We start from the raw sequence: 498112 nt of genomic DNA, 5'->3' as shown, positions 1-498112 counted from the left end.
CTAGTTAAGGAAAACAAGTGAATTTGTTCACCAGTGATTATTGAGCTCCTGAGTACCTATTGAGAAACTACTTTGTGCCAAGGTTGCTGCCAAGTCCATAGAAGACAAAGAAGAATAAAAAGCAATCTCCACTTTCATGCAACTCAGAGTCTAATAGAAGAAACACACACGTATACATATATAGTTCTCTGCAGCCTTGAGAATTACATTCTTGAAAATTCTCTGACAAGATAATTTGTAGGCTAAAAATGTAAGAATTTAAGAGACAATAGGAATGTGGGACAAAGTTCATAATGAAAACAAGAAAGTCTTATTAAATGTGAGATTTTTATACCCTTAAGAGCAGTCTCTCTGGGGCACCTGGATGGCGCAGTTGGTTAAGTGTTCTCCTGGGGTCATGATCCCAGGGTCCTGAGATCCAGCCCTGTGTTGGGCTCCCTGCTCAGCAGGAAGTCTGCTTCTCCCTCTCCCTATGCCCCCACGCCACTTGTGTTCCTGCACTTGTATGCTCTCTCTCTCTCTCAAATAAATAAATAAATAATCTTTAAAAAAGAAAAGAAAAAGAACACTCAGTGTAAAAAAGATCATCCAAGGATTTCCTTTGACATTAAAATCTGAAATAATTTATCAATGGTCTTCTTTAAAGTTTTAAGTTGAACATATAAACCTATTCTAATTTGAAGTTCAGTAAATCTTAGGGGCCCTTGGTTGGTGCAGTTGGTTGAACGTCAGATTCTTGGTTTTGCTCAGGTTGTGATCTCAGGGTCATGAGATCAAGCTCCTCATAGGGCTCAGAGCTCAGTGCAGTCTGCTTAAGAGTCTCTCCTTCTACCTCTGCCCCTCCCTCCCCAGCTCTCTCTCTAAAATAAATAAATAAGTCTTAAAAAATAAAGTTCAGTAAATTTTAGCAGTTTCTGAAATATGTTTGCTAGGTCCCATGTAATATTTTTAAATATTTTAAACTGTATTTGTAAATATAAAATATTCCATTTCCTTCTTAAGATCTTTGATTATAGGACTTAAATTTTTTCCGATATAAAATTAGTTCTTATAAAGATATTAAATTAATCTTCTTAATGTGATTCTTAAGTTCTCTTAAATATTTCAATATATACACTTAATAAGGGTTTAATTTAAAACTAAAATTCTAAATCAATCACTAAATGATTAAATTAGAACTAAGTGCTTGATATATGTTGCTCTAAAACACCATTTTTTAAAATACAAGGACATTTCAAATATACTCAGATTTCATAACATAGAAATGTTAATATGATGAATTCTGATTCTCTTCAACATTGCTGTACACTTGACTCTTGAACAATGCAGGGCTCAGGAGCGCCAACCTCACATGCAGTTGAAAATCCAAGTAAAACTAACATTGACTCCCCCAAAACCATACTAATAGCAAGAACAGGGAGAGAATACTTTTTCCTGTGATAGTCCATTTACCGCTCACGTGGAGACGATTAGCATCACGGGGCATTTTAAGTGAACGCTCACAAAGCTTGAGCTCACTGAAATAGCAACAAGAGGTGGTTGGGAAAATACTACAGCAGTACAGGTGTACTATGATTAATTTTATGCAGTTATGATTTAATACTGCATCTTTATTTTTGTTTACATTTCTCTTGACTGCCAATGGCATCGCGCATGATCTGTGTGTGCATAAGTTTTGATCAATTTTAACTTTTTATAATAGATTCGTGTATATTGTATGATAGTGAATGATAAAATAGGCTGGTATCTACATATAGTTTATATATTCTTGACATACCTAATTTTTCTCAAAATTTTTTGCTATTTTTTTAAGATTTATTTATTTATTTTGAGAGAGAGAGAGAGAGAGTGAGCGAGGGAGAAAGCACAAGCCAGGGGGAGAGGCAGAGGGAGAAGCAGACTCCCTGCTAAGCAGGGAGCCAGACTCAGGGGCTTGAATCCTAGGACCCTGGGATCATGAGCTGAGCTGAAGGCAGACACTTAACTGACTGAGCCACCCAGGCACCCCTCAAAATTTTTTGGTATTTCTAAGCTATGCAGTTCATCTGAGAGTTTTTTTTAATTGACATAAGCCTCCAAAAAATGTTCCAGGACGCCAGGTCCTGGGATCAAACCCCACAGTCAGGTTCCCTGTTCAGCAGAGAGTCTGCTTCTCCCTCTCCCTCTGCCTTTCCCCCTGCTTGTGCTCTCTCTGTTTCTCTCTCTCTTAAATGAATAAATAAAATCTTAAAAAAAAAAAAACACGTAAAAGTAGACCCACGCAGTTCAAACCTGTGTTGTCCAAGGGTCAACTGTACTTAGTTCTAAATCTTTTAATAGTTGAGTGATGCTTACTTGATGGAGATATATTATTGTCATCCTAACCAAATTTCAGCATAACTATCATTGCTTGGCTTCATGACCAGAGTTTCTGGCTTTTGATGCTGACTGGCTTCTTGTTAGCAACTGATGGAACAGGTTTAGCATTGCTTGTATTCCTACATCAGTGCAATTTACAGCTTATGTAAATCACATCACCAGGTTCAATTTATGAGTATCTGATCCTTACGCCTACTCACAGAAATCTCATAAGCCCTATCCTGCATATATCACATGATTCATAGTTTGTGCACTTAAAATATGTACATGTCTTTTCTGGCTACTTTTGATCCAGAAGAAATCCTACATTTAAAATTTATAATTCCTCGTGCTTGCTTCAGCAGCACATATAATAAAATTTGTAATTCCTATTTCTTAGGACACCTAACTCTTATGGATATTACAGTAACAAGCAATTCCATTTTTAATGTTTTAATGGCTTAGTATTACTATTCAGGTACCACTTCTGAGTCAGTCAAGATTTTACTTGCACTGCTTGAAACCAAAAAATTAAAATTAAAAAAATTCCACAGATCAATGGTTTTTAAAAAATTGGTGCTTTCAATTTTTCTCATCTCTGAGGAATACAGGGCTGGGCAGAAAATAGCTGAGATGGCAGCTTCATGATGCTCTCTTGAAATCTTCTCTTTCTATCTGGCCCTCAACCTTCCCATCCTCATGGACAAAAGATTTTGCATGCTTAAAATAATAATAAAGTCTGCATATAAAATAAAAAAAATATTTTATGTCTTTCTGAAAAAAGATGTAATAAATATTTAAGCTTTTAAAGACAGCTTTATTGAGGTATAGTTAACATTCAATAAACTGCATATATATAAAGCATACAATTTGGTAAGTTTTGACATATGTAGACAACTGAGAACCCATCACAACAATCAAGATAATAAACATAACCGTCTGCCTCAAGTACTTCTTTGAGATCCTTTGAAATTTCTTCCTTCTGTCCCCCTTCCCCCAATGCCATCCTAAGACAACCAATATCTGCTTTGTTTTATGAGAGATTAGTTTGCATTAAATAAAACTTTATATAAACTTTATATTACTTTATATAAATAAATTTATACAAATTCTACAGTGTGGACTGTTTTTTCAGGTTTGTTTCACTCAGTGCGATTATTTTGAGATTCATCTATATTGTAATACATCTATAGCTCATTACTTTTTATTACTGATTAGTTTTCCATGTACACATATACCACAGTGTGTCTATTCATCTGTTGATGGACATTTGGGTTGTTTTCATTCTTTGTCACTACAAATAAAACTTCTATGAACATTAACAAAGCATTGTATGGACATATACTTTTATCCATAGAAAATACGTAGGAGTAGAATGGTTGGATAGGTATATTTTTTAACTTTTTAAAGAAAATGCCAGGCTATTTTCAAAAGCAGTTGTATCATTTTACATACTCACTAACAGATGAAAGTTCCAGTCCCACCACATTCTTGCCAACACTTGATATGGTCAGTACATTAATTTTTAGCCTAGCCATTCTACTAGATACGTAGAATAGTCATTCCATTAGGTATGTAGAATTAACTCATCATGGGTTTTAATATATATTTCCCTGATGACTAATGAATGTTTAGCATTGTTTCAAAAGCATATTTACTATCCATATATAGTCTTTGGTGAAGTGTTTTTCTGATTTTTTATACCCATCTTCTAATTGAGTTTTTTGCTTTATTATTGGATTTCAAAAGTATTTTATTTATTCTGGATATGAGCCTTCTATCAGATATAAAATTTGCAAATATTTCCACTGGTCCGTAAGTTGTCTTTTTATTCCTAGCCTGCTCAGAATTTTTTTCTTTATTCAGAAATGGACGTCGTATTTTTCAAATTTTTTTCTGCATCTGTTGAGATGACCATATGGATTTTTTAAAGTAAGTTTTTAATAATGCATTGTATTGATCGATTTTTGAATGGGAAACCAACTTTGCACTTGTCCTGATGTATTATTCTTTTAATATATTTTTGGATTTAATTTACTAAGTTTTGTGTAGAAATTTTGCAGCTATGTACATGATGGTTTCGTAGTTTTCTTGTAATGCCTTTGGTTTGAGAATTAGTATAATGCTAATATATTCTCTCCTCTTCGGTTTTCTAGATGAGTTAGTGTGGAATCATATTATCTCTTCCTTAAATGTTTTGTAAACTTCGCCAGTGAGGCCAACTGGACCTGGAATTTTCCACATGGAAAAGTTTTAAATTACGCATGCATGGTTTCTTAGTGGATCTAAGGCTATTCAGATTATCTATTTCTTTTTGAGTAGTTCATCTATTTTAAGGAATATGTCCATTTCACAAAGTTTTTGGCATGAAATGTTTATAATATTCCCTTATTATTCTTTTAATATTTGTGGAATGTACAGTGATGTCACCTTTCTCATTTTTAATACTGGTAATTTGTGTTGTCTATCTTTTTTTCTTGATCAGTCTAATGAGAAAATTATCACTTTTATGAATCTTTTTAGAGAACCAGCTTTAGTTTCATTATTACTGTTTTCAATTTAACTGATTTTCACTCTGACTTTTATTATTTCCTTCCTTCTACTTCATTGATTTCCACTCTGACCTTTATTATTTCCTTCATTCCACTTAAGTTTCATTTGCTTTTTCTTTTGTTTCCGAAGTTTGAAGCTGAGATTATTGATTTGAGATCTATTTTTGTTTCAGTTATGGGTGCTTAGTGCTCTGAATTTCTCTTGCGTTGTGTCAGTGGGATCTCACAAATTTTAATTGGTTGTGTTAACATTTTCATTCATTTCAAAATACTTTCTAATCTCCCTTGTGATTCTTGAACTCTGGTTTATTGAATTCTGGTTTATTTAGAGGTGTGCTATTTATTTTAAAATATTTGGGGACTCTCTAGTATTGATTCCAATTTAATTCCACGTGGTCAGAGAATATACTTTGGATGTCATGAGTCATTGAAAATGTATTAACACTAGTTTTGAAGCCCAAGATAATGATTTAACTTGAATTATTGGTTTTTTATATATTTGAAAGGAATGTATATTCTGCTATTTTTGGTTAAAAATGTTCTTCAAGTGTCTATTGGGTTAATGTTGATGGTGTTATTCAAATCTTTAATATGCTTATGATATACTATTTTCTGTATATGAGTTCTATCAGTTATTGACACAGGGATAGTAAATCTTTGACTATAATTGTGGTTTTGTCTGTTTTTCTTGTATGTCTATCATGTATTTTCAAGCTCTGTTTTTAGATGCCTAAACTTTTCGGATTATGTAATCTTAATAGTCTCTTATCATTATGAAATGATCTGTTATATTGTTTGCTCTAAAATTTTGTCTGTATTAATATAGCGACTCTAGCTTTCTTTTGACTGTGTTAGCATGCTGTATCTTTGCCCATCTTTTTATATTTAATATATAAAAAATAAATATCATAACCTTTAACATATCATTTACACTTAATGTTGGTTTCTTACAGGCAGCAAATAGTTGAGCTTTGTGTTTTATATCCAATGTGATCATTTTTGTCTTTTAATTGGTGCCCTTAGACTGTTTACCTTCAATATGACTATTGATGTGGTTGGGTTTTTGGATTGAGTCTTTTTTTCACTTTATCTACTCTTTTGGCTAAATTACTATAATCTTTTTTGTATTATTTTGGTGATTGAAGTTTTATGTTATATATCTTTACATAATATTATGTCATTTCACATATAGTATGAGAACGTTACAAGTGTATACTTAATTATTTTTTATTTGAGTGTAGTTGACACACAATGTTACATTAGTTTCAAATGTACAACATAGTGATTCAACTTCTCTACACTTTATGCTGTGCTCACCACGAGTGTAGCCACCCTCTGTAGACATACTATGCTATTACAACATCATTAACTATATTCCCTATGCTGTAGCTTTTATCCCCATGATTATTTATTTCATAATTGGAAATCTGCATTTCCCACTCTCTTTCACCCATTTTGCCCATATATACTTTCATTTCTCCTCTCCTAGCATTCGTACTATGGCAGTCATACATTATATATGTATGCAATCACAGAATTTTGCAAGTACCATAGACTCACACATAAAGGCTCTGCTTCCAACTATATCCAGGCTTTTACAGTGGAGACCCTCTGCTGCTGCTGGGTGAAAACACCACAGCTCCTGCTGCCAAGTTTGGACATGGCACACCCCCACTATGCCTGCTGCTGTGGGTGTGCCCTCTACCAGTCTATGCCATCCTCACTAGGCTGGACATCCCCATTTGTGTTATTACTCTCTTCCAATTAAAGTCTTGTGCAGATGTGTTTGATTGGCTAAGCCTGGGTCACATACCTGCTCCTAACTCCAAGCATTGCCAGGGAAAGTGAGCTTCTGGCCTCTATTTTGGCAAAGTGGGACTCATAGTACAGGCAGTTTTCCAAACAGAGAGTGCCCCAATGTGTGAGGAGATCACAAAGTATGATAGATGTCTACTATAAGTTGAGAGATTTTTAAAAATGCAGGTGGTATTAACATAACAGAATAAAATTAAAAAATGCAAAGAAAAGAACATAATGTTAAAAAGAAAAAATTTTAATACAACACAGGTTTTAAAAAATAAAAGACACAAAGCAATTTTGCTACATACCTAAAGTATAACATACCTAAAATTTTGCTACGTACCTAAAGTATAGTATAATTTTTTAACGTCAATAGGGGCTTTAAAATTATCAGTATATATATATATATATAGTTGATGGCTTTTCTCCCTGTCATTCACACTGTGTGTCTCTCATCCATCAGTATGATAAGTGAGCATGGAAATTTCATGGCAATATTACAAAACAGAGATCATACAGAAGAAATTGACTTTGCTTTTCTTGTCAGTGCACTGTTACATTCTTATTTTCTTACCAAATCACTCCCTGAGGAGTATCTGTCATCATTAGCCAGTGGCGATAACGTGTTTACTGAATTTTTCAGTATTCATCCAAACATCTCTTACAACAGTTCAATAATTCAGAGAAAATAATGTAATTATTTTAGCTCTTCAGCTCAGAAACATATTTGTTTTTGTATTGCAATCTAAGGAATGCTTTTTTGCGCATGGAAATTTTCTCTTTTTCTTTCTTTCTTTCTGATTGCGAAGAGCTGCTAAATAGTCAATCCCTTTCTTGTTCTCCATAGAGTTCAAAGTAATTTTTCAAGATGACAGACCATTGATTGATAAGTAGATTGACTTAGCATTCAGCTTTAAAATTGTCAAGATTTTCTTTTCAAAGATTTTCAAACTATGTATCCTATTCTATGTTTGGGGATTTATGTAATTTTCCCTCTAATAGACATTTTTTCTCTAGAATAATATGCAAAACTACAGAATGACAAGCCAGGGTGATCCCAGGTCTGGTTAGTAGCTGGGTAAGATGTCTATTACAGTGGAGGTAGCATACAGGAGTGGAGCTTTGCTATTTATAACCTAGGGTTTCCCCCAAATTAATGATGAAATGGTGATCACTAATAGGCCAGATGGATGTAAAAATCAAGTAGATTATAAAACCCAAGCAAACCAAAATTATTTACTCTAATTTGATCAGTTGATATTTCATCTACAATTTTGGTACCAATCAGGAATAAGAATAATTCTATTGTAACAATTTTGTTTTTTTATATTATAGCTTTGAGCTGGAGAAAATAAATACCATTTTATTTTTTAAAAAATATTAAATTTCAGTCCATTGATCTCTCTTCTCCTCTCCAATGAAGTTAACCATGATTTTGTCTCTTTTAATAGTTTGGTACATAATGATTCATATGATCCGCTTTTTTATATATGGGCAGTAGGAAAATACTAGGAATGAGGACAGTGGAGAACATTGCAAAGGAAAGTGCTTTTCATAAAGTAAATGCTTAAGAAATGGTACATTTATTTCTATTAACATCTGTAGTCTATGCTATAGATTTCTCAAGAAAAAACATGCTTTGTTAAAATCTGACACTGCTTGAGCTATGTATAGAGTTGGGGTCAGGTGGTATGTTACACAAATACTTTGTATTATCTCAAAGTGTTGTTATTTCATTCTATTATGTATAGATGTGGAAAGTGATGACTTATGGACCCAAGCCAAACAGATTCCATATGGACTGATATCACTCAGTCATACACTCGTTCATTCATGCATTCATTCAATAAATATATATTGAGCCCCTATATATGCCAGCAATGTGCTAGACTCAGGGGGTATGGTGGTAAACATGGCAAGCACAGGCCCTGCTCTCATTTGCTAAAACACCCTTTATAAATTCTGAGCTGATTTATAGATAAAACTTCTCTAATTGCACTTAGGAAGACACATTTTGCAAGAGTCTCCAGTTTAAGAAAATCACAGGAAGAGAGTAGTGAATGCTCCTACTTTTACCGTAAAGTTTTTCTGTCCCACACTTACTGACTCAGCATGAAAATCAGATGAAAGTAATTTCAACATTACTCAAGTGTCATTTAGTGTATTTGAGATATAAAAAATATCCCACGGTATACATTGCAGAAATTGTGAAAGAGAGTGTGGAAGGAAACATTGAGGTTGGCCACTCTTGCTGAAATATTTTTTGCCTAAAGCTAAACTTTTTTTGCCTAAAATATTTTTGCCTAAACTAACTTTTACATGTTCAAGTACTGCTGGCTGGGAAGACAAAAGCATCCTTCAAAGCAGTGGTTGTGGGGTGCCTGGGTGGCTCAGTTGGTTAAGCGACTGCCTTCGGCTCAGGTCATGATCCTGGAGGTCCCGGGATCGAGTCCCGCATCGGACTCCCTGCTCAGCAGAGAGTCTGCTTCTCCTTCTCACCCTCCTCCCTCTCATGCGCTCTGTCTCTCATTCTCTCTCTCAAATAAATAAAATCTTAAAAAAAAAAAAGCAGTGGTTGTTAATGCTATGCAATTTACATGGACAATAAGTTACACAATTTGTATTACCCAGTTAGAAGCCTTTGGTTCTGGGCACCTGCGTGGCTCAGTCTTTAAGCGTCTGCCTTCGGCTCATGTCATGATCCCCGGGGTCCTGGGATCGAGCCCCACATCGGGCTCCCCGCTCAGCGGGAAGCCGGCTTCTCCCTTTCCCCCTGCTTGTGTTCCCTCTCTCGCTGTCTCTGTCTGTCAAATAAATAAATAAAATCTTAAAAAAAAAAAAGTTTTTGGTTCTCCCGAGTTAAGAGGCTAGAATAGGAAACTGGAATTTATTAATTTAATTAAATAACTGTATAGATCAACTATAAAATATAAGTTGGTTGTTTCAGATGGATATTTTGCTTAGATTTAACATGATAAATACACTTAATGTGGCATAGCAGGTTACAATATTACCACACTTACAACTTCAGACAGAGTCAGTATTACAATTGATTTTACAGTTTGGATTCCAAATGCAAAACAAAACCTATCGAATTGTTTAGAACAAAGTGATTAGTGAGGAGTTCACCATGTCACAAGATAACACTTGAAAAGTATTTTCCACTACTAGCCAAAAGATTGAACCCTGATGAAGAACCCGCGTCACACCAAATTAATCACTTCTGAATTAAAGAAGATGAGTGGTTGTTAATTTCATTGGTGATTCTACTTTGAAACAAATACCCACTTCTCTCATTTCAGATTACTGGATCCTGTTTAATTAAAGGGTTTCTTGAAATGGCAAGCCAAGTTGTTTTCTTTTAACTGTTACAATTTGTAGCTACACATTTGGGTCAATAAGAAACATTTTGACACTCTGCAAATGAGTTGAGTGCTATTGGAATTTTTGTCTCTAGCAAAAATGTGGTACGCTATGATTTGTATTGTTAGCTATTTTTATATATGGTCATGTGGGCCTTTTATTACCTGGACTATATTACATTTGAGGATAGGGACTAGGCACTACATTTTTCTGTATACATTGGAAAAATATGACAACTGAAAATGTTGGTGTCCTCTTACCACTTTGGGGGAAGCCAGTGGAGGGCCAAACTAATACGTACACTAAGAATAGTAGACGGGAGAAAAGGATAGAATTTGGGACTTTGATACCATTTTTCAAAGGGTGTTTATACCATTCTTGATGCTGCCCACCTATAACACTCAAATTCATGCAGTAATACATTTCTGCAGTGTATAATAACATAGTTTGAGTATGGATTTTCTGCCATTCAGAATTGAAACTCTGTAAATACTGATACCATATTATCTCCCTTTTACAGAAGAGAAAATTGAAACTTAGAGAAATAAATAAGTTGCTCAAGTCACACAGTCAAGTAAGTAGCAGAGTAAAGATAGGAACTTGGGTCTTTCTGCCTACATTATCTAGGCTTACCCCACCCCCCCTTCCCTGCCCTATTACTCACTTAATAGAACTCTTTCCCCATACTTCTTATTAATGCCATATTCTTCTTTCCTACTGTCCTTTTTTTGCTTGTCTTTTTTCCCAGAGGAAGAAGTGTTCCTTCTCCCTATGGCTAGATTAGCCTCTCCCCTGATGATCTTGGTGTTATTCTCCTGTCTTCTTTGGGACTTTGCTCTATCATTCAGGCTCTTGAATTGTGAATTTCTTCTTTTCACTTTAGCATTATGAGTAAACTCAAGTCATGCCTGACACCCCCACCCTTACCCTTGATCCTGATAACTCTTTAAGCTCTTCCCTCCTTTATTACATCTACCAAGAGACTTCTAGAAAACACAGCTACATTTGCTATTTTCCTCTTAATTGAAATTGCTCTCTTTAAAGTCTCTGAGTGGGGTGGGGGTGGATCCGGTGCCTGGGTGGTTCAGCAGGTGAAGCATCTGCCTTTCGCCTCAGGTCATGATCTCAGGGTCCTGGGGTGGATCCCTCCTCGGTGGGAAATCTGCTTCTCCCTCTCCCTCTGTCCTTTCCCCCGCTCCTTCTCTCTCTCTTACTCTCTCTCTCTCAAATGAATAAATAAAATCTTTAAAAAAGTCCCTGAGTGGGGAGAGGCATTGCAACCTTTCTCACCCAAAAGAGGAGGAGATATTACATTGTGTTACCGGTTCTATTCCTGGTTGGGTCATGGTTATTAGCGGACAGGATCGATGTGTGTTAAAATACCATCCGTGACTTCTGCTTTCTTTTGTGTTTCCTGTTCCCTGTCTCCCTGTAGTAAGCAGATCTAGATAGGGCATTAGTCTAGTGGGGCATGCCGATCGTCTTTTTTCTTACCCTGCATTCTTCCCTCCCTCATCCCAACTTTCCTACTCCTTAGAGCAAGTTGAAGAAAGGCAAGATTTTGGGGGGACCTCCTAAGCGCCTATTGTTATATTTCAAAACCATGCCAAGAGACCCACACTTTTGTACCTATTCACAATATAGTATGTTTATTCTGGTGCTGCAGTTGTCTATTATATGTACAGAAAGGAAGAATGGTCAGGAGGGCAGGATTCTGGCATTCCTGGGTTTCTGAACCTAAGAGCATCAAAACAACATTCTGATTCTCAGCAGGCACCTTTCACCCCCAGCTTTATTGTGGCATGATTGATAAATAAAAACTGTATATGTTTAAGTGTACCATGTGATGTTTTGATATGCCTATATATTGTGAAATAATGACCACAATGAAGCTAATTAGCATATAGTATATTCATCACCTAACAGGTTTTTGTGTGTGTGTGTGTGTGTGTGTGTGTCTGAAAACACTTAAGATATACTCTATTAGCAAATTTAAAGTATACAACATATTAACTATTAACTATAGTCATGGTAGTATACATTAGGTCTTCACTGTTGATTTTATCATAGTAATATTCAATGATTTCATATGAATTTTTATTTTCTTTGATGTCTATGCAATATGTTTGATTCTCTTAGCTAGTCTCTTATTCTTGAAATGCTTTACTTGGTTTTTATGCCATGTCATTGTACTAGCTACCTAGAGTAACTCAAATCTGTTGGTTTTATGATCCAGTATTTCCTTACTTGTCTCCTGGCAGATTTCACAACCTCAGCCATATGATTTACCTCCACTCATAGCTCAAGATGCGGGCAATGATAGGCCCTAACTGGTCAGCAAGCGATCTCTCAGCCATGGTAATTGGGTCAAGGATGCGCAATTGACAGATCTAATTGGATACTATACAATAAGTTTTCGAGGACTTCAGAGAAAGAAACCTTTTTTATGACCCTTAGACATGGGTGGATATAGAGTTTGGAGCTTGCTGTAGCCATGTGGCCACCATGTGGAGTTTGAAAATGGAATTTTAAAGTGGAGAGATGGAGCAAAGTCTCTTCATGGTGACATCCTGGAGTTTGAGTCCTACATCGAGCTACTTTTCAGAGACAGGATCCAGTAAGTCTCTCTCCCCCCCATGATTTTGGCTTAAACCAGTTTGATTGGGTTTTTTTTCTCCTTTGCAAACTAAATAATGCAAAAACAAAACAACCTCTGCATTTTAGTGTGTACATATAAATGCATACATATAAATTCATAGGGAAATTTCTAGAAAGATACACATCAAAGTGGTAGGAGTGGTTATCTCTGAGGATAGGGGGTTATTATGGCAGGAGAGATAATTAGGAAGAGATTTATGTGTTTTTTTCTTAGACTGCTTCACAACAAGGATCAATCACTCATAAAATTAAAAATAAAGATTCAATAAACACAAAGACAACACTCTGCTACTACCCCCACTACTCCCTCCCAACAACTTCTGTTGAATTAGTAACCGATATATTGGTCTGATATTCAGGATCTAGAGTGGTGTAACTAAAACCTCTTCTTCCTCTCTTCCTTTTCTTTTTTTAAAGAATTTATTTCTTTATTTGACAGAGAGAGCGAGCAAGTACAAGCGGGAGAAGGGAACAGAGGGAGAGGGAGAAGCAGATCTCCTGTTGAGCAGGGAGCCCAACATGGGGCCCGATCCCAGAATCCTGGGATCATGACTTGAGCCGAAGGCAGGTGCTTACCTGACTGAGCCACCCAGGTGCCCCTTCTTTCCTCTTCTATGGCAAGTCCTTAGTGTTCCTGGAGGTTTGTAAAGCAAATGTACTTAAAACAGGGGCTTTAGAACTTACCTTGCAAACTATTCATGATGCTTATAATTATTATTTACTCTGTAATGACAACCAATTCTATCTCAAAATATGTTTTCCTGCTCACTCTAGTCAATGAGTAGTTGCTGCACCATTTATCTGCTCTGCAAATAATAATAATAATAATAAAACCAAGGCACAAACTAATCTAGAGCTTTGTTCCAAGTTAAACAGTAAAACAGCGATAGTGATGGGACTCATGTCTTTTGATTCTCAGCTGATGAGCTTTCCATCTCACCACAATCTGCAGCTGGGGCAGGATTCAGGGAACTCCAGTTAGGACTCCGCTCTGGTGTAAAATGAAGTTGGCTCCCTCCAACACTGAGGAGAACTCTGCTTAACTCTCTGATGCCTTTTTTTTCATGTCATATTTCTTTTGAGATATAACCTGACCTTAGATATATAAATGCCCTGATGATACAGAACAGAACCGTTTTGAGTAGTTTAGTGTTCTGTGACACAAAATCTCAATTTCCAGCAAAGAACTCTCAGGAGCACTCACTACACCTGCTTGGAGTAAAAGGCAGTTTGTTGCAGCTCGGGAAGAGGAACTGTTAACAGGATTAGCTAATGCTCATCTGGTGTGGCGGTCTCTTTAAAAGTGGTGAGCCGACTCACCACCAGGGGGCGCAGGGTTTCTATAGTAAATGAGGAAAAAGATGCGCTCTCACCTGGATCTTTCCCGAAGGCTGAATATTAAAGAGTTCATTGCTCCGGAGCTAAAAGCTCTCTGTTTAATTGATCCCTGGGAATGATGATAGAGCCTTGCTTTAAAGCCACACAATCAGTTTAAACAGTTAAACCCTCTGAGCTCATTCATTCATTTTTCCTGGTTGCTGGAAAAGAAAGTGCTATATTATGGAGATAATCATGACAGATAATCCAAATGAAAGCAATTTTGACAAATTCTAATAAAACTTTTTGTTGAAACAGGGATGACAAAATCCTTTTCTCTAAAAGGGAAATAGTTTAGACTGCATGAAAAATAGGCCTCAGGCTAAGAATCTTTTGCTCAAATAAAGGAAATAAGAGCCCTGGAATTGTAAGAAATAGAATTATATGCTGCTTTAACTCATGCCCTCAGCCTGAAGAACGAAAGCAAATTAGAGAGACAAGGTAATCTTTCTCTTCTGAAGTGGAACTGTATAAAATGATTTACAAATGACTTAAAGTGGAGGGGATTCAACAACAGGCAATTAATTCAACAGTTTTAAAAAAATCGGTCGCAAATAATGCCATCTTTGCTTTGTTTCAAGCAAATAAGGCACATCCTTTTTTTGGTGAGCATGTTGGGGGAGGGAGATGGAGGTTGCCTATTAAATCACAGATCGGATTCTAGGGGTTTAATTTCTACCCGTGGGAAGCACCTGGTTATACACGAGTGGAATGCATACATGTAGATTTTCTTTTACATATCAGGGATTCGTGCCGGATTTTGGGATTCGCCTGGGGAGATACTTTATCTCTGTCCTCAAAGAATTAAGATTTACCATAGCTTTACAATAAGCATAAATTGAGGAGGGACTGGCAATGAGGGGAGACTGCTTATAGAGGTGGGAGAACACAGCTCTGAATGAGAACAAACTCATTTATGTCACACTATTATAAAAGAAAGAAGGCTTGCTAGGTACCATACCAGTATATATTTTCCTAGGCCCTTTCCAGCTTTGGCCATCCCCAGGTCGTTAGAAGGCCGATCAGGATGTTTTAAGGGGTTCTCTCCCTAGCCTCCCACACCTATTAACTTGGCATTCCCACATTGGCCTGCTCCTCAGCTGCAGCCCCCCGGGCCACGGTTAATTCCTTACGGATGCCAGTACCCTAAATTAAGAAGCCTCGGTCAGAGGTCGACCCAGCCCGGTAGGGTGGGGTTTAGAGGTCTCGGGCGGTCCGCGCCTGGCCCCACCCAGGGAAGGGGTGGAGCGTCTCGCGGCCCTGCCCCGCAGGCCCGGGGTGCACGTGACCCGCGGCCCCGCCTCCCGCCCGCTCCGCAGCGCCAGCTCGGCAGGCGCGGGGCGTGAGTCTCGAGTGAGACCCGCCAGGCTCCTACTCCGCAGCGGCGGAGCTCGGCGGGCAGCAACTTTATCCCCGGAGCGGCCGCGGCGGCGGCTGCTGCCGTGGCAGCCGGAGCGGGAGCCGGGAGGAGGAAGGCGGCGGCCGTAGCTCCTGCCCGCTCGGGCTGTCCAGCCCTCGGAGACCGCCGGCCCGCCGAGCCTCACCGCCCCCCCCCCGGGAAGTCCCGGGCCCCTGCCCTATGTCCCGCAAGGCGAGCGAGAATGTGGAGTACACGCTGCGGAGCCTGAGCAGCCTCATGGGCGAGCGGCGCAGGAAGCAGCAGGAGCCGGACGCGGCGAGCGCGGCCGGGGAGCGCAGTCTCCTGGCGGCCGCCGAGTCGAGCGCCAGCCTGCAGAGCGCGGGTGCGGGCGGCGGCGGCGTCGGGGACCTGGAGCGCGCGGCGCGGCGGCAGTTCCAGCAGGACGAGACCCCCGCCTTCGTGTACGTGGTGGCCGTCTTCTCCGCGCTGGGCGGCTTCCTGTTCGGCTATGACACCGGCGTGGTGTCGGGGGCCATGCTGCTGCTCAAGCGGCAGCTCAGCCTGGACGCTCTGTGGCAGGAGCTGCTCGTGTCCAGCACGGTGGGGGCGGCCGCCGTCTCGGCGCTGGCCGGCGGGGCCCTCAACGGCGTCTTCGGCCGCCGCGCCGCCATCCTGCTGGCCAGTGCCCTCTTCACAGCCGGTTCCGCGGTGCTGGCCGCGGCCAACAACAAGGAGACACTGCTAGCCGGCCGCCTGGTCGTAGGGCTTGGCATCGGTGAGTTAGTGCTCTGCGAAGGGCGCCCTTGACCCTGGTCCCTGCATTCCTTTTGCTCCTCCGGGGTCCCCGTCGGGGCTTGCTGAGCCGGAGAACACTCACCTTGTCTGGTCCCGAGAGCCCATCTGTTACTCCGGGCTCTAAGGCTCCCGCGGAGGGTGGAGGTGGTGGTGTTAGCTCTGGGCTCCCTTGAGCCCACGTGGAATCTTCGATCGCCCACGGACAAGTGAATCCGCGCGATTGTTGCATGTCCTAGCACTTCTAAGAACCCGAGTCATTACCTTGATCCAGCCCTACCTGATGCCCCTCTAGAGCTTATGAGGGGAGAGTCTCTTGCTCTCTCTTTTTCTACTGCTAACCCCTTTTCCTTTCCAGGATTCCAAACTCGGAGCGCCATCAGTCTTAAATTCCCAGTAAGATGATTTTTTTAAAGTTAAGTGATTCTGGACTGTATTCTTTGCTACTAGTACTCTTCTTCTCTGGTCATTTATCTTAAGGTGGAGTATTGTTTTTCCTCTCCTTTTGCCTTTAAAATTGTATTGTCTCTTTCATATTTTTCGCAAATGAAGTCCTTCTGTTCTTCTAACTTTTTCCCTTTAAATCCATATCCACCCATTCTCCTTTTTCGTTTTGCCCCTCTTGCTTTCCTGTTGGGAGCCAAATTATCTATTAAAGGTCATGTTCACTTATTAAATTCATTTAGGAGCCACTCCCCCTGTGGATAAATGCCCAGCAAGATAGATGTTTGCAATTACTTCAAAAATGAAAGGATTAAGGTTCCCTGGGCATTGATTTTTCACCCTGGTTGCTGAGCAGGGGAGGTACAATGGCAAGTTCTTGGCAGAGGGAAGCTATTTGGAATGTGCTAGGTATTATTAGAAAGCACTTCTGAGGGAAAGTAGGAGGTTGAAACATAAATCTCACTAGTAATTTTTCTAAGACATGCTGCTGATGCTTTTTAAATGTTTCATTTTAGAAGTCAGTTCGTTTCCTTTAGAGTGCTGTTGAAGTATTTTCCCCCCCTATGGCTGGGGCTTGATGAAAACTCTTTAAGCCTGGGACTCCTAACGATTTGTCCATTCACCACTTGACATCTTGTTTTTCACCCCCTTCCTTGTAGTCTCTAAGGGGAAGCAAGCCCCATTTATACAATTCCACTTTTAGGAACCATGAGCCTGAACTCCAGCTCCCTGCAATTTATATCCAAAATCTGTCATTGCTGACTTTCCTTTTGTTTCTTGTACTGTTAATTAGTGAAGCAGGGCAAGGCTCTCAGTAAAATATTAAGTTGGCACATTAAAGTCCAAAATGACCAAAAAGTACAGCTGAAATGAAACCTCTTTGTAGAGGAAATACCTGTCCCTTCAGGACCATTCCATAAGTAACTTGTGGTTAAAGTCAAATGATCAGGATTCTTTTCTCCTTATTCTCTGCTTGGGGCACCTGAACTATGTTGATTGTTTCTTCTGACCTAGAAATAACATCATTTTAGGCAGCAAGATTTGTTGATAAGACTGAATCTTGTGATTTTGAAATTGAATAATGTTCTGCAGGGTGAATGAATAATGTTTTGCAGCTTTGAATGAAGCTTCCTAGAGTTGAGGTGTGGCAAGTATTGGTTATTTGGATACTCTGTTCACTCTATCTGCTGGGAAAATGTTGTGGGTAAGGTCTCCTCCTAGATGTTGTGAGCAGCAGAATGGTGAGGAGGACTTAACCCAGTAAGAGTAGCAGGGTGGGAATAAAGCCAGGTAGAACTTGCTAGGCTCCATGAGAAGGTCTCTCAGGGAGAGAGAGCTGATGCTTTCAAAAAGGGTACAAAAAAAAAAAAAAAAAAGGGACAGGTATCCTAACAGAGGGAAGCTGGAAGCTCTTCCCCATAGAAATGGTATGTTCATGCGTGAGTAGTGTTTTAACAGAGGTGAAGAAAGAACCGTCTAAGCCAGGGGATGCTTGGGGGAACAAGGTGGGTGTAACAAAGAGGATGAAGCAGAGGGTGAGATGGGAAAGGTGGATGTGCGGAACTGCAGACCCCTGTGTATCCCACGGCCTCCTTCTGTGGCACCTGGGCTGCTTGTCTGACTGTGCATCCCAGTTGAGACATGGTCCTGATTTAGTCCTGGTGTGACCCATCTCCTCAGAAAGACGCTCTTAGAATAGACGCCCTGATACAAAGTATCCTAAAAGTCTTCTTTAATTATAAAACGGGTAATGCTAAAGTCATAAGCAGGCTTTGAAATAGACCACATTTTGAATTAGGATTATGCAAAGCATGCAGTTGTACATGTAAAATCCTTAAAACTCACAAAGATTACTAACCTCCCAAAGGAGAAGTCAGTTATTTTTAGCTACAAGGAAATGGGTCCTTAACAGGAATTTTTTTGGGGGGCTCGGGGGGACACTAAATCCGTTTTGCTTGCTTAAGTACACTAAATCTGGGTGAATTTCATGCTACTTTTTTTTTGAGTAAATTTTATGGGAAGTGGGAAGGTTTTTTTTTTGTTTTTGATCCTTTTAATACTTAGTAAATGTTGATGAATAACAAAATGTGGCTTTTGCTATTTTTTTTTTCCAGGAAAAGTTTGCAGTGGTAATTTCTTTCACAGATTTACCTGTGATAAATATAAAGTCCATGGGGACAGGGCTTTTGTTCATTTTGTTCACTGATGTGTATTCCTAGACTATAGGAGGCCCTTACTGATTGGAATAGTGAGCAGAAACATTAAAAAAATAATAATTCCACTTCTCTTAGGGTACCACTTTAAGATAGGACTGTTCTTTAAAAAAGTGTTATTTTATCAAAATATTTGACAGGCCATCTCAGGGTTTTATTTTCTAATACTTTAATGCAGTCATTCATTTATATATTCAACAAATGCTAATTAAGCTTCCATTATTGATTCTGTCAGATTTGGGGTAGGCAGGAATTAGATAAAAATCCCACCCTGGAGGTGTTCATTCTCTAATAGAAAAGGACCATCAACAAACAATTAAAATACAATAGAAGTTTCTCTAAGAGCCAGAAGAGTAGGCAGTTGATTCTTTTGGGGGTGGGGGGAGTAAATAGAACACATGGGAGGTTTTACAGAAACATTTAAAATGGAGTTTGAAGAGTGGGTAGGGGTTCAGCAGATGTAGAGGTAGCTGGGAAAAGAGCTAATATTTAGTGCTTTAATTTCTACTAGGCCTCCTGCATTACTTTCCATATATTATTTCATTTAATTCTTCTAACTCTGAAGTAGATGGGAAACGGGTCCCCTTTTGCTGGATGTGGAGACAGTCTATAGCAGTTAAATGACAAGGTCACTGGTACAAAGTCAGGATTAAAAAAGCAAAGACTCGGAGCCTTTTGCTTATATTACTCTCCCGGGCATTTAAGGTAGCATTAACAGCAAGTGTAAAGGCATACAAAAATCAAAGCAGTATTTGAAGCATAGTGAAAGGTGGTGATGGGGCGCTCATGAAACTAGAATGATGTTTGGGGGGGGGGGAGGAAGTTATGCTGAATAGGGATTATTTGGCAATGCCTATACAGGGACAGTCATGGGATGTTTTTAGCTATAAATTATGTGATCAGATTAAACATCCTTTGTATCTGGTCTTTTTGCTCCCCGCCCTTTTGCTTTTAAACTCTTATTTTCTTCCCCAAACCTTCTTGCCTCTTTGAATTTTGTAATATTAGAAATTCTTTGTGGAGATGGTTACTGCAGGGTGGGTAAAGCATAGCAAGTGGCCATGAATTACTGGAGTAGGAAGAGTCTGTGGGGCCTTCAACAGAAACCTTTGAAAAAGATAAAGATAACCAAGCAGTAGAGTGTAGTTGTTAGTCTCTATTAAATGAGTCAGATGGTGAAAGAAGCATCAGAAATTGGGTATTAGTGTTTGAGTTAGTTTAAGGAATCAGTTTTCTTTTTACAACAAAATCAGCTGACTGAGTGCCTGTTTGAATAGGGCATTACTTTAGGCTTTTGTTTTCACCAGAGGTTCCTTTGGTTCCTCTGGTTTATTTTGCTCTTGTCTTGAATTGAGTCTTGGGACCAGACTGTCTCATTTAGTCGTTTCTCCACGGTGTTGGCATTTACTCTGCTGCTCATTATAAGCAGTGATTTAGTGCCTGTGTAGCAAATATCAGGAAGTGTCTAAATTCAGATATTCACCAATATTCAAAACCTTTACTGAGAATTGACATATTAATTTATACATTTTAATTTATACTGGGTTTGTTAAATTAATCTTAGATCTGCATCAGTTTTTCCTGTCTCAGTACTCCCTCTACTGGAACACAATTTGTGGCTGCATATTGCAGCTTGTAATCAGTCTGTTATAACCTGTAGAGTAATATTTCTAAAAATACAACTTTTTTTCAAATAGCACTTTGAATTCTTTGATGCACAGCAAATGTAAAATCTTGTTTGATCAAAAACTCCATTCAGTACTGAGATTAATGTCAATAAAGAATTTAGGTAAGCAGGGTTAGTCAGAATCAACCAGATTTTTAAAATATCAGCTGATGTGATTTTATTTTTGTTTTTTGCCATCAAGTTTGTTTTTCCTACTCCCTGCCACCCCCCACCTCCCACTTTTTTTTTCAGTTCCATCTTTTAAAGCAGGATTTCTTTGTTGGATTTACCAGCATGAAACTGACATGTAAGTAAAACTTTATTTCACTTCCTCTGTTTCCTTGTCTCACACACATTGTATGTATGTGCAACACCCCCTCCACTTTTCTGTCTGGTGGCATTGACATTGTAGAGTTACACTGAGGATTACGACCTAATTATGTTTGCCTAGTAGTGTTGCAACACCATCCTCTAGTGAGTTGTCAGTAGGTTGACAGAGAAGTCTGTTAACATGAGTTCTGTGAAGTTGTTCATGTGACTTCAGAAGAAGACATTTCTTTTTCATCCATCCATAGTTCTTTCTATATTTTAAGCTCAAAGTCAGAACCCAGGTAAGTTGACTGCCTTGGCATTGATGTTTTTGGCTTTAACACATCTGCTGATATAGAACCTGCTGGTAGATCTCAAATAGCAAGCAGCCTTTGCCTTCTTACTAAAAAGCCCAGGAGGCTATTTTCCTTTCCTTTTTCTGATCAAATTTGATTCCTTTATGCATCCTTTTTGTCTACAACTCTCTTCATTCCTCTTAACTTTCTTTTTCTTTTGACCTTTGGAGTAAGTTGTAGCAACACTTCTGTGGAGAAAGCTTTCATTGTCAGGAGGAAAATCTGTACTCACCAGAAACCCCAAAATATCTTTCCCACATTTAAAATTTAATTTCTCTGGATGTAGAGAGAAAAAATAGCCAAGTTTTATAGACACCTCAGCTTTAGCTGGGAGTACTGCATGCTTTATACTTAAGCCTTTATTAGGACCACTGTTTGGAGTGATGTGGTCTGGAGTATGTGTCAGAAGCCACATGGCAGGAATTTCATCTCACAGTGCTACAGCAGTGTCTGGGGGGCTGGGGGGGGGGCACCAGTGTGTGGTGGCACCAGGGTTCTTCTTTACCAGATCCCATCATCTCTGTCCTGCCCTGGGGGGGGGTCTCAGGAGTCACTCTGCAGGGCAGAATGTGAATGGGCAATCGATTAAGCTGCCAGTGCGCTGGAAACAGTACCTAACGCTTGTTCCGTGCCGGGCAGTCTGCCCAAAACTTTGCATATATCCACGTAATCTTCATAATAATCCAGTGGGACCATATGACTTTTTTTTCTTTTTACGATGAAGATGTTTAGGCAGAAAGAGAGGAAGTAATTTTCTCATGATCACAAAGCTCCTGAGTGGTGGTGCCTGAGTTGGCTCCCAAGAGGTCCAGCTTTGTTACTGCTCAGTGACACTGTCACTTCTCTCTCAAACTAGCATAATTATTTTCCATGATGTTAGGTGGATGTTACTTTTAAAATCTAAACTTTTAAAATGAGTTCTTCAAGAGTACAGCCATGACATATCAAGGAGTGGCAATGAGGAAAGCAAAGTTGGTTAGGACATTTCTTTCCTGTGCTAAGGACGTGTGACGAGGGATGCCTGTAATCAGGACTGTTGTGTTGCACAATCCGGGGGCTCCATATTCACTATAGAGGAGCTGCAGTGAAAATAGGCCCCGGGAGTTGGACCGCATGGAAATACTGCCTGTGGTACAACAACTAAGATTTTAAAAATGTCTTTTCTGCTTTTCCCTTTAAGCTTATGATCTCTTTTTGGAATGGGCTTTTCCATAACATTCTCTCTACCCCTCGTCCCACAGACATTTGCTGAGTGATGACTTTGTTGAGTGCTAGAGAGACTCGGATAAAAATAAACCCTGTTTTTAAAAGACCTAAGTCTACTGGGAAAGACAAAACATGAGAACATAGTGATGTGTTGTTAATCCTACGATAGAAGTATCTGTACGATGTTGGGGCACCTGGGTGGCTCAGTCAGTTAAGCATCTGCCTTTGGCTCAGGTCCTGATCCCAGGGTCCTGAGATCAAGCCCCACATCAGGCTCCTTGCTCAGCGGGGAGCCTGCTTCTCCCTCTCCTTCTGCCTGCCACTCCACCTGCTTGTGCTCGTGCTCTGTCAAGTAAATAAATAAAATCTCAAAAAAAAAAAAAAAGTGTAGGATGTTTACTCATCCTTCTAGGTCCAACTTTATCATGAAAGCTTTCTTAGTTGGAAACAGTACTTTCTCTGAGCCATGTTTATGGCATTTAACTGCATTATTTCTTGCAATATGCCTTTTGGCCATGGCTCTTTTCTGCTGGTAGACCAGAAACTCCTGGTGTTAATAAGGTGTTAATAGTGTTTATGTCCTCTCACTGCACTCAGTACCATACTTTTTATATATTAAGCTCTAAAATGTATATACTAAAGAATGTAGATAAAGAATATATGTAGGAGCGCCTGGGTGGCTCAGTCCTTTAAGCTTCCGACTCTTGGTTTCAGCTTAGGTCATCATCTCATGGGTTGTGGATCAAGCCCCATGTAGGGCTCTGTGAACGGCAGGGAGTCTGCTCGAGGATTCTTTCCCTCTGACTCTCCCCCACTTGCTCTCTCTCGCTCTCTCAAATAAATAAATAAATCTTAAAAAAAAAATATGTAGACCGAATATGTAAAACCAAAGAATGCATAAATATAATTCTCAACAGGATGTTGCTATAGTTGAACACTTAGAAACCTCAGGTACACATTTAATTGCTGCATTGTTAATTCAGAAAGTGGAGTAGCACCGTGAAGCGTGAGGCCTCTCATCCACACTGCCTGGGCTTACACCCTGGCTGGCCCCTTACGACCTGGGTGGTCATGTTAAATCTTGTGCTTCAGTTTCCTCATCTGAAGAATACCTGCCTCATAGGGTAGTTACGAGGATTAAATGAGTTTATCTTAGAAGTTGCTTTCACAGTACCTGGCAAAGTAAAGCATCACTGTTTGTTAAACATTCACATGTAAGCTGTGTAACCCTTGACAGATTCCCACCATGTGCCTCATTTTCCACATCTCTAAAGTGAGTGTTATGATAGCAGTTAGAAAATAGGGTTGTTGTAGAAAGTACATGAGCTCATGCATGTACAAGTACCTTGGTATCCGTAAAATGGTAGCTCTTCTTATCAGGTGTAGCCATCTCTGTCATCACCCTACCAACATTTTATAATCAGGGAAAATAAAATTATTATTAGATTTTAATGTTTATCATAACCATTAACAGATGAGTAAAAATTCCATAATATACATTGAACAAATCTGAAAGAATGAGTAATTTGAAAGCAGAACAGTACTGTCTTTCAAGTGTTTAACTTACATTATGTAAGATCTAGCAAGACAGATGAAGTTTTGAACTAGGTCTTGGAGAAGGTTATAAACATAGGTCATCTGAGAGGAGGATACTTTTCTGGTTGGGGAAGGGAGAAGTGATAAATATGAAGCATTGAGGAGAGCAAGCAGTTTTTCCTGGCTAGGTGTAGGGCTTGAATAGGAAAGTAGTCAAAATGTGAACCTATTTGTTAGGGTATAATCTCGGCCAGTGGTAAGAGACCAGTTGGATCTGTGCTATTAGATATGTCTATAATGTAATATTTTATATGCATGTTTGTAGACAAAATAGTTCAGTTCCCAGTGGAAAAGATATATCTGCCTTTTAAGAGGCAAAGAATGAATAGTTTTAATAAAAACTTGAAAATAATAGCCTTGGAATAAAAAGAATTTTAGTAATGGAAGCTTTCATATGAAACTCCATTATCATATTTTGGGCTTAGTTTATGACTCCATGTCAGGAACTCATTCCCTACAACAGAGAAAATTGGAAACTAAAATTGTGTGCATCATATTCAAGGACTAAACATGGACCATTTAATGTTTGGTTAGCAAAGCTTGTAGTTTTGAAAGGGAAGTATAATGACTAAAAATGAGTTGCAAGCACATTTAACAGTGGAATTCACAGATTCTTGAAATGTAGGCATCATTATAAATTAATATTAGGCTAAGATCTGAAGCAGTTGCTGCCACGTCTGCCTAATTCTAATATTTACTATAAAATCATAAAGAAAATGGCTTCTGATACTCCTTCCACTGTTTTTGGACCAGTAAAATCAGTGTAACATGGCCATCCGTGATTTTGTAGGTAAATAGCACGTCTATCTCAGCGGTCATGCAGGGCCCACAGGCTGCCTTGCATGCCTGGCAGTGAAGTTGGTGAGGCTGGAAAACATGCAGAAAACACAAAACCCAAAACTGTTCCCATCCTTTCTCATGCCTGTTGAACGAAAGCTTTTTGGGAATTCTTACAGAATCTTTCATTTTTATTCACTCTTATGTGAGGAAAATATGTAGAATTTTGGGAGTTTACTATTCTTTCTTGTACTTGTCTCTCTCTCTTTTTTTTTTAAGACTTTATTTATTTGACAGAGAGAGACACAGCAAGAGAGGGAACAGAAGCAGGGAGAGTGGGAGAGGGAGACAAGCCGGGACCCCGATGCGGGGCTCAATCCCAGGACCCTGGGATCCCGACCTGAGCTGAAGGCAGACGCTTAATGACTGAGCCACCCAGGCGCCCTGTACTTGTCTCTTTTAAATGATTTCTGATGTTAAAATTCATCCGAAGAACCTAGAATTCTAACAGTGTGTCATTTTTCCTTGAATAATCTCTCTCTGAAAATCCCTAATCTTCATTTCCTGGGGTGTAATGCTTACTTAAAGGCAGCTTATTAGAAGTGTTGTAAAAAGTCAAAATACGGTAGAGAGATTTTGAAGCAAAGCTCACTCATCCTTTATGCCCATGTGTGCATGTGTTTTATGTGTATTCACTCATTAACCAAGAAGGTTCGTATTTTCCATACTTCAAGCGAATTAAAGGAAGTGTAGAGAGGTTTGATAAATTAGCAGTGTTAGTGACAGTGCTGAGATTCAAATCCAGATTTCTGATCAAGGGCCAGTGTGTGCCCTACCTCTCCATTATATGAAAAATCCAGTTCTTGACTGTGAAAGCTAAAATAGTCACAGTGATATTTCCTAGATTAGTAGATGGATTTAATGTACTTCATGTAATTTAATTATGTGTATGTAATTAAAATCCATATAAGATACTTTGTAGAATTCCAAAAATGATTGTCAAAGGAATGGTGATGAGGTTGGGGGAACAGTAATGAACAACTAGATAGAAATTACTCCAAATATACAATACGTTGTTATATGGCATAATAATATATTATTAAAGTCAGAAAAGAGATGAGTAGAACAGAATGACAATTTCAGCAGTAGATCCAGCTATTTGGATTTAGTATTCAACAAATCAGATAAGACAACAGGTAAAGAATTATTAAATAATTGAGAAAAAATAATATGAATAAAAGTGTAAATGCAATTTATTCTCAAGATATAGTAAAGTTTAAAAAAATGGAGTGTTTTTTTATCTTTATCAGTGATATGGTTAATTATATTATAATTCTTAAAACCTCTAGAACTTTTAAAAGCAAGGTGACGGATTGGAAAAATATTGTGATACATTTATTTAACAGAAAAAATATGCTCATAGCATATTAAATAGACTGCTTAGCAGCAAAGTAAATGCAATTAGTAAATAAACTTAGAAAAGCGTTCGACCTTGTTAATAATTTGAAGTGAAAATTAAGGTTACATCATACTAAATTAGCAAATTAGAAACAACTCAGCTAGTTGTACCCTAGGAAGAGCTTTTCTGGTTGGAAAATAAATTGGAATAATTTTTATAAATTTTTACAATTTTCATTAAAGATTTTATTTATGAATTAGAGACAGCTTGCACATGAGAGAGCACAAGCAGGTTGGAGGGGCAGAGAGAAAGGGAGAAGCAGGCTCCCTGATCCCAGGAGCCTGGGATCATGACCTGAGCCAAAGGCAGACACTTAACCAACTGAGCCACCCAGGTGCCCCTGGAATAATTTTTTGTAGAGAATATTATACATAATATCCTGACATGTTTAATATGTTTCATTCATTTGTTCTTTTGTTCATTAATTCAACAAACCTATTTTGAATTACTGACATATTAGTACCAAATTAAACACTGCGTTACAGAAGTTAATGTGAGGTCTATGCTTTTGGAGTTCATTTGTAAATGGCTGCTATTTTTAGATCTGGAAATTTCACTTGAGGAATTATAAGGAAGTAAAAGAAACTCATTTTGCATGAAGGTATTTATAGGTGTACAATATGTAATTTTAAAAAAACTGGGGGAGGGGCACCTGAGTGACTCGGTTGAGCAGCCACTCTTGATTTCAGCTTTGGTCATGATGGTGGGGTCCTGGGATCAAACACTGCTTGGGGCTCAGTGGGAATCTTCTTGAAGATTCTGTCTCCCTCTGTGCACCCCCCGCCCCTGCTTCCCTGTGCTCCCTTAAAAAAAAAAGTTGGGGGGGGCAGAGCAAGATGGCAGAGGAGTAGGAGACCTGGATTTCCTCTGGTCTCAGGAATTCAGCTGAACAGGGATCAAACCATTCTGAACACCTACGAACTCAACAGGAGATCGAAGAAGAGAGTAGCAACAACTCTCTGAACAGAGAAACGACCACTTACTGGAAGGTAGGACGTGTGGAGAAGTGAATCCAAGGCGATATTTGGGAAGACAAACTGTGGGGGAGGGGGCCTCTGTCGGCCACCTCTGGCAAATGATAGAGCCGCGGAGCACAAAATCAGAACTTTTAGAAGTCGGCTCCGCTGAGGGACATTGCTCCAGTGGCTAAGCTGGGAGTGGAACCCTCACGGGACAGTGTGGTCTCAGGACCCTCAGGGTCACAGAAAGACCAGGGGTGCCTGAGTGCAGCAGAGCTCCCACGTATCGGAGCGGGAAAGCCGGCTGCAGAGACGGAGCCGAGGCGCGGGCTCTCAGCCTGGGGTTGTCATAAACTGTGATCCGCGGCACAGTCGGGCCACTGTTCCTCCAGCAGGGACCCGACAAGCGGCAGATCCAGGGAGACTCCCCTTCCTCCTCCGGGAGGAGCGGCGGGAGAGTGCACTGCAGGGATCTGCTGGGTTTGGAGACTCCACATGGGGGCCTGCACCAGAGATAGAAACGCTCGGTCACAGGCCGAGTGAGCATGGAGTGTGGCCGGAGACCGGGGAGACGGGAGTGACTGCTTTTCTCTGGGGGCGCACTGAGGAGCGGGACCCCGAGTTCTCAGCTTCTCCGGGCGGAGATTGGGAGGCCACCATTTTCACTCTGGTCCTCCAAAGCTGTACCTAGAGCTTGCAGGGAACAAAAGCTCCTGAGCGCAAACCTGAACAGATTGCTTAGCCCGGACCGACAAGGGCGGGGCAATTCTGCCTCCGGCAAAGACATTTGGAAACCACAGCAACAGGCCCAGAAGATCAGCAGGAGCAACCAGCAAGCCAAGACCAAGTTTACTCATCACGGAGAATGGGAGAACTCCAGTGTTAGGGGAATACTGCACATAGAATTCATGGCTTTTTTACCATGATTCATTAGTTTTTCAAAGTTAATTTTTTTAACTTTTTTTTGAATTTTTCTTTTTCCCTTTTTCAACCAACATCTTATCAATCCCTTTTTTTAAAAAAACATTTTTTATTTTTCATTTTTAGTCATATTTTATCCCTTCAGTAGTTACCCTTATTTTTGGCAGATATATATATATAAGTTGTTCTCTCTTTAAAATTTTGAGATAGTTTCCTCTAACAGATCAAAATATACCCTAAATCACTAGTGTATGGCTTTGTTCCAGTCTCCTGCCTGATCACATTCTCTCCCTTTTTTTTCCTTTTTTTTTTTTTAAATTGTCTTCTTTCTTTTTTGAAACAACTTCTTATCAATTCCTTTTATAAAATCTTTTATAATTTTCATCTTTACAGTCATCTTCCATCCCTTCATTGTAGCAACCCTTATTTTGTACATATATGTCTTTCTTCCTTTAAAATTTTAGGAAGCACTTTCTTCTAACAGACCAAAATACGCCCAAAATCTAGTGTGTGGCACTGATCTATGCACTTGCCTGATCATATTTGATCATATTCTGTTTTGTTTGTTTTGTTCTGTTTTTGTTTTTATCTTTTTTTTTTATCTTTTTCTTTCCCTTTCTTTTCCCCTGGTTTCAGGTCTTTTCTGAATGTATAGAGTATATTTGCTGGGGATGTTGTTAACCTGTTAGCGTTTTCTTCTCTCATTCATCTATTCTCCTCTGGACAAAATGACAAGACAAAAAAAAATCACCTCAGCAAAAGGAACAAGACGTAGTACCGTCAGCCAGGGACCTACTCAATACGGACATTAGTACGATGTCGGACCTAGAGTTCAGAATCATGACTTTAAAGATACTAGCTGGGCTTGAAAAAAGTGTGGAAGGTATTAGAGAAACCGTTTCTGGAGAAATAAAAGAACTAAAATCTAACCAAGTCGAAATCAAAAAGGCTATTAATGAGGTGCAATCAAAAATGGGGGCACTGACTGCTAGGATAAATGAGGCAGAAGAGAGAATCAGCGATATAGAAGACCAAATGATGGAAAATAAAGAGGCTGAGGAAAAGAGAGAGAAACAACTACAGGATCGTGAGGGCAGAATTCGAGAGAGAAGCGATACTGTAAGACGAAACAACATGAGAATAATTGGGATCCCAGAAGAAGAAGAAAGAGAGAGAGGGGCAGAAGGTGTATTGGAGCAAATAATAGCAGAGAACTTCCCTAATGTTGGGAAGGAAACAGGTATCAAAATCCAGGAGGCACAGAGAACCCCTCTCAAAATCAATAAAAATAGGTCAACACCCCGACATCTGATAGTAAAACTTACGGGTCTCAGAGACAAAGAGAAAATCCTGAAATCAGCTTGGGATAAGAGATCTGTAACCTACAATGGTGGAAACATTAGATTGGCAACAGACCTATCCACAGAGACCTGGCAGACCAGAAAGGACTGGCATGATATCTTCAGAGCACTAAATGAGAAAAATATGCAGCCAAGAATACTATATCCAGCTAGGCTGTCATTGAAAATAGAAGGAGAGATCAAAAGCTTCCAGGACAAACAAAAACTAAAGGAATTTGCAAGCACGAAACCAGCCCTCCAAGAGATATTGAAAGGGGTCCTCTAAGCAAAGAGAGAGCCTAAAAGCAGCATAGATCAGAAAGGAACACAGACAATATACAGTAACAGTCACCTTACAGGCAATACAATGGCACTAAATATTTTTCAATAGTTACCCTCAATGTAAATGGGCTAAGTGCCCCAATCAAAAGACACAGGCTACCAGATTGGATTAAAAAACAAGACCCATCAATATGCTGTCTGCAAGAGACTCATTTTAGACCCAAAGACACCCCCAGATTGAAAGTGAGGGGGGTGGAAAACCATTTACCATGCTAATGGACACCAAAAGAAAGCTGGGGGTGGCAATCCTTATATCAGACAAATTAGATTTTAAAACGAAGACTGTAATAAGAGATGAAGAAGGACACTATATTCCTACTTAAAGGGTCTATCCAACAAGACGATCCAACCATTGTAAATATCTATGCCCCTAACATGGGAGCAGCCAGTTATATAAGGCAATTAATAACAAAAGCAAAGAAACACCTTGACAACAATACAATAATACTGGGGGAGTTTAACACCCCCTGACTGAAATGGACAGATCATCTAAGCAAAAGATTAACCATTAAATAAAGACTTTAAATGAAACACTGGACCAAATGGACTTCACAGACATATTCAGAACATCCCATCCTAAAGCAACAGAATACACATTCTTCACTAGTACCCATGGAACATTCTCCAGAATTGATCACATCCTAGGTCACAAATCAGGTCTCAACTGGTACCAAAAGATTGGGATTATTCCCTGCATATTTTCAGACCACAATGCTTTGAAACTAGAACTCAATCACAAGAGGAAAGTCAGAAAGAAATCAAATACATGGAGGCTAAAGAGCATCCTACTAAAGAATGAATGGGTCAACCAGGAAATTAAAGAAGAATTAAAAAAATTCATGGAAACCAATGAAAAAGAAAACACAACTGTTCAAAATCTTTGGGATGCAGCAAAGGCAGTCCTAAGAGAAAAGTGTATAGCAATACAAGCCTTTCTCAAGAAACAAGAAAGGTCTCAAATACACATCCTAACCCTACCCCTAAAGGAGCTAGAGAAAAAACAGCAAATAAAGCCTAAACCCAGCAGGAGAAGAGAAATAATAAAGATCAGAGCAGAAATCAATGAAATAGAAACCAAAAGAACAGTAGAACAGATCAACGAAACTAGGAGCTGGATCATTGAAAGAATTAACAAGATTGATAAACCCCTGGCCAGACTTATCAAAAAGAAGAGAGAAATGACCCCAAATCAACAAAATCATGAAGGAAAGGGGAGCGATCACAACCAACACCAAAGAAATACAAACAATTATAAGACCATATTATGAGCAACTCTATGCCAGCAAATTAGATAACCTGGAAGAAATGGGTGCATTCCTAGAGATGTATCAACTACCAGAATTGAACCAGGAAGGAATAGAAAACCTGAACACACCTATAACCACTAAGGAAATTAAAGCAGTCATCAAAAACCTCCCAACAAACAAAAGCCCAGAGCCAGATGGCTTCCCAGGGGAATTCTACCAAACATTTCAAGAAGAATTAATACCTATTCTCCTGAAACTGTTCCAAAAAATAGAAATGGAGGGAAAACTTCCAAATTCGTTTTATGAGGCCACCATTACCTTGATCCCAAAACCAGACAAAGACCCCATGAAAAAGGAGAATTACAGACCGATATCCTTGATGAATATGGATGCAAAAATTCTCACCAAAATAGTAGCCAATAGGATCCAACAGTACATTAAAAGGATTATTCACCACACCAAGTGAGATTTATCCCTGGGCTGCAAGGATGGTTCAGCATCCGCAAATCAATCAACATGATACAATACAGTAACAAAAGAAAGAACAAGAATCATATGATCCTCTCAATAGATGCAGAAAAAGCATTTGACAAAGTACAGCATCCTTTCTTGATCAAAACTCTTCAGAGTATAGGGATAGAGGGTACATACCTCAATATCATAAAAGCCATCTATGAAAAACCTACAGCGAATATCATTCTCAATGGGGAAAAGCTGAGAGCTTTTCCCCTAAGGTCAGGAACGCGGAGGGATGTCCACTCTCACCACTGCTATTCAACATAGCATTAGAAGTCCTAGCCACAGCAATCAGACAACAAAAAGAAATCAAAGGCATCCAAATCGGCAAAGAGGAAGTCAAACTCTCACTCTTTGCAGATGATATGATACTGTATGTGGAAAACCCAAAAGACTCCACCCCAAAACTGCTAGAACTCATACAGGAATTCAGTCAAGTAGCAGTATATAAAATCAATGCACAGAAATCAGTGGCATTCCTATACACCAACAAGACCGAAGAGAGACAAATCAAGGAGTCGATCCCATTTACAGTTGCACCCAAAACCATAAGATACCTAGGAATAAATTTAACCAAAGAGGCAAAGGATCAGTACTCAGAAAAGTATAAAATACTCATGAAAGAAATTGAAGAAGACACAAAGAAATGGAAAAACGTTCCATGCTCATGGATTAGAAGAACAAACATTGTGAAGATGTCAATGCTACCTAGAGCAATCTACACATTCAGTGCAATCCCCATCAAAATACCATCCACTTTTTTCAAAGAAATGGAACAAAGAATCCTAAAATTTGTATGGAACAAGAAGAGACCCCAAATAGCCAGAGGAATGTTGAAAAAGAAAAGCAAAGCTGGCGGCATCACAATTCCGGACTTCCAGCTTTATTACAAAGCTGTCATCGTCAAGACAGTATGGTACTGGCACAAAAACAGACACATAGATCAATGGAACAGAATAGAAAGCCCAGAAATGGACCCTCAACTCTATGGTCAACTCATCTTTGACAAAGCAGGAAAGAATTTCCAGTGGCAAAAAGACAGTCTCTTCAACAAATGGTGTTGGGAAAATTGGACAGCCATATGCAGAAGAATGAAACTGGACCATTTCCTTACACCACACAGAAAAATAGACTCCAAATGCTTGAAAGACCTAAACATGAGACAGGAGTCCATCAAAGTCCTAAAGGAGAACACAGGTAGCAACCTCTTCGAATTCAGCCGCAACAACTTCTTCCCAGAAACATCGCCAAAGGCAAGGGAAGCAAGGACAAAAATGAACTATTGGGATTTCATCAAGATAAAAAGCTTTTGCACAGCAAAAGAAAGGGTCCACAAAACCAAAAGACAACCGACAGAATGGGAGAAAATATTTGCAAATGACATATCAGATAAAGGGCTAGTATCCAAAATCTCTAAAGAACTTATCAAACTCAACACCCAAAGAACAAATGATCCAATCAAGAAATGGGCAGAAGACATGAACAGACATTTTTCCAAGGAAGACATCCAAATGGCCAACAGACACATGAAAAAGTGCTCAACATCACTCAGCATCAGGGAAATCCAAATCAAAACCTCAGTGAGATACCACCTCACACCAGTCAGAATGGCTAAAATTAACAAGTCAGGGAACGACAGATGTTGGCGGGGATGCGGAGAAAGGGGAACCCTCCTACACTGTTGGTGTGAATGCAAGCTGGTGCAGCCACTCTGGAAAACAGTGTGGAGGTTCCTCAAACAGTTGAAAAGAGAGCTACCATACGACCCAGCAATTGCACTACTGGGTATTTACCCCAAAGATACAAATGTAGGGATCTGAAGGGGTACGTGCACCCCAATGTTTATAGCAGCAATGTCCACAATAGCCAAACTGTGGAAAGAGCCAAGATGTCCATCAACAGATGAATGGAGAAAGAAAATGTTATATATATAAATATATTTATATATATATGTATTTATATATATATATATATATACACACACACACACAATGGAATATCATGCAGCCATCAAAAGGAATGAGATCTTGCCATTTGCAACGACGTGGATGGAACTGGAGGGTGATATGCTGAGTGAAATAAGTCAATCTGAGAAAGACATGTATCATATGACCTCACCGATATGAGGAATTCTTAATCTCAGGAAACAAACTGAGGGTTGCTGGAGTGGTGGGGGGTGGGAGGGAGGGGCTGGCTGGGTGATAGACATTGGGGAGGGTATGTGCTAATGTGATTGCTGTGAATTGTGCAAGAGAGTTGAATCACAGATCTGTACTTCTGAAACAAATAATGCAATATATGTTAAGAAAAAAAGAAGATAGGAGGGGAAGATGAACCATGAGAGACGATGGACTCTGAAAAACAAACTGAGGGTTCTAGAGGGGAAGGGGGTGGGGGGATGGGTTAGCCTGGTGATGGGTATTAAAGAGGGTACATTCTGGGTGGAGCACTGGGTGTTATGCACAAACAATGGATCATGGTATACTACATCAAAAACTAATGTATGGTGATTAACATAACAATAAAAATGTAGGAAGGAATAAAGTGGGGAGAGATGCCCCCCAAAAAAAAGTTGGGGGGAAAACCTCTGAGTGCCTAGTGATTAGGAATGATTACGTATGAACGTCACATTGCCGTTAAAATGAACCCATTGAAAGCACATGCACTTGGGATACATACAAATCCACAAATAAGCAACCCAAAGAATAGAATCTGATTAACAACTATATAAAAAATCTTGGCTGGACTTGGAGTCTGAAAGAAGGTGTAACATTGTGTATGTAGTTAACATGTGGCAAAATGGTTTTCAGTTTTGTTACTGTTGCCTTTATTCATTGTTACAGTTTTACCTGGAATCCAGACTTTTGTTTTAAAATACACAGGTAGGTATATAACAAAAGACTCTGGCAACAAATTTTTTTCGAAATGTGATTTTTACCTCTTATTCTATGGAATGAAGTTTTTAAGAAACGACAAAAATATTATGAAGAATCTAATCCTATGAGAGTTGCTTTAATGTATTTTCCCCTTAACTTTTAACTCCTTGCATGGCTTAACAAAACTCCATTGATATGTGATGTACATTTCTTGGATCTTGCTATTTTATGTCTCCAAAGAAAGTATGTTGCTTACTTTATCACTGAGAAAAATAGAAACAGTCAGAATGAGAACATCCCCAAAGTCCCGCATCTCTGCATCCTCAGATGTCCCTGCCTGCACCTGCCAGATGCTCTGCTTTTCTTTCTGTTCCCATGAATGCACTGTCCATGCTCCTGCCAAGTGCAGCCTCTCACTCATGTCTGAGAGCACATCTCTCTCTTGTTCAAAACTCTTATTCCATCTACTTCCCTCTTTTATTGCGTAAGTTTTCCCTTTCTACTGGATCATTCCCATAAGCATGCACAACTCTTCAAAAAAAAAAAATCCTTTCGACCTCACTTCATCTTTTGGTTACTGTCTTGTTTACCTCCTTTTCTTTACATGACACAGTTACATATATTCCTTCTCTTCAGTTCGTCTCTTCTCATTCTTTTGTGACCCCTTTCCAGACAGCTTTTGCCCTTAAGCACTTCACCAGTGTTGCTCTTGTTAAGATCACCATGCCCTGTGTCATTCCAGAGAGTTTTTGGGCCTGATCCTACTTGACCTATTGTAGGCATTGGACACACTGCATCATGCCTTCCTGAGGTCCTTTCTTTGGTTTCAAGGACACCACCCTCTCCCTCTTTTTCCTTAGGCTGTTCCTTCTCAGTCTCCTTTGGAGATTGTCCCTCATCTTTGAGAACTCTTACCTTTGGCAGGCCACTCTCTTAGAGCTGGTGTCTCATCCTTGGAGCTCTCCTCTCCTCTCTTCTCATTTACTCTTTTGTTGCTCTCAACCTGGCTCATGCCTTAAATGCCTTGTGTTTGCTGACAACTATCTAGAATCTCAGCCCAGACCTCTTTCTTGATCTACAGACTCTTGAGCCCAGCTTCTGGGCTCAGCTTCCTGTTTTGCCCCCCATCTTCCACATACCGGGTGAGGGCATTCTTGGTGTTTGAGTCCAAGGCTTGGAGTCCTCCTTGACTTTTTCCCATGTCCTACATCCAATCTGCCTGAAAATCTTTGAATCTGTCTTCTGAGTAGGGTCTATTTTTCATCACTTCCACTTTAATCATCCTGATCTAAAGGACATCTTTCACTTGGAGCCTTGCTAGTCTCCTATCTGTTCACCCTGCCACTTCCTTGACACCTCTGTCTTCTTTTCAGCACTCGACAGCCAGAGTGATTCTTGTAACATATAAATGAGATCATACCACCTCAGAGCTAGTCAGAGTACTGCCCTCCGTGGCTCCCTAGCTGTCTCAGGACAAGCCAGTGGCCTGTAGCCCTGCACTATTCTGGTCTCTCCCCGTTCCTTCTTCTTCTTCTTTTTTTTTTTTTTTTAAAGATTTGATTTATTTATTCGACAGATAGAGAGACAGCACAAGCAGGCTCTCCGCTGAGCAGGGAGCCGGACGTGGGGCTTGATCCCAGGACCCTGGGATCATGACCTGAGCCGAAGGCAGCCGCTTAATCGACTGAGCCACCCAGGCGCCCCTCCCCGTTCCTTCTTTGACCTTCTTATCTACTACTTTCCTTTACTCCTCCAGGCTGCCCTGGCCTCCAGGAACACACGTTATCCTTCCAGACCTTTGCATAGTCTAATTCCTCTGCTGGGAAAACATTCCCGGCATATCCACATCATTCCCTCATCTGTGCGTTTCCATGGTTGTCTTTAAGTTGTAGCCTCCCGCCCCTGGTACTTCCTACCCTATTTTTATTCCCATTTTTGATTATTTTTTACTTTTTATTTTTTTTCTCCTTGCTTTGTTACTCTGTTAAGTTTTTCTCTGATATTTATGTTACTTGTTTTCCTCCCCTAGAATGTAACCTCCATGGAAGCAGATTTTGTTTACCCCATTCTACCAGTGCATAGTATAGTGCCTCGCACACAGTGGTCATTCAGTGAATGTTTCCTTTGTAGATAAAAAACAGTATAACTCTGGTGAGTAATTTTTGAGCTGAGATTGGATTAATGTATGCATCAGAGATGTCATGTCATAGGAAATTTGTGCTGTGGATGGGGTTAATGAAATGTTCTCTAGGGTACTTTTTTTAATTAAAATTTTAAAGATTTTATTTATTTATTTGACAGAGAGAGACACAGCGAGAGAGGGAACACAAGCCGGGGGAGTGGGAGAGGGAGAAGCAGGCTTCCCACAGAGCAGGGAGCCCGATGCGGGGCTTGATCCCAGGACGCTGGGATCATGACCTGAGCCGAAGGCAGATGCTTAACCGACTGAGCCCCCCAGGCGCCCCGTCTCTGGGGTTACTTCTGATTCGTGTCTGTGGTTTCAAGCTTGTTAAAGTAGTTGGGAAAAAAATCGATATTTTTAAGTCCATTTAAGACATTTAAGCTTAACCTTGTTCTCAGCTTGCAAGTCTAAAAAATGGAAGTGGACTCATGTTTGAAAAATAATCAGAGACTCTCGCGGATACATTTAGCATTAACTACATTGACATGTGATGGCAGAAGTGACTGGAGTGCAAACTTGGGACATGGTACGTGTGCTTCTCTGATGTCACTGATGCCCCAGTGTCTGCTCATTCCTGGCAGGGAGGCTTGTGGGAAGAGGGATGATTATGACTTAGTTGCATCTTTGTAGTTGAGTTTGGAATTAAAGCAAAATGGCAGGGGTTTGGAGAGCCCTATTTCACCCCTACCATAAAGAGGCCTGATCAGTTTTTCCTGAACTTCAAGTCATCTCAGATTCCAGTTTTCAAAATTCAGTGAATCTTCTTCCTGGAGAATGCTGTGTTTGGAATTTGAATCTCATCTCACTCTCTTCTTAGTACTCAGTCCGCATTTCATGTTCTGTAACAGTGAAATCCTGGTAGTTTAGGATTTAAAGAAATAAAAGCCACTTTGTTTTCTATTATGGATCTGGTTGTAAGTTTAAGGGAGAAAACATATAGGCAGGTGTATTATGTGATAAGTTTTGAAAGACGGTATTAAATGTATGGAATTTTAAAAATAGGTGTCATGATCTTGACGTTGCTCTGATCCTTCAATGTTATTTTGATGTAATTCTGGATATGAAAGGTGGGGCCGTGATTCAAGCAAAGCCAGCTTGTGACTCTTCATAGCAATGAAGTGGCATGATCACTGGTCCAAACTGTGGTAACAATTAAACAATATATCAAATTGTGCTATGAATACCTGGCTTCAGCCAGATTTTCCTGTTTACCATTCTACGAGATTTTTAATCTTATACACCCCTTTAACTCTTGCTACATGTGAAACCATTCTTGTTATCCCAGACATACTTTCTTACACCTTTGTCTATACCACTTCTATTAACAGGTATGGTATTTACCTATCATTGAGTGAGGTGTTTTTCTATAGGAAAATATGCAAGACCCAATGGTACAGATAAAGTCTGCCTGGAACTAGCAAGTGAGGCTTTGCAAGGAACTTCATAGGGTTCTTAGGTGGGTCAGTTGCTAAGTACTTTCTGTTAAAAGCTTAGTGTAGGGGCGCCTGGGTGGCTCAGTCCTTAAGCGTCTGCCTTCGGCTCAGGTCCTGATCCCAGGGTCCTGGGATCAAGCCCTGCATCCGGCTCCCTGCTCAGCAGGAAGCCTGCTTCTCCCTCTCCCATTCCCCCTGCTTGTGTTCCCTCTCTCGCTGTGTCTCTCTCTGTCAAATAAATAAATAAAATCTTAAAAAAATAAATAAAAGCTTAGTGTAGTTCCTAGTACTTGATAAATGTTCAGTAAATACTAGCTATTAATGTTCTTGTTGTAATTGTGTTTTCATATGGTTCTGTTCTCTATCATACTCTAAAGTTTGAAAGTTACAGAGACCATGTCTTTTGCCCACCCTTTTTTAAAATCCCTGTAGTCTACCAGATCGAGTGCTGGAAACTGTGTTTGATTGAGTGAATTTTTACGCCCAATTTATCTCTATTGTATACAGACATCAACATCTTAAATTGGTGAGCAGACTATACTGAATAGGTAGGTTTTCCTGGCACGTTAGTAAGGAAAACCTTCTGTAGAGCTGTAATTTGCATGGTAGTATGAGAGCAGATGGACGAGTTACCTAGTTTTACATCCATAGATCCTGGCTAAATGGAGAGAGAAAATATGAAATTTTCATAGTGTGATTTGAACCTTGAAATATAGGACTGGACAGAAAGCAATAGAAGTTACTCCATCAAATTTATGACATGCTACTACTCTTTGTTGTCATTAGTTAGCCAATTTTAACTTAATTGTAGTTCAGGCTTTTGTTATGGTATACAAAACTCAGGATTCTAACAATACACTTTTATTTTTAGATCCTATTTCCACCTTCTCCTGTGAAATAAATAGGAACAAATGAGTGGTACTTTAATAATGTCAACATAAGTAAACTCTAAAGAATCTAATGATACTCTTATGAATGAATATGTCTTGTCAATATTTAACTTACTACACAAAGTATGATACATAAAGTGGAATTAAGGGGCCTTATCTGATATAATACCAAGTTTCTACATGTATACCTCTCCACCAAGAATGCCTTAGTAAATGTTGTGTGGCAGTAATTTCATTTGCTTTTTCATAAGGTAATGTAAAATAGCTGCAAATGTAAACGTCATTATTTCTTGTGAAAGAACTGATGTTGAGGTTGAGGAAGAATTCATTTTTAAAAAATGAGCTCCTTAACCTAATTAAGAAAAACATGAATGTAAAGAAACACATAATTTTGTGATATTCATTTGGTAATTACACAGTCATTTACTTAATCTTCATCTGTGTCAGAGATCATTATGTTCTGGAGCATTTTCAAAATTATATTTTTCTAAATATAACACCCATTTTCAAATATTTAGATGTATTAAGCATTCAGAATGGTAGTTATTAATAAGCATTAAAGCTTTGCATATAGGTAGCTACTGCTTTGGTTAATAGTTAAATTTATTTGTTTAGGTGCATAACTAGCAGACTTAATCCAGCTTGGATTAAAGGAATTTGTAGACATGAACTCAAAGCCACTGTCAGTAATTTTTTTCTTTTTTATTACTAAGAGAGTCATGAAGATGAGGTATCCAGAGATAAGACATATAGGCAAACAGTGCCTTAATCAAAAGGGAATGAATTCTGGGAATTATAGATCAATAGATGTGACATTTATTTCTAGCAAAATTACAAACTATTAAAGTTAAGATTGGAAGCATTTAGAAGAGTCTGATGTTTACTAGGAGCTTTTTTGGGGGGTTCACTAGGCATATGTCTTATTAAACCTCTTTTTTTCTTTGAAAGCATTGCTGAGTTGGTAGATTAGGGAAATTCTGCAGGTAAGGAATTTGACACTCTCTTCTTTCATTTAACATATTTAATAGAATATCTACTTTGTACTAGGTGGTAAACAAAACAAACTATTAATTCTGTGGGGGATAAAGGCAACAAGTAATGTCTGAAGTCTGGCAGAGAAAAAAAGACAATGACTTAGTTGAATGCTCTGTTAGGATTGAAGAGTAGGTCCAGAAAGAGGTCTCCAGTGGGGTGCAACCTAGATAGAGCTCATGCCTAAATGCTCCTTGCTTATCAAATCTGGGGAGCCCAGAGCAAGCTAAGTGGCTGTTAGGCTTGATAACAGAGTTAGTATTCAAAGTATTTTCGAGATACTAGAATGCTCTTGAAAATCAAGAAAAATTAAAAATAACAGATAATATGTTTATATGTTCTTCTTTTACATAAATATGTTTGCATTATTTCTTTTAACCCATACTTAGACCTAGCCAACAGGGACACGGACTCCTCCAGTGAATGTCCAGTCTCTATGAGCAGGCAGTCGACATACGGTACAGAGACACCTGTCCAGGAGTGGGAGGAGAAATCTTCAACGGGGCAGTGTCCTGTTAGTGTTTAGTAAACGTTGGTTTGATTCACTGACAACACCTGAATCATTTTATTTTATTACTTTTGGCTCCCTTTAAATTATAAAATTTACTTTTCTTGAATATAGAATCTCTTTATGAAATCAAGGACATTATTTTATGTTCTGATAATCTGTAAAATATGAACATGGCAGCTCTGGAAGCCAGCCACATGTCTCCGGCACCCTCTCTAGTACCTCAGTTCTCTCTTGACTCGTGAAATGATTCATTCTGCCACTGGCATGAATCCTCTCAAGAAAACAAATTATTTAGTGTTCTTCAGGTGATTGACTTGCAAATAATCTTGTGCTCCTAAACACTTTTTGGGTAAATTCACCAATTTCTGCAAACTAGAAATTATTTCACACTTATTCCAGTTGTAATTGAATTATATAGATCAGATATTCAGAGACTAATAGACTCTCAAAACCAGTAGGTGCAGGCACTGTACTACACATTTTATGATGCTAGGATAAACATTCATCTTCACTCATGTCATTGTTAAAAAAAATATTTCACCAAAGGAATTCTTATGAAAACAAAAGCCAGTTGGGTCACGTGCCTTTCGTGGAGCTTAGGTTCCCACCCCATCTCTATCCCCTCATCTTCATCTTCCTTCCCAACCCTCAACACACTTTATTGTCTTTATTTTTTAACAAAAAGCTTGGTGTTTCTCAATCCTAATGGAAAGTGTGAGTAAAAGCATAGTTAGGATTTCTTCAGTATAGATGTACTTGGCTCTGTAAACACTACTTCCGGACGAGACCCCTAGCTCTTCTCCAGACAAATTAATATCCTCAAGGCCCACCCATACAGAACTTCTGGAGCTGTGATAGCTGTTTAGTTAAGACTTTCCTTAAAAGGCAACCGTTGTTGATTATTGGGTTCAAAAAGATATTTTGAAGAATTTGTGATTTTTCTCCTTGAACAGGTGAGTGACTAGTCAGGTGCAGTGACTTCTAATTTGTAACTCCATTTATTGTGTGATGTCAAGTTCAGTCAGAAAGAGAACAGTTTTAAAATAAAATGATTTAGTAAAGACAGTGTTTAAATGCCATCTTTTTCAGTTTTGGTATTGAAGCAGGTGTGTGTGTGTGTGTGTGTGTGTGTGTGTGTGTGTGTGTGTGTGTGTGTGTGTGTGTGTGTGTTTTGCGTTAAGAACTGCCTACACTTTGGGACTTAGTATCTTTAACTGTTCCCCTTTTGTGCTTCATGTCCTAAAAGAAATGGGTTATTCCCCTGATTTTTTTTTTTTTACTTAATAGATTAAACATAATTTCAGGCCATTAAAAAATGAGGGTCTTTTTCCCTCCTTCCCTTTATTCCTTCATTCATAGAAAAATTTAGTAAAGTACAATGCAAGGAAAAACTTGGAAGGTTAGGAATAGGTTGTAATATTCTTTGCCATATTTATTTATATATTTTTTAAACTTTATTATCTTGATCAAAGCCCTTAACATGAGATCTACTCTCTTAAATTTTTAAGTGCATGGGACAGTATTGATAACTAAATGTACAGTACTGTACAGCAGATCTCTAGAACTTACTCATTGTGGGTAACTGAAACTTTATGCCCAATGAATAGCAGCTCCCTATTCCCCACACCCTATCCCGCCACAACCCCAGGCAGCCACCATTCTACTCTCTACATCTATGTATTTGACTATTTTAGAGACCTCATGTAAGTGAATCATGTAGTCTCATTCATCCAACTTGAGCTCTTTCCTCTTCTAGAATAATGTCTTCCCCTGGGCATTGCATTCTAATGTATTAACTCATTTAATTTTCATACCATACGGTAATGTTATTTTTCATTTCACAAATGGGATCTTAGACACTGGGGAATTGAATAACTACATGAAGGACGTACATCTAGTAAGTCGTGGAGGTAAGATTCGAACCCAGTGGTTTAACCCCAGAGTCTGGTCCCTTAACCATTGCACCATGCTCCTCCAAGATGGTGACAAGAGTAACGGTCTCATGGAGTTGGCATGAAAAGTAAAAGAGGCAAATTGTACAAAGCTTTTGTAACGGTGCCTTGCAGATAGTAAATGTTAGCTATTACCTTCATTGCATTTTAATTTTAATGTATCTACCATGGTTCAGCCTCAGTGGAATAGTGTAAAGGATATTTATACTGATCGTGATGTGAATTGTTTTGTGAACTGATAGTTAAACTACTGACCCCTCTGAGCCCTAGGTTTCTCAGCTTTAATTATGGGGAAAATATTACCCACTTCATACTGGATTTATGAATATCAAATTAAAAAACATTATGTAAGGGTAACTGCAATATATCAATGTCTAGTAGTGTTAGCTTACTCTGCTCACTTATGAGATAGGAGTTCCTTAAGGACAAGGTCAATGTTTTGTTATTTTTTTATCCATCCCAGACTCCATCCAGGTCCTGGCACATAGTAGACATTTAGTAAATGCTTGTAGAATAAATGAATGAGAACATTAGAAAGAGAAGGAACAGAAGGAAAGACAAATGTGTGGAAATTTTTCTCCTGGAGCTAACTTTCTTTTAGGGAAAAAGGTCATTTTAAGGCCACATGGCTCTAAAAAGGTTTTTTTTTTTTTTTAAGGTTAAACTGTGCTGATATTCTAAAGTATTATGCAAGTAATATGGCCATTTAAGTTCTGAAGAATGAAAGAGAAGGAAAGAAAGGGTAAGAGATTTAGTAAATACTATAGACCTGTTACACTCGAGTAAAACTCAAGTTTCACTCTTGCGCAGTGGTTTCAGAGTCTTAGCACTGATGATCAGAAGGCCTTTGGAGAGCTGTTTAGATGATTAGCCTTTATTTTCAAAAAATAATTTTCTGTTTGCCTTTATGTCTTTGAGGGTATCCTTTCTGAATGGAACCACAGCCAAAGGTGGTAGTGTGGTTGTGGAAGTTTGAGGAGTGTGTGTGCGTGTGTGTGCGTGTGTGTGTGTGTGCGTGTGTGTGTGTGTGTGTGTGTGTGTGTGTGTGTGTGTGTACATCCCCAGTAACCAAAGCGAACACACTGGTGTCTGGTGAAACCAGTCTGAGGATTGGATATGTATTCTCCACCTCCACTGTCAGAGGTAAGGCGGCAGTGCGAGGTGCTGCATTTCTAGAATTAGTTGTGACGTTCTATCTCAATGTCTAATTATGCCTCTTGGGATGAGATGGTGAAACTTATGTCCCAGGACTGGCCTTTGGTAACTGCATGAAAGAAGTCTAGCCTGACAGGTCATTCCCTCAATTTGGAGGTGTCTCCTTAAACGTTCTGCAGTGTTAGGTCAAGGGCATCCACCAGGATCTGTCCTTGGCCGTGGAGGCACTGCTCATCACACTGCCGCCCATCAGTTGGGTTCTGGCACTTCAGAATGCCCTGTTCTTGTCACAGGTCTTTCTACTTGTGGACAAGAGACAACACAGCGTCTTTTGTTCCTTCCTCTTAGCTTCTCACAGTTTAGCTTTTAAGACTGAATTGTCTGGAATACCTTCTGCCATTGATGCAATAAGGAAAAGCCTGTGGTGGTTTTAACCAGCGGGGAAAAAGAAAATCTTTCTTACCCGTAGGGATGAAACGTGAGACTTGACATGTAACTTCTTGTTCGAGGGCATGTCCTGTTCCTCTGTTCAGCTTTAATTTTGCACAGTCACTGGTGACTGCCAGCTGGGAAAGGAGCTCATGTTATTTTATCGCGGCAACGTGAGTTTATGTTTATTTTTATAAATGGATTCAAGTGAAGCTGTTTTTCAGAAAGATGATAGGAGGTGGGAACAGGGAGATTAAAAAAAAAAAATGCCCCTCTGGGCACCTCGGTGGCTCAGTCGTTAAGCATCTACCTTCGGCTCAGGTCGTGATCCCAGGGTCCTGGGATCGAGCCCCGCATCGGGCTCCCTGCTCCGCGGGAAGCCTGCGTCTCCCTCTCCCACTCCCCCTGCTTGTGTTCCCTCTCTCACTGTCTCTCTCTCTGTGTCAAATAAATAAGTAAAATCTAAAAAAAAAAAAAAAAAAAAATCCCCCTCCTAGGCTCTTGCATTTTGACCACCAGTCCCTTTGTGGTGGGTGCCTGGACCAGCACCTCCCAGGTGCTGTCTCTGCAGGGGTTCCCAGCTTTTGGTTGGCTTGGGAGGCAGCCTGGACTCATATGAGGGACTCTGGGATGTGAAAGTAGAGATCCTGTGTTATGGTCTTGCTTTTGTGTTTTATTTCAATACATGATTTTGGACAAGTCACCTGACCCCTCTGAACTTTTTTTCCCTTATGTAAAGCAGAGAGTTGTATTAGATTCTGGGTAGTTTTTCTCTACCTTAGGCACCTAATTGACCAGGGGAGAGGGAACAAAAAGGAGTGCTGAGATGATCTCCCACCTACTCAGGCCCCTGCCTCAGTGTGAAGTGGACATAAACACTGAGTGTCGGGCCTGAAGAGGAGACAGAGATTCATCCTAGTGTCGTAAAATTATAAGCTGCCAAATAGAAGTTGATTCTAAACGTGTGGTTAGAAGTCCAGTGCTATCCTGTAGTGTGTCTCTTTATATTCACCCTAACACATTTTAACTTTTCATAGACTGCTCTTTCCCTCTGTTGAGAATTGGTGCTCAGTTCTGGATAGCTCTTCAGTCAAATGACCTGACTTGGGTTGAATCTTGTTATTTGAGCCGGCCCTGTGTGCAAGCTTGCCTTGGTGGCTATTTGTGTGTTTCTTGTTATTTAAGGCATCTTGTTGAAGCCGAAGAGTATACTCTTTGAATGAGGTTTTTTTTTTTTTTAATGGAAAACTGTTGCATTGAAAAGTGGCTTTGTGTTTTCATAGGCCACACAATTCTGAGCCAACTGACACAGTTTCAAAGTAGTTATTGCTGGATAGAACACACTGGTCAGTACTTGAGAGCCTGGTGCAAGTAGTTTTGAAGTATTTGTAAGTATTCATGATGGAGAAGAAAGCACAATCCAGATCTGGAGTTTCCTGTTGGTTATTTTTAAGGTATCTTAGAATAGATTAGTGTTGTGCTGTTACCTTGACAGATGCTCACTTCATGTTTAATTAGAAACGTTTAAGTATATCCGTTAAAGAGCATCTGATACAATATCCAATGTTCTGAGCATTTAATTGTTATTGATATTATTGGAATGCTTTTTACTGCCTCTCAGTCCATATTTGTATCTATACTATATGCTGTAAAGGAAAACAGTTGCATTTAAAAATGGGATGATTGTTATCTCATGCTGGTTAAAATGGAGTAGTAACTCCTCTATAGTCTGTTTCTTGACTGATTGCAGCTGAAAATTCTGGAACTAATGCAAAATGTAGCTGAATATTTTGAAAAGTAAAAGATGACAGGCAGGTTAGGAAGGGAAGTCAAAATTTGAAGACTAACTGATAGGGCAGTGATTTATGGTTTGTTTTTTACCTCAGTCTTCTGGTTTTGACTTGTGAACACCAATGGCAAAGAAACTCCAGGAGAAATCTTTTCTTTCTAGCCAGAGGACTGAGCAAAAGGACTTGCTGTGAGCTAGAGGCGTGGAAGGACACCCTACCTTCAGACCAGCCCCAGGAGCAAAGCTGCACAACTGCAGTGGTGGTGGCAATGATGCGCCGAGACACTGAGCTAGAGCCCACTCTCTCTGTAGAGGAACAAGGAAAGGGGTCCTTGGGGTCTAGAGAGTGTAGGGGGAGAATCACTGTGATTTTTCTCTTGGTTTCCCTTGTTCCAAATAAGTGGAACTGCATGACAATGTAGAATATTAAAGTTCTTAGAGAAATCCTGAACTTCTGGACAACAGATTGGAAAAAAGGGGACTCTGGGAGCCAGAGAGTATCAAGGAAGTCTTAGGAGAGAGCTGAAAAAGGTGGTCCTCTAATGTGTGTATAAATTGATACAAGTCTCAAGCTCACCCTTAAAGCTGCACATGCACAGATGAAACATAAAGTGGCATAAGCAAGGTTTTAAGAACTGAACCATAGTATGAACTACCATTCAGGTTCCAGACTGTCCCATAAGGAACCCAAAAAACATAGGCCGTGAAAACTTGGCGATTAAAAATTGGTGATTAAATTATCTCCTACAGAAGGCAGGGCAGAGTTTGTGTCCTGAATCTAAGATTGCTTAAACAATCATCAGCATTTGATAAAGGATCTTATCAGGACCTAGAGACTCACAGCATAGTATTCAACATTTCCAGAATATCACCCCAAATTACTTGACATGCAAAGAACCAGGAAAATCTGACCAGTTCTCAAAGGAAAAATTAATAGGTGCTCACTGTGAGGTGATTCAGATGATGGATTTATCAGACAAAGAATTTGAAGTAGCTTTTGTAACCATGATCCAAGAGGTAAGGGTGAACAACTTTTGACGTGAATGAAAAGATAGAAATTCTCAGCAGAATAATAGAAACTCTAAAAAAGAATCAAATGGGTATTTTTAGAACTGAAAATACAATATCTGAAATTAAAAATTTTGGGATGGGCTTAAGAGAAGAAGACAAATAACAGAGAAGTGAGTGAATTTAAGATAGATCAATAGAAATTATCCAGAACATCAGAGAAAAATTAAAAATAACTAAAGCCTTAGGAACTTATGATACAGTGCTGAAGGGTCTAAAATTTATGACATCAGAATCCCAGAAGAGGAGAAAGAGTTGGCTACAAAAGAAAATAATTGAAGAAATTATGGTTGAAAACTTAAATTTGGTGAAAGACATAAACGTAGAGATTGAAGAAACTCCATGAACTTCAAGCAGTATCAGTTCAAAGAAAACCATGCTTAGATGCATTACAATTGAACTGCTGAAAATCCAAGATAAAAAAAAAAAACACAAACTTGAAAGCAGTGAGAAGAAAAAAGAAAAAAAAAATCATAGTATACACAGGGGATCAATGACTCAAATGACTGAATTTTTCATCAGAAGTCATGGAGGCTAGAAGACAGTGGGAGGAAAACCTTTAAAGTGCTGAAAGAAAAGGGGGAAAAATTGACCCAGAATTTGATATCTAATGAAAATATCTCTTTTGTCAGTGAAGGCAAAGAAAGGCTTTCTCAGTAAAGGAAAACTATGAGTATTCATGTCTAGCAGCCTTGCTGTAAAATACTAAGGGAACTTTTTTTCAGACTGAAGGGAAATGGTACCAAAAGGAAGCCTAGAACATCAGGAATGAAGGAAGAGCAACAGAAATAGTTGCATTGAAATAAGTATGTAAATATGATAGGTTTTCTCCTCTATAAAGTTCTTTATGTATGATGTTGAAAGCAAAATATATGACACTGCCCGATGGTTTTTCAGTATATGTAGTTGTAATACATGTGACATCGATAACAAACAGGGAGGTAAAGTGATCTTTATTGTTGCGAACAGACTGTATTTTACGGAATGTGTTAAGATATTCTAAGTAGACTGAAAGTTGGCGATGTGTATTATAATCTCTAGAGCAAGCACTAGAAAGTTAATACAGTGACACTGTCAAATGACCTAATCGTTAAATTAAATGGAATATTGAAAAAATTTTTAAAAAATCCAAAACAAGATAGTGAAGAGGAACAGAAGAACAAAAGCAAAGGGTACAAACAGAAAACAATGCGCCAATTACATAATTATATTAAATATAAATGGTCTAAACATTGCAATTAAAAGATAGAGATTGTTAGGTTTTTTTGTTTTTAAATCTAACAGTGTACTCTTTACCAGAAAGTGACTTTAAATATTAATGGTAAAGACAGGTTAGAAGTTAAAAGGATGAGAAAATATCATACAACACTAAGTAAAAGAAAATTGAGTGTCTATATTAATATTAGATGAAGTAGCTTCAAAAGAAGGAAAATTTCCAGAGATGTCCTTCAATAAGCGAATGGATAAACTGGTACATCCATACAGTCCAAACATATTTTTCAGTGCTAAAAAGAAATGAGCTATCAAGCTACAACAAACAAACAAACAAACAAGCAAAAAAACCCTCAGAAAACCATGGTGGAACCTTAAATGTATATTACTGAGTGAAAGAAACCAATCTGAGAAGGCTACATACTGTATAATTCCAACTATATAACGTACTGGAAAGGGAAAAGCCTTGGGTATGGTGAAAGGATTAGTGGTTACCAGGATTTTGGGGGGATAAAGGGAAGAATGAGTAGATGAGGCATAGGGGATTTTTAGGGCTGTCTGGTTCTAGTAATGGTGAATACATATCATTGTACGTTTGTTAAAACTCAGTGTACAACACAAAAAGTGAAGCCTAATGTAAACTATGGACATTAGTCAGTAATAGCAAATGAATATTGGCACATCGATTGTAACAAATGTACCACACTGATCTGCCAATAATAGGTGGGAAGAGATAGAATAGGAGATGAAAGTGGGGGGCATATGGGAACTCTGTACATTCTGCCCAATTTTTCAGTAAACCTAAAACTGCCCTAAAAATAATTATTAACTTAAAAAGATGCTCAATATCATTATTAGAAAAATAAAAATTAAACCCACACTGGATACCATTATATACCTATTAGAACAGCTAACATCAGAAATCTGACAGTACCTAGTTCAAGTGAGTATGGGGTGCATCTGGGACTCATACATTGCTGTTGTAAATGTGACATATATAGCCACTTTGGAAAGCAGCTTGATAGTTCATTCTAATTTAAACATACACTTACTATACAACCCAGCAGTCCCAGTACTGGATATTTACACAAAGGGAATAAAAACTTAATGTTCACATAAAAATCTTTATGCAAATGTCTGTAGCACCTTTATTCATAATCACCAAAAACTGGTAAAAATTGAAATGCCTTCAAATGACAAATGGATAACTGAACTGTGGTACATATATAATGGAATACTACTCTTCAATAAGAAAGATGAAGTACTGATACATGCAGCAACAGATACGAATCTCAACTGTGGTAAGTGAATAAACCAGCCTCAAAAATTAGGTATATGTGATTACATTTATATGACACAGAGAAGGTAAAAGTATAGGGATGGTGAACACCAAGTCCCTAGTTGTAGGGTTGTGGTTTGACTCAAATGGACAGCGTGAGGGAAGACTCCACGGTGATGGAAGCGTTCTGCATCTTGATTGTGGTGGTGGTTACATTTGTAACTGCATTTGTCAAAATCCATAGAACTGTACACCAAAAGGAGCAAATCTTAGAGTACCTAAATTTAAAAATTAAGTTTATTCCCTTTTATACAAATGAGGGAACTGAAATGGAGAGATGTTAAATAAATTTTCCGAGCTAGTCCATGGTAGGGGACAAGCTTCATTTCACTCCTCCTAACTCAGGGTTTCTCAGCCTTGGCCTCATTGCTGTATAGGCTAGATAATTCCTTGTTGTAGTGAGCTGTCTTGTGCATTGTGGGATAATTAGCAACATCTCTGGCCTGTACCCACCTGATGCCGGTGGCAGATCTGTCCCCAGTGTGACAAACAGAATTCCTTCAGATGGTGTCAGATTTCTCCACTGTTGTTGAGGGTTGGAGGAACTGTCCCCAGTTGAGAACTGCTGGTCTAACCCATACGTTGAATCTCTGCATGTAACCTGTTGGGTCATTGTTTCCCATATGTGAAAACGGGCTGATCACTGTCCTGCCTGTTTCAGAAGATGGTCCTAGGCATCAAGTGAGATGATAATGTGGAAGTGCTTTGCCAAATGTAAAACTCCACATAAATTCTATTATTTTAAGTTGTTAGGAATAAAAAAAAAAAAATTGGGGGGGGAGGTGGTGTAAAAAAAAAAATTTAAAAAGCCCAGAGGAGAAGGGAGGTACCTGCTATGATCACAACTAAAGAAAAAAAAATTGTTTTTAAGATTTTATTTATTTGACAGAGTTGAGAGAGCACACGCAGGGGGAGCAACAGAGGGAGAAGCAGGTTCTCCGCAGAGCAGGGAGCCTGATGCAGGGCTCCATCCCAGGACCCTGAGATCCTGACCTGAGCGGAAGGCAGATGCTTAACCCACTGAGCCCCCCAGGTGCCCCAAGAAAAAAATATTTTTGAATAGAGATTGAGAAGATTGACATTTAGAATGACTTTTCAAACAGGACCTCATTGGATGGTGTGATTTTAGTGGGGTCATTGGACTCTAGGTGCTGGCCCTCAATTTTCAAGTCTATAAAGTTGACTTTATTCTCCGGTTTTTACTGAGTTGGTTAGGTTTAGGGGTGCTGATTTCTGCTAACCCAGCCAAGAGCAGATGGAGGAAGAACTGCAATGCCTTGCGTAAAGGAGTAGGGTTAAGTGCCAAGTGGATCAAATTGCTCAGTTTAGTTGGTTAGTGTTTTGGGGTGTTTTTGTTCTGTGTCTCCTTCAACCCACGCACCCTCGTGGGAAGTTGCTTGGTGAACCTGCAGTACAAAGGGAGTTAGTAATATACCTGGAATATAGTTGGTGATTGATAGCCGTTCATTTTCCATCTGTTTATTTCCAATATAGAGGGAAATTTATCAAATCAGGTAGTTTTTCACTGGCTTGTAGAGGAGTTGTTTCCCTTTAAATTGGCAGAGACACATTGACACCTCTTTCTCTGTGGCTTTTTTCTCCACCGTAGATTTTGTACAGACCAGTGGGCTTTCTATTAACGTATTTGTGTTCAAGCTAATAATAATATGACAGATTAATTTACATTATATTCCATTCATGCCTTTCTGAGGACGTGTTCTTATTACCTTGATTTATAATAGCTTTGGTGTTTGGAAACCTTCAATCAGGAATTTGTTTATAAACCCCCTCTTAGAGAAGAGCACTGTAGTAATAGCAGCTTTCTTATAATGATCACAGATAACTCTTGAACTGATTATACTTAAGAAATAATGAGTAGTATAAAATTAGGGGTTCACAGTAATGATTCAGTGTGAAACCTATTTATGAAATCCAGAATTCAAAAAGTCATATGCAGGTGCTGATGTCTTGAATGGGGGGCGGGGAGAAGGTTTAAATGGCAAATGACTGGAGATTTAAAAACATGGGGTGTTTGTTCAGTGGGTAAGAAAACTATTGAAAGGAACTATTTCCTGGAGAAGGTAGACATCATTCTCTTTTCTTTTCACCCCAGCCCTAATTAATTAATATATTCTGCATTTCCATGGTAGCAAGAAAACATCTCTTGATGCTTCTAATTTAGTAGTTGGTAATGGATTGCAATGAAATGTACTAATACAGAAAAGTCGGCAATTGGACACCACAGTCCAGGAGCCTTTTTTTTTTTTCTCTGACTTCATTTCTTCATATTGCTTGACACATGTAAAATCCACGTCATTTATAAAGTTAATATTTCATCTTATTGAAAAGATACAATAGGTAATTAACTTTATTTTTTGAATACCATCAAAAGGATTGTTTAGAAACACTTAATGAGTAAGTATAATACACAGTTTCTTTCATTAAGGTACACCCACTTTTTGAATATAGTATTTCTGCTAGTGGATACCATAAAGGTTTTGAGATCATAGTTGAATTCTGTTTTTTTTTTTTTCCTTTTCTCCCTCCCTCTTCCCTTCAGCAGACGTTAAGTAACTAATATTTGCAAACTTAAGTGCTCTTTATATTTAATTTTTATGACTATTGCATGACTGTGAAGTATATAATTAGCTTATCCATTAAGCATACATCAGAAACAGCAATGTATAAAATTTTATGTCTCGACATCCCTCAACATGGCTGGTCATGAGTTGTTTGTTCACCTGAGCCCCCCATTCCTTGCAGGTGAGCACTGTGGTCAACTTTTGGAGATTCAGGCACTTCTTGGCCTTTCCTCAGCCCCTTCTTCGTAGTCTTGTGTTTGTGCCATTTCACAATGGACAAGAAAAAAACTCCAAAAAAACAAAGAAAATGCAGATTAAATGAATTAATCGGACATTGACTCATTATTGCTCTACATTTTGTGGAGTACTTCATAATTATTTTTAAATTTATGAAAAGTACCTAAATTTCAGAAGGTTAAACTTTCTGTGAAATAAAATACTTTGTTCATCAAAAGAACAGTTTTCACTAGAAGCAGCCAGTGTATGAGCCTAAACACTGAAGAAGGGGAAAGAAGAGTGAAAGTAAATGAAAAAAATTGGTATTTATGACAATATACTTTGGGCAGGTAATATAAAAGCTGAGTGAAGAGAACATATTTGCTTTAATATTAGTGTTTCTTCAGTTGTACATATCACCAGCCATGTATTGGTGACCTGAATAGACAGGTAATAGATTAGTAAATACTTAATTAGTATTAGAATAAGTAGGAAAAGAGAATAGAAAATTATGTTTAAGAAAGGTGGTAGGATGATACTAGGAATCACCACCAATTCCTTAGAATTAGTACTTCTGGGTAGGTACTAAAAAAAAAAAACTGGTTAAAGGATTTTGAAAATACTAACCACGTTTACTATATTTAAATAACAGACCCAATTCATTATTAAAGATTAAAGTCTTTTCAAAGAAAGCTTTTAGATACAAAAAGCAGAAAAGCTTATTTAATTTAGGCTAAGAATTTGATTTTAAAGGATTTAGATAATAAAATTAGCACCTGTCATTCCCCCCCATACATTATCTAATTGAACCATAAAGCTTCCTGGGTTAGTATTGTCACCCACATTTTATAGATGAATGAACAGGATAGGTTAAACAATTTGCCCATGGTTACTACATACGAAGTATAAGGGGCAGATCTGCAAATTAACTCTTGTCTGTTACTGAAATCTAAATACGTTCTCTTCATTGCCATATAGAGTATGTGACTTGCTTTTGTAGTTTAATTTCCCTAGGAATATTAGAATTTAAGTCGTTAGGATTCTTAAATCTCATGATGCTAGAAAAAAAAGCTTTTTGTTTTTCCAGCTTTCGAATTTAGCTTTTGACAGTAATGTGGCTGTGACAACTATTAATTAAGATGTAATAATTTTCCTTTCATTAACGTACCTCCTTTTTACTTGCAAGCCTAGTTCTTCCATGAAGCTGCCTGACAAGGCGGGGGGGGGGGGGTCTTCCCCTCCTAGTAATTCAGGAGCCCTTCCTACACTGATTGCCGTTTAACACTTACATTATTTCACACTTATATTATTATGCATTCTTAATTGACTGTATTTTTGTGCCTCCAGCTATATTACAGTTTCCCTGTGTTGATATATCTTTATGTGTAGGCATAGTATCTTCTTATGGTTTAGGTTAAATATTTTCTGAATGATCAGAAATTATTATTGCTCATCCATGTCTTAGTTCTACCTCTAGAACATGAGGCATCTTGTAGTGAATTTTCATCGTGTGGAGTTTGAAGGAGCTGGAAGACTTTGCTACTCTCATCTCGTGAAAAACTCCATGTTATTTCTTTGACCAGACCCTCGTTTTCCTTTAGAGTAGTTATATTTGAGGTAAGCAGGATTAGAAGAGATGTCTGTGGGTTTGTTTTATGGCAGGATTCGAAGCTATTAACTGTTATACCCAGTACAGTTGTATATAACACTCACTGCTTTATATAGCACGAGGTACAGGCCTGAAACGTCCTGGCCACACCTTCGTATTTGGAGACTTTTGTTCTAGGGACTTAAATTTACTTTAAATGAATATTTAATCTCAAATGTCTACATTTAGTTACCGCCATTAGACAGCTTCATTTCATTTTGTATGTGCGTATGCCTGAGTGCTTTCTTAAATTGTTTTTAATGTGTAAGTTTCCTAAAACCCTTTTTGAAAAGTGGGCCAAATACAAAGACTTTCAGAGAGACCGTTTGGCTAAAGAATCAGGAGTATTCAGATCAGACAGTCTTGCCACTTACTAGCTGTGTGACCGTGGGTATTTTGTTTGACTCATTTAAGCTTCTGATTCTTTAGAAGAATGGAGCTCACAATTACTATTGCAAAGTGCATTTGTGAGAATTAAAAAGAAAGCATGTATGTAATACCTGGCTCTCAATAGGTGTGAAGAGATTATTATCCATTTCCGGGTTCACTTTGTCTCCATTGTGGTTAAATTTTGTAATAGCGTGTCAGAATCAAATATTCCTACCCTCTTTTTTTTATTTGACAGAGAAGGAGAGAGAGCACAAGCAGGGGGATCAGCAGAGCAGATCCCAGGACCCTGGGATCATGACCTGAGACAAACAAAGGCAGTCGCTTAACCAACTGAGCCACCCAGGCACCCCTATCCCTGCCCTTTTAAAATAATCTGACTCTTTGGGTCACTTCAGGTTGCCATGGAGAAATTATAAGGTGTCTGTACCATATAGAACTCTTAGAGAATCCTAGTAGATAGGTGGTATTTTTGAGGGATAGCAGAGAGATTGGAGTATGATGAATATAACAGCCAGAAGAATCTCTAATTTTATAATCTCAGCAATTTATTTTCATGTTGATAACTGTTTAGCCTATCATGGACTAGAGTTGCCTTCATTTTTTTCTTCTCTCTCACTTAAATATTGGTGCTCCACTTACTCATTTTTTTAGTAGCTAGATTTTTAAGTTTTTCAACATTGACTATTAAAAACTTCTTGGCATTATCAGTATATATCATACATGATATTTGTTGAATGTTGTAAATAAAAAATAGAGGTTTTGTTGTATTGTTTGACTATAATGATATCACTGTTTAGTTTTTAAAGTTTTTAATTAACATTTGGTTTTAGAGAAAGTTTAGTTTTTTGTTGAAATAATTTTTGAAATTTAATAGGTTTGGGTTTAACTAACTATCAAAGTGCAGGTTTTTGTTTTATTTTATTTTATTTTATTTTATTTTTTTAAAGATTTTATTTGTCAGAGAGAGAGAGAGAACACAGATGGAGAGGGGGAGAAGCTGACTCCCTGCTGAGCAGAGAGCCCGATGCAGGGCTCTATCCCAGGGCCCTGAGATCATGACCTGAGCTGAAGGCAGACGCTTAACTGACTGAGCCACCCAGGTGCCCCAAAGTGCAGGTTTTTAAAGGACTTTTAGTAATATTACAAATGATGCACCATGATTTTTCCCATTGTTTCTTCCCACTAACACTTTCATATTTTACAATAGCCTCAAATAGCATCCTTGATGGGATTATTGATAGCCTTGATTGTGATGAAAACTTAATATACTGAGACATTACTATCAGATATTACTGGCTTGTAATGGGTTCCAATTTTGGTAATTTTAATAGGGCAGAAACCTGTAGGACATTTGGAGTGAAAGTCTCTTGATCATGAAAAGAAATTTTTTGCACTGTGGGAGTCCATTAGTCTTTTTAGTAATATTGTCATTTTTGTTCTTTCCTCCCTTCTTTCATCAGTAAATAATTACGCCACACTGGATATTTTTATTTAGGTTGGAATACATCAAAATAACATTTATTGTTGTTGAAACTTATATGTTAACAATTTAAGACCATTCAGTTGTAAGAAATAGACCTGATACTTTAAAATACATTTATAATTGATACTGGAGATTATTCCACAAATATTCCACTGGAGAAAAATAACCCAATGTTTGATATATGTATTGTGTAAACACTGATGTTCGGTTTTAACAAAATGGGGGGAAAAAAGATCATGGAATTACATAGTCATTATTTTTCTGAGGTAAGCTAAATAAAATAAAGTTAAGTCTTTAACATTTTTGGAGTTAAACACCTTAATTAGTCTATCCTCTATGACTTTCTTGTTGGAGTCATTCTTCCAGTTATAAATAGCCCAGGCTTAGAAGTCCAAATGATCGTGTGTGGCTATTGTCATTTCATTGCTATGGCAATTCTACAATTAGTTTGGAAGTTACTGGCAAGCTCCTGGGTGAAGTTTTTGATGTACTGACTTGGAAGTGGAAGAATAAAACCTTTTTTACAGCTGCTGTGTGATTCTGAATAGAGACACAGCAGCTCCTTTTTTTCCAGTTTTATACTAATTTAGATGTAGACATTATGCTTCCATGAATTGTTGGCAGAAATAACTCCTTATTCTCCTGTCTATCAAAGGGAAAACAAATTTAGGACTCAAGTAAATATTGGGGCAAGTTGTTTGTGAAAATTCCAGGAAGTAGTGCTAGAATTGAGTTTTCAATCTTTTGGCTTTAAAATTGAAATGTCACAAATGGTGAACAATCATTAGCCTGCAAAACTTCATTAGATTTAGTTCTTGCAATGTATAGATTTATTCAATTTCTTAGGATTAAAAGAAATTCAGAGGGATTATTGAATATCTATATAAAAGAATTAATAAAATAGATACTGGAAAAATGATAGTTATGCATGTAGCTAGTTGGCAATTAACTTCTTGGTAAATGTCATTTTAAAAATGAGATATAATGAAAAAGCATTTGACAAAGTACAACATTAATTCATGATAAAAACCCTCAACAAAGTAGGATTAGAGGGAACATACCTCAACATAATAAAGGTCATATATGAAAAGCCCACAGCTAACATCATCCTCAATGGGGAAAAACTGAGAGCCTTTTCCTTAAGGCCGGGAACAAATCAAGGATGTCCACTCTTACCACTGGAAGTCCTAGCCACAGCAGTCGGGCAACAAAAAAAGTACTGGAAATCCTAGCCACAGCAGTCAGACAACAAAAAAAGTAAAAGGCATCCAAATTGGTAAGGAAGAAGTAAAACTATCACTATTTGCAGATGACATGATACTGTATATAGAAAACCTGAAGAACTCCACCAAAAAACTGCAAGAACTGATAAATGAATTCAGTAAAGTTGTAGGATGCAAAATCAATCTACAGAAATCTGTTCCATTTCTATATACAATAATGAAGCAGCAGAAAGAGAAATTAAGGAATCAATCCCATTTACAATTACACCCATAAAATAAGATACCTTGGAATAAACTTAACCAAAGAGGTAAAAGACCTGTATTCTGGAAGCTAAAAAACAGTGATGAAAGAAATTGAAGACAACACAAAGAAATGGAGAGACATTGTATGCTTCTGGGTTGGAAGAACAAATATTGTTAAGATGTCTCTACTACCCAAAGCAATCTACACATTTAAAGAAATTCCTATCAAAATACCAACAGCATTTTTCACAGAACTAGACTAGATAATCCTAAAATTTTTATGGAACCACAAAAGACCCTGAATAACCAAAGCAATCTTAAAAAGAAAAGCAAAGTTGAAGACCTCACAATTCCAGACTTCAAATTATATTACAAAGTTATGATGATCAAAACAGTATGGTACAGGTACAAAAATAGACATACAGATCAATGGAACAGAATTAAAAAATCCAAAAATACACCCATGAGTATGTGGTCAATTAATCTTCAACAAATATCCAAGGACAGAATATCCAATGGGAAAAAATCTCTTCAACAAGTGGTGTTAGGAAAACTGGACAGCAACTGCAAAAGAATGAAACTGGACCACTTTCTTATGCCATACACAAAAATAAATTCAAAGTGGATTAAAGACCTAAATGTGAAACCTTAAACCATAAAAATCCTACAAGAGAGCAAAGACAGTAATTTCTCTGACATTGGCCATAGCAACTTTTTTCTAGGTAGGTCCCCTGAGGTAAGGGAAGTGAAAATAAACTATTGGGACTACATCAAAATAAAAGAGCTTCTGCACAGTGAAGGAAATAATCAAAACTAAAAGGCAACCTACAGAATGGGAGAAGATATTTGCAAATGATATATCTGATAGAGTTAGTATCCAAAATATATATAAAAAACACAACACCCCCCAAACAATTGTATTAAAAAATGGGCAGAAGACATGAACAGACATTTTTCCAAGAAGATATCCAGATGGCCAACAGACACATCAAAAGCTGTTCATCATTGCTTATCATCAGGGGAATGCAACTCAAAACTACAATGAAATATTACCTCACACCTGTCAGAATGGCTAAAATCAACACAGCAAACCAGAGGTGTTGATGAGGATGTGGAGAAAAAGGAATCCTTGTTCACTGTTGGTAGAAATACAAACTGGTACAACCATTGTGGAAAACAATGGAGTTTTCACAGAAAGTTAAAAATAGAACCACCTTAAGATCCAGCAATTGAACTACAAGGTATTTACCTAAAGAATACAAAAAAACCCTCACTCAGAGGGGTACATGCATCCCTTATGTTTATGGAAGCATTATTTATAGTAGCCAAATTATGGAAGCAGACCAAGTGTCCATTGGGAGATGAATGGATAAAGATGTGGTATATATATATATACACAATGAATATTATTCAGCCATAAAAAAAATTAAATCTTGCCATTTGTAACAACATGAATGGAGCTAGAAAGTATAATGTAATGTTAAGTATAATGTTAAGTGAAATAGAGAGACAGTTACCGTATGATTTCACTCACATGAAGAATTTAAGAAACAAAATAAATGAGCGGGGTGGGGGTAGGGACAGACAAATCAAGAAACAAACTCTTAACTATAGGGACAAACTGATGGTTGCCAGAAGGGAGGTGGGTGGGGGATGGGTGAAATAGGTGATGGGGATTAAGGTGTGTACTTGTCATGATGGGCATTAGGTGATTAAAAAAAAAAATGCTCACTTCAGCAACACATATACTAAAAAAAGAAAAAAGCTATAATGACTTCTTACTCTTGCATCCCCAAATTCTCTTTAGGTAAAGCAGGATAAATAATTCAAGCTTTAAAAGGGAAGAATTTTCTCTAAATTTATAGTATAATTGTTAGAGTTACCCTCAAAAATTTTAGGAAAATTTTTAAGGTGAATTTGAACTTACTAATTTTTTTTTTTTTCCTCAAGAGCTTAGTACTTTTTTAATACATGGAAACCCTGTGTAATTTTTTCCTAAGACTATGAAAGATTATGGAGTGAAATTTAGTTTAGCCAGTGGTTTCTGTTCTGAAAGTGCCCCTAAGATATTTTAGAGTTGACTTTCTAATTTTATTTTTAATTAAAATGTCTTTTCAGTTTTTTCTGAAAATACTCAAATAAATGAAATTAGATATCCTTTCCCCCTCTGTTGTTTATGTTGTCTCTGTGTTCACAACTTGTGGGTCTTTTGCCTTTTCTTTCTGAAGCTACAGAAATAAGAAAACAAGGAATTTAGTGTTTTTTGTGAATCTGTTCTATAGTCATCTCATTTTCTGGTCATGGCACTACCCTCTACTATCAGTTAGAGTAGGTTAAATGGAAGTTTTGTATATTTTCTCATTATAAAACAGCCTCTCAAGACCACCTGTCTTCTAAAAACTTTGTAAGTTTACTTTTGTTATGTGTTTCTCTTTGTATATTTTCTCTTTAACTCAGCTTGAATTGATTTTTGTATATAGTGAGAGGTAGGATTCAAGTTCATTTTATAACATCTTGATACCCAGCTGTCTCACCATGATTTATTAAAAGGTCCATCTTTTCCTCTTGATACCTCCTCTGCTATATGTCAAGTGTTGATACACAGGTGTGACCCATTCTGGGTGTTCTCTTTTGTTGCTCTTGTACTGTATGGTTGTAATAGCATTATAATACGTCTTGACACATGGGAGGAGAAATCCTCCTTATTTTTTTCTCAAGAGTGTAATAATTATTCTTGGTTCCTTGATTCCCATCATCAAAGAGCTCGTAAATTTCCATTTTATTTTCAGCTTATGAAGTTAAAAAAAAAACAGTCTTGTTGGGATTTTGGTTTAGATTGTGTGGAATCTAGGTATCAATTTGGAAGGAACTAGCATTTTTATAATACTGAGTTTTCTAATACATGAACATGGGTTTTCCATCAATATTGATATATTCTTTAATATTGTAAACATGAAGTCTTATAATTTTCTCCTTAAAATTGCTTTTTCTAATACTCAATACTAGATACTTTATATTTTTGGTGCTCTTGATAATGATGTAATTTAAAATTTTATTTTCAAGGTATTAGTATGTGAATATATATTAGAATTTTGTGTACTTTTTTAAAAAGTCCACTGGTATTGTTAAACTCCTTTATTATAACAGTGTATCTGAAATACACTGATATTTTAAAAAAATACACAATTATATTTGTGAATAGTGCTTTTTTCCTTCTAAATCTTATACATATTTCTTATCTTACTGCATTGGCTAGAACCTCTAATGTTGAAGTCTTCCCAACTTTGGATAAAATTCTTTAATCACTTTCTTGTTAAGTATGATATTTGTTCTGGATTTTTTTCTTTACTCTTTATCAAGTTAGTGTAGTCCTTTATTTTTTAGTTTTCCTTTTTATTTTTAATTATTAGTAGATGTTGAATTTTATGACACATTTTCTATATTTATAAAAGTATATCTTTGATCCCTTAATAAATACATTAATTTATATTGCATTGGGAGCATAATCTTGTGTTTCTGGGGTATCATGATTCATTTTTATACAGTGGTGGATTGCTAGATTTTGTTACATATTTTTAGGATATTTTTCCTTCTGCTCATTTGTAGCATGACTTGTGCTGACCTTTTTAAGTTCGAGCACGTCAGGAGCTGTGCAAGGTATTTTATCTCGCTTATAAACTAACAGTTAATCTTTCATAGTTTCATGGGTTCTGGTAGAAGACACAAGATTCCTGGGTCGGAGATGAAGGATAGCATTTTATACCCAACAGCACCCAAAGAGTCACCATTTTTGCACCTGTTCCTTGAGCCCCAGTTCCTATATGGTGATATGAAGAAGACTAGATACATTTCACATACAGTGGATTATGATGTAGAAGAGGATCCCTGAGCTTAAGGAACCAAAACTTTGTAAGGGGCCGTAAGCATGCCTGCTTTTTGCTCTGGAGGGAGATATTTATCTTTATTTTCAAGACTGTCTCCAAAACTACCCTTTTCTCTAAAGGGATATACCGTCTCTCTTTTACTATACTAGTTTGATATACTAAGTATCTTAAGAAGATAGTGTGGAACAAAGACCAGTCAGTGCCTACTGTAAGACATGCAAAAGCACAAGGTATCTGTAAATTGTCTCTCAGTACAGCAAAGATTATTCGAGCCCATTAAATTAGTTACAAAATACTGCCTTTTTTTAATACTGTAGTTTTCTAATATCAAAGAATAGTTTATATAAGAATGGAGTTATTAGTTTCTTGAAAGTTTGTTGGAACTAACTAAAGCTATCTAGATTTGAAGTTTTTGTTATGGGAATATTTTTTTGACCACCTTTCCAATGTCCTAAATGGTTATAGGACTATTCAGGTTTTCCAGTACTTCCTGGATAAATTCTTTTTCTAGGAATGTGTTCATTTCATCTAAGCTTTCCAATTTATAAGAATAATGTTCATAGTGCCTCTTTTTATGTGTCCAGTTTCTGTAGTTATGTCTTACTTTTTCATTCTTGATGTTGGTTATTTGAGCTTTCTTTTTCTTGACCAGTTTTTCCAGATATTTGTGAAAGATAATATTTTAAAAGAACCAACTTTTGGCTTTTGAATCCCCTCTTTTTCTTTTCTGTTTCGTTAGTTTTTGTTATATAGTATTTCCTTCTGCTTTTTAAAGTTATTTTTTTCCCCTAAATTCTTTAGATAGACATAGATGATTTATTTTCAGGGCTTCTTATTTAAATACCTGTTTTGGTGAATCATACAACTATTCATATGTAGTGTTTATTATTTCTGTTCACTTCCAAAAAAAATAAATTTCCAATATGATTTCTTTGACCTGTGGATTATTTGAAAGCATATTTTTAGTTCTCAAACATATGGCTGATTTGTTTTGGTTAATTTACTTTTTTTTTTTTAAATTTGTTTCTTATGTGATTGCTTCAAGGTTGCAAATCATGGTCCATATCATTTTGGCCCTATGATATTTGGTGAGGACTGTTTTATCGAACAATAAAGGGTTAGTTTTTATAAATACTCCTTTTGTGCTTTAACAATAATAGATGTTACTATCACTGTGATTGTGGATTTGTCTATTTTTTGTATTTCTGTCACCCTTTGTTTTCCGTATTTTCAAACCATGTTATAATTTAATTGTTCTCTCTTGCTTGTGAATGGAATCCTTCATCAGTATCAAATGACTCTCTTGGTCTTTAGTTAATAACTTTTTGCCTTACTATTTTAACTGAATGAATATGGCTGTGTCAGCTTTCCTTTTTTTAAACTTTTTTCAGCTTTCTTTTATTTAGACTTTTCCTTGTTATCTTTTTATTTTGTTTTCAGTCTTGTTCATATTCTTTTAACTTGTGTGGGTTTTTTTTTAATATAAAAATAAAGTGTAAATTTTAAATCCAGAAAGATTGCTTTAAATCCAGACAGATCCCTCTTCTTTTTACTTGGCACATTTGATTCTTTCATACGTATTATAATTATTGAAATAATTGAATTTAAAGCTGTCTTTGTACCCCCAATTTATTTGTGCTTCTTTTTTTTCTTCTTTTTGAATTGCCCTGTATATATAAATTTTTCTCATGCAACTTTCTTTGAACTAGTTTGGAAGTTAGATTTTGTTTGCATATATTTTTTTGGTAATTGCCATTGAAATTTTACTCATATTTAACATAATGAAGTCTGAAGTTACAAAATATCTTTATCTTCCTTCTAAATAATACAAGCAAATTACAGCATATGAACTTCTTTTTACCTCCTCCCAACTTTAATTGTATTGTTGTCATGTATTTTGATTTTCTTCTTGAGTTTGCGTTTATATGTCCCAAGGTATTGCTAATGGATTTTTGTTTAGTTTTAGTTTTTAGATATCCTATGTATTTATCACTTTCTATGTTCTTAATTTCTTCTTGTGTCTTTATTCTTATTGCATCATCCATTTGGGATCACTTTTTATCTGAAATACTGTGATACTGTGATTTTTAGGAAATAATATATTTGGTCTTAGTCTCCATAGTTCCTGGCTCACGGTTCCTAAAACCCTTGGAATTTCCTAAGTGCAGAGAGTGAGTGATACTGTGACTTTTGTTAAGCACCTAAAGATGGGGGCTGGTTGCCAGGAAAGTCAACCATGTGATATGAAGGCTGGAACTTTCAGCCCCACCTCCTGCCCTCAGGGGAAGGGCTGAAGGTTGAAGGTAAATAAAACCGCCATTAAAATTCAAAAGGGTTGGGGTTTGGAAAGCTTCCTGATTGGGGAGCATGTGAAGATTGTGGAAAAGTGGGATGCTGGAGAGGGCATGGAAGCTCTGTGCCTGTTCTCACACCTTCCTTGTGCATTTCTTCCTTCTGGTTGTTCCTGAGTTTTATCTGTTTATAACAGTGAGCTAGTAAGTACAGTTGACTCTTCAACAACATAGTCTAGAACTGTATGGGTCCACTTATATAGTGATTTTTTTTTTCTTCAATAAATACAGTGCAGTAGTGTAGCAGAGGTGAAGGGTGCGAGAGCATCTGGCTGCAGGGGTCCCAAACAGATCACGTTCAGCCACTTGCTGCTGACAAAATCTGAAGGTGGAGAAATGAGTGGTGGTGAAACAAAAGGGGAATTTATTCCCACAAGGCCAACACTGGGAAGACACTGGACTAGCGTCGCAAAGACTGTCTTCAAAGTGCCAAAATACAGTGGTTGGTTATTCCTATTTTTGTGTTTTCAGAGAAACTACTTGTTTCTTCTTTCTTCTCTTGTTTGTGACGCCCTCCCATAAATAAGATAAATACAAGCTTAAAGGCGGGATATACCTGCAGAAAGGAAACGTCAGGATTTGGGGAGTCCTATCCAGCTTGACAAGAGACATGTTAAGAGAAGGACTTTCTAAATTTTTTGTATTTAAAGCTACCCATTTGAGTGTTCATCAAGTTGAAATTATTCCTTGGAAAATGAACAGAAATGATTTTTAATCATATCCCTACCATCTATTGTCATCTATTCATCATCCTCCTACATCTGTCTGTCATCTGCTGACTGTCTCCTCCTGAATAAGAAGTTGACTTCTTATTCATACATAAAAGCCTGTTGAAATATGCCATTGGCATACTTGTAGATGGAGATTTTGCAAAATACTATTCAAAAAGGGTAAGACAATGAGCTAGGTGTTTTTACAATTGAATTATTAAGGTAAAATGGGAGTAGCAGCAGTGAAAGTCACTGTACCTCCTCATTTGTTAAAAAATTGGAAATCACTGCTTTTATTCTGACTGTGTCAGTGTCTCAGAGCTGCTGGAGCAGAACTAAGAGATAACGCTAGCTAATTTGTGCCAAAGCTAGGCTTCCTTGACTGAGTCAGGACTGCCACTAGATCTACAAGTAGAGTGAAATGATGTTTATGAGCCATAGAGAGCAATACAGGGGTTCATTTTAATCATCTCTTTCTAAAGCCAGCTTCAGAGAATGATAGTGCCTTTTTCAAAATGAGCATCCATATCGTTCATTATTTGTCATATCACTTGGAGTCTATTTCTAAGAGTGTTACTAAGCCCAAAGTGATGGCATCTTGCTTATCACCTTTCATTAAATGTTAAGGATCCCTATATTCTTTTTAGACCCTACAAGAAAAAAGAAACAGAATTGTACAGTGTTGATAAATGTTTCAGTGTGATTGGTGCTTACCAATTCAAAGAATCAGCAGAACAGTCTTTGAGTTATGTATTCATTCTTGGTATACTAAAGAACATAGTAGAAAGTTGGTTATGTCTATTAAAAACAATTTTAACTCTTTGCTAGAGAGAACCTAAAGATCATTTGTCTCTTTCACTCCATTCCCTTTTATCATTAGTGAGACTTAGTTTTCTTAAAGCCAGATGATACAGAACTAGGGCTCCTAAGAGCAGACAAACTTTACCATTTTCTATTTCAAAAGTATCTTGGATGATAAGTGTAAAAAGTGTACATGTAGAACATAATTCCCCATTTTGTAGTAATAAAATAAGAGGCCAATGGAAGCCAAGTTGGCTATGTTCCTCATCAAACAGCTAAAAATTTATTGCAGATAGATTTCCATGATTATTGGGGATTATTAGTGAAGAATCTGTGAAAGCAGGTTGTATGTCATTTTTTGGTAGGTCTTTAAAAAATGTGCCTTTTTCCTCTGCATTTTTACTTTAAGATTTTATTACTTACCTTGCTTTTTTAAGTATAAGCAGCATAGGTTTATTCATATAGATGGAAAGATAATACTAGAAGAGGCTGGGAGAAAAAATATCTATTGATGGGTGGCTTACATGATTTTTGCCACTTTAAACAACTCAAAGGTAGGGTCATTCAGTGTACTTTTTAGAGACACAGCAAGTCATTAATAGAGATTTTTGGTTATGAAGATGGACATTATCTTCTACAAATCTTTGCCTTTTTGGACATGAAGTAGCAATTATTTAATAATTATTCAGGCGTAATATTCTAACCAAGTAAAATGTTCAGCTATTGCTACCGAGTGCTGGAACAGAAAAAGACCAGTTAATGCTTTGAAGTGGTTATTAGACAAACCAAGAGATTCTATTTGTGCAGCTCAAGAAATGTTACATAGAACTGGGAAAAGAGGAGCCATAATAAGAAAGATTGAGTGACTGACTACTCAGTGGTCTACCCATTCAGCTATTTTTTTTCCCCCAGACTAAGTGAGGGGCAGATCCCCTGAGCTGTTTATACCAAAACTTCCTATCCTTGAGGTTTTTGTTGTTAATCTTGGGGTTGGTTTAGAGGTTGTTTCAAATATAGTAAATGGGTGGTTTATCTTAGGTGTTTCCTACTTGAGAATGTCTTTCACATTCTCACGCCTGAAAGACAACTTGGCAAGATATAAAATACTTGGATCACAACATTTCCTCCTTAAATATGTGCAGGTGTTGCTCTGTAGTGTTTTATATTGCCTGGTTTTTAATACTTGGTGGGTGAGCTGTTTTTTCTTTCTGCTCTATCTGTAAAAAAAATCTGATCAATTTTTGTTAACTTTACAAATCAGAAAATTTCCCAGGATGTGTTGTGCTACTGCTACCTACCCCCGGGCCCCATTTATTTCTTTTATAATGATTTGTCTTTCAACAATATCTTTTATCATTTTAATTTCCTTTGCTTTCCATTCTTGGAGAGCATTTCAAATTGATGTTCCACACTGATTCCAAATTTCACACAGCTTCATTTCTGTTATTTACTGGTTCCAATATGGTGTTTACTTCTGTAATTATTTACATATTCTATTAATTTTTTAGTGTTCTTGGCAATCCTTTCCCCTACCCATTTCCCTGTTTAATTTCATTCTGTTGTCTTGACGTAAACTGATTCCCTTCTCATGGCTCTCTGATCCTGCTTTTTAGGCAAGGCCAGACCTTTTTTGAAGAACGGATTAAAAATTTGGTCGGGGGGGTGTTCATTTATTACTTTGCTGATTTAATATTTCCTATAATAATTCCTTCCGTTTTACTCCTCAGGCCTTTATATCTGTTGCATGAATATTTCCACAGCCAGATTCTAGCCCTGGGCTTATCTTCCTCTGTACACATTTCTTGTGTGTTTTGTCTATGCCCTATTCAATTACAGTCTACAATCAGGTGATTCACAGCTGTTAGCTGCTGTTTAGGTCCACATTGTTTGTTGTGCTAGAACATTTATTTCTAGATGTCACATAGAGCTAAATATGACAAAGCACCACTTACGTTCCTATTTGCTAAAATCATTGCCTTGAGGAAAACGTATTGATTTCTTATTAATCTTTGTGTATTCCATTTGTCGGGTGTAAAAGTATACTGCCTCCACTTTTGTTAGCATTTCATACAGTTATCTTTCTCTCATAACCTCTACTGTTTTAGGAAATTTCTTACCAAAAAAAAAATTTCTTACATATGTATTAATTTCTTTATTTGTCATCTCTCCTCATCAAGAAATTCCTTCCTTCTCTGTTTTTTTCCTGCCCTCTTCAATATGTGTGTTCTTAGGAACACTTCTTCTTCTCTTTATCTTAATACTGGAATATTATACTGTTACTTAAAATTATCTTGAGCTACAAGGGTGACAAACCAGTATCGAGATTGTTCTATAGAACTACACAGGGATGTGTTTTCTTTGGTCTACAGAGTATGTTGTACCTTCTGTGTCTCACTCATTTGGCTTCTGTATTTATTGTACCTGAGTTCCGTAAGAAGTTTGAGACCCTTTTTTGAGAAAAGAATAAAGAGAAGGAAAATTTTTGTAATATAATGCGTTAAAGCTACAGAATTATGGGAAAAATACTGCAAGTTATAACCAAATTTTAATAGTGGTTATGTATGGGAGGTGTGATTAGAGGTGATTTTTATTTACCTAACTTCTTACCTGTGACTTCCAAATTTTCCCTAATGAATAATATGTATAGTGTAAAACTTGTCAGTTAATAATAATATAAAAGCATACGGTTTTGGAAAAAAATTAAAAAAAATAAAAGGATATGGTTTTGTATATGCATCCCAAAGCACTAGATCAACTGTTAAGCCAAGGTCTGTGCTTGACAGTTAGGCGAGTTACAGTACAGAAGATATGTGAGTTATGATCATTCCATTAAAGGGGTTGTAGTTGGGTTTGGAGAAACAATGTGATGACAGATTTTACTGAGATGTTACAGTAAAAAGGAATATGATGAGATCAATATTATATTCTCAAGTAATAAGGGAGAAGTCATTTAGGCTGTTAAAGACTGCACAGAGTTTAAATGATGGTGACAATGCTTATAATGCCTTGTGAAGAGCTTTTTAACACTATAGAACAATAATTCTGCTCGTAATCCCCATAGATAAAATCTCACTCATAACCTGGCTCCTCTGTTACAGGAATTTGTGTTGTATATATATTTTCATTACTTTGGGGCTTATTGCTCTTTGAAGTTGCCCAGTGCTGTTTGTGAAAGTCTTAAGTCTTGTTGTTAGAGAAGAATAAAAACTGAATTCTCATTGTGTTAACAACCTGGTAACTGTAGAACCTAGACTTCAGAAGAATGCAGACAAAGCAGTCCTGGGCAGGACAGCCAAACAGAAAGAAACAACTACAGTAAGGGACACTTTTTTAAAAGACAGATTCTCTTTCTTTTTGTTAAAATTATTCCTTTAGAGATCATAGAGCAATGATTTGCAAAATGAAATTGGGACATCGTGGTCCTTGTTCGAGAAGCATTGTTATGGAAATGTACCTTCCTGTGCTTCTAAGAAGCTAATTAGTTGCTGCCTGGCTTGTGTCGAGAGGCTGCTGTGGTTCATGGGTATTTACCTATCGCAACAGGATTTTCTAATGCTATTTGTTTATGAAATTATTTATACTTCTGACTCAGGGTTTTAAAAGGACTTCCAGCAGTTTTTGAAAGCCAGCTTCAGCGCTCAAGAGCATGTGTGCTATTGATGGCGAATCAGCTTGGCAACGTGAGAGTGTGTGAATCGTGTTGCACTGTAGTGTCTGAGGTGCAGTTTTCTGGTGAAACTCCTTGAGGACAGGCATGATAATGAGTTTCCATTGATGTAGACTTCTTTATTTATTTTGTAAGAAATCGAACTTTCTAACAGTATTCAGAAACAGTACCAACATAGATTTTTGTGGTTGCATTTACACTAGTAAGCTGCCAACAGGAACTTGTACCACCCCGTTCCTTATGTTCATTTCAGTTCATCGCTTTTGGGTGGACTATTAAGAATTTGTTCTTTATCAGACATTTATTTTGATTAGTGTTTGGAATAGGGAATAAGTCAGAAGTTCTTCAGAGATTTTTTTCCTAAACTTTAACTATCATTAATGACATCCATTTGTGAAGTACTTAATTCTTAATTTGGGGGATTTCATACAGTATTACTTAACTGCCCTTCGTTGAACAGGGAGCTTTGTCTCGGGACAGAATTCCATTTGTTTCCCCAAAGTAGCGAAGAGGTTTTGGGGTGGCAGAGCCTTAATAGCCAAGGCTTATCAGAAATGGGCACCATGTTTAGAAATCCATAAATTAGAATTTGCATGGATATTTTATTGATAGCAAGGTGAGATAACGCTAGTGACCATGGAGCCCGCTGCTCTCCCTGAACATGGCGTTCTTTCACAGTTCTCCATTTTCATAGAGCAGTTTTATGGGTTTACGCTTGTCACATATAACTGACCAGACTGAGCTTTTTAACATGACATCTGGTGGCAGTAAGTCACATAGCAAGTGGTAGGGGGCAGGAAAGAGATCAGACCCTCCTAACCCCTAGAAGTGCCCATGTGTTGACTAAGGTAGTAGGTCCAAAAAGCAAAGTGTCTGAGAAATTTCTAAAGGGTCACATTCGAGTCAGAGGCATGGCCCTTGGTTCTCAAGTGGCACATAACAGAGATTAGGGGACCTGAATCTGTGAGACTCACTTTGACATTAACCTGCTTATGTGACTTCCTGAAAATCTCTTCTTGTCTGTCTTTGATGCTAGGTTTCTTTACCTTTTCTTGGGGGATAATGAATGATCTCTGTCCCACCTACCAACTGATAGGGTGACCTTGCAAAATAATATAAAATATATAAAATAATATAAAAAAGACTTTAGAAAATAACATGGCATTCAAGTGTAAGGTGGATGCTTACTGGTTGCTCCTTCTTACCTTCTTCTTCCAACAGTTCCATAAATACTGGAATTTTTCAGGACTAAGTTCTAGGCATTCTTCTCCTCTTCCATTTCTGGGTGATCTCATCCATTCCCATGGTTTCCATTTCGTGCACCATCCACATGGAACTATCTTCTGAGCTTCAGATATTTGTGTAACTTCCAAAGCCCCCTGGACCCAGTCTCACTTTGATGTTGCTTTTAAATATATATAGTCTAGCAACTAAAAGCAATTGAATAGTAATATTACTCTGTGTCTTGAAGAATACAATAGCATGTAGGTTATAACATAGCAATATTTCTTAAAATCTCTGTTGTCTACCCCTTTGCCTTCCCTCCCAATTCAGGCTTCAGTCAGTCCCTTTGTTAAAGACTCCCATTTTTTCCATACCAACCTGAGGCTCTCATTCACAGCTCTCTCCAGTCTCTTTTCATTTGGACTTTTCCCTGCAAACCAAATCTTTGGTCCATGTTTTCTTCTCCATCCTTTTTTGCCTAGCATGGTAATGGCTCAAGAACCAGGGTGACAAAGACCAGATTCTCCCTAGGGGATGAGAGAGGAAGGAAAAGTTGGTTATTTTGGCAGAATTATTGGGTGGGAGAAATGGGGCAAGCTGGGAACACTCACATGTAAATATTCTGTATTCCTGACACACTCAGGGAGTGTTCTACTTGCTCTCTACTTGTGTGTTTCACAGAGCACTTCTGACTCAACCTGGTTAAAACTTGACCCTGTTACCTTCTGCCCACACTTGCTTCTCCTCCAGTGTCCTGTATCTCTGTACCAAGTAACCAACATGCTCCTACTTGATTATTCCGGACGTCTGAACATCAGTCCTCGAGTTCTTCCTCTCACCTTTCGTGTTCCATCCCAATTCCCTTTAGCCTGGATACTAAATACAGACTTCTGGAATCTCTCCATTTTACTCCATCTCCTCTGCTGTCACTGTACTTGTCGCTCCCCTGCAATCAGTTTTCCATACTCTGAAGAATAACTCTTTAAAAACATGACTCTGGTAGCGTGTTTTCTTCCATTATACTATTTAAAGGCTTCTAAGTACCAAGTCCTTAATATGGCCTCTTGCATAGTCAGGTTTGGTCTCTTGTCTATGTTTCTGGAAATAGTCCCCCTTCTTCAAGAGGTTGCATCTCTTTTCACCTCAAGGCCTTTGTCTAAGCTGGACTGATTGTCTAAAGTGTGTGTCACCTTCCCCACGCTGTCATCAGGCTCTAGCTTACTCATTCACCTGATCTCTGCTTAAATATGACCTTCTCATCCAAGAACTATCTGACTCATCAAGCTGGGCCAGTCCCTTTGCTACGAGCTCGTGTTCTTCACACTTCCCCTTTGGTGAGACCCATCACATTTGACATCTAATTACTTGTTCAAGCACATTTTGGCTGACAGACGCTAAGCTCCATGAGGACAGAGGACATGTCTCTCCTACAGCACTGTGTCCAGCTCAGATCAAGTATGCGATGAACACTCACTGATTAATGGATACTGCTTTCATGATCCTGGACTCTGTCTGCCTCTCTCCACACATACACTGGTTCACACTTATTTTTTACCTCTGAGAAAATCCCGTATCATTTCATATTTCCTTAAGGCCATGCTCTTCTCTGTAGAATTGTTCCCTGCCCTGCCCCCGCCCCCCACCACCCGAACTAGCATCTAATCATGTCAGCGTGCAGCAGTTGTCCCGCATCACAAGATGGAACCCAGTGTGTAGCTGTACTGTGACCCTTACCGTGGTATTTTGAAATTATTTATTTGATTGCCTCTTTATGTGAGCAGGGCTTGTGTATAGCTTCTCTTATAATAGAGACCCTGTTTTGTTCACTTATATTCGTCCTGATAATGCCAGCACCTAACAAGTCAGACTGAATCAAAAAAAATTAAATTGCCTCATAACTAGAGGTATAGTCATCCTAGAAATAATCGCTAACATTGACTACTTTCCATATGCTAAGCACAATTTTAAGGGCTTTTACACTATGAGCTCACTGAATCTCAACTCCTATGAAAGAATTACTTTTATTCTTCCCATTATATAGGTGAGCTGGAGACTCAAAAAGGTTAATTTGTACAGCCTTAACCAGCTGGGGAGTGGCGAGGCTGGAATTTAAACCTATTGTTCCAGAGCCTACCCTCATCTGTGCTCGCCAGTCAGTAGAGTCTAGAACTTTCAAAATTGGGTTCTGGAATCTCTGTCTGGGTGTAATTCTGGTTCCTCTGCTTATCATCATCTGACCTGGGGTAAGGTCCTTCTTTGCAAAATGGGGATAATTATATGTCCTTTATAGGGATGTTGTGAGGAGTTAAGAAAATAATCAGTCCCTGTGAAATATCAAATGCAGGCAATTGTCACACTGTTAAGTCCATGTGAGTACTCCTTTAACAGATCTTTGGGTTTCTTTCCAATTCTAAATCCAATGAGTCTGTCTTTTTATAATTCCCTCAGTCTTTTCTCTTTGCCATTCCCTGTTACTTTTCAAGGTCCTGGTGTTTATTTTTAATAATTAACCTTTATAAGACCTGCCTGAGGCTCTCTCTACATTTCTCTCAGGTAAAATCTATGGGCTTTGTGACAAGCATGTGCCACCTAAAACCACAGTCCTGATTGCCCATGCTTAAATCTATGGGCTGTGTGCCTCAGTCAAGATGTCTGGCTAAAGAGAGCAACTGAATTCCTGTTAGAGCCAGACCAGCAGGAAAAGAAATCCAGACAATTACTGTTGTCTGATTTTTGGAATCTTACTGAGTTGTTCTAATTGTAAAAGAACTAAAAAGAATATACAATTAATTTGTCAACATTTGCATCAAATGTTTCCTCTTTCCAAGTTAGATGAAAGCCAATTTAGTATGATATGTTCTCTTAAATTGATTAGCAGTCAGATGGAAACTTCCAGCTGTTTAGGTGAAGATTTAATTGTAAAGACTATTCATACTTTGTCTACTAACATGTGCTTATTTTACGAAACTCATAAAATCTTGATTCTTTTCATGTATATTTATATATATTGATAGACACTACAGCAGCAAATACTACTTGTGGAAACTACAGAGTTTATAGTTCTGAGATTTAATGGTCTGACTTGTGTGCAGTTATTACTAGTAGTTATTCAATAGTACAGAAGCAGATATATATTAACTTAAATAAATCTTATCTGTCCATGTATTTGCTTGGTTCAAAGATGGAACCAAGTAAATAAAAATATGGCAAAACATATCTAAAACAGGTGAAGTTGGGGAGAGTTTTGACATCAGGAGGGAATTTAGCTCACAGAGTAAATACCATGAAGTCCAAAACACTTAGTGTAGAGGTGGGCATCTCTGACTGCCTAATAAAGAGGGAAATAAAAGACCGCTGTGTGATTTATAGTGCCCATAAACACAGAGAGGGAGCACAACTGTTGTAGTTACCGAGACTGTAGACAAATATCTCCTGTTATCTGCAATGTGGTAAATAGTACCACCAGCAGCCCTTTTTCAGAAAACACATCAACAGGTGCTGCTACCTTCAATATGGGCTATTTTTTGGCATTATAATGATTAACTCATTAAAAGCAGTTCTCCATGGTATCTTGCATAACCCCTTGATGTTCTGACTTAATCTAGAGATCAATTTATAGTATCTACAGGTAGAAGAAGATTACATTTTCTTAGATAATCCTGCTTGATTTTTTTTTCACTTAGCTTTTGACAAGTATTGATTAGATATTAGTTTTAGATTACATAATAAGACCTACCTGGAAATTTTATGTACCACTGAGAAGTGAGCTAGATATGGCCAAGAATATCAAGATTTTCTTTTAAGAAATAATTTTAGATTAGCCTAAAGTTGTGGACTATAATAGAACTGTAGTTTTTTAAATACATGGTGAGCACCAGGAGTGCTTGGAGGATTTTTATTTTATTATTTTTTTAAAAAATTTTTAAAAGATTTTATTTATTTGACAGGGAGAGAGAGAGAGAGAGAGAGCACAAGCAGGGGGAGCAGCAGAGGGAGAGGGAGAAGCAGGCTCTCAGCTGAGCAGGGAGCCTGATGCAGGGCTCAATCCCAGGACCCTGGGATCACGACCTGAGCCAAAGGCAGACGCTTAATGGACTGAGCCACCCAGGTGCCCTGCTTGGAGGGTTTTTAAAAGACCGACCCATCTCCCATCTCTAGTTTTCTATTTAGTAGGTCTGGGGTGGGTAAGGTGAGAGTATCCTTATTTAAAAAAAAAAAAAAAAAAAGGCTACATAAGTGATTTAGTGATCAGTGAAGTTCTGGAACTACTACCATAGGTTATGCTGCATTAATTTCAGATAGAAACAGATTTTAAGCAGGTATAATCAAATATACCTTAGCCATAAAACCATCTGTTTTGTGGTTAAGATCATCTGTTCTTAAGGACTCTAAATTACCAAAGTATTGTCCATTGTAAGCTATTTCAGAAATCTATACCTAGCCAGTCGAACAGGGTGACTTACTGTATGGATTTTCTATTAGTAAGCCAATTAAGAGTTTTGGTGTATCTGCTGGAAATGATGACTTTGAGTAGTTAATATGCTCCTAGGATAATTTTTATTCTCATCATTGTCTGATTACATTTCCATATAGACTAAAAATATTTTGATAATTATATCCTATCTAGAGAGCATTTTCTTATTTTTAGTCCACAAAAATTACAAAACATGCTTTATATACATTCTAAAGTTATCTGAGAGCTCTAAAGGTAGTTTCGTTTGTAGGCTTTCAAGTGAAAATCTGAAAATGGGTATCTCCACATTATGTCTTGACTTACCTGCAGTAGTCACTAGTTATAAACAAAATCTTTAAGTATCTGGTAAACCTTTGTTTAAAGTAAAAAACCAGGGGTGTGTCTCTGTGTCTTTGTCTAGCATCAGTATTTATAACAACAAAGAAATCGTGAGTAAGTGCCTTCTGTTGACTTTTCCTTGTTTCTTCACAGGCATTGCTTCCATGACAGTGCCCGTGTACATTGCGGAGGTCTCCCCGCCCAACTTAAGAGGTCGATTAGTCACCATCAATACCCTCTTCATCACCGGAGGCCAGTTCTTTGCGAGTGTTGTGGATGGAGCCTTCAGTTATCTCCAAAAGGATGGATGGAGGTCTGTAAATTGTTCTTACGTTTAATTTTCAAATCATGATTTTAGGGGATGGGAGAAACATTGAGAAATGATAGGAAAAATGTAACTGGGTATTTTGAATCATTATAGCTAATTTATAAGTGGGTGGCATTCAGCAAAATTGAAAGTGGACAAGAAGCTGATATTTAATGATAGACAAGGAACCTACCATTATGAATTGATATTTACAGGCTTTTAGCATTTAGGTGACATTTCTCATACTCTGTGTAATCTTTTGCAATATTTGTTTAAAAATGAATGCGGCAGTAAATATGTATGGAGTTCTTGAATTGTATCAGCGATTGACAAGGTGTTTATGAACTGCAGATATAATTAACATCCTTTCTGGATTTAAGAGGCTACATTCTGAACTGAATGAAAGAAAACCCACTCTTTAGAGGTATAGATTAAGCTATATAAAAATATATTGTTGTATATGTATATATAAATTTAAAACACACAAATTGTTCCTTGATCACTATTTGCTTTATTTTGAATCAAAAGAGATGAGAAAAATGTTTTTAAAATGCTTTGAAATATTTTCAAACTAAGTATTATAGAAACAAACTAATCTTATGTTAAAGCTTAAAACTATAATAGGCTCTGGATTTTGATATCATACTTTAATCAAAACAATAGATTGATGTAACTGTTCAGGGAAATTTTGTCAAAAGGTGCAGCAGATAAACAGTATTCTCTTGTTCTCTTGCCACCATGTATTACAACAGATGTTTATTGAACATCTACTCTGTATGGGTGCTGGAGTTAGAATATTGAACAAGACAGACTCTAGTACTTACACACAGGGTGCTTACAGTGTAATTCTTAACAGCTGAAGAAAAAAGGGTTTGATATGATATGGATGTAGGGAATTAGGCTTCTATGTGAACAGCACCATAAATCATGTGCCTTGATGAGCCATTAAAGACTGAGACTGATGAAGTTTTATTAAAAGTTCTGTGAGAAGACTTAACGATGCCAATTAGGGCTGTGTCAGGGCCATTAAAGAGAGGACACAATTCTTAAAGCATTAGGTTCTTCCTGCATATGTTGCTAAACCACTTTTACCTTTGAAGGAATGAATCTCTGCCAAAGTGAGAAATTACTAGAGAAATGAAGAAACTGGAAATTTCGTCTTTCTTTTTCCACTCTGTAGATGAATAACTTACCAGCGTAAATTGATATTTTAAGTTTTTCTTAAAAACTCAGAGGAAGTCAATTTTTCAACCCCACATCTTTAAGTAGATCTAAAACATTTTAACTTATTTACATTAAGTTAAAATTTTAGGGGTACTTGGGTGGCTCAGTTTGTTAAGTGTCCGACTCTTGGTTTCTGCTCATGAGGGTCATGATCTCAGGGTCATGAGATCTAGCCCTGCGTTGGGCTCTGTGCTTATTATAGCACAGAGTCTACTTGGGACTCACTCTTCCTCTCTCTCTGCCCCTTCTTCCTGTTCTCTTTCTAAAATAAATAAATCTTTTCAAAAAATTTTATTAATGTAAATAACATATATGCTTTGATTAAAAATATATTTTTAGGGGCGCCTGGGTGGCTCAGTCAGTTAAGCATCTGACCCTTGATTTCAGCTCAGGTCATTATCTCAAAGTCGTGAGATGGAGCCCCTCGTTGGGCTCCGTGCTGAGCGTGGGGCCTGATTATGAGTCTCTCTGCCTCTGCATCTCCCCACCCCTGCTCATGCATGTGCATGAGCGCTCTCTTAAAAAAAAAAAAAAAAAATTGTTTTTAAATGAAAACAGAGTGCATTAGCCATGTTTTTTACTTAAGTATAGCAATTTAGATATCTTTTCTCAGCACTGGTTAGGAAAGAGAGACAGATCATACAGTATTGAAAATAATTTATGAGTGTGGTGTCCCTGTGTAGAAGTGGAGGCATTAGAACACTTTTCCACAGGCATGGTGACACAGTTATAGACAGACCTGGATTCACATCTGTTTTCTACCTCTCATTAGCTACAGACCTTGAACGAGTTACTAAGCTCACTGAACTTCACTCCTGTGATTGTAAAAAATGGGATCAAAAGTACTTAAGATTATTGTAGGATCTACATTATTATATATAAAGTATTCAGCCCACTGTTTGGCATATGGCAGATGATCAGTGGACAGTGAGTCATATTATTATTTACTATTCTGATGAATGATTGCAGGATGGATACTATATAGTTAAGTTTTGTAAGTGAGGTTGAAGGAAAACACATCCCATGGCTTCTGTTTTCTTTATTGGTACAGTTGAGACTTGGAGGTGATAGGAGAGAGGCCTACAGAAAATAAATGTTAAATGCTTATGGCTGCCCTAGAAAGTATAAGAAAGCAAAGACTAGAGACAAAAATGATTTTCCAAATAACCATGGGACCCCAGCTCAAGTTGGAGACATATATTTGCAGTAAAGCCGAATAGCATGCCTGTGTATGTTTTTCCCACAATACTAGGCTGAAGGGTGAAAAAATAAAATATAAGAGGATGGGAAAACTAACGTTGGGCTGGTAGTCAGCCAAAGGCATTAACATACCAGATCACTTGGAACTCACTTATTGTTTGCATGAATACGCATTCACTTATGTCCACATGCAAATAAGTTTCCCTTTTTTAACTGGTGAATTTTCAGTGTGTTATTCTCTTCCAGTATCTGGTATCCTTAGCAGTGTGTTTAACTTCTCAGACTCCTGGGCTAATAGGAGTGTGGTTACAAGCAAATAAAGGTTTTGAAGTACTACCTTAACATCAACTTTAGAACTGTCAGCAATTATAACTTGTTTAAAATTATTAACAACAAATAATTCATTTTTGTGGGGCTGTATATTTCAGAAATCCTAATTAAAATGTGGGTGTAAATGTTACATATAGAATTTTTTCATACTCATAGTTTTGCATATTATAAAGGAAGGTGTCCCCTGTCTTCTGAGAGTTTTGACATTTTTAAAAATTTTTAATTTTTTTTAAATAAAAAAAATTTTTAATTTATTTTTTGACAGAGAGAGAGAGAGACAGCGAGAGAGGGAACACAGGCAGGGGGAGTGGGAGAGGAAGAAGCAGACTTCCCGCGGAGCAGGGAGCCCGATGTGGGGCTCGATCCCAGGACCCTGGGATCATGACCTGAGCCGAAGGCAAACGCTTAACGACTGAGCCACCCAGGCACCCCCAAGAGTTTTGACATTTTAACATTATTTCTTTATTTCCCTTTTTGACTTTTCATTGCCTCTGGACCTGTCTAGTTCAAGTCACCAAACATTTGGTGTCATTACTATATAACCAGTGTCCCAGATTTTACTAGCTTACCTTGGAGTGATGAACAATTTTAGAATCTGTTAGCAAGTACTATACGATCCTAACCAAAATCTCGAGACACTGGTGGAACTGATATATTCACAATTTGCAGATTAAAAAAATGCTAAGAGAAGTTAAAGATTTGGTTGAGGACACATGGCTGTTACATAGAAGAGTTTAGAGCCAGTTCTTCTTACTTGAAATCTAACTACTTTCTTCCTCATTTTACTTCCAATAGTTTATAATTTAAAATGTAGTTATTGAAAATACAGTAGTGATCAGATGAAAACTTATAGAAGATGAAACTGATTAATCAGATAGAAAAACTTATTAGCCTTTGATGTTCTTGAGAAACTAATCTTTTGTGCCAAAGGGGTCAAAGCTACTCTTCTTTTATTTGGATATCCTAGAAATAAATTGTTTTCTGCTGAACAAGTAGAAGATTAGTTTTTTTAGAAAAAAGAATTGCCAGTAGAAAATTGAACCTTGGTATTTGTCTAACACTCTTGCGTTATTACACATTCTTTGCTGGGAAAAATGTCATCCGGCTTCATGAGGAAAGAGGAGTAAGGATTTTGAAGAGATCATTAATGATTAGAATTTTGTAAAAACAACTTTATTGTGATATAATTCACATACCATTCAGTTTACCCATTTAAAATGTATAATTCAGTGGCTTTTAGTACATTCGCAGAGCTGTGCAGCCATGAGTACAATCAAATTTAGAATATTTTCATTACCCCACAGGAAAACTTCGTGCTCCTTAGTTGTCACCCCCCAACCTTCCAGCTCCTGCCAGGTCAAGGCAATCATTCATCTACTTCTTGTCTCTGTAGATTTGCCTATTCTGGATATTTCATGTAACATTATGTGGTCCCTTGTTGACTGGCTTCTTTCACTGACCAAATGGTGATCAGTGAAATGAACCAAGGTTCATTCATATTGTAGAATGTGTAAGTATTTAATTTCTTTTTATTGGCGAATAATGTGGATATACCACATTCCATTTATCCATTTATCTGTTGATGGACATTCCCACTTTTTGGCTGTTACAAATAATGGTGCTGTGAACATTTCTGTACAGCTTTCAGGGTGGACATGTTTTCAGTTCTCTTGGGTATCCACTTCAGAGTAGAACTGCTGGGTCATGTGGTAACTACGTTTAGCCTTTCGAGGAACTGGCAGACTGTTCTCCAAAGTACTGCACTATTTTATATTCCCACTTAGCAGTGCATGAGAATTCCAGTTTTTCTGCATCCTAGTAAACATTTATTATCTTTTTGATTATCATCATCTTAGGTGGGTGTGAAGTGGCATCTCATTGTGGTTTTGATTTGCCTTTCCCTGATGACTCATGATGTTGAGAAAGATTTTATTTTTACCTAACATTACAGTGCTTACAAAGATGGCAGAGGTATTTTAGTAGTTGGTATTAATGATACAAAGTTTTATCACTGCCTTTTTCTGTGCTGATAGTTTTTAGTCTTGCTTATTTGAACATAGATTCACTCACTACACTTCAAGCAAATGAAGGTTTCCTTTTGTTCACTGCTGAATTAAAGCCTGGCATGTCGCAGGCCCTCAGTAAATATATATAATAGGGTAAATTTCACAGCTTCCACTGTGAGGGTATAAAACACTTACCTGGGCATGCCACTGCTTCAATGTTTCACAGCCTCTCCATTTCCCAGCGGAAATAAAAAATCAGGCTCTTATCATGGTTTGTGTGTCTTCCATTATCCAATCTGTGCCTGCTTTTCCAGATTTTTTTAACTTCTCGGTGCCTCCCTCCCTCTTCCTTTATATAACAGCCATGCCTGTATACCCAATACACCAATTGCACCTTGCTTTTTCATGTTTTTAGGTTTTTTCTGTCTGCTTACTTTACCTATAATGCTTTCCTACCCTGTCGTGCTTTACTGGTCCACCTGCTGTTCCTCCTTTAAATCTCTGCTTTGTGTATCATGTGAAGCTGTTTCTGTCCCCTGGTCCTTTCATAAGGCTTTGTACATAGCTTCACTGTTTTATACGCTTATTATTTTGAACTGGTTACTTTTTTGTCTGTCTCCTAATTCACTTTGGAACTCCTGAGTGTCATTGACTTTGTACTCGTTTCTAGATCTAGGGAAGAGCCTGGAACATAGAAAATGCTCCGATAATATTTACTGAACTGAGCTGAGTTGATTCAGCTCTAGGGAAGGGACTCTTAACTAAAGTGAAAAGATGCTGATTTTTAAACCAAAATGCCAATTCATTAACGTATGTTGAGGAATACATTTACTTCATAGATGGCTGGCAAACTAAATTATTAGTCATAAGTGTGTCTTATTAAGGATAAAAATCAGAGAGTGAAAATTAGTTTTGAAGCCCTTGTAGCTTTCCATCCTTCAAAATAATATGCCTCTCTGGCTGCAGAACACTTTTTGTTCTTTTTTGGACAGAGCTGGTTTTCAAATGAGTATTCTTCTATTTATGATTACATAAACCATCATGTGACTTACAGTAATAAGACTGGTATACCTATAGAGGGGCTAAATTATTTTCTTTTAGGTTGATTTTTGTTCATTTTATTCTCAGATTTAATTTTTTAAAATTAGAGTTATCTCCCTAGCCCATGCACAACCATTTGGTAAGTGTCTGAGTGTGCTAGGTATTTTCACATTTTTCATCATTTACATCATGCTTTTTTTGTGTGCTAAGGAAGGAGAAATTGAGGAAATGTAAGTGTTGAATGAGAAGCACAGAGTATTAGTGTTAGTAACGTCTGTATGAGAGATTTTTCTGGAATATCTTCAGGCTAATTCGTGGACAGTGTGAGACTTGTGCTGAGTTCTTTGAAGAATTGGTGGACAGAGGTGGAAATGGGGGCAGAATATAGGCTAGGTGAGGGTAGGATCAGGAGGCTTGTAATTGGGATAATGAAGTGAATGAGAGATGGGAGCCAGATGCTAGAAGTCTGTAAATTCTAGGCTTCGAGGTTTTGAACTTCTATCTACAGGCAAAGGGAAACTATTTTAGAGCAGAGCATGCTATAAAGTAAGTCAAAGATTAATATGAGAGTGATGCCCAGAATTTATTGGAACTCTTGGTTCCTGGATGGTTGCAGAGAACATATTTATGAGGCTGTCACCAGAATATAGGTGTGAGGTAGTGAGGTGTGTTACTCTTGGAGACATCAGTTAGTATAGGAATCATTCAGTCATTCAAGAAAAACTTGTTGGGGGGCACCTTCTGTATATTATGTTGTGCATGCTGCTAGAGATAGATAAATAAGAAATGTACCTGTTCTCAGGCACCTCACAGACTAATGGAGAGACTTTTTCATTAGCTTGTTAATTAAATGATGGATAGTGTTATGAGAGCTCTTAAAGTGTGTGAATAACTTAGCTTTAGGCTGGAAAGATATTTGAGCTGAGTCTTTATGAATAAGAGAGTTCTAGACATCATGAGGGAGAAGGAAATTCTAGGTGGAATATAATTTTCAAAAGCCCGGTAAGTAGTGTGAAAGGGCCAGTCATATGTGGGCAATAGTGAGAAGTTTTAAAGCAGCTAGGTGGAGGGCTGTGATGACAATCTGGGAGTTTGAAGGTAGAAAAGTAGTCTTCAGTGGGTATGAATAGAACTTTAAATCCCTTGCACTCTCTTTAGTAGTACTTTGAATCAAGTTTATTGAAAGTACAGGTGATTATTTTTAAAATAATCGCTTTGGGATGAAAAATGAATGAGTCTCTCTCCCCGCTAATATTTTACAATTTAAGAAATCATGTCGATAAGATGCTTTTGAGAATGATATTTCAAAAAGGTGATATTTCTAAACAAATTTATGCTGGGGAAAGTGTTCTTATAATTTAGTGCTCAGAGATCAGTGGTGTTTGGCTCCATACAAAATACAGAGTATAAAGCAGTCTTAAAAATCTAACTGTGCAGTGGCCGCTTTGAGAAAGATGGATTTGGCTAACAGCTTGATTACAAGTTAATATCTTAATGCTGAAGATACTTGTAATTTCATTGTTGACAGAATTAGGATATAAGACTTTATCATAAAGTTATCGATAGTGTTGTGGGAGGAATAGGTTTAAGACTTGCTTTCACAGCACATAAATTAATTTATCTGAGCTCTAATATCTTTATGTAGCTAATGCTTCAGCAGTTCTACAGTGTAATTAGGATCAGATGAGTTAATGGCTGTGAACATCTGTACAAACTATTAAATACTAGTAGATGCTCTTTGCTGTCATCTCCAGAAAGTCTTAGGTTGATTTTCTATCTTGTATCTAATGCTGGCAATAAAAATTTCCCTCACATTCAATCATCTGATTTTTTTCCAGATAAAGAGTAAATATAGTTTGCTAATGAGAATGCTTTGTATAAGACTAATCTCTCCTGAAGATGACTATTATAAACCACCGACAGAATTTTAAAAACTGTTTAGAACACTGGAAAACTCCAGCTCCAAGAATAGGTTGAAACTGAAGGGGATTTGATTCTTTTTTTTTTTTTAAAGATTTTATTTGGGACACCTGGGTGGCTCAGTCGGTTAAGCGTCTGCCTTCAGCTTGGGTCATGATCCCAGGGTCCTGGGATCGAGCCCTGCATTGGGCTCCCTGCTCAGCAGGGAGCCTGCTTCTCCCTCTGCCTGCCGCTCCCCCTGCTTGTGCTCTGTCTCTGTCTCTCTCTCTGATAAATAAAATCTTTTTAAAAAGATAAATAAGAAAGACTTTATTTATTAGAGAGAGAGGTAGAGAGAGAGGTGGAAAGAGAGAGAGAATGTGCATAGAGGGAGAGCGAGAAGCAGGCTCCCCACTGAGCAGGGAGCCCGATGCGGGACTCGATCCCAGGACCCTGAGATGATGACTTAAGCCGAAGGCAGATGCTTAACCAACTGAGCCACGCAGGTGCCCCAGGGGATTCTATTCTTGAATGGCTCATGGTGAGTCTACATTTATGGCTTTTTACCTGAGGGCAGCCCTCAATCCATAATGGACAGCTAGAACTTAAGTAGAAAAACCACGGTTTTATTGGCTTACAGTCTCAGTGGCTAGAGTTTGGGGTGGTTGGAGTGGGGTGGAATTTAAGGGTGAAATTCCAGGAAAAGAATGATCCATAGAGGAAGAAGCCCCCTAGATCTGAATATTAATTTGCCACAAATGTTTTACTGACCTCAGAACTCTGAATATATAGTAGAGATTCCACGGAGCCTGTGGAAAACAAGTTAGAAGATGATAAAAGCTGGGAGAGATTTTATTTCCTGCCTGTATGAGGAGTGCCATATTTGGAGTTTGAAACTTGAGATTACAGCTCAGGCTTTCCATTAGAACTACAGAAGGACTGGGCCTTAGAAGTAAAGACTTTGTTGCATGATTAAGGGTTTGCCCTAAGACCAAAACTAAATCAGATTCACACTAATCAAGTATAAAACCGAGCCTCCACAAACTCAAGGGGACTGAGAGAAAAAAGTCTATATCATTCAGAAGGAGAGAATAAAATCTAGAGTCTCTGTAGTTTGTCCTTCACGATACTCAGAACACAAAAAATTATTAGACATGTGAATAAACAGAACTTATGACACATAACTAAAAGAAAAATTGGACAATATAGCCAACCTCAAGATAACTCAGATGTTGAAATTAGCAGAAAAGGACTTTAAAGCAGATGTTGTTAAGGTGTTGAAGGACTTAGCAAACAAGATAGTCATACTGAGTGACCAAATCATGAATCTCTGCAAAGAAATGCAACCTGTAAGAAATAAAGCCGAGACGAACCATGAGAGACTATGGACTCTGAGAAGCAGACTGAGGGTTCTAGAGGGGAAGGGGTGGGGGATGGGTTGGCCTGGTGATGGGTATTAAAGAGGGCACGTTCTGCATGGAGCACTGGGTGTTATACAAAAACAATGAATCATGGAACACTACATCAAAAACTAATGATGTAATGTATGGTCATTAACATAACATAATAAAAAAAAAGTGAAAAAAAAAACCGAATAGAAACTCTAATAGTATAAGTGTAATCTCTGAAATTATAAATTAACATCTAAAAAATTCATTGGGTGGACTTAACAGCAAGTTGAAGATGACAGAAGATAGGACCTGGAAACTTGAAGGCAGATCCATGGCTACCACCTAATCTGAAAAAGAGAAAATAATAAAGTTGAAAAAGAGGCCTCGGTGACTGAAGACACAATGTCGAATATTCTTATATACCTCTAATTAATACTAAATAGTCTAATATACATGTAATTGAAATCCAAGAAAGAGAGAATGAGGGGAAAATATGTTAAAAAAAAATAATAATGGCTGCAAGCTTCCAGAATGTGGTGAAAACACTAAGTATTGATTCCAGAATACAGTGAATCCCAAATAGGATAAATATAAAGACGAGCATACACAGGCGTGTCATCAAATGGCTGAAAACAGAAGATACATACAGAGAAAGTTAGGATCCAAAAGAAAAAAGACATGTTACATGAAGAGGAGCAGCAAGACAAATGATGGCTGACTTTCCATCAGGAACAATGGGGGTTCTGGAGACAATGTCCAGTTGACCCTTGAACAAACATGGGTTTGAACTGCATGGGTCCACGTAACAGATTTTTTCAACAAATACAATATAGTACTGTAAATGGATATTCTTTTGTTTTTTTTTAAAGATTTTATTTATTTATTTGACACAGAGAGACACAGCTAGAGAGGGAACACAAGCAGGGGAGTGGGAGAGGGAGAAACAGGCTTCCCGCTGAGCAGGAAGCCCGATGCGGGGTTCGATCCCAGGACCCTGGGACCATGACCTGAGCCGAAGGCAGATGCTTAACGACTGAGCCACCCAGGCGCCCCTGTAAATGGATATTCTCTTATCATTTTCTTAGTAACATTTTCTTTTCTCTAGCTTTTTTAGGAATACAGTACATAATACAACTCACATACAAAATATGTGTTAATTGAATGTTACTGGTAAGGCTTCCAGTCAACAGTAAGCTATTAGTAGTTAAGTTTTTAAGGGAGTCAGAAGTTATATTTGGACTTGTGGCTGCCCAGGATGGGTGCCCCTCACTCCCATGTTGCTCAAGGGTCAACTGTACTGAAAGAAAAATGTCAATCCAGTAGGAGAATATCCTTCAAAAATGTAGGTAAAATAAAAACACTTTCAGATAAAGTAAAATTAAGAGAATCTCATCACCAGACCTCCTGCATGTAAGAAATGCTAAGGGAAATTCTTCAGACTGAGGGAAATGACCCTTGATGAAAGCCCATTTATAGTAAGGAAGAAGAGCACCAGCTATCATAAATAGGAGGCTAAATATAAAGGACTTTTTTTCCTTTCAATTTTTTCAAAAGACATATGACTTTACATTTAAATGTAATGTACTTAGCTATAAAATATATGACAATAGTAAAAACTTTAGAGGAAGTAAATGGAAATTATGTTTCTGAAGAGTTACAATTTTATCTCTAAGTAGTAAAGATACATATTTTTATCCCCAGGACAACCACTAGACTATATTATAAAAAGATATAGCTAGGAAGCCATTATAAGAATTAAAATGGAGGGGCATCTGGCATTATAAGAATTGAAACAGGGCTCAGTCAGCTGAGCATCCGACTCTTGGTTTCAACTCAGGTCATGATCTTGGGATCGTAGGATCAAGCCCCATGTTGGGCTCCTCACTCAGTGGGAGTCTGCTTCTTTCCCTCTCTCTCTGCCCCTCTCTCTCCCCTTTTCTCTTTCTCTCAAATATTAAAAAAAAAAAAAAAAGAAAATGGAGGGATGCTTGGGTGGCTCAGTCACTTAAGTGTCTGACTCTTCATTTTGGCTCAGGTCATGATCTCAGGGTTGTAAGATCAAGCCCTGTGTCCAGCTCCACGCCTGGTGTGGAGCCTGCTTAAGATTCTCTCTCTCCTTCACCCTGTCCCTCTGCCTCTTTCCCACTCCCAGCTCACCCTCTCTCTCTTTAAAAAAAAAAAAAGAATTGAAATGGATATTTAAAATATTTGAATAAGCTGAACAAAGGCAAGCCTGAAAGGAACACAAGAATAAAGAACAGATGGAGCAAATGGAAGGCAAATAACAAATGGTAGACTTAAAACCCAATTGTTGCAATAATTATAAAATGTAAAAAATGTTCGTTGTGCACAAAAACATGACACAAGTCTATATTGTCTAAAGGTGACACAATTTAAGTATGATGCCACAGATAGGTTAAAAGTAAAAGAGTGGGCAGAGATATACTATACAAACACCAAGTATAAGAAAGTTGGTGTGGCTTTGTTAATAATCATACAAAGTAAGACTTCAAGACAAGTAGTACTTCCAGAGATAAAAAGGGACATTTTGTAATGATAATAGAGCCAACTAGTCAGAAATATAATAAATAATAAAGACTAGAAGTCAATGTAATAGAAAGGTAAGCAGTAGAAAAAATGTTGATTCTTTGTAAAGATTAATAAAATTGATAAGCTGATATGACTGATTAAACTGATTAAGAAAAAAAGCTAAAGCACAAGTTATCAATATCAGGAGTAAAAGAGCGCATCATTGCTATGGACATTATTAGGATAATGAGGGAATACTTTGAATGACTTTGTGCCAATAAATTCAACAACTTGGTGAAATGGGCATATTGCTTGAAGATCATGGCCCTACTAAAAACTGACACAAGGTAAAATGGAAAATCTGAATACCCCTGTATTTATTAAATAAATTAAATCATTAGTAGTAGCCTACCTGCAAAGCAAAATCCAGGCCCAGATGGTTTCAGTGGTGAATTCTGTAAAATATTTAAGGAAGAAGTAGCTCCAAGCTTAAAACAAAAACTTTAAGAAAATAAAGATGGAAGGAATACTTCCCAGCTTGGATTCTGAGGACAGCATGACTCTAATATGGCCTAAGCTATTACAAGAACAAAAAACTCTAGATACTGATCGAAAATATCCTGGGTGCCTGGGTGGCTCAGTCGTTAAGCATCTGCCTTTGGCTCGGGTCATGATCCCAGGGTCCTGGGATGGAGCCCCGCATCGGGCTCCTTGCTCTGTGAGAAGCCTGCTTCTCCCTCTCCCACTCCCCCTGCTTGTGTTCCCTCTCTTGTTGTCTCTCTCTCTGTTGATAAATAAATAAAATCTTAAAAAAAAAAAATATCCTTACAAAATAGTAGCAAATCAAAGCTGGTAATAAATAAAGGTGTAATAAATTGTGAGCAAGTCAGTTTTCTGAGGAAAGTCCAGGTATTTAGCATTTGAAAATTAATTTGTGCAGGTCACCATGTTCAAATTATTAAAAAGAGGAGAACCTATATAATTAACTCAATATATGCAGAGAAAGCATGTGATGGAATAACATTCATTTATGCTAAAACCTTCCAGCAAGCTAGAAGAGCACTTTTTTTTTTTTTTTTTTAAGATTTTATTTATTTGACAGAGAGAGACCAAGTGAGAGAAGGAACACAAGCAGGGGGAGAGGGAGAAGCAGGCTCCCTGCTGAGCAGGGAGCCCAACGCAAGACTTGATCCCAGGACCCTGGGATCGTGACCTGAGCTGAAGGCAGATGCTTAATGACTGAGCCACCCAGGTGCCCCTAGAAGAGCAAAGAGCACTTCTTGAACTCAATAAAGGACATGTATGAGAAAACCTGCAGCCAGCTTTATACCCCATACTGAAAGCCAGAATGCTTTTCCTTTTTTTTTTAAAGATTTTATTTATTTATTTGAGAGAGAGAGAATGAGAAATAGAGAGCACGAGAGGGAAGAGGGTCAGAGGGAGAAGCAGACTCCCCGCTGAGCAGGGAGCCCGATGTGGGACTCGATCCCGGGACTCCGGGATTATGACCTGAGCTGAAGGCAGTCGCTTAACCAACTGAGCCACCCACGCGCCCCGGAATGCTTTTCCTTACCATCAGTTGCAAGGCAGAGATGTCCACTATCACCATTTACAGTCTTTCAGATTCATTCAAATGGACAAGGTAATTCTAAAAGTTTTTACAGAAAAGTCAAGGACCTAGAATTGCCAAAACCATCTTGAGGAACAAAATTGGAGAGTTCTATCTGATTCCAAGACTTAGTATAGGGACACCTGGGTGGCTCAGTCGTTGACCTGAGCCAAAGGCAGATGCTTATGATTCTAGGGTCCTGGAATTGATACCCGCATTGGGACTCCCTGCTCTGTGGGGAGCCTTCCTCTCCCTCTCCCTCTGCCTGCCACTCCCCCTGCTTGTGCTCTCTCTCTCTCACTCTCTCTGGCAAATAAATAAACTCTTAAAAAAAAAAGTATAAAGCTGGGCCCCTGGGTGCCTCAGATGGTTAAGCGTCTGCCTTCGGCTCGGGTCATGATCCCGGGATCCTGGGATTGAGTCCCGCATCGGGCTCCCTACTCCTTGGGAGCCTGCTTCTCTCTCTCTCTCTCTCTCTCTCTCTCTCTCTCTCTCTCATGAATAAATAAATAAATAAAAAATAAAAATAAAAAAAAAGTATAAAGCTAAAGTAATCAAAACAGACTGGTAAGGATAGATAAATAAATCCGTGAAATAGAACAGCGAGGTGGCTGTATATCAAACATGATTGAAAGAAAAGTGCAAAAGAGTGCAGTCTCCATGATTCCATATGATGTTCATTAACATGTAAGGGGACAGAAATTCAGTCATTGGTTGTCTATGGCAGTGGGGATTGACTGGAAAGAGAGGGGTATAGGGAACTTTCTGGAATGATGGAAACATTCTGATTTTTTGTTGGGATGGTGGTTATAAGGGTATATATATTTTTCAAAACTCTTAGAATGGTATACCTTTGGATCTCTTCATTTTATTATATGCAAATTGTACCTAAAAATTGTTGACCTGCACCTTCTGTTAGTTTCCTCCATTATGTCCCTTTTCTGCATTGGCCAGTGACTAATTTAATGTTGCTTCTGCCATGACACTTTTTCTAACAGCCTCTGTTGAAATAACTTGTGTCCTTGTTCCTACACGCAAAACCTCAGTCAAAGCAATTAAATATAATCCTGTTTTGTTTGATGATTACTAGTGTATAAGCTTCTGGAAGCATAGGATGTCTTCTAATCATTTTATCTCCCAAATCCCTAGCCCAGAGCTTTGGATATGGAAGATTTTCAGAGTGACAAAAAAAAAAAAAAAAAAAAAAAAAAAGGTTATGTGTAGGTGTGGTTGTGTGTGCATTATTTCTAACACTAGTACTAATGCAAGTCATTGTATGTTGCCATGTAGTTTAAAACTACTTAATATCTGTGCAAAACACATTCATTTGTTTAATATCACATCTTATTCTTAAGTATATTTTGCTGCTTCTAATATAATCACAACACTCTAAATAAACTTGGCCAGACTACCTACCCGATATACCAATATCAAATCACTTTGAGGCATTTCCCCTACCTACACAGAGTTAATATTTTCTTATATTTACATATTTGGCAAGATTTTTTGTTAACAGTTTACACAGACTCATTCACCAGGTAACACAAAAGTTGCTCATTTGCTGGTCATATATCACCTGCTTCTTACTTGAAAGATTCCAACTAGGACATATTGATTTTTTTTTTCTTATAATGTACTTTCAGCCTTGGTCTCATGTTTACTCTCTAGCCGCCATCAGATTATCAGATATGTCAGTCGTCAATTTTGATGTTCTGTGTGGTCTTTGAAGGCAGAAGGAAATTAATTTACCAGCTTGGGATCTCAATTTATTATTTTAATTCCTTATCTGTTAAAATGGAGTTGTGAATCCTGCACTAAAATTGAAAAATATGTTAACAGGTGAGTTGTAGTTATAGCAGGTGGCTAAATTCATTGTTACCCTTTTGCATCTAAAACTTGCCTTAAGTAGAAACATACTATATAAATTATAATTTTTTAAAGATTTTATTTGTCAGAGAGAAAGAGCGCATGCACACAAACAGGGGGAGTGGCAGGCAGAGGGAGAAACAGACTCCCCACTGAGTAGGGAGCCTGATGCGGGTCTCGATACTAGGACCCTGGGATCCTGACCTGAGCTGAAGGCAGACCCTTAACCGACTGAGCCATCCAGGCCTCCCCATAAATTATAATTTCTATCTGGTGATTATTATGTAAATGTCTTGTGATTGATGTATGATGGTGAGCGTTTCTTTTGTAAATCCAAGAATAGAGATCTTTTAGTAAATGCATAACTCATATGATTATTAAGTATATGAGAAGTAAATGAAAAAAAACCTCAAAATCCATAGGAGCATTGAACAGTGAAGTCAGGTAGCTCAAGATGTAGGGCTGAAGGAACAGTGTTCTTGAATGTGGTTTGAAAGGGTTGGATTATGCCTTTTTAAGGGGAAAACATTTCATTACCCTAAACAAGGTAAATGATATATATTGGAAAGTTCCAGCTTGGGGGATGTTTCTGGATTTACACAGCACTACACTATCTCTGCTTTAAGTGCTTCATGATGCTTAATGATTGGCATAGAGTTTGGCACTTAATGTACATTAAGGTGATGTTTGTTGGGTAAACATCTCAGAATAACAGCTCAGATAGATCATAGGAATTCAGCTTACCTTTCCAAGCAATACAGTAAATCTTCATTAGGTGACACTTTTGAAGAATGTACTAATTCTAACGGCTGACCCTTTTATTTTCAATGAGTTGTTTCAGCAAAAAATGGTTTAGAGTTTATTTCATAGTTCTATGTAAAAGGATGCCAGTTGGAAACTGTAGAGTTTTAAAGAATAAGGCTTAGTATCTTAATATTTATGATATTCCTCTAACTTTTATGTGCTATTCAAAAAGGGCTAACATGAACATGATTTCTAAATCAATAGGAAATATAAATGGAATGCAAGCTACAAGACAGAGGATGGAAATAAAACTATCAGAATTATAAATACAGTTTTGTCACTTGGGTTTTTTTTTCACTGTATTATAAGACAATATTGGATATTAGAGAATATTGCTAATATTCAAACTTCAGAGATTGTCACTGAACTAATCTGAGTGTTTTAAAAAATAGCAAATATAAGGTGGAGATTTGGTTGAAAAATACATTGAGCTATGTGAGGTTGGGAGACCAGTAAGGAAGTGATTATTGAATTGCACCTTAATGCTCTCTCTCATGGCCTAGTGGGATAATTGGCTAACTGACTGCAGTGTCCAAAAAAAACCTTTATACACTTATCAGAGTGTAGTGTCTTCCCTTAGTAGAACTCAAGAGCTGTAAAAACAATTGCATACAATTTGCTTTAAATATAACATTGTAATAAAGCTCTCTTAGCTTTTCTAGAATAGCTTGACTTATAATTAAAACCATAAATCATTCAGCTCTTCTAAGGCATTGGGAACTTAAGGAAAAAGAGAGGAGAAGAGAAATAAACAGCATGTGGATGCAAGATATAATTCCTCACTCTTGCACAATTCCTTTTGGAAGGGGAGAAGCTTGGAGAGGCCTTTGGGAGGCAGAGATTGAAAAACAAAATGCAGTGGAAAGCAATGTTCCATCTCTCATGTCCCTCATATAAAATATTTTAAAAGGATCAAATCAAATTTTTTTTTTTGCACCCAGTCATCTTTTAAACTATCTCTAGCCATGTTACCTATATTTTCCCTACATGAAAAATGTATGTGTATGTTGAAAATGAAATTCAAATTCAGTTTGGCACAGTGTTCAAGCAGTGCAAGTTTCCCCATACAAATGAGATATTTTCTTTTTTTAAAAATTTTTTATTGTTAATCACCATACATTACATCATTAGTTTTTGATGTAGTGTTCCATGATTCATTGTTTGTGCATAACACCCAGTGCTCCACACAGAACGTGCCCTCTTTAATACCCATCACCAGGCTAACCCATCCCCCCACTCCCTCCCCTCTAGAACCCTCAGTTTGTTTTTCAGAGTCCATAGTCTCTCATGGTTCGTCTCCCCCTCCGATTCCCCCCTTCATTTTCCCCCTCCTGCTATCTTCTTTTTTTTTTTTCATCATATATTGCATTATTTGTTTCATAGGTACAGATCTGTGATTCAACAGTCTTGCACAATTCACAGCACTCACCATAGCACATAACCTCCCCAGTGTCTATCACCCAGCCACCCCATCCCTCCCACCCACCCCCCACTCCAGCAACCCTCAGTTTGTTTCCTGAGATTAAGAATTCCTCATATCAGTGAGGTCATATGATACATGTCTTTCTCTGATTGACTTGTTTTTAAGCTCAACATAACACCCTCCGGTTCCATCCACGTCATTGCAAATGGCAAGATCTCATTCCTTTTGATGGCTGCATGATATTCCATTGTATATATATATACCACATCTTCTTTATCCATTCATCTGTCGATGGACATCTTGCCTCTTTCCACAGTTTGGCTGTTGTGGACATTGCTGCTATAAACATTGGGGTGCACGTACCCCGTCGGATCCCTACATTTGTATCTTTGAGGTAAATACCCAGTAGTGCAATTGTTGGGTCATAGGGTAGCTCTATTTTCAACTTATTGAGGAACTTCCATACTGTTTTCCAGAGTGGCTGCACCAGCCTGTATTCCCACCAACAGTGTAGGAGGGTTCCCCTTTCTCCGAATCCCCGCCAACATCTGTCGTTTCCTGACTTGTTAATTTTAGCCATTCTGACTGGTGTGAGGTGGTATCTCATTGAGGTTTTGATTTGGATTTCCCTGATGCCGAGCGATGTTGAGCACTTTTTCATGTGCCTGTTGGCCATTTGGATGTCTTCTTTGGAAAAATGTCTGTTCATGTCTTCTGCCCATTTCTTGATTGGATCATTTGTTCTTTGGGTGTTGAGTTTGATAAGTTCTTTATTGATTTTGGATACTAGCCCTTTATCTGATATGTCATTTGCAAATATCTTCTCCCATTCTGTTGGTTGTCTTTTGGTTTTGTGGACTGTTTCTTTTGCTGTGCAAAAGCTTTTTATCTTGTTGAAGTCCCAATAGTTCATTTTTGCCCTTGCTTCCCTTACCTTTGGCGATGTTTCTAGGAAGAAGTTGCTGCGGCTGAGGTCGAAGAGGTTGCTGCCTGTGTTCTCCTTTAGGATTTTGATGGACTCCTGTCTCACGTTTAGGTCTTTCAACCATTTGGAGTCTATTTTTGTGTGTGGTGTAAGGAAATGGTCCAGTTTCATTCTTCTGCATATGGCTGTCCAATTTTCCCAACGCCATTTGTTGAAGAGACTTTTTTCCAATGGACATTCTTTCCTGCTTTGTCGAAGATAAGTTGACCATAGAGTTGAGGGTCCATTTCTGGGCTCTCGATTCTGTTCCATTGATGTATGTGTCTGTTTTTGTGCCAGTACCATACTGTCTTGACGATGACAGCTTTGTAATAGAGCTGGAAGTCCGGAATTGTGATGCCGCCAGCTTTGCTTTTCTTTATCAACATTCCTCTGGCTATTCAGCGTCTTTTCTGGTTCCATACAAATTTTAGGATTATTTGTTCCATTTTTTTGAAAAAAGCGGATGGTATTTTGATAGAGATTGCATTAAATGTGTAGATTGCTCTAGGTAGCATTGACATCTTCACAATATTTGTTCTTCCAATCCATGAGCATGGAACGTTTTTCCATTTCTTTGTGTCTTCCTCAATTTCTTTCATGAGTATTTTATGGTTTTCTGAGTACAGGTTCTTTGCCTCTTTGGTTAGATTTATTCCTAGGTATCTTATGGTTTGGGGTGCAATTGTAAATGGGATCGACTCCTTAATTTCTTTCTTCTGTCTTGTTGTTGGTGTATAGGAATGCCACTGATTTCTGTGCATTGATTTTATATCCTGCCACTTGACTGAATTCCTGTATGAGTTCTAGCAGTTTTGGGGTGGAGTCTTTTGGGTTTTTCACATAAAGTATATCATCTGCAAAGAGTGTGAGTTTGATTTCTTTGCCGATTCGGATGCCTTTTATTTGTTTTTGTTGTCTGGTTGCTGTGGCTAGGACTTCTAGTACTGTGTTGAATAGCAGTGATTGTGGACATCCCTGCCACGTTCCTGACCTTAGGGGGAAAGCTCTCAGTTTTTCCCCGTTGAGAATGATATTTGCTGTGGGTTTTTCATAGATGGCTTTTATGATATTGAGGTATGCGCTCTCTCTCCCTATACTCTGAAGAGTTTTGATCGAATGCTTTTTCTGCATCTATTGAGAGGATCATATGGTTCTTGTTCTTTCTTTTATTAATGTATTGTATCACATTGATTGATTTGCGGATGTTGAACCAACCTTGCAGCCAGGGATAAATCCCACTTGGCTGTGGTGAATAATCCTTTTAATGTACTGTGGGATCCTGTTGGCTGGTATTTTGGTGAGAATTTTTGTAACCATGTTCATCAAGGATATTGGTCTGTAATTCTCCTTTTTGATGGGGTCTTTGGTTTTGGAATCAAGGTAGTGGTGGCCTCATAAAACGAGTTTGGAAGTTTTCCTTCCATTTCTATTTTTTGGAACAGTTTCAGGAGAATAGGTATTAATTCTTCTTGAAATGTTTGGTAGAATTTCCCTGGGAAGCCATCTAGCCCTGGGCTTTTGTTTGTTGGGAGATGTTTGATTGCTGCTTCAATTTCCTTAGTGGTGATAGGTCTGTTCATGTTTTCTGTTTCTTCCTGGTTCAGTTTTGGTAGTTTATATATCTCTAGGAATGCATGCATTTCTTCCAGATTATCTAATTTGCTGGCATAGAGTTGCTCATAATATGTTCTTATAATTGTTTGTATTTCTTTGGTGTTGGTTGTGATCGCTCCTCTTTCGTTCATGATTTTATTTGTGTCATTTCTCTTTTCTTTTTCATAAGTCTGGCCAGGGGTTTCTCTGTAGTTAAGACTTTGTTTTTATGGTTTCCCTCTCTCTTTTTTTATACCTATGTTCATTTGTTTCCTTTATTAAATTCCACGTATGAGTGAAATCATATAGTATTTGTTTTTCTCTGACTTATTTCACTTAGCATAATACACTCTAGCTCCATCCATGTCTTTGCAAATGGCAAGATTTCATTCTTTTTTATGGCTGAGTAATATTCCATTGCATATATTTTCCACAACTTCTTTATCCATTTATCAGTCAGTGGGACATTGTTGGCCCTTCCATAATTTGGCTATTGTTGATAGTGCTGCTGTTAAACATCAGGGTGCACATATTCCTTCAAATCAGTATTTTTTTATCCTTGGGTAAATACCTGGTAGTGCATTTGCTGGGTCGTAGGGTAGTTCTGTTTTCAACTTTTTGAGGCACCTCCATACTGTTTTCCAGAATGACTGCTCTGGTTTGCATTCTCACCAACCGTGTAAAGTTTCCCCTTTCTCCACATCCTTGCCAACATCTCTTTTTTCCTGTGTTAATTTTAGCCTTCCTGACAAGGTATCTCATTGTAGTTTTGATTTGTAGTTCCCTGATGATGATGTTGAGTATCTTTCCACATATCTGTTAGCCATCTCTATGTCTTTTTTGGAAAAATGTCTGTTTATGTCCTCTGCTCATTTCTTTACTGGATTATTTTTTAGGTGTTAAGTTTGATAAGTTCTTTATAGGTTTTGGATACTAAACCTTTATCAGATATGTCGTTTGCAAATATCTTGGAGTGAGAGGTATTTTTAACATCTTTTGTGACAGTTGTATTTTTTTTCATGCTGTTTTTGGTATTAAAATGAATTTTGTTTGAAAAGTAATGGACTTATTGGGCACCTGGGTGGCTTAGTCGTTAAGCATGTCTGCCTTCGGCTTAGGTCATGATCCCAGGGTCCTGGGATCAAGCCCCGCATCGGGCTCCCTGCTCAGCAGGAAGCCTGCTTCTCCCTCTCCCAGTCCCTCTGCTTGTGTTCCCTCTCTGCTGTGTCTCTCTCTCTCTGTTAAATAAATAAATAAAATCTTAAAAAAAAAAAGGAAAGAAAAGTAATGGACTTATTTCACAAGTTTTATATTTGGCGGCTTCAAGGTTGCTCACTCTACTTTGGGTTTAACATAGCTTAACAGTTGGAATAGCTTTGAAAAGTGTATTGAGTCAAGTGACTTCTAATTGATTTATGAATATCAGTGAGTGTGGTTGTTACGTAATCACAGCTGGCTTTCCGAGCTCTGCCATCATAAATCTGCCATGGAACATACCCAGGGAATTTGGATCAAGAGAAAATGTACAGGTGTCCTAGATCCATAGAAGTTTCCATTTGAAAATGACCTCACAGTTTATCTAATCTAACCCCTCAATTCAAAAAGATGGAGGCCTAACAGCAAAGAGTAGTTAGGAAATCGTTCTAGTGGTCAGAATAATTTTGGAGAGATCTTTGATAATGATGTACACATATTACTATTTTTGTTATTTCTCTGGTGGATTTAAAGTGATATGCTTATTTACTACATTTCTGTCATTTTAATAATGATTATTTGCTTCTGACTATCCTTTTCTGCTCTGGGCTTCTCCTTAGTTAATGAGGGTGAACATGATGCTTGATGGCAAAATGAAATCATTACTGATCATTCACGGAGCAAAACAATAGGTAGTTTGGGGCATTTATCTTAATGAAAAATGTATCTTTTTAAACAGATTATCAGAGTTTTGTCTTAGCCTCATTTTCTATTGTAAAATACAGAATTATATGTATTAGTATTAGAAAGGAATGGTGATTATGGTGTTTTGCCTGATGTGTGTGGTTCAGAATGTATATACATAATTATTATAACTTTTGCTCCTTTGTATTGTAGTTTATGTGATCATATTTTTCTGATTTTTCAGTTTCTCACAGCATAAAAATATTCTTTTTTCTGGTCACATGCACCACCCACACACACATGGAAAATCATTCTAATATAATATGAGATACTATTTCCAATGTGGTAAACATAAACCTTTTATTCATACTCAGTGCTAATAAGTCCAAATTTTACAATAATATGTGGATTTCTTATTACAGGTACATGTTGGGACTTGCAGCAATTCCAGCAGTTATACAGTTTTTTGGCTTTCTCTTTTTACCTGAAAGCCCTCGATGGCTGATTCAGAAAGGACAGACTCAGAAGGCCCGTAGAATTTTATCTCAGATGCGTGGTAACCAGACCATTGATGAGGAATATGATAGCATCAAAAACAACATTGAAGAAGAGGAAAAGGAGGTTGGCTCAGGTATGTGGATTTTGTAATTACATGAATTTTAAAACCACATAGTGGTTTTATTTAGAAACTATATTCTTCTGCTATTATTTAATATCTCTAAATGATGTAGCAATTTTATGTATATAACTAAATCAAAATATATTTTAATTCAGTTTTAAAAGTAATATAATGTTATAAAAGAAAATAAAACCATCACCATTATACCACCGTCTTCATATAATTACTATTTTTATTTTTGTAGAGCCTCTTTTATTCTTTCAAAACTGGATATACTTGACATGGTTGTCATCATTTTGTGTGTAGGCGATAATTTTTGAGTATATGTATATTTATATATAAATATATATAAAGATAAATAATGCATATTGACCTTCCGTATTAACAAAAAAGTCATAGTGTGAACTATTGTTAAAATAAATCACTTTAGTAAAACTAAATACCTTGTTTACATGTGTTACATTAATTTCCAGTTTTTATAAAGAATAATATCTTCAGATCCTAGTTTTGGAATCATTTTGTCTTTCCCTGTTTTCATTAAAATGTTTAATTGTCTAATCAAAATTTCACCTTGTCAGAAAACCAAAAAAAAATAAAAAAATGTTTCTAGTCTATTTATGTTGATGAATTTCTTTTTGGAGAAGAAATCATGGAGGGTTTTGTAAAATCTCAGGATCTCTAATCTTGACAGTCTGATTTGGGTAAGTGATTTGCCGGATGTACGTGATGTGAGGTAGACATTTTATAATACATTTCTCAACAATAACTATTACCCTGCTAGATTCACAATTCCCACAATTGTCTCATTTTCTCCCAACCTTCCTTTTGCCCCTACATTAATTGGAAACCCAAGTGGAAATGCTGACTTGTGTTAGTGAAATTATTTTTCACACTTAGGAAAAGGCAAACACCCACACTCATATATTGATATATGTCACACAGATCTTGGAAGGTGTGTTCATTCACCTTCTCCTGCTTTATTTTTGGTGGAGCTGAATGTTGTGCTTTCCTGAAACAATACAATAAACTCTGCGGAAGCTGGTGACCATTGTTAGCCACACCTGATTACTCACAATTATATATATGCAATACAGTAGTACAGTGTTGTTATTCTCTTGCTCAGGTCAAAGCCCCAGTGAACTGTGAGTGGAATCTAGGTCAAGGTCATTTTTAACAAACAAGTTGGTGAGCATATACCAGGTGCCGGGCACTGTCAGCATTTCCAAAGTAAGATGTTAGTGCGAGTATTAAAGAGAATTTTGCTTTTAACAAAATAATTCACTTTTACTGAGTTGAACATTGTGTTAATTTAAAAATACTATTTTAAATGTTCATTTAAATTACAAATATCTTCATTTATGCTCCTGTCTGAATTTCTCTCACCTGTGGCTTGCATGAAATATGAGCTTGTTTTTGTAGTAATCAGTATGCTTGAAGCTCATTTACTAATAATGTGTGAGTGGAAAAACTTTTCAGGTTATTAGGTTATATTAAATACTATTTACAACATGAGTTTTTGTTATGTAAAGGGTAGGACAACAACTTAATAAAAAAAAGCCTTCCTACGTAGGGGTAGGGATACCACTGATTTGACTATAGAGCGTTGACCATGTAGCTTCATTTGGACTACCTAAAAATTTCTCTGACTGGTATAGCACACAGCCATTAACAATGCGCACTATTTGAGTTTCATGACGATTTGGAATGGTTTTTTAAGAAACTTGAGGTACTTAAGATTGTAATTACCCACATCTGCTTTAGTTTTTATGAGAAGTCTTTCGGAGTTAAAATAGGGCACTTTTTCTTGGGTAAAAATAAAATATTGCTTTATATACATACACATTTGGCACAGGTTTTGAAAAAAAAATACTGTGTTACCGATTGAATCCTAATAATATTTGTCCCATGCTTGGGTAAATATCTTAAACTGCAACTAATAGGATTTACAATTTACCTTTCTCTTGATTTGTATTAGTTGGGTACTATCATCTTGCTTAGTTTTAAAATTAATCTCATGTTCTTTTTTAAAATTACAGAGTTAATAGCATTATGGCATGAATTCACAAGGCAGATTTGCCAGTGTTAAATAGCAGGTAATCTGGGGGCCTCACTTTTATGGTTGAGAAATTTGATCAGGGTAAAACCTGTTCTGCACACATGTGAATTTTATTTCAGCATTGTCACGTCCAGGAATGAGACTCTGTGTCAATTTAGTTGGAAAATAGAGACCAGTGCTAGGGCTCATCTTAATACACCGGCAGGACAAATACACAGGAAGAAACAGCTGATTTCAAAATAATATAAATGTCCTGGCCCAGAGAAGACAAGTCAGCCATTGTGTTGCAGGGTTAGAGAGTGGCGTGGGTTCACCTGTGCACGGATCCTGACAAGGTAAATTTTGAGCCCTGATTTTAAGCCTGGGAACTCCGGGCAACAGAGTGCAGCAGTCTGGAGAGAGGAACTTTGGCCTAGCCACTGCAAAAAACTCCAGATATTTCAGGAGGTTAGAAAGAAGTTGTGCATGACCACTGTTTCTTCTAGGGAGAAATGTTTTATCATCAGACATGGTGGCTTAGTTACCTGCTACCTGCCTGTGAACTCAATAAATAGATCTGATTCCTCATCAGTTCCCATGTCCTTCTCTGGGAGTTTCCAGTGGATTTGTAACATGTGACTGTTCACGGTACTTGCTTATGTGACCCTTCTCTTTTCCTAGGTTTTTTTTTTATCTTGGTCCCTGGAGTTTAAATTTGATTTCTTTGAGGAAAATAGGCATAGCTACCCAAGTATGTATTAAATTATTTTTTGGATGTGTGAGAGATTGGTGCCTATGGGATTGACTTCTTCTGGCTTCAGACACACTTTGTGACTTTCTGTAGTGAATCTGGTGGCTCTCTGGCCGTGGCTGCAGTGGAGGTGAAGCTCATAGCCCAGGCTGTGGAACAGCATTGTATTTTAATGGTGTTCCATCTCGTCTGCACATGGCACAGAGGTCAGCCTTCTTAGCATGTAATTTCTCCACTATAGTGGGCAAAAGAAAAAAGAAAAAGGGCAATTTGATGGGAAAAGAAGCAAGCAATTGGTTTTCACGCATATTCAACACTGTTTATACATCCTGCAGGACTAATAAAGTGAGCTTGGTTTGGAAAGCTCCCTGGCGTGGGAGACAAGGGAAATGGAAGATGAGTCCTGGCTCCACCCCTAGTTTGGAATCCTAAAAAGATTTTCTAGGAGTTGCCGAACCTCAGTTTCTTTTTAGGTTTGTAAGAAAAGAGAGCCAGATTATAATAGCTCCACAATCTGAGTGTTTAGAGTTTAAAAAATCTGTGAGAAATGCCTGCTTTAATTTTTAAATACTATGCAGCAGCCTTTCATTCCAAAATATTTATTGAGTGACACTCAGAGTTGGGGATGTGGCAATAAATAAGACAAGGTTCTGGTCCATTCTGTTGGGAAGAAGCATACAGATGATAAAGAGTAAATTCCTGGATAACTGCAAATTGTAGTAATGGCTTTAAAGGAAATAAACAGGATGACGACATTTATAGAAGGCTTGTAGGGGGATGGTTAGGAAAGGCTTCTCTGACGAGTTGAGTGTAAAGGCTAAGAAAGAATCAGAGTAGAGAACTGAAGGGACGAGTGTTCCAAGCAGAGGGAACAGCAAGTACCAAATTATATGTATCACTAAGTGGACCAGATTAATTTTCTTGTAAATTTTGATAATTGTTATGAAGTGTACATGTGCCAGATTTCTAAGGCATTGCAGTAAGAACTATTCGTCTTTATTTATGCCGGGTTGCTAAGCCTAAACTTTGAATTAGTAGGGACACAGTTACTACTTTTAGAGTTAAAAACAAATTTGAGTACAAAGTAATACACATTATCACTTCCATCATTTTGTTGCTCATTTCTTACAGATTGTTGCCTTAGTTTATTTCATGCTGCTTAGATGTGTATTAGTGTCATGACTTTCATTTACAACAGAGGTAGAAACTGGAGGGAGACCCCAGTAATTACTTAAGGCAGTGATTCTCAAACTTTTCCACTTAGCTTCAATGTTGAGTGGAGTGAGGCCTCTTGGGGCCTGGATTCCATAGCAAAAGGCAACTGCAGTAAGCCCAACATTTATTTGAATTTTTATGCTTTATCCTAGAAATTAACAAAAGTTGGTGTTTTGTTTCATAATATACCTGTTTACTTTAGAAGTTTTTTCTAGATATTTAGTGTTTATTTATTGACTTTTAAAGTGTTCCATCACTCTTACCATGTTCAGTTCCTGGATGTGCACCCCTCAGTTTGACAGACATGAACTTAAAGCCTTTGGAGTGCCTCTGGGGCAAGTCCATGAGGTGGGATAGGAAAAGTTGGAGCTGCCTATATTGTCAGAAGCAGATGGTCATCTCTTAATTTACCAGGCGTATAGAAGAGCAGAGTCTTTGTCAGGAGCTTTAGTTTATAACAGTAATTGTCTCACAAGAAAAATAGAATTGGTCAACAAAAGAGGACTCCTCTGAAGGCAATCTTTGGAAAGAATCTAGAGATGAAATTTGTGTATTCATATGCTTTATACCACCTCGTTTGAAAGGACTCTCTAATGACTTCTTTAGTTTTCTGTTTTTTTTTTTTTAATATTTTATTTATTTATTTGACATAGAGAGACAGAGTGAGCACAAGCAGGGGGAGTGGCAGGCAGAGGCAGAGGGAGAAGCAGGCTCCCCACAGAGAAGGGGGAGCCCGATGCGGGACTCGATCCCAGGACTCCGGGACCATGACCCGAGCCGAAGGCAGTGGCCCAACCAACTGAGCCACCCAGGCGCCCCTAGTTTTCTGTTTTTAATTGATACATAGTTGACACACATTATGTGAGTTTCAGGTGTGCCGACATAATGATTCGGCATGTGTATAATTGCAAAATGATCACTGCAGTGTGTCATTAACATGCATCACCACACATAGTTAAAACATTTTTTTTTTTCCTTGACGTCTTCAATTTCTTATCCTGTACCAGAGAGCAAGAAATAGATTCCTGGGATGAGGTGAAAGGAAAGCCAGGCTGCTGCCCACAGGTCAAGCGGAAGCCCCGTAGGCGGGGCTTATGGAAAGTCTCACACTTCTGCACCAATGCAGCCACTCCCTTGTCTGCTCTGCCCTGGGGTGTTAATGGCAGCCTCATTGGGAGGAAAATGTAAACAAGACTTTCTCTCCCTAGGGAAACGTGCAAATATTGTTGTAGAACCAGTACAAAAACCCAGAGAAGAAAAAAGCAGTTTTGGGAGAATGGAGTTGTCTGGGCAGCTTCGTTGCAACAGCAGGTGGAGTGAAAGCAGCAAAGCAAGGGAGAAACTGAGGGCGCATCTCAGGGTAGTGGAGAGCAACCTTCTGCAAATCTGTTTGTTTATAGCATAGGGTCAGTCCAGGGAACTTAAAAATGTATATGACCTTTTCTTTTTTTAAAGGGAAATAGCATTTTTGTGCATCCTGTCTTTTAAAAATTATATATGTCTTTTTTAGAGTTAATATTATCCAGATCACTGAGGTCATAGATGCTTCCAAAATAGATTTATTGAACAGAAGAATATCAGAACGTTGGCCTTGCCCTTGGTCACTCAAATCTTAATCTGCATAAGTGAGAAGTAGCAACCCAGAGGCCCTATCAGATGCTTCAGAAAAATTAGATTCAGGCCCACTGGTTGCTATTATCGGGAGAGTGTTCAGGGTACCTACGCACAGTGTATAATCTTGCAAAAACATTCACGCCAACAACATTTGCATTGTTTAATTTTATCAACTAATCAACTCAGTAACTGGGCAGATGCGACTCTGTTTTGCCTTTGTCAGGTAGTTCAGTCTCCAGCCTGAGAAGGAAGAACGTTGTAGGGAGGGGAATTTATTCAGGACCCTCTTGTGAGTTCAGTTTAAAACCTGTTTCGATTTACGTCCAGCTTTTGGGGGGTCACATCTATCATGTGCAGGAGGGGACAGCTGCATCTCTCTCTCTTTTCCTGCAGTGATCTTGCTGTTAGTTCAAGTCTTATCTCTTCATGAGTCATTTCTTTTCCTGTGAATTGATATTGCCTGTGGCCATTTCAACAAATCATATTCTGCAGAGAGGTCAGAGAGGGTAGATATTTATCATATCTTGATAGAAATCCTTCCAAAAGTTTCTTTAGAAATCTGATTCCGGCATAATAACATTGCAGTAGAATGCTCATTGCAGTTGACATCTGCTGCACTGAGGGGAAGGTAGTCATTTTCCCCAGTATTTCTGGTAGTTTTGCTTATATTTTGTTCATGTGGTGGTATACCCAAAGTAGTGCAAGTATGTTATTTACTGGATGAACTTGAAATAGATATTGATGAATTGCTTCTCAGCAGGGTGACTCCCAGTTTTATGAATATAGGCAAGGAAAACATTTCTGTATCTAATATTCTCAAGGTGTTTGTAAAATTGCTAAAATTGTCCAAATGTGAGGCTATTCTGCATATCTCCTATGGTAAACAGATTAAAACAAAAGGTCAAGTAAAAAACTACTTTAATTCTCTATTCTTGTGTTAACAAGCTGTCAGCTGGACTATTAAAACTATATACAGTTCTACTCAGTTTCTAGTGAAACTTATTTTTGTATGCTGACTTATTTAAAAGAAACTCTATTTAATTCAGCTGGCTTTAAATAAAGGTTGCCTTCGATTTTCTAAACCACAGAGGACTTTTAAAATCTTAGGCAGAATTGGAATAGTTCTTAGGTTGTACATTAAAATGTCATTGACTCACCTTTTACATGGGATAAAGAATAACACAGAGATTTTTCCACTTAATCTACTTATGGGAGAAGGAAACGCTTTTCAGATAACCTATGGGCTTTCAAGCCATTTTCCTTGATTTATATTGAAAATCCAGATTGTCTTATAAGTTGATAGGTAATCCTTGAAGGCTCGTCTTTCTGCTTTCTCACTAAAGTGTACTTAAATCCGTATCATTTAGAAAGCATCCATGCTGAAGGAATTTTGACTGCCTCAGAGTTTTCTTTGTCCCCCAACACATTGTGAAGTTCATCCTGTTTTTTAATGCTCTGTATTTAATACAGTCAAGCATGAGTAAAAGACCCAACTAGGTAGATACTTCAAAAAGAGTGTAGTTCCTTAGTTGCTGCTTCAGGGAAGTTCATTACCAGCTAAACAGTGAATCCGTCATTCAGCACAGGTGGTAGTCTGCTTTGTAAATAAAACCATAGACTGGATATTTTTTTTTTCCCCTTGAGATAAGACAAATTGCTGTGCCCTTTAACGGTTACCTCATCGTTGGAGAAGGTGAGAGGAAGATCCGAAGAAAACCCAGTTTTTCCATCTCAGGGTGGAGGGCATATGAGCACTCTTTAATGTTGGGACTTTTTAGTGGTAACAGGACAATTCCATTGATGGGCTCTAGAATCAGAATACTAGTAGCCATGTCATGTGCTATCTAAAGAAGCTTGTCTGTTTACACATGTCAGGAGAGATCTTCTAGTATGTTTCTTAAAAACCAAAGGAAGGGGCGCCTGGGTGGTGCAGTGGGTGAAGCATCCGACTCTTGGTTTCCGCTCAGGTCCTGATCTCATTAGACTCCTCGCTTACCAGGAAGTCTGCTTGAGATTCTCTCTTCTCTCTCTCTGCCCCTCCCCCTGCTCCAGCTCTCTCTCTCTCTCTCAAATAAATAAATCTTAAAAAAACCAAAAAAATCACCTTACCTTTTTTTCAGATATTTTAAATTCACTTTATATTTGGGAGATAAAGTGATAAAATAACATTATTTTTCTCCTTCCTTTACCACTTACTGTAGGCACTCTAACTCCTCTGGTCTACCCACCAAGCAGTGTTTTTAATCAGTACCTTACCAAACACCGTAGATGTGCATTTTAGTTAACTTCTCAGCATCTGTGTTGCTTGAAATGTAGTAACCTTCAGTAAGGAGATGTATACTTGGCAAGCTAGATTGAGGAGAAAATGGCTAGGTTTCTGAAACAAGAGCAACATAAAAGTGCAGTGTAAGCATCTCACATTTTCAGTATAGTTTTTTCCTCCCTGAACTTTTTAAGATATTTCCTTGAAAAAAATAACTCCCATTGCACATCTTTTAGAATAAAATAAAGCTTCAAAATAATTTTTTTTAGAAAACTGAATCCAATAACTGCTCTTGCCTAAAGGGTGGGGGTGGACAGAGACTTTCAAAACCAACTTTCTATAAAAGCAAAGACCTTTGGTAGGGTTGTCCGAATGTTAATTATTCATATTTGAATAATACTAGTGTGAAAATACTAGTAACAATTACTCTTTACCGAATTCCAGTTTTTGTAAATGTACATGTGCGCACACATATTCCCTCTCTGTCTCTGTGTCTCTCTGATTGTTAAAACAGCCCTAAAAATTACACATTATGATCCATATTGTGCTGAGAAAATGGAGAGCTGGCAAGGTTGAACAGCTAGGAAATGAGAGAGGCAGGAACTGAGCCCCACTCCGCGGCCTCGCCCCTCTGTCCTCCCTCCAGCCAGCCAGCTCTTCGATTCATGCTACCTCTGTGCCCTGTAGTTTAGATGTAGATACTGAAAAAAGACATAGGGTGGTGTGATCCTTGTTCATAGGGAGCTGAGAACCTATCAGATTTCCTTAAGAATGTCCTCCTTTTCTAAAAGGAAAGAATACAAAACAGCTACAAAATAGAAACAAGAAGGTAAACCTTCAAAGTCAACTGACTTATTTATTTTTAAAGATTTTACTTATTTGACAGAGAGAGAGAGAGAGCACAAGCAGGGGGAGTGGCAGGCAAAGGCAGAGGGAGAAGCAGGCTCCGCACAGAGCAGGGGGAGCTGGAGGTGGGACTCAATCCCAGGACCTGCGAGGATCATGACCTGAGCTGAAGGCAGTCGCTTAACTAACTGAGCCACCCAGGTGCCCGTCAATTGACTAATTTAGTTCAGTTGCTTCCACCGCGAGAAGAGTGTGGTTTGCAACCGTTTCTCTTCCCCACTGTCACTCTCGTTGCCTGGGATAGGTCTGTGGTGTTCACCCCTCTGCCTGGGTAATGGTGCCTTCCACGCTGCCCTTCGTTCTGGTATCTCCCCTCTCCGTCTCCATACCCTATGGCCTCCAACCCCAATGCACAGGATCAGTCCCTCTCCTTCTCAGAAACAAGTTCCTTAACTTGTTATAAGTTCCTTTACAATCTTGTTTCAATTCATCTTTCCAGTTCATTTTGCTAGAGCCAGAACTCCATCATCATTCTGGGGGAGAAAAGCACCCCAAGGGACCATGCCTCCTGCCTCCCCAGGTGGGGAGATGACGTGGGTGAGAGCTGAGGTGGTAGAGTCGGCAGTTCCTGCCTGAGCTTTCCTATTTCATCCAGGCAGTGAACTCTGCAAAGAAAAATGTAAAAATTGTCTCATAAAGAGAATGTATTAAATTTGAGGACTAGTAGCATATTAGGAATTTTCTGTGAACTAAGAAGGTCTTTTGATACTATTCTCCATTAGCAAATTTAACACAGTTCATTGTTTACTTTTAAGACCTTTTTTTTTTTAAAAAGACTGAAATAGAAATGTTTAAATGTTTCTGCCTGCTTCATCCAGTAGATGCTGGTATTTTATTGTGTCACACAAGAAGTACAAAGTCTACAAAGTGGGTAAAATGATGTTTCATCTGAAAGAACTAATGAGAAGAGAGTTATAGGGTTATTCTAATTTTGCTTTTTAACAGAATAGGTTTGGGGCTTTTCTCTTTTGAGTAGAAAGGAATTAATTTTGATGCTTGATTCTGGGAGTTGGTGAACTTTTTCTGGAAAGGGCCAGATAGTATAAGTGCTTGGCTTTGTGGCTTGCAGCTCCTTTGCTCTGCCATTATAGCATGAAAGCCAGTGATAGTATGTAAAGGAATGAGTGTGGCTTTGTGCCAGTAAAACACAAAAGCTTATTTTTTCGTGACTGTTAGGTTTTATTATTTACAAAAATAGGAAGCCAACTAAATGTGGCCTGTGGGCTACAGTTTGTTGACCCTTTCTTTAATCATTGTGTCTGTTTTATCGGTTGCTTCAGTTTTTCTCTTAGGACCAATTTGGGATACTGTTTGTTTATTTTTAAAATATCTGCCTTGAAGCTTCTTCAACATGATTTTCACTTTGATTTCTGTGCAGATAGTGCATTATGTAAATGTGTCTGTCGTATGTGTGTAAGTGTGCACGTGGTGTGTTGTCACAGAAAGAACCTAAGAGGGAGTATGGCAGAGAATCCCCTGGGTGATTGAAGCAGGAGCTTTTATGAGACCACTGCTCGGAGCATATCGCTTTCTTAAAGGCTGGGCCACAGCATCACGACATATGGAATCACCTTTGCTCTGATGGGGCAGTAGAAGCCAGGTGTCTCATCTCGTACTGTGGCTGGCTGCCCTGTCAAAAACAGTTGCCCTCCCCTGCCCAAAAAAAAGTGTGTGTTCACGTGTGAACAGAAATTGTTGCTCCCTTTCCTTGGATGACAGTAAAAGCAAGATGATACCTTTCATGGAAGACAAAATGCACTGAACAAGTAGGGAGATGATTTTATTCAGGTTGTTGGCAATAGGTAGAAGGTTCAATAAGGAGAAGCTGCTCAAAGAAGAGGGAGCAAACCTGGCATTTCCTAGAGCCGGCAAACAAGACCCACCCTCCAGCCTTCCTCAGAACTCTTACCTCTGAGAGCGAGGGGCAGCATGCCTTCCTTCCCTGCTCCCAGCACCTGCACTTGATTCCTTCTCTGTGGCACTCTGCACTTGATTTTCACACTCCTGTCCCACTAATGACACAGTGTTCCTTTACATCCTCACCACCAGATACAGTCCCTGCTTAACATCCACTAGGTGTTTAATCAGTGTTTCTCTGGCTGCCTTTCTACTCCTGTGGGAGGAGTGGATGATGATGTCTGACCTTTGATCTCTGAGATTTGGAGGAGGAAATGGAGTGCCAACACCACGGGAAGCCTTCCTTGTGTGGGATTCAGTCATCCTGAAGCCAGGGACCCCCCCCCAAGTGGTTGGTGAGGAGGAGATGTAATTCAGTGCAAAATGATTATTGCTGAATGACCTACTTTCCAAGGGCAGATGGGTATGTTTATAGTCTTTGTGGATTTTATCAAGACTGGAATTTATTTGTGTATCAGCAGTTAATATCTTTTTCCTGGTCTCTAACGTGTTGCGCCTAATTTAAAAACTTAATTTTGGGGGCGCCTGGGTGGTTCAGTCAGTTAAGCATCTGACTCTCGATTTTGGCTCATGTTATGATCTCAGGGTCCTGGGATCGAGCCCTGCATCAGGCTCCCTGCTCAGCGGGGAGTCTGCTTCTCCCTCTCCTTCTACTCCTCCCCCTGCTCGTGCTCTCTCTCTCTCAAATAAATAATACAATCTCTAAAAAAATAAAAAAAGTAATTTTGAGGTAAAGCATTTATGAGTACAATGTAATCTCAAATATAAAAGCTATAAAATATTATGTGATTTATGACTATTTTAGAATTTTAAAGCAGACCTTCGCCAATGTCTAAATCTGGGAAGTACCTCTTAAGAAAGAGTAGATTAGGTTTTTGTTTATAATTATGGGGAATAGATTATAATGCAGAGTAGGCCCATATTGCAGGTGTGCACACCTCAAATGTGGTAAAGTCTTCCATTATGAAAGGTGAGCCTTATGAAATCCAAACGTATGTCACGGGCAATGGCTACAATGGCTTTGGTAGTCTTAAAACAAATGGAGGCCTTGACCATACAGTTGTAGTTGGAACCTTAGATTGGTGTTCGTTTTGTTTGTGGTGTTCTCATTAGCTGGTGTGTATTTAGATGTATCCACCTCAGGAAGTCATGGAAAATTCATATTTCTCAGAAATACTCTGTGAAAAATGTTTTAATTTTGCTTTTTGAAATAGCTTATTATCAGTCTTTCTAGTCATTTCATAAGAATTACTGAAATATAGTCAGCATCATTCATGTAATAATTCTGTAGATTTTTCTATTTCTTGCCTAATAGTCTTATTGAACGTTCATTCAACTCTTTCGTGTTTTTTTGAAAAGTACGTTTTAGAATATGAGTCCACTTACCTATGCAGGTGACATTTCTGGCAGCAGTGGGAGAACAATATCATTTAAAGTCTTACTGCTTTTAAAGAGGAAGCTTGAAAAACAGTCATGCTTTTTTTAAAATTTTCAATTTATCTGTCAGCTGTTTGAAATCAATAAAAAATGATCATTTAAGGAGCATTTACATTTACTTTGTGCATAGACTTTATATGGTATGATTGTATCTTTCAGTCCCACAACACCACTCTGACGTAGTTACTATTATTATTATTTTTTTTAAGATTTTATTTATTTATTTGACAGAGAGAGACACAGCGAGAGAGGGAACACAAGCAGGGGGACTGGGAGAGGGAGAAGCAGACTTCCCGCTGAGCAGGGAGCCCGATGCAGGGCTTGATCCCAGGACCCCGGGATCATGACCTGGGCCGAAGGCAGACGTTTAACGACTGAGCCACCCAGACGCCCCCGTAGTTACTATTATTATTACACTGTTTGGGAGATGAGAAAAATGAGACCCAGAAAACATGGTCTCCCTGCCTGGTAAGTGGCAAAAAGTCAGAACTCAAATCTTGCTTGACTCAGATGCATATTGTGAATCATTCATTATCCCGTATTTCAGTGAATTTTAAGATTTCTGCATAAGAAAAATATTATTTTATTTCCATGCTTCAAGATTTTCTTTAAAATTAATTTTATTACAGTTTCATGCACAGAGTATAATTTTTTATACAGAAACACAGGCTATTCCATTTTCTTGAACTGTAACAGATCACATTTTAATAGTTGGAATTGATCAAAACGGTGCCCCCTTCCATGGCTAGTATCAGTACATCTGTTTACACGTCCTGCCATGTTAAAATGAAATCCCAAAGAGAATTTTTCAACCTTTTTCTGACTCAAATCAGAGAAGTTTTGTTTTTCTCAAATAAAAGTTGATCAAACTATTGATTGACAATAAACTGTACTAGGGGAGATGACAGTTAATAACTTCGAGTGGAGTTTAGAAGTCTAGGATAATTCGTCTGTCCAGAGGCATTGTGTGACTGCTTACCTGTGTGTCAGGCACTGTGCTAGGTGCTGGGATACAGGGTTTTACAAGGATAATGGCTAACATTTGTTGGGCACTTCTTACGTGCCAAATATTGTGTCTAACCAATATAACTCTCACAGCAACAGAGGTACATACTATTAGGATCCCCATTTCACAAGTGAAGAAACAGACTCAGGGGGACCACACAGCAGTGGGGTTGTGTAGACACAGTGATATGAGGGAATCTCTGTTCTTAATCAGATCACGTAGCTAATAAATGGCAGGACCAGAATTTGTTCTAGGTAATGGTCTCTTAACCAGCATCCTCTACAGCCTTTCATACTGAACAAAATGGACAGGATCCTTATTCTGAAGGAGCTTATTTCTACCTCAAAGATATAGCCACTAACGAAATAAATAAGGCACTGTCAACTACTGTCAAAAAAATTGAAATTATTCTTGGGAGGAGTAGGAGGGACTGTTCTAGGATGGGTGGTCACAAAAATGACGCACAGATAAGGGCAGGCAACATTGTGGTTGTGTAGACACAGTGATACGAGGGAATCTGTATTCTTAAAATTCTTATTAAATCATATATAGTGTTCAGTAATGTTAGCTGTTAATGTTATATAGCCCTGAAAATACACAAAGTGAGGGCATTGGTTAAGAATGCAGTTTTTGGGGCACCTGGGTGGCTCAGTCAGCCGGGCATCCCACTCCTGTCTTGGCTCAGATCATGGTCTCAGGGTCATGAGATGGAGCCCCATGTCGGGCTCCACGTTCAGCAGGGAGTCTGCTTGAGGATTCTCCCTCTCCCTCCGCCCCTCCCCCTGCTCATGCTCACTTGTGTGCACCCATGCTTGCTCTGTGTCTCTCTCTCAAATAAATCTTCAAAAAAACATGCAGTTTTCGTGGTCTGTATCAGTGATGGTAGTCTGTTACGTGATACATTTTTATTTCTTTTAATGATTCCTTTAAACAACAAAGGATAGTTAATAAATCCAATTTTAAGAAAGAGAGAAGGGTTTGTGTATTACATTTCATTACTCAAAACATAGTGTGTCCCTTGAAAACTTGAAAGAAGTGAGTTTAGGACATACAGTCATTTTCCAAAAGGAGGCAGATAGATTTAATAATTATCTCACAAAATATAATTTACGAGAAGATATATGGTGTCAAAATTCTTACTAACTTCTGTGGAGAAATGATGACTCTTTTACTTAGTTTACTATTTTCTGTGTATTTTGAAGTTTGGAAATTTGATAAAATTATAACACAATCTATGGTAAGTGACAAACTTGTGTATCCATTGACCACAGAAATTTGATTACATTCATTAATTTATTCGTTTAACAGAAATCAGGGACTTACAAATGCCAGACTCCATTCTCACTTCTACATTTACAGCAGTTCCCACAGCACAGACTCTGCCTTCACATACCTCCATGTGGTGAGAGAATGAAGACAATAAAGGAATATATAACATACCAAGGAGTGGTAAGCGTGATGGGGAATGGGAAAGTGATGGGGGGAAGAGAGTGTTAGGTGCCTGGGGGTTAGAAAGGTAAGGAGTGGCCTCTTTGATGAAGAAGCCTCTGAGCACACCTGAGGAAGTGAGGGAGCGGGTCATGCACATGTCTTTAGTAAGTGGTGCAAGAGAGGGACCGGCGGGGAGAAGATCCCCGAGGTGAGATTGTACTTGGTATGTTCGAAGCCAGTGCTGCTGGTGTGGAGTGAAGGCGGGGAGAATAGAAGGAAATGAGTTTCAAAACAGGTGGTTGAAGGGCAGGTCATGGAGATGGTCTATATTATTTAAATCATTATTCACCTTAATATACCCAGAGCCCAGGCAAAGTGCCTGAAGCTCACTAGTGATTTGAATGAGGAATTTAATTTTAGGAGGCCACACATTAATCAGGACACTTTTGGATTATATTTTGGAAACACAGCTCAAGGTAGCTTGAAGTTAAAAATGAGGGACAGGGTAGCTTCTGTAAGTTATATAAGCTTCCTTCTGGTCTGTGTGTATGAACATGTAGGCTTTATTCTCAGCTTGGCTTTCCCTGTATGTTAGCAAAAGTGGCTATTAGATGTCTAGTTTTGCCTTAAATTTTACTACTTAGGAACACTAATGGCACTACAGTACTCCTTTCCTGATATCTCCCACAGAAATTTCAGAGAAGGCTCTTACTGGCCTGTCTGCTTTATGTGCCCACCTCTGAACCTGTCCATGTGACCAGGGTTTATGGTGGCTTATTAGTCATATCCATTCCAAACAACATGGACTGTTGGTAATTCTCCAAACAGGTGCCGACAGGTAAAAATGTGTGCCGGTAGTAGTAGAAGAAATAGAATCGTAGATGATACGGAACTCAGAACTCTGGTTGCCTTTCATTTTATTCTAGGGGCAAATTGGGACCTAGCAGCTCTGCCTGCTGAGTGAAATAGTAAGCTGCCCAGGGACACTGGCCAGAAACCTCACTATTGAGATCTTGGTTTTCATGACTTGCTCTTATAAGAGACTCCACGAGATAGAAGGATTGAGGGTATTTTACAACAAAACTAGGAACAACTTTTAGGAAGGTAGTATTTTCAACATCAGAATTACCTCTTATTGACAAAAAAGAAAAGCAAAGACTGCAAGCTACATGAGGACAGGCTGATTTCTGTCTTGTTTTTCATTATTTCTCTAGCAGCTTAGCACTACACTTGAAAATATTATATTAATATCTACTAAATGATAAAATCTGTGATAAACAGCAACTAGGGAGCTAAGCTAAAGGGTAACACTCACATTGTGTTGAAGTGTCCTCCTCTTAAATATTAATGCAAATTGTTCTAATTAACCATGTTACCTTATTTATATGACATAACAATTTGGGGCTTTGGTTTCTCCATAAATTAAAAGACAGTAAGTGTTGGGGCGCCTGGGTGGCTCAGTCGTTAAGCATCTGCCTTCAGCTCAGGTCGTGATCCCAGGGTCCTGGGATCGAGCCCCGCATTGGGCTCCCTGCTTCTCCCTCTTCCACTCACCCTGCTTGTGTTCCCTCTCTTGCTGTGTCTCTCTCTGTCAGATAAATAAAATATTAAAAAAAAGTAAAAAAAAGTGTTACTGACACAGTGTTGGGATCTTTTTTGAATGTTTTTAAAAGATTTTATTTATTTGAGAGAGAATGAGAGAGGGAGCACAAGATGGGGGAGGGTCAGAGGGAGAAGCAGACTCCCTGTTGAGCAGGGAGCCCAATGCGGGACTCGGTCCTGGGACTCCAGGATCATGACCCCAGCCAAAGGCAGTCCCCTAACCAACTGAGCCACCCAGGTGCCCCTGGGATCTTTTTTTTTTTTAAATGTCAATCCATTCCTCTTGTCCTGTCATCTGTCACATACATGCATGTACACACACACACGTATACTTTCTCTGTAAATCTTCCAGGACAAGCACTATGTTCTATACATCTTTCCTAGTGCTGGCTTCTCAATGCATATTTACAGAACTATTAAATGGAACTTTACCAACTCTGAAAATCTTAGGACTCCTAGTATTTGTGTTTTACTTTTCATAAAGGATAGTTTACAGATTATTCTTTAAATACAAGGTTTGGTTTTATTGACATATTTTAAATGAAGGCTTAGGTATTAGCCCCTTCTTAAATGTCAGATCTTTTTTTTTAAAAAAGATTTTATTTATGTGAGAGAGAAAGCATGAGAGGAGGAGCAGAGGGAGAGAGACAAGCAGTTGACTCTGTGCTGAGCATGGAGCGCAATGTGGGGCTCAGTCCCAGGACTCTGAGATCATGACCCAAGCCAAAACCAAGAGTCAGTTGCTTAACTGACTGAGCCACCCAGGTGCCCTTAAGTGTCAGATCTTAATGGTAGAGAAGTATAAGACTTATACGTTGAAAACAAAATATCACTGAAAGAAATTAAAGTATACCTAAATAAATGGAAAGACGCCCCTATGTTCGTGGATTGGAAGACCTAATCATTAAGATGCCATTATTATGATGGCAGTACTTCTCAATTGGTTTACAAAATCAGTGCAGTCCTCATGAAAATTATAGGTGCCTTTTTCTCAGAAATTAACAAGCTGACCCTAAATGTCATGTTGAAGTACAAGGGACCCAGAGTAGTCAAAACAGTCTTCAAAAAGAACAAAGCTGGAGGACTTAACACTTCCTGATCTGAAAAGTTATTGCAAAGCCACAGTAATTAAAAACACTGTGGTACTGGCATTAAGCTAGACCTGTAGATCGGTGGAATGGAAATGAGAGTCTGGAAATAAACCCATAAATCCACGGGGTCAGTTGATTTTTAATAAGGATGTCAGGATCATTCAAGGGGGAATGAATAGTCTTTTCAAGAAATGGTGCTAGGACAGCTGGATAATCTCTATACCAATGAATGAAATCAGACCCTTACTTTATACCATATTCAAAAATTAGTTTAAGAAAAGGATTAAAGATCTTGAAGAGCTAAAACTATAAAACTTCTAGAAGAAAACATAGGGGAAAATCGTATAGACATTAGATTTGGGAGCAATTTCTTCATGATGCCAAAAGCACAGGCATCAAAAGAAAAAGATAAATTGGGCTTCATCAAAATTTAAAACTGTTATGTGTCAAAGGATACTATCCCAAAAATGTGATGGCAACCTACAGAATGGGAGAAAATATTTGCAAATCGTCTAATATCCAGAATGCGTACAGAATGATTATAGCTAGATAATAAAAAGACAATAAACTAAAAAAATAGGCAGAAGATTTAAATAGACATTTTTCCAAATAAGATATACAAATGGCCAATAAGCACAGGATAAGGTGTTCAGTATCATTAAGAGAAATGCAAATCAGAACCACAATGAGATAACCATTCCACCAGCAGTTTGGCTAAAATTAAAAACAAAAAAACCAGAAGATAGTGTTGGTGAGGATGTGGAGAAAATGGTTCATTTGCTATGGAAACCAGTTTGGTTGTTTCTCAAAAGGTGAAACATCAAGTTACCATAGGCATACCATAGACACTCCCAATACATACCCAAGGGAATTAAAAACATACAAACTTGTATACAAATGTTCATAGCGTTATTATCCGTAGTACAAAAAAATGGAAATAACCCAAACATTCATCACCCAGTGAATGGGTAAATTAAATGTAGCATATCGATACAGTAAACTATTTTTCAGTCATCAAAAGGAATGAAACACTGATATGTGGTTCAACATGTATGAACCATGAAAAGATTATGCTAGATGGAAAGAAACCATCTAGGCACAAAAGGGCTCCATGTTGTAGGATACCATTTAAATTGAATGTCCAGAATAGGCCAGTCAGTGGAGACAGGCAGTAGATCTGTGTTTGGCTGGGGCTTGAATGGGGAGTGATAACTAATGAGTATGGGATTTCTATTTTAAGATAATGAAAAGATTCTGTAATTAGTGGTGATTTTGCACAACCCTGTGAATATACTAAACCACTGAATTGGGTACTTTCAAAGGGTGAATTTTATGGCCTATCAATTAGATCTCAGTAATTTAAAAATATGCTTATCCACTTGGGTGGTAGTGTATTAGGGTTTAAGAGAACGTACTCAGAGGCAGTATTTTATTTAGCCTAATTGTTTAACTGAAGATAGATTTCTCACCTTTTAGAACAGTCTAGTTTAATTATCTGATGTCAGGTGTAAGTATTGAGTAAAGTTTGTTTCTGGTGGTGAGGAACCTAATATTTCACTAGTGAGTCAGAAATATGAATATGTGCACTATTTATAAACTAGTCATATTGATTTATCTTTGATTTTACATGAACTACATAATAATGTAGACATTATGTGTTTTTATCTGTGCCTGAGATATTTTTATTTTATTCAGTTTATTCATAATTTTATTAAAGAGATGAGATTCTAAAGTTGTGAATGAACAGATTGAGTTTAACCATTTAAATAATGCCAGGATTAACTTTTTTTTTTTTAAGACACTTAATCTATGAGTTGTATTGGAAACTGTTTCCTCTCTTGAATGGGACAAGTATAGTTTTTGTTATATTCTGAAGTACCCAGATGAGAATAAATTATAGGTATTAAATAGACTTATAAATAATGTGAGAAATATCCCTTTTAAAGATTCTCTTGTATGCTTCATTACTTGTTAATTTATACCTGTAGCAATTCAGACGTTTCCCTATAAGATATTTACTTAAGAGTTTTGGAGTTTTTATCAAGTACTTAATTCAGTTATCTTAGAAAATTAGTCTTCCCCAAAACAGTCATTTGCATCAGATTTTTTATTGTTATAATCTCTGAAAAAGAAATTGGCTGGATCTAGTACAGTTGTATGCTAATAACTTTATATAGGAAGGTGGTAATTCAGGAATATCTTTTGTAAACTGGGATGAGTCTAACACTTGATTTTTAAATTATTCAAATGGAGTCTTTTTATGGAATTCTTGGATTTTTTTTCTCAACTTGATGTTTTGGTGTATTAGTTTACTGAGTTGTAGAATCTTCCCCTTTTACGAAAGAGAGAAACAGTTTCCCTACTTAGGTAAACTAGTGAGAACTAGAGATCTCCATAGAGGTTAGCGTTTTGTACTTTGCACTTAACTGGTATATTAGATACTCACCACATAAGTTCTTTGGTGAATTTTGCTTGTCTCTGGGCCAGACATGCATATTCATTCATTATTTGACACATGTTTATCAGGAGTTTACTACTTGCATGTTACGGTATTAAGTGCCATGTAGTATATACGAAGTTTGTTTTTTTTAAGATTTTTTATTTATTTATTTGAGAGAGAGAGAGCACAAGCAGTGCGTAGAAGCAGAGGGAGAGGGAGAAGCAGACTCCGTGCTGAGCAGGGAGCCCAATGTGGGGCTCAATCCCAGGACCCTGGGATCATGACCTGAGCCAAAGGCAGACGCTTAACCGACTGAGCCACCCAGGTGCCCCCTATATGAAGTTTTTAAAAACAAAGTTTCCTGTCTCCAGGAGCTTTTATAATCTAGACAGATACACTCAAACACCTAAATAAGGAAACGGGAAATTGGTGTTATATGTTTGAGTATAGATATGTTCTATATATGTATATCCTCATATATATATAGTATATGTTCATGTCTCAGTAGACTGCATTTTCTCTTTTTTTTTTTTAAAGATTTTATTTATTCATGAGAGACAGAGAGAGAGAAGCAGAGGGAGAAGCAGAGGGAGAAGCAGGCTCCCCGCCAAGCAGGGAGCCCGATGCGGGACTCGATCCCAGGACCCCGGGATCATGACCCAAGCCAAAGGCAGATGCCTAACCATCTGAGCCACCCAGGCGCCCCTGCATTTTCTCTTGATACTGTTTCTGTTTAAATACAAGCCTGATTAATTGCTATCTGTGTAACCATGAACAAGTTATTTAATTTTCTTCCTAAGTTTTAAGTCTCTGGCTGTAAATTCAGGTGCTGAAGTCTGCTCCACACCATTGTTATGAGGCATGAATGGGACAGAGTATGTACAGTGTCTGGTGCTTTAGGGCTAGAGACATTAAGAGCTCATTAAAAGTGAATTCCTCATCCTTTGTTTCATACATGAGTGAAGTAAGCCCCAAAGAACATGCCCATAGTCCAATGTTATTTTCATTTACAATTTTTCGTTATGTAATTATATATATTTATATGTGTGAATAAAATGTCTGAGTGGCTTACTGTTACAGGTGTAGGATAATGAGTTTTTACATAATACAGTGGGATCAGCTTTGCAAAAAGACAGACTTGAGTGAGTTCAAAGCCAGGCTGTGATGCTGTGTGCCTTTGGGTAAGTCACTTAACATAGCTGACCTCAGGTGCGCCTGGGTGGCTCAGTTGGTTGAGCATCTGCCTTCAGCTCAGGTCAAGATCCCGGTGTCCTGGGATCGAGCCCTGCATCCGGCTTCCTGCTCAGCGGCAGGCCTGCTTCTCCCTCTCCCACTCCCCCTGCTTGTGTTCCCTCTCTCACTGTGTCTCTTTCTGTCAAATAAATAAATAAAATCTTAAAAAAAAAAAAATATATATATATATAGCTGACCTCAGTCTTATCTCTAAGATGGAGATAATGCTATCTCAGAAGGCAGTTGTAAGATGTAAAGGTTCCTGGTAACTTTTTGTAATTTTTCATTGTTGAATTAGCATCTTTATCTGTAATAACCTCCTAGTCAGTCTCTTAAGATTTATACTTTGCAGTTGCACAAATCTACAGGGTTTCTGAGGTAAGTGTTGGCTATATTCAGTATTTTTGTCTAGAGAGCTGCCTGCTTTAATTTCTGTGGGAATGGATGGTGGCTTTAAGGATATAGGTAGCAATTATGAAGAGAGAAGTTTTGGTAGACACAGCTACCATTGTAACTATTTCAGGAAGACTCTCACTGGTTTTCTTAATTTTATAAGGGTTAAACATAAAACATGAAGGTATTTCCTTTAAACATCATGTTTCCGTATAATATTATCTTTTGTTACCCTCTTTGCAAACAGTTTCTTAGAAGCTATCCTTTGTATATTTCTTTTGATGATAAAAGTTTAAAAAAAATTTTTTTTTTTAACTGTAGCTGCCATTCCATATTTTGGTATAGTGTCTCCATATGTCTGAAGGAATGTAGAAATCTCTTTAGAGGGAATTTTTCTTACCAACACCTTTGAACTTAGAAACTGGGAAGCACAGAATTGGAAGCGACATCTTCTGTCAGACATTTCCCCGCAAATGCTCCTAAAAGCATTGTCATTCAGCCTCCGTTTTAGAGGTGCACTGTCTTCCACAGCTGAAGAGACTGGGGCACTCTGTTCTGGGATTGTAAAATTCGATTCCAAACCCTTGTTGGGAAGCTTGTGATTTGTTCCTTTGAACATTACTGAACCAAAGTAGTAACCAGCTACTTGTGTTTGGAAGTAACCTTATCTGTCACATTATCTTGCTTGTTTACACTTGGGGGAATGTTACAAAAGGCAAAGGCAAAGAAATAAAGGTAGAGTCAGGTATGTCCTAGTGATCTTTATCAGGTAAGACCAAACTGATGATAGTAGAGTCAGATTTTAGGTTCATTTTGGTCACACACCTGCAGTAGAAAAATATAAACATCACTTCTTTAAGCCACACACATTCTGACATTTTATACTAAGTGGTTATATCTCCCTTGATCATACTATAAACATAATGCTAATTTCCACACCTGGAATCAAAAAACTTGCCAAATGGCAAGGATAATTTAAAGAATCCATTGTCAAAGATAATTTTTGAGGAAAGAGTGTCTGTTCCCAAATGGCAAAAGAACATCATTAATATCTTCTTTAGCATTCAAGACAGGAGACAGATGCTACTAATAAACCATAATAGACTCCTCATGGTTTTGTTTTTAATAGAGCACAAATGATTTCATGGTCCTATAATTTGAACTGTCAATCTAATTTAGTAGGTTTGTGTTGAAAATCTGATTTTTTAAAAATGGAGGTGAAAAGTTAATTCACTATTACGTGCCACATTTTTTCTGTGTATAGGGACTATTGGTGAAAAAATGTGATAAAGAATATGAAATATTAAGACCTCTTGACTCATTGAGATGTAATAGGTATTAAAGTGACTCTGAATTTAGTAACAAGAGCACCTGGAACCTCAGGTTATTAGTATTCCTCCCCTGCTTATGACTAGGTACCATTGGCAGGGTGGCTTTATGGATGTGTACCTTCTGTAGTAGCTCAGGGTCCTATGCTTGGCTTAATGCTCTGCTGTCACCGTCTTGAAATTCTTAATGATTTTTGAATGAGGGGCCCACATTTTCATTATGGCCTTGGCCCTATGAATCGTGTAGCCAGTTCTGGCAATTAACAGGTTACTTCTCTGAATTTCAGTCAAGGCAACAGAGATCCTTATGGATCCAAACATATGAAATTCTATTGAGTCCCAACAAAGTTTACTGGGTACTGAAAGCCCCGGCTCTGTTCTAACTCAGTGGTTCTCAACCAGGAGCAATTTTGCCCCCTAGTGGACATTCACCAATGTCCGAAGACACTGTTCATTGTCCCAGCCCAGGGGAAGGTGCACCTGGCATCTAGAGGGTAATAGGATGTTTAATCCTACAAATGCACGGGATATCCCCCCCCCCACAACAAAGAATTTGAGGGTCCTAATCTTCAACAGTGCTATTGTTGAGAAATCCTGCATAACCCATTATTTGTGTCTCCAACACTTGGTACTGGCCCGGGGAAGTTACTCGGGGTTTGTTGAACCAGTGGGTGCAGTCTGGATCTTAGGTTGTTGTATTCCTCATCGTATACAGACTGAAGAACAGATCTGGTGATTTCTAAATATAATCTAACATTTGCACGAGGTTCAGCGCAGAGATACTTTCCTAAGGCACTTCCACTTCTCACACCCAATTAACTGGCAGTCCCCGTATCTTCTTAAAACCTCTGAAGCAGATCACATTCACAGGTGATGGATGACTTTCCATGACACCCTTGTACGTCTGATACCTGTTGTGCTGTCAGTTTACCAAGTCATTTGAGTTTGTTCCCAAGTCTGTTGATGCTGGTGTGCTGGTTGCTGTAATAATCAACTATTACAGAACTTTAGGAAAAGAAAAATACTAAAGAAGGAAAGAGATTTCAGTGAAAATCTTAAGTTGCAGGTTTTGGAAAGATTCAGTAAAGGTGTCCCTAAAGAAAGTTGCTCTTGAATTAACTATATGCAAGATGACTCTAAAGGATTTGGGAGAGATCGTTAAAATTAGATTCTGTGTTGAATTTGCATAACTCTCTTAAGTTTTCACTGTTCCTTATGGAGATTATAGACAATTACATCTGTGGTTTTTGCAAGAGCGACAATGCTTGAGCTAGCTGATTCATGCTCCGAGAAAAGGTTGTGTCCTACATTACAGTGCTGCAGAGTGGATACTCTTTATATATTTTAGGATGATACAAATTGTTGGACTCAGGAATGTAACTTTAGAGGACTTTCCCAATAATCCGTGCATCAGACAGCAGGGCTTCTACTGTATTTTCCTTATGAGAAACTAAAAAAATCATAATTAGATATTCTGCTTTTGTCACATGTGGAGCCAAACAGCTCTCAGCTCAGTGAAGTCTATGAATAATTTTCCCTGCTTAACACCACCTTATATCTTAAGAAGATACTCCTTTAGTTCTTGATTCCACAAACACCAACATAAGGTCTGTCTCTTGCCAGATTCAGTACTGAAGTGTTGAAGAGTAATTTGCTTCCTTTTTAGTTCATATATTTTCTCCCTTGAATTTTCCACGTGGCTCTATAGATTAGAGGTAATGTGTCACAGTCTTTCAGAATTAAATAAGTATAAGTAGAAAATATCACAAGTGTAGCTAAATCACTTAATTTCACAATTCTGTTAGAGCTGAAGTGAGAGACATTTGTCAGCCTGGATGATTTTAGCATGGTATTATCTTGTCCCTGAGTCAGACTTGGAGCTGACTTCTGAAGCTTTCAATCCTGACCTTGTTAAAAAAAAAAAAAAAAAAGTGGATACCCCTTTAGTATAAATTAACCCTTGCCATTTTTTGTTAACATTCATAAATACTTTGTAAGTATTTATTTTCCATTTTCTGTCACATTTTTGCAGATAGTATCCCAACAATTTATAGCCATAGACATCTTACCTGGCTAGTAAAAGAAAGGATTCAACATTTATAGTAGAAGACATCATGCTTTCTTCTTTCTTTTTAAAGTAGCTCAACAAGTAATAGATAAGTACTGCCTCCTTTTAAAAGCTTAGATCATTACACATAAAGCTAAATTCCACTTTGTCCATGTCGTATGGACTTGGAATGTATCCTTACACCCACACCCACACACCTGGACAGATTTTCTAGAGTTGTGGTATCATACTGCAAGTATTATTTCGTTACTTGTTTGCTTTCTTTTGTCGAGTTGAGTCATTTGAATCAGATCTTATATAAATCTAGGTCATCCCTTTAGCTGCTATATGATATTCCAGGTACAAATACATCACATTTTATTTATCTGTTCCTCTGTCAGTGGGCATTAAGTTTTTGCTCTCAGTGTGTAATGACTCTTGTACATATGTTTCTCCTTTAAGGTCCTAGAAGTAGAATTGCAGACCATCCATATCCTAGCATTGCAGGGAGGTCTTGGTTCATTCGTTTCCATGGTAGGTTCTTTCTAAACTACATAGTATGTAGGACAAAAGTCATAGACTCAAACCTTTTTGACATTGAAGGTATCTTAGATGTCACCATATGATGTGAAGGATTAATTCTTTTCTCTATACTCTTAATATTTAGTATTTTTCCCCTGGAGCTTCCTCTGCAACCTTTCCTGCTTCTGCTACCTTAGTAAAATCCTTTTGGTTACTCTATTGCTTCTACTTTTGTAACAAAGTTTGAAAGAACAAAATGTGTTATCTTTGTAAGGAATTATTTTAGCAGGTATGTTAGTATATTTATTCTAAAATTAAAAAAAATTTATTAAAATACTTTCTTGAAATGTTTTGAGTGACTACTTCTTTTAGAATTATAACTATGTTGATATAACACTTTAGATCTTTGGATACTCTTTAATTACCTAACAAGTAGAAAAGGCTTAGATTTAAAAATCTTAAGTTTTCCTGTAAATCCCCTTGTGTGTTATAAATGTAAACTAGGTAAGGCTCACTTGTATGGTAGAAAACTTTAGGGCTGATCACCTCCCTCCTATCTTTCTTATTTGTACAGTGTTTCTTCACTTGAATAATTATACCAGCCTCATTTAATGGCTTCTGTATGTGAGGAGTTGTACCCATGTTTTTTCCCTTTAAATTTTTTTTTTTTTTTTTTTTTAAGTAAGCTCCCTGCCCAGCATGGAGCCCAACACGGGGCTTGAACTCATGATGCTGAGATCAAGAGTCAGATGCTTAACCAACTGAGCCACCCAGGGGCCTTTCCTTTAATTCTTATAGCAAGCTTAAGAAACTGATATTCTCATTTTATAGTTGTAAAAATTGATAGAGAAGTTAAATAACATTCCCCATTACCCTGTGAGGAAGTAGTGGAGCGAAGGATTCAAAGCCCAGCTTACCTCTTTAGAACCATATACACTTTTCAACATGCTATATGTTAAGGTGATCTCTTCCCCACCATCATTTAAAAATCATGTCAGTCTCCTTTCTGGAGGTATGCTTAATTTTAATAATGCTTTAAAAAAAACTTTCAATTGCTTTCAGGCATAATTGTAGATAAAATAGTTTTGTGTAGACAATCATAGTTAATTTTGTATGCTTTTATTTTTTTTTAGTCAAAAGAACTTAGTAAGCTTCAGAACATTTATTCTTCTATTTTCATTTATTCATGAACTGTCTGTTGACTTTTTGTTATCAATTAAGCCCTATGCTTAAAATTTTCACATTTTAAAAGTAACACGTACTTATTATAGAAAGTTTGAAGAATAACCTAAATTATTAAGAAAGTGAAAATTACCGGCAATTCTGTCAGCTGTTTCTAATAGCAAATGTCCTTGTGAACCTGCTCACTGGCCACTTCTCAGCCATGTGGGAGGGATGGGAGTGGGTCAGTAGTTTCAAGAAATTCTTATATTGAGTCAGGTTTAGCAAAAAAGAAAATAAATGAATAGTGGGGTACACATGTCCATTTGCTCATTAGAAGATTTGACTCATCTTCCTTATGAATAAGTAAACTGATTAATGACCCACTGCTGCAGACTTGAAAAATCAGAAGTACATGTGCATCTGCTAACATTACAGATACTCAGATGGGAATTTCTTTTCATTATTTGTGATTAATTTAAGAAATTAAGAATATGATCTTATCCACATTCGAATGTTGTCTAGCAAACAAGATAGGCATGAGTTATAACTCTTGTGAAGCACTTTTCTAAAGAGAGACTGAGTGAACAGCTGATTGCTTCCAGGGATAGGGTAAGGGGGGTGGATACAATGTCTGTATCTAACTGTATTTGCTTCCTACACATAAGCTGTGGAGAACTTCCCCCTACATTCACAGTGTTGTTATTGTCTTAATACTTTTTTTTCCCTTAGCTTAGAATATCAGAAAGAAATTTTACCAGACTCCTAGAATGTATTCATTGTTCTGTTACTATATTTTCATTTTAGCATGATTTTCTTCTTAGGAAGCAGTCTGCACTTAGGGAGTATAAGCTGTGTGCCATTGACTGTGCTAAGTGCTTTACGTGCTTTGTTTAGTGCTTCCATCTCTTTGATGTAGGCTCATGATATTGACTCTTTTACAAAGGAGACATGGAGGCTTAGGAAAGAAAAAATAAATTAACCAAAATGTCCGAGCTGATAGATGACAGAGACAAAAACTCTCACCCAGGTGTCCCTGAGTTGCAAAGTCCGTTTTCTTACCACTCTATGTTATAACTTACATATTTCAAAATTTATGTATGGAAAAAATAATTTTGTATCCTCTTTCTTTCGGTGGACTTGTCTAAACCTGTCGTTTTACCATAGTCCTGTGTTACTAATTTCAACTTTAAAATTTCCCTAAGTAATAGCTAACTCTAATGGTTGTTTTCATTATAAATATATTTTTATTGGGCAGGAAGGTGAGTATTTTTAGACTTAAAACATTCATACACTGTTTTTCTTTCCTAAATTTTTAACCCTGTTTTGAGATTATAAAATCATTTAAAGACATGACATTGATTTAACATTGGACTAATAGGAATCTAAACTAACAAATAAGCAAAATCTATTAAGTAGGATTCCGTGAGGGGGCGCCTGGTTGACTGTCAGTTAAGCGTCTGCCTTCAGCTCAGGTCAAGATCTCAGGGTCCTGGTATAGAGCCCCGCATTGGGCTCCCTGCTCAGTGGGAGTTTGCTTCTCCCTCTCCCTCTGCTCCCTGCCCCTTGTGCTCGCTCGCTCTCTCAAATAAATAAAATCTTTAAATCAGACTCTGCGAGCTGGGACCCAACCTGAGAAATTTCTAGTGATGCTGATGCGCAGCCAGTGTGGAGAACTGGAGACTTAAAATACAGCTTTTGGTGGTAATGTGTCACTTAGTGTAGTTTAAAGGAGTGGCTCTTCATTAGTGTGCATCCAAATCATGTGCAGGAATCACAGCCCTGTGCCCCTGAAACAAAGAATACATCATATGTTAATTAACTGAATTTAAATAAATAAAAAGAATCACGTGCAGGGAGAGCTTGTTAAGACACAAATTGTTGGGCCCGGTGCCCTGAGGTCTGAGGTGGGTCCAGGGATTTGTGTTTCTAACAAGCTTTCCATGATGCTGACACTGCTCTTTCTTGGGCTGTCCTTTGAGAACCACTTCAGGTCTAGGTGTTACTCTTTGAGAATCACCAATTTAGGGTTTCACTTTCTGCGTTGATTTTTTTAGAAGTGATCCCCATATCCACCCACCTTTTCTGCTACATACCCACATAGACTTTGCAAACTATCATTCAGGAGCCCTCCTCACTAGGAGCCCTCATATGACTGTTACCAATGTTGAAGTGCAGTCTTATCTCCAGATGAAGAATTTGTTGTTGTCCACATGGAAAAACCTCAAATGAATTTGAGTCTTCCCTTCATCTGTTCTTTAAACTATAAAGCAATCAATTACTTCTATTTAGAGATCTTGTCATACCAGAGCCACAGGCTTTTTTTTTTTTCCTTTAGTCCTTCAGTGATTTTTTAAAACCCCAAAAGGTAAACATATTTTCCCCTAATTTCTAATTCTAATTTGTTTCTAGCAAAAGGGCGATTTCAGCTATGTTAAGTGATTGCAGAGAAATTAGGGTTAACCAGTATTTACTAAAGGATCACTTAACTTGGAAAGTTGGAATTAAAAAAATTTTTTTTCAATTATGGTAAAATAGACAACATGAAATTTACATTTTAAATGTTACAGTTCAGTAGTATTAAGTACTTTCATAATATTGTGCTATCATCACCAGCATCTCTCCAGAACTCTTTTCATTTTGCATAACTGAAACTGTACCCATTAAATAATAACTTCCCATTCATTCCCACCCCCACCCCCAGCCCCTGGCAACCATCATTCACTTTCTGTCTCTTTGAATTTGACGACTCTAGATACTGTATATACATGGAATCATACAGTATTTGTCTTTTGTGAGTGGTTTATTCCAGTTATCGTAATGCTCTTGAGGTTCATACATGTTGTAGCATATGTCAGAATTTGCTTTTTAAAAAGGCTGAATAATACTCTGTTTTATGTACGTGTGTGTATTGTGTACACATACCACATTTTGCTTATCCATTCATCTTTCAATCAGCACTTGGGGTGCTTCCACCTTTTGGCTATTGTGAATAATGCTACTGTGAAAATGGGTGTAGAAATATCTGTCTGAGTCCCTAGTTTTAGTTCTTTTGGGTATATTCCCAGAAGTGACATTTCTGGGTCATGTGGTAATTCTGTTTAATTTTTGATCAACTGTAAATGGAAGAGAAAAGAGCAGATAAAACCTTGTTATTCAACTTCTAAGTTGTCAGTAATAAATCTGTATAAACTACAGATTGCTTGTATAAGCAAGATAGATTTGGGCAGAGATGATTCCCATTTTAAAATTGAAATTAACAATTCCATGCTCAATCTGTTGTTTAATAAAATTAGCTACAAGATTTTCTTTGAGAAAAGATAATTTGATGTGTACTGTGTCAACTACACACATTTCTGGAGTGGTTGACAAAAGTCCTGTTAAATAACGTCAGAATTCTCAAATTCATGCCTTTATGGGTGGTCCTTCATACCAGTAACTTTATCAGTTAATGAATGGTCTTCTTTATGTTAACATTTAACTGGGAAAAAATAGGTGGAAGGCAGGAGAGTTAAGAGTAACTGATTCCTTTTCAGCAAGAAGTTCTTCAAATAAATAAGAATTACATCGGCATTTAGTTATAACAATACCTGTAGTTCATTAATTGTTTCCTATAGCACAGTGATACTATTTTATCTACTCAGCCACATGAAAAAGTTTAGCGAAGTCTAGCACATGCACTCTGAACTGATGCAGACTGGTTTCTAATTCTGATTCTGCTACTTAATAGCAAATTATTTAATCTTGCTGTAGGTCATAAATCAATTTGCTCAACTCATTTTTTCTTTTTCTTTTAAAAATTTTTATCTTTACTTTAAAAATTATGAAAGCAACAGGTGCCCAAAGTTTTTTGTTTGTTTGTTTTTAAATAAATCAAGTAGTTTCAGGATTATAATACAAAAAGCACAGTGTCCAAGCTGTCTTACCTACCATTATCTTGTTCCATAGAGCAAACACTTCACTCTCAGGAAATTTTCACCTTCAAACATTAAGTAATACGTTTATGTGGTTATTTCTTACTAATTTTAGACAATATCTATTACGGCTATAGAAAATGAGGGATTAGTGATAAATATGGATTTATCTTTTCATGCTTTACTCTAAGCTTCATATACCTACTTCCACCATCACAATATAAATCTATTACTTATGAATTTTATAATCACTACTTACATTATTGTGACTCTGTAACTTTGGTTTACTACAGAAATATAAGTAGCATACTGTAATTATATTTCTGATAAATCCTCTTTTCTAGGAGTTACCAGTTGTCTTTTTAAAATATTAAACTTTTTTTTTAGAATACTTTTAGATTTATAGAAAAATTGCAAAGATAGTACAGAGAATTCTGTATTCCCCACACCCAGTTTTCCCTATCCTTTGTTAGTATGGTGCTTTTGCTGAATTAATGAACTGATATTTATACATTATTTTTAACTAAACCTCATACTTTATCCAGATTTCATTAGTTTTACCTAATGACCGTTTTGCTCTTCCAGGGTCCTGTTTAAGATATTACATTACATTTAATCATCATGTTACCTAGGTTCTTTTAGATCATGACAGTTTCTCAGACCTTCCTTGATTCTCATGACTCTCCTAGATGTGAAGAACACTGGGCAGATACTTTGTAGAAAGTTCCTTCGTTGGGACTTATCTGATGTTTTTCTCATGAACAGGGGTTATGGTTTTTTGGGAGGAAGGCTACAAAGACCATTTTCATTACATATGTCAGATGTACCCACTGTCCACACAACTTACCACTGCCCATGTTGACTTTGATCCTAAGTGTTCGGTTTCTCCGCAGTCAAGTTACTCTTTTGTCACCCCTCTTCTGTGCTGTACTTTTTGGAAACGAGTCTCAGTGCAGCCCTTACTTAAGGTGTGGAAGTAATGCTCCACCTCTTTAAAGACAAATATCTACATAAATTATTTTTAATTCTTCTGTGTGAGAGATTTGTCTATTCTCCTCCATGTATTTATTCTATCATGTATTTACATCTGTATGACTCATGGATACTTTATACCTTGGGCTGTAATCCAATATACTTTATTTTGTTGCATAAATTGTTCAGGCTTGGACACTGGAATCTCTTTTAGTTGACCCTTATGTCCTTTTGACATACTTCCATCATTGTGGGTTGTTTTTTTTTTAAGCATTTCCTTACTTTCCGGCACTGCAGAAATGCTCTAGAGTTATCTTTCATATTTCCTGCCCCAATTCTAGAATTAGCCATTTCTCTAAGTTCCTTTTATGTATTCATTGTTATTTGGGTGTTATTGCTTCTGTGCCCTTTGAACTGAGAGCAAGGAAGTGTGTGTGTATACAATTCCATGTAGATACAAATGTCTGTAAATATTTTCATATGTAACCATTCATACCTTTATTAAGCTAAATATGAGTTTATTCTGATATCTCTGAATAGTGCCGGTAATGTACGTGCAGTAAAGACAGGAGAGAAGAGACAGGACAGCTGAGAAAGAAGACGAAGAGGATGGTTAGTACAAACTACTGGATTTAAGGATTTAACCTAATTTCTATTATTCTCTATCTCTAAAAGATAGTTTTGAGAATTCATTCATTTAAGAAGATTTTGAAGGTATACATAATCTAATCAAAAGATAATAAAAGAAAGAATGCCAGTATTTGTGATGAATTGTTCTGAAGATGGTGTAACAAAAGTACTTTTATAAAATATTTTTTTCTTTTTTTTTATGGGACTATATACTGAAATCCAGGGAGAGACATATAGGCAATGAAGTGAAAAGGAGAAAGGATAGCAGAAAGATAGGTGAATCAATTGATGGAATAATATTGCCCCCTCATACATAGCCTTTCAGGATTTCTACTAAAGTACTTTGCATAAGAATGAGGATAAGGCATCTTAGGGAGATGGACCAGGTTTTGAATAAGAGCTCTGTCTCTCATCACCTGGGTCACCTTGGGCAAATTTCTTAACTTCTCTAAATCTTAATGTTTTGATTGCAAAAATGGGAATAGCAATGCCTGTCTTGCTGAGTTGTGAGGATTAAATGAGATGAAGTTTATAGAGGCCCAAGCACAGTGATTGGCGTAAAATGGAGAATTACCAGATACAACTTCCATCCTGATTTGTGTGCTGAATGCCACTGAAAGGTCCAGGGTTTTTCCACCATTTTCCTAGGATGTCTATGGGAGGCTGGGTTAATTCTAAGACTTCTCAAAGTTTGGGTGTGACTTAGGTTGGCCAGCATAGGTTCTTCAAACTTGCTGCCCAATTGAAAAAAATAGACATTTGATTCAATGTTCAGTTTTACCTCATTTTAAGTAAGTTTTATGTATGAGAAACTGAATTTATAGATATCTCAACAGTAGAGTTGTTTTAATAATGAGTTCCCATTACACATTTGAAATTATTTGACTTGCTTTACAATCTCATAATTACAAACCTAGTCACATTATTAAAAGAAAAAAATTTTTGTAAATAAGGTTTCTTGTCTTATCACCATTAAATTCTGAATTTTAAGCAGATTCTTGACCGGTGTCTCATATCTTTTAGCTCATTCAGCTTTAACACCTGTCCTATCCCCAATAGCTTTTCCAGAACCATTACTTTCACTGGGAAGCTCCCTGAGTTTTACCAATTCACCCAGGGCTTCTTCAGCATTTTTACCTTTATAATGACAGCATAGGGGAGAGGCTAGATTGGCCAGCCTTTTCTATATCTTTCCCAGTGCTATCTGGAATGAAGTCATTTGTCTGCATCTCTCAGGTCATGATTTCCATCTTCTGGATTTGGTGCTGAGCCTAAGAGGTCTTCTGAATCTGACTGTGGTGTTTTTTTAAGTAACACTAACCCCAATTTAAGCAAATAACCAGCTGTAGTTTTGACATCAACATGAGCTTTAGTCATCATCTGCCATTTTTTGGGCCATGGAGCACCTTTGTCATGATCCATGCCATGAAAGTTAGGTCGTTTTTGCCTTGAACTTGAACATCCTCAGTAATTAGGCTGAATTTTCTAAATTCATCTTCTGCAGATTAGCAGGGCTAGCTGAGAAACCCTTAAGGCCATCACATCAATTTTGGTTCCTTGCAGTCTTGTGACTAGTATTTTTCCAAAATTTTTTTGTATTGACACATCTGGAAGTCTCTTTGGCCATGGAATACAACAAAAAGATAATAAATGATAGATAATAAAATAAAGAAGGCCCTATGTGTGAAGGTTCCAGAGATCAGGGAGTAGAAAGTGGGAGGTTTTTTTTGGAGGTGGTAGTGAGAGGCACCTGCCTTTGCCTACAGATTCCAACTCTTTTTTGGTTCATAAACCTAGACTCCACTATATGTCCCTAAAGTACAGCAGCTGGTCCAGAAGCACACCGTGCAGTAGTTATATGTTCTGCTGAATTGAGCTTTCTTTCTCCACAAGCCCTCAGATCGTGGTGTGGGGCACAGGTCGCCAGCCTAAGTGCTTTTTTTCCTCAGTGCATATATTTTTATTTCAGAGATCTTGTTTTACATTCCTGCCACTAAGCTACTGTCAGGAGGTCTCCTGGATTGCTGTGGAAACATGTCCCTGAACACATTTCCCTAACTTCACTATTGAGGGAGTTGAGGAAGGGGTCTTGGTTTGCTACCTCTCAGAAGCCTCTTGCCTTCTTATGCACTTTTATTTCCTTGCTCTGTAGGGATCAACTATGTAGCACAGGGATAGAAACTCCCTTAGAGAGTTGATCAATGGATTAAATGAACCAGTATTCATGAAGCAGAATGGTGAGGTGGTTATGAGCATAAGCTCAGAAGTAAGAGTACTCGGCTTCAGAGCCCATCCTCTCCTTGCCTCAGTTTCCTCATCTGTAAACTTCATTGGGTTTTTTTTTTTTTAAAGATTTTATTTATTTGAGAGAAAGAGTGATAGAGAGAGAGAGCACACAAGAGGGGGGAGGGTCAGAGGGAGAAGCAGACTCCCCGCTGAGCGGGGAGCCCGATGCGGGACTCGATCCAGGGACTCCAGGATCATGACCTGAGCCGAAGGCAGTCGCTCAACCGACTGAGCCACCCAGGCGCCCTTCATTGGGTTTTTGTGAGAATTAAATTAGTCAGTACGTCTAAATGGGTTAAAACAGTGCTAGGCACACAAGCACATAAAAATGTTTATTATAATTATCATTTGCATGAGTACAAGGAGCAGAATAAGTGATAGTTAAGGATATTGCTTTGAAATTAGGCTGTCTGAGCTTAAATCCCACCTGTACTAGTTATTAGCTTTGTGTCTTTGGATATCTAAAAAGTTACTTAAACTTTTTGTATCTCAGTTTCCTCATCTATAAAATGGGAATAATTGTTCCCATTTTGTAGTGTTTTTGTTTGTGTTATTACATGAGATAATGAAAAAAATCTGTAAGTGCTCAATAAATTATAGATTCAATACATGCATTAAAGTTAAAAAACAATACTTATTGAGGGTTTCTTCTATTTGGCGAGTATTTGTTTTTTCATATCAGAGGTTAAGGCATATTAGGGATTTGGGATATTGTTAGCCCCTTAGATAATCTACCTCAGTGAGAGTCTCAGAATTTACTACCCCACTATGCAACATGCCCAAGGCTTATACCTAAGTATTCAAGAACGCTTATCGGTATTTGCATACAAGGTAACTCTGATTTTTAAATTTGTTGTTATTGTTGTTTTGCTGTCAGCTCTCATTTATTTGGTTAAATATTGTTTTTGTCTCTCATCTTCATTGATCATTGGAGTTACTGCTTAGGAAGCTAGCACTGCATTAAAAATCATATGTATTGAAATTTATCTAAGATTGTAGTTACTAGAGCAATTAATACACTGTTCTGCTTGAAGCAGAAGTTGAGGCTAGCATAATTTATAAGTTCTTCTCAACAGGTATTGCTTTTGTTAGAAGTCATTTTTATTCCTGGTTATATAACTTAATTTAGAGTATTGTATTTGATGAAGTTTTCATTTCTAGATGGTTCTGAAACATGTCCTGTCTTACCTCTATTATCTCATCATTCTTCACTGGGAGAGAAGGTGAAGGTGGAAAATATCACAGGGTAGTGAGACTGTGGCTGATAGGCCTATTAAGTGTTTCTCACAAATCACAGATTTAAATGATTTATTTGTAGTTTTTTGTTAATGAATTATTAATCGTACTCACCCTGCAGATCAGAATCTCATATGGTGTATTTTTTTGCTCTGCTCAAATCCAATATAGAGGAATAATGTCTTTTTCTGTTAAATCATTCTGTGGGTTTTTAAACATTCAAACACAGTGTATTACCAGAGTTCTAGTTGATCCAATTCAGGTTGAGGCATGCAGTTTTTGGAAAATAGTCATTTTCTTGAGGTACTTTATAATTTTTTTCCTTGATGACTATAACCTCCAGAGACCAGGAATTAGACAAATACTGATGTGAGCAGTTGCAGAATGAATAAATTGTAACTTGTATCAAGTCAAGTGGCCATCATTGAAGAACAGTTTCATAATCTGTATTATATGAGCCTATTACAGAAATATCTCTAAACTGTTACAGAAAGCCTTCTCCATTCAGCTACTTTATGTTTTTTTGACAGCAGAATTTAGTCCATTTACATTTAAAGTAATTATTGATAGGTATATCCTTATTGCCATTTTATTGTTTACTGCCTGTTTTTATAGTTCTTCTGTTCCTTTTTTCTTCTCTTGCTCTCTTCCTTTGTGGTTTGATGACCTCCTTTAGTGGTATATTTACATTCTTTTCTCTTTATTGGTTGTGTATTTGTTACAGATTTTTGCTTTATGGTTACCATGAGGCTTATATATAACAACCTGTATCTCTAATAGTCTGTTATCAGTTAATAACAACTTAAGACTGATCCCACTCTAAAACTCAGTGTTTTTACTCTCCCTCCTTCCATATTTTGTATTTTTGATGTCACATTTTACTTGTGTATCTCAAGTGATTAATCCACTACATTTACTGTGTATTTACTTTTGTAGTGAGATCTATTGTTTTGTATGTTTTCTTATTTCCAATCATTGCCCTTCTTTTCAGCCTAAAGATGTCCCTTTGACATTTCCTATAAAGGCTATTTAGTGATGGTGAACTTCTCTAGCTTTTGCTTGTCTCATAATCTCTCTTCTTCAGTTCTGAATGATAACTTTGCTGGGTAGAGTATTTTTGATTGGAATTTTTTTCTTTCATCACTTTGAATGTATCATGCCACTTCTTTCTGGTCTGCAAAGTTTCTGCTGAAAAATCTACTGATATTCTTATGGGAATTCCTTGTACCTAGTAAGTTCTTTTCCTTTACTGCTTTCAATATTCTCTCCTCTTTAAATTTTGACATTTTAATTATAATGTGTCTTGGTATGAGTCTCTTTGGGTTCATGTTGTCTGGAACTTCCCGGGCTTCCTGCAAGTGGATGTTGGTTTCCTTCCCCAGGTTAGGGAAATTTTCAGCCATTATTTCTTCAAACAAGATTTCTGCACCTTTTCCTCTCTCTCTTTCTGGAAACTCTGTAATGCAAGTGTTAGTCCATGTAATGTTGTCCTATAAATCCCTTAAGCTGTCTTCACATTTTTTCTTTTTACCACCTTGATTGAATGAGTTCTACTGCCTCATCTTTCAATTGCCTGATCCTTTCTTCTGATTCATCTAGTCTGCTGCTGAACCCCTCTAGTGTCTTTTTCAGTTCAATTATTATATTCTTTAGCTCTGTGACTTCTGTTTGGTACTTTCTTACATTTTTCCATCTCTTTGTTGAAGTTTTCACTATGTCCATCAATTCTTCTTCCCAGTTTGATGAACACCTTTATGACAATTACTTTGAACTCTTTAGGTAAATTATCTGTTTCATTCAGGTTTTTTTCTGAAGTTTTATCTTGATCTTTCATTTAGAACATATTCCTCTGTTTTTTTTTTTTTTTTCATTTTGCTTGACTCTCTGATGGTTTTAGTACAGTAGATAAAACAACCACCTCTCCTCAGTCTTGAAGAAGCGGCCTTGTGTTGGGGGTGAACCTTGTCTTTCAACCCTGCCCCAAATATTTGTTGGATCTCAAACGTTTGTGCTTGTTCAAGCAACCTATTATATTTTTAATAGCTCCCAGTAGTTGAGGATATGCCAAGATGTGTCAGTGTCCCTAAAGGGAAATTTTTAGCACCTAGATTCAGGCTGACTAGAAGACAGATCCTCAGATAGCACCTTTAAAGTTGGCAGATACATACAGTCCTGTGGGACTTCAGGCACAAGCCCTGTTAGCCAGGTGGTCTGGCAGTGTTCCCTGGCTGACAGTTGCAGAAATTGAGGTTCTAGACAGGTGTATAAGCTCTTCTATGGAAGATGCTGGCAAGCTGGAGGAAGAGGGAGAGCATCAAAATGGCATCCCTAGCCTGCGTTCCTTAGGAGTAGCTCTGTAGTCCACCAGGTGTATGCCAAACCTGAAGCCTATCCCTCAGGCCAAAGCTCCAGAACAAACTGAGGCCTCCTTCACAGAAAGACAGGGGGTGTGCCTCGTTCTGTCTGTGAAGTGCCCTGGGGGTGGCAGCCTGCCCACAGCCATTTTTCTAATTGCCATAATTTCATAGGACCCAGAAATGCAAGCCTCCCTGACCACCAGAGCCTGGCAGTCAAGGGGTGTCCCCTGGGCAGTGGCTGCAAAAACCATGGCACCAGACATTAAAACCAGGACACCAGCCCTGTGTAAAGCTCCCCCCCGCCCCCCGCCAAGACACTGGTACTCGGAGCACAGCAGATCTAGATTACAAAGATAGCTCCTGCCCTTCAGGGTCTCCGAAAAGGATTAGAGTCAGCACTTAGGTGCTGCATGTTTAATTAGAAGGCTGCCCCTTAAGCCACAGCCATAACATTTACCTAATAGGCCTTATTTACAGAAAGACTAAGCTCCTGGGCTATTGCCTTCTCCTAGGAAAGGTAACTGACTAAGAATTCTTTGTTGGTTTAAGTCCTGTGGGACTTACAGTCATAAGCCTATGTATAAATGCAGCCCACAGCAGACTCACTTTAGATGTAAGGACACACACAGACTGAAAGGGAAGGCATAGTGAAAAGATACTCCATGTCAGTGGAAACCAACAGAAAGCTGAAGTAGTTATATCAGACAAATTAAATTTTAAAACAAAGACTGCAATAGACAAATATGGGTCGTACATAATGATAAAGGGCTCAATCCAACAAGAAGATACAACATTTTTAAGTATTTATGTAGTCAACATAGGAGCACCTAAATATACAAAAGCAAATATTAATAGACTTAAAGGGAGAAATAGAGAGCAATACAATAGTAGTAGGGGGTTTTAATACCCCACTGACATCATTGGATAAATCATCCAGACAGAAAAGCAACAAGAAAACATTGCCCTGATACCAAAATCAGACAGGGACACCACAGGAAAAGAAAATACAGGCCAATATCCCTGAAGAACATAGGTGCAAAGATCCTCAAGAAAATAACAGCCAACTGAATTCAACAATGCATTAAAAAGGATTACGTACCATGATCAAGTGGGATATTTATTCCAGGGATGCAAGGATGGTTCAACATCTACAAATCAGTCAGTGTGATACACCATATTAATGAATTAAAGGATAAAAATTATACGATCATCTCAAAAATGCAGAAAAGTCATTTGACAGAATTCACCTTCCATTTATGATTAAAAACTCTTGACAAAATGGGTATGGAGGAAATGTACCTCCATACAATAAGTGCATATATGACAAGGCCACAGCTAATACCGTGCTCAGTAACAAAAAGCTGAAAGCCTTTTCTTTAAGATCAGGAATAAGACAAGGATACCCACTCTTGTTACTTCTATTGGAAGTCCTCGCCAGAACAATTGGGCAAGAAAAGGAAATAAAAGGCATCAAAATGGAAAAAGAATTAGCAAAACTGTCACTATTTGTAGATAGCATGATATATTTGGAAAACTCTAAAGACTTCATCAAAAAACTGTAATAAACAAATTGAGTAAAATTTCAGGATACAAAATTAGTACACAAAAATCTGTTGTGTTTCTATACATTGATAAGAAACTATCAGAAAATAAAGAAAATAATCCCATTTACAGTTGAATCAAAAGTAATAAAATTCCTTGGAATAAATTTAGCCAAGGAGGTGAAAGACCTGAATGCTGAAAACTGTAAGACATTAATAAAAGAAATTGGAGAAGATGCAAATAAATGGAAAGATATACTTTGCTTTATAGATCGGAAGAGTCAATATTGGTAAAATGTCCATACTACTCAAAGCAATCTGTAGATTCTGTGCAATCCCTATCAAAATTCCAGTGACATTTTTCAAGGAAATAGAACAAATCATCCTAAAATTTATATGGAACCACACACACACAAAAATCCCAAGTAGCCAAAGCAATTTTGAGATAGAACAAAACTGGATGCATCATGCTCCCTGATTTCAAACTATATGATAAAGTTATAGTAATTAAAAATGTGTGTTACTGGCATAAAAACAGACACATAGAAAGAAGGAACAGAATAGGGAGCCCAGAAATAAACTCACAAATATATGGTCAATTAATTTACAACAGAGGAGCCAAGAATATACAATGTGGAAAGGACAGTGTCTTCAGTAAATGGTGTTGGGAAAATTGGATAGCCACATGCAAAAGAATGAAACTGAACCACTATTGTACAGCATACTCAAAAATTAAAGCAGATTAAAGACTTAAATGTAAGACATGAAACCATAAAGCTCTTAAAAGACAACATAAGGTATAAGCTTCATGACACAGGTCTTGGGAATAATTTTTTTTTTAAATCTGACGCCAAAAGCAAAAGCAACAAAAAGAAAAATTAAGTGGGATTATGTAATACTTAAAAGCTTCTGCAAAGCAAAGGAAACCATCAAGAAAATGAAAAGAATGAAAAGGCATCCTAGTGAATGGAAGAAAATATTTGCAAATCAAATGTGTGATAAGAGACTAATGTCCAACATATATAAAGATCTCAAAAAACTCAATAGTGAAAAACCAAACAATGATTTAAAAAACCAAACAATCTGATAAAAAATTTTTAAAAAATAGACATTTTTTCAAAGACTGGCCAATAGGTACTTGAAAAGATGCTCAACATCACTAGTCATCATGGAAATGCAAATGGAAACCACAATGAGATATCAACCTTATCCCTATTAGAATGACTACGAAAATGACAAGAAATAACAAGTGTTATTGAGGATGTGGAGAAGAATGAATCCTTGTGCTCTATTGGTCAGAATATAAATTGGTGTGTCCACTATGGAAACCAGTATGGAGTTTCCTCAAAAACTTAAAAGTAGAACTACCAAATAATCAAGCAGTTACGTTTTTGGATATTTATCCAAAGATGACCAAAACACTACTTTAAAAACCTATATACATCTCTATGTTCATTGCAGTATTATTTACAGTAGCCAAGATATTCAAACAACCTAAGTGTCCATCAGTGAATGAATGGATAAAGAATTGTTTTTACACACACACACACACACACACACACACACACACACACACACTGGAATATTTTCACCCATATAAAAAAATGAACTGTTGCCATTTGTAAAAACATGTGTGGACCTTCAGGGCATTATGCTATGTGAAATAGGTCAGACAGAGAAAGACAAATACTACAATGATCGCTCTCATTCAAAACAAAAGAAACAAAAAAACCTCATAGATAGAGAACAGATTGGTGGTTGCCAGAGGTGGAGTGGGTAAATGAATAAAGAAATGGGTAAAGAAAGTATACATTTATTTTAAAAATAAAACACCTTTTCGTATAATGTGTATTGGTAATTTGCATTTATAACCTGAAATTGTTCATTGTAAAGCTCAGTCTTCTGAGGTGATTTTTAGGTATGGTTAATTATGTTTTTGCCACCAGAAGAGTCTGAACAGTGTCTTCTGGGAATTGTAATTCGTTGATAATGCTTCATTTTATGTTTCTAATGGGTTACTATTGGTAAATAACATTTTAATAAAATTCTTACTGGAATTGCTAGTTAGATTGATAATGTGTTAATAGCTGTCAGAATTTAGAGTTCTTTGAACTAGTATCAGATTCACTCATTTTAAAAGCAAATTTACTGGGTTTTAACATGTAATATTTTCCTTTGCCCAATTTCCAGTGCCCAATTTGCCCAATTTCCATTGCCCAATTTGCCCAATTTACCAGTGTTGGAATAAACAAATACTTAATTTAATTTCCAAGTCAGAAACATGTTAACTGCTTTAATTTTTTTGAATAAAGGTAGAGATAATAACAAAAAGAAACCATAATAATAGTTGCTACAAATAATAAAAAATTTCTTTCTTTGCTTAGTAGCCTCTAGACATTTCACTCTTGAGATTGTAAGAACATGTTTACTTTTCAATTATGTCACTCTACAGTAAGAATCTGTATGATTTGTAAGATTGACTACCTCATAAAAATGTCAATTCTTTATTTATATTTGACAGAAATTTCAAGTATTCCAACTCAAAATAAATTTAATAGGGGAGACTCATCCCACAATCTTGGGATTTATTTAGTGTGAAATGGATATTTCTGAGTGTTGGTTAATAAAGTGAAGACAAATAAATATTATCCTATACATTGTTTCATGTTGAAAATATTTCAGTGTTTAGATTGCTCAAAATATTTTTTCCCCTGAAAATAACTTTTTGATGAAAGAGCATGAACTGAAGGTAGGTGAATGAGTATGTGTGAACAAGATGATTTTAAACTAGGTAGTGTCAATTATCTATGAATTTTGATTTTGCTTGTTTTCCTTTGCTTTTTATTTTAAAATACCAATTATTTAAAAATGTAGCATTCAGGCAGTGTAATACGTAAATGTTGGAAATATTTTATTTCTGTTTGTATATTGCAGTATATACAGAATTTAAATCCTATATAAAGTTATGAATCTGCAGATAGTGCCTCAGTAGACAGAAAAATGCAAAAACATTGAGCATCAAGAACAAATACACATGTTGTGCTTCTGTTCTCAGTAACAGTACTTGTTCAGGAAAATGTAATAATAGAATTTTATCTTAATAAAACCATTTTAATGAACTGTGGACACTGAAACATTCCTTTGGGTTAAATGAATGCTCCATATAATATTTTGTTTTGCCCCAGAATTTATATTCATTCATTCATTAAAAGAAAGTATGATAGGTGTCTGTCCCTGAACTTTCTCACCTTCTGGGTCCTCCCAGAATTGGACCCTGGCTGGGCCCAACAGCCTCCTCAAATGAGGTTAGCAACATCAAGGGGCATGTCCTCAATGGTTGTGTTGTAGACAGTTTCCATGTCCCAAGAGGTCCTCTTGTCTTCTGTTGCTATGTTGATAACCACACCCTTAAGGGCTAAAATGTCTGCCATGACTAACTCTGTGGTTATAGTTTTCCCTGTTGGTGGGGAAGTCATGGTTGATGGCTGAAGCAGTATGCTACACATCAGTGTCTGGTCCATATCAAGAAAGATGACAACTTCAGTATGAGGATGGGGAGACAGAAGGACTTAGGCATATATGTAGGCAGTCATAGTCAAAAGGAAATATCACCTTGCCCCCACAGACATTGGGTATGCCAGATTTCATCTGGTTGCTATGTTTCTGCGTGTTGGGGGTCACTAGTTGGCCCCTGGTAGAGGGGCTTACCTTGGAAAAACATGCTATGTAACATCTATGAGTGATCAAATGGATATTTTGTGTAAAAGGACAGTAATGTCCTTGTATGGGCATTATTGGATGATGATAACTAGCATTCTATTAAGATCTTATCTTCAAACTTATGTAATTCGTTTATAAGCTCTTACCAGTATTATTGTTTCTTCTATGTGTATCGCTAACCTGCTGAGTCACTGAGCCATGAGACTTGAAGAACCAGGGTCTCTAACTCATGTTTCATCACTTACTATTTTGGGGGGATTATTTGTACTTTACATATTTCTAAAAGCCTCTTTCAATTCTTGTATGTATGTGTGTAATACATACATTGGTCCTTATAGAACAGACATTGTGATGTAGTAGGTCCACTCATCAGCCGATTCTGTAAAACAGTATAACTTGATTTCTTTCTTTCGTATTATGATTAAAGGTCAGATTCAAAAAGGTGTTTTCAGTAAAATTCTGAAGGATATGCAATTCATTCTTCTTTAAAATTTTTTGAGATATAACTCACCATAAAATTGATGTTTATTACTTTTTATTTAGATAGTATAAATTTTATCCTTGGATCAAGGCTGGCTGTCAGAAAGTTATGTATTCCATGTAACTTTGGCCCATCAGCAATTTGCCTTTTCTCAACTAACAAAATGTTATTATGTCACTGGCTTGCAAGGAGAGTGAAAAATGGCTTTATGAAACCCCTTCCTGAGGTAGTTATATAATCCTAGTCTGTCCATAACCGTTATTAGTGCCTTCTAAAATCTTTCCTATATGTTTATCTTCCTCAGAAAGCTTTGAGCCCTTCAAGGTAAGGGATTGTGTTGTTCTGATACTCTAGGAGTTTTGGGGACCTAGGAGAGTGCCTGAATTGTGGCATGTGCTCAATAATTTTGTTGTATGAAAGAATGAATTAAGGGAAATTCCACTCATTTTATGTTTCATATTGCCTGCTATTTGGAAATTGTACTTATTTTTGTTACTCTGTTGGCCCATTTCTTCACCTGCTTTCAGTTGTGATAAGCAATATGTCATTCCTTATGGTCGGGATCAATGCAGTAGAGTGATAGGCAGTTTAAGCTTTGGATTCAGAGCTGGGTGTGAATTGTAGCTCTGCCGCATTTTAAATATGGGTTATTGGATATATTAACCTCACTTTTATCTCTTCATTTGGAAATGGGTATAAAGTAGAACCCACTTCATAGAGTGGTTTGTGAGGATTGAGACAATGTGCCTAAAGTACTTAGCCTGGCATATAGTAAGTGCTTGATAAAACACGTTTTATCATAGTTGATATTCAGATACTTGACTTTCTCTTCATGCTAAATAAGCCTGGTTTCTTGGGGTGCCTGGGTAGCTTAGTTGGTTAAGCATCGACTCTTAATTTTGGCTCAGGTCATGATCTCATAGTTGTGGGTTTGAGCCCCCCCCCCCCCCAGTGGGGCTCCGCATTCAGCAGAGAGTCAGCTTGAGATTCTCTCCTTCCCTCTGCCCCTCCCCCTGATCATGCGCTCATGTGTGCGTTCTCTCTCTAAAATAAATAAATCTTTAAAAAAAAAATATGCCTAGTTTCTTTATCCTGATTAAAGTCTAGTTATCCAGTTGTTCTCCTTAATTTCAGTTAGCTGAAGAAATATTTATGGCCTAGGGAAAATACATGTGGTAGATTAAACATTATCTGGTTAATAATGTCATCTAGCTAGTAGGTTAAATTTTGCCTTGTATTATTAATTATGGGGATCTTTTTTCTTATGTTGAACTTCTATTGTATTACCTAGTTGTTTGGCCTCAACAAAAACCTTCTAAAATTTCAGATGGTTGATATCTTAAGAATGTTACATTTGTTGAAGAAACCAGAATCATTTTTACTTCAGACTAAATTCATTTTGTGATTATGTGCAGAATTTCAGCAAATCTAATTTTATTTATAGACCTTTATGTCCCAGTGGTGCTAAAATAAATAAAGTGAATTTTGTAAGATCATAGTTTCAATAACCGTGAACATCATTATGTCCCAAGAATAGAGTGCTGACTTAAATGTCAGAAGACTTTCATTCTTATTTTGATTCCCTTGGTTATTAATTTGTGACCTTGGGCAAGTCATTTAACCTCACTCTTTTTCATTTTCCTCATCTTTTCCTGCCTTCTCTACCTCACAGAATCATTATCAGAGTGAAATGAGAAAATATTTGGGGATGGTAAAAACTGTAGAAATCTAAGATTTTTGTGTGTGTTAATGGCAGTGTTCTGTGATGTTAATTTTTTAGACAAGATCGTAGCATAGGCTGAGGCCATGAAAATGTGTCTGTTCACCTGACTTTTTATTCCAGGTCAGTGTCAGAATTACTCAGGAAATGCTTTTAATGATTTGCTTTTTTTATAGTTCCCTTTGAAAGAAAATTTTCAGAGTCATCACACAATAGCCTGGTATCTGTTGCCCTCGCCAGTATTTGTGGCCACTTAAGCATTGCGGTTCTTTTAGTTGAAGGCCCAGCTTAAGTAAGTGCCAAAGTCAGCAGATAGAGTTGTGGAATCTTGTTGAAAATGGCTGAATGTACCAATGTTTGTCCTTCTGTTTTCTCAGTCATGTTGATATTCATATGCATGTTAACATAATTTCTCGTAAATGTCCATGCCCTCCCGCCTTGTTACCTTTCTTGATGAGGACCTGGAGCTTTTGAACCTTGAGTGCATTTCAGCCTGCATGCAGAGCTTGTTTCCCTTTCAGTATTTCCTAGTTTTTAGTGTTCCACTGAGACTGAGTGGAAGTGGAATGTTATGGGCTAAATTGTGTTCTTCCAAAATTGATACATTGAAGACTTAACCTCTAGTACCTGAGAATATGATTACATTTGGAGATAGGGCAGAGGTGATTAAGGCTAAAAGGGGTCACATAGGGGGCACCGGGGTGGCTCAGTTGGTTAAGTGTCCAACTCTTGATTTAGGCTCAGGTCATGATGTCTGCTTAGTGGGATCGAGCACTGCATTGGGCTCTGCGCTCAGTGCAGAGTCTGCTTGTCCCTTTCCCTCTGCTCTTTCCCCCACTTTCTCTCTCTCAAATAAATAAAATCTTAAGGAAAAGTTAAAGAGGTCATGTGGGTGGGCCCTACTCCACTGTGACTAAGGTCCTAGTAAGAAGAGGAAGAGACCCAGGGATGTGCATGCATAGACGAAAGACCATGTGAGGACAAGAGGAGATGCCAGGATGTGCTTGCAGAGGAAGACCACGTGGAGACACACAGAAGGCAGCCATCTACAAGCCAAGGAGAGAGGCTTCCAGAGAAGCTCAGTCTGCGGACACCTTGATCAAAACTCTGAGAAAACAAATTTCTGTTGCTTAAGGCTCCCAGTCTGTGCGATTTTGTTGTGGCAGCCCCAGCAAACAAATACCAAGTCTCCCGGATCCTGAGTGCTGGGCATTCTCTGGGTGTGTTCACCACTGGGATTGTAAAAAAGACTCCACAATCCACATGTAAATGCAGTTTCAATTTGAATTTAGTAGAGGTTCACAGATTTTAGTTTGTAAATTCTTTTTTTTTTTGAATGTAGAAGTGGTGGCAAAGCCACTTTTAGGCATGGAAAAGACTCTTGTCTTTGAGATAGTTTATTTAAAAGCTTACTTTACATCTTTGATAGTTTAATATACTTTTTTTGCCTTAAAATTATGGAGGAATTAATGCAAATGGCTTAAAATCTCTTTAATAGACATCCACAAGCTAAGTTATTTTAGTTGTTTTTTATTTTAAATCCTTGCATTCCCATATTAGTTACAGCAAGTGTTTTGATGTTAATATAAATGAAACAGTCTAATTTATGTATGAAATTTTGGGGGGTGGATCTTCCACCTCATCCATTAATGATTTTTTACTTGGCTTAATTTTGGTTTTTAAATATTGAATCCTGTTTATATGCCTATTCATGGAAATGGCCGTTTTATAAGTAAGATAATGATAATGTCTTTTCACACACAGTGCTGTAGAATTTTAAAATGCTTGCACCTGCATATCTCAACCCATTCTCCAAAAACCTTTTGGAGTTAACATTGCCCTCTTAATTTTCTAGGAAATGATTCCCAGAGGGGCTAGGATACTTTCTCAGTGTCACACAGTGGATTCATGGATCCCATGTTTTCTGAGTCCCCATCCATAGCTTTTTTTCTGTTTCTTAGACTCGGGGACACCAAGCCCCAAGGACTGAGAGACACATTTGACATGTGTGTACACATGTGCTGTGTGTGTGTGTGTGTGTGTGTATTTTCCCTTAACTTGTTTCTAGTTCTTCCCTTTTCTGGTAACTTTGTGGCAAGTATCTTACTATGGTAGTGGTGATGTGCATATTTTCTTTTCTTTTGGGTACTTATGTGTGCATGTGTGCATTTACACACATGTATGTATGTGCAGCGATATCAAAATACAGCGTGAAGCAGTGAAAAGATTAGGCTCATCATCTATAAGCTTGGATAGCAGGATGGGTGCAACTTCTGGCTGAAAATAAAATTTTAAGATGTGTATAGCTGTTACTTCTTATTTCAGTGGGTACTAAAATCTGTTTATAATAGTTAAAGGATAGGTCTTTAAAGGAAATTTGTTTCTCTGGAAACACATCACCTGTAATCTTCAACTCCTAAGGTAGACAACCTCTATGAGGGTTATGTGTTAGTATTCAGATAATTATTAAGCTAACTCATTGTTCCCAGACCTAATACTAAATCCCTGTCTTTCACGTTTCCTAGCAACTGACTTACACGTGGAGGTTGCAGAAGGAAAGCCATCAGGGACTTGCTCTGCATTTCTCAAACAGTATCTGAGAAATAGTACCCAGACTATATTGTTTCTCTTCATGGTTTCTACTAAAAGCTTGCCTTTTATGTTTATTAGCCTCTAAAAGAGGATAGTCATAGAGGATGAACATGAAAAATTGAGTAGTGATGATAAAACATCAAAGTCAAATTAGTGGAAATTTTCATTAATAATTTTTTTTTTATAGTCATTGCTATTTTTGTATATCTTGAAATGATGGTTACTGGGATAAGGAGAGGAAATCAGTTCTGTTTTATATTTGAGAATTAAGATCTTTATTATTACAAAGTAATTCCTCTTAGATGCCTAATAAGTACTTTTTCATAATTGTAAAATAGGTTGCATTTCAGTGTTTCATTTTCTTAAAGGGAGGACTATGTACTATAACTCTTTGTACATACATCTGTGAATTTTAAACCTTTAGACAAATTGAGAAATGCTTTGTGAGCTAAATGATAATTTCATTACACTTAAGCAAAGAAAAATAAGAACCCAGTTCCAATTTCTCTTTATGAGAAATTGATAGTAATTTGATGTTGTCAGTTTTAGCACATGTTGAAAACAGAAACTATGATTTTATACTTTTATGTATTGTATTTCTAATGTCATTTAATCTTACCACTTCATATTGGTGGTCTAAAATGTAAAATATAATGACATTTACCTGTTATTAATACTAGGACGTAGCTATGAGGAAAAAAGCACCTTTTGGATGACAATCCGAAGTGATGTCTCTTCCCTTCTGAACTGTCATTGTGCTGTTTGCCATAACTGACCTTAGGAAAGGGGATGGAAAGAAAAGAGTGTGGAGAAAAGGGGAAAAGAAAGCAAGGGGAAAATGGAAGGAAAGATGAAGCATAAGTAAAACAAACAAAACCATGGTTATGACTAGTGAAAGGTGAGGCAGTGGCATTGAGTGGAGCTCCTACACGTTTCTCCCTCTCACCTCTGTAAAAGTGATACTCTGTTGTTCTCTTGCCGGCATTGAGTTTACTAACTGGCTAGCACCTGCCAGGGTGCGCTGGTGCTGTCCATGCAATATCCGGTGTGAAAAAAAGAAGAAAGGTAGAAAGCATCATAATGTGAGTCCTTCAGTGTGAGCTGAGCACCATTTTTTTTCGTGTATCTAATGAAGACTTGGACCACATCAGGTCTTTCCCAAAAGTCACTCTGGGGGCCTGTGCTGATCCATAGAGCTTGCTTCCCTCCCTCCTTCCCTCCTCCCTCCCTCCCTCCCTCCCTCCCTCCCTCCCTCCCTTCCTCCCTTCCTCCCTTCCTTCCTTCCTTCCTTCCTTCCTTCCTTCCTTCCTTCCTTCCATCCTTCCATCCTTCCATCCTGCCTTCCTTCCTTCCGTTTTATTTATTTGAGAGAGAGAGACAGAGCATGAGTGGGGGGGGAGAGGGAGAAGCAGACTCCCCACTGATCAGGGAGCCCCACCCAGGACTCCATCCCAGGACCCTGGGATCACGACCTAAGCAGAAGGCGGACACTTAACCAACTGAGCCACCCAGGCGTCCCCATAGAGTTTTCTTTGGTTTTTAGCCAGCTTATAAGTATTTTATAGCTGGTTCATTATATAGTCTCAACTTCATGGGGTTCAAACGTTTTAAATGTTTTTTTTAATGTTTTTTTTTTCTCTACTCACTGAGTCCAACTGTGCTTTGTAGAACTGTTCTTTCTCATAGTAAAGCAGAATTCTCAAATTCTGTTCCCCATTTCTTTGTAAGTCCATTTGATTTAAAACTTCAGTTTCCTTTCTGAGTTAAGGCTTTGTCCTTCATCTCTGATGAGCTGAAAGTGGCATTGTTGCCTTGCCAAATGCCAGTTGGTCAGACCACTTGGTTGCTGTGCCCTACCCCACCCTCGCCCGTTTCCCACCTATCACTCCTGCTGCCAGTAACGGTCTACTTCTTCCTACTTCCTGTTTAAATAGACATGGGGGCAGGTTAGTAAGGATACCTCATAAATCCATGACTAGCTAGGCCATGAGGTACTGGTCTTTCCCATTCATGCAGGCACCTCCTGTCCTGATGGGTGATTTTCTTAATCCCTGTCTGTTGGTGTGGAATGTGAGGAGCACCCCTCTCTTTTCATATGTGCTTCTCTAGAATACAGCCTACTTAATTGCCCCTTAGTCCACCATTGCTTTGGATCCACTTCAATGCAAAAAAAAAAAGATGTCCTCACTATGCTATTATTTTTCACGCATGAAAAAATTAGGCTGCCTAATATTCTTTCTTTGGATGGACTGCTTCTTATCCTAAAATCATACTCTTACTACTTTATAACTTTTTTATTTTATTTTATTATGTTATGTTAATCACCATACATTACATCATTAGTTTTTGATGTAGTGTTCCATGATTCATTGTTTGCGTATAACACCCAGTGCTCCATGCAGAACGTGCCCTCTTTAATACCCATCACCAGGCTAACCCATCCCCCCAACCCCCTCCCCTCTAGAACCCTCAGTTTGTTTCTCAGAGTCCATAGTCTCTCATGGTTCGTCTCCCCCTCTTACCCCCCTCCTTAATTTTTCCCTTCCTGCTATCTTCTTCTTCTTCTTCTTCTTTTTTTTTTTTTAACATATAATGTATTATTTGTTTCAGAGGTACAGATCTGTGATTCATCAATCTTACACAATTCACAGCGCTCACCATAGCACATACCCTCCCCAGTGTCTATCACCCAGCCACCCCCTCCCTCCCACCCCCCACCACTCCAGCAACCGTCAGTTTGTTTCCTGAGATTAAGAATTCCTCATATCAGTGAGGTCATATGATACATGTCTTTCTCTGACTGACTTATTTCACTCAGCATAACACCCTCCAGTTCCATCCACGTCGTTGCAAGAGGCAAGATCTCATTCCTTTTGATGGCTGCATAATATTCCATTGTGTTTATATACCACATCTTCTTTATCCATTCATCTGTCAATGGACATGTTGGCTCTTTCCATAGTTTGGCTATTGTGGACATTGCTGCTATAAACATCGGGGTGCACGTACCCCTTTGGATCCCTACATTTGTATCTTTGGGGTAAATACCCAGTAGTGCAATTGCTGGGTCATATGGTAGCTCTGTTTTCAACTTTTTGAGGAACCTCCATACTGTTTTCCAGAGTGGCTGCACCAGCTTGCATTCCCACCTTAAATGAAATTGTGACAGTAGATGGTAGTTGGTTTATTTTTGCTTCTGATGAAAAAAAACTGAAAGCTGCCAGCGCCTTATAGCTCACAGTCCTGATTTGGTAAGTCCACATGTCTTTCAGACATCCATTTTCCTCTTTGATTTTGATCATGCTTAAGATCTGAGTAAGGTGCATCCACTATTACCTTAAGGGTGATTTTAAAAGGAGAGAGAAACAGCAGTTGTAGCAGGGATTACAGCTTTATCCCAAACACTGACCATGACTGAGGCTTCTTCCCTGGAAGCCTCAGTGGTGGCAGCATCTGGGACCTTGTTCAGGGCTGGCTAGTCTGGGCAGTGGAGCAGGGCGGGGGGTGAGGACAGCCCTCCGTGTGGGTGTGGAAGGCAGTGGTGAAGTGCCCTTCCTTCACAAAGCCAGTAACGGAGGGGAGTGGCCACTGCCTGAGGGAACCTGAACCTCAGGAGAGAGAGAGAGAGAGAGAGAGAGAGAGAGGGTTCCACCTGACAACTACCTGCAAGGATTAGCAGGGAATCAGCACAGGTTGTGGTTTGTTCCTTAGCCAAACTATTTTGCAATGTTAGAAACACAGAGAAAGTGTTTTTGAATGATGCTAATGGCTGTTTATGAAATGTAGAAACAAATGCACAAATGAAGGAATGAGTGAATCTTGAGGGTGGGCAACGGAAGTGTAGGGGAGGGAGGGAGGGTTGGAGAGATGTTGCAATGATGAAAAAAGAGAGAAGACATGGGCCTTGATACCTAGGTTTATAAATTTAATACAGTTGAGACTAATCAGTGTGTGTGTGTGTGTGTGTGTGTGTGTGTGTGTGTGTGTGTATGGAGGGTTTAGATGTTTACGAAGCACTAGTATTTGGCTTTTACTAAAGCTTTTATCATAGAGACAGTTGGCACTGCTTAGGGTCTCTAAACTGTGATCAATGCGTCCACTAAGTAAGGATGGTAGGATATTGACGTGTTCCTAGCACTGCTGCCACCAGGGGGCCACGTAAAGCCCCAGTGTCACACACACCTAGTTGTGTCCCTGGAAGGAGTTCCAGGAATCTCTTTGTCTTCTTTTGCGGTGTTTCTCCTAGCATTGTAACATCACAGCCACCATTTCCCAAACTTCATGCTTCTCTGGCAGGTGCTGAGATACTATTCCTAGAACTTGGTAAAACCAGACACGCGAGTATGGACACAGTTCGACTCGTACTTTTGATAATGTGTTAAGAACTCAATCAGGGGGAAATGCCCTGCTAAAACAGGAGCTGGAAGTTAAAATCTTAACCCTCTATGCAAGATATTCATTTCCTTATTATTTGAATTTTATTTATACGTTCATTGAGCATTTATTGGGTGCTGTGTGCTTGGGCACCTATCAGACCCTACGGATATTGTGGAGAAGAGAGGTAAGGTCCCTGCTCTGGTAGAAAGAATTCATTTTCTAATGGGAAAAGGAGAAATGTACAAGACAATAAATATGCATAAGACAGTTTCAGATAGTGAAAGGTAATATTTGAGAAATACGAGTCCAGAATGGCTGTAGATGTCTAGGACAGATGTATGACAATGGAGCTCTGAAGTTCTGGACGGTGAAAACTATGTTCTTCTCTTTGGTTTTCTTTTTAAAATCAGAATCCTAGTCCCCTCATATAGGGAAAACTCTAGGAGAATGAAATTGAACACTTGTGGCAAAAAAAAAAAATAGTTGAGGGAACAATAAACATTACTGAGAGCAAGTTTACATTGTTTAGAGCTTAATGTATTTTACAGTAATTTTTTACCTGTAAAATTTTATTAGGACTGTGGCAATTTTCTTATTGTTAATCCATACCCTTATCCTTTTCTGGATCTTGGGGATCACTTTCTTTTTTGGGGAATTCTCTCAGCTAGGAAGTTAATAGTCTTTCCTATAATGTATTCTGGTGCTTCAAGAAAATGTGCATATGGCAATGATATTTTTAGCCCTTTTCATGTCAGACAATCTTGAATCTTCTTTCAGGACCTAGTTTCAGTTTCATCTGTTTTGTGTAAATTTGTCTCGGGCACTCCCCATAACCACCCGGAGCAGGACATCCATTTTGGATTATTCACTCATTCAGAAAATATTTGTGGTTGCCTATTACTTACTGGCACAGTTCTGGGTCCTGAAGATTTAGCAGTATTCAAAAGGAAGCCCTCCTAAGGTTTTCTTTCTACTGAGGAGAGGTGACCAATGAACACAAAAACTTTGTGAATGACAGGTGGTAATAAAGGTTAACGAGTAACAGTGATAAAAGTTAATGAGCAAATAAAAGATGGTAGATGATAGTGGGGCAAAGGGGTTACACTTTTTTATAGGTTGGTCCAGGAAAGTCAGAAAGGTGGAGTGTGTTCAAAAAGCTGAAATAAGCGAGGAGAGTAAGCCGTGCAGCATGGCTAAAGCAGAATTGCTTGGAGGGCTTCAGGAGGTAAGGTCAGAAGAGCAGGTTATTAGGGACTATAAAGATTTTGGCTTTTATTCTGAAGGGGAAGAACACTGGAAGGTTATGAGCAGGGGACTGACCTGGCAGACTTGGGTTTATAAAGGTTCATCTGTCTTTGTGTTCAGAATAGACTGGAGTGAGACAGTGGTAGACTCAGGTCCCTTAATTGGAGGCTACTGGAGTAATTCAGGAACAAGAGGCCTACACCTACGTGATTGCCACGGGGAGAGTGAGAAGTGGTAGAGTGTAGAGTTGACATATTTACTTATGCATTGGAAGTGAGGTATATGAGAAATAGAGGAATTAAAGATGACCTGAAGTTTCTACCTTGAGCATCTTGAAGACTGGGGTAGCCGTTAATTGAGAGAGACTGTAGGATGATATTTGAGACCATGATCTTTTGTACATGTCTCAATTATAGCATTTACTTCATTGTTTTGTCATTGTTTGTTGATAGATCTGTCTGTCTGGGAAGATTCTTCAGGACAGAGACTGAATTTTACTTGACATTTTAATATTCTGTTCAGGGCAGCCTGGCCATGGTGTGAAGTTGTAGGTTTTCTTTGTGGGTGTGAGCAACTGGGTTTACTTACAGCTTCATGCAGGGAAAGCCGTTTCTCTTAAAACTAAAAAGTTACAATTTAAAAGCTTCCAAAGGGGGAAATCAGGTTGTTAAATATGCAGTTTATGGCCAGAACTTAAGATTTTATCGTCTCTAAGTATTTAAATCTTTCTTCCAATTGCTGTTACCCTTGTGCCTCTAAGAAATACTTTCCTTTGGGTAGCCCAACTCAGTACAGTCATAATCTCAGTTTAAGTGACAGCTTTAATCCAGACTAATGCCCTGGGAGAAATAAACCTCATGTAAACTCAGATCTATAACCTGTTGGCTAATGTGCCTGAGATTTATGCTCTTTGAAAGTGGTTGGCTTGCTGAGTGTGACCTGACCTGGTGCCTGTCTGTAAATACTACCCCCTTCCTTTTTTTTTTTAATGTATTTTTATTTATTTATTTATTTTTGTCTGCTCTGGGTTAAATAAAGAAATTAAGAGTTTTTAGAAATCTATATAGCCATAGACAGTATAATTTTATGTCTATCGAATCTAATAAAATAAGTGCTTGTATTTTGTGTGTCTTTTTTTCATTTCATTTTTCTAGTAATTTGTTTTTATTGTATTCAACAAAATACCAGTCTGCAACAAATTGGAAAATTTTTTTAAATTGGTCCATCAGAGATAATTTGAGAAACAGTGTACTGATTCATTATATCAGAAGGCACTTCACCAGTTGAAGACTCAGCTAAATCAGTAATTCTCACAGAGGGGGGAGTGGATCAAAATGCAGCCAGCAGGCATGGGCAGTATTTCCAGAAAATGTGTGTACTTGGGAAAAAAATTCTTCACTCTGTTTTTCACGTCATGACTTATTGATGGGGGTGTGATATGGCAGTATGAAAAGAGGTAAAGAACCACCCTAGTGCAAGGAATATAAAAGAATTAGGGATTTGCTTAATACCTTGTTGATCTCAAGTCTGATGTTTTGGTGGGTAGATTATAAACAACCACTGCTGGGTTTTGTAAATATTTCCTTTTAGCATCCAAATTTTAGGTGTGTCTTCATTTGTCAGGATGTTGTTTTATGGTTTTCTAAAAACAATCTGATCTTCAGCCCACCAAATACTTAACCTTGTTTCTTAGCTTCGGGAACATTTTGACTCCTTTGATTTATCTTTTTGACACTTCAAAAGGAAGTTATTAGGAAACACACTGTGAATTAATAATCATTTTGGTCTGTTCCTTACTACTTTTCTTAACCATTATTACCTCCCATGAATAATTTTATTTCATTTTTATTAAATAAGCAATGGTAATATGCCTCACAGAATGCCAGTAATGGTTAACGTGGTGATTTCAGAAACAGACAATGAACGGATGTAAGGAACAGAAGTAAAAGGAGTTGTGGGAATTGTAGCAAACCATATGACACTAAAAAACAACGGGATGAACATACATACAGACACAGTAAAGCACTGGAAAGACCAGCAGTGGTTTCCTCTAGGCTGTGAATTTTGAGATGGTCTCCCCTTGTAATTCATTATCTTGGAACTTCCTAGATTACTGACATTAACTGCATATTGTTACTACTCCTATTATAGGAATTTATTTACATATCACCCTGCCCTAAACATGTAAGTAACCTAACTATAGGTTAGAGAAGCAAAGTAGTGGATTTGGTATTCTAATTTGGATGTTCTTGCTTTTGAAGGGTTTAAAAATTACTGTCACACTTTCTTCTTGGTGATTTCCCCAGGGACTACCTATCGATTCCTTCTTTGGTCTTTGTAAAGCTATATGACAGCAAGTCTCTACCAGTTAATGAACACAGGAAAAGCTATTTGTCTAAGGGCTGTTTGTTTCGCTACTTACAAATCTGTAAAGATGTTGACAAAAATCTCTCAACTCCTGTAGAATACTCTTAGTCTTAGTCAACAAGGGCATTACCCACCTAAAAAATTAAGTGAGAGAAACTATTGGCTACCTTTTAAGCAACATTACCAAAAAAGTAACTGATTTTGATTAAAAAATAATCACCCTAAAAAAATAATGAATGGAATATATTCACTGGATGTTAAGAATCCAGAATTTTTGCATTAAACCTTCATAATTACTGGAAGTAATGATTTCCTAAAAATTTCCTTTTTCTATATATAATATAGCATATTGTATACTAGTGTCAGTACCAGAAATTTACATTTGAACTCTGTAAAAACAAAAGGTAAGTCAAAAAAATTATTTCTGTATCTTTTTTCTTCATTAAACCCCTTGTTTATAAAAAGATTACATTTATTATTGCTCTATTATCCTATTTTGTAAACGGCTTATTAAACATTGAGTGTGACTCTAAAAGTACGCATTTCTTAACCAACCAAGAAGAATTTACCTTTTCCCTCATTTGGGGGAGAGACACAGTATTTTAGAGATGCTGCCATTTGTTGCTCAGAATACTTCTAATTTTATTAGAATTGCCTCAAGAGCCAGTTCTTGAGTCACAAAACAGTATGTTACATTCACTCATTCAACAAATGTTTATTGAATGCTTACTTGTATCAGTTCTCTCTAGATGCCAGATACACTGCGACAAAAACCACATGTTTACTGAGCTCATAGAACTTACAGTGGAGTAGGGGAGACAACAGTAATGAAAACACACATTAAATAGCTTTATTAGCAGTACTAAGACCTCTAAAGAAAGGAAACATGCTTATGAAAGATAATTTAGAAAGGAAGGAAGTAGAAGTTTAAGGAAGGCAAAGGATGAGCAATAGGTTGGCGTAGTTTATTAATTTATAGATACTTCTTTTCATCTCAGATGCTTTTATTCAACGAAAAAGTCCTTTAACAGTAAGGTTTGCCTCTGAATGACTCTACTCCCTAAGGCCAATTTTTTTTTTTTTTTTTTGCAAAGGATAAAGATTCGTGATTACTAAGTTCACTCAAAGTATGCCACTGGTTCTGAAGATGGTTCTAAAAGATTTCCAGAAATATTTTGACCTCTAACACCATCAGTAAAATAATTCCATAACCTTCTTCCCAAGGTGACTTTGAAGGAAGCAGGTTTGTAAGTTTTGATATGTTTCTTCAAAAATCAGCCATATTTGGGGCACCTGGGTGGCTCAGTTAAGCGTCCGACTTTTGGTTTTGGCTTAGGTTACGATCTTTGGGGTCATGAGACTGAGCCCGGCCCACATTGGCATCTTCATGGGCATCGGACTCTGTATCAGTGAGGAGTCTGCTCGAGATGCTCTTTCTCCCCCTCCTTCCTCCCCTCCTCCCACGCATGCACGCTCTATAAAATAAACAAATCTTTAAAAAAAAAAAAATCAGCCGCATTACTTCATAATCATTCTTGATGTAATGAGAATAGAAAAAGGCTGTACCTCTTTATAGTAAAGCCCCACTCCACTGCTTTTTCTTCTAGAGAAAGTGAAGACTGAGACAAAATAATCTCTGTAATCACGAATGAAGTTGTGTTTGTTCAGTGTCTAAAAGAAAGTAGAGAAACAGTTTGATATGTGGGAAGATTAGGGACTTTTTTGGACTTTGAAGTCAGATAAGCATTGACTTTAGCATGTACTAACTCTTCGAACTTTGAAATGCTACATGGCCTCTCTGAGCCTTTGTTCTCTAATCTGCCAAATGAGATTAATACTATCAATTTCTCTGTACTTAGTAGTGCAGATGAATTTACATAGAGCTTGAATCTAGTAGATGTCAAATTATTATTAGCTCATGCCAACTTCCTCTTTCCAATCCCTTCAAACCCACTTTAACCACAAATGTCAAACCTAGTGAAATCCAGTCATGAGCTTAAAATACATAATGTTGTTTTCATGCTTTCCTTTCTGGTTTTTAAAATTTTAATTTTGGGTGGGAAAACATATTAGTGTGTTACACAAGACGACAGTGGGAGAGTTAAGGGCAGAGTAAGACAACTTATATGAGGTTTTCTAGAAGGAGATTTTATTCTCCATGTAATGATAAGACCCGAAAGCTTCAAGAGATCTAAGTGTCTAGAAGATGGGAGTTTTGGTCTGGGTAGTTGGAAAGTATTCAGTGAAAAAGTCTTCTATAAAATATTTCACAAGGGGGGCACCTGGGTGGCTCAGTTGTTAAGCGTCTGCCTTTGGCTTAGGTTGTGATCCCGGGGTCCTGGGATCAAGCCCCGCATTGGGCTCCATGCTTGGCAGGGGGCCTGCTTCTCCCTCTCCCTCTCCAGCTCCCCCATGCTTGTGTTCTCTCTCTCACTATCTCTATCAAATAAATAAATAAAACCTTTAAAAAAAATATTTCACATGGTAAGTCTGTTTGGTTTCTCCCATTCAAATGATATATTTCTCATCAGAAGTTAAAACATTATTATAAGTAGAAACACCAGAAATAAAATTTATGAATTCAACATTGTAACTTGGAATGAATCATGGAACTAATAAATGTGTTCAAGTATATTCTACTTCAGCCAGCATATACTTTTCCTGTTCTCCCCCTCAGGTCATTAATTCATGCTTTGTGGCTCTTATTAATGCCTACCATGATTTCAGTGCCTTACCATGCCTACCATGAGCCACCCTTTGTGGCTCTTATCAATGCCTACCATGATAAGTGCCATATACAGTGTAAGCTTCTTGAGGGCAAGACCGTGTCTCATTTATCTTTGGATCTGCCAGTTAGTAGAGTTCTGGTGATGACAATAAATTGCATTTGATGGTAACTAGAAAGAATTTGCTTTAGTTTTGTCAGAATAGGTATCTACCATGATTATCTAAGGGAGCAGGTATCTTAAGGTCTGATTTTAGCCTTATTAGAAGATGAGAAGATGAAGTCCTGAACGAAGCTGATACCCAGTGACAGCAATGCTTTCTCGTTGAGTCCCATTTCTGAATGGTGTCCTTGGTGTGATGTATGAGTTGTTATATTTGGGCACTTAGCTGAGAAGGGAGTGCTACTAGTCTGTTGTTAGTGTACATAATTATTTAGAGTGTTCAAATTTAAAGAATATGGTTTGATGTTTATGATGGGATTTATAAACAAATATGCGTTATTGAACATTTATATGTTTTGACTCTTTAGAGTTGCTCTATCCATTTGTGATGCATGTTAACAGAAAGTGAAATGAAAACAGTTGTGCTTAAAGAGCTGCATCTGTTCTGTGCATGGGTCGTTTGAAGTTTGGAAAGTTGTTCTGATCAAATGAATAAATCTTCAGACAGGTGGCTTACTTGAACACTTATAACTTATTTTCAGATGCCCCCTGGGAAATCTTACATTTGGCTGCAATCTCTATAAACTGTTTTATCGGCCAAGGATAGGCTGGGAATGGGAAGCTTCAGTTAAAATTAGTGGGAAAATTGGACAGCCACATGCAGAAGAATGAAACTGGACCATTTCCTTCCATCACACACAAAAATAGACTCCAAATGGTTGAAAGACCTAAACGTGAGACAGGAGTCCATCCAAATCCTAAAGGAGAACACAGGTAGCAACCTTTTCGACCTTAGCCGCAGCAACTTCTTCCTAGAAACATCGCCAAAGGCATGGGAAGCCAGGGCAAAAATGAACTATTGGGATTTCATCAAGATAAAAAGCTTTTGCACAGCAAAAGAAACAGTCCACAAAACCAAAAGACAACCAACAGAATGGGAGAAAATATTTGCAAATGACATATCAGATAAAGGGCTAGTATCCAAAATCTATAAAGAACTTATCAAACTCAACACCCAAAGAACAAATAATCCAATCAAGAAATGGGCAGAAGACATCCAAATGGCCAACAGGCACATGAAAAAGTGCTCAACATCGCTCGGCATCAGGGAAATCCAAATCAAAACCTCAATGAGATACCACCTCACACCCGTCAGAATGGCTAAAATTAACAAGTCAGGGAACGACAGATGTTGGCGGGGATGTGGAGAAAGGGGAACCCTCCTACACTGTTGGTGGGAATGCAAGCTGGTGCAACCACTCTGGAAAACAGTATGGAGGTTCCTCAAACAGTTGAAATTAGAGCTACCGTTCGATCCAGCAATTGCACTACTGGGTATTTACCACAAAGATACAAATGTAGGGACCCGAAGGGGTACGTGTACCCCAATGTTTATAGCAGCAATGTCCACAATAGCCAAACTGTGGAAAGAGCCAAGATGCCCATCGACAGATGAATGGATAAAGAAGAGGTGGTATATATACACAATGGAATATTATGCAGCCATCAAAAGGAATGAGATCTTGCCATTTGCAACGACGTGGATGGAACTGGACGGTGTTATGCTGAGTGAAATAAGTCAATCAGAGAAAGACAGGTATCACATGACCTCACTGATATGAGGAATTCTTAATCTCAGGAAACAAACTGAGTGTTACTGGAGTGGTTGGGGGTGGGAGGGATGGGGTGGCTGGGTGATAGACGTTGGGGAGGGTATGTGCTACAGTGAGCGCTGTGAATTGTGCAAGACTGTTGAATCACAGATCTGTACTTCTGAAACAAATAATGCAACATATTTTAAGAAAAAAGAAAAAGAAGAAGATAACAGGAGAGGAAGAAAAGGGGAGTATGTCAGAGGGGGAGACGAACCATGAGAGATGATGGACTCTGAAAAACACTGAGGGTTCTAGAGGGTAGGGGGATGGGTTAGCCTGGTGATGGGTATTGAGGAGGGCACGTTCTGCATGGAGCACTGGGTGTTATGAACAAACAATGAATCATGGAACACTGCATCAAAAACTAATGATGTAATATATGGTGATTAACATAACAATAAAAAAATTAAAAAAAAATTAATGGGACTTGTCATGGAGAAATTCAGAGAATTTCCACTACTCTTCAGTGGCACTATAGTAAAAATATAGGCATTGTCCAAGTATTATATGGGCTTATCTTTGTATGGGAATTATATGGGCTATTATATGGGCTTATCTTTGTATGGGAATTCAAAATGCAAATAGGTTATCTTTAAAAGGACGTATGTAGTTAAAATTACTGTGTTGGTTTAATATTAGGGAGTACAGAATTTTCTCAGTCCCCTCCCTCGGCATGATTTTCTTCCTATTCCCTAGCACATTAACAAAATAAAAGGTAAGCAGGTGGAGGAAGGTGATCTTGTTTTTCTTCCCCTCGATTTTCTAAAATCATTATTTAACAAAAAGTATACAGTTTGCCTAAGTGAAATTTGCTCTCCATAGCTGTTAAATATTTGTCTCTAAACTGGAGGCATTTTTTTAAAAGGATTGCTGTAGTGAGTAGCAGTTTAGCCCTTTCCAGGCATAGCAAAGCATTTTGGTCATGACCGTAAAACATTTGATTAATTCAGCATTTTGGAAATAAGGAATAGGAATTATTTATCAAAATACATAGTGTAAAACTTCTCAATTTATAGGCAGTGTTATTCAGTGGTAGTCATTGTTCCATGCCATTTTTCTAAAATTATACAAATTGCTATATAATGATACCTTAATAAATTTGAACATGTCTTGAAAAAAATTCTGTAGTATTTACATTTAGATTCTCATGAAGAAGTGCTTCAAAAATACTGGAAGAGGATACAGAGACTAAATTTTTTTGGAGGCAACGTGAGGCTTTTTAAAATGCAGTCATGTGCATGTGAGTGTCAGAACTCAGGACAGGGAGCTAGAAGCTGTTGAGTACACACATCATCTCATTTCATGTCGTCATCACCCTGCTTTATAGATCAGCATAGTTAGTAAGAACATGAGTTGAGGTCAGATCTGGCCTTGAATCCTCTGTGCCGTTCATAGCTCCATGGGAGACCTTGGATAAATTATGGAACTGGGACTGCAGAAGAATATATTGGCTAAGGGGAGAGGCTTTGGAAGCAGGTCCTCAGCTGTACCAGCTAGCAATTCTGTGATCCATGAAGCAGGGATGATAACACTTGCCCCATATATTTGCTGTTAGAATTCAATGCTGTGTATATAAAGAAGTTGATGTCATTTGTGGAATATACTAAGTGCTGAATAAATGATGTCAGCAATGAGGATAATGCTGCCGGCTGGGTGGGGGTAGTAGGGCAGAGCTCATAAAGAAACCCAGGCACGTCTAATTCCAGAGCATATGCTTTTTCCACTGACTCTGATTCTGAAAGAGATCAGAAAGAATGGTATGGAAATGTGCCTTGAATCAAAAGCAGTTGTCAGTTTTGAAGCAGAAGAGTTCTTTTAACACATATGCAGGGCACAGACTGTCCTGGGGATAGGCATTAGAGTCCAGGACCCCAGCCGCATAGAAATTAGTCTAGTGAGGGAGACAAATAGTAAACAAGAAAACAAATACATAACCAACATCTGATAGTTAGAGGTGCTCTAAAGAAAAGGCAGCCTAAGTGAATAGATTTAACTGACAAGATGAGAGAGAAAGAGGACTCTGGTTGCTTAAGCAGCTGGGTAAATGGAGATTTTATTTTGTGCAAAGAGGAATGCTGAAGGAGAAGTGAATTGCTGGGGAGTCAAGAGTACTGTTTTGGCTAGCACAATTTGAGATGTAGATTAGATATTCAAGTACAGATGTAAAGTAAGAAATTGGGTTTATGAGTCTGGAACTCAGAGGTGAGGTTGGCATGGCAATGTCATGGGAGTCGTGGGGTTGGAGGAGATCAGTGGGGAATGCATTTATGGAGAGAAAAGGAGAGATCTGGTCCCCCAAGGCATTCCAAAGTTGTGAGGTCACATAGAGGAGCACAAAGGATCCAGCAAAGGAGATAGAGCAGGGGCATCCAGTAATGTAGGAATAAAACCAGGAGAAAGTGGTTTCTGGAAGCTAGCAATGGAAATGTTTCAAGAAGGAAGGGTGTAAAGAAAAAGCAACTATTTCCTAATGTTGCTGATAGTTTACCATTGAATTTGCAAAATGGAGATAGTCAGAAACCTTTACAAGAGCAATTTCAGTGGGTTGGTAGAGATGAAAGCCTACTTAGAATGGGACTTAGGAGAGAAGAGGAGGTAAGGAAATGGAGATAAAATTCTTGAGATTTTTCTGTAAACTAGAACAGAAAAATGAGGTACGCAGTGGAGGGTAATGTGTTGTTTTGTTTTGTTTTGTTTTTATTTGAGAGGGAGAGCATGCACAAGAGCAGGGAGGGCCAGCTGGGAGCCTGATGCGGGACTCGATCCCGGGACTCCAGGACCATGACCTGAGCCAAAGGCAGCCGCCCAACCAACTGAGCCACCCAGGCGCCCTGATGTGGTTTTTTTAAAAGTTTATTTTTCAGTTTTATTTTACTATGGATGATACTATATCAAGGTTGTATGCTAATGGGAAGGGTCCAGTAGGTAGGGGAAACTGACATTGGGATAGAGGGAGGGATAATTACAGGAGCAATGTTCTCCTCCATAAGCTCAAAGGGATAGGATTCAGATCAAAAGTAGAGAGGGTGGCCTTGTCCCAGGGGGTATGGCAGAGCATATAGGTCAAGATACAGGGAGATTGCTATTGTGGTGAGAAGATCTGTTCTCTTCTAATTGCTTCTGTTTTCTCAGTGAAATAAGAACTGCGGTCATTAGCAAGTGCAATATAATGGATGAGTCATGTTAATTAACCTTAATTTGCATAATCTGCATTCTTGGGCAGCGAGCTCTTGGGAGATACATTTCCCAGCAGAAGGTCTTTGGGTTTTGTGAGCTATGTCCCTACCCTACTTGAGCCATAAATGCTATTCCTGTTTTTACCATGTGATTCTTACAGATTTTAGTTGAGCAGTGAAGTGTGAATGAAAGGGTCCCAATGAAGAGCCTACTTTATACCTTAAGTTTTTCACTATATTTTATCAGATAGTTTCCTAAGAAGTAGGGCATCACAATCTTTATGCATACTGTGTTTTCATTTTTCATTGTAGGCATATATTTTGCTCCAAACTCCAATATAAATTATAATGATTTATAACTATAAATAGTATTTATAGTGAGTCAGAAGGTCATGAGAGGAATCACTGCCATAAAGAAAATATAGCATGGGGATTTTCATTTTATACCTGGGGAGGCTGACACAACCCACGTCAGTTCTGAAATGATGGAAATAAGTATGGTTAATAAACTTCTTGTACCATGTGACAAAGATGGTAACATTTCAAATTATTTGTTAATATCAGACCTTAAAAGAAATAAATGTTTATTAGAGGAAAAACATTTAAAGGAAATATTTTGTATAAACCAAATTACGTTTTGATTCAGTTCGATAATCAGTGAGCACGTACTCTAAGTTACAGCGAGGAAACAAATGTATGCTTAACACATGGACTCAGCTGTTAAGAGGCTTAAACACCTAGTGGTAGATAAACGTATAAAAATGCTCATTGTACAAGAAAAATAAAGTGATCTAAGAGGAGTTTGAAAAATAATAGAGCAAGCTAATAATTCTGACGTTTGAGTTAGATTAGGGAAGACCTCATGGATAAGATGTTATGTGAGCTGGACCTCAAGGGATGGGTAGGATTTTGGAGGAGGAGATTTGGAACTGGTTTAAACATTCCAGGAACATGACAAACTTGAAATAGGGCACAGAGGTATGGCAGTATATGTGTTTTCTGAGTGGTTCACATAAGTTCACTGTGACTGTGTTATTATGGGAGTTAGATTTGAAACCCGATACCAGACTACTTTGAGCACCATAATAAGTCTTTAAGTCTTGGGGAATCATTGAAGTTATGTCTTGAAGAAAGGAGTGAAATGATTATGGCTGCTTATCAGTTTGATAAAGCTAAGCATGGGATGGAACTAGGAGATAATCGGAGGATATCTGACAAGTGTATTTGTTGATCAACCCAAAGCAGGATGTAAGGAGCAAAGAGAAACCAAAAATGAACTGGTATTTCTAGGAGGAATTTTTCTATACCTTTTCCAAAAAAGAGCAGGGCTATCATACTTATTTTTGTGTGTATAACTGATTTAATGATTTGATTCTGAATTTGTTGAGTTCCTACAGTTCTACATTTGGTTGGTTGGTTATATCTTGACTTATTTCCTAAGTTATTTTAGGAAGCTTACAGAAAATATGTTCAAGAAAGTAGAATTAAAATAAAAATAAAAACATAATGCCGTGGGAAATTAAGAATTAGAAGAGTAAATCGACACCAGGAGAGAACTAACATGTCAATATATCTTATTAACCATAGGGGTGTACACAGTGACAAATGGTTTTATATTTGATTCTGAGCCCCCTGCCTGCCATACCTGCAAGGATAATGCAGTTAACATGATTCTCACTGTCCATGAGGGGAAAAAATGAAATAAGACTTTCGCTGGCCTTTATGTATTTTTGTACATGATACTTCCTAGAGGGGATACCCAGTGTGGGTAGTGAAAAATGTCCCGTGTGATAGCAGTGGCAGTGATAGCAGATGGCAGAAATATGATTTATAAAGTTAGTTGCTGAAGCATCAGGACACCACTTTAATGATCAAGAAGGGAGGACAGGATTAAAGGTAAAAATTTTGTGTATGCGTGCATTCTTAAAAATGAGAAGATAGAATTTTGGAAGTAGAAGAGACTGTCTACAAAAGAATTTAAAGGATGTGGGGTAAAATTTTAGAGAATGCCTACATTAAGGATAACTGAAGAAAAGGATCCAGCAAAGGTCACTGAAATGGAATAAAATGTTAGAGGAGAAACAAAATTCTGTAATATCAGAGAAGGCCGGGAATGAGAGAGATTTACAAAAGAGTTGGCCATAGCATAGCATGAAATGTAAGGAGATAAAGAGACTGACTGCCTCACTGTTGGTGTTAGCAATAAGAATTTCATCAGTGATACTTTGAGAGTAGTTTCAACAGAGTGGTGGAGGACAGGTTGGGGAGGTGCTTACATCATAAGAAAGGCAGAAATCAAGAAAGTGTATGTAGACCTGTTCTTCTAGAAGTTGTAGAAATGATGAAATTGCAGGTTGGTATAATTGGGAGGGAGGTATTGCTTGAAAGGAAAGATGGCAGGGGGAGGAAAGGAGAGAGTAAGGCAGGGCACAGAAATGGGGCTCAGAGAGAAAAGGATTACTTTCACTCAGCTAGAAGAGGGTGAGTTATAGGAACTTACATCAGACGGCTTCTGAACTGGTGTAAGATTTGAGGTAATTTGCTGAGTGAGGTGAAAATATGTGTGGGTAGGGACTCCATTCAGGTCATCACTTGTTAGGTCAAAATGCCATTTTGGAACAGACATTTTTGAGGTTATTTAAATGCCATTTTCTGGTTTTAAATATGCCAGTTCTTTGTCTTATTAGAAATAATTTAGCTTGCCTTGCCTCTTTACAACCCTTCAACTTCCACCCAGATGTATTTCTTTTTCATTAAAAGGCCAAATGGATATATAACAACAAAGTGAAAGAGCTTTATACCAAATGCCTAAATAGAATATTTATGAATAGTACTTTTTAGAAAAGTGCTGGAAAAATGGCTTTCACTGTTTTCCTAAAACATTTATAGTAACTTGATGAATAATGAATGGGAATAATTTATAAAAGCTATATACCTCACTCAAATAGAACATTTGTTTATACTCCTACGTAACAGTTACATCATGGCTATATTTCACATAAAGAGCCATATATTTTTAATGTAAATGTTGCTAAGTTAGTTTCATTCAACAGAGTCATAGAATCTTGATGTTTTAAGGGACCTCAGAGGACAGATGTTCTAGAACATCCCTGAGAAGCATTCAGCTGCACATTGCTTCACTTCTATTAAAATTGTGCCTTCAAATGATCATGAGCCCTACTAGAATATAGGTTAAGCCATGAACAAGTTGAATAGCAGGATGAGAACCATTTCCCTATCTCAGTGTGCTTTTTATGTAGGCATAACCAAAAATATGTAGAAATGAATTTTATTTTGTAATTCAATTTTACAGGACAGAGGGGAGATTGCATTTTGAAAAGACTAAGCTTCAGCATTCAGAAAAATTAGATGGATGAAAGCATTTCTAAGTAGAAACTCAAGTTTCAGTCAGTATTTTAAATAGACACATCCTGACTCCCTTCACAGATTGCCACTGACCATATGGTAACTGCAGACATGCCTCAAAATAAAACAGCCATATGTAGACTTTCAAATACTGACCTCATCCCTGGAGAGCCATATTTATCTAGAAGAGCATCTCAAACTATAGGAAGTAAAATTATGGTTTGTGTCATGTTAGAAGATTAGAAGAATCTGCCTAATGAAAAACAATCACAAATTAAAAACAAAGATGCCAAGGAAATAAGGTTAGATACCCACAGACATCTAAAAACTAAGGCATCTGGAGAACTATTTTTTGAATTCTCCTTGTCCAGTTGTTAATAGGCAGTAGGATAACACATAGGAGCAGCATTTAAAGCTCTCTTGTTTCTGGTTGTGAACATGGATTGAGTGAAATCACTTAGGGGATGATTAGTTGGGGTGCTGTTCTCAGGCTTGCAGGCACTGAATGCAAATATCGGTTTGCTGCATGCGCTGATTGAATACCAGTATTTTTCTGGTTCCTACCATACAATTTCTAGAGTGGGGCATGTGGAACTCACTTCACCATTTCCTCTGCCAATTGTTCTCTGTTGAAATTCTGCCATAGTTTTTCAGAACTTTTAGACTTGTAGGCATGTGCCTATGCATTACATAGAAACATGGAAGAAAGAACAGAAATGTTATATCAATTTGAAATAAATCTATTTATATCTTCAGTGATACCTCATTTTCTTCAAGTACGTGTGGGGAAGGGGTCAGAAAAGGGGATCAGGAAGTGAAGGTCTGCAAGTGATAAAAGAAGTTCATTGTAATGGTGATCATTATAACTACAAAACCTCTCTTTCTGTATTTGTGTGTGTGTATGTATACATGCACACATGTACACATAAATTTTTACAGATACACACACATGCATATGTGCATGTGCATAGGAGAAAATGGAAGATGTAATCACCCTCATAATGTACAGGCAAGCCCAGTTTCCCCACAGGCATTGCGTTATACTAGCAGATATCTCCTGTCCACGTTTTATCTAAATCTGGAGGCTCAGGGTTATGCTATGTGCCTAAAGTTAATAAAATAGTATTAATTACTCCTAAATATTAATTGAGAACTTTACTTTTCCTTTGCTTTCCTTTTGATGTTAGTAGTATTTTATTGGATTTTATTGAGTGATGAATTGTGTTTCAGCTGTAGTGCTATATATCATGTTTGTCTTAAATTAAAATTGTGATCTTGAAGGAAATTACCCTCATAGGGCAAGAACTCTAAAATTTGCACTTTGCCGTAAAAAGGTCACTGACATTTCTGAACTGATCTTTATAATGCATGAGTAAACCTAAACCACGTCCTTTATAAAGCTGAGCCCATCCAGTGACTTACGTGTCACTGGATATATAAGTAGATATTTGTGAAAATTTGTGTTTTAGTCGTATTTTTATTTTTTTATTTCTGGTAAGTTAGAAGATTATTCTAAGCCAGATTTATAAGTAGTTTTTGATAGTTATTTGAATTTATGCAGTTTTATCAATGTTTCCCACCTTTGCAAGTTACCTCATTTTGTTCTTTTCATTTTGCTGCAAGTAACAAGATGAGCCTTTAAAAGAAAAGCTCAAAGCTTTATCTTCAATAAAAACAATCAGTTCCTTATGGGAACCCAATAGCTTTTTTAAAAATTAAAACTAATGTACCAGCTGTTAACACATATAAATTTCCTTTTTAGTATTTATTTTAGTTATTGATCTCATGAGGATGGGTATTCAGTTAACCACTTTAGGCCATAAAATATTTTGGAGAAAAGAAAATAAATGGTTTATTGTAGTACTGTATTGTTCCTAGCACATCTTTCTGGAATAAATGATGCTATGTTCATGCCTGTTAAGTTATATTTGATTTGGGAAATACAGTGATTATATTTTATCATTTGTGTTTTACATGTTATTGGTGATTCGTGGATATTTTCTTCTGAGTTTTGTAGAGTAAGACAAGAAGACTAAATGACCTCACTAATGAAGGTTTTTTTTTTTTTCTGTTGAAACCCACGTTTTTATTCATACTTGCTACGTAGATCACCTTTCCACCAAGGTCAACAGAAGTAACTGGTGTTTTTTATTAACGCAAAGCAAGCTCAGCAGCCACACAAAACTTTGGTGGAAAGACCTTAATTGGCAAGAGAGCCAGTGTACTGAGCAGCCCTAAGAGAGACTTTATTTCTGTGCTGATGTAGGATACTTTAGGTTTGCTGCTGTGAGCAAAATAGATTCTAGAATCCATCATCCACCCTGAGGCCTCCAGAGTTGTGTACACCACTCTCTTGGATTTAGCGAACATTTATGGAGCTCCCTTGAAAACTTTGTCTGTTGTATTCATGGCTTAGTATGACATTTTATTTTATTTTTTTTATTTTTTTAAAGATTTTATTTATTTGAGAGAGAGAGAATGAGATACCGAGACAAGAGGGAAGAAGGTCAGAGGGAGAAGCGGACTCCCCGCTGAGCAGGGAGCCCGATGTGGGACTCGATCCCGGGACTCCAGGATCATGACCTGAGCCAAAGGCAGTCGCTCAACACACTGAGCCACCCAGGCGCCCTTAGTATGACATTTTAAATCTCACGTGTCCTAGCATACCTGAACAAACGGAAGATGCAGTTATTGCCCTATTCCTTTTTCAATAGCATTTACATTCTGCCATAAGTGTTATTTATTTTTGGAGTTAAACCTTGATAAGTGAAAGATGAAAATATTGGAAAATCCATATTTTGAATCAATTCCTCATTTCCATGAACCCAATACTCCATCTATTTCCTACCCTATTTTGGAGAACTTAGTACTGAGTTCTTTTTATAGAACATCTTTATTTCTTATTCTATAATTAATGACTAACATTGTTATTTTGTAACATGTAGGAGACTAAGCCCCCCCCCCCCCCCCGCTTTTTGTTGGTGGTGGTGGTGGTGGTGAAGGTAGTTGGAGAGTCGGCAAAGAGGAGTGTGGGGCAGGAGAACTACTTTAGAATTAGTGAATATGTTTATAGCTTCATATATTTGGTTCATTTTTATATCCAGTTCTTGGCTATTTTTGGAGTAATTATGATTTTCTGAAAATCATGCTGACAGAGAACAGTCTCTTTTCTTTAAGATACTATATTTCAAGGTACCACATATGTAGCAATCATGCTTCCGGAATGTGGCAGGACAATTGTGATTTTTAGGTATTCTGCCCTACCATAAAATTATGAGCCATTTAATTCAGCCCAATTCTTATCTTTTTGGTGTCTTTATTCATGGTAACTGTCATGTATAAAACCAAACATAAAAATAAAGAAGAGTAGAAAATGTGTGAATCCAGGTTAGATTTTCATCTTCATTCTCCATGGTACTTATTTATTGAATGCCTGAATCTAATAAAGGGACATGCTAATAGAATGTTATTCAAATTGTTATGTAAAATTTAAATATCTGTGTGAATACATGCTGTTTTTAAACCAAAAAAATATACTTCATGTATCTTAAAATGTTCTAATCTGATAGAGGGATACAGGAATATTTAAATTCTTGGAAGTCTACACATGACCTTAAATGAAGGCAGACAGGTGCCTGGGTGGCTCAGTTGGTTAAGCGTCAGCGTTTGGCTCAGGTCCTGATCCCTGGGTCCTGGGATCGAGCACCGCATCTCACTGGGCTCCCTGCTCCCTGCTTCTCCTTCTCCCTCTGCTTCCCCCCGCTTGTGCTCTCTCTCTCTCAGATATGTCAAATAAATAAATAAATTAAATAAATAAAAATAAAATGAAGGCAGAGAATGGGATAATTCTGATTTATCTGTGGTTATATGAATAGTTTGATAGCATACATCATTGAATTTGGCAGAACTGCCATTTATTACAGGTACCTATGGCATAGGTATTACTGATTTATTACCTAGTGGTTTATGAGTAATCTGTGTAGGAATGTTAATTATAAAAGAAATAGAAATTATAAGTATAGAATCATTTTTTATGTTAATGGGGCTCTTTGAATTATTTTGTGCAGTTTTAAAAGTAAAGACTCTATTTGTTTAGCTAAAAGGAAAGCCCATGTGATTTGACAGTTTTCAATATAAAACTTTCTGATTCTATTCATCTATGGAGAAATTCTACTAGAAAGCTGATGAGTTAAATCATAACTACATTATTTGAGTTTTGTTGCAATATCTCACATGCATTACCACCTTTAATCATCACGATGTATCTATGAAGCACATGTTGTCACAGACAAGACATGTGAGGCCCAGAGAGGGTAAGGAACCTGCCCAAGTTCACACAGCTTCTACATAGCTGAGCTAGATTCAAATCTAGCTGATTGGATTCCCTAATGTGGAGACTCTTGGTCTGTGCACTATTCAGCGTTGCTTGTGGTTGTTACAGCCATTAGCAGATGCAAGTCATATATATTCCTATTTCTTACTATGTAATATCAACTGAAAAACTGGGTAGGTGAGAGACTTTTTATATCACTATGAATGACAACTTGTTATAAAAATACTGCAGAAGACCATTAGGTTGAGTTATATGTTCTTTCAGTTAAAAATTGCTTTGTCCAAAGACAGTATTAATGTTGAATACAGTCGTTTAAGAAGACTGTCCATTTACTTTAAAAAAGGATACCTCCCTTTGCTCAAGATTTGTCTAAAGGAGTTTTCCCTATTTTTTTTTTTTTTCTCTCTCAGCATCACACCACACTCCCATAGCTATCAGAAAGTTCAAAGATTTCGTTTGAGAATTGCTGGGCTAGATTTAAAATTACCATTATTTATGTAGATACCTTTAATGAAAAAAATATTTTAGAATTAAGGTAATAACAAAACAAGGTTTTTGAAAAAAAAAAAACTAGCATTTTAGTAGCATAAAGCCCTCTCAGCATCTCCCCTTGTAAGTAGAAAAAAGTCTTTGCTTTAGCAACCTGGAATAATAATGACTGGATTAACACAGTCATTGCATACAGGCCTTAATGTACCATGATCAGCTCACGAGCACGCATCTATAGACAAGCAGCCCAACACAACATCTTGGCAAATTGATTGCCTTAGAAGGATTTCACAATGTATTGGCATAAATGCCAGACTGTGAAGGAATGATTGAGCCATATGGGGTTGAATTTATCAGTAGCAGCAGTCCATCCTTCCAAACAGAACATGTGCCAAGCACCAGCTTGTAATCACAAACATCATCTGCCGCATATTGAAGAGGAAAACAGCATAGATATGCTCAGGATCTTAGTGGTCGTTTATAATTAATCATAACATTGTTTAGCAACTTGCAGTGTATTCAGATTGCTTTATTCTTGAGTTCTCAGTAACCATTATTTGCTCCTTTCTCCCTCCTTCCCTTCCCTCCTTTTCCCTCATATTCATTAAACAAATGTTTATTGAATTTCTTCTATTTGCATGACCCTAGGCTAAGTACAATGGGAAGGAAATGATAAAACAGAGATGAAACCTGAGCCATTCACCCCACGTAATTCAGTATGGAAGAGACATCAGCTACCTCACCTGCAAAACAAATTAGCCAACAGTGAGAGCATAAGGGAGGTATAAAACTGACAGCATGATTCAGATGACAGAATGATCCTCTTTTGGGAACAGGGGTGACCTCATAGAACAGGAACTTTGTAAGAGAGAGAGATGTAAAAATATGAAGTTTTTTTGTGTAAGGCAGGTTACCCACAGATTGTTGAAGCATAGCATATTAGAGGAGAAGTATTGTGAGATAAATTTAGAAAGGCTGGGACAGGGGTGTGCCCTTCATCAGACAGGCCCTGGTATGTCTGTTCCAGAAGGTTTTGAGCAGGTAAGTGGAGTAAGTGGTCAGTGGCATGCTTTAGCAGCCAGGATGGCAGCAGTGTGGAGACGTTGGATTGACCGGGTGGAGACCATACGCGAGGCGTTGTCACTGAATACAGGATGTATTCGTATCAAGGGTCTCCACAAAGCAGCCAATAGGAGAGGGGTGTGTGGGGGGGGGGCGGGGGAGGGTGGGAGGGAAATCCATTTATTATGAGGAATGGGCTCACATGGTTATGGGGGCTGAGAAGATAGCATAATCTGCCCTCTGCAAGCTGCACACGCAGGAGAGTGATGGTGGACGTCCCGATCTGAGGGCAGGAGAAGACCAATGTCCCAAGTCAAATAGGTGGGCTGAGAGAACAAACTCTTCATCCTCTTTTTGTTCTGTTTAGACCCTCACTGGATGGGATGATGCTCTCCTACATGGGGGAGGGCAGTCTGCTTTACTCAGCCTGCCGACACAGATGTTCATGTTACTCAGAAACACCCTCATAGACATACCCAGAAATAATGTGTTTTTTTTTTAAAGATTTTATTTATTTATTCATGACAGAGAGAGAGAGAGAGAGAGAGAAGCAGAGGGAGAAGCAGGCTCCCAAGGAGCAGGGAGCCCAATGCGGGACTCGATCCCGGGACCCTGGGATCATGACCTGAGCCGAAGGCAGAACGCTTAACCATCTGAGCCACCCAGGCGCCCCCCAGAAATAATGTTTAACTAAATATCTGGTCATCCTGTGATCCAGTCAAGCTGACATACCAAATTACCATCACCACTACCGTATATCAGGAAGTTTGTTATCTCTGATCCTCATAATGGCAAGTGCTACTACCATACCCACTTAGCTGAAGAGAAGATAAAGGCTTAATGGGCTTGAATACCCTGGTGAAAACTTCCCAGGGGCCAAGGGGCGGAGATGGAATTTCAGCCCTGGTTTGCACTGCCCTGTGCAGTCTCACTCACAAGTTGGCTGGGAGTCCAGCAGGACAGCAGAGAGCTGGGGAGCCACAGAGGGTGCAGATGCAAAAATAAAAGTTTCTGATGTTTTGTGGAAAGAAGATAGGCATACAGGCATTAATTGTCATTACAATTCAGCAATTCGCTGGGTATGGGAAAGAGGAAGAGGGAATGAATAGCCAAGTGCCACAACTTTGATCCTGCTTAACTGCAAAAAATTTGGTAACGCAGGGGGAAGAGCAAGTTTGAAGTGAGGAATGATGCTTTCTGTTTTATATATACCTGAGCTGGCATGCTTTTTCTGGCCTGAATCTCATAGTTTATGTATACCTCTGTTAGAGGACTTAAGATACCGTGCAGTAGCTTATTTTATTTCTGTACTTGACTCCCTCCCACCCCGGTATCAGGAGCTCCTCCCAGGCAGGGCCTCCTTGTGTTTCTGTTCCTAACACCGAGTAGGTTCGCAGTAGGGGCCTCAGGCATAATACATGGGCTAGAGAATACCTGGTCAGAGAGACAGGAGGGAACAGTGGAAGTCCGAGGAAGAAAGACTCTTTGAAATGGGTGTTGTGAGACTATAATTTGGAGCCAACTGGAGATGAACGAAAGGCTCCCCCGGCAGCACGAAGGGCCTGCTCCACAGACACGCTGAATTGGTCATGAAACAAGTGTGTTCCATTTTCCTAAGTATTTGTAAACGATACTCAACTCCCTGGGGATGGGGATGGTGAACTTTCGGGGTAGAGTGAAATGAATGTTCTGAAACCAATAACTCTGGAATTAAGGCTGGGGACTGTGGCAAGTGAGGTCCTAAAAAAGAGAAGGAGAGGTGCTGGCTTCGGCAGCACATATACCAAAAGAGAGAGGAGTCTGAGGGATTGGAGTCATGAGCACAGAGCATGTTTGTTACTGTAGCTTGAAAGTACATGTTTTGTGTTTTGTTACTCTGTTCACAGTTGTAATTTTTTTTATGCAAAGAAAAATCCACTTAAGTCTGCATATACAGTGCCTCGTCCTTTATGGCATGAACAAGAAGGTAGCTCAAGTCTTAGATCTACATGCTTGTTAGTTGTGACCTTGGGAAAGTTATCTGATCCCTCCGTGTTTCCTTTACTCGTTCACACCAAATGCTCTTACCTACTTAGGACTCTTCTGATGGTGAAAGTCCGGTTCCTAAGGCACGAAGAGCTCTTGAAATATTGGAAAATCCATTGAGATTGGAACAGATGCCTTGGATTCCTCACTGATCTCTTGGTGTCGCTGTGGCCGACACACCTCTCCTTCCGGAAGGAGAGCTGCGTCCTCTAGCTGAGTCAGGACGGGACCGAGGACTGTGCTCATGGGTCCTTCCTTGCTCAGCTTGATTGTAGCCCAGTCGTAGGCCCCAAACTGCGGAGCAGGGAGGGTAATGTTTGAAGCTGAGCGGTGATTATCCTGCTCCCAGTGAGGGCCCTGCTTTTCTCCATCCACAGAGCATCTTTTCTTAAAACACAGAGTTTAGGCTGTGAAGCCTGCCAGCAGTGGGGAAGCCACCTACAGTTTGCATCTTGTAGTTCATTAGTCATAATATGTTCTACTTCTTCTTCCATAAGTTTTCTTTAGTACATGGTAAAATCCATAAATAAACAAAACAAAAAGAAAGGGAAGAATAAGCGCAAGGAAAACGTCGAAGAGATTCCGAGGGTCCTGCATGCCTTCCAGTCCTCACTTGGTAATCTTGCCCTTGACTTCATCAGCCCAGTTTAATCAGATATTACTGTTGTTGCTTTTTTTTTTAATTTTATTTTTTATTATTATTATGTTAATCACCATACATTACATCATTAGTTTTTGATGCAGTGTTCCATGACTCGTTGTTTGCGTATAACACCCAGTGCTCCACGCAGAACGTGCCCTCTTTAATACCCATCACCAGGCTAACCCATCCCCCCACCCTCCTCCCCTCTAGAACCCTCAGTTTGTTTTTCAGAGTCCATCGTCTCTCATGGTTCGTCTCCCCCTCCGATTTCCCCCTTCATTCTTCCCTTCCTGCTATCTTCTTTTTTTTTTTTTTTTTAACATAAAACATATTATTTGTTTCAGAGGTACAGGTCTGTTGCTTCTAATTAGTAACTCCTTTGTGCCCTTCACTTAAGTGAAGGTTATGATCTTCGACTATTTGAATTTTCTCCTTACCAACCATTTCACCTTGTCAGCCCTGTTGACATCTAGAGTTTCTTTATTTGCGAAGGGCTGTGTGCGTGTGTGTGTGTGTGTGTGTGTGTATGTTTTAGCAGCTCTAGTGAGGTACAGTTTACATACAATAAATGGTACCTAGTTAAGGTTTATAATTTGGTACGTTTTGACAGTTGTATACTCTGTGAAACCCTCACCCCAGTCAAGATAGTACCCCTCAAAAACTTTCTGTTGTGCTCCTTCCTGACTCTCCCCTCTACAGGCAACTGCAGCCCGCTCTGCTTTCTGTCAAACCATTGAGACTTGGGAGGAAATTTTTAACTACAAACTCAGTATTTTTAATAGGTTATACTAAAACAGGCTATTTTTTGAGTTAGCTTTAGAAGATTCTGTCTTCTGAATTATGTAGGATGTTGAATTTAATGCCATAAAGTTGTTCATAATACTCCTTTATTATTTTTTAAAATATCTGTAGAATCTATATCAATTTCACTTCTCCCACTCATGATATTGGTAACTTACTTTTTTTAAAGATTTTATTTATTTTTATTTATTTTTTAAAAGATTTTATTTATTTGACAGAGAGAGCGAGAGACAGCGAGAGAGGGAGCACAAGCAGGGGGAGCGGGAGAAGGAGAAGCAGGCTTCCCGCGGAGCAGGGAGCCCGATGTGGGGCTCAATCCCAGGGTCCTGGGATCATGACCTGAGCTGAAGGCAGACGCTTAACGACTGAGCCACCGACGCACCCCAGTTGCTTTCCCCCCCCCCCCCCGGTCCATCTGTGTTTTAGTTTTCTATTGCTGCTGTAAAAAATCACTACAAACTCGATAGCTTAAAAAACACTAGAAATTTGTTCTCATGGTCTGGTGGCTGTACGTTTGAAATGCGTTTCACTGGGTTGAAATCAAGGTGTTGGCAGAGCCCATGCTCCCTTCAGAGGCTCTCCGGGACAGTGTGCTTTTTTCTCTTCCCAACTTCTGGTGGGAGCTGTCATTTCTTGGCTTATGGCTGCATTGGTCCGGTCTTTGCATTCATGGTCACGTTGCCTTTTATTTTATCCTGAATCTCCCTTTGCCTTCCTCATAGGAATATATATGATTGCATTTAGGCCCAAACCCAAATAATCCAGGATAATCTTTCCATGTCAGAATCCTTAATTTAATTACATCTGCAAAGTCCTTTTATGCCATCTAAGGTAACATGAAAAAGTTTCAAGGATTAGTACATGTGCATATCTATTGAGGGGCTGTTACTCAGCCCACCGCAGTGTGGCTCAGAGTTTATTGATATTTTCAAAGAACTGGCTTTTGGTTTCTTTAATTCCCCCCCCCCCCCACTGTCATTTTGATCTACGTCACGGATTTCCGTTTTGCTCTTTATTATTCTCTTTATCTTGTTTATTTTGGGTTTCATTTGTCCCTCTTCTTCTGGTTTTGTAAAGTGGAATCTTTTTTCCACTTTTTCCTCTGTTTTGCTTTAGGTCCATTCCACAAATTTTCAGAGCTGTGTTTTCATATTCTTTCAGTTAAAATACTTTCTAATTTTCCATTATTCCTTTGACCCATGGAAATGTGGTATTTAGTTTCCAATTTGGAAGGAATTTTCCAGTTATCTTCCAGTTGTTGATTTCTATATTAATTTCATGATGGTGTGAGAACATTCTTTGTATGACCTAAACCCTTTTAATTGAGACTGGTTTTAGAACTGAAAATATAATCTAGGTAAATATTCCAAGACATTTACCATTCATTTACTGTTGGAAAGGATTCTGTATTGTGCTCTTGGTCAGTGGAGTGATATTTAAATGTCAAGTCAAGTCTGTTGATTGTGTTGTTGAAGTCTGCTCTGTCTTTGCTGATTTTCAGCCTACATATGTATTCGGAGTTATGGAAAAGGAGGTGATGAAATATTTGAGTATAATTATGGGTTTTTCTATTTCCCCTTGCAGTAGTATCAATTTTTGTTTCATATATTTTGAAGCTCTTATTAGGTGCATAGACATTTAGGATTGTTACGTCCTCTTGATGAATTAATCCCTTTACTGTGACGAGTTGTACTTTCCTGCCTTTTTGCATGCCTGATGATTTTTTATTGTGTGCTTGATATTATAAATTTTCTCTTACTGCTGAACTTTGTTCTGGGATGCTATTCAGTGCTTGGAAGCGGTGGGGTCTTGATTTTTAAGCTGTTTTAGATGGTACCCAAGCAGTGTTTAATGTAGGACTAAATTTATACCATTCCCAAGGTAAGACCCTTTGGATTACTCCTCCTTACGCTCCAGGTTTTTCCCTCTGGTTGGTACAAACAGGTCCTGGAGTTGATTTCTTTAATCTCTTTCTGTGGCTCTTTCTCCTGCCTTGAGTATTTCCCTCACACATATCCACTCAGTGGAGTACCCAGCAAGGCCTACAGATCTCTGTGCCCTCTCTCTCCACTCTGGCACTCTGCCCCAACTCCAGCCACCATGGTGTCCCTGGATCCTGAGCTGCATCTTTTCAATTCAGGGAGACCACAGAGTCTGCCTAGCTTCCCCTGCTTGTATTGCAGCCTGGAAACATTTTTTTGAGGCATTAAACTTGGACAGTTGTTGTCGGGTTCACCCCTTTTGTTTCCCGAATCTCGGGATTCGCTATCCTTCATTGCCTGTTATCCATTGTCATGAAACCTATTGTCTTCTACATTTTTCATGGCTTTCTAGCTGGGTTCATGTTGGAGGTAAATCTGGTAACTATTACTCCATTTTGGCTGGAAGTGGAGTTCAAGAGCTGGGATTTTATATATATATAGTGTGTTCTAGAGCATTTTTAATTGTACCTGGAAAAATGTCTCTAGGCTTGGCTCACAGACGGCTATTAACAGGAATGGCTGAACTTGTAGGACTGTCCTTTGCAGCCTTGCCACTAGAGTACCTGCCACACTTGGACAATTACTGTGAAAGTTACTTAGTATGAGGTGTTTAGAAAGAAGGAAAAGATGAACCCATTTTTGGTTCTTGCATCTGTTGTTTTAGTACATGTTATATTTTGAGCCCTGTAGTTCTTATCTACTTTAGTCGTTTAAAGGTTTTATGTTTTGTTGTGTGGGAATTTGTGTCTCAAAGATATAAATATCTTTTTAAAAATTAAGCATGACATGTTTGTATACACTGAATATTTTTAATTACAAAAATCAAAAGAAACGTAATAAGTAGAGCATGACATTTTAAATTTTCACTTATGAACATTCAACCAATTAATATTTTTGATATTTTTCTTCTGCCTCATAGCTTCTGTAATATAAAAATTAATGATAGTTTGCATTTGTTAAGTCAGTTTTACTGCCTAATAAAGCTAAGTTTATGATTTTAATAAAAGGAAATTCTTTCATTTTATTTATGCATAATCAGATGTGCAGCTACTATGACCAAAATTTGTCTGTATATTTAAAAAAAGCCAGTCCAATAACAGAACTGCTATTGTTTATTTTTAATAGGAAATCAAAACCAAGAGAAAGTTAAAAACTCAGAATTTTAAAAACTAGGAAGTACATATGTGATGTTTATACAATAGTGTATCTCTTGGTATTTTGGCAAGTCAAACTTTAATCCTAATTTGTCTTCATTTTCTCTTTATTTTCCTGCCCTCCAAAAACAGTATTAGGTAATCTGTCCATCAAATCACGGAACAGTTTAGTAGTGAAAATAGATGCAGCTACCCACAAATTATAACAGATTCTTTGCAGAAGGCCTATTTCTTATCTATGGAGGTTACTAAAAGCTGAAGAAGGTGTTGTATTTGTTTTTGTTTTGTTGTCGTTGTTTTAAATTTTCCATGGTACACCAAGTAAATGATAATCTTTTTCATTTAGATTTTTTGATTTATGGAAATCAGTAGATCTTTTTATGATGCTGTGTATGTTTTTTATGTTGTGGCTCACTTATAGATAGCTGAGCTTGCAGGCAAACCTGTTCACCTTTCAGACAGCTGATCCAGATATATTTCAATATTGTCACCGTAAAGCTTTCAAAATCTGCCTATTTCACACAGCCTTTCTGATGTACTGGGTTTTAATTCTGCTTTACTTGAATCTAAAACAGTTGACATTTACAGTGCTCTCTCCTTGCTTTCTAAGTGGTTGTCACTGCATTAAGCTTTAAATGACCATAAATGTTTCTCTGTCCATGTCCCTGTCTTACCATTTTGGGACAGAATCGTTTGCAGTAAATCAAGTCTTCATATGACTTAATCACACCCATGTAGAGATGAATATTCTCATTCCTATCATGTTCAGTTCTAATTAATACCCTGGTTCGACATCCCATGTTAACTTTTATTGCCGAGACAATAGTATATTTTGTTCCATTTTTGTGGACTAAAATATTAGATTTCCAAAAGGTTCCGGAATGGTAAAATGTCCTTGGATTTTAAACTTGACTTGGTTTAGGGTTCACTAATGAAACAGCCTCCAGGAAGAATGCCTCTAATTAAGCAGTTAACATCCCAGTGATCCCAGGCCATCTCTCCTAACAGCAGGAATGCCATGGGTCCAGGGGAGTCAACTCTGGCCCCATCAAGGACACGGCATAGAATGCCCCTTAAAGCTAAGGGGAAGGTATAATTGAAGCACTTCTGAGAACCTAAGGGGCACTTTACTTAAGGCCTCAGTGGTTCATACCTACAGCTTTCCAGAATTGATCTAGAGTTCTGATAGGCCAAGGCATCTGTGCCATTTGGAAAGCCCATTTATATTTTGAAATGATCATTGAATGCCACTGACGGAGCTATTCAAAATCTAGAAATAACATATATATACATGTATGTTGTGTGTATGTGTGTCTGTGTATATGTATGTGTATATACCCCTATATAAAAGACATTTTTTTTCTTTTATTATCTTTTTGGATAACCTTTAATATAAACCATAACCAAGTCCTATATCATGCCTAAATTCCTTAACTTTAATTGAATAGACTGGAGTGAATTTTGTTACTTAAGTAAAAGAAATTGGAATGAATTCTGTTCCTTGTTTAATTGTTTTTAATGAATGCCATTCTTTTGGTTGATTAAAGCAATTTGCCAGTGACTTTGTAAGTAGTCCCACAATGAATGGATTTTAAATAATAATTAATTGCCACAGAAGTGGAAAAAAGAAGAGTAGTTAATGCAGTTTGTAGGGATTTAAGGAAGAATAATTTCTGACGGTTCCCATTATGTAGGTCTTCCTAGTACCCATTAATTGCTTTAACTTGAATTGTTTCTTGTTGCTTTTACAGTGTGAACTCAAATATATACTAATCTGTTTTAGAAAAGAGATTGTGCCCGGATTTCTGTAAACGTTTATGTGTTCCATTTTACAATGCCCAGTCATGTTGATTTCACAGAGATTTGGGGAAATTGATCCTAATGGGAATAATTACTGTGGGAGCTAAAAATAATAGATGTGTCCTTCTTTTTCTTTCTTTTTTTAAAAAAGCTGGACCTGTGATCTGCAGAATGCTGAATTATCCCCCAACTCGCCGAGCTTTAATTGTGGGTTGTGGTCTACAAATGTTCCAACAGCTCTCAGGCATTAACACCATCATGTATGTATTTCTTTCTGGCTTTTTACTGAAAAGATTGTGAAGGAATTATTTTACATGGAAAAAAAGAATAGGACTTTTGGTGATTTGTTATATTAATTGTGTAGGATGGATCCTCCTTTTGGAAGATACTTTACAATTTTTAATCCTATCAATGTGTGACTTAGAAGGAGATGATTTATTTTGTTATACTTTATTGGCTTTACTTGATTTCATAAAATTTTTCTTGTATGCCATCCAATACTTCCTTATATTCTGAGCTAATGAATGTATCATTTTCATAAGCTATTTCTTGATGCTGGTCAGAAAGTGAAACAAGGGAATCACCTGGCATTGTCAGAGATAAATGGGCACACAGGTAACTAGTTCATTTCCTTTTGGGGCAGTCACTTATAATGCAATGTGAGAAGAACATTAATAGAAGGTGTTTATTACCACCGGAGTACAGTGGGCCAGATACAGAGTGGGAACAGAGAAGTGGGGAAGACACAAAAGTTTCCTGCTTGCTAGTTGTCAGACTAATCCCCAAAGTTGTATGGGACTTGGGGGTAGAGAAGGATGAATGGTAGGAGTTGTTCCATGTTTCATTCATTCAACATTAAACCTATTTTTGATGGCCTATTTTATACAAGACACACAGAAGTGAATAAAGTAGACATGCTTCTTGGCCTCACAGCGTATATAGGCTGGTGGGAGAAACACATTAAATAAATTCACAGTTTAATGTAGAATTTCAAATTGTGATAAGGGCTATGCAGGATTATTCCAGTCCTCCACAGAGTAGACTTTTAAGATCCTAGGTAATAGAATGTGGGTTGTTAGAGGAAAGTCATGAGTTTTGCTGATAAACTAGTTGTTGGGTGAAAACCTGCTGAATCTTAGAAGTTTCTCCCCGCTGTCTCTTGGTTAAAATTATTCATCAAAAAATATAAATTATGTAAAATTCAATTTTAGTTCATAAAGCATTTGTACTTAGCACTCTTGATATTTTCCTTTGAAGTTACTTGGGATATGATAACTTATTTAGTGATCATTTGAGAAGAGTGACTTGGTTAAAACAACCATTAAAAATAGTAATTAGGGCCCAGTGACCCATTAGATTGAATCAGGATTTGTTAAGAAACTCCACTTTAAAGATTTATTTATTTATTTCTTTAAGAGAGAGAGCATGTGAGTGCGCATGTGTGAGCCGGGGGAAGGGCAGAGGGAGACACAGAATCTCCAACAGACTCCTCACTGAGTGTGGAGCCCATTGCAGGCCTTGATCTCACAACCCTGAGATCATGACCTGAGCCAAAATCGAGAGTCAGATGCTTACTAACTGAACCACCCAGGCACCCCTGTGAATTTGATTTTAATCATAATCCTTGATAGACTATAACTTCCTGGATTACATTTTTAATATTTGATCCTCTCCTCCTTCCCTCTAATATGTACTTTCATTTTTCATCACCTTTATCAGCTCAATAAAGGCCTGTCAGTAGAGTACACAACATGTTTGTTTGTCTTCTGGATGTGGTATACCATGACTGTTCTTTGTCCACCATCCTAAGTGTGGTGATGGAGCAGAATTGTAACAAGGCTAACACCATGCTTTCAAATAATGCAATGCAGTAATATCCTATGTGAATATCTATCTTATCAACCTAATTTAAAATATGTTCTCTATTACTGAAAATCTTTTTTTGTTCTGCCCTTTTCTAGGCATTTAAATTTGACAAAATGAATTTTTCTTGTACTTTTTTGTATTCCTATAAAACATTACAGACAGGACCAACTGTCATTGATGGGTAGTGGCTAAGGCTGATGTGCCCTAGTCGAAATCACTGTCATAGTCCATTTGTAGCTATCTAGTGTAAACTGTGCTAATGAAGGTTTCCAAATTTTAATAAGGCATTCATTTCTCCAAATACTCAACTTTCTCACTGTGAGATCAAGTGGTATGGGCATAAGAATTCTGATATTCCTTAAGATTTATGGTAGTCATTATGTGCTTTGCTTATCACAAACTACGTAATATAGGTAGTGTTGTCCTACAGCTTTTGCTTGCAGTTTGAGTATTTATCCTGGAAAGTAGGAAGAATAAAATAAGGTAAATGATGGCTTGATTTAGATTGCTTCTACATGGTGCAAAATAGCTGGCCAACTCCCTAAAGAAATTAATATGACATTTTAATGTCTGGAGGTTAGAGGGTTAGACACTTAAATGATTCAATACCTATGACAAATAACTGTTGGTTATTCATAATATACAATTTCAAACATTCATATTTTAAGCCCATGAAACTTAGTATAAGTCTTTCATTATAATAGACTGTACTACGATCATCATCTGGATGGAAGATGACTAATCTGGGACTCATATATAACGTATTCTCTTCTACTCTCTAGTATGTAAAATTGGTGTGTGCACATGTATTTTTTTCCATTCTTAAGATTCCGTAAATATTATCATAAATTTTCTAATTTAAAATAACCACTTAATTAGAGTCTAATAGTTTATTTTTTGTTTTTGGTAGGAAATATTAATTGCATTTTTTTCTTACTTTAAAAATGTCACTTTGTTAATTAGGAGTTCTGTTTTTATGGATTTTCCATTATGTGTATTTCTTTACTCTTACTCTTTCTTTTCAGCTTCTTCCTGGCTAAGTGGGAAATAAAGTAGGCAGCCAAAACCTAATAATCTGTAGAAGTTGAAATCTTTTTGCACAACCCATCTTTCACCCCAAAGTTTGTGTGAACCTGAAATATAAGGTATTTTGAATTCTATTTCTCACCAAGAAAAGTTCATAGAAAGATCCTATAGAAAAATATTGAAAGATAAATCATCCTTACAATTATGTTAGATGATCTTACCATGTTTAGGTTTCTCTCTTTTCCCTCATAGGATTTTTATTTCTAGCTCCTTGACCTATTTAGTATCCTATCTCAGTCAAGGAAATAGATTTTCTTCTTGGAATATTTAATTTTCACATCCTCTACCATGAAAAAAAATACTGCATTTGTGTATACTGTGTATATGTCTAAGTATTTTTATTTGTATGAGAACTTAAGATTTATATCCTAACCTATACTTTATCCTCTATCCTATTGAACAGAGGACTTCTGAGTTCTTAAAAGTATAACATACTTTAGACACTACATTTAATTCTTAGAAGAAGCAATTTTCTAATGACTTTAATCACTTAATAATTTCAGACATGCTGAATAGACTCTTCTCTTTTCACAGGAGAGAAAGAACAGAGCAAATGGAGTACTAGCTTTCCTGATATGAAAGTGTTGATATTATGGCACTGTATGTCACAGACCAATAAAATATTTCCACATGCGATTAAGGAGAGGCGTGCTAGATGAGGTTGATGATAAAGTGAAGGAAACTCTCTTAAATTCTCATTGTGATCTACTCTAAACTCTACTCATAAAGTCAAAAACTTTCCATTTTCTATCTAACAAATTGTATCTGATGACTACTAATACTTGAACCCTTCCCACATTATTATTACCACAGCCAAAACGTGTTTATATGTGAGCAGGAGGGAGAGCGGGAGAGGAAGTAAGAAAAATAAGATAAACACCTGTTTCCATGGAGGTCTGATAGCATCTGGCTTCTTTTGAGGAACTTACAATAAGCTTTATCTTGATAACATTCTGATGAACACATATCAGTCTATCTTGGACAGATGGAAGTTATCAGATTTTTATCTGAGAAGACCAAGTGGTTAAATGGCTCCCTTGAAGGTTACAAGCAGAAGATCAGTAGTAAAGAGGAGAAGGAAACAGAAATTTAAGCTTCTGGATCAGCTTCAGCTAAAAAGGATTGTGAGGGGGAATAAATTTCTTTAGGATACTCTGTGCCAGTCATATACTTTTCAGCTATTCTTCTCTTAGATTAGGGTTCCCATATTTATCTCTTCCTACTCTTCCCTTTTCTATTAATTTAAAGTAGGGGTAGGAAATAGGCATTTATATTGGATGGGCAGTCACTCTTACTTCCATAACTGCATTACCTTAATCTCCAGGTGATCTCTTCTTCTGTCCTATTTACAAGAGCTAATTAAGACCTTTAGAAAATATGTCCTTATAATAATAAAGTTAATGGCTATCACTGAACATTAAATACCAGATACTACTCTAACATGTATTAACTCACTTAAATATTAACAGAAAAGGAAAAAAAAATAGGACAAAACTGTTAGCCCCTCTAATGGTGTAATAATGTGAACAAACATTTTTACTGCTTTACATATGTAACACTATAAAGTATTTTTATAGACCTGATCTTTCTTGACCTTCCTTAAAATCCTGTCAAGTAGGCATGGCAGCTCTTCTCTTTATTCTCTAGCTGAGGAAGCTAAGGCTTAACAAGTGCAGTGACTTGTCCGTTGTCATTTAATACGTTTTAGCACTGAGGGTGGAACCCTGATTTATGACTCCTTATCACATGAACTACTGTGGTTGTAGAACACCTGAAATGCCCAGAGTTGACTATTTAAAGCTTGTTTGGTGGTGATGTAAGGTAAGAAATCTGAGTTAGTGGAATTCAGTACTATCCAAGGATAAAAAAAAAAAAAAAAAAAATGTAGAATGTGTGCTAATAAGTGGCATCCATCTCAAGAATCATAAATCTCATCAGATTCTTTAATCTGTTGGTACCCAGTTAAGGCCTTTGCTTTATACACTGATTTAGAGTTCCTGGACAAGCCAGCCTGATGGTTGGGTGAATCATTTATATTTGTTAATCATTTTTAATTAATTTCATAAGGGCAATATTTCTGAATGTGTTCCATTCTCGTATTTTAGCCTCAACAAACTCTCCTAGGATAAAAAATTATCATGCAGTCAGGAAACATGGCACAACAAGCAGGCATGGGCAGATGGTGGTAAATGTAGAGAAAAATAAAAGTGACAAGAAATAAGAAAACAATAAGGATTGATGCATTCTCCTGCTGTAAATCCGAACCAGAGGTGAGGGTTTGCTCTCTGCGATCTTCAGCAAGCAGGATGAATGGACCAAAGCATCTGCTCCCTAATGTGAGCCTTCCCCTCCCTCTGCCTCCTCAGTAGGACTCTGAACATAATCCAGAAAAGCTGTTGAATGATAGTATGCTTAACCTCATTGGAATGTTTCAGGTTGTGTGTATTTGTAGTTGTCTGTGTTCATTGGATGAAAGGGATTGAGTCAATGAGAGTATAGTTAAGGTTCATGGTTCACTCCTTTGAAAGATGAGTTTAATGTGTTGGGAAAAATCCTGACCTAGGAATCAAGAGAGAATTCATTTTAAGATCTGTCTCCGTGGTGGGATTTTAGGTGTGCCAGTTACTTGGCTTCCTTCTAATTACCTATCAAGTGAAAGTAGATTAAAGTGAACTTTAATGTACATTTGAATGAGAAAAAAAAATGGAGTTTCAAGTAAAGTGGAAGCTAAAACATTTATGTTTGAAATGCTTTAAACCTTTCTTGGATTGAAAGTTATCAGGCTGCAAGAGATCAGTTTTAGTCTAAAAAGAAAAATGTATTTTGTTGACATAATTTTTGGAAGTTTGATTAATGCTTACCACATGCCAGTCATTGTCCTGGATGCTTAGCTTCTTGTATGTTAAGACCACAACATTTTTATTTCCAATGTATATATTTTTTAAAAGGACAGTCTTGGTTATAGTTGACCATACTTCCTTGCCCCAGGATTGAGTAGCAAACCTATAACCTGATGTGAGAGAACTTTCTGTGGCTTCCGTGATGTTTTAAGGGAAGGCTCAAGCCCAGTGAACTTCACTGGCCTCTCAAATCCTGTACAAGGAAAAGGATGCAACTTTGACCTCTGGAGTCTAAGGCCATTTTTGGTGACAGATCACTATCTTACCGTATAGAACAAAGCATTCTCATCAGGTGAAGCTCTAAACAGAATGGCTTTCTAGTGTTCTAATTGCTTCCCATTTCCCTGTGTATATGTTGCACACCTATCTTAATTTGAGTTCCCCAAAACGGGCCCCAAGACAACTGGATGCAGGTGATTTGAGGGGAGTGGGGGAGATGAAACCAAGAAGCCTAAGAGAGCAGAGAAAGTGTGGTAGGGTCAGGGATACCATGAAGGCTGTGCTGATAAGCAGCTGATCTCAGCAGTTAGAGCTCAGTCCTGCTGAGGAATAGTGTAGAATGTGCTTCAGAACTCTTCCAGGACTATTTCTTCACCATCCCCAGTCCCTCAATATGAGCATCATGCCTGCAGTCATTCTGGGGGTTCCCCGAGCAATCTCTCCTGGGGCCATAGCTCTTGGGACTGAAGTAGAGAGAGACAGGGAATTTAACTAGAAACTGTCAGATTCTACAGTGAGTTTCCGTGACAACTACAGGGGAATTCAGAGAGGGGCCAAGAGCATAAGGGGCAGGGCATGAAGAGCATCTGTTTAAACTCTTGCTGTGTCTTCAAATATGTGTAGAAATAAGTTTACACAGTATGGATACGGATTTTCTTAGTGTCTTAACATAGTTATAGCAAATTAATGTTTAGTGAAAAAAGGTCACTAACCGTAAAAAGTAAGTAATAAAATGAGAGTTTCGTAAGAAGTAATGACAGTATATTTCCTTGAATATTATTATCTTTTGGAGGTATTTTTGGTATAATTCACAAATAACTTTGTCCTGTCGCAGGTTTCTTAAAACTACATCTGCTAAAGTATTAATTTATTCCTCCAACCAACATTTACTATATTGTTGATAGAGCTTCAAATATTTGGAAACTATAATTCTTGTCATTGAGAAGTCTGTAGTCTACTGAGCAGTTAGACATAAATACTTACGATGCAACATAAAAGTCAAATTAATATGTTGTAGGAACACAGAAAACAGGTTAGTTTTACCTGGACCATGAAGAGAGCATATATAAATTATTTTTTTGTTATATTTTTAAAATTTCTTTATATGGAGTTGTTTTCTGGCCAGAAATGTGGTATACCAAATATTAACACAACGTTTGAAGTTAGATCTGAATTTGAATCCAAACCTAGTACACTTGCTGCATAAACTCAACATACTGCTTTAACTTTTGAGTCTCAGTGATGTGGAAATCAGGAAAAATACCTCAAACAGTTCTTACAGTGGTTAGAAGGGAATAGTATATATGGTTCAGGCCCATGGGAGGAACAGAGTCCATGCTAGCTTCGTTTCTGCTTACTGTGTATTGCATTTTGTGAATTCCAGGGAATTTGCGGGAAGCAGGGACATTCCACAGTTAACGCATCCTCTTTGGCCCGCACCCATTAATCCAGGATTTGAGGCATCCCTCTGTAGATACAAAGTTGTTATAATATCCTTCTTTAGCGCATTCTCTATTCTCAGAATATAGAAAGGAATTATAATAGTGTTTTTCTTCTAACTCATAGTTGTGGAAGGAGTGTTGTCCACTTCAGTATTATATGTGTTCTTTGTATCTTAAGTCAGGGAGAAAAGACCCCAGTGACCTTTGAATGATCAGAGCTAATAATGCCTCCCTAGGAGGTGGGAGAATCTGTGGCTAAGTATACCCCATGTGGCATGACTTGTGGTTTACATCAAAAGATTGTCATATCCTTTTGCATCCTTTAAGGTTCTGTGGCAATTAGTGGAGATTTATCTCCATGGTTTGTTAAAGTATCAGCAACTAAGATTCTGGGTTCCCCAGGACATCTTTGGTAATATAAAAACATGAGCTCCTTGCCTGCCCTTTCTCTGACTCATGTTTTGCTGAAAGGTAAGTAAAAGAAATAGGGATGCTGTGAGGGAGTTGAAACAACAACATGAAATCCGGGGCTGTGCCCTAGGAGATAGGTTTGCTGTATCCATAAAGCAAAACCTGGTCCCCCAAGTCATATGTGGATTTGAGAGAAACCAGTCTGCTTAATTCCATGTAGACGATTTTAAAATTGTAGGAATGTTTTCTTTATTCGTTATTTAAACAAGTCAGTGGAAGGCTCTCTTCCAGGGACTAGAGATACACAATATGACTTAGCCCACCCCCAGGGAGCTTTGGTCTCTACCCCTCATTTTTAAAAGGATATGCTGCCACCTGTCTTGAAAAGTTGCTTTGAAGATGAAATGAGGCAGCAAAATGCCTTTTGTATCCAAGGTAGTCAGATGATGTTAGGGGGTTTGATTCTGCGGTCCACACTCAACATTTGTCATCCTCTCAGCAAGGTAGGTGTCTAGACTCTTGTCACATGGGCATGGTTCTCTTAAAAATTTTTCCTTTCTTGGCACATCACAGCATTTCATCTCAAGTCTCCTTCATGACTTTGCCTGCTTGTTTTGCACCTTAATGTCAGTGTTCCCCAGGCCTTGGCTTACAGCTCTACTGGCGATTTCGTGCACTGTCATGGTTTTGATGACCATCTACATGTGAGAGATGATCTCACCTACATTTCCAGATCAGAACTGCTCTGAGACACACAGGTATATCCAACTGCTGGACCTTTTTACCTGGATATCCTGCTCTCACTGGTCTCTTCATGTACAAAATGAATGCCTACCCCTTCCCTCCAGTTCTGCCTCTCCTATCATCCCCATTGCAATGCAGAGTATGACCAGTGGGTGCCCAAGACTGTATATGGGAGCCAAGCCTTCCAAATCCAATTCCCGTTGCAATTTCCTTCCATTTTACTTCCTTAATATCCTGCCTATTCTCTTTATTTTTTTTTTAAGATTTTATATATTTATTTATTTGACAGAGAGAAGGAGGGAGGGAGAGAGCGTGAGCTGGGGGTTGGGGAGAAGGCAGAGGGAGAAGAAAGTTCCCCATTGGGCAGGGAACTTTTCATGGGCCTCCATCCAGAAATCCTGGGATCATGACTTGAGCTGAAGGCAGACGTTTAACCGACGGAGCCCCCCAGGCGCCCCTCTCTTTATTTTCATTATGTATTTGAGTTCAGGCCCTGCTTCAGACAGGGTTCATTGTGTTTGCATGCTACAGAATCCCACGCAAATCTTGCTGAAAGAAAATAAAGGGGTTTGTAGTAAGGGCATAGGGACTGAAGGCAGGAAATTGAGCTGGGCCTCGCAAGGGGCTGAAACCAGAAACTGGAAACTCACTTGTTGAGCCTCTGTATTTATCTTGTATTTCATCCTTGCCTCTCTCTGGCTGTACGCAGCCTCTTCCTTCTCTCTCTCTGAGATCTTCCTCTGTTTTTTTTGCTGTTGTTCATACCTGGCCACACTCTGCCACATAACCTTAAATGTATTTCTGAGTTTGAGCATCCACAATCAATTGACTGGAGTTGTCTCAATTCTTAATTCCTAAGAGGGAAAAATCAAGATGGACCTTCTGTAGCCCAAGTCTGTGAGGCGGGGGGCTGGGCAACACTGTAGGAAGAGACTCAGAGGACTTTTCTGCCTTAAATCATGCCTCCCTCAGTCTATCCTTATCTCTGCCTGTGACCTTTTGGAAACAGAGTCAAATTATATCCCTTCTTGACGTAAAATCATTAGTGGTTCCTACAGCTTTCAGCAGAGCTCAAAGTCTAGATCCCCTCATGTCTGACTTTTGTCCATTTTGCACTGCCCTATGTCCAGCAACTTCCCACATGCCCTGCCTCATGCTATACAGAACATCCTGTACTTCTGGCGATGATCAAACTAATCCAGGCCTCAGTGCCTTCAAACATACCATTCTCCCAAGCCAAAATATCCACCTTACCCTAAGAGACCTCCAAAGTCAGGTCTCATGCCATCACCCTACCTCCCTGGGGTCATTTATGTGATCCTGTATAGCACTCTGAGTAGATACTAGTCATAATGGTTATTATGCTTTATTATAACTGCAGATTTATATCCCCCCCCCCCCGCCCCCAAGGAGCATGCAAATAGTAAAATTGCTTTCCTTGAAGTACTTCCCGGGAAGAGCCAGCTAAATTTTAGGTACTGCTGTTTTGTTTGGCTTTCATTTGTTTGTAGTCAGGGTCATAGCCTTAGTGTTATAATTGGAACTGTCTTGGTCTGACTCTGTGAGTCTCTTCTTACCTATTTTGCAGTTATGGCCTTAGGAAAACAAAAGCTACAACATTTAAGATTTGAGAACAGGATCTTTCAAAACCACTGACAAGTAAGTCCTGAGCTTTAGAATTAGTGACAAACTGTAACAGCGTTTCTAATCATTTATAATACTGGACAGATGCTCTTTTAAGTTTAGTTTGAGTTTCAACACTGAAGATCCATGACAACAATTCTGCTAGTCAGATCTCTTGGTTCCTTCTTTCTCAGGGCAACTGAAGAGCTAAGTTAGTGACTTCCATCCAAGTTTGTGATTATGCTTCCTGTGACTGATAGAATTGCAGGATTTCAAATGCTATTAAGCTGCTCGATGCAGAGACAAATAGTCTGATGGCATGTCATTCATGGCGGGAGAAAAATGAACAGTGTCTCTTGCTGGAACATCTTCATTTATTTTGATAAGATTTTTTTGTACTGGGCAGATTAAAATATACAGAACTAAATATAAGGTGTACCTATCTTCCACTTCTGGAAAAACACACAGTCTCAGAAAATACAAAATGTATAAAGTAGATTGAACTGTGCAGTTTTAACTTCAGTTTCCTGCACAGAATTAATAGCCTCCTCTTGGATTCTTCTAATAATCTTCTTCAACTTCCTTAAGGCTCTCGCCTTAGCCACTTATCACTAATATGTTTGAGAAATTTAATCATATATCTAAGACTATTTGCAAGGACTAAATTTAGCCCCTCGGCATGTTTTCTTCAGAAGGTGCAGAGTTTTCGCCTTTGTTCGATTTTACGTTAGAGTCCAGATTTCAAGGGGACCGTGTTGCCTCTTAGAGTGTATGTGTCCCCTTTGGTTCCCCAGATCACATTCCCTGCTCCTCCCCATGGCTGGGCTCCATCAAGGCTTTTGAGGTTGTGCCACCTACCCTAAGAAATCAACTTTCAATTAATATTCTACTTAGGACTGTCCCCATATATATCCTGTTCAGGGCTGGGTCAGGATGAGGGCAGACAGATTGGTCTGGTTTTGGAAATAGAAGTGCAGTCATTACAACAGTGCTGTGGACATTTGTAAAATGTCCAGTTTCGCGTTTTACCTCTAAGACCTTTTTTTCACATGACAAAAATACATATTTTTTGAGACTTAAGTGGATAAGACTGCCATTTGCCAACACCTTCCTATCACTTTTATCAGCTAAGAGGGGAGTATGTTGTAGTTGACTTTGGAAGCAGACAGACCTATTTAATCATGTGGTTAGGATTAAATGAGATACCACATTTAATGTACTCTGATGTGACTAACTCATAGCAGAGTGTTATTTATTACATTGTTATTTTACTTGGCATCAGACAGACCTGGAGTCAGATTTTGTTATGTTTCCTGACCAGTTGTGCTGCCTTCAGTGACTTGTAGCCTCTCTGAATCTCGGCTTCCTTATTTGCCGATGGGGGATAATCTGCCTTCTGGGGTGATTGTGGTTTCCCTTATTCTCACCCATCTCTTGAGTGGCACTGCCATCTTTCCAGGTTGTTCCAAAGTACAGGAATCATTTTTTGATTTTCTTTCTTCTTACTCCCCATGTCCTGTTCTCTAGTAAGTAAGCTCCAAAACCATGATTCCCAAACTGTAACAGGCACGAGACACTTCTCACAGGTAGAGAAATATAATATATGAGGTATTTTAAATTTGTGAGGGAAACCCTGACATGCTCAGACTACTACTATTAAGTAGTCTGTACCTTAAAGAAGCCGAACCATTAGGTCTTTCTTTTGACTCAGGGGTAAAAAAGTTACTGAGACACGAAGGGCTCTGGGAGGCAAGAAAGTCTGAGAACTTCAGCTCTGTCCTATATCCTTCCCCTTAACTTCATCTTCCCTACTATCAGCCATCCTGGTCATCCTTGCCTCTCGCTCAGTTATTGCAATAGCCACTCTCCTCACTGGTCTTCCTGTTGCCATGTTTACCCTCCATAATCCAGTTTACACAGAGCAGTCAGAATGGCATTTGAAAATATAAAGATCTTAACTCTCCATTACTCAAAACTAGTAGCTTTCCACCACACTTCAAGTCAGCCTGGCTCTTGGCCATGGTCCGTAGACTCTGCCCATCTGGCCCCCATTTTATCCACCATCCTCATCTCCTGCCCCTCTCCCCACCATTCACTAGATCTCAGCCACACCAACCTTTTTTCTTTTCTTTCATCTATTTCTCAAACTCTCCAAGTTTATTCCCATCATAGAGACTTTGTGTTTGCATTTCTTTCTGGCTGGAAAGATCTTCCTCCAGATCTTCCCTGTGGCTGGTTCCTTGTTGCTCGTGTCCAAATTTAAATGTCACCACCTCATGGAGATGAACCATGAGAGACTATGGACTCTGAGAAACAAACGGAGGATTCTGGGGGGGGGGATGGGTTAGCCTGGTGTTGGGTATTAAAGAGGGCACGTACTGCATGGAGCTCTGGGTGTTATACGCAAACAATGAGTCATGGAACACTTCATCAAAAACTAATGATGTAATGTATGGGGATTAACATAACATAATAATAAAAAAATAAGTAAATAAATGTCACCACCTCAGATAGGCCTTGACCCTATTCGAAAAGAGCCACCTCCTTTCATTCTTATCACTGCATTTCTTCTTTTTTTTTTTTTTTTAAGATTTTATTTATCTGACAGAGACACAGTAAGAAAGGGAACACAAGCAAGGGGAGTAGGAGAGGGAGAAGCAGGCTTCCCGCTGAGCAGGGAGCCCGATGCGGGGCTTGATCCCAGGACCCTGGGATCATGACCTGAGCCAAAGGCAGACACTTAACGACTGAGCCACCCAGGTGCCCCCTGCATTTATTTTCTTCATTGTATTTATGGCTGCCGAAAATTATCCTCTTTTACTTGTTCATTAAGCTCTATGAGAGGAGAGCCCTCATCTGCCTCGTTCCTTTTGAAGTGTGCCCAGCACACAGTAGGCATTCAGAAAATATTGGTTGCATTGGAAGTACAGACAAATGCTTGTTCTGTTTCCCTTCTTCAGAGCCAGATGATGTCGTTGATGATTATTTGCACATTGCTGCTTTTTTATCGTAAAGTCCTGCTAAAATTTTGAATGATGGGCAACTAAGTATTTGGGGGGTTATTTTAAGCATTGGATCATTTGTTCATCTTCAATAGTCAGGAAAAGAAAGGTAGTCATACTGGACTTCACCTTTATCTGAAGTGCCTGACTTTTCCAAATCCTTAGTAAACTGATTAAAAAAATGGAGAGGGAGGGCGCCTGGTGGCTCAGTCAGTTAAGCATCTGCCTTTGGTTTGGATCATGATCCCAGGGTCCCAGGATCGAGTCCTGCATCGGGCTCCTTGCTCAGTGGGGGAGCCTGCTTCTGTCCCTCTCCCCTGTTCATGCACTCTCTCTCTCTCTCTCTCTCTCTCTCTCGTCTGTCTTAAATAAATAAACAAAATTTTAAAAAATGGAGAGGGAAAAAAATCCCTTTTCTTCCCTCTTAACCCGAGTCTCTGTAGATTGGCAAGCCTCACAGTTGGCGAAGTACTGGAATAACATACAATAAAATCAGCATCACCCTTGTATGCCACTCATTTCATTCAAACTCAGAACTGAAACCAGCATGGAAGAAAGAAGTTGATACAGCCTTTGGGTTTATCCTGTCACCTGTTCTAGGAAATGCATGAACTCGATTGCCAAATTATATTGTGCAGGGTCTGTTTGTAGTTCAGTGAGATGAAGCTTTTTCAGTAAAGGAAAGAAAGGAATAGCTACAGGAGTAACAAAGTGAGGACTGTAGTAATTAACCTCAGTAAAATAGCAATATCTTAATGAAATAGTATTATGTACAACAAACTGAAACTAGTAATATTTTCATAATTAGGACAAAATGCAAACAAGTAAATTTGGATAAGCATTTATAATTGTAGGTATTTATATTCTGGCTGTTTGTTTTGTGGGAGAGATTTCTTTCGCTGGTCTTTACAGAGTTCACTTCTAACTTACTAATTGTTTGCTAAGAATATAAAGTTCAGTAGAAAATTGTGAATCATTTCTTTTTTTTTTTTAAGATTTTTATTTATTTGAGAGAGAGAATGAGAGAGAGAGAAAGCACATGGGCGGGGGAGGGTCAGAGGGAAAAGCAGACTCCCCACTGAGCAGGGAGCCCGATGCCGGACTCGATCCAGGGACTCCAGGATCATGACCTGAGCTGAAGGCAGTCGCCCAACCAACTGAGCCACCCAGGCGCCCGTGAATCATTTCTTAATAGAAACTGTATGTTAAACTGGTACCCAAGTTTCTTTATGCTTTATCCTATCTGAAATATTGAAACAATCTTATCATTGCTGTTACAGGAAAACTTCCAAGCTATAACTCAAGATTCCAAGTATATTTTTCCCTCAACCCCAGAATTCCCAGGTGGGAGTGGAATAGAAAAGCATAGATGCTCAGGGGACCCAGGGTTCTTGAGGTACAGGTGTGGGTGTAGGTAGGTGCCAGTCCCTGCTGGTTGGTGAATGGATTCAGGAGAGATGGTGGCCACAGCAAAAGCATCTGCAAGGGCAGTTGTAGTGATGAGAATTCTGGTCATAGTAGGATGTTCCTTTTGCCCCTGGTAGGGGAAGAAGGAAGTACAGACAATGCTTATGGTGCTTGGGACAATGACTTAGAGATGAAGCGGGCAAAAGATCATTCCTATATATCAGTTGTTTCTAAGTTGTATGTTTGTACATAAACAATTATTCCTAATATGGGTACATTAATTGATAATTCAGATGATTTCTAAAATCAGAAAAGCTCAAATGACTAGGGCTTCTCAGCATGAATCATGTAGTTAGGCATTTAGGTATTTGTTTCCACATGTTCATTAGAAAGCCAATTTGTGCACTAATTTGGTTATTAAAATTATATTGTTAACTTATGTTGCATGTGTATAATGTTTCAACAACCAGAAAAAAAGTCAGCTGGTTATTTTGATGGTAGAATATGGATCAGATTTGAAGATTGATCTCTTAAAGCACAGGAAAGCAGGTTTTCCTATTTTGCTATTTTTAAGGGTTTTTTCTTCAATACATGATAGACTATCCCCTTGAAGTTGAGTCAGTCATGTAGTAGGTTAAAAAAGTCACAAACTCATTTTAAGGTTATTGATATTTTTTATTTTAATTTTATCACAGTATTATGTATACAGAAGTCAAGGTGTAGTATAAAGTTTATCATGAAAAGCAGTTGTCCCTGACCTGCTCTTCTCTTACTTAAGTTTTACTCTCCAAAGTCAATTACTTTTACTTCTTTTAGGTATTTCCTTCTGTAATAGCATCTGTATTCCTAAATAAATAACATTTATATAATTTTCATTGACTTTGATTTTTGAAATTCTGAACTGACTTTCCATTAATGGAAGATGAAAAACTTCTTCCACCCACCAGCCCCCTATTCACAACCCCCCTTTTGACTGAATCTCAAGTTTTTAGATTAACTAATATTTACTGTTTTCATCATTATGACTACTGAAGTACTGTTTCTAACTGACTGGCTTTGCATGCTGTGATGACGTGCTCTCTTGCTGCTCTAGCAACAGGCTCCACGCTTCCCCACCTTACCCTGTGCTCCAGAGCCTGACCTGTGCGCTAATACGTTTGTACCAACCTTTTTTTCTCTTCTATAATGAATAATTGCCTCCTTCTTTAATTTGCTCAGTCTTCAGGGTTCCCCTCACTGATCTTTTCCACACACTCTTCAGTGGAACTGTAAGACCCTGTCTTTATGGTTAAGCCTAAAGAGAAGCATCAAGAAATGCTCCTGTGAGTCTGCTTCCCCTCCCCCCACCTTTTCTGCAGACCTTCCCCCTGGAGCCTCCATTATCCTGTTCCCCTCTGATCTGGATGCTATTTCTCTTCTGCTTAACTTCCCTGTTTCCTGGGTGCCCTGTCCTCTTTTTAGCCTAATTCTTTCTTTTTCGTGTTTCTTATTATGCAGTTGTTGCCTGTGAGAAAGCTCAGTGGGAAGTAAAAAAAATTTGAGACCACGAAATCTTTTTTTCTGTCCTCAGACTTGATTGTTGTTCTCCCTCAGAAGGCTTAAGGCCAGAGACTTTCATTTTCAGACCATGCTTTCCAGCTGGCCTTCTCGGGGCCTGCTGTCCTCGACGGTGCGAGCTTGCTTGTTCACCGTCTCTGGACAACAATCCTCCTCTCCTCTCCAGGTGTGGGCCGGGTAGGAGCGCTGGGAGGGAGATTGGGTTCTGACTGATAGCTGCAGAGATTTTCAACCAGTCTTCTCGTTTTTAGTCCCTGTCTGAAATATCTGGTACCTCCAATTTGTGAACCTTTCCAGAGTTTTGCCATGTCAATCATCTTGCTTCTTGCCGGCTTCCTCCATATGTTCTGCTCTTTTAAGCAAGTCACCCCTTGTCTATCCTCTTTCCATTGTTCAAAACTTCTAGTCTAGGGCGCCTGGGTGGCTCAGTCATTGAGCGTCTGCCTTTGGCTCGGGTCATGATCCTGGGATCCTGGGATCGAGTTCCGCATCAGGCTCCCTGCTCTGCGGGAGGCCTGCTTCTCCCTCTGCCACTCCCCCTGCTTGTGTTCCTGCTCTCGCTGTGTCTCTCTCTGTCAAATAAATAAATAAAATCTTAAAAAAAAAACAAAAACAAAACTTCTAGTCTAGTGTTCTTTATCCTTGCAGTCTTTAAAAAAGTCAGTTATTTTACAGTCATTTTGGTGGAGAGGGTGAGAAAATTAAAGCTGCTGAGTTTAACTGGGCATCTTTCATAAGTTAACTTAAAAATATTAAGGGGGCAAAATATAGTCAAATTCATCATTGAAATGCTCTGAAATAAATAATAGTTTTTTAAAGAAATTAATTCTACACTTAATATGTTCATATTTTTTTAATTTTAGTTTTTAAATTGCATCTGTACAGAAGAGAATTTAGCATTTTGGCTCTGTTTTATCTATTCCCCACTGATTAAAAGAAGCACTCTGGGTCCCACCACTCCCACAGAATAATGCAAGCAGAGCCTGAATGGAGGACTGACAGGCTCTCAAATTAAACCACTAAATTTACATATTAGAAGTAACATGGATTTACTGTATAGACTCCTCTAATAGGAATTAAGAGTAAGATTTTTTTTTACCCAACCTAGCAAGTCCAAATTGGGTCAAAGCATGCCAAATATTAGTGCTCTGAAATTAAAATTGTTTTTCTGATATATGAAATTATCTAGTGTTTTTTTATTTTTGAAAGAGGAAAAAAGATTTGGGTAAAACATTTTTTGCCTTTTAGAGATATGTTGCTAAGGAAAGAATCCAAATGAAGTGACATTAATAACAAACTCTTAAATATCTACCAGGCTCTTTTTACTAGAAATTTAATTCATTTTCAACAACACATGCTTTTGATACTAAGCCTACAATTACACATATGATTTAATTTCTAATTTTATTTAATGTTTGTGTGTCCAATTTACTCATAGTTAATTCGTTTATTTGTTTCAGGGACTTCAAGGGTATGTACTGTTTATCTCTGTATTCCACACTTCTATAGAAGTTCAATAAATGTTGAACTAAAGCAGTCACATTTTGTATATCTAGCATAGTGCTTTGAACATAGTGAAGTTTAATAAATTTGTCAAATTAATCAAAGAATACCCTTAGCTTTTCTAGAAATCCCTTAAAGTCTTTGAATATGAAATAGACCAGATTTAGCCAAGTTACTATAGCACTGCCTAAACAGTTCTTGATTTTGAAAAGCAGTTTTTAGGGTAATTGATAGCAAATGAAATGAAATGTTTCCTTGTTTGATATTTTATTGTTTTAAAAAAGATAAATTCTAGCTAAATGTAGGCTACATGTAATGAACATGCTATTTGAAGTATTAAACATTTTATTAACTTTAATAGAGCATGAAATTCTGAACTAACTTGTACTGTTACATATATAGGGTTTTATATTTTAAATGACATAAGGGGAAACTAGGGGTGTGCTTTGATTAATATATTTATGCTCTTTCCAGGAAACATTTTAATTCATATGACTCACCAATTTCCAATTAGTTTACTTTGCATTTGACTGTTTTTCTATAGCTACATGAAAACCTTAAACTCTGCAGATGATTTGGGCTTAGGGATCAAAGGTAGCAGTAAACTTGTGAAATTTAGGATTTTAAAAATTTTATAAAATGCACAAAATGTAGTGGACTGTTTCATAAAGACAGTGGGAAGAAAACATTATTATAGGACTCACTGGGCCATTTCATTATGATACATGAATTAAGACTTGGCCGATGAGAATCTTAGCTGTTGAAAATGCTTAATGCAGAGTCTATTACTCTTCTGTTTATGTGTGAACAAACCAAATGCTTTGGTTCTGCAGGTACTATTAATTATGTAATGACACCTTGAAGGCTGTGTCAGCCGAGCAGCTTTTCTCCATTAGATAACATCAGGAAGAGATTTTCCTCTATAAATGAAATCTCTAAAAAATCTTCACATTTCAAGTTAGAGCTGTATTCAGTTTATAAGACTGTAAAGATAGTTTTGTCATCTATTGAAGTATAATGACTTGCCTGTTAAAATACCAGTGAGAGATACGCCAAAATACTAAAAGCAGTTTCTAGAACAATGTTACATGTCTTATTCACTGTAGGATGCTGGCCATGCAATTCATATTTCTGCTCCTGTTTCTGTAAACATCAGAACCGTATAAATCTGTTTGGCTTTTAAAAATACCTCATAATGAGGTTTTCTACAATGTTTTCTGAGAGCACTGGTTATAACATATGCCTGTGAATCTCAAGCCTCTAAACCTGAGTCTTATATTTAGGATGTTCTTAAAAACCGGCTAAAGGAATATTAATCACTTTCTCAGAGTAGTTACCAGTTACTCTTTTCTAAGATATTATTATTAAATATAAATTTAATATTTATAAAATTAAAAAAATAGGAAATGTTAAATACTAAAAGGAATTATTTAAATAGAAAGGATTACTGTTATTTACATATTTTAATAATTGAGGAAAAATTTATTGTGTTTTAAGGGACATTTTCATTCTTGCAGTTTTAATGTTCTGAACATTATTTGAGTTCTCTTCAATAAATTCCAAACAGCCTACACTTCAGTATTTCAAGTATTTAATCATGCAAATAAGGAAGTTCACCAAATCTATGCCCTGATGAAACAGTAGGCTTCATATTTACTTTGGAATCTGTCCTTTTCATGAAGGACTACATAGGCTATCCCAACAATTGGGTGAGAGCCACTAAAGAAATTAATATGGGTAACTTAAAACAGGAAAGTTATTTTATATTAAACCCTGTACTAGGAAAGATTGGGAAATATTGATATGACTTAAAGTTTTTTTTTTAAAGATTTTATTTATTTGAGAGGTTTTTTTTTTCCAATTTATTTATTGAGAGAGAGAGAGCACAAGAGGGAAGAGGGCCAGAGGGAAAAGCAGACCCCCCACTGAGTGGGGAGCCCGATCGCGTGACTCCAGGATCGTGACCTGAGCCTGTGACTCCAGGATCATGACCTGAGCCGAAGGCAGTCGTTTAACCAACTGAGCCACCCAGGCGCCCTGGTGTGACTTAAAGTTGATACTAGCTGATTTGGCTTTAAATGCCTCAAATAGACTTCTTGTATTCAAATTTTACCATTCATCTTTTTATGTAATAAAACTGAGGCATTTTATGAGAGGATAAATATGTATCTGACTTTATTTAATCATTGAATCCTCCATGATAAGAATCTAATTAAAATGCATCTTTTCTAAAGTAATGGTTTTTATTTTGTTTTCATTAATTAATATTTTGTAGGCAACCCGGAATGACCCAGATGTTGGAGTCATTATATAACAGTTTTAAAGCACCTGTTATAACTATGCGTGGAGAGATGTAAGATAATATGTTTGTAATGAATGAAAAGACTGGGAATCTCAAGAAAGAAATAGGAACTATGAAGAAGAACCAAATGTAAATTTTACAACTGAAAAATATCGTACCAGCAGTAAAAACTTTACTGGCTGGCCTTAAGCAGCTAATAACGAATAGCAGAATGAAGATAATAAAAATCATTCAATCTGAAGAAGAGAGAGAAAAACGTTTTTTACGTAAAGAGAGCTTCAGATCATGGGATATAATTTCAAAACATAGAACACATGGGTCAGTGGGATCCCAGATGGAAAAGAGAATGAAGAAATAATGACAGAAAACCTATCAAATTTGGCAGAAGATACAAATTTACAGATTAATAGATTAAGCAATCTCAACAACCTGTTTGGTTTTTTTTGTTGTTGTTGAGTTTTAAGAGTACTCTGTATATTCTGGGTATTAATCTCTTATCAGATATATGATTTGCAAATATTTTTTCTTGAATTCTGTGGGTTATCTTTTTACTTTGTTAATATGGTCTTGATACAAAAACTTTTTAAATTTTCATGGAGTCCAGTTTATTTACTTTCTCTTTTGTTGCTTACGTCTCTGGTGTCATATCTAAGAAATCATTGCCAGATCCAGTGTCATGAAGCTTTTACCCTCTTTTCTTCTAAGAGTTTTATCGTTTAGGTCTTACATTCAGGTCTTTGATCCTTTTTGAATTAATTTTTTTCATACGGTATTAAGAATTCACTTTCATTCTTTTACCATTTTTTCCAGCACCATTTGTTGAAAAGGCTGTCAAAGTTTCATATGAATTTTAGGATGAGTTTCTATTTCTGCAAAATAATCATTGAGATTTTGATAGGGATTTCATTGAATCTGTAGATCACTTTGGGTAGTATTGACATCTTAACAATATTAAGCCTTCCAGCCCATGAACATGGGATGTGTTTCTAAGCATTCATGTCTTCTTTAATTTCTTTCAGAAAAAAATGTAGTTTCCATGTACAAGTCTTTGGTTAATTCCTAAATATTTTATTCTTTTCAATGTTGTTGTACATGGAATTATTTTTTTAATTTCCCTTTTAGATTGTTCATTGTCAGTGTGTAGAAATGCAATGATTTTTGTTTATTGGCTTTATATCCTGCTATTTAGCTGAATTCGTTTGTTCTAAAATAATTTTTGTGAAATCTGTAGGGTTTTCTACATAAAAGACCATGTCATCTGTGAAGAGAGATAATTTTACCTCTTCCTTTCCAATTTGGATGCCTTTTATTTCTTTTTCTTGTCTAATTGTTCTGACTAGAATATTGAATAGAAGCAGAAAGGCAGGCATCCTTGCCTTTTTCCTTATATTACAGGAAAAGCTTTTAGTCTTTCACTGTTGAGTATGGTGTTCACTTTAGGTTTTCTTTATATGGCTTTTATTATCTGAAGGTAGTTTCCTTCTAGAGCGGTGAATTTTTTCAAATGCTTTTTCTTCATCCATTGAGATGATCATGTGTTTTTTTTTTCTTTTCATTTTGTTCATATGTCCTATTACATTGATTTTCATATATTGAACCATTCTTTCCTTTCAATAATAAGTCTTGTTCATGGGATATAATCCTTTTAATATGCTGATGGTTTTGGTTTGCTAGTATTTTGTTGAGGATTTTTATATCTATGTTCATAAAGAATGTTAGTCTTATAGCTTTTGTCTGGCATTAATGTATGGGCAATGCTGGCCTTACAGGATGAGTTAGAAAATATTCCTTCCTTTTCAGTTTATGGTGAACTTGGAGACAGATTGATAATGGTTTCTTAAATTTTGGGAAAATTCACCAGTGAAGCCCCTGGGTCTAGGGCTTGTCTTTGTGAAGAGATTTTTTTTATTACTGATTCAATCATCTTGCTAGTTGCACGTCTATTCAGATGTTCTATTTCTTCGTAATTTAGTCTTGACAGGTTTTGTGTTTCTGCAAACTTATTTCATCTGGGTTATCCAGTTTGTTGGCATAGAACTGTTCACAGTACTCTTATAGTCCTTTTTACTTCTGTAGTATCGGTAGTAAAGTCCCCACTTTTGTTTCTGATTTTAGTTAATTTGAGTCTCATCTTCTCTTTTTCTTAGTCCACCTAGCTAAAGGTTTGGCAGTTTTGTTGATCATTTCAGAGAACTAACTTTTCATTTCATTGATTTTTTTCTCTTTTGTGTTTCTGTTCTCCACTTTGTTTCTTTCTGTTATAATCTTATTTCGCTCCCTCTGCTAGCTTTGGATTTAGTTCTTTCTCCAGTTCCTCAAGTTGTAAAGTTAGACTGTTGACTTCGAATCTTGTTTTTTACTGAAATATTTATAGCTATAAATTTCCTTCTGAACACTGCTTTCACTGTGTTCCATAAGTTTTGGTATGTATATTTTATCTTCTTTTTTATTTGTCTTTAAGTATTTTCTAATTTCCCGTGTGGTTTCTTCATTGATCTATTGGTTGTTTAAGAGTGCATTGTTTCATTTCTACAGATTTGTGAATTTTCCAGTTTTTTTTCTGTTAATTGATTTTTAACTTCATCCTGTTGTGGTCAGAGAAGATACCCTGTATGATACCTATTTTTAAATCTATTGAGACTTAATTTGTGACCCATCATATGGTCTGTCCTGGAAAACGTCCTGTGTATACATGAAAAGAATGTGTATTCTGTGTTGGATAAGCTGTTTTGTATATGTCTTTTAGGTCTAGTTGGTTTATTGTGTTAAGTTGTCTGTTTCCTTACTTCTGTCTGATTGTTTCATTATTAAAGGAAAGCACTGAAGTCTCCAGATTGAGGTAAAACTGTCCATGAAGGGTCAGTCTTGAGAAAGATGAAAATAATGAAATTCTTGATGAGTGAAGGTTATGCTTTTAGATGACTGGCAAAGAATTTGAGGCTGAGTTAATGACAGGTACATGGGAAAGTAAGTGAACAAGAAAACAAAAGGCAATCATTCTCTCTGTGGGTGGGGGTGATTATGCAGGAAAGGGATGGTAATAATAGTGCAATATAAGGCTCAGCTGCCAATAGCTTTGACATGTTTGAAGTGTTGGAAACACTGACTAGTGATATAACTGAAATTACAATATAACAGTTTTGAGAGGACTAGCAGGGTGCTTGTGTGGGTCGTGGGAAGGGACAGTGAGCTAAATCCCTATCTTTAAAGGGTAGTAATTGGGACTACTGACTGGCTCGGTTGGTTAAGCATCTGCCTTCGGCTCAGGTCATGATCTCAGGGTCCTGGGATCGAGCCCTATGTTGGGCTCCCTGCTCAGCTCAGTGGGGAGTCTGCTTCTTCCTCTCCCTCTGCCTGCATCTCCCCCTGCTTGTGTTCTCTGTGTGTGTGTGTGTGTGTGTCAAATACATAAATAAAACCTTTAAAAAAAATAAAGGGTACTAATTAATAGGAATAGCTGAAAGCTTTTTATCAAAAAGCATCAACATATAGACAGATACGGAAATAAATACCAAATGAAAGTAAAGTGGCGATGACTATAGAACTGGGTGAGAAGTGACATAGAAGACTAGTATTATTAGAGATTTATATGGCTTTTTCAATAGTAAAAACCACAATAATTTGTATAAAAGTGATTAAGCCATAAAAAATGATCAATTTCTGACCCATAATTCTTGTATTTGATATTTTTAAAGATAATCAGATGAAAAAGTATGAGTATAATGTCATCATATATGCTCAGCTGCTATAAGTAAATGCAGTCATTGAGATGTGTTACTATGGCTACTTTTTTTAAAATAAAAGAATGATATTCAGTGATAAAAGATAAGTGACAGAGGTTAAGAGATTTAATTAAAATATATTCATTCAGTTCATCTTACTACTTTCCAACTTGTTTTACTAGGTAGACATTATAAATGCATTATAACTTATCTGTCTATATATAGGACAGCTGACCTGTTCATTCATATGATATATATCATGTTCCCTAATATGTATGGTGATAATAATAAATTTTGAAGAATGGTTTTTTTTTCTTTTAAAAAAAATTTTTTTGGAACTCATCAAACAGTACATTTTTAAAAAATTTTTTATTTAAATTCAATTTAGTTAACCTATAGTGTATTATTAGTTTCAGGGGTAGAATTTAGTTATTGATCAGTTGCATATAATATCCAGTGCTCATTATGTCAGGTGCCCTCTTTAATGTCCATCACCCAATTAGCCCATTCCTCTACCCACCCTCCCCTCCAGTAACTCTCAGTTGGTTTTCCATATTAAGTGTCTCTTACGGTTTGTTTCGCTCTCTGTTTTTATCTTATTTTTCCTTCCCTTCCTCTGTGTTCATCTGTTTTGTTTCATATGATATTTGTCTTTCTTGACTGACTTATTTTCCTTACCATATTACTGTCTAGTTGTATCCACATCATTGCAAATGGCAAGATTTCATTCTTTTTGATGACTGATATTCCATTGTATATATTATACCTCATCTTTACCCTTTGATCTGTCTGTGGACATCTGGGCTCTTTCCATATTTTGGCTATTGTGGACATTGCTGTTATAAACAATGGGATGCATGTGCCCTTTCGAATCATTGTTTTTTTATCCTTTAGATAAATACATAATAGTGCAATTGCTGAGTCATAAGGTAGTTCTATTTTTAACTTTTTGAGGAACCTCCATACTGTTTTCTAGAATGGTTGCACCAGTTTGCATTTCCACCAGCAGTGTAAGAGGATTCCCCTTTCTCTACATCCTCACCAGCATCTGTTGTTTCCTGAGTTGTTAACTTTAGCCATTCTGAGCAGTGTGAGGTGGTATCTCATTGTGTTTTTGATTTGCATTTCTCTGATGCTGAGTGATGTTGAGCATTTTTCATGTGTCTGTTGACCATTTGTAAGGTCTTCTTTGGAGAAATGTCTGATCATGTCTTCTGCCCATTTCTTGACTGGATTTTTTTGTTTTTTGGGGTGTTGAGTTTGCTAAGTTCTTTATAGATTTTGGATACTAGCCCTTTATCTGATATGTCATTTGCAAATATCTTCTCCCATTCTGTAGGTTGCCTTTTAGTTTTGTTGATTGTTTACTGTGCTGTGCAAAAGTTTTTTATCCTGATCAAGTCCCAACAGTTCATTTTTGCTTTTGTTTCCCTTGCCTCTGGAGACATGTCTTAGCAAGAAGTTGCTGTGGCTGAGGTCAAAGAAGTTGCTGCCTGTGTTCTAGGATTTCGATGGATTCCTGTCTCATATTTAGATTTTTTTCCATTTTGAATTTATTGTTGAATTTATTATTGTTTTTACTGCACAAAAAAAGTCCATTTTCGTTGTGAGGAATGGTTTTAGAGTAACAGTCCTTAGCAGATTCCCTACAACATATTAACATAGACAAAGAAACTTGTTCTTCATAATTAGTATCTATGTAGAGTCAGAAAAAGGTGAAGGCCTTTTAACTTGCTAAATGACTAATCTAGCTTCTCATATATATTCCTGTCAATAAATAAATAAGTAAATAATAAATCTCTAAAACTTGCATTTGGTAAAGGTATTCATTTTAGTGAGTTTAGTAATTTTCTCTTCAAGAATGTTTTAGGTTTTCTGATGGTCAAAATTGTAGGGTATTTTGCATAAACATCATTTATATTTGTGTAAGAGTGTACATTATTGTGTTCAGAAGAAAAATGAAAGTAATTATGCTTACAGTGTCATACAACCATCACCACCATGTATTTCCAGAACTTTTCTTCACCCCAAACAGAAACTCTATACCCATAAAACAGTGACTCCCCTTCACTCCTTCCTGTCAGCCCCTGAGATGTCTAATTTATTTTCTCTTTTTATGAATTTACATATTCTAGATATTTTATATAAGTGGAATCATACAGTATTTGTCCTTCTGTCTGGCTGATTTGACTTAGTATCATATTTTCAAAGTTCATCCTTATTGTAGCAAGTATCAAAACTTCATTCCTTTCTTTTTTTCTTTTTTTTTTTTAAGTGAGCTCTACACCCAACGTAGGGCCTGAACTCATGACCCCAAGATTAAGAGTCACATGCTCTACCGACTGAGCCAGGCCAGTGCCCCTAGAACTTCATTCCTTTTTTATGGCTGAATAGTATTCTTTTGATTATTGTGAATAATATTGTGGTGAACTTTGGTGTACAAAATATCTGAGCCTCTATTTTCAATTCTTCCTTTCTTAAATTTTTTTTATTTTTGAGGACAATGACAAGACTTACTAGTCTAGAATAGAGGGAACTATTTGGGGAAAATACTAGAGAAAAAAGGCTGGCAGTATAAGGTGCAATAGGCTTGACTATTTCACGTGATGGAAAGCTAACTCAAGGAAAAACCAAAAGAAATTTATTATCCTGTATTTAAGTGAAGAAAACCTAGAATATTTTGATTCTCTAGGACTCTGATTTTCCATTTCTAGGCTGTCCTTCCTTTACATTATCTCAGAAAGAATACCTTAAGAGGACAGCTACTCTTCTCTAATGGTTAGAGCAATGAATCTTAATCCTGAAACTAGTACTGATCTAAGGACACAGGCCAACACCAGACACCCATCTCTTTTTTTTTCAGGGAGATGTGGTACTCCTGATTGATGTGACTTGGGCCATATCCCTACCCCAGGAGGCAGGGTTGGGGAAGGTCAGCCCTAGTGGAACCACACAGGACAAGAGTGACAAACAGTAGAGGCTCTGTCAGTAAAGATTGCACTACACAATGAGAAATTCTTCCTGTCAAAATCAATAGATTGAAAAGATTCTGTTAAATATGGTTATCTGGCATTCTCATTGCTTTTCATTTTCAGTTCAAGCTAATATAGAGAATAATAGGGTTTTTTTTTTTTTAAAGATTTTATTTATTTATTTGAGAGAGAGAGAATGAGAGATAGAGAGCTTGAGAGGGAAGAGGGTTAGAGGGAGAAGCAGACTCCCCGCTGAGCAGGGAGCCCGATGTGGGACTCGATCCTGGGACTCCAGGATCATGACCTGAGCCGAAGGCAGTCGCTTAACCAACTGAGCCACCCAGGCGCCCGAGAATAATAGGGTTTTAAGAATATTTGTAAACCTTAACGGTATCTGCCTAACAGATATTAAGGCTTGTTCCTGATCTTAAAAGTTCTCATCACAAGAAAAAAGAAATGTAACTGTATGTGATGATGGGTATTAATTAGACTTATTGTGGTGATCACCTCACAATATATAGAAATATCAAATCATTATGTTGTACATCTAAAACTTAATGTAATGCTGTGTCAGTTATACCTCAATTTTTAAAAAAAAGAAAAAAGTCTTCAAATCACTCTTTAAAAAAAGAAAAAAAAAGATTACACAGCAGCTAATGAGCAAAACTAAGATTCAGTCCCAGATCTCTGTGACTCCAAACTATGTATTTGTAACTGCTATGATCTAATTTACTCTGGAACACAATAAACTCTGTATGTCTTCACTAGAACAATCAGAAAAATAGCTAATTTCAGAAAGGGCACTCGGGTAACTTGCCCCGCAAATTCCTCGCCTGGACTTCACCCAGGCCACAGTCAGTCCTTATAGCTGCCACTGGTAACCTCATAGCTAGGTGTATTTTGTGTAAATGAAGAAGCTGATACTTCAAGAGTATCCCCGTGCCTTTGAAATCTCAATAAAGAACATCGTGTGGGGGAAAAAAAAAAGACACGTTCCTATGATAAACTTTCAGGAGACATGAAAAATTTAAGTATCTGTTATCCTTATAAATGTTAATCAAGATAGCATTAGAACTCAAACTACAGTTGACCCTTCAACAACATGGGTTTGAACTGCACTGGTCCACTTACATGTGGATTTTCTTTTTTAATAAATACAGCACTGTAGATGTATTTTCTCTTCCTTACGATTTTCTTAACATTTTCTTTTCTCTAGCTTCCTTTATTGTAAGAATACAGTATGTAATATGTGTAACATGCAGAATATGTGTTAGTTGACTGTTTTTGTTTTCTGTGAGGCTTCTGAGCAACAGTAGGCTATTAGTGGGGCGCCTGGGTGGCTCAATTGGTTAAGTGTCTGCCTTCAGCCCAGGTCATGATCCCAGGGTCCTTGGTTCAAGCCCCACATCGGACTCCTTGCTTAACAGGGAGCCTGCTTCTCCCTCTTCTCTCTGCTACTTTTTCTGCTTGTGCTCTCTCTCCCTCTCTCTCTGTCAAATAAATAAATAAAATCTTAAAAAAAAAAACAAAAAAACCCTAAAGACCCAGTAGGCTATTAGTAATTGAGCTTTGGGGGGTATCAAAGGTTGTACACAGATTATTCAATTGGGTGGAGGTCAGTGCCTCTAAATTTTGTGTTATTCAAGGGTCAACTGTGGTTGTTAGTATCCCTGCATACCTTGATACTTCTGAGTTGACCTTTTTGTTAGCACTTTTGTTTTGATTTATATGCAGTAGTTATTGTCATTTAAGTGGCTTTATCCTATTGAAATGTTGATTTCACCATTGTTTTAGCTGTTACTTGACTTAGTCTTATTGGAATATCAACTTGCACCTGAATTATGTAGTAATTTAACTTTAATTTTCCTTTATCCTTATCTAGAATGTTTTAAAACACACATGCAGGGATTACCAACATACTCAATATGCTCAGTGAAGGTTACTTTAATGCAGGTGTTTGACTCTTAAATGTTGCCTCCTGGCTAAATCAGAATTGTGAATTACCAAATTAAAATATAAGAATATGGTAATACTTATGCCCTGCACTGACACCCTTTGGAGAATGTTTTGTAGTTCATCAATCATGGACTGTATAAACAGTAATCTCTATCACTTGAAAGCAGTTTACTCATATACAGGCAATTAGAAGTGTTGGAAGCTACAATGGCTCTCTGTGCAAGCATGGCTGGGCACATTCCTGCATACGTAAACACACTGAGGGCTCTCTCCTCCAAGTGGAGAAAATACGACAGTCAAGGCAGGAGAGAGCTCCCTTTCTTTGTCAGTGGTCTTTGAACTAAGGGGAATTTCAGGCTTCAGAAAGATCCCCCGAACTGTTACTGGTGACTGAAGATCGTCATTTTTTAGGAACAGAAAGAGGGAAATTCGTGCACCTGAAAACAAGCTAGTCTCTCAAGGCAGATACCAGAGATCATGCACACAAGTCAATTCTTACCCTTGAAAATAACCCCCTCTTGCAGATCTCTATAGGCAATCCCAGTGCCAGATATCCCAATTAGAAACTCTCTGCATAAACCCAAAATTGATAAGTTATGTTTAAAATTTTGTTTTAGGGGCGCCTGGGTGGCTCAGTTGGTTAAGCGACTGCCTTCGGCTCAGGTCATGATCCTGGAGTCCCGGGATCGAGTCCCACATCGGGCTCCCTGCTCAGCGGGGAGTCTGCTTCTCCCTCTGACCCTCTTCCCTCTCATGCTTTTTATCTCTCATTCTCTCTCTCTCTCTCAAATAAATAAATAAAATCTTTAAAAAAAATAAAAATAAAAAATAAAATTTTGTTTTACATTTCAGAATCACCTTTTGTATTCTCTCTGGCTTGCGGTTTTCTGGATTTAAACCATTCTTTGTTTGCAAAAAAATGTAATACAAAGCACTGAAGTGCTTCGTACTAATGTTTTTTAGGCCTGCTTATTAGTTCCACCATCTAATGAGAGCAGGGACCGGGTTTCCTTTAATTATTTGTCACTGGCTTTTGGCATAGTGCCTGGCATTTAGTAGACATTCTGTGTAATGATAGCTAAGGTCTACTCAGCTGGGTTTGTGTGCCAGAATGTTATGCACAGATGACTTTATTTAATCCTCACGATATCTTCATGTGATTGATTTGATTCCTGTGTTGATTTTAGAGATAAGGAAGCTGAACTTAGTGGAGTATTTTGCCTGAGGTCTTAGAGCAGTGATCAATATAGTTGGGATTTAGAGCCTGGACCTCACCCCAGAGCTCTTCACTACTCCACTGTACCGTGTTTATAAATGGTTCAGTAAAGGAAGGAGCCGGGATTTATTCTGCTGTGCTGCTTGGCTCAGCTTTCAGCCTCGTACTCCAGGTTTCATTAGGAAGGATGTTAAGAAATACAGTGATACTTCTGGTACAGTTCTCTCTACCTCTGGGTAGCCCTTCTGTCCTAACTTGCCTCTTTCCATAATATAAGTCATTAACCAGTCAGAGGAATTCAGTTTAATAAAGCACATACACTGTGCAGAACATTGTGCTGGGTCTTCTGCGAGATGATTAATATGTGGAAATTCGCAGCCTCTTGTTCCCTACATATGTACATGTAGGGTGTGGCTGATTCTATTAAGTAGAGGAAAAAAAGTAAAACATGTAAATATGCTCTGAGTGTTGGAAGAGTTTAATTGTAAGTTTGGTGGGGTGGGAGCTTCTCAGACTGTGTCTTGGATGATGAGGAAGGTGTGCTTGGTGAGCACAGGCCAGACAGGACTCTCTACCAGGGATTAGTTTGTGAATATTTCACAGCTGTACTCTTCAGTAACAGTGCTCATTAAAATAATAATATTCAAAGATAAATCTATCAAGGTGCCAAGTTTGGTTTAGGAAAAATCATTTAAAATTTAATACAGTAGCTTTGGGGAATGTGAAAGAATACTGAGGTGTGAGCAGTGTAGACCTTTTCACATGTAATCATCATCACAAAATATATATGTATGAAGAATTCTCCTTAAATAAGTAAAATCTTACTAAAGCAGTGATGACCTTCATTAACAGATGACCATCAGAAAAAGTAAAAATTTGCTATATTTTTTATGAATTTCTTCAAGTGTCAGGTACTTGTAGATATTCTTTGTTATATGTTAAATGAATGTGTGCTTCCTTTTAAGCCTTTCTGCTGTGGTTTAAAACATCATTATTTATGTTAATTATATAGTTTTCTCAGAACATGTTATGGTAACTATACTTCAAAACCTATGGGTTGACAGATTTTTTTAAGTTACTGTGTTAATTATATACAACAGAGAAATTTTATTTTATTTTTTTTTATTTTTTTTTTTAAAAGATTTTATTTATTTATTTCAGAGAGAGAGAGAATGAGAGATAGAAAGCACGAGAGGGAAGAGGGTCAGAGGGAGAAGCAGACTCCCTGCTGAGCAGAGAGCCCGATGTGGGACTCGATCCCGGGACTCCAGGATCATGACCTGAGCCGAAGGCAGTCGCTTAACCAACTGAGCCACCCAGGCGCCCTACAACAGAGAAATTTTAGACTCCTACGACTAAACACTGCTGAAAAATAAAGGGGAAAAAAAGAAAGAAAATTTTTTTAAAAGGAGTATTATTAAAAGTATCAGTTTATCTTGATTATTTCCACTTTACAAGTTACCTTCCTGTACCTTAGCATAAAAAACAAGGTAGAAAAGATTTCAAAATTATTTTGCCATCTGTAATGTAGTTATCCATAATCATAGTTATCTTTTTAATATTGCAATATTAAGATTTCTTTTTAATAGTGGCATTTTACTTAAGCATTAGCCAAGATGAATACTTACCACATATACAGCTTATATTCTTTATGTTAAAATATTCATAATCTCCAAACATCTAGAAACTTCAAGTCTGGTTATAACTAAAAGATTGTTCTTTAACTCCTCCTGAAATTGCACATAAGCAAGAACTCGGCATCCATCCTATATAGCAGATACATATAAAATATGGTAAAAATAATTGAATATTTCTTTCTGACGAATGATGATTTACTGCACCTTGGAGTGAGCTTTCTGATATTTGCAATCATAGCTCAGTATGAAGAAGGTGTCAGAGGTTGAAAGGAGTCTTCTCTGACCTTATTTAGGACTAACTATAAAATTTGAAGGTATGGGGGATTAATGTCTGATACAAAATTATTTTATTAGAATTGAACTCTTTGTTTTAGAGGTTAAGATGTTAAAATAAAATTTTCATTAATTAGGAAATGGTTCTAATTACGTAACTTTTATGTAGGAAAGGCAGGGGAAAAGCAGTGGTAACTATGTTAAGTGATGGACACATTAATTAGCTTGAGTGTGATGATTATTTCACAATGTATACGTATATCAAAATACCAAGTTTTACACCTCAAATAAATACAAATTTTGTCAATTATAGCTCCATAAAGCTGTTTTTAAAAAGAAAAAAAGGAATGAAAGATGAATGAATGAATAGAAAGCCAGGAGTGGTTCAGAGTACAGAATCTGAGGTAAACTATGTGAGTTAAATACCACTAAAATAATTTTGATCCAGTGTTTTCATTTTAGTGAATAATTCTACTCAAATATAATTAGTGCATACAGCATATGTAGTATCCTAGAAGTACAGCAAAATATAGTAGATGAGATCTTTCTAATTAAAGTGCATTATATATTTTTGAGCACCTACCATGTGTTAGGTAGTGTTCCAGGCACTGGAGATTTCTTGGGAACAAAACAAAAATTTTGCCTTCATGGACCTGAAATTATTCTAGCAGAAGACAGACAATAAGCAATATAAAGAAATAATATAATTTAGAAGGCAATAAATGCTGTAGATAAAAATAAAACAAGGTAGGGATTATAGAGGGGGCTGGAGTGGGGAGGGGGTTGAATTTTAGTGTTCAAGGGAGGCTTTGCTGTGAAGATGACATTTGAAAATAAGTCCTGAACGAATTGAGAGACTAGGCCATGAAGTGTGTCTGGGGAAAGAGCATTCCAAGTGCAAGAGCAAGAGCATGTCAGGGCTCTAAGAAGCGCCTGGTGTGTTCACACCAAGGAGGCCAGTAAGACTGGCAGTGAGCGAGAGAAGACAGGAAGTCATAGAGGTAAAGGGGATTGGGGCATAAGAGCTGAAAGGTAGAAGACTCTGAATGGAGTTGGGTTGGAGACGAAAGTTCAATTTTGCATACATTGAGTTTGAGTAGCCTATATATTAATTTATAAACGGGGAGAGGAGTTTAGGGAAGCCATCTGGACTGGGGTTGTGAACCCAGAGGTCAGCTATGGGTAGATGATGGCATTTAAAGCCATGAGACTGAGTGGAATCAGCAAGGAAGTTGAGAGAACTAAAGAGATCCAAGGATGTCATTGAGGCACTTGGCATGAGATGGATCCAGTGAAGGAGAAGGAGCAGCCTAGAAAGTGCCCTGTCATGCAAGCCAAGTGGGAAAATAGCTGATTTCAGGAAGGAGGGAGTGATTTGATTGTGTCAGATGTTGCTGATAAGCCAAGTGATAGGAAGAACTAAATTGTCCATTACATTTAACAATGTGGAGGACATTGGTGACCTTGAGATATAGTGGATAGTGGTGCAGCCAAAAACCTAATTAGAAGAATAAGAGAAACAGTACAGCCAAATCTTTTGAGTTGCCCCCCCCCTTTTTAAGGGGAAATGGGTCAAGAAAGTTGTGTGTGTTTTAAAGTTTTGTTGGTTGATAGGAATGTTCCAGTGGAAAGGAAACAAATGATGCAGGGGAAAGAAGGAAGATTGCTGGAGTGGTGCCCTTGAGTAGGTGAAGTGTTTTCACATGAGCAGAAGAGCATGAGTGAAGCTTTAGACAGAAACACATTTTGTTCAAGAGAGTGAAGACTGCAGAGTTCATGCGAGAATCTAGTAGCACAAATAGCTTGTGGAGTGCCTAGAGTATGATCCAAAAGGGAACTGAACTTTATTTTGTAGGTGGTGGGGATGCTGTTACAGGGCTCTGAGTAAGAGACTGACCAAATACTCGTTTGAGACCATTGGTCTGGCACAAGTGGACAAGATGAATAAGGAGTAGAGAGACTGTATAAGGAGACAAAGTAGAAGGGCGCTGCAGTTGTGAAGTCTGGTTGATGAGAAAATAGCGGAAATGCTGAGGGCCTTGAGGGGTATAAAGACTGTATCCAAAAAAAAAAAAAAAATCTGGAAATACATGGACTCTTGGGGTAAGAACAAACGAGAGGTGCCTGAGTTTTCCATCCTGGTAATTGACAAATGTGGATTGATCACAGGTAAAGAATGTTTATAATAAAGAATAACAACTGAAGCTTTCTTTTTTTCTTTTTTTTTTAAAGATTTTATTTTTTTATTTATTAGAGAGAGAGAGACACAAGCAAGAGAGGGAACACAGCAGGAGGAGTGGGAGAGGGAGAAGCGGGCTTCCCACCGAGCAGGGAGCCTGATGCAAGCTCCATCCCAGGACCCTGGGATCACGACCTGAGCCGAAGGCAGACGCCTAACGACTGAGCCACCCAGGCGCCCCACAACTGAAGCTTTTCTTAATGGGTTTTTTTGTATGTGTGTATATTCTAGTTATCAAGACTGATTAAGAATATAAAATGTTAATTACCCATTATGTCAGTAAACACTTAAAGCCTACTTAACTGTTACTAAGATCTGCCCCAGTCTCCTTTGACCCTTCTTGATTATCATTATTATACATCATTATTCTTTAACTGTAATTTGGCTTATGGTCTCTACTGTATTTCTACCTTTTACTCTTAACTAAGAGCAATGTTGGCTTCTTATTCATCTTTAAATATGAACAGGGTAGACAGTAAACATTAAAAGAATGATAAATGGCTTTTTAAAGTTTCTTTAAACAATTAGCCTTTGAGACAATTGGGGATACTTGAGTGTGGACAGTATATTGGATTATATTATGACATTATTATTTTTCTTTAGTGTGATAAAGGTTGTTGGGGTGTGTGTGTGTGTGTGTGTGTGTGTGTGTGTGTGTGTGTGTGTGTGTGTGTGTTTATGTTTTGGATTGAATTATGTCCTCAGAAATATTGAAGCCCCAGCATTCAATGTCACTATACGAAAAAGGACCTTTAGGAGGTACTTAAGCTAAATGAGTTCATACAGGTAGGACCTAATCTAGTAGCCCTTGTGTTCTTATAAGAAAAGGAAGAGACTTCACAGGGCTTTCTCTGCACCTGTGTGCAGAGGAAAGGTTATGTGAGGACACAGTGAGAAATTGGCCTTCTGCAAACCAGGAGGAGTGATCTCACCAGACACCAACCCTGCTGGTGACTTGGCTTTGGATTTCCAGCCTCCAGAACTGTGAGAAAATAAATGTCTGCTGTTTAAGCCTTCTAGCCTGTGATATTTTGTTATGGCAGCTCAAGCAGACTAGTGGGGTGGTGGGAAAGGGCTGTTTGTTTCTTTATGTTGTGTTTTTTTTTTTTTTTAAGTGGTGAGTCTGGGTGAAGTGTTGACTAGCTTTTTCTATAGAGAGCCAGATAGTAAATATTTTAGGTTTTGCAGGCCTTATGATCTCTGTCACAGCTACTCATCCTGACCATTTTAACATCAAAATAGCCACAGATGTATAAACAAAAGGGCATGGTTGTGTTCCAGTAATCCTTATTAATGGACACTGAAATTTGAATTTTTTATTGTTTTTAACATTTGAAAAATGTAAAAGCCATATGGGCTGAACAAAAACATGCAGCAGACCAGATCAGCCCTGGGCCATAATTTGTAACCCCTGATCTAGGTTGAAGAGTGAACCCATGTTCACTGTGCTATAATTTTAAACTTTTCTGTGGAATTATGAAAATTCTCATAATAGAAAGGTGGGGGGAAAGTGAATAATCTTAAGAAAAAAAGTAAAACCCAAAGGCCAGTTTCAAATTTGCTAATTAGTCTTCACTGCTGGAACAAAGGATAATGAATTTCTCAAGAGAATACATTTCTTTAATAAACTTGGCTTTAGTGACGAGAGAGCAGTGGTTACGTAACGGATGAGAGGGATAACCATAATTTGTCATCCAGTTGGGAATATTTTTGAGAATGGAAAGGGGCATCGGTGGTAATTTGGCCAGGACATAAGGTACAAATCAAGATGTATGGTTACCCTCGATGGGAGATTAAGAAGGTTGTACTCATTTTCTAGGGCTGCAAAAACAAAGTACCCCAAAGAAGGTAGCTTAAAACAGTAGAAATTTATTCTCTCACTGTTCTGAGGTCTAGAAGCCTGAAATCAAGGTGTCTCCTGGATCATGCTCCCTCTGAAAGAGTCCTTCCTTGCCTCTTCCAACTTCTGCTGGTTGCCAGCCGTCCTTGGCATTTCTAGGCTTCTCAACACTCCAGTTCCTCTCTTTGTTGTCATGTGCCCTCTTTTCCTGTGTGTTTCTCTGTGTCTGAATCCTCCTTTAATTTTTTTCTAAAGCCACCAGTGACTGGATTTAGAGTCCACCATAGTCCAGTATGACCTCATCTTAACTAAGTACATCTGTTTCCAGATAGAGACCTATTTCCAAATAAGGTCACATTCTGAGGTTCGGTGGGAACACTATTCAACCCAAAGTTTCATTTGGTTGGTGGTTTAGCTGGTTTTGTTGTAAAACAGGAGAGCCGTTGGCATGCTTAAGGAGTGAGGGGAAGGAGCTAATATCATGAAGGAGGTACAGATGTGTTTTCCAGGCACGTCTCGGATTTGTATTGAACAAAAACTCACTTAAACTAGGTCAGGTAAAAAGGAAGTCATCAAAAGGCTACAACAAAATTTTATAGCATCCATGCACTGGGAATGATGTATCTTGCGGAGCAGAGAGGTTCCTTGGGGGGGTGGGGGGGGGTCCTAGAATTTGAAATCAGACCTGAGATACTGCCTCTCTTTTAAGCTGCCTGTGTCATCTTCTACCTTCAACGCCTTCATTTTCTGGCTTCTTTTGCAGAAAGAGGAGGGGAGAGATTGGTGTGTAGATGTTGATAGTAACGGGAAAGTGGAGAGACTGCAGGCCTCAATCAAGTAGGAACTGAGATTATTTACTCAGAGAGAGTGGATTGCATGTGGAATAGTTATACCTCACAGGTATTTATTGTGATTTCAACATGCAGCGTGTTTTGTTGTCTTCCCCACATCCCCTTCCATGCTTTTCCACAGAAGGATAATGTCACTGTAGAGTCATGGATGTCCTGGGGATCTGGCCTGAAGTAGTTCTCCATGTATATCCCACACACAGAAAAAAAACTGAAATCTCATATTCTGTGCTGTTAACATATGCATGTTTATTTTAATATTTTCTCTTCTCCCAGAAATGTGAGCTACATTAAAGCTCAAGTAAGATGTTCCCTCTTGGGCACCTGGGTGGCTCAGTCGTTACGCATCTGCCTTCGGCTCAGGTCATGATCCCGGGGTCCTGGGATCAAGTCCCACATCCCTGCTCAACAGGAAGCCTGCCTCTCCCTCTCCCACTCTCCCTACTTGTGTTCCCTCTCTCGTTGCCTCTCTCTGTCAAATAAATAAATAAAATCTTTAAAAAACAAAAAAGATGTGCCCTATTAACTGCTGGAGTTTTATACTGCCTAGGGCAGGGTTTTTATCCTGGGGCCGGGGGTGCCGAACATCCTCGCACCCTGGAGAGGTGAAAGTCATAATGTGGGTAGCATGGCTGTGATCTATGTCGTTATTATTTACATGTACAAGGACAGTGAAAGTGATGTTTCTGAGTCCTAAGGGCTTTGCATGGTGGATACTCAATGAGTGTTTAAGTTGATTTTTTAATGCCTCATTGACACTTAGGTGAGGAGTTATTTTTGTTTTGTTTTGTTTTTTGTACCCACGCTATTTTTTTTGAACCTTGGAAATAATTGAAAAATGGGAAACTGGGGGCGCCTGGGTGGCTCAGTAGTTAAGTGTCTGCCTTCAGCTCAGGTCATGGTCCCAGGGTCCTGGGATCGAGTCCTCCGTGGGGCTCCCTGCTCCGCGGGAAGCCTGCTTCTCCCTCTCCCACTCCCCCTGCTTGTGTTCCTGCTCCTACTATCTCTCTCTCTATCAAATAAATAAAATGTTAAAAAAAAAAAAAAGAAAAATGGGAAAATGATATTAGGAAAGAAGGAAATTGAGATAAACTGAGTGAGAAAGAGGAGAGGAGGAGAAGGCTGCTTTGCTTTTGTTCTGGTTCTAAGCATACTTCTTCCTACCACTGACCTTTACACAGGCCATGTCTTCTGAACAAATACCCTTCCTTTCCCTTTCTTTCTGAGCTGACTCTTAAAAACTCTATTTAATCATCTTTTCACCAGAAAAGACTCTTCTGACCATCCTGATTAGGTCATATTCTCAAAGCTCCATATGCGTCTCCGGTTTTTTTTATTACAATCTAATTTTAGATTTATTTGTACATATTTGATTGATGTGTGCATTTTGCCCTACAGCAGAACCTCTAAGAAGAGAGGGACTATGTTTGGTTTTGCTACCAGCATAGTGGATGACCCATAGCAGATGCTCAGTAACAATTTGTTAAATGAATATTTGACGTGTGACACACTTCACTGGTATAATTAGAGGAGAGAATTCTTATAATCTCATGAGATCATCCAAGGTGGAGAAGGAATAAAGTTTATGTTTTTCTGTGCTGTATGTTAAGGAAGGTGATGGAATTGTTAGTACCTGTGCATACCCCAGTGAGAAGAACAACACATTGTCTTCTGTTTCCACCTTGATCATCTAAATTAACTTTTTCCCCAGGACCATGACTACTGAAACGGGAAGCAAGAGGTACTAAGTTCATTAATTAGTTGAACACAAGAACTTATGTTCTTTGTAGAGGTCAGGTTATTGCTGTACTCTTGGTAAGTGTTTTTTCATATAAAATGATGGTTTGGGCCAAAGCTGACCCAGCTGCCTGGTGAGGTATGGTCCATGTTCCAAGGGAACATTTATGGAAAACGTTACTAGTTTTAAAAGTGTTTTGCTTCTCACGTGAAAAAAAATAATTAACCTTGAAAAGAAAATAGTTACCTAAATTATCATTTAGTTTTAGAATGCCAGTGTGTGTGAAATTGGGATGCATGTCTATATAATTAAGTTAGCAGCTGAAGTTTCCGTTCTCAGAATTAAGATTTTAGCAGTAGCAGAAGGAAATTAAGTTTTGTCTCTTACTTTCACTTTCCTTAGCAGTGAACAGGGAGATCTATGGTTTTTATTGTTAAAAAGGAAAGCACTGCTGGTCTTAATTTCTCAGAAAATTTTCTCCAGACAACCAAGAGCAAAGAAAAAATTCAATACCTTTTGGAGCCTGATTACATTCAGTTAGATTCTTTATTATGTACAGTCCTACTTCAGGTGCGTCTGTGCCGTAATGGAACTTAAAAATCATATATAATTCACACTTCTTCAGTGAACACTCCCTCTTCATAGTAGTCACTTTAGGAATCTAGGCACATTCTGAAGATGGTGATTTTTAAAATTTTCCTTTTTAATTTGCTTTTCAATTCCTAAGGGAAGTTCTTTTGAATATTCTCCATTGTAGTAGATCTGTGTCCTTTGAGAATGATGAGATTCTTGGTAACAGGCAGGAATAAAAGGCATTTAGGAGGCATTCTGTGTCTTGAATTAAGGTGCATGATCAAGCTTTCTTGATTACTTTCTTTTTTTAACTTTTTCATAGAAAATATGCTGTGAATTAGAGATTTGTCATGATGCAATCAATCATTGAGCTCTTTATGTTACATATATATACTGTTAAATTTCAAACTTTCTTTATGATGACTGATTAATGTTTGTACTCGTGAAATTTGGCAGGCTACAGTTATTTTTAAGTCAGCAATGTCCTCAGTTGTCATTTTGATGAACCAACCCAGTCTTGATATTTTTAACCCTAGAATTTTATGTTTTCTTTCTATGTAATACTCAAAAATCCTGTTTCATCACTGGCTATTTTTAAGTTCTCTGAAAGATGACAATAAATGTCATGTCATTTACTCACTGAAAATTGATGGGCTTTTTTTTTTTTAAACTTTATGTGCAAGTTTGCTTTTAGAGGGAGTTTAAATACTTCTAACTCCTCTGCCATGATTTCTTTCTGGAACTGAACCAGATATCTGACCTTGCCCTGTGAATATTTTACTTCCTCTTGAGGGTGTAGGGTGTATGTGTGACTGTCTTATGCATCATCATTATTGTCTGCCCAGTTAAGACCTTGCTCTTGACTTTGCTTCACTGTTTTCCTGTTACTGTTTACTTGTCAATTTTAACTTTACTGAAAATTTTAAATTAGCTCTTACTCATTTTTATGCCACTGTGAAACATACTAAGGTCCTGTCGTACTTCTGTATTTTCATTGCCATCCCATACATGACTCTTCTTGCCCCCAATCTTCCCTTCTCCAAAGGACTTCAATGTACCTATGTATTTTCAATGAAAATTGAAATTTTCATTTCAAGAATATACCAAGAATATACCTTAGAGAAGGTATATTCTTCCAATATACTAACATTTATATAACACATTTAATGTATTCATTTTCCTACTGATGGTGAATCTATGTGTCTCCACCTCTTAGCTTTTATAGACAGGTGTACAGTGAACATCCTCTTACATATCTCCATATGAACTTCTGTGAGGATATTTCTGGACTGTGTACCCAGGGTTGGGATTTCAGGGTTCTAGGATATTATTTAATATTTTAATATTTGACCAGGTCTTTTCAGATTATTCTTCGAAGTAGCTTCATCCATTTTCATTCTAAGCATTTGTATACTATAAGGGTTTCCATTCCCAACTCCCCCTGCCCCTAACCCCAACACTTTCTGTTGTACAATTTTATACAGTTTGGACATCTGGTGGGTGTATATTTGTTATCTAGTATTTTAGATTTACATTATTCTGACATACTAGTTATTGAGAATTATGTTTCCATGTATGGCCATCTGTATGCTTTATCCGTTTCTTTCTTGGTTTTCCTGGCTTTTTCTGGCTGATTTGAGGGTATATCTTAGGTATTACATAGATCAATTTCTCGGTCTTCAGTCCTGAAAATACCTAACCTATGTCTGTCACCTACCTGTTACCTCCTTGTTGATGTAGTCAACAGTTTTTCCCTTCATAATTTGTGCATTTTAGATCTTTAAAATGTTCTGTTTTAGACTGAAGTCACAAAGATGTATTCTCATGTTTCTATTAGCTTATAGTTTTATCTTACACATTTAAGGTTTACATTATTTTGAATTTTTTTTATGATGTAAAGTAGGGAATCCAGTACCCTTATATTGAGTTTGTTTTTCATTCACCAATTAAAATATAGTCTTATCATTTTCTATTGGTTTGTTATGCTGTCTATGCCATATGATAAGTACATATATATCCATGGGTATGTTTATAACATGGAACTTTATTCTTAACCTTCAATAGGGTTTTTAAACTTCCCCATAAAGGTCCAGTGCATTCACTGTTCCTTGTTCTTAGGTTCATTGTTAGGTGGTGTTCTTAATGTTATGTCATTTTCTATCACATGTTCCACTTGTTTATTTTGGGTATAGAAGAAATGTTAATAAAATTTATAGGATGATTTGATTAACCAGGACTGTGATACTGCTGAACATAAATGGAAGCAGGCATCCTTGCCCTAGTCTAAAATAGTAAGGTCTATGTTCCTTCACTAAGTATGATGTTTGCTATAGCATTTGCTGTCTACTCTTTCTTTACTGAACCATCAAAGTTCTTTTTGATATCTACTTGTCTGAATTTTTTTTTTATACTTAGGTGTTTGGTAATACGCATTTACAGAGTCATCCTGAAAATGGTCTGGTCATGAAGCAGTTTTTTACTGAGGGGAGATAGAGAGATGATGACAGTATAAGGTTTTAGATACTGTTTCAACTTCTTAAATAATTATTGAACTGATCATATTTTCCATTTCACATTCCATTTTTTTTTTTTTTTTTTACAGAATGGATCTATTCCATCAAGGTATTCAAGTCATTGGCTTATAGTTCGTTAATATTTATTCATCTGTTTTGTGCCTAATCTGAGTGATAGTTCATGATAGAGGTTACTCACGTTTCGCTCTGTGTTAATTTATACTTCCTCTATCTTCCTTTTTGATCAGTCTTGCCAGAAGTTTATCTGTATGTATTAGAAGTCTTTTCAAAGAGTCAGTTTTTGTTTTTGTTAATCATTCTGTTCGGAAAGGAGCTATTCAACTCTAATGAGATATGGTTTATATAAATAAAATTCTCCACTTTTTTTTTTTCTTAGTTTTAAATTCTAGTTAGTTAATAGTGCAGTATTGATTTCAGGAGTAGAATTCAATGATTCATCACTTACAACACCCAGTGCTCATCACAACAAATGCCCTTCTTAATCCCCATCACCTGTCTAGCCTATCCCCCACCCACCTCCCTCCATCAACCCTTGGTTTCTTTTTTATTGTGAAGAGTCTCTTATAGTTTGTTTTTCTCTCTCTTTTTCCCTCTCCCACATGTCCATCTGTTTTCTTTCTTCAATTCCACATATGAGTGAGATCATATGGTAATTGTCTTTCTCTGACTTATTTTGCTTTGCATAACATACTCTACCTCCATCCATGTCTTTGCAGTTGGTAAGATTTCATTCTTTTTGATAGCTGAGTAACACACCACACCTTCTTTATCCATTCATCATGGACATTTGGGCTTTTTCCATAGTTTGGCTATTGTTGATAATGCTGCTATAACATTAGAGTACATGTACCCCTTCAAGCCTGTATTTATGTATCCTTTTGATAAATACTTAGGAGTGCAATTGCTAGATTGTAGGCTAGTTCTATTTTCAACTTTCTGAGGAACCTCCATACTGTTTTCCAGAGTGGCTGCACCAGCTTGCATTCCCACCAACAGTGCAAGGGGGTTCTCCTTTTTCCACATCCTCGCCAACACCAGTGATTTCTTGTATTGTTGATTTTAGCCATTCTGACAGGTGTTGTTTTGATTTGTATTCCTCTGATGATAGGTGATGTTGAGTATCTTTTCATGTGTCTATTCACCATCTGGATGTCTTTCTTGGAAAAGTGTTTATTCATGTCTTCTGCCAGTTTCTTAACTGGATTATTTGTTTTTTGGGTGTTGAGTTGGATAAGTTCTTTATAGATTTTGGATACTAACCCTTTGTCAGATATGTCATCCGCAAATATCTTCTCCGTGATGTTCACCACTTTTAACTGAAAAGTATGAGTTTTGAGTTTCGACAAATGTATATACAATCGTATTGGAGCACAGCTTTCTCATGACACTTTATAGTTAATCTGTTCTTCTCACCCCTGGCCCCTGACCACTACTCAGCTGCTTTTGTAGCTAGAGGTTTGCCTTCTCCAGAATTCCATATGAGTGGACTCATATAGTATGGAAACTTTTGTGTCTGGCTCTTTTAACTAGTATAATAATTTTGAGACTCACCCATGTTGTGTATTTCAGTCATTCTTTCCTGTCTTTTGCTAAGTAATGTTACATCATAGATATAATTCTTCCAGTCCATGAGCACAAAATATCTTTCTGTTTGTTGTGTCATCTTCAGTTTTTTCATCAGTGTTTTATAGTTTTCAGTGTACCGATTTTTCACCTCCTTGGTTAAATTTATTGCTAAGTGTTATTTTTGTTGCTGTTTTATATGGGATTGTTTTCTTAATTTCTTTCTCCAATAGTTAATTGTTGGTATATAGAAACACAACTGATTTTTGCATACTGACTTTGTATCCTGCAACTTTCCTGAATTATTAGTTGTAGCATTTTTTTTAACTGGAGTCTAATGGTTTTCTGTATATATTCTGTCAACTGAAAATGGAACGGTTTTCTTCCTTTTCAATTTGGTTGCCTTTTATTTCTTTTTCTTGCCTAATGCTCTGGTTAGGGTTTCCAGTGCTATTTTAAATAAAAGTGGTGAGAGTGGGCATTCTTGTCTGGTTCCTGATCCTTTTCACTGTTTAATATGATGTTAGCTGTGGGCTTGTCATATATGATCTTTGTTATGTTGAGGTACATTCCTTCTATACTCAATTTGTTGAATGTTTTTATCATGAAAGGATGTTGAATCTCATCAAATGCTTTTCTGCATCTGTTGAGATGAACATAGATTTTTATCCTTCATTTTGTGTATGTGATGGGTCACATTGATTTTGCATGTGTATCCATCCTTGCATCCCTGAAATAAATACCACTTGATTAATTTTGTGTGAGTCTTACAATGTACTTTTGAATTAGGTTTGCTCATATTTCATTGAGAATTTTTACATCTATGCTTATCAGGGATATTGGCCTATAATTTTCCTGTAGTGTCCTTGTGTGTATTTGGTATCAGGGTAATGCTTGCCTCATAAAATGAATTTGGAAGCATTCCCTCCTCTTCTATTTTTTTATAAGAGTTTGGGAAAGGTGGGCATTAATTCTTTAAATATTTGGTACAAATATTTCTCCATTCAAGCCTTCTTGTCCTGGACTTGCCTTTGCTGGGAGATTTTTTATTAGATTCAATTTCCTTACTAGTGACTGGTCTGTTCATATTTTCTGTTTCTTCATGATTCAGTCTCAGCAGGTTTTATGTTTCTATGAATATGTCCATGTCTCCCACGTCATCTTAATTGTTGGTGTATAATTATTCATAGTAGTCCTTTGTGATCTTTAGTATTTTTATGTTGTCAGTTGTAATGCCTCCTCTTTTATTTCTGATTTTGAGTCTCTTTGTCTAGCAATTTTGGGTATCTAAAAAAAAAAAAGCCCTTAGTTTCATTGATCTTTTCAATTATCTTTCTAGTCTCTTTCATTTATTTCTGTTTTTGATTATCTTTCTAGTCTCTTTCATTTATTTCTGCTCAGATCTTTGTCATTTCCTTCCTTCTACTAATTTTGGTTTTAGTTTGTTCTTCTTTTTCTAGTCCTTGAAGTGTAAAGTTAGGTTGTTTGAGATTATTTTTCCTTCATGTAGGCATTTATTACTGTAAACTTCCTTCTTAGAACTGCTTTTGATAAATCCCGTAAGTTTTTGTATGCTGTTTCCACTTTCATTTGTCTCAAGATATTGATTTCTCTTGTTTTCTTCTTTGAACCACTGGTTGTTTAGGAACATGTTGTTTAATCATCCTGTTGGGGCACCTGTGTGACTCAGTCAATTAAGTGTCCAACTTGCTTTTGGCCCAGGTCATGATCTCATGGGTCGTGGGACCGAGCCCTGCATTGGGCTCCATTCAGCACAGAGTGGGCTTGGGATTCTCTTTCTCCTCTTCCTCTGCCCCTCCCCCTGTGTGTGCTCTCTCTCTCTCTCTCTCTCTCTCTCTCAAATAAATAATCTTTTTTAAAAAATCATCATGTATTTGAGAATTTTCTAGTTTCCCTTTTGTAACTGATTTCAAGTTTTATATCATTGTCAAAAAAATGCTTGATAGGATTTCAATTCTCTTAAATATATAAAACTTGTTTTAAAACCTTACATATGATCTATCCTGGAGAATGTACACTTGAGAAGAATGTGTATTCTGCTACTGTTGGAGGGACTATTCTGCATATATCTGTTAAGTCCGTCTGGTCTAACATGCCCTCTAAGTCCCATGTTTCCTAATTGATTTTCTGTCATTTTTGAGAGTGGGGTGATGAAGTCCCCTAATATTACTGTATTGATGTCAGTTTCTCAGATCTGGTAATATCTGCTTTATATGATCAGATGCTCCTATGTTGAGTCATAAATATTAACAGATGTTATATCTTCTTTATGAGTTGACCCCTTTATCATTATATAATGACCTCTATTTCTTGTTACAATCTTTGACTTACAGTCTGGTTTTTTTGGTACAAGTATAGCCACCTCTATTTACTTTTGGTTTTATTTGCATGAATATCTTTCTCCGTACCTTCACTTTCAGTCTAAATGTGTTCTTAAAACTGAGATGAGGGGCGCCTGGGTGGCTCAGTTGGTTGGGCGACTGCCTTCGGCTCAGGTCATGATCCTGGAGTCCCAGGATCAAGTCCTGCATCGGGCTCCCTGCTCAGCGAGGAGCCTGCTCTCCCTCTAACCCTCCCCCCTCTCATGTACTCTCTCTCTCTCTCTCATTCTTGCTCTCTCAAATAAATAAATCTTTAAAAAAAAAAAACTGAGATGAGTCTCTTACAGGCAGCATACAGTTGGGTTTGTTTTTTTTTTTTTTTTAACCCATTCAGCTACTTTAGGTCTTTTGATTGGAGATTTAGTTCATTTACATTTAAAGTAATTACTAATGCGTACGGACTTACTATTACCATTTTGTTAATTGTTTTAAGGCTGTTTTATAGTTCCTTTGTTCCTTTCTTGTTCTCTTCCTCTGTGATTTGATGATTTTCTGTAATGGCATACTTTTATTCCTTTCTTTTTATCTTTCATCTATCTACTATACATTTTTACTTTGGGATTACCAAGAGGCTTACATAAAACATCTGCAGTAATAACAGTCTATTTTAAGCTGGTACAACAAAACACTATAGTTTTATATTTCGCCTCCAATGTTTTATGTTTTTGATGTCACAATTTACATCTTTTTATATTATTTGTAATTGTTACAGGTATAGTTATATTTAATAATTTTGCCTTTTAGCCTTTATACCAGAGTTATAAGTGATTTACCCACCACCATTACACTATGAGAGTATCCTGGATTTAATTACATGCTTACCTTTATCAGTGATTTTATACTTTTATAAGTTATCCTGTTACTATTTAGCATCCTTTCGTTTCTGCCTGAAGAATTACTTTTAACATTTCTTGTAAGATTGGTCTAGGGGCAGTGAACTCTTTCAGCTTTCATTTGTTTAGAAAACTCCTTATTTCTCTTGCATTTGTGAAGGACAACTTTGCCACATATAGTATTCTTGGTTGGCAGTTTTTTCTTCCAATACTTTGAGTGTATCATCCCATTTCTTTCTGGCTGCAAAGTGTCTGTTTAAAAATCTACTGATAATCTTATGGGGATTCCCTTGTATAACCAGTTGCCTTTCTCCTGTTGCTTTTAAAGTTCTGTCCTTATCCTTAACTTTTGACTATTTATAACGTCTCTCTCTGTGCATCTCTTTAAATTTCTTTTATTAGATCTCCTTGGGCTTCCTGGAGCTTTTTATCTGTTTCTTTTCCCAGTTCAGGGAAGTTTTCAACCATTATTTATTTGAATAATCTTTTTGCCCCTCTTCTCTTCTCTTCTCGGACACCTATGATACCTACATTGATACACTTAATAGTGTCCTATAAGTCCCTTAAGCTATCTTCACTTTTTTTCTTTTTTTTCTTTTTGTTCCTAATTTCATTAAAGTCCATTGTCCTGTCTTTGAGTTCTCTGATCCTTTCTTCCACTTAATCTAGTTTGTTTTTGAATCCCTCTTTGAATTTTTCGGTTTACTTACTGTGTTCTTCAGCTTTCTTGTTTCTGTTTGGCACTTATTTATGTTTTCTTGTTGACATTTTTGCTTTGTTCATACATTGATTTCCTGACCTCAGTGAACCTCTTTATGATCATTATTTTGAAATCTCTATTGGGAAATCACTTTTCTCCATTTCATTAATATCAGTTTCTGGAGCTATATCTTGTTCTTTTGTTTAGAATATATTTCTGTTCCTTCATTTTCATTGACACTCTGTATTGGTTTTGCACGTTAGGTAAAACAGTCACACCTTCTAGTCTTGGCATCTTCTGTCTTATATAAGAGACAAAACTCACTGATCACCCAACATGAGCTCCTTGTTTCCTCTCAAATCTTTATGACTGTCCAAACCACCATCTTTGTTCTTAGTGTCTCCCAGTAGTTGAAGGTGTGCCAAGACCTGTCAATGTCTCAAAAAGAGGATGGCTTTAAGCACCTAGGTGCAGGCTGATTAGAAGCTAGGCCCTGAAGCAGCAGCTGATAAGGTATATTGTGAAACTCCTTACAGGGAAAGACTGGGAGTGGACGTTTTTGCCTGTTCCTTTTATGCTCAGTCCTGGGCGATAGCCAAGGGGAATACTCATGCACCCATTAACAACCAATTCTTTGTTTGCTGTAGTCATGTGGGACTAGTGTATGCAAGCCCATTGGCTTTCAGAGCTAGGTGTTTTGGAGGTCTATCCCTTGGGTGGCAGCCTTAAAAGTTGGGGCTCTAGATATGTGGCCCAAAACCTTGGCTTCTCAGGGAGAAGCTGGGAGTCGAGGGTTCCTTCTTAATTGTATGTTTTTTGTGTCAAGGCTGGGGTTTATGGCAAGAGTGTTTTTCAGCCTTTCCTACCCATTTTGGTGTTGGTATTTTCTCAGTCACCTGATGTGTAGGAGACACTCAACTTGTTTCTGGATTTTTCTTAGAGGAAATTGCTCTATTTGTAGCTATACATTTGGTGTGTCCACAGGAGGAGGGCAATTCAGAAGCCTCCTGTGTCTTGGTCTGGACTTCTGTACTATGACATCCTTGCCCTAGAGCATTGGTTCCACTCTCCATATATCTTTTTTAGGTGAAAATTTGAATGTTGTGCCCTTATTTTATTGCATTGTAGGAGTTATTTTAATTTAGTTGTAATATATATTATATATTCTTTACCAGGGATAAGGCCATTTCTCAAGGTGGTGTTTGCAGCAAACAATCTTGAGAGATAGGTAATACTTTTCCTGCAGAGAAAAAGCAAGCTTGTTCCCATTTGCTGTAAAAGTTGTATTGTATTACCTCCAGTGATGTAATGCACTGGGTGTGCAGGCATCCATATAGACACTTGTATTTCCCCCAACATACTTAGAGGTCAAGGGAGAGCCATTGCCAACCTATATGATATCCCTGCTGCTTGCTCTGCCTTCAGTAAAGTTCTGTATCTCTGACCGAGGAGTCTGTGTCTTCTGCTGTGGCATCCATGAAACAGTAACAGGCTAATTTTTAGCATACAGATATGGTAAAATCTTAAACCCTTCACACATCCTGACAGGACATAATTCAGTTACTTGGAGTTAGTATGGTCCTTTCCAGGCTTGCTTTTAAGCTTTGTCAAGACAGTTCTGAAACCATTTTCAGTCTTGTTCCATGACTGAGCAATACCTTGCTAAGGACTTTACTCAGTGCCCTGTGTGTCCACTCTTTTGAGTGGGTACACAAACTATTCTTGGCTCCATTTGAGCTTTGGGAGCTCACCTGCTCATTTGGTGGTCCTTTCTCTGGCCTCAGTAGTTTCTTCACACACATGCACTGAGCATTACTCACCAGAGACTCCAGGAGAATGGATGCAGACCTCTGGAATACTCTCCCTCTGTGCCACTCTCCTCTTCAGTACTCTTGAGTTCCCTCTCCCTGTGCTATAGTCTGCAAACCGGCCGTGGCACTTGTGCAGCTCACCTCGTTTTCTCCCCTTCTCTGAGTTCTCTGACCTGCTGTGCTGCCTGTTGTCCAAAGTCTGAGAAACTCTGTTTCTTATATTTCACCTGATTTTCTGATTGTTTAAGGTAATTGGGGAAATTCCGTACCTGTTATTCCACCATTGTTGTAAACAGACATTCCATTTCTTAATTTCTCATGTAGACTGCTTAGCTTGTGTCTTTTCATTCTTTCATTTAATGTGAAAAATCTAGAGCTCTGTGTTTCGCCCTACTGCTTCAGGTACATCTCCCACAGCCTTTGACATGTAGAACTTCCACTGTCATTCAGCTCTTAGTGTTCTTTAACTTTTAATTTGTCCACTTTATTTGACTGTGAATTCATCTGGGTGATGGACATTAAGGAAAACCAACAAAAATCTCTGCCCTCTGGAGTTTACATAGGTGCAGAAGAGAGGAGTAGAGAACACTTGGGCCTGCAATCTTTGGTAGAGGCTCCACACTCCAGGAGAATTCCGGAGCTGCCATGATGTTGCCTTGTTATTTCTGAATGGTACTCGGCAGGAGGAGCTGCTTTTCTTTGGTCACATCATGATGACTAGGCAACTGATATTTTAATCAGGAAACTCGGAGAGAAAAAGGGCCAGACTGAGCCCTTCCCAGACCATCTCCATTTTGTGGCTATTGACTCTACCTCTTTAGAATTTATCTTTGCCATCCATATTAAGGGAGCTTCTTCCTGCTCTCCTATTTTTTTTTTTAAGTTTTATTTATTCATTTGAGAGAGAACACAAGCGGGGGGAGGGGTGTTGGGTGAGGAGGGGTGGAGGGGGAGAGAGAGAGAGAGAGAGAGAAGCGGGCTCCCAGCTAAGCAGGGAGCCCGATGCAAGGCCCGATATCAGGACCCTAGGATCATGATCTGCCTGAGCCGAAGGCTGACACTTAACCGACTGAGCCGCCCAGGTGCCCATCTCCTGGGGTTTCTTGTCTATTGGTATTTGTTATAGTTGTTTTCTTTGGTAAGTAAGGTTCTGAAAACTACTGAGATTCAGTATTATCTGTAATATATTTGGGATTCATCTGCAAAAGGAGTCCAGCAGCCTGTGGTAGTTTTTCATCTTGTCCAACATTGGTAGTCCTAGTAGAACTAACTGTTACTTATTATTATTAATTACTATTATTATGGGATGAAGATGCAAATGAGAATCAATGCCAAGAGAGTCTTCACAGATGATTATCAATACATCCTTAATTTGAGAGGGAAAAGGTATGAAATTTAATTATGTATGTTGTCCCTAAGCCTAGAAATTACCAGAATCTTAGGGAAGTTTTATATGCTAAACTCCTAGAGGAATTAACCATTGTGGGGAGAAGCTAAGGCTCACTGAGTGCCCTTCTCTACATGGTTCCAGGAGGCTGGGCCAGTTCCTACTTCCAGCTCATCACAAGAGTCAGGACTGAGTGAGCATCCTCTGGTCAGAGTGTCAGAAGCAGCCCTGAATTTCTGCAGAAGCAGAGGCAGGAAGCTCCCATAAAGAGCAGCTGCTTGTGACTAAACCGTGTTGTCCATCTGCCAGCAACCTGGCAGCGTGCCTTACACACCTTTGATCCTAAACCATTTACTACTCCTGTCTGTGCAGTCCTAATTTTTGGACACACTCTTACTGCCCCTGAGTCTTTTTTTTTTTTTTAACTTTTAGGTAAAAGACTTTAATTTTGGATTTCATCTTAGTTTATTGCTCAGTAATTTCCTTGATACTCAGAAACTTCTCAAACCTGTTTCTGGGAAGGATGCCAGCCCTGCAGAAGGCAGTGGAAGTGGACGTTTATCTAGAAGTAACCAGAAAAAAACGCTGTCAATTTTGTGTACTGATTTTACATTGAAAAATAACATAAGCTGGAGGGTGGAGCAAATGCCAAGAAAGGGCGAAGGCTGTATAAAAACCCCTTTTTATGATTCCTCTTGTATTTTTCTTTGGCTCCCTAATTTGTATTAAATCTAGTTAGAACCAAGGACATCAGGGTGAGGTAACAGTATCATAAAACAACAGCAAAACAGGTTGTATACCTAAAACAGTATTCATGTTTAGTGACCAAACAAAACCGTTGACCTTAAAATAATGCCAGTAAGTGAAAGAAAGCATTAAGACAATAGTGATGTTCTGATGTAAATAAAACGTGGGCATTAATAAAAGACACAATTTTATTGTTACGTTAAGCTAAATTTAGTCAAGATGAGGATGTTTTTGCCAGGGTGAGATATCAAACATAATCACTCTGCCATGTGCTCTCGGGGTGTAGTAAGAGCATAGGATAGAATACAGTGTTGCCTTAAGCTCATGAAAGAGCAATGAAATACCAGTTGTGATTAAAATAAAAAATGGGGGGCATGTTCTTCTTCCTTTCGCTAAACTAATTAAACCACACACATAACATACACACACTCACACTCAGGCTCACACACACTAACACATTGCCCCGCTAGGTTATAGTAGAGAATGTTTTTCCTGTCAGAGTCTTAGTGAATCACAATTTGTTGAACTGAGACGCTGAGTCCTGCAGCTGTCAGACGTGTTCTGTGGGTTCCCAAGGTTGTTGATTTCCTCTACCATAACAGATGGAGTGCAAGAGAACAGAAGAGAATATCCATCTAACAGGAGGCAGGCATATTAGTATTCTAAATGTATCCATGTATTAAAGCCAGGCAATGGTTAGGTCTGAAAAAAACTACCTTGAGTTATCCAAATATCACCTATAACACATTGGTAGCTTGACGGTGGTTATATCCTTTTAAAAAAAAATCACTGAGGTTTACCCTAGGATTAAGTATACCATAGAGGTGGGTAGAGCATAAATCCATAGTTCACCTATCCATGAGTATAGATAAAAGACATTGCTTCAAAGAAATGGTTAAATTATAAAAATACAGATATGTTTATTATGGTGTAGCAATTATTAAAAATTGGCATATTCGTGTAATAATATCACTTTGTAGGATTGCTAGTATGTTTGAACTTCAATTATTCAAGAAGGAAATATATTTGCATATGACACAGTAGACAGTACTGCACAGGGAGGCAGATAACCAGGTTTGGATCCTTCTAAGGGCTCTAAAGCACCCTTCTTAGAAAGGGGGACATAGTAGTACCTTAACTACTCCAGATGAAAAATTCCTTCCCTTTCCGCCATTTTTTTTTATTATGGTAAAATGCCAGAGCTTGTTTTAACTTGCCTTTTATTTCAAACACCTGTTATTTGTTACTGAAACCTGGGGACGTGGAAAGGCAGAGAGGAAAGAACTAAACATTTATGGATTCCCTGTATATCTAGGGAGCCACTTTCTATGTTACTTACCCTCACTCTCTTCCCCCCGCCCTCAAAAACAAAAACAAAAACAAAAAAACAAAACCTGAAAGAAGAGAAATAAGAGAACTGATATTCATTGAGTATCCACATGGGTACATTACCTGCATTTTCTCATCTATTTCCCAATGAATTTGGTGAGTATATTTTATTACCACCATTTAAACAACTTAGAGTAAATAAATTGTCCAACATAACAGTTAAAAATGGGGCTGAAGTTAGGGGCGCCTAGGTGGCTCAGTCGGTTAAGCATCTGCTTTCAGCTCAGGTCATGATGCCAGGATCCTGGGATCAAACCCCACATTGGGCTCCCTGCTCAGTGGGGAGTCTGCTTCTCCCTCTCCATCTGCCTCTCCCTCAGCTCATGCTGTCTCTCATTCTCTCTCAAATAAATAAATAAAATCTTTAAAAAAAAAGGGAGCTGAATTTAAAATTAAGCCTCTTGTCACCTTGACTTCACAGCTCTAAAGAACTTCAAATTCACTTTCTAAATAGTCATTATTCCTGTATCCTTAAATCTTTATTTCTACACAAAGACTTGCATTTACTCATAGAGTCAACGTTGTGTTTTGATTTGTTTTTTTGTTTTGGGGGGTTTTCTTTGGCTGCTTTGGATATGTTTATAAGTAGTATGTCATGAGCATTCAGCAACATTTCTAAGTATGTCATGAGTATTCAGCAATATCATGCGATAAATTAAAGATTAACACTTTCTTCTGAAATATTCATGGTAGGCAAAGCAGAGAGTATGGAATCCAAAAAATTGAATGGTGGTTTTTTTTTTTTGCCACATTATTGGCAGATACAAGCTGTTCATATTTTGTTATTGGGTAAATTTGTTAGTCATATTGTAAATGCCCTCCTCATCTTGTAAAACTAATTTTAGAAAAGAAAAGCATATTTACAATAGAATTTGGTAATTAGAAGAAGTAATTTATCAAGGAATTGCATGATTGGAAAATTTATATATTTAGATCTCACATCAGTGTATAGATTTTAGTATAATCTTTTTATTTGAAAATGGATGAGTACAAAATATTAATTTTGTTTTGTTATTCTCTATCCTGGAGGTTTCTAAACATGGAAAATATATGTATGCCAGAGATGCCTTGTGAGCACTACTTGTTTCTATCCTTGTGGATTATACCCCTTTTTAAATATAATAAAATTAAATGCCTTTTTTTTTTTAGTTTTTTGAAAGTTGGTTGGAACTGTAGACTCTCAGGCTCCATTCTCTTTCCAGTACCCAAGGAAGGAGAGAGCATCTGGGCTGAAGTAGATGCAGAATCAATGGAGAAGGAAGCAGTTTGGGCCAGTTCCAATGGCATGTAAAAGAGAAATTACTTCCAGGACAAGTATCCAATCTACATACTTCTCAGACATTTAGAGATTTCTGTTTCATAGGCCAGAGGGCTTTCTACTGTAGGGTGATTAGTGAGATGGGTCTGATTCTATTTCCAAGATAATGTGTAGGGGATATATAACCACAGTACTCAAAACTGATCATTTAATACATCCCATTAAAACATCACTTCACATTGTGGATAGGTTCTATATCCTATTAGTAGTATATATCAGCTACATTATGGATTTAATAGAGTTTAGTGAGAGCCCTGGGCCTCTAGCTTCTTTTTTTCTGTGGGAAAACTCATACTGAGTGCCACAATTAAATTTTTGGAATCTTGTAAACTAGAGATCAGCTCATAAAGTCAGTGAACATATATTTCATTTCTCATTTGAGAAAATTAAATAAGGAAATCAGCATAAACAATTTAAATTTGCCCACTAGTTTTATAAATAATACATGTGTGTTCTCTTTCATTGTTTTATATATTGATGAATTTTTATGAATATATAAATATTTGAAAGACTAAATACATACCCTTATAAGTCAATAAAATAGAATGGCTTTCCTATTTAGAAGGTTTATGTATTACTTTAATTACCAAAAAAAGATTGTAAAGGATTACAAAAATGCAATAAAAACAACTAATTAAGCATTAATATGATAGCATATAAATGTAGTAAACCTCCGTTCATTTACCTTGATTTATGTGTTAATTTGCTCAGTTTCTTCCTGTAAATGGCTCATTATATAAAACGAAAGAAATCTAAATGAGAGACAAAAATCAAGGCAATTGACTATTTATAAAAAGATCAAGTGTACATTTTTATTCCCTAATAGACATTGCAAAACAAATTTTATCTACTTTGTCTTCTCTCATAATCATTTCACCTACTTTCATACTTCAGGGGAAGATGAGGGGAAAAACGTTACTGCAAACATCTCCACATTATCAACCTTTAATTTAAAATAATCACAGAACATATAGGAACTCCCTACATTTTAGTAGTGCTCACTTTAATAAGAATTTTAGTAAGTGATTTAATATTTACTTGGCCTGAATAATGCCCCTGAAATCTCTGCCAGCACCCCATTCTCATCCTCTTGGTTGCTCAGCAACATAGAACAAAGCAGAGACCCAGTGGAACGAAAAAGCAGGTTTAGCTATCACAGAAATGAAACTGTTTCTTTCAGATTAGATGAAACACCGGGGAAAGTTATCTTTTGATTTATATATCTAATATGTGTGAGTATGCATGTATGTACATAAAATTTTAATACCCATAAGCAGTAGGGACAGTTACCTCTGATGAAATTTAGTTAACAAGCTTGCTGAGTTATTTAAATAGAGATTCAGTAGTAATTAGGGTGGTAATTTGCCCATAGCCTGGATTTGTTTCCTTTTTTTTTTTAAAGAGATTTTATTTTATTATTTTAAAGATTTATTTATTTGAGAGAGCGAGAATGAGAGAGAGGGAGTACATGAGAGGGGAGAGGGTCAGAGGGAGAAGCAGGCTCCCCGCCGAGCAGGAAGCCCGCCGATGCGGGACTCGATTCCAGGACTCCGGGATCATGACCTGAGCCGAAGGCAGTCGTTTAACCAACTGAGCCACCCAGGCGCCCTGGATTTCTTTCCTTAAAATAGGAAATGAGAACTGGAGTTACTGCCTTCAGGGATTGAGGATTGGAAGGGTATAAAAGCCAATAGAAAGCCTGTCCTGTATGAAGTAATTGCAGTTGAAAACAGCTGTTCTTTATATGCAAGAATTAGAGCCTATCTAATGTAGGTGAATTTAATCACAAACAAGTTTGTCTATAATGATAAAGTTGAAGTGTTTTCATAATTTAGGTTGCCTTTCAGATTATAAGAATCCTTTTAATCAGATGTTTGATTTCACTTGACAAGTAAAACTGTAAGTATACTGCTTATGCCAGATATAATTTAACTTAACAGAAATTATTATTCATCACAGCCAAAGAGATTTTGATTAAAACTTCCAAAGGATTATCTCATCTATGAGAGGCAGTGGAATGAGTTACAAATGGAGGTATGGAAGAAAGTTTTTCTAGGCATTTTTAATAAAAGCCTAGGGCCATATCAGCGTCTGTTTGAATTTCTAGCAGGACTTTTTTCTTTAGGTTAAAAGGATATGTATGATTGCTTCCTGCGATTTCTCTTGGTGTGTGATTCTGCAGTGTGCTTTAGAATATTGACGCTTATGATTATTAAATGTCTTAAAGAGTAACATTCTGTATTAAAATCAGCAATATTTGTAAGACTTAAATGGAGGAAGCTTTACTTATCTACTGTACTTTTATTCAAAATGGCTTATTTACTAAATTATTTACTAAGGAGAGTACAGTTGACCCTTGAACAATATAAGAGTTAAGGGCACCAACCCCCGGCATAGTTGGAAAGTCTGTGTAACACTTTTGACTCCCCAAAAACTTAACTACTAATAGCCTACTGTTGACCAGAAGCTTTACCAGTAACATGAACAGTTAATTAACACATACTTTGTATGTTATATATATTATATACTCTATTTTTACAATAAAGTCAGAGAAAAGAAAATCATAAGAGAAAATACATTTGTTGTACTCTAATGAAAAAAAAAACCCATGTGGTTCAAACCTATGTTATTCAAGGGTCACTGTATTCTTAGAATGTATTTGTAAATATGACAGGGGGGAAAGTATGCCGCAAATGAAGCAACTCTTCAGACAATTTAAATCATGGTGATATATTCAGCCTGGAGTTTAGTTTTATTTTCAGCTAGTCATCTGCAGCCATGCTTCCCACAGAGGGAGGTTTCCATACTCACAGCACACTGTGCAACTTGGATGGACAGTCTTACAGGCTACTTATGAGCTCATGACATCTGGTATCTGTGATGAGCAGCCAGACAAAATGCTGATCGCAGGCTATTCTCTATGGAGGTTTCCTACCTGCCTGATGCTCACCACTTTTCTTCAGTACAGTGTTTGGATATATATATATATATATATATATATATATATATATATATATATATATCTTGATTGTTTTTCTAAGTCCAGCAACTGATTTTATGGTTTTACAATTATTTATATGGACAGTAGTTCTATTCTGTAGGCATGTTTTTGTTCTTCAAGTTAATTTAGTGACTTGTAGCTATAGCAGTAAAATGAAGTAGCCTTGGTAATGCTGAGACTTGCTTAGTTTGCCTACTTGTGTCAGCAAGTGGCGTGCCTTTTGTGTGTGCATAAGTATGTATTCATATGTTCAAAGGAGCAAGGATACAACAAAAAGCAATGCAGACAATCCATTAGTATGGGAGCATGGCAGGTTTACATCTTAGAATGTATCTATCCAACAGATGTATATTAAGCAAGATGCACTAAGAACTCTGGATACAAAAATAAATAGAACATTGCCTTGTTCTCTAGTGGCTTGTAGTCTGGTTTACTTGGCTGCATCAGAGGAGGGCACATAAAGACAGACTAGAGCTTGAAATGAGGTCTATCCTTCTATCAGAAGAGGGCAGATGGCAGGACATTGAATTTATCTGCAGTATTTGTGATATCCAGTCTAATAAACAAGAACACTGTCCACAGAATGTGGTGGGTGGCAATTAGAAGAGAGACTGCCCTAACTCGAAGTCCTGAAGTATTCCAAAGAAAGAAAAGGAGTGTGCAAAGAAGAGTTAGCATGCCAGGCCTGGGACTGATATCCTTAGAAAGGCTGGTTTGTGAGGTTGGCCCTTGACTGGTGCTTGGGAACTTGAATGATAAACAGTTGCCTACAGTGATTTAAAACTTTTTATAAATGGCAGGAGTGGCTCATAGTGTACTGTGTCTAAACTGTTTTTACAAACAATGTGGTTTATACTGAACATTTATGTTCCCTCCAGGAGACTGAATTTTTATATGTTCTAGGCAGAGAATGCGTATGTGGCTAGCCCCCACTAAAAACACTAGGCACTGATTCCTTAATGAACTTTTCAGGTAGACAGCATTTCACAGGTGGTGTCACAACTCTGTGCTGAAAAAATTAAGCACATCCTATGTAACTCCACCAGTAGACTCTTGGAAGTGTATGCGTGGTTTCCTACAGACTTCACATTAAGAGGCTTTTCCCTTACTGATTTTACTTTGAGTCCTTTTGCTGTAATATATAACAGTCATAAATCAAACCCAACTCCTGGGTCCTGTGAGACCCTCTAGTGAATCACTGAGCCTGAGGGTGGTCATGGGCACTCCCAACAAAGGCAGAATCTGAATTTCGATCCGGTATGTAGCAGCAGGGAGTCTGAAGGAGAGCAGTAGCTCATCTATTAAGTCCACCTATGAGACTCCAAGAGATTTTGATCCAGTATGAAATGTCTCTTCTTGACTTCTTCTGACAGTTAAAGAGACATTCAGTCTATTCTGCTTTTCCCACCTCCCTACCCATTAATTTTGAGTGATGGGAAACTGAAGCTAAATGGGAATTCATTGATTCTCATAGCTGAACAGTCTTGGGATAGAGCCTGCTTCAGTTTGATGCTCACGTTGAATGATGTATCCATTTCTGGGTTCCGCTGCTGCTCTGCTGATCACCTTCTCCAACAAGGTCTTCCCTTACTGTCACAAGAAGGCTGTGGCAGCACCAGCATCATATTCTTTCTTAGAACAAGGAAGAGCCGAAGTTGAAAATTAGAGCTCATTAGTTCAGTTTTTGCTGTGTGCCCATATGAACCACATACTGAGCACTACCCCCCACCCACCCAAGGGAATTGGCATGAGCTTCCCCTACCCCTAAAAAAATCAAGACTAAGAATATTTTCCAGAAGTGGAGTATAGTGAGAGGCCACCATCACAGCCAGTGTTTACTACCCTCACCATCCCCACCACTGAAGGATCACTGATCATCTCAGTAGATGCAGAAAAAGCATTTGATAAAATTCAACACCTATTCATGATAAAAACTAGTGTCAAGAGGGTATAGAAAGAATGTATTCAATATAATAAGGCCATATATGACAAGCCTGCAGCTGATATAATCAATGGTGAAAGGTTGAAAGCTTTCCCTCTTAAGATCAGGAAGAAAAGGGCCTGCTCTCACCACTCCTATTCAACATGATACTAGAAGTCCTAGCCAGAGCGGTCAGGCAAAAGAAGAAATAAAAAGCATCCAAATCGGAAATAAGAAGTAAAACTGTCTCTGTTTGCAGATGGCATGCTGTTATATATAAAAAATCTTAAAGATTCTACCAAAAAACTGTTAGAACTAGTAAGTGAATTCAATTGGACAAAATGAATATACAAAAATCAGTTTCATTTCTATACAATGACAGTGAATTATCTGAAAAGGAAAGAAAACAGTCTCATTTATAATAGCATCAGGAAGAAGAAAATACTTAGAAATAAGTTTAACCAAGGAAGTGAAAGATCTGTATACTAAAAACTTTTAAGACAATGATGAAAGAAATTGAAGAAGACACAAATAAATGGAAAGCCATGTCATATCCATGGAGAAGAATTATTATTATTAAAATAGCTGTACTACCAAAATCCATCTATAGATTAAGTGCATTCCCTATCAAGATTCCAGTGGTATATTTTACAGAAAAAAGAAAATCCTAAAATTTATATGGAACAACAAAAGACTCTGAATAGCCAAAGCAATCTGGAGAAAGCAAACAAAGCTGGAGGTGTCACACTTCCTGATTTCAAAGTATATTACAAAGCTATAATAAAACAATATGTTACTGGCATTAAAAAAACACATAGATAAATGAAACAGAATCAAGAACCCAGAATAAACCCCTACATGTATGGTCAACGAATGTTTGACAAGGGAGCCTGGAATATTGAATGGAGGAAAAGACAGTCTCTTCAATGAGTGCTGCTGGAAAACTGGATATTCACATGCAAAATAATGAAAGTGGACCCCCACCTTACACCACTCACCAAAATCATCTCATGAGACATTGAAGATTACCTAAGTGTAAGACCTGAAACCATAAAACTAGAAGAAAACATAGGGAAAAGCTCTTTAACATTGGTCTTGGAATGATTTTATGGATATGACACCAGAATCACAACAATAAAAGCAAAAAGAAACAAGTGGGACTATATCAAAATGAAAAGCTCCTGTATAGCAAAAGAAACAATCAGCAAAATGAAAAGGCAGCCTACAGAATGGGAAAAAATACTTGCAAACCATATATCTGATAAGGCATTAGTATCTAAAATATATAAAGAACTCCTACAACTCAAGAGCGAACAAGACAATGTGACTTAAAAATTGGTAAAGGACTTGAATAGACTTTTTTCCCAAGTGGATATACAAATGGCCAACAGGAGAATAGAAACATGCTCCACATCACTCATGTGGAGCAAATCAGAACCACAATGTGATATCACTCACACTTATTAGAATGGCTACTATCAAAAAGACAAAAGATAAGTGCTGGTGAGGATATAGAGAAAAGGGAGCCCTTCTCTGTTCTTGGTGGTACTACAAACTGGTGCAGCCACTATGGAAACAGTATAGAGGTTCCTCAAAAAATTGGTAATAGAACTACCATACTGTCTAGCAATTCCACTTCTAGATATATTTCCAAGGAAATGAAATCATTATCTGGAAGAGATAGGTACATTTTCGTGTTCATTGCAACATTGTTTACGATAGCCAAGACAGGGAAACAGCCTGTCATTTACATCAACATGAATGACCTTTAAGGGCATTATGCTAAGTGAATTAAGTCAGAGAAACACAAATACTGTATGAGCTCACTTATATGTGGAATCAAAAAAAAAAAAAAAAGATTGGTGGCAGTTGCCAAGGGTGAGGGAAACAAGTGAAGGTGGTCAGAGGGTACAAACTAACAGTTACATATAACGTACAGCATGGTAACCATGGTTAATACTGCGTTGTATATTTGAAATTTGCTGAGAGTAGTTCTTAAAAGTTCTCACACACCACACACACACATACACAAAACTATGAGGTGATAGATGTGTTAACAGTACCTTACAATTTATACATGTATCAAATTTTAAAACTCACTGGCCTACCTGGTGAGTTTTATAGCTTTGTTTTCAGTATTTTTGTGCCTTTTGGAGAAATTCTGCCCAAAGCAATTAGGGCGCCTGGGTGGGTCATTTGGCTAAGCATCTGCCTTCGGCTAAGGTCCACGATCTCGGGGTCCTGGGATCGAGCCCCACATCGGGCTCCCTGCTCGGCGGGAAGTCTGCTTCTCCCTTTTCCCTTTCTTGTGTGCTCTCTCTCTCCCTCTCTCTCTGTCTCAAGTAAATAAAATCTTTAAAAAAAAGTAATCTATCCTGTACAGTATTTTGATTAAAGGACTGATCGCATAGTTTAGCGCCCACTTCTGGAATCTTTTTGTATTTCAATTAAGTCCTGTACCTTAATTAATGGGATAAATTTCACATTCAGGTTCAGAATATTATTCAGACTTTGTCTTTCTGTAAGTAATTGAGCCTGTGCCTATCAGATCAATTTAGATTTTCACCTTATTTTTCCATCTAGATTTGCTAATTGGACTCTAAATTATTCCTGTAGTCCTGTGGCCTTTTAATTCTGTCTCTTCCCCTTATTACTTGTCTCATAAGCACAGTAATTTAACTTTCTATCGCCTTGAAGAAAGGAAATGAGCTTTTTATGAACAAATGTTTCCTGGAATGTGGTCGACCTTTTATATGCAACACAATAGGGACTAAGATGCAGAATAAAACATTGAATTCTTAAGAGAATGCATTTCCCATTTGCTTATTTCTTTTGAGTTTGGACCTGAAACTGCTGGGCCATTTACCTCATTCACAGTAGATAACTAAAATGATACAAATTATGTAAATATTTAAATCCCATTTATACCCCATTATATCTAAATCCCATTATCTTTTTCTGTTAGCCTATAGGGTAAATGAAGATGACTTAAAAAGGATACAGGAGTTCCAAGGCAATGCAAGAAAACGCCAACCTTTGCCTCTTAAATTGTTGAGCTTACCTTAGACATGACTTTTTCTAGATTTCACTTGGGTAAAGAAAAGGAATACTCCTTCTCATTTGTGATTTTAAGTATACCTGGCAGAGCTTGAAAACAACATGAGATCTTACATGGTGTGTTCTGGGGATGAACGACTGTTTATTAATAATACTGCACATTGGTAGTGGGAGAAGAGGACACATTTCAGGTTTAAAAATAGTTCTCTCGTGCATACACACGTTTTTCTTTCACTCTTCAGTTCTTTTCCTTCTTCCTTTTTCTTCCATCTTTCATCTTACACACAAAAATATAGAATGTGTTAAACATCCTATAAAGTCACACCATTTGCACATTTAATTTGTTTATGCTGAAAGAATAATCCAGAGAGATATAAATAGTGTGGGTGACTATGGTTCCATTCCATGAACATATGCCCTAGATTGAGCAGTAAAGTGGGAAATTGCAGTCTGCTGTTTTCTCATGAGGTCTCAGTTCCCTGTATTTCTCGTAATGTGAATATAATGCTGACTTGAGTGTGATTCCTTAATTTAAGATAAATATGTTATATATAAAATTGCCCTAGAGACAAACCAGCTGCTTTGGCTGGTGTTTAACTGGAGCGTAGTAATCTGTTCAGTGATAGAGGGAAAGAACCTGCTCCCATGGAGCTCTTCAGTGGCAGAATGTAGCATGTCAGTCTCCAAAAGGACACATGAATACTGTTTACTGTAATTTCAGGATAAGCCAAAGGATTTTCTTAAGGTAATTGTGGGATCTTTGTAAACTAATCATCTACATGATTAAATCATCATTACCATCATCTCTTTTCCCTAATGATACCGGTATAGGGGTTTGTAAGGTTTATATTTTCGGTTCTTTTCTTTGTAGTGATTTGATAATAATTCTCTACAGTCTGGAAAAGAGATATTTGGCCCATCAAATCCAATTCCACAGATGTAGTCTAAAGGAATATTCCTACAAATGGAACAAACAGATATACAAATATGTTCACTGCAGGGCTTTTTATAAGAACAAAAATAGGAACAAAAACCTAAATTCCCAATAGTGATAGACTGTTTCATAATGCCACCTTACTATAATGTTATACTATGTAGTCATTAATAATAATGGCTGCTATCTATCAAGGGTTTATTGTATTAATGTAGAATAATTCTTAATAGCCATAGGATTTTGTAGATCTGCTTTAAAAATGTCTAATATGCATTTGTATGTGTTTAGTTTAATGTATGCATGTATACATATTTAAATTCATGAATATATTCAGCATATCAGGAAAAAAAATCTAGAAGAATATAACAAATGTAAATAATGATAGCCAAAGGAAGAGAAAGTGATTTTTTAAAAATATCTTGTGATGAAGTTAATACTTAATTTGGGCCATTAGGTTACAGATTCTCTAACTGTGCTGTCAATAGAATAACCCCGCTGACCATGTACCTTTTAATGAAAATTAATTGAGATTAAATAAAATTTAAAATTCACTTTCTCAGTAGGACTTTCCACCTTCCAGCTCTCATATTGGACAGAGAGGATACAAAATATTTTTGTCATCACACAAAGTTCTGTTGGACTGGGCTGCCTGACTTGAATTAAAGGTTGTAGTCCAGCAGCAGTTCCTTGTAGAAACATTAAAACATCTCCACCGTAGTAGATACAGCAATGGAATTGCTGCATCTCTTCCTACATACTTGCAGGAGGTAACTGGGAACTGTTACAGCAGCTGTCTGGTTTTGTTTTTTGTTTTGTTTTTTGTTTTGATGTAGTGTTCCCTGATTCATTGTTTGCGTATAACACCCAGTGCTCCATGCAGAACGTGCCCTCTTTAATACCCATCACCAGGCTAACCCATCCCCCCACTCCCTCCCCTCTAGAACCCTCAGTTTGTTTCTCAGAGTCCATAGTCTCTCATGGTTCATCTCCCCCTCCGATGTTCCCCCCCTTCATTTCTCCCGTCCTACTATCTTCTTCTTCTTTTTTTTAACATATCTGTTAAGCAAAGGTGATGAGATTGTGAAATTGGAAGCTGCATTTGGGTTTACCTTCCAGGCTGTGATGGCCGGCAGCAGTTTGTGTTCTTTCTTTTTTTTTTTTTTTAAAGATTTTATTTACTTATTTATTTGAGAGAGCGAGAATGAGAGATAGCACGAGAGGGAAGAGGGTCAGAGGGAGAAGCAGACTCCCCGCTGAGCAGGGAGCCCGATGTGGGACTCGATCCCGGGACTCCAGGATCACGACCTGAGCCGAAGGCAGTCGCCCAACCAACTGAGCCACTCAGGCGCCCCAGCAGTTTGTGTTCTTTCAAAGATTGTTTGGTTCAGGGCTAACGCCTGCTAGTCATATGCATATCAACTGTCAGCATTCTCTTTTGTTTTTTATTTATTTTATTTTATTTTTTTATTTTATTTATCTATTTGAGAGAGAGCATGAGAGGGGGGAGTGTCCGAGGGAGAAGCAGACTCCCCGCCGAGCAGGGAGCCCGATGCGGGACTCGATCCCGGGACTCCAGGATCGTGACCTGAGCCGAAGGCAGTCGCTTAACCAACTGAGCCACCCAGGCGCCCAGCATTCTCTTTTGTAATGGATGGAAGGATGGAGTCTCAGAAAGACTGACCAAAAAGCATAATCTGTCTCGTACTCCAGAGGCTTCTTAATTCAGAGGAATACTGATGAGGAAATAACTGTTAAGATCTGTTGCTTGTCCTCAGGAAAATAAGCGTTGAACTAAGGGTTACAACTTGTCTGACTCTTCTTCAGTGTGTGTGTGTTGGGGGGAGGGGAGTGTCTTTTGGTTTGTTTTTTACACCTCCATCTTTGTAGTAAAAATTACAAAAGTGAGGACATACCATCATATTTCTACTCCACCTTTCACAAGTTGAAATTCCAGTCAATGAGAAAAGGACATTTTTTTTCCCCATGCATGTAACTTGATTGCTGTAACTATAAAAACCGTAAATATTTTTAGTTCACTTTTGGCAAAATAATTTGTTTCTCAGCAAAAGTATATATAAATTTATAAGCTTTGGTTATGTGAAAAATTGCAATAAATACGTAGGGCAAGTTTACCAGGATATACTGTAAAATATTTGAAGTCTTTTTTTTAAGTTTTAATTTTAATTCCAGTTAACTTGATGTCTTAATTTCTGAGAAAACTGGGATATGTTTAAACCCCATTGAGCATTGTTTCTTACTGTTAGAAATTATAGTTTAAACTTCTGCATTTCAGTCACATCCTGAGGTAGATCCAGGAGTGGCAGACTTACTGCCTATTACTTAAGGCTCTATTGCTGCTGGATGTAGTTCCTTCTCCTTCCTGCAGGATTTAGGTCAGTCCTAGAGTACTTTTTTTCCCCTCAGGATTTTATTTATTTATTTTGATAGAGGACATGTGTGCGAACAAATAGGTATAGGGACGGAGGGGGAGGGAGAGAGAGAATCTGAAGCAAACTCTATGCTGAGTGTAGAGCCAGACACTGGGCTTGATCTCAGGACCCTGAGCTCATGACCTGAGTGAAATCAAGAGTCCGACACTTTATTGACTGAGCCACCCAGGCGCCCCTCCTAGGGTACTTCTTAAAGTACTGGCGTAATTGGTTCTGCTCATCAGCTTTCCTCATGGCAGTCATTAGGACAGTTCTTGTTAGTACTCTGGTTTCATCTCCATTTCTTTTCTTTTCTCTCTTTTCCTCTCTTTGCTTCCTTTCCTTCTCCTTATCTTTGTTGCATTATTCCCTAATCTCTACATCTGCTTTATTCATTCTTTTTATTTCCACCCAAGGCCAGCATTCTCCTATGAGCCTCACTAGCCCTTTAGATTCACCTTGAACTTAATGATTGTTAATGTCTGTTTTAGTTGTTTGCCCTTACTTTAAAAGGCATACATTTGAGGTAGCCCGAAAAATAAAAAAATCAGTTTATCTTCTGTTAATCACTTCAGTGTTAGAATTTTTAATGTCTCAAATATGGTCTGGGTTTAGCCGCTCCAATATCCAAGCTAAATCATTTCCATAGGACAGATTATTTTTTGTAGACTTGAAGGGTCATTTTATCCTTTCTTGACATTCTTTTCTTACATCAAGTAAATCTTTTCTTTAAAGGTTTAGTAGCTTGTCTTGAGTATTGATTATGGATCAGAGAAAAAATTCAACCAAAAATATTACTGCTGTGATCTACTTTTATTCATCATGTTTGTGAATGTTCTGTTAGACAGATTCAACATGTGGATAACCAATATTTGGTGAATTAGAATTAAACAAATAAAACAAAATAAAAATTAATTCAGAAGCTCTGATGGCCATATTTCTTACCGATAACAACTGAAGGCACTTCAGGGCTTTCAGAGTCCTTCATTTTCAGTTTATTTATTTATTTTTTTATTTATTTAAGATTTTTATTTATTTGTCAGAGAGAGAGAGCACAAGCAGGGGGAGCAGCAGAGGGAGAGGGAGAAGCGGGCTCCTCGCTGAGCAGGGAGCCCGATATGGGACTCAACACCAGGACCCTGGGATCACGACCTGAGCCGAAGGCAGATGCTTAACGACTGAGCCACCCAGGCGTCCCCTTCATCTTCAGTTTAGTTAATAGAGCTGCCGCTGTGGGCAAAGACCTAGGACAGGGTGATAGCTAGCAGAATGCTGGTATGACTGTGTTTACTAAATGTTTGCAAAAACATTTATTGAAATGTACTAAATAGTTACTCTAATGTACTAACTGCCCACCAAACATTCTAAAACTTTTAAAAATAGATTACTTTTTGAAATACTGTACATTTCATGTTTTTTTTCAACATTTACGTTACTCCCTACTAACACATTAATTAGTTGTAAAAACTAATTTGCTTAACAAAAAGAATGGATTTACTTTTTCAATTCTGTGTTGATTGTGAATTTAAAAATTGAAACTTTAAGGGCGCCTGGGTGGCTCAGTTGGTTAAGCGACTGCCTTCGGCTCAGGTCATGATCCTGGAGTCCCGGGATTGAGTCCCACATCGGGCTCCCTGCTTGGTGGGGAGTCTGCTTCTCCCTCTGACCCTCTTCCCTCTCGTGCTCTCTATCTCTCATTCTCTCTCTCTCAAATAAATAAATAAAATCTTTAAAAAAAAAAAAAAAAAAATTGAAACTTTAAGTTATTAACAGAATCTCAAGGTGTGATTTTTGTAGGCTTAAATAAATTACAGAAAATATATTTCTTTTCAACTTCTTTTCAATTAATTAAATAGGATTCTTTCCACAAACACTCCCCACCCCAAGAAAAGCACATATTAGTTTGTTGCACAAAAGTTGTTTTTATAATTGAAATATGATTTCTTTTATTTTTTTGAGAGAGAGCATGAGTAGGGGCTGGGGGGTGGGGTGGGGTGGGGTGGGGAGGATCAGGGGTCAAAGAGAGAATCTTAAGCAGGATCCAAGCTCAGTGCAGAGCCCGACATGAGGCTCAGTCCCACAACCCTGAGATCATGACCTGAGCCAAAATCAAGAGTCAGACACTCAACTGACTAAGCCGCCCAAGCACCCCTGACTTCTCACTTTTAAGTCAACCCTTAATTTTCTTTTTCTTAAGGAAGAGTGGAAAAATTTCAATAAATGCTTTATTTTCTATAAAATAGACATGGGTAAATTATTGGAAAAAAGCTATCCACTTCAAATTGCACTAAATATTTTTCTAGAAAATTGGCCAACCTAATTTAAATGACTGAATATCGTTTTTGCATTCTTATATTTGATAACTGTGATTGGTTTCTCTCATATATTTGTGGCCTTTCTCAGTAGACATGCAAAGACTACATTATCATGGTTTTCATCTCAATAATATGGACATATCTTAATTGAATTTAGAGTAACTTGAATCAGATTGCAGTATCACAATTAGAATCTTAATTAAAATTTTTGATTTTATGTTTTGATTTTAAGGTTTGTGAAATTATGAGTATAAATGTCAGGGCTTACATTCTTTTTTCTTTGCTAATGTCACAACGTTGCTCTATGACTTTGAATGATTTTACCTTTTTCCTTTTCATCTTATGTCTGTAGCCTCATTTTGGAAGAAATTTTTATTCCCTCCACTGCAGAGAGCTTTTCTGTCACTAGTTTGGAACAAATGACATTGCTTGTTAGTTTTAAAAGAAAAGTAGGTCTGTATTAATTGGCCAGACTGCTATTTATATTTATTAATTGCTGTTTTCAGTGGTAGAGATGAAAGGCAGATTCATGAGAAATAGGATTATTGTTTAATGCACCCACTTTATCAGTAAAAAAACAAGAAAGCAATGAAAATTAAAATTAGTATAGCAACAGTAAAAAAAAAAATAATAGCCATCTTTCTCTTTACAGGAGTTTAAGTTTCAACAGTTCTCCTAATCAAGTCAGAGGGATAAAGCCATAGGCAACTTAGTGCTCATCCAGTGAAATCTGTTATAATAGGACTCAATAGTAGGTAATGTGGTGGAGCCCAACTGTTCCATAGGTCTCCTTGGGAAGAAGTAAAGACATGCATGAGCTAGCATATCTGCCCCGTGACTCAGACAAGTGAAAGGATGAATAATGGTGGCCTTGCCAACCTGCTGCAAAACATGCAGATTTATGAAATAGCCTTATTAATTACAGAGGTGTAACCATGGCTTTCTGTCAGTTCAGGCTCTTTTTATTACTTACAATAGAAATTGTATACTATGTGGAGTACAAGTGGAGATGTAAACTGCAACAGAGTGCATGGTCTTTGGTGATTTGCCAGCTTTTGAGGACAGAATTTACCTAATGGGTGTGCTCTTCTCCACACGAGAGTAGAATTAAGGTATGAATTAACAGGCTTGAGTAAATCAGCTAACAAAGCTATATTCATTATTGAGATACACATATTTCCCACGATAAGGATTATTTTCCTCCTATGGTACCTACAAACTTATTTAAAAAAACAAAACAAAAAAACAGAGCCATAGATAACTAATGATGTTATTAGACCACTTATAAAAATGGTAATTTCACAGTAAAGGAGAGAGGTGTTCTCAGCTGAATATCTAGAGAGGCTGTAGATAAATGTTGAGCACATAGATTCAGTCAGCAGTGTGATTTAGGGAATGAGCCCTGATCTGAGCCCATCCCTACCACTAACTTCAGGCAAGTTCTTAACCTCTCTGAGTCTCCAGGTTTCTAATATGTAGACTTGCTATAATAACGCTTACCTTAAGGATAGTTGGCAGTAAAATAGGCCTGTAGAAAATGACATCCATTATTTCTAAATTCCTGTCTTAATCCTCACTATAGAACTCATGAAGCAACATACTTTTATTGTTCCTGTAATTCATTAACTGAAGAAGCACTAGGTTTGAGTAAATAGAGAGGTGTTCATATGCCTTCAGAAAATAAGATATAAACCTCCCATCTTCTTAGGCCTAAGCTATTCTTGATTTTATTTGTGAGCTAAGATCTGTGAATTAGAAATATGCAGTGATGAGCAAAATAGAGTGCCCTTCCTCAAGTTGAGTGAGAGTTCAAGTGGAGGAGTCAGTTCAGAGATGCTATGGGAATGGTAGGCGCAGAGCATAGAGGGGAGCTCAGCAACCTGATTGAAATGGCTGAGGGGACTGGGAGTGATTGGTAAAGGTTTCCCAAAGAAGCAGCATCTGACATGCATCTTCAAAATTAGATCTAAAGCAAGTACGTTTGCAGCTCTGAGAGACTCTTAGTAATTTAGGTGCCCAGTGTTTTTCTGTTGTTTTCTAGTCTATTTTTTATTTCTATTATATTTCTATTTCTATGTTTTCTGTTTTTAAAAAATATATTTATGATAAATTGTTAACCTACAAAGAAGTATAAAGAAATAAAACTATTCATAATCCCACCTTCCAGAGATGACATTTCACTTTTCATGTATTTTACTTTTCATGTGTTTATACTTTGATTTACAGAAATTAAAATCATGTAGTGTATGCCCATTTATAAGTTTTTTACTTAATAGTAAAATGTTAGTATTTTCCATATTATTATTTTAAAATGTGTTTTTAATAGCTTTGTAGAGATCTTTGTATGGCCAGGCTATAATTTGTTTAACCAGAATCACAGTGTAGGCTATCAGTGTATGTATTAGTCTTCTGTTGCTGCTGCAAATATCCTAAGTTTGTAGCTTAAAAAAAAACAACACAATTTTTTTATCTTACAATCCTGTATGTCAGAAATCTGACAGGTGTGTCACTGGGCTAAAATCAAGATGTCAGCAAGACTGCAGTCCATTCTGTACCCTCTAGGGTAGAGTTTATTGCCTTGCCTGTTCCAGCTTCTAAAGGCATTCCTTGGCTCACGCCCCCACACCCAAATACATCTTCCAAGCCAGCAGTGGTGAGTTGAGTCCTCACATCACATGGCTGACCTCCTTCATAGTCCCATCTCCCTCTGATTCTGTTCTGCCTCCCTATTTCACTTTTGTAAGACTCTTTTGAATATGTTGGGCCCACCTGAATAATCCATGCTAATCTGCCTATCTCAGAGTCAACTGATTAGCAGCCTTAATTCCATCTGCAACCTTAATTTCCTTTTGCGGTGTAAAACAATATATTCACAGAGTCTGGGGATTAGGGCGTGGACATTTTTGGGAGGCCATTACTCTGCCAGCCACAGTGTAGTTTTATTTTTTTCAGTTTTATAAATAATATAAATTGTATAATAATGATGATGCTGTAGGGAACTTTCTACTACATGAATCTTCAGTTACCTCTCTGTGTTTTAAAGGAAAACGGATGGCCACCTTTTTTGCTGTAAGTTGAATAATCTGCTTTTTTATTAACTAGAACTCCAGATTTTATATACTACTTAATACTTGTCTGCTGAGGACTGAAAGAGTGATTCAGACATATATTACTTCATATTAGTGACTGGGGTTATTTTTCAGATTGTAGAGTTCCTAGTCACCAGGAGCAATTTTAAGTTAAGGTTGCTATGTAGAAATACAAAATATTGGCCAGAGACAAATGAGAAGTGGAAGCTGATAAATATATGAAGAATGATATTTAATTCTCAGCTGAAAGAATCATGTGGGATGTTTGTAAAGTGTTGAATGAGAACAAATGAGGTTTTAGACAAAGTAAGATTTCTTTCACCACTAAGTATGAACTCTGCCTGAACTCACTTCAAGTGTATAGTGTGTATGAGTATCCTATATACATTCATATTCTGATAATTATAAAATATAGAGTAACTTGTCAGAGTGTAAGACTGTACATACCTATAGTAATATACCTTACAATTTCTCATTCAATGTAAAAACACAAGAATCTGCAAATACATTAAATGCTGAGAGAAATATATCACATCCTGAGAGAATAAAGTAATCATTTAGACATATATAATGAAAAATTTAGCAACAAATATGAAATTGATAATTCAAATGTGGGTTTTGAATTGGTAATATATAAATGATCTGCAGAAAGACTAAGCCTAACATACTTTAGAATGACATGATATGTTATATAACATGAGCTGGGGTCTGGTTTGCTTTTAGTAAGAATAAAAACATTCCCTTCCTCTGGTTTATGTTTGTAAATATTTCTAAAACCACAGTATCACAGCTAAGTTATATTGTTCGGTGTAGGGAGAGTTTTCATTTTAATTAATCCCTATTTGTGTTTTTGAAAAGTAAACACTTTATTTGGAAAGAAAATAGGTCACTATTTATGGCTATTTGAAATCCTGGAATAATTTTATTTTTTTTTTTTTCAGATTTAAGTATATCATAGCCATATGAGACTGGATGTAAAGTTAAGTCCCATCAGTTATTAGTATCATAAAATTTCGATTCTAGGAGTTCTAAATGGAAGAAAATACTGTATTTACAAAAGGACCTCTATGGTGACTAATTTCTGTGCTGGGGTGTTCTGTGAACATATACAAAGTATGAGCAAAGAATGATCCCCAAGTTAGTTCGGTGGCCTCTGGCAATTCTCTGCTGTCTGGTAAAGGGTGACTGTTCAAAAGCATTAAGTTTTGCATGTTGTCCTGAATTGTAAGTACCTTAGTAAGTTGTATGTTTTAAGTAACAAACCTAGAATGGTTAAATACGTAAGCATTTTCTCCCATGAACTAGACAAGCAGCAGAACTTGGGCATTTGAGGCAGCCTGGCTGGATGGCATTGCCACTTCTCTGGGAGAACATGGGTCCCCCAGGGGTTTCTGCTATGTCAGCCCAATCCGTTCATCACTGGGGACACCCCAGATCAGGCCAAAGAGTTTCTAAGCATTCCGTCACAAGACTGAGAGTGGGGCACAGAGATAGAGTACAAAGAGGAGTAAACTACTTTGGGGAGGTTCCTGAAATTAGAATGAATAGCGTTGTTGATCAGTGATCTGTTCACACCACTTCTTTCCAGCTTCTGCCTTATTCAGTTGGTAAGGGGAAGGAGCACAGAAGAAGGGCCTCAGGAACAAGAACAAAAACTATTTCTTGGTTCCAAATTTATGCTCTTTCCTCTCTGAACCAGTGTGTCTTCTAAACTTCTGTGTCTTCCTTGCCAAGTAGAAAGAACTTCTAGAAATTAGAAAGAAAGAAAGAAAGAGAAAAAAGAGGAGAGGAGAGGAAAAAGAAAGGAAAAAGAAAAAGAAAAGAGTTAGCCTAAAATGTAACAGCTTTAGGAATTTGACCCTCTTCTGCATCCTATACATGTTGCCTGGGGGAGGCAGCGCTATCAGGCATGGGGTGGGGCACGCCAGACCAGGACCCCACCCCCACCCCTTCTAGTTTTGGAGTAGATTATCAAGATGAGACTGCCAGTGTAGACCCTTGAGCCGGAGCCTGGCAATTGGAGGCTCCCCACCTCCTCCCCAGGGCTTGGAATGTGCGTTCCACTTGCCTTCCCCACTCCCAGAAGCTGCCCCAAGGATACACCCTTGAGATAGAAATGTAGTGTTGACGCTGTTTGGATTGGGTACATATCTGAACCCAGTTAGGCCTCTACATAAAATTTTAAGATTTTAGTGGGCAGGTGTAGAGAACTAGTCATCTTGCAGCCACCCAAAATAGGCCTCATACGTTCCCCTATTCATTAAAAACGGGGCCCCGGTTTCAAATTACACTCAGGAAGCCCTGAGGAGGTTGCAAGCCAACAATTTCTTTTCTTTTTTTTTTTTTTTTAGATTTTATTTATTTGACAGAGAAAGCGAGGGCAGAAACACAAGCCGGGGGAGTGGCAGAGGGAGAAGTAGGCTTCCCGCTAAGCCGGGAGACCGAGGCAGGGCTCCATCCCAGGACCCTGGGATCATGACCTGAGCCAAAGGCAGACGCTTAACAACTGAGCCACCCAGGCGCCTGCAAACCAACAATTTCTAAAGATGTTATTTTTGTTGTTTATATTCCCCGGTGATTCTGCTCTTTAAATTTATTTTAATCCATTCAAGAGCTCTCAGTGGAGAGTTGAGTTGGCTATGAGCCTCTGAGACAGGCTGGTGCTCTATATCCCCTTTAGGGGACAGCACACTTCAGAGATACTCCTTGTAACAGGCTGGCTGCCTTTCCATCAGCCCATCTCTAGAGGTTTCTTTCTAACTAAATGCTGTTTTATGATTTTTCTATTTTGTGAATTTCACTATTAATGACAACTTATTTAGCAGCAAAAGTGCTACACTAAACAAGACTTTAGCTATAGACAATGAAAATACTTTTTATGCAGAGACAAAAGATACATAGTGTGGTAAATGTGAGGAAGGGTTTATGTTTTGCCCTGTATGCAGAATAAATGTACCAAGTAAGAATTTCCCTAATGGCTTATTTGGGATCCTGAGTATGTGTGAGAATGGAATGTAGAGCTTTTATGTTGAGTTAATTACACTGTAAAAATGCTTAGTGTTGACTTTTCTCAGGTTTGCATTTTCATAAGGTGTTTGTGATGATTAACATGAGCAAAACCTATCTGGACACTGCTTAGCATAGAGTAATTATAGATGGTATTTCTGCCATTCCTTTTTATCAGGAGATGAGAGTTCTGTCATCAATTCCAACTTTCAAATTGAGTTTCACAGACTCAGAAAATGTTCAATAAATGTTAGCCATTACTCTTGTTGTTTTTCCATTCTGTATTTTCTTATAAAGCAGCCTTAGTGTTTTCATCGTAAGAAACAAGAAGTGAAAGGAGCATTTTAGGAATATAATTCTACATGCATAAAGGAAAGTAGAGAATTAAGACAGGGCAATCAATTTAAACAAAAATGTGTAACTCAAAATATTTTTCTAATTCGGGTTTTTCAGAATTAGCAAGATGATTCAGTGCTTCTCTGTAGTATCTGAGAATTAACATGAAATGTCTTTCATGTAGTATTCCCTCAGTAAATGTATGCTGACTTGTTATAATTGCTTTCCTTCTTCAGGTCCTATTTCATGTGATACAGTAGGCAGAATTTTTCTTTGTCATGTGTGAAAGGTCTTGCAGTTACACTGAAAATGGGGCACGTATGTCCTGGTGGGGCCTACATGCACTGGAACCAAGTGTGGTTTTCGGGGTTTCCATTTGAACATCAAAGGACATGATGCTGTCACTGTGCCTACATCAAGTCAGCAGCCTTATTTACTATTTAATAATACATTGGTGTGGCAGGGCTCTCTTTGCAGTCTTTTTTGCTCAGGGCTGTTACAGCTCAACTAGTTCCTCTGCTGTTAAAAAATTGATTAGCTTTCTTTCCCCGATATTTGGAAAAGGATAAATAAGATTTATTGATGCTACTTTGAAAGACTGTATTCACTTCAGCCCTTCCTTCCTTGAAGAAACAGTTTGAGGGCTTCATTGAAGGTATGGAGAGGCAATAGATACAATAAACTTTAAATTTAGTGATATAGGCAATAGAGCAAAATAGGAAAAGATGATTCCTGCACAAGGAACTTGCTGTATAGTAGTGTCTGTGTGAACTAGGTCACAAAGCCTGTCTTGTTCAAAGTGGTCTTGGAACCCCCCCCTCCCATGTTAGTATCTCTTGAAATGACTCAGAATCCTGGCTAGGTGGGTGGGGATGGATGGGACTGAGTGGGTGGGGATGAGCAGAGAGCATGGACAAGTGGGAATCCTGCATTTGTTACCATCTCCTGATGATTCTTAGTCACAGTAAAATTTGAGAATCCTGTTGCTCTTAATGTTTTAGCAGCCAATAAAAAAAAGGGCAGACATGTCTTGTTACATGATTCAGTGTCCCTAAAATAGAAACCAATCAATTGCCTTAGGGAAGCTCAAGAATTTCTCTCTGGGTGCTTTGGTGGTGATATAATATCCATTCATATTAATCTACCATTTCATAGAAAGTTTGTTGTAATCATCTAAACTCATAGGTATTGGCTTTGATGTCTCCAACAGTTAAGTCATGCTGTATAATTGCTTCATCCATCTATAGCAGGGGAGAGAGGGAAATAGGAATTATCTTTATACTTCTTATCTGTTAGATGATGCAATCAAGTAGGATTACCTTGACACCTTGCTTATAGTATTGTGTTCTACTTCCCTGCTTATTCTTGTTCTACAAGGAGATGAAATCATGATTTAGAGAGTCAAAGAATGAGCATATAAGGGAATGTCAATGATCATTCTGGGTGTTGTTCTTAGTCTTTGAGACCCGAGCGTTCTGTTTACAGCATCCTGTTCCTCCAGTGTGCCTACTGCCACTCACTCTTTGTCCTCACGTACACCAGTGGATGGTGCTCCTTTTCCACTTACCATGGATCCCCTGCATCAAAGGCGTACCTAAATGTAGTCACAAATCATTGCCCTCTCCTATGAAATCAAGATCTAGAATTTCCTTCCTGGCCACAAAATCCATCCCTGCCATTGCAGTTTTTTCTAGTCAGTGAACCAAACAGGTATTTGTCATCCTGATTATGACTTACAGCCCATCAAGCCTTTTCCGGTTCTTTTTGTGCCTGTCCTTGAGCTGGTTTTGAATGCTCTCCCTGACTAACCCCTGTGGTAGCTAGCATCATAAAGTCCTTGTCCCTTTGTAATTTTTCAGTCCTGGAATATGGGGAGTAGTAAAATGGTTAATTGGGATCACTAATTAATTATTTAGACTGTTAAGTGGAGTTAATCACTACCCTTATGTTCCATTAGCACTTTACTCTTACTGCTCTCTACTAACTTGGCCCATAGGTGTAATTTTTAGGGGGATGGTGGTCTCCTTCCGTGGAAATAGAGACACTGCCCTCCCCAGACAGTCCCAGGTACTACTGGTATTTTTATCTCCTACTGTGTCTGGCACATAAGAGGCCCTGAATAAATGTATTTTAACTGCATATAATTGAGACATTTGGCCATTATATACATATTTTTCATTAAAATATTTATTTATTTATTTATTTTTTAAATTTTTTAAGATTTTATTTATTTGACAGAGAGAGCACAAGCAGAGGGAGAGAGAGGGAGAAGCAGGCTCCCCGCGGAGCAAGGAGCCCAATGTGGGACTCGATCCCAGGACCCTGGGATCATGACCCAGGCTGAAGGCAGCCGCTTAACTGACTGAGCCACCCAGGCATCCCCATTAAAATATTTATTACTATTATCATGTTTAAGTATTTTTTGAACTGAGAGAGTAAGCCAAGTATTTATTAGTGGTGTATTATTTGTACTGTTTTGGATACCGAGAGGTAAAAAACATGGATTATTTCATTTAAGAAAATACTAAGTTTGGCAAAGAAAAAAAATAAGTATCTTTCTCTGAAGACAAACACATACATATATTAGTTGCTCATGATTATTTCAGGTTTTATTTAAAATAATATTGAATTTAGTTCACAGATTTGGAGGCTTATGGTGCCTGACTATGGTGTATGATGTGTTTGATATACCAAAATTTAACGCCTTAAACAAAACTTTCAAATAATGTGTGCTTACTATAGAAAATTGGAAACATATAAAGAAGAAAAGGCACCTGAAATCTCACCACCTAGATATAGTGTGTCTTAACATTTTGGTGTATTCATTTGTCTTATTAATTTTAATAGTTGAGTTTCTACCCTCTAAATAATTTTGCATTTTCCTTTTTCACTTCATCTTGTATGCTCTCGATCTATTTTCCCAGTCTGACTCCGCAGAGATTCAGAATTATAAATAATGTGCATAAAACTACATATCTTTGCATAATCCCAGTTTTGTGTGACCGTGCTCTAAAATGTTGCTTTTATATAGATTAAAAGTTTTCACAAACTTTTGCTTACACAAACCTTGGACTCCATTGCAGCATAATATAAAGTACTGCTTTATTCTTTTTTGATAGTGCTAAGAGCAGTGTTTTCATAAAGTAAATGCTGTGACCTGCCCCTTTTTCACAATCAGGCTCTTAAGCCTCCTGAGAGGAATTTTAAATAGACTATTTCCTTTTCTCCTCTTGTTGCTTTAATGAACTGTTAGATGAACACAATTTGGAACTAGAGAGATAAGAAATGATGGGAAAAAAGACTAGCTTGTATCATTGTTTGACTGAAAAAGCTCACAGGTCATATACAGTCAATTTTTAATATTCTCTTCCCCAGCCATGAGGGTACCTGGGAACTCAGGACTGGACAGTAAGGTAGGAAGGATTATAGCTGAATCCAGAAAGCATGAGGAATATGTTAAAACTAAATCCTTCAGGACACAACCTTCTACCCTTCCCTCTCACCTTACCCCAAAGACTTTATTTCTTTAAACCCTCTGGATTTTTTAAATACCTTATTATGAACATTTATTATAATTATTTAAGAGATGAAAATTTAGTTGAGATATACTAAAAACCACTGCATTATATGCTTTTTTAAGGTTGCGTTTTTTGGCATATGAATTATACAGATAACCAAGATGTCAGAAATGGACTTCAGGGTAACAATTATGAAGACAATAGCTAGAATGGAGAAATCGACTAATGGAAACATAGAGACTCTAAGGGCAGAAAGCTGAACTAGTAGAACTTAAAAATGCTATCAATGAGATACAATCTAATCTAGATAATCCAACAGCTAGGGTAAGTGAGGCAGAAGAATGAATTAGTGATCTAGAAGACCAACTGATAGAAAAGGAAAAAGAGGAGACCTGGGAGGAACAGCTCAAAATCCATGAAAATAGAATCAGAGAAATAAGTGACACCATGAAACGTTCCAATGTCAGAATTATTGGGATCCCTGAGGGGGTGGAGAGTGAGTGAGGACTAGAAGGTATATTTGAGCAAATTATAGCTGAGAACTTCCCTCATCTGGGGAATGAAGCAAACATTTGTGTCCTAAAGGCAGAGAGGACCCCTCCCAAGATCAAAGAAAACAGACCAATGCCCCAGCATGTAACAGTAAAACTCACAAATCTTAGAACCTAGGGAATTATCTTAAGGGCAGTTAGGGGGAAGAGATTCCTTACGTACGGAGGGAGGAACATCAGAATAACGTCAGACCTATACACAGAGACCTGGCAAGCCAGAAAGCGCTGGCAAGACATATTCAGGGTACTAAATGAGAAGAACATGCAGCCAAGAATACTTTATCAGGCAAGGCTATCATTTAGAATGGATGGAGAGATGAAGAGCTTCCAAGACTGGCAGAAACTGAAAGAGTATGTGACCACTAAGCCAGCCCTGCAAGAAATATTAAGGGGGGGGAAGGTTCTATAAAAGTGGAAAGACTCCAAGAGTGATATAGAACAGCAATTTACAGAGACAAGTCGATAGAAACAAGGACTTCACAGGCAACATGATGACAATAAATTCATATCTTTCAATAATCACTCTCAATGTAAATGGCCTAAATGTTCCCATAAAACGGCACAGGGTTGCAGATTGGATAAAAAGACAGGACCCATCCATATACTGTCTGTAAGAGACTCATTTTGAACCTAAAGATACATCCAGACTGAAAGTGAAGGGATAGAGAGCCATCTTCCATTCCAGCGGACCTCAAAAGAAAGCTGGGGTAGCAATTCTTATATCAGACAAATTAGATTTTAAGCTAAAGACTGTAGTTAGAGATACAGAAGGACACTGTATCATTCTTAAAGGGTCTATCCAACAAGAAGATCTAACAGTTCTAAATATCTACGCCCCCAACATGGAAGCAGCCAACTACATAAGCCAACTGTTAACCAAAATAAAAAGTCATAATGATAATATGTTAATTGTAGGAGACCTCAGTACTCCACTCTCAGCAATAGACAGATCATCTAAGCAGGAAATCAACAAAGAAACAAGAGCTTTGACTGACACACTGGACCAGATGGACCTCATAGGTATATACAGAACATTCCACCCTAAAACAACAGAATACTCATCCTTCTCGAGCGCACATGGAACTTCCTCCAGAATAGACCACATACTAGGTCACAAATCAGGTCCCAACCAATACTAAAAGACTGAAATTATTCCCTGCATATTCTCAGACCATAATGCTTTAAAACTGGAACTCAATCACAAGAAAAAATTTGGGAGAAATTCAAACACTTGGAAGCTAAAGACCACTGCTCAACCAGGAAATCAAAGAAGAACTTAAACAATTCATGGAAACCAATGAGAATGAAAACACATCGGTCCAAAACCCATGGGATACTGCAAAGGCGGTCCGAAGGGGGAAATACATAGCCATCCAAGCCTCACTCAAAAAAAAAAAAACAGAAAAATTCCGAATTCACCAACTAACCTTACACCATAGAGAACTAGAGAAAAAGCAACAAATGATGCCTAAGACACGCATTAGGAGAGAAATAATTTAGAGCAGAGATCAATGAATTAGAAACCAGAAACACAGTAGATCAGATCAATGAAACTAGAAGCTGGTTCTTTGAAAGAATAAGACTGATAAACCACTGGCCAGACTTATCCAAAAGAAAAGAGAAAGGACCCAAATTAATAAAATTCTCAATATGAATTTTAAACCAAAACCACAATGACATACCACCTTATGCCAGTTAGAGTGACAAAAATTAACAAGACAGGAAACAAGTGTTGGCAAGGATATAGAGAAAGGGGAACCTCTTACACTGTTGGTGGGAAGGCAAGCTGGTACAGCTACCCTGGAAAGCTATATGGAGGTTCCTCAAGACATTAAAAATAGAGCTACTCTATGACCCAGCAATTGCACTACTGGGTATTTACCCCAGTGATACAGATGTAGTGAAAAGATGGGGCACATGCACCCCAGTGTTCATAGCAGCGATGTCCACAACAGCCATACTGTGGAAGGAGCTAACAGAAGAATGGTTAAAGAAGATGTGGTCCATATATACAATGGAATATTACTCAGCCATCAGAAAGGATGAATACCCAACTTTTACATCAACATGGATGGAACTGGAGGGAATTATGCTAAGTGAAATAAGTCAGGCAGAGAAAGACAATTATCATATGGTTTCACTCGTATGTGGAACATTAGGAATAGCTCAGAGGACCACAGGGAAAGTGAAGAAAAACTGAATGGGAAGAAATCAGAGAGGGAGACAAACTATGAGAGACTCTGGGCTCTGGCAAACAAACTGAGGGTTACAGAAGGGAAGGGGAAACCGGGTGGTGGGTATTAAGGAGGGCATGTGTGGTGATGAGCACTGGGTGCTATATGCAACTAATGAATCGTTGAACACTACATCAAAAACTAATGATGTCCTATATGTTGACTAATTGAACATAATTAAAAAATAGAAAAAATGAAAAATAAAATAAGGCAAAAGAAAAAAAAAATAGAAGGCCACTCCGTCCATTCATTTAAATAAGTGTTACTAAGTGTCAAAAGAAATAGTCATAAGCTGGCTTTGTCAGTTGCAAAAGTAAATCACATGCAGACTATTTTTTGGGGAGTTTATGGTCTAATAGAGGAAATAAAATGTATATTGAAGTAAGTCTAATAGCAGAAGGAAAGTTGTGTGTATTGTAAGAGAAGTGTTGACAAAATGCTGAGGAAAAGCAGAAGATTGATAATTCCAGAAGCAATATTGAAGAAGGAATCTAGAAAAGAAATGTTTGAGTGCCAATCAAGTTTTCATGGATTAATGTAGAATTGATCCAGTAGGTTGGTAGATTTGATGGTGGTGAAATAAGAAAAGTAGCTCTCTGATTGCTCACAGTTTCTCAGTGAATATTAGGCAAGATTTCACCTGAGGCTGGATAGATTGGGACACTAGAAGGAAAGGCGGTTGGGGCGCCTGAGTGGCTCATTTGGTTAAGTGCCTGACTTCCTTCGGCTCAGGTCATGATCCCAGCATTCTGGGATCAAGCCCTGCTTCAGGCTCCCTCCTCAGTGGGGAGTCTGCTTCTCCTTCCCCCTGTCTTGCACACGCTCTCCCTCTCTCCCTCCCTCTCTCTCTCCTCCACCTTAAAAAAAATAAAATTTAAAAAAAAAAAGGAAAAAGAAAGGAGGTGCCATGAAGTCATCCTTTGCAGAGCTCTTAGCATGTGCATCTTAGGGAATTCCCAAGTTCACAAATTGAATTCAAATTGTGTTTGTCTAGAGCCTTTCAGCTGCTAGGTATAAATGCAGAGTAGAAGAATAACTGGGTATAAGTAAGCACAGTTGGTGTTTATGGCATGGATATGATAAAGGGGGAACAGACCAGGGAATTGGAGAATGGTGAAAAGAACATGATTGTTATAATGGTTTGGGGAACTGTATTTTCAAGGCAGTGTCGGCATTACTTGGAAACTTGGTGGAAATGCAAATTCTTGGTCCTAGACCTACTGAATCAGAAACTCAGGGTGGGGTCCAGCGCTCTGTTGTAACAGACCCTCCAGGTGATTCTGTTGCACATCTGTACCTGAGAAGCACTGGTTTGGGAAATCTAAATGGATGGAGACATTAAGTACAATTATGGGAAAGGGTGATGATGGATAACTAAAAAGTGGAAAATGTATGCATGGCTCAGCTTCTCCGTGAAAGTAGAAGAATTCAAGTGAGCCATGAGGGTGGGCAGTGCTGAGAGACTAGGTAAGAGACTAAGATCCTTGAAGGATTTCAGAAGTGGAGCAGGTAGGAGACTCGGGTGATGTCTGGGTGGTCCATGTTGAGGCTACTCTCACCAAGAATCATGACACAGAGGTAGAAGTGGAAAAGAACACTGCCAAGCAGGTACAGAAGTCACCATTGAATGAGGAGTGACCAGAAAGTAGGCGGCATTGAAGAAGGAAGGTTAGGGGATAGTCTAGCTCACCTCTTTGCTCCTGTCATCTCTCCAGCTCCTCAGGCCTCCTCAAGTATATAGGCTGTAAGAGAACAACAGCCAGGATCCCACATCCAAGTTGTAAGAAGGTGGTGCCCTCATGTCCAGACTTCAGTCATGGGGCACAGGGAGAGCATGGGAGGGACGGGACAAGGGGAAGATTGAGGCAGATCGGTGAATGTGCAGGTTAGTGTGGAAGTAAATGACCAGGTGGAAACGGGGGACCTGAATCTCTTGGACTCTTGCTTGTTGCTGAAATAAGCAGGTGTGTGAGACATGACGGAGCAAGGTGAAAGCCCGGCATCTGATGGGATGAGGGTCAGCACTTGTTTAGTTACCTGACAAAGATGGCTATGAGGAAATGATGCATATATACCTTCAACATTTTATTTTTAGTTGTACGATATTATATCCACTGCTTGAAATTCCAGGTTGTTTCTCTTGCATATATCACACTTGATATTGTTACATATGGAATCCAGCTTTTAGGTTCCTTTCACACAGAACAAGAACTGAAAGATACTTGAGAAGAAACCTAAGGGCAAAATCTTCTAGACTTTTACATTTTATCCCCGACTGTTTACAATTGTGTTGCCCACACAGTTGGTTTTTTTTTTTTTTTGTAATAACTCACATTTATTCACTCTTTCCAAAGCATACAGTTTTGTTTTTAATACCTCTTTTTAAGCATCTTATGTTCCATTGCTTTTTGTATTATTTGATTACATAATTATGATGGGCAGAAACAGGATTGGGAAAAAAACACGCCTGATTTGATTTACATACAGCTCAACAGATGGGAGATGCATGCCTGCATGAAGTCCCACATGTTCATTTTCCTGTAGGCATATGTTTTATAGAAAGAATAGGTTAATCTGACAAATTGCTGAATCACAAGTCAGAATAGAGAGCTTCTATCATTATTCTTAGTTTTGCTTAGAGCAAGGTGAATGATCTGGCTGAGTTGGGTGGGTGAGACATGAGGACAGCTCTCCTGAAGTTTCCAGAGGTTTGAAGCCAGGGTGCAGGAATTGGTGGTCTCTGAGATGGAAAGTAGGTCACAGTGGGAACACTAAGGGCCTATAGAATCCCTTTTAACTTTCTTTAACGCATTTTTACTTTGTTCTTCTCCAAACACTCATGACATAATTTAAATTATGAAAAATGCTTTGTAAAATATTAAATGTGATTAATAATTACACTTTCTGAGGACCATTATGATTTTGGATTATTGTTTGATTTAAGCACAGTATGGTATAATGTGTTAGCTCAAAATACATGTATGATATACATGAAATCCTAATTTCTGCTTTTCTAACTTCTATTTTTTGCTTTCTGGCCTGCACCTACTAATATAGAAAGCTAATTTTTTACTGTACAAAGTACATAAGATAAGTTTGAAAATCTTAATCATTTTTTAAACAGTTTTTAAGATGTTTGTATTTAGGTGAAACATTTTTTTCTTAAAGCTATCGGTGTGTTTTCCATAGTTATCCATGTTTTTAACTGTATAAATACCATTCCCAGTAGGAAAATAAATTTTTTTTCAGTTAAAAGAACATATTTTATTAGAATGGCATTTTAAATTCTATAGTCAGTGTACTTTGCCATATGATACAAATAAGTATCTTTATAATAAAGAACTAAAAGAGCCAAACAATATAACTTAGATAATAAGAATCTTTCAGGCCTTCCAGTCAATCAGCTATGCTCCATAAGTTCCCATCTTCTCATTATCTTCTCATTTAGCTTGGTTTTTATCCCAAGTGTGAAAGTAACCCACAAGTTTGTTGAGTAAGGCGAGGTTCATAGATAACCGAATTTGGAAGCTACCTGCAGCACTGCTAGGACATGCTGGAAGGAGTATATTCCACATCTGTTTTATTCGGGAAGTTAAAGTCTTTATAGTTTCATAGCAGAAAAAGTTTGTCTTTATTATGAACTGATACGTTTTGTTTTGTCAGACGGTTAAAACTATTGTTTACTACTCTGCTTTGGCTACTGGGAATCTTAGGGCTAGCTTGTCATTACTATGTGGCCACAGTTTTTATATAATCATCTTCATCATCTACCTCACTTACCAGTCTTTTTGTTTTAAGGATTCTATCATGTGTTTTATATTATAAATATTCTTAATTCCCTTTTTGAAATTTGGTGGTAGATAAATTCGATAAACTCAGCAACCACTGAGTACTTACTTTTTACGTTGTTAAATCTGTTGACCTGGCAATAGTGAAACAGACAGGTATGGCTTTAAGGAGTTGGGGGGAAAAAAAAAACTTTTTCAGAAATCCTTAGAAAATGCTTTGCTTAAATATAGCATAAAGGAAAATAATATATGTATTTTGCTAAGCATGTAAAGTGCACATTTATTCTTTTATTGCTAATTCAAAGTCCTCATTAAGATAGATTGCCATTGTCAAAGCCTAGATGTTTTCTAGAACTATTCTGTTTTATTCGGAGTTGAAATCCAGGACTGGAAGCTGGGTCTCAAATAGTCTCTGAGATAACAGTGCTCATACAGCCCAGCCGTTTCTGGCCTTGGATGTCTACAGAGAAGCTGTGAAGCTTGTCTTCTGTGAGAACACACTGCCCTCAGGCCTTCCGGCTTCACTCTGGGGATGAGCTGGTACGTGTGAGGTGACCAAAGATTGCCCAGGGAGTCCTTGAAAAATATGATAGTTTGTCTGATAGGTACTCTAAAATGATTTTGAAAAGAGAAGGCATCCCTACTTTAGTCTAAAAGGAAAGAAAGCCTTTTTTGGTTGTTCATATTGTTCTTTAATGAAGAAGACTCTTACGCTTTGTGCAACTTTTAAACATACACCGAGTCCCTTGAACATTCAAACTACTACATAAAGGCTTAGAAGGTTGTAAATACAAGTGGTAGTCCATTCCGTAAGTGGTTGGCCAATAGCACCATTTACAGAAACATTGGAATTCACATCTTTTAAAATGTAAATTCAGTGTATCTTTTCACCACAACCTGACTAAAAAACTAGGTTCATGAATTATTCTGCCCTAGATATGTCATCCCCTGCCCTATGAAAGAGAATCCAGTTATTGCCTGAATTTTTCTGGAACCGATTGCCCTTTAACTGAATGTCCTTGTCTTTTCCTTCTAATTGATGGCCTTTTGCTTATCTTACTGCTTATTAACACTTTTATTGTGTGTGATATGCAGAATAATGCCCTCCCCCTCCACACCAAAGATGTACATGTCCTAGCCCCCACAACCTATGAATATGTTACATTACATGGCAAAGGGAAGTTAGTTTGCAGATTGAATTACATCTGTTAATCATTTTACCTTAAAACGGGGAGATTATTCTGGATTATCCAAGTTGCCCCAGTGTATTCACAAAGGTCCTTAAATGTAGAAGAAGACAAGTAATGTGACATGACAGACACTTGACCACTTTCCCTGGCCTAAGGTTGAGGAGGGCCTCCTGCGCCACACACCCCCCACCCCGCCCCCCGCAACCCCCACCCCTGAGGCTGGAAACATGGAGACTTCTAAAGCCTGGGAAAGGCAAAGAAACCTGTTTTCCCTTGAGCTTCCAGAAAGGAATGGCCTCCTGACACCTTTGATTTTTGACACCCAGTGAAATTTATGTCAGATTTCTGACTTACAGAACTGTTAGTATATTTTTGTTGATTTAAGCCACTAACTCTGTGGTCATTTGTTATGGCAACAATAAAAACAAGTACATTTACCAGTGTTCCATGAAAGGGAGAATGAAGATCAGACTCTAGGTACTCCATCCGGGAAAAGATTTAGTGTATGTTGAAGTTGCAGTGCTTGCTGGCAAGGAGATAAAAGGCCGTCAGTGAATTTCAGCACCCTGCCCTCATTGCTTCCCATTAATGCAGAAAATTTACAGGTGCCTGTTGCCAGTGTAATGACCTGAAATACACTTCAAAACACTATACCTTCGTTTCAGTCAGCCTCCAGGCTCCCTGGTTGGCTATCATTGGAGTGAGCTTTTCATGGAACAGATTTAATTATGTTATTTCTCTTTAAAGTCCATTTTATGATTTTCCGTTGTCTAGAGAAAAAAGCCCACACATACAGCTTGGCAGTCAAGGTCCCTCCACAACAGAAGCTTTTGCTCCAGCCTATGTCATACTTCTCTCTCTTATGCATCTTGTGTTAACCAAGGTAAAGTACTTATGTTCTGTGAGTCTGGCTTAGTGTTTGGTGCTTTTATTCTTCCTACATTTCATTTTCTCTACCACCAGTGTGCTCCCAGATCTTCACACTGGCTGGCAATTCTCTATGAATTCTTTGAGACTCAAATGAAACATTGAATTCCCTGGAAAATCAAGGAACATGCCACATCAAATAAAATTGTTTGGTCTATCCTTTATGCTACATTATGACTTGTATATACTGTGATTTTAAAATTATTTCCATTTCATTCTGTTTCATTCTGTGAGTTTCTTGAAAATAGCAAGTAGGTCTAATAATATATTTGTAGGAACTTAGTAACTCACATAGCTTATACAGTAGGTACTCAGTAAATAAATATGAAGTAAACAAATGATGATGTAACCTTACCTGGCCAACCTACCACAGAGATATCATTAAAATGCAGATTTTGGATTCCCAGGCCAATCTTTCGTTATATTCTGCCAATAAAACTTAAGTAGTATAAAAAAATTTTTTTTAATACCTAGGGAACATTTTCATTTTAAGTAAAATTTTGACACTGACCGGCTTACTTTGTTTGATACCATTTCTCCTTCTTTATCCCTTAATTTAACACTTGGAATTTCATGATTTTATTGTATCAAAATGAAAACATGAAAATAGTTTCTCTGTCTTGTTTAGTTTCTTTTCCTGATCTATTTGCAAGAATTATTTTGTGTGTTGGGGCGTCTGGGTGGCTCAGTTAAGCATCTGCCTTCGGCTTAGGTCATGAACTCAGGGCCCTGGCTGGGATAGATCCCTGCATCAGGCTCCGTATTCAGCACAGAGTCTGCTTATCCCTCTCCTCCCCCCTCTGCTCCTCCCCCCACTTACCCACTTGCTCTCTCTCTCTCAAATAAATAAAATCTTAAAAAAAAAATTATTTTGTGTGATGATCTATATTTATTTATTTAAATATTATGAAAATATTGAGAAGACTGAAATGTAATCAAATAGCATGGCAAGTATCAAATTCCTTTGACTTTAAATACTTGAATTTTTCTCTCAGCACTTCTATTTTCTGCCTTTTTAAATTTGTTTACATGTTTATTTCTCAGTGGTTACATGTGGGTCTGACCTTGCTGCACAAGTCTTTATGAAATTGAAAATGTGTATGATAGAACTTGGAAACTATAAACCCTATTCAGAAGGAATGAATTATTTTCATAACTTATATTATCACTTTACACTGTGACTGCAAAATGTTCACAATTTGCATGATGATGGGAATAATTCCACTGGGGATTTCTCTTTTTTTACAACTGCTGTCAGAATTCAGAATCTTAAAATGGTTGGCATAATTTTTAGTGTGATCAGTAAAACACATCCTTCATGTTACATAATAATTTATAAGTTTGGTTTACTACTTTTAAAAAGGAAAACACTTTTTATTAAGATGAATGAGTGCATTGGTGTTACTGTTTTATGTTAGAAGATCATCATTAATTTAGTACATGGAGGCCATTGATAAATCATTGAAACATAAATGTATTTAAAAGAGATTTTTATTTTTGAAATACTATGAAAATGTTGATGAATATTTGGAAACTGTGGATTGTAGCTATAGACATATCCAGCTTGACTGAACATTGCCTGGATGCCCACTCTCTGATTTGGATAAGCTAACATGTTTTAGAATGGCTCAGAGACTAGGCGAAGCCATGGTTCAGAATGTGTCTTCAGGATTTGAATTCTGTCACATTTCTTAGGTGACTCACCAGGAGTATTTTGCTTCCTTTGTTTTAAGGACAGCTTTAAAGTAATCTTTTGATTTAGCTACTGATATTTTCATCAGAAAAGAAATGTCCTGTAAGAAACCTGTCTTCTTTAAATGTATCAGAGATATCTCCTGTTATGCATCAACAAATTGGCATTATGGTTTTTTAGAGCTAGTCTCCAGGGAATTCATTTAGAACAAAAATGAGTCTATAGAACCTTATCATGTAGATCGTGGTAGAGAGTTACCTCTCCAAAGATTATACTTTTCTAGAAAACACAAAGCCATTCTCATGCACATCAGGTCAGTTTCTCATCGCCTTACGAAATGCCAAATAAATGGACACATTCTTACTGCTCTTTAAAGAGGTTCCTTGTACCCGATATCTACCCTTATATCACACTTTCCTTATTGTGTGCAATGTCTATTTATTCTTTTAAGTACATAAATTTACAATGTACAATGACTTCTGATTCGTTCCGTGGACTTGGAGCTTATCCTTGATTAGTGTAGTAGGTCTTAGTGAAACAACTAGCTGCCCTGTCCCTAGCTGCGGAGTACCTTTCACTTTTAAAGCCTTCAACCCTCTATCCACTTGCTTGAGTATCTTTTCTTGATTATACAAAGTTCAAAATTTATCTGAACAGTCTCTGTGTTGTGATCCTCTGAATACTTTGCGTGAATTCCCATGCTAACTTGATGCCATTACTGTAGCTACAGGAACAATTCTGTTTCTTTGAATAACTATCAGCAACAATTGTTTAATTCTTTGCTCACAGGTACTACAGTGCAACCATTCTGCAGATGTCTGGTGTTGAAGATGATAGGCTTGCAATATGGCTGGCTTCAGTGACAGCCTTCACAAATTTCATCTTCACGCTCGTGGGAGTCTGGCTTGTCGAGAAAGTGGGCCGCAGGAAGCTTACCTTCGGGAGCTTAGCAGGTAGGTGACTGGATGAAGAAGTCAATTATAAACTTTTCTCTAATGATGACAAGTTCACCTTCCAAAATACAATACCAGTACAACTTATGATATTGTTCTCTTAGCCAAATAATAGAGTTCTTCTAGACAAAACGTTTTTTAAAAAAAGAACTGAATGTTATGATATGTAACTAGAATGTGACTAGAAACTGGAATTGTAAGAACAATTTGAATCTACTGAGGGTAACATTCTGCTGTTGTTATTTTTGAGTTCTGCTCAAAGGTACAAAAGTGAAAAGAATAATTGGTTTTTGTTCTTCTTTGAAAAATTTGATATTCATAAACTCACTTTTCAACATGTTTTAAGTTTGGTATAATATGGAAGTAAATTTGGGGCATTTTTTTTTTTCAAAGCTCTTTCAGCAGTAGAATATTAGAACTCTATAATTTCTTCACAAAGCAGCAACAGACTCTTTTTGTGTTTGAACCAGACTCAAATTCTAAGGTAAATTCTGGTTGGTGAAGTATGTTTTCTATAATAGCTAAATAAGACAAAATATTTCTCACTTTCAAGGATATTTTGTCTTTAAATTCTGACATTTCATTATTTATTTCTCTGTTTCACTTGAGAGAATGAGACCCACCTTTGCCATTGTCTTCACATGTTGCACCATATAATTTTCTTATCTTTTTCATATATACAGATTCCTAATTATCAATTAGCTGTCTTCTAATAGCTCCTTTATAAGTTTATTCGAGTAAAAATACATTTTTCCGTTAAAATGTAAAGTTTCCAGGCTGGCATGAACTAAATTCTATTTTAACCGAATTATACCTTAAGACACTGATCTAATAGTACTGCTTCCGGCACTTGTCACAGATTTTAATGAGAAAATACATTCTGAGTTCCAAACTCAGTTATTTGGAACACAGCGTCTCTCCCAACGCTTCCTCCAGAAGGAAGAGTGGAATGCTTCCACCCTCTGTTCTTGCCTAAGCAGTGGATGGACTTGAGTCTGATAATGTAAGTTGAACTGAGGGGAAGGTGAGCAGAGATTGTCTGATTAAGAGGCAAAGGTAATTTCAACAGCCAAGGTACACAGGGAAGCAGGAGGGTAAGTGAGGAAAGGGGAGGGACAAGGAGGCTAAAAACCATTCATTCATACACTTGAAGAAACCAGAAGTGTTTTGTCTGGAAAAAAAGACTAAAGGGTTACCCAGTAGGTAACCTAATTCTAGCAGATGGTAGATGTCATGAGGGCATTATTTTTACTTAATATGGGAAATATAGTCTTAATAATCAGAATTATCCAACAGTGAATTGGGCTGCTTTATTAGGATGGTAAACTCTCAACAAAAGGGTAGACGACCATCAGGTAGGGATGTACCAAAAAATAAATTCCTACAGTTGGCTAGAAATTGGGTTTGCTGATTCCTGAGGTGCAGGTCAACTCTAAGAAGAGGTAATAGCTGCTTTAAACATTTTTTTAAATGGATACCTACCCTGCCTTTTGAACAGGGCCTCTATATATTGCTACCTTAAGAGGTCTATTTTTTAAGAATTTCAGATCTTCTTAAATTTGGGATTTTGCTTTTGAGATCTAAGGAAAACATTATTTTTCTGGTAGTTTAGTCCTTTTGTTGTTTTCCAAGAGACACTTTTCTCATCAGTTCTGAAGGTTTTTAAGGCATTGCAGATCTAGAACCATACTGCTTGGGTTTGAATTTTCTGACTTTAGGCAAGTTTCCATTCTCTCATTAGTAAAAAGCAGTTCATTCTAGTCCCTACCTCATAGGGTTATGAAGAGGACTGAACACATTTATACACATAAAGCATTTAAAACTCTTCCTGACACAGATAATACGGTGCCTAGCGCATCTTAGCTACCACAGCATTATTACTGACAGAGTGGTTCTTTGTTGTTTTAACCATAATGTGAAATCACCTTGCATCACCAGAATCCAGGAACTTTCCTGAACTCTTCTAGCCGATGTCATATTTCAACCTCTCAGTGTAGGTGCTCTGCTCCCAGGATTTCCAGAGCCCATCCCTGGCTGTTAAAGAGAAAGGATTAAGACAATTATCTGGGAAGACAGTACCCAGAGATTTCAGGGACTGCTTTTTATGAGCAACCCGGCGGCACTTTTCTTTCCTGCCTCGTTTTCTTTTCAGCCAAAACCACCAACACCCCAGCTGTGCACACTACTTAAACCATGCAGTCATTGCTCTAGCATGAAAGACATCTTCCATTATGTAGACACCTGAGTTCCTTCTTATGTGGCCAATTAAAGTGATGATGTAGATATTACGGTGGTTTAGGAGGGAAAAGGCCTACTTTCTTGTCACAGGTCTCCTCTTTTACGTGTACATATAGATGCAGTTCTGGTTTTTAACTGACTTAATAGGGTCCCAGTTTACCATAATGACCAATGGAAGCTTACACATTTGGTAGAAAACGTGCTGTTCAGCAGCCTTGCTAGTGGATGAGTATTACCCTTCCAGGAGATACTCATTTCACTTTCTGATGCCAAATGATTCTGGGTTAGTTAGGTATTTATTTCAGTTTTTGTTTTTGTGTAGGTATCAATATTATGATAGTGCTATAAGTATTAGAATACTGTTCTGTTTAAAATTTCTTAAAAGCCTTTGATCCAGTTTTGTCCCCCTTTTTATGTTTTTATTATGATTTATCTTATGATACTGGGGTAAATTACTGGGAAAAGTCATATCAAAATAATTTTTGAATAGGTATTCATTCTTTAAAAGTTACTACAAATAAACTATGTGTAGCTAGACCTGGACAAAAGAACTCTTTATACAAAGAAATATAAAATATACAGTCCCTGAATAATTTTAAATGGAGGACATTCTGTGGTGTTCTGACTTTTAATAATTTTTTAAAGAATTTATTTATTTGAGGGCGCCTGGGTGGCTCAGATGGTTAAGCGTCTGCCTTCAGCTCAGGTCATGATCCTGGAGTCCTGGGATCGAGTCCCTCATCAGGCTCCCCGCTCCTTGGGAGCCTGCTTCTCCCTCTGCTTCTCTCTCTCTCTCTCTCTCTTCCTGTCTCTCATGAATAAATAAATAAAATCTTTAAAAAAAAAAAAGAATTTATTTATTTGAGAGAGAGCAAACAACAGAGAGAGCTTGAGGAGGGGCAAAGGGAGAGGGAGAGAGTCTCAAGCAGACTCCGAGCTGAGCAGGGAGCCCAACACAGGACTCAATCCCATGACCCTGTGACCACGACCTGAGCCAAAGTCAAGAGTCAGATGGTTAACCAACTGAGCCACCCAGGCACACCAGTGACTTTTAATATTTTTAAAGCTTGCTTAGAAAACTGGTCTTTCTCATAAATATTACACATATAAAGACAGCCTCTTGATTCTTTTAATAGAATAAGGTCTATATCTACATAGGTTTAATTTAACTAATCAGAAAGCCAGAACACTGTGTCATTTCCCCAAATATCTTGGTAGTAAAATATTTCTGAAAACATCACTCATAGGCTGTCTCCAACAGAATTACCAGAGGGCACTTATTTTGAAATATGTATTCATGGACCTTACCCCAGATGTACTAAATTAGGATCTCTGAAGATGGGGTCTGGAGCATGTAAACTTTAAACAGGTTCCCCAGGTGATACTTAAGTACAACAAAGTATGCTTTATTAGAGTCATGGAAAGGAGAATTACTTTTTTTCTAAGTATTTACTAATAATTCAGCCCTGCACCAAGTAGTTATAGTAAATTATTGCATCAGGTACTTTTGAGCATGTTATTTATCCAACACACTTCACTTCCTATGAAGAACATCTTTATTAGGAAAATTATATCAGAATCCCAAAATGTCACAGTATATTTAGTTGTGAAGGATTCTTCTCTTAAAACATAAAGAATGTGCCCAAATTGTACAGAGCACTGCGGAAGATCCAAGGCCTTCCTCTTTTTTTTTTTTAGTTGATATAGTTGAAGAAATTTGCTTCTTTTTTATTATGTTATGTTAATCACCATACATTACATCATTAGTTTTTGATGTAGTGTTCCATGATTCATTGTTTGCGTATAACATCCAGTGCTCCATTCAGTACCTGCCCTCTTTAATACCCATCACCAGGCTAACCCATCCCCCCACCCCCTCCCCTCTAGAACCCTCCGTTTGTTTCTCAGAGTCCGTAGTCTCTCATGGTTCGTCTCCCCCTCCGATTTCCCCCCCTTCATTTTTCCCTTCCTATTTTCTCCTTTTTTTTTTTTAACATATAATGTGTTATTTGTTCCAGAGATACAGGTCCGTGATTCAACAGTCTTACACAATTCACAGCGCTCACCATAGCACATACCCTCCCCAGTGTCTGTCACCCAGGCACCCCATCCCTCCCACGCCCCACCACTCCAGCAACCCTCAGTTTGTTTCCTGAGATTAAGAATTCCTCATATCAGTGAGGTCACATGATACATGTCTTTCTCTGATTGACTTATTTCGCTCAGCATAATACCCTCCAGTTCCATCCATGTTGTTGCAAATGGCAAGATTTCATTCCTTTTCATGGATGCATAATATTCCATTGTATATATATACAACTTCTTCTTTATCCATTTATCTGTTGATGGACATCTTGGCTCTTTCCATAGTTTGGCTATTGTGGACATTGCTGCTATAAACATTGGGGTGCATGTGCCCCTTCAGATCCCTACATTTATATCTTTGGGGTAAATACCCAGTAGTGCAATTGCTAGGTCGTAGGGCAGCTCTATTTTCAACTATTTGAGGAACTTCCATACTGTTTTCCAGAGTGGCTGCACCAGCTTGCATTCCCACCAACAGTGTAGGAGGGTTCCCCTTTCTCCTCATCCCTGCCAACAGCCGTCATTTCCTGACTTGTTAAATTTAGCCATTCTGACTGGTGTGAGGTGGTATCTCATTGAGGTTTTGATTTGGATTTCCCTGATGCCGAGCGATGTTGAGCACTTTCTCATGTGTCTGTTGGCCATTTGGATGCCTTCATTGGAAAAAAGTCTGTTTATCTCTTCTGCCCATTTCTTGATTGGATTATTTGTTCTTTGGGTGTTGAGTTTGATAAGTTCTTTATAGATTTTGGATACTAGCCCTTTATCTGAAATGTCATTTGCAAATATCTTCTCCCATTCTATCGGTTGTCTTTTGGTTTTCTGGACTGTTTCTCTTACTGTGCAAAAGCTTTTTATCTTGATGAAGTCCCAGTAGTTAATTTTTGCCCTTGCTTCCCTTGCCTTTGGCGATGTTTCTAGGAAGAAGTTGCTGCGGCTGAGGTCAAAGAGGTTGCTGCCTGTGTTCTCCTTTAGGATTTTGATGGACTCCTGTCTCACGTTTAGGTCTTTCAGCCATTTGGAGTCTATTTTTGTGTGTGGTGTAAGGAAATGGTCCAGTTTCATTCTTCTGCATGTGGCTGTCCAGTTTTCCCAGCACCATTTGTTGAAGAGACTGTCTTTTTTCTCTTGGACATTCTTTCCTGCTTTGTCGAAGATTAGTTGACCATAGAGTAGGGGGTCCATTTCTGGGCTCTCTATTCTGTTCCAATGATCTATGTGTCTGTTTTTGTGCCAGTACCATACTGTCTTGATGATGACAGCTTTGTAATAGAGCTGGAAGTCTGGAATCGTGATGCCGCCAGCTTTGCTTTTCTTTTTCAACATTCCTCTGGCTATTCGGGGTCTCTTCTGGTTCCATACAAATTTTAGGATTATTTGTTCCATTTCTTTGAAAAAAGTGGATGGTAGTTTGATGGGGATTGCATTGAATGTGTAGATTGCCCTAGGTAGCATTGACATCTTCACAATATTTGTCCTTCCTATCCATGAGCATGGAACGTTTTTCTATTTCTTTGTGTCTTCCTCAATTTCTTTCATGAGTATTTTATGGTTTTCTGAGTACAGATTCTTTGCCTCTTTGGTTAGATTTATTCCTAGGTATCTTATGGTTTGGGGTGCAATTTTAGATGGTATCAACTCCTTAATTTCTCTTTCTTCTGTCTTGTTGTTGGTGTATAGGAATGCCTAAAAGTAACATAGACCGGAAAGGAACATAGACATACTGTATACAGTAACAGTCACCTTACAGGCAATACAATGACACTAAATTCATATCTTTCAGTAGTTACCCTGAATGTAAATGGGCTAAATGCCCCAATCCAAGGCCTTCCTATATTGAACTCAACTCTGGGTTAGAGTAATGATCAATCCAGCAGTAACCATAATAATCTGAACGCTAACAAATAGCTGATAAAACATCTATAACTTGTTAAAGGAAATAATTCAAGTAGTTTTAAGCTTTAAAGGTGTATGGGTATATGACAGATGATAGGTGATCATTTTAAAATTTATTCCATAAATAAAGTCAGTTAAGATACCATGCCTTGGGGGCGGAGCAAGATGGCGGAGGAGTAGGAGACCTGGATTTCGTCTGGTCTCAGGAATTCAGCTGAATAGGGATCAAACAATTCTCAACACCTACGAACTCAACAGGAGACCGAAGAAGAGAGTAGCAACAACTCTCTGAACAGAGAAGCGACCACTTTCTGGAAGGTAGGACGTGCGGAGAAGTGAATCCGAGGCGATATTCGGGAGGATAGACGGCGGGGGAGGGGCCTCTGTCAGCCGCTTCTGGCAAGTGATAGAGCCGCGGAGCACAAAATCGGAACTTTTAGAAGCCGGCTCCGCTGAGGGACGTCGCTCCAATGGCTAAGCTGTGGATGGAACCCTCGCAGGACAGTGTGGTCTCAGGACCCTCGGGGTCAAGAAAGACCAGTGGTGCCTGAGTGCGGCAGAGCTCCCAGGTATCGGAGCGGGGAAGCTGACTGCAGAGACGGAGCCGAGGTGCGGGCTCTCAGCTCAGGGTTGCCATAAACTGTGATCCGCGGCACAGTCGGGCCACTGCTCCTCCAGCAGGGACCCAGCAAGCAGCAGATACGGGGAGATTCCCCTTCCTCCCCTGGGAGGAGCGGCGTGGGAGCGCACCACAGGGATCGGCTGGGTTTGGAGACTCTACACGGGGTCAGGAGCCAGAGATAGAAACACTCGGTCACAGGCCGGGTGAGCACGGAGTGCGGCCAGAGACCGGGGACACGGGAGTGACTGCTTTTCTCTGGGGACGCACTGAGGAGCGGGGCCCCAAGTTCTCGGCTCCTCCGGGCGGAGATTGGGAGGCCACCATTTTCACTCTGGTCCTCCAAAGCTGTACGGAGAGCTTGCAGGGAACAAAAGTTCCCAGAGCAAACACGAGCAGATTGCTTACCCGGACCGACAAGGGCGGGGCAATTCCGGCTCCGGCAAAGACATTTGGGAACCACGGCAACAGGCCCCTCCCCCAGAAGATCAGCACAGCCAGCAAGCCAACCAAGTTTACCGATCAAGGAGAACGGGAGAACAACAGCGCTACGGGAATACTGCACATAGAATTCATGGCTTTTTTACCATGATTCATTAGTTTTTCAAAGTTAATTTTTTTAACTGTTTTTTTTTTGAATTTTTCTTTTTCCCTTTTTCAACCAACATCTTATCAATCCCTTTTTTTTTAAAAAAAAACATTTTTTATTTTTCTTTTTTAGAGTCATATTTTCTCCCTTCATAGTAGTTACCCTTATTTTTGGCATATATATATATATATATATATATATATATATACATATATATATATATATATATATATAAGTTGTTCTCTCTTTAAAATTTTGAGATACAGTTTCTTCTAACAGATCAAAATATACCCTAAATCACTGGTGTATGGCTTTGTTCTAGTCTCCTGCCTGATCACATTCTCTCCCCTTTTTTTTTAAAATCTTCTTTCTTTTTTCAAACAACTTCTTATCAATTCCTTTTATAAAATCTTTTATAATTTTCATCTTTACAGTCATCTTCCATTCCCTTCATTGTATCAACCCTTATTTTGTACATATATAAGTCTTTCTTCCTTTAAAATTTTAGGAGGCACTTTCTTCTAACAGACCAAAATACGCCTGAAATCCAGTGTGTGGCACTGATCTATGCACTAGCCTGATCATATTTGATCATATTCTGTTTTTTTTTGTTTTGTTCTGTTTTTGTTTGTTTTTATCTTTTTCTTTTCCTTTTTTTTTTCTCCTCTTTATTCTTTCTTTCCCTTTCTTTTCCCCTGGTTTCAGGTCTTTTCTGATTTGTATAGAGTATATTTGCTGGGGACGTTCTTAACCTGTTAGCATTTTGTTCTCTCATTCATCTGTTCTCCTCTGGACAAAATGACAAGACGAAAAAAATCACCTCAGCAAAAAGAACAAGAGGTAGTACCGTCTGCCAGGGACCTACTCAATATGGACATTAGTACGATGTCGGACCTAGAGTTCAGAATCATGACTTTAAAGATACTAGCTGGGCTTGAAAAAAGCATGGAAGTTATTAGAGACACTCTTCCTGGAGAAATAAAAGAACTAAAATCTAACCAAGTCGAAATCAAAAAAGCTATTAATGAGGTGCAATCAAAAATGGGGGCACTGACTGCTGGGATAAATGAGGCAGAAGAGAGAATCAGCGATATAGAAGACCAAATGATGGAAAATAAAGAGGCTGAGGAAAAGAGAGAGAAACAACTACAGGATCACGAGGGCAGAATTCGAGAGATAAGCGATACGATAAAACGAAACAACATTAGAATAATCGGGATCCCAGAAGAAGAAGAAAGAGAGAGAGGGGCAGAATGTATATTGAAGCAAATTATAGCAGAGAACTTCCCTAATGTGGGGAAGGAAACAGGCATCAAAATCAATAAAAATAGGTCAACACCCCGACATCTAATAGTAAAACTTACGAGTCTCAGAGACAAAGAGAAAATCCTGAAAGCAGCTCGGGAGAAGAGATATGTAACCTACAATGGTAGAAACATTAGATTGGCAACAGACCTATCCACAGAGACCTGGCAGGCCAGAAAGGACTGGCAAGAGATCTTCAGAGCACTAAACGAGAAAAATATGCAGCCAAGAATACTATATCTAGCTAGGCTGTCATTGAAAATAGAAGGAGAGATAAAAAGCTTCCAGGACAAACAAAAACTAAAGGAATTTGCAACACGAAACCAGCCCTCCAAGAAATATTGAAAGGGGTCCTCTAAGCAAAGAGAGAGCCTAAAAGCAGCATAGATCAGAAAGGAACACAGACAATATACAATCACAATCACCTTACAGGCAGTACAATGGCACTAAATTCATATCTTTCAATAGTTACTCTGAATGTAAATGGGCTAAATGCCCCAATCAAAAGACACAGGCTATCAGATTGGATTAAAAAACAAGACCCATCAATATGCTGTCTGCAAGAGACTCATTTGAGACCCAAAGACACCCCAACATTGAAAGTGAGTGGGTGGAAAACCATTAACCATGCTAATGGACACCAAAAGAAAGCTGGGGTGGCAATCCTTATATCAGACAAGTTAGATTTTAAAACAAAGACTGTAATAAGAGATGAAGAAGGACACTATATCCTACTTAAAGGGTCTATCCAACAAGAAGATCTAACAATTGTAAATATCTATGCCCCTAACATGGGAGCAGCCAATTTTATAAGGAAATTAGTAACAAAATCAAAGAAACACATTGACAACAATACAATAATAGTGGGGGACTTTAACACCCCCCTGACTAAAATGGACAGATCATCTAGGCAAAAGATCAACAAGGAAATAAAGACTTTAAATGAAACACTGGACCAAATGGACTTCACAGACATATTCAGAACGTTCCATCCCAAAGAAACGGAATACACATCCTTCTCTAGTGCCCATGGAACATTGTCCAGAATTGATCACATCCTAGGTCACAAATCAGGTCTCACCCGGTACCAAAAGATTGGGATTATTCCCTGCCTATTTTCAGACCACAATGCTTTGAAACTAGAACTCAATCACAAGAGGAAAGTCGGAAAGAACTCAAATACATGGAGGCTAAAGAGCATCCTACTAAAGAATGAATGGGTCAACCAGGAAATTAAAGAAGAATTAAAAAAAATTCATGGAAATCAATGAAAATGAAAACACAACTGTACAAAATCTTTGGGATACAGCAAAGGCAGTCCTATCGGAAAGTATATAGCAATACAAGCCTTTCTGAAGAAACAAGAAAGGTCTCAAAAACACAACCTAACCGTACACCTAAAGGAGCTGGAGAAAAAACAGGAAATAAAGCCTAAACCCAGCAGGAGAAGAGAAATCATAAAGATCAGAGTAGAAATCAATGAAATAGAAACCAAAAGAACAGTAGAACAGATCAACGAAACTAGGATCTGATTCTTTGAATTAACAAGACTGATAAACCCCTGGCCAGACTTATCAAAAGGGAAAGAGAAATGACCCAAATCAACAAAATCATGAATGAAAGAGGAGAGATCACAACCAACACCAAAGAAATAAAAACAATTATAAGAACATATTATGAGCAACTCTATGCCAGCAAATTAGATAACCTGGAAGAAATGGATGCATTCCTAGAAATGTATCAACTACCAAAATTGAACCAGGAAGAAATAGAAAACCTGAACAGACCTAGAACCACTAAGGAAATTGAAGCAGTCATCAAAAATCTCCCAAGAAACAAATGCCCGGGGCCAGACAGCTTCCCAGGGGAATTCTACCAAACATTTAAAGAATTAATATCTATTCTCCTGAAACTGTTCCAAAAAATAGAAATGGAAGGAAAACCTCCAAACTCATTTTATGAGGACAGCATTACCTTGATCCCAAAACCAGACAAAGACCCCATCAAAAAGAATTACAGACCAATATCCTTGATGAACATGGATGCAAAAATTCTCACCAAAATCCTAGCCAATAGGATCCAACAGTACATTAAGAGGATTATTCACCATGACCAAGTGGGATTCATCCCTGGGCTGCAAGGTTGGTTCAACATCCGCAAATCAATCAACGTGATACAATACATTAACAAAAGAAAGAACAAGAATCATATGATCCTCTCAATAGATGCAGAAAAAGCATTTGACAAAATACAGCATCCTTTCTTGATCAAAACTCTTCAGAGTATAGGGATAGAGGGTACCTACCTCAATATCATAAAAGCCATCTATGAAAAACCTACGGCGAATATCATTCTCAATGTGGAAAAGCTGAGAGCTTTTCCCCTAAGGTCAGGAACGCGGCAGGGATGTCCACTCTCACCACTGCTATTCAACATAGTATTAGAAGTCTTAGCCACAGGAATCAGACAACAAAAAGAAATCAAAGGCATCCAAATAGGCAAAGAGGAAGTCAAACTCTCACTCTTTGCAGATGATATGATGCTGTATATGGAAAACCCAAAAGACTCCACCCCAAAACTCCTAGAACTCATACAGGAATTCAGTAAAGTAGCAGGATATAAAATCAGTGCACAGAAATCGGTGGCATTCCTATACACGAACAAGACAGAAGAGAGACAAATTAAGGAGTCGATCCCATTTACAATTGCACCCAAAACCATAAGATACCTAGGAATAAATGTAACCAAGGAGGCAAATGATCTGTACTCAGAAAACTATAAATACTCATGAAAGAAATTGAAGAAGGCACAAAGAAATGGAAAAACGTTCCATGCTCATGGATTGGAAGAACCAACATTGTGAAGATGTCAATGCTACCTAGAGCAATCTACACATTCAATGCAATCCCCATCAAAATACCATCCACTTTTTTAAAGAAATGGAACAAATAATTCTAAAATTTGTCTGGAACCAGAAGAGACCCCGAATAGCCAGAGGAATATTGAAAAAGAAAAGCAAAGCCTGTGGCATCACAATTCCGGATTTCCAGCTCTATTACAAAGCTGTCATCAGCAAGACAGTATGGTACTGGCACAAAAGCAGACATATAGATCAATGGAACAGAATAGAGAGCCCAGAAATGGACCCTGAACTCTATGGTCAACTCATCTTTGACAAAGCAGGAAAGAACGTCCAATGGCAAAAAGACAGTCTCTTCAACAAATGGTGTTGGGAAAATTGGACAGCCACATGCAGAAGAATGAAACTGGACCATTTCCTTACACCACACACAAAAATAGACTCCAAATGGTTGAAAGACCTAAACGTGAGACAGGAGTCCATCAAAATCCTAAAGGAGAACACAGGCAGCAACCTCTTTGACCTCAGCCGCAGCAACTTCTTCCTAGAAACATCGCCAAAGGCAAGGGAAGCAAGGGCAAAAATTAACTACTGGGACTTCATCAAGATAAAAAGCTTTTGCACAGCAAAAGAAACAGTCCAGAAAACCAAAAGACAACCGATAGAATGGGAGAAGATATTTGCAAATGACATTTCAGATAAAGGGCTAGTATCCAAAATCTATAAAGAACTTATCAAACTCAACACCCAAGAACAAATAATCCAATCAAGAAATGAGCAGAAGACATGAACAGACATTTTTCCAAAGAAGACATCCAAATGGCCAACAGACACATGAGAAAGTGCCCAACATCGCTCGGCATCAGGGAAATCCAAATCAAAACCTCAATGAGATACTACCTCACACCAATCAGAATGGCTAAAATTAACATGTCAGGAAACGACAGATGTTGGCGGGGATGTGGAGAAAGGAGAACCCTCCTACACTGTTGGTGGGAATGGAAGCTGGTGCAGCCACTCTGGAAAACAGGATGGAGGTTCCTCAAACAGTTGAAAAGAAAACTACCATATGTTCCAGCAATTGCACTACTGGGTATTTACCGCAAAGATACAAATGTAGGGATCCGAAGGGGTACGTGCATCCCAATGTTTATAGCAGAAATGTCCACAATAGCCAAACTATGGAAAGAGTCAAGATGCCCATCGACAGATGAATGGATAAAGAAGAAGTGGTATATATACACAATGGAATATTATGCAGCCATCAAAAGGAAAGAGATCTTGCCATTTGCAACGACGTGGATGGAACTGGACGGTGTTATGCTGAGTAAAATAAGTCAGTCAGAGAAAGACATGTATCATATGACCTCACTGATATGAGGAATTCTTAATCTGAGGAAACAAACTGAGGGTTGCTGGAGTGGTGTGGGGTGGGAGGGAGAGGGTGGCTGGGTGATAGACATTGGGGAGGGTATGTGCTATGGTGAGCGCTGTGAATTGTGGAAGACTGTTGAATCACAGATCTTTACCTCTGAAACAAATAATGCAATATATGTTAAGAAAAAAAAAGAAGAAGAAGATAGCAGTAGGGGAAGAATGAAGGGGAGTAAGTTGGAGGGGGAGACGAACCATGAGAGACAATGGGCTCTGAAAAACACACTGAAGGTTCTAGAGGGGAGGGGGGTGGGGGTATGGGTTAGCCTGGTGATGGGTATTAAAGAGGGCACATTCTGCGTGGAGCACTGGGTGTTATGCACAAACAATGAATCATGGAACACTACATCAAAAGCTAATGATGTTATGTATGGTGATTAACATAAGAATAAAAAAATTAAAAAAAAAAGTTACCATGCCTTTCCCTTAAGGAGTTTATCATCTTAAAAGTTTATTTTACAAGTTATTATTGTGGCACCTGGGTGGCACAGTCAGTTAGGCATCCAACTCTTAGTTTCGGCTTAGGTTGTAATCTTGGGGTTATGAGATGGAGCCCCGCGTCAGGTCCGTGCTCAGGGAGGAGTCTGCTTAAGACTCAGCTTTTCCTCTCTCCTCACCCACCCCAATGCATGTGCTCTCGCTCTCTCTCAAATAATAAATAAATCTTTAAAAGAGTTTATTTTACTAATTATATATCTCATATATATGTGTGTGTTTATGCATATGTATAAAATAAGTTATGCCCTGGCATATGGGATGCCCAATAACCTGGGGAGCTGTTTAAAACTCAGATATCCGATCCCCATTTTCTGGAGACTCTGAGTCAGAGGTTTATATACATCCCAAGCATTTGCTTCCAATAGGAAATCAGGACTGAGAAACACTGCTATATATAGTAAAGAATATAAAGGTGTAATACTGACTTTTAAAGGATTGTTATCCAAAATGCATTAAAATAAAATAAAACTTGTGCTTAAGAAGGGTTGAATTGTCAGCTTTTCAGGAATTTTGTGCATCCAGAATGGTCAGTTCACCATATTTTGCAGGTAAGTTGGACATTATTAGAGATGGATGCAAGAGATACATTGTAATGTGCTGCAGAGCTCTCAGCTAGAGTATATATCACATTCTAACCCGATGACCTCAATTGGGTAGTCTTAAGATTTTGGATTTTTTTCAAAAATATTCAATATTACAAAAATCTTTGGCGCTGTGGTCCATTCATTAATGCAACCAGTACTTCTAGGGATCTACTGTACGCCAGGCCTTAGAACCGGATGTATGTGAGTATGTGCTGGGCACACTATCTTAGAGTTTATAAATATAATCATGAAGACAGGTTATTTAATAAGCATTATGAAAGAAACGTATCATGTTTCCTTCATATCTTAAAGTATCACAATTCCCAGATTCAAAATAATCTTCCCTTCCCTACAACAATATGCCATGGAAGTAATTTGGGGTAATAGGTAAGGACCCAGGTTCTGTGATAGGCAAATTTACAGTAAAATTCAAGGTGTGTTTTGTTTGAAGAGAGAGGGATGATTTTCGTAATAAACCTAATATATCTCCTCTCTTTCTAAAAGACTTCTTTTAAGTTTCCCAGTTCAGGGCTCTGATAGTCTTTTCAGAAAAGAAATTCCTCAAACTATTCCTAGTTCTGGTTTGAGTTTTAAGCCAGCAAGGGGCAAACAAGCTGGATTTTAGGTTCATGGCTTTTTTGATCCAGTTTGGCAAAAATAGACATCTTATCTCCCCTTCAGGCCTCCCCCTTCCTTCAACTTTTTATAGCATTTTCAAAATGCTTGAAATGCATTAGGATATTTAAAATTCGCTGCAGTTCTTCAAGGTGAGTATTTTCACTAAGCCCCATTTTATGGAAGACAAAATTGAAGTTTGGAAAGGTCCTGTGCCTTGCCCAAGATCACAGAAATCAAGAAATGGCAGAACTGGAATATAACCCCAGCATTTAACTAGACACATCCCCTGCATCTTAAACATATACACCTCAGCCATTATATAATATCACTGTGCTTGCACAGTGCTTCCCAAAGTTCTCCTTTTATCCATTCATTTAATAATGTTTTTGGTCATATCTTAAATTTACCTCCCAGTTTAATCAGTAAAAACTTTGAAATGCCCTCCCTAAATTCCCTATTTTAAACACATTGCCCCATTCAAATTGATTGTACAAATTATCACAATCATATTTTCTTTCTTCCTGTGACTGTGTATCCTCTCAGTGGCTGGAACAATAGTCAGAAATTGGAAAACTTTCTTTTTTACTGTCGGGATGTCTCTCCGGGACTCAAAAGTGAGCCTTTTAAGTGATATACATAATCACTGTTTCTATAATTGAAAGATTCTGCTTGCAGACCCCAGCAGGAAAGAAATGAATACATGTGCTAGATCCTTTCTGGCACCTTCAACTCATGAGGAAAGAATGCTACTCCTGTTTAATAAGAAATGTTTTCTCAGCTGCTTTTGGAAATGTTCAGTTTGTTTGTTTTTAGTGTACTGATTTGGGACCTTAAACAATGAACGCCATTAGAACAATTTTCTTGGCAACGTGAGCAACACTTGGTGTGAGTCTGTTGCCTTTCATACTTTTGATATCTTGGGCACTCACACTTGTTGCATTACTTCATTGTGAGACTGTCAGCAATCCAAGGTTTCTTTGTTTGAAGATTTTTATTTGTCAAAAAGAGAGAGAGAGAGAGCACACAAGCAGGGGGAGCGGCAGGCAGAGGTAGAAGCAGACTCCCTGCTGAGCTAGGAGCGCAATGTGGGATTTGATCCCAGAACCCCAGGATCATGACCTGAGCTGAAGGCAGGTACTTCACCGACTGAGCTACCCAGGCACCCCTGCTTTTGTTTTGGTTTGTTTGTTTGTTTGTTTGTTAAAATCATTACCAGTCCTCTGCTTGGCTAGCAAATATATTTGCTTTGAATTTCACTCTTGTCATGTTTCACAGTGAATGTGCTAGGGAGTTTTTTCTGATAATCTGTATATATATTAGGAACACTTTTTTTTTAATAATCCAATAAAAGCAAAAGTATTTTTTTCAGAGGTATGTCTTGCCAAACCCAGTCTGCTTTGAAAAAATGTTGCCAACTATTCTCTGATGTAAAACTTCTTTTTAATTTTATTTTTTTTATTTTTATTTTTTTAGGTACCACTGTAGCACTCCTAGTTCTTGCTTTGGGATTTCTGCTGTCAGCGCAGGTTTCCCCACGCATCACTTTTAAACCAGTAGCTCCATCAGGACAGAACGGTACTTGCACAAGATACAGGTGAGATTTCATAATGGTTCCCCTGCCTTAACCTAACTCTAATAACTTTTTTGTTGGCTTTTAACTTTTCTAAAATTTGAGAGATGAGTAGGAGCTTGCTTATGAAGGAAGGTAAGACAATAGGAAGGGTGGTGGGGAGGGACCACAAGCAGGAGGAACAGCATGTGCGAAGACACGAGGACAAAAGTGTTTAAGGAAAAGTGTTAGATACAATATTGACATCTTTCTGGAAGTTAAAAGTTGGGATTGATATGGAATCTAAGCAGGAATACTATGAAACCATTTTAGATCATATGTGTATGACTCAGTGGCATCTACATTCCAGGTAAAATAAATAACTTTAATCAGTAATTAAACTTTTCCATGATGTACATGTCTGATAGAAGAGATTATCATCTGTGTATTCTAACAGTCTTCACAGAGCTCCACAAGTATCCTCTCATTCATGTAAGCAAAAAAGGAAGTTTTCTTTCACTGCTGGGGTTCTTCCAGAGCATTAAAAAGTGGAAAGAGATGGTGGGAGAGAGTGAAATAATTCTGATGGCCAATTGCAGGTGTAGGAAGTCTAATGTTAAGTCTAATGGTATACACACTATGTGATTAGATGGTTGGAGAAATGGATGGATGGATAGACAGAGGGACTAAAGAATGCACAAATGAATTACTTAGAGATTGAATGAACAGGTCAATTAATGTATCTGGCAGCAGAGTTTCAAAGTTTATTAACTTCATTTTAGTGGTTGAAAAGGCTAGCAGCCCCTTTAAAATACAGGGATAGAACAAGACCTAGCTTTATTTATTTATTTAGAGCAAGCTCATGCACATGCAGGGGTGGAGAAGGGGCAGAGGGAGAATCTTAAGCAGGCTCCACACACCCAGTGTGGAGCCCAACACAGGGCTCGATCTCATGACCCTGAGATCATGAACTGAGTTGAAATCAAAAGTCAGACATTTAACTGACTAAGCCACCGAGGCACCCCAAGACCTAGTTTTAAAAATAAAAAATGATAGTCCTTCAGCCTCAACTAAATGGACACAAGTCTGAAGTCAATGGGTAAATGATTTATTAATTTATTAATTTTTAGTTATATACTCCTATATGAAATTAAAACATTACATTGATACACTGAATTCCACTTGGAATCCACTTGGAACTTCATACTGAGTGGGTATTGTATCTATGGTGGTTTCTCATTACAACAATGAGAGGATATATATTATGCCTTCCAGGTCCCAAATTCTGATATTTACTTTCCTTTAGAAGTAAATGGTTATACTCCTCCTTCCTCTTACTAATAAATTTGCTTATATATTTGCCTACTGATTTTTTAATATTCTTTATCTTGTTCTAAAGAAGACTTAAAAATGTCTTGATAAAAGAAGTTAACTTTAGAATAGACTATTCCTAGATGTAGTGATGTTTACTTTCTTTGAACATCCCACATCAACTGCTAGATGATGGAGCCATTACCAGAATTCTGCATGCTCTGCTTTTGATTTTTTCTTGATAGATATTTTAAGTAAAATGTTTTTAACATAGTTACTTCTGGCAAATTATTTAAAATATTACTGTTGTTGGGACGCCTGGGTGGCTCAGTCAGTTAAGTGTCTGCCTTCAGCTCATGTCATGATCCTGGGGTCCTGAGATTGAGCTCCACGTTGGGCTCCTTGCTCAGCGGGGAGCCTGCTTCTCACTCTGCCGCTCCCCCTGCTTGTGTTCTTTCTCTCTCTGACAAATAAATAAATAAAATCTTAAAGAAAAAATTACTGTTGTTTGAGCAACAACTCCGATATATGATGTCTGATTTAGATGGAGTAATTTAGATTCAGAATAAAACTGATACACGCATGGTCAGGGCATTTAAAGGCAGAGAGTTAGCCAGAGTATGAAAAAAGTTTTATGAACTTCTGATACAGGAAAAGAATGACAAACTTTTGAATGATTGGCATAATAAAGTAGTTTTCTTGACATCGACTTTTAGAGTTTAAACTGCCCTAGTTTGGGGCGCCGGGGTGGCTCAGTTGGTTAAGTGACTGCCTTCGGCTCAGGTCATGATCCTGGAGTCCCGGGATCGAGTCCCGCGTCGGGCTCCCTGCTCGGCAGGGAGTCTGCTTCTCCCTCTGACCCTCTCTCCTCTCATGCTCTCTCTCTCACTCTCTCTCTCTCAAATAAATAAAATATTAAAAAAAACAAAATATCATTAAATTGCCCTAGTTTGTTTGCATAGCAGTTTATGATTACCAACCTGTTAATCCTTCTGATCCTTCTCAGTTGTCATCTACCTAGGATTTCAATACCAAAGTATGATGGGAGTAGAAGTGGTGCAGCTTAATTTTATTCTCATCACAAAAACAGGCAGTAGTTTTTAAAACAGAACCGAATTTTAGATGTCCTTTGGGAGTCAGTGAATATGAAAACAGTTGTATGTTGTGTACCTTCTTTCAGTTACATATTAGGCTTTGTGGGAATTTGATAGTACATACATATATTCTGAGTGATTTTATAAAATAGGCCTGCATTCCCCATACTGATTTTGTTCTAGTCTCCTGGTTGTGTTCTTGTTTTGTTAAAATTATGTATACAGTTTCCCCTTTATTTAAGATAAGCATGAAAGTCATGTTTACAATACAGTACCATAGGATGAGTAATGTTTAGGCTGTAAATGTAGGTACTATGCTTTCCTCATGGAATGATCTATATAGGAAAATTGAGCAAATAAAACAGATTTAAAAGGGAAATTGATTTAATACCTATCTTAAAAATGTTGTATGCTATTGAAGAGACTGTAAATTTCTCTCCATTTTGGAAGGAATACAGTTCTGCCTAATAAGAGTTAAATGCCTACACCTACTGACTCAGCACTTCCACTCGTAGAAATCTATAGACTGTAGCGATGAGTATGTTTTCATTCCAGTTACAGCCAAGTATTCTTTATCTGATTAAACATAGTTTCTTATGAGAGCTATCAAAGCTTTGAGAATTCATACCTTTCCTAAGTAACACTTCCCTCAAATTCTTGACATTTTCTTATTTTTGAGTGTGATCTCAGTATTTGCAAATCGCTATCATAAAATCCTTCAAAGTAGGCAGATATTTCCTAAAATATATGTGAAATTTCAGCGTTTTAATCTCATCTCATTCATTCGTTCATGTGTTCATGCATGTAGTTAAAAATATTTATGAAACACCTACTTACAGGATTATAGTAAGGATAAATTAATATAAGAAAACAATGCCTAGCACATAACAAGCATTCAGTAAATAATGTAGCCATTGTTATAATTAATAAAGTTTATAATAGGAGATGAGCGTGGGATGATGGGTAGTCTTTCAGAGAAGATTACCCTGAGCATTGGATGTTTGAACTGAGCTCTGAAAGGGAGAAAGGAGCATGCCGGCAGAACAAACAGCATATACAAAGGCCATGCAAGGCACAGGGAACTTGGCAAGTGCAAGGAACTGAAAGAATGCTACTGCAATTAGAGGAGCTTAAGAGAACACGGGTAAGGTAAGCAGAGGCCAGGTTCATGCAGGATCTCAGAGGTCATGTGAATGATTCTGATCTTCAGTCTAGGAACATGAACCCATTGAGAAGTTTTAAGTAGGGTAGTGGCTTGACAAGATTTTCAAGTCTAAACTTTCTCTCTGGGGGTGGGGTACACAGAGGGCATATGCTGATGTAGGGAAACTGGTTATTAGAATTGTCTATGAGAAAGACGATAATTGCCCGAACTGTGGTGGCAATATTGAAGGTAAACAGGTAGACAAATTCTAAATATTTAGGAGAGGAAAATCAACAGCGATTAAAAATAAGTAATTGATTAACTATGAGCAACCAGGTCGAAGAGATCATGAAAATGAAATGTGGTTATTGGGTGAGGCGATCACTATATTTTAGTAGGAATTGACAAAAGGGGCTGTGTCTGTAATTCATTTTTATTTTCCCTTTTAAAATTTCTCAATTGAGAATCTTACTTAGAGTCATCTGAGGAAGTGTTTAAAGCTACCCATCCCTCATTCCCATGGATCTGCCTCAGCAGAATGGTGGAGGGTATGTTAGAAATACTCCCCCAGCTGATTCCAGTACATCTTCTATTAAGAATCACATACCATAATGCTTCAATTTTTTTTTAAATTTTTTTAAGATTTTATTTATTTGAGAGAGAGAATGAGAGACAGAGAGCATGAGAGGGAGGACGGTCAGAGGGAGAAGCAGACTCCCTGCTAAGCAGAGAGCCCGATGCCGGACTCCATCCCGGGACTCCAGGATCATGACCTGAGCCAAAGGCAGTGGTTTAACCAACTGAGCCACCCAGGCGCCCTGCTTCAATTTTTTTAACTGCCAGCTTCCTTTCATTTCTTTGTCTTTTTTCCCTTGAATGTTGTTAAAGCAAGCATACAAAGATAATCAATGTGGTTCTTTTTCTGTTGAGTAATATTTTTGTGTTTTCCTCTCCTGATAAAGTTTACAAGCATTAAAATTTCTAAACTGTTGCTTCATTATAGACCTCCCCGTGATAATGACACTAGTTTTGAGAAACTGTATATGCCTAACTAAGTAGCTCCTTAGAGTTTAGTTACAGTAAGAATATTTTTGCAATCACTATACTTTCCTTCTCCTTTTGCCAACCTTGTGTGATTTAGCACACGTTGGCATGACACTATAAAACTGTTAGATTCAGTTATAAAACTTAGAATGTGCAGAAGCCCTGTTAGCCCCTAATTTTATTCCCCCAGTATTTGGCATCCTGGTGATGATGTGTTTGTATTCAGTAATTCTTAGCAACTTGACGGTGAATATAGTATTATACTATGAATTGCAACTTTCCATTTTTGTCAAATTTTGTCTTCTATCTAGTGATTTCCATTAAAATTAACTTATTTTAATTTTTTGACCTTGTTGTATAGGCTAATATTCTTTGAGGTTACAGAGGACAATATGTCTGTTGAATAATATCCATAGATCTACTTCAGATGAAGATAAATGAACGTAAAGGGAAAATGAGAGTTGAAACAAAAACCCCCTAACCTTATCATGTACACTTATCTCCAAATAGTTATACATGTCTCTTGCTAGATTTAAATACCCAGGCCTGAATTTGATGCCTGGATGAGAGAATTGTGGAAGAGATTCTTGGAGGAAGTTGGCCACTTATGGGACATTTTCATTTTCTTCATGACCTTTTTATCTTCATGCCTTGGCATTTGGCCAGGGACCTGCAAAGACCCCCACAATAGCAGGATCCCCTATATAAACTTGTGTTTTCTACAGTCAAGAAGTGCTTCTTGGGAAGCCAGAAAGGCAAAAAGGACGACTCTAGTTTAGCTGTGCAAAATAGGGAAAGAACATCCCAAGAAGAAGACACATCCTGTAGACAGGCCCTACGCAGGGAGCCTGGCTTCTTAAGGAGTGTGCTAGTGAGGCTGGGTCATAGTGGGCAAGCAGGAGAATGCCACAAAGATAAACTGGATGACAGACCATGCCGGGACCTCATAAACCGTGAGAATTCAGGACATCATCTTAGATTACTGAGAAGCCTTTGAAGGGTGATGAGATGAAATGACATAATCAGATTTGTATATTTAAAAGATGACTCTGAAAAAAAATTAATTTAAAAACATAAACGATCACTCCGGCTGCAGAGTGGAGAACTGATAGAGGGACAACAAAGGGTACTAGAGGGAGATGAGGTAAGAGAGCTCAGGAGCCTGGGGAGGAAGTAATGCAAAGTTGACATTGGCCATGGAGACACAAAAACTCAATAGTTTGGAAGGGAGTGACAGGGCTGGGTGATTGGGTGGATGACATACAAGGACAGATGCTTTAGGCAGGGTTAGAATCGTACTCAGGTGAGAGGAGCCCAGGGATCTGAAAGTTCACTGCCGTCCACTTCTCAGAAACACTGTTCCCGGGGTATAAGTCTACAGACTCTTTCCCTTGCTTTCCAATTAAATATAGCAGTTACATAGTAAGAACAGTACTTAGTATTAGCTGTCACTTATATTCTTACTTGAAACATCGGTTTAATTCCTTCTGGACCTGAGAAGACTTTGAGAAAAGCTCTTATGAACTTGTCTATTTAGGTCTGAAGTAACACAAAAAGGCAAAGGGAAAAACATGTATCTCTGATAACCCATAAGGACCTTTTGTCTCGTTCAAGAGCTCTGGTCATTGTAATGAATAAATAAAATCATCCTGGAGGAGTTCTGTTCACATTTCAAGCCAACCCACTTTAGAATATCATCCCTGCTTTGTTCCATGTAAACAAAAAGAATACACTCTCCAGTACTGTGACAGGAATACACTGCAGCCATAACCACTAGGGTATTTCCTTACAATAAAGGCCAAGGAAACTACAAATAAAATGAGTACTAATGGAGGTTTTGGTTTTTTTTTTAAGACTATTCATTTGAGAGAGAGAGAGACAGCACGAGCAGTGGGGAGGAGCAGAGGGAGAGGGAGAAGCAGGCTCCCCACTGAGCAGGGAGCCCGATGTGGGGCTCTATCCCAGGACCCTGGGATCATGACCTGAGCCGAAGGCAGATGCTTAACTGACCAAGCCACCCAGGCGCCCCTAAATGGAGTTTCTAAAAAAAAAAAAACTTAACTATTCTCTAATTAAGTTTAAATAAAATAAGATCACTTTCTTATAAATTATGATATCAAATGAATGATGAAAACAGTTCCAGTATTAACACTAAAACATTCTGGTTTGTTAAATTGAAGCATTTCCATCACAATGTAAAAGCATGTTAAACAGCCCCTACTCTGTTTGCCCTACCTATTGCTGTGGACCGTCCTTTAAAAAAAAATTTTTTTTTAATACAAAGCATAGCGATGTGGTTAAAAAACTCTCTTTAGTGAATGTAACTTTGGAAACTATCTTTGTTGTCTGGGTGGGTGGGTGGGTGGTTTGTTGGATGAGGTGGGTTGGCTGGCTGGAGTTGAGAGAAGGCCGGTGATGTGCTGACGGAAGGAAGTTTTTAGTATAATTTCGTAGTCCTAGGAGTTAGGTATATTTGCTAGAAAATTTGGCAACACTTTGTTGCTATATGTAGTTGCCAGTGTAGGAAGCTTCCAGGCCTTTGTTTCTTCAAAGTGCTTGGCCTTTACCTCTAGTCATATCTACAGCACGATGAGTGATTCATTTTGTAGGCCTGCTAAAAGACTCAGCATTTTAGTTGGGAAGATCTCTGGGCACGCAACAAGTCACACGCTGCGCAGGTAATGCTTCAGTGAATTCTCCAGGTTGCTGCTTGGTAGTAACAAGAGAATGTTTTCCTCGTGTTAATAAGCAAATAACAAAACAAGATGGTATGACACATGCCTCTTGGACTATAACATCCAGGTTATATGGTGAATAAATTAAAAGACTAGAAAAATGAAATCAGATATCCGGAACAGCCTGGTTTTAGAAGCAGACATCCAGCAATTTGTTGTTGTATGATTCTACACACTTTAACACATCAAAGAATACGGCACTTTAGGAAAATACGTATATGTATTTGTAGTCAGTTCATTGTTTAATAAACTTTTTTGAGAGTGACGGTAGGTCAGGGGATACTGAGATTAAAGGGAAAAAAGGAAACCTTACTCCACATTCACAGCTAGGAGGGAGGAAGATGCAAATAAATAATTGCAAAGTAGCGTGATTGAGGCTGATAGATGTATCAGAGCATGCCCTGGCATAATTCACTTCTCCTGGGGCCATCACAGAAGGCCTCACACAGGAGGGTTCTTAACCTTAACATTCCTCTAGATGCCTTCTGAGAGTAATGTTCTCAGCTGCATAAAATAAATTATATGAATACAAGGGAAATCAATTATATTGAAATATGGCTGCCAAATACTTTTTTAAATAAACCTATTATATAGTAATGTATATAGTTCTTCACTAACATTAAATAATAGATCTAGCTGCAGAGCTAAGTAGTTTCAAAACCATAGTGAATGTAAATGGTTTTTGTGATTTCTGCAACTACTGTAATGGGATATGAAAATATATGTGATTTCTATTGTCAGTAGTTAATTGCCTACATTCGTAACTGAAGGAAATGCTAAATTTTAGTAAAAGGCTAATGAAATAGAGGTGTAATTTTTTTTTTTCTCATCCGAGTTTATAGCCCTGTATTTAAGTCCTCATATAGGAGGGAGCTTAATCTAATTCTTCCAGGGTAAGAGTTTCTCAGACCAGTGAAAGTGGAGATGGCCCCCAGGGCATGTGTCAAACAGATTAGCTCTTCAGGGAATTCTAAAGTTTGGTAATGTTGGAGAAAGGGACACAGGTCATGAGATGAGGTAGAAGCAAGGGCAGGGCTTTATATAAGTCAAAATGTGTAGTCGATGGAAAGCATTCAACAGCATCAGGCAAGGAAGTAACATGATCAAATTTGAGCTTTAGAAAGAGTTTTCTGCTTGAATTTTAGGGGACTTACTGAGAGAAAAGGACAGAGACCTCCAGAAAGAAATAACAGCAGTCTGAAGTTATTGCATGGATGGTGAGCTTGAGGACAAAGGGGTCTTTGGAGATATGATTGGGAATAGACTGGCTAGAGGGAAAGAGACTGTGTTTGGATAGTTCAATTCTGTGGATATTCAGTGCAGGTTAAATGACCCCAGGTGATATGCCTAGGAAGATAGATGGACTGTAATTGCAGGTATGCTTTTTATTTTAAAATAATAATAGTTTCTTTTAATTCTTACTGTATACGGGTGTCATTCTTTTTGAATATAATCTCATATTACCCTTAAGTTTCCCTACGTGGAAGTTGCTATCATTATTTAATTTTATGGGTAAGAAAATAAGGCTCAGAGAGTTTATATAGCTTGCTGAGAGTGATGGAACTAGTAAATTGCAGAGCCACCTTGTTCCCTCCACCACCCTCTTTAGTCAAACTAATGGCCTTTCTTTGAATATGTGTCAGGACTACCCAAATCTATGAGTATTCTAATGACACGGTTAGGTATCTATTACTCGAAAAGCAAAGGGAAGGGTTATAGGTTCTGCACATTAAATGCCAGGTACTTAAATACTACGTTTTTATTTAACAAAAGACTTCCCTGAAAACAAGTTATCGAGTGATGAGAATTGTTAAAACCAGAGGCAACCTAATTAAATTTTGTCCTCACTAAGGGTGCCATTTAATTGAACTAGCATTAAAACTTTAAAATCACTGCGAATCATTTCACCTTTTCAACATCTCTGATCCTAGCAAAATAAGAGGTACCTTAATAAATACAATGCTCTCACAAAAGCCCTTACTGAGTTGTAGGAGAATCATTTATGGAGAGAAAATAATGCCCAGCTTAGAAGTGTTAAGGAGAAGGTTTATAAATCCCTGCCTTAGGACCTTATCAAAATTAGAGAGGACTCCCTTCATTCTCCTAAACTTGCTTTTGATTCTTTTTTTTTTTTAAAGATTTTATTTATTTATTTGAGAGAGAGAATGAGAGATAGAGAGCACAAGAAGGAAGAGGGTCAGAGGGAGAAGCAGACTCCCTGCTGAGCAGGGAGCCCGATGCGGGACTCGATCCTGGGACTCCAGGATCATGACCTGAGCCGAAGGCAGTCGCTTAACCAACTGAGCCACCCAGGCGCCCTCTTTTTAAAAAGAAAGAGGTTAGAAATGTTGGAACACTGACTAAGAAACCAGTCCTAGAGACCGTGTACCATAAACACTGTTCTTTCCAAAGGAATGCCATACAACATTTAGTTATCCTCCACACTGGTTCAGCCTTCTTTTGGTGAGGTGAGATTTCTTTATTTTCCCAAGAGTATGTCTAGTTCTGGACCCCCACAGAGGGAGCATAGGAGACACAGAGGCAGGTGCCTGTAATTCAGCTCAGTTCTTCGTGTGTACGCCTAGACAGCTATTTCAGGTGGGCAAGATAGTCGCACCCTTTTTCTTACCTCCTACTAGAAAATGATCGGCAGCGGTGGTGGTCAGCCATAGGTTTCTTGTCTTCTTTGAGGTTCATTCAATGGACAAGTCCCCTTTTTTCTCTAAAGCAGCACTGCAGGACGATAACTTCTTGACACAAATTTCTCACAGGAATTATATAGCATTTTAAGTTCTGTTTGTTGCACTGTAGAAAGTATGTGTGAATTTTGGTCTTACTCAGGAGCAATCGATTATAGTCACAGTTTGTACTGCCATGTTAACAGGGCTTTAGGCCCATAAAGGGAAATTTGACCAGAATATCCCAGAACAGTTCCAGAAATTGATTCATTATTATTTCTTCCCAATAGAATGTTATTTCTCATGAAAACAACTAACCCATGTGAATGAGTATCTGATGAAAGCACTATGACTTACCAAGCTACTTATTTTATACAAAGTTTGTAACAAGTTGTATTAGAATCATTAATAAGCACCTTATGGATCTTAACACACCCAAAACCACACACCTGTGTTATAGTCCTTTATAAACCATACTATCCCTTGTAACTGAAAACAGAGTCCATAACATCTTTCAGTACTCTGTTGTTCTGAGATGACAGAGGACAAAAGATGTTGAGACATTGTTCCTACCCTCACGGAACTTTTGAGTTTGTAGAAGAGAAAGATGCTTTTACACAATTGCCTATAGTCTATATTTTAACACAGGAGTAAAGAATATCATTCTTTTTTATTCTCAGCATAGGGAAGTAGATAATTCTATCATTTTTGGAAGGTACGCTCTGAAAATTTACTGTAAACTGTGTAGGAGTACATAATTTGCAATGATAAACTCAAAGCTCAGCATGTCTTGAATATTCTGTATTATTCGGTAGCTGATGATACAAATCTGTTTTTCATTCCACTGCTTTTTACTTGATACATCTAGTGTAGCTGTATTTCTTTCAGTGCATCCATATTGCATAGTTACCCATTTTTTTGTAGAAACCTGTTACTCTTTGGCGTTAGCATTGGTGATTATGTCAATTCTGTGGTAATTTCATCTTAGAACAATTTTTTTGAAGTGATACTGTACATTAGGACCAGCTTTTTGGTAGATTAATAAAGTCTCTAACCTCCACAGAGGCTTAAAAAATGCATTGCTCATTTTTATACTTTATCAGTGTTATAAACTCATTGCCAGTAACCTAATTGAGAGTCAGAATTTAACTTTTTTAAGCTTATTATCTTTTCTTTTGTTTGCTTTTAACTTTTATATCCTAAATCCATGCTGATTAGTCTTGACAAATCAGGAATAAAAGTGTTTCATAGAACTTAGCATTTTCTAATTTTATCAATTCTGAAAACAAAGGAAATCTTTATGTTAATTGATTAGTATTTATACAGACATTTAACTCTGTGGGGCCTGAATATTTAACTCTTACTGACTTCTCGTTTTTCTCTTTGTGTGATTAATATGGGGACTGTCATACATATCTTCACAAAAGTTTAGTGTAAGATAATAAACATTTGAAATTGATAATTCAAATATTGGTTAATGTAATCACATTTGGCAAGAATGTGTATTATCTTCATTCATATGTTATTACAATTATGTGTTATGCTGTGGGTCAGCAAAGACTTAAAATTCAATGAATGTATAAATTCCTGGCAATTAGCATGTACTAATGTTGACACAGATATAATTCTTCGTTAATGTTCTTTTCATCTCTCATATTTGGTGTGGGTGTTGATTTACTGTATAGGGTAAGAATAAACCAGAAATCTAAACATGCTAAATTAATATTCCTGCTTTTTGTACTTGGAATTCCAGTGTGTATACCAGAGTGGTCTTTTATTCTTATGTGAACTGACAGTGTCATATCAGTCAACTGCAGAAGAATTATAAGAAGAGTTAGTATTGTACTTGTTTTATATCTATTCTGTTAATATCTCTAGGCTACCTTATTTTACTTAATACCCAGATTGTTGAAAAATATATCTGTGCAACAGAGAAGCTCAGTATTTTAAAAAGTCATTCATCTAATTATGTTTTATAATAATAACTTTTTTGGTTCCATCACTACCCATTGCCAAATCCATTGACTTTTAGGATAGTATGAAATGTTTTCCAAAGCTGGGCAGACAGCATTCCAGACAGAGGGAGTAGCATGTGTGCAGAAACCAGTGAAAGCTTAATATTTTGTAGGAACTACAAGTAAGGATATTTTCTAGTTTCAGATGCTCAATTTCACAGAATCCACATTTTTCTTTCATTAAACTATGTACCTTATATACCTAATTTTTTTAGAGATGACCCAAGGAGCAGTAATTTTAAGCTCTGTCATGGCGGGCAGGGCACTGGAATGATAAACGTATAGGCCATGGAAAGGAGGCCTGAAAGTTCTTAACAATGCTTATGCTGTGCTTAGCAGAGCTGCACTGGTTCTCCAACTGTCATGGTCTAAAACTGTTTCCTTTCCCTTTCCTTTCTCCCTTTCCTTTCTCCCTTTTTCAAGCAGAGGGGGTTTCCTTGCAAATCAGAGTCAACATCATCAGTGAGCATCCTTTGCCGTGGCCTGACCCAATCACCTTCCCATCCCCTGCTTCCATTAGACAGATGAACATGGGGCCAGCTTCACGGGAGTCACCTGAGTTTGTGGAGGAGAGCAGCTAAGGTCCTGCCCCTCCTATGTGGCCTTTGGTGTGGTGTCTGGGGAGGATAGTTACTCTCCCCATCCCACCCCCCCAGCCCTCCAGTACCCTTCCCGTAGTCCAGTTTCAGGTGTCTGTCATGGGCTAGTTCAGAAATTTAAAAGCTGGGGTTTTCAAGTCATCTTTCCAATTCCTTTCCTCTGGAAAGAAGACACTGTCAGTGCCCCTGGATCCCAGGGAAGGCTCCTATGGTAGTTCCTCTGTTAGCAGATGTCTCTCACTTTCAGGCATTGAATTTCAGGCAGATTTTCAGAAAAGAGATGATGCCTATAATTCTATTCAGGAAACATGGAGTGGACTCTAAACAAAAGTAGGAGTTGGTGAGAAATATACCTGACAAGTCTGTTGGGAACTTAAATTATGAGAAGTCATATGTACCATAAATAAGGATTTTGAACTCCCACATTAAAAAAAAAAACTATGTAGGGGGTGCTTGGGGGACACAGTCAGTTTAGCATCTGACTCTTGGTTTCAGCTCAGGTCGTGATCTAAGGGTCATGGGATAGAGCCACATGTTAGGCTCCATGCGCGGCGTGGAGTCTGCTTAAGACTCTCTCTCTCTCCCCCTCTGCCCCTCCCCCCGCTCTCTCTCTCAAATAAATAAAAATCTTTTTAAAAAAAGAAAAATACGTGAAGCTACATTAATAAGAATGTTATTTCAGATTTGTATTTTACAAAGATCTTCCTGGAAGCAAAGTAGAAATGGCAAAAGGACAAACCTTTAAGAGTCTAAATTAAGACCTAAAGTGAAGGGATAAGATGTTGTCAGGTCTTGGTGACTGGAATGCCTTGTAATGTTATTTGTTAATGTAGTTTAACTGCCCAGTTTTTATGACTTGCCTTCCCAACTAGAAATTTATAACTTGAAAGCAGAAATTATGTTTCTTCTCTTTTTTCTCCCACAGTTTGCTTCCTTTCTTAAAAATAACCTTGCAACGGGGCTCCTGGGTGGCTCAGTCAATTAAGCATCTGCCTTCAGCTCAGTTCATAATCCCAGGGGCCTGGGATTGAGCCCCGTGTCAGGCTCCTCACTGAGTGGGGAGCCTGCTTCTCCCTCTCCTCCCCAGCTCATGCTGTCACTATCTCTGTCTCTCTCTCAAATAAATAAATAAAATCTTAAAAAAAAAAAAATACCTTGCAACTAACAGCATAAGGTACTTGCTTACTGATCTGACCGGGTAGTGAGACCTGATGTTTGCATGACTGTGTTGTTAACTTACATGTTTTCCTCTGTAACTACACTAAGTACATAAACTGATTTGGAAATACAGTAAGAGATTTTTCTTTCAATCTTATGCCTACCTCAGCAAATTGAAGGTTCTCAAACAAGTTCTTTGTAGTACCCTGTAACTGCTCTTCAAGCCTGGATATACACTGATAATCTTTCGTTTCCATTTGATTGGATGCTTGCATTTAGCTTTCAGCACTCATCTGTTTTGTTCTGATAAACTCAGTTTGAACTGATAAACTCAGTTGAACTGAGTTTGAAGATGTGGAAAGACACAGGGATCTAAAGATTTTAAACTGCAAGAGCAAAGTAAAATCATATATACTAATAATAAAGAGAGAAGAAAAAATACTCCTCTGAGAGAATATTTTTCCTAAAAAGTCAACAGAGACTTGAAATCTACCCAGGAAAACAAAAAGAAAGGAATGGCTATATAATTCTGAAAGTAACTTAAAATCTCCAAGATCTTTGAAGATTAAAGTCTTAAAAGACAGAAAGCAACAAATTGAACATATATGAGAAAAAGCTAAGAAATTTACCCATAAATGAAACTCAAATAAACATGAATCTCTGAGACTCCAAGAGAGACAAACTTAGTAATTATCCTGTCAGAGAGAAATCGGAGCAACAGAAATTGTAGCACTAAAAAAAGCAGCTTAACTGCTCGTTTACCCTGTAAGGAAGAGTCACAAAGGAACAATTTACCACCTCAATCAAAGAAGTGCTGAGGTAAGATAGATAGTCATGAGCACCTCAAAAAACAGAATCACAAAGAAAAATAACCTTGACAAGTTAGAGCACTCACCATCATCGTCATTACCAAGTTCAAGCTCACATGTAAGAGTTGTGCTCAGCCATGGAGCCTCAGCCATTCTTAGGTGGGTGAGATTAATGGAGTGAGGCATCAACTCTGAGACTTTTTAGGTCACCTTTCATAGTGTTCAAGTAGCTTGAAAGAACCAGCTTGCTTACTAAATGCCCTACTCACCACTAGACATTAACTTAGATGGTGGGGGAAATCAGCATTACCATCCTGCAGTCATAGGCACACACACACTCTTTCCCACATTTTGTTTTTATTTGGCCAACATTGCCGAATACTAACCATTTACCAGTTATTAAGCCAGCTGTTAAGGAAACAAAGCCCCTTGTCAGAAGTTGGGAATATCTCAGGTTGGCGTTTATTTACACTTGGAACCCATACTCACATTTCACGTTTTTAGAGAGATGTTGGTGCTTGAGCAGAAGCTGATATTTCAGGGTGTATTTAGAAGTGAGTAGAAACTTACCTTTAAGCACTGAATAAATACTCTTATAACATTAGGAATTGTATTTGGCTATATATAACAGAAGAACCCAAAATAACTGGCTGTTTTGAACAAGAGAGAAGTTTTTTACTCTTGTGTAAAATATATTAAAATGTAGGGAGTTTGGAGAAAATGTACTAGATCTAGTATCATCAGGGATCCAGGCTCCTGTCTTTTCGCTTTACCCACGCAAGTATTCTTCACAAGTTCACAAGGATGGTCCAAGATGGCTGCAGGATAGCTCCACCATCAGGTCTGAAACAGGCCAGAAGGAGAAAATGTAGAAGGAATAATGCTTCCCAGCTGCATCAGCTCCCTTTGAAGTCTTCCTGAAAAGTCCCACACAGTATTTCTCACAGGCCAGAATTAGTCCCTGGCCATTTCTATTTGTAGTGGAGACTAGGAAATGTATTCTTTTATTCAGCTGTTGGAAGAGGAAGGGGGACCAGAGTGTTCCCAGTTAAGAATCAGATTCTCTTACAAAGAAGGAAACAAAGAATGGATATAGGGATAGACTACTAGCGGTTTTTGATATAGCAGTAGAAAGAGAAATCATATTTATGAGTGGTTCTGTTTGACAACAGAAAGGATGGATTAATTAACCAAATAAGGCTCTACAAATTTTCATAATTTAGTTCTCTTTATAGTGATTAGAAATCTTAAGGTCAACTTTGCAGGTGTCAAGAAATACGGCCCTCTTTAATAATTTACCTCCGGCTTTGCAAGAGAGAAAGAATCATTAAAATCTCTCATTTGTTTTATTTCTTTGGCCTCATAAGCCAGTGAAATAGCTGCCCTTTGTCATGTTTGTTCAAAATGAGTGATTTGAGTAAATATTTTGCTCATTTATCCAAAAGCAATAGTCATGGCAGCCACTATTTATGATATAGTCATCATTGTGCTGACCACCGTGCTAAGAGTTTTACATGGAATCTCTTTTCTATCCTTTAGCAAAACGGAGGCAGATGCTATTATTTTCCCCATTTTTACCAATGACACTGAGGCTTAAAGAAGTTAAGTGAACGTTAGAAGATCATATGGCTTAGCAGACACTAGAAGTGGGTTTTAAGAACACAGCTCTTCACCATTAAACTCTTCATTCTGAAATTTACCAATTAAGCAGTGTAATGCTCCTGCCAGGAGAGGGTGTCACATGCCTTTGGAAAGTGAATAATAATTCCTTATGATCAAAGGCCAGTAGGTCTAAATATTGCTGTGTTTTTACTCATTCACTGGAATTGAGATACTTCTGAGAAATCTTTCTTTTTTTTTTTTTTTGGTGAGTTGTAGTCTATTTGGGACTTAGGGAAGTTGTGTGTTTTTTTTTTAATTTTGCTCATTTATTTCATTTACCTATGTTTAATCAGCTCAGAAAATTTCTGCTATTTTAAGGATCATCACAGAATATCTTTGGTATACAAGCAAGTGCTTAGGATAAAGTAAAATCATTCTAAAATATTTTAAACAATTCACCACCTTGGGTTCCCTTAGAGCAGCAGAATGATCTGAACTACCAAGTTTTAAACGTGACTATCTGATCCAAGTTAAATTAGTTTTTATTTTGTTTGTTTGGTTATTTGGTTGTTTTTAATCTTCTGTTATACAAATAGATGAATATGGAAAAAGTAATTTAGAAGCAAATACAGATGAGATGGACTTACAAAGAAATACCCTTTAGGCAAATTAGACCGTATCTGTACACTCAGATGAGAAAATGAAGACCATGAATGCCATTCTCTTCCTTGCTTCTTCATCTAGTTATGGAGATGAATTACACAAGAAAACCTGAATATTTTTCTTAAAGTGAAGAGTCATTGTGTGCTGATATTAGCATTTTTACCCCTTACCCCCAACATCACTTTACTTATAAGTATGGGTTCCATCAACCTTCAATTCTTTATAATTTTGTGAAATTCTGTCAGCGTGACAGGCTCTACCCTAAATGGAGTTGCAGACAGGAGAAGACATGACTGTATCCAGGGAGATGACTTCCGGGCTATCTCATTTCATCTCTGTCACACAGCACAGCTTTCAAATCAAACATCATTCTCGGGCTCTGGGAGCTGATTGTTCTCTCACTCTGCAAGCAAAACTCACATTGTCCTTGACATTCAGACATATCATTTCCTATAACATAAGAAAGTGCTCCCAAGTAACCATGGAAGAACTGATAAGCAAATCCATATAAGCCAAAATATATTTATCCTTTTGATTTTGTTGTTTCTGTATGAAGCACTTCCGATATAAGCATAGTGCCAGGTGTTGTAGTTGATGAAAAATATAAAACAGACTGGGTTACCATGTTTCTTTCTTGGTACATAAAGAAGATACTTGGGCAGTACTTAAACATAGAACCATCAATTATTGAAGCAAACAAATGAACAAAAATGTGTCCCCAAAAGAGATGCAGTTTTAAGAAGTGTTTCACAGATAGGTTTAAAAAAAAAAACTAAGTGCTCACTATAAAACAACCTATTTTTTTGTGTGTGTTCATAAAAAGAAAATAGTCAGTGTGATTGTGCATTCACAAAAAATGCAGATACTATATGCTGCAATTTCATTTTGTGATACTTAATAAAAGTTAATTAGTTCAGAATAAAAATTGATTCCTTTTTCTAAACATATAATCTAGAAATGATTTGTAACTATTAGGTATGTTGGTTTAATTTTTCTTGTTGATTTTAAAAGTCATGAATTTATGTAATTGCATATGAAAAACCAGCATTGTTGGAAGACCATCCAGGATGGTAGCAGGGAAGACCTTGAACTCATCTCTTCCCATGGACACACCAAATCTACACCTATATGTAGAGCAATTCCTTCTGAAGAACTCAGGGGTGAACGAACAGCTTCTGCACAACAAATGATAGAGGGACCATATAAAGAAATGTAGGAGAGATGGAGACACAGTAATGACAGGAACTCTACCCCACCACTACAAACTGTAACAGGGAGGAATAGCACTGAGTGGCTCGTGTGCAGACTTACCTGCCTTGGAGCACAGCAAAAAACAACCAAACAAACAAAATAATAGTTTAAAAGGCAACTAGACTACAAATGAAGAAAATCCATGTACTCACCATAGAGCATTCACCAAATGGGTGGGGAAATGCTAGAACTCTCTCCTGGGTCAGAAGTGCTGATGAGAGCTGTTTTTTTGTATTTCCCTTCCACCTTGAAGAGCTTGCAGGAGAAGGGTCCAGGCCCTCTAGCTGACCTGCTAGGGCTTCTCCATCGCACCCTAGCCCACACCAGCTGTCATCCTGCCAAGGTAGTCCCAGTATGGTATACTTTGGCATGCCCCCTGGCCTGCACTTTATCCAGTCATCCCACCAAGGTGGCCCCGGGTGGCACACTTCAGGACCCACCCTTGGTTTGTACCTACTCCACTACCAGCTGTCCCACCAAGAATACTCTACCCCCTTTCAGTTCCCCTTGTCCCATCAAGGCAGTCCCAGCATGGTATACCCCAGGATCCCCAGCTCTTGCTCATTTGAGCTCCAGCCAGCCTGCCAGAGCTGCCAGACTACACACAGTCTGCACAGGGGACACTACCACACCAGGCATTTTTCAAGACTGGGAGAGGTAGCCGTTCTGCCTTATAGAAACACAGAAAGTCAAGCAAAATGAGGAGAAAGAGGAATGTGTTCCAAACAAAAGAATAAGGTAGAACCCTAGGGGAGAGGGGAAAACCCTAATGAAATGGAAATAATTTACCTGACAAAGAGTTCAAAGTAATGATCACAAAGATGCTCACCAAACTTTGGAAGAGGACAGTGAGAACTTCAATAAGGGATTAGAAATATAAGAACCAATCAGAGCTGTAGAATTAATAACTGAAATGAAAAATATGCTAGAGGGACTCAGCAGCAGATTAGATGATATAGAAGAATGGATCAGGGATCTGGAAGACTGAGTAATGGAAATCACCCATTCAAAACAGCACAAAGAAAAAATTTTTAAAAGTAAGATAGGTTAAAGGACTTTTGGGACAACACCAAGCCTACTGACATTGATATTATAGGGGTCCCAGAAGGAGAAGAGAAAGGGGCAGAAAATTTATGTGAAGAAATAATGGCTGAAAATTTCCCTAACCTGGGAAGGAAACAAACATCTGGGTTCAGGAAGCCCAGAGAGTCCCAATCAAGGTGAACCCAAAGAGATCCACACCAAAACATATTATAATTAAAATGGCAAAAGTTAGAGTGTCTTAATGGCTGCAAAAGAAGAATAAATAGTCACATACAGGGAAAATGCCATAAACTCTCAGCTGAGTTTTCAGCAGGAACTTTGTAGGCCAGAGGATGTAGCAGGATATATTTAAAGTACTGAAAGGAAAAAACTCATAACCAAGAATATTCTACCAGCAAGGTTATCAATCAGAATTGATGGAGAGAGTTTTTCAGACAAGCAAAACCTAAAGGAGTTTATCACCACTAAACCAGCCTTACAAGAAATGTTAAAGGGTTTTCTTTAAGTGGAAGAGAAAAGGCCATAACTAGAAATAAGAAAATATATGAAAGAAAGAAATCTCACTGGTATAGGCCAGCATATATAGTAAAAGCAGTAGATTAGCCACTTAAAAAGCTAGAATTAAAGTAAAAGATAAAAATAGTAAAATCAGCTATAACTGCAGTAAATAAGTGATAAATAAAAGATCTAAAATATGACATAAAAAACATAAAATGTGGTGGGGGAGAGTAGAAGTGTGGTGCTTTTATTTATTTTTTTAAGTAGGCTCCATGCCCAATGTGGGGCTTGAACTCACAGCCCTGAGATTAAGAGTTAGATCCTCTACCTGCTGAGCCAGCCAGGTGTCCTATAATGTAGTGCTTTTAGGATGCATTTGAAGTTATACAACTACAGCTTAAAATAGACTGTCATATATACATATATATGTTTCTATAGATGAATCACATGGTAACAACAAAGCAAAACCTACAATAGCTACACAAAAAATGAAGAGAAAGGAGTCCAAACATAACAATAAAAAAAAAAAAATCAAACAACAGGGGCGGAGAACAAGAGAAGAAAGGAACAGAAAACTACAAAAACAACCGGAAAACGATTAGCAAAATGGCAATAAGTACATACCTGTCAACATTTACTTTAAATGTAAATTGGACTAAATGCTCCAATCAAAAGACATAGGGTGGCTGAATGGATTTAAAAAACAAACAAACAAAACCCAAATAACCCCAAAACAACATCCGTTTATATGTTGCCTATAAGAGACTCGCTTCAGATCCAAAGACACAAACTGAAAGTGAAGAGCTGAAAAAAAAATCCCATGCATATGGAAATGAAAAGAAAGCTGAAGTAACAATACTCGTATCAGACAAAATAGACTTTTTTTAAAAAAAGATTTTATTTATTCATCTGACAGAGAGAAAGAGGGAGAGCACAAGCAGGGAGAGTGGAAGAGGGAGAAGCAGGCTCCCTGTCAAGCAGGGAGCCCGACGCAGGGCTTGATCCCATGACCCGAGCCAAAGGCAGACGCTCAACTGACTGAGACACCCAAGCGCCCTGACAAAAACGACTTTAAAACAAGGACTGTAACAGAAACAAAGAAGGGCAGTACATAATGATAAAAGGATTAATCTAAGAAGATACAACAGTTGTCAATGTTTATACATCCGACATAGGAGCACCTAAATATATAACACAAACAATTAGCAGACATAAAGGGAGAAATTGGTAATAATACAATAATGGTAGGGGACTTTAATACCCCACTTACATCAATGGTTAGATTATCCAGACAGAAAATCAATAAGGAAACACTGGCTTTAAACAACCCTTTAGACCAGATGGACTTAATAGATACATAAAGAACATTTCATCTAAAATTGGCAGAATAGGGGCACCTGGATGGCTCAGTCGTTAAGCGTCTGCCTTCAGCTCAGGTCATAATCCCAGGGTCCTGGGATCGAGCCCTGCATCAGGCTCCCTGCTCCGTGGAGAACCTGCTTCTCCCTCTCCCACTCCCCCTGCTTGTGTTCCATCTCTCTCTGTCAAGTAAATAAATAAAATCTTAAAAAAATAAAAATAAAAATTGGCAGAATACACATTCTTTTGTTTTTTAAATTAAGCTTATTTTTTGGATTCCACTATTGTTAATATGCAGTGTTATATTAGTTTCAGGTATACAATATAGTGATTCAACACTTCTATACATTATTCAGTGCTCATCATGGTAAGTGTACTCTTAATCCCCATCACCTGTCTCCCCCCTCCCTGCTTCCCCTCTGAACCATGAGTTCTCTGTAGTTAAGATTCTGTTTCTTGGTTTCTCTCTCTTTTTCTTTGCTCATTTGTTTTGTTTCTTAAATTCCACATATGAGGAAATCATACGGTATTTGTCTTTCTCTGACCTATTTCAGTTTGCATAATACCCTCTAGCTCCATGCACATCGTTGCAAATGGCAAGATTTTATTCTTTTTGATGGCTGAGTAATACTCCATTCTGTGTCTGTGTGTGTGTTTGTGTGTGTGTGTACACACATCTTCTTTATCCATTCATCAGCCAGTGGACATTTGGGCTCTCTCCATAGTTTGTTGTTGATGATGCTACTATAAACATCAGGGTGCATGTACCCCTTTGAATCTGTATTTTTGTATCCAGTGTAATTGCTGGATTGTAAGGTAGTTCTATTTTTAACTTTTTGAGGAACCTCCATACTGTTTTCCAGAGTGGCCACACCAGTTTGCATTCCCACCAGCAAGGTAGAGAGTTCCCCTTCACATCCTCACCAACATCTGTCGTTTCCTGTGTTGTTAATTTTAGCTATTCTGACAGGTGTGAGGTGGTATCTATTGTGGTTTTGATTTGCAGTTCCCCAATGATGAATGATGTTGAACATCATTTCATGTGTCTGTTAGCCATCTGGATGTCTTCTTTGGAAAAGTGTCTGTTCATGTGTTTTGCCCATTTCTTAACTGGATTATTTGTTTTTTGGGGTGTTGAGTTTGAAAAGTTCTTTATAGATTTTGGAAACTAACCCTTTATCAGATAGGTCATTAGCAAATATGTTCTCCCATTCCAATGGTTGCCTTTTAGTTTTGTTGATTGTTTCCTTTGATGTGCAGAAGGTTTTTATCTTAATGAAGTCCCAGTAGTCATTTTTACTTTTGTTTCCCTTGCCTCTGGAGACTTATCTAGTAAGAATTTGCTGAGGCCAATGTGGAAGGGGTTGCTGCCTGTCTTCTCTTCTAGGATTTTGATGGTTTCCTGTTTCACATTTAAGTCTTTCATCCATTTTGAATTTATTTTTGTGTATGGTGTGAGGAAATGGTTCAGTTTCATTCTTTTGCATGTGGCTGTCCAGTTTTCCCAACACCATTTGTTGAAAAGACTGTCTTTTTTCCATTGGATATTCTTCCCTGCTTTGTCAAAGATTAGTTGACCATACAGTTGTGGGTCTTGATACACTAATCTTAAAGCATCTTAGCCCCCTGTTTTCTAATAACCTGTGCACTTACACTTAAGTTTGTCACATCCTGGAAGTTGTCATAATCTAGAACAGAGGTCAGGAAACTACAGCCCTTGAGACAAATCAGACGACCATCTGTTTTTCAAATAAAGTTTTCCTAGAACACAGCCATACCCATTGTTTACTTACTGTCTATGATGGCTCTCAAGCTTCAGCAGCAGAGCCAAGAGGTTTTAACAGGATTCATAGGGCCTGCAAAGCCACAAATATTTACTATCTAATCCTTTACAGGAAGTTTGCTGATCCCTGATCTAGAACACATACATATGCATATTTCTCACTCCTTCCCTTCAAGATCTCACTTCCTTATCCTAGGACAATTGCTTTTCTACCTCAGAGACTTTTCATATCCTTTCTTCCTGAACTTTCAGTCACTCCATGGCTCTTCATCCTTCTCTGTCACTTTCATGGTGAAATCTCCTTAACCATTCTGACCAGACCCTCCAAATCTTTGTATTTTGGTACTTCTGTATATCACCTCTAAACTTTTATGTTTGACACTTTCCTACCATCTTCTTTTCTTTCTGCATCTAGGTTGCTCTGTACTTGTGGAGAATTAACGCAACCAGGCACACTGATAAAAGTACACATTCACAGTATTCAACCACAGCTGTATCCTCACTGCTAATCAGGGAACTTTTACCTGTCCCTGTTCAGTGCCTTTCCCCAACCCATAACTGATGTCTCAAACACCCACAACTCTCCTCTAATCCAATCCTATCCCCCTACCCATCTCTTACAAGATGGCATTGTCTTGCTTGTGGTGAAAACTGAAGGGACTATGTAGGAACATTCTCAGCTTTAAACTCAGACATGAACAAAGATCTCAGTAGCCAGGTCTGTCTTCACTCTTTTCTTCTAAGCTCTGCAAAATGTCGTTCCTCCACCAGGGCTTTTAATTTCGATCCCTCTGGTCTTCACCCACACCAACACCTTGTTCAATTGGTTATTTTCTTCTCTTTCTACTTTCCAACCTCTCCTAGAATATACCACAGAAAATGTGCAGGCTCAAGCCTTTCCCTTACTGAAAAAACTTGAGAAGCTCTCCTCTCTACTACTCCATACTTTGCCCTCCATACCGGTTCAGATGGGTCACTCAGTAAAAAGAGGCCAAGTATGAAACAGTATTCCATTTCCTTGCCACCACTGAGTCATTTGGACTTAGAGTCACTCAGGCTTCCAGAAGCAAGATAAAATTTCCTACCACATTCTTGACCTGAAATTCTTTTCATCATAAAGACTATTTTATGGCAAAATTCTCCCAACTGTAACAATATTTCTAACTTCAACTTGACATTTAGAAGGTAACACAAAACGTTAAATATCCTGGGGAATCTGCTAATTGGCCTTTTACAGAGAGCGTGTATCATAACTGTGGCTCTAACAAATGGCATGAAAAATGAATAACATCTAGAAATGTCTATTTTTTATTTGTGATTTACTCTTTAAGGCTTTCTTGAACATGACCTGATGAATTTATGTCACATCTTATACGTATAAAGACTGAAAACTTAAATATAGTGGCACTAGATGAATGCTCATAAGAATATTCTAAGCACAGGGATACCTGGGTGGCTCAGTCATTATGCATCTGCCTTCGGCTCGGGTTGTGGCCCCGGGGTCCTGGGATCGAGCCCCACATCAGGCTACTTGCTCAGCAGGAAGCCTGCTTCTCCCTCTCCCACTCCCCCTGCTTGTGTTCCCTCTCTCCTGTCTCTCTCTGTCAAATAAATAAATAAAATCTTAACAACAACAAAAAAAAGAATATTGTAAGCACAGATGAAAACATTTTTGTGTGAAAGCAACTGGCTAATTAGGCCCCATTTATCCTCTTTCACACTGTGACCTGGGGTGAGTTCTAAATTCTGGACTTCAAGTTTTCCATTTCAAGAGCACATGATCTCTAAGAAACTACCCAGTTGCAAGATTCTACATGAAGGAAAAAAAAAAGAAATACATATACGCTAACTCTTCATTCTCACAAACTTTAACAGTGTAAAACATTATAATGCTGTGACATCTCACAAGTATTTACTCTTGCATGCTGATTTCAAGGGCAGAAAGTATAAGTGTGCTCTACTCTAAGAAACTAAATTTACAAAAGAAATGAATTAAGAAGGTATTTACAAAAGGACTGTGCTTTATAAAAGGAATTGCTGAATGAATTAAAATGAGGATACCTTCCTATTGATACAAAATACTTCAAATTTCAGACAAATCAGTATGTAGTACCGTTGATAGAGATGGCCCTCCTCTTTGCTTTGTGCACACCTCCATCATAGAATTCCAATGTTCTTTACTGACTCGTTTGCAAAATCGACTGTGAGGTCTGTATCCCAAGGGAAAAGACCATGTTTATCAACTGTTATCTGCAACACCCCATTGTAGGCTGGTTCCTTAAAATATGTTTATTGAATGAGTCAAAGCATGACAGCTCTATAATTCAAGGCATTACTGTAGGTTCATTAGCCTGTTCTGCCCATTTATGGAGAATAATTTTGGGTGGGTGGGTTGAAGTGAATATCTGAGTCATTTTTAGAATGAAATAGAAAGATGGTCAATCTAATTGCCAGAGGGTTCCTTAACCTGAGCGCAGTTTTTAAACTGCTAGAGGCTAAAGTGGACAATTTGCAAACATTCAGTCCACAACCCAAATGAAATTGGTTAGTAATTTTGATAACTCACTTTCAGAAACACCAGCTAGAAGGGCTAATTTCCTTGAAGCCTAAAGAAAAAAGCCGCATTGAGAGAGCGTCCTCTTTTAAATCACATCCTGTGAAATTTCTTAGTGCCAGGACATTATGATATTTAGAGAGAATTTGTGGTAAATAAGTGTGCCCAGAATTCATGCTATTGTTCTTGATTGTGGATACTTTCACTTGGGGAGGTTATATAATAGCTGATGATGCTGCTCTTCTAGAAATTGCTAGGGGAACTGAATGCAGAGCATACTAGACACTCTAAACAGATGGGAAAATATATAATCTAGATAATAAAATTACAGTTAGAACCAAACAGTTCGTTTCTTGCTGGTTGAAGGGAAGGAAGATTTAAGTTTTCAATTTCTGACCTTTTTAGAAAGGGAGAAAAATAAGTGTTACATATTTAGAAAACTGGTCCTGAAACTTTAAAATGTTTCCAATTAAAGTGAAAAAGAGCAGAATAAGAGTCAGCTTAGTGTCTAAGGAAAGAAAGAACGGCCTGTTTTCATTTAAACAATTCTTTACATGTTTCACATGGCACCAGGGGCTTAAGTGAAGGTGCCCTCTTCTCTCTCCTCAGCAAATCTTTAAAAAATTGATTTGGGTTAATTTAGAACATTTTTAGTTTCTACTCTGTGAAGTCGAGTGTGAACTCAGCCCTCTAGAAAATGGTCCATTTGTTTTTAAGTATGTGTCATTAAACCCAATGAGATGGAGCATTAGGGACAGTGTTTGGTCTGACAATGCCTGTCTCTGGCAGGGCCTAGCCTGCGGACAGTCGGCGGTGGCAAATGGTGGCCATGAGGGCCAGCTGCTGGCTCAGGCCCACTTCCGTTGCCTGCAAGGAACTGTGTTCACTCACTTGTTCCTCATGCATGAATTTCACACCCTACTTCGTGCAATAATGGCACTCTGTGTCCCAAGACAGCTACTCTAAACTTTCCCTACCACCCTCTCCTCACTCCTAACTGCCCTGCTGCTTTCAGCAGGTGACTTGGAACCAAATCAACCAGAGAACACCCCGGGGGTGGGGGGGGGCAGGGATGCAGGTCTGGGTTGAAGCCACGACAGCCCGCCTTGCTGTAGCCCTCTGCAGGACTGGGCGTCTGCGTGCGTACTACAAACAAAACTCCAGGACTCCTGCCTTCTTTCTTGGCCAGCGTGTGGATGTCAGGTGACCCCTCTCCCTTATTTGGACTGCGTAAGTAGGGAACTTCTCAGAATTAAAAAAAAAAAAAAATTACCTAAGTGATTGGAGATTATGTTAACAATCTGGGGAGCTGCTGGCACTGACTCCATGAAGCGGGCCATGCCTCACCGCTCCGTGAAAGCTGTTCTGAGGTTGCCAAGGGTCTTCTCGTTAGCTCTGGGCGCTCTCCTAATCTTAATTTATTGATCTGTGATAAATTTTCCTACAATGTTTCCCTTGTTCCTGGCATTTCCTTACCCCTTAACACTAGTCCCTTTATGTTTCTTCCTTTCCTCAGACTGCTGCTTCTTAGTCTTTTCCTTCTCCTCTTGGTCCTTTCTGCTTTGCTCCTCTTCTTGGCAGTGTCCCTTCATGCTGTACACTTTTGCTGCAAAGCATCACCCTTACGTGACCTTTGCTATCACTGACACGCTGAGACTCCATGAACTGTTTCTCCAGTTTGCTTCCCTTCCCTAAGTGCCAGGCCCATACTTGCAACTGCCCAGTTCTCTGGATGTTTCATAAGTACCTCGATCTCAACACCCCTAGAGCTCGATCTTTGGGTTTCCTGTCAAAGCTGCTGTTCTTTTATGTCTCACAATTTAAAAACCTGAGTGTGATCCAGAATGCCTACATTTAAATAGCCACAGGTCCCTCAAGTTTGTCCCCAAAGTGTGTGTGGTTTCCCGCTCTCCATCCTTATCAGCTCTCATCTCAGCTCTTCCATCTGTCTTCTAACACATCCTCCTGCCCCCAGACAGGTGCCACTCCATCCCCTCTACTGCCTTACATCTCACCTGATCAGATCTCTCCCCTATTTAAACTCTGCAGTAGCGTCCCCCTGTCTGTATGATGAAGATCCAACTCCTCACTATGGCACAATCTACCCCTCTTAGCATGGCAATCTTGTCTTGCTATTTCTCCCCAGGTGCCATGGGCTCTCTCCCGTCCATATGAACTGCAGGAGTCGAGGAGGACAAGCTCTTATGCTTTTCCCTGTTGTTTTCTCTGTCTGGACTATTACTTTCCACCTTTATTTTCCTACATATTTCCTTCCAAGACTCACATTTGGCATCACCTCCTCTGTAAAACTTCTTGACCCTAGCAAAATTAGATAGATCACTGTGCTGTCAGAGGCTCACAAAAGACTACCATTATTACTGCCCATCGCATTATTATCTCTAAGGGTTTACGATATGTTTGCCTTCTCTTACTGCACTGTGACCTTCTCAAGGGAGAGATTTTTGTCTTGTATATCTTTTAATCCTAGTGATTTCCATGTTACCTGACAACTGTTCAAGAGATACCTGCTGAGTATGTAAAGTGAAGAATGAATGTCACTTATATTGACAGCAGATTTACTAGTTCTCTCTGCAGTTCCGTTACACAGGTTACACCTTGCTTCGCTATATATTGGTCCATGAGATCACAGGGTTGAGGCTTGCATCAAGCTGTAAATTATTCCCTATAATTCATGTCTCTCTGATCAAATCCATACACAAATGGATTTTGGAACATAAGTCTTAATTCCAAGTATCTGGAACATAGTCCTATTTCTCATCTCTTCCCCTTAGAAAGTGAGGCTAAGAATACAATGGAGTCCTGAGTTAGATGCAAAAGATTCACAGCAGTAAGGCCTGCAGATTAAAAGCAATCACAAGCTCTTGCTCTTTGGTATACTATTAAAGGGGGTGAATTTAACCTATTTCTCAGAGTAGGCTTCTTTCCTTCCATTCCTTTTTAGCATTTACTGGTACTTTAGCCTCTAATTTTTTGTAACTGTCTAATCTTTTATGAATTCTTGGACTGGTTCTCCCATTTTATCTCAGAAAAGTTCACAATAAACTCTCTACAGGGGAGGTAAAAACAAGAGAGCTCAATCTGCCAAGGCTATCTCTTTCAATAGGGCTAAGTATTTTCCTATTATACTACATGAACCTTTGGTTAACATAGTTAAAAACACAAATCTCAGCTTCAACTTTGCAAATATAAAATGGCATGTATGTGCATGTTTGTATATGTACATATGTGTATTTAGGTAAAGAAATGTGTGTATTATACAAACAAACGTACACATTTATATGCAACTTTTCAGTCAGTAAATTGAGAGTGTTTTATGTTATCTGTTATTATCATCACCATTTGAAAACTTATATTAAAAGAGCCTATTTTATGTCTTTGTGATTGTATTTGTATAAACACTGGTGTGTCCCTAAAAATCTCTATAACACACACTCCTGTTATGCATTTCACTAGGCACACTTACCAAATAGGAGCTGCTGATATCTGCATAGTACTCCTAACACTATCTCTTTTATTTATTGAGAACTTGCTGATATTTCAAGGCATAGGGTGGCTAGAGAGTTCCTCGTTAATGTCACAATTTGGATCATAGGGACAACTATAATAGCATTACACTGAGAGATACATTCTTTCATTAGCATTGTACTGTTTTTAAATATAATGGTAAGTTCTTAATAGTGAGCACCTCATAAATATCTTTCCATTATAGAAACCATAATCATAAATATTGCCTCTTCTGAAACTTCTTAGAATTAGAAAACAAAAGTTTAAAAGAAAGTCAGGGTATCCCTTTTAGAAGACATAACATTCTTTGATTTTCTGCTGCTTCGTTGCTGGTATATAGAAATGCAACAGATTTCTCTACATTGATTTTGTATCCTGCTACTCAAAACAGTCTACACATTCAGTGCAATCCCTATCAAAATACCACCAGCATTTTTCACATTGCTAGAACAAAAAATCCTAAAATTTATATGGAACCACAAAAGACCACAAATAGCCAAAGCAATCTTGAAAAGGAAAAGCAAAGCTGGAGGCATCACTGTTCTGGACTTCAAGCTATATTACAAAGCTTTAGTCACCAAGACAGTATGGTATTGGCACAAAAACAGACACACAGATCAGTGGAATAGAATAGAAAACCCAGAAATGGACCCACAACTATATGGTCAACTAATTTTTGACAAAGCAGGGAGGACTATCCAGTGGAAAAAAGACAGTGACTCCAACAAATGGTGTTGGGAAAACTGGACAGCAACATGCAAAAGAATGAAACTGAACCATTTCCTCACACCACACACAAAAAAAACTCAAAATGGATGAAAGACCTAAATGTGAGACAGGAAACCATCAAAATCCTAGAGGAAAACACAGGCAATAACTTCTTTGACCTCAGCCGTAGCAACTTCTTACTAGACATGTTACCACAGGCAAGAGAAACAAAAGCAAAAACGAACTATCGGGACTAAATCAAGATAAAAAGCTTCTGCACAGAGAAGAAAACAATCAACAAAACTAAAAGGCAGCCTATGGAATGGAAGAACATATTTGCAAACAATATATCTGATAAAGGGTTAGTTTCCAAAATCTATAAAGAACTTTTCAAACTGAACACCCAAAAAAACAAATAATCCAGTTAAGAAATGGGCAAAACACATGAACAGACACTTTTCCAAAGAAGACATCCAGATGGCTAAAAGATACATGAAATGATGCTCAACGTCACTCATCATCAGGGAAATACAAATCAAAACCATGATGAGATACCACCTCGCACCTGTCAGAATGGCCAAAATTAACAACACGGGAAACAACAGATGTTGGTGAGGATGAGGAGAAAGGGGAACCCTTTTATACTGCTGGTGGGCATACAAACTCATGCAGCCCCTGTGGAAAACAGTATGGAGGTTTCTCAGGAAGTTAAAAATAGAACTACCTTTCGATCCAGTAATTGCACTACTAGGTATTTACCCCAAAGGATACAAAAATACATATTCAAAGGGGTACATGCACCCCAATGTTCATAGCAGCATTTTCAACAATAGCCAAACTATGGAGAGAGCCCAAATGTCCATCGACTGATGAATGGATAAAGATATGGAAATGTGGTGTATGTGTGTATCTATGTATATGTGTGTGCGTATATATATACACACATACATATGTATGTATATATATGTAATGGAATATTACTCAGCCATCAAAAAGAATGAAATCTTATTCACAATGATGTAGGTGGAGCTAGAGTGTATTATGCTAAGTGAAATAAGTCAGAGAAAGACAAATACCATATGATCTCACTCGTAGAATTTAAGAAAGAAAATAGATGGGGTGCAGGCCGTTAAACATCTGATTCTTGGTTTTGGCTCAGGTCATGATCTCAGGGGTCCTGGGATCGAGCCCTGTGTCATGCTCCACACTCAGTATTGAGTCTGCTTGAGATTCTCTCTCTCCCTCTGCCCCTCCCACTTGTGCTGTCCATAAATACATAAATAAATAAGTTTTTAAAAAAGAAAATTGATGAACATAATGGTGGGGGAGAGGGAAACAAACCATAAGAGACTCTTAAAAATAGAGAACAAACTAAGGGTTGATGGAGGGAGGTGGTTGAGGGATGGGCTTGGTGGCTGATGGGTATTAAGGAGGCACTTGTGATGAGCACTTGGTGTTATATTTAAGTGATGAATTACTGAATTCTCCTAAAACCAATACTGCACAGTATGTTAACTAAAATTTAAATTAAAAAAAAAAAAAGAATAAAGAGGATCTAAAACATCCCCTCCCAAAAGAAAATTAGTGTATTGACTACAAATCATCCAGATCTAACAGACATTTTGAGAATACTTTGCTACCAACAGAATATACAACTCCTTAAGTGCACAAGGAAGTTTCTCCAGGATAGATTATATGCCAGGCCACAAAACAAACCTCAATAAATTTTAAAAGGTCTGAAATCATACGAATTATGTGTTTTCTGATAACAGTGAAGTGAAACTAAAAATCACTAACAAAAAAATTGGGAAATTCATGAATACGTAAAAATTAAATAACACTTCTTAATCCAGTGGGTCAAAGGAGTCACAGGAAAATTAGAAAATTCTTTGAGATGAATGAAAATGAAGACCAAACATACCAAATGTGGGATGTAAGTACAGCAGTGTTCAGAGGGAAATTCATAGTTACAACTTTCTACAGTAAAAAGGAAGAAAGATACCAAATCAAAAAGCTAATCTTCCACCTTAAGACAACAGACGTTAAGAGAAATGAGGAGCAGTAATCAAAAGGGTTGGAAATGGGCTAAGGAGATGGAATGGAAGGAAAGCCCAGATAGAGAAGAAAAACAATTTCTCTTTGTTACTGGAGCAGAGAAAAGTATGATTATTTCTATGTTCGCTGTAAGATTATAAAGTTACCATCTTTACCACTTTCATCTGTTTTCTATGTGAAGGTAGACTTGAGGTGAAGCTGGATATGAAGTGACCAAAAGGATAGAGCATTGGAGATTTGAAGAATAGTCCCCATGTAATGTGGTTGAAAAGTCCTTGTGTGGAGTTGACTACAGAAAATTATTAGGAATATCAGGCCATTGAGGATCCTTTGGAGGCTGGTAGCAGTGTATTCTAGAGAACTACTGAGCTGCCCTCTTGTGTGATTCCCTCAGCTGCATTCGGGTCGGTGGGGAAGGCATAGAAAAGGCAAACATTGATATTCACATATGGCTAGGATTTTTGCTAGTCGGGTGAGATGGAAAGAAATGGGCAAGGAAATTTAGGATGTTGAAATGATAGGCCATGGTACATGAGCTAGATAAGGATGAACCAAAGAAAGTAAAAAACTAATGAATAGGGAGCAAGTAGAGGGGTCAATGAACCAGAGTCACCAGGAGGTCTGACAGACAGCTCCACGAGGGCAGGGAATCTGTTCTGTTTACTAATGTGGCCCAACCCCCAGAATAGTGCCTGGCACATATTTGTATTGAACGAATCACCAGGGCAGAGCTGGGATCATTTATAAGCAAGCTGGAAGAACGGGAGGTTGTGGTCAGAGTCAGATGACTGAATGAGGGATGGAGGAGGCAAAGCATCATCAGTGACACCTTGTAATGTCTGACACACTCGTGTGGTAGGTTCTCCGTAACTCTTAGCCTTCGTCATTACTTTTTTTGGCCTGTTATAGGAATTACTTATTTTTAAAGAAATAGAGTCATTTCTCTACCATTGGATAAGTTGACCTTTCCTAAATAAGTATCATTTAAAGCCATTGGAAAAATCGGGGTTGTTAGATTCTACCTCACATGGGTGGAAGAAACCAACAAAGTGCTAGCAGGAATTCCCTTCCTTTCCAGATTAGCCCTGTCTAGTTGTGAAAGCTGGAAGCTTAAAGTACCTCTAAAGCTTCCTGTTGTTCTGTTTCTTTTGCTTATCACAGGTGTGGACCCTTTTATATTTGCAACACTGCATCACCTCTCTAAAGTATATTGACCTTTTAGTAGGCTTTCAAAGCCCTCTCTTTTGCTTTTAGTACAGGCATACCTCGTTTTCCTGTGCTTCACTTTATTGCATTTCACAGAATAGTGTGTCTTTTACAAATTGAAGGTTTGCAGCAACCGTGCATCAAGCAAGTCTGTCGGCACTATTTTTCCAACAGCATTTGCTCACTTCGTATCTGTCACGTTTTGGTAAATCTCATAATATTTCAAACTTTTTCATTATTATTAGATTTGTTATGGTGATCTATGATCAGTGATTTGACTTGCTAAAAGCTCAGGTGATGGTAGCATTTTTTAGTAATAATGTATTTTTAAATTAAGATATGTACATTGGTATTTTTTTTTTAGATAAAATGCTATAGTACCCACAGTAGACTACAGTATAGAGTAAACATGACTTTTATATGCACCAGGAAACCAAAAAACTCATTTATTGTGGTATTTGCTTTATTGCAGTGGTCTGGAACTGAATCCTCAATATCTCCAAGCTATGCCTCAAGGGGTCTGAAGTCTCATTTAAAATTAAGGATGGCTGTTTGCAAAGGAAAAGTTTACAGAAGGAGGCTGAAATGATAATCTTGTTTTTAAACAATGCCAGTGTTTTCCCAGTTAGCTAAATTAATCAAAGAAGTATTTTGATTTTGAGGATTCACCTCATTTTTGGATGCCTAAAGTCGTACTTACCCTGTTTCTCCCCCACACCCCGTCATATAATTACTTGTACACAGTCAATAATAAGTCTGTGCTGACTGATCTTTAATTGTAGAATAAGCAGTCCTCTGAAATGCCCTGCCCTCTACCTCTTTGCATGGTAAATTTCTTTTATGATCTATGTCAAGTATCTCCTCCCAAACTATCCCCAGCTCTTACGGGCAAATGAACAGGCCTCTGTCCTTAGAGTAGCTCACACTAATTTCTATTACACTGCCATTTATTTATTTGTATATCTGTTCCTGTCCTTGCCTTTTATCTACCCAGGAGCAGGGACTTTGTCCTATTCATCTTAGTGTCTGCAGTGCCCTGTGTGTGCCTGCCATGTTTGAGGTACTCCAGAATTGTCTGGCAAATGAATTTGACAGCAAGAAAACACATTTACAAATACTTTGTAGACTTAGGTTGGAAAACCCTGCCCTCTAAAGGATTTTGCCTCTTTAGAGTTTTCTGCAGTTAGGACACTGCTGTTATGTGAGCAATGATTAATTGATTATGGCTCTGTGATCCAACCAGTAGATGCAATTAACTTAGAGAAAGTTAGCCTTTTTTCCCATACCAACTTATTTTAAATTAAGCCTAGCATATAGTTGGTACTCTGTGTAGATTTGTTAAGAGTACAGATGTCCTCCCAAGATGTTAACATTGACCATTATTGGGGTGGTGATATTTTTGTTTTTAACTTTTTTCTTCAGATGTAATGTTTTCATTCTCTGAATTTTCTATTTCAGTATATATATTGGGAAATATGTTTTCCACTTTTAAAAGATAAGATACAGAATGGAGACAGTTAAGAGAAATAAATGTTTTGGTACAATTTGGAACAACTCCACTGGGTCACATTGGGCCAGTCCATGCTTTGGTAACAAATCTCAGTGGCTTAGAAAAGCAAACGTTGATTTGCTGAGGGACAGCTGGGGATCTTTTACACCCAGTGTCTCAGATCCAAGCATCCCTCCATCTCAAAGTGGCTTCTGCAGTTGCTGTAGCCAGGGGAGAGACAGGTGGGGAGACCTACCAGCTCCCAGCAGCCTCAGCACATGTCCCTTTGCCATGGCTAACATGAGTGCCGTGGCCCCAAGCTTCCTGCAAAGTGTAATGGAAAATGTAGAAGAACATCAGTTGTCTTTAACGTGATATAACTCTTTATTTTACAGTTACTGTAATGAATGTATGTTGGATCCAGACTGCGGTTTCTGCTACAAGATGAACAAATCAACTGTCATTGACTCCTCCTGTGTTCCAGTTAATAAAGCATCTACGAATGAGGCAGCCTGGGGCAGGTATGTCATCCTTTATATACCATAAGAACATAAAATACAATTTCATAATGAGACCTTTTTTTATTATTGATTATATTACCTATGCTATACATTTCATCTATGTGACTTACTTATTTTATAACTGGAAGTTTATACCTTTTAATCCCATTTACCTATTTCCTCCATCCCCCAGCCAACCTCTCCTCAGGCAACCACCAGTCTGTTCTCTGTATTTAAGAATCTGTTTTTTTTTGCTAGTGTGTTCACTTGTTCGTTTTTAAATTCTACATATAAGTGAAATCATGGTATTTGTCTTTCTCTGACTCATATCACTTAGTATAATACCCATGAGGTCCACCCATGTTGTCACAAAAGGCAAGATCTCATTTTTTTTATGTCTGAGTAGTATTCCATTGTCGTCTGTATGCCATATCTTCATCTAATCATCTATTTTGGACACTTGGGTTGCTTCCATATCTTGACTATTGTAAATAACGCTGCAGTAAACATATACGTATATGTATCTATCTTTTCAAATTGGTGTTTTGGTTTTCTTGGGGTAATTACCTTGTAGAGGAATAACTGGATCAACTATTTTAGTTTTTTGAGGAACCTCCATGTTTTTCATAGTGGGCTGCACCAGTTTACATTCCCACCAACAGTGCACAATGGTTCTCTTTTCTCCATGTCTTCATCAACACTTGTTATATCTTATTTTTTTGATACTAGCCATTCTCACAGGTGTGAGGAGCTATTTCATTGTGGTTTTGATTTGCATTTCCCTGATGATTATTGATATTGAGCATCTTTTCATCTGGATGTCTTGTTTGGAAAAATGTCTGTTTAGGTGCTCTGCCCATTTTTTTTTTTAACTTAAGATTGGATTTTGGTATTGAGTTATCTGGATGTGTTCTTTGGAAAAATGTCTGTTTAGGCGCTCTGCCCATTTTTTTTTAACTTCAGATTGGTTTTTAGTATTGAGTTGTGTAAATTCTTTTTATATCTTGGATGTTAACCCTTTATCAGGTATATCATTTGCAGATATCTGCCCCCATTCACTAGATTGCCTTTTTATTTTGTTGATGGTTTCCTTTGCTGTGCAAAAGTTTTTATCCCAGGGATGCAAGCATGGTTCAATATTCATAAACCATTCCTTGTGATACATCACATTCACAAGAAGAAGGATAAAAACCATATGATTATTTCAATAGATGCAGAAAAAACATTTGACAGAATGCATTTGTTTGTGATAAAAACTTTAAACAAAGTGGGTTTAGGAGGAAGCATACCTCAAACTAATAAAGTCTACATATGAAAAACCCAGAGGTAATATCATAGTCAGTGGTGAAAACTGAAAGCTTTTCCTCTAAGATCAGGAACAGGACAAGGATGTTCATTCTCAATACTTTTATTCAACACGGTACTAGAAATCCTAATTGCAGCAGTCAGACAAGAAAAGGAATTAAAAGGCATCCAAATTGGTAATTATTTGCAGATAACACGATACTATATATAGAAACCCTAAAGACTCCAAAGAACTATTAAAACTGATAAATGAATTCAGTAAAGCTGCAGCATACAAAATTAATATGCTGAAATCTATTGCATTTTTATACACTAATAACAAAGTAGCAGAAAGAGAAGAAAACAATTCCATTTACAGTTGCATCAAAAAAATAAAAATAAAAGACCTTAAAATAAATTTAACCAAGGAGATGAAAGACCTGTACTCTGAAAACTGAGACAATGATGAAAGAAATCAAAGAGGACACAGACAAACAGAAAGTTATATCATGCTCATGGAATAAAAGAATTAATACCATTAAAATGTCCATACTATCCAAAGCAATCTACAGATTCATTGCAATCCCTGTCAAAATACCAACTGCATTTTTACAGAACTAGAACAAATAATCCTAAAATTTATATGGAATCACAAAAGACTTCTAAGAGTCAAAGCAGTCTTGAGAAAAAGGAACAAAGCTGAAGGTATCACAATCCCAGATTTCAAAGTATATTACAAAGCTGTAGTAATCACAAGAGTATGGCACAAAAATAGGTACATAGGACAGTGGAACAGAATAGAGTCCAGAAATAAACCCATGCTTTATGGTCGATTAATATATGACAAAGGAGGCAAGAATATACAATGGGGAAAAGAGTCTCTTCAATAAATGGTGTTGGGAAAACTAGACAGCTACATGCAAAAGAATGAAACCGGACCACTTTCATACACCGCACACAATAAACTCAAAATGGATTAAAGACCTAAATGTGAGACCTGAAACCATAAAATAACTAGAAGAAAACATAGGCTGTAATCTGACATCAGCCTTAGCAATATTTATGGATATGTCTCCTCAAGCAAGGGAAACAAAAGCAAAAATAAATTATTGGGACTATGCCAAAATAATAACCTTTTGCACAGCAAAAGAATAAGTCTTATTTTTAAACTTATAGCGTGAATGCCGTTATAGTCAATGACTGCAGTTCTTTTAAATTGTCTTTTAAATGGATTTTCACAACTATATTACTTTGCAGCATATACTGATATAAGGCGGCACTATAAAGCTACACTTGTATGTTTCACAAACTTAGAGTAGAAAGCACTCAAGCCTAGACTTTAGGAAATTCAGGTCCAGACCCAATTCTGTCCTAAGCTATAGAAGGTTGGCTCTTGAGTCAGATGTTACTACATATTTCCAAGGCAATTCTCCCATTGCATATTGTTTAACTACCCCAGTAATTTTCAAACTCTGAAACTTAAGTAAAAGAAAATTTTCAAGTCACAATAAATTGATATCACTTTAAATTCTTTCATGCAACTATTGTTTTCTTTGAGTACATTCCTGGAATTTACTAAAATTAAGCAAAGTAATGATAAAAGTTGGTAATCATTGGCAGTAACCAGTCTGGGAAGCTATAAACTTTTCTCTTTTTGACCGATTACATTGGTTTGTAGTAGGCACATAAATGAAATATTTGTATGAATAAATATTCCCCACATTTATGAACTCCTGTCATATCCATGGACATAGGAAATATGTAAATATTATTTGATACGGTCTTAACCTCTGATGTATCCTAAATTCCCATAAAAAGAATAATATTCTCTCTTTCTGTCTGCCTCATAGAACTGATGAAGGCAACGAAATCTGTTAATTACTTGTATCTCCTAGAAGCTATAAAGTATAATGTATTATTATTAATCATTATGCTGTTATCATTAATCATTTTATTAGGGAATTACTGCAAAGAAGTAGAAGTACATTATATAGTATTTGACTGAAAATCCAGACTACATTTTAAATATACGAATTACAAAGAAATATGTAAAAGAAATGCAATTATTACTTAAAATGAAAACTTGAAAGAGCTTGTTTTAAAAACACCCAGTATATAATTTTCATCAGCCAAGCTTCATTAGTGAGTTAATTGATTAAATATTTCTGGATGTAATGCTTTACAGTTTTAGCCCTTATGATTCTTTTTTCAATAGATGAAAACTGTAAGTTTGCTTGTCTGGAATTATGAATATGTCACAAAATCTGTGTATGTAGTTTCCTGTACTTCACAGAATTAACTTAAAAACATATTAGAAATGTATACTAATGATAAGGGGCACTAAAATTAGGCATTTCTCTCATCCTCAGTAGAAGGTCTAGAGGTCTCAGGCCCCAAAATAGGAATTTTGTTCCTACTGTTGGCAAATAACAGATAATACAACTTTTTAATAGAAATGTATACTACTTCTTTTATGTTAACTTATTCTTACATATTATTTATATATTTAGAGCATTTTGCCTTGAGGTGTACTCACTACTAGAGAAAAGTGAGGCACAGATAATGCCTAGGGAAAAACATGAAGAACTAAACAAAATACACAGAGAACTTCTATGTTTGTAGAATATTCTTAGAATATTTTCAAACTCTTTACCATTCCCCTTCAAAAAAAGACAGTTTTCCTGTCACTCTTCTCTGTGCTGAGTGACAGGCCTCATCTAACTTAGCCACTATGGTTGGTTGCTCTGTGCTAGAAAGAAAGCAAAAAAAAAAAAATGTGTTTGCCATGAGAAATTCCTACAACACATTTTCCATTTATGTGGTAAACTAGCATTCACTATATTTTTGTTGGTTGATAGGTTTTATACAGTTACTTGGAGTAGAATTCTCATGGCAAAATCTACCATTAACCTTGGATTTACATCTGAGATACACTGTTTACAGATATTTCAGGGTCAAGTTTTGGGGAAATTCAGAGCCATATATCCTGATCTCTAACTATAGCTGTTTCCTGAAAAGACACCAGGTGGAATGATAATACCACTCATGATGGAGATAATATAATGATTTTAGTGAACTCTGAATTGTCTCAAAAACTATTTGCTTACATAATCTACTATAATAAATCGGAAACAAAACATTAAGTCAGTTGGCATGCTTTTCTAATATCTGTTGTTAAATTTCAGTAAAAAAGTTTTTTTCTAAAAATCAGTTCTCTACGGGCGCCTGGGTGGCTCAGTTGGTTAAGCGACTGCCTTCGGCTCAGGTCATGATCCTGGAGTCCCGGGATTGAGTCCCGCATCGGGCTCCCTGCTCAGCAGGGAGTCTGCTTCTCCCTCTGATCCTCTTCCCTCTCGTGCTCTCTATCTCTCATTCTCTCTCTCTCAAATAAATAAATAAAATCTTAAAAAAAAAAATCAGTTCTCTAAAGAAGATGCACAATTGGCCAACAAGCACATGAAAAACTGTACATCCCTAATCATTAGGAAATGCAAAACAAAATTATAATGAGACACCACCTCATACCCATTAGGGTGGCCACTATTAAAGATTTATCTATAACAATTGTTGTGGAGGATGTGGAGAAATTGGAAACTGTGTGCACTATTGATGGAAATGTAAGGTGGTGCAGCCACTATGGAAAGAGTGGTGGTTTCACAAAATTTTACAATAGAATTACATATCCTCTAACAATTCCATTTCTGAGTACATATGCTAAAGAATTGAAGGCAAGGTCCTCAAGAAGTATTTGAATGCTTATGGTCATGGCAGCATTATTCATAATAGCCAAAAGATGGAAGCAACCCAAGTGTGAATTGACATATGCATGGATAAAGAAAATGTGGTGTATACATACAGTGATACATTATTCAGACCTAAAGGAATTCTGGCACATAGTACAACCTGGATGAATCTTGAAGACATAATGGTAACTGAAATGAGCCAGTCACAAAAAATACAACACATACCTCACTAATAGGAGATACCTAGAATAGTCAAATTTATAAAGACGGAAGAATGGTCATTGGTGCAGGCAGGCAGAAGTGAAGAATAGGGAGCTGTTCAATGGGTATGGAGTTTCAGTTTTGCAAAATGAAAGGTGTTTTGGAGATTGCTTCATACATAAATGTGAATATACTTAACATCACTAAACTGTACAATTTAAAATGGTTAAAATTTAAAATGTGAATTAAATGCTAAATTTTATGTTCTATGTCTTTAACCACAATTAAAAATAAAAAGGAAAACCCATTAAAAATTATTTAGCATACTTCTAGAAAATAAACTACACTGTGTTGATGGAAAACCTTCTCTCCCTGCCTATCACCCCTTATACCTCCCATGTGCATCCCCTACACATGCAAATACAAGTTTAATGCACAGCTGAATTTGAGGGAAATCCCCAGGTGCCACAAATGAGAGCAAGAATAGTGAACCGCATGGAAACCCAGGAGCCCAGGAGCCACATCAGAAGGGAAGCAGGCCTGAAGAATGAGAAGCTAGTGTTTTAAGTGCTGAGGGAGATAGAGCTCCAGGCTTTCTCTCTGGAGCTATGCAGTGCTATATGGGCTCTGAGTAGGGGCAAGAAAAACTGCCAGGCTGGGCTGGGAAAGCTGTAAACTTCTCTGTTGCCCACTTAGGACCTTGAGTAGAAATAGTGTCACACGTAGGAAAGCAAAGCCAGAAGCCATTACTTTGGGGTAATACGGGTTCTAATGTCACAGTGCCTTTATGATATGGGAACCATAAATTGAGAAATGTGAACACTAAAAAAAAGTGTGTCCCAAACTGGATATAATCCACAGAGCCACTTCAGAAATAAACATGCAGTTGTCAGGACCCAGGACACATGAGACTTGCATGGAAGGCAACGTGGTAAATGTGAGAGCACAGTCAGAAATTATAAACTACATCAATTAATGAGGGAAGGAAGCCGCAAGTATGACAGAATGAGGAATGAATTACCTAAACAACCTTCCATTACAAAAAAGATATGAAGGAGACTTTAAAATATGTTTGAAAGAAATAAAGGAAATAGTATAATTTTGTCAATTATACTGGAAGTTGTACACTTAGGATTTGTGCAATGTGTGTGTGTGTACATACACATGTATAACAGAAGTTATACTTAAGCAAATTTTACTAAAGCTAAAATCTTCAAAAGCTAAAATTCTAGATAAATAACATAAAAGGGGGGTATGAGAACTGTTAGACAAAAGCCCTGTACATTCTTTTGTTTGTTTCCAGAAGGAAATGGAGATTATAATTAGTTTTGCAGCTTGTTAATTATAGGTGTTAAAAATGTGAGTGTAGGTCGCCTGGGTGGCTCAGTCAGTTAAGCTTCTGACTCTTGGTTTTGGCTCAGGTCATGATCTCAGGGACATGGGATCAAGCCCCACATTGGGCTTCACACTAAGGGAGTATCTGCTTGAAGATTCTCTCCCTCTGCCTCTCCCTCCACTCACAGGCACGCATTCCCTCACCGCCAAATAAAATAAATAAATCTTTTTTAAAAATGTAAATGTAATCTCTTAAAAACATGTACTAGTGGAGGGAAAAAGAATAAGAGAGTCAAACTAATAAGGCAGGAAAAGAGGGAAACTATGGAAGAAACAATGGTTAAGAGAAATCAATTAAAAAAATCAAAATGAAATTTAAATGCAATTGTTACAGTAAAAACCTATTAAACATACCTACTAAAAACAAATATCCTTATACTGGATTTCTTTTAAATGCAGTTGTAATGTTGTTTACAAGAGATAATCATAGAAGGGTTGGAAATATAGTGAAAAAAATTAGGTAAGTGCTAAGTCAAGAAGACAAAAATTAGAGATTAGAGAATTCGGAAAACTTATCTAATAAGCTTGATGTAAGTGAAATTATGAACCTAACTTAGAATTTTATTATTTCCAAGCAAATGTTGAATACTTATGAAGATTTACCATATTTAAGCAAAGAATAAACTCAATGAATTTGTATAAATGAATATATATTCTAAAAATTCTAAATAAATCATAGTCGATATTATGCAAAATATCTTTTCTAAACAAAATACAGTAATACTGCAATGCAATATAAAGATATTTATTACCCCTTCTACTTTAGATTGGAAACTTAAAAAAATGACCTTAAAATTAATTAATGGGTTAAGAAGAAATCATAATGGAAAATAGGACATTAAAAGTAATAAATGAAAAAATCCACAAGAAGTTAGAACCAGAACAGAGAATTAGCTTGTAGAGTAAGCAGAGGATGGAAAGATAAGAGAAAGAAAATAATGGAAAACAAAAAAATACCAGAAAAGACCAAAAACCAAAAGTTGATTCTTAGAGAAGACCAATATAATGGGGAAATCGCTGGCATTGCTGGTTGAGGAGAGAGAAGGCACACATGAACCACAAGTAGAATGAATAAGAAGGGCATATAACAACAGATAGTAAAAAAATTTAAAAATCATGAGAACACTACAAATAATATCCAGTGCATTTGAAAACAGATAAAATGGACAGCTTTCGAGAGAAAAAAAAAAAAACCTTCCGAAACCAACTCGACATCTCCGTGAAGCGTAATTTTCATTCCCATTATACAGATGAAGACAGTGATGTGTAGAGGGTCTCAGTGAAGTTCTCCAAGTCAAAAGCCTTTTAGGGGAGCAATAGTTGCGTAGTAGGAAGATGCACATCCTAGAGTCATGTAGATTCTAATTTCAGCCTTGATTATCATTTACCTTGTTTGTAAATGGTGCCTGGACAGTCTGGGACTCTCTCAGCCCCATTTCTCATTTATACAATGGAAATAATACACGTGTTGTGTTGAACAATACGGTTTTTATGAAGATTATGTAAGAGTATATCCGAAGACACTTTTTTTTAAAATTTTATTATGTTATGTTAGTCACCATACAGTACATCATTAGTTTTTGATGTGTGGATCCACGATCCATTGTTTTCGTATAACACCCAGTGCTCCATGCAGTACGTGCCCTCCTTAATACCCATCACCAGGCTAACCCATCCTCCCACCCCCCTCCCCTCTAGAACCCTCCGTTTGTTTCTCAGAGTCCAGAGTCCCTCATAGTTCATCTCTCCCTCCCGTTCCCCCCCTTCATTTTTCCCTTCCTTCTCCTAGTGTCCTCCATGCTCTTCCTCATGTTCCACAAATAAGTGAAACCCTATGACAATTGACTTTCTCTGCGTGACTTATTTCACTTAGCATAATCACCTCCAGTCCCAACCATGTTGATGTAAAAGTTAGGTATTCATCCTTTCTGATGGCTGAGTAATATTCCATTGTATATATGGACCACATCTTCTTTATCCATTCATCTGTTGAAGGGCATCTCGGCTCTTTCCACAGTTTGGCTATTGTGGACATTGCTGCTATGAACATTGGGGTGCATATGGCCCTTCTTTTCACTACATCTGTGTCTTTGGGGTAAATACCCAGGAGTGTAATTGCTGGGTCATAGGGTAGCTCTATTTTTAATTTTTTGAGGCACCTCCACACTGTTTTCCAAAGCGGCTGTACCAGCTTGCATTCCTACCAACAGTGTAAGAGGGTTCCCCTTTCTCCACAACCTCTCCAACCTTTGTTGTTTCTTGCCCTGTCCATTTTTGCCATTCTAACTGGTGTAAGGTGGTATCTCAATGTGGTTTTGATTTGAATTTCCCTGATAGCTAATGATGATGAACATTTTTCATGTCTCTGTTAGCCATTTGTATGTCTTCTTCAGAGAAGTGTCTTTTCATATCTTCTGCCCACTTTTTGACTTATTTGTTTTTTGGGTGTTGAGTTTGAGAAGGTCTTTATAGATCTTGGATACCAGCCTTTTATCTGTAGTGTCATTTGCGAATATCTTCTCCCATTCCGTGGGTAGCCTCTTTGTTTTATTGCCTGTTTCCTTTGCTGTGCAGAAGCTTTTTATCTTGATGAAGTCCCAGAAGTTCATTTTTGCTTTTGTTTCACTAGCTTTTGGAGATGTATCTTGAAAGAAGTTGCTGTGGGCAATGTCAAAGAGGTTACTGCCTATGTTCTCCTCTAGGATTTTGATGGATTCCTGTCTCACATTGAGGTCTTTCATCCACTTTGAGTTTATCTTTGTGAATGGTGTTGGAGAATGGTCGAGTTTCATTCTTCTGCATGTGGCTGTCCTATTTTCCCAGCACCATTTATTGAAGAGACTGTCTTTTTTCCATTGCATGTTTTTTCCTGCTTTGTCAAAGATTGTTTGACCATAGAGTTGAGGGTCCATATCTGGGTTCTCTATTCTGTTCCATTGGTCTATCTGTCTGTTTTTGTGCCAATACCATGCTGTCTTGGTGATCACAGCTTTTGTAATATAGCTTGAAATTGGGCAACATGATGCCCCCAGCTTTTTCTTTTTCAACATTTCCTTGGTGATTCGGGGTCTTTTCTGATTCCATACAAATTTTATTATTGTTTGTTCTAGCACTTTGAAAAATGTCATTGGAATTTTGATCGGAATGGCATTGAATGTATAGATTGCTCTGGGTAGCATAGACATTTTAACAATATTTATTCTTCCGATCCATGAGCATGGGATATTTTTCCATCTTTTTGTGTCTTCTTCAATTTCTTTCATGAGTGTTTTGTAGTTCCTAGAGTATGGCTCCTTTACCTCTTTGGTTAGGTTTATTCCGAGGTATCTTATGGTTTTTGGTGCTATTGTAAATGGAATCGTTTCTCTAATTTCCCTTTCTACAGTTGCGTTGTTATTGTATAAGAAAGCAACTGATTTCTGTGCATTGATTTTGTATCCTGCCACCTTACTGAATTGCTGCATGAGTTCTAGTAATTTGGGGGTGGAGTCTTTTGGGTTTTCCACATAAAGTATGTCGTCTGTGAAAAGAGAGAGTTTGACTTCTTCTTTGCCAATTTGAATACCTTTTTGAATTTCTTTTTGTTGTCTGATTGCTGTTGCTAGGACTTCTAGTACTATGTTGAACAATAGTGACGAGAGTGGGCATCCTTGACGTGTTTCTGATCTTAAGGGAAAGGCTGTCAGCTTTTCCCCATTGAGGATGATATTCACTGTGGGTTTTTCATAGATGGATTTTATGAACTTGAGGAATGTTCCCTCTATCCCTATACCCTGAAGAGTTTTAATCAGGAAAGGATGTTGTATTTTGTCAAATGTTTTTTCTGCATCAATTGAGAGGACCATATGGTTCTTCTCCCAGCTCTTATTAATGTGTTCTATCACATTGATTGATTTGCGAATGTTGAACCACCCTTGCATCCCGGGGATAAATCCCACTTGGTCGTGGTGATGATCCTTTTAATGTATTGTTGGATCCTATTAGCTAGGATTTTGTTGAGGATTTTGGAATCCATATTCATCAGGGACATCGGTCTGAAATTCTCCTTTTTGATGGGGTCTTTGCCTGGTTTGGGGACTAAGGTAATGCTGGCCTCATAGAATGAGTTTGGAAGTTTTCCTTCTGTTTCTATTTTTTGAAACAGCTTCAGTAGAATAGGTATTATTTCTTCTTTGAATGTTTGGTAGAATTCCTCATGGAATCCATCAGGCCCTGGACTCTTGTTTTTTGGGAGGTTTTTCATCACTGCTTCAATCTCGTTACTGCTTATTGGCCTATTCATGTTGTCAATTTCTTCCTGTTTCATTCTTGGCAGCTTATAGGTTTCCAGGAAGGCCTCCATTTCATCCAGATTGCTCAGTTTATTGGCATATAGTTGTTGATAATAATTTCTAATAATTGTTTCTGTTTCCTTGGTGTTAGTCGTGATCTCTCCCCTTTCAATCATAATTTTATTAATTTGGTCCTTCCTCTTTTCTTTTGGATAAGTCTGGCCAGTGGTTTATCAATCTTATTAATTCTTTCAAAGAACCAACTTCTAGTTTCGTTGATCTGATCTACTGTGTTTCTGGTTTCTGATTCATTGATCTCTGCTTCAATTTTAATTATTTCTCTTCTAATGCGTGGCTTAGGCATCGTTTGTTGCTTTTTCTCTAGTTCTTTAAGGTGCAGAGTTAGTTGGTGAATTCGGGATTTTTCTATTTTTTTGAGTGAGGCTTCGATGGCTATGTATTTCCCCCTTAGGACCGCCTTTGCAGTATCCCATAGGTTTTGGACCAATGTGTTTTCATTCTCATTGATTTCCATGACTTGTTTAAGTTCTTCTTTTATTTCCTGGTTGACCCAAACATTCTTGAGCAGAGTGGTCTTTAGCTTCCAAGTGTTTGAATTTCTCCCAAATTTTTTCTTGTGATTGAGTTCCAGTTTTAAAACATTGTGGTCTGAGAATATGCAGGGAATAATCTCAATCTTTTGGTATCAGTTGAGACTTGATTTGTGACCCAGTATGTGGTCTATTCTGGAGAAAGTTCCATGTGTGCTCGAGAAGAAGGAGTATTCTGTTGTTTTAGGGTGGAATGTTCTGTAAATATCTATGAGGTCCATCTGATCCAGTGTATCATTCAAAGCTCTTGTTTCCTTGTTGATTTTCTGCTTAGGTGATCTGTCCATTGCTGAAAGTGGAGTATTGAGGTCTCCTACAATTAATGTATTGTAATCAATATGACTCTTTATTTTGGTTAACAGTTGGCTTATGTAGATGGCTGCTTCCATGTTGGGGGCATAGATATTTACAATTGTTAGATTGTCTTGTTGGATAGACCCTTTAAGAATGATATAGTGTCCTTCTGTGTCTCTAATTACAGACTTTAGTTTAAAATCTAATTTGTCTGATATAAGAATTGCTACCCTTGCTTTCTTTTGAGGTCTGCTGGCATGGAAGGTGGATCTGCATCCCTTCACTTTCAGTCTGGATGTATCTTTAGGTTCAAAATGAGTCTCTTGTAGGCAGCATATGGATGGGTCCTCTCTTTTTATCCAATCTGAAACCCTGTGCCATTTTAGGGTAGCATTTAGACCATTCACGTTGAGAGTGATTATTGAAAGATATGAATTAATTGTCATCATGTTGCCTGGGAAGACGTTGCTTTTATAGATTGTCCCTGTAAATTTCTGTTGTATATCACTCTTAGGTTCTTTCTCCTTTTATAGAACCCCCCCTTAATATTTCTTGCAGGGCTGGCTTAGTGGTCACATATTCTTTCAGTTTCTGCCAGTCGTGGAAGCTCTGCATCTCTCCATCCATTTTAAATGACAGCCTTGCCTGATAAAGTATTCTTGGCTGCATGTTCCTCTCATTTAGTACCCTGAATATGTTTTGCCAGGCCTTTCTGGCTTGCCAGGTCTCTGTGGATAGGTCTGATGTTATTCTGATGTTCCTCCCTCTGTACGTAAGAAATCTCTTACCCCTAACTGCCCTTAAGATTGTTTCCTTGGTTCTAAGATTTGCAAGGTTTACTATTACATGCCGGGGTGTTAGCCTGTTTTCCTTGATCTTGGGAGGGGTCCTCTCTGGCTCTAGGACAGGAATGTTTGTTTCATTCCCCAGATTAGGGAAGTTCTCAGCTATGATTTGCTCAAATACATCTTGTAGTCCTCTCTCCCTCTCCACTCCCTCCGGGATTCCAATTATTCTGACATTGGAACGCTTCATGGTGTCACTTATTTCTCTGATTCTATTTTCATGGATTCTGAGTTGTTTTTCCCTGGCCTCCTCTTTTCCCTTTCTATCTGTTATATTGTCTTCCAGGTCGCTTATTCGTTCTTCTGCCTCCATTACCCTAGCTGTTAAATTATCTAGATTGGATTAGATCTCATTGATAGCATTTTTAAGTTCTGCCAATTCAGCTTTCATTTCTGTCCTTAGAGACTCTATGTTGCCATTAATTGATTTCTCCATTCTAGCCACTGTCTTCACAATTGCTAGCCTGAATTCCATCTCCGACATCTTGGTTATACCTGCATCCATTTGTAAATCTGCAGCATAAATTATAATCCCTGAGTCTTTTCCATTTGGGGGGCTCCTCCTCCTAGTCATTCTGTTGATGGGTGTTTGAGGGAATGTATAGAGTCCAAATTATTGACCAGAACCCAAGCAAGATGCACCTGTTTTCTTGGGACCTTAGGGTTGCTGGCCTCTTGTTTTCCCAGCCTGTCTTCTGGGGGAGGGGCCTGCCGCGCTGTTACTCAGGCAACCTTGTTTGGGCGGAGTTGCCCTGCCCCCCTGTGGCGGGGTATGGGCTCAGCAGGAATCAATTTTGGGGACTTTTGTTCTCTGGCGGCTTTCCCTGGTGGCTTTCTGCATCTCTACTTTGAGTCAGAGCAGAAGAGAAGCATTTCCAACCCCCTGCCTCAGAGCAGAGAGATCGCAGTCTGTGCTTCAGTGAGCTCTCCAGGCCACACCATCTCCGTTTCTGTCCATGCTGATATAAACTGCAGCGTCCTGGGTCGTGTGCCCCTCTGCAGTGCCCCCAGTCCTGCCTTTAGGTTGGAGCACGGTCTCTGCCCTTTGTGTTTCTAAAACCGCCAGCCACCCCAAGATCGCACATGCGACCGCATCATTCTGGATTTCCGCCCTGGGGACTGCCCTAAGGCAGTCCGGTCTGCAAGTCTGTGCCCCGTCCCCAGTGCGCAAGGCTGTCACTCACCGGCGGTGTAGGCTCCCCACGGCCAGGCACCCTCCCGCTGCCATTTATCCTCCAATATCTGCCCACAGAATCATGGCTCCCCGCTTTGTACCTCGAAACCAACCGCCTACGATATTCTGTTTGTAGAGATCCAGATCTTCTTACATCTCAGGGCTGGTTTCGTGGGTGCTCAGAGTGGTCTGGTAGATATCCAGCTCAATTCCGGGGTCCAGTTGAAATAGGGTCCCCTACTCCTCCACCATCTTTCTTTCCCCCCAATCTTGTTTCAACATTCTCACGAATTCTTCTTTTTCTTTGTTTTCTTCTGGTCTAAGCATCTGACACCCTCAGGAGTCTCCAAAGACACTTCTAAAATGTCTGTGCAAATGTTAGTGGTAAATATCCTGTACTAATTTTTTTCTTAGTTTTGTCAGTAATACATTTTCTAGATTAGAATAAGCACTTCCTAACAGGTAAGTGCATTAAAATACTTTCTATTTAGTTGTGTGCCTCTTCATCCACCTCCCTGTCCCCTGGCTCTCTATACACACAAAACCATAAATAATCTATTCTGGAGCTTCAAACATCCTGACTCTTTAAAAGTATTGCTAATGAGGCAAACTTTCTTAATGTGCTGATTCAGTATTTGCTTCCTATAATAACAACATTTTCGCTCTGTAATTAGCACACTAAAATAGCTAGATAGAGGCTCTATTTGGCAGTTCATTGTTCTAACACACTGAATGCCTAGTTTATTGTATTCATTCAGCAGAGATGTTTTTCTCAAAGCTGTACCCTGATACAACACCCCGGCATCCCACTCTTCTCCCGCATGGAAGTCCTGTTAACCGAAATCCCTTGCTATCACCCTAATATCCATTGTGATTTCCCACCTCTGCCTTTCCTCACACTGTGCTTTCTGCCTAGAATTTACCCTCCTTTTTCCTCCTTCTGCCTGACTTTTAACCATTATTTTTTGCCCAGATCACATGTCACTTTTTCTTTGCAGTCTCTCTGATTAGCCTCAGGAAACAATCCTTATTCTATCCCTTGCTTGCCCTTTAGCACTTCCATGCTAACTTATATGATAATTATACTGTCTTCTATGATAGTGATTTGGGTTTGGATGTATCTTTGCTTCTTGATTATAAATTCCAATGTCTGTATCCTGCACTATTTTTAAAGATATTTATTTATTTATTTGAGAGCGAGAGAGCTGGAGCACAAGTGTGGGGGAGAGGGTAGAGGGAAAGGGAGAAGCAGACTCCCCACTGAGCAGGAAGCCTGAGGTCATGACCTGAGCCAAAGACAGACGCTTAACAGACTGAGCCACCCGGGCACCCTCATGCACTGTTTTTTAATCCCTTGGTGCCTTGTACATTCAGACATTCAACAGTAATTGTTAAATGACAAAATGGAAAGGCTTCCATCACTGGAAAATAAGGGTTTGAAAGTACGGCAGTTCCAAATCAGAGGTGTTCCAACTTTAGTGAAATTGTCTACATGGATACTTATTTCTAGGAAAGAGAATCTCTAAAAGAAAAATGAGAGTGATGCACATTAATTAATAATGCTAAATGTTTACCTGGTACTAATTAACACACTAAAGAAGTTTAAAAAATAAAACTTAATCATGGCCTTCAAGTATATGCATGCTATATATTGCATGTAGTCATGCTACATGAAAAATACTTTTAAAAAATTATTGGAAGAAATATTCAGCACATGTTCTCAGAATATTCACTGGTATGCAAGGGAAGCAATTATTTATGGTGACAGTATAAGATCAAGTGTATTATGAAACCAGGCCAGATAGCTAAAAATAGAATTTTCCCTTCATCACCTTTTTTTCTTTTTAACTTTTAAAGGTATATATCCATTTTGCATTTAGAAAAAAATTTACAATTAACAAACTATATCAGTATCTTAATATATTCACATATAGGATTGATGTTTTTATTAGTTATTCATATTAAGAATTTAAAATCCTCAAGCTATGCTTCTAAATTAATAATATAGTTCAAGATTAATTTTTGCTAGCATACATTTTTAGACAGAGTAGAGAAAGACTAACGTAGAATATTTTAATCCATTTTGCTTTTTAAATTACACTTTCCTTCATGTCTTTACTTTAATAGAAGTCATTATGCTAGATACTCCGTTTAACATCTATAGCTCTACTTGTAGAGTATAACATCTATAGCTCTATTTGTAAGTTTCATGTATCCATAAGTAATTCACATGCCTCTGGATTCTTCTTTTTTCAAGCCCAGAAACTTAGCCTCTCTCAGCATTAATGACTTTATTACGGAATGACCCTGTTTATGTTACAAAGTATACAAATCAGAAAAGCAAAACATAAACACAGCATAATAAAATAAAAATTTAAAAAAAAAGAAAGCAAAACATTTCTGAATAATTTATCTCCCGTGGGGCCCCTGAGTGGCTCAGTTGTTAAGCATCTGCCTTTGGCTCAGGTCATGATCCCAGAGTCCTGGGATCGAACCCCACATTGGGCTCCCTGCTCAGCGGGAAGCCTGCTTCTCCCTCTCCCACTCTCCCTACTTGTGTTCCCTCTCTTGCTGTGTCTTTCTGTCAAATAAATAAATATTTAAAAAATAACGAGAATTTATCTTCCTCCTACATGTTAATGTGTCCAATTTCTTAGTTGACATTTAATTGTAATAATAAACACATTTTTACAGTTTTATCCAAGTAGTAATACTCATCAGCGGGGTACCCCATCCTCCCACCCAGCATCTGACTCTTGATTTTGGCTCAGGTCATGATCTCATGGGTCCGGCTCTGTGCTCAGGGGGGAGTCTTGCCGGAGATTCTCTCTCCCTCTCCCCCTCCTCCCTGCACGCATGCTCACTCTCTCGCTCTCTCTTTCTCTCTCTCAAATAAATAAATCTTTAAAAAAAAATGAAATGTTCTTATATAATATATTTAATAAAGACATTTAAAGGAACGATTGTACATGTTGCTGTGGATACAGAAAGAACAGCATTCGAAATTCAAATACTCTCAGAAAGTTCCTGCTAGAGAGTATGTTTGAACCTAAACTCCAGTTGTTCTAGTCAGAGACCCAGTGCCTCAGTACCCATCATTTAGGTCCTTCCTACTCTCATGGTTTCAGTGAGAGCTTTAAAAAAAAATAGTGTAACCCCTTAAATCTGGGTTTACAATGCGTACAGTTTGTACGGTAACAACCACATTGTATCATTTGGAATTTGCACCGACCTTCATGAACCAGTACCCATCGGAATTCCTGTTGTTTCCAAACAATGCCAGAGAGGCAGCCTGAAAACTGTTGAAACTCAGTTGCTCTGTCTTGGGATTTCTAGGAAGAGTTCATTGTAACACCCTTGACTGTATTATCACTTGTCCTCTTATGATGAGTGTTGTCTTATTTTATCTAAGAATGTTATTTTTAAAATAAAGAGTTCTAAGTGTTAGCCAACTTTATTTCCATTTCAGAGGCGCATGTGCCCTGGAACTCTCTGGAAAATACAACAAAAAAATGTATTTTAACTTTCTCTCATTTATTTGATATATGAGTTTTGGGGAAGAGGTTGGATATAGACCTGTTCTGCATGAACAAACCCATAAATATTAATATTCTTATGCTTAATTATTAGTATGTTGAATTTTATAACAGGATTTAAGTTCAGTTCGTATTGGCATGAAATCTATAGCTAGAAATACAAAGAGGCTTTTTGTGCATTCATTTTATAACATTAATATTTGATATTCTGCTATACTGTTAGAAATATATTAAAAATACACAGACATTACCTCAAGATTTTTAATCTAGGACAGATAGCAACATTTATACAAGTATACTTTAAAGTTACTGTAAAGAAATTAAAGTTCTTTTACAAATACATTAAAAAAATATTTGCCAAATATACTGCTTAGGGTCAAGGACATTTAGAAGAAAAGTTTCATGAAAATAAGTTTTAGAATGTGCAATATTTAAAAAATCAGCCCTAGCTTTTAGGAATGTCAATTAATGGAAGGCTTGAGGAATAAAAGTTTGTGGCAAACTGTAGGAGAGAATATTTCAGAAATGGACTGTAGATATTTGGGAAATTAGTGTTCCTACCTTAGAAAAGATTTTTAAATATGGTTGAATTCCTTCTATCACAAGGGCTTACTTGAACTGCTTATGACATAACTGAGGAAAAAATGTCCAAACTATAAAGTCGCTTATAAATCATTAATTTATTTTATGAGCTTTTAAAGCTCATGAAAATTAATTTTTTCAGCTTTATTGAGGTATGAATGACAAAATTATATCTATTTAGTGTGTACATCATGATTTTTCTAGATGTACAACATGATTTAATATATGTACACACTGTAAAATGCTTACCACAATCAATTTAACACGTCCGGCACCTCATGTAGTTACTGTGTGTGCAGTAAGAACATAGAAGATTTACTCTCAGCAAATTTCAAGTCTTCAGTACAGTATTCTCAACTGTAATCACCATGCTGTACATGACATCCCAGAATTTATTCATCTTGGAACTGAAAATTTGTGCCCTTTGATCAGCCTCTCATTTCCCCACCTCCCAAGGGCTGGCAACTACCATTCTACTCTCTGGTTCTGTGAGCTTCACTGGTTTAGATATCACGTGTAAGTGGATCACACAGTCTTTCTGCATCTGATTTATTTCACTAAGCATAATGACCTCCTGGTTCATCCATGGTGTCACAAATGGTAGGATTTCCTTCTTTTTTATGGCCAAACACTGTTCCATTGTGTACACATGTATATGCATGCACACATATACAGACATGATGTTTTTTTATCCATCTACCTGTGGACACTTCAGTTGTATATCATATACAGTCGTATATCCATATCTTGGTTCTTGTGACTAACGTTTCAAGGAACATTATTTTTCTTGACAAAAATTTCATTGGAAGTTTAAAAATGAGATTGATGTGTGATGCATGGATACCCATTTATTAAAGCACTCAAGCTGTCCAAACCTCTGAAGCATCAGGGATGTGAAACTTGTTCACGTAACTATATTGTTGTGTTGTTGGGTTTTTTTCCCCTGTGGGTGCAGGCTGGTTGACTGACTGGTAATGGAAAATCAGCTTATTGGTTTTAACATTGAACTTTTAGGAAATTCTTGATTATGCAGACCTATTGTTTTTTAATTATTTGGCTTAGGAAACAGTGATCAAAATTCGCAGGAGAATCAAAGAATGAGACAAAAGGACAGTACAAAGTCAGCATTTTATATGTTAATAACATCTGAAACTTTTCTATATGTGTTCAAACTGTAGTTATCATCTGAGGGAAAATGTGTATGAAACTTAATATCTACATTTATCTGCCTATTTAATTATTCACCAAACATTGACTGTACTCTTTATTACCTAAAATAGGATTGCAAAGCTTGATATTCCTAAAAACTTGGAGGAGATCAACTAAGACAGACACATGCAAAAAAGGATTTCAGAGGTATTTACAAAGCAGAAAAATGCCCTTGTCCTGGGCAGAGTCACAGAGCTACTTTTAGTAACACACAGTTAGTAACACAAAGGATGTGTTTGCCCAGAACATCTTCTTCCCTGTAATCGAGCTATTATTGTCAGTTCTTCATTGATTTGTAAGATATCTAATACTTGGGAACAGTGAACATTTTAGCAAATAGTTCTCGGTCTGTGGTTACAACTCTGCTCCTTTAAATAGAGATTCAGAAGGTACATAGAAATATTTCATGTCTTTTACAGTTAAACCAGGAAACATATTTAGTATTGCTGTTCAATTAAGTCTGAGGAGTTTTGTGTTTTTTTTTAGTTTCAGAGGTAGGATTTAGTGATTCATCAGTTGCATATAACATATAGTGCTCATCATATCAGGTGCCCTCCTTAATGCCCATCACCCAATTACCCCATCCCCCCCACCCCCCACCCCTCCCACAACCCTGTTTGTTTCCTATGATTAAGAGTCTCTTACGGTTTGCCTTCCTCTCAGTTTTCATCTTATTTTATTTTTCCTTCCCTTCCCCTATATTCATCTGTTTTGCTTCTTAAATTCCACATATGAGTGAAATCATATGGTATTTGTCTTTCTCTGACTCTAAGTCTGAGGACTTTTACGTGATTATTTCTGTCTGCCCTGAGCCAGAAAGGAGTCAAGCTGTAGGATACCACGTTAGTGTAAAGGAGGAATTTTTTTTCTCTACCCATGTTAGGTTCTGGGCTGGGCTCTGTAACAGGACAAGAGAAAACAAACAGGTAAACCAGACATACTCTGGTTTCCTCCATTTGGCATACCAGGGAAAGGAAGGGGGATCACACACCCAGGGATGGCACTTGGATCAGAGGAGTGACCCAAGGAAGCTCTCCAGGAGAGTAGGGGTGCGCAGTCAATTAGGAAGTATGGGTAGTTGATAAAGAGCTGGAAAATGTTATGACAAAGGTATCCACATTGGAAATACAGAAGAAAATAGAGGAAAATAGAGTGAAGATAAAATGAGACAAGCCTAGAGAAGTTCAAGGGAAGTGAATCTTGAAGCCAGCTCAGCAAATACTCTGAGACCATAGTTAGCCTTTGCTGAGTGTGCTCAATAGCCAGTCTCTCTGGGCTGGGCAAGGAACTGCCTTTGAAGGAAACAGAATTGCCCCAGATACATTGACAAAGTCCTGATTAGACTGACGGCTTTGAGCTTTTCTTATAGAATTAGTATTTGGTGTCTCTATACCCTGGATATAGATATTTTTTAAATATCTATTTAAAATATATAAAAAGCTACAGATGAAATAGTATATATAGCATTAAATGTTATTACCTACTGTGTAGAGATAACTCCTTTATGAATGTGCACGCAGGCGCTGTATCTTTGTTTGATTAAATCCCTGAGCAGTCATCAGTTGCTTTCCTCAATTGGCTTCTATAAATATTTCATGTCCTGTAGTGCAGCAGTTTCATTTCAGGCAAGGCATTGTTTTCTGCATTAAGTGAGGAGCTAATAGAATGTAAATTATTGGGTATTATATATCTGTGGAGCAGATGATCCGCAATCAAAAGCTGGCAGAGCCCCTCTTCCGCTGGAAGAGGGATGGAGCCGACCATCCCGGGGCTCTACCTGTGACTTGTGTGTGACTTGTGCGTGGCTTGTGTGTGGCTGCGATGGGCAACCTCCTCATCCTGCCCCAACACGCACGGACACCACCCCCAGTATAAGCAACACACAACTCCCTGCTTGTGAGTTGGTATGATTCTTTAAAAAGAGACTTTTCTGTCCCTTCTGAATTTGTTGAGTACTCCTGAGATGTTCAAAGAAGTTTGTGTTTTCCCAAATGTAGGGAACTCTTTTATCTTAGAGATTAGAGATTGAATGAGATGTTGTGTGTGTGCAGCTTTTATTACCTTTTAATTTTTTTCTTTAAATTTTTTTTTGTTGTTATGTTAATCACCATACATTACATCATTAGTTTTTGATGTAGTGTTCCATGATTCATTGTTTGTGCATAACACCTGGTGCTCCACACAGAACGTGCCCTCCTTAATACCCATCACCAGGCTAACCCATCCCCTCACCCCCCTCCCCTCTAGAATCCTCAGTTTGTTTCTCAGAGTCCATAGTCTCTCATGGTTCATCTCCTCCTCCGATTTACCCCCCTTCATTCTTCCCCTTCTGCTATCTTCTTCTTCTTTTTTTTGTCTTAACATATATTGCATTATTTGTTTCAGAGGTACAGATCTGTGATTCAACAGTCTGTGTGCAGCTCTTTTACAACAAGAAGGATAAAGTCACTCACTACCTGCATATTCTTTTATTATATTTTTTTCCCTCAAGGTGTTTGTGGGTCTTGGCATTCTGAAATTGGAAGTGGTCCAAACCATATTGGGCTAGTCCTGTGCTTGCCCCAGATAAAATAAATGATCAGGTGTACCGAGTGTATTAGATGTAAAACAAATTCAAAGCACCTGATCCTCTAAGCAGTTTTATTAATGTCTTTCAAATTCTTAAATATAGTAATGTTCAGAATTCTTTGAATTCAGTAGAGCATTGCTTTTCAGCAACTTATCCCCCAGAGCTAAGCAGAATAAAGGCAAATAGGTAGAAGTTCTGGCACTTTAGCCCAGAGAGACCCATGAAAGGGCAGGTTTTGTCTGTTTTTTAATGTAGTATTTTTTAAATGTATATGAATTTTACTTTGTATTCTAAAATACAACTGTGATCAATTTAATATTATAGTTGTTTTTATTATCATTGATTTTTTTTTTTCTGGGCAGCCCCAGCACCATTACCTCTCTAAGTGAGAAAAGGAAAACTTTTTTTTTAATTGAAGTATAATTAACATACAGTTATATTATTTTCAGGTGTACAACATATTGATCTGACAATTCTATACATTACTCAGTGCTCACCACAGTTAGTGTAATCACCATCTGTTACCACACAGTGTTACTATGGTATTTTTGACTGTATTTCCTATGCTGTACTTTTCACCTCTGTGACTTACTTTATTACAACTGGAAGTTTATACCTCTTAATTGCCTTTATCTGTCTCACCCATCCATCCCACCCACCTCCCCTCTGGCCACCACCAGTTTGTTCTGTGTATTTAAGTGTCTGGAGTTTTGGGGTTGTATCTGCATTAGTTTGTTTTGTTTCTTAGATTCCACATAGTAACGAAATCATATAGTATTTGTCTTTCTGTCTGACTTATTTCACTTAACATTATACCTTCTAAGTCCATCCATATTGTCACAGATGGCAAAACTCATATTTTTTATGGCTGAGTAATATTTCTTGGCAGACACACATATACACAGAGCACATCTTCTTTATCCATTCGTCTATCAGTGGACACTTGGGTTGCTTCCATATATTGGCTATTGTAAATAATGCTGCAATAAACATAGAGGTGCACATTTTTGAATTAGTGTTTTTGTTTTCTTTGGGTAAATACCCAGTAGTAGAATTACTGTTTCGCATGGTATTTCTTTTTCTTATTACATGGTATTTCTCTTTTTAATTGTTTGAGGAACTTTGATACTGTTTTCCACAGTGGCTGCTTCAGTTTACATTCTCACCAGTAGTATGTGAGTGCTCCCTTTTCTCCATCTCCTCACCAACACTTATTTCTTGTCTTTTTGATGCTCGCCATTCTACCTGGTATGAAGTGATATTTCATTGTGGTTTTGACTTGCATTTCCCTGATGATTAGTGACATTGAGCATCTTTTCATGTGTCCATTGGCCGTCTCTAGGTCTTCTTTGGAAAAATGTCTATTCAGTCCTCTGCCCAGTTTTTAATCAAACTGGGGGTTTTTTGGTGTTGAGTTAAGTTCTTATATAGATTTTGGATATTAACTCCTTATCAGACATATCATTTGCAAATATCTTCTCCCATTCACTGGGTTGCCTTTTTAAAGGTTTTGTGGATGTTTCCTTTGCTATGCAAAAGTTTTTTATTTTGGCATATTCCCAATAGTTTATTTTTGCTTTTGTTTCCCTTGCATGAGGAGATGTATCCATTAATTGGTTCCTAAAGATGATGTCCGAGAGATTACTGCCTGTGCTGTCTTCTAGGATTTTTATGGTTTCACGTCTCACATTGAGGTCTTTACTCCCTTTTGAGGTGTTTGTTTGTTTGTTTGTTTCATATGGTGTGAGAAAGTGGTCCAGTTTCATTGTTTTGCATATAGCTGTCCAGTTTTCTCAACATAATTTATTGAAAAGAATGTCTTTCCCCCATTATAGATTCTTGACTCCATTGTAGCAGATTAATTGATCAAATAGGTGTGGGTCTATTTCGGGGTTCTCTTACCCTGTTCTGTTGATTCATGTGTCTGTTTTCATGCCAATACCATGCTGCTTTGATTACTAGCTTTGTAGTATATCTTGAAATCCGTGTTTGAGAAAAAAGATGTCTTTTTTCTCAAGATTGCTTTGGCTATTTGAGGTCTTCTGTGATTTCATACAAATTTTAGGTTTATTTGTTTAGTTCTGTGAAAAATGCTGTTGGTATTTTCATAGGGATTGCATTGAATATGTAGATTGCTTTGGGTAATATAAACTTTTTTTTTTTTAAGATTTTATTTATTTATTTGACAGAGACACAGAGAGAGAGGGAACACAAGAAGGGGGAGTGGGGGAGAGAGAAGCAGACTTCCCGCCGAGCAGGGAGCCCAATGTGGGGCTCGATCCCAAGACCCTGGAATTATGACCTGAGCCAAAGGCAGACGCTTAACAACTGAGCCACCCAGGCACCCCTGGGTAATATAAACATTTTAATGAGACTCTTCCAACCCATGAGAAAGGAGTATTTTCCCATTTGTTTGTGTCCTCTGCTATTTCTTTCATCAGCGTCTTTATCATTTTCAGAGTATAGGTCTTTCATCTCCATAGTTAAATTTTTAATTTCTCTTTCTGCTACTTTGTTATTAGTGTATAGAAAATCAACTGATTTTAGTATATTAGTTTTGTATCCTGCAACTTTTCTGCATTTATTTATCAATTCTTACAGTTTTTTGGTGGAGTCTTTAGGGTTTTCTATATATATTATCATGTCATCTGCAAAAATGGCAGTTTTACTTCTCCCTGACCAATTTGGATGCCTTTTTTCCCCCTTGTCTGATTGCTTCAGCTAGCACTTCCAGTACTATATTGATTAAAAGTGGTGAGTGTGGGCATCCTTGTTTTATTCTTGATCTTAGAGGTTTTTTACCATTAAGTATGATCTTAGCTGGGAGTTTTTCATATATGGCCTTTATAAATCTATGTTGCTTCTAAATCCACATTATCAAAAGTTTTTACCATTAATGAATGGTATATTTTGTCAGATGCTTTTTCTGACAATCATCTACTGAGATGATCATATGGTTTTTATCCTTCCTCTTATTAATGTGATGTATCACATTGATTTATTTGTGAATATTGAACCATCCTTGCATGCTCACAATAAATTCCACTTGATTATGGTGAATAATTCTTTTAATGTATTGTTCAATTCCATTTGCTAATATTTTGTTGGGGATTTTTTGCATCTATGTTTATCAGAGATACTGGCCTGTGGTTTTCATTGTTTGTAGTGTCTTTGCTCAGAGAATTTGGAAATTTTCCTTCCACTTCTGTTTTTTGGAATAGTTTGAGGATAGGTATTAACTGTTCTTTAAATGTTTGGGTAGAATACACCTGTGAAGTATTTGTTTGTTGGGAGTTTTTTTATTACTGATTTGGTTTCATTACTAGTAATCCATCAGTCTGTTCAGATTTTCTATTTCTTCCTGATTCAGTTTTGGAAGATTGTATGTTTCTAGGAATTTATCCATTTCTTCTAGTTTGCCCAATTTGTTGGTATATAATTTGTCATAACATTGTCTTATAATCCTTTGTATTTCTGTGATGTCAGTTATTTCTCCTCCTCTTTCATTTTTAATTTTATTTATTTGCATCTTCTGCTCTAATCTTTTAGTATTTCCTTCCTTCACCCAGCTTTGGGATTTGTTCTTTATCTAGCTCCTTCGGGTGTAGGGTTAGGCTATTTTTGTGAGATTTTCTCGTTTTTTTTAAGTAGCACTGTATCGCTATAAACCTCCCTCATAAAATTGCTATTGTTTTGTCCCAAGGATTTTGGACCATTGTTTTTTTCATTTTCATTTGTCTCCATGGATTTTTTTATTTACTCTTCAATTTGTTGTTTGACACATTCGTTGTTTAATAGCATGTTGTTTAGCCTTCATGTTTTTGTGTTTTTTCCACATTTTTGGTTAATTCATTTCTAGATTCATACCATTGTCATCAGAAAAGATGCTTGGTATGATTTCAGTCTTCTTTAATGTATTGACACTTGTTTGTCCCATGCACTTGAAAAAATGTGTATCCTGCTGTACTTGTATGGAATGTTCTGTATGTATCTGTTAGGTCCATCTCATCTAATGTGTTGTTTAAAGCCACTGTTTTCTTGTTGATTTTCTGTCTGGCTGATCTATCCATTGGTGTAAGTGAGGTGTTAAAATTCCCTACTATTATTATTTTACTGTCAATTTCTCCCTTTATATCTGTTAATATTTGTTTTATGTATTTAGGTACCCCAATCTTGGGTGCATAGATATTTACAATTGTTCTATCCTCTTACTGGATTGATCCCTTTATCATTATGTAATGTCCTTCTTTGTCTCTTGCTACAGTGTTTGATTTAAAGTCTGTTTTGTGTGATATAAGTATTGGTACCCTGCTTCTCTTTTTACTTCCATTTGCATGGTATATGTTTTTCCATCCCTTCACTTTCAGTCTGTGTCTCTTGAGGTCTGAAGTGAGTCTTATGTAGGCAGTATATAGATGGGTCTTGTTTTTTATCCATTCAGTTATCCTCTGTCTTTTGATTAGATCATTTAGTCCATTTATGTTTAAAGTAATTATTGGTAGATATACACTTACTGTGATTTTTTTAATTGTTTTCCAGTTGGTTGTAGTTCTCTGTTCCTTTCTTCTCTTGCTCTCTTCCCTTGTAGTTTGATAGCTTCCTTTAATGCTATGCTTAGATTCCTTTCTCTTTATTTTTTCTGTATCTGTTATAGGTTTTTGATTTGTGTTTACCATTGGGTTCATAAGTAACATCTGATATATGTAGCAGTCCATATTAAGTTGATGGATACTTAAGTTCTAACACATTCTAAAAATACTAAATGTTTATTCCCCCATGTGTGTTTTATGTATATGATGTCATATTTTACATCTTTTTGAATTGTGTTTCCTTTGACTAATTTTTGTAGTTGCATTGATTTTACTACTTTTGTGTTTGAACCTCCATGCTAGCTTTGTAAGTGATTAATCTAGTACTTCTAGTATGTTGGCTTTTATGTGAAATTTTTTCTTTTCATAATTTTCCTCTCATTATGGCCTTTTCTTTCACTTAAGGAATTTCCTCTAATGTTTCTTGTAACACTGGTTTAGTGGTAACGAACTCTTTTAACTTTTGTTTGGGGAGCTTTTTAGCTCTCCTTCTATTCTGAATGATAACCCTGCCAGGTAGAATATTCTTGATTGTAGTTTGTCTCCCCCACCCCCTTTGAGCACTTTGAATATATCAATGTGCCACTTTCTTCTCCCCCTGCAAAATTTCTGCTGATAAATCAGCTGATTGCCTTTATGGGATTTCCCTTGTATGTAACTATTTTCTTTTTTCTTGTTGCTTATAAAATTCTCTCTTTGCCATTACTCTGTCATTTTAATTATTATGTGTCTTGGTGTGGACTGCCAGGATTCACCTTGTTAGGTGTTCTCTGTACCTCCTGTATCTGGATGTCTGTTTCCTTACTGAGATTAGGGAAGTTTTCTGCCATTATTTCTTCAAATAAGTTTTTTACTCCATCAACCCTTTGTTCTTCTGGGATCCCTATAATGTGAATGTTACTTATACTTGATGATGTCACTGAATTCAGTTTTTATTATTTTTTCTTTTTGATGTTCAGCTTTCTTGCTTTCCATTACCCTGTCTTCCAGATTGCTGATTTGTTCTTTTGCATTCTGTAATCTGCTGTTGTTTCCCTCTAGTGTATTTTTTTCACTTCACTTATTGAATTATTCAGGTCTGGCTGTTTCTTTTGTTATATTTTTTATCTCTTTGTTCAAGTTCTCACTGAGATCATCCACTCTTCTCTCAAGTCCAGTGAGCATCTTTATGACTATTACTTTGAATTCTTTATCAAGTATATTGCTTATTTCTGTTCCATTTAGCTCTTTTACTGTAATATTTCCTTATCCTTTCATTTGGAATATATTCTTCTGTCTCCTCATTTTGTCTAAGTCTCTTTTTGTTTTTATGTATTAGATAGGTCAGCTCCCTCTCTTGGTCTTGAAAGTACTGGCCTTGTGTCAGAGAGGTCCTGTGGTGCCTAGCACAATCCCCCTAGTTGCTAGAACCCCAGATGCTCCAGAGGTATCCCCTGTGTGGGCTGTGTGGGCTCTCCTCTTTTGGCTGAGCTGTGATTGCTTTCAGCGCAGCTGGCTGCAATGACCTGCTTTGCCTGCAGTGGGCACACTGGGCAGGTTTGGTCTCTGCACTGTTGGGAGGCTTGTCTGAGGCTGCCAGGGGCTCGTTGATGAATGGGGCTGACAGTCAGGCTTACTGTGTGCAGTGATTCTCTCTGCCATAGTTGGGGATGCACTGTAGGGCAGGTCTTGCTCCCTGGGCAGCCAGCTAAGAGGCAAGGCTGCTGGAAATGACAGTGCACTGGTGTGTGAGGTTATCTCCCCCGTGCTTAGGGTAGGAGTTACTCTGGAGTGATGCCAGTCCCTGCCAGGGCTTCCTGCAATCTATGGCGGGGCAGGAGTCACTTTGGAGGGATGCCTGCCAAAGTGGGTGGGTTGAATGTGGCACATTTGCAGGGGTATGTGCACTTGGGCCTTATGGTTTAGCAAGGTAGATGGAGAGTGTTAGCACTGCCTTCTTCAGATGTCTGGCTATCTAGGCTGGGGCAGGGAGTGAGAAATGGCACCCACCAGCACTTTTGTTTCCAGACAAATCTGAAGATCCCTGATCCTCCAGTACACATCATATGTACCCCAGCTACTTTCCAAACTGCTACTTCTATGCTGTGTCAAGGCCAAGTTACTTATTATGCTGCCTTTTTAAGGGTGGAGATTCAGTTTCCTGTCACTCTCCCAGAGTTAAGCCCTGCTGATTTTAAAGCTCCTGAAGTTAATTAAGCCTTGTTGGTTTTCAAAGCCAGGTCTTATGGGGACTTGTCTTATGATTATGGGTCCCCAGTATCAAGGGTGCCTGGTGTGAGGTCTCCTTCTCTGGGCTTGTGGTGTCCCTCCCCTTTGTGGTTAGTCCTGCTGGGGGTTTGGTTCTTAACCATGTCTCTGCTGGGCTCCTCTCTACAATTAATTATGGAAGGTTTTTTTCTAGCAGTCTTTAGGTCCTTTTCAGAGGTGGACGCCTAGATGTAGCTGTTATGTCTGTGTCCATGGGACAAGGTTAGCTTAGAATTCTCTTACTCCACCATCTCACCCCAACCCCCAGGAAAACTTTTATTCCTAGAAAATATGCTATTCTAATTTGTAGCACATCAGTACATATTCTAATTTGAGAAGCATGACAATGAAGCATGGACCCAGAAACAAACACCTAGTTCACAAAAATTAAAAAGAAGTAGAGAAATTGTAGTGAAACTGTTTCAGACCTCAGTTCAGTATCAGTCTAAGATACATTATATGCCTCATGGATTTAAATGTTGCAGTTAGGATTTTACAAACACTCTAGGGTCTATAGTATAGCTAATTGAATAAGACTTGAACATCAGTTGAATTTCTTGTACAAAAAATAGGCTCAGAACTGAAGGGAGAATACTTAGAAATCTATGTCTTTGTAATATAACTAAGTGATTCTGAAACATAAACATTAACAGAGTATTTTACTTCTGCAGTTTTAATGCTACAATTATTTGACATTGACTTTCTTTTATAGAATGGTGGGCTATGACATAACTTAGCTAAAATAATGGTTAATTATTTTTCCCAGACTAGAAATACAAGAAGGTATTTCGTTGTAGCTAGCAAATATTAAGATACTTTTCAATTATTATTCCACAATACTCTATCCTCATGTACATAAGCACAAGCACTTTTTAGTATTTTGTATATAAGCTATAATTATTTTCTTTTGTTAGTTATGGTTGTACCTATTTGCTTCTAACTGTCCCCAACTGGAAGCTTCTCATGGGCGAAGTTGGGATAGTATTGTTCTCTCTGTTAGGCATTATGCCTGGCATGTAGAAATTCCTCAGTAGATGTGAATATTATTGAAAGAACAGTGATAAGAAAAAAGAGAGTGCTGTAGCCTCCAGTCCTCTAGATGTTTCAACAAAGAATTCTCAGTTTTATTCTTCTGGATAATTCTGGGTCATTGGAGAAGGCCAGACATTTTTGAGAAACTTGTAGTGGAAATGGCAGTAGTTAACAAGAAAGGTCACACTGTCACCATACCCAGCACAGCTCACAGTTTTCTCTGCTTTATTCCATCTCCTCTTTTTATATTTCTGACTTACAGTTGGGTGTATGGTTTTCAGGAATTTTCTTTCAGGAAGTCTAAAAATCAGTGTGCAGCTTAGCTCTTTTGTGTAACCAAGAGTCAAAAGACTTTGATATGTGCCTGGACTCACTAACTGACCAGATTATCACCTTGAGTCATGTAGTTTACCTCTCTGAACCTCAGCTTGCTGATTTTTTTAAATAGAAGTAATATCACTGCTTGCCATCCATGATCATTAAGGAAGTGAAATGAAAATGTATGTTGAAAGATTTGTACATTGACTAAATAGAAAACCCATCTGATTATAAATCTTATTTCTACAATCTGTTGTATCTTCCTGACTTAACTAACTGTATAAATTGACTGGAATTGCATATCTAATTGGCAAAGGTAAAATTAAAAATTCCTTTCTTAAGCATGCTAGTATTTAAGGATAAAAAGAGGAGTTCATTTTCCTACAAACGCATTGTTTGTAAAAACTTTCATCAATAATTATCATTAAATCTTATGCAATTAGCATAATGCTTAATACTATCAGAATTTTGATTAAATTTCTTTAGTGAGTCAGTATGTTTTTTGACATAATAAAATCAGCTCATGCATTGTGTTTTTCTTAAAGTAATAGATGTTTCCACTTTTTCTCCATTTGTAAAAAGTTTAAGCTAGTTTAAAAAAAACTACGATGAAATTATGAATGATTCATTAAATGTCTTTGATAAGCTTATTCTTTATAACCTTTCAATTGCTATTTACATCTGTAGCTCTTTTCTTTGGGAGATAAAATAATGACATTGAAATTCCAATATTGCTATCTACATCAAAATGGTGATTGATTTTTTTACAGTCTCATCCGTAGTCTTCACATTTGAAGTTAATTTAACTCTTGTCATAATGAATAACAAAATGCAGATAGAATTTAAGAAAATGTTCATGTACACTTTTCCTCCTCTTGGAAGATATGACTTTAAAGAATTTGGCAATATAATATTGATGAAGCAATAGGCAACTACTCATGTTGGAAATTGTCCAAACTGAAGCTTTCAAAATATGGAGATGTGGCAGTATAGGCTTCAGAGAATTTCCAAGAATGACGTTCTTCAATATAAAATGGAAACTCCATGGGGTGCCTGGGTGGGTCAGTCAGTTAAGCATCCCACCCTTGATGTCAGCTCAGGTCTTGATCTCAGGGTCATGAGTTTCAAGCCCCACATTGGGCTCCACACTGGGTGTGGAGCCTACTTTAAAAAAAAAAAAATTGGAACTCCAATTTAAAAATGTATGTAGTATAGGAGCTCTACTTAACTAATGTGGCAAATTAAATATTTTTCGTATTTTAAATTTTAAATAAAATTTGGTTTAGGAATGATAGTGGCAGTAACAATGTTTTTAAATTTCCCTGACTCTCTTTTAACCTCACCCCCCAAAAAAACCCAAACAATTGGCAAGAAATGATCTTATTTGAGTATTAATTTAAACAAACTGTGAAAAAATCTTTAAAAAATACAACCAGGAAAATCTGAACAATGATTCACTATTTAATGTTCTGAAGAAAGCAGAGCATTGTTAATTGTTAATTTCTGTTATTGTTAATTTCTTAGATGAAATAATTGTTTTTATATTTTTAAAAACTTCTTGCAGAGATACGTACTGAAGTAGTTACAGATGACATAATATATTTGGAATTTGTACCACAACAATTTAGGAGAGGTGAGAGTTACTGAGAGTTTAGATGGAACATAATTGGCCATGTGTTTATAGTTGTTGAAGGTTTGTTAAGGGTACAGGTTGTCTTTTTAATATACTTAAACATATTTGTTATAAAAGTAAGTTTCAATGTTATATCAAAATAAATGCTGGCCTACATCTATGACTAAAAATTAAAACAAAAAAAATGATAGCTAAGAAACAAATAGAAAAGATAAAATGGAACATGAACATATATGCAGTTAAGGCAATAGAAATCTTAAAAAAAAAACAAATGTCAGATGGAATAAATGTAAAAGAAACAGATGATAGTTTAAACCACTATATTGATAAATTACATTAAATGTAAATCATATACAAACCCCAAATAAAAAGCAGAAATTGTCCAAGTGGATTTTTAAAAAAGCAAAACTTATTTGCTGTCGGGGGTTGGGAGGAAGCAATTTAAATATAAAGATGTGTATGGGTTAGAAGTAAAAAGATGGAAACAGACATACCATGCAAACAAGAATCATATGAAAGCTGGAGTGGTTTTGTTAATATTAGATAAAGAAGACTGCAGAATAAGGAATATTATCAGAGATAAAGACACATCATAATACTGAAGGGGCCAATTCATCAAGAAGACATGAAATCTTAAATGTGTATTTCTCTAATAGAGCTTCAAAATAATAAAGCAAAAACTAAATCCACAATTATCACTGAAAGTTTTTCACTACTCTCCCGATAATTGATAGAACAAACAGAAAAAATGTAAAGACACAGAAGACTTGAACAGTACTGTCAACCAACTGCAGAATACATAATTCTTTTAAAATAAACATGGAACATTACTAAGATCTCTACAGTATTCTGCACTATAAGACAGGTCTCAACAAAATTTAAATAATTGAATTCATAAAAATACATTGTCTGACCACAGTAAATTAACTTAGAAAACAGTTTTTAAAAACTGGCACAAATGTCCACAATAGCCAAACTGTGGAAAGAGCATATATGTCCATTGACAGATGAATGGATAAAGATGTGGTGTGTGTGTATATATATATATATATATATATATACACACATACATACAATGGAATGTTATGCAGCCATCAAAAGGAATGAGATCTTGCCATTTGCAATGACGTGGATGGAACTGGAGGGTGTTATGCTGAGTGAAATAAGTCAATCAGAGAAAGACATGTATCATATGACCTCACTGCTATGAGGAATTCTTAATCTCAGGAAACAAACTGAGTGTTGCTGGAGTGGTGGGGGGTGGGAGGGAGGGGGTGGCTGGGTAATAGACATTGGGGTATGTGCTATGGTGAGCACTGTGAATTGTGTAAGACTGATGAATCACAGATCTGTACCTCTGAAACAAATAATGCAATATATGTTAAGGAAAAAAAAAAGCAGGAGGGGAAGAATGAAGGGGGGTAAATCGGAGGGGAAGATGAACCATGAGAGATGATGGACTCTGAAAAACAAACTGAGGGTTCTAACGGGGAGGGGGGTGGGAGGATGGGGAAAAAGAAAGAGAAGACATAGTTTACCATTATTAGAATTAAAAGAGAGGACTTAGATGAAATGGACAAAATCTTTGAAGACACAAATTTTATAAAACTGACACACAAAAAATAGAAAACTGAAATCATCCTGTGTCTATTTTTAAAGCCGAAGTTTATATTAAAAACCTCCCCACAAAGAAAACCCCAGATCCAGGTGGCTTCATTGGTGAATGACACCTCATATTTAGGAAAGAAGAAATGCCAATCCTATATAAACCCTTTCAGAAAATAGCAGAGAGGGGAACTTCCCAATTCATTAGATTAGTACCATCTTGGTACCAAAACCATACAAAAACTACAAGAAAGAAAAATTATAAACTGACACCCTACTATCCTTCATATATACAGACAGAAATTCTCGAATCCAGCAATATAAAGGATGCAAGGTTGATTTAACATTTGAAATCAATTGATAAAACTCATTATATTAGTAGAATAAAGAAGAAAAACCATATGATCATCTCAATAGATGCAGAAACCATTTTTGACAAAATTCAACATCCATTTAATATAAAAACTCTTAGAAGGCTAGTACTGGAAGGAAACTTCTTCAACCTGATAAAGGACATCTGTGGACAGCCTACAGTTAACATCATACTTAATGGTGAAAAACTAAATATTTTCCCTCTAAGATTGTGAACAAGGTAAGAATGCCTACTCTTTCCACTTCACTGCAGTATTTTACTGGAGAAGCTAGCCAGTGCAATAAGATAAGAAAAGGCCTACAGGTCGGAATGTACTCTCTTTTCAGATTACACTAAATGCAGTTAGCAAGGTCTCAAAAAAGATCAATGAACAAAAATAATTTTATTTCTATTATTTAACAGTTGGCAAATGACAAAAAAGCTACTTGTAATAACATCAGTACCTATAAATTCTTGAAGATAAATTTAACAAATATCAAGATCACTACACTATACCCTGTAAAATATTTCAGTGAATGAAATTGAAGACATAATTAAATAGAGAGATATACCAAACTAATGAATTAGAATACTCAATACCTTGTTAATATGTCAGTTTTCTCCAAATTGATCTATATATTCAAATAATCCAGTCAAAATCCTAAGTTACTCTGTTTAAAAAAAAAAAAAAATGGCAAGCTGGTTCTAAGATTTGTATGAAAATGCATGGGGCACCTGGATGGCTCAGTCAGTTAAGCGTCTGACTCTTGATTTCAGCTCAGGTCATAATGTCAGGAGTCATGAGATCGAGCCCTGCATTGGGCTCCACACTCAATGAGGAGTCTGCTTGAGATGCTCTCCCTCAGCCCTTCTTCCTGTGCTTGCTCATGCCATCTCTCAAATAAATAAATAAATATTTTTGGAGAAAAGATTTATATGGAAATGTGAAAGAGCTGGAGTGGCCAAAACATTTTTTAAAAAGAAAAACAAGGAAGATTAGACTTAAACAATTTCTATAAAGTAACAGTAATCAAGACAATGTGGTATTGAATGTAGAATGGACATATACGTAATGAAACAACAGAGTCCACAAAAAGATCCATACAGGTAGGGCCAATTGATTCTTAACAAAAATGCAGAGTTAATACAATGAGGAAAGGATATTCTTTTCCACAAATGGCACTAGAACAATTGGCTGTCTACATAAGGGGGAAAAGGACCACAATCCTTATCTCATTCCATAAACGAAAGATAAAATGGATCATAGACTTAAATGTAAAGGCTAAAATCATAAAACTTCTATAAGAAAACATAGAAGGAAATCTTTGTGACTTCAGGGTAGGGCAAATAAGTTTTAGATAGGACTCAAAAAGCACCAACAATAAAGAAAAAAATGGATATATTGGAGTTCATCAAAATTAAAATCATCTACTCTTTGAAAAACACTGTAAGAGAATAAAAAGCCTTCAGAGTAGAAATAAATATTTGCAGACCAGAAGATATATGTATTTGCAATACATATATCTAACAAAGAATTCTATGAATAAAGAATTTTACAACTTAATAAATGAGGCAACAACTTATTCCCTACCCCGCCCCCCAAAAAAGAAACAGCCAAAAGATTTGAATAGGCACTTAATAAAACACAATATAGAGATGGCAAATAAGCACATAAAAAGATGTTCAACATCATTAGTCATCAGAGAGATGCAAATAAAAATCACAGTGATGTGCCACAGCATACCCACTAGAATAGCTAAAATGAAAAACCCTGACAAATGCTGTGTTAGTGACGTTGTGAAGCATGATGTTGGGAATGCAAATTGGTACAATTTAGAAATCAGTTTTGAAGTTTCTTATAAAACTTCTTGTACATTTTCTGTACAACCCAGCAATTTAGTACATACTTGCTCAGGAGAAATAAAACAGGCGTCTAGCAAAGATTTATATGCTTTTGTTAGTAGCACCCATATTTCCAATAGACAAAACTGAAAACCCCAAATGTTACTTCAATAGTGAATAGATAAATAAATTAACGTACAGTTAAAAACCACCCCAAAATGAACAAAATAAATGATTAATACGTCCACTAACCTGATACAATTTCAGAAACATGCTGAGCAGAGGAATCTAGAAACTAAAGAATATATACTGTAAAGTTGTCTTTATGTGAAATTCTAGAAAAGCATAACTAATCGCTCGTGACCAAAAGGAGATCAGTTACTAATGAGGGCTGGATATTTAGGAATTTTTTGAAGTTATGGAAATACATAAAATTTTATTTGTAGTGGTGGTGGTTACATGGGTCTATACGTTCTCAAAACTCATTGATTTACATATTTTAAATGACTTTTTATTATTTATGTTATGCGTCAATAGATAATTGAATTTCTAGATTGCTTGACTTCTAAGAATTACTCCTAACATACAAAATTATATTTTTCTAGCTATTTTCAAAGGGCAAAATAATTCTGTTTTTAGCAGGCAGCATTTGGTGACACCATTAGCCACTGCAAGATTCTCCTGGTACTGGTATTAAAAGCCAAATTCTCATAAGTTCTATCAGTTCATCTTTGAAAGTGAACAAGGAGCCAAGCTGATATACTTACCAAGTCTTCCAGCCACCCTTTACTTTTTTTAATTAATTTTTTTGTTTTTAAATAATTCTAGATTTATATGCAGTTTTAAGAAATAATAGAGATCCCATGTACTCTTTGCTCAGTTTCAATGAGAATATCTTGCGTAACGGTACTACAGTATCGCATTATGTATCCACCAGCACAGTCTGGACACACTTCCATCACCACAAGGATCCCTGATACTGCTGTGTTACAACCACAGCCTCCGTCTCCCATTCTACTTCCCCCAAAACCACTCCACCCCTTTCCTTAGCCCCTGACAACCACTAAGATGTTTTCCATTTCAGTAATTTTGTCATTTCAGGAATGCTTAATAAATGGAATTCTATAGTAGGTAACCTTTGGAGATTGGTTTTTTCTCTGCCTGGTTCTGGAGATTCATGTTGATGTATCAATAGTTTGTTCCGTTTTATTGCTGACTAGTATTGCATAGTATTGGATGCCCCCCCGTTTAACCATTCACCCATAGAAGGACATCTGGGTCATCTCCAGTTTTAACTTCTAAAAAATATTTCCAAATATCTTGATTTTATTACTACATGGAAGAACTTATAATGGTTAAATTATGTTTTTTATATATAATTTAAGCACTTTGGAGAATTCTCAATATTAATTTTTTGTATAGTGTCTAGAGAACCTTCAGTTATTTTTTTCCCCTGAGTCAGTTTAACTATAAGGAAATTTGCTTGAAGAAGTTACATCTTTTCATTGGAGTTTCGTTTATGTAGCACCTAGGTTTATATTGGATTAGATTTTATCACAACTGAGAACATGCCTTTTTGTGGACCTTTTTTAATTTGCAGGTAATGATAAATGAGGTCAGCATCCTGGGTAGCTTCTAATGAGAGCCTAGGGGAAAATGTCTCCAGCAGCATTTAGGAGAAAGGGACAAAATACAATTTTATCCTGGGAAAGGGTCATTCATCAGGCACCTGGAGTCACTTAGATCTGCCCCTTCACAGGACCTAACAGTCTGTTGGGCAAAGGTTTGGTTCTGACATATCCTTCGTTCCTTTTTCAAATGGATTGAAAGCTTTTGGTCTGATTTTTCAGCTTTAGAGTTTCCAGGCAAGGTCAAGGAGTCAGCTCTGAAACAGGAACTTGTCAGCAATGTTTTTCTTAATTTTTAATCTGTGAAATCATTCTCAAGATCCCTTGTGAAACTGCCACACATTTATACATGAATTGGTTTGTGATTCTGAATAATCTGTTCTGCGGTAGCTAAGACTTAGCCAGGCTAAGCTTTGTCAGACAGCAGTCCGTATCAGAAAGACGGCTGTAAACATTGCAGGGAAGCTGCTGTTGGTGAGGAAAGTGTTTGATGAAGTCACCAGCCATTAATTGTCTCTTGCTGGTTCATCCAGTTACCTTGAAACTAGGCAAATCGTGTCCACAGCTTTCTGCTCTCTGCCCATGTTTTGAAGAGCCATCTTTCCTTTTTCCATTCAGCAAACAAGAATGGAGAAAGGCCATGTAACTCTTTCTCTGTCATTTGTCTAAGATCTTGACTCTGCCTTGCCCCTCAGATCTGGTTTCCTTGGTACCTGAGTTACTGAGGAGGTGCCACCCCCACCCTCAACCCCCTTCACTTCCCTTTGTCTTTTAAGGAACAGTTTATTCATGCAGAATGTTGTGTATGGTTTGTTTTTTTTTTTTAAGAGAACTCTCAACAGTATTTACAACTTCAGAGCTATTTTTTTAAGCGCATTGCAGTAGATCAGTTTTTAAATATAGTTGTTTCAGATCAATAGCCTATGGGAGTTAAGGACTCTTTGAAAAGAGAAGCAAACCAGAGGCATTAGGAACCCTCAGCAAAGAGTGAAGACTCCTCATCTATCCCGTGCGCCCTCTTCACCCCCCCACCCCGCCACACTGCGCAGCATCCCTGCCGCGGTTTCTGCGGTTTCTCTCCCCGGGATTATGGCCCGGGATTATGGCAGAGGCATCCATCCGAGCCTCTCCCCTTGCTTCGGCCCTGGCCCCTGCGCCCTCCCCACAATGGCCCCTTTAAAACCAGAAGCCAGATCACACTGATCCTCTGTTCAGGATTCTGTGATGGCTTCCCACATCCCATCACTTGGAATGACACCGCGCGCTACAGTGTCTTGCTCACCTCCAACCCGGCCTCACAGGGCTGCCTCCTTGCCCGTGGCGCGCAGCTTCTGTTCTCGCAGCCGCCCAGCAGGCTTCCATCATGGGCGCTGGCACGCACTTGTCTGGAAAGCTCTCCTTCCGATACCTGCAGGGCGTGCGCGCTTCCTTCTCCGCTCTGTCCTCACCTTAGCCTGGCACCCCTACCTGAAAGTTCCGTGAACACAGCAAACTGCCCCCACCCGACTCTTTGTCCTACTCTGCTTTATTTTTCTTTTTAGTATTTATAATGTGTTTATATGTAAACATCTTTGTACGTTTATCTGTTTTATTTCTGCCCGTGTAGAATGCAAGTCCCTTGAGAGCAGAGCCCTTTGCTGTTGAATTACTGTGACACTCCAGGCTGGAACAGAGCCTGGAGCCTGGGAGTCCTGTAGTAAATATTTGTGGAGGAAATTAACTAATTAACCAATCTGTGCCCCCGTGGTTTCATGCCGCATTACCAGAAGTGACAGAAGAAGCTAAGAGCAGAGGAATCGGGGAATACTTAAGCTATTTAATAAGCATAACACGAGTAGGGTAAATAAATGGCTTTTGGCAGATTAGTATTTAATAGTAGTAGTAACCTAGGAGTTTCTGAGAGTGAATGTTTAATTCTCCCTTCATGATTTTGAAAGTGTTGCCTTACATGGCATAATGTTCGCGCGGTGTTGCCTTACATAGATTGAAGTATGTTTAATCAAGTGTTTACAAGATTAGAACTATTATTTTTTTTGGTGAAATGAACCTTTTATTATGTATATATCACTGATCCTTGATAACTCTCTTCGCCTTAAAATCCATTGTGTTCCTTATTGTGTAGTTTTGCCAGCCTTCTTGTTAATATTTGTTTCATAAATATTTCAACCCGTCTGCCTCCGTCTGTTCACAGGGCTTGTGTCCTCTCAGTTTTCCCCACCATTCTGACCAACTGTCTTCTCATCAGTTCACAGCTTGTTTATATTTATTCACATGCACACCAGTTTTCTTATTCATATTTCTTCTTCCTCTTCCATATCCTTTAGAAGTGTTTTCTGCAAGAGAATTAGCAGTAGACTCTCCCAAGCTTTGTCTGAAATGTTACTTGTTTTTTTATCACTCATGATAGCTGAACATAGAGGTCTAGATTCACAGTCCTTTTCTCTCAGTACTTTGGAAGTGAGAGTCCAGGGTACTGAGCAATCCGCCACCAGGCTAAGTACTCCTTTCTAAGTAGTCTTTGCTTTCTTTGGACACTTAAGCCCTTGTCTTCATCTTTAGTGTTTTATAGTCACAAGGATGGGCCTTGATGTGAATTTAACTTTATTTACCTTGCGAGAACAGAAGCTGCGCGCCACGGGCAAGGAGGCGGCCCTGCGAGGCCGGGTTAGAGGTGAGCAGGACTCTGTAGCATGCGGTGTCATTTGAAACTTTATTTACTTTGGTGGCTGTGACTGTTGTTTGCTGTTTGTTGTTGTTTGCTGTTACCTACTGCAGACTGATCACAGTAGATTGCTCGCTTATGTGTTCTACAGAATTGTAACATGAGTTCCTTTTCAGTGTGGGTTCATCTGTGGCAGTCCTGTATAGCCCGAGTTACCAGCTTGTCCTTCCAGAGGACATCTTCGTTAGCTGTCACCGGCCTGCAGGCTGGTCCCTTAAAAGGACACTAAAGTGGCTGCCCTGAGCCCTTTTCTTTAGATGACTGTCCATGGGTGGCTGGACCTTACTCCTCTTTTCTGAACATGATTACAAATACATTTAGAAATTTCTGTCTTCCTGGTATCCTAGGGGCCTCATGGAAAATTCCTAAAGTGAGGTTTCCTTTCAGATGTCATTATCTTGGATGACTCCACACTTGTTGAATTGCCCTTCTAGTAGGCTTCATTGTCCTGGGACACATTTTTATGTTTCTTTCTCTAATTAGACACTCATAGATTATTCAGTATACAGTGAAAAATTTCAGTCTGATATATTTGGCCTATGGATATACACTCTCAGGCTAGAGATATCAACACATCATTATTTGTGTACATGGGTATCTGTATATGCATATCTAGTCACAAGACACACAGTGTATGTTGTTTCAGCCTGAGTTTATACCAACACAGGCAAGTTTTCTTGTGTCCCTCTGAGCTTTACTTATGAGCTTAAACAGGTTTTACTACCTTGAAAATGTCAGTGATACTGAAATTTATCATTAACATATTCTCTTGCTGCTAGATTTCACCATACCCTTGATCCAAGGACATTCAGTCCACTGTGGTCAGAGAGCTCAGTGCCAAGCCTCGTAAGAGAAAATGCATTTGAATTCATCAATTGCTGTGGTCTCTCTTTACTTACATTATTTACAATTTCATCAGAAAGTATTTTAAAATAGTCTTGATTCATGTGTAAATTCTTCTAGACTAACATTACTTAAATCATTACTAATTTGTTATTTGCTTAATGTACATTTTAAACGTGTTTGTTAATTCATAGATATTGAGAAATAAGTTAATGATCACGCCAGTAACAGCAGCAATGCTTCTGATTAAAAATAAGGCCATTGCCAGCTCTATTTCTTACTGCATTTTCTTTTTAAATTTAAGTTCTAAAGCCTACAATTGTTTTTCAAATGCTGCCCTAGCTGTTTAGAATTTCACAATGATGTGACAGGCAAAGTACAAGGAGTTTTAATGGAGAACTTGGTATTATACCTGTGACAGTTAATATAGCTTCAGGCCTCTGAAAGGCAAAGCCATGTTCTCATCATGATCTGGGAGTTTTAGCTATGCAACTTAGTGCCTACCGTTCAATGTACTTTATTTTTTAATTGAATATAGCCATTGTAACCTATTCAAATTAACAGCCTTTAACAATAAAAGATTTTCTTTCTGTTCATTACTAGCTCTTTATATTTCCTAAATGTGTAGTTTTGTTGAAATACCCATCTCAGTGGGTTTTTTGGTTAGTTGTGTTCAATGAGCAATGATAGAATGTTATAGTTGTGAGAGCCCTTAAAGATGATTGAGTCCAGGGGCACCTGGGTGGCTCAGTTGGTTAAGCAAGTGACTTCAGCTCAGGTCCTGATCTCAGGGTCCTGGGATTGAGCCCTGCGTCAGGGCTCCCCGCTCAGCAGGGAGTCTGCTTGTCGCTCTACCCCTCCCCCCACTAGGGCTCTCTCTTGTCTCACACTCTCTGTGTGTCTCTCAAATAAATAAATAAGTCTTAGGAACAAAAAAAAAAAAAAAAAAAGAAAAAGAAAAAAGGATTGGGTCCAAGGATAGGAACTATGCAATTCTGCCATTCCTCTACCAAGACTTGCCCTGGCAGACATTATTAATTGATTACCATCTCCTATCCTCTCATGTCTCCGACCAGCCTGAAAACCTTCCTCAACATATTACTGATTTTGCACAAAGGAGGAAGTCCTAGATTGTAGTCTAGGCCTTTCATTATACAGATGAGGAAACTGAATCCCAGATATTTAAACTGATTGGCTGCACCTCACAAAACCAAGTAATTTGCTGGTTTTGCTGGTCTAGGACAAGAACTCTGCTGACCCCAAATTAAATCTTGTTTCTTTTCTTTTTTTTAAGATTTTATTTATTTACTTGCCAGAGAGAGACCATGAGCGGGGGGAGTGGCAGGCAGAGGGAAGGGAGAAGCAGCAGTCTTCCCGCTGAGCAGGGAGCCGGATACGGGACTCCATCCCAGGACTCTGGGATCATGACCTGAGCTGAAGGCAGCCTCTTAACCAACTGAGCCACCCAGGCGTCCCTAAATCTTGTTTCTTTCACCACTAGTACCTTTGATGAATTTTCCTGCTTTAGTAATCTTTTTATGCAATTACCTGACTTTTTAAACTATCTTAAAACGTAATACTACAAAGTTTGAATCTTAGGTTTATGCCCAGGGAAATTAGATGAGGCAAGAGGTCAGCCCTCTCAAGTGGATCGCCGTCATCTGTGGGGGACGTCAGTTGTTTATGACTCCGCTACCCTCGGCAGCCAAGTCCTTGCAAGCCCCCTCTTGGAAATAGCCCTGCTGAATCTTACTCAGCATAAGTTGCATTCCTATTTTTAGCTTTCTCGGAAGAAGAGATTTTAGCCACAAATTTTTCTTCTGCTTACAATTTTCATTCAAAGTACTAATTACCTTTCTTCAGAAATCCCAAGAATTTGAAGATGTATGACTGGTTTGGGAAGCTCGAGTTTTAGAGTGGCCCTGATTTTCCCACGAGCTAAGATTGGAATAGGACCAACCAAATAACACAGCATATATTGTAGATAAGCTTTTTCAGCCATGATTGGTTTTCCAGGGAACTGCAGAAAAAGCTGGGCATCAGTCTTCATTATGTATTTTGTACATATCAGCTGCTTCACTGCAGATCAGCAGCAAATTCTTATTTGAAGGATTCTGACAGGTTATAAATTATGCCGTTATAAATTTGATTCTCTCTCAACCAATGAGCTCTAAGTTCTACCAAGTTTCTTTCTGAATCCATGTGAACTCATGATCTAAGCAACCCTCCATAATTGTCAGACTTGGGTAATGTGAAGGTATTCTCCCTCTTTCTCTCTGAGCATGTTTTGTATAATAGGCCTTACTTTAAAAAACACTCAGTTGCTGCATTTTGATGATGCATTCTTCACCTTTTAAATTGCTTTTAGTTGAGCAGACCAATTTGTAACCTTGATTTTTCCAATCTTTTTGACCTCGCTGCTAGCTAACCTTAGTTTTTTGTTTGTTTGTTTGTTTTGAGCTGTCATACGTGTTTCTTTATCTGGTTTACTCTGCCAGTGGCAGTGGAAATGAAGCTTATTTTTTATGTGATTTTGAAGATTACTCTGGGTAGGTCCATATAAAAGTATACCTCGAAGGTGCTAATGTTCAAAATTGAAGAACAACAGCGATTCACCAGGTAGTTGTACCTTTCCCAAAGCGGGAATAGGGGATAAGGGTGGTGGGATTGTGTATAGTTTGGGGGCAGGCGATGCCTTTATTTCATTACCTGACTTATATGAGGAACCATTCATAAAGTATTTTGAGCTTCGTTTAGTACTTAAAGAAGTGTGAGAGATTTTTATGATTCTACAGAGGTGTCATGGGAAGCGTCCTGAAAGCTTAGGAGAGCCTGGAATGGAGGTGGTATGTCCCGTGAGTCTCTCCTTTGCCCCAGCACTAGCCCGAGCCGTCCTGGGAGGTATCTGTATGTGCCTTGCAAGGAGGCTGGAACAGGAGGCCTTAAAGCACTGGCTTTACAGTTAGAAAAAGTTAAAGGGCTCTTCTTATACGTAAAAGGCGTGTTGTACATTTTTGACGAATTAAAAGTTACTTGGGAATATAGATTTTTTTTTTAACATATAATGTATTATTTGTTTTCAGGGGTACAGGTCTGTGATTCATCAGTCTTATATAATACCCAGTGCTCATTACAACACCTACCCTCCCCAATGTCTGTCACCCAGTTAATCTACGATTAAGGTGTCTTTTTTTGCATTCAGTTTCTTATTCAAGTTAATTGATTTTCACTGAATATTCAGAAGCCCTGTATTAGTAATCTTTTGCTACGTAACAACCTCAAAACTTAGCAGCTACAAACAATAAATATTTACTGTGCTATACAGTTTCTAGGGGCCAGGAATCTAGAAATAGCTTAGCTGAGAGGTTCTGTCTCAGTGTTGCTCGTAGATTGCTATCATCTGATGGCTTGACTGGAGCTGGAAGATCTGCTTCCAAGGTGGTTCCCTCATGTGCCTGGCAAGCTAATACTGGTTGTTGTCAGGCCTCAGTTTTTCTTAATGTAGAGCTCTCTATTGGGCTGCTTTTGAGTGTCTTCATGATAATGGCAGCTGGCTGTCCCCAGCACGAGTGGTCCAAGAGAGAAGCAGGCAGAAGTCATATTAGTTTACATTAACTAGCTTTTGGAAGTCGTACTTCGTCATCCACAATAATAGTTACACGGGTTAACCCTAGTCAGTGGGAGCTACACAAGGGCACGAATACTAGGAGGTGGGATCACAGGGTTACATCTTGCAAGCTGACTCCCATGGCCCTGAAGAAAACTCGTGTTTGAAGTAGATTTAAGCAAAACAATAGCTTTTATATTCAAATGGATGGAGTGTGTGGGTTAAGTCATGGCTGGTTTTCATTGTGTCTGTGTATGTCTGTGTTTACCATAACTGGCACATAACATGTAGCCATTAGCTCTTCTTTTTCGTTTTAAAGTACACTTGTGTCTTGGACTGTGATTAGATTATCCAATGTATATTTATCATTTTCACAGAATAAAAGCTACCAATATGAGACAACAAAAATTAGGGATGCAGTTGTCCTCATCATTTAGGTGAAACCAATAGAAATATTAGGCTACTTTAGAAGAGATGGGTTATTGGATTAGCTCCTCAATCTGTATTAAATCTCCACTTACATATTTTTCACATAATTGCTGATGTTTGTGAAAACAGAAAACCATTTTCTGTTACAGAACTACAATATAAATGAGAAAATATTGAACTGAAATGGGAAAATAGCATTATAATTATAGCTCAGGAAATGCAAGTCAGAAATCCAAAATAAGTTAAACATATGCTGAAAATGATAGCATTTTTTAATGTATTTAAAGATAATTATATTGCAAACATAATACAATTTTTACCATGGTTTCCCAGTTGAAGGGCAGAGGAATGCTTGCATGCTTACTTTAAGTCCCTCAAACAGATATGTGTTGTTTTCTTAGCAATAAAATGAAGTTTCACTATCGATTACTTACTATTATTTACCTTAGGCAAGTTATGAAACAAACACCTTTTGGGTTATTTTTTAAGTTTTTTGAAACTGAGCAAAAAGCACTCTTCTGCACTGATGTCAAGAGTAAAACATCTTTCTAAATGGAAATTTGCCAATATGTATCAAGAAGCTTTGTAATATCCACACCCTGTAATTAGCAACCACACTTCTAAAAATGTGTTATAAGGAAATAAGTGGAGAAGAAGCCAAAAATAGATATGTTTGTGACAACATTATTACTATTAAAAATATTGAAATAAAATTCAGGAGGCAAATGATAAAATAAATGATGCTATATTCTAATTATGTTAGCATCCAGGCTAAACCGCTATCAGAAGACCTGTCTAAACAAAGAAGTTTATTTCAGTAAAGTTTAGTCTTCCGGAGATACCAGCCCTTGTTGCCATGCACTACCAAATGGGCAGGGACCTAGGTCTCCACTTCCTTACTCTGTTCATTTGAAGAATTATACTTTCTACAGAGCTTTAGCCAACTCACCATCACCAAGACCTTGTGCCAGTCCATGCGGATGGGAAAGAGGAGAAAGTGGGCAAGCAACTTTCTGTTTTAAAAATGACCTAGAAGGCCTATACCTTATTTCTGCTCACGCACCAGGGCCCCACTCAGGTCAAATTAAGAAGTCAAGGGCTAGAACCCTGCACTGTGACAGTCAATGAAATATGAAAGTTACCATGAATAACCTTGAAAACATGAATATGTTAAGTGAGAGAAGCCATTTATACAAGGCCACATACTATATGATTCCATTTATACGAAATGTCCAGAATAGGCAAATCCATAAGAGACTGAAAGTAGATTAGTGGTTATCAGGGGCTGGGAGGGGGAAGGGTGAGGGAGTGACTGCTAGTGGGGATGGAGTTTCTTTTCGGGGTGATGAAAATGTTCTAAAATTAGACAGTGGTGCATAACTGTCTTGCATAACTGTCAGTATACTAAAAAATCAATGAATTATATATATTCTAAAATGATGAATTTTATGGCATGTGAATAATACCTCAACAAAGCTATTATAAAAGAAAGAAAAATGTTCCAGTGCAGAAAAGGACAGTAGGAAATTTTCCTTCCTCAAGCCTCGCATGGATAGAGGGGAACCCTTGCTCTACCCCAGAAATTTAAAACCAGGAGTCAGCCCTCTTGTGGGTTTCAGCCTTGTGGGTTTCTCACTCCCTGTGTCTGCAAAACCACAGGCTTATGGATTTAATCCAAAGTGGTCCCCATTCCAGAGCACCCTCCTGGGGGTCTGGCAGAAGCAAATGTAAAATCCTCTCTGGAAATATCAGCCTCAGTCAAAGCCTCAAACCATTCCATAGATAAAATCACAAGGTAGATAAGTAGTTCATAGTCCAAATCACAAAATATACAAGGGTACTAGCCACCCTGAATGAGAATCAGTGAGACACAAGACAGCAGTGATGGCCCCACAGGGATTTCAGGGATTGGATTTGTTAAACAGACACAAAATAAGCATCAATATGTTTTATTTTAAAAATAAAAGGAAATCTTGAAAATATGACCAAAGAATGGGCAGATTAGAAAAATTATTAATTTTAGAAAAAAATGTTTAAAATTTGGCTACATAGATTTACCAGCAGATTTGACTTAGTAGAATCAATGGACCAGAAGACGGATATGAAATGTTATCCTGAACGAAGTCTAAAGAAACATAAAGATGAAAATTATGAGAAAGAGATCGGGATATAAGAGGGAGTTAGGATAAGAAGTGTGACGGACATACTTCACATCAGACTTCTAGAAAGGAGAAAATGGGATGGGGAAGAGGCAGTGTTAAAGATGTGTTTACTGGGAATGTTCCAGAATATTTGAATCCACAATTTTAAGAAGCCCAGAGCATCCCAAGCAGTATAAGTAAAACCATCTCCACACTAAACATATTAATGTGAAAATGCTGAACAACAAAGGGAGAAAATCTTAAAAGCTGCTAAAGAGGGCGGGAAAAGAAATCATCTTCAAGGCAAGAGCAGTTAGACTGACAGTTTATTTCTCAACAGAATCCAGAAGAGAATTGAATTACATCTTCAATATGCTGAGAGAAAATACACAACTTATAATTCAATGCCCAGTGAAAATCTCCTGCAAGAATGAGAGAGTAAAAGGCTCTCAGTTTCTCAAAAATCTTCTAAACCTCAAAAGGGAACAGAAAGAAGTACTTTATTTTCAAGCAGTTGGGAGTAAGGAGAACAGCCACAGGAAGTGTCACTCTGAAAACGAAGGAGATTTTGTAGAGGAAGGAGACCAAAGCTGAGCGCCAGCCGCAATGTTGGTGGGCGCTGGTCAGACAGGTGTTGCAATCTTGTAGAAAGTTGCTGCTTTCCTTGCAGTTTGGCTGTCCGAAGGCCATTACATCCTGTTGTAGGACTTGTTGGCTCAGAAGGGGAAGTTAGAGGGAGTGGGTTAGTTTCTCAGTACCAGAGCACAGGGGAGTTGGTGTGAAGTTCAGAACAGAAAACGTTTACAGCCCTCCACAGCACCTTCTCTTGAACAAGCAGACAGAATCCAGTGCCTACCAACCTTAATGGATCTGTTGCAATAGAAGGAAAATCCTGAGAATGGGGGTCAATGTTAGCAGTTAAATTTTCCTTTTGCTTCTGTTCTGAGATTGTGTTCTGGAACATTTGTTCTGAAAGTATGTCACTGCTTAGCTAAATGACCCTAGAAACTATACATTTAATGAGAGGGGTTCCTACCAAGAGGAAGAGCAGGTGAGTGAACAACCTTTGGAGAAATGTTCAAAGCCAAGACTGGATTTCTGTCAAGAGTATCCAAAAGAAAATAGAGGTTATTTTGGTTGGCTTCACATCAGAAGGGTTCTGAGGGATGTGCCTGCAGCAGTCATCTGAACAAGAACCCCCCATCCCCACCCCGGAGGCTAAAAAATGGAAGCAAAGTTGTCTTGGCTCTTTGGCTCCCTTGCAATTGCGTATGAATTTATAATCCGTTTGTCAATTACTCCCCCCCCCCCCCCCCGCAAGAAAAAGCCTGCTGGGACTCTGATTGGCTTTGGGTTGACTCTGTTGGGTTGATCAATTTGGGAAAAACTGATATTTTTTTAACAATAAACCCATTAATAAGGTATATCTGCATTTATTTAGTTTTATTGTTTTTCTGGAGTATTTTGTAGTTTTTAGGTTACGATCTTGCACATATTCTGTCACATTTATTCCTAAATATTTCATATTTTTGATGCTCTTGTTAATGGAATTTTTCTTAATTTCTGATGGTTTACTTTACCATGTAAAAATACAATAAGTCTTTATATATTGATCTTGAAAAAAGCAACCCTGCTAAATTCACTTGTTCCAGTAACTGTTGTTGTTGGTTTCATTGGATTTTCTACATACATGACCATGTTATTTGCAAACTGTAAAACTTTTAACAGACAATATAGCTGTATATCTTTATGACCCAGGGAAAGGGAAGGATTTTTTTTTAAAACCAGTCATAGAAAATGAAGACCATACAGGAAATTCTGGATATACCTGACTACTTTCAGAATTCTGATTTGTGAAAAGATAGCTTAAAGAAATTGAAAAAAAGAAGCCCCACATTGATAGAAGATATTTACAATACATATACCTGGCAAATGCTTAGTACCTAGAATTATGCTGCCCACTGATGGAGCCACAAGGTACTGTGGCTTTTGAGCACTTGAAATGTGGCTTGTTTCAACTGAAATGTACTGTAAGTGTAAACTACACAGCAGACTCGGAGACTTAGTACAAAAAAAATGTACAACATCTTCTTAATAATTTTTATATTGGACACGTTGAAATGAAAATATTTTAGATATATTGAGTTAAATAAAATATATTACTAAAATTGATTTCACTTGTTTCACTTTTTGAATGTGGCCACTAGAAAATTTTTACTTATATATGTGGCTCACTTTATATTTCTGTTGAACAGTCCTGATGGACAGTATATTTAAACGTTTCTGTAAGCCAATCAGAAAAAGAAACAATTCGGTTGGAAAATGCAAAAGAGCAGAGCACTTTATAAACGCAGATATTCGAATGGCCAATACACATATAAAAAAGAGGCTCAAGCTCTTGGTTAATCAAGAAAATGCAAATTAGAACTATAATGGAGAGGGGCTCCTAGGCGGCTCAGTCCTTAAGCAGCGTCTGCCTTTGGCTGAGGTCATGATCCCAGGGTCCTGGGATCCAGCCCCGCCTCGGGCTCCCTGCTTGGCAGGAAGCCTGCTTCTCCCTCTCCCGCTCCTCCTGCTTGTGTTCCCTCTCTCACTGTGTCTCTCTCTGTCAAATAAATAAATAAAATCTTAAAAAAAAAAAAAAAAACAGAACTACAAGGGAGTACCATTTTCATCTACCAAATTAGCAGATGTGAAAAAAACAAGGTTGCAGTGCAGAGTTCTCTCTTACCTACTGATGGTGAGAATCTAAATGGACCCAACTCCTTTGGACAGTTTGTGTTGTCGATAAAGTTGGCCGTGCACATAACCTGTGATCCAGCATTCCATTTCTCTGTACTTAACAAACTTTCACACACATATACCAGGAGATATGTTAAAAATATGTTCATAGAGCATTACATATAAGTTTTAAAAACTGTAAACAACAATAGAATAAAGTGGTATATTCATACAGGTATATAGCGTAGCACACTGAAAATGAAGTATAGTTAAAGGCTAGCAACATGGATGAATCTCAAAAGCATAATTTGCAGGAAAGAAGCAAGTCCTGAAAGAAAGCATACAGTTTTCCATTACGTCAAATTCAGTATCAGGCATAATCAAGCTATCCATTTTTTAGGAATGCATATATAAATAGCATCACAACAGAGAAAGACAAGGGCATAATTAACATAATTAATGATGGTGATTGTGGGACCAGGGGAGGCATGCAATCAGAAAGTGGCCTGTAGACAGCTTCTAAAGTCTAATAATAATGTAGTTTTTAAACTGGTTGGTGAGTATACGGGTGGTTATCTTCTTGTTGTAGTTTATAGTGTTCATATTTTACAAATTCTTTATATGTATGACAAACTTTAATAAATTAAAAGTCTCTAAAACAACTATGGCATGAACCTAATTTTATTTGCACACACACGCAAACTAGGTTTTTAAATATGTATGGGGAAGGAACTCAAAAAAGTATACTAAAATAATGTATTGCATGATGATAGAGTACATGCAGATGAGGAGTCGGAATTTGGAAACTTAGGCCTCAGGGCAGTTTTGATTGTCAGCTACTTAATCAGTGTTCTATCAATTGTGCTTATCAAAAATATAAGCAGCATGTATCACTGTCAGAACTTGAAAAGTAAAAATTACCAGCAAAAAACTGGGTTTATTCAGGAATAACAGAGAATTGCAATTCGGGACATACAGGCTATGGCAAAACCACAGGCAAATCTAACAGAAGAGAGGAATGTTATTTTAAAGAGGAGGAATTTGGGAGTAGTTGTTTTGAATGAAGGTCCACTGGAGATGGAGGAAGAGCAAGAGTTCAGGGTGATTGATGACAGTTTCTCATTGGCTGACTTGTAGTGGTTGATTTCTTGTTGATTTGATGTGCATCTTTTCCTGTTGGGGCCTGTAATTGATGTTGGATGGTATGGCTCGCCCTTCTAGCACCTTGACTCCACTTTAGTGAAATTTCCCTTTTTTAAACAGGCAAGTTTGAGTATTTTTAGGAAAGTTTCAGATGGTTACTAATTCTTTTGGACATACAGAAAGTCATAATTCGTCTATCTGAATGTACATAAGTCTCCTAGGTGTAGAATATTTTTGCATATGTACTCCAGCAAATATATGTAATCGAATATTATTTTTATTTCTGTGTAGTTTTTCTTAGGATAGATTCTTGTACTTGGTCCAGATTTCTATGATAGAATTAAGAGTATCATGTGTGTTATCTTAGTACCAGTAAAACTTGTAATGTGATCATTCCCTTCCTCTCTTGATGGATTCATGGCTAACAAATAGCAATTTATCATCCACAAGCTTGGTGCATTTGCCCTTTTTGATTTTTAGACAGTAAGAAAATCTAAGCTAAGTCTCCCAACTATTTCCATTCACCTTGCATCGTGCTTTATTCATTTATTCACAGGCCACCTTCTCTTGTCTCTTACCCTTGCTGTTTATTCATTTTCATCCTAAAATTTATAATGTTCCAGAAGATAATGCTTATACATTACTGTACAAAAAGAATAAGTTTATTCATGATTGCATGAAGAGAAAACTTGTTTCAGTAAAGACTAAAGAGGAAGGAAGTATATCAAAGTATAGTAGTATATCAAAATGCTATAAAGAGATTAACAAAAAGACTGTGGGATAAATAAATGAGCTGGGAAAGAAAAAAAAAAATCCTAGGAATCCAGATGATGTTATTTCCTTCTTCTGTAGGAAACACATCATATCCACAAGGGAATATTGTAATGTACAGAGCTTTACACAAGAAAAAAATATTCCTGTCTCTGGTGCCGACGCCTGCAGAATACATGTGTTTTACTAATAGCAACAACAATTACTGTTGTTTTCATAATAATAGCTTTATTACATGCTAAGCATTTTTAAATGAAGATAGTAAGCCTCAGTTAGCTTAAATCACTTACTTACAGTCCTTGGTGGAAACTAGTAAGTGGTTGACCAGAATTCAAACCTAGGTCTGTTCTCCTGCAAAACTTGTGCTGTTAACCTCTGTACAAAATTGGCCCTTTACCCAGTCCAACTCCTTTTCTTCTGAAACTTTTAATCAGATTGAGTAACTCCTGATACCTGAATCAAAGGTTCGCTTTAACATCACTGTTTTACATTACAATTTTATCTTTTTTTAAAAAAGAAAACATTTACAGAAAATTTATGGCTATGATTTGATTCATATAAAAATGTTTTGGCTATTACAGGCACCCTGCCAAGAACAAAGGCAAGTAGGACCCCAAAAAGCTCAAAGTAGGCCATTTACTGAAATCTCGTATTTGATCAGCACTTTCTTCTGGGGAAAATACTCTTTGTACATATTACCAGAGAGAGAGGATTTAGATAAAGTATTTAACCTTTGGAGCCATCCCCCCACTCCACATAAGATAGAGTACAAAGAATGATCACTCACCAAGGTTGAGCCCAGATTTAATACTCTCTGTCAGAAGTTTTCCCAGCTCCTAAAATTCCATGACTCTGGGTTTTCTCTCTTGTGATCAGGGCAGCCAGACTGATCTAACCATCCCCAAGGACCGGTCACCTCTGAATTTTGTGTTATCTCTGTATATGCCAGTATCTTCCTACAATGTGCATTTCAGATGCTTCAGGACCCCCCTTCCTTTAAGGGATAGAACTTTGAGGCATATTACCAACTTCAGGGACCCTCTGGGAAAACTTCTACCCAAGGTGAACACAAGGTTTTTTCAACGTACTTTATAATAAAAGCATAGCAAGCCTTCCTTAAATTAGAGTATGTGCTTTTCCCTTAAGATTTCTCTTCATTTCCTAAGACCTTGACCTTATTTGAGGCGTAGTTCCAGGACCATGGTTATCTTACAAGTTCATCTAGGATCCAAGACAGAGCCCAAACATTGAGACACCCATAATCTAATACTGCCCATTGCTTGCTCACTTGCTCCAAATAATCTTCATTACTAGGTGTTAGAGCTGATCTCCTGGACAACTAAACCACAGGCAAATGTGCTAAGTTCCCTCCCTCAGGATATGTCAGGGTCTAACAGAAGCCTAACCACCCACTTTGTCCATTGCTACCGTCCCTTTTCTCTCTGTGTGAAGAAAAATACCACAGATCCCCACTAATCTTCCTCTTCTTTGGGTGTGGGTGTTTGTGTGTGTGTTAGGAAAGATGAAAACTTCTCACCTGCTCATTTCTTTTTGGCTGTTCTTCTAATAATTTAATTGACACTGAGCTTGTAGTAAATTACTCTTAAGTGATGGAATGAATGAATATTTAAATTCATCTATTCTCATACTTATTCTCATGCCTAGAATACAACAGACATTTATTTGTTGAAATAATAATTTAATTAAAGGAGTAATTACTTGGAGTTAAAAACTTTAAATACCTGCTATAAACTAACAAAATCACAAAAATTCATACGAAGAAGAAAGAACATATTACACTAATTCATTCTCTCCTTACATAAAATTGCTTTGGAAATAAAGGAATTTCAGAATCACAAGGCAGTATTTTCTTGTTACACTGTCAAGTGGTGAAAATGATTGATGCATGTAACAAATATTTACTGAGCACCAACTGTGTGCTTGTCACTGTGCTGGCCTGTGGGAGCAGGGGTGATGGTAGGTGAGGTGGAGGACAGGCTGGGTAAGGCTGGAGCAGGGGGCAGACTTTGCAGGGACCCTCCTGGTGTGAAGCCAGGGCTGGTTTTAGGGTGAGGAGCCTGAAGGTGGGTGTGACATGATTTGCTTTGTTTGCTCCAGTGCCAGGAACACAGGAGAAGGAAGGACAGGGTGGACGTTAAAGGACCTGTTAAGCTATGCGTTCACCCAAATGGCAGAAAACCCAGCTTTGATTTAGAACGATCGAGACACATTTCTGCTTTATAGGTTTGTTTCAATCCTGGGAATCAGTAAAGTGTTTCAGAAGTCTCTATATAAATCAGAAAGTGAGAAAAAAGGCAATTGCCATTAAAATGCTTAATTTATGAAATGATTACGTTTTCACTTTAGCAGTAATTTGAGATAAAATAATGTGAAACTGCCTTAAAGTTTATAGTTTTTTATAATAATGACTCCATCTCATTATTTACAAAATTCTTATGTCAATAACTGATGGCACAGTTTCTTTTTTAAGTAATCTCTGAGACATTCCATGTGCATTTTCATCCTCTAAGCAGCTTTCTGGGGAAACTTTTTTACTTCCTTACCAAGGACTCTATCAGAGAAAGTCATTATGTAGTTCTGTGTTTTAGAGGATGTATTATTTAAAGACTGCTTAACACTGCCATCTTGTTGTACTGGAATGATTGTTCTCCTTGCAATACATTTGTAGTGTTGACATCACTGCCCTCAAATGAGTTATCTAGTTATTGAGATTGTTTTGTGATATTTTAACTCCTGGCTCATAATCAGCATCCTTTCTGTTCTGATTATTGTTTTATGCTTTGGGGCAAAATGGACACCAAGTCAGAAGAGAATGTATGAGACACAGAGCTCAAATTTGCCAAGGTGCTACTCATTTTAATTCCTCATGCTCTTTGGGAGGCATTTTATTCTCATTTTGAATAGAGATTGAGTGATTTCACTACTGACATTAAGGAAGAACACTGACTTAGGGGAGATTTCAAGCAGAGTTTTCATATCTTCTTTTTCTATTTATATTCCATAAAAAAAATAAGGCACCTCAAGAAAGAGGTTTTCATATATACATGAACTGGTAGGATGATTATGTTGAAGGAGAAAGAAACCAAGAAGACTGGGTTTCGAATGCTACCTCTTCTGTGTAACCTTGGGAGAGTCACTGCATTTTAAAAAGACTTGTCACATACGCAAAATGAAACTATCAATGCTGTTGTTTTGGATTATTATGGGAATTAAATGAGTTAATGTATATTAAGGTGTTTTGTGTATGGTAAAACTCCATACAAATATTAGTCAACTTCCTCAAGTGAAGATTTACTGCTACTCAAGGACATTTCTGTTGGGAGCACAGCTTTCAGAAAGAAGCCATAGAACTCACACTTGATGGAAGGCAGCTGTAGAATGGATTGAAAAGAATCCAAGAAACAAATTATACCATTGTTTGCATCAAGATAGCCAACCGCGAGAAATCAGCTACATTCATTCCCATGCACCTGCAAATTAAAACGCGCGGGGGTACTGTGCAGGAACTGTCGCGGTGGAAAGAAAATGAGCCAAGAGCACTGTTGTGAAGTTCTCACAGCTTGGGATGATACAGACAGATTTCATGATGCTTATGTACGGAAGTATGTCTGTCTGATACCATCATAGGCAATAACTTTTTAAATTCAGTAGAGATAAATTCTTAGAATTTAAAATTTCAGTGGCAAATATATGTCTTCTCTAATACAGCATCGTGGAGAGATTGGTATCAGATGACCAAAGATCAGCTTAAAATTAATAAAAGTATTTTTATCGTTTTGCTTAAAAAACATGGAACATTGTTTATGTGTAAAATTTACTACGTATAGTGGCCTCTGAAGCCCTAGGGCAGGAAGGGGAAAGAGAGAGGTACTGTGTCCTTCCTGGAGAAGGGTCCCCAAGACATGCAGGAGAGTAAAAGAAGTCAGGCAGGAGAGCAAAGCCTGAAGGGTGGGAAAACCTCCGGTCTCTGAATTGAATTCAAACTTGAGAGGGATGGTATAACTCACCATCATGAGATCCTTACCATAGCATCATCACACAAGAGCCCATCCTAACCCTGTCTCGTGATAAATTATATTATTAATTTCATTTACTAAAGTATCATCTTTGAAAAAGTTTTTAATTATAAATGGTTATTAAATTATGAAATCAGTAGCAATCAGCAAAATCGACTCTACTGAATTAAGCCTTTTTTCATTTATTTACTCATTTATTTAACAAATAAGTATATACATTGTGCCAGGTATTAGATATCATTTAAGATCTCACAAGTGCTTTTCAATTTACGTACCACTGATGGGAGCAGTGTGCCTGCAGCACCACCCCATTTAGCAGCATCCCACATTTCTCATGGCTCTGGAGCCCATGACAAACAAATGAACTTATTATGCTGAGTTTGTTGCTATTACTTCGATTACACTGTTTCCCCTACTTCATCCCATTTGGTTCAGTCTCTCCTTTTTACCCAGTACTTCAGGGTTCCTCATATGATTGGCTCATAATGGCAAGAAATAAAAGAAAGGAAGAAGAGAACCCAAAGTAGAAAATGGGGGGAAAAAATGACAGTTTTCTTGAATGACAGAGGAGCAGATTCTGAATGTGATTCTGAAAGGAATTCCAGAAAATATGTGAGCAACAGAGTACAACATAGTTGGAATAGGGTAGCATCTCCCACAGTGACTTATGGGGAAAAGTTATCTTAATATTTTATACCATATTTTCAATATTTAAAAAAATCTTATTGCAAGAATGGAACTCTATGGCCATTATGATATTCTTTTGAGGACCTGTGGCATTTTATAGATGCAGAATCAGGATCAGTACTCTTATCTTAGATTTTAGCCATTATTCTGTTAGAACTTCCCATATTGAGAGGAACACACACCAGACTTCTTGGTTAATGGAAGTTTTATGGTGAAGTTACACAGAAAAGTAAGAGAACAAAGTTAGAAGATCTAGACTACTGTGCATCAGAGCGGTGGTGGTCTGCCCTTCGCCTCTCTCTTCTGCACTCACCTATCACTGTCAACTATATGATCCTTCTTATGGCCTCTGTTTTCCCTCTTCTCTGAGTCTTTCCACTTCTGTATTGCTCTATCCTGTTCAAATAGGTCATACTCTGACTTCCAGAGAGAGGGAACATAAACCATTCATCAAGTCATTCTCTAGTATAAAACATCTACCGTGTGCCAAGGCTGTTGGTATCTAACAGAGCCAGGCAAGCCGTTCGTGGGGCAGAGCGTGACTGCTTGCGTGAGGGGACTACCGAGCTGTGAACAGAGGCAGGCACTGTCAGGCTCCTGAGAAGGGAGGCCATGTGGTGACAGCCGAGTATAAATATGGAAACAGGAGCCTGGAGGCCTTTGGGGGCAATATGAAGGAACGGCGTGATGGAGAAGACTTGGTAATTCAACAGCAAGATTTCCCTTCCTTTCAGTGCCAGTGGAAGCCGGAGAATGACCAATAACTTTAATGCTTGCCTTTACTACAGGAAAAAATTTAGAGTGAAACAAAACAGTGGAAAAAGAGGCCCAGGACTAGTGGTCTGTGCATTCTCAAAGTTGCTCCCGTCTTGTCACAGGGACATTTATCACAACTATAAATTCAAAAGTGAAAATAATCATCATCATAATAGATTTCCTTTCCCCCCAGTTTCCCATATTTCCATTTACTCTCCTGTAAATATTATCAGATAATATTTTGTAGTTTGATATTCCTGCACTGCCAAGTTCATGGCATTTTCCATGTTTCCAGGTAATCTTTACAAAGTAGACCATGGCCAGGCTTGCTGTTGGTATAATGATGCAGTAGGAAAAAGAATGATGAAGTATTTCTTTAAAGTAGGGAATTTTTCTTAGACAGAAACGGGGTTGAACTCTGAATGCTAATGTGGACCCTCCTCCCCAAGGCAGAGTACAGGGCTCTTCTGGCATATTTTTTACATTGACCTCAGAACTTCAGGGGACAAGTCTGGGAGGAGCTGGAGAGGCAACAGGGAACCACATCCACTTCTATTGATTGTACATTCATTGTACTGTTCGTTTGATACCAAAATGAAAGTAACCTAAGTTAGATCTAAGACTTAAACTTCAAATCTTTGTAGTTTAGCCTAACTTACTTTTAAAAATTATTTTAATGGCTGCTTTATTTCCTACAGTTGTACCTTAATTCACTTAATTACCCTCCACTGCAGATATCTTTATTGTTTTATTTCTAATTTTCATCTGTGTTAAGCTTGTGATAAAGGAAAGTATAGTGAAATATACCTTTCAGCATATAATGTTTCCATTCAGAAAATTTCCTAAGAATAAATTTTAGAAATGAGACGTTAGGTCATGAATATTTGGATATGAATATTCTTATGTCCAAATTGCCAGATTTCATTCCAAAAGGAAATTATACCAATTTAAATTCTTAACAGAATTAGAGACTATACCAGTATCATTTTATCTGTATGGCTTTAAATATTATTTTCGTCTGGTTGCCCACTCATATTCTTTCACTCTATTTCCCATACTCGGATATATAAGCTAGCCAACGTCCTGGTAAATAGTTTAGATACCATGACTTAACATATAAATAAAACTTCAGTCATTTAAAAAGAGTCTTTTAGCTCCAAATATCTAATGCTAATAAAATTTACCCGTGTCTATGATTTGTCTGAATAATTCTAAAGATTTTCTTTTTACCAGAAAATGATAATTAACAAAAGATAATCGATTTTTTTCAACTTGCCTTTATGTGACAGTCTTCTGTAGGAAAATTGTAAAACAAAAAACAGGAAAAATAAAGGTAGACAATAGAAAATCATCTGGAGCCAAGATCTTCAACCTGGTCTGCATGCTACAAGCTAGGGAGCCATACTTTTCTAAAATTATTCAACTGTACATATGTTAGAATTTAAATGCTATACTGGGGCGCCTGGGTGGCTCAGTATGTTGAGCATCCAACTCTTGGTTTCAGCTCAGATCATGATCTCAGGGTCGTGAGATCAAGCCCCGTGTTGGGCTTCATGCTCAGCAGAGAGTCTGCTTGAGATTCTTTCCCTCTGCCTCTCCCCCTGCTTGCTTGCTTGCTCTCACTCTCTAAAACAGATCTTTTTTAAAAAACATTTAAATGCTATGTTGCCACCCTTGACAGAAGTTTATTTCATGTTAGATTATCATGTAGGAATTATGCTAGTGAACAGAAATTAAAATGAGAAGTAATGAGTCAAGTTTCTAACAGTAACTTTTCCTATTGCTTTGATGGGAATGTTCAAAAATTGAAATTTCTCATGGCTTGGGTTGCTTATAAATTGTCATCCTGGCCCTCTGAGTGATTGGCATTATGTTTCTCTTCAGACAAGAGCAAAGGTGTCCTTCCCTGGGGAGATACTCTGGCCTTTTCTAGGTACCTTTCTGCCTCAGACTAACTGTGTAATCAGATCATAAATTCCTATAGATAAAGAACTATTAAAGTTTACCCTTTGGGGTGTCCATTTTGTTTTGAGGTGATAGCTTAATGATGTTCTTCAAAGAAATCACAGACCTACATCAGGAACTAGAGATGAAATCATGCTTCACTCCCACTTCCCAGTAATGAATTTACGTGCAGTAAACTCAGTAGAAGAACGGTAGATGTGGCAGGCAAACCCTAGCAAGCTTTCTTTTCCCTTCCCCGAAACCCTACATCTTTTTGTAAACTCTGGGACGGGAGTAGAGTTCTCTTGGTTTCTCAACGATTAAGATTGGCTAAATAAAATTTGAAGTTTTGCATGTTAAATACAGGTTGTATTTTCTAGCATCCCCCACCTATGAGCATGAAGCAGTTCATTTCATCGTGAATAAAGGAGCAATAGAAAAGCATGGGCTGTGTAGGAAGCACAGAACAAATTGCTTATGGTTAATTGGGACAAGGGCAGTTGTAGCACCTAGTTCCTTTGGTTATTTCTCTGGATATCTGATGGAGAGAGAGGTCACACACACACAATATGCAGAAATAGCTCTACATCTGAACTGGTATTAGACTGGTTGTTGAGTAGGCAAGGGAGAACTGTTCCACCTTCGAAGAGAGCTGTGAATTTCTAGAAGCGTTATTAAAGGCAGCACTGTGGGCTCCGCGGCTGGAACAGCCAACTGATCGTTTATGGTCTGCATGGCAGGTGTTCGTCCCGTCGCTCGCTCGCTCGAGTAGTCCTCTGTCCCTGGCAAAGTGAGACCTGTATTGCCTGCCTGCATGATTCGGCTGCTCTTTCCGCTGCAGCAGCCTCTCTGCACAGCTCCCGCTATCATCATCCGTTTTCTGGTTTTTGCTCTTGAACGTGGTGAGGTGTCCCATCAAAGAGCATGGCTTTTTCTAATCCCAGCCCACACACTGATGTCAAAGTATTTTTTGTTCTTTCTCTGGAGCATTATGTTCTTTCACCCGCAGTCACTCAGCCAGGAAAACATGAGGGTATTTTGCAATAACATTTGGAATATACGTTTTTATCTTTTAGTTGGGGTTTCCAGTGTTTATATTCTAAAGGTCAGGTGATGTCACCATCTTAGTCATTAGCGGTCTGCGTACTGCTGAGTATGTAACTCTGCCAAGTCAGAGCCTGTGGCGCTTTCCTAAAATCATCACGAGGATGACAAGGAGTTACTCGCCCTTCTACGCACATAAACGTGCATGGCCAAACAGTGAAAAGCTACACCCGGCCAAACACAGAGCTCACCCTAAAATATGCTGCTTTCCGTTGTTCCAGCAAAAGAGATCCTGCAAGTGACTTTGATAATAATGAGTGAAAATGGAGAATAGAATTTTTCAGTGAATTTTAGTGGTTTGAGTACATGTAAGCATTTCCCTCCCCAGAAACCTGCCTGCTTGTCTTTTTCACTTCTCTCTCTCGTTCTCTCCCTCTCCCTCCCTGTCCCCTTTCTTACATAACTCAAAAGACTATTTGGTGAGGAATGAAGATGGAAGATTATTGATCAGGAGATTTCTAATGCTATTTTCTACTCACAGTTCAGTGTGAAATCTTCATTTATGTACATAGAGAATACTAGTATGAGCTAGAGGTGGAGATTTAAGAAAAGGCAGGTGGGGGATACAAAACTGGCTATTCTTTTGGCATACACTTAAATCACTTTCTTTGTGCCATGCAATTACAACTGTATATAATCTTTGTAACAAGTTTATTAGGGACTTTATATAGATTAGAAAACCAAGGTACAAAGAGGTTGACTAATTTGCCCAAAGTTACACAGCTGGTAAGTAACAGAACCTAGATACAAAACCATGCAGCCTAACTCTAGATCTTAACCTTTGTGCTATGCTGCCTCGGATGGGAGTCCAGGACAGTAAAAGAGGGAGGATATATAGATAGGACATTTCAGAGCACTTATAATGATGGAAGTGAGGAAAATGAAAATCTGTTGAGAGAGCAGAGTATTTCACATAGGTGAGTGGGTGGCAGCTGTACTCACCTTGAAGGCCGAGCTAGATTGTGACAGTGGAGATCAAGAGTGAGAGTTTGCCTTCAGTTAGAGGAAATGGCATGAGTAGAACATACCGGGTCTGGAAAGTTGGTTCAAAAAATTAGCAGTATAATTATTTGGAGAAAAGGATTGTATACAGGAGTATAAGATATAAGGTAGGCTGCAGCCAAATTTTGCAGGCCCCATTTTATAGGCAGTTGGGATAAGGGGGCTGAAGGTTTTTGAGCAGTGAGGTGGCCAGAGCAGTGCTTTCGAGAGCTCAACTTGGTGGGGTGATAGTTTGAAGAAAGGAATGCCAGACGTAGGGAAAATCATCAGGAGACTATATTTATTTGCTATTGGTGCTATAGTAATATTGCCATATACTTACTTAAAACAACACACATTAATTATACCCCAGCTTCTGTGGGCCAGCAAGTCCAAGCACAGCTCAGCTAGGCCCCCTGCCTAGGGTCTCACAAGGCTACAGAGTGTTCACTTGGGCTGTGGTTGTATCTGAGGCTCAGCTAAGGAAGATCTTGTTAGCCGAATTCAGTAACTTTTGTACCAAGAACTTGAGTTTCTTGCTGTTAATCAGAGGCTACCCCCAGCTCCTAAAGACTTCTCTCAGTCCCTCCCATGAGCATCCCAACACTGGCATCCCATCACGTACCAGCTTACTTTTTCAAAGCCAGCAAGGGAGTGAGAGACTTCCGTGGAGCAGCTTACATAATCACATACGTCCTGTCACTTCAGCCACGTTCTGTTAGAAACAAGTCACAGGTCACTCCCACACTCAAGGAGACAGGACTAGAGAAGAGGATTGAGTATCAGGAAATGGATCACAGAGAGACTACTCCAGAGTCTGCCAAAGAGACAAATGCAGTTGATGAGACAAACTATCTGAATCAGGGCAGTATTAACGCAAATAGAAAAGGCAGATTCAAGAAAATATGTCTAGGCAATATAATTATGAATTTTTACCCACATCATGTGAAGTTCTTTGCATACATCATCTCATGTAAGCCTCAAAATAACTATATGAGGTAGGTGCCAGGAAAACCCTTATTTCACAGATGAGGACACAGGCTTTGAAAAGTTAAGTACCTGGGTCACAAATATCCCAGCTTCAAATCTGGGTGTCCCAACCTAGATTTGAACATAGGATGTCAGTCCCAGAGCTCATAGTCTTAGCCACTCTTCTTTAATTGGACTTAAAAGTATAGAGGATTTTAAGAAAGATGGGTAAGAAAATATTGAGGATAACTGCAAGAGTTTAACCCATTTCAACTCAGGGAGTGGTGGTGGTATCGAAAACAGAAATGTCATAAGAGGCACTATTACACTGATACTACTATGCATACACTACATGCCAAGCAGTGTGCTAAGCACTCAGTATGCATTACACAGTTAATGTTCCAACAACCTGTGATAATAGTGGATATTCAGCAGATACCCAAATTCCATCAATGGAGCATGAGAAAAAAAGTCAACGCTAGAAGAAACTATCAGGGAGCATCCATGTGGAGACTATCAATCTCTAAAATTAGATGAGATGGGTGTGAAGGTGATCTAGCAGTGATATGTCACCCCACTGATCGCCACAGTTGCTTTGGCTGATTTGGCGGCTAGACATGTGTCCCCTTCCTCACCCTTCCATGTGCATCTCTCCTGTAGCTGTACACTCAAAAGAGGATGACCTTCCCAGATATTGTTCTTCCATCAAGGGTATATGAGAAGCTGTGCACCTGTCAGAACCTCCAAACGAGCTCTCAAGTTCAATTTGTAGGAGAATGTAGGATAGTCAAGATTCCAAGACTCCAGACACATCCCAGTGAGGCACTGCATATGGCAGTCTTCCTTTCTTTCAAAAATGTAATTACAATTAGATGAAATGTTTAAGAGACAAGGGACAGACCCCACAATAGAACCTTAAAAACACCTTTATTTAGAGGTTGAGGGGAGGAAGAGACACTTTAAACAGCAATGAAGACATATATATCAGAGGGAGAAGATGAAGATATAACTGTAAAAAGCAAAGGGGAAAGAGAAGAAAAAAGATCTGTCAGCAATATCAAGCACCAGAAAGTAATCAAAGAACCTCAAAATCAAGGCATTTGGGGGTTAGAAGGTCTAACTTTTGGGTGAGTAGATTCAGGAAAACAGAGCCTGAGTGAGTCTGAGGCTCAGCTAAGGAAGATCTTGTTAGCCGAATTCAGTAACTGAACAGTAATTCAGTCAGCTGGCCTATGGGTGGACGGGGGAGCTGGCCTAGGAAGGAAAGAGTAGGTTGTCAGGTTGTTAAGGTTGAAGAGTTCACCAGTATAAATTTCTCTGTAATTGCAGATGAACTAGTAGTGTAATACGAGAGGGGTTGAACAGTTGAGTAGCAGCAAGCTTGTGCGTCATAAATAGAAGGGAAGGCTCATGTCAGAAAAAACTGAAAATGGCAGAAAGAGACAGACTGCTGATGGAACGTGACCCCAGCAGAGACAGAAGAAGGAGGTACAGATCCTCAGAAAAGGCAAGAGACATGTTACTAATGGAGGTGTTAGGAGAAGAGCCCTGAAAGAAAATGCAGAAAAACAAGAGGTTCAAGAGAGTAAAATTGAGGGTGTTCAAATTGAACGTCCTCCATTTTCTCTTAAAGGAGAACCCAAGTTCATAGGAGTGAGAAAGAGGGAAAGATTTCAGTACTGGAAGATAGTACATATTTTAATTAATTGATACAACAGTTGAGCAAAGTTTAGCCCAGTGGTAATTGAAGGCAGTTAAATGGTACTGTGCATGGTTGGAAACTGACATCCTGAGGATGGCAGATAAGCATGGAGGAAGGAAAGATGGATTGTAGAGACCGGCAGAGTATTGGCATGGGTCTACACTGAGTGATGAGGTTAAGTGAAAGCTGAGTGGAGTTTAGAATCTAAAGACTGTGATTTGGGTGTGGAGGAAGTTATCAGAAATGAGGAAATAAAATGCTTGTTACCAGAAAAGGAATGCTTGTTATCAGAAAAGGAATGCTGAGACCTTGAAGTAAAATAGTTCCAAATCAAGCAAACTATAAAGTGCCCTCTTGCAATTTCAGAGGCTAAATAAAGAACTATTAAACCAAAGTATTATATGGGCCAGAAGTAAAAATAAACAGCTGTGGCAGAGGATGTGAGGGGGTAGAGGATATGACTGACCAGGCACTCAACTCAGAAAGACGAGGTGGGGTGTTATGATGGAGGTAATAAACAGACCAGCAAGGACAGGGCTTAAATGTTAAGGTTCAAACATAAGAGGTTGATAGAGGCAGAACACTAGTCTAAAAATGACAATGAGGGCAAGAATGTTTGTGAGGCTGGTTGTGTCTTCATGGGCAATTCCAGTTTCAATTAAGGTAAAGAATTGGAAGTTTAACTTGAGAGTCAATCTAAGTCCAGAGGAGACTTTGCTTGACAATAGAACTAGGAGGCAAAGTCACTAGGGAGTGACTGAGACAGAAGCAAGGACACACGCAGGAAGGGAAAGTGTTAGTTGGGATCAGATAAGACCTGTTCCCTCCCCACATCTACACCATCACCTGTTTACAAGGGACCCTTCTAATCCTTAAAATAAGGCATTATCCCCATTTTACAGATGGAAAAAAAAACTGTGGTTTGGGAATTTGAATCTTGTCCTGACTGCAAATTCTACGGTCTTTCTACCACAACAGACTCTCAGTAGTCTTAAAGTGTTACTATAGCTTTCAAGGACTAACTGGAAATCATGTCTGACTTATATAAAGTGGGTATAAAACACAATGTGGTTTTTTTATTGAGATATAATTAACCTATAACATTGTATTAGTTTCAGGTGGACAACATGATTTGGCATTAAACATCCATCATCATACATTATTTACAAATGTTTCTTGTCATGAGACCTTTTAAGACCTACTCTCTTAGCAACTTTCAAACATGCAATGCAGTATTATTAACGGTAGTGGCCATGCAGTTCATTATCTTCCATGACTTATTTTTTAACTGGAAGTTTGTACCTTTTGGCCCATTTCAATTCTCCAAACTCCGTGCCCTAGCAACCACAAACCTGTTCTCCGTATCTACGACCATAGCTCAGTATTTTTGTTTAGATTGCACATACAAGATCATACGGTATTATTCCACATAGCATAATGCCCTCAAGGTCCACCCATATTGTTACAAATGGCAAAAATTCCTTCTTTTTTAAGGCTGAATAATATTTGTGTGTGTATGTACACACATTTTCTTTATCCATTCATCCATCAGTGGACACTCCAGTTACTTTCATGTCCTATTGTAAATAATGCTGCAGTGAACACGCAGGTGGATATATCTTTTGAGTTAGTGTTTTCGTTTTCTTCAGATAAATACCCAGAAGTTGGATTGCCAAATTATATGGTAATTTTGTTTTTAATTTTTTGAGGAACCTCCATTCCGTTTTCCATAGTGGCTGCACCAATATACATTCTCATCAGTCGTGCACAAGGGTTCCTCATTCTCTACATCCCCACCAACACTTGTTATTCATCTCTTTGATGGTAGCCATTCTAACAGGTGGGAGGTGATATTTCATTGTGCTTTTGATTTGTATTTCCCTGATGATTAATGATGTTGAACACCTCTTCGTGTACCTGTCATCTATATGTCTCCTTTAGGAAAATGTCCATTTAGATCCTCTGACCATTTGTTTTATTTATTTTTAGTGAGAGAGAGTGGGGAGGGGACAGGGAAAGGGAGAGACAATCTCCACTGAGTGTGGAGCCTGACTTGCATGGCTCAATCTCAGGACCCTGAGATCATGACTTGAGCCAAAAACCAAGAATCAGATGCTCAATCAGGTGCATCCCCCCTGACCATTTTTTAATTGGATTGTTTTTTTGCTGTTGAGTTGTACACACAGTATATTTTTTCCTCTTGAGTTATATTCAGATCTAAGATGTTCTATGTGAGCTTTACAACGAATACTGTACATTTAAATCTTAATTTTTTTTCAAGAAAAACATCTTGGACCCTTTTCCTTAAGGATATTAAGGAACTTTCAGGTATTTCCAAGATTAAGCACATTGAATTTCTGCAACTATACCCTAAAACATTAATACTTATCTTGCATTATTTTTCAGGTGTGAGAATGAAACCAAATTTAAAACAGAAGAAGTATTTTGGGCTTACAATTTCTGCCCTACGCCATACTCCTGGACTGCACTTCTGGGCCTTATTTTATATCTTGTTTTCTTCGCACCTGGTAAACAAAGGCTTTGTGTTGTTGTGTTATTTAAAGTGTCTCTTTTTAGGGGAGACAAACTACTCTTTTTCAAATTCCTTATAAACTACTTACTGAAATTTTTAGTTTTATGTTTTTCTCAGGAATGGGACCAATGCCTTGGACTGTGAATTCTGAAATATATCCCCTTTGGGCAAGAAGTACAGGAAATGCATGTTCATCTGGAATAAATTGGATTTTCAACGTTCTCGTTTCACTGACATTTTTACACACAGCAGAGTATCTTACATACTATGGTAAGAGACTATTTTTCCCATCTATAGTTTCATTTTTATTTTTCCTCCTCTTTTTATATATGGTATCATTTGTGTTTAAAAGTATAGTGGTTATATTTTTGCTATTATAAGTAATCTCTATGTGGGTCTCTCATTCCCCAAAGGCCTTGAAAATGTACTTGGAAAAGATAAAAAGAATTCTCCTTTCCTAAGCAGCATTGCTTCTTGTCCCTCAGTGCTTTATAGCCTTCTCCCACCTTCCAACCCAAACTTCTCCCAGCTATCTCCCCAGTTGGAAATCTTCACAGCAGTGCTCTTAGTTTAATGAAGAAACATAAAACAAGAGAGATGGCAGAAAGGATGCAGGCAGGGAATGTAAGGGCTAATGCTTGAAGAGGTCTCATGACGGAGATGGGCGTCATGTCCAAGGAGCTCCCCCAAAGGTCGTGCTGTGATTCGTGCCTTCCACTATGTCATCTATGCTGTTCAGGTCATGGCATATTAATTTCATTGTCCACTCAGAGCAGCACCCACCACTGCCTGAAGCATAAACCTGACAGCGGAAATGTGTGGACCATAACTCAAAACAGTATTAGGAAGTGGCTGAGTCAGGAAAAAACTTCTAAAATGAAACTTTACTAAAATGACAAGATTTTCTCTTTAGCAACAGAATTTCTTCATTATGAGTTTATAGGATTCTAAAAGGTGAAATGTGAGGTTTTTATTCTACTCTCCCCATAAGTCTCTGTATGTATATGGAGTGTCTCTTGCTTATGCCATTCTCTGGTCCCTTCCCCATAGCACACCCCTCACAGTTGGACCATAAATGTTTGGAGCTCAGGCCAGGACTTATGCCTTGTTCACCATTATGTTCCCAATGCCTTCCAGGGCATCCTGTTCATTTGATAAGCACTCAAAAGTGTCTGTCAAATGAATAAATATGCAGAAGAATTTTGAATATGAGGAAACATTATACAAATCTATTCCTCTTCTCTCTTCTGAACATCCTGTATTGGTATTTACTTTTATTATCTTTATAAAACTCTTTGTTTCTCCCAATGAACATTTAGAAATTTAGAAACATTTTATTAAAAAACTTAATACACTGGCATTTGAAACTGGATATGCATTTTGTATATTCAGTTTTAACCCACTGGCAATTAAAGCTTTTTACATAAATTCAGAAACTAGTCTTTTTGAGAACATAAATTTTACACAATAAATATTTACCCATATTTGCTAATTCTTGAGAATGCTTAATTTTTTGTTTTGGAGAATTCTTAAATATTTAAAGACCTAAATATAGATTAACATCCTGAGAAAGTATTTTTTATTAAGTCATAGACCAAAAGTCTACAAGGCAAGGCTTTTGTTACCAAAGTTCCTCTCAAATATATGCTGCCCGAAACAACATGAGGCAACAGAAGTAAAATTTAAATAGGGCATAGCCAGGCTTCTTTCAGAAATATCCAGTTAGAACAAACTGGCGGTTGCCAGAGGGGTGGGGAATAGGGGGAGATGGGCAAAATGATTGGTAGGAGGTACAGGCTTTCAGTAATGGAATGAGTAAGTCAGGGAGATGAAAAGTACAGCATAGGGCATATGGTCAGTGGTACTATAATAGTGCTGTATGGTCACAGATGGCAGCTATACTTGTGAGCACAGCATAAGGTACAGAGTTGTGGAATCACTATGTTGCACACCTGTAACTAATGTAAATTGTGTCAACTGCACTTCCATTTAAATATATATAAATATAAACATTTTTATATATACAAAATATTTTTAATATAAAATATTAAATTTAATATTTTAATAAAATATAATTTTAAAACTATGTATATCCAGTTAGAAGCAGCTTTTTGCTTTGCATTAAGCCAAGCTTCTATTAAGTCGGCACACTGGTCCATTAGGTCTATCGCTTGCTAGTAGTGGAACAATATTTAAGTTCAGGTCAAGTTTTTTCCCTGTTTTTGGATTTGAATTTTAATCTACATGTTACTGATTTATGTAAGATAAATGTTTCTATTCCTGATTTAACAAACATATACCATAATGAAGTATTTCTCTTGAAATATGCAGGTCTTTTACTTCCTCCTTATTTCATAAGACCTCAAATTTTCTAAACTATACCACTTAGAAAGGTCTGCCTTGGACCCCATTCACTAATGTTTATTACTAAAAACTGTCACCAGTATACCATTTTATGTATAGCACTGTGAGTACTAAATACCAAATCTACTAAATAGATCTCTTGGAAAGCACTATATCAAAGTTCCTGTACTGAGATACTGAAATTCAGTCACACATGATCTTTGATTCCTCATTCTGTATAATTCAATTAAATATTTGTGTTAAATCTGAAACTTAATATAGGACTCTAATAAGATTTATTTTCTTCAGAATAAAGCTGAGGAATATATGCACTTAACAATCCTGACAGACTCATTACAGACTTTTTATTTTTTTTCCACTTTCATTCCAAGGAGAAATAAGTAAGTTTACATAACTGACCTGGCCCTTAGAGCAGGTCACAGCCCCCCCACTGCTGGCCCCTGCCTCTGGGGCTGAACCACAGGTCTCACCAGTGGGGCACCCTTAGGAAGTTTTGGTATTTGCCTGCTTTGCGTTCTTTAGATTCTATAAAAGGGTCTTGTATTTTAATAGGATTTTCTTGATGTTTGGCTTGGGAATCTGGGTCACAAGCAAAAAGCCACGCCTTTAAGAATCTTTAATCCATGTAATTGTTTTTAACTGTAGGGGTTGAGCACTGATAGATTTGATTTGTTATTTTTCTTTATGCCACTGTTCCTAAATTGTGAAACATGATTATATTTTATAAAGCCAAACCTAGTTTGCTCTGGTAGAGATTTTGGAGTTTAGCAGCCTGATTTAGTCTAAAATGTTTTACCATCTGCACTTATTTTTTCTGTGTTATCATCATCATGATTACCATCCTTTCTTTGTCCCTTCCTGCTAAAGATCCCATTTCTCTTCCCACAAATTTCACTTCTCTGTAATCAAACATAGTACTTTATCTCCTTTCATTTTTTTTTCCCTAAATCCCCACATTATTCCAAGACCTAGCTTGTCGGTATCACCTTTTTCATGAAAACTTTCCCAAGTTTTAAGTCCTACTAATGTCATTCTATTCTAATAGCAGCCCTTCTTCCTTAATCATTTAGTTGAATTTGATAACGCTATCCCTTTTTTGGGTAACCAACCTCCAGAATTCTAATAGGCATGTAACATACATTATTTCTGTTCTTTGCAGTTGGGCAGGGCAGCAGTTATTTTCCCCATTAGACAGATGAGGAAACCAGGTCACGAGAATTTAAGAAACTCTCCCAACAGTCTGCCTGCATCACTCTGTGATTGACTTTCTGATCCATCCTCTGCAGAGCCATGATCCCCACCTCTCACTGTAACACTCGGTCATGCATCCCCAGTGACCTATTACTGTTTTCTGGTTATTTACCAAGTAGAAGACATAAAAAACAGGTCTGTTGAACATGAACCAAACAAATGAAATAAAGGGACCCCTACATTTGTAAATGGAGTTGTGTTTTTAAACTGAGAATGTGATTTATACCAGCCCAGCTCCTTAAGAGTTGTTTGGCTTCTGATGATTTAATGTAACAAACTATGTTACGATTTAGTCGTTTTCTCGAAATCTCATTATTTACCTCTTTTTCACTTCTTTTCTCATAACTCCTCCTCATTCCAGAGCAGATTCTTCCAGGTGGCCAGTTCAGCAGCATTTTTCCTCCATAGTTTTCCTTGAGCCTTCCCAAGAAATGTTTCTGTGGATATTCCTGAAATGGTTGCTTATAGGCATGTCTTTAAGAAAGTAGTTTTGGGGCACCTGGGTGACTCAGTTGGTTGAACGTCCGATGGTTTTGGCTCAGGTCATGATCTCAGGGTCATGGGATCGGGCCCTGCATTGGGCTCCACACTCAACAGGGAATCCGCTTGAGATTCTCTTCCCTCACCGTCTGCCCCTCCACTAACACATGTGCCTGCTCTCTCTCCAAAAAAAAGAGAAAGTAGTCTAATAATGTCTTTCCTATTCTGTAATGATTCAAAAGAACAGAGAAATATTAATTTTGCTTAAAGCTTAATTTTGAAATATGTCTTTATGTTGTCTAGTTCAGCACTTTATTTCAAATTTGTTTACCCAGAGTATTCCATCTGGCAGTCAATAAGAGCACGTTTATTTCTAGACCCTCCAGTGTGTCAGGTACCATTCTAGGCACTGGGAACCCAAATACAAACAAGCCAACTCAGCCCTTGAGGAGATCAGTTTTGACATTGAAACAGAAGAGCACATCTCCCTCTCAAGCACCTCATAACCATCTCTCTACCTGCTCCTGATTTGGGTTGTAAAATTTATAGAACTATAAATTAAATAGAAGCTGAGAAACCATCTTTTTTTCCCTTGATATGGAAACTGAGGCACAGAGAGGAGGTTAAATGACTGGAAGTCAGACAGAAAGATTTAAACCCAGATCTTCCAACTCCCAAACTGATAGCCTTTCTGCAGTCATTTGTTATATTAGTTTGTCACCTTTCTTCACCACGATGATCTGGATTTAAGGCCTCAAATTAGGCAGGAACTCCACTGTAGTTAGGGTCTTATATTTAAATTGAGAATTCGATTATAAAGGAAAGACCATCTTGGAAATATGTAGAGAATATACACAAGTCACATATATCTCATCCATCTAGGCTTGCTGCATTGACACTTAGAAAACACAACCAGGTACTACTTAGGTCTTTTTATTAATGATGCATTGGCATGCATAGTGTTACAGCAAAATAAAATTCTCTGACCTCACGGAACTTACATTCTAGTCAAGGGAAACAAAACAAATTAATGAGCTTTATAGTATGTCAGATGGTGAGAAGTGCTACGGACCAAAAACAAAAAGGGACCTTAGTGGTCTAAGAAAAGGAACAAGGGGACTAGTTAAAAGACTCCTGCAATAGTTCAGATGAGAGAGGATGGCCCTTAAACTAGAGATGCCAGTGGAATGGCGAAAAGTGGTCATTTTTGGTATTTTGAAGGTAGATCCAAGAGGATCTCCTGACAGATTGGATTTTGGGCAGGAGAGTAAGAAAGTCAAGATTGACTCCTAGACTTTGGGCATGAAAGACTGGAAAGATAACAGTTGCCATGTACTTAGCTGAGTCATGAATTCAGTGGCATCACTGTATGTGGTTTCAGAAATATAAGATGAGAAATTTCTCCCTCAAAATGCCTGCAGTCTAGTAGACAAGACAGACATAAATTCATGCACCTAATTATAATACTTGTTTATTATGACGGGGGTCTCAGCAAAGTGCTGTAAAAGTACATAGGAGAGAACACTGATCTCTAGCCAGGGAAGTGAGGAGGGATTCAAAGCAGAAGTTATGTCTGAACCCAGTTTATCATTCTTCTTGAGTTAGACATTACATGACTTGAACTTAGAAAGATAAATTGGGGGTGCCTGGTGGCTCAGTCATTAAGCGTCTGCCTTCGGCTCAGGTCATGATCCCAGGGTCCTGGGATCAAGCCCCGCATCGGGCTCCCTGCTCAGCGGGAAGCCTGCTTCTCCCTCTCCCACTCCCCCTGCTTGTGTTCCCTCTCTCGCTATGTCTCTGTCAAATAAATGAATAAAATCTTTAGAAAAAAAAAAAAAGGAAAGAAAGATAAATTGTATTATGTTCACAGAGCTAGAACAATAAAGCAGTAAAGCAGGCTGGTAGTTATTTTTTGATTCTATGTCAGACCACAGTTACACATGATTGACCAGAAAGAAAAGTCAAAATCAAGTAACTCTTTCCAACCTAGGACTGTACGTACAAATATGTACTCTTTTCCGTTGCAGGAGCCTTCTTCCTTTATGCTGGATTCGCTGGTGTGGGACTCCTTTTCATCTATGGCTGTCTTCCTGAGACCAAAGGGAAAAAATTAGAGGAAATTGAATCACTCTTTGATAACAGGTTATGTACATGTGGCGCTTCAGATTCTGATGAAGGGAGATATATTGAATATATTCGGGTGAAGGGAAGTAACTATCATCTTTCTGACAACGATGCTTCTGATGTGGAATAATTTTCAGCTGCTGATATATTGAGGTATTTAAACAAACCTGGGGGACAAAAGCAGCAATTGGTGACCTCAATGCCCTGCTTTTAATCTGGATCTTTCCAGTCTAGTTTTGAATGACCTCATCTTCTAGAATATTTGATTAGGAGGAAGATACAACCATGATGACATTTTTTTTCAAAAGCAGAAATGTAAAACAATATTTAGATATTTTAAACTAATAATTATTGAACAAATGTATGTAATTCCTTCCTGAGGTAGTCTAAAATGAATATTGTATCCAGTGACTTCAGTGGTATCCTTTTTTCCTAAAACCATATATAATTATTAGAGTCAGTGCTAATCTAGCTTAATCGTATATGTAGGATATACTTATGAAGAAGGATTCTGGAATAAGATCCAAGGGTGTTTTCTGTCAAAACAAGGCCTTATTGGCCCTAAATTTTCCTAAGGACAAGTAGCTTATCTGTGATCAGCTATTAGAAAGTAAATTCTATTTAAGCTTTCAACAAATTCAGAAGTGCCTCCCACAGAGGCACGGTGGTCCTTACCCCCTTTGGATTCCACATTTTGGTCTCTCTCTCCAAATCAGATCTTCATAGAGTTTTTCAGAAACTGACTCTGCACAGGACCTTTTGAACATTATGAAAAGCAGGTCTTTTAGGGTTTATTTTCATGTATATTTTTTGCATTGGTGATAAGTATCCATTTGCACAGATAAGCTAGCAAGTTTTGATAAGTATATTTTATTGCTAGAAAGTAAGAAAGAAAACATTTTTATGGATCCCTGATTTGAGTTAGTCACTTAGGTATGCAACTGTAAACACAAAATAGCACCAGATCTTCAACTGTATTTCAGGGTTTCTGTTCATGCCAAAATCACCTGATACTCACCACGCCTTCACTCATCGCCTCTGGAGTCCTATTTGTGCCTTCGTTTGTTTTAATATAAATAGCTGCTAGCAGACTATTTTTCCCATTCTTTTAATCAAATAATTCCTGAAACAAAAAAGAAAGAAAATCAGTGACAGATAATCCTGTTATTATTTTGTTTAATTAAATAGGGCGACTTATTTTTTCCTTAGCTTTTTATTAACTCTTAAGAGAACTGTACTAGTGTTTTCTTTAAGAACATAAACTCATTTTTATTTTGCACACCCTTTTCTCATTTTCCTTCAGAATTTTATCAAAAAAGATACAGATTTGTCTGTGGGTCTTTCCTTTTTCTCATACTTGGCTTGGATTTTTTTCCTTCTTGTCTAAAAATTAGGGTTTTCCATTGGAACAGATTAATGGTTCTAATATAGCATACATTTCTACAGTGTCTTCTCAAAGTGTTCATTGGTTTTTATGCTCATTCATCAATGAACTCTAATTTTTGCTCTTAAGAACTATACAGAATATACAAAATTACTTGCTAGTTCCAGTGAAAATATGAATGAATTATCTGTGGCCAGATAGGAATATATAAGTTTGATGGATTTTAATATGGCTCTAAATCTCTAATAAGGTACTCTTTGGAGTGAAAAGATGGCTATCTCTAAATTCAATGTGTGTTTCTGCCAGTCTCCAAGATGTTTTGTTCTTTGCTTGAAGTCTGGCTTATTCCTATCACTATTATCAAAACTGAGAATGTAGCCAAGGAGGTTTGTTCTCATAGCCACCGGGGGTATGATAAGTACTTGAACTGTCACTTTACTGGCCTAAAAATCCTTCAGCCAAAAAAAAAAAAAAAAAAGTTTTCTCCTTTTGATCGTTTCATACAATAAAAAAAATTTGAGAGAGTTTTTTTCCCTGAATTAGGTGCGATTTCTAAGGGGATATTAATACTGATTTTCCCCCAGAAAAGCAGATGTGACTTAATAGAGAAAATTATTGATATTTCTTATCCCATAAAAATTTCTTATCTGTGTAATACTTCACACAAGTAAAGTGAAGTGGAAAATGAGCTATTATGTGGTAAAATCAGAATATGATGGGAAGAAAAAATATTTAGACCAATAAAGTGCTCTCTAAAAATGTATTTTTCTGATTTATCCAAATAATTGCCTTGATTCTTCTCTTTATTACATACATAGCCTTAACTATATGCTTCTGTACTCAGCTGGGCTGAATGCACAGTAACTTTATTAAAGGAGCAACTGGACTTTTATTATTTCCTAAAACAGAACATGGCCTGTTCTCCCTGACATAAGCAAACGGTATATTCAACTTTATATCCATAAATGCACAGAATAACAGGGAAAATTAGCCACAGTTCTCCTCCCCTAATCTCCTCAACCCCTCCTTTAAAGGACTATTTGTTATTTATATAGTGATAAAGACAATATTCCTTATCTTTGAAGTACAAGAAAGAGTGGCACAGTATAAAGATTATTTATAATTTTTTAAAAAACAACTACTTAAAAAGAAACCTTATACAATTAGAGTATTATTTTTAGATTTGGTGAACCTTTATAGTATATTAAAAAATTAAACATTTGAATTTTGCAGGTTTTTTTATATTATGTACCTTTTAAGTTCTCAGCATCTTTGGCTACCACTATCAACTTGAAAACATTCCATTTGAAATATCATCAAATATATATTTTGTAGGACAATTTATATATGGTATGATTTGAACTACCATATTAAAACAGATTAAGCACCATGCTTTTAACTGAAATTAAGGTTTCCTTCTAAGCATGCTGCACATTCAATAGAGACATATTATGTTTTAGGAGCACGTAGTAAAGAAAGTCATAACCCCTATTTGAGGCTTAGCTTGGTGGCTGATGAGATCTACCATAGACTAAAGAGAATATAACCCTTCATCTGCATCTGAACACATAGGGCTGAATGTGATGTCAGATAAATTTTAAAGATTTGGTATTAATAGTTTTCTTCAATACAAACATTCCTAATAATTTTGACTGTTGCACCTTAGTCATTAATTACCCAAAACATGATTTTTAATGTATTTGTAAAAGATCTAAATCAAAACTAAATTTAAAAGGTAATACTTCTGTAATGCTGTCAAGTGCTTTTTCATAATTTTATTTTACCAGTGAGCTAGATTTTAGTATATAAGAATCTAAATATTTTTTTAATTATTCACTCTAAAATGAGAATTCCATTAAAGCAAAAAACTTAGAAGTTGCTTACTATCATTTCAAAATCCATAATCTAGAGGAAGAATGAACAGGAAAAATGTAAACTGACAATTTACCCTTTTGTTTTATATTGGGAAGTAAAATTGGAATGTATTGTAATCACAGATTCTAGGGGGAGAATATTCTGAAAAAATACTATCTATATCTTATCTAAGAAAGTCTCACAACTTAATGACACTAATACGGTTTAGAAATATTGTCATGCAATTAGGGGGAGTGGAAGGATTGTTTTATCGGCATAGTAATTAAGAACAATTAATGAGATTTTTGTTATAATCAGTTTTGTTTTGACCACTCTCCTGGTTATAAAATCTCAAATTATACTAAGCACCTTATAGCTTTCACATATACAGCTTGTTGCAACAAGTTTTCAGTTTATATCTTCTTACTAACTGCAAATAAAACCATGACCTAGCAGGCCCATGGCAGAGAATTCATAACATGTGCTTTACAGCAAAATCTATTAAATATTGGATAAAATGTATAGCTGCCTATGAAAAAACTTAGAATTCTTCTCTGGAGTATTTTTAATGTCCTGTTTTCTGTCACTTATCAATTTTCTTAGCCTCATGTACAGAAGTGTTAAGCTGATTTGATGAAGTGATCAGGTGGTAGCAATGTACAATTATCAGTACATTCAGTTCTTCTAGGTGAGAAATATTGTTGTCTGGAAATAGCAATCATTTTAAAATGCCAAATAGCTAACTGCTACCAACTCTCTTTTACGTTTTCTTTTAGAGAGGGAAATATTTGTGTGCCAATAATCATTAAAGAGCTATTTTGTAAGAGTGTCAATGATGTTAAGTACATGAGAGAATTTTATCCTCTTAATTTGCCTGTGAGTGTAAAACGGTGTAATTCCTATAAATCTTTATATGTATAAAGCAGTCTTGCACTTGAGTGATTTGGTCTATGAAATGTTCAATAACTACTTTCATTTAGTAGTAATATTCATATATTTATTTCACAGTTAAATTCATGTGTTTGATTTTTGTCATGTCCGTATGAGAAAAAGGAATGCAGCTTACAAGTACCTAAACACCGATATTTTGTGAAGTTTTACAATTTTAGTAAAATTAACATCATTCCATCTCATTTGAAGGTTAAAAAAAAATGAGACTTAAACTCTAGCCAAAGTAGAATTTTATATTCTACATGTCCAAACTGGTTCCTAGCAGCTTTTGGACTGTATCTCATTTGATGTTATAGTATCTTTATTTGTAATAAATGTTCAAATTTCTATTTAGAAGCTCTAATGTACATCTAGATTAAATCAAAAGTTTTATGCTTTTAAAATATGTATTTCAAAATGTATATTTTGAGTGCATGTTATAGTATTTAATATTTCGCGTCTTGGAAAATTCAATATAAATATTTATTCTTACATGTGACATGGGATATCTCTTAAAAATTATGAATATGTATCATTTCCTTCAAAGTCATTCTAGCCTATAGCTGTATCAAAAGTATTGTATATTTTATGGAAATTTAGTGATGTATATGTAAATTTTTTAAGTTATTTTATTGAAGTTCAATCTTTACATAAAACTAAAATCTTTTTTTAAAAAAAGTGTCAGTGCCAGAACTGTAAATGAAAATAAATAAAAGTTATGACAATTCATTAGTCATTTATCTCCTTTGCACTTTTGTATTTTCTCTATTTCTCTTCCTTTGATTTTGGATCTAGGTTACCCAGGAAAGGCATCTACAAAAATTAGTTATCTCTATATATTTATGCAGTCCTCATTTTAATGATATTTTATCTTTTGATAATGGGTAAACTCAACTATCTTTAAAAATAAATATATAATACCTAAAAATTGTTCCAAGGAATTATTCTAAATAGTAAATATAAAACTTTGAAATGAAGTGCTTTAGGAACCCTTGAAATATTTCTGGTTGTTGTCAAAACCAGGTGTGACACTGGGGCACTTGGGTGGCTCATTCAGTTAAGTGTCTGCCTTCGGCTCAGGTCATGATCCCAGGGTCCTGGGATCGAGCCCCACATCAGGCTCCCTGCTCAGTGGGAAGCCTGCTTCTCCCTCTGCTGTCCTCCCCGCTTGTGTGCACTCTCTCTCAAATAAATAATAAACCGGGTGTGACATAAGCCATTATGTTGGGTTGACAAGAACTGTATTTGCTTTGTAAATAAACACAGAATACCTGCTGGATGACCTGCTGACAGTTCCTTTTGGAACTCTATTGCTCTCCATTGTCATTTTGCCCTAACTGTAGTTTTTATTGGCAAGAAATTATCTACTGTTTGATCTGGGCAACTGTTAGACTTATCTCTGTAGTTAGGGTGTGCCATCCTGAGCCCAACTGTAGAAACAGCCTGAGGAGATCCCATAAAGACACTAGATCCACTTGTCCAAAGGCTTATAATACGGGGGTCTCATGACTAGGTGGCTTCTCCATGCACACAAAATTAAATTTTATTTTCTCCTGCTTAAAAAAAAAATGGAGTTGCATTTAATCAAGGATTCTGATGCCAGCAACTAAGATAAAAAATCCTACAGTCAGAATGACCCAAAGAAAATCCCATAAATTATGCATAAAGGGTCTACTCACCAGGACACCTAAATATTGCAGTACATATTTGCATCAGTGGTCAAAGTCTTCATTTAACTATCCAGTCCTGTGGGGTAAACATTGTAGTGCTTTTATGGGTACTAAACTTAAGTTCAGAACATTTTGATGACTTGCCCAAGATCACAAACTAGGAAGTAGTACAGGACTTCTCTCTGTGTGGACTACACCAATAGTCTTCCTCTCCCCATCATCATTTGGAATGTCTTCTGGTCAGACCTAGGCAGAAAGATTACAAAATAAACATTGTGGAATTCCTGTGTTCATTATTACTTAAAAGGTATGCAGAGGAAGAATCAGATACCTCATTTTAACCTGGTCTATAGACAAAAATTCTAAAGATCTTTGGAGATTTTTTTTCCAAATATGAAGCACTACATAGTACATTGTTTAAGGAATCAGAATGAGTACAAATTGCCAGCGTTGAATCCCAGCTTTTCTACTTACTCCCTGGTAACCTAAATTACTGACTTACTCTTTGCCTCAATTCCTGTCTATAAGGTAGAGATGTTACCATCTACCTCATATATTTGTTATGGGGGTTACATTAATCATCTAAAACACTTAGAGCAATAGCACGTAGTAAGTGCTGGGTAACTGTTGGCTGTTCTGTCATCCTTCACATGCTAACCCTGATGCTGCTAAGGTCGCACTGTCCAAAGCACAAGCAATGTGTTTATAAATTCCTGAGAACAACTACTAGGGGCAGGAGCACACGGGCTTGACATATGTCATATAGAGTGTATGACGGCAGCAGCCAAGCTCCTGCTGACCAGAATGGTTTGCGCTGATATGGCTGACTAGCCTGATGTTCCTTTTCCCTTCTCCACCCCTTTCCCTTGAGCATCCTCCTGAATGGCACAATGAAAAGCACAACCTTCTCACAGTCTCCAGATTAACAGGATTTAATACACAATTTCTCTGTATGTGATCTCTGAGTCAAGAAACAAAAATAATTTTAGAATATCTCGGTAACCTATCATTTAAATTCCTTTTAGCATTAAAAAAAATAATTTTCAAAATTCTCTCCAAATGCTCTAAAAAGGGGAAAAGGGGTGGCAGCACCTGAGTGGCTCAGTCAGTTGAACGTCCAACTCTTGATCTTGGCTCAGGTCTTGATCTCATGGGTCCTATAAGATGGAGCCCACATCAGGCTCCTCACTCAGCCGGGAGTCTGCTTGAAGATTCTCTCCCTCCCCATACCTGTGTGCTCATGCGCTCTCTCTAATAAATAAATCTTTAAAAAAAATTCCAAATGAAAAATAACATTAACCCTTCACTAAGTGACTATATTGAAATTAAGCTATGATTTCAACATGAAACATTGATACTATTTTTACCTTTAATATTTCATACGCTTTTCCACTACACTTATAAAAACTGCATGATGAGCAGCATGCAGAGCAAATTAATTTTTTACATGAAAGGAAATAGACATGGTTCACTTCTAGCAAATGGATACTAAACCCAAAACAGATCTGTTAGAACGGTGGTTCTCAAAGCATGGTCCTCAAACTAGAAGCACTGGCATCATCTGTGAGTTTGTTACAAATGCAAATCTGTGTGCCTCACCTGACCTACTGAATCAGAATATCTGGGGATATAGTCCAGGAAACTATATATATTTTTAATTGAAATATAATTGACATATAACACTGTATAAGGTATACAATGCATTGATTTGATGCACATATTGCAAAATGTTTACCACCATAGTGTTAGCTAATACCTCTACCACATCACATAATTATCCTTTCTTTTTTGTGGCAACAATCTGGTCTCTTAGCAACTCTAAAGTTTATTAATACAATACTATTGTCTCTAATCTCTATGCTGTGCATTAGCTTCCAGGACTTGTCTACTAGTTCCAAGTCTGTACCCTTAAACAACATCTCCCCAACACCCCACCCCCCAGTCTCTGGTAACCATCATTCTACTGTTTTCACAAGTTCAGCTTTTTTAGATCAGGGAACTGTATCTTAAACTCTCTAGATGATTCTTAGGCACACAATAGTGGAACCACTACATATGATTTTTTAAATCATCACATTAAAAAGGAATCCGCTGCATTTTCTTTCAAAGGGTGAGCTCATCTAGTGAATAATAAACTGGACTGAGTGGATTTATATGCAAGTTACTTAGGAATTCATAAAGCTAAGTCATTTCTACCTCAGAGGCTTAGCATGTGGTGTTATATCTGCCTGGCATGCTTGTTGGCCTATTCTTTTTTTTTTTTAAAGATTTTATTTATTTGAGAGAGAGCACATGAGAGGGGGGAGGGTGAGAGGGAGAAGCAGACTCCCTGCCGAGCAGGGAGCCCGATGCGGGACTCGATCCTGGGACTCTAGGATCATGACCTGAGCCGAAGACAGTCACTTAACCAACTGAGCCACCCAGGCGCCCTGTTGCCCTATTCTTTGTGTCTCATTCGTTCTTGTCATTCAGGTTTCAGCTCAAAATCATCTCCTCTGAGAGCCTGTCTTAACTATTCAATTTAATCACTCCTTTCCTCCCCAATATCATGTAAACTTATTTTAGTTTCCTAGTATTTATCACTATTTGAAAATTATTTTTTAGTTCTTGTCTGTTTCTCCCATGAGAATATACACTGCATGAAAGCAGGGACTTTGCAATATTCACTACTGACTCTCCACCTCATATAGTGCCTAGCATATAGTATGTGCTCACTAAATATTTAAAGAATAAATGGATGCATGCATCTCAGGTGCTCTTGTGGCCTACAAAGGAGTAGTGGGAAGTTTTAACTGGGCTGGAAAAAAATGATTAAAATGATACCATGGTACCAGGCCAATATCAGCATGTTTCATAAATCAATCTCTGTATAGCAAAGCTGTTTTAATTAAAAAGCCAATTCCATATGCTATATGAAGACATGTATATTCACATAAACACATCTGGATGATAAGTTTGGTTTCTTATTCCTATTAGAGGAGGAGAAAATCTAATTAGGATAGCAAGGTTGGGGTGAAATTTGCATCTTTTATAATATTGTATTTCTACATTCTTTTTATGGAATAAAAACACACTTATATGCTATATACTTTATACACATTATCTTCAGGAAACACTGTATCAAAAGTAGCATTACTACCCTTAAGGTATGGATGAAGAAATAATTGAGTCACAGGAAGTAAAGTAACTTAAGTAGAACAGAAAGGTCAGTTTGTGCCAGTCATTTTTAACAAGTACTATTAATTTTCTTTTTTACAATGAACTTTATCATGGAAAATTTTATAACTGCTTCTACCCGAAAATTTTTGTACTTTTTTTTTCCTGCAGGGTCACTGGTTATGGACTTAGAAACTAAAACATAACTACTGGATAAAACTGACAATAACATTTAGAGGTAAATGTGAAAAGGTTGGAATTTAAAGTCTAAAATGATCAGTAATTTCCAAAATATGCCCAAATTTACATTTATAAATTAACCCATAGAATCCTAATAAGCTTCCTTGCTCTGAAGTCTGCTCTGTCTGAAATTCATGTAACTATTCCAACTTTCTTTTGATTGTTAGCATGGTATATCTTTCTCCATCCCTTTACTTTTATAATCTGCATGTGCCTTTATATTTAAAGTGGGTTTCTTAAAGATAACATATGGTTGGGTCTTGTTTTTGATCCACTGACAATTTGATTTTTATTGGTATATTTAGACCACTGACATTTAGGGTGATGAAATATCTACCGTTATTTGTTACTGTTTTCTATTTGTTGTCTTTGTTCTCTATTCCTATTTTTGTTTTCTGCTTTTTCCATTTTTTGTGGTTATCACTAAGCATATTATATGATTCCATTCCTCTCTTTTCTTAGTATATCAACTATACTTTACTTTTTTCAGTCGTTGCCCTAGAGTCTGCAACGTACATATATAACTAATTCAAGTCAACTTTCAAATAATACTATACTCTTTCACAGATTAGAAGAGTCAGATATTCCTAATTCTCCTGTCCCTTATGTCACTGGTGTCATTCATTTCACTTGTACATAAGCTATACATTGCACACAGTTGCATTTGCTATCATTTTAAACAAACTTATCTGTTCAATCAACTAAGAATAGGAAAAATAAAAGCTTTTCCTATACACTCATTCCTTCTCTAATGCTCTTCTTTTCTTTATGCAGATCCAAGTTTCTGACCTGTATCACTTTATCTCTGAAGAACTTTTCTTGTTTTAACATTGCTTACACAGGTCTAACTGGCAACAAATTCCCTCAATTTTTGTCTGAGAAAAGTCTTTTATCACTTTAGAAGGATAATTTTGCAGGATCCAGAATTCAAGGGTGGTGGGGGGTTTTTTCTCTCAACATTTCAAATATTTCACTCCACTCTCTTCTTGCTTACTTGGGTTTTTGAGAAGTCAGGTGTAATACTCATCTTTGCTCTTTAAGTAAGGTGGGTTTTTTTCCTCCAGCTTCAAGATTTTTTCATCTTTCATTTTCCACAGTTTGAATATGACATGCCTGGGTGTAGTTGTGGTTTTTTTTTTTGTTGTGGTGGTGGTTTTGGTTTTAATGGGGTTTTTTTTGGCATTTATGTGAGCTTCCTAAATCCTGGGTTTGTTATCAGACATCAATTTGGGGAAATTCTCAGTCCTTATGACTTGCAGTATTTCTTCTATTCCTTTCTCTTTCTTATCATTCTAGTATTCCCCTTACAACTTTTGTATTTATCCCACAGTTCTTGGATAGTCTATGCAATTTTTAAAAATCTTTTTTCTCTTTGCTTTTTAAGAGTTTCTACTGACATACCATCAAGTTCAGAGATTATTTCCTGAGCTATGTCTGGTCTACTAATGAATCCATCAAAGGCATGTTTGTTACTGTTACATTGTTTATCTCTAGCATGTTTTATTCTTAGAATTTCCATCTCTCTGCTTACATCACCCATCTGCTCTTTCATGTTGTCTACTTTTTCCATTAGAGTCTTAAAAAATATATTTATTTATTTATTTATTTGACAGAGAGCAAGCACAAGCAGGGGAAGCAGCAGGCAGAGGGAAAGAGAGAAGCAGGCTCCAATGTGGGGCTCAATCCCAGGCCCTGGGATCATGACCTGAGCTGAAGGCAGATTAACCGACTGAGCCACCCAAGCACCCCCATTAGAGTCTTTAATATATTGGTCATAGTTGTTTAAAGTCTCAATCTGGTAATTTCAACATCCTTACTATATCTGAATCTGGTTCTGATGTTTGCTGTCTCCTCAAACATTTTTTTTTCCTTTTAGTATATTTGGAATTTTTTGTTGAAACCTGGATATGATGTAGTAGGTAAAAGGTAAATAGGCCAGTAAATAGGCCTTCAGTGATGTGGTAAGGTGTGGGAGGAGAGGTATTGTTCCATAATCCTACCAGTAGATCTCAGTCTGAATGAGCCTGTGCCCCTGGGATATAAACTTCACAAAAAACTTTCAGTTTTTTCTTCCCCTTCGGTGGACAGGATGTCTAGAAGGAGCTGGAGTTGGGTAGTTCCTTTCCCCCACATCAATTAGACTCTGATAAAGCCCAACCAAGTTGGGCTCTGGTAACATACTTTCTCTTGAGGGCAGGCCTTGTTAAGAATAGCTTGTGGGACACCTGGGTGGCTCAGTCGGTTGGGCATCTGCCTTCAGCTCAGGTCATGATCCCAGAGTCCTGGGATCGCGTCCTGCATTGGGCTCCTTGCTCAGCGGGGATCCCGCCTCTCCCTCTGCCTGCTGCTTCTCCTGCTTGTTCTCTCTCCCTCTCTCTGATAAATGAATCTTAAAAAAAAAAAAAAAAAAAAAAAAAGAATAGCTTGCTCTGGCCTATTTAAATTGATTCCTTTTCCCCTCCTCCTGCCAGGCGCCTCAGATAATTTTTCTCCAATCTTCACTATTAGAACCTGGTAGAGGTCTTAGAAATAAAACTCAAAAAAGTGTAAGGAAGCCTCACTATGACTACACCCTTCTGGAATTTTTGGCTCTCAGACTTGTCTACATTGAGCCTCCAGCAATCCATCAATTAGTTTAGGTTTCCTACCTTGACACTGGTTCCCATAAATGTTTCTGCTCTTGATTTTCTGCTTAGGTAAATTGTGATTCTCTGTGTCTTCTCCAATTGTGGGGGCAGTGATTTGCCCTGTGACCTCACTTTTCATGTGGAAGAGTTGTTTGTTTTCAATCTGTTCACCTTTTTACTCGTTGTCAGGATGGAGGATGACCTTCCAAGCCCCTTACATACAGGACTGGAAACCTAGTAAGCTTCCTCAACTTTGTAAAATACCATTTTAAAAACTCCAGGTGAGGTAGACACAATACCTTTCTATGTGCTTTAAGAAGCCTTTTTCCTACCAGAAGGAATAACTGGGCAAGTGACCAGAAGACACTGAAGTCTTGTCAGAGGTGTTCACCACAAGCAAGTCCCAGAGCTCCAAGGCAGCTGTACCGTTAGAAACCAAAAAATAAACAAATTACCTTTATTTCTAAGGTTTAATCTGAAGTCTCAAGGAACCTGCAAGTGCCAGCAGGAAAGCCTTCAAGTTGCTAGACAGTAGAGTTCATTATCAACATACTTAACAAACATACCATGTATAACTGGCAGTTACATGACCTCTTCCTCCCTCCATAAATAGGGGGGGGCGAAAAGGTGTTTAACTATAGAGAGGAACCTGACAAACCGGCCTTTCTAAAAAGGCCATCCAGACTTCTGGGGAAGATGGTCGAGTAGGAGGATCCTAAGCTCACCTCATCCCACAGATACAACCAGATAACACTCACATCAGTGTAAATAACCCAGAAAACAACATAAAGACAGAACTCTCCACAACTAAATGAAGAGAAGAGGCCACATCAAAGAGGGCAGTGAGGACAGAAATACAGTCAGAGCTAAACGGTACCTCCACACTGTCCAATGGAGGGAGGGACACCACAGGTGCAGAAAGGGGAGTGAAACAGATTCACACCAGGGATTCCACAGGCGAAAGAATCCCCATAACATTTGGCTCTAAAAACCAGAGGGGCTGACGAGTGAGTTCTTACAACCAGCAGGACTTAAAACCTGGAACTTTAAAAATCAGTGGGCTCAGCTCAGGGAGAGCTGGAAGGGCAAGAGGAAACTGAGTCCCTGTTCTTAAGGAGACAGCACAACAAACAAGACAGAGATACGGCATAGAAGCAGCAGCTTGAAAATCCCCTAGGGTATACAGGAGGGAAATTTGTTTACTAATTTCAGAGCACGCACTGTAGGTGCAGGGATCCTTGGGAGACTTGGGGAGGCAGGGGGAGGGAGAGCAGACAACAAATGAGCCACTTCCCTCCCCTGCCTCCCAACCTACCAACACTAGCTAACTAACTTGGTAAAAATGAGCCCCACCCTACATTCTCCTGCAGACATGCCCCCCCTCCAGATCTCCTCCCATAGGAGACCAGCATAAACTTTGCTGACAGCTTGTGTGGATCCGCCCCCTTTAATACACTCCTGGCCTGATCCACCTAAAGCAATGCCACAAGCCTGGCAGTGTGCAAGCAGCCCCAACAGGGGCCAGTACCACTCCAGAATGATTCCTGCCCCAGAGAGAAGGAAGGAGAACTACACACACTAGTCAGACTGTGGCTCCAGCAGAGCTGGGGGCAGACAACTAGTCTGACTACAAGTTGAACCCACCAACAAAAGCCTCTCAGGGGACAAAACAAAAAGAGGCCTGCAGTTCAGTGCTACTGCATCCATGGCAAACACCTGGTCTGACACAACTCAAGCCCAAGGGGGCCCAGACTGGCCCGCTAACAGCACAGGAACCAAACACTCCCCACAATAAGCAAAGAGAGCCGCTACAGATGACTAAACTGAAGGCAACATCAGCTCAGCCACAACAGCAGGGCATGCACAACACATACGGGAGACATCCCTGAAGTGCCAGGTTCTAGTGAACAGGAGACACTGCATGACAGGGCAGTAGACCTCTTCATAAGGCCACTACTTTCAAGAGCAGGAGACATAGCTGACTTTCCTAAAACAAAGAAACAGACAAGGATACTTAGAATAAATGAGGAGACAGAGCAATATGTCCCAAATGAAAGAACAGGACAAAACCACAGCAAGACACCTAGCAAAACATAGGTAAATAATATGCTTGATAGAGAATTTAAAATAATGATCATAAAGATACTCACTGGACTTGAGATGAGCAGAGAACCTCAGTGAGACTCTTTACAACAAGACAGAAAACAAAAAAGAAACAGAGATGAAGAAATCAACAACTGAAATTAAAAATACACTAAAGAGGAATAGACTTGAGAAAGCAGAAAAACAAATCAGCGACCTGGAGGGCAGACTAATGAAAGCAACCCAACTGAACAGGTGAGGGGAAAAAATGATACAAAATGAAAACAGACTTAGGGAACTCAGAGACACGAGCAAGCGTAATAACATTCTCATTACAGGGACCTCAGAAGGAGAAAAGAGAGAAAAGGCGGCAGAAAATTTATTTGAAGAAATAGCTGAAATCTTCCCAAATCTGGGGAAGGAAACAGAAATCCAGATCCAGGAGGCAGAGAGAGTCCCCAGCAAAACCAACCCAAGGAGGTCCACACCAAGACACACAGTAGTTAAAATGGTAAAAAGTAGTGATAAAGAATTTTAAAAGGAGAAAGAGAAAATAGTTGCTTGCAAGGGAAATCCCATAAAGTTATCAGCTAATATTTCAGCAGAAACTTCACATGCCTGAAAGCAGTAGCATGATATATTCAAAATGCTAAAAGAAAAAAACACTCCAGGGCGCCTGGGTAGCTCAGTTGGTTAAGCAACTGCCTTCGGCTCAGGTCATGATCCCAGAGTCCTGGGATCAACTCCCACATCAGGCTCCTGGCTCAGCGGGGAGCCTGCTTCTCCCTCTGACTTTCTCCCCTCTCATGCGGTTTCTCTCTCTCTCTCAAAGAAAGAAAGAAAGAAAGAGAAAGAAAGAAAGAAAGAAAAGAAGAAAAGAAAAAAGAAAAGAAGAAAAGAGAAAAAGAAAGAAAGAAAGAGAAAGAAAGAAAGAAAGAGAAAGAAAGAAAGAAAAAGAAAGAAAGAGAGAGAAAGAAAGAAAAGAAAGAAAGAAAGAAAGAAAGAAAGAAAGAAAGAAAGAAAGAAAGGCTCCAATCAAAAGACATAGGGTGACGGAATGGATAAAAAAGCAAGACCCATCTATATGCTGCCTACAAGAGTCTCATTTTGGACCCAGAGACATATGCAGATTGAAAGTGAAGGGATGGAGAAGAATTTAACATGCAAACAGATGTGAAAAAAGGCCCAAGTAGCAATACTTATATCAGATAAAAAAGACTTCAAACCAAAGACTGTAACAATAAGACACAAAGAAGGACAGGGGATAGTCCAACAAGAAGATATAACAATTATAAATATTAATGCACCAAACATGGGAGCACCCAAATACATAAAGCAGTTAATAACAAACAAAAGGGAAGTAACTGATAGTAATACAATAATAGGAGGGACTTTAACACCCCACTTAAATCACTGGAAGGATCATCTAAATGGAAATACAAGGAAACAGTGGCTTTGAATGACACACTGGAACAGATTATCTAACATATATTCAGGACATTCCATCCTAAAACAGCAGAATATATATTCTTTTCAAGTGCACATGGAACATTCTCCTTAGGAGATCCCTTATTAGGCCACAAATAAAGTCTCAACAAATTCAAAGAGATCGAAATCATACCATTCATCTTATCTAACCACAACACTATGAAAATAAAAATCAACCACAACAAAAAATCATGGAGGTTAAATAACATGTTACTAAACAATGAATGGATTAATCAAAAAATCAAAGAGGAAATCAAAAAACTATATGGAGACAAATGAAAATGAAAAAGCAATAATCCAAAATCTTTGGGATGCAGCAAAAGCTGTATGAAGGAAGTTTATAGCAGTACAGACAACCGCAAGAAGAAAAATCTCCAAGAACCTAGCCATATCCCTAAAGGAGTTAGAAAAAGAACAAAAAAACCAAAACCAGTAGAAGGAAGGCAAAAATAAAGATTAGAGCAGAAAAAAAATAGATACTTAATAAAACAGATCAATGAAACCAGGAGGATTTAAAATAAAATAAAGATTTTATATATGTATTTGTCAGAGAGAGCGAGCGAGAGCATGTGCACGCATAAGCAAGGGAAGCAGCAGGCAGAGGGAGAAGCAGGCTCCCCGCTGAGCAAGGAGCCCAGTGTGCGACTCGATCCCAGCACCCTGAGATCATGACCTGAGCCAAAGGCAGACACTTAAATGACTGAGCCACCCAGGTGTCCCAATCTATTGCATGTCTATACACTAATAATGAAGCAGCTGAAAGAGAAATGAAGAAAACAATCCCATTTACAGTTGTATAAAAAATAATAAAATACCTAGGAATAAACTTAACTCAAGGGGTGAAAGACCTGTACTCTGAAAACTATAAAATCCTGATGAAAGAAATTGAAGACAATACAAACATATGGAAAGATACTCCATACTCATGGATTAGAAGAATATTGTTAAAATGTCCATACTACCCAAAGCAATCTACAGATTTGATGCAATTCCTATCAAAATACCAACAGCATTTTTCATAGAACTAGAACAATCCTAAAATTTGTATGGTACCACAGAAAACCCCAAATAGCCAAAGCAGTCTTGAAAAAGAACGCAACTGGAGGTATCACAATTCCAGATTTCAAGTTATACTACAAAGCTGTAGTAATCCAGAGAGTATAGTAGTAGCACAAAAACAGACACATAAGTCTATCCTAAACAGGATAAAGAGCCCAGAAATAAACCCATACTGATAAGGTCAATTAATCTTCCACAAAGGAAGGAAGAATATGCAATAGAAAAAAAAAAACTTTCTTCAAAAAATGATGTTAAACTGGACAGCTAAATGCAAAAAGAATGAAACTGGACCACTTTCTTACACCATATACAAATATAAATTCAAAATAGATTAAAGACCTGAATGTGAGACCTGAAACCATAAAAATCGTAGAAGAGAGAGAAGAGGTAGTAATCCCTATGACACTGGCCAAAGCAACATTTTTCTAGATATATCTCCTTAGGCAAGGGAAACAAAAGCAAAATAAACTATTGGGACTTAATCAAAATAAAAAGGTTCTGCACAACAAAGGAATCAATTTAAAAAACTAACAGACAATCTACTGAATGGAAGAAAATATCTGCAATGACAAATCCAATAAAGGGTTGGTATCCAAAATACATAAAGAATTTATACAACTCAACACCAGAAAAACCAAATAATACAATTAAAATTGGGCAGAAGACATAAACAGGCATTTCCCGAAAAAAGACATACAGATGGCCAACAGACACATGAAAAGATGCTCAACATCATTCATCATCAGGGAAATGCAAATCAAAATCACAATAAGGCATCACCTCACACCTGTCAGAATGGCTAAAATAAAAAAAACACAAAAAACAAGTGTTGGCAAGGATGTGGAGAAAAGAACCATCATGCCCTGTGGGTAGGAATGAAAACTGGTGTGGCCATTGTGGAAAACAGTATGGAGGCTCCTCAAAAAAACTAAAAATAGAATTATCATATGATCCAGTTATTGCACCACTAGGTACTTACCCAAAAAATATAAAACACTAATTCGCAAAGATATATACACCCCTATATTTGTTACAGCATTATTTATAACAGCCAAATTATGGAAGCAGCCCAAGGGTCCTAAGTATCCATAGATGAATGGATAAAGAAGTGGTATATACATATAATGGAATATTATTCAGCCACTGAAAAAGACTGAAATCTTGCCGTTTGCTAAACATGGATAGACTTAAAGGGTATAATGCTAAGTGCAGTAAGTCAGAAAAAGACAAATATCATATGATTTCACTCATATGTGGAATTTAAGAAATAAACAGCAGCAAGACAAACCAAAAAACAAACTCAACTATAGAGAACAAACCGATAGTTACCGGAGGGGGGGTGGGGGAAAGGTGAAACAAGTAAAGGGAATTAAGTGTATGTTTATCTTGATGAGCACTGGGTAATGTATAGAACTGCTGAATTACCTATATTGTATTCCTGAAACTAATGTAACACTGTATGTTGACTATACTGGAACAAAAATTTTTTTTAGTAAAATTTTAAAAATCAATATGCCACATCTCAAAAATAGTTCACAGTCACATAACCTTGCTATCATCAATAAGCAATTGTAGAATATGCACTGTATACAAATAAATTAACTGAACTATTAATTTAATTAACAAATTATTTTATAACCCTTTAAAAAAAAGCCATCAAGCTGGCTTAAATCAGACAACATGAGGGGCGCCTGGGCGGTTCGGTTCGTTGTCGGACTCTCGATCTCAGCTCAGGTCATGATCGCAGGGTCCTGGGGTCGAGCCCCGCATCAGGCACGATCGGTGTAGTCTGCTTGTCCCTCTCCCTTCGCTCCCCTCCCCCACACTCTCTCAAATAAAATTTTAAAAACAGATAAAGCATTAATAATCACTGTACTGTCTGCCACCTCTATATCCAGCCATGTACCAAGCCCTGTTAAATTAATCATGCAATAAAATTCTAGTCTCAGTAATACTGATTCTCCTCAGCAAAAAAACACTCTCATCATATTCCCTGGTAAGATGATGACCAGGCTACTTGAATTCTACTGATATGCTCGGATGTCCCCGGGATTATGGTAGGTACTACGTAAGCTAAGGACATCAACCCATGAGAATTTCAAAATCCATTTAGAATGTAGAATAAGAGGGATTTAAATTTAGTAAAAACTCTAAAGGCATAAGAAAATACTTTTTCCAGAGATACAGAAATGTTAAGAAAACCTGAAATCCTTTCTAAAATTAAAGATACATTTAAGAAGGAATACTTTTGTTCATGAAATGACTACTCAAACTCAAGATACACTAGTTTTAAAAATAGTTTACTCAGATAACACAAATTAGACTTCCTTCATGTGGCTTTCATTTCATTACAAAAAAAAATAGCTGAATTTTAAAGATTATCTCTTAGTTTTGGGGAAGCAAGAAAAAAGTTGAGAAAATATAATCTAAAAAAAATCAAGCAAATTGTATTTTCTGAGCAAATATAGTTGCTTGGACTCTAAATCTCACATTCTTTCTTCCTCACTGTATTATTTAACTATAGGAAAGCAAGGGCCTCACTGATTCCCTCTGGTGATTCTTATTTCTGACCACAAATTATCCTTGTAAGTGATACCAAGATATAAACTGAAGAAAACCTTAATATCACTTTTACTTAGCAAAGTGCCCCCCCAAAATCAAAACATATAAGCAAAGATATTAAAAAATTACAACACGCTGTTTTAGTGAAACTGGATACACGCTGTTTCCTATTAATTTGATACAAACTTTTTGGAGAGCTACATAATCCGTGCATATTAGAAATCCAAACTCCATGTTTGCCACAAGAAATTTGCCATCGGAATTCACCACAGAAAATAAAACTGGCTTGCTAAAAAAATTTCCAAAAGTATGTATACCATACAAATGGTATTGAGAGCTTGGTAATTAAAACATTCTTCCCTACATGGACTTTTTAAATTTTATTTTGTCAGTCACCATACATCATTAGTTTTTGATGTAATGTTTCATGATTCATTGTTTGCGTATAATACCCAGTACTCCATTCAGTACATGCCCTCCTTAATACCCATCACCAGGCTAACCCATCCCCCCACCCCCCTCCCCTCTAGAACCCTCAGTTTGTTTCTCAGAGTCCATAGTCTCTCATGGTTCGTCTTCCCCCTCTGACTACCCCCCCCCCTTCATTTTTCCCTTATCTTTTAACATATAATGTATTATTTGTTTCAGGGGTACAGGTCTGTGATTCATCAGTCTTACACAATTCACAGTGCTCACCATAGCACATACCCTCCCCAATGTCTAACACCCAGCCACCAAATCCCATCTACGTGCACTTTTACTTATTAACTATGCTACATCAGCTATGTAAAAAACAACCCAAAATGCAGGGGTTTCACATCCACAAGTATTTATTTAGCTCATAATTTGGTGGGCTGACAATTCAGACTGTGCCCAGATGGGTGGTTCCTGGGTTATTGCTGAGCTCACTAATGCATGAGGTCAGCTACTGGATGGGTGGGGTGATAGCTTTCCAAGACGGCCTCAGCTGAGATGGCTCATCTCTCTTCTATGTGGTCTCTCATTCTTCAGCTGGCTTGCCCAGAATTTTCCAACACAGCTGAGCATCCTTTTAAGAAAGCATAAGTATGCAAGCCCTCTTGAGTCTAGGCTCAGAGCTGACACAAAGTCACATCTGCTAGATTTTATAGGCAAAATCAACTCATGCCACCTACCCAAATTGCAAGGATAAAGAAATAGATTCCACCTCTTAACTGAAGAACATGCAACATTATAATGTACCAGTTGTGACTATAGGGAGGGATAGAGAATCATGACGATTTTTGCAATCTTAAGTATTTCTTTTGGTTTCTACCCCTCTTATATCCATTCTGCTCAAAAATGAAGACAGCATTTATTTCACAATGACTTGTAATATTTTTAAGTATACCTGCCAGAAAGCCTTACCTGAGCATCCTAGCCAAAAGTGATATATTTTAACTCTCTATAAATAATTCAATCATGATATTCTGTATTCTCTTTATGGTAGCTCCTACTAAACCATGAGTTTTATGTAACTAGGGATCAATCTATCTTGTTTTCTTCTGGTCATTGCTTTCACAGTGCCTACACTGAGTACACATGAATGAACAAAGGAATTAATCCTTTATTAAATTAAAAACTCAGAGAAAAGGGCTATCTCAATTAATTTGTATCTCCCATAACCCCTAGGTTTTTGCACATACATATTTAAGTCCTCTAAAAATAACTGTTAACTACATTTTTACATGAAGAGCAAAAGGAGGACTTATAGGTTAAGAATTCTGGAAAATATATATACTTTTTTTACCCTGCAGAATTTTTTAATGTGTTAAGGCTGCATGTTCAAAAATATGTGTACCCATCCCAGTGACATTTGAAACTTAACTAGATGTCTGGAAATGTTGTATGGAACAGGCTGTAAACACTGACCTCACCACATTGCAAAGGAGAAAAAAAAGATAAATATGACCTTATACTATAAAAACAACATGTTATAGTGATTCTACAATAGCACCCCTACCCCAAACCCACAGTTAGTTGTAAACAGCTCTGCAACTCTGGGTCTCAGTTCCACATCATTATTTCATCGGCCATTTCATTAACAATGGTCATCTTTATTTCACGTTATAACAACATGAAGGTTAATGCCCCTAAAGAACATTTAATAATTATGGCTTAATAGAATCTGTTGGCTTTAAACAGTCTAGTTTCTTTCTGCTACTTATGAGTTCCAATATCACAGAATTTGTAGGAACTCAATATTTTCTCTCTTAGGCTACAAATGCTCACTTCAATCAATAATATTATGGGGTGATTAGCCAAAGATGACATATGCTGTGTAGAACACATATTGGTTATTGTTGTTAATGGTAATAAGCTGAGAAGGAAGCAGGCCTGGTGTGATAGCAAAGGAACTTTTGGCTACGTAAGGCCTTGAATGTTAGATGGCTTGTAAAATGCTACAGAGCCCAATTCCTGTTCGAGCCATATGAGATGGTAAATAAAAATAAGTCTAGGCCATCTTAAAAACATCCCCATTTCTGTCATTCCAGTGACTGCAGAGTGACCAAATCTACCCAAGAAAAGAGTCTCATTCCTTCAAAAAAATTTAATAAGTACCTATTGTAAGATACACTTTATTCGAGCATTGTATACAACATGGCAAAAACTATTCTACATTTTATAGTGAAATTCAGAAAAGATTTCTAGTTAAGAAATAAACTGAAATATGTTACCTTCAGGGGTATTGAACAAAGAAGTCATTACTTAGAGCCATTATGAAGTAATTTGGAAAATGCCACTTAGCAATTTTTGGGAGGGGGGTCACATCATATAGAGTCAGATGAAGTAATTTCCAAGTAAAAACAGATATGGAAAATCATGATCCTTGGATCTGATCTTACATAAAATGAAGTAGTGCTCCATTATCAACTATTAAAGACAGACTGGAATTAACTAATATCAAACATAATAAAGTTTCGGTATGCAGTAGACCCTTGAACAACACAAGGTTTGAACTTCAGGGGTCCACTATACTTGGATTTTTTATAGTACTATTAATGTATTTTCCTCTTCCTTATGATTTTCTTAATAACATTTTTTCTCTAGCTTACTTAAGAATACAGTATATAATACATATAACACACAAAAAAATGTGTTGACTGACTATTCACGTTATAGGTAAGGCTGCAATAGTAGGCTATTAGTAATTAAGTTTTTAGGGGAGTCAAAAGTTATATGTGGCTTTTTGACTACACGAGGGTTGGCACCATTAATACCTGTGTTGTTCAAGAGTCAACTGCAATTAAGTTATGATAGGAAAAAGATATCTTTGCACTTCATTGTACTTTGATTTTTCAAATGTTGCTAAATTCTCTTTTAGTCTACCTTGTTAATCACTCTCAATTTTTCTACTTCACCTTTTCTCTAACTCATAAATAACATTTCATTAAAAATCCTTAAAGAAACAAATAAGAGGCAAATATGGTTCACATACAACATATTCAATGACACCAAAGTATTAGTGAGAACCAAATAATTTGGTTGAGAACCCAATGACCAATAGCAGCCAAAAGAGTTAACTATTATGCCAATATGCAACAGAAAAATAGACTTTGCAATGTGAGCAAATGATTTCACCTTAACAGGAAAAAAAAAAAGTACTGGTATATGAGCGAGGTTTAAAATGTCTAATCCTAAAACTGAAATCTAACATCAGAAAGAACTGTCATTACCCATTCATTCTTACAGGTTCTATTTTTTCAAGCATGGAAATAGTTCAATGGCTTCAGTGAATATTAGGTTTTACATATTTTCTATTAAAAAAAAAAAGCAGAGTTATTCTCCATATTACTGAAATAGGTCTTGGTTCTGATGTTTTGTGTGTACATAATTACATTTTTAAATGGAAGATTCTTTCCACGGACCCCCAAAAATGCACTACAGGATAGAATGTAGCAACATACAAATCAGAGGCAAATAGGACATCAGTTCTGGAGTAAGCAAGGCTAAACTGCAAACCAAGTAAAGCGTGTGGGCAAAGTCCATGATCAACAACTAGAAACCTATGTTAACATCAAAATGAGGTAAAGCACAGTCATTAAGCATAGGCTTTAGAGTTAGATCTTTGATTTGAATCTTGTCTCTACTACTGACTGGATGACCTGGGAAAGACACTTCACAAATTTAAAGTTCAATTTCCCTATCTATAAAATGGGGATAATCTTCATAATGTTGTTGTGAGGATTAAAAGAGGTAGTGTATATAAATTACTTCAGTGTCTTTCACATAGGTAAGGTCAATCCACAAATGATTACTAATTGTTTTATATAAATGTACTAGGCACTATTTCCAAGGGATACAGTGGCTCTTGAGCTATAAAATTTATATATAGGTCAGTACATTTTAGTAGTTTTTATCAGTATCATGTCATGAGGCAAAAGTTAGGTTAAGGAATAAATATCAAGATGAAGTCAAAGAGATATAAAACTTATGAACTAGAACCAAAGTCAGAAAGTAACTAAGGTAAACAAAGCAACAAGAACAAAGGTTTAAAGGAGAAATGTGAGGTGATAACAGCTATAATGCTAGAATGAAGCTGCCTTAAAAGAGCTAGCTACAAGTAGTCTGGTTGTGCTTCAATCCATTTTACAGAACCAACTGGATTTACTGAGTGCCCGTTGTATGAAAAGCACTATTTTAGGCCATATACATTTAAAAAATAAATTGCAAAACAGGGTTCTAGCTCTCAGCGGTAAATGTAGCAGTGAGGAGAGTAAGACCTGTAAACATGAACTGTCTCAGTTATCTAATGCTATGTAACAAAACACCTCCAAATTTTTAGTAGCTTGAAACAACATACTTTGATCACAAATAATGCAACATGAGCATGGCTGGCAGGGACAGCTAATCTCTATACACTCTTGGCTGGGGCTGCTTAAAAGCAGAGGGATAGCTCATTTGCTCACACATCTGGTGTCCAGGCTGAGAAGACCCAAAAGACTGGGGCTCCTCAGGCAGCTTACTCTATATGGTCTTTCCACATGGTCTCTCCAGCATGGAGGTTTAGTAGCAGCCAGACTTCTTAAATAGCAGTTCAGGGCAGCAGAGATATGTGTCCTGAAAGAGGGAAAAAAGAGAGTACCAGCTGGAAACTATATTACTTTTTATGATATAGTCTTGGAAGTCATGCAGCATCACTTCTATCTCATTGTTTGTTAGAAATAAGTCATCAAGGCTCACCCATATTAAGAGGAGAGTAATTAGACCCCACTGTTTGTGGAAGGGGAGTCAAAGTGCAAACATATCCTCTGGCCTTGAATTACTTATATTCCTTCTGCATGCAAATTATAGACTCCGCATCCCAAGACAACCACCTCCCCAGGCAAAAGTCTCACCTGTTATGGCACCAGACATAAGTTCAAAGTCCAGAATCTCACCCAAGTGTGTATGACACTCTCCAGATACTATTTATCAAGCACAGCTCCCCAAGTATAACTATTCTCAATCTGAAGACCTGGGAAACTACAGAGATAAGTTATATATCCTCTGCACATCAAAATACCATGGTATAAGAGGCATAAGGTAATTTTTATAGATTTTTCTATTGAAAAGGGGTGAAACAGAGGTAACCAGAGTTACCAGTCAATAACAGTTCTGAAATCCAGTCAGGCATATACTGATGGTCCCCTGATGCAGCACAGCATGTCTATATATCTTAACTCTACCCTCTGAGCTCATGGTTCAACCCCCTTCAGCATCCTTTTCCATAAAAAAAAACTGCTTATGTTTGCAGCTAAGTAGTTTCATCAGCCTGCTTCCTGCAAGTAGTACTTTGGAAGTCCAAATGCCTCTTTTACGTTGTACTGTCTCTGTCCCTTTTAGTCCAAGCAGGCACTGTTTCTGCAAGTATACTTCTCTTAAAACTCTGTAGGTCTCTTAGGGGTGTCTGGGTGACACAGTCAGTTAAGCATCCAACTCTCGGTTTCAGCTCAGGTCATGATCTCAGGATCCTGAGATCGAGCCCCACATCAGTCTCAGTGCTCAGAGAGGAGTCTGCTTCTCTCTCTCTAAAATAAATAAATCTTTTAAAAAAACAAAAAAAGCAAAAAAATAAAACTTTGTAGGTCTCTTATGAATAGTACTGGGGTTCACCCTATTAGAAAAAAGCTACATCCACAAAATTCATCAAGATAAGTCATTCTCAGGGCACTGGGGTGGCACAGTCAGTTGAACATCCAACTCTTGATTTTGGCTCAGATCATATCTCAGGGTCGTTGAGATCAAGCCCCACATCCGGCTCTCGGCTGCGCGTGGAGCCTGCTTAAGATTCTTGCTCTCCCTCTCCCTGTGCCCCCCTCCACTGAATGCTTTCTCTCTCTCAAATAATCTTAAAAAAAGGTAAGTCATTATCTTTGGCTTCCTGTCCTTGATGTTCTTAAAAGCCAAGTTGTTGAATAGAAACAATGTGCAGTTCATGTCCTTTAAGATCCTTAAAGATGTTTATCTGTTTGAGATACTACCTCAAATCTTTCTGAAGTTCTTGAAAGAGTTGTTCAATAACACCTTTGTCATCATCTTTATTCCCTATATTCCTGACATTGTCCTGCAACTGACCTTTGTTCAAAAGCCTTTTCATAATTTTAGCATTGTATGCCATCTGAAGAAACTGGAATAAAAAAGTCTTATTTTTAGATTCCAGCAAGTCCTAACTTCATTATATACAAAAGTATTTCTTTTGCTTAACACTCTCATCCTGCATTTTACTACAGGCAGCTAGAAGTCACTATAATACTTTGAAATCTCCTTAATTTTGTAGCTCTATTTTCTCATTAGTTCTATTTTCTGCATTCCTACAGGTGACAGTGTTGCTTCATTACATAATAAACGTCCCATTCTTCCAACTTTCAGTAACATTATCCTCAATTTCCTTTCAGTCCTCACTGACGAACCACTAACATAAGGTTACCACTAACAGTCTCTGCAAAGGCTACTACACTTTAACCATTTTCTCAAGATGCTCCCAGCTTCAGCTTGCCACTCCATCCCAGAGCTAGGTGTTAGGTTTTTGTTGTGGCAGCACCTCACTTCCAGGTACTAAAATGTGCTCTGATTATCTACTATTGGGCAACAAACCCCAAAATTCAGTGGCTTAAAACAACCTTTATTTTGCTCATGAAGCTGCAGTCTAGACAAAAGATTGGTAGAAAAAATTAAAACCTAAATAAGTGGATATCACATATTCATTAATTGCAAAACTCAAGATTATTAAGATGTCAAAGTAGTAACAGATTCAACACAATCCCTATCAAATATAACTAGATTTTTTTGTAGAATTGAACTGAGACCAAATGCTATATGGAAATGCATATAAAGCCAAAATAATTATTTTAAAAAACAGGTAGCAACACTGATTTCAAAACCTACTATAAAGCTACATTAATCAAAACAATGTGTTCTTCACATAAGAGATACAGAGATATATCTATAATAAATGTATATTAGAACACAGATCATCATAAATAGGTAAAATAATAAAAACAGTAGAATATCACAGAGAGTTCAAACCTACACATCATGGTCAAGTGATTTTTGGCCAAGGTATAAAGTTAATTCATTGGGTGCAAAAACTGTCTTTCAACAAATGCTGCTGGAGCAATTAGATACCTATGTTTAAAAAAAAAAAAAAACTTTTGACCTTCTGTGGTACAAAATAAATAAAAGCTAGAAATAAATCATAGACCTAAATGTTTGGTGGTTTCAAACAATGCTGCAGCTATAGGGAAAGAAACAAGTCATTCTAGAAAGACAGCTTTTTTCTGTCAGGATTTGAAAAGTATAAATACACTGTATTTTGTCTTCCATTAATGCTATTAAAAAGTCATCTAACAGTGTAGCTCTCCTAGTAGGAAGGTAGTCTTTCTCCTCTCCAGCTGCTTTCAAGATATTCTTTGAGGCTCTGCCATTTTATTATACTGGGTCTATACATGGATTTCATATTATTTTTCCTACTTGGAAACTATTAGACTTCTTGAATTTGTGAATTAGTATGACTGATCCATTTTGAAAAATTATCAGGCATTATCACTTCAAATTATGCCTCTATTCCATTTTCTCTCTCTGCTCTGGATACTTCAATTAAGTAGATGTTGGAGCTTCTTATTCTATCCTCCTTATTGTTTCACTCATATTTTCTATTTCTTTCTCTTATGCATTCTGGACAATTTATTCTGATATATATTTCATTTCAAAAATTCTCTCTTCACTTGTGTCTAATATGCTGCTAGACAGACTTACTGAGTTTTCAGCAGCTGGCAGAAATGGATGGAAAACTGGAACTAGAGAACCATAAAACTAGAAAAAGTAGTAAGTAGGTGAGTCACACCCACGAAGAGAATTCATGCATCAATTTGTCATGGTCCCTGTCAATACGGATTCTCCCAGAAGCAAACTATAAGGCAAAACTGAATGCAACATTTAAGTGCATGTAGTTTTTTGGGGTGTGATTTCAAGAAAGACTGGTAGTGAAGCAGGGAAGTGAGAAAGGAAAGGATGCTGATAAAGGGTTTATTATCAAGCAAGTTACTATTGTAGGCAACTTAACCCTTTTGAGGAACTCAAGAATAGTGTCTCTCCAACTTTAGAGTATATAAACATCACCCATTTAAGCATATATTCTTGATTCTGATTCCGTAGTTTTGGGGTGGGTTCTAAGAATCTGCAGCTCTAACTCACTCCTGTGCAACTGTAACATTAATGTTACAGGTCTGTGGATCACACCTTGAGTACCCAGTGGTGCAGAAAATTCTTCGAGGAAGTTATCATGCACAAGAGGCAAGGAAACTGGAGTATTTACCCACCAACTCCCATCAGTCATTGTTTTAAAAGACTTCTCTCAAACAGCATTAAATCCCTGGTACTTCCTGCCTGCCTGCACACAGGCAGAGCAAGTGCCTGCAGCCAAGAGAAACCTCGCAGGAAATAAGTCACAGGTGCTGTCAGCTGGAAATCAGGTTGGCATGTATTGAAATGGAAAGTGCCAAGGAAATGTGAGCACAGCAAGGACAGCATTTGCTACACTGCTATATATGCTATCACGGGGAAGATAAACATTAACCAAGAAATTACACAAATAAATTACAATTATGGTTAAGTGCTATAAAAGAAAATTACATGAGACTATCCCTAAAGATAGTTTCCTACTATTACAGATGGCAACTTACTAGAGTAATTAATTCTGACCAAAATAAAGCACTGTTTCACAAATCCATTAAATACCAACTCCAGATCAGTTACCATATACATCAGCCATTGCAGTCACTGTGATTGCTAGTTTACATTACAAATGTGTGCATAATCATTAAGCTTTCCATTTTGTTTCATTTGGATAAACCTCAGCTAGAATTCACTTTGTTTTACACATCTTAAGTTGTGAATATGGAAAGAAAGCTGTTTAACTTCAGGTTTTTTTTTTCATTAAATGGTTTCACCAAAGAAAAACCTAAACCATTTTGTGTTTTGAGAAGTATGCTACAATCTATTCAACTAGAGATAAGAGATGTCTTTTTGATTTTGTAAATCTATACTCACTTTCCTTTCCAGTATTTTTATCCTCTTACAGCACCTAAACAGTCCACAAAACTGTCCTTATTTCAGGGGTTTCAAGAGCACCCTCAAATTTAATAATTTGCTTTATAAGGACTCAGAACTCATTGAAAGCTGTTATATTCACAGTTACACTTTATTAAAGGAAAAGAATACAGATTAAAATCAGCCTAGGGAAGAAACATACAAGACACACTCTAGGGAAGTAATAAATACAGAGCGTCCAGTAGTCCTCTCCTACGGAGTCAAGGACTCTCCTGGTATTAATGTGTGACAACACACAGAATACTGCCAACCAGGGAAGCTCACCCAAACCTTAGTGTCCAAAGTCTTTACTGGGCCTCCATCACAGTGGCATGGCTGACTGCCCACATGCTGACCTCAGTTTCTAAAAGCCTTAAGAAGTTGAGCTGAAGGCGCCTGGGTGGCTCAGTTGTTAAGCATCTGCCTTCGGCTCAGGTCATGATCTAAGGGTCCTGGGATCGAGTCCCACATTGGCTCCCTGCTTCTCGCTCTCCCACACCCTCTGCTTGTGTTCCCTCTCTCGCTGTCTCTCTGTCAAATAAATAAATAAAATCTTAAAAAAAAAAAAAGACGACGTTGAGCTGGTACAGCTTGACTACAAGTCTCATTCTAAATCACACTGTTACTATCTAGCTTGGACCCAAATCCCGAGGCTAACAAAGACATTTGTATCATGCATGAATGACACTCCAAAGGTTTAGAGATTATATCCCAAAAGCCAAGGGCAAAGGGCAGATCTCTTTTTGGGCAAGTTTATATTCTTTACTACACTGCACTTAATCCTGTGTGGTCACTGCACTAAAAAGCCCTGACATTCCTTTTACCTTACTGAGCTTAACTGCCACAATTATGATATTGATAAAAATATAACTACATGTAGATTTTTATAATGAATGTGCTTTCAGTACTGGTAGACTTTGATTAGTATTTGGAAAAAAAATCCATTTATTTGATATTTGAAACCAACCTAAGAATCACAGCTAAATCTTATTCTAGTATCACCAGTAAAGGGTCTTTTTTTTCTATATACTGATCTTCATTGCTATGTCATATTTTGCAAAATAATGCTCAGGATAATCAATCCATGATGGAATACTTTTTGTTTAATATCACAATGAAAATCGAGCCTTTTGAAAGACTATCAATGTACATCAGATAATTATATTCCCCTTTCATGAGATGATTACTATACTTTAAGAAAATTACTTACGAGCTCCTTGAGCTTTCTGAGTCTGCAAAACTAACTTCCTAAAACTAGCTAAAAACTTAAGATTGCTACTGTTTAAACATCAGCTGTTGGTGTTTCTAAATCATTATGCTTTAGATCACCCCTGCAGCACAAACTTTTGAATATGTGTGCATGTAACAATTCAATATCTCATCACCCTTTCCTTTAAAGGCACAGAAACTCCTACCAACTATATTTTTGGTTCAATTATGTATCATTCAGAATGTCCTCTGCTGTGCAATTTGTAATATATCCATACAAATGGTCAATTCCAGAGTATGAACATTTAAAATCTTGAAACAAAAAATAAAATGTTGGAAACAAAACTTATATTTTATAAATGAGAAACTCTAATATTTTTGAAAAGAATCTTAGCAAGATTAAAATTAGTGAATATAAATCATTTTTCCAATGTTGGACATTTCTTTTATAAAGGCACTGAAATATTTTTTATCTCGTGAAGAAAAAACCATTTTCCTTTGAATTAATATAAGCTCCAACAAAAAATATTATCCAAACAAAACAGAAAATATATTTTATCTAAAAATTGCCAGAATTTTTTAATGAGGGTATATTTAATATAAGTGATTAATAATGCTCACTTTGGCAGCATATTAAAATTGGAACAATACAGATTAGCATGGCCCCTGCACCAAGATGACATGCAAATTCATAATATAAGTAGCTAACAAAATTCTTATAATAAGATTATAAAACATAAATATTATTTAGCATTATTTTCTGTTTTAAAATCTTGGAAGAGAACATTTTTGGTAACAGATGCACTGCACTAAATTTTAAAATAAAGAAAACTTGGAAGGAAGCAATTAAGCATACTTTTATCCATAAATAGCAGCATATCATAATATAATAATCACCATGAAAATTATAAACAGTAAATTTACATATATATTATTTTCTAAAAACTTGAAGACATACTATGTATATCTTGAACATATATCTATGTATATGTTAAAAAACTATGTAAAATGAACTGTATACATTAATATTTAAATGTTTTAAAACGAGCCATAAATATATCCTGTAAATACTTTCACCTTGTGCTTAGCTATATATTCTCTTTCCTTACTATGTTAATGAAATTCTGAACATTAAATGAAATGCTAAATCTTAGTCTGAGATTTTAGAATATTAGTTGTTCTTAAGGATTTCCTGCCCTCCAGTGGTATCTGCCTTAATATCTTCACTGCACCTTTCAACATTACAAAGAGAAGACACATTACTTCTACATTTACATTTTGAAATTATATCACACTGTACAGCAGCATCTAATTTTTCTTCCACTGCAGGTTCACAGCCTGTTTGTACCCATGCATCACATCTTGCAACCTGCAGAATGCAGTTATTACTGGTTTTGTTTTGTAATATGTGTGCTGAATTACACTGAGACTGTGGAATCTGATCTGTCTTATTTTTCATTGAGAACTGGTGACGATTCTCATTTTGTTTATGAATTTTAGCATTGTTCTTAATAATCCTACCACATGGAAGTTTTGGCATCATTTCTAGATAAAAATTATTACTTGTTTCTTTGATTCTGATGGACCTCCTATTTGATTCTTCAATTTGCTGTAATATTTGATCTTCATCTTCAGATGGCTAAAAGAAATTTAGTATTTTTGCTGTAAATTTTTGCTTAAATTTACAAAAATCATTCAATCACTTCACAGAATTCTTAAAATTCATACTACAGAAAATTTCAAAATACAGAAGATACTTGGCAGGTTGCAATTCAAAACTGGTATACCAGCAGTCTTCAAACAGTAATCTACTGCCTCTGGAGATTCCTCAAAAAAATTAAAAACAGAACTACCATATGATCCAGTAGTTCAACTACTGGGCATTTAACCAAAGAATACAAAAACACTAATTCAAAAAGTTATGTGCACCCCTATGTTTACTGCAGCATTATTTACAAAAGCCAAATTATGGAAGCAGTCCAAGTGTCCATGGACAGATGAATGGATAAAGATGATATGACATCTACACATACATTTATACACACACACACACACACACACACACACACACACACACATATATAATGGAATATTAGCCATAAAAAAGAATTAAACCTTGCCATTTACAACAACATGGATGGACCTATAATGACAATAATGCTAAGTGAAATAAATAAATCAGAGAAAGACAAATACCATATGATTTTACTCATATGTAGAATTTAAGAAACAAAACAAATGAACAAAGAAAAAGAAGACACAAACCAAAAAACAGACTCTTAATTATAGGGGAGGTGGTTTCGGGGAATGCATGAAATACATGAAGGGGATTAAGAGTACAATTATCATGATGAGCACTGAGTAATGTATACAACTGCTGAATCACTATACTGTACACCTGAAAATAATATAACACTATGTTAATGACGCTGGAATTAAAATTTTAAAAAACGGTAATAATCTACCACTTCCAGGAGGTTTGTGGACTTTTAAAATAGCAAGAACAATAATAATAAATCTTGTATTAAAAATGCTAAAGAGGGGGCCCCTGGAGGGCACAGTCTGTTAAGTGTCTGCCTTCGGCTCAGGTCATGATCCCAGGGTCCTGGGATGGAGCCCCACGTAGGGCTCCCTGCTCAGTGGAGAGCCTGCTTTTCCCTCTCCCTCAGCAGCTCCCCAGCTTGTGCCCTCTCGCATGCTCTCGCATGCTGTCAAATAAAAAAAAAATCTTAAAAATGCAAAAGAGATAAAAAAGATAAGAGGAATTTTGTCTCTTATCAATCCCCATAATAAAAGGCTACATCATCCCCCTACCCTTTCACAATGGTATTAATAAATTATTCACTAATTGACTTATTAAGTCAAAAAATATCTATATTGTATCTTTTATGGACCCAGTCTCATGAAAGGTATAATTTAAGGAGAGTATCAGCTAACAGAAAATCAAACAGACAAAAGAAAAGTTAAATAAGAATAAATATCTCAGAGCAGTGGCCTAGTCTGTTAAGCATCTAGCTCTTGATCTCAGCTCAGGTCTTGATCTCAGGGTTGTGAGTTCAAGCCTCTGCATTGGTCCTACTTTAAAAAAAGAAAAAGATTAAAAAAAAAGAATAAATATCTCAACTGTTACCTAAAAAGGCAAATTTAAAAACTCTTAATAGGTGTAGATTTCAGTTTGCTAGCTTGAATATCAACTTCATGAAAAATTTATCTTTTAATTACTGAACTAACCAAAATATTTTTTAACAAAAATTCTATTTAAAGTATTGATTATTCCAGCTTTAGAAAAAAAAAAAAAGGCAGAGTTAACATAAAAACCCTGAAATGAGGTGTAGGTCTCAGTGGATTGGCACTGAAATAGAAAAAGTAAGCCCAAGAAATAGCATTGAGACTGCCTGGGCACACATTAAAGAAAACAAGCTCGATATATTTATTCAAGAAAATATTCCTTTAGCATCTGCAATGTGAGTGAAGCAGACATGGATGCTGCCCTATTAAAGCACGCATTCTCGGGGCGCCTGGGTGGCTCAGTCAGTTAAGCGGCTGCCTTCAGCTCAGCTCATGATCTCAGGGTCCTGGGATCGAGCCCTGCATCAGGCTCCTTGCTCAGTGGGGAGTCTGCTTCTCCCTCTCTCTCTGCTGTTTCCCCCACTTGTCTCTCTGGCTCTCTCTCTGTGTGTGTCAAATAAATAAATAAAATCTTTAAAAAAAAGTAAAGCACACATTCTCATGGGTGGAAAGGATATTAACTGAATAACCATATACATGTAGATATAATTACAAATTGAGAAAAGCATTAGAAAGAACAAGTATGAAGCACTCTGAAAGCATAACTAAGGGACCTAATTTCTTATTTTTTTAATTTTTATTTTATTTGAGAGAGAGAGAGAGAGAGCAGCAGGGGGAGGGGTAGAGGGAGAAGAGGCAGACACTTAACCAACTGAGCCACCAGGCGCCCCGTAAGGGACCTAATTTAGATTGAGGAGCCAAGGAGGGGCTTTTAGAAGTCACATATTTGAACTGAGACATAAAGGATGAATAACAGTAAGGTAAAGGAAACAGGATATATAAAGGCCCTGAAACAGAAGAGATTGACAAGCTAAGGAAAGTGAAAAGTTAATACATGTGGAATGTGGTGTAAAAGGGAGAATACTGGAAGTTCAAAATGTAGCCAGAGACCGGATTACACATGGCCTGTATAACCACTAAGTCGTTTAGATTCTGTAAATCCACTGAATAGATGAACACAGAAATAACATGATTAATTTAGGTTTTCAAAAGATCATGTTGACTGCTAACAAAAAAAGTGGGGCAAGAGTGGAAGTAGAGAGATCTCCCAGGAGACAACCACAATAGTGCAAGAACAATATACTGATACTTTAGTGTGCTAACAGCAGAAGTTGAGAAAAGTAGATGAATATGCAATTTATTTTGGATGTAGAACTGATTGGATGAAGTGATGGAATGAATGTGGTTAAGAAAACTGACAAGGCAGAAAGAAATGAAAAAGGTAACTAAATTTTTGGCATGAGCAATTGAGTGGATAAAAAAGGTATCTACTAATATAGGAATTATCAGAAAAACTGATTTGGGGCAAAGACCAGGAGTGTTCAGTTTAAGGTGTGAGGGAGATTTTTGTGAAATATCCAAGAAGATATATCAAGCAGGAAACTGGACATCTAAATAAGGATCTGGACTAAAGTGATAACGCTGAAAACTGTCATGAGTCAGATAGCATATGTCAATGGGATACAGAAATGTAGAGTTGAGAGTGTAAGTTAAGAGAAGAAAAGAGTCCTGTAGCAAACCCCAAACATTACAACATTTATATAGGCAGATGGAAGAGAGTCAGCAAAGGTATAAGGTAGAATTCAAAGAGGTATGAAGGAAACCAAGATACTGTGCTATCACAAAAGCAAATAGAAGAAAATGTTCCAAAAAAAGAAAATAAATCACTTCTACCAGTATTATTAGTTCTCATAAAATAAAACCTGCAAAGTGACCAATGAATTTGGCAACATAGAGGTCACTGGTGTTCTTCCTTAGCAAGAGTAATATGGATGGTGAGCCAGAACAACAACTACCACCAAAAAAAATTGGAAGATTTAATGAAGGAGAATTCAGTGAAGGAGAATATCATTGAAACATGTGATTTAGAACCTGGAAAAGATGGTGGAGGAGTAGGGAACCCTATTCCAACCAGTCCCTGGAATTGACCTGGATATATCTACCAGACCACTCTGATCACCCATAACACCATCAGCCTGAGATGTAAGAAGATAGATCTGGATCTCTACAAACAGAATATTGCAAGCAGTTGGTTTCAAGGTACGAAGCAGAGAGCCGTGATTCTGCAGGCAGATATCGGAGGATAAATGGAAGGGGGAGGGAGCTGAGCCATCAGGATCCTACACCACCGGCGAGTGGTAACCTTTAGCACTGGGACTGGGCACAGACTCACAGGCTGGTAGTGATGGTGAAAGGACTTTAGGGCAGCCCCCCAGACTGAAACCTGGAGCGGCGGGGCCACATGTGCGAACTGGGGGCGACTGGTGGTTTTAGAAGCACAAAGGGCAGAGACATGCCTGGACCAGGAGGCGAGGACTGGGAGCACTGCTGAGGGGCACACTACCCAGGATGCTGCAGTTTATAGCAGCACAGACAGAAACGGAGAGTGTGTGCCCTGGAGAGCTCACTGAAGAACAGACTGCGATCTCTCTGTTCTGAGGCAGAGGGCTGGAAACGATCTCTTCTGCTCTCTCAGAAGAGACGCGGAAAGCCGCCAGGGAAAGCCACCAGAGAAAAACCCCAAAACGCTGGTTTTCACTGAGCCCAGCCCCCACCACAGGGGGCAGGGCAACTCTGCCCAAACAGGGTTCCCTGAACAACAGAGCAGCAGACCCCTCCCCCAAGAAGACAGGCTGAGAAAACAAGAGGCCGGCAACCTTAAGGTCCCTATAAAACAGGTGCATCTTGCTTGGGTTGCAGTCAATAATTTGAACTCTGTACATTCCTTCAACCACCTCTCAACAGAATGACTAGGAGGAGGAACCCCCAAAATAGGAAAGACTCAGAGACTATGACTTATGCCACAGATTTACAAATGGATACAGATAAAACCAAGATGTCAGAGATGAAATTCAGGGTAGCAATTGTGAAGACAATACCTAGAATGGAGAAATCGATTAATGGCAACATAGAGTCTGTAAGGGCAGAAATGAAAGCTGAATTGGCAGAACTTAAAAATGCTATCAATGAGATCCAATCTAATCTAGATGATCTAACAGCTAGGGTAAACGAGGCAGAGAATGAACTAGTGATCTAGAAGACCAATTAATAGAAAAGAAGGAAAACAAGAGGCCAAGGAAAAACAACTCAAAATCCATGAAAATAGAATCAGAGAAATAAGTGACACCATGAAACATTCCAATGTCAGAATTATAGGAATCCCTGAGGGGTTGGAGAGAGAGAGGACTAGAAGATATATTTGAGCAAATTGTAGCTCAGAACGTCCCTAATCTGGGGAATGAAACAAATATTCGTGTTCTAGAGGCAGAGCAGACCCCTCCCAAGATCAAGGAAAACAGGCCAACACCCCGGCATGTAATAGTAAAGCTTGCAAATCTTAGAACCAAAGAAACCATTTTAAGGGCAGTTACAGGGAAGAGAATCCTTATGTACAGAGGGAAGAACATTAGATAATGTCAGACCTATACACAGAGACCTGGCAAGCCAAAAAGGGCTGGCAAGACATATTCAGGGTTCTAAATGAGAAGAACATGCAGCCAAGAATACTTTATCCAGCAAGGCTGTCACTTAGAATGGATGGAGAGATGCAGAAACTTGGAGAGATCCAAGACTGGCAGAAACTGAAAGAATATGTGACCACTAAGCCGGCCATGGAAGAAATATTAAGGGGGAGTTCTATAAAAGGAGAAAGACCCCAAGAGTGATCTAGAACAGAAATTTACAAGGACAATCTATAAAAACAAGGTTCTCACAGGCAACATAATGACAATAAATTCCTATCTTTCAATAATCACTCTCGACATGAATGGCCTAAATATTCCCATAAACAACACAGAGTTGCAGACTGGATAAAAAGAGACAGGACCCATTCATATGCTGTCTACAAGAGACTGATTCTGAACCTAAAGATACATCCAGACTGAAAGTGAAGGGATGGAGATCCACCTTCCATGCCAACGGACCTCAAAAGAAAGCTGGGGTAGCAATTCTTATATCAGACAAGTTAGATTTTAAGCTAAAGACTGTAGTTAGAGGCACAGAAGGACACTGTATCATTCTTAAAGGGTCTATCCAACAAGAAGATCTAACAGTTCTAAATATCTACACCCCCAACATGGGAGCAGCCAACTACATAAGCCAACTGTTACCCAAATTAAAGAGTCATAATGATAATAATTGTAGGAGACCTCAATACTCCACTCTCAGCAATAGACAGAACATCTAAGCAGAAAATCAAGAAACAAGAGCTTTGAATGACACACTGGACCAGATGGACCTCATAGGTATATACAGAACATTCCACCCTAAAACAAGAGAATACTCATTCTTCTCGAGCACACATAGAACTTTCTCCAAAACAGACCACATACTGGGTCACAAATCAGGTCTCAACTGATACCAAAAGATTGAGATTATTCCCTGCATATTCTCAGACCATAATGCTTTAAAACTGGAACTCAATCACAAGAAAAAACTTGGAAGAAATTCAAACACTTGGAAGCTAAAGACCACTCTGCTCAAGAATTTTTGGGTCAACCAGGAAATAAAAGAACTTAAACAAGTCATGGAAACCAATGACAATGAAAACGCATCGGTCCAAAACCTATAGGATACTGCAAACGTGGTCCTAAAGGGGGAAATACATAGCCATCCAAGCCTCACTCAAAAAAATAGAAAAATTCCGAATTCAACAACTAACTTTACACCTTAAAGAACTAGGGGAAAAGCAACAAACGATGCCTAAGCCACGCATTAGGAGAGAAATAATTTAGAGCAGAGATCAATGAATTAGAAACCAGAAACAAAGTAGATCAGCTCAATGAAACTAGAAGCTGGTTCTTCGAAAGAATTAATAAGATTGATAAACTGGCCAGACTTAGCCAAAAGAAAAGAGAAAGGACCCAATTTAATAAAATTATGAATGAAAGGGGAAAGAGCACGACTAACACCAAGGAAATAGAAACAATTATTAGAAATTATTATCAACAACTATATGTCAATAAATTGAGCAACCTGGAAGAAATGAATGCCTTCCTGGAAATGTATAAACTCCCAAGACTGAAACAGGAAGAAATTGACAACCTGAATAGGCCAATAACCAGTAACGAGATGAAGCAGTGATCAAAAACCTCCCAATAAACAAGTGTCCTGGGCCTGATGGATTCCCTGGAGAATTCTGCCAAACATTCAAAGAAGAAATAATACCTATTCTCGTGAAGCTGTTTCAAAAAACAGAAACAGAAGGAAAGCTTCCAGACTCATTCTATGAGGCCAGCATTACCTTAATCCCCAAACCAGGCAAAGACCCCATCAAAAAGGAGAATTTCAGACCGATATCCCTAATGAATATGGGTTCCAAAATTCTCAACAAAATCCTAGCTAAGAGGATCCAACAATACATTAAAAGGATCATCCACCACGACCAAGTGGGATTTATCCCCGGGATGCAAGGGTGGTTCAACATTCACAAATCAATCAGTGTGATAGAACACATTAATTAGAGGAGAGAGAAGAACCATGTGGTCCTTTCAATGCAGAAAAAAAGCATTTGACAAAATACAACATCCTTTCCTGATTAAAACTCTTCAGAGTATAGGGATAGAGGGAACGTTCCTCAAGTTCATAAAATCCATCTATGAAAAACCCACAGTGAATATCACCCTCAATGGGGAAAATCTAAGAGCCTTTCCCTTAAGATCAGGAACACGACAAGGATGCCCACTCTCACCACTATCGTTCAACATAGTACTAGAAGTCCTACCAACAGCAATCAGACAACAAAAAAATTCAAAAAGGTACTCAAATTGGCAAAGAAGAAGTCAAACTCTCTCCACAGATGACATGATACTTTATATGAGAAATCCAAAAAACTCCAACCCCAAATTACTAGAACTCGTACAGCAATTCAGTAATGTAGCAGGATATAAAACAAGGCACAGAAATCTGTTTTCTTATACACTAACAATGCAACTGCAGAAAGAGAAATTAGAGAAACGATTCCATTTACAATAGCACCAAAAACCATAAGATACCTCGGAATAAACCTAACCAAAGCGGTAAAGGAGCCATACTCTAGGAACTACAGAATACTTATGAAAGAAACTGAAGAAGACACAAAAAGATGGAAAAACATTCCATGCTCATGGATCAGAAGAATAAACATTGTTAAGATGTCTATGCTACCCAGAGCAATCTATACCTTCAATGCCAGCCTGATCAAAATTCCAATGACATTTTTCAAAGTGCTGGAACAAACAATCCTAAAATTTGTATGGAATCAGAAAAGACCCCAAATCGCCAAGGAAATGTTGAAAAAGGAAAACAAAGCTGGGGACATCACGTTGCCCGACTTCAAGCTTGATCACCCTTCAAGCAGTGATCAACAAGACGGCATGGTACTGGCACAAAAACAGACATACAGACCAATGGAACAGAATAGAGAACCCAGATATGGACCCTCAACTCTATGGTCAAATAATCTTCAACAAAGCAGGAAAAAATATGCAATGGAAAAAAGACAGTTTCTTCAATAAATGGTGCTGGGAAAATTGAACAGCTATATACAGAAGAATGAAACTCGACCATTTTCTAACACCATACACAAAGATAAACTCAAAATGGATGAAAGACCTCAGTGTGAGACAGGAATCCATCAAAATCCTAGAGGAGAACATAGGCACTAACCTCTTCGATGTTGGCCACAGCAACTTCTTTCAAGATACATCTCCAAAGGTTAGTGAAACAAAAGCAAAAATGAACTTCTGGGACTTCATCAAGATAAAAAGCTTCTGCACAGCAAAGAAAACAGTCAATAAAACAAAGAGGCAACCCACAGAATGGGAAAAGATATCTGCAAATGACACTACAGATAAAGGGCTGGTATCCAAGGTCTATAAAGAAATTCTCAAACTCAACACCCAAAAAACAAATAATCCAGTCAAAAAATGGGCAGAAGACATGAACAGACACCTCTCCAAAGAGGACATACAAATGGTTAACAGACACATGAAAAAATGTTCATCATTATTAGCCATCAAGGAAATTTAAATCAAAAGCACAATGAGATACCACCTTACACCAGTTAAAATGGCAAAAATTAACAAGGGAAGAAACAACAAATGTTGCAGAGGTTGTGAAGAAAGGAGAACCCTTTTACACTGCTGGTGGGAACGCAAGTTGGTACAGCCACTTTGGAAAACAGTGTGGAGGTGCCTCAAAAAATTAAAAATAGAGCTACCCTATGACCCAGCAATTGCACTACTGGGTATATACCCCAAAGACACAGATGTCGTGAAAAGAAGGGCCATATGCACCCCAATGTTCATAGCAGCAATGTCCGCAATAGCCAAACTGTAGAAAGAACCGAGATACCCTTCAACAGATGAATGGATAAGGAAGATGTGGTCCGTATATACAATGGAATATTACTCAGCCATCAGAGGGGATGAATACCTAACTTTCACATCAACATGGATGGGACTGAGATTATGCTAAGTGAAATAAGTCAAGCAGAGAAAGGCAATTATCATATGGTTTCACTTATTTGCGAATAAGTGAATAAAGAATAGCATGGAGGACATTAGGAGAAGGAAGGGAAAAATGAAGGGGGGGAATAGGAGGGAAAGATGAACCATGAGAGACTATGGACTCTGAGAAACAAACTGAGAGTTTTAGAGGGGAGGGGGTTGGGGGGATGGGTTAGCCCAGTGATGGGTATTAAGGAAGGCATGTGCTGCATGGAGCACTGGGTATTATATGAAAACAATGAATCGTGGAACACTACATCAAAAACTAATGATGTATTGTTGGTGACTAACATAACATAATAAAATAAAATTTTTTAAAAAAGAAACGTGATTTATGAGAAATGCAGCATTCCTACTCAGGACATAAATGTCATTCCAATTATTCAGATTACATTACTCAACATTTTATAGTTTTCTTCATATAAGTCTTCAGACTTTTTCTATATATTCTTAGTTATTTTAGGTTTTCAATTATTGTAAGTAGGAACTTTTAAAAAGCATTTTAAAAGAAATACAACTTTATCATATACACATACATATCTCAATAAGGCTGGCTTTTGTAAATAACAATGAACACATCGTTTTTATAAATGTAAATGATACTCATTTACATTTTAATTTTACATTTCTGTTTATAAGTTTCTTACATTTTAAATATTTTAAAATATTTTCTTTACATTTATTTTCACCACTTACTGACAACTTTTTTCAGAGTGTAAAGTAAAACTATGACAAATAAAGTAATTCCAAATTAGCAGAGCATAAATTAATAAGGAAAGAGAAAAGTAACTTACCATCTCTGAACTAGAACTGAAGCAACTGTCTGTTGGCCTTGGAGAGTAACTGGTAGACTGACTACTCTGTGAAGAATCAAGATCTGAAAATAAAGGTTTAATTGATGAAGAATTGTATTTGTTAATGCTCTATAAAATATATACACAGGCAGAATATATTTGCTGGTAAAATAAATTTAGCTGACATTCTACAGAGCACTTTATTATTTTTTTAAAGATTTTATTTATTTATTTGACAGAGAGAGACACAGTGAGAAAGGGAACACAAGCAGGGGGAATGGGAAAAGGAGAAGCAGGCCTTCTGCTGAGCAGGGAGCCCAATGCAGGGCTCGATCCCAGGACCCTGGGATCATGACCTGAGAAGGCAGACACTTAACGACTGAGCCACCCAGGCGCCCCTCTATAGGGCACTTTAAAGTGTTCAAAAACTAGTTAAAATCTTGCATACTTGGCAGCTTGCATTTCTGACAGGTATTATGGGTTTATTCTACATTCAAAACATTTGTATCTGTAAGTAAAATAAGAGTATATAACATAAGGGAAGAAAAACAAAGAAAACTGGATTGATTTTTTTTCCAATAGATGAACCATTTTTTATGAACAAATAAAGTGTCAACTGCAAGAAGGAAGAATAAGCCAAATTTATTAAGTCCCAAGGGACCAGATATTTGCTAATCCAGTAAATGAAGATTCATTGTACAATCAAAATTGTATGAAAAAAATCAATTCGAAGCACCCAGTATGATATTCTTCCATTATCTGCTTAATGTGTTCTCTTAAATGACTGCAAGTAAAGTTTAAAGATGTACCTGAGAAGTAGGTTATGACTCCCTACAATGCAAAAATACTACAGATTGACAGTAGCTTCAACCACTCCTCTCCTTGTTTGTGAAAATGGGTTTGCTATCAAGAAAAGTGCAAGGTAATGGAATGTGGAGCGGCAACTCATATCAAATCACATGCCCTCCTATATGCAAAAAACTGTAAGTACTATCTATACATGCCTCAGATCAGGACTAATGTTCTCTGAAACAGAACTAACCATCAGTCAGCTGAGAGATAGGGAGAACTTAGCTGAACTCAGATACCCTTAGTTCATCATTCTAGAAGGAAATTTATATACCTGTAGATCAGGTTCTCCCTGATAGTAGAAAGCAGAGTACAGAAAAGTAAATGGTAGGATTTTACTAACACCATAATCTAAGAGCATTCCCCCTAGTTAAGGTTCATTCACTTCATAGGTATAGTAAACCCAGAGTCATTAGAATAGAAGACAAATGTCTGTTGAAAGAATATCATACCTATAGCAATGTAAGAAAAGACATGCAGATCAAAATGTCAATTCAGTCCAACACTTACTGAGTAATTACTTTATGTAAGGCACTGTAATAGTACGGAAAACATGACATGCCTACAGTGCTCAAAGTGTTCAGAATTTTTTAATGGAGAAAGACATACTAAGACTGTTTAAAAGAAAAAGTCACAAAATTAGTTGCAACAACAGTAGTCACAGAAGGTACAAAAGTAATAGAGAACTAAGTGTGGTAAGCTCAAAGAGAGAGTTGGGAAGAGCTACAAAAAAAGCACAGCATAGGGGTGTCTGGGTGGCTCAGTTGGTTAGGCATCCAACTCTTGATTTCAGCTCAGGTCCTGATCTCAGGGTCATGGGATCGAGCCCCACATTGGGCTCTGTGCTCAACATGGAGTCTGCTTGTCCCTCTCCCTCTGCTCCTCCCTCTACTCATGCTCTAATACATAAATAAATGAAAAAAATCTTTAAAAAAAAAAAGAAGAAGAAGGCACAGTATAAATAATAGGTTTTTAAAGATGAATAAACATTGTCCAGAGAGACAAGATGAAAAATAGCATACAGAGAAGAAGAAAAAGAAAGTATAAGGATACAGTCTAATATTAAAGGGATTTGCATTTTAGATTATTTACCAAGGCATCTAATTGAGGATAGATTAAAGAAGGGTGAGACTGGATAAAAGCAGGTCAGTTAGAGAATTAACTCAATAAACTCATCATGAAGTGATGAGGATCTACAATAAAGCAGTGAAATTGGGATGAAGAGGCAAAGGATGCAAATTTCAAGAAATCTTTCAAATAGCCTCAATTTTGACAAGTATACAGCTTCAAAATTCTTTGTGAATCTGGTATATAACATTAATACCAAAACATTAGAAAGACTGCAAACACACATACCTACACACATTCTAAAGACAAATCTCACATTATCAATGTAAAAATCTTTAATATAAACACTAAAATTTCAAATTTTAAATTAAAATAGGATATAGTAAAATAGAATAGCAAACAAAATTATAATACATCATAAATTGGTAGGATGCATTATAAAAATGCTAGGATGGTCCATATCACAAAATCCATTAGTAAAATTCACCATTTTAAAAGATCCATACCACCATGAGGTATCACACCTCACACCCATCAGAATGGCCAACCTATAAAAATTTAAAAACCCAGAAAATAGTTAAGTGTTGGCAAGGATGCAGAGAAATTGAAATCCTTGTGCACTGTAAGTGGGAACGTAAAATGATGTAGCTGCTATGGAAAACAGTATAAACGTTCCTCAGAAAGTTAAAACCAGAGGTAACATATGATCCAGCAATCCCATTTCTGGGTATATATCTAGAAGAATTGAAAGCAGGACCCTGAAGAGATATTTGTACACTCATGTTCATTACAGTTATTATTCACAATAGCCAAAAGGTGGAAGCAACCTAGATGTCTCCATACGAATGAATACAGAAAATGTGGTATATACATACAATGGAATATTATTCAGCACTAAAAGAGAAGGAAATCCTGCCATATACTATTACATGAATGAACCTTGAGGATATTATGCTAAGTGAAATAAGCCAGTCACAAAAAAACAAATATTGCATAATTCCACTTATATATCTAAAATATTCAAACTCATAGGAACAGAAAGTTAAATGGTGGTTGCAGGGGTTGTGGGGGAAGGGGAGCAGAGGTGTGAAAATTGCTGGGAAAGTGAATTTTATTTTATGTGGTTTTTTGCCACAATAAAAAAAAATCTATGAAGAAAAATTAATAATCATTTTTAGAGATGCCAAGAATTACTCTTCCCCAAATTACTTATTTCCCCCAAAATCATTTCCTTAAAAAATTCTCAATAAAATAATCAACAGACATGTGCCTAAGCTCAAAATCCAGAATCTTACTTAATATAAAAACATGAGATACATATCCACACTAAAGCAGCAACAAAACAACAAAAGTACCTACAGATAAATCTAACAAGACACATGCAGTAATCTACTTAAAAAGTTTAAAGTGGGGCGCCTGGGTGGCTCAATCGTTGGGTGTCTGCCTTCAGCTCAGGTCATGATCCCGGGGTCCTGGGGTCGGGCCCCGCATCGGGCTCCCTGCTCCGCAGGAAGCCTGCTTCTCCCTCTCACACTCCCCCTGCTTGTGTTCCCTCTCTTGCTGTCTCTCTCTCTGTGTCAAATAAATAAATACAAATCTTTAAAAAAAAAATTGAATAAATAAAAACTTTAAAGTGCCTAAACGTCATTTAAACAAATATTAAAAATACAAAATTAGACTGAATCAACTAAAGAACATCCCCTGTTCTTAGATAGACTAACATCATTAGGTTGACAATTCACACTTCGTTAATATATACATTTAACATTTTCCTAATAAAAATTAAAACATTTCTCTGGAGTTAAACAAGTTGATTTTAAAGTTTATATGAAAAAATAATTTAAAAAAATAGCCAGAAAAACCTTTTTTTAAAAGCGTAAAGGGAGGTGTAACTCTTCTAGAAATTAAACATACTATAAAGTCATCATAATAAAAATAGTATGGTATTGGAACATGAAGATTAGGAAAGAGCAATTAAAAGTATAGAAAGCCCCCAAACAGACCCCAGTATATATAGAAAATTACTATATAAAAAAGGTGGTATCACAAGTACTTAGGGAAAAGATGCATTTTAAAAACCTGAAGAGATAAATATCTCACACCTTAATTCAGGATAAACTCCAAATGGATTAAAGACCTAAATGTAAAAATATAAAATCATGCTAATATTAGAAGAAAATATAAGTGAATTCATTTATAATCTGGGAGTGTGGAGTCTCTCTAATTAAATCCAAAAGTATTAAAGGAAGAAATTGATAAAATTAACTACATAAAAAAATGTTAAGCCTTTTGCAAAAGCAGGAAACACCATAAGCAAAGTAAAAACAACATAAAATCCAATAATAAACTAGAAGAAAATATTTGTGATATATCACAAAGGCCTAAATCTCTTTAATATATAAAGAGCTCTTCTTATATAAGAAAAAATGCCCAAAACTCAAAGACATGGGGCACCTGGGTGGCACAGTTGGTTGAGTGTCTGACCCTTGATTTTGGCTTGGGTTGTGATCTCAGGGTCGTGCGAATTGAGACCCACATTGAGCTCTATGCTCTGTGCAGAGTCTGCTTGGGTTTCTCTCTCTCTCTTTCTCTGCCCTTCCCTGCCTCAAATCAATAAATAAATCTTTAAAAAAAAAAAACCAAACCCTCAAAGACATGAATGGAGAGCTCACAGAAAAATAAATGCAAATACAGCCACCGAACATTTTTAAAAGATTCTCAATTTCACTCATAGAAAGAGAAGTAAAAACTCAAATGTCTATCTATCATTATAAGATTCACAAAAAAATTTCTAAGCTAGACCACAACTCCTGTTGGTGAGTCTGTGGCATAAAAGGAGTATTTCTGGTAGGACTGCCAAATGGTATGACGGAATTTGGCAATATCTACCAAAAAGCCACAGTGTATTGGGTGCCTGGGTGGCTCAGTCTGTTGGGCATCTGCCTCTTAATTTCAGCTCAGGTCTTGATTTCAGGACCGTGCATTCAGGCCCCTTGTTGGGCTTTACACTGGGCACAGAGCCTACTTAAAAAAATAAGTTAAAAAAACCAACGTATCTCCCCTTTGACTCAGCAATCCCACTCCTAGAAATTACCCTACTTCCACAAGTAAGCAACATATGCTTAGTGTGGTTCACTGCAACATTATTTGTAAGAACAGAATACTGGAAACAACCCAAATGTCCATCAACAGGGCATTGACTGAATAAACTATAATCCATCCACATAATGGATTACTACATGTCATAAAAAAAGGATGACAGAATGTCTAACACTAACATGGTGAACACTATAGGATGTTTTGTTAATCTGTTTAATTTAATAAAATATCCTATATTAAATAAAATATCCAGTATTATTACATTTGCAGTGAGAAAGGCAAGGACTAAGATTCATATGTATATGTGCACTAATGTATTTTTAGGCTTTATTTTGGGGGAAAAAAACTGGAATGATAAACCAAAAAACAGCTACTTATATGATGCAGAAGGAAACAGAGCAGCAAAGATAGGGACAGAAACCAAACCAATGTGTTACATATCAAAATATTAAACTAATTCTAAAAGAAAAAAAAACTATAAAAATTTTTAGGTATCCTACTGGACTAGATATCCTGAAGAATCATTCCATCACAGACTATGTAAAAACAGTCAGAAACTTTTGTCCATAAAAAGGCAGCATAGGATAAAAAGATCACTCGAATATGAAGTATTTGCTACACATGGGCCTAAAGCAATTAATATCTAGGATCTATAAAAGATATATAGAATACACACATATAGATATATAAAAGACACATACCATAAGAAAAGCCAAACTTTTTAAAAGAAATAAGGGCAACAGATATGAAAGGCATTTCACAGATGAAACATGGATGTTCAATCAACCTAATTAATAATTAGGGAAATATAAATTAAAATTACAGTGAGATTTCAGATTGCCAACATCATGATAAAAAGCTGAACTGGAGTTAGACTATGTAACAACTAAGACTCCTACCTCTTGCTAGTGAAAGTTTAAAATGGCACAACTACTTTGGAAAATAATTTTGCAGTTACCTGGAAGAGGTAAAAATGTTCATATCATATGAACTAGTCAATTCTGCTCCTAGAACTATATCATAGAGGAAATTTTTACACGTGTGCCAGGAGAAGTATCAAGAATTGCCAAAGCAGCACTGTTTATCATATCAAAATATCCAAACAACCTAAATAATCACTGCCAGAGAATGTAAAAATAAGATGCGATGCTACATTCACAAACTAGAAGGCTTAAAGTAGTAAACAAATAATGAAATGTACCAGAATCACAACTATCAAAGTAAACAAACCCCAAAATATATTATTGGGTGAACAACAAAGAAATAGACAATTGCAGAAAAATATGTAGAATTTGCCTCAATTTGCAGAAAGTTCAAAACCAAGCAATGGAAAAGACTATGTGGGATATCTCAAAAAATGAATTCAGGATAATAGTTACCTCTAGGGGGCAGGATAGGAAATGCAATTGAGAAGAGCTTCAAACTTACTGAGTATACATTATTTCTTAATGTATCAGGGTATCAGTTTCATTATTCACCAAACTATATATATATACAGTATATATACTCATGTATAATAGAGCAGTTTTAAAGAGTCAGTTGCATTGCTAGTATATTCTAAAATTATGAAATATTTGCTGGCAAAAAATCTGGAAAAAAAAAACTCCACAAAATTTAACTGATTTTCATTTAAATGTTAGGTTGCTTTTTTTTTTTTTAAAGAATAAAATTCATTATAGTTGCACTGACAGATTTTCTTAGCAGATGATGGTCTGTCTTTTAAAGAACAGGTTCCTCCTTCTTCCATCAGAATCTAGAAGAAAAACAAAACTTTAACAATTCCCAAGTATAAACAGTTAATACCCACTCATATCTCCCTTTTAATCTCACCAATTCATTTTACAGTACTTTACCCTTATATTACTTTCTTTTTTTTTAAGATATTTATTTATTTGAGAGAGAGAGAATGAGAGAGAGAGAGAGTACATGAGAGAGGGGGAAGGTCAGAGGGAGAAGCAGACTCCCCGCCGAGCAGGGAGCCCGATGCGGGACTCGATCCTGGGACTCCAGGATCATGACCTGAGCCGAAGGCAGTCACCCAACCAACTGAGCCACTTTAATTCAACAAAGATCTTAAAACTACAAAGAAAAATTTGCCAGTGATGAACAATAACAAAATTTAAATATGTTTTGAAGCAGCAGGCAACAGAATAGACACCTGCTAAGAAAACTGATGGAAAGGAAAGGCTTGAGGTAATCATAGTAAATGAAGTTCAAAGAGACAGAAATATGAAAGCAATCTGGAGATATATTCTGTCAAATTGGATATCTTAAGTTAGATATCAGTTTATATATTTTCAGGTTTTTTAAATAATAAAAGCCCACAAAATATAAATTTTCTGTAAAACAAACCACTGGTTTTCATTTTCATCAATTTCTATGAAATTTCTAATTTTCATTTTCCATTTTTTTTCTCTTTTTCTTTTTAAAACCCAGAGTGTTTAATTTCCAAGAAGGTAAGGAGGTTAAACATCTTTTGTTGTTGTTGATTTCCAACTCAATGAATTATTAGAGACTGTGACTATGAATTTCTCCTTAGACAAATGTCAATCTTTCTTTATGGCTTACTACATGAATTATACTTGCAAATGTATCATGGACTTAGAAAAAATATATATTTTCTTTTGGTTAGACAGAGTGTTTTAATAAAGACAGGTAGGATAAAGGAGAAACTGTCTAGCTGTTCACCAAACTATTTCCCTTTCCTCTTACGCATACAGCTAGACTACATTTCCTAGCCTCCCTTGGAGTTGGTTTGGACATGTGATTTAAGTTCTGGTCATGGGCAAAAGTGGTGTACACTACTACTCCTGGCCCATAAAAATTTTCTCCACAATCCTCTACTTCTGTTTCCCTTCTGCTATCTGATATGAACATACACTATAAGTGTGGAAACCACCAGTTAAAGACAGCAAAGCCCCCATCAGCTTGGGGTCCTGAATAACTTTACGGAGCAGAGCCTCTTCTCTAACCTCATTATTCAATCATTTAAAAAGTATTATATTCAACTCTTAAAACGCTCCAGTCCCAAACTTGCACCACAACACAAAGTTGAGACAGTTATACAGACCCCAAGGCAAGCACATAAACCAATACCTACATCGGATCTGTTTATAGAGGATAAATGACAGAAAAGATCATCCCAAAGAGAAGAAACTAAGTTATTCAAAGAATTTCTCCCATATCCCAGGAGAACAAGCCTTCACAATCCCTGCCACGCTGGATTTCATAATTGGTATTGGTATTGGTAAAAGAAAATACCAAACATAATTGGTATGGATCAGTAACTCTGTATTTCCTCTTCTTCTGTTTTCTGAGTGAGTTTTCTACTGCATTTTGCTCTGATACTATATATTTTATGTGACAGGCTTCTAATTTAACATACATCTAGAGGCCTACTGAAATACTCTCCAAAGACTGTAGAGCCTAGCAGGCACCATCCTCACACTCTCCTTCTGCTTTGTTCCAGGTCATGAGTACTGCCTGAAAACACTCCTGATGCACACATCTAGAACCCCAGTTTTTGCAGCTACCACCCATGGGATGTCCCTTGATCATCAGCTCCGATAGCCAATGGGCTTTATGTATGCAGGTCCCACAGGACTGTAACAAACAGAAAAAGAGTTCTTAATCAGCTACCCACCATGGGAGCAGTGATGAGGCAGCTGACTGAAACACCCATTTCTTCTGTGAAAGAGGCCTATATTAGCTTATCTTCATACCTGTGGCCAGAGGAGCAAGCTTCTAATTAAACACATATCGAGGAGCCACCTGAAATCCTCTCCAGATCCTGTGGAGGCCAGCAGGTACCACCTTCATCTTCCTTTTGCCTTACCCCAGATTGCTGGTGTCTCTAAGAAAGGAGCTTATACAAACACCCAGCATCCCAGCTTTTGTGGTTGCTACTCAGAGGACACCTCCTTGATAGCCTGGTTCTGAAGGCCAGCAGGGCTTAGGTTCACAGATTCAACGGGATGACAGCAAACAAAGAAATGCTTCTTAACTGGCTATCCCACCAGCGCTTAGTGCAGAGGGTACAGACAGATGCCTATCTCAAAGTCTGGCCATGAAAGAAGTACATTTGCATACTTTTAAAGCTCCCACCTGAGGGTGCGGCTTCCAGTGAAACTGAATCTGAGTACTGACTGAGATCCTTCCCATTGGGACACTGGCAGGTTTTGGCATACCCTCAACTACTGGGAACTACTAAAAATAAAGTAGGCTACTTGGAAAATCACAAAGGTTTGAGATGCAACCAAGAGATAGGGCAGGGTTGAAACATAGGTTTTATTTCCTACTGAAGGCCCCACCTTCAGGACTAAGAGAGGTGTCTGTTTTATCTAACACGTAGAAACAAACACAGAATCAAAGCAAATGAAGACACCGAACAATATGTTACAAACAAAAGAACAAGATAAAGCCTCAGAAAAAGACCTCAGTGAAATGAAGATAAGTGATTTTCCCAGTAAGAGTTCAAAATAGTCATAAAGGATGCTCTCACTGAGATCAGGAGAACAATGCAAGAACAAAGTGAGAATTTCAACAAAGAAACAGAAAATAAAAGAAAATACCAAACAGAAATCACAGAGCTAAAGAATATAGTTAACTTAACTGAAAAATATTAATAAAAGGATTAACAGAAAACTTGATGAAGCCAAAGAAAGGATCAGGAACTCAAAGAAAGGGCAGTGGAATTTGTCAAATCAGAGGAGCAACAACAAAAAGGAATTAAAGAAAGTGAAAATAGCATAAGGCACTTACGGGACAATATCAAATAAACCAGTATTTATATTATAGAAGCCCCAAAAAGAAAAGGAGACGGGGACAGAAAATGTACTTGAAATTATGGCCAAAAACTTCCCTAACCTGGGAAAGGAAATACAGTTCCAAATAAGCTGAAACCAAAGAAACCTCCAAATAAGCTGAACCCAAAGAAACTACACCAAGACACATAATTAAATGATGTTTTGTAATTAAATTACAAGAAGAAAATTTTTAAAAGCAACAAAAGAAAAATAACTTGTAATATACAGGTAAACCCCACAAAACTTATCAGATTTTTCAACAGAAACTTTGCAGGCCAAAAGAAAGTGGCATGACATATTCAAAGTGCTGAAAGGAAAAACTACCAACCAAAAATATTTTACCCAGCAAAGCCATCCTTCTGAATAGGAGAGATAAAGAGCTTTCCAGATAAGCAAAAAGCTAAAAGAATTCACCACTAGACTTGGCTTTACAAGAAATGTTAAAGGGATTTCTTGAAGCTGAAATAAAAGGTATCAATTAGTAACAAGAAAACATGAAAGTACAAACTTGCTGGTAAAGGAAAATATATACTAAAATTCAGAACAATGTAAAGGGGGTGGGTTAATCACTCACAAGGCTAGTATGAAGGTTAAAGACAAAAGTAGTAAAAACAACAATTACAATAATTTGTTAATAAATACGTCCGACCAGGGGGAGGAGGAGCAAGATGGCAGAGGAGTAGGAGAACTAAATTTTGTCTGGTCCCAGTAATTCAGCTAGATAGGGATCAAACCATTCTGAACATCTATGAACTCAACAGGAGATCGAAGAAAAGAATAGCAGCAACTCTCTGAACAAAAAAGCGACCGCTTTCTGGAAGGCAGGAGTGCAGAGAAGTGAATCCGAGGCAGTATTAGGGAAGACAGACGGCAGGGGAAGAGGGCCTCCGTCGGCTGCTACCAACAAGTGACAGAGCAGTGAAGCACAAAATCGGACTTTTAGAAGTTGGCTTCACTGAGGGACGTCGCTCCAGTGGCTAAGCGGGGGGATGGAACCCTCGCTGGGACAGTGTGGTCTCAGGACCCTCGGGGTCACAGACCGGGGGTGCCTGAGTGCGGCAGAGCTCCCAGGTATCCGAGCAGGGAAGCCGGCTGCAAAGACAGAGCCGAGGAGTGGGCTCTTGGCTCACGGTTGCCATAAACCGTGATCCATGGCACAGTTGGGCCACTGCTCCTCCAGCAGGGACCCAACAAACGGCAGATCCAGGGAGACACCCCTCCTCCCCGGGGAGGAGCGGCGCAGGAGCACACCGCAGGGATCTGCTGGGCTTGGAGACTCCAAACAGGGTTGTGAGTGAGAGATAGAAATGCTTGGTCACAGGCCGGGTGACCACGGAGGGTGGCCAGAGACCGGGGAGACGGGAGTGATTGACTTTTCTCTGGGGACTCACTGAGGAGTGGGGCCCGAGCTTTCGGTTCCTCCAGGGCAGAGATTGGGAGGCTGCCATTTTTACTCTAATCCTCCAAAGCTCTACAGAAAGCTTGTAGGGAACAAAAGCTCCCGAGAGCAAACCCGAGCAGATGACTTAGCCCGGACCCGGCAAAGGTGGGGCAATTCCGCCTCCAGCAAAGACATCCGAAAACCACAGCAACAGGCCCCTCCCCAAGAAGATCAGCAAGAAGAGCCAGCCAAGACCAAGTCTACCTATCAATGAGAACAGCAGAATTCCAGCGCTAGGGAAATACTGCACATAGAATTCAAGGCTTTTTCCCATGATTCTTTAGTCTTTCAAAGTTAATTTTTTTTTAACTTTCTTTTTTCTATTTTTCTCTTGTTGAATTTTTCTTTTTCCCTTTTTCAACCAACATCTTATCAATCCCTTATTTAAAAAATCTTTTTTATTTTTCATTTTTAGAGTCATATTCTATCTCTTCATACTTAACCTTATTTTTGGTGTGTGTGTGTGTGTGTCTATATATATATGTGTGTCTATATATATATATATATATATATAGACACACACACATATATATATAAGTTTTTCTCTCTTTAAAATTTTGGGATACAGTTTCTTCTAACAAACCAAAATATACCCTAAATCTCTAGTGTATGGCTTTGTTCTAGTCTCCTGCCTGATCACATTCTCTCCCTTATTTTTTTTTAAATCCTCTTCTTTTTTCAACCAACATTTTTTTTAAGATTTTATTTATTTATTTGACAGAGACACAGTGAGAGAGGGAACACAAGCAGAGGGAGAGGGAGAAGCAGGCTTCCCGCGGAGCAGGGAGCCCAATGTGGGGCTCAATCCCAGGACCCTGGGACCATGACATGAGCCGAAGGCAGAGGCTTAACGACTGAGCCACCCAGGCACCCTTCAACCAACTTCTTATAAATTCCTGTTATAAAATATTTTATAATTTTCATCTTTACAGTCATATTCCATCCCTTCATCATATTAACCCTTACTTTTGTACATCTATTTTTCTTTCTTTAAAATTTTGGGAGGCACTTTCTTCTAACAGACCAAAATATGCCCAAAATCTAGTGTGTGGCATTAATCTATGCACCAGCCTGATCATATTTGATCATATTCTGTTTTTTTTTTATTTGTTTGTTTTGATCTTTACCTTTTTCTTTTTCTTCTTTTTTCTTTCTTTCTCTTTCTTTTCCCCCAGTTTCAGGTCTCTTCTGATTTGTTTAGTGTATATTTTTCTGGGGTCGTTGTTACCGTTAGCATTTTGTTCTCTCATTCATCTATTCTCCTCTGGACAAAATGACAAGATGGAAAAAATCACCTCAAAAAAGAAGAACTAGATGCAGTCCCGACTGCCAGGGACCTAATCAATATGGACATTAGTAAGATGTCGGAACTACAGTTCAGAATGAAGATTTTAAAGATACCAGCTGGGATTGAAAAAAGCATGGAAGATATTAGAGAAACCCTTTCTGGAGAAATAAAAGAACTAAAATCTAACCAAGTCAAAATCAAAAAGGCTATTAGGAGAACAGATCAACAAAACTAGGAGCTGGTTCTTTGAAAGAATTAATAAGACTGATAAATCCCTGGCCAGACTTACCAATAAGAAAAGAGAAATGACCCAAATCAACAAAATCATGAATGAAAGAGAGATCACAACCAACACCAAAGACATACAAACAGTTATAAGAACATATTATGAGCAACTATATGCCAGCAAATTAGATAATCTGGAAGAAATGGATGCATTCCTAGAGATGTATCAACTACCACAACTGAACCAGGAAGAAATAGAAAACCTGAACAGAGCTATAACCACTAAGGAAATCGAAGCAGTCATCAAAAATCTCCCAACAAACAAAAGCCCAGGGCCAGATGCCTTCCCAGGGGAATTCTACCAAACATTTAAAGAAGAATTAACATCTATTCTTCTGAAACTGTTCCAAAAAATAAAAACGGAAGTTAAACTTCCAAACTCGTTTTATGAGGCCACCATTACCTTGATCCCCAAAGCAAAGACCCCATCAAAAAGGAGAACTACAGACCAATGTCCTTGATGAACATGGATGCAAAAATTCTCACGAAAATACTAGCCAATAGGATCCCACAGTACATTAAAAGGCATATTCACCACAACCAAGTGGGATTTATCCCTGGGCTGCAAGGTTGGTTCAACATCCGCAAATAATCAATGTGATACAATACATTAATAAAAGAAAGAACAAGAACCACAGGACCCTCTCAAGAGATGCAGAAAAAGCATTTGACAAAGTACAGCATCCTTTCTTGATCAAAACTCTTCAGAGTATAGGGATAGAGGGTACATACCTCAATATCATAAAAGCCATCTACGAAAAACCCACAGCCAATATCATTCTCAGTGGGGAAAAACTGAGAGCTTTTCCCCTAAGATCAGAAACACAGCAGGGATGTCCACTATCACCACTGCTATTCAACATAGTATGAGAAGTCCTAGCCACAGCAATCAGACAACAAAAAGAAATAAAAGGCATCCAAATCAGCAAAGAAGAAGTCAAACTCTCACTCTGCAGATGAAATAATACTTTATGCAGAAAACCCAAAAGTCTCCACTCCAAAACTGCTAGAACTCATACAGGAATTCAGTAAAGTGGCAGATATAAAATCAGTGCAAAGAAATCAGTGGCATTCCTATACACCAACAAGACAGAAGAAAGAGAAATTAAGGAGCCAACCCCACTTACTATTGCACCCAAAACCATAAGATACCTAGGAATATATCTAACCAAAGAGGCAAAGAATCTGTACTCAGAAAACTATAAAATATTCATGAAAGAAATTGAGGAAGACACAAAGAAATGGAAAAACGTTCCATGCTCATGGATTGGAAGAACAAATACTGTGAAGATGTCAATGCTACCTAGAGCAATCTACACATTCAATGCAATCCCCATCAAAATGCCATCCACTTTTTTCAGAAATGGAAAAAATAATCCTAAAATTTGTATGGAACCAGAAAAGACCCCAAATAGCCAGAAGAATGTTGAAACAGAAAAGCAAAGCTGGTGGCATCACAATTCCGGACTTCAAGCTCTATTACAAAGTTGTCATCATCAAGACAGTATGGTACTGGCACAAAAACAAGATACATAGATCAATGGAACAGAATAGAGAGCCCAGAAATGGACCCTCAAATCTATGGTCAACTAATCTTCGACAAAGCAGGAAAGAATGTCCAAAGGCAAAAAGACAGTCTCTTCAACAAATGGTGTTGGGAAAATTGGACAGGCACATGCAGAAGAATGAAACTGGACCATTTCCTTACACCACACACCAAAATAGACTCAAAATGGTTGAAAGACCTAAACGGGAGACATGAGTCCATCAAAATCCTAAAGGAGAACACAGGCAGCAACCTCTCTGACCTCAACCGCAGCAACTTCTTCTAGAAACATCGCTAAATGCAAGGGAAGGAAGGGTAAAAATGAACTATTGGGATTTTGTCAAGATAAGAAACTTTTGCACAGCAAAAGAAACAGTCAACAAAACCAAAAGACAACCAACAGAATGGGAGAAGATATTTGCAATGACATATCAGATAAAGGGCTAGTATCCAAAATCAATAAAGAACTTATTAAACTCAACACCCAAAGCCAATCAAGAAATGGGCAGAAGACATGAACAGACATTTTTCCAAAGATGACATCCAAATGGCCTACAGACACATGAAAAAGTGCTCAACATCGCTCAGCATCAAGGAAATCCAAATCAAAACCTCAATGAGGTACCACCTCACACCAGTCAGAATGGCTAAAATTAACAAGTCAGGAAATGACAGTTGTTGGCGGGGATACGGAGAAAGGGGAATCCTCCTACACACTTGATGGGAATGCAAGTTGGTGCAGCCACTCTGGAAAACAGTATGGAGGTTCCTCAAAAAGTTGAAAATAGAGCTACCATACGACTCAGCAATTGCACTACTGGATATTTACCCCAAAGATACAAATGTAGGGATCCGAAGGGACCCTGATGTTTATAGCAGCAATGTCCACAATAGCCAAACTATGGAAAGAGCCAAGATGTCCATCAACAGATGAATGGATAAAGAAGAAGTGGTAGATATATACAATGGAATATTATGCAGCCATCAAAAGGAATGAAATCTTGCTATTTGCAATGACATGTATAGAACTGGAGGGTATTATGCTGAGCGAAATAAGTCAATCAGAGAAAGACATGTATCATATGACCTCACTGATATGAGGAATACTTAATCTCAGGAAACAAATTGAGGGTTGCTGGAGTGGTGGGGGTGTGGGTGGGATGGGGTGGCTGGGTGATAAGACATTGGGGAGGGTATATGCTATGATGAGTGCTGTGAACTGTGTAAGACTGATGAATCACAGACCTGGACCTCTGAAACAAATAATACATTATATGTTAAAGAAAAAAAAAAGGAAGATAGTAGAAAGGGAAAAATGAAGGGGGGGAATTCAGAAGGGGAGACGAACCATGAGAGACTATGGACTCTGAGAAATAAACTGAGGGTTCTAGAGGGAAGGGGGCGGGGGGATGGGTTAGCCTGGTGATGGGTATTAAAGAGGGCAGATACTGAATGGAGCACTGGGTGTTATATGCAAACAATGAATCATGGAACACTATAGCAAAAACTAATTATGTAATATATGGTGATTAACATAATAAAATAAAATTTAAAAAAAAGAGACAACGAAAGTCATTATCTAATGAAATAGGGATGAATCCGAGAAGAGGATGCAACATTTGAAAATATATAAGCACGTGACATAGGAGTATCTAAATACATAAAGCAAATATGAACAGACCTAAAGAGAGAACTAGCAATATAATAATAGTTGGGAACTTGAATACCCCACTTTCATCAATGGATAAATCCTCCAGACAGAAAATCAATAAGGAAACATTTGCCTTCAATGACACTTTAAACCAGATGTACTAAACAGGTATTTACAGAGCATTTCATTCAAAAACAATAGCATATACATTCTTCTCAAGCACATATTGAATATTTTCCATGATAGATTGTATTTTAGGCCAAAAAACAAGTCTTAATAAATTTAAGAAGACTGAAATCATAATGTTATGAAAATAAAAATTACAGGAAGGAAACTGGAAAATTGATAAATATATGGAAATTAAACAACATGCTCCTAAACAACCAATGGCTGAAAAAAATAATCAAAAAGTATTTTTCAGTATCTTGACACAAATAAAAATGGAAATACAAAATACCTGAACTCTGGCATGCAGCAAAAACAGTTCTAAATGGGAAGTTTGTGTTGATAAGCACGTATATTAAGAAACAAGAAAGATCTCAAACAGCCTAACTTTATACCTCAAGAAACTAATAAACTGAACCTACAGTTAGAAGAATGTAAATAACAAAGATCAGAGTGGAAATAAATGAAACAGAAACTAAAAAGACAATAGAAAAGATTAATGAAACTAAGAGCTGGTTGTTTGAAAATATAAAAAAAAATTGACAAACTGTTAGCTATCAAAAGGGAAAAAAGAGGACTTAAAATCAGAAATGAAAGAGATGTTATAACTGATAAAAGAAAAACAGATCATAAGAGACTACTAAGAACAATAATAAACCAATAAACTGAATGACCTAGAAGAAATTAGTGAAATTCCTAGAACATACAATCTACCAAGATTGATTCAGTATGAAATTGAAAATATGAATACACCAGTTACTGGTAAAGAAAAACTTCCCAACAAGCAAAAGTCCAGAACCAATGGCTTCACTGGTGAATTCTATCAAACTACCAAACATTTAAAAAAGAATTACTATCAATCCTTAACAAACTTTATGAAGCCAGCATCACCCTGATACGAAAACCAGAAAAGGACACTACAAGAAAATAAATTATAGGACAATATCCTTAATGAACATAGATTCAAAAATCCTTGAAAATATTAGCAAACTGTATTTAACAATACATTAAGAGGATTATATGCCATGATCAAGTGGGATTTATTCTAGGATTGTAAAGATGCTTCAACACTGAAGGATAAAAATCATATGATCATCTCAAAACTGCAGAAAAGCCATTTGACAAAATTCAACATCCATTCAAACTTGCAACAAAAGAGATAGAGGGAACATACCTTGACAGAATAAAAACCATATATGTTCAGCCTATAGCTAACATCATACTCAAGAGTAAAATGCTGAAAGTTTTTCCTCTAAAATCAGAAACAATACACAGATGTCTACTCTCACCACTTTTATTCAACATAATACTGGAAGTCCTAGTTAGAGCAATCAGGCAAGAAAAAAAAAAAGCATCCAATACAGAAAGGAACAATTAAAATTACCTTCATTGCAGATAACATAATACTATATATAGAATAGCCTAAACATTCCACCAAAAAGCTGTTAGAAATAATAAATTCAGTAAAGTTTCAGGTTACATAATCAATACACAAAATCAGGTGCACTTGTATACACTAATAATGAACTATCAGAGAAATTAAGGAGATAATCCCATTTACAACTGCATCAAAAAGGATAAAATACCTAGGAATAAATTTAACCAAAGAGGTAAAAGATCTGTACACAGAAAACTGTAAGACACTGATGAAAGAAACTGAAGACACAAATAAATGGAAAGATAATCTGTGCTCATGAATTGGAAGAGTTTATCTTGTTAAAACGTCCATACTAACCAATGCAGATCTAATACAATCCCTATCAAAATTCCAGTGATACTTTTCACAGTAGAACAAATAATCCTAAAGTTTGTATGACCATAAAAAACCCTGAATAGCCAAGGCAATCTTGAGAAAGAAGAACAAAGCAGGAAGCATCACCTTTTCTAATTTCAAACAACATTAGAAAGCTACAGTAATCTAGGGGTGCCTGGGTGGCTCAGTCATTAAGCATCTGCCTTCAGCTCAGGTCATGATCCCAGGGTCCCGGGATCAAGCCCCGCATCAGGCTCCCTGCTCTGCGGGAAGCCTGCTTCTCCCTCTCCCATTCCCCCTGCTTGTATTCCCTCTCTCACTGTGTCTCTCTCTGTCAAATAAATAAATAAAATCTTTTTTTTTTTTTAAAAAAGAAAGCTACAGTAATCTGGGGAACCTGGGTGGCTCAGTCGGTTAAGCGTCTGCCTTCAGTTCAGGTCATGATCCCAGGGTCCTGGGATTGGGTCTAGCATTGTATTTGGCTCCCTGCTCAGCAGGGAGTCTGCTTCTCCCTCTGCCTCTCCCCACTGCTCGTGCTAATAAATATTTTTTTTAAAAAAAAGCTACAATAATCAAAACACCTCTCCCCACTGCTCGTGCTCTCTAATAAATATTTTTTTAAAAAAAAAGCTACAATAATCAAAACAGTATGGTACTGGCATAAAAACAGGCACTGACCAATGGAACATGATAGAAAGCTGAGAAGAAAATACATACATAATGGCCAATTAATTTACAACAAAGGAGCCAAAAATGCACAATAGGGGAAAGACAGTCTCTTCAATAAATGGCGCTAGGAAAACTGGATAACTACATGCAAAAGAATGAAAGTGGACCCCTATCTTACACTATATACAAAAATTAACTTAAAATGAAATAAAGACCTGAACATAAGACCCAAAACCATAAAGCTGCTATAAGAAAACACAGAGGGTAAATGTCCTTGACACTGATCTTGACAATGATTTTTTTGGATTTGACACCAAAAACAAATGCAATTAAAGCAAAACTAAACAAGTGAGACTACATCAAACTAAAAAACCTGTACACAGCAAAGAAAACAATCAACAAAATGAAAAGGCAACCTACAGAAAGGGAGTAAATATTTGTAAACCATTTATCTGATAAGGGGTTAATATCCAAAATATGTAAAGAACTCATACAACTCAAAGCAAAACACCAACAATCTAATTAAACAATGGGCAGAGGAACTGAACAGACTTTTACCCAAAGAAGACATACAGATGGCCAACAGGTACACAGAAAGGTGCTCAATATCATGAATCATCAGGAAAGTGCAAATCAAAACCCCAATGAGACAGCACCTCACATTTGTTAAAATGGCTAATACCATAAAGATAAGAAATAACAAGTACTGGCAAGGATGTGGAGAAAGGGACACCCCTGTCTACTGCTGGTGGGAATGTAAATTGGTCAGCCATATGGAAAACAGTATAGAGTATCCTCAAAAATTAAAAACAGAACTACCGTATATGATCCAGCAATTCCACTCCTAGGAATTTTTCCAAAGGAAATGAAGAGAGTAACTCGAAGTGATTATCCTCACTCCCTTGTTCATTGCCATTATTTATAATACCTAAGACATGGAAATGAACCAAGTGTCCACAGATGGAAAAATGTATAAAGATGTGGTATACATATGCAATAGAACATTATTCAGCTATATTAAAGAAGGAAATCCTGCCATTTGCAACAACATGAATGGACCTGGAGGGCGTTAATGCTAAGTGAAATATGTTAGACAAAGAAAAACAAATACCATATAATCTCACTTACATGTGCAATCTAAAAAAAAAAAATTAAATACAAACTCATAGATTCAGAGAACAGACTGGTGGTTTCCAGAGGTGGGGTATAGGCAAAAGGGATGAAGGCTGTCAAAAAATACATACTTTCAGTTATAAAAAAAAGAAGTCCTGGGGATGTAATGTACAGCATGGTGACTATAATTAGTAAAACTGTATTATATATTTGAAACTTGCTAAGAGAGTAGATCTTAAAAGTTCTCATCACAAGAAAAAACAGATTTTTAACTGTGGTATGGTAATGGATGTTAACTAGACCTATTCTGATGATTATTTCACAGTTTATACATATATCAATATTATGTTGTAGTACACATGAAAGTAATAAATTGTTATATGTAATTAAATCTTAATAAAAATAATTATACTCTTCCAAGACCTTTTTCTTTCATATTCCCTTCCACATCCAACAAAAGGATCTTGGACCATCACTACTCTTTCCATTCCCTACTATCTGCCATCCAAGATGGAATTTTGTTTTTTCTGTATGCTTGTTTCTTCATTAATTCTGCCTTAGTAGAAACTACCTGTTCTGATTTTATGCAGCCACTGGGCAGGCACAACTCTGCCTTTCTTCTGCTTCTACCTCTTCTTCCTTTCCTATTTTGACTCCTCCCTTGGTTGCTCTTGCAGAATTTAAGATTTTAACCAGGGTTTTCACTATACCTTTAGCCCTGCCCATACATCACAAATTAAAACTCCACGCTGATCTACCCAAAGAACTCCTCATAGCACCGGATTCCCTTCAGGTTCTACCAATGTGCTTATTTTCTTTCCTGACTTGCTCTAGCCACATTCAAGCTGCCATAAATGTAGTCAAACGGAGTTTGTTTTTTAAGTATTCTAAACCGCTGACAATTCCTTTGAGAGAGTATATCTGTATTATTCTTTTTGGGAAAATAGAAGTTCCAGGAGTCACAGGACAGCATCTGATATTATTGACCATATTCCTCCTCCTTGAAAATCTATTTTTCTTTTCTACCATCCTTTTATAGAATTCCTCAAACCTGTCTAACAATTCATTTTGTCTCTTCTTCTGGATTCTCTTCTACTACATGTCCTCCAACTTTAAATGTTGTGGTTTCTCAGGACTTTGTTCTTGTTCTAAAATTTTCTCTTAGAAATCACATATGTATACATAAATGTATTGAATTACCACCTATTCACTGAATACAAAAAGCCTCTTCTGACTGCAAGCTCTGTATATATAAATGGCTACAACACATCTTCATGTATATCACAGATTTTTCAGAAAACTTCAATCAACCTCAACAGGTCAAAACTTAACTGATATTCTCTTGGAAATCTCTCCCTCTGAATTAGAGTAATGCTAGGTATAAAAATAAATCACAAAATATATAATGCTTAAACACAATTATTTCTTCCTCATGTAATAATCTAAAATAAGTTTTCCAGTCAGTAGGTAATTTTCTTCCATCCAGTGATTTAGAGACTCAGTCCCTCCCATCTTGTGGCTGCAAACATAATCCTTAGGGCTTCACTACCACCTAGCCCTCACAAGAAGGATGACACAGAGAAGGAATCTCCACTTTTTGTAGTGCATGAAAATAATGCACATCACTTCTGATAACATTCTATTATTGAGCCACATGGCCAAATTTAGATGAATGGAAGATTAGGGAAAGTATTCCTTGGCAGGATAGCCCTTTCATATTAACAGCTCTATTCTACAAAAGAGGGTACATAAAATTTGGTGGAGAGTTAACCTTTTCTGCAACCATCTCTCATGTTTTCAATCTTGGTGAATGGCATCATCCCATCAACTACCCATTTACCCAAATCATAAATACAGGTCTTTAATTTTTTCCTTCTCACTTAACTAATCATCAAGGTTCTCTCAAATCTAGATCTTCTAAATCTCTGTGATAGCTCTTCCCTGTTTCCATCCTCACCGCCACTCCTCAACTTTTTAATACCAGATGTTATTATATTCCTCTGCTAAAATTTTTTTAGTGGCTCTCTGTTTGATGATAGGAAATTAACCTGTTATATGTCATACAAGGTCTTTTATGACCTGGTCCTTTATAACGTCCAGAATTATTTCTTGCCATTCCTCCACCCCTTATAATTTATACTACAGTAGTAGCAATAACAATAAGTAGAATGAAACAAATTACTTATCTAAAACAAGCTTTATTCCTTCACCTCTTAGTTTCTATCTATATTGCTCCTTCTTCATAGGATGAAGGAAGTTTGTCCATTTGGTAAACTTACTGACACCCAGATCAAAAGTTTTCTCCTCTATCACATCTTCCTCTGACTGCCCATGAAACTTAGAACTGCCTTTTTTATTATTTATTATTGAAGTATAACTGACATAAAGGATTATATTAGCTTTGGGTGTACAGCATACTCATTTGACAATTCTATACATTACTCAATGCTCACTATAACTATAGTTACCATCTGTCATCATACATTATTACAATATTACTGACTATATTTCCTATGCTGTACTTTCCATTTCCATGACTTATATCTTATTTATTTTATAATCCTCCTCACCTATTTTGCCTAACCCCACCAACCTCCCCTCTGGCAACCACCAGTTTGTTCTCTGTATTTAAAACTCGTTTTTTTTTGTTTGTTCATTCATTTTATTTTTTACATTCCACATATAAGTGAAATCATATGGTATTTGTCTTTCTCTGATTTATTTCACTTAGCATAACACTTTCTAGGTCCATCCATGTTGTCACAAATGGCAAGATCACGTTCTTTTTTATGGCTAACATTCTACTGTGTGTGTGTACATGTGTGTACTCATACACACACATACATATATACATACCACAATTTCTTATTCATTCATCTATTGATGGACACTTGGGTTGCTTCCATATCTTGGCCACTGTATATAATGTTGCAATAAACACTGGGATGCATACATCTTTTCAAATTAGTATTTCTGTTTTTAAAACTTTTTGTTTTTAGATTTTATTTGATAGAGAGAGTGAGCGAAGAGTGAGCACAAGCAGGGGGCATAGGCAGAGGGAGAAGCAGGCTCCCCACTGAGCAGGGAATGAGATGTGGGGCTCAATCCCAGGACCCTGGGATCATAACCTGAGCCAAAGGCAGCCACTTAACTGACTGAGCCACCCAGGCACCCCATATTTCTGTTTTCTTTGGGTAAATACCCAGTAATGGAATTACTGGATTGTACAGTATTCCTATTTTTACTTTTTTAAGGAACTTCAATACTGATTTCCATAGTGGTTGCACCAATTTATATTCCTACCAACATGTTGGTGCCTGACCTTTTCAGAAGCATACCAAAAAGGAGTCATTCAGAGGTCCCTCTCTTAAATTATAAACAGCAGCCTTTTCAAATTCGGCTATTTTGCTCACAGCATGTGATAGAACGTGTAAGTAAACCAAACAGCTAAATGACTGGCTACCTGGATGCATTTGATATGTATTTTATGAAACTGCATTCTCTACAAAGCAGTAAAAAGTCCATCTTAGGTACCAGAAGTACCCAAGGACTGTGTAAATCAAAGAATATGAGTTTGTAATTCAAGTTAATCTTTCAACAGCTAAACCTGAAAGGCTGGAACTCTCATAGGCAACTTTTAAATTTCTGCAGTTGAGGCTTCAGGGCAGGAAACCAAAAGTTTTGCACATATCGCTCATGAAAAAAATATTTTTAAGGAGTTCATTTTCAATATAAAAATTAAAAGTAATTCTCCACATCCTCACCAACACTTGTAACTTCTTGTCTTTTGGATACTGGCCATTCTGACTGGCTCATTGTGGTTCTGATTTGCATTTCCCTGATGATTAGTGATGTTGAGCATTTTTTCATGTGTTTTTTGGCCATCTGTTTGTCTTCTTTGGAAAAATGTCCATTCAGGTCCTCTGCTCATTTTTTAATCAGATTGTTTGCTTGCTTGGTGTTGAGTTGTATCAGTTCTTTATATATTTTGGACAGTAACTCCTTATTGGACATATGTAATTTGTAAATATTTTCTCCCACTAAGTAGGTTGCCTTTTTATTTTGTTGGTGGTTTCCTTTGCTGTGCAAAAGTCTTTTATTTGGGTGTATCTTAGTTCACTTTCACTTTTGTTTCCCTTGCCTGAGGAAACATAGCCATATATATTTTGCTAAGGCTGAGAAGAACAAAACTGAAGGTATCACAATCCCAGATTTCAAGATATACTACAAAGCTACAGTAATCAAAACAGTATGGTACTGGCACAAAAACAGACACATAGATAATGGAACAGGACAGAAAGACCAGAAATAAACCCACATCTATATGGTCAATTAATCTACAATCAAGGAGGTAAGAATATAGAATGTGGAAGAGTCTTTCCAATAAATGATATTTGGAAAACCAGACACCTACATGCCAAAGAATAAAAACAGACCATTTTTCCTACACCATATATAAAAATGAACTCAAAATGCATTAAAGACCCAAATCTAAGAACTGAAACCATAAAAATCCTAAAAGAAAACTTAGAAGTGTCTTTTACTGAGTTCCAACTGTATTTTGTAAAAACCCCAACTGGAGCAATTGTATCTAAATGCACTAGGTTTTTTGTTTGTTTCAGTCTAGCTACTAGACTATAGCTTCCTAAAGATAGGTTCCCTGTCCTTTCATCACTGTATCTTTCATCAAATTGTGCATAATAGAATAAGCATCAGAAGAACAAAAACTTATTTCACCACTGTAGGCACAGTGTCTAGCATATAAAAGACACTCAATAAATTCTATTAAATTAATTCATAATATGCATTCAATGCATATTTATTGACGATAAAAAGAGAAAACAGTTAGTGTAGTAGAAAATATAGTGTCAAATAAGAGTCTGAAGGGCTCAGTTGAGCGTCAGCCTCTTGATTTCGGCTCAGGGTCTTGGGATCAAGCCCCACATCAGGCTTCCTGCTCAGTGGGGAGTCTGCTTGTCTCTCTACCTCTACCCTTCCCCCTGCTCTTTCTCTCTAAAATAAATTTAAAAATAATAAAATTTTAAAAAATAGTAAGAGTCTGAATCCTGGTTTGAGTGTGTTACTTTGAACGAGTTATTTAATCTCTCTGAACTTGAGTCTCTTTTGCACTGCAGACCTTACAGAATCAGGCTCTTATAGATTAGAAATGAAGTACATAAAGCTCCTAGCACAAAGCCTGCACTGTTAACAATCACATACCCTTATTATGAGCAGCAGTTACAACTTACATAACCAATGTTTATAGCTCTTTCATTATTCTTAAACATATAACTATGTTGACCATAGCACATTGAAACCTAAATGTTTTCATCTTGGAAGAAATTTTATAGGACTTATAAAAAGAATTTTTAAAATATGTAGATTGGTTTGTCTTAAAGCATATTACAAGTTCTGAAAGGTGTTAATTTTATTTCTAAACCCAAGCTATAATTTCCCCAGAATAAAAAAATATATAACAAAGAAAAAGTATTAATCTCAGAAGAAATTTTTTTAATAAAAGCTAATTTTAAAATCAAAGTAAACTGCCAATACTAATATATGACATAATAACAACTGACTTAATTGGAAAGATAATGGAAGATGTACTTTACCTCACCAAATCCTAAGTCCCACGATTGCTTAGAATGCAATTCTTCCAAAGAGCTATTACCCCTAAGGATCATAAATAAGATGCTTTTAAAGTGTGCTTTATTTCCTGCCGAAAATTATTATTCTAAATTACGGTTTCCAAAGTTGGCTTCAGATCAGAATTATAAGGGAAGTTTTTTGAAAAACAAAGATTCATAAGCTCCAACCTAAAGAGCTTACTTATTATGTGTGGATCAAACTTGGTATTTTTAATTTTAAAAAGTCACCCCCTCAAGTGATGTGAACCTGAAGCCAGGCTTGGGAACCATGTTCTAAATCCCTTTCATAAGGTAAATTTTAAAATTCAAGGCCTACCATGTTGTTTTTCATTCACAAGTTTCTGAATATTTGGGAATTTGACAATAAAGCAGCTAATTTATTGATTTTATTAAATAAGCTGTGAATCTGTATTTTAATTAATTTGTTGTGCCAATCCCATAAAAATAGTATCTATATACTCTTTTTATAGATATTTTAAATATTTTCATAAGAAAGTACTTTCAAAATAAAAATATATTCTAGTTCATGATTTTCAGTTAGCAAGATCTGACTAAATCACAATTATTACCAAGAAAGTTTGGGCTATTCTGAAACCAGAAATTTTGTTTAATTCCCTATAATACCAGTCCCATAAAATGTTAATATGCTTATGCCATTACAGTTGAATTCTATCACTCTCTTGCTCTGACTCTATAATAACCAAACAACCTACCCATGGAGAGCTGAGCCAAAAGTTAGAAAATATGCTTACCATGCAAGTAAGCATTCCTATACATGTGACTCTTCTATTTCTTACTGTAAATCAATAAACTGCATTCTGGTGAGTCTGTAAGTTTCTTGAACACAGAAGTCAGTTTTCTCAAACCTAATTAATACTTAGATTCCAGTTAGTTTTGCAATAGCAAATATAAGGCACCATACTCTCAAATGAGGTGATTATTACCAAGATTCTGACAGCTGAGAAGCCTTCCTTGAGGCTGGTCTACCCACCCTCAGAGAGCAATATGCCTACTCACTTTTCATCAATTCCAACATTCAACATGCATTATACTAATAGATCCTGATTTGTATTCCCCAGATTTACCTAAAAACTTACATATGATTCACTGGATATTTCTGGCTTCCATTCTGTGGTGTCTTCTCTTGGTAATCACTTTTAAATTTTCCTTTAAAAATAAAAGTATGCATTGAACTCAAAACCTTAACAGACACTATCTGTTTTTTAATTTGAAACTTACAAACCACATAGAGAATAAAATTACTGATCCAAAAAGTCATATAATAGAATGTCATTGTTTCTAATTTCCTGTTCTTACACACACACACACACACACACACAAATTGAAAACAAAAAATCCCAAAAGATTATGTTTTCCATGTATAACACTCACCTTTTTTTTCAAAGCTGGCTGCAGAACAATTCTTTTCAAAAGATGTACTAAAAGTATTTCTATCATTATTGTGGTACTCTTTTTGATACCTCTTGTCTGGCTGACACTTTTCTGGATAACTTGTTTTATTAAAAGTAGAATTACTAAGAGCCAACACTGGATCTGTAAAAATTCTTCTAACGCATCTATCAGTTGAATCATTTTTATCAGAACTTGTGATTGCACAAATATCTCCCATACTGTCATAACCACACTTGTCAAAGGGTTTCTTTATCCTCTGTTGATCTATGCTTAATAAATTGATGACATTTTCACTAATAAAAGAGTTACAATTCTCTGATAAAAGGCTGGCTTTTGGCTGGTTCACACTTTCAAAAAAATTTGAAAGCTCTCTCCTATTTTCTCCCCAAATATGTTGTACTGACTGTTTTTCAGTAATGAAGTCTGACTGTCTTTGCTCATCCATGCTTCCACATTCTTCACCCATATCCACAACAGGTCTTCCAGTAAGGAAATTCCTACTGCCTGGACTTGAAGATAAATAAAAACATATTTAGCAAGAAAAACATACAGCATTTTCATTTCAAAACAATTAAATTCTTAGAGAACATACTGAATAACTACTAATATTTACCTAGACTAGGTTTTAATTTTTTTAATTTAAATTGCTTTGGGTAGAATTTTGGGTCGAATATTGCTTTGGGTCAAAATTTATCTAATGTACTCTTCTAGTACCTTAGTGAGTATAAAAATAATCTACACTTAGTTCAGTATTTCAAAATGAAAAATTAGCAAGGGTTCAATTTACTGTTATATTAAGAAAACAAAAACCTATAGTCTGTCTTGTCTTCTATCATAAGATCTAGTGAATAACCTAGACAATTACTGTATAGCTGCTGCTTCATTTAACCAGAGAAAGATATTTAAAGACTGTGCAGAGGAAAATTATCCTGTTAAAACATAAAATCAAATAGTCATAAGAATATCATAACAGATTTTTCTCAACCTAACAACTCTGAAGTTCCCAAGGCAGAAAAATGTGATACAAATGCATATATACTAAAGCCATGATATAAGATAAATTAGATGAAAAGGCTAGACTAGATAAATTTAAGTTCCTTTCTAATGCAGAAATCATAATTCTACTTTATGTCCAACTTGTATCAAATGAAAGCTATCATAGAACATAATTAGAAATCAAGATATTTCAAATTTTATTGTCACTCACTATCAACAAATTTACTTGGGGGTTGGGTTGTTCCAGAGCCTAGAGGTACCAAAGAAATATAGAAAAGAAATATAGGCCACTAGAATTCTGAAAGATTTTCCAATTTTATTTTTTAAATTATTTATTAAATACCTAAGAAGCAGTACACCTGTTGTGTTCCAGACACTATGCCATGTGTTGTGGACAGAGAAATAAAAGAATTCAATTTGCTATTAAGGAGAGAGAGATGTTTTACCCATGAATGTTGACAGATCACGATCCTACACTATTAATCAACACAGGTCTCATTGGTGTTTTGGGCAACATAATGCGAAATATTATGCCAAAAGGCATAACCTATAGTATGCAATAATATAATACATTAACACCAGAGAAATTTTTTTTACTCAAAAAATAAATGTAAAGAAAGACTTATCTATGTATATTAAACAGATATTTAATGTATGCCTATTATGTGGTAGGGAGACAATACAGCTTATATTCTAGTTAAGGAAAATAATAAATAATTAACCATTAATAAGTACAAAGGATAAAAGAAATACAGAAATAAACAAAGATAATTACAGTGCCTTTACAGATGCTACAAGATCATGTGATGGAATAACTTGTGTTAGAAGTCCTGTATCAGGGCGCCTGGGTGGCTCAGTTGGTTAAGCGACTGCCTTCAGCTCAGGTCATGATCCTGGAATCCCAGGATCGAGTCCCACATCGGGCTCCCTGCTCAGCAGGGAGTCTGCTTCTCCCTCCGACCCTCTTCCCTCTCGTGCTGTCTATCTCTCATTCTCTCTCTCACAAATAAAGAAATAAATAAAATCTTTAAAAAAAAAAAAAAAAAAGAAGTCCTGTATCAGATAGTCTGGTCAGAAAAATCCTTAGTAAGGAAGTGATAAATAAGTGAAAGACACAGAATGGTTAAACATGTGAAGAAAGGAGTAAGCATATTCCAAAGGAATAGAATAATAAGCACAAATGCAAAATTTGCCACACATTTGAGGAACAAAAAGAAAAGAACAGGGGTGCCTGGGTGGCTCAGTCGGTTAAGCATCTGCCTCTGGCTCCGGTCATGATCCCAGAATCCTGGGATGGAGCCCCGAGTTAGGCTCCCTCCTCAGTGGGGAGTCTGCTTCTCCTTCTGCCCAGCCCCCCAGCTTGTGCTCTCTTTTACTCTCTCTCTCAAATAAAATCTTAAAAAAAGAAAAGAAAGATTGAATAGAATCAGTGAAGGAAAACCCATGAAAACCTATGACCTAAGTCTTAAAAGGGCCCAGATTATACAGAACTTAATATTTTTAATTCAAGCATAATTGTGTTATATTAATTTCAGGTATACAATGTAATGACTCAATAATTCTATGCATTATTCAGTGCTCATCATGATAAGTGTACTCTTAATCCCCTTCATCTATTTCACCCACCCCACCCACCCACCTCCCCTCTGGTAACCACCAGTTTGTTCTCTAAATTTAAGTATCTGGTCATCTGTCTCTTTCTTCTTTGTTCATTTGTTTTTAAATTCCACAAGAGTGAAATCATATGGTATTTGTCTTTCTCTAACTTGTTTCATTCAGCATTATACTATCTAGATCCATTCATGTTGTTGCAAATGGCAAGATTTCATTCTTTTTTATGGCTGAGTAATATTCCATAATGTGTATATATACACACACACACATCCTTTTTATCCACTATGGATGGACATTGAGTTGGTTCCATAATTTAGCCCTTGTAAATAATGCTGTAATAAACAAAGGGGTGCATACATCTTTCTGAATTAGTGTTTTAAATTTCTTTGGATACCCAGTAGTTGAATTACTCAGTCATATGAATAGAGCTTTATTTTTTTAAAAGAACAATAAGAAGTACTGAAAGGTTCTAAATACAAAAGTAAAATTGACTTGTTTTTTGCCTTGAAAAATATCAGTTTGATTGCTAGGTGAATAAGTTTCAAAACTTCCAACTGGCCAATACAAAGCAAGAGGAACTAGACTTATCCTCCTGACTGACACAATTAAAAAACTGGACAAAATATATGAGATAAAAGTTTTCATACATGGACCATCAGGTAGAACAGGATAATGATTCTTTTTTTTTTTAAGATTTTATTTATTTTTTGACAGAGAGAGAGACAGCGAGAGAGGGAACACAAGCAGGGGAAGTGGGGGAGGGAGATGCAGGCTCCCCACGGAGCAGGGAGCCTGATGTGGGGCTTGATCCCAGGACCCTGGGATCATGACCTGAGCTGAAGGCAGACACTGACTGAGCCACCCAGGCACCCCCAGGATAATGATTCTTGAGAAAGAAAGCAAATGAGGTGAACCCCATGATTGCTCCTAGCTTACTGCTTGCAGAAAGTATACAAGGCACAGAATATAAAGGGACAACCCAGTTAGAGCTCACAGATTCCCTTTGTTGAGAAAACAGAGCTGGGGGTTCAGAAAGAATACAGAGGATAGAGTTCACAGGGCAGATTATCATTAGGAGAGTGCTTCAAAGAGAGAGCACTCTAGAGATCTACAGCGAGTTCTCAAATCTTCAGGTAAGTACTGATCAGCACATGCATATGAAGAAATAATGCCCAAGGCTGGAGGTAGGGAGGAGAATAAAATATCTAACAGGATAAGATGGTACAAGTCCAGGAACTCACATACAGATGGGAAAATTTTGTGTTCCCATCAACCAGAGTGGAAAACCTCATAATTCAAAAGGAATCACAGAGTATTCAGAAAGGTATATTGCCTCAGCAGGGGGCAAAATTAACCATAAACTAAAGGTATATCTAGTCCCGCCTAACAAAATTTAAAGCAAGCCTCAATAAGATCATAGTATTTCCAAATAACTAAACTGTATCTAGAACAAAGCTTGGGATGATTTACAGGGATACAAAGATCTCCAGACACCACAAAGATGAAATTCAGAATTTACAGAATCCAAACAAAATTATCAGGAATACAAAGAAGTAAGTACAACCCATAATGAGAAGGAAAATCAATTATTAGAAACAGATCAAGAAATGACACAAATGATAGTATTTGTAGACATAGATATTAAAAAAGTTATCGTGCCTATATTCCCTATATTCAAGAAGATAGAGGAAAGACTGAGCATGTTGAAATAAATGCATGGAATATATAAAGAAAAGTTGAATGAAACTTACAGAGATGAAAAATATACTGAACAGATTTTTCAGATGAGACATCAAAGAAGATACAACTAGTGATTTTGAAGATAAAGCAATATAATCTATACAAGGTAAAACACACAGAAAGAAAAATCCTGAAAATATATGAACAAAGCATCAGTAAACTGGGACACAACTTCGAGTGGACTAATTTAATGTAATTTGAGTCCTCACAGAGGAAAAAGGAATCAGAAAAAATATTTTAAAAATTAATGGCTGAACTGTTTCCAAATTTGATAAAAATAGTAAGTCCACAGATTTAAGAAACTCCACACAGCCAAAACACAAAAAGTGGAAAGAAAATGAACATCCTAATCAATGGATAAAAATCCATGGTAGAACATGCATGACAGAGAATCCATGATAGAAAAATCTTAAAAACAGAAAAATTATATTTTGTATATACAGATATTAAGATAAAAATGACAGCAAATTTCTAGTTAGAAACAATGCAAGTCAAAAGACATCTTTCAAAAAGAGTACAATAAAGAAAAGTACACAAAAGATAAAAAGAATTCATCACTAGCAGACCTATAATAGAAGAAATTTTAAAGTCTTTAGAATTGAAGGAAAATGTCACCAGATGAAATTCTAGATCTACACAAAATCATCGAGACCACCAAAAATGGTAAATTTGTGCTTAAATATAAAAAATATGTTTTCTTATAACTCTCTTTAAAAAGAGCAATAATGTATTATTGGATCTGTAACATACATAGAAATAAAATATTATGAACATAACACAAAGGCCAGAATGGAGAAAAGAAAGCATACTATTATGTTGTTATACTATATGTGAAGTTGTATAACTTGAAGATAGACTGTGATAAATTAAAATATATACTATAAAGCAACCACTGAAAAACAAAACAGATATAAGTAATAAGCCAATAAAAGGGGTAAATTAAGTCAGAGAAAACACTCAAACGAAATAAAGGCAGATAAAGAGGAAAAGGAAACATTATATGGGACAAATAAAAAACAAGAGAACAGACTTAGGGGCACCTAGATGGCTCATTCGGTTAAGCATCTGCCTTTGGATCAGGTTATGATCCCAGGGTCCTGGGATCGAGTCCCACATCGGGCTCCCTGTTCAGTGGAGAGTCTGCTTCTCCCTCTCCCTCGGCCTCTCATGAGAGAGCTCATGTGCTCTCTCGCTTGCTCACTCTGTCTTGTTCTCAAATAAATATCTTTTTAAAAAATTAAAAAAAAAGAGAACAGACTTAAACCCAACCATATCAATTACCACATTAAATATAAACCATACTCTTGACCATAACACAAGTTTCAATAAATTTGAAAGGATTCAAATCATACAAAGGATATTTCCTATCCACAATGGTATTAATTCAGAAAGATACAGGAATGCCTTAGGATTTCTAGGAACGAAACAACAAATTTCTAAGGAACTCATGGATTGAAAAAGAAATTAAAAGAAAAATTAGGAACACTTTCAACTGAATGAAAAAACATCAAAATTTGTAGGATGCAGCAAAAGGAGCAGTTAATGGACAATTTATAGCGTGAAAACACCTATATTAGAAAAGAAAAATGACTTCAAAGCAATGACCTCAGCTTTCACCCTGAGACAATAGAAAAAAACTAAATTAAATCCAAAGGAACAGGCAAAAGGAAATAAAGAGCAGAATTCAATGAAATAAAAAATAGAAAATAAATATGTGAAACTAAAAGATTATTCTGGGAGAAGATAAATAAAATTAGTAAGTCTCTATATCATAATGAGCAGGGGAAAAAAGGTAAAAAGATATATGTACTCCAATGTTCACTGAAGCATTATTTATAATAGCCAAGATATGGAAACAACCTAAGTGTCCATCAATGATAAATAAATGGATAAGGAAGGTGTGTGTGTGTGTGTGTGTGCGCGCGTGTGTGTGTGTGTGTGTGTGTGATGGAATACTACTTACTATAAAAAAGAACGAGAGGAAGAGGCAAGATGGCGGAGGAGTAGGGGACCTCATTTCAGCAGATCCCTCAAATTTAGCTGGATATCTATCAAACCATTCTGAACACCCACGAAATCAGCCTGAGATATAAGAAAATATATCTGGAACTCTAAGAGCAGAAAAGCGAAGGCTTTTTGTAAGGTAGGATGTGTGGAGTATTGGAATGTGGGGAAGTATTGGAAGATAAATGGAGGAAGGAGGGAGCCTCCATAAGCTAGCTACTGCAAAGTGGTATAACACTGGAGCACAAAATCAGAACCCTTAGAAATCTGTTCCAGTCAGAGATATCCCTTTCTGAAAGGGGCCTGGGGGATGAATAGCTAGGGAGAGGAGCTTCCTTATATATGGAGTGAAGAACATCAGAATAACATCAGACCTATCCACAGAAACCTGGCAGGCCAGAAATGGCCAGTGAGATACATTGAGGGTACTAAATGACAAGAACATGCAGCCAAGAATACTTTATCCAGCAAGGCTGTCATTCAGAATGGAAGGAAAGATGAAGAGCTCCCAGGACAGACAGAAACTGAAAGAATATGTGATCACCAAGGCAGCCCTGCAAGAAATATTAAGGGGGACACTGTAAGTGAAGAGAGACCCCAAGAGTAATACAGACCATAAAGAAACAGAGACAATCTACAGAAACAGGGACTTCACAGGCAATACAATAGCATTAAATTCATATCTGTCAATAGTTACTCTGAATGTAAATGGGTTAAATGCTCCAACCAAAAGACACAGGGTATCAGATTGGATAAAAAAGTAAGAATCATCTTAGACCTAAAGACACCTCCAGAATGCAAGTGAGGAGGTGGAGAAGCATTTACCATGCTAATGGACCTCAAAAGAAAGCTGGGATAGCAATCCCCATAACAAACAAATTAGATTTTAAACCAAAGACTGTAATAAGGGATGAAGAGTGACACTATATCATACTTAAAGGGTCTATCCAACAAGAAGATCTAACAACTGTAAATATTTATGCCCCCAATACGGGAGCAGCCAATTATATAAACCAAAGTAAAGAAACATATTGATAATAATACATTAATAGTAGGAGATTTCAACACCCCACTCACAGCAATGGACAGATCATCTAAGCAGAAGACCAACAAAGAAACAAGGGCTTTGAATGACACAATGGACCAGATGGACTCCACAGATATATACACAACATTCGATCCTAAAACAAGAGAATATTCATTCTTCTCAAATGCATATGGAACTTTCTCCAGAATAGATCACACACTAGGTCACAAATCAGGTCTCAACTGATACCAAAAGACTGAGATTATTCCCTGCATATATTCAGACCACAATGCTTTGAAACCGGAACTCAATCACAAGAAGAAATTTGGAAGGAACTCAAACACTTGGAGGTTAAAGAGCATCCTGTTAAAGAATGAATGGGTGAACCAGGAAATTAAAGAGCTTAAAAAATTCATGGAAACTAATGAGAATGAAAACACACGGGTTCAAAACCTCTGGGATACAGCAAAGGCGGTCCTAAGAGGGAAGTACACAGCAATTACAAGCCTTTCTCAAAAAAACTAGAAAAATCTCAAATATACAAGCTAACCTTAAACCTAAAGGACCTGGAGAAAAAACAGCAAATAAAGCCTAAACCCAGCAGGAGAAGAGAAACAATGAAGAGTGGAGCAGAAATCAGTGAAATAGAAACCAGAAGAACAGTAGAACAGATCAACGAAACTAGAAGCTGGTTCTCTGAAAGAATTAAAAAAAATTAATAAACCTCTGGCCAGACTTATCCAAAAGAAAAGAGAAAGGACCCAAATTAATAAAATCATGAATGAAAAGGGAGAGATCATGACCAACACCAAGGAAATAGAGACAATTTTAAGAATATACTATGAGCAACTATATGCCAACTAATAAATTAGGCAATCTGGAAGAAATGGATGCCTTCCTGAAAACTTACAAACTACCAAAACTGAACCAGGAAGAAATAAAAAATATGAACAGACCAATAACCAGCAAGGAAATTGAAGCAGTAATCAAAAATCTCCCAAAAAACAAGAATCTAGGGCCAGATGGCTTCCCAGGAGAATTCTTCCAAATATTTAAAGAAGAAATAATACATATTCTACTGAAGCTGTTTCAAAAAATAGAAATGGAATTAAAACTTCCAAACTCATTCTACAAGGCCAGTATTACCTTGATCCCAAAACCAGCTAAAGATCCCTTCAAAAAGTAGAATTATAGACCAATATCCCTGATGAACATGGATGCCAAAATACTCACCAAGATACTAGCAATAGGATCCAACAGTACATTAAAAAAAGGATTATTCACCACAACCAGGTGGGATTTCTGGGATGCAAGGGTGGTTCAACATTCGCAAATCAATCAACATGACAGATCACATTAATAAAAGAAAAAACAAGGACCAAATGATCCTCTCAATTTATGCAGAAAAAGCATTTGACAAAATACAGCATCCTTTCTTGAATAAAAGTCTTCAAAGTACAGGGATAGAGGGAACATACCTCAATATTATAAAAGCCAACTATGAAAAGCCCACTGCAAATATCATTCTCAAAGGGGAAAAACTGAGAGCTTTTCCCTTAAGGACAGGAACATGACAGGGACGCCCACTCTCATCACTATTGTTCGACTTAGTACTAGAAGTCCTAGCCTCAAAAATCAGACAACAAAAAGAAATAAAAGGCATTCAAATTGGCAAAGAAGAAATCAAACTCTCTCTTTTCGCAGATGACATGATTTTTTATGTAGAAAACCCAAAAGACTCCACCCCAAAATTGCCAGAACTCATACAGGAATTCAGCAACATGGCATGATAGAAAATCAATGCACAGAAATCAGTTGCATTTCTATGCACTAACAATGTGGCTGAAGAAAGAGAAATTAAGGAATTGATTCCATTTACAACTGTACCAAAAACCATAAGATACCTAGGAGTAAACCTAACCAAAGAGGTAAAGGATCTGTACTCTAGAAACTACAGAACACTTATGAAAGAAATTGAGGAAGACATAAAGAGATAGAAAAACATTCCATGATCATGGGTTGGAAGAATAAACATCATTAAAATGCCTGTGCTGTCTAGAGACATCTACACATTCAATGCAATCCCTATAAAAATACCATCGGCATTTTTCACAGAGCTGGAACAAACAATCCTAAAATTTGTATGGAACCAGAAAAGACCCCAAATAGTCAGGGGATTGTTGAAAAAGAAAACCAAAGCTGGGGGCATCACGTTGCCCGATTTCAAGCTTTATTACAAAGCAGTGATCACCAAGACAGCATGGTACTGGCACAAAAACAGACACATAGATCAATGGAACAGAATAGAGAGTTCAAAAATGGACCCTCAACTCTATGGTCAACTAATCTTAAAGAAAGCAGGAAAAAAACATCCAAAAAAGACAGTCTCTTCAATAAATGGTGCCAGGAAAATTGGATAGCCACATGCAGAAGAATGAAACTGGACCATTCTCTTACACCATACACAAAGATAAACTCAAAATGGATGAAAGACCTCAATGTGAGACAGGAATCCATCAATATCCTAGGAGAACACAGGCAGTAACCTCTTCGAACTTGGCCACAGCAACCTCCTGCAAGATACATCTCTAAAGGCAAGGGAAACAAAAGCAAAAATGAACTATTGGGGCTTCATCAAGATAAAAAGCTTCTGCACAGCAAAGGAAATAGTCAACAAAACTAAAAGACAACCTACAGAATGAGAGAAGATATTTGCAAATGACTTAACAGATAAAGGGCTGGTATCTAAGATCTATAAAAAACTTCTCAAACTCAACACCCAAAAAACAAATAATCCAGTCAAGAAATGGGCAGAAGACATGAACAGACACTTCTCCAAAGAAGACATACAAATGGCTAAAAGACACATGAGAAAATGCTCAACATCATTTACTGTCAGGGAAATACAAATCAAAACCATGAAAATGAGATACCACCTTACATCAGTCAGAATGGCTAAAATTAACAAGACAGGACATTTGAGAGGTTGTAGAGAAAGGGGAACCCTCTTATACTGTTGGTGGGAATGCAAACTGGTGCAGCCACTCTGGGAAACAGTATGGAGGTTCCTCAGGACATTAAAAATAGAACTACCCTACAACCCAGCAATTGCACTACTGGGTATTTACCCCAAAGATACAGATGTAGTAAAAAAGAAGAGGCACATGCACCCCAATATGCACAGCAGCAATGTCCACAATAGCCAAACTGTGGAAGGAGCCCAGATGTCCTTCAACAGATGAATAGATAAAGAAGATGTGGTTCATACATACAATGGAATATTACTCAGCCATCAGAAAGGATGAATACCTACCATTTGCATCGACATCGATGGAACTGCCTCCAGTTGTTATACTAAGTGAAATAAGTCAATCAGAGAAAGACAATTATCATATGGTTTCACTCGTATGTGGAATGTAAGGAATAGCACAGAGGATTGTACGGTAAGGAAGGGAAAACTGAATGGGAAGAAATCAGAGAGGGAGACAAACCATGAGAGACTCTTAACTCTGGGAAACAAACTGAGGGTTGTGGAAGGGAGGAGGGTGGGGTGACGGGGTAACTGGGTGATGGGCGTTAAGGAGGGCACGTGATCTGATGAGCATTGTGTTATACACAACTAATGAATCACTGAACACTACCTCAAAAACTAATGATGTACTTACTGTATGTTGGCTAATTGAATTTAAATAAGTTTTAAAAAAAGAAATTTAGCCTCAGGACAAACTCCAGGGAATCACTCCTGGTTTCTTCTTTTTATTTTACTCATAAATGTTGATTAAGAAAGTAAAAACAACAAAAAAAGGGGTGGTGCCTAGGTGGCTCAGATGATTAAGTGCCTGCCTTCGGCTTAGGTCATGATCTCCGGGTCCCGGGATCGAGCCCCGCATTCAGCTCCTGGCTCAGCGAGGAGTCTGCTTCTCCCTCTCCCTCTGCCTCTCTCCCCTGCTCATGCTCTCTGTCTCTCTGTCTCTCTCTCTCTGTCTCTGTCTCAAATGAATAAATTAAAAGGAAAAAAAGAAAGAAGGTAAAAAAAGAAGAGAGAGAGAATGAAATCTTGCCATTTGTGACAACATGGATGGAACTTGAGGGTACTATGCTAAGTAAAATAAGCCACACAGGGAAAGAAAAATACCATATAGTTTTACTTACATACAGAATCTAAAAAATAAAACAAGCAAACAAAACAAAACTCATGGATACAAAGAACAAGCTGGTATTTGCCAGAGAGGAGATAAGTTGGGGAGTGGGTGAAGTGGGTCAAGAGATGAAAAAAAATTCCAATTATAAAATAAGTAAGTTGTGGGAATATACAGCATGGTGATTATAGTCAATAATATTGTACTGCATACCTGAAAGTTGCTAAGAGTAAATCTTAAAAGTTTTCATTACAAAAAAATTATAACTTTGTATGTGACAAATGGTAAACTTATTGTGATCATTTTACAATGTATACAAATATTTAATTACATTTTATACCTGAAATTAGTATAATGTTAAAGGCCAATTAGTTTTAAATTTAAAACAATGATCAGGAAAAAGAAGGGAGAAGACACAACTTACTCATATTAGTAATAAGAGAAAAGACACACTATAAATTTAAAAAATTTTAAAAGCATAAGAATATTATGGATAACTTTAAGTCAGTAAGTTCTACAATGTAGAACATAAGTTAGATGCATTCCTTTTTTTTTCTTAAAGATTTTATTTATTTATTTGACAGAGAGAGACACAGCGAAAGAGGGAACACAAGCAGAGGGAGTGGGAGAGGGAGAAGCAGGCTTCCCATTGAGCAGGGAGCCCGATGCTGGGCTCGATCCCAGGACTCTGAGAGCATGACCTGAGCAGAAGGCAGACGCTTAACAAATGAGCCACCCAGGCACCCCAAAATAGATGCATTCCTTGTATGACAAACTACCAAAGCTTACTCAAAAAAAAAATAATAATAATCTGACTACCCCTGTATATAGTAAAAAAATGGAAATTATAATAAACAAAACCTTCCCATCAAAAGACTCCATACCAAGTGGCTTCACTGATGAACTCTATCAGACATTTAAGAAATTGTACCAATTCTACATAAACTCCTTCAGAAAATTACACAGGAGGGAATATTTCCCAGCTTACTCTATGACATCAACAATTAGGCTAATAGCAAAACCAGATGAAGATATCAAAAGAAAAGAAACATAGAAAATATCCCTCATAAAGATTAATGCAAAAATTCCTAACAAAATTTTAGCACATCAAACCCAAAAATGTTTAACAAGGATAGCACATTGTAACCAAGTGGGGTTTATCTCCAGAATACAAGGCTCACTTAACATTTAAAAATTAATCAGTGTGGGGCAGGACTTCAGGAATGATGCATGAAAGTCTGGCAAATAAATCCTGCCCCCCAAAAGTAATGACAGAATCATATACCACTTGCAAAAACAATCATTTCAAAATCTGGAGAGTAACAAAGGCGTGCAATAAACTGAGAAGCAGTACTTCAAGAAAAACTACTAAACCTTAGCAGGAACAGTGGGAATCTGTGGAGTTTTAGCTTCAGGAAGCTACCTTCCTTTCACCCCTACTCCATAGCTGGTAGTTCTACAAAGGCTCAGTAGTCTAGAAGTGAAGACAGGGGAGCCCCATGCCCAGGAATTTGTCAAAAGTAATCATTACCTTGGTGGCAAACCATCAGGAAAGCCCAACACTGCAACTAACTGGGGCTGCAATATTTGGAGCAAGCCAAAAAAAAAAAAAAAAATCCATAAATTTCATAGAGAGATCCAGGAAACAAACAGGCATAATGAGCTCTAATAAACTGCAAAACACCCCAGTGGTCTGAAAGGCTGCATACATGTGTAAGTCTGTATACACACTCAGGAGAGGGCCTCAGGTATGTACTCAACCCCGGCTGAATGTGAGGTCTTGCACACAAAAGAAGCCTTATTGGCTCAAGATGTTTAAACACAACCTCCAAGTAATCATTGGTTGGCCTCTAAGCACTGGTTAGAGGGAAATTTATAGTTTTAAATGTCTACACTAAGTAGAAAGAAAATATCAAATCATAAGTTAAGGTTATACTTTAAGAATCTACCAAAAAAAAAAAAAAAGGCAATCTAAACCCAAAGGAAGCAAAAGAAGGAAATTATAAACATTAAGGCAGAAATCAATGGAATGGAAAACAAAAATAATAGAGAACACTAAAGAAATACAAAACTTAGTTTTTTAAAAATATCAATAAAATTAGCAAATCTTTAGCTATAGTGACCAAGAAAAAAAGGAGCAAAGACACAGATCTGGAATTAAAGAAGAGACATCAGGGATGCCTGGGTGGCTCAGTCAGTTGACCATCTGCCTGGCTCAGGTCATGATCCCAGAATCCTGAGATGGAGGCCCTCATCAGGCTCCCTGCTCATCAGGGACATCATTAGTGACTTTACAGAAATTAAAAGGTTTTCAAGGAAATACTATAAACAATTTTATGCTAACAAATCACACAACTTAGATGAAATGGATAAATTCCTAGAAAAATATACATTACTACAACTGACTCAAGAAATCAGAAAATCTGAACAGACATAAAAAAAATTAGAAGTTAAAAATCTTCCCAGGAATAAAAGCCCAGATGCAAAAACACTTAAAGAAAAAAATCATACCAATTCTCCACAAACTCCTTCATTAAATAGAGGACGACACATTTTCCAACTTATTCTGTATGGTTAGTATTACTTTGGCACCAAAGACACTACAAGAAAAAAAATTCACACCAATTTTCATGAATAGAGACATAAAAGTCATCAACCAAATAATAACAAACCAAATCCTACAATATATGAAGAGGATTATATACCATGACCAAACAGCTTTTATCCCAGGAACCCAAGATGGTTTAACACCTGAAAATAAAATAATATATGACATATTAATAGAATAAAGGGGAAAAAACTACATGATAATCTTAAGGGACACAGAAAGAACATTTGACAAAATCCAAGATAAAAACTTTCAATGAACTAGGAATAGAAGGGAATTTCCTAAACGTGATAAAGGACACCTACAAAAAACCTACTGCTAACATAATAGGGAAATGCTTTTTCTTTAAACAATGCAAGCATGCCCACTCTTGCCTGCCTGCTTGCTGTTCAACACTAGAGGTTCTAGCCACTGTAGTTCACAAGAAAAAGAAGTAAAAGGCATCCTAACTGAAAAAAGAGAGGTAAAAATACTTGTATATATGGGCAACATAATCCAGTATGGTATAAAACCACTAGTAACTCATAATGAGTTCAGCAAGGTCGTAGGAGACAAGATCAATATAAAAAATTAATTATATTCCTATATTTTATCAATGAGCAATCCAAAAATGAAATTAAGAAAATAATAAATGCCATTCACACCAGCATAAAAAGAATAAAGTATTTAGGAATAAATTCAGCCAAGGAAGCACAAGCCTTATTTATTAAAAGCATAATACAATACACTAAGAGAAGCTAAAGAAGATTAAATACAAGGGGATATTGTTCAGCCAAAAAAAAAAAGAAGGAAATCATCCCATTGGTGACAATATGGATGAACATGGATGACATTATGCTAAGTAAAATAAGCCAGACACAGACAAATACCATATGACCTCACCTATATGTGGACTCTAAAAAGTGACATTCCAAGAAGCAAGGAGTAGAACTGCCAGGAGCTAGGGAATGGCAGAAATTTGGGGAAAATTTCCATCTTAAAATTAGTGATTCCTCCAATCCATGAGCATGAAGTGTTTCTCCTATTTTTTTTTTTTAATGTCACAGCAGCATTCTTATCATAATAGTTACAAATTTGAACTATCCCAGATGTCCATTAAGAATAGAATATTACGGGGCGCCTGGGTGGCTCAGTAGTTGAGCGTCTGTCTGCCTTCGGCTCAGGTCATGATCCCGGGATCCTGGGATCGAGCCCCGCATCGGGCTCCCTGCTCATGGGGAGCCTGCTTCTCCCTCTCCCACTCCCCCTGCTTGTGTTCCTTCTCTCGCTGTGTCTCTCTCTGTCAAATAAATAAAATCTTAAAAAAAAAAATTGACTATTAAGGTGGGAAAGCTGAGTCATGGTGGAGAGGCCACGGCCCCCCGGCGGCCATGTGGAGGGGCGGCCTCGTGGAGGGGCGGCCTCACTGGGAGCCACACAAGGAGAGGGTCCGAGCCCGCGCCGCAGAGGTGCCACCGCAAGACCACTTGCATTGATATGTTGTTGATTTGTTCGCATTGAACTCATGGCCAGCAGTGCTGTAAGTCATGCCTGAACCCAGCCTGTGTGCTACTGTTCTCTGTAAGGTGCATTGCAGTCTCCTGGTACTTAGGAAACTGGACAGCACTTATACACCAGCCTGAAGTCCACTTGAAACCGAAAGACTGCCGCCAAAAAGCTAAAAAATGTGAAGACTGTAACACTAAATAGGCTGTGGAACGTTAGCTTATTTACCATATCAGAACTGAAACAAGAAAGAAGTAAGGTGTTATCTTGTCCCACCTTGACTGGAAGTGTGTTTCTCAGGCAACTTGACGTTTTTGCTGCTTAGCACATGTTGGCGAATAACTGCTGAAGTACCACAAGTATTGAATTTGGAGTTACAAATAAACTTAGCAGATAGGCAAATTCACAAATGTGGAATTCACAAATCCACAAATTCACAATAACAAAAAAAAACAGAATATTATATGTACACCTGCAACTAATGAAATACTGTATGTCAACTATATTTAAAAAATAGATTATATAATATAATATTCATACAGTGCAGTAACATGCAGAAATGAAAGAGAATTAAGTACTGATACTTGGAATAGCAAGCAACAGCATGGATGAATCGCCATACCAAAAGAAGACCACTGTCTAAAATTCCATTTACATGAAGTTCCAAGACAGGCATGATTAATGTATGGTGACAGGAGGCAGAATGGTGATTACTGTTGGGAGCTATAGACTTGGAGGAATGTGAGAAAAACCTTCCTGTATGTTTGAAATGATCCTGCCCACCCCCAGCTTTATTGAGATACAACTGACAAATAAAAATAAACACAAATAAATTGTATATATTTAAGGTGTTCAACATGATGATTTCATATAAGTATGATTTGTGGAAGTGATTACCACAATCAAGCTAACTAGCATATTCATCACCTCATACAGTTACCTTTGTTATGTATATGTGGTAACTCTGAGATACTGTATTAACAAATTTCAAGTATGTAATGTAGTATTATTTATAGTCACTATGTTGTATATTAGATCCCCATAACTTATTTGTCTTATAACTGGAAGTTTGTACACTCTGACTAGTGTCTCCCCATTTCTGCAGAGAACATAAGTATATGATGTCACTTACATAAAACTCTAGAAAATACAGACTAATCAACAGTAACAGAAAGCAGACCAGCTGTTGCCTTGGGATGAGAGTAAGGGATGTGAAATGGCCAGAGGAAGAGATTACAAAGATGCCCAAAGAAACTACTGGTGATGATGAATATGCTCATTATATTTGAACGTCAAAACTTATCAAAGTGCACATTTTAGATAAATTCAGTTTGTTGCATGCTGATTATACATTAATAGTGCTGTAAAAAAAAAAAAAAATGGATCTCAGGAAAACAGAAAACAAAATGAACTGTTACATGGTTATTAAAATTCTCCAGGCAAGAGGCAGTAGTGGCTTAAGACTGGGATGGAACCTATAGAGGTGGAAAGGTGAGTAGGTAACTTTAAAGCTTATTAGAATACAGAACTGTCAAAAGTTTGTTGGTGAAATGGATAACTGGGAGTTGAAGAAAAGGAAGCAATCAAGGACTTTTACTTGGTGTTGGCTACTGACTGAATAGTAGTGTCATCTACTAAAATGACAAAGACTGGGATAGGATTATAGAGTCAGGGTTTCTCACCATGATTAGTAGGAGTGATTCAAACTGGTCTTACAAGTTTAATGCATTTTAAAAATGAACCAGGATTTATATACAACTAGAAAATAAAAGGGGGCACTGATCAACTACCATAAATAAGAAAAATAAATTAGTATGTTTATTATACAGAAAAAGAACTAGTAATTCATGGAGATTATAAAACAAATGCAAAGCACCTTGGCTCAAAATATTTTTTTAATGAATGAAAAGTAGATGTGCGCATTAGAAAATAATTACTTAAAACTGTTAATTAAATGCTACATTTAACTTCTAGTATTTTTTTTCTAGAAGTATTACTTAGGTTTGTCTACATTTCTAAAAAATATTTGTCCATTAAAACTGAATTAATAATTCAAAGAAAGAATGCTGCAACTTCTTTATTTCCTTCAAAATATTTGCTTGGGATGTCTGGGTGGCTCAGTCAGTTAAGCATCTGCCTTCAGCTCAGGTCATGATACCAGGGTCCTGGGATCGAGTCCCGCATCGAGTTCCTTGCTCAGCTCAGCCTGCCCCTCCCTCTCTCTCACTCTCTCTTTCTCTCTCATAAATAATAAATAATAAATACAATCTTCAAAAATCTTTACTTACCTGTTTAATCTTTTGAATAATGACCTAAATTGTCCTGTTTTATATGTTGGACTGAGAGCATCTTGATTTTCATTTAATTTGGAAACCAAGGAATTAGAATAATTAACTTCACTGAGCTGAAAAAAGAAAGAAGAACCTGCCAAAATGGTAAATGTACATACATGTATACAATTTAAATTACTTACCATAAAATGTCACCTAAGTGGATATCCACATGCAAAAAAATGAATTTTCTAGTTTAAAAGAAAGTAACTGTGTCCTTATTGAAAACAAAACAAATATTGTGCTAACAGTCAAAGCAATATCAATATTTAAATGATTGTTAAAATAACAGAATTGATACTATGATGAGCTAACCATTTCCTCAGAAGTTAAAATACATATATTATTAATTATAAAATATATTATAAATATAATTAAATAAAATTAAAAATATATTAATTATAAATAATTAATATATTATAAATATAATTATAACTTATATATATATATAATAACGAGGACACCAGGATCTTGAGCAAATTATCTCTGAAAGTAATTTTTCCCCAAAAAACAGTTGTATTTATTTCAGTTTTATCCATTTATTCAGTAATTTTAAAGAATGCTCCTTTAATCTTTCTGAATATCAGTATCATTGAGTGCAAAATGGGGAACGTATGGAAAGACTTGTGGAAAACAGATGAGGTAATCCATTTGTTAATGTGGAAGGTACCACATAACTGTAAGATGTTATAGTGGCCCAACACTAATCTATCCAGCAATAATAATTTATATCTGTAATATATTTTATTTATTAGCCATGAAACACAGAAATGAGAAGTCCAAAAACAATCAATGACACAAAGTTGGAAAAAAAGGAGAGAAGACAAAAAGAGATATTGCCAAGTCTTAGGGAGGAAAAGGGGGGAGTCCAAAGTCAGGGAGACCTGGAAATAAAGTCTCGTAATACATCTCATATCTTAGCCTCAGAGAAACAGTGACAGAGGTACAGAGACAAAGTCATCCCATGAAGTGAGAAACAAACCAAAAGAGAAGAGAATACTTTATGTTGGCTCAATATTACTTCTCTAGGGATCAGTGAGCCCCAACCTACTTTTTCTTCTAACCTGTTGTTTCAACTCATTTTCTGTTGTATTTTGTAGTTTCATTTTAATTCTCACTTTTCTTGAAATTCCTCCAAATAAGCAATTAAACACTTTTCTAATACTTCACAATGTGCCACTACACCTTGAACAGGAACATCAGCCTCTCTTTTTAATTTTCTCTTCTGTGTATTAAGTATAACATTATTGGGACTCCTGGGTGGCTCAGTCATTGAGCGTTTGCCTTCGGCTCAGGTCATGATCCCAGGGTCCTGGGATCAAGTCCTGCATTGGGCTCCCTGCTCAGCGGGGAGCCTGTTTCTCCCTCTGCCTGCCACTCCCTCTGCTTGTGCTCAAGTGAGCACTCTCTCTCTCTCTCTGACAAAATAAATAAATAAAATCTTCAAAAAAAACCCAAACATTATTTACCCCTCTGAAGACAATCACTAACCTGCAGACTAAAAGTAGGAGATTATTTAAGTAGAGATTACAGAGAGTTACACACTCTCTATCCTATAAACTATCTAGGATGCAAATTTTAGTCTTATAAAACACAAACTGAATAAATGTTTTTCATTGCATCATTCCAAAGTTAGTGGGTCCTTAAATTAATAAGGCTAACATCTATCACTGGAAATATAATACTTTATTTTCTCTTCTCTGAAAAACAGAAAACATACTTTCATAAATACTTTCATAAACTGAATCATATCACTAATATCACTATATATTAGATATAATGTACCATGTGTAATAACATAAAATTTGTAAATTATAAATTTGTTTATAAATGATAAATACATAAATATGGCATAAAACCAACGCATGCTAAAAATGGAAGAAATTCAAAACTGAGTATTCCCATTAACAAGACACCATGTTTATATAACCATTTTCCCCACTACCATTATACATTAGTATAATAATAATTTTTTTCACTTATTTTTTAAACTTTATATAATCTAATAAAATGACTACTTTCTATAGTTTATGGCAGATATATCTCAGAATTTTAAAATCTGGATGTTTTTAGATTTTTATCTTTAGAAAATACAATGACTAAACAATATTTTAGCACTACACATCTCTATATAAACACATTTGTATAGTTTTAATTCAAGAGCATATAACCAGTTGTCATCTGTCAAATCATAAAAAGAATTAAACCATCACAACTCATTCATTAATGGACTACTACGACATCACTGAGATTACATACTGCAATTCACAGGGTCCTTTCCATATCATGACTATTGGGGCCACCATGACATCACCAACTAGTTATTTACTGTGATTACAATCATCAACTTTTATATAAACACACTGAAGTATTTTCAATTTCACTATCAGTAATGTTATAAAAGAATGATGATTTCAAAGATTTTTTAAAAAGATTCCAATTTTTGGATTCATAATCTTCTACAGAGCAGACAATTAAATTTTGACCAAAGAGGAATTATTATACTTAACTGATACCCTAATTTGGCTATATCTATAGCAATTCACAACTAGTATTTTTTAAGTCCGTAAGAACAGAAAAAAAGAGCATATCAAAAATACAATGATATAAAATGCTAAGACCAGTGATTCAAATGTACCTGCTCATTCTGCTTTTTTTCACATGCAACTTTCTGAGGACTAGGTGCTATTCTGAGAATGAAATTTTGTTTTGTAATATTCCTGTTAGAAGATAATTCTGCTGAAAAAGATGGTTGAGCAAAACTACAATTTTCTATTTTGTTGAACTGAGGTTTAAACATTCTATATGAGTCCATGACTTGTAACAACTATAGGAAAAGAAGATAAAACCATTTGATCTGCTAAAATATATAAACTTGAGAAGAGGAAAGTCAAAATAGGAATGAGAAAGGTCAGAGACTACAGAAAAAGTTCCAAGGAAAAGCAAGTCATCAGTAATTCAGAGGACTTACTAAGATAAGAGAGGTTATCAACTAAAATTATATTGAAGCGCTCCTTTCCATCTGCCTTTCTCACAACTGGTCCCCTCCAAGCTTCATGTCATCTCCAAATGACAAGAAATCTGAGTTTCACGGACCCACAATTCAGGTAAAAAGATTTCCAAGAAATTTTAGTATCATTGCCATTCATGCAGTTTAATTTTGGCAATTCAAAGCAAAGAAAGAATAATTAATATAGCATTGGACCTGAGGCACCTGGGTGGCGCAGTCAGTTAAGTATCTGACTCTTGGTTTCGGCTCAGGTCATGATCTCAGTCTCGTGAGACTGAGCCCCGTGTTAGGATCCACACTCAGCACAGAGTCTGCCTAAGATTCCCCCTCTCTCTCCCTCTGCCCCTCCCAGTCCTGTGCTCTCTTTTTCTCTCTCTCTCTAAAATAAATAAATCTTTAAAAAATATATAATAATATAGCATTGATCTTAAAATTTCAAGGTTTAATCACAATCTATATATTTTCTAATTGATTAAACTTTTATTTACTAAAAAAATCATCTGCAATACTTGAAAGAAATATAATCTCCCAAGATTATTATCAGTGTAAATGTTGAAAATCACAATTTGATATAAAATCATATGGTCACTATGCTAGAAGAGATGAATTTCTCAATGATCACGTAAACCCAAAGCAGGAATACCCAAATGAATTATCTTTTGCAGCTCATCAGTAACAAATGTTATGTACACATAGGCCTGATCTACATTACCAGAACTCCAAGGGGTTTCTTTAAGCAATCAGTTAAAATATACCTAAGGTATAAGTTCCATATATTGAAAACTTTAAAAATAATTTTTAAAGACTGTAAAAAATTTTTTTAAAGAATCATTTTCCCTGATATTCGGAAAATTTCTATCATTTGGTAGCATCCCACAATTGTTAAAGTAACTTAAAAAAATTTTTTTTAAATCTCACCTGAACTGGGGCAAGTTCTTTCTTGCTGCCTAGTCTTGACAGTATATAAAAATGAAAAGAAAAATGTAAGGTTAAAAAAAAAGCTGGTAATAAGTTTGACTATCTTTTTACATATATTTAAAACTCACACTATTCTATAGAAATACATGAAAACATACAGAACTCTAAATCATTCTCAAATTTTTTAAAAATTGTATTATTACTAGAGAAACATTTTGAGGATAAGGAAAGTCAAACTATGCATACAAAACACTTAGTATGGACATTAGCTCATTTGATAAAAGTCTTAATAGTTTAATAATACTGTTACCAAACAAAAACTAGAGCTAGAAAAAGTCCTCTGTATATCTTCTAATGAATAAAACAGTACAATGATGACCCATTTAAATACCTAAATAACACACAACCTTGCTAAAACATACCTGTTGTCTATATCATCAATGCGGAGGTTAGATGGTACACAGTGAGGTGACATTGGAAGTTCTAAATTATGCTTTCTTAGGGGCATTTTTATGTCTCTATGCATATTCACGTGGATTGGTTTTCTCACAGTTTCTATAATGAAAAAAGTTATAATTAAAAATAAAATCTTGGGGTGCCTGGGTGGCTCAGTTGGTTAAGCATCTGCCTTCAGCTCAGGTCATGATCCCAGGGTCCTGGGATCGAGACCCGCATCGGGCTCCCTGCTCAGCGGGAAGCCTGCTTCTCCCTCTCCATCTGCCTGCTGCTTCCCCTGCTGTGCTCTCTTTCTCTGTGACAAATAAATAGTCTTTAAAAAATGAAAAATAAAAATAATTAAAAAAAAAATCTTTTAAAAGCAACATTTGATATACAATGTTCATTAAATAAGTGTACATCTTAGAAATTTCCTCAAACTACCTATATTCTATATATGCTAGAAGTCATTAAAGTATAAAAACTATCACAGATAATTCAAATCATCTTTTTCATTATCTTACATAGTCCTCCTGAAAGGGGCTATACTGATTCAGTTCTATTTTTTTCTTACTCTAAGATTTCCTTGACCCCCAGACTATACCAGATGCTATGTTATACATGCCAGTAGCACTACATATGTTCTCTATTGTAGCACTTATCATGGTTTATTGTACCTGATTAATTCTATCTCTCTTACTAGATCTTTAAACTTTATGGAAACAGAAGCCTTTTCTCTCCTTATACAAGATATCACTATTTGTCTGCTCAGTACTTGTTAACCACTCTCCTTTTCTAGGTAATGCTTTTTACACACATACCAACTATATAGGGGCTCTTTTGTGCTTTTTAAAAATTTATTTATTTATTTATTTATTTATTTATTTATTTATTTATTTATTTATTTGAGATCAAGCAGGAGAGAGAGACAGCAGGAGGGAGAGGGAGAGAGACTCTGAAGTAGACTTTGCAATGAGCACAGAGCCTGATGTGGAGCTTGATCCCATGACCACAGGATCATGACCTGAGCTGAAACCAAGAGTTGGATGCTTAACCAGCTGAGCCACCGAGGTGCCCCAACTATATAGTTCTAATAGAGAGCTTCATATCTTCTTATAAAACCCTGTCTCTAGAAAAAATAATTGACTTAAGGGGAACCATCTGACCCAAGATGAACCAATAATAGGATCACATCTCTGTGGTTATAAATAATTGTTCCATTGCTAGGACCTGGCACCAGTAGGGCAAGGTAACATACTTCCAGTAAAATTTAAAAACTCAGAACAAAAGAAACAACTCTCAGTGTTTCCCTTGTGGCAAAACAGGAGAGATGAGCAATATTAGTTTTTTAAGGTCATGTTTTAAGCCTGAATGAAAAAGACAATCTGAGAGAATAAAGTTAATATCTAAAGTGAGAAAAAAATCTTGGTGGTATTCAAGTCCCCGATTCAAGCAGTCTCTGAGGCCCAGCTGCACCACTGCTCTTCCTTTTAGTAAAGTGTCTTAGTCCATTCAGGCTGCTCTAACATAATACCATAGACCGGGTAGTTATAAACAACAGAAATTTATTTCTCAGCCAGGCAGTCCAAGATCAAAGTGCTCTCAGGGTCAGGGTCTGGTGAGAGCCTGAGTCCTGGTTCACAGAGAGCTGTCTTCTCCCTGTGTCCTCACACAGTGAAAGGAGCAAAGAGAGCTCTCTGGAGTCTCTTTATAAAAGCACTAACTCCATTCATGAGGGCTCCACCATCATGACCTAACCACCTCCTAAAGGCCCCACCTCCTAATACCATCACTAATAAGCTTATGCTTTTGTAAGGAAGGAAAAATATCTTTTTCCTCTTTCTAAATTCTCAGCTAGGAACTCTATAACAAAAGACAGATTAGTAAGAGGAAAAACATACCAATTTATTTAGTATAAATTTTAAACGGAAAACTTTATAAAGAAATGGAGACCCAAAGAAGTGGTTAAACCTGAGCATTTTTATGCTAGGTTTGATGGAGAATGAAAAGTAGTGGGAAAATGTGATCGAACAAAAAAGGGTATGAACTAAATCTAGCCAACAGGAGGAAACAGCAAGGCTTATTTGTTTAGATTCTTCTCAGTGTCCCTCTGTCTTGGAGATAAAGATGTTCCTTTCCTCCAGGTATAAGGAGGACACTTCTCACATGAGGATCCTTCCTGCACATGCTGCTTCTCAAATTCCTTCAGCTTAAGATCTTTAGTATGCCAACATGCTTTATTTTGCGGACAGTGTGTCCTGACCCCATCATTTTCTATTCTATTCCCAGCATCCAGTACACTACTTAATGGAAGTACTCAATAATGGAGGTACTCAATAAACATGTTGAACGTATAAATGAAAAGAAAGTGAGGAAGAAAGGAAATATATAAAGGCAAATACATCATTGACAGTCTCATGAAAAAGAGTGAAATTGGTCCCCTATCTTACAACATACACAAAATTCAACTCAAAATGGATTAAAGAGTTGAATATAAGACCTAAAACCATAAAACTAGAAGAAAACATAAGGGGTAAGTTCCTTGGCATCAGTCTAGGCAATGATTTTTTGGATTTGACACCAAAAGCAAAGGCAACAAAAGCAAAAACAAACATGGGGAACCACATCAAACTAAAAATCTTCTACACAGCAAAGAAAATCATTACCAAAATGAAAAGACAAACTATGGAATGGGAGAAAATATTTGCAAATCATATATCTGATAAGGATTCAAACTGCAAAATATATAACGAACTCATAAGACTCTTAGCAAAAAATGAACAAACTAATTTTGTAAATGGGCAGTGGAAATGAATAGACATTTTTCCAAAGAAAACATACAAATGGCCAACAGACACATGAAAAGGTGCCCATCACTTATCTTCAGGGAAATACAAATCCAAACCACAATGAGATATCACCTCACACCTTTTAGAATGACTATCATCAAAAAGGCAAGAGATAACAAGTGTTGGGAAGGATGTGGAAAAAGGGAACGCTTGTGCACAGTTGATAGGAATGCAAATGGGTGGAGTAACTATGGAGAACATAATATATGTTCCTCAAAAAATTAAAAGAAAAACTACATAATTCAGCAATCCCACCTCTGAGTATATATCCAAAGGAAATGAAAACAGAATTGTAAGGAGATATCTGTACTCCCATGTCCCATGTTCACAGGAGCATCATTCACAATGGGCAAGATATAAGATATGAAAATAACCTCATGTCTGTCAATGGATGACTGGATAAAGAACAGGTGAGATATATACATATGATGAAATATTCTTCAGCCATGAACATTAAGGAAATACTGCCATTTATGACCACTTGGATGGACCTTAAAGGCATTATGTTAACTGAAATAAGCTAGAAAAAGACAAATAATGCACGGTATCACTTACATGTGGAATCTAAAAAAGAAAATCAAACTCACAGAAACAGGGAGTACAAAAGTAGTTGTCAGGGGCTGGGGACTAGGGAAGAGGGGAAATACAGGTTGGTAACAGGTCAAACTTTAGCTATAAGATGAATAAGGTATGAGGATCTAATGTCAAATGTCATGACTGTGGCTGACAACACTATATTACATAAGTGAAGAAAAAGACGGTAAATACATCAAACAGATTTACAACAAAATTTTTATTCCTAAAGTCCATAAAGAACGTATTTACGTCTAACATATAACTAAATTTGCTTGTGTAAGCCGCCGTCTGCATTAAGGAATAAAAATGACAGAGAAAGGAAAAGAGGAGATACTAACAGTACTTAACGATCAATTTCTATCCCTCCTTTATGAACTATCTTATTTCTTAAGCTCTCATTTTAGTACTTATTTTAAAAATTAAATATCAGACACAAGGTCCCTTGAGAAAAAAAAATACTCTGACTAAACTTTTTATTCACCTGAAGGCTCAAAATACAGGTAAAATGAACTTTATTTTGAAGTATTAGACTACATAGTTAACATTCCAAGAATGCCTAAGAAATTATTCAAGTTGTGATATAGGAAACTAATCATTGAGGCAAAAATCCTTTCAAACAAATTCTCTAAATACTTTAAGATAGTAAAGACATTTATTCCCTCCTCTTTTAGCTAAACTTTGGTAACTATCAGCCTACGTAGATTAATGTAGTAACTAAAACAATGGCAATATAATAACTTTGACCAACCTTATAAAATTAATTCTATATAACAACACAACTTAAAAATAAAAATAGATTAAGCAAAAAAAAAAAGATTTTAAGCAAAAAGTAACAAAGGTACTTTAATCAAAAAGTAACTAATTTAGGGCGCCTGGGTGGCTCTGATGGTTAAGCGTCTGCCTTCGGCTCAGGTCATGATCCCAGGGTCCTGGGATCGAGTCCCGCATCGGGCTCCCTGCTCCTTGGGAGCCTGCTTCTCCTTCTGCTTCTCTCTCTCTCCCTCTCTCTCTCCCTCTGTCTCTCATGAATAAATAAATAAAATATTAAAAAAAAAGATTTAAAGAAAAAGTAACTAATTTAAGAAGGCAACCAAGTTTTAAAATTAGTTTACTTTCCATATCCTCTGAGTTCTAAAATTATAAACTTATTAGAAAACTGAATGTTATGATCACATTAGAGTCAAACAAAATGCTAATGGAAAGACTTACCAGGTGTTTTCTTCTGGCAAGATATGTGATTTACCATATATAGGTTAAGGAGGTCTAAACTGACAGTGGAATTTTTGACAGGGGATGAAACTCCCAGTAACTTCATTTTTGATTTTAACCTTTTCTTTTCAAAATATTCCTAAAATAATTAAAAATAAAAGTTATTACAACAACAAAAGTTATTAGGCAAATCATAAAAAATAAAAAAGCAACAAGGCCATTTAATAATTGACTTGACATTTTTATATTTTTGACACCCCCTTTATATGCTTACATATAAATTAAAATCAATCATGATGACATAGTTTGCCTAAAGACTCTTAATTTCACAGCCTCTTAAAATCTTTTTGGTAAATGTAATGCCTTTAAAATAGAACTTTATGAAGGCATTACTATGTATCAAAAGATTAAAAATTATCTGAAATGTAAAGCTTTTTAAAAATGTGATAAAACAAATCTGACAAGTTAAAAACTTGTTTTTCTACAGAGTATGCTTACAGATATAAAAAGCCTTAAAGATATGCATAGCTGAGTACCATTAAAAGTCAACTGAAATGAGAAGAGGACAAGAAAAAGCAGCTGTGTGAGACTAACTCCAGCCAGACTCAATTTAATTTCCTTTATTATCCTTCCATGTCTGCTACTCTGCCATTAGCAAAAGCTATACTGTTGAGTGCACTGAGAAGTGAATGAGAGATAAAAGTGAAGGGGCATAACAAGAAAGGGAAAGGATCCAGAGAGGGCTTTACTTGTTTTAATAGTGGAGAATTGAGTATGTCTGAATATCAGTGGAAAGCCTCCAGCTGACAGTGACTGGTTGAGAATACAAGAAAGAGAAGTAACTGATGCAGTGAAGTCCTTGAGAAAGATGGAATCCAGACTGCAAATAAAGAGACCTTCCTTTGACTAAAGGAAACTACTTCCACAATCACAGAAGGGAAAGAGATCAGTGAAGATGTAAGATAGTTTACAGAACTGGTAGTAGATACATGACATAATTCTCATCTGAGAGCTTCTATTTCCTCTGAAATGTAAGACAAGGTCATCTAATGAGTGTGAAGAGAATAAAAATAGGGTTGGGGAAGAGTGGCTTAAAGGAGGCATGAAATATTCAAGGGAAGGTATGACATTTTCAAGAATAGGAAAGTGACATAACTAGAGATTGACAGTTCAGGGAAGGGCCATATGTCTTTCCCTTTCTTATAAATATTCACAAGAATGATCCAGAGTTAGAATACTAAAAAAAAAAAAAAAAAAATCTGGGGACAGATTTTAGTTTATTTATTGAATGCCTATGTTATTGCTTGGCACAATTCTAGGCATGGGAGATACAAAATAAACAAAAGTAATAAAATCCCTCTTCTGATGAATATATGTTAATGAAGGTGGGGGGATAACAGAGGAAACAAATTTATAAGAAAATACTGGATTATGAAAGAGAAGAGTGGTAAGAAATGGTCCTAGAAAGAAACTAGAGGGTGGGAAGCTACTTAGATGCTGTGATCAGAGAAAGCCAATCTAAGAGGAGATACTTTAGCTAAAACCTAAATGTTGACAAGCCAGACACGCAAATATCTTGAGGAAGAATATTCCAGACAAAGAGAAGAAGAATGGCAGAAAGAAGGTCAGTGTAGCTAAAATAAAATGAACAGGGCAAGTAGTAAGAAAATCAGAGAAGTAGGCAGGGTGTAGATCCTTCAGGTCCTTCTAGGCTATGGTTAAGTCAGGTATTATTCTAAAAGCAATGAAAAACAACTGAAGCTTTTAAGCAGGGGAATGAAAATTCTGATTTTTGCTCTTAAAAGATCCTATTAATTGCTGTGTGAAGAACAGACTACATAGGAATAAAAGATAAAGCAGAAAAACACTGATAAATCTGATTACGTTAAAATTAAGAACTTGCCTTAAAAGACAGCATTAAGAAAGTAAAAAGCTACAGAGTAACCAAAGAATTCTAAACATAAAAAGACAATAAGAAAAAGACAATACAAATTAAAAATGGAAAAAATACTTGGGGCGCCTGGGTGGCTCAGATGGTTAAGCGTCTGCCTTTGGCTCAGGTCAGGATCCCAGGGTTCTGGGATCGAGTCCCGCATCGGGCTCCCTGATCCTTGGGAGCCTGCTTCTCTCTCTCTCTCTGTCTCTCATGAATAAATAAATGAAATCTTAAAAAAAAAAAGGAAAAAATACTTGGAAAAGTACTTCACAAAAGAGGTAACATGGATGAAAATTTCAGATAACCTCACTAGTAATCAAGAAAATAGGAGTTAAATTTACAATGAGACATCATTTCACTAATAACTATTCTACTTTTATAATAATCACTCCCTTGCTTTTCTTTAAATTTTATGAGCTTTGAACATATTTTTTCTGTTTTGGAACGTTTTGTAAATGGAATCTTACTGCTTATATTCTTTGAGTTGCTTCATTTGGTCATTTTATTTTTGGGATTCATCTACATTAATTACATGTGGCTGATACATTTTCACTGCTACATCATTACTTGGGTATGCCACAATTTGTTTAACCATTCTACTGCTAATGGACATTTGGGTGGTCCCCTTCCCTCCCCATACTCCTGCCCCTCTTCTTCCTCCCTTTTGACTTCTTCTCTTTTTTGCTACTTAACAACAATGATCCAAACAAGCTTGTATATGTCTCGAAGCACACATATGGAAGAGTTTCTCTTGAATATATACTGCTCAGCTGTAAGATATATACATGCTCAACTTCATATAATAAAATCGATGTAAGAAAAAAAAACTAAAAAATGATTATTTGAATCGGGGTACTCGTAGGACAGGTAGTGAGAAGTGATCAGACTTTCCTTAAAAGACTGGGATATATTTTGGAACTAGAATGACAAGAATCAACAATGATCTTTAAGTCCCTGCCTAAGAAAACGGTTGGCTGATCAAACTATCTACAAAACAGAGAAGACTGGATGGTCTTCCAATTACTTAGGTGAATTTATTAACCTTCAAAAAACACTTCAAAAGATCACTGTTCTTATAAGGCTAATATAAATAAAAATGTATTTTCTTTACCTTTTGCTTTCTCCTTTCCTGCTTCATCAGAACCCTGGTACTGAAAAAGGAAACAAGACAAAAGATATTATGATTAAAGAAATAGTCCCTAAAATGATTGCCATTTTAGCTGAATTGATGACTTGAAATTAAAATCTAAAAGTATAGTAAGAATTATATTATTTTCTGAAAAGAAATTATGAAAATGTTATAGTATATACTGTTCCACAAAATTTTCTTAGAAAATCCAAGAAATAGTAAAAAAGACTCTATACCTACAATGAATAAACCTGGATTATAAAATCAATATAAACAAAGAGAAAGAAATGCATTGGAAAAGATGTATCCCTGAAAATTTCTCATTTGATAGCAATATTCTCGGTCAAAACTGCTATTTTCTTGCTTTACCTTATTATTTCAATATTCTACTAAAATCAGGAGGGAATAGAGAGAAGATCAAAATCTATCTGGATCTAAGGAAATTTTATTATTAGAGAAATTTCAGTTATATTAATGTATCAGCTATATGTACTAACTTCTTTAAAAAAAATAGCTAGTCATTATGGATGTGCCTTATACCTATGATCTTTGTGCTAAACACTGCACTGAATCCCAATGACAGTACAGTATTTAACAGTTATAAAATATTTGCTCTATTAGTAATAATGGAATGCTATAAAACATTCTTGACAATTTAAAAAGATCTGCACAATATAGCTTTTGGATATACATGAAACTATGGTCTCAAATTCAAGATCTGTGCAAGAATTATAAATAAAATAAAAATAAATAAAATAAAATGTATATCAGCTATATGAGATTATATAAGAATATGAAAATAAAAATGGCTAATTAACAAGTACTATATATCTTGCACCACCCTAAATGTTTTGGACACTTTATATGTATAAATTCATTTAATCTTCACAGCAACTCCATAAGGTAAGATCTATTTTTATCCCTATTTTACTGATGAAGAAATTAAGAGAGGTTAAGTAACTTGCCCACAGTCACATTGCTGATTGGTGTAAATTGGAGATTCAAATCCAAGAATTCTGATTTTAAAGTTTTTAACCAGTGCATTACACTGCTTTCCAAGTATGTTAACTGTGAATACACAAAGGTGTTCATTTTTCCAAATGAAATTTTTCCAAATTTTCAGAAACTACATGAGTTACTGAATACCCTCATACTTACCACTTACTGAACTTATTCTTTAACATATTTCCCAATAGCTATGTCTTAATTGACCATTTTGAGTTCAATGAACAAAGAACCCAATCTATTCTGTTCTATGCAGCATCATAAGCATACTGCTAGCATTCAAACTTTAGAAAAGAAAAAGGAAATAAATTACATTTCATTAACACCTCACAAATGTTAAGGATGGAGAGGATCTTAGAGATTAGTTTATTCCCCATCATTTTAAAATTTACAGAAAACTCACATAAGAAGCAAAGTGACTTTTCAAAGTTCAGAAATACAAGAAGTATGACAGAGCCAGCAACATTAAGCATTTCAGTTTATAAACAGATAATAAGAAGAGATATCAATTCTATAAGCAGCTCCCACTATAAAGATCAGCAGAACTGGGGACAAGTCAAAGTCTAAATTCATCTTTATATATGTAAATATCAAGAGCTTTCATTCCAGACTGGCTTTCTATTAACCAGGACACTCTTACAGCTCTCACCAAGTTCTCTGTAGTACATAATCCCCATCACTATGTGCCTAAGAAAAGTCAATTAAGGACTCAAGGGGCGCCTGGGTGGCTCAGTCAATTGAACATTTAGCTCAGGTCATGACCTCAGTCAGGGTCCTGGGATCGAGTCCCTCATCTGGCGCCTGCTCAGCAGGGAGACTGCTTCTCCCTCTTCCTCTGTCCCTCTGCCCTGCTTGTGTTCTCTCTCATGCTCTCGCTCTATCTCAATTAAATAAAATCTTAAATAAAAAAAAACTCAAGACCAGCTGCTGTATCAGCCTACTACCATATAAAAGTGAAAAAGGATCCTGATGTAGAAGTCAAAGGTAATTTCTTAAATAGAACATTTTAGATTGTTATTAGGGCAACTGATGCTACTAAACAGTGTCTCTCAATTAGCTGCACTAAAGAAAAACACTGCATCAATTAGGATTTTTAGTTACAAGAAACTGAAAGCACCTTTGGTTAATTTAAACAGAAAATAAATGTATTAAAAGGAAACTGCATAGAGACGCCTAGGTGGCTCACTCGGTTAAGCATCTATCTTTGGCTCTCAGCTCAGGTCATGATCTCAAGGTCCTGGAATTGAGCCCCCACACTGGCTCTCTGCTCAACAGGGAGTCTGCTTCTCCCTCTTCCTCTGCCACCCCCGCCCCTCCCCATTGGCTCATGCTCTCTCAAATAAATAATAAATCTAAAAAAAATTTTTTTTAATAAACAAAAAATAAAAGAAAACTGGGTAGCCAACAGACCTGCCAAGAGGGCTGATAAGCAGATTTGGCAACCTGCAGGAACAAGACAGTCTAGGCTGTGAGGTCATAGTCAAAACCATGCCATAATTAGTTTCAATAAGGACTCCACTGCTCACACAGGTCAACACTGGACACCACTGACTGTACCACTGTTACAGAAAACCCAACCAAGTTCAGCTGTTCTTCACTTGAAAAGCCAGTATTCAAGAGATGAGTTTTAATTGGAAAGGAATTTGAGCTTTATTCGGGAGACTGGCCACCTGGAGAGAAGGTGGACTCCTGCGCAAAAACCAACTCTGAGGTTTCTCTGCTTGGCACAAATATTTACCCCCAACCCAAAGATTTTTTTTTTTTTTAAGATTTTATTTATTATCTGACAGAGAGATAGAGAGGGCACAAGTAGGCAGAGTGGCAGGCAGAGGGAGAGGGAGAAGCAGGCTCTCTGCTGAGGAGGGAGCCGGACGTGGGGCTCGATCCCAGGACCACAGGATCATGACCCGAGCCAAAGGCAGCCGCTTAACCACAACCCAAAGATTTTTAAAGGAATTTTATTTAGGGCAGTTATCACTAAAAGGGGAAAACCACAACTATATGGTCAATTTACCTTCAACAAAGCAGGAAAGAATATCCAATGGAAAAAAGTCTTTTCAACAAATGGTGTTGGGAAAACTGGATAGCAACATGCAAAAGAATGAAAGTGGAGGAGCCTGGCTAGCTTAGTCAGTGAAGCATGCAACTCTTGATCACAGGGTTGTGGGTTCAAGCCCCATGTTGGGTGTGGAGCCTACTTAAAAAAAAAAAAAAAAAAGTTTAAAAAACTAAACCAGAGATGCCTGGGTGGCTCAGGCATTAAGTGTCTGCCTTTGGCTCAGGCCATGATCCTGATATGGGATTGAGTCCCATATCAGGCTCCTTGCTCAGCAGGGAGTCTGCTTTTACATCTGCTTCCACTCCCCCAGCTTGTGCATGCTCTCTCTCTCTCTCTCTGACAAATAAATAAATAAAATCTTAAAAAAAAAAAGCTAAACTGGACCACTTTCTTACACCATGCACAAAAATAAATTCAAAATGGATGAAAGACCTAAATTTGACATAGGAAATCATTAAAATCCTAGAAGAGAACAGAGGCAGTAACTTCTTTGACATCAGCCATAGCAACTTCTTACTAGATATGTCTCCAGAGACAAGGGAAACAAGCAAAAATAAACTACTGGGATTTTATCAAAATAAAAAGCTTCTGCACAGCAAAGGAAACAATAAAACTGAAAGGCAACCTACAGAATGGGAAAAGACATTTGCAAATGACATATCTGATAAAGTATTAGTGTCCAAAATGTATAAAGAACTTACCAAACTCAACACCCAAAAAACAAATAATCCAGTTAAAAAATGGGCAGAAGGCCTGAAAAGACATTTTTCCAAAGAAGACATAAAATGGCCAATAGACACATGAAAAGATACTCAACATCACTCTTCATCAGGGAAATGCAAAGCAAAACTACAATGAGATGTCACCTCACACCTGTCAAAATGGCTAAAATTAACAATACAGGAAACAACAGGTGTTGGTGAGGATGCAGAGAAAGGGGAACCCTCTTACACTGCTGGTGGGAACACAAACTGGTACAGCTACTGTGGAAAATAATATGAAGATTCCTCAAAAAGTTAAAAATAGAACTACCCTATGATTCGGCAATTGTATTACTAGGTATTTACCCAAAGAATACAAAAATACTAATTCAAAGGGATACGTGCACCGTGATGCTTATAGCAGCATTATTACCAATAGCCAAATTATGGAAACAGCCCAAGTGTCCATCAACTGGTGAATGGATAAAGAAGATGTGGTGTGTACGTACACACACACACACACACACACACACACACTGGAATATTACTCAGCCATCAAAAAGAATGAAATCTTGCCATTTGCAATGAAGTGGATGGAGCTAGAGAGTATTATGCTGAGCAAAATAAGTCAGTCAAAGATAAATACCGTATCATTTCACTCATAGGTGGAATTTAAGAAACAAAACAAATGATCATGGGGGGGGAGAGAGAAGAAAACCAAGAAACCAACTATAGAGAACAAACTGATGGTTATCAGAGGGGAAGCAGGTTGGAGGATGGGTTAAATAGGTGATGGGGGATTAAGAAGGGCACTTTGTGAGGAGCACTGGGTGTTTTATGGAAATGTGGAATGACTATATTATACACCAGGAACATTATACTTTATGTTAACTAACCGGAATTTAAATAAAAACTCAGTAAAATTAAAAAATTTTAATTTAAAAAATTTTTTAAAAATCAGTAAAAGGGGAGCACAGTGGTCTGTTAACACTTCTTTTTTTTTTTTTTAAAGATTTTATTTATTTATTTGAGAGAGAGAGAATGAGAGAGAGCACGAGAGGGAAGAGGGTCAGAGGGAGAAGCAGACTCCCTGCCGAGCAGGGAGCCCGATGTGGGACTCGATCCCGGGACTCCAGGATCATGACCCGAGCCGAAGGCAGTCACTTAACCAACTGAGCCACCCAGGCACCCGGTCTGTTAACACTTCTTGATTGCTTGCAGACTACATGGTGCCAGCTACAGATATCACCGCGGTACTCAGAGGCTGTGCGAGAGGGTTTGGTTCTGAGTCTTTCTGGGAAACAATACATGATCTATAGCTACACAAAGAAAGGTTTAACCAATCACGTGGACTAAAGGTGCTTGCTAAAAGTTAAAGACTACTAACTTGGCCAAAGTGGCCAAGGAGGCAGCTTCACCATCTCCATTCCTGGACAGTAAAATACCTCCTCTGGCATCACTAACATTACTGTCCCTGAAAATTCAATCCTGCTACAGCTCCTACAACCGCCTGCAACTACAACAGATGCTCTGTATTCTTTCTTTGGCTTCACTAACTGCTGATTCAAAGTATAGAACAAGTGCATCGAAGTCAGAGCTTAGATCATATGCCCATTTCCTAGGTGCAAAACAGACTGAAACACATTATCTGGGTTTTGTTGTGTTTTTTGTGTTGGGTTTTGTGGGGTTTTTTTTTTCCACATTCTTTAGAGGATGGTGGCCTGTGCCTAGCACCAAAACTCATAAGGTGGGAAATATCCCCCTGCCCCCCCCCACACACACAAGGGGCTCAGATGCTGGGCTGCCAAAGAGTACAAATATCTACTTTTAAAATGTTATACAATAAAATTAAAATAGTTGATGATCCAAAAGTAATTTTTTATTTGGCTGTCAGATATGTGTATGTGTATGTGCGTGTGTGTTTGTGTTTGTGTGTGTGTGTGTGTGTGTGTGTGTGTGTGTATTCGTAATAGTTGCTTCTAATGGTTTTGCTTAGGTGAGTGTCAAAATAAGACAGTAATGTTCTTTTTGTTGTTCCACAAGGGTTAAGACGGCAATACAGAAGGCTCCTGAGGCCTCTTCTTCCCACAGACACACCGATGTACAGCTACATTTGCAGCATTGCCTCTGAAAGAGGTTCAAAAACTAGCTGAGTGACTCCTACATACCAGCTAATTGAGAAAACACCCACATTGGAACAGGTAGGAAAGGCTGTGACACACTCTTACCATAAACACATTCCTCCCCCCTTAGCACAGTGCCATAGAGTTGGGTGGGAACCCCCAATTCCTAGTTTTGACCTGAGGAGCAAATGGTTTGTACTACATATCCAGCACTCCCAATTTTCAGGGCCCTCACTAGACAGGTAAGTTCCCAAAAACACAGCTCTGAAAGCCAACAGGGCCTGTGTCCAGGAGACCCACAAGACTATAGCAAACTTGACATAAGCAAATTCTTAATGGGTGTGTAGCACTCACCACAGCTACCCCTCAGCATTCATCATGGAGTAGGTAAATCATCTATCTTCCAGCCTTTCCCTGAAAAAGGTTTATCTGCACACTTTACAAGCTCCTTCCTGAGATCCAGGCTTATAATTCCAGCAGACTTTAGCAGCTGGCTGCAAACCGCTCCAGAAAGTGAGAAAGCCAGAGGACAGCTCTCCTGCCTTTTTCCAAACCACTCCAACACATCGTATCTCCCTAGAAGGAGATAGCTGCCACCCAAAGAATAGGTCACTGGATGCCCTCACACTCATAGCCAAAGGGGCTTCCATTCAAGAAACCAGTAGGACTTTAGTAAACAAAGAAACAATTCTTAACTGCTTATCACCCCAGGGCTAAGCAAGTAGTGACCAGGCAAAATCTCTTTAGTCTCATTAGTTCCCTGAAAAAGGTTTATCTGCTTACCTCAAAAGATACTACTTTAGGGCAAGGCTTCTAATCTAGCAGGCATCAACAGGCTGGCTGTGATCTTCTGAAGACATCTCTCTAGCTTTCTCCAGAACTCCAGCCCACTCCAGTAAAACCAAATCACCAGTATCTGCCTGGAAGGAGCTTGTACAGCTTATTTAAAGCCACAGCTTTTGTGACAGCCACCCAAAGAATAAGTCTCCTGATCACCTGGTTCTAATAGCCAATGGGGCTTGCATTCACAAGTACCATAAAAATGTAGCAAACAAAGAAAGAGTTCTTACTGGGCACAGAAACATAAACCAGTGGCTAGCACCGAGGAACAGGCAAAAAAGCTCATCTCCCAGTTTCATCCTGGAAGGGGCTAAAATACATAACATACCCAGCTGCTGCCTGAGGGTTAGCAACCAGGTGCTAACTGCAATCCTACCCAATGGGACACGGATGTGTCTTGGCACACCATCTACTACTAAGAAACACTAAGAACAAAGAAGACTTGGACAATGACAAAAGTGTGAGAGACAACTAGGAGGTGGGGCCTAGCTGATCAAGGAGATTCATTTACTTCACAAGATCTTTTTGTCAAAACTGGGAGAAGAGGGAGATTCAGGGAAGATCAAGGGGAAGATCCTGAGCTTACCTCTTCCCACAGACACAGCAAGGCAACAACTTAATATAATGCAACTGACTCTGAAAATGACTTGAAGGCTAGCAGAACAGATCCTCCAGAGATCATGAAGCAGCCACTCTGAGAAGGGTAGCAGGAGCAGAGATAGGGTTTTGTTGTCAAGATAGAGTCAAGAATGAAGTCCTCTGGTGAGACAACTTATAAACAGGAAGGATCTCACAAGGATGGACATCCTTGTAAGCAGCAAGGGAATAGATCCTGATATCAGGAACCCCCAGCCCTGGGAACCTGCACCAGAAGACAAGCCCTCACAATGTCAGGATTTCAAAGTCAGTGGGGCTTGACTCCAGAAGAGCCAGAAGGCTATAGAAAAACTGATACTCCACTCTTAAAGAGCCAGCATGCCATATCACTTGGTCCAAGATCCAGCACAAAAATAGCAGACTGAAAAGCACCAGGGTTATAAATAAAAGGAGATTTACTGACTAATTTTAGGGCATGTGCCAGACAGGCAGGGATCTGTAGAAGCTTTCTCTGGGAATGGAAATGCTGGCACAATTTTTCTTGCCCTCCTTCAACCTAGCTGGCCAGATACTTGTGAGAACCAGTTCTGACACTATGTAGTTCGCTAGCACTTCTGGTCCTGCCCTGGCGTTCCCTTGCAATTATGTACCTAACCCACCCGCCCCAACAGGCACCCCTCCAAAGCAGCTCCCACTATGCCCCACCCAGCAGGAAGCGCAGTCAGACCAGTGCCACTCCAAAGCAGCTCCTGCCTCAAAGAAGGGGAAGTCAAGTCAAGCCATCAGCGTGGGCCTCTCATCCAGCCATTCCAGGGGCCAGCCCTGCCCATCAGCGAGCCCATAGTAGTCAGGGCCAGTCACTGCAGACAGTTGGGCTGAGGGCTGGCCCCAACTATCAGGGAACCCACAGCAATCACAGTCCAATCACAACAGGAAGGTACATGCAGCCACACAGGGGACACCCCTAGAGTGCCTGCTTCTTATGACCAGGGGCAACTGTACTACTGGGCCCTACAGGATCCTTCTACATAAGAGCACTACTTTCAAAACCAGGAGCTGACCTATCTAATACACAGAAACAGAGTCAGAGAAAATGAAGAGACAAAGGAATATGTTCCAAACAAAAGAATAAAACAAAACCACAGAGGAGCACCTGGGTGGCTCAGTCATCAGGCATCTGCCTTTGGCTCGGGTCATGATTCCGGGGTCCTGGGATTGAGCCCCGCATCAGGCTCCCTGCTCAGCAGGAAGCCTATTTATCCCTCTCCCACTCCCCCTGCTTGTGTTCCTGCCCTCTCTCTCTCTCTGTCAAATACATAAATAAAATCTTTAGAAAAAAACACACACACAGAAAACTAAACAAGACAGAAATAAGCCATCTACCCAATGAACAGTTCAAACTAATATGTGATAAAGTGAACGTCATAAAGATGTTCACTGAACTTGAGGGAGGAGTGGATGAACTTCAACAAAGAGGAAATATAAAAAGAAACCATCAGAACTGAAAAATAACTAAAATGAAAAATAAACCACAGGGAATCAATAGCAGATTAGAGAATGCAGAAGAAGAGACAGCAATCTGGAAGACAGAGTAGTGGAAAGCACCCAAAAACAAACAAAAAAAGAACAACAAAAAATTGATGATAGCTTAAGGGATCTCTGGAATAGAGAGATAATAACCTTGATATTATAAGGGTTTCAGAGAAAAAGAGATAAAATGGAGCAGAAAACTTATTTGAAGACGTAATAGCTGAAAACTTCCCTAACTTGGGGAAAGAAATAGACATCCAGGTCCAGGAGCAAAGAAAGCTCCAAACAAGATGAACCCAAGGAGGGCCACACCAAGAAATATAATAATTAAAATGTCAAAAAGTAAAGATAAAGAGAGTCTCTTAAATGAAAGAGAAAAGCAAATGGTTACATACAAGAGAAACCACAT

General features: G+C 37.5%; 2 protein-coding genes and 1 non-coding gene across 3 annotated transcripts; 2 read left to right on the top strand and 1 right to left on the bottom strand.

Moving 5' to 3' along the window:
• Window positions 1–15617: 15617 nt before the first annotated feature.
• On the top strand, window positions 15618–391754 carry SLC2A13 (solute carrier family 2 member 13). Its single transcript, XM_028113233.2, has 10 exons — window positions 15618–16222; window positions 74826–74985; window positions 97162–97370; window positions 178714–178822; window positions 267101–267264; window positions 283464–283584; window positions 318259–318384; window positions 384287–384408; window positions 384531–384683; window positions 390536–391754. The coding sequence occupies exons 1-10, from the start codon at window positions 15667–15669 to the stop codon at window positions 390760–390762; spliced, it is 1947 nt and encodes a 648-aa protein (XP_027969034.1). The 5' UTR covers window positions 15618–15666; the 3' UTR covers window positions 390763–391754.
• Window positions 391755–421094: 29340 nt separating this feature from the next.
• Window positions 421095–421199, top strand: LOC114216681 (U6 spliceosomal RNA). Its single transcript, XR_003610822.2, has one exon. It is a non-coding gene; the product is annotated as a U6 spliceosomal RNA (small nuclear RNA).
• Window positions 421200–421652: 453 nt separating this feature from the next.
• On the bottom strand, window positions 421653–488863 carry REDIC1 (regulator of DNA class I crossover intermediates 1). The gene is made up of 12 exons (XM_028113206.2): window positions 488831–488863; window positions 485784–485922; window positions 481122–481269; window positions 480715–480748; window positions 479425–479613; window positions 476745–476860; window positions 458823–459352; window positions 458528–458597; window positions 457395–457455; window positions 438756–438819; window positions 432051–432133; window positions 421653–422120 (listed from the first exon to the last, which is right to left on the bottom strand). Exons 1-12 carry the CDS (start codon window positions 488855–488857, stop codon window positions 421653–421655), a joined length of 1929 nt encoding a protein of 642 aa, XP_027969007.2. The 5' UTR covers window positions 488858–488863.
• Between the last annotated feature and the right edge of the window lie 9249 nt (window positions 488864–498112).

Source organism: Eumetopias jubatus, unplaced genomic scaffold (assembly GCF_037043125.1).
Source record: "Eumetopias jubatus isolate StellerSeaLion01/CBP00866 unplaced genomic scaffold, mEumJub1_p1.0 scaffold_8, whole genome shotgun sequence".
Taxonomy (NCBI): domain Eukaryota; kingdom Metazoa; phylum Chordata; class Mammalia; order Carnivora; family Otariidae; genus Eumetopias; species Eumetopias jubatus.
The sequence above is the reverse complement of the archived record's forward strand: the minus strand, read 5'-3'. Positions and strand labels throughout refer to the sequence as shown.

What these genes read in the sequence shown, in the direction of transcription:
- SLC2A13 (XM_028113233.2), top strand. Translation starts at nt 15,667, where the DNA reads ATGTCCCGCAAGGCGAGCGAGAATGTGGAGTACACGCTGCGGAGCCTG. An exon ending in TCAGGCATTAACACCATCAT is followed by an intron (nt 178,823 to 267,100) that starts GTATGTATTTCT and finishes CTTTGCTCACAG; the next exon opens with GTACTACAGTGCAACCATTC. An exon ending in AATGAGGCAGCCTGGGGCAG is followed by an intron (nt 318,385 to 384,286) that starts GTATGTCATCCT and finishes ATTATTTTTCAG; the next exon opens with GTGTGAGAATGAAACCAAAT.
- REDIC1 (XM_028113206.2), bottom strand. Translation starts at nt 488,857, where the DNA reads ATGAAGCAGGAAAGGAGAAAGCAAAAG. An exon ending in AAAAAAAGCAGAATGAGCAG is followed by an intron (nt 476,861 to 479,424) that starts GTACATTTGAAT and finishes TTCTTTTTTCAG; the next exon opens with CTCAGTGAAGTTAATTATTC. An exon ending in AGCCAGCTTTGAAAAAAAAG is followed by an intron (nt 458,598 to 458,822) that starts GTGAGTGTTATA and finishes TTATTTTTAAAG; the next exon opens with GAAAATTTAAAAGTGATTAC.